This window comes from Salarias fasciatus, chromosome 16 (genome assembly GCF_902148845.1).
Source record: "Salarias fasciatus chromosome 16, fSalaFa1.1, whole genome shotgun sequence".
Taxonomy (NCBI): Eukaryota; Metazoa; Chordata; class Actinopteri; order Blenniiformes; family Blenniidae; genus Salarias; species Salarias fasciatus.
Genome location: NC_043760.1, coordinates 19,663,832 through 20,240,547, shown reverse-complemented (window position 1 = coordinate 20,240,547; position 576,716 = coordinate 19,663,832). Strand labels below are relative to the sequence as shown.

The 576,716-nt window shown below is 41.3% G+C and overlaps 5 protein-coding genes across 9 annotated transcripts in view; 2 read left to right on the top strand and 3 right to left on the bottom strand.

Annotated features, from left to right (window-relative positions):
- Positions 1 to 26,781, top strand: part of map2 (microtubule-associated protein 2) — an 81,141-nt gene extending 54,360 nt beyond the window's left edge. The window contains exons 5-20 of one of the 4 annotated variants that reach the window (XM_030112793.1): positions 1,154 to 1,243; positions 2,059 to 2,133; positions 3,938 to 4,153; positions 5,804 to 6,064; positions 9,233 to 9,240; positions 9,938 to 10,343; positions 10,441 to 10,680; positions 11,015 to 11,152; positions 12,620 to 12,681; positions 13,916 to 14,057; positions 14,256 to 14,312; positions 14,485 to 14,792; positions 19,859 to 19,951; positions 23,556 to 23,637; positions 25,004 to 25,065; positions 25,691 to 26,781. In XM_030112793.1, coding sequence (XP_029968653.1) covers positions 1,154 to 1,243; positions 2,059 to 2,133; positions 3,938 to 4,153; positions 5,804 to 6,064; positions 9,233 to 9,240; positions 9,938 to 10,343; positions 10,441 to 10,680; positions 11,015 to 11,152; positions 12,620 to 12,681; positions 13,916 to 14,057; positions 14,256 to 14,312; positions 14,485 to 14,792; positions 19,859 to 19,951; positions 23,556 to 23,637; positions 25,004 to 25,065; positions 25,691 to 25,912 — 2,462 coding nt within the window. In that variant the 3' untranslated portion in view covers positions 25,913 to 26,781. Of the gene's footprint in view, positions 1 to 1,153; positions 1,244 to 2,058; positions 2,134 to 3,937; positions 4,154 to 5,803; positions 6,065 to 9,232; positions 9,241 to 9,937; positions 10,344 to 10,440; positions 10,681 to 11,014; positions 11,153 to 12,619; positions 12,682 to 13,915; positions 14,058 to 14,255; positions 14,313 to 14,484; positions 14,793 to 19,858; positions 19,952 to 23,555; positions 23,638 to 25,003; positions 25,117 to 25,690 lie in introns of all 4 variants that reach the window. The other 3 variants (XM_030112792.1, XM_030112795.1, XM_030112794.1) reach the window with 3 other exon arrangements.
- Positions 26,782 to 27,927: 1,146 nt separating this feature from the next.
- Positions 27,928 to 32,371, bottom strand: myl1 (myosin, light chain 1, alkali; skeletal, fast). The gene is made up of 6 exons (XM_030112796.1): positions 32,157 to 32,371; positions 31,445 to 31,472; positions 29,632 to 29,775; positions 28,962 to 29,135; positions 28,775 to 28,852; positions 27,928 to 28,486 (listed from the first exon to the last, which is right to left on the bottom strand). Exons 1-6 carry the CDS (start codon positions 32,280 to 32,282, stop codon positions 28,458 to 28,460), a joined length of 579 nt encoding a protein of 192 aa, XP_029968656.1. The 5' UTR covers positions 32,283 to 32,371; the 3' UTR covers positions 27,928 to 28,457.
- A 10,461-nt stretch (positions 32,372 to 42,832) lies between these two features.
- cps1 (carbamoyl-phosphate synthase 1, mitochondrial) lies at positions 42,833 to 106,139 on the top strand. Its single transcript, XM_030112546.1, has 38 exons — positions 42,833 to 43,042; positions 44,236 to 44,345; positions 44,572 to 44,716; positions 46,947 to 47,036; positions 47,116 to 47,172; positions 47,247 to 47,339; positions 47,435 to 47,524; positions 48,865 to 48,993; positions 49,195 to 49,301; positions 50,337 to 50,478; positions 50,833 to 50,910; positions 52,638 to 52,736; positions 53,132 to 53,227; positions 53,751 to 53,940; positions 54,117 to 54,274; positions 54,828 to 54,956; positions 56,468 to 56,612; positions 58,884 to 59,094; positions 59,513 to 59,711; positions 59,796 to 59,972; positions 61,750 to 61,868; positions 67,824 to 67,965; positions 68,793 to 68,858; positions 69,025 to 69,088; positions 69,385 to 69,566; positions 71,531 to 71,725; positions 73,412 to 73,479; positions 76,834 to 76,909; positions 78,776 to 78,853; positions 83,803 to 83,910; positions 85,413 to 85,502; positions 85,751 to 85,921; positions 94,639 to 94,713; positions 94,820 to 94,918; positions 99,898 to 99,957; positions 100,147 to 100,259; positions 104,248 to 104,377; positions 104,477 to 106,139. Exons 1-38 carry the CDS (start codon positions 42,917 to 42,919, stop codon positions 104,600 to 104,602), a joined length of 4,533 nt encoding a protein of 1,510 aa, XP_029968406.1. The 5' UTR covers positions 42,833 to 42,916; the 3' UTR covers positions 104,603 to 106,139.
- Positions 106,140 to 175,466: 69,327 nt separating this feature from the next.
- erbb4b (erb-b2 receptor tyrosine kinase 4b) lies at positions 175,467 to 463,684 on the bottom strand. Its single transcript, XM_030112004.1, has 28 exons — positions 463,301 to 463,684; positions 330,338 to 330,489; positions 300,782 to 300,968; positions 280,760 to 280,891; positions 276,138 to 276,203; positions 267,824 to 267,942; positions 266,829 to 266,970; positions 263,834 to 263,947; positions 263,569 to 263,695; positions 263,011 to 263,084; positions 257,234 to 257,324; positions 254,676 to 254,875; positions 249,617 to 249,749; positions 243,010 to 243,103; positions 236,079 to 236,233; positions 233,887 to 233,931; positions 229,696 to 229,828; positions 226,269 to 226,391; positions 224,057 to 224,155; positions 217,483 to 217,668; positions 187,178 to 187,333; positions 185,304 to 185,379; positions 183,934 to 184,080; positions 181,363 to 181,460; positions 181,055 to 181,225; positions 177,295 to 177,547; positions 176,358 to 176,486; positions 175,467 to 176,183 (listed from the first exon to the last, which is right to left on the bottom strand). Exons 1-28 carry the CDS (start codon positions 463,377 to 463,379, stop codon positions 175,513 to 175,515), a joined length of 4,152 nt encoding a protein of 1,383 aa, XP_029967864.1. The 5' UTR covers positions 463,380 to 463,684; the 3' UTR covers positions 175,467 to 175,512.
- Positions 463,685 to 479,397: 15,713 nt separating this feature from the next.
- ikzf2 (IKAROS family zinc finger 2) lies at positions 479,398 to 500,831 on the bottom strand. Of its 2 annotated transcripts, none has more exons than XM_030112157.1 (9): positions 500,594 to 500,831; positions 499,101 to 499,174; positions 497,931 to 497,977; positions 492,969 to 493,070; positions 490,067 to 490,258; positions 488,872 to 489,039; positions 485,902 to 486,039; positions 485,293 to 485,424; positions 479,398 to 484,326 (listed from the first exon to the last, which is right to left on the bottom strand). In XM_030112157.1, exons 3-9 carry the CDS (start codon positions 497,956 to 497,958, stop codon positions 483,518 to 483,520), a joined length of 1,569 nt encoding a protein of 522 aa, XP_029968017.1. In that variant the 5' UTR covers positions 497,959 to 497,977; positions 499,101 to 499,174; positions 500,594 to 500,831; the 3' UTR covers positions 479,398 to 483,517. The 2 variants fall into 2 exon arrangements, with proteins under 2 accessions (XP_029968017.1, XP_029968018.1); XM_030112158.1 differs by lacking the exon at positions 500,594 to 500,831 and adding an exon at positions 499,319 to 499,464.
- Between the last annotated feature and the right edge of the window lie 75,885 nt (positions 500,832 to 576,716).

Genomic DNA, 576,716 nt, shown 5'->3' with positions numbered 1-576,716 from the left:
TCTCTTTTTTAAAAGACATTATATTGCTTGAATTCGGTTTTTATCTTAAGAATGTTGAGTGTTCTCGAGCTCAAATTGCATTACAGTACCTGCAGTGATATATCCTCCACTTTAACTAGAAATCAAATAAAAAAATAGAACAACAGGAGTGTGGTTCAGTCATTCTCTGCATGGTGCCTCACACTAGACCCTACAGACATTTTACTAATGGACACCAAACCAAGGCCTGTTGTGGATTTTATGACAGTTCGAAAGTACTAAGAGCAAAGTTGTGAAGGTCAAGTGTTTCAGCACTAACGGTGCACCTCAGGCTCTTGCTGTATGCCAGTGGGAAGCTCTCGTGGCAAGGACACATACGTGCTGCATGTTAAACCCCCACTCACCTTGTTTTTACTGTCCGCATCAACTAATGTGGAAAAAAACAAACAAACAACAGCCCACTTCACGTCTCTTGATGAAAGTGCTTCAGCTCAGACCTGAAGGCAATAGAGTAAATACAGTGCAAGTATGTTGTTTGGAGTGTTATGTGGCCACCGAATCCTACTGTCATCTTGAAAACCACGTGGTTTTGCTGTATTTATTCTGTTTGATGTTCACTTATTCTTATGTGTATAACACGCTGGATCGGTGTGTCTTTTGAATGTCACTTCATTTTTCTACATTTCTTTCGTGCGTGTGCGTGCGTGCGTGCGTGCGTGCGTGCGTGTGTGTGTGTGTGAGTGTGTGTCATTGAAAAACAAACTAGCACATGTCCTCAAGCCTGATTAAAAAAAAAAGTGGGCCCAAATAACCTAATTTTAGGAAATTGCTTTTCATTAATGTAATTTTTATTGGGCACATTTTGAAGCAGTCTGTGTTTCTATGGTGATGCAGCCTTCACCAGCATCCCTCCTGTTGCTGTGGTTATCGAAACAGTTTCAGCCCAGTCACTCTGCTTTTTCATCTCAAATGACAGGACTCAAGCTAAACCAAAGGAATATTAGACTGTGTTTTTCTTTTTTGTATGAATACATATACACTGAACTACAACGGCATCATGGACGTGTCATTTCAACCCTCCAGCTCGTCTGGGATTTGTCCCATTTATGTCAACTTTCACGTCGGGACGTTATTGACCTTGCACGTCTGTCTCGGTGTGATTGCGGATGTTCAGAACAAGTGTCGGCCCGGATCGTGCAGGAGGTGACGGCAGAGGCTGTGGCGGTGCTGAAAGGGGAGCAGGAGACTCAAAGGCTGCCATCAGGTGAGACACACACACACACACACACACACACACACACACACACACACACACACACACACACACCAGCACACTCGTGTAGTAGCGGTGGAGGACATGATATCCCTCGTTTGATGGTCCCATGAGGCTGGAGTTCATCTCAGCTAGGTGACAGTCCGTGTGCACGCTGGACAAAGCTTGAAGGGCTTCAAACACCTACAGACAACTTAGAGTCGGCATCTCAACAAACCTGCCGGTGTTTGTACGGTGGGAGGGAAGCTGAACACCCACTGATTCTGTTATTCAACTCATCTTCAGAGGTCCAGAGGTCGTCCAGTAGCGCACACACACACACACACACACACACACACACACACACACACACACACACACACACACACACACACACACACACACACACACACACACACACAAAAACACTTTTCTCTTTCATTTTCCTTTGTGTGGACAGCACATCTACAGAGCAAAGGATCATTTCAGGTAAACAAAGATACAAAGAAAGGACAACAGTAATGTGAGTGCAACAGTGTAAACAAGCAACTTCACGCTGCTAAAATCAATAATCAGCTGCTGCAGTGTTACAGTGGGGTGTTCAGTGGAGCGGCACAGCAACGTAGCAGAGCTCTGTTCATGCAAAAACGTGGAAGTAGGTAGAATGCGATGTGGAGATGGAGTTGTCTTCATTCATCTCCAGATGACTGTGAGTTTCTGACAGGGCTTTGTCAGTGTCAGCTTCATGCCCGAATATAAATGAACTGAACACGGGAAGAATGTCTCATTTGTATGAACAAATCTTTGTTTCTGTCTTCCTTTTGTAGTTGAAGACACCACCAATTTGCCTCCCTCCCCTCCCCCGTCACCCGCCGCAGAGCACTTTGGTCCCGTGGAACGAGGTAGGAAGAATGAAAGTCTGCCTCCAAGAGTGTGTTTTTTTTTTCTCTCTGTAATGTTTGAAAGCATGGTGTCTTTCTTTTCCTCGACTGTAGCTTCAGGATTTTTTGTGTTCACCAACACATTGGGGTGCTGGTGTATCCCGTCACAGGGAATCCTCCCCTACCTTCCACCACTTCAGGAAACAAACCCCCAGATTACTACCTGTTCAAAAGCTGTACTTATGAGCGTTGCTACAGCAGGAACATCTTCTCCTTTTTTCTGTCATTCACCCGCTGCTTCCTCGTCCTCATCTCATCCAGCAGATGCCAATTGGTGTCTTCATTGTTGCAACCATTTCCTGAAAAAAGAAAGAACGACCCAGTTCAATGCATGACAGTATGTTTTATCCAGTGCACTCTTTTTAACCATGATCTTTGTTCATTACTCTTTCTAACTCCATGCTGTGCCGTCTTTCCCAACACACTAATATGACAGCCAATGTAGGTTAACCCTGCAACTTCCTGTTGTTCCACCTCTTCGGCTGAATTATATCTCAGGTTTTTTTTTTTTTTTGCGTATGTGACCATCATGATGTGGGGTCATTGTCCACTGTCTCCTTTTTTATGTGGCCAAGTTTTATAAATGTTGCGCAGATCAGATTTCACAATTGAGCAATGGATTGCTTTTGAAGTGAAGGAGCTGCTCGACCTATTGTGAGTGCAATGACTGTAATTCATCCACGCCAAGTAAAAGTTGGTCATTTCAAGTGTGTCTTAAGACAAAGATATAATTTGTTGAACTCAGAATCATGATGTACTTAATTTTTACTAATGATGTATAACTGTATGTATCAAAGCAGTAATGTTCAGTGTTGTACACTCAGCTGTGGCCAGGTTGTGTATCTTTGTGTAGAGCTGAAAGTTGTAGTTTTGTCTTGGTTGTTTTGTATTTGAAAGTTGGGAGACCAGTCGTGGCTGTACAGTGAAGGCTCAGTGACTGCAGGACTTGTTGATATTACCTTCATAGCTCTGCAAAGAGAGGTGATTTTATTGTGGTAGTTAATTAAAAAGTGGAGAATCGACCGTTTCTTTGATTGATCAGGAGGTTTTTGTCGAATTTGTCATGTAGTGGGTGGTTACACATGCTTTTTAAAGTTACAGGATTTGTGTACTTCTGTATTATATCTGCTGATTTGGTTGTTTCATTATATATTCAGTGTTTAGTTTAAACTAGCTTGGTTTAGATTAGTGTGATTTGTAAATAGCACCAGTATCTTCCTCAAATGATGTTAAATCCTCATATTGTGGGTGTCAGAGAACCACCGCGCCTCAAAGCTTTGTAACCTTTGACCTGCTTATCACTGTCTACTCGTCAGTGTCCTCTGTGTTTGTCTAACTCAAGCCCAGTGAAGCTTCAGTGTCTCTCTGCATTCCCCTTTCCTGTGTCTCTTTCCATTTGTGTTGCTTATTATAAATCAGTTCTTTGTTACTTTCTTGTCAAACTTTGTCTCTGAACTTTATAACTTCAAAAAATGTCTGTCTTTAAAAAAAACATGACAACAAATTACAATTTTGACTTTGATAAAATGCGAAATCTATAAAGTGAAGAGTTATTCTTCCAGTTGTTAAGATGTTGGATTATATTGTAACTAGATTTCATATCTAAGTATTCAGTCAATTAAAGATGGACATTTTTTGGTGCAGTCTCTATTTTATTCTTCCCACTGTTTGTTTTCTTTTCTCCCCCCACTCTTTCACTTTCACGCTCTCAGTCCGTGTCCAGATATCCCTGCAGTTCTTCTCCTTGTGTCTGTCTTGTTTGTAGATGTAGGGGATGAGGAGGAGGCGGGCCCTCTCCGCCGTTTCCAAAATTCTCGGGAGAGGTGCAAGTTCCTCGCCCCCTCCATCTCAGTTTCCGTGCCCGAGGACGACCCCTACCACTCCGACGAGGAGTACTATGAGCACCCATTGTTCAGCCCAGAGTGGACGCACTCGGGCTCTCGCCCCGCGGGGCAGGCCGTGGCCTTTAGACAGATTGAAGGTGAACCACGCATGGTTCCTCTTTGCCATCCGACCCCCTTCCATCTCCTCTCTCTTTTTCTCTCCTCTCTCTCTGTGATTTGACCTCCTCCCTTCATCCCTCCCTCCTTTCGTCCCTCCGTCTCCTCGTCCGTCCGTCCGTCCGTCCGTCTTTCCGTCTCCTCGTCTGTCTGTGTCTGTGTGTCCTTGTGTTGTACGTTCACTCGAAAACGGACAGCGTGTTTCTTTAACGATCACTTTTGTTTGGTTTGAGTTGTTTCGATCTATTCATTTGCCACTCCTCATGCCAGTAACCTCAACACGCCGCAGGGATTTAGCTTTAATTCAAATTCAGTCCATTATAAATGTAGCCCAATCTATCATGTTAAATATTTATGATAAATTGTGAAATTACTTGCCTCACTCTTAGTTGCACATTTTCATTTACTGTAAGCTGTATTAGATGGTTTCCACTATGCTCTTTTTAAGCTTAATATTCAGAGTAACTCTGCAGTTCAGTGGGTCTTTCTCAGTCCAACCACAATGCTGTTTCATTTAATCAATAATATATTAACTTTCAATCTGTCTTACCATCAATATTGAACTATTCTGATGGTGAACATGCAGTGATCACTAAAATGTTGGTGAACTATTTTATCCTATCGGACAATACTTCTCTATTTAAGGAAGGGGATCATTTAAATGGCTCTAATATCTATAGCTTTGCCTAAAAGTCCTTGGCAACACCACAATTACAGAACCACTTCTGGTAGCCCGTAAGTGCTCATATTATTTTAATTACAAGAGATATTTTTGTTATAAATCTTTTCATCCAAATGTGACATTTTACTTGTGTTGCTGAGGTGATATTAGCTGTAGTGGGCTCTCCCATAATAATAGCTGTTTTTTAACTCACACTGTGGAAGCCCTGACCTGCGTCTATTGATCCAACAGTTCAGAAAAGGACTTAACGTGCTTCACACACAAATCCACAGCACAATGCCCTTGTGATAAAAATAAAGTTTTTTTGTTTTTTGTGTTTTTCTCTCCGTGGGTGTATGTCTTCTTCCAGACCTTATTGCACAGACTTTTAATGTCTGAGTTATATTAACACGATTCCCTCGATTGAATTGAGAAAAGTGCCGCAGTTGATTGATTTATATCTACATATCTATGACTACAGCCACTTAACATACTTCTTTCTCTTTTTGTTCTCCCGTAAATAGATTTAAGATGGTTTAAATCTGATTCTCCTTACTGACAGTATCAGCTAATTTCAGATGCCCAATCCAGAAATAATTGAAAGGAAGGCTGTAGGGAAAAAAGTATTGTGAATTGAAGAAAGGAAGTGTTTTTGTGTTGTATGGTGCAGCAGCTCTACACAGTCACCTTTTTCAAAGAGCCCAGGACTTGCGAAGAATTCAGCTCACCTTCTTCAGCTCCACACGTGCGCTATATTAGGCTTGCTCACATGCTGAGTAGACCAAGCATCCACAGCCAAGATTAAAAAAGAAAATTACTCACAGAAAGACACTCCAGTCTGTGATATGTGTGTGATGTACGTGTGTGAATAAGAAAAAAAGTTTCCCATCGTAAGTCGTGTTCTCACATAACCCAAGTCTGTGTTGCCTGTAGTCTTAATGTGTCCCCCTTTCACCCTGTTTATGAAAAGAAGAGACCATGGAGGCTCTTACAGCTGAATACGAGGAGGAGGTGGAAGAGGAGGAGGAGAGTGCAGAGGCAGCAGAGTCCGAGGCAGCTCTTGATGAGCAGCAGTGGAGTGGGGAGGAGCCCGAGCTGGACAGCCCCCAAGCTGAGCCCTTAGAGCAGGCAGAGGCCGTAGACGAGGCTCAGGATGTTGACATGGAGCCTGTGGAGGCGGCTAGTGCTGCCGCAGGAAGCTCAATGGACAGAGAGGAGGAGAAGGCAGAGGGTGAGGACAGCCCTGAGACAGGTGTGTCCGGCCCTCTGCTCTCCCTGATTGCATGTCATTGCATTGTCCACCGTTTAAGGACGCAAGATGTGTCTGAAGGAATTGTATCTTTAAGCCTTATGACTGAAGTGGAATGGCAAATAATCCTCCCTGCGCTCTGCTGTGGCTGCAAGGCAACACAGGCTTGTTGGTGAAAAGAGCCACTTTATTTTAATCTAAACTGGTCTTATTGTGTTTTTTTTTTTTTTAATCTTTGCTTGTGTTTTCTTTTACTTGCTGTGATTTTCGGGCCCGGTTTGTTTGGCATTGGTATGATGAAGTGATGCTAAATGCTGAACGTGCTTTTTCTTTTTTTTTTTAAAAAAACCAGCTTTAAGCTTACAGGTTTCTCGTTGTGTTTCTATGTGGCTTGGTACTGGTATGCCAGTGCTACACACCCCTTGTAACCATGAATCATTCAAACGTAATCTGATCATGATTCAGAGTACAGAGTTAGCAGACGTTTCTGTGTTGGCTGTCTCATGTTCAGTGTGGCTTAGTTGTTGATGAACCATATTCACAAAATATTTTTGCTTTATCTACTGGATTTCAACTCATTCGTTTTCGTTGTTTTTTTTTTTGTTTGTTTGGTTTTTTTTTGTTACCACATGCTGGTGACACTTAGCATTTCTCTGTCCTTCACTGGAAATTATTAAGTGAAATATTTCCCACTTTTCAGCTTTTATTTTCTGGATGACATTAAAAAATAATCACTGACACTGCAGATTAACGCCTAAATAAACAATGCAACTTCAATTGAAACTGAACTTTACAAAGAATGACAGAAATGCTATTTTCTCTGTACTGAAAGTTTTTAAAAGGTGCATGAACATTCCTTCCCGTCTGTTACTGCTTGTTTTTCATAAATCAGTATCACAGTTGCCTCATGCCGGTTTCCGTCACACACCATCCCATGTCCTCATTCGTCTGTGACTTGGTGGATGCCATACTGCCGCCGTACTTCTTCAGTGATGGCTGTGTCATTGTGCTGTAAGTTTCTAAGGAAAGCTTTGCCTGATTCTGTGATAGCTTTCCCCGTCCCTGGCTTAAAAAAAAAAAAAAAATTCCCTCATCGAGAGCATGCTCAAGTATTTTATTTTGTTGTGTGGTGATTCAAACAGCCGACTTACAGATATCCTTTCAGCTTTGAAGATGGACTCGGACAAGCAAGACAGTGGGTCCATTAGCCCAGACAGCATTGGATCGGAGAAACGTCCAGAGGAGTTTTACGAGCCCCAAATGCAAGGATTCTTTGCTGGTGAACGAGTTGTGCCAGAGAGCCCTACCATGGACATGCCATCCTTTGTACCTCCAGAGGTTCAAAATCAAGCCAAAGAATCTGCCAGATCGCTCACGCTTCAGCCTACATACGGAGAGCCGATCACAGTATCAGAGAAGCAGCCGTCGGTGGAGGTGGTGGAGTTCAGCAGTATCGGTGCCCCGTCTGATTTCTCTTCAATGGGAGCGAAAGTACAAGGAGGAGATGCGACAAGAGACACACAAGACCGATCCGGAATGTCTGCGTACTTTGAAACGTCAGCCATGGATACCGATAACAGTTCCCAGTGTAAGGGTGAGGGCTATTACGAACTGAGTAGAGCCAGTGAGAAGAGTACATTTGATTCCAAGTCTCAGGAAATCAGCTACAGCACGCTAGCTGAAACTCAAAGCAAGCCTGACTCAAAAACGAGTGCAACAGAAGACACTAGCACATTTACAGTTCCTGACAGGAGCAATGAATGCAGGCTATCACCGGGGAAACTCGCCTTAGAACAGAGGAGTTATTCACTTAACATCACCATCGGAGCGGTGGATCAGAGCGGCCAGGGCAAACCTAAAAACTTCTCACCACTGGCCACAGATATCATGTCATACACAAGTGGAAGTCTGGATGAGTCAGCGGACTACCTTCCGGTTTCTACGCCCTCTGTGGATAAGCCTCCAGCATTTCCTCCCTTGATCCTGGAGACCGCAGCGTCCGTCACCTCGGATTCTTCGTCGCCTCCAAGAACCACCGAGCCACCCTCAAAACCCACCTCTGAGCCAGAATCTCCAGAATCCCCTCAGCCTGCTAAGAACAGTGACAAAAATGGTGCAGTGATGGCACAAGACCTGCCTGAGATGCTGGACCTCGCCGGTTCTCGTTCAAGATTGGCATCAGAAAACACCGACCCAGAGATCACCCGGAGAAAGTCATTTCAAGCCGATACTCCACTCTTCGGAGACGATCCTTTGGCCAGTCTAATTTCAGGGGAACAGAGTCCTGGGGGTAGAAAGAGCGACAGTCAGCTTGAAGAGATGGGTTACTGTGTATTCAGTGAGTATTCGGGGCCCATGCCATCGCCTGCAGATGTGTTCAGCCCCACAAACGCGTCTGCTAAAGTTTTCACCCCGTCTGTCCTGGAGGAGAAAGTGGCCGAGCAGGCAAGGAAACTGGCAGTCAGAGATACATCGATGGAGGACATGAGCCAGCCTTCGGAAGATAAGGATGGAAGTAAAGAGAACGAGCAGAAACAAGAGCAGCGTAAGGACTCTGTCAAAGAAAAAAGCCAGGATGTCGCAGATGAGCAGCCAGTTACACCTGTAAGCGAGACGCCCCTCATTCAGCCGAGTGAATCCTTCGTGACGCCGACCGTGACCGTGACCCTTGAAGGCGGGAGGTCAGCTAGCGAGACTGAGCGGCAAGCCAGCGGGGAGGGCTCGGCGTCGGAGACCGAGATTGCCGACTACGAGAGGCAGATCCGCAAACTGGAGATGGAGGACAGGCCTCTGAGTCTGGAGGAGGAGCGAGAGCTGCAGGAGCTTCGGGAGAAGGTGAAGCTGGTCCACCAGGAGGCCTACGAGGAGATCGACGCCGAGGACGTGTACCAGCTCACCGGCGTGGCCAAGGATCGCATCGCTCGGCCTGTCAAGACTTCACCGGCCTCTTCTGTGGAGAGCAACATCGACGACGACAAGCTCCTCTCCCCGGTTCTGTCGCCCTCCAAACTGAAGCAGAGAGAGATGTATGGCTCCCCCAAGAGATCACCCTCACCGGTGTTAGGAGTGACGAAGGAGGATTTAGAGAGAAAAATGAGAGAAGAGCAAGAGAAGAAAGCCTCTGAGAAGAAAATGAAAGAAGAGGAAGAGAGGAGGATTCAGGAAGAGGAGGAAAAGAAAGAGAAGGAGTTGAAGATAAAAGAAGAGCAGGAAAAGAGAGAGAAAGAAGAGGCAGAGAGGTTATTAAAGGACGAACAGGAAAGGAAAGAGAAGGAACAGAAAGAGCAGGAGATGAGAGAAAGATTGGAGAAAGAGAAGGAGGAGAGGGAGCTAAAGGAAAAGGAAGAAAAAGAAAAGAGGGAGAGAGAGGAGAGGGAGCTAAAGGAAAAGGAAGAAAAAGAAAAGAGGGAGAGAGAGGAGAGGGAGCTAAAAGAAAAGGAAGAAAGGGAACAGAAAGAGAGAGAGGAGAAGGCCCTGAAAGAAAAGGAAGAGAAGGAGAAAAGGGAGAAAGAAGAGAGGGAGCTGAAAGAAAAGCAAGAGAAAGAGAAAAAGGAAAAAGAGGAGCAAGAGAAGAAGGAAAAAGAAGAGAGGGAAAGGATAGAGAAAGAAGAGAGGGAGAGAAAAGAAAAAGAAGAAAGGGAAAGGCTGGAACAGGAGGAAAGAGAAAGAAAAGAACAAGAGAAGGAGAGAATAGAGCTTGAGCTAAGGGAGAAAGAAAAGCAAGAAAGGCAACAGAAAGAGAAGGAAGAGCTTGAAAAGGCAGCTGAGATGGACAAAAAGGTTGACAGTGAGCCTGACCGAGATGAAGCAGCAGCTGCAAAGAATTCTGGGATGGATGGCGGAAAGCCAGAAAAGGAGGAAGATGAAGATGTGATTAAGAGGACAGAGGTACCAGAGGCTCGAGCTGCCATCGAATCAGTGGTGACAGTGGAAGACGACTTCATCACCGTGGTCCAGACGATCGATGTGGCCGAAGAACCGGGGCACAGCGTTCGCTTCTCCGCCCCGCCTGAGGATGAGGCTCTTTGTGTCTCGCAACAGAAAGAGGAAGAGGACGAAGAGGAGGAGTCGGTAGAGTTGGCCCAGGAAGCCGACCTGGAGGCCGCCAGTCTGGAGGAGGTGGCGGACGTTCCTGAAACCCCTGACTCCCCAGCAAGGGAGCCTCAGACCGTAGACACAGAGGGGCCGACCGAAAGCTACGACAGAGACGAGACCACGATGGACGACTCCATTCTGGACAGCTCCTGGGTTGACACTCAAGGTCAGATCTCTCAACTTTTTCTCTCATAAAACAGATTTCTTTTTTTATTCCTTCCTTCCCTTATAGAATGTCTCATCTTTCCTTTTTTTAGCAGATGATGATAAGAGTATGGCAACGGAGCAGATTGAACCTTTGCCTAAGGTGCTCACGCCGGTGAGAAAGGCGGCCATGGCGCAGAGCAAGCAGACGCAGCAACGAAAGAACGAGAAGCAGGAAAAGCCTGTTAAACCCAAGACCAAGAGTGGGAGGGGTAAAGGACGGATCTCCACACCGGAGCGCAAACCTGTCCGCAAAGAACCGGTCTACATCCCAAGAGAGGAGGTCAAGAAGAAAAAAGGTTGCGATGATTGTCTTTATTTATTTATTTTATTTATTTTCAATAATGTGCAAATTGAAAGTATTTACAAGTACAGACTCACTGAAAAACATGTTGCATGAATCATGTCTTTTAGGCAGTGTTCACACTTAAAGTGTAGTTTGCTGATCGCCCCAGGGTTTGGGTAAAATTGTTCTAAACATGTGTGAACACTCTTTCTTGAACAAATTAGTTGAATTTTTGAGCTTTTGGGAAGATTTCAGTATCCTGTCTTGGATCTATTAGCATGCTTCAACAGCTGTGACCTGATGTTTCTGCTTTTTTTCGGTGACTCCTGTTTTCTTCAATAATTCAGCTGTCATAAAAAAGACTGAGCTGACCAAAAAAATGGACACTCAGACTCAGTCCCCGTCCAAGAGGAACGTGATGAAGCCGGCCGCTCGCCAGACTCGTCCCACACAGCATCACTCCTGCCCCAGGAGGAGAGCCACAGGTGACACGCCGACTCCGTCTGTCTCTCAGCCGGCGCTGACTGCAGGACGGTCACCGCAATGTCTTACCTTCACCTTCATCTTACCTTTGATTTTTGTTTCAATCTTGATTCATCGCACAAAAGAACTTTGCTTTTTTTTTGTTGTTGTTGTTGTTGTGTGTGTTTCTTTGTATTTGAGCACAATAAAATCCGTCATAAATCTTTCATTTCATAAGTGGCTTTTCTTTTCGTTGTTTTGCTTCTTGCGCATTTTGTTTATGTTTCCATGTCTTAGATAAAACTGATAAGCACTGATTTATTGACATCTTCTGTTTTAAAACTGTGACTGCTTGTACTGTGGTGTGTGCTTGTGTGGCCATTTATGATAAAGATTTAGGATGGACGATAGTTCATTAGTATGGCAAGGATCTCAGCCAAATTCCAGTATAAATTGTAGTTATAATGACTATTTGAATAAATGTGCTATGGATTCAGAGTTACTGTGAGCACATAATCTCTAGACACTTGACTTTTGCGAAAAAAAAAAAAAAAAAAAAAAAAAAAACGAGTTCCAGCTCTTTTTTCTTAATTTTTCAATTAAGTCACCCCATTCATAAATGAAGAAAGAAATCATGTAGATGTATGACGAGAGTAAGAAGGAGCCAGAAACTACAAGGTCAGAGACTCAGTGTTGTACAAAATACCAAAACCTAATGGCTATGAAGACAGAAAATGAATCCAGTCATTTTTTTCCCCCCACACATATTAGCTTTTGGTATTCAGTTTTTTTGTATTATAAATATACTTTATTTCATTATTGGTTTACTAATTGTCTCTAAGGAAAAGTTTTTTTTTTTGTTGTTTATTGTAAAAACAAAACTAATGCTAAATCTGTTTGACCTTTCTGGCCTTGTCAGGTGTTACAGATCTCCATTGCTTCTTTCCACCTTTGGTTGCCTAGCAACTAGTGATCTATGGTTGGGTGTATGGATGTGCTACTATAAAGACTGTAACGCTGCTCTGTACCAGAGGCAGTTTGCACTTTGTTTTCCCTTGACGGCCTCAATTCTGTGTCACTGATGATGAAAGCTCCGTGCGCTGCTGCATTGCCCCAATTAGATTATTTTCCAGGGTTGCCTTACATAATACAAAATCCCTCATTTGCTGTGATATCTTGCCAAATCTTTGTAGAGGAAAGCTCTCTAGGGGGCAGCATCCCGCTCTCCCACAGAACATTTGATTTGTCATATAGCTTAACATGCCAGATTTAGGAACATCAAGTTGAACCTCTATAAACCTTTACATTTATGTAACGATTGCCACAGATCTGCAGAATAGTGGAATTTGATTACAATCCTCCAAAGTAGGACTTTGCTAAGGGCATTCCAGGGGCTCTCACTTGTTCTCCTTTAGTGCATGAAGGTCACCTCATCTTCTGGCGGAGGATTTTGATTTTCCGGTAATTCTTTCTCTGTCTGTGTCCCTCAGAGGCCCTGCCAGACGGTCGTCAGCCGCTCAGTGTTGCCAGACAGTCTCGCGATAGAGCATCAGTAAGTACCCTCAGATTACCACACGTCGGGATGACCCCTGGCGCCAAACACAACCTCACGAATGCCAAACTGGCATGCATCCTGAATCACCATTTGATGATTGCGTGAATACAGAGATATCCTTAAGCTTTGTGTTTTTCTTGTGGTTATTTGTGTAGCGACAGGAGTGCAGCTTCTATCAATATACAAAAGACTAAAGCATTTATAGGCTAGAATAGTTAACAATGCCCTCTGTTTGAATTGGGCCTTAAGCCTCCAAAAACACAGCAAAAAATCAACTTCACATGTCATATCTTATATTTTTACTTCAAGCTCTCAATATAGATCTACGAATACTCACTGCTTTCCTTCTGCATATTTCGTGTAAACACTATAGACACCCAATTACCTTGATTTAAAAAAGTAACTAAGTTACTAAAGTAAAACCAGATCTTATGTAAAATATACATTGATACACCATGAGTCAGTCAACTACTGAGAATAACTGACACCCTGTTTAATCTGTTTCTGTCTCTCTGTGTTAATCCCTGCATGGAAATCACTGCACTGCATTTCTGAAATAACTCCACTGTTGGTTTCATTTTGTATATTATGAAGGATGAAAATATTATTGTTGGTTTTATTTAGCTCTTTTGTGAAATGTTTCCTGTTGTTTGCATGCCTTTTTTTTTTTTTTGCACAAGTAGTCAAGACAGATCCATTTAGAGTGTTTATTTTCCTGTGTGGGTGTTGAATCACCCAGTGACATTTCTCCAGCGGCTGTGGTCGTGACTCCATTTTACTCCTCCACTGTGGTAATGACAATTACTGTGTCTAAAATAACACCGCTTCTGCATTTCTTGAATGTCATGTCATTACAGCACACTCAGAGCGTCCTCTTATATGTCGGCTGTTATGTTCGGCCATGTTAACTCATTACCGCTGCATGTGCACAACGAACAATATTCATACACACACACACACACACACACACACACTTTTTTTTAAAACTACCAGTCCTTTAACTTGTTCGAGCAATCGGTTTGAAATTCCAGACATGGGAGATTTATAGCTATGGTAGGAAAATAATCAACTGGCAGAATTATTCTGTAAGTAATTAAAACTTTTTTTTTTTTTTTGAAGTTTCTGTGTTTTTTTTCAATTGTTTTGGGGTTTTTTGAAAAATGAAGCAGGAAACAGAAGCTAGCATCCACCTCACTGAGGATCTGTTGCTCCTTCGTGTGTCTCCCAACAGGACGGCGGGTCACGGAGCCCGGCCAAGAGGTCGTCGGTGCCGCGGCACGCCTCCATCCTGAGTCGCCGTGTTTACCACGACCATGAGGAGAGCTCCACGTCCATCACCAGCTCTGGTTCCACGGCTCCTCGTAGACCCACGTGTAAGCCACAATGCCTGCGATCATCTAACTTTCCAAGTTCCATAAGTAGCATATCGGCTCTGCGTCTGTGTTGATTTCTGCAGCATCTTTAAAGAAATCATTATTTGCCATTGACTGTATGATGGGAGAATGGAAAACCTACTCTGTTGTTGGTCTTTCCAGTCATTTCATCTTTTGTCTTTCCTCTTTTCCCTTCAGCGTTTCGCACTGAGATGAGGGCAGAGCACAGGACAGGGCGAGCCCCGAGTATGACAGGTAAAGCCTTGAACGCCGCTGCTAATGTGGCACGTATCACTGTGTGGATGTCTGCTGGTAAATTTGATATTTTAAAAGATGTCGGCACCTTTATTGGAGATTTGAAGAGTTATCTGATACCCTGCAGCTGAGGATCCAGCGCCCGCCTTACTCCATGTCTTCTTCCCACTAGCCACCGAATCAGTGCGGTCCCGGTCGGCTCGCAGTGGCCACTCCACCCCTCGCACCCCCGGCTCCTCGGCGATCACCCCCGGGACCCCTCCCAGCTACTCCTCGTCCTCGCGGACCCCCGGGACCCCGCGCTCCCTCAGTTTGATTTCCGGGGAGCGGAAGGTGGCGGTGGTCCGCACCCCGCCGAAGTCGCCCGCCACCACGCCGAAGCAGCTCCGCATCATCAACCAGCCGCTGCCCGACTTCAAAAACATCAAGTCCAAGATCGGCTCCACGGAGAACATCAAGTACCAGCCCAAAGGAGGCCAGGTGACGGTCTTCTGCATTCCATCTCTCAAAGCCTGAAATCTTCCGTCTTCTGTCTCCTTGCTTATGCTTCTGACTGTGCAGCTCTATTTTTATTGCTTTTCATGTGTGTCGCTTTATTTTTTTCTAGGTATCTCGGTTCTGCCGATCTCAGAGATAGAAATGTTTTTGTTATGTAAGGAAAAGCAAAAAGCTATATCAGTCCCTCTCTCTATACCATATGAATTTTAATGTAAAATCTGTTTGAATCTAACTTCTTCTGTCTTTCTTCTGCCTCGATATGCTTTTTTCTCTAAGTCCCTCCTCCTGCCCAGGCCCATAGGAGCCCTTTGCTAGTATTTTAGCTGCCTCTGCTCATCATTTTACCCCTTCAGTCATTCATCCCACCCAACAGCAGAAACAATAGTCTCTTTGCAATTATGGTTTGTTCAAATATTACTAAAGCTTGAGTGATTTGTGGAAGTTTATTTGAACAGCAGTGTAGTCTCTTGACTTTACTTTATGACATGAGCATCGTGAATGATACTATTCTTAATTAATTCACTCTTATTTTGATAATAGTAAAAGAAAATTACTGATGAACTTTGATTAAGAAATACAGCCTGACCTGATTTAAACTGTGATCATGAGCTGCAGGCCCCGGTTTCTGGGTTGTGTCCATGAAATATGAAATATTGCTCGGATTTTTTAAATTTATAGTCTGGAATTGCTCAAAGAACTATCTAATGAACACAAAAACAAACAGTTTTTAAAATTATACTACATTTTACAATGGCCTAATTTTAGGAGATCTCTATTTTTCTTGTTCCAGTGACATGTTCTCTTTATTCAAATTGCTGTAGTAAGTGACATTTTGCAGCCACAGAGTTAAAATAATCAGAAAAAGTTTCCTGACGGTGACAGATCATCGAGTGTAAGATCTCCCAGTAGCCGCCCTTTAGCTTTTCCTCCCGGCTCTGTGAACTGACAACAGCAAAGCCGCCAACATAAATCTGCATTTCAAACGGGCTTTCTGTTGCCGCACAGAGTCAGCATTAGCGGGCTTCCTGGGAGTGGAAAGCCTGCAGTTTGACAAATATCTTGTTCCAGCACGAGTCTGAAATGCGCAGGCAGCATTACAAAAAGGAAGCCGAGCGACGCGAGCGGCGGCGTCTGTAGCCGTCAGCTCCACCGAGCCTCCGCTGATGACCTGATTAGGAATCTTAAGGATTTGGCCGGCGTCTTTCATTTTGACCTGCCGGGTCTCCGAGTTGCTCTGTGCAGCCAGCCGCATAATAGAGGGGGATCATGTCCCAAACACGGGCCTGTCATCCGCATTATGTTTTCAGGCTGCACAGGGTCAGGTTGTTTGTTTATCTTTATTTCTGTGCTGGTTAGTTTGTGTTTGCGGTGCGTGTTTCTGTTTGTGTGTGAATTCGCCCCACCTCCATGGCACTAGGTGTCTCCTCTCGTACACAAACCGGTGGTGGCAGCTCCCGTCTGAACTCCGGGGCGTTTGTCTGTCTGAGCAGATCGGTTGCCCTTGTTCCTCAGCTTCTGTTTGCTGCCGGACATGGTTGTTCGAACTGGATCTGCCTCTTAGAGCGACCGCTTGATGCTCTGGTGATCGGTATCTGAGTGTTTAGAGCCAGAGCTGCACCAAGAACCTAAAACAATATAGACCCGGAGACCCTGTCCGCTCTCCCAGATCGCAGTGGTCAGTGTCTGAACTCAGACACGGGGTCATGTTCGGCCAAGGCTCAACGAAGCATGAGGGAAGTGAAGTCTGTCCAGTGTGGAGCGATTTAACAGATGAACGACTGTAACTCGAGCCGCTGCAGTCTGAGGTCTCGCTCCGATAGACAGGAGTCAGAATAGATTGTGAATCACCATTTGTTGCGCATCGGAATCCAAACAGAAGTTTTCATTATTGCATCTTTTTTGCCAGAATGGACCTGAATAAAACAATTACTTTATTTTCTCATTATTTATTATTGTAATATATTTCACACATTTATTGTAGATGTTTCCCTTACTGTCACAGTCAGAGAAGTAATATAATACTTCCACAATGATTAGAACTAAAAGACAAGTGATAGTATTCATACGCCTGTAGCACTCTCACCTCCTGACCTCCCATAGTTCCTTGCAGCACCAGCGTGTCCCTCGTGCTCCTGTCCTCGATCGCAGCAGGCGTTCCCCTGGCGACTGACCTGTAAACTGACTGTCCTTATAGAAACACAAGGACCAGTATAAGGCGGCAGAGGCCAAACGTAAACCCTCTTTTATCTGGAAGTCAGTGCTGCGCTGCATCTCCTTTGCCTTGTGCCTGTCAGCATCAAACAGCGTGACCTGGACCCAAGACCTGCTGGTACATCGTCCGTCAGACTCTGTTCATCACTGTGATGTTTTATAAGAAGCTAAAGGAGAGAGTAGAATGTTGTTCTCAGTGTATGCGTACAAAACATTAAACTCTGTGCGATTGGTTCCATTTAAATTTGAGTGTAATTAAAAAAATAATAATAATATAAATTGGGAGCCTTTTCTTACTTAGTGCTACATAGTTATTTTTTACTCAGTGATAATTTTGAGTTAAATATAACGCTTTATAGAGTCTGTATTTCACATATTCATGATCGACCTGAGCATTTTTGATCATAAGTACTTCAGTCACTTTACAGGTTGCGTTGAGCACATTTAAGAAATTCAAGCCGTCTTTATATTTTTCCATAGATTCTTTTGTTAAACAAGAAGCTGGACTTCGGTCACTTTCTATCAAAATGCAGCTCCAAGGATAATCTGAAGAACTCTCACTGTGGAGCCAATGTATGTACCACTCAGCCTCCGTCCTGCTGGATTGTGGAGGCAGTGTTTTACTTTAGTTCCGGCGTAGTCACGTCTCTGTGTTATTTAAAGCTTAATAGGTAGAGAGATAAAAGAATCGCAGCCCCGGTTCCAAAAAGGTAAGGACGAGGTGTAAATTGTAAACAGGATTCGATGATTTCTAAATCTATTAAAGTCATATTCTCTCCACAATAGAACAAAGAGGACATATTGACTCAGTTGTTTTTTTAATGGCAGCAACACACTTCAAAATGACTGAGACAGAGTAGCTTATCTTGAGAATGTGGTGTATTATTATATATGTGTTTATTTTTAACAAATTGTAAAATGTCCAACTTCTAATATCATATGCTCTGTTGTGGACCAAATATGAATTCATGGAATTTATGGATAATTTCATTATGTTTTTAATACAGTTTACACTTTGTCCCGACCTTTGGTTGTAGTGTTGTAGAGTCCCAGTGTTGTGTTTATCACAGCAGCTGTAATCCCACTTCTCCTTCCACTGTTAGATTGAGAGAAACGAAAGTCTCTGTTAAAGCTTGTAAACATGGGACACTTGAGGGAAAGATGTGAATGACTACCAGCAGCTGCTGCTCTGCGAGTCTCTGATTTCACTCCACTTCCTGCTGTCAGGAAACTGTCCTTAAGAAAATGATCTGGGGTCCTTCCTCTCCATCTGATATGTGCAGCTGGACTTTGTGACATAAGGAATTTTTCATTTTCCGTTCATCATTTATGGTTGTTCTGGTTCTGGTTGTTCTGTTCGAGCACTTTTGGCAAAGCTGCAGCTCAAGATCTTATTCAGATCTGTGATTTATCTGTGATTCCTGTTTTCATTAGTTCTTTTTGTTCCAGACTTCATTTAAAGGAACGATAGCGCCAGGAAATCTAATGACAATGTTCAGTTTGATTACTCTCCTGCATTTGCTCCGTTTCATACCTCCCATTGTGATGATGCAATATCAGATATATATTATAACCAGTTATTTAGTGTTTGTTGATATCTTAGTAACCCTTGTGATTTAATTGTCAGTCTAACACAATTCAATGTTGTTGTTTTTTTTTTCATCCTTTCACAAATCCCAAGCTGCAGACAACAAAAGAGACTTAAATAAATTCTAAAACATCAACTCCAGTGAAAGATATTTTAGGTCACGTTGCTTATTTATTGAAATAACTCATTCATCATTCTTTGGCTCCCAAGTTGAAGGAAAACAACAAGAAGAAATTTTCTAATAGGGAGCTGAATATATTATTTACTGCACAGACGCTGGTTTCCAGTGGGATGTCTGCAGCATATGCTTTACTGTGTCTAACCAGTATATGGACTGTATATAATTCTTCACTATCCATTAGCACATTTGTATTGTTATTTTGTGTATTCCTCTAGTGACTCTACTGAAGCATCGTTGTGGTCAAATCAGAGACAGAAAATCAGCTCTACTCTTTCCCTCATGCACAAAATGTGGGGATGTGTATGTACAGTGTGATATTTCTATCCGATGTAGTTCCCATCGCTTTGACTGTGCTGCGAGGTAAAACGTGTTTGTTTCTGTTGTTTATGGACTGTATGAACTCTGCCGTGTCTGCATCTCACTCATGCTTTCTCTCCCCGCAGCTACAGAGAATCATTCGCCATCGCAGCGCTCACATATTTTATCGTCCTCTAAAATAACGCTCTCAAGTCTGAGCTGCCTTTAATTTGCGCTCGCTTGCATTTTAAGACGTCGCAGTGGAAAGACGGGCCTATAAAAGACACTCTGACAGCTGCGTTTTTGTTTTCAAACCGTGCAAAGTCGAGCTTTCTTTCACTTGAAGTCCTGCGTAGGCACAGAATAATCACAGCACGGTCCTAAAACTGGATGTTAGTCTTCACCAAAGCTTTTTTACTACCTGCAGATCTTCATTAGAATGACAGGCACGTTAACTGGATTTGACCTCAGTCAAACAGCTCACATGCCTTTTTTTTTTTTTTTTTCCACGGACTTCAGCGTTATTTGATGTTATGTTCTGAAAGGTAGGAGAGCAATCCTCTTAGATGTCATGGCAGGCTAACCCACCATCAAAGCTCATGCAGACAGATGGCTGTGTCTCACCTGTGAGCTTCAGCAGACTGCAGGTCATTAGTGCCCACACACTACCGTCAAACACACTCACAAGCGCACAGTGGGAAGATACGAGCTGTTTAGGAGACGCGCCAGAAAGCCTTGTCCCCACCTCATTGCTCACCTCCACCCCTGCAGGTTCTCATCCCCAGTGTTAAGCTGGACTATAGCCATGTTCAGGCTAGGTGTGGGTCCCTGGACAGGAGGGGATACTCAGCGGGAGGTGGAAACGTGAGTCTTGTGCCGCAAACCCATCGTCTCAGTGTCATTTGTGTGTTGTGTCGTGTGGTCAGTGTAGTCTTCAACTTTTTCACCATGCTTTACAAGTTTCTTGTTTCATCACTCACTTTTTTTTTTTTAACCAAAATGCTCTTCCATCACTCTCACAGCGGTTTATATCTTGAGAGCAGTTTTGTCACAGACTGAATGTCCTCCCCGTCTCGCACCTAAAAAACACGGTTGCAACATGCAATGCAAAGTGTTTGTAGGAGCCTGTATGATTCCGTTTTGCATAAAAAAAGCCGCTTCTCAGTCTCTTTGGAAAGATTGTGACTCACGGCGTGGAGCAGCAGGAGGAGGGGTGCATGATGGGAAGTGTCAGTGGCAATCCACCAGCGCTCTGTAATTTTGGTATCAAGCTTGAGCGGCTATATTTTGCTGTACGTATTGCTTTCCACCTCAAAAGCAAAGCCAGCAGTACATTACAATATGTACTTTTCTGTGAATGGTTTTGGCTCTGTCCCTTTGTGTGTGTGTTTAATTTATATATGTGTGTGTGCCTCCCTCCATCTCTCTCTCTCTCTCTCTCTCTCTCTATACATACAGAAAGAGAGAGCCAAAAAAAAAAAAAACAAGTGGAAATTTAATGCATAAAAAAGGAAAAATCACAGTTTAGCCGTTGTTGCCAGCATCTTTTACCCACAGCAGGTAGCAACACTCTGCATGAAGCACTTGATTAAGTCTGATTACAGTCATCTGAATGCAGCAGGTACAGTGTATGCTCCATCTGCAAGCTCTGATTCGGGTAATGCACACGATCAATGCGTTGTTGCACAAACCCCATAGCAATGAAACAATTAGAATATCTTCTCCTGTCTTTATAGCGCTTCTGTGTGTCTTCTCCACAAACCCTCTGCTAATTTCTGTCTGATAACTCCGGGTTGCCTGGGCAACCGCTGCCTGGACCGTTACCTTGCCTCTCAAACATGCCTGACGCGCACGTTTATGCACAACTGTTGGCCACATTAAAAAGCAGAGCACTAATGGAAAATCTCTGCTTCATACAGTATTTTTTTCTCATCAATGGGAAAAGATTGACATTTAATTAAAGCCCATTGCAACAGCCCAATGTGCAATACGCAAGAAAGTCATTAAAAAAAAAGCTCAGAGATCAAACAGATTAAAAAAAGATTTTACCTTTAATTCAAAATGCTTGAGGTAATATGACAGGGGAAAGCATGTTCCTGGTTCTACAGGAATGATGCCCTGGAAATCCTTTTTCTTTATGCGGTACTCCGACTTCTGAGGCCATTAAGAGCTTTCTAAACAAACATGGGTGATCGGCTCTTTTTTAGGTCTGTTTTGGTGACACACAGTGACAGTCATGAAATCTTGGCTTATTGAACACATGTACAAAAGGGCATTATTTCATGTAATCATGATGCCTGTTCTCACAGGAGCTGCAAACTGCTTCGAGCTGGAGTCACGTTGTGCAGCGGCTCGGATTCGTCGCATACCCGAATCTCAACTGCAAGACAAATGTCTTCTTTCAGTCTCCAGCCGGTGACATATAGCGCACAGGCGTACGGCCCGCTTTAAATCACAGCCGCACCGCTGGCAGCTCTTGCCGCCTGTTATAGCTCGCACATGACAATACTGAAAGCAGTGGTAAACGGAAAGTTACTGAAGGCGGGTGAAGGCCGCAGCGTAAAGGGCCGAGTGGTAAAACGGACCAGAAGTGGACTCCCACAGATTTTGACAATGGAATTATGTTGTATTGTTTGCTTTCACACAGTACTTTGGCAGATATTACCAAAGGCAAAGGCTATTAAAACAAATTTCAAAATCTAATTGGGTTGAAGTGTGGATGGTAAAATGTATTTCCCATTTATACCCTGCAGTGCATTTCCAATTGATTTCATGCAGTTGATAAACTGGGAGATTATGCCGGCTCTTATCAAGACATGACAGAAGCGATCTGATTGTCTGTGATTGTTGCGGGCTTTTACACACCCATTGATGAAGCTGACAAAGAGATATCACTCTCCTATAACAGGCCTCATCATTCACTGTAATCTGTAGTTCACAAATAATAATGGCCCCAAGTGACAATACTTCTTTTTTTTCTCATGTATGTATTTGTTCATTTTTTTCAATTCAGCAATGATGTGAAAAAGGAAATAGAAATGATTGATAAATACGCTTCTTGTAATATGTAATGATCTCGACATGATTGCTGGACATTTCCAATCAAATAAGTTTCAATCAATTTCAATAGTTTCAATTTGTAAAATATATACTGGAGGTAAATGTGAAATTAGGGTAAAATGACCCCAAAATGCTTTTTGTTTTCCATTTGTCATTCTAAACACATCATTGTGTCTCTGTTCCGTCACGGCTGAAGTCGCGTGCAATATTAAATCACTAATGGGTGAGATCTAGTTACCTCTCATTAGAAGAGACAAGGTGTGAAATGAAGGCAGCTGGAACAAATTTTAATATCCTGTAATGTACGCCCGCAGTATATTTGATGCTACACGTGCACTCACTGAAGACGGGCAGAGCTTTTCCCTCACTGTCATCATATGAGACCAAAACTAATAAGAGAATCAAATTCAGAATCATTTTTACTGGCCAAGTACAGTCGCTCATACAAGGAATTTGAAACGGTGGAGAGACGCCCAGGCAGCCATTTCTGGTGCCTTCAGACTGCTTTTTTGTAGACTGTGCAGGAATAAAAACCATGAAAACTTACTTACTGGGGGTCGTGCATGTGTCCACAGTTTCACCATCTCATGATAAAAGGTTCCTACTGTAATCAAGTGCTCTCTGCTCTTGCTGTTGTTAGCATCTTTTTTTTTTTTTTTAACGTCATCCATCGTCATCCCTCTGTACTTTTCCGTCAGCCTTTCTAAATCGCTGGCGACAAAAGGGTGCGTCGGCCAAATCTGCGACTCGGCAAAGTGACTGCTGACCACAGGCGTGTGCCAGAGATCCATCTCAGGACGTAGTGTGTGTCGTCTTGTTCACTGTGCTGTGTCGAAAGCTTTATGGCTCCGTGCTGTTCGCTGTCTCATCGGGCGCACTCTTTGCATATCTCTCTGTGGTTTCCATCTCCCGGGTGTGTCACATAGCCGTGTCTCACTGTCTCTCCTTCTCCCTGTTGCTAATTTCAGCTTATTTTAATGTCTTGCGTTTGTCAATCTGACAAGCTTCTCTGAATGTGTCAAATGATTTACAAACACAGTTTTATCGCTTGAGAGTTTGGATGCAGTCTTGGTTTGATTGATCTCTCAGACACCAGCGGTTCTGTGCATTACAGAACATAAAGGCTGTTATTTCATGATCGCTGGTGTTTTCCTCCTCATTTCCCGATAATTACGCACAATTTGAATGCCACCGCCTTGCGAAGTTGAAAACTTCACTTTGCTTCAGTACTCAATCATTCCCTACAGTCTGCTAATCAGGTTTGCTTCTTTGTAATTAAAAAAAAGAAAAAAGGAAGACAATTTGGACTGCTATATGTGCACCGAGGGGGGTCAGCTGTCGTAAATGACCTCCCATTGAACTGACCGGTGAGCTTTTTTTCTTCTGTTTCTGGCTTTTCTTGTTTTAGGTGCAAATCCAGAACAAGAAGATCGACTTGAGCCACGTGACGTCCAAGTGTGGCTCTCTGGACAACATCCATCATCGGCCAGGTACGGAGCTCCTTCCTGGGCACATTTCCACCGTTAAACACTGTTAATGATCACAGCATCACTGGTGCAAGGTTCACACATACTTATATAACATTATTAAGCTTTGACTTTTGTTACCCTTAAAAGTCTTGGCTCATGAGTACATGTGAGACTATTAAAACTGTTGCTTTAGACAGCTGAGCTGCACCACCTGCTCTTGTTTGATGTGACCGTCAGCTGCAAGTAGGAAAGTAGAACAGAGGGCAGCGACGGTATTTGATCTGAAGGCACAAATAAAATCCATGCAAAGGAATTTGTGATCAACAGTCAGATAAGGTAAAATTATGTAAGTATCTGGAAGAGCTGGTTCGTGTTTTTACATGTAGTGCCACTGGATTGGATGGCATCACTCTAATTCATGTTCGGTGTAGCTGGGGTTGGGAAGTTGCACAGGTTATTAATTTTTCTATAAATTTATGTCTGGCACTTAATGTGCAGTCTTAACTCTGTTTTTTTTTTTTTTTTTTTTTTTTAAATTCCTGAAGAAATATGTCAGTCAGATAAAATTCTGTCCTGGCCTTCCTGGTGGAAAGCAGCAGCAGTGCTCTGCTGTTGGACTGACAGCTCGGTGGATCTGTCCACGGGCGCCCCAGTGTAGGAGGTGTTTTGGTTTTTGGCAGCCTCGCTACATTTTGTGTCTGTCTACCTTGAGCTTGTGAGTTTAAATGTTGAAGCGGATGGTAATGAATTGGCGAGGATTGAGTTTAAATGGCGTTGCACATTCATTTGTGTGTGTGTTTTTTTTTTCCCCAAACGGCTTAAATGTAATGCGGTAAACTGTGTTCACCGCTCTGCTCTCCGATGCTGATCCCAGTCAGCAGGAGCACGGATCAGATCCTGCTGCGGTCGGCAGCACGGCAGCAGCAAAACAAAGAGAAACTGTTCACAAGATTTGACGATTACACCAAATAACAAGCACAGCTTTCATTGGAAACTGTTGAGTTTACACTTCTTCTTTTTTCCCCGCTGGGTGCCACAAAATATCATCGTTTTTTTGTATTACTGCGATTCTCTTTGGGACGGTGAAGAACTGAAGGAATCACAAATCACATCTTAATCAGTAAATCCTGTATTAACTATGAATTCACAGCCCTGTAGAAAGTATTTGGCAAATTCCCAGTTTGTGGACGTCGACCCTGCTGATCTGCGGTTTTGCTTGGAGATGTAGAAACACCTTCAACCTCCTCTTTAGATGTTGTTGCAGCCTATTGATGAGCTGCAGCTCCACCTGCTGGTGTCCCAACATATTTTCTGTTTTTCCTGAACATGTCAGAGGTTGTCCTGTTATCCAGTTTTTTTATTTTTTTCCTCTCTGCTTCTCCCACAGGCGGCGGGAACGTGCGCATCGAGAGCGTGAAGCTGGACTTCAAAGACAAAGCCCAAGCCAAGGTGGGTTCCTTGGATAATGCTCACCACACTCCTGGTGGAGGTCGCTTCACGGTGAGTGTCGGCTCCCTGCTCCTAATCCATGATTTAAAGGAAAACATCAAGTTTTTGCGAGATTGTCTTAGATATAAAGGATAATAATAAGAAACACACTTTACATAGATTGTTTTAGAGGTTTCGGTTATATTAGTTCTTTCTAGTCATATTTTACTGCAAAGCTACATTAATGTTATCGTAAAAATGATTCAGTATCTAAGTGTATGTTCAATAATGACATAATCTCTAAAGGGAAGTTCATGAAATGATAATGATGTGCTCCACAGTAAACTGACGCATAAAGATTGGTAGAGTGATAAATATAAAAACCAGGCAGCCAGTCTTCCAAAAACTTGTTGTATTCCTTTATCTGTGTGGGTAGCAGTAAAGGTACGGTATCCACCTTTACATTATGTAGAAGTTAACCTGCAGTGTTCAGTTCACCTCTGAACTACGTCATTCCAGGACGGCTTACACATGTGAAGCTCTTTATAAGAAAACCCACTAAAACAAACATTTTTTGTTTTGCCGTGATACAAACCTGTCCTCTTCCCTCTCATCGCTTCTCACCTCACGCCACGTCTCTCAATAGATCGAGAGCCACAGGTTGACGTTCCGCGACCACGCCAAGGCCCGGGTCGACCACGGCGCCGACATCGTCATCCAGTCCCCCGGCCTGTCCGGCCTGGAGTCTCCCCACCGCCACAGAGACAGCCACCTCTCGTCCTCCGGCAGCCTGAACATGACCGAGTCGCCGCAGCTGGCGACCCTGGCCGAGGACGTCACCGCCGCTCTGGCCAAGCAGGGTTTGTGAACTCTGGATCCCTCTGGATCTGCTGCTCTGCGTCTCCGACGTCCACCAATCAGATCCCCTCAAACTGGTCCTGCCCTCCTCTGGCACCCCAAGGCTGACTGGTTGCTACTACTTACTACTACTAGTACTACTACTACTGCTTCTACTTCTCCTAGTACTACCACCTCTACTACTCCTACTACTCACCTTAACCACAGCCTCTAAACATCTTTACTTCAAGATCCGTCACTCAACTTTAAGTAGAGACTCAAATTAGGAGCTACTGTACTTTGGTCCTCTTTATTCTGTTTTCTATTTATTTAAAAATCCAGATGTTGCTCTTTCTGATTCGTTCTGTTGACCTCGACCTCTTTTGAACGATGTTGCCTAGAATAGTTCCGTCTGAACTGCTGTTCCTTAAAACGATGTGGCGTGTGTAACTTATGAGTGGGGACCGTTGTTCGGGCTCGTTTGGTCCCCAGTCGGTGTTTCCGAAGAAGCTACGGTCTTTTTTTTCTACTTTAAATTGGAGGAAATGTGACCAGTGCACCATGCCGCACGTATTGTTCTTGCTCCATAAAAAGTGCATGGACACCAAACTCCCCCCCCCCCCCCCCCCCCCGCCCCCGCCCTCCCAACCCCCTTAACAAATCAAGCATCCTTACTGCAAGTCATTCCTCTCATCCGATATATAGTATATTTAACAAATATATATAGAAACATGTACAAAATACAAGTTCTTTGCCATCAACATGTCCTGAAAACATTTTAAAAGTGAAACGACACTATGGCTATAAAATATAATTGTAAAATTGAATTAATGCAAGACCTAGGTCATGTTATGACGAGCATGTATGGATTCTAATATCAGAAGAGGCTATTTTGTATTTAAAAAAAAAACAAACAAGAATTTTAGTAAGTTATTTCCTCATCTATTGGCTAAAGATTAAAGAAGTTCATGTTTTGTAGTTAATAGTTGTTTACAGTGTTCTGCTTGGTGACCGTGTCAGACAGCCGATTCGTCGTTGCAGCGGAGTGCATCGCCGTCCTTCCAAACAGCATCATGCACCTGTACCTGCTCAGCAGTTAAATGTAGACGCTTGTTTTTACATCAGAATGATATTCAGCTTTTGGAGTTCATTCAAAAAAAAAAAAAAAAGTCAATGTGGAAGGGTGTGAGCGTTAAAAGTACCTTGTCTTTAAAGCTGCAGGCGTTTCTTCACTGATGCAGAGGAACATGCTGCAGTTTGTAAAATGGTACTTAGTAGATGGTGCAGCTACTCTGAAGTGTGTGTTTGTGTGTGTGTGTGTGTGTGTGTGTGTGTGTGGGTGCGTGTGCGTGTGTGGATACAGACTCCGTTCCATTTTAGGCGGATGCAACAGTATCCGGATGTTTTGTTACAATACGTGGGGGAAGAAATCGGAGGAAGTGGAAACAAAAAAGAAAATGAAAAGCAAAAATCCTAAAAAAAAAAATCAAAAAGACACTTCAAGAGGAGAAACAAAGTGATGGAGAGAGTCGGGTCACCTCCTGTTGTATATCTTCGGAAAAAGTGTTTGGGTGGTCTAGTTTCTTCTTTTTCAGACGCCATTTGTGGTATGCCTCGCTTCCCGCTGAACTACTGCCCTCACCCGCACCTGTTTGTTTGCTTCTGTGTTTTTTCAGCATCCCCCATCTCCGTGTGCCCCCCTCCCCCTCCTGCTCCACCCCACAGCAACTGTAAATGTATTTAAAAGGTCAAGTAGATGTACGCAGTTTTTCTCTTGTTGATATGACACCAGTTACAATAATTAATGACAATAAAAAAGGACAAAAGTGATGCTTGTTTGCTTCTTTTTAGACGATGAAAGGAAGGCGATTGACGTGGTTTGAAGATACACATTTTTTCATCTGCATTTTACATGTTTTGGATGAATAAATCAAAGTGTTTATAGCCGATGTAATGAGGTCTTTTAAATCTGGGAGCTGTTTTGGATTTAGCTAAAACAGTAAACGGTAGGAGTCATGGAAAAAAAGAAAAGGAAAAAAAAAAGGGAAGTAAAATGGGAGTGTGAAAAGTTTATTGTCAAAGAGCAGAGGATACAATAACTTAAGACTTGGGGATGGGTCGGTTGAGGAGTGGATTGTTTTGGACGGCCGGTCCTGGGCCAGACTAGTCACCTCTCTGGCAGATGGAGAATCAGCCAGGCAGTAAGTGGGAGGGGATGCTCAACATTATTCCACCTTTCCCTTCATCACTGTTCCTCTGTGACGGTGATGACAGAAAAAAAAAAAAAAACCCCAATGAGACTGCGGGACTTGGATGAAAGTGAGGAAAAAGCACCTCGTGGGAAATCAGGACGTCTTCCCGAGTGGCAGGAGGAGGAGGAGGAGAGAAGTAAAAGCACCAGTTGGACAAAAGAGGAAAAAAAAAAATGTGTCGAACAAAACAAAAGATCAGGAAATGACATCTCATAGTCCTTTGTTCCCCCTGCTTCCACAGATGGTACGGGAAACAGCGAGTGGATGTCGTGACTCCATGGGGTCTGCACGTACACGATGCTTTCCACCGGGGTGGCAGGGTCCTTACACAGACATGATGTGCTTGACAAAGGCTGCGGATTGAAGATCAGAGCAGAAGAAAAGAGGAGACAATGTCAGTGAGGGATTGAGGGAAACCGCATCGCTCAAATGTCAGCGCCTTGGAGAACTGCATGACAGGAAACAACTTGGTTTTTAACTGTAATGACAGCTGTGTTTTCTGCATTGTAGAAAGCACAGTAGTCAATGTCTGTCTGAGATCATCCGATAAATCCTTCAAACTTCAAGAGTTTAAACTTCATTTGACTGTTTTTCAGAAAACTAAGCTTGACGAGACTTTTCTGGGATCATTCGTGGCTCACCCTCGTAGTTGACACAGCCGTTCTCATCCTCCTGTCCCGCCATCAGAGCATCAATCTCACTCTCAGTCATCTTCTCTCCTGCAGGGGGCAGCAGAGGACAGCCGATCGTAACAGTGACACACAGAAAGTCATGCGTGTGCAACGACCTTAAGTGAAACAGCCGTAAGAGTGTCCTGGTCTTATTCACCCAGTGTTGACAGGACGATGCGCAGCTCGGCGCCCATCACTGTGCCGTTGCCCTCCTTGTCGAAGACACGGAGACCCTCAACGTAGTCCTCAAAGCCTGCCTTGTTCGGGCTGTTGATGATGGTCTGGAGCATGGGCAGGAATCCCTCAAATTCTACTCTCTTGTTGGCCATGTCTGGATTAGAGGAAAGCAAATCAAACACAAGTCATTTGCATCACTTATCCAGCTCCACTGTTCTTTAATCCGTTCTAACGCAGAGCTCTGAGTGTTGAGTGTCTTGTAGCACACGGTGAAATCACAAACCGCTTTGTTTTCTTGGTAGTATAAAAGACAAAAAAAAAAAAAAGCAAAATTTAAGAATAACCTCAGACCAAACATTTGAAGCAAAGTGGTTTATCGGTTATGTAATCAAACCACCAATTCAAATCTGCTGCATATCTCAACTATCATGGGCAAAAGCCAAAAAATACACTTTTCACTAGTCTGTTCATTGATGTACTTTCCTTGAGCTCTGATAGTAATGACTTTTAACTTTTTTATTTTTTTTACAGTATCAAAATGAATTATTTGAATTACAAACTTTTGGTTCCAGACTTGAAGCATGCCTTCATTCCTCTACATTACACCTCAGTGTTTCAGTGACAGAAGAGTGTGTGATGGTGCCACTTACCGTCGGCGGAGGGGTTTCCCAGGATCTTGTTTACCTCCTTGTTGGTGGGGTTCTGGCCCAGAGCGCGCATGATGTCTGCGATCTGGTTGTAGGCCACCTTGTTGTCGCCAACTCTGTCGAACAGACCGAAGGCCTCCCTGTAGTCTGTCCAACAGCAGTAGGAGAGGACATCGTCACCAAACAATCCTCACATTTCATCAGCTTCAGGGGGCTCATTTTTTAACCCTTTGTGTTTTATCAGTGGGATGTTTCAGGCTAAACTGTTAAAGTATGTTGGTATATTCAATGTAACTAACTCATCATGCAGTTTTAATAAGCTTTGTTTCCTGAGTACCGATGTTAATTCCTGATTATTATCAATGTATTTATATAATTTTCTCTTAAAATGATTCATTTTCCCCCGTGCTGTGAATTTCATCAAGCCAAGCTGTGTCCTTCGCACATCTGCCACCAGGTGGAGCCACAAGCAGACAAGACAAACAGTGAGTGCAAGACATCCCCAAAGGTTGTGGTATTATTGGCAGAAAAGACTGACTCCTGCCAAGCTTAGTAACCCCTCATACTATTTCCATCTCAGCTGTCTCCTCTCTCTCTCTCTCTCTCTCTCTCTCTCTCTCTCTCTCTCTCTCTCTGACTGCGGCTGTGGGCTCTTTTAAAAGACCACCTTGGAATTGATAAACATAGCTGAGAATATGAGCCCCTCCTTTTAAAGGCAAGGCCCTCTGCGGGGGAGCGGAGTAAAAGTAGGGAATGCTGACAGCAGTGTAACCAGCAGACTGCGGGTCTGCTCCTGCGGTGCCCGGCCCGGGGGAGATGGACACAACGGCACACAGGTGCTTCTTTCTGTCAAGCTCAGCGGCTCACTATTCCTCCTTGGAAAACAACCCTTTTTGAGGGGGGGGCGTCATTGTCTTGGCAGTTTGCTCTGATGGCAGAGAGCCTCTAAAAACCTGCAAGCGGAGTCTGGTTGACCTGGGTTTTTAACATCTGACCCTGTGGGTGATGCCCTCTGCACAGCTATGGCTGATATGTGATACGATCTGAACGGTCTTAAAAGTGTTGTTTTTGCTGCCTGTTGTAGTTAAAACAACAGCTGTTTCTCGTGTCAGTTTGCACTCCTGCGTCATGAATTGTGCAGGAATTTTCAAGCATTTTATGCATATCATAATTTAACATGCACCCAGAATTCTGCTAATATATAAAAAAACAAGCACACCAAAAACTAACCTACATTTTTTTTTTTTGATAAGTAATCAGATTTCAATTTCTTTAAAAAAATTTTTGGTAACACTTTACTTGAAGCCCCCCTGCATAACACATTATAAGTACATTCATAAAGTATTATAATGCCATTATAACATGTGTAGCTATAGTTATAAACATTCATAGATGATCACAATGCCAGGACCAAACCCTAACCCTAACCCTAACCCTAACCCTAACCTTAATCCTATGCTGTATACTGCTGTATAGTGAGTTATAAAGCATTGTGATCATGTATTAGTGTTTATAACTACTTATAATGTGTTATAAAGAGGGGCTTCAAGTAAAGTGTTACCAAATTTTTTATTGAATGTCAAATCACAGGGGACCTCCTTTCTCGCATGGCCTGCTGCCAAGTCTTTTACAGGGTGGCGCTAAGCTAGAGTTCATTCTTCACATTGTTTTACTCCATAGCTGTAATATTAATTTACGATACCGACAGATTTACCCGACAGCAAGTCAACCCACAGTTATGAGGAAGTGGCCTTGAAGTGTATGAACTGTGTGCAGTGTCAGTGTGACTGCAGATGGAAGGACGGATCCTACGTACCCTCAATCTGGTCTGGGCTGAATTCAATCTGCAAGCCAAAACAAAGCAGGCTCGTGAGTATTCAGCATTAAAACAGCAGGATTGCTGTTTTATAATTGGAGACGACGACACAAACACTTATTTTTTTAATACAAAAGATCAGCCTAGCCTGATATCTCTCTCTTAATCTAGATTAAACAATCCCTTTCACACTGGCACCGAACTTGTCTCGTTGCCAAAATTAGCTTCACATGAAGGCACCTGATCTGTGGGGGTCCATCTTTAGCTCCATTGACATGTCCACATTTGGTGCCACTCTGCATTTCCCATTACACATTAGTCACTGGTTTGATAGCCCAATCCAGAGAGGTCGGGGTGTGGTCTAACCCAGGGTGAGCTCTCCATGGTTCTGCTCTTGTGTTGAACTCAGAGTCAGGTCCTTCAAACAAGCAGCTGCTCTCATTAACTCCCTGTGTACATCGAATTGTTCAGCATACTGCAAAATAAACCACTCATTAATTTAAGAGTAGTGGTTTCACACTATTTTTTCCCAAAAAAGATACGTTTCCTGTTGTTGCAAGGAGCCCAAATAACCTTCATCTATGTCCAGGTCTGTCATGCAGGCCTGAGTGGAATAAAATAGTAAAGCTCTGCTCTTCCTGAGGAGCAAGCATCGTTTCTCCATCCCTCCCTCCAGCAGCAAGATCCCACTATGCCCTCACGGTCACCGTACCTTGACTGCGGACAGGTCGACTGCGGGGGCCTTGGGAGGAGCGGCGGGCTCGGGGGCCGGTGCAGCAGGGGCCGGTGCGGGCTCGGCCTTCTTGGCGGGGGCCTTAGCGTCCTTCTTGGGTGCCATTCTAGGTGATAGTAGAACTACTTTGGCCCTGAAGCACAGACAATTCCCGGTTCGGGTGACACACAAGGAGTGCAGCACAGAATGGAGGGGACTCGGAGCAAGACATCACAGCCTGGGCGTATATATATGAGGCTATTTTTCCTCTTGACCCCCGTCAGCGCGCTCCCCGCGTAAGGATTGGATAGCGGGTGGGAGGGGTGTGTGTTTTGAACGCGCGTCTGGAGGGGTCTTCTCTAAAGATGGAATATAGGGCTGCCGGCCAGAAGGTGTTTGTTCATGCCATATAGCTCTAATCAAAAACGAAAACATTGGAAACGGCGTGAAAGGTTACCTGGGGCCGCGCGATTTCCCGCGGACCGCTTGCGAAACGTCTCCAGATTTTACGCACAGCGCTGCGCCTCATTACGCACGATCCAGATCCACGTGGGCGGCATACCAGGTCATTGGAGAGGAACACGACACTCTTAAGACTTGTAAATAGTATAAAACTAGTAGCGTTTGCCTCCTTTAAATGTTTACAGTTCAGATGGGGTAAAAACACACGGTTACTGAGCGCTAAACCTTCTAAAATTATATGACGAAAAAAAAAACTGAAGGGGAGAAAAAAAGGAGAGAGCAATTCAATGCGTTGTGAAAAACAAACTTAGTATCAGTGTGGAGTTTCTTTAATCCTCTTTTTATGACATTAGTAATAAACTCATCTGACAGGAACCCTGATGGGTATGTCTGTCTTTAGCAAAAGCAATATGATTACTTTCCTCAAATAACGCACAGATCGCACACTTTCCAAAAAAATATAGTTGCTTTGTATCTGGCTGACTTCATGCTCTTTTTGATATTTTATTCTGTGAGAAGACTTATTATCCCACTTCAATTATACAGAGACACAAGTACATTTGTAAAATATTAATATGCAACAAAGTAAAGAAGCATTTCATACAACTAAAAGACACTGGTGAGAAAAAACCACAGGGCTGCTGCTGCAGTCACAGAGTGAGAATTAACAGCTCAAACTGCTCCAAATTGGTATTTGAGAAATTGTCAAGGGAGCAGGCTTAAAGCTGACAGGTGGTGGAAGTGGTGTCTTTCAGATCTAATAATGAGCCTTTGTTTATTTCTAGTCCCCGACAGTGTGTGTGTTGGGACAAGCAGCACCTGTGTTCAATTTATGAAGGATGTGACGTAAAAGCAGAGGGAGATGGAGATCTAGTGGACTTTCAGCTGCCGATGCCAGTAACCCAGACGAGGCTAAGAGTGCAAATTCTGTCTCCTTAATTCTTGTCTATATCCGTCTCCCAGGGCCAGTGGTGCAGCCCAGCCCCCACCACCATGACAGGGCCTAGTGACGAAGGAACTGCATAAATTCCTTCGACCCGGACTCCCCCCCTCACTCCGTGCGCACACCCCGCCCACCAGCTTTCTCTGACCCCATCTCCATGAGGGTAAGCCAGAGAAAGCCTCAGTCCCTCAGCTGTCATCTATCCTCACCCCCAGCACTCCAATGCACCTTCTCTGAGTCTGACTTCCCCTCACTCCCTCCCCCTATAGAAACTCTGCCCCAGTCCTTGCACCTGTGCTCCAGTCCAGTCTGAGCTCCACTATAGAATCCTAATGGATTCAGCAGCATGGCGGAGCGGCGCTTTATTAAGATGTGATGGCAGGTCAGCAAATGAAGAGAAAAATACAGAAAGGCAGCTGTGCTTCATCTGGTAATAATACACACCAAATATTGTTGTTTCAATTACATTAAAAAAAATACCCTGATCTATCTGACAATACTTGATTTTTGACATTTAGTAGCATTAAAAAAAAAAAAAAATTCCTCAGTTCTGTTTTCTCCTCAAGCCAGAATGCACTTTATTTAGTATGCTACTGACTCTTTGGGCAACGTACAATCATCTACTTCTGTTCAAACATCTAACCTTTTCACTTATGCATCGTTGCTGCCAAGTTCCTCTAAGGAAGCCGTTCTGAGTTGAGTCAGGTCAGACCTCCAATGAAAATAAGGGACTTCAGCTGTACAGGAGCTTTCCCCAGTGGCCGGCAGTGACAGTATCAGACTGAGGCAAATGAGAAGCACATTTAAAACTCAAGGTCAGCAGGCTGACAGTGTCTTCTTTTGTTCTTATTTAGTGATACTGTTACATTCCAGAATATAAATTTAGTTAGATTTTTGAGCAACTTCACTGTGGAATACATATAAATCAAGGAGACGCAAAGTCTGAACTACCTCGACAAAATGTAGTCTTTTATCTGTGTAAACTTCTCAGGGGCAGATATATAATTTTGAGAAAGGAGGCTCTTTTATCATGCACAGTGCTTTACCCGGATCTCTTTCAGCACAGCTCATGGCATTATATCATATCCAGCATCTCTGATCCAATAAAAAACTCGGAATACATTTAAGACAGACGTAGCAATAAAACTACTTTTGTTTTGTTTTTGCAGCAAATCTACTCAATCCACTGAAAAGAGCTTTGCAGACTTCAAAGCCTGCATAGCTCTTGCTTTTGCATTAGATTTTAGTGAGAAACAAACAAAAAAAAAAAGCTAATAGTAATAATAATATTTTAAAGATTTACACCGAAAATCCTTGGTGACAGCATTAGTAACAGCAAGTTTTTAGAAAAGCTTTTGACTTCATGAGTCATGAACGTCACTACGTCAAATCTGTCGGTGCAGACTGCTGCAGAGATGGTGCATATTTGTACACCTCTCCAAAAAGTAGCATCACCCAGTTCTGTGACTGAAAAGCCAACAATACATTTTTGCTATTGGCTTTCAGATTCTTTAAAAATCCCTATAAAAATCTTTGTAACCCAGGGCTGAAAACACTCAAGCATCAACACAGAATTACAGATTTTGCTGTGTGTACTTAATTTCAAGAAAGGTAGAAAATTGTAGTTGCTCTTTAACTTGAGGAATTTCACATTTAAAGATTTTGTTGTGAGTTGCTGCTGGGATTTATGGGCCATAAAGGCCACGATCAAAGTTCCATTTGCAGCTTTTGACTTTACACATGGAAATATTTGTTTACATGATGTAACTTTGAGACACCAACAACAACGTCACAGAGTAAAGCTCTGTGTTCCTACCATCCATTGACCCCTGACCTCCCTCCTTCAATCACAAGTGTCACTTTTTTGCGCACATCCCACAAGCCATCTCAATTATCCGTTGCCCTTGTCATAAATGCTACGACCACAAGAGGGTGACATGCGGGTCACCGCAGTGAGTGTTAACGCCTTTCAGACAAAGAACCGTTTCTGTCATTAACGGTATGACGACAGGCCGGGGAAAGTCATGGCGCTAAAAATAAAGGTGTGAGGACTATAGGCTACCTTCATTATGGACTCCTTGACGATGGTTCCAGCGCCGCTCTCCCTCCACAATGCATGACAATGGAGACAGTTACTCCATCATGAAAGCTACTAAACGGTGGTGAAGCAGTAAGTTAAAACTAAAGCTACGATCAAAGAAGGCAGATGAGCAAAGGAGGCTGAAGGTAGCTTTCTAGTGTTGTCATTCGATAAGTTATGGTTGCTTTTAAGTCTTTTTTTAAAGCTCAAACAACGGTGATCTAATAATAGAGCCAGTTAGGGCTGAGAGTGGACCAGAGCTGTCAGAGCGGCTGAGATTTTTTTCGTGACTCATGTCTCGTCCGTCTTTCCGTTGGTACTATAGAGTGAACTTTCAGAAAGGTGTGTCACACACACGTTTCACACACAAGTTTCTCAGCTTCCGCGTCGTGTTTCTAACATTATCGTGGAGTTCATTTTGAAGATGCTGGAATTAAGAGCGGAATGAAAAAAAAAAAAAAACCTTTGGTAAATCTCAATGAGATCAGTAATGAGGTGCAAATGAAACAACCAAAGGGTGGAGTGTGAAATGTAACAAAACTAAATGGGTGTGTTTAAAACCAGAAGACTATTATTAGCATCTTATCTAAATAATTTCACCTAATTTGCATGAGCATTCTGGAAAGAGGCTTTTGCTGTAATGGGCGACGTAGATGCTGAAAGCTACAACTTGTCACATACAGAGATTAAAAAAAAAAGAATTAAAAAAGTAATAATGCTAAAGTGGACTGATTTTCTATAGCTAAGGACAAAAAATTATATCTTTTTTAAATATTGTGTCTGTTCAAACTAAAGGGAAATGATAGTCGTGAGAGGAAGGCTTTTAGTGGGGGTATTCTTCAGCACGCTTTGATCTATCTTTTCTGTGTCACTTCCTCACCCCTGAGCTATGCCCTTGGAGGGACAAGCACGGCATTTCATAATATCACCCCCAGGTTTGCTTCAGGACAGACGCTATAAGTGTCTCCTCTCAGGAATGACGGCCAGACGCCGCTGACGCCTGTTTGCCCCTCTGCATTTGTGGTAATCTCCGGAATTCTGCAGCTTTGAGGAAAGCCATTTGTCGCACTGACACCACTTCAACCATAAAATTATGAATTGTGCAATTAAGTCTCCCTGAAGGAGACCTGACAGAGGCGCTGATTTCAAGGCACAGCACCTGTCCCGGCCTTGGAGTGCTCCTGCGTTAAGCATGATTAATGAAATGTGAAGAACCTGAGCTTGAAAGAAAGAAGAAAAAAAAACACATGCGATGAATGCAGTGCGGTGTAAAATTCCAGCGATGTCAGAAGCTCCTTTGCTCACTGATGTTTTAGCCTCTGTGCCGAGCTGGAGAGTCGAGCGAGTTGCTATGGAGAAGGCAATGAAAGGGAGCGCTGATCAACTCCCTTCGCCACAAAACATGCAGCAGAGGTCACCATGTCAGCAATCGGTGATGACTGGAGAGAAGATTTTGGACTCTAGGTTTATCTGCACCCCCCTTGTCCCCCTTTAAAACGCAGTGCGCTTCCTTCTCTGCCCTCCATCCATGCCAAAAGGAATGAGGCTGTAACTGAGCCTGGGGGGACAGATGGCGCCTATTTATAGTGGCCACAGAGGTGTGAAGTTTCTTGGGATTTCTAAGAGCGGGGGCCATGGCTCCTTAAGGGGGCTGATGCAGCCTCTGTGGCCCGCGGGCTCTCTCTCCCTCCCTCGCTCTCTCACAAGCCTCCACACCGGCCACACAGGGATTAGATGAGGGCAGGCTAAACAAAGCTACTCGCTGCCCTTTTTTCCGGGGACACTACATCACTTCGAAGGATGGAAATCCAATACTACCCGAAAGGGACGGTCTTCTCTTTCTTTTCTTTTTTCTTTAATCCACCTGATGACTTAGTCCTCCTTTGACAATCTGGAGGCTAAAGTTGGTGCCACAGCAGGACGGGCCCAAAGTCTGATTGCAATGATGCCATCCGAACCAAGAGGGATGATGCTATCTGTGTAGCTTATTCTAATACGACGGTACATAGTATGACACTGACTCATCACGGCAAAGCCCAGGTCAGAAGACGGTAATCACAGCACAGCAGGACATGATGACTCATCACAGAGCCAGTCAGTCATTACGCAAGTGGGTAATTCCTCCAATAGTCCCCCTCTTCTGATCACTTTCCAAATATTTCCTGAAATAGCATGATTAGGTTTTGATGACTGGAGGTCAAAGGTCAAGGTCATAATGGCTTTCCGACGAATCGTGAAACACATGGCGTGATGGTAAGCTGTCCTTTGGTGCCGAGGTGAACCCAAAAGCAGATCGAGCACAGGAGGACAAAGGGCTTTATATGCACTGGAAAATGAGGAGAAACAGGTGAAACAAATCAACTCAATCAGACACAGAGGGAGGGTAGACATTTTGTGGAGACACCGATAAGACCGGTGAATCGAAGTAAAACACCAGACACCCTCATCAGAGGTGGCCAGCAGGGTCATCAACAAGCCTCAACTTGTGTCCCGTGTCTAAATGGCACAACCCGCTGGACTTTGAAGAGAAAGGGGTATCCGCTTCCCGGAGTCACACCGAAGGCTGACTACGTCATTCCTTTAATAAGAATATCTTTGTAAAGCCTCACTCTGACATTTTTACTCACTGAAATGGGCCAATCCACAGGAAGAATGTGCAGCCAACAGATCTGTTTCAACTGCATGTTGCTATCATTTCAGCATGCACCAAAATCTCTGATCATTTCCAATTGATCTATAATGAGAAGTGAGCAGCAACACCTCAGTCCTCACTCTGCATGATTCAGTTGTTATACATGTGATTCCACCATGGTAAAAACTATGTCAGCATGTCATATATGGCTGTAATGACACAGGCCACAGAAGCATCCGGACACAGACACAGCCTCTTCACCCTAAGTAAAGTTACTGTTCTCTACATTTGGAAATGAAAAACATTGACGTCCAACAGCCAACTTTTCTGTGACAAATTGTGTCGGAATCCCAAAGCAAATTAAAGCAGCCCAGCTGGGCTTGACCATATGTCTTGTGAATCATGTTGACTGTTGTATAATGGCTTAGACAGCTCACACTGATCCCTGAGCTAACCTGCCAGTGAGCCAGTCGAGTCTTTTTATTTTACTATGAGGTGCAGCCAACCTAAACAGGTGAGACTATGCAGTAGTTGGTGGTCTGGATTCAAATACTGGCTGAGGCGAGTTTGCATGTTCTCATCGTGTGTCTGGGTACCCACCATCCAAAATCGTGTACTGTGGCTCTCTGAGCAAGACCATCAAGTGCCACGCTGTGTGGCTGCCTAGCGATGGGTCAATTTGACCCAATTTGATGATGGAATTTTCCAAAAGGGATTAAATACAGTAATATCAAAACAAATAAAAACTCTGGAGGGGGTGAGGGTGAGGTTTACTGATGAGCCTTAGTTATACATATCTTATTTGATCGTTTTTATACATAGATGTGCTCGTTCTATATAGGTGTGGTCTTAGTTAAACATAGGTGTGGATGTGAGGTTATCTGGTGTCTGGCTGGTGACCAGTCCTGGGTGTACTCTGCATTCATACATGATCAGCCAGAATCGGCTCCAGTACTGTGATCATGAGGTGAGTGAAGGAGATAGATGGATGGATAACCAGTGAAAGAAACGTTACATTTATACTCAACATTTAGCACTGACATTGATTTCTTTCAGTGTGATGTGAGGGTATGAAGTGGTGAAATGTCTCTTTACTAAAAACCAGGGGACACCATCTGTGATGCTGTTGGCTAACCTACATGCCTCAACAATCATAATAGGTTCTACTTAATGTCAGCCATTGTATAGAACAAGTCGCTGCAGTATAAATTGGCAATAAAACACAAATCTGAAAGTAATTGGAGCAGGGAGTGTAGCACTAGACTCATCATGTCCTTCACTTCCCTTTGACATTGTGTAATTATTACAATGGGATGACTGACAAACAGAAGATTTCTAACTGCGTTGAAGAACAAGATATTGATGGGTTTGCAACCAGCTCTATATGTAAAGCTGAAAAAAATGTTGGCATTTGAAATTGAAGAAGGAATTTTTCCGTAGCATTGTCAGTAGTTTAAAGTTAATTCTTCAACACTGTATCACAGTAGTTCCATCAAATAATGGAAAATCTACTTTTCTGGTCATATCTTTTTGTTTCAAGTCAAAATGCCGTACATGAAGTGCTGCAAGGCACACCTCCTATTATTTCTGTCATCTCAGGGTCGAGGCTTTGCTTGGAAAGCTGACAAAGGGAGCGACGAGGGAGCCTGCCCGTCTATTTGCGTCCTCTCTTAAGCTCGGTGACCATCTGAGACTCACACTTGAAACCGCAGACAATGTGGGATCCCTCCACGAGGACAGACAGTGGAGCCCATTAGGCCCAACGCCAGCCAATCAGAGGAGGAATTTAGAAAGCATCTAATGACGGACCTCTCAGTAATAAAAGGCCCTCACTGTACATTGCACAGGCTTGTCACGCAGCGATTTTCCAGTGTATTTGATTCAGACGTTATTGGCAGGAAATAGCCGAGGCTTCGTTCTGAGGCCATAACTGTAAATAGAAACATTTAGAAGATCACGATGAAGAAACTTTTACATGTTATTCACTGCTATAAATTGCATTTTGTTGAATTGGACATAGTGTACAGGCATAACATGAGAGCATAGAGTGATGTATATAACAGAAAATATCTCTTCTGATCTCATTTTAGTGCCAAAACCCTGAGTTACACACAGCAGAGGATGCAGTGTAGATGTGTCTTCACCCCACTAGTTTTTTTTAAACTTTCCTTTATATATCGTCCTGCCATTCTGTGATAATTGGGACTCTTATAAGCAATCTGCTTTTTCACAACAGGAAATAACACTTTATGTTCTAAGGTGACAGCTACAGGGAATTACTGCCCAGTAAAACTGGCTTTATGTTCTCGCTGTCTAAAAATACCCATATATATACTTTGCCTATGCGATTCCAATAATAATTCCCCGGCTTAAGGATGTGTTGTTTGGCAGCTATTTTCAATTACTTCCTGAAATGAAATGATTCATCACTGTAAAGGGATGTGAGGCGTCAGGGCGACAGTCAACGGCTGCTGCGGCGTGCGTTTTGACAGATCCCAGAGCTACAGTAAATGACTTTGAATCAGAGTTTAATTAGTTAAACAACCTGAATTATCCAGACTGAGCAGAGCAACAAGGAAATGTTAAAGTGACAAGTTCAGACTTCACAAAGAAAGACAATGGGGTTGGTGTCTCTTCTGGAACAGGTGGGTAAGTAGACCTTGACTATCCTTTTAACAAAGGCTTTTCTTGAATGAATATTGGAATCTTGATTTTCTTTAAGTGGTGATACATTAAATTTTATTATTAAGCTGAAAAAAAAAATCAAAAACAGGCTTTAACAGCAGAGCTACTATGAAAACTATCACTTCATTCCGTTCATCCATCTTCTGTTTTATTTCATTTAGGGTGGAACTAAGCTGATGCTGATTCCAGCTGACGATGAGGAAAAGGCAGAGGATATCCCAGACATCCTTGCCAGTTCACCTGAAGTCATGGGTGAGTCAAATGCATGACTTTGAATTGTGGGAGACAGTCAGAATATGAGCTGACAACACATGCATGTACAGGGGAGAACATGCAATAGAAAGAAACAGAAAGGCCTGTAGTCTACAATCTAACCAAGATGTCCGTATACTGTGAGGTGAGAGGATGAAAAACTACATCTATATGCAACTAAAACAGCTTCATCTGAACAGGAGCTGCTCTCACAGCTGGATTCTTCTGTACTGGGATGCTCATGTAAAAGTTTTGGGGATAAAAATATATATTTTCTTGAACTACTATGCTTTTAAATTAACCTTCTGTGTATTCAATTTGACCGCATTATCAACACGGTCACCCTATTAATAATGCTTAGTAACAAACAACACGTTAAAAATGGCAGTATAAATAAAGCGTGGACTTTAATGCATCACTTCCTACACAAGCACACAGAATATGTGGACATAAATGTAGGTGTCATGTCAAGTGTGAAGCTGTTACAGCTTTTTACTATCCAGTGGCAGCCAAGTGATACGAGAGGGCTTTCAGGTCTTCCTCTCGCTCATACTGTTTATATTTAGATATGCTCAGACAGTGTGCCACCACAACTCTGTTTACTGACTCAAAATCCCTCTGAAGCGCTTGAGCATCAATTGCCACTGGAGGTCACCAGTGTTCCACTGAGCTGCAGGAGCAGCAGCCACAGCATTCAGACAGAGGGAAGCAATCTGTGCCCAACATGGGGGGGGGGGGGGCTTTGAAGCAGTGCATGCAGAACCACAGCATAAGAAAATCAGACAGTTATCTTTTGGTGTATTTGTGTTGTGTGCGTACACAGTGTCTATTGTGAGATGATGTCATTAAAAAAACTAGTTAAAGTTCATTTTTTTAGGATAAAAACTTGAACCCAGCACCATATTTTTTTCTGAAGAGCGTAGTCCATTGTTCTAAATCCAATTCCTGGAGTGTGAAGGCATTTCCTGATCTATACAGGTCCTAATGCTCACAGCCACTTTGTTCAGACTGCTGAACGCAGCAGAGTGGCAGTCAGACAGCCTTCTCCACAGAGGACTGGTCTTGCAGTGATCAGCAAATACACACACGGCTCTAATCCCACCGCCATGCAGCCTCTCTATGGTCAGTTTGCCTTCCCTTTTTGCAGGCAATTGGCTTCAAAGAAAAGGCTGTAAAGAGTCGGCTGCACGGAAAGCACTATGCACAAGTCTGCCACAAGCAGGTACATCTATTCCCAATGGATGTACATTTTCCTTTGGTTGCTTTTCCAAGCTGCACAGTGCAGAATGTGTACCTAATTACTCTTTGTACTGGAATGTGTAGGAAACAGTGAAGGAGAGTTTTAACTTGAGGAAAGGCACATTTATAGTTTTAGAGCCAAAAATATCACATAAAACTATCCACGGTCAGTCTTTTGTGGAGTCAAGAAACTAAAAATACCTCATTTAAAGCAGTTTTTAGGCCTGCAGGGAAGTTTTGTGCAGTTTTCGTGGCTTCAAGTCATCCCATTTGACAGACACGAAGGCGTTTTCCTGAAGACCAATGGGAGCGCGGTGCGCTTCCTGTCCTGTCACGAGCCGCACCCCGGCGGCCAATCCCCATCCGCGTCCCCAGGCGTGCAACTTCAGTGCGGCCACGCAGGGAGTCAGGGCTCCAGACATCTGCACTAACTTCCGAAGGAAAAAAGACAACCCGCTCCGGCTAATATGACAAGAATCCTCCTGGCGTGCAGCGTGGTGAAATCTCTCAGACGAGGATGTGTGGTCGGCAGGAGAGTGGCGCGCGCGTCAGCCTGCTCCAGGCTTCAAACCGCACAACTTTTCAGTGCCAAGGTAAGGAGCCGACACGAGTACACGAGGTTTTTTTTTTTTTTTTGGAAGTAAAGAAAAGTTCCCTGAAAGTCCTGCGCACGAGGCGGTGCGCTCATGACAAACTTCACTGGAAGTTTATAACCGGGGAAGCGCACGTGCAGCTCTGGTAAAAGGTGTGAATAAAAGGAAACAAACGCACACAAACAAACTAATGAACACGAGTGCAGAGTTTAAAGTGCTGTCAGTGGTCTAGGTTTAAGTCGGTTTGGAACAGGTTCAAGCCTGCAGCGCGGGGCAGGTAGCAGCACGAGAAAAACTACAAGTATTGACAGAAGAACACGTGGCTTCATGTGAACAAATGTGAAGTCCAGGAGTTTTCAGTGCATTCTGTAGTATCAGTGTTATACAGTGTGAGTTGAGTCAAGGGCCTGCCCGACCCCAAACTAACCCCACTTTACATGAACCCATACAACTCTCGACTTTTTGCAGAACAAGCTGCTGCTGGTGGGGTTCTAGACAGCTGTGCTTTGCAGCTGTTGGTAGAACTCGTGTAAATCGCATCAAGAATTGCATCATATTTAAGATCCGCCCTGATGGTAGTTTAAAGGGGGAAAAAATACACTGCCACTTTCTTTCATTGCATTCAGATCCATGAAAGCTTGCTAATTATTGTTGAAGAATCCTCACTACCTGCAGCCAATCATTTTTAACCTTTTAGTATAAAAGTACAGTCAGAGCTTTATGTGCTTTATACTTGATTTGTTGATTTTCATTCATTTCTTATTCTTGTATCTGAAGAGAAGTTTCCTCTGTGAGGGGAACTGAAGTGTAATATAGGTCACTGGTTATGTGATGGCCCCTTATTTGAGGTCAGCAGGTCATGCCAACCTTTTTATGCACATAAATCATTTTTGTATCTGGCTGTCTCTCTCTCACACTTGCAGGCACATCCCCTCTCTCTCACTCACATTCACACTCACACAGACACACACACACAGAGCAGAAGAACAGATTTGTCTGTCTCAGCATTCACGGCACAATTCACAGTGACCTGCAGTTTCAGCACCAAATCCCAGAGGCTCACTGGCTGCTATCACCTCTAAATTCAAAATCTACAACATGAATATTTGAAAGTTTTTGGTGTGTTTTTTTTTCCCCTTTCTTAACTCCATATATATTAAAAAAGACCATCTATCTATTTTCTTAACTCCCAGGCCCAGACAGCCCACCTCGTCCTGGAGGATGGCACCAGGATGAAAGGCTTTTCCTTCGGGCACAATACCTCAGCAGCTGGAGAGCTGGTCTTCAATACTGGCCTGGTGGGGTAAGAAAGAGACATGCTGACTGAAGTTGAACTCGGTACACTTGGTCAAATGCATCTCAGATTGAAAAAAGAAATGTAAAATAGATTGTGTATCCACTTGCAAGCTCACACTCTAAGCATATTTATTGTTATTTTTTAATTTTTTTAATTATATTTTCTACAGAGAACAAGGTTCAGGTTTGCATGGATGCCCAGTCATGCGTGTCCTGCTGTGCTCTTTCTTCAGGTATCCTGAGGCGCTGACTGATCCCAGCTACAGAGGTCAGATCCTGACACTTACTTACCCAATTGTAGGGAACTATGGAGTCCCCAACACCCAGGAGCTGGACGAGCTGGGTCTGAGGAAGCATGTGGAGTCAGAGCGCATCCAGGCAAGAAATTCATCCGTGGCTCAATGCTGCCGGGCATTTAGGAGACCTCGGTCGTACTGTGTGTTTGTGTTTATAAATCAGTATTATTTATTGTTTTTTTTTTTTTTTTTTTGCTTTTTGCCTCTGCTTTGGCCTGAGCGATCAGCCCAGAATATTTATTGAGTTCAACAACACAAATTTCTGGTGGCTGCCGCAATGCAGAAGCCCAAACAACACATGCAAAACACACATCAACACAAAAGCTGAAATGTACGTGTATACGAAGAGCGCAACGTATTTCTCAAAAGCTACGACATGAATTCAAGAGCCACAATCGAGAAGAATGAAAAACGGAATTAAAATAAGATGTGTTCACAAATCAGCTGTTTTCTAAGTTGTGCTTTTGTCAAACTTCTTGAATATTTGCTGTAATTTTTTTTTCAATTCAATTTTTTTAAACCGAGTGGACTAAAACATTAGGTAGATAACCAATCATCTTTTGAAGTGGAATCTGTTATTCTGGTTAAATGTACTTCGTGTTCATTCCAACTAATTTCCACTCTTGGAGTGAGTGTTTGTGTGTGTGTGTGTGTGTGTGTGTGTGTGTGTGTGTGTGTGTGTGTGTGTGTGTGTGTGTGTGTGTGTGTGTGTGTGTGTGTGTGTGTGTGTGTGTGTGCGTGCGCATGCAGGATATAACAACTTGTACATCTGTGGCTCTCTGGTATTAAATAAAGTAGCCGGGACTGAACCACGCAGCACTTTTTCAGCCCAGGGCAGGGACACATTGCGTATCTCTAATGACCCATCAGGCAGTGGAGTGTGTCAACCCAATCGGTGTGACCTGTTGTGATCACTAGAACAGATCGCAGCGTTTCTGTTTTTGTTGGCACGACCACAGAACGTCTCTGTGTCTTTCTCATTTCCACATGGGTCCCGTTACTTGCTTGTTTGTGTGAATGTGATTCAGTGGCTGCTTATAAAGCCAGAAAAGGCCGTTTGTAGCGTGCTGGTTACGTAGTCAGTCGTTTTTACAGTAATGTTTGCTTTGCCATTACGTAGTTGTCGGGGTTTTTTTCCCAGTATCCTCGGTCAGAGTTCAGAGTGTTGCTGTCTGAAGTTGGCTTCCTTCCATATGACCTGGATTTGACCAAGTCTGATTTTAGGTGAATGTAAATACTCACGAACTGGTTGAAGAAGAAACAAACCAAAAAAAAAAAAACAACTGAGACTGGATCAAGTTGTTTCAGTTTAGTTGGACACTCTGAACTGTTAAGTCACTCCGTAGATTAAAAACTGCTGTTACAAATTTACTTTAACATATCAAATCTAAATTATCTAAAATATGTGAAGAAACCACAGTTTATGAATTTGCAATGCTATAAAATGTACACTGGGTGTTTGATGTAGTTTCATCACATTTTCTGGAAAATTAACCTTTTTTTTCTGTTACTTATTCCTAAATGTTTGTGGGGGCAGACTACATGCTTTAAATATTTCTCAGCGTTGCTTAATTTGTGCCCGGTTATTGTAGCTTTTACAATAGGAGTAAGATCTGATATTCTTGTATCGAGATGTCTTGGTGTGAAGGCTTCACGTGAAAGGAGGCATTTAGGCTCCAGCGTCAAGTAAAACTTAATGGTAAATGGATTTCACTTATACAGCTCTTTCCACCGCTTCGACGGTCCCCAAAGTGCTTTGCACTGTTCCCGTCACATTCGGTATTTTGCTCAAGGACACAGACACATGGACAGGGGGAGATGAGGGATCGACCCTGAAACCCCTGCGACTGAAAGACGTCTCGCTGTACCAACCAAGCCACGAACTGTCTGCAGCTTCTGGTTATTTGCAGGATGTCGCTTGTGCTCTTGTATTTGTCTGATTTGGGGAAAAAGTAGCATTATTGTAAAACAGCCAGAGGAAACATAAAAATAGCAGAAACTTACTGAAGTTGGGCTATCTAACATGCATTAGCTGCTTTATTCAAATTAGAGTCAGCGCACTTAGATATTCAGGATTTTGTAAGATGTCAAACAACATTGACAGTGGTCAATTTTAGTGTGTTGCACACAAGGCTGTGCATGATTCGTCTTTCTTCTCAGTTGCTCTTGCTTCCAGCTGCCATGCTAACACACCCTTCAGGATCTGTGGCAGCTCTTAACTCGTCTGGAGCACAGTAGATTTTGTAAAACCCCTCAAGTGCTCCTCAGTTTGACCCTTTTTCGAGACTTATTTTGTGCTTTGCTACCTCCAGGTGTCTGGTCTTTTGGTGCAGGACTACAGCCATGAATACAGCCACTGGAACTCTGTCAAGTCTTTGGGTGAATGGCTGCAAGAAGAAAAGGTCTGGTCTCTTTACTTGTAAAAAAAATAATGCTGGAAAGAGTTTTTCTAGAAATTCTCCATTTCATTTTTCGTTCCAGGTCCCTGCGCTGTTTGGAGTTGACACCAGAATGCTGACCAAAATCATCAGAGATAAGGTACTGCGGAGAAAAATTGCCTTTGATAAATGGAATGATTGATCACTTATTAATGTGTTTTGCTTCTTCCTCAGGGTACAGTTTTGGGAAAGATTGAATTTGACGGCCAGCCTGTTGAGATATCTGACCCCAACCAGAGAAACCTGGTAGCCGAGGTTTCAACCAAGGTAATAGCTCCCAGGCATTTATATTTAATTTATATTTGGTCTGGAGATGATATCTGTGAGCGCCAACCTCTGTGTTGTGTCCCTTCTTATGCCAGGAAATCAAAGTTTTTGGGAAAGGCAACCCGGTGAAGGTGGTGGCCGTGGATTGTGGCATTAAACATAACATCATTCGTCTGCTGGTGAAGGTGAGTTTAGACGCACCCAGTGGTGGAAACATTACTGTTACTGAGTGTTCACCAGGGCAGGTCGCTCAGTGAGTGTTTCTGTTTGCATGACTGAGCCTCAGATGACCTTCTCGACCCAGGAAAAGTCAACATTCTTCACGATTACTGGTTTGCTGTTGATTTCTGTGTATATTTAGGGTTGAGGGTCTGTTTATCGTGTTTCATGTGAATTTTCATGAGAAATAACGATGTGAGAGGAAATGAATTAACTGAACATTTTCATTCAGGGACAGTATTAATGTAATTAAAAGTGAAATTCATGAGGAAGTCTGGCATCAACAAAAGCCTTTTACATTACTTTGATACAAAGTTCATACACTTTATTCTTATAAATAATGCAAAGTAGCACATGTAGTTTACTTGAATAGAAACACAAAGCATATGTAATGTTTGTTTTCATATTAGATGGTAGTAATGTTTCTCTCTCTTCACCTAGTTTTAGGTAAATTAACATTGTTAAAATATAGTTCTGTGCACAGTTGAGGATCTGTTTTTTTAACTTTAATGTACAATTCCTTCATAGCAAGTTGTCTAGAATTTAGTTTGCAGACTTTCCGGATCATACTTATCTAAAATACCCTGGTCCTGTCAGTTCGTTACAGGTAATTTAGCTTGTTTGTCTTTTCTGACATGCCTCTTTCATGAGTCAAACATGTGAAACTTAGTCAAAAGTTACATCTACTCTGACATAACTGGTTCTGAAAGCTACCTGTGAGAAAAAAATGTCATTCTAAGAGACTTAACAGCCAGCAATTACTCCTTAAGCTCAGGGAGTCAGTGTGCTGCTGGTGTTCATTGGAAATCCATACTATGTGCAGATATGTTTTCTTCACAATTTAATGATGAATTTCGGATCATCTGAAGACCTTTTAACTCCCACCGACATGCTCGTGAGCACGCACAGCGAGCTGTGCAGGTTTTAGCACGGTTACACCGAGTTCTTCATTAGGACACAGCTGCAGGGAATGAATGACGGAGGTTTGGGAGAACAGGTTGTGCCTGTTGTGCCTCACAGAGATCCACAGCTGACAGCTCGACAAACATGATCTGTTACCTATGAATTTTGTTAAATGGAGACAAATCCTTTTTAATTTTTTTTTTTTGTTTTTACATGTGGCTGTACAGTTTTCCCCCTTTTTTTTTAAACACCAGAATGAAAGAAATCTCTTCATTTTATGTCATTTTACTTTAACAAAGTATTGCTTTGCAGACATTCAGCCGCTGTAGCGACAGTTCAGCTGTATGACTGCAACTGAGCGATGCTGTAAGACGAGTGTGTGTGTTGATGTGAATGGTTACAGCGAGGAGCAGAGGTCCACCTGGTGCCTTGGGACCAGGACTTGCTGAGTCTGGAGTATGATGGGCTTTTCTTGTCTAATGGACCCGGAGATCCAGCTCTGGCTGAGACACTCATCCAGAACGTCCGCAAGGTAGGAAGTGTTGCGGTTCAGACAGGAGAGGCTGCAGAAGAGGATAAATCTCACCCAGATAACACGAGACCTGATCGCACAACATGGAATTCATGATCACTGTTTGTTATTTAAATTTAAAAGTTAAACTATAGATTTTTTTGTGACACGGATAGAATATTTAAACGTTGACCATCCAATCGTCATACTTGATCTTTGAAGGTGCTGCAGAGTGATCGTCCCGAGCCTGTTTTCGGGATCTGTATGGGGAACCAGATCACTGCTCTGGCTGCTGGAGCAAAGTCATACAAGCTGCCTATGGGCAACAGGTGAGCCCTTTAAGGATTTCTCTCAGTGGCTTTCAGGGTGCGGGGCAGGCGTCTCACAGCCATCGCCAAAGTGCCTCATAGGAGGTGAAGCAGCAGGGAGACAGCATCCTGTCACGGCTGTGATTCTTTCTTTTTTTAATATCTGTCAATATTTAAAATAGACTTTAGAACAAAATCATGACTGTTACAGTTACAGTAGTTCCAGACTAGATGTGAAGGTTTACCAAAAGGGCTTCGTGTAATCATGAGACAAAAAACATTAGCTGAGATTATGTGGTCAGTTTTTGTCAATCTGGTTGAATCGTTTGAATTGAAGGGATCGGATGCTGTAGTTCTGTTTGAATCACCAGCAGTTCAGTGGGATGGTCGATGCTGGTCTGGCAATATTGAAGATGGATTTGTTTCCTCAGTCAAATTTCTTCTGTTTCTTTTTTGGCATATCTAGTAAAACTGACATTAAAGCACATTGTCCTTGTTCAGAGTTTGATCAGGAAGATACAAGTACAAAGTGGTTTGTGTGACAGCTTTGTCTCCTGCATCTTCCAGTTATGCTTTTCCACTGACCTTCTTTTAAAAACACTGTATGCGTCACACGCTGATATAATGTAACAGTCATACCAAAAAAAGAAAAAAACAGAACAGAAAACACTGAAGCGTTTGTCATCCGTGTTTAATAAGAAAAAACAAACTTATTTTTCTGAATTATGAGACGAGGAAGTTTCCCCTGCTGATTTTATTGGGGCATCATGTTGTTTATATTTGGAATTTGGATTGAGTTTATTAACAATCCCAGATTTAAAATCATAAGTCACTGTCAGAAGTGTTGCCATGGTGATGGCAGGAGAGAATCAGTAAACACTTTCTTTTTACTGGAGGAAAAACACAGCTTTTTAAACAATTTTAGGTTTCCTTATAATCTAGAAAATCCAGAAAATATATCTTGGTAATTCAGAAAAATAGTTTGTTTTTTTTCCCATGTGAATGCAATATGCATCTGTTTCATCCTGTGTTTCATGCATGAATGTGTTTCCCTAGAGGCCAGAACCAGCCGGTGCTGAACATAATGACAGGCCAGGCCTTCATTACTGCACAGAACCACGGGTACGGCATAGACAGCGGATCCCTGCCTCCGGGGTGGAGCCCGCTCTTTGTCAACGCCAATGATGAAACCAACGAGGTTGATCTCTTTCTGTGTTTGGTGTACATTTCACCTTCATGTTTTTCTGTGATAGCACTGTGTTTGAGAATGCTGAAGCTTGGTCACTCCGTGCTGGAGGTAGATGAAGATGAGCAATTACTTAACGCAGTGCGATTTGACATTCAGCTGCGTTTCACTGCTTTTAAAAATAGTTCACAAGCATGACATTTAGATTTGCAGGTTTTGTACTAACAGCAGCGCTGTAGCTGCAGTCAAGCGGATCATTTTATGGATGGAGAGTGCTGATATTTGTTTGTACATAACATTTTGGAGAGACTCACTTGTTAACAATATCTTGAGGTTTTCTTATATTAAACTTTGCATCGTCTGCAGGGCATCATGCACAACACTAAGCCCGTGTTCACGGCCCAGTTCCACCCAGAGGCGAAGGGCGGCCCCACTGACACAGAGGTAATTAAAGACGTTGATGGCACAGCTTAAAGTACTTCCATACCAGAGTACACCCAATAAATCCTGCTTTTGCAACATGCAGCAAAAGGAAGAATGCACTGACTGACTATAGGACCAGTCCAATCTGTTAGTTACAGTTATTCCCTAAATATAGAAGATATTTGAAAGTAAAATATATTAAATGCATGCTTTTGTATTCAGTTTCACAGACAGCTATTCAGTTTGCCTTATGTTTCTCCTCTCAATATGAAATGATCAACAAAATAAATAATAGTAGCACTTTACTACGCACTAAAAAGACTGATTGAACATTAAGAGAAAAAGCATGAAAATGTTTTGCTTGAAACAGCTCAGAAAAGCAAGATTACATATATCCTAATGTCCTTTGTGCTTCCCAAGGTGGTAAAAAAAGAAAACCGCCTTATGTTGGATGAAATATCATTTTGAGCAATACTAAAAACATTTGTCAGCCATGAAAGTGGAAGTTGTCATGATTATTATTGAGTTAAAAGTGAAAAAAAAACTCAACAACACTGAAATGTACAAACAAAAAAGCCAAAGCTGTCTTGTGACTCTGTATTAACTTGTTCCACTATATCTGTGTACAGTAGATTTTAAGGTGTATGCTAGGGCTGCACGATATTGGAAAAAACTGACATTGCGATTTTTTGGGGGCTTGCGATATATTGCGATATATATTGCAATATTAAAAATAGAAGAATTTTTCCCAGATGACCTGAATAGCTCTATTTGGGGAGATGGCCACTTGAGAGAAATACGTGGTGTTTCATACCGCTTGTCGAGCATGCGGATCATTTTTTAAAACCCCTCTTTAACGATCCACGGTGTTCAATGGCACCATGTCTTTCGCTAGCTAAAAAGTTATTGCATCCATGATTTGTCGATGCTGTTTGGAGTTCCTATCATACGGTGTTATACCGGCAAAGGCTTCTGTAATTGTTTTTTGAGAAGATGAAGTTTCACCTGGGGTCTTTGCTTTTGCACTGGAACTACAGGAGCTTGTGATGGCGTTTCAAATGGTCCAACAGGTTTGACGTATTAAATCGTGTTGAGGAAACCACGACGAGGCACTGTCGGCAGAGAACGTTTTTTTGTTCCGTATCGTCTTTTTTTTATAGCGAAATATATCCAAATTTCACATGTTGGCCTTCTTTTGGGGACTAAATCCTCAGTCGCTTCCTCCTGCATGTCGCCTGTGTTCAGAGTGTAGCCCGAACCCCCCCCCCTGCTGTGGTGGAGGGAGGGGGGCGGCGAGTACTGAGCAGGAGGGAGGGAGAGAGCGGCTGTGCGGAGCATGGAGCAGCTTGCTGCTTTTCCGAAGCAAAACAAAGGTTAAAAATAATAATAATAAAAATATTGCACATCCTGCGATGTGACTATTGCACATGCGCACATTGCGATGGCGATGTTCAAACGATATATTGTGCAGGCCTAGTGTATGCGCAAGTTTGTGTAATTATACTTTTAAAAAAACTTATCCATGGCTGAAGATATGCATATTTTAATACGCGCCTATCAAATCTGAGAAGCAGTAGTCTCACGTTTACATTACCCCCATTTGAAATGTTGAAGTGTTTTAGAATGATCCCAGAAAAAGGTTGATTGTGTGTCTTTAGATGATTTTTCATCTAAAGACATGTAATGAAATCATTTCAAGGGCAAGACTTCTGGTTAAACGAGGAATCTTCTTTTTTCTTTTTTTCCAGTTCTTCTTTGATGCTTTCATGTCTCTGATCAAGAAAGGGAAGGATGCAAACATCGTGTCAGTGATGCCTGCTAAACCCAACCTTCCTCCAAGAGCCCAGGTACAGTACGTCAAACAGATCCGTCAGGCTCATTCCTAATATAATATGTTAGGTTGTCACTCTTACTATGAGTACTATTTTTTTGTATAATTTTTAGTTATTTGTTTGCTTGCAAGACACCACCTGGTGTAGGTTCTACTACCATACAGACAGATTCTGCACAGACGTCTGCTTTTTCACAGGGAAGTCAGTTTGCTTTGCATTGCTGATCTTTCTAGGAAAATGTGGACAGAACATGTAAAGAGTTAAGAATATGTGCTGTAGGCACTGATCTTCTTCACACACGTCATCCAAGAAAACTATCTGAAGTTGTTAGAGTTTTTGTCCGTTTTTCCAATACTTTTTTTTTTTAATGTCAACGCCGGCTCATTGGTCCTCTCTCTGTGTCTCTGCAGGTGTCAAAGGTTCTGGTTCTGGGCTCTGGGGGTCTGTCTATTGGGCAGGCTGGAGAATTTGACTACTCTGGATCTCAGGCTGTCAAAGCCATGAAGGTAAGAACATTCTGAGAAGACTGTTTAGAGGTTATTTGGCTGTGAACGAAGATGGACCAGTATGATTTATACCCAATGACTCAAAGGACTTTTTAACCCACATGAGGACGAAGCAAGAGTTTAGAAAGACGACGAACATCACTGTATGGTCTGATCACTTTTAATGACCTAATTTTTCCACATTTTTTGCTAATGGGCTTTTAAATGTGTCATTTATCCTGCTATCGTGCTCCGTTTATTAGGTAACCAGAACTTAATTTAATGGAGGTTTACCCTTATGAGCATTGGGTTTTGTTAAAAGTTGTTTTACTTGAAAGGTTTTCAGAAGTAAGTTCAGGCCTTTTAAACACAAAATATCCTGACAACACATCTTCAGGGGCAGCAAATGTATAAAGAATAAACTTCAACATCAGTGCTTCTCTTGTGAAATGTCTTCCGGCCTCATTGTCAGTAGACCAGACATAAAAGTGCCGCTGATGAATCATCGTGCGTGTTTCCTGTTCGATTACCTCGAACGTCACAGGAAGAAAACCTGAAGACCGTCCTCATGAATCCAAATATAGCCTCGGTGCAGACCAATGAGGTCGGCTCCAAGCAGGCCGACTCAGTCTACTTCCTGCCAGTGACGCCAGAGTTTGTGACTGAAGTCATCAAGGCCGAGCGTCCAGACGGCATCCTGCTCTCTATGGGTGGCCAGACTGCACTCAACTGTGGTGAGTGGTGTGTTTTAGTTTTCTAAAGGGAAAACAATGCCACTCCATCATAAACACAGTCAATAATTTATCACAGAAAAAGCCTATACACCTACATAATACATGTAATATGTATTATTACTAGAAGATCCATAATTGACAACAATGGTTCAGCTTGTGCTCGTACTTGTCTTCAGGAGTGGAATTGTATAAGCGTGGCGTCTTGGAGAAGTATGGAGTGAAAGTCCTGGGAACGTCGGTGGAGTCCATCATGGCCACAGAGGACAGGCAAATCTTTGCTGACAAGCTTCTGGAAATCAATGAGAAGATTGCTCCCAGTATTGCTGTGGAGTCGGTAAGGATTCCAGTAGGGCTGCACGGCATTAGTTTATCATGCATTGTTGTTGTTGAGTGCTGCGATCTCAGTTTGCCTCAGTGTGACTGTGCTTTCTCTGCTTGGACCCATTTTTAACCAGATTACAAAGCGCTTTTATTTATTTATTTTTTTCCTTTTTCTATCTCTTGTTATTTCGCAATTCCCACCTGCAGCCTTTCAGAAGCAAAGCAGTTTGTTTACTTTGTTGTTTTTAGCCGTTTTCCATTGAATTTCTTGCTTTTGTGCTTCTGACATCTGGCCTGTTGCCACCAGGTAAGATCGAACATCGTGGAAGTCAAATACAGTCTGTTGTCTACACAATCTGGTGAAAATGTTCAGTTTAATTTGCCAGAAATGATGGAATCAATGCACAGTATACAGAAAAATAGAATTTCTTGCAGTTCAGTTAATTTTCTGTGATGTGTATTATGCCTGTTGATATCTTGACTACATTTGATCCACAATATATTGGTTCTTTCGAAGGTCTACTATAAAGCGGTTTGTTTTTCTCTCATGTTGATGCTTCCTGTAGGTGTCCGACGCCCTAAAAGCGGCAGAGAAGATCGGCTACCCGGTGATGTTGCGCTCAGCGTACGCTCTGGGAGGCTTGGGCTCCGGTCTGTGCGCGAACAAAGAAAAGCTGGAGGAGACTGCTTCAAAGGTCAGAATGAATTTTATTTGTTTCACTGTGGGAGCAAATATTTAGTCATTTAATTTTGAACAAAATGCTGCTAATTGCAGCGTTAGAAACTTTTTTCATGTTATGTCGTCACCTATCAACACCAACCTGCACCCACATGAAAACCTTTGAAATTGTTTAGATGTTTTTTTTTTTTTTTTGCTCTTTATCCGAGAAAGGAAGTTTGCTGTTGCTAAGCAACAGTCTTTTGTGCCTGCCTCTTTTCCGACATTATGTCTGACAGCTCAATTGGCTCTAATCTGTGATCACAGGCTGCAAAATGAACTGTCTGTGCCAGCCCGCTTTATATCGGTGCATATTTTTATGCCATGTCGTATATTTTACTGCTTTTTTTCCAAGGTTTTTTGAATGTTTTCATTCTGAATGGGGTTTTTTTTCTGCCAGCTCTGTTAAGCAGCTGTTCACCTGGTATGCATGAAGGTCAGGGCAGAGACATAGTTTAGTCATGCTTTGTCTAGACTTTTACCAAAGTACCACACAAAAATGTAAGTGTCCTTTTCACCGAGTCTGTCCTTGTCTCGTATGAAGAACAGGACCATGTTTATTTCGGTCTACCTCACTTGAAGCACTATGAACCGTCCTTGTAACAGGTCATCATATTTAATTTATTTCAACAGATAGTTTCTCACAGCAAAAAAAAAAAAGTGTTTTCACTTTGTGTTATTTTCTAAAATCTTGTGAATAACATGTAGAGAAGCTGTAAGCACCTGCTTTTGCTTGTAAAGTTTGTCTCAAACTGTAAAAATGCAAATAGATTTTAATCTTTAACAGACTACCTTTTGAATATTGTTATGATTAGCAACCTAAAACTATAATAAAACAGACATGAAGAAAAATAACCCACTTATGTAGCATAGGGTTTGAGGCAATCCCCAACTCTCACATTGCTAGTATGCAGGATGTACTCTGTAATTGCAAATTGAACAATGTTTTGTGCAAGTTTGACCAATAATTTCACCTCATGGAGACTTGTTGAATGCGTTATTGAATCCACTGTGTTTTGAAGTGTGCTCACCTCACATGTGTCTTTGATTCTTTTAAGTAAGCAGGCTGCACAGATTCTACAGATAATTATATCTTTACAAACATGTTCAGGAGAAGAGAAAAAGTCAGTCATTTTTGTAAGCATTGCTTCACAGGGCACAGCACGTTATGATAGTTTTACATACTGTGCTGTAGAGCAACTACCACCTTTTATTAATGATTTTTTTTTCTCTTAGTGGGCTAATGCTGTTGATATAAGGAATTCAAATATTGTTTTTTAGTCTTTAGAGCTTAACTTTGTTGCATGACTCTTCATTATTTGTTTTTGGCCTCAATGTAAAAGATAATGTAGCATTTAGATTATTGCATTTAGTTGTCACTAAGATTCACGTCTGCTCATTTTATCATTTAATATTTTCCTAAAGAGTGGCATGCGGCACAGTAAAGACATTATTTTCTGTTTTAATGAAATCTTGTCCTTGGTTTAGGCTCTTGCCATAACCAGTCAGATCCTGGTGGAGAAGTCACTGCTGGGCTGGAAGGAGGTGGAGTATGAGGTGGTGAGAGACGTGGCCGATAACTGTGTCACCGTCTGCAACATGGAGAACTTCGATCCTCTGGGAATTCACACAGGTAATGCTCATGTTGGTTTATTTCCCGTATTGCAGTGTCGTCTCTCTTTCAGGGTGAACAGGATATACACTACCAGTCAAAAGTTTGAACACATGGAATTGTGCAATAAACAAAAGAGTATGAAATAACTGGAAACATGTTTTGTATTTGGGATTCCTCAAAGTAGCCAGTCTTTGCTTTGTTGACGGCACTGAAAACCCTCGCCCTCCTTTTGAATGAGCTACATGAGGTCGTCTCTTACACAGCTGTGTCTTGTCAGGGTTTATTTGTGGAATTTCTTACCTTGTTACTGGAGCTGGGATCATCAGTTGTGTTGTGCAGAAGCCAGATTGGTTTGCAGCTGACGGCCCTTTTTGACAACTGTAGAATTCATATTAAAGCCAAGAATCAGTCAGCTGAGTAAAGAGAAACAACAGTCCATTGTTGCTTTAAAGCGATACTTCAACATTTTGGCAAATTGGCCCATTTAGCGCAATTCCTTAGTCATTTCAAACAGCATGCTTACTTTTTTTTGTGAGGGCGAGCTGTTGGTTATTCAGAGGTGAGTCGGGAAAGGTTTTCAGGACGGACACAATGGAGGTGAACGGTATTTTTGTTACCCCTCGTCAAACTCATCAAATACAAAATCCAACAACCCCAAAACACTTTGATGGACACGTTATAATCCGCACATTCACTACGCTGTGAAATATTAATGCAAAATTACGAGATTGAGTTGTTTATGCGAAAATTGCTAAGACGGAACTACTTACTAAACATGGCGTCTGGGCGTAGTGATTTCAAAAGAAAAAGTAGTTCCCAGTATTTGCTTCAGTGTCGTAACGCTACAATATTATTTGTTGGTGTTCCACAGCGTAGTGAATGTGCGGATTATAACGTGTCCACCAAAGTGTTTTGGTGTTGTTGGATTTTGTTTTTGATGAGTTTGAGGAGGGGGAACAAAAAATACCGTCCACTTCCATTGTGTCCGTCCTGAAAACCTTCCCCAACTCACCTCTGAATAAACAACAGCTCAGCCTCACAAAAACAGTAAGTATGCTGTTCGAAATGACTAAGGAATTGCGCTAATGGGCCAATTTGCCAAAATGTTGAAGTATCGCTTTAAGAATTGAGGGTCAGTCCAGATTTGTTTGGGCCAAGAAAAACCAGGAATTGATGTTGGACCAGTGGAGTGCAGAAAAGTTGAACCAATGGTTCCTCTATGCAAGGTTCCACCTTGAAGCCTGCAGGAGGAGGGGTCATGGTGTAGGGGGCTTTGCTGGTGACACTATCGGAGATTTATTTAAATTTGAAGACACACTGATCCAGCATGGCGGCCACTGCATCCTGCGGCGTCGTACCATCCCATCTGGTTCACATTTAGTAGCTGTGTGAGGGCTGTTTGAGCCAGAAGGAGAGTGATGGAGCGCTGCGCCAGATGACCTGACCTCCAGTCATCTGACCATGGTTTGAGTTATTTCACACATTTTGTTTACTACTTGTTTGCATCTTTGTCCATTCAGAGTTTTGATGCCTTCAGTGAGAGTCTACAATGTAATTAGTCAATAAAATAAAGAAAAGGTATTGAGGGAGGTATGTCCAAGCGTTGACTGGTAGTGTGTGTGTGTGTGTGTGTGTGTGTGTGTGTGTGTGTGTGTGTGTGTGTGTGTGTGTGTGTGTGTGTGTGTGTGTGTGTGTGTGTGTGTGTGTGTGTGTGTGTGAGTGTGCGCGCGCGTGCGTGCGTGCGTGCGCGACCCGAACTGACAACATAATATAATGCCTCAAAAAACTTGTCATTGCCCGTTTTTAACTAAATTTTTTTAAAGGAACATCGTCTAACTTAAGATTCCAGTCTTACCATCTAAAATAACTGTTTCCTAAAAGCCTATCGCCTTTTATAGTTTATTGTTAAAGATACTTTTTTTAAATATATAAAAAACACCTTTTTAATTTTCAAGTTCTGCATTTATATTTATGTATACAAAGTAATTTGATTCAACAACATCAAATTTTAGATGAGCAGGCCTTTAGCCAGAAGCTTCACTGCTTCGTTTGATGCTTTACTTTATGATTACCAGAGAAATAAATATAATCAGGTCATGAACTCAGACTGAAAGCAGTCCAGATAATTATCATTTTAAAACAAAACTCCGTCACTGAGTCACTTATGATAAGCGTTTTAGAACAGACACCTCAGTGAGCTGTGAGACTTGCTAATTATTATGAGAAGCCCCACATTTATTTTTATTTTCATTTTGCCGCTGTATCTAACCCGTCGCCCTTCTTTTACAGGTGACTCCATCGTGGTGGCGCCGAGTCAGACCTTGTCCAACGAGGAGTACCACATGCTCCGGGAGACTGCCATCAAGGTGGTGCGTCACCTCGGCATCGTGGGAGAGTGCAACATCCAGTACGCCCTGAACCCGTCCTCCCTGGAGTACTGCATCATTGAGGTTAACGCCCGTCTCTCCAGAAGCTCGGCTCTGGCGTCCAAAGCTACCGGGTGAGAGGATATAAGGGCTCTGTGAAATTATGCTCTGAGGGCTTAGAAAGTGTAGAAATGTTTCCAGTAGGCCACGGCACTGCCTTTCTTTTTCTTTAAATGCACATCCATCATAAATTTTCAACTTGATTTAAAATATTGTAATAAAGAACCTGCCTGATAAATTCTTTCATTGATAATAAAAATTAATCTCATTCTGTTTTTTAACGTTTAATGATGCTTTGTGAATTATCACAGGTAAGAAGTTTTCATACTCAAATGATTTACTGATACTTCAAGATGACTTTGTATATTTTTCAAATGCCTTCATTTCAACTTCAGGAATAATTTCCACTTGAAAGAATTTGTTTGTAGTTGAGAAAGATAAAACAGTTGTTTGTTTTCACGCTGTTACCGTCTTTTGTTTCGGTTTTCATAGGTACCCCTTGGCGTTTGTTGCTGCGAAGCTGGCTCTGGGCATCCACCTGCCTCAGATCAAGAACGCCGTATCAGAGAAAACCACCGCCTGCTTCGAGCCGAGCCTGGACTACATCGTCACCAAGATTCCCCGCTGGGATCTCGACCGCTTTCAGGGCATGTCCCGAGAAATCGGCAGCGCCATGAAGAGCGTTGGAGAGGTGGGGGCCGATCCCCGGACGCACACACTCAGCACCTCTTTCATAAACCTTGAGCGTCACATGTTTCTCTCCCCCTGGTTCCAGGTGATGGCGATTGGCCGGACCTTTGAGGAGAGTGTGCAGAAAGCCTTGAGGATGTGTCATCCCTCAGTGGATGGCTTTGTGCCCCAGCTGCCACTCAAGAAAGCCTGGGCCAACACCCAGGACCTGCAGCAGGAGCTGGCTGTGCCCTCCAGCACCCGGATCTTCTCCCTCGCCAAGGTAGACTTATCCTTCATTGCATTATTTACGAGAGACCCCGATGAGTTTTCCTCATCAAAACTACATTCTGAAATATTTCTGAAAAAAGTATTGCTCCCCTACTTTCAGAGCGAGGGAGTGAGGGAGGGTAAACAAAGCACTGTCTGAAGTGTGGTCTTGCTTTGCACGTGCAGTGCCATTAGTCTGTGTTTTTCTCCCCTCATAGAGACGATGCTTGTATAAGAACATTGAGACACAGGGTCAAGCACCGCTATTCAGACATGTAGATCTTGCAAGTACTGTAGCATGAACAAAACACTCTCCAAGTCCACCACTCCAGCTGGCTTTTATGGCCAGAGAAGAGCAGAACGAGGCTGTGTCAGGGATGTGACCTCTAAAGGCCCGTCCATGCTTCACATGTCCGCGTGGGTGCGCGTTGCGCGTTGGTCCGCGTGACGTAAAAATCGTCATGAATTCCTGTCCGCTAGGGTCCGCGCGGACCGATCCGCGGACGTCCGCGCAGCAGCCAGAAATTGAGACCGCGTTGCGCAGTGCGCGCAGGTCGCGGAAGAGTGCGCCTGCGCCAGAGCGCCATAGCAAACAAAACATGACGGTAAACGTGAAAGTAGACGGAGCTACAGCCTGATGGCTCCACTTAAAGACACCGAAAGAGTGAAAAACTCGTGGAAAGAGAGAGAGACTGTCTGGAGGGAGGAGAAGGTCTGCAGACAGAAGTGAAAAAGTAACTAATCGCTCCGGCGCCGCCCCGCGATTCAGAAACAGAAAAAAAAAAGGCTAAATAAACTTTAATACTTAAAGATAATGTACTGACAATGTATGTGCTTAATTTTCTCTAAATAATCCGTAATAAAGGAGCAGATAAACAGTCTGTAGAGCCGGAAAAGCTTCTCGAGGCTGCGTGGATCACCGCGCCTGCATGAGACGCGCACAGCTGAGCTCAAAATGTAGCATGGGAGACAGCGCGTCCGCATCGGTGGTGCGCGGACCTTCCAAAGCGGACGCGGAAACGCGTACATGTGAAGCATGGACGGGCCTTAACTGTGTGAGCTTCGCTTCACCACAGCAGATATCGGAGTGTTTGAGTGTGCGATACAGTCAGAATGGATGGCAGCAGTTTGAAGTACCAGCATCTTATTCCCAGTCTTGTTATGCACAGTTATAGGATCATTATTGCTGAATGGTATTCGCTAAACATGCAATAAATGATTTGGGGTAAATGCAATCACTTTGATACTAATGTGTGCTTGGAGATTTGTTCTTTCAAACAACAGCCAATAATAACCATCTTGCATTATTTACAGCATATTTAGCTGTTGTTGTAGTGAAGCCTTTCAGTAATAATAACCCTTACCACAGAACAGAGTAGTAGGCCTCACTGCAAGGTGAATGACTACAATCTCCTCTTTAAAGCTGAAAGGATTTCTCTACTCAAGCATCCAATATAGAGACGATATAAAATATTTACTAGCTGTTGTCAGGGCAGGACATCTGTCATATTACAGGAGTTTGATGACACAGGCTGGTTTTGACACAGATTTTTAATAAAATGCCAAAGTAATATATCGGCCCTGCAATAGATTTTGCCTGAAATAGTCTTTGAAGAAGGAACAGATAAAAACATTATTTATGGGGACTGTTCCTCCCCTACCGTGGCCTGCTGGATGATTTGTAACATGATTTTCATGATGACCAGGCTACAACTAGGGGGCAAGAATGATGCACTTGAAGATGATTACGAGTAAAAACGCTGAGTGCGTTTCATATCTTTACCTCTAAGGCCCTCCACGACGGCGTGACTGTTGATGAAATCCACCAGCTGACGGCCATAGACAAGTGGTTCCTCTACAAACTGCAGCGGATAACACAGCTGGAGAAGCACCTGTCAGACTACAAGAGGTAACGCGAACGGCGTTCTCTGTGAGGCTTTTTTTTCTTCATGTCGTAGTGTTGGAAAACATTCTTAGTGTAGCAAATACAGCAATAATCATTTCATTAAAATAATCAAGAACCAGAGCACAATAATTGTCACCGTTATACCTTCTTCGGTATCGTGTTTTGGCAGCCGTGTTGTTATTATTGTCAGCAGTGGTAAATATTGTTCTGAATCTGCTGACGATTAGAGTGAGTGACAGACTGTGCTTTTTTTTGGTTGTCAAAAATGATTAACAAAATTTGAAGCACTGTTGGAGTTAAACTCCTTCCTCCATAATGCAGAGCGTTGAAATGTATTCAGACGTATCAGTCCATCCATCTTTTATCTCGGCTATTCAAATGAAGGTCGTGGGGCGCTGGAGCTAATCTCATGTGAATACGGGTGAAGTGAAGATCCAGCCGACCAGGTCACAGGTCCACGACAGAGCAAATGAAGAGGGACAACCACACACACACACTCACATTCACACCTAGGGGCAATTTAGAGACACCAATTACCATCAAACCTGGTTTTGGACTGTGGGAGGAAAATGGAGTATCCGGTGAAAACAGAAACCCGACACGGAAAGACTCAGCGCTGGGCCCGACCCCAGGATGAAGTCATTGTGAGGCAGGAGCACGAACCACTTGCTCTACCATGCAGCCTGCAAACGTGTGTTTAAATCTTTAATGATGAGCTACAGGCATCACTCCAGAAGAAAGGCTCAACCTGATTTCCAGGCCGGCTTCATCGCCGCCACCTGTCAGTCTGACTTCCTGTTTGTTCCCCACTTCAGCTTTGCTGCTTTTGCAGAATACTGTCGGCTCTCCGCTCAAAGTTTTTGGGAAGAAAACTGTCATTTTAGCATAAGAATGTCAAAAAACAGTTCAAAAGGTCAAGGTACTGTTTTGACAGGTAATCCATAATATAGAATCAAATCTGTGTCACGTACAGCTTCAACACAAAGCTTTCATGAGATTCTAAACAAGACCAGATTATTAAGACATCTGGAAAACATCGATATCAAGATGTCTATTGCACAAGTGTGTCATAGCTTCACAGTTATGAAGTTAGACATTTCCTTTTGCCCTGTGAGGTTGGGTTTTTTTCAGTCTTGCACCTGCTTGCATGTGTTCCACTGTTCCTGCACAAAATATGTAAAAAACACTGTACTGCAGATGTATTAAAGTTGCCCTCTCACCAGTGACACACTGAAACACTTGGGTGGTGTCTGCGGGCATTTCAACAGGGGTAAAAAGTTTTTTAATAACTGTTAAAGGCTGGAAATGTTGAATGTCTAAATTCCCCATTTTCTGTAAACTCAGTTTAAAAATGTTCCAACAAAGTGGAAGAGCCCCAGTGCCAGTCTCTTCACGCGTCGGCTCCATTCCCTCTCTGGGTTTACCTCCTCCCAGCCACGTCCCTCTCTGTCTCTCTCTGCCCTCAGGCTCTTACCTGGACAGCTCAAATCAAAGCCTCAGTGAATTATCATGGCTCAGCCACAGGTTACCTGCTGCTTTATTCTGACTCCGCTGTTTAATAATTAATGACCGGCCGTCTGGTGGGCGCCCACCGCAACACACTGACACATGGAGGGGCTGCGGCAGTCTCCGCCGGCTCTGGAGCAGGGGACGCGGCGATCGGCACACGGCATTATGCCGCTGCCAGACTGATGGAGCGCACAGCCGAGCGCAGGTGGGCTTCAGGCTCCGCTGCTCTGCAGACTCACAGTGTGCATGAGAGAGTTACAGCATTTAGAACAGACAGATAATTATGATTAAAGTACGAGGAGGATAAATCAAGTGTGGCCAATTTAATCCTCCATTTGTACTCCAGTCATGTCCACGTTTAGAATTGTTGTTTTTATTGATTTTGCCAAGTTTTTTCGTTTTTTTTTTAACCTTCAAAGAGACTGACTGTTAATAGATAATCACTCTTTGGTTAATAAATCAGTGCTGCCCTCAACACCTGATCCAGTTGTTGAACTTTGAGGACAGGCATATTCATCACGAGCTGATAGCTGCTTCTTCATCAGATTTTAGATTCAGTCTTAGTATGATTGTTGTAATTTCTTAGTTGAAGTAATATTAAAATGTTATTTTATTTAACCGTCTGGTCTGCTGCACAGCAGAGTCGGAAACAACATAAAATTTGTGAGGGTGAATCCAGGTCACCAGTCCATCACAGGGCAAACACACTTATGAGCAATCCAGGGTCAGTCATTAGCCTGAAAACCCGTTCACACGCAGGAGAACGTCACACGTCCACACAGAAAAAAGGCCATGGCAGTATTTGAACCAATGGCATGAAGCAAGAACGCTGCACCACCAACACTGAATTAAATGACCACATTGATGTGCAGCTTTATATTCACCAGGAATATTATCAGCTTCAGCCAGTCGATCAATCTCTTTTTACTTTTATATGGTGTTTATGACATGTGCACATGATCTGGTTTTACTTATTATCGAAGATTTATTCTGAGCTCGACTCTTCGAACTTGTGAGTCTCAACTCATTTTAATTCAGGGAGAAACACAATAATGCACAAACATCCGCAGATTCAAACGATTTATTGCAAATAAACGGAATACATTCATGAAACTGTAATGTCTTCAGAATAAGTTTCAATTTCAACATCATGCACATTTCAAACTGTGCATCCTGGAGCAAAATACAGTGAAATGTCTCTTTCCATCCTGATGCAACTAGAAATGCAGCAGTGACTCCACTATATGCACCGTCATCTCACAGGCCCAACTGGACCGTTTGATGTCCCGGTTTTGGCCCATGAACCATATAGTTGACAGGACTGACCATAATGACAAAACATAAATTAAACGCTCCCTCAGGGTGAGAGTGAGGGGAGGGGCGGGGCCACGGAGGAGTTCACTCAGAGAGATAGAGGCAGTAGAGAAACAGGGGAATATAGCAACTCTTAAAACTAATGTTCTATTGCGAAAAGCTAAAGTATATCAATATGAGCTATGGTATATTTTTCAATATTGCATTTGAGGAAAATGTTGCTATGTCGTGAATTTCAAGATATCACCCAGTCCTGTATCAAACATTCTAAAACTCTCACACGTTTCTAAAGCTGATTTCGTCTTTGTCTTTTATCGCCCAGCCCTACGAACAATGCATGTGTTTACTGACACTAACAATATATGCTACTGAAGCAGTTGGTCTCATGGTGTCAGAATGTGAACCGCATGATGAGGATGACTGTTTAAATCCCGAATCTTTTCAAGCCAGAAACTGCATTGGTCGATCCATGGTTTGAACATCTGTTGTGAATTTTGCCGTTAAGCTCCTTGTTAGAAAACAGAAAAATGTGTAAAAAGTGCTGAAAAATTGAACTGTTCTTGCAGAAACTAGTAACTTCACCTACAGAGGTCATAGTGTATTCCAGGTTAACACAGCGGGTCCCTGAGCAATGATTGACCTCAAGTAGCTCCTGAGATGCATCACTGCTCCTCTGATGTGAAGATAAGGTTAACTATCAATAGGATCGGTTTAATCATCTCCTTCAGGGAGCTCGGTAGAGTTTTTCTTGTCATACCACGGTACTGTCACACCAATGATCTAAATATGTAAAGAAACTGGCATGAGAATCTACAAGTGAGACATTTTCCTCAACCCTTATTCAAATGCATGGAGTACTTGGTGCGCTTCATGTTGTATTTGTATGGGATGGTGTATGCACATAAGTTAATGGTGTGCGAATGATTCCCCTTCTCCCTTTAAGCTGCATTTCCAAACTTAAAAAAAAAGGCACACGAGACAACCAAGCCCTTGGATCAAATGCCTTTTCTTCCTTTGATTCCGACTTGCTCCTCTCCTTTGCTTGTTTCAGGGGTTTGTTATTTCTCAGCGCGGCCGCCGCGTGTGCGGGGAGTGAAAACACACTTGACATTTTCAATATTGTTACGCTATGAGGTCATAAATAATTCAGATAAGGAAGAAGGAGAGCAAGTTGGGATTTACCAGAAAAAAAAACAGATTCCTTCCTATTGTCTATACGTAGCTTTAAAAGAAATACTACTTCATTATGGGGAATAGGCTTGTTGTTGTTTGAGTTAGATGAGAAGATCAATATCGGTTTCATTACTGCGCATTTATGTGTTCGGCTTTACTTGGCACTGAATCAGAATGCAGAAGGTGATTTTGTCTCTCTGTATTATTCAGAACATCCAAAGCCATTATTTTTCAAAACAGTATATTCTGTCCCATCAAATATAGAATAATTTGATTTGATACGGTCCTTTAATGCAGTAGTAGACCGGATTGAACCAGACAAGACTCCACCTGCAAAGAATGATGTCTTTATGGATACATGTGTGATAATATAAAAACAAAACAAAACATGGTATTCAGAAAAAGTCTGTCATCGCTTCATCTTTTTCAACGAGTTTATTTCATGTGTCTTCCCACCCCGTTATCCTTGCATAGTTCCATCCCTGTTGGAATTGTTTGGACTTTGAGTTTATTCTCCCAATTTGTGAGGCCATTATGTTGTGCAAGTTTTTGACGATGACAGTACAGATTGCTTTTTGATAACAGCTCTGCGACTTGGGTCTTCTCTCCTCAACAAAACCCGTTAAACAACTAACACCGCAGTATTTTAGGGCATGATCAAAGATATCAGTGTGATGCCGTATCTTTGATATGAGACAGCCAAAAGTATACACAGTGCATCTTCAGTCTGAGTGGCGAGCAAAAATCTGACTTCATTCTGTTTTGTTTTCTTTTTTTTCCTCCTCTCAATGATGAAAAGGAAATCATCAAATATATGTGCATGATTTAAAAGGGCGAATCACACTTTAAAGTAGAATTTCTGTATTGAGAAAACCAACATTTGTTTGTGAGACAACAATGGATTTGGAGGTAATGACAATACAGTTTGTATGAAACATGCTAAATCATGCGAACACACTTTGTATTAGTTTATCAACTAACACCTTGAGTCACATAAAAGTTTTATTGTGTGCATTATTGATTGCATTTGAAATGGTGTTATGAGCCTCTACTAGCACAAAATGAAATGTGAGACTTATGGAGATGGAACTGTTGATTCAGGAATACATCAAACATATCAGATCATGATATCAAATGAACCTGAAAGAACAGCAAAATAAAAAAGATTAAACAGATAAGGCTGAAGGCTGAGCTGATTTGCAGCTCCTTTATGAACATGCTACATAACAGACAATGCAAAGAACTTTAGTCGTGAATCGCATTGCTTTATTAACACAAACATATTTCAGCGATCTGAAATGCACACCATAGTGTGTCAACAGACACCATCCTTATTGGATCCCTTCTGTAGATTACCTTCCACGTGGCAACTGTAGTATCAAATTTCCACCAGTTTTTTGCCTGAGCCTTTTTGTAGAGCAGGGCCACTGTAGTGCTCCTTGCCTTTGTTTTCTTGTTCATCACTCACATCAAATTGCCTGAAATTGGCTTTTAAAGTCTGCACTTGACCATTACGGTGCTCCGGCGACTTTGCATCATTTTTTTCAATTTGTTATCCGTCACTTCGAGGTGAACAGTTTCCTGTTGTCTGCATCAGTGAGAATCATAACAGACCCGCTGATTCTTCTTTTAAGTCTTTTGAGCAGGAAAATGCGCGAGCGTAGGAGACATATTGTGATGATTGACTGACCTGACTATTTTCTACTTTGCGACTGTTTTATTTGAAAATCCTTAATAAAGTCCCCTACTTCCATTTTAATAAGAGTGTTGAGTGTAGATGGAAGAACAAGATTTTTTTTTTGCAGTTAAAAATAACCCCTCTCAGTACACATAACTGAAAGATCAATTCTGATTTCCTGTATCCGATTGCTGGTTTTAGTAGCTTAGTTAGTCGGCAGACCGTTATGCGGTTAAGCTGTGAAAGATATATGAAATGAATTCCTTCTTGGCTTTTTCCTGCAGTGACACAGTACCCAAACAGCTGCTGCTGAAGGCCAAGCAGGACGGCTTTTCAGACCGACAGGTCGGCCAGATCCTGGGCACCAGCGAGAGCGCTGCCCGAGAGCTGAGGATCAGCCATGGCATCAAACCCTGGGTCAAACAGGTGAGCATCACTGAACTGCTTCGTCTCATCTAATTATCATAATGCCGTTTCCTGATAGATCAGCACATCCCAAAACCTCCGTTTATCCACAAGCTGTGATTGATTAGCATGTCCTTGATGTGACTTTGGATTAGGAGACAGGCAGTGCTTTGTGTCTGTGTCAGGAACTCTGCCATTTAAATTGGCTAGGAGGATGTGCAGCAGTGTTTTCTGGGAAATGTATCAAATATGAAGTCACATTGATCACACTTGACCTGACAGCTTGCTGGTTTTTGTTACATTTTTTGTTGTTGTGAAGTTTATTGTGATCAATAACTTGTTCTTTTCGTTTCTTTCTTTTTTTTTTTTTTTTTCGTCAACTGCATTGTCCAGTGTTTTGAAAATCTAACAAGCTCCCACAGTCGGACATTTGCATTTGGCTCTTCAACCTGAATCTGGTGCTATGATTGCTTATCGATATATCGTCTGTCACAGACATTAATCTTCCAGCTAAAGTAGACTGCGAAGAAGTGGAAATGACACCATTAATGCATAGCTATTGAAAGCCTAAATAATGGAAATATTAATATGACATTTTAGTTCTTTTTTTAATTCAGCTGTTTTATACAGATGAATGGAGCCAGTTCCCGCAATTATGGAAATGCAATTTGCAATTCAATTCATATAATGGTGATAATAATTAAAAGTGCTAAGTGGTTTTCACTTGCATCTGCAATTCAGTTCTAATAATTACAATAATAATTATGATTGTGTTAAATGGTGAAGTGCTTTCTGTCGGATCGAATAATTGTGACAAATTAACCTTTTCTCACTTCTGTGTTCATCAGATTGACACCTTGGCAGCCGAGTACCCAGCAATGACTAACTATCTGTACTGCACTTACCACGGTCAGGTATGTACTCTTTATATATTCTGTACAGCAACAAACTGTTAAATTTGCACTGAAGAAAACATTTGTTTTTGCATATTAAGTATGTTTTTGTGGGTTTTGTGCAATTGCTAATGTCCACAACAGCTCCTCACAACATGCTTTTATCTGCTCATTCTCACTCCGTCAGGAGCACGATCTGGACTTCAAGGACAAAGGCATCATGGTTCTTGGTTGTGGTCCGTATCACATTGGTGAGTAGCCATAAGCCCCTTTACAAGCATGTCAAGACATATATGTGCATTTCATGTAAACTTGTATATGACTGCATGAAGAAAGAACAAAAATTCAGTATTAACTTGCTTGATGTCTATATTAAGTGTTTAAAAGATTTTCCTGAAGTAATGAACACAAAGTGTTGCACCGAGTAAACGAGTTCAAGAAAAATGGAGATCTGCTTACATGAAAGGAAACATGGTGTAAGTGCTGCGGTGGCGTATTCCAGTCTACAGTCGACAAACTGACTTGTATCATTGTTTTAATCCACCAGGCAGCAGTGTGGAGTTCGACTGGTGCGCAGTGTCAAGTATCAGAGCCTTGAGACAAATGGGCAAGAAGACAGTGGTGGTTAACCACAACCCTGAGACGGTCAGCACGGACTTCGACGAGTGTGACCGGCTCTACTTTGAAGAACTGACCCTCGAGCGCATCTTGGACGTCACACAGCAGGAGGTACGGATGCTGCTGCAGTTCACACACACACACACACACTCAAGACAATTACAACTAAATACCCAGATCCGAGGGTTCATTTGAATTTTTTACTCTGGAGGAAAACATGTAAATCCACGCAGTAGAGCCTGTCCGTTTAAACTGAACAAAATGAGGCAGAACACATTGGGGGTGTCAGTGGTAATAATTCCATTCAAGCTTATTGGGAGAGATCTGATTGAGCTGTCACACTGTGATCAATTAAAGGTTTCCCATAGGTAGGTGTCCATAGAGCAATTACAGAACACATATATACAAAAATAAATTAATCTGTCCAAGCATATTACAGATGGACTATACAATTCGACTTGACAAATTTGATTGATGACGGCGGCTGTTAGATTAATCGATGTGAGACTGGCACATTAGCACACAGGTGATATTAAAATTTCAATCGAAGTGCTCCCATATGTTTTAGACAGCTCCAAAATAATGGTTCATTTGAAAATATTCGAAATTAAACAAGAACAGCATGACTCATTATCATAAACCTCCCACAGAACAGAAAACGCTGTGAACACACTCACATGGGATTTTCTTTGGTATTCTGTACTAGAAATGCGCTGGACCCCCTTTTACCATCAAAACTGGCTGGAATCTTGTTGGTATAGATTTAATAAGGTGCTGGAAACATTTCCTCTGAGATTTCTGTACATATTGATTTGTTCCCTGCACGTCCATGATGTGAATGTCTTGTTTCACCACACCTCGAATAGAGATCTGTTGACTGAGGAGGCTACTGGAACACAGTCAACTCACTGTTAACTCATGCTAAACTGAATTTGGACCATTTATTTTACTATATTACAGAATCGTGTATGATTGAAAGGCCTTTTTTGATATGTGTCTAGGTTGATCTAAGTTAGTTCACCTTTCTGAAACATATATCTTCTTATTCTGAGTGGAAAACAGGTTTGTTTGGTGTAAGTATAGTTTTAGTTGATGAATGTGTTAAATAATCAAGTTGATTTCATGCTTGAAAATGATTTTTTTTGCCATCCACTATCAGTGTTAAAGCAGTCCTCTTTTTTGATATTCACATGAATGGAGATAGTTTTATTATAATAAATATGATGGAGGAAACCTGCTTCGTTTTTATTTTTGTGGCCAGTGTGACCCCTGCTGACCCCGATCATGTCAAAACATGTTCAAGGGCACTATTTCCCTGCGCCTAAGTTTGCCGGCGCCTGTGTTTTTCTGCCGCGCGTGTGTGTTTGCTTACTAATGTCCACTGACTCTCCCTTGCGGAGAAATCGTAATCCAGTTAAAGTTGTGATGGGATCGGAGTGTGATTAAGTGTTTGTTTGTACAGGGAGATAGCATTACCATCAATCCCTCTCTCACAGCTACGGTCCCCCTCTTGCTCTGAATTTGTGCATGTGTGTGTATGTGTGTGTGTGTGTGTGTGTGTGTGATAAATATGGCATTAGAGCATGGAGATAAACCCTGGACAGGAGCAGGAGAGCAGGCCCATGAATAATGAAGAGATACAACCTGGTATTGCCATGGAAACAGCATTCCCCTTGGATCAGCTTGACAGGAAAAGGAGCTGCACGCTGTTATTAAAAGAAGCGCGCACGCATACACACACACAAGCACCTTCTCCGCTGATAACTAAACCCATGGCATGCCTGAGATCAACTGTTGGTGTTTGTCTCATATTTTCAGCGGTCGGAATGATTGCGAGTGGCCGCGGGTTTCAGGCTCTACATCCAGGCTGACAGGCCTGTGGCAGGGCGTCTCTCCTCCTCCTGTCTTTTCTCCCATTTCTTTGACACATTCTTGTGTGTTGCTCCCCATGTTTTATCCTCTCCCGTCTGTACCAGTCTGGATAAAGCGGGTGTCGAAGATGCCTGGATGGACGTTAGATCCTCCCAGACTTATGCGATCTCTTTTCAATTTCGCCGCCCTCTTGTCTCATGCAGGGCTGCTCCGGGAGCATCGTGTCAGTGGGAGGTCAGATTCCCAACAACCTGGCCGTCCCGCTCCACCGCAACGGGGTGAAGATACTGGGCACCAGCCCCCTCCAGATCGACCGGGCCGAGGAGCGCTCCATCTTCTCCAGCATCCTGGACGACCTCGACGTGGCCCAGGCCCCGTGGAAAGCTCTGAACTCCCTGGTGAGGGCAAACATTAGAAATAACGACTCACTGGGGCGTTGTGAGTGTTTTGTGCCGTCGATTCGAAGGCACGGAAGCATTCTGAGACCAGACATGAACGTCAGAGATCAGCTTGTTTGGTTTCATTTTGCTGCGTTTATGAGAAATATACAGTCATCAGGTCAAAACATATATTCAGCTGTCTTGACTGCACCATGAAAAAGTAATCAAGTGAATGATCAAAGTGATTCAAACTTCAGACTCTTTATTCTGATTATTCTTTTAATGTATTTGCATATCTACCTTTTAGATATCATATATGTGTATATTTCAAACAGCAACCAATTGAAATATTTCTTTCTACTTTTGTAAAAACTTACCTAGGACGTTTTTGAAAATGTTTAATTATGTTAAAGAAAAAAAAACTATGAAAAGAAGATGAAGAACTGAAAATGTGATGTATAAGTAAAGTGCATTCATTGAGCTTACAGGTTTTTTGTGTTTGTGCAGATAAAATTGCAGTTTTGCAAGTTCGTCCATCTCATTTGCTGCTTCATCTAACGAAGCTGGAGATGAAGTCCATCAATTCAATCGATCACAGTTCAAACATCGGGAGTCACCAATTAGCCTCAAATGAATGTGTTTGGACTGTGAGACGATATCAGAGTAAATCCTCATGAAAACTCCTCACTTGAAGGCAGGAACTCAAACCCACAGACGTTTTGCTGCAGTCTCCTACAGCGACATGGACTTATATAGTTTTAAAGATTTCATTTCTTCACTTTCTTGGTTTGATATTTTCTCCAGCGTAGCGGTACAGTTCCCCACAACTTTTCACGCATTGTTTCATGTTTTTTCCTCTATTTGTCCCTCTCAACTGGCTGCCGGCAACATCTGAACGCCGGACCGTTAGATCCCTCTGCGGAACACGCCGAGCACTGAAATCTATCAGCAGTCGCCGCTAAAACGTGTCTGCTCCATTACCGTTGCTCATGTTTTCAGTTACCACCGAGGAGCTATTATCCCTGTACACACACAGATAAAGTTCCGTTTCTCTCCAGAGTCTACCCACATATTCTATTTTCATGCCAATCTCAAAGAAACGGTTTGTTTTTAATGGGTTGGAATAACTCCAGCGTAGCCGTGGGGAGACGGTTCTGGCGTCTCTGGGAAGCTGTTCTGTGTTTGTAAATAGTACTTCACCTAGCGAGTCAACAGTGGGTAATGATGGAGAGAAAAAGACTCGACCTGCAGAGACGGAGAAGAGAGGAGTGATGACGATAATGGCCATGATGAGGAAGACATGCAGCCTTTTTTTTTTTCGCTGATAGACTCTGTCCCCACCTGCTCTTTCCTCCATTATTGTTAACTGAACAGGGGCAGTGAAAAGGGAGATCAGTTGAAGCTTCCATTTTTTTTTTTTTCCAGTTGTTGGAGTGCTTTTTGTTTTTCCTTTACTGCGTTGATTGGGTGTGTTTGTGGCAGAACTGAGAAGAGGTACAAAATATCAAGAGCGTGGGATATGAGCGGTTTAGTAGGATGAGCTTCACTTTGATCTGTTAAACACACCCTTGTCTCAATATTCAGTCTGAAATGTGGCTAAAATCACATTTACCTCTTTTGAATGACTGACAGTTTGCGATTGATTATTCTGAATTATGTCTTTTGTCACTGTGAGATTAAGACACTGTTCCCGTTTCCTTACAGGATGACGCCTTTACTTTTGCCAACCAGGTGGGTTATCCCTGTCTGCTGCGGCCATCGTATGTTCTCAGGTGAGCTTAAAACAATAACACCTAACGTGGATTCCCCCAGGTTATTTGTGTGTCTATAAATCATCCATGTACTTCCCCATCACTATAATTCCTGGGCTGTATGTATAGCATCGAGAAAGCAAAAACAGAGCTCTGTGTATATCTCGCAGGAATTACAGTGGCTCCACAGGACTTCTGCAGTACGACCGTTCAGTTAGTCAAGAACACAAGCTTCCCATCACCGCCACAAACATATATTCCTGACTGATAAACACTTACAGAAAACAACTGGCAGTCATTGAACTCACTCACTCATTGCACATTTGTTGACAATTCTACAACCAGAAGATCAAAATAAATCCAGGCGTCTCTGAACTGCAACTGAGTAACAGTTGTGCAACAAGTTACATGATAATATTAATTCCTCCGATTTTTTTTAGATGCACAACTATACAACAAATGATGTCATTAGTTTGCTTGTCATATTTGTAGCCCATGCAGTTTATCAGCAAATACTGAGAACAGTAAAGCCACGGATGGCTGAGTCGTGATAAGAAAACCTTCTTATTAGCTAATTCACAGACTAATTTCCAACTGAATAAAAAGATTTTTTTTCTTCTTTTTCTTCTTATGATGATTAATGAAGTCAGACTAATGCTCCATAACCATGCAGTGACGCATCCATCCAGCAGATGTCATGAAGACACCCTGGATTCAGCCAGGAGTCACACTGGAAACTTCTATTGGAGTTTTTTGGGCTTTTTTTTTTTTTTTTAATTTGAGTGTTTTTTTACTTTCAAGTGTGATGTTGTTTTGAAGGAAATCTGTGGATGCACTGCAGGGAAGCAGTGGGAAACACTGAAAGCAGGCCACTGTGTAACATTTAAAACTACTAAACATCAAAGTCATTTTATTAAGTGGTGGGATGTATAACAGCATTGAAGTCCTCCTCCGCTTGATGTTGAAGTCTGAATCTAATCTAATAATTAGTAATCCTCTCTATCCATTGACTTGTGGTGAGTGCTGCATGCGATTCGGTTTGAGAGGAAGCTCCTCTTCTCTTATTTCCAGCATCGGCGTAGGGTGAACTCTCTCTGATCTTTACTATCCCTGAAGTTTTTTTTTTTTTTTTTTTTTTCCCTCACTTCTTCCCACTGACACACTCGGTAATATTTTCTGAATGTTCCTCTCAGCTCCAGTGCACAGCCGCTCACACATTTACACACCAAACATTTGCTTCCTCGTCAGACCCGGGCTACATATTTTTTTTTTTTTAAAGTAAAATTTACTCACACCGAACAAACTATGCATCTTATTTGCATGTTTAAGTCCATCCATCCTTTTGGTGGAGAAAAACATTTACTTAGCATTAATACTGCTGTGACACACCAGCACTGCCAGGCACAGCTGTGTAATGACGAGGCACAAATGTCTCGACACATTCTGAGCTCTGATCTGCTCCGAATATTGTGTAAGCGTCCCTTTTTGCTCCCCAGAAGCAACTGTGATGAACTTTGGAAATCGGATTCAGCATTAACTTCTGCTGCACTGTGAGACACGCAGCCATATCTGATCACTCCGGCTAACCTCTGTTCCTTTCTTGAACCACGGTTGGATAAATACTGACCACTGCAGGCTTCAGAAGATCTGCAGTTTTGGAAATGCTCTAAAAAAAAACAGTTCTGCTCTTGTCAGATTCACTTAAATCACATCAACTTCGAGGACAAAATGGTAAATTGTTGCCTAATACGTTCCGCTCACCAAAAGGTGGCATTATAAATAAATGATCCGTGTTGATTAAATCACCTGTCAGTAGTCGCAGTGTTGTGGCTGATTGGTGTATTTATTAGTAAAACAGCTTCCATTAGAAATCACTCAAACTCTTTATTTTTTTTTTAATCTGTGTGTGTGAGTTGTGCACAATTGACCAGACTAATAACGCCAAGCAGGAAATGGAAAATAACTACCTGCTTTTATTAAAAAAAGATATCTGCAGTTGTTCACTGACGTGCCGAGTCTCTCTCTGGAGATATTTCAGGAGTTGGGCGTTGTGTCCTGGAAGCTGAATGCAAATCAAATTGATAAACAAGTATGTGAAGCCATTGAGCCAGTGATTAATATTTGCTCAGATGGTCTGAAACACAAACGAAAGTCTTCCTTGCCATGAATTGTGCGCTTCATAGCTGCTTTTCTTCGAAATGTTCTCAAACATTTGTTATGAGTTCACGCTGATGACATTTTTTGCTTCCAAAAAGCTCATCCTCTGTTCTTTATTTTGTGCTGCTTTTGTATTGTTCATGATAATTTTGCATACTGTTCAGTATGTTGATGAATTTGTTGTGCTGTTCTTTCTGAAATAGAGCAGAAAACCGCTATATACAACCACAGGAAAATTATTGTCAATGACTCTGTTAAATCTAGATGTGGTTTTTCATTTATACTGCTGTACTTCTTTGTGTTTAACAGGTGGACAGTCATTCATCTCCTTCTATCTCTGAAAAGAGAATCAGACAATTCTCGCAGGATTCTCCATCAATCCTGCGAGAACGGGCAGAATTATTTTTGTTTTGGGCGGCCGTTAAAAACCCCTTCAGATTCGCACTAACAAAAAAAGAAAAAAAAAAAAAGGAAAGGAAAAAGATCAAAGCTGGTTTTTACGTTGCTAAATCAAATAAAGGAAGACTGATAGTGGAAAGGATTCTCAGTTGTTACTGATGAAGAAGGAAGAGAGCTGCTTTAAAATTCTCATATTGCTGCAAGCTCTGGGTGACCGTGGGTGGTTTTTGTGCTGCAGTTCATAGAGAATCATCATAACTGCTACAGAGACATTAGAAAACTGAGGCCAGGTGGCACCTGAGTGATGTGATGTGCCGTGATTGATACGCGTTGTTGCAGCGTCTGTCGCCGGTACCCAAACGACTGGTCAGTATTCATCTGGGATCTGGCCATATGTCTGCCTCTGAGCGACAGACAGCTTAGCATTAAAGCACTGACCCGAGCCGGTGGCCTCTCTCTGTCCTCTTTCCACTCAACCCCTTCTTCTCAAACAGGAGGATAGCCCAGCCAGCAGTCTGAAATCAAAAACAACACCACAACAAAACTTGCCTAAATCCGTTGTTTTTTTAATGATGAAGTTCTGAACTCGTTTTCAGGAGCCCGGAGTGCTTTTTCGACCTAAATAGCTGCTGTTCTCCCTCTTCCTCCCTCTCTTTCCTTATTTTGACTGTTTCCAGACCTTGCTCCCGATGGTAATGGTGATGCAATGGAGAGATAATGAGTGTTTTGAACAATCATTTGAAGCTTGTATGTTCCCATGTTTGCTTGCCTTTCTTCCTCCCCTCATACGCTTCCCCCCTCCCCCTCCTCTTCCTCCAGCGGCTCTGCCATGAACGTTGCATATGGAGAAGAGGAGATGAAACGCTTCTTGGAGGAGGCCACCCAGGTGTCCCAGGTGAGATCCGTCTGAACTTCACGCTCCCATGTGAGGCAGACATATTGCCACGTCGTTTGTTCCTAATGACTCACCTTCACTTCTCATTTTTTTCCACTGCCTTGAGCTAAACTGAATTAGCGTGTTACAGCAGATGACCTCTTTCTATCTCTACGTTACACACACACACACACACACACACACACACACACACACACACACACACACTTGTATGACAGATACTGCCTACTGGCAAAACTACTTACTGGTATTTGGTGCTGAGGTCCTGACTTCACGTAATGCCTCCACCTGTACATACAAGCACACAAACAGGTGTGGAACGTGCAACAGTGTCCTGAAGATAATGTAAAATACAGTACAGATAAAGACAAACTTTGCCGTTGAACACTTCCCTGGAGATGTAACTACACATAGCTCTCTGTACGCGTAGATCTCTGATTTGTTTCCCCTCCATTTGTCTCCCTTTTTGAAGTAATTTAGCTCAAAAACAGTTCCATCGACGACATGTTCCACTCGTCTTTAGTCGCATTTGCTTTAGAAGTACAAACAGTTAAATACTATTTGATAGTATTTGAAAGCACACACATCAGTGCGCAGGTATGGGGAAACCCACCGGGGGAAAGGCGCTCGTCGAAGCGCTTTGATTCAACACTGAAGCATACAAACGAGTTTTGAGCTCTAAAGCAAGCCTGCTTCACGGCTCCCGTTTCACAGCCAGCAGCCATGATTAGTAATCTAGAAACAGTGGCACATTCGATCGTGATTAAAAGTGTGGTAAGCTTAATACAGACCCAATTTATTATGATCAAAGTATTTTCAGAAAATGCGATGAAATGATGTTTCAGAAATAATACTTGATGTCTTTCCACTATAATAGATCAGATCATTGCAAGATTTACTTGCTGGAATTCTGTTCAGTGTTACGTTAAGTTTAGGTTATGCTGCGAAGATGTTTGAAATGATTAAACTGAAGAGAGCAATCACCCAAGGTTTTTGGTTTCAATCATCTTTTCTTTGAGTTTCAGCTAATTATTGGGCTTGCCGGCCAGCATCTTTATTGTTTTGGTTTAGTAGCTCTGCTCTAATAGAATAGTTTTTAATGATAGCAGGCAGATGTTTCCAGCAAAAAAGAGAAGGAAATCTCAGCTTGTCAGGGAATATATTACAGCTGAAGACAAGAACGTTCTGTCTTGAGTAGACCACAGCCAATACATCTGTAAACCTGAAACTAATATAAAAGCTGCCATTATGAGGACCAGGGTCTGCACTTCTTATGCACATATAGTTAAATGCCATCAACTCCAGCAGCCAGTCAAGAACAAGAAAGCACAAATGACCTTTTGAAATATGTTTTATAATGCTGTCGATAAATTGTAATGATTTCCAAATAGATTACTCTTGAAGTTATAAAATATGAGTGCAGCCATTCAGCACGCACAAAATGATTTGTAACCAGCGTCCCTGTTGAAGATGCAAAGCAGTGGAGCGATTGTACGAAAGGACACGTCTGCTGATGCCACCATGCACTTTCATGAATAGCAAGGCTGTTTTATCTCATTAAAAGTGGAAACTTGAACCACAATCCAAACCTTTTTCCTTGAGCCCTCCAGCTTCATATGAAAAAAAAAAAAACTATGGACTCCTGTAATCTCTGAGTTACCAAAACTTTACTGAGAAGCAAACAGCGAACTGGAGCCTACAAACCCACATTGACAACATACAGATAGCTTTCAGCAGTTTCCAAGATTTATGCTGAATTTTCTGTGACATGTATAAATCGGCAAACTTTTTTTTCAGTGCTGAAGGCTGAATGTAACATGTTAAAATCGCTTTTCTTGAACGGGCTCGCTGCTGTTTCTCCTCCAGGAGCATCCAGTGGTCATCACCAAGTTCATCCGTGGAGCCAGGGAGGTGGAGGTGGACGCCGTGGCCAAAGACGGCAAGGTAATGTCTATTTCCAGCTACGCAGGCTCTTCATAACAGCATGAACTTGTCATGCTCTGTACATGAACTAAATGTACGACATGAATTGGACTTATTATAACGCCCCGCCTGCAATAATCACACAAAACGCCAGAACAGAAGATAAACATTGTGGTTTCATTAGAAATATAACCTCCTTTAACAGCATAGCGTGTCTACATAATGTAAAATAATGTTCCACTGTGTAAGAGGCCAGAAAATAACACTGTTTGTCCCCCTTTTTATTTTTGCTGACATTCTGTTCGACTATATTTTCATTTATAATAGTATCATTGTTATTCATCTTCCCAGTCTGGTATTATTCAGTCCTACATTATTTTTTAGTTTAAACAGAGAGGCAGGACAGATATTGAGCCCAGTGGAAGAATAAAGTGGAAGTAATCTCATTCATCTTCACTGGGAAAAGGAGGAGAAAAAAACCCCATCACAGAACAGATAGATCTGATGGGCAGAAGGGAATACATTAAAGGTGAAATACAGAAAAGTGGTAGTGATAAATGTTTTTTATTTCTTAGATTATATCAATTTAAGACATATTGAAATCATTCTTGTTGATTTAAATATATATTTTTAAACTGAGTAAAAGGCTCAGACCTTCTTTTTTCAGGTGCTTTTTGTGCGTTCTTTTGTGATCTTTAACTGCATTTTTTCAAGGGCCAGGATTTCTCTCAGTGGATACATTAAGATCCAGATGTATTCACAGTGGAATAATCTTACATTTGAAACCTGACTGACATATTAATCTTTGATATTTTTATCTCAGATTATTGCTAACTGGTATCACCTGTGTAAACTACTAGGGGGCGATAGCAATACCTCACGGTGCTCCATGTTAGAGTTTGTGGAGATCGCTGTCAAGTGAGAGGATTGATGAATATATTTCACAATGTGAAAAGGAGTTCTCGAAGCATCAAACGAAAAGATGACGCAAAAAGCCACCACTGACTGAATAGTCCATAACACCGATTTTTTTTTTTTTTTTTGTAATTCAAGTTTTTATTTCTTTTTCACAGCTTAGAACAAGACAAACAAAAACAGACAGCAGTGAACAATACAAAATGTGGCCAAACTAACATACAAAATGAGTACTCTACTTTAATTCACCGTATCTAAAATGGTTAAGATGTTTCAAAAATCTGAGCCCAGGATTCAACAAAGTTATCCATGTCATTATTCACTCTAGCCAATAATTTTTCATATGTTACAATTTTCTGCATATTTTCTTTCCACCTACTAAACTCTGGAGCAGAAGGATTCTTCCACACACTCAAGATTACCCGAGCTGCTGTAATTATCCCCAATTTTACAACCACATATTTACATTTAGATATACCTGGAATTACTGATTTATCCCCCAACAGACATAATTTTGGTGACCTTGGCACCGTCATCCCAATCCACGCCCCTATCTGAAGTAAAACTTTTTCCCAAAAAGGATAAACCTTGTTGCATTCCCAAATAGCATGCATAAAAGTTCCAGTAGCGGAATGACATTTCCAGCAGTTATCATTTTGCATAATTCCCATTCTTTGGAGTTTGGAGGGTGTTAGATACCATCTATGTATTAGTTTATACTGAATGAATTTCCCTTTAGCCTCTTTGACAAATTTACAAGAATGCAACAATATTTTATCCCATTCTTCCTCATTTATAGTACATCCTAAATCCCTTTGCCATACCGTTCTCAGGTTTTCACATATACCTTTTTTTAGATTATTAAACAATTTATATACAACAGCTGCCCTATGCGCTTTACACGGCAATTCACAGAATTCTACAATCAAATTTGTTTCCCTCTTAAAATTTCCTTTTATGATGCAGTCCCTTAATTGTAAATATCTCCAAAAGTTACCCCTTCTTTCTACTCCATATGTTTGAATAATTTCCTCAAATGACATAAATACCCCATCTTTATAAAGATCACTTATTATATGAATTCCTTTATCAATCCACTCTTTCCAAAAAATAGCTCTTTTGCCAATCCGTACTGCTGAGTTATACCATAACGTGGCATAAGATTGTCTCAAATGTGACGCTCCACACAATTTATGCAGCTCTCTCCAAACATACTTTGAGTAATTGAGAACAGGGTTGCTCTGAAGATCTGGTTTGTTTATATTTGTCTCCTGGGATAAGAAGTCCATAGGTGTGAATGGGTCCACCCATTCCTTTTCAATTTTAATCCAATTAGAGTCAGATTCAGTTTTTGTCCAATGCTTTACAATTCTTGACATTTCAAAAGCGAGGTTGTACAAATTCACATTTGGAAGAGCCATTCCTCCAATGTCTCTCGGAGCCCACATTTTCTTTAAATTGACCCTAGGTCTCTTCATATCCCACAAAAATTGTTTCACCATCGTTTCAAATTGTATTAGTATTTCTGTGGGTATTATAATCGCACTTTCAGACTTTGCATTCTTCCCGTCAGCTGAAGAATCGTCTTCCGTCAGTACAGGCGACATTTCTGTGTGCTCCGGAGGCTGCTGTGTCGGTGTGTTGTTAGCATGGTTGCTAGCTAGCTTCCTCGTAGTTAGCCTCGTAGCGGCAGCTCCCTTAAAAAAAACTCGATTTAGCACCACCAGACATCATCGAAGGGGTATGAAGCTTTGACAAAGTATCCCTTAAAACAAAAACTGTCAAAATCCCGACTTTACATGAAGTGTATGTTTCGAAAAGTTATGAAATTAATGGTGGGTTTCAGGAGCGAAACTAGTGTGCAGCCATCACACCCTGCGGTCCCACCGGACTCCCCATAACACCGATTGTTACAAATGCACATCAGTGGATCTTATTTACAATAAAACTGGCGTCGCTACAGAAGGTGTCTGAGTCACCACAACACAAAGCACACAGATATAGTGGATCATTGGAGAAATATGCTGCGCATAAATCTCTGTAATCCCATGTAAGCGGAACTATTAACTGAACTTAATCTGAACAAGAAAAAGGACAAGTGTGGTTTGTGTTGAGGAGATTACACATAAATCGAACAGCTGTCAAACCCAGAGTTTAAAAGTTTAAAAGATCTTCTCATGGTTTTCTTTGGTTTATTTTGTTTATTGAGTTACAAAGAGTTTAATTTGATGGGAATGACAACATTTTCACATCCAGAGGCCTGCTGGTTTTATCTGTTTATATGCAATGTTTGTTTGTTTGTTCCTCTTTATGTTAACTGTTTTTGTGTTGCATTTAAAGAAAATAAATAAATAAAGGACAACTAAGAAAATGTTAAAATGAACACATGAATAAGCTGAAAAAAGTTGCCACAGAAATTAAGTCAGACACTTTTCCCATCTCATCGTGTCATGTCTAGATTCAGATATACAGTACATGTGTATAATGAACCATCAAAGTGAAGAATGTTTTAGTGGAAATTTTAAGGGAAATGTCAATCTTACAGTTTCCAAAAATCCTAAAAACCTGGCATGTTTTTAGTACAATTACCAAAAAAACGATTCCTGTGATTCATTGGTTACATTGAAATTGAACTCTCAGTAACCTTAAAGCATACCCAAGATACTTGATTATAGTTAAATATGAGTATAAGACGAGATGGCATTTTGTCATCAGAACTCACTCAATTCAGATTTCAAATCATTTTATTATCAAACTATACATAATTCAAAGACGTGTTTAATGCATAAATTGTGATGACTTTGGGGCAGGATTGTAGCTTAAAACATTATTTACTTATTTGTAGTGCAGAGATGAACATATGCATGCTGTGTTACTTCCTGTGCTTTGTGTATGAGAGCGTGGTCGGGTTGGTGTGAAGGGAAAGTAAGAGCCCACTTTCAACCATAGTTAATGGGAAGAAAAAAATTCACCTGTTGTTCAAGATGGAGGTAAAGAAGACATCTTTGATTAAGATGGAAAGCATGTGTCAAAAAAAAAAATCAAACTACTCAGGATATTGTGGACAGATAAACAACAACTGTGCCTCACAAGTTGAATTTGAACCTTAAATAACCCGGGAACGCGTCGAATTTCACACCACATTTTGCAGCAAAAGTCACTTGACAGTGAACAGTGAGCAGGTAAAAAAGTTACATATTTCTTGAACTTTCAGTGCAGGTCGCGCCACCCCAGTGCTTGTCCTGAACGTCTTTCTCCCATTGTTTAGATGGCGAGAGTCATTTCAAGGGTGTCATTTTTAAACGTGTACTATCCACTCGCATGGCAGATTTTCTCAGCCCGTCCTTTCTGAATACAACCCCCCCCCCCCCCCCCCCCCACTTCATCTTCAGTATCACATTAACAAGCTGTCCATTCATTGAATACCAAACAGGCCTCATTACTCGTGGCCACGGTTGTGTGTGTGCCTGCGTCCGCGCGCGCGTGTGTGTGTGTGTGTGTGTGTGTGTGTGTGTGTGTGTGTGTGTGTGTCGGAGAGTGAAAAAGTCAGAGATAATACGTATTAATTACCGGCTGTATCTGAAGAGGCCTAATGAATGCTGTAGTTAGCAGCAGTTTAAATGAGCTAATGACACGGCGGCTCATTTACAGAGCAACGCTGGCTGCGTGGAGATACTGATCTCTTTTCCTTCGGGTGAAACGTTGGAACTTATTCTTTTGACACTGCTGATTGTTTTTGTACCGGATTCATTAATAAATACAAAGCCTCTGAATTTATTTCCTTTCTCCAAATGTAAAATCCAGCACCTGCTGTTTTCCAACTAGCGCGCCGTGTGTTGACGCTACACTGTGGTTTTTCACTGTGACACTGTGTTGGTATAAACATGTCAAGTCTGGAGGCCGCCTCCCTTCAAGTCTAAGGTTCTCTCTCGGTCAACAAACCAAGGCTGTGAAAAGAAGGCTCGCCTCGGGGAGCTCATTTCTGTCGCCTGTCGGAGCTGCGAACTGCCTGCGAATTCTCTCTGTGTGTGATTATCTCCCCGCCGTCTGTCCAGGTTCTGGTCCACGCCATAACGGAGCACGTTGAAGACGCAGGGGTGCACTCGGGAGACGCCACCCTCATTCTGCCCACCCAGACCATCAGCCAGGGGGCGCTAGAGAAGGTGGGTGAAGGTTCTCTTGTCTTAGAATACAAAGAATGGTATTTGTGCAGTAAGAGACTGATGCTCACAGCACCTGTTGACTGCTCCTCTAAAACTCAGATGCACATTGAGGCACGCTGTCGCAGTTCAAACAGAAAAATGAAAGCTATTAAATTTTACTTTTGAACAGAGCAGACTTGTGGGGAAGCTAAATCAAAACATCAGTGAATATTCTCAATAAAATCTGATGGACTGCGGCTGGAGTCATTCTGATTCCTATCCTCAGTCTCTGTCAGAATAATAATTTACAGAGTTATTGGAGCTTTTTCTGTTTACAAGCAGTTGAGCAACAGCGTGTAGCTGAAAACAAGCTTTCATAATCTCAAAATATAATCATTTCACTTTAACAATATAATAGCTCCACTTACAGGAGGATTTATATGATAAACTGTATTGAATAATATCTATATAGTGTGTTTGATATGTCAGTTTTCAACATCACATGTACGCATGTGAGAAACGCCTCTCAGTATTAGTGATAATTTCACACTGAGAGAAAATAATTCTCCTTTTGTTGAAGCAGATGTTTGATATGTGCCCGGTGTAAAACGTCCCTGCTCAAACTGCAGAGAGATGACAGCAGTGTTCACAGGTGGAGCCTCGTCCCCCGTGAACTGTTTCAGCACAGGATTTAATCACCAGCATTGATCAGCCTCACAGGATCACTCCCAGGAACTCTGAATGTCCATTTGTTTATCTCATCATAAAAATTCTTTTATCAAGCGGAAGCTGTTTCCACTGAAAGCTTCCTGTCTCTCTGACAGAAACCCCAAATCAAAGAGCTTGATAAACCTCCACAGTGTTATTTAAAGAGCCTGGGACACACGTTAACTGTGGGTTGTCTTTTCTAAAACAGCTGTTTATTGCTGCAGTTTCTGAGCAAAAAAATCATTCGCCAACATCTTCATAAAATCCGTGGCTGTGGCCACAGCTAATAACCACTTACACACTCTGAGCTAACAGGCAGGGATCCTCCTTGGGATAATGAACATTTTCTACTCATTACTTTTGTAAATCTTGCTGTTCGGAGCACAAAACCAACTTCTCATATTCACGTCTGCATGAGTTTGCATTCACTCTTAGTTATTTTCTGCTCCCTGCACATGTTGTTACAAATTGCACAATGTTATCATATAAGTTAAAGAACTTGTCAGGATCCTGATTGAACTGATCAGTTGTCTAATGAATGAATATAGTGCAGTAAAGCAAGACTCTTCTGGATCAAACCTTCTTCGGAAGTTTATTTAATTGGAATGCTGTCAATAAATCATAGGAAGTATTCCTGGGTTTTTAGATTGTATTTGAAATTTACAGGGAATCAGGCCAATTATCTCATATATAGCAAAATAATAATAATAATAATGATAACAATAATTTGAGTTGATTTTAGTATTGTCATAATGATAGAAAGCCAATGTGGCCTCATATTTAATGTTTCCATGTTCCTTTCTCTTTGCTTTAAGGTCAAAATTGCCACCCGGAGGATTGCACATGCATTTGAGATTTCGGGCCCCTTCAACACTCAGTTTCTGGTTAAAGGCAACGATGTAATGGTAGGTAATATTTTCTACCGGTATGGCTCACTGATGAATTTACATTTTCACCATTACATTTCACCTGCAGATTGAAATTACCTCACAAAGCCGGATTTCTTTAATGTTATTATGTCACATTCAGTTTTGATGTTACAGCTGAAGCACACTGCATATTTTGTTAATTACACTAAATTAAACTACTACTGTTTTGAGGGAAAATTGCTATTTCTTTAACATAAACGTATTGGTTTTCTGTGTTACTGCAGGTGATTGAGTGTAATCTGCGGGCATCACGCTCCTTCCCGTTTGTGTCAAAAACCATCGGTGTGGACTTCATCAATGTGGCCACCAAAGTGATGGTGGGGGAGCCTCTGAACGAGGCCAGTCTGCCCTCCCTGGAGAAGCCCATCATTCCCATTGACTACGTAGGAATCAAGGTAAGAAGACAAACTGTGCTGTTTGTGGCTGAAAGACAAACATGACTGGCATTTGCTGAAATATTAGTTTCACGAATGGATTTTTGACTCCACAGCAAGTAGGTTGGTAAACGTATGAAAGAATGAATTGCCTTCAAAAAGAATCACGATCCTTCTAATTTTTGGCTTGATCGCCAGCATGCCTTACAATCCAATGCCCGTGAAACGGTTTGGAGAATGACGGGTCGTTTTCTGAATTTGTGAGAAGAAAGTTGGTCAAAAGAGAACTACCCTCAAGCTAACCTGATCACTTGTTGAAGAAGCTTCCTGGAAGCAGCTTGAGCACCGCAGTGAGCCCACATATCTGAAGTGAAATGAATCCACGGTGTTTACTCCAAAGGATATCCCAATGACGCTGCTAAGACGGTGCCCACTCACTCCTGTGTGCCGCAAGTTGAGGTCGGGTATTTTTTTTTTTTTAACGTCAGCTCACTGCCGCTCCTTTTTCATAGCAGACGGACACTTGAGCGGCACAAGCACCGCTCTGATGTAATCAGCGGCCACAGAGCAGATCCGATGGCCGCCAAAACGGGACCCAAGTGGTCAGCTCAAGTGCCTGCCCTAAATTTTCCTTTGGTCAGACAAAGCTGCAGCTGGCGGTCAAGTGTCCCTGCGAAGAGGCAGGTGGCTCGTGTTTTCAGCTCCTTTGCTTGAGTGGTGAGCCCCAGCGCTTCCTACAATCAGCCCTAAGTGTTTATCAAGTGTCCCTCTAGTTGTGACCTTGTGATCCTGTCCTCAGTGCACGGAGCTGCCCAAGCACACATGAAACAGTTTTGGACTATAATTGTATTAGTTCTTAAACACAAGGGTCTGTACGCTGTAATTGAGGATTGAACTGCAGCTTCTTTTTTTTTTTTCACCGCTGGCTCCATTAAAAACTTTAGGGGTAACTTTACTGTATATTAAAAAAGATATTTAGATATCCCAGGGTCTCGGTTCTTCTCTTCTTTGTGGAAATAACAGACAAAGCTTGAATTAGTTTTATTAAGTCTAAAACCAGAATGAATCTTTTTTCTTTTTTCAGTGCAAATACTTCACTTTCTTTGAAATCTTGTTTGACTCGCTAACAATACCAAGCTCCATTATTCAGTATTAGCTGTATGCTTCTGATTTAAAAGCAGGACAATTTGAGTTGCACAGACTCAACCCGACTGTTCAAACTCTATAACTCACTTTACACAAGGTCTAACAATATTTTAAAGAACTTTCCAGTTTTCAAGTTTTTCCTAAAGTGGTCCCTGTGGTTGAAGTCGGCCGATGATGATCTGAACTGAGCTGTGGAGTTGAGAGGGGAAAGCTTAGTTTTCTTAGTTATCTTTTGTGAGTGCAAGCAAACAATGATTCTCCTGTTTTCTGCAGAATGCACTCTTCGGGCCCATGTAGAGGATAATGCTTTTAATTGAAAATACAAAACTTTCTCTATGTTTTTGTGTCCGTTCACACAACACACTGAAAACGCAGCTTGGGCTCCGTCTCCATGCAGACAGCAGAGATGCTGCTACGCACCACACCCACAGGAAGTAGCTGTTCTGCAGACATGTGAGCAGACTGACAGTAACAATGTTGGCCTCCAGAGTGGCACGATTACCAGTTGATATTCTCTTGGGACCTTTAAGATTGCTATTCCAGAGTCACCCGTAAGAGTAAGCTATATTGGTCGTCTGTCCATACGAATGTCTTTGAACTCACCATTGTAGCACGTTGCTTTCTTCACACATGTGTGGTTTCACTTCAGAAACAAACAGCACCCTCTAGTGGAACAACATTAAAACTACATTGTTTACAGAATTTCCATAGAAACTGGCACTATTTTCAAAGCATTGCCGTGCAAACGTGAAACTATTACGAACGAACACTTAAAAACGATGAGTTTTCACTTGAAACATTGTGTTGTAAACTCAGCCTACATGTGTGATAAGATGCTTTTTTCCTTCCAGACAAACAAGCCTGTGAATAAACAGGAACCACCACTGAAAGGACTTGGCTCAGCTTTTCGATTCCATGAGTTGTAAACATCCCAGTGTGGAATATAAAATACAACAATAACCCAACGTTAAATGACTAATTCTGTACATTTACAGAATTGGTTATTTAACACCTCCGTAGAAAGAGCAACATAACGTGCACCGATCAGCTACAAGAATAAGATGACTGCTAGCTGAAGTGAAAAACTAAAAAACTAAAAACTAAACTAAAATAATAATTTTTTTATCATTGTATTTGTCACTGAGTGGAATATGGGGAACATTTTGTACTCATAATGTTACAAGAAGAAATAAAAAAAGAAGCACCAGGATCTGAGAGTGTTCGAAGGGCCTAATTGTGAGAAAAAATGTGAGGTGCTGTTCTCGTGTAGAGTTCCCACTCTGTGGTGACCAGTATTTATCATAAAAACTCCAAGGAACAAACGCTGTGATGACCAAGGCTCGAAGATGCAAACTGGGAGGAAAGGCGGGTCTAATTCTCATTCAGTTCTTAGCTCTGCAAGTCTTCCAGAAAGGACAGTGCATCGCTGTTGTGTATGGCGCTGACCTAAACAGAGTGACCCAGGTGTTACGGCTGATATAATATATAGTAGTGCTGCATACAGTCCTGTGTGCACAATAACATGGTGCTCTACCTAACATTTGAAGCCCTGTGCTTTAACGGTTCTTGTTTCCCTGGAAGTACCGTGCAGCTCCCTTTGTCTCTGCTCACGCAGCGTCAGGTCCTGTTGTTGCGCCGTTTCCAAAGCTTCGTCGCAGCCCTCTGTACTTCTTATCAAACCACAATTAAAAGTGACTTAAAAGGTAATGCCTACGTCTTGGGTGAAAATGACTTCTAACGTCCCTCAAAGACTCCTTACAACCATTTCTCTGAACTTCTAACAGCCCGATGTGTTATTTAGGATAGTAAATTAATTTCCATGTTAAAAGCAATACATGTATGATATCTTAATAGGTACTGTAGGTTCCACTAATACAGCTTCCGTTGGATCACATAACAAAGGCGGCAATTACTGCTTCATCCCTCCACCTAGGCGTGATGCGGGGGAGTAGTAGGTAGCTTTCTCATACCAAATGGGAGGCTTACTTCTGAGATTGGGCATGAGAGACTTTATGTGTCGCCAGCTGTTCAAAAGCTATTTTTTCCAAAGTAATTTCTCTCTCTAATTACAACAGAGCGGCTGTAACAATGGTTGTAGTTTGGAGCCAATCACGCAGGTATAATCCTCCACTCTTCCCCGCCACCTAAAGTTTTCAATTTCGACTCTGCACAGTGGTGAGGAATATTAATCAGAGCTCTGAATTCTCCAGGCAGCAGGCTTTAAAGACTTCCAGAGTTTACTTGGGGTGTATGATACAGACTTCATACCTCCGGATGGATACGGGCCTTTGCTTGGAAACCCTTCCACCAGGCAGAGGAGTTGTTTAACAGAGTGGTGCTAATTTTTTTTCTGCCTGTTAAATATTTGTTGTTGCCACAACATACTGTAAGCACTCAATATGTCTGAAACCATTATCCAGCCTGAATAGCCTGAAGTGTTTTTGATCGATACGTTCCTCTCCCTGCTGCCAGCCTCACTGTATCATTGAAAGCCACAAGTCATTGCCACCCTGGGAGACCATCTTCATTTATCTTGTTCCCTCGTAGACTCCGTTTTGCTGCCTATTTTCTCCCTTCTGACACCCCCTCGCTTGATGCAATATTTTTTTTCTTTCCACTAACAAGTCCCCGTTGTGTACTTTCCATCTCCATATATGAACTCACAGGAACAATAACGCCGCCATATTTATGATACTGAGGGGAGAAAGAGCATGGGAACAACATTTGAGGAGGAAGAAGTCCATACGGTGGTTTTTATGTTGTTTGCTGAAGGACAGAACTCCGTCCAGCTGTTGACTGTTTCACTCTCATGAACACAACATGGCTGCTTCTGAAATGAACATCTTGTGATCCCAGTGACCCGAAATGAAATGAAACTGTAAATGTTACAGTAGGATGAAGTCTTGCTGATTCTCCCCGTAACCTCTGCCCTTTGTAGACAGGAGTTGAGGATTCTCTGACAAAAAAGGTTTAAAGCTTTGGTCTAGATAAACACTGCTTTAACAAACTATATACACAGTGTAACATATTGCTGGTTCAGATTGATGAATCCCTTTTCTGCATCCAGTTTTCAGTGATGAAAGCACTACCAGCTGTTCATAGGCAGTTCCACATAGGGGCTGTGTTAAGTGTGGACTATAAATTGAGACATGGCAGAGGTGGCATTTCTTTCATTGCAAGGTTCAGAGACTCAGTGACAAACTAATACTGGATTGAACCAAAGTCAGTAGCCACTCTAATATTAACAGACAAGTTGGCAATAATGATAATGAAATGAGAACAGCTGAAAAAGCTGCTGTCTCAATCCGTCTTTTTCAATGAGCTTTCTGTTTGATTCAGCTGGAACTGTTGTCTGAAGTTACTGTTTTTCTAAATGGCTGTTTACTGAAGGAGAAGCATCCCATTATATCTGAGAAATATTTGAAATAGTTAAAGGTGCATTAAGGAGTTTTACAACCTTAAAAATACTTATTTTCCACCATAAATATGTTACACATTTTTAATGATGTGTACAATGTGCCCTGACATATTCATTACAAGTACCTCTAACAGCGCTAAATTGTCACTTGAAAGTTGCAGTGCCGGTCCGGCACCAGAATTTTTTTGGGGAGAATTTGAAAGGAATGACGTAATGCACGCTCCGGCTGGTTAGGTTTCATTATGTCCGCCATTACTCCGCCAGATGCTTAGTGAGCAACAACTGAGCAGGATCTTCCAGAAAGTAAGAAAAGACTGGCTTCTAGCACTGCCACAGCTCCAGCACAGACTCCACCAGGTAAAAGAAACTTAAATCTTACTTGAGCGCTTCTAAACGAGCGAAGACGGAGTTCCCCTCTTCCGTGCGCACGAGCCACAGGGACGAGTTTTTCACTAAGCTGCGTTACGCCCAAGGCCTGCAGGGGGCGCTGTTTCGCATAAAACGTGCAAACTCCTTAAGGCACCTTTAACGTTTGTAGGAGCTGCTTGCATGTTGCCCAAAATGTGGATTATGCATGTTATTGTGGAAAATTGAACATGCCAGCTGCATCCTATCTTTTAAACTGCACTGCACGTGATTTTTTGGCCTAATTTTTGCCTGAAAGTCAGCAAATGTCCAGAGGTTAGGGTTGTCTGGAGCCTGGAGGAGATACCAGGAGGCAGGCCAGTCCTCCAGGAGATGTGGAGGGGTCCGTAGGAGGGCAACAACCCAGCAGCAGGAGCATTGCCTCCTCCTTTGTGCAAGAAGGAACAGGAGGAGCACTGCCAGAGCCCTGCAAAATGACCTCCAGCAGGCCGTTTGCATATGCATGTTTTTGCTCAAACTGTCAGAAACAGACTCCACGAGGGTGATATGAAGGTCCCATGTCCACAAGTGCAGCTTGTGCAGACGGCCCAACACCGTCCAGGGTGATTGGCATTTCCTAGAACACCAAGACTTTCAGACCCGCCATTGGCGCCCTGTGCTCTTCACGGATGAGAGCAGGTTCACACTGAGCACAAGTGACAGACGTGACAGTCTGGAGACGCCGTGGAGAGCGTTCCCTGCCTGCAACATGCTCCAGCGTGACCGGTTTGGCGGTGGGTCAGTCATGGTGCGGGGAGGCATTTCTTTGGAGGGCTGCACAGAGCTGGAGGAACCCTGACTGCCTTTAGGTACTGCGATGAGATGAGGAGATCCCGCAGAACATTAGCTGCCTCATCAGGAGCGCCCAGGTTGTTGGGAGAGCACTGAAGCTGGATCAGTCTGTAATATGATATTCATCTTTTTTTTTAATGTGATTGCAAATCCAGAGCTTCTTGGGATAATAACTTTGATCTATATTAAAAATTTGTTTTCAACACATTCCACTATGTAATGAGTGAAGATTTTCAACTTTCATATTTCATTCATTTAGATCTAAGTTGTCTTATTTTAGTGTTCCCTTTGTTTTTTGGGTGCGGTGTATTTACATATACATATACACACATATATAGTGAGTATGTATCAAAATATACCAGTGGATATCATCTGGTATCACTAGATGACACTGTATTATAACAGCATACTGCTGCTTTACCACAGAAAAACATGTATGTTTGACTGAAAATGCAAGTAAAATGAAAGCACATTATGCAGCAGGAAAGAAAATGGAGCAGTACATTTTGGATTCTTTGAGAAACTTGTGAGGGATTGGAGAAGAAGCACAGAAACTTTTCCAGAGTAAATAAATAAAGCAAATTGTCAGCAAAAGGCAGGACATCCACAGTCAGTAGGATACATTTTTTGAACAGCAGCTGCAGGTCGAGGCTTATTAGCAGTGCTGTTATATCTGAGCATGGAAAAATAAGTGTATCTTTACACGTATGGCTTTTTTGTCCTCATAACGTGTTTTTTAAAGATGCAGCTTATATTTAAGTGTGACTTATCATCTTTAAAATATGGTAATAGGTCCCAAAAAGGTCTTATTAGTTGTAAGTGGTACAATCTGCAACCTTAGCAAAGTCTAAAGTTTCAAAGTCCTGTGTAACTGCTGATTTCTATTTCGCTGTTATTATTTAGTCATTCATACAGCTGCCATTTCTGCCTCCATCAACATTTCTATCGAACAACAGCGGTGTTCAAATACATCTTACAATATCCATTTCTTTCTCTCCAGGAATTCAGCTGCTGCTCTAAGATAACATTGTTCGAGCAGCCGCTGCGCTCGGCGCTCCTGTCTCTCAGGAGTGGGTGGTCAGTCTGTGTTGGTCGGGTGTTTTGATTAGAGAGGCCTGATTATTGTCACAGTCTCATTCTGTCCGACTTACAGCGCTACAACTGAAGGACAGGCCATTATATCTGATCACTCTTTTTCTTTTTTTTTTTTTCCTCTCCATAACCGTTTAGACTTTAGTTCAAATTCTTATATTCAGAACACCTGAATCCCTGCAGGTGTTGACGATTACATTTTCTGCCTCTCTCCTTTTTCACTTTCGTCCGTTCCTGTTTTTCAGCTTTAATTCATTCCATCTAGTCTCAGTACTGAAGAAGAGGGATTTTCTGGATTAGTTTCAGCTTTTGTTTTGGGTAAAATTAGTTGTTGTAGTTTAATTTGATCACGCACGAATCATCCGCTCCGGTTGTACTAAAACCTGAAAGCCTGCCACTAGTGAATTTGTAGCGCTGATTAAAAGTTTCCTCTCTCCGTCATTCGCTCTCCATAAGCGTTCCTCTTCCTCTGAGTCCCTCTCTCTTTCTTGGTTACATTTGGTCATTTTATCGCTGCACACTTCCCCCGTCTTTCTCTGACTCTTTGAAAAAGGCACGATAAGCGATGCTCATTCCCCGTCTGTATTCCCCTCTCTCCGTCCCTTCTTACATTAGTATGCTAACATTATGTTCGCTGATTAGATAGCCCGCTTCAAGGATGAATCCCCCCCAGTGGCCCTTCCCTCTACGTGTGCGTGGCTGTGTGTGTGTCTGTGTGTGCGTGTGTGTGTGCACTAAACCACACAACCCCAAACCACCTCTTGTTCTCTTCAAGGTAATGGAGGTCTGTCTGCTTTCTAATGGAAAAAATAAAAATGGCCTCCCACACTGCTCCGCACTATTTTTAATTTCTCTATAAAACAATAACAGAGAGATACTGTCGTCTGCTTTAGTTCCTCTTTTTAATCATCTTCTCCTTCCTCTGTCGCCTGTAGTTTCGGTAATTTTATCTTCCATTCCCCTGTACTTTTTTTCCCCCCTTTTTTTCATTTTCTTTTTTAATTGTACTCCTCGTTTTATTCCTTGCTATTCACTCCCAGTTTTGTTTTGTGTGTTTATGCTCTGAGTTCATCCTGTTCTCACTCTCTCTCTCTTTGTTCTCTCGGTTTCTCCCTTCTCCTCCACGCTCTCGCTCCTTTCCTGGCTCACCCTGCCGCTGCTCTATCACTCAGGCCACCTGCTTTCTTTCCCCCTTCTTCTCAGCGTGGCGACAGCGTGCCAAACATGATGGCAGGGGGACTGGTGGCCTGCAGTCTGAAAAGCCGTCTTTCTTTATAAAATTTCCTAATTCAGCCCGTCTCCACCAGCAGTGGCGGCGTTCCGCGTTGCCGTGCCACTCCCTCTTTTCTCACGGTATGCTGCACGGTGGATGCAGGGATATTGGTTTGCTTGAAAGAAAACAAATGCCAGATATGATTGAATCCTTAAACAGACATGTACTTCATGTTCTATTCATTCATTTCTGAGCCACCACTGGTTTATTTCAGGTGAAATAATAGAAATCTAAGCCTTGCTTCACCTGTAGGTGGCAGCAGTGTCATGAAATCCTCAACCACTTATTTTCAGTTGTTTCTACTTTTCTTTTTTAATCAGTGTTAATTGGCTATAACATTTATCTGTTATAAAATCTACGCTTTCATGATGATCCCTCAACATGGGTTTGTGTTTACACAGTCATTCATAGCGGTCGGAGGCTGAGAAGGAGAAAACTGATCCCTCAGACCACATAAAGCTGAGTGCATCAGCAGCTGGTTACAGCTAAACGAGGAAACATTTCAAAACAAGTGATTAGGTTTCAACAGTAGCTCACACGCAGTGGCGTCCTTTCACTCGAACCACGTCTCTAAAACACACCCCTTCTCTGTTTTTCTTCCTCTTTCAACAGGCCCCCATGTTCTCCTGGCCTCGGCTGAGGGATGCAGACCCGGTGCTGCGCTGTGAGATGGCTTCAACCGGCGAAGTAATCCCACACAAAACAACTGCTGCTGCTTTTCTTATGTTGAGATTGTTACTGGACACCTGTCTCGTCTGAAAGTGAGACGTTGCCATCGTGTGCTTGATTGCAGGTCGCGTGTTTTGGACCAAATATTTATTCCGCCTTCCTGAAGGCGATGCTCTCCACAGGCTTTAAGCTGCCACAGAAGGGCATCCTGATTGGGATTCAGGTAAGACCACGGCCATCTGGAGGTCCACTCGCCTCCTGTTTCTGCTTTCGTCGGTGTGTCCTGCCCTCCAAACATCAAATGCGAGGCGCCCGTTGAACAGGTGGCCCAAATCTTTTCGGCATACCAGCGCCTTGCGCCGCCAGCCCGGTACTCCACAGTTACCTCGACACCAAATCACACTCGACTGTGGAAAAAAGTAACAGTTTGATTGAGTCAGTGAGGCTGAAATGCAGCTGCAGGACTGATAATAGCCTCCAGAACCGTAGAAGAGAGCCTCCCCGCTAAACTGTCTTCTAACACCACATTACATGATTTTTGGTAATTAAGACTTGCCGCTGCCCTGAGTTGCCAAACTGCGAGCTTGACTAATGCAGCTCTAACAAAGCACTCACAACACTCACTGTGTAATTGGTGCTCTTGGGGAACAGGTCCACTTCAAGGCAAGTGCCCGAGGTTACATACGCACTGTAACACGAGGCCGACGGACCCACAGCGCGCCAACGCCGACGACTCTTACTTCTATTAGCTTAAAGAAATGTTGTAGTAGGGGGATTAAAAAGAGCCTATTTGATGATTTGTCTTGTGACTAAGTGTAGTGAAAAAAGACTTTTAGCCCGGAGGCAGCCCTCTACCCTGTCACTGAGGCGGTAGTGAAATGTATTCATGTGGGGACCGGTGCGTACTACGCTGTTTGCATGATGCAGCGTTGCCGACGTGGATTCTTCGTTAGGATTCAGCAGACGACGTGCAAACTCTACTAATGTCAAGCGCGCACACACACTGCCGCGTGTTTTATTTATATTCAAGTAGATCTTACGGAGCAATCCTAATATTTTGTTTCTCACCGTCTTGCTCACTCTGCTCCACTTTGAGTCACGCAGAGAGTGAAATTCTGACTTGTTTGTTAGCCGAGGCTCAGCTTCCTTTTTCCACTGTCTCGATGCAGACTTTTCAAACTGTTATTTAATTGATTTTCCAGCCATAGCTTGACTATTGATTACTCAGTTTGCTGTCAGACTTCGAAGCCTTTAGCGATAACGGGCGGTCACATTTTCAAGCACATTGTCACTTTTTCCCTCTTATTGGCACAACCACAGGAGGATAAATGGAAGAGATGCATTAATGTGTCTACTGACCTAACATGACATGAGCGAACATCATTATTGCATCAGGAATGGATCTATTCAGGTCATTTTCTTGATTTCAAGATTGCTTAAAAAATTAACTTCATCCACTCTACAAGTGGAGGGAAAAAAGCTTTATTTATTTATTTATTTATTTATTTATTTATTTATTTATTTATTTATTTATTTATTTATTTATTTATTTTCCTCGTGCCTCATGAGTTCAAAACCAGTTCAGCATAGGGTCCATCTTTCTTTTCATTGAAATATTTCTAGAATTGTTTGAATATTGTCTAAGTTATCACCATACTCCAAATAACAATATGTTTGAGATAAAATGTCACTAAAAAAGATTAATTAACTAGCAACTAAACTGGTCTCTAAAGCATTTGGGCTGCTTGCCAAAACACATTTTGCTTTAATATGTCATTACTTCCTGCTTTAATATTGCATCGCACCATTGATGTCTTCCACACCTATTTTTTTGGCTTTCTTGTAGCGTTGGGCCACAGAGTTGAGCTGTTTATCAAACACAAGATCTCCTTCACTGCTCTCATGAGTTTTTGTTTACATTGGCACTATTGGACAAAATTTCAGTGAGGTACTTGTGGGTGTTTGATCACGATATGCTCACAGAACAAGACATTTTCTTGCTCATCGGACGGCCAGCTTTAGCTTTGGCTGATATGGTTGCCTGCACGTCAGGCTCACGATGCACCACCCTGTGATTAAAGTCACATGAAGACCTCACCAGACCGTTTTGGTCCACAGCGGGGTGAGAGTGCTATGTTCACACTTTCCCGCCACTTGGAAAAATCCCCTGCTTGACGGGTGTGAAAACGCTCTAATTGATGCTTTTCCTGCAACCTGCTTTGAAATGTTCGTACAAGTGAGACTATTCTTGTAGCATCGGTGTTGCACTTTCTTCTCTGGGAAAGTTGACAAACAACACATAAAAAGTTTGGGAAAAAAAAGGCCTGCGGTACATCCGAGAGAAACTTTGCACACCAGCCTGTGCTTCAGGTGCCTTTGTTGCTGTTTTCAATGCACACAACTGGTGTGACTCACTCTAAATTTCTTATATAATGATATAAGGGCGAGCGATGCACACTGAGACGAACGATATATGTTCTGCAAATTTTAAGATATTTATAACAGTAGGACATGTTCTCAGTTATCTAAGTTTTTCCTCTGCCTTTTCTTCTTCTCCAGTTTGGAAACGTCAGCCTCCGATTCTGTCTTTTTAATTCAGCCCACCTCTGTTGTGCAGAGTCTCCAGCTGTGTGTCAGAATTGGCTACAAATTGGAGACCTGCACGTTGCATAGTGAGGTATAGGCTGGTAGAATGTACAGCGAGCGTCAAACCACATCGCAGTGCTGTTGGTGAGACAGCAGTTATTTTAGCAAGCGTATTGTTTACTAAGCTGAAGGGCACCCATTTTGAGCATAATCAGTTGCAAATAAGCAGTGAAAACTCACAAAGGAGTTCTCAGCGCTTTCGGTGGGCTTAGTAGGATCCAATAAGTGGGTCATTTCAGGCTGATGTCGAACAGCGTGAACACGTAACACAATATTTTTCTTTTCTTAAAAATCACAAATGTTTTGTAAACGACATCTGAATTATTCAGATGTGTTTACCTTTTCCGCAGTGTTAAGTCCATACGGAATATGTTGTATGCCGTCTGAACGTGGTCTTCAGGAAGACCATATCTGTGCACCCAAAGGAGAAGAAATGCACAAATGCAGAGCAGCTGTGAAATTACAGCAGCCTCATTCAAGCAGGCTGCTAACTGCAATCAACAACAACAACAAAAAAGGCTCTTGTAGGTTAGATGACAGCCAAAAAAAAGTGACATCAGGATATATTTTTTTTAAAAGGTCTTGGTTTGAAAAGTAAAGGCATGATCCTAAATAGCCATAACTTCAAATCTGGGAGACTTAAGGAAATTGCCTTTAGCCAGTGTTCTTCCTGAAATTGTACCGCTTAGTTGGCCACTTAGGGCCACTTAACACTTATGATGAAATAATCTGGCCGGGTTCATCAGGACAAGGCTATTGTCGCGACGCGGCTCTAATCCTGCGGGCGATGCTCTTCAGTAACAGGTTACTGTGAGGTCAAAGAGGGTTTTCTTAACCTACATGGTGAACATCTGAGAGGGACAGGAATAAACGCAGCGCACTTTTTCATCTTCTCACATCCAAAACCTGAGCTGTGTGCATCGCTTGAAAACTTTTTTGCAAGCTGTAGAGCTGTGAAATATGTCCCTGTTTTCTTTATCAGCGTCAGCAGACTGACACGTTTATCATCTCCACTCAACGGAATTGAAGAATAAAAAAACACACCTTGATAACAATGTCATCTTTAAAACAAACAGACATGAATGAACGACATTGGCAAAAAAATAAAAATTTGGCACTAATCCCAGATTTCGCAGACTAATAATACTTCCTCCATGAACTGATGGAGCATCACAAGTTCACGAGGGTCAGATCAATAGAAAAACACAACAGTACGTCACAATAGCAGTATTTTGACGCATATTTTCATTTGTCCAGGCTGGAGAGCCACCTTAAAGCAAGTGGAATCAGGTCAGCAGGTCAGCGTGCATGAGAGGCGATGTGTCTTCACGACACACGACCAAGTCCAGTTGATCCGACTCAGATTTAAATAGATGTTAGAAATTTTTATTACAATCACTCAAGTCAATGCAAAGTGAGTGAACAGAAGATGAACCGGTGCTTAGTGTGCGGATTAACCCAAAACAGGATAAATTGTTTTTAGTTGTGCTGATGAAAAGTTATCTTCAGCACATTTCAGAAATGACATATAATGTTGTTGAGATCTGGAAATATTCACTTCTGGAACTCTTGATTCATATTCATGCATTAAAATAGTTCACACTGACACTGGCTGTGTGATTTAGATTATTGTACTCTGCTGCAAAGTAAATCCTGAGCCATGTTTTTATTGCAGGATGAGATTGTAGCACTTCTTATATTCACTCCTAAAAGTTTTGCACTGTACCATATCTCGCTCCTTCCAGTGACATTCAAAGTTTCAACTTGTTGATTCTTGTTTTTTTTTTTTTTTCTCTCTCTCTATTTATTTTTTTGTCGTCATATGAGTCCCCGGTCACCTTGGAAATCATTTTGTCTGTTTGTTGTCACAGCAAACACACACATTGTGGGAGAACTCTTCCTCAGTCTGAGTGCAGCCAAATGACAGATGGCAAAACCATCCAACAGAGTGAGATATTAAATAGACTGCCGCACTTAAAAAACAAAGCTTATCCCCGCTACTTCCTCCACATCACATTCTTCCCTCTGACCCCCATTTGTCAGACTTAAAAGATACTTTTCTCCTTCGAAACAGTTGGTTTATTTAATGAAATAAACATAGTGCTACATTCTACGAAAAGTAAAAAGCCAAAGCTTCACAATGTGTTTATATTGGCCACAACACTTTTACATTGGAAATACAATCAATTTGATTTGTATATTGTGCAATAGAGACCATATTATATATACAATAAACAGCAAATAATATCAAAAACAAGCAGCAGTTGGCTTTTCAAGTTGTTAACAATACGTAATCATGATCTGTGACGGTACAGTGAAGTACACAGACATGAAAAAAGTAGAACAAAGTCTTCACTATGGATCAAAGTTTCACTTAAATTTCATGTGGGCTGTTTGATCCCTCAGTTGCCCACATTGCATTTCTAACACTGGTGTATGTGTGTGTCAATAATTTTGTATGATCCATTTACTGTTTACCAATAAAAACATTATCTCTTAAGAGGAAAATCTGTATAAAAGCAGCCTTGAAAATCTGTCTGCTTCCCTTCTGTCCAGCATTCGTTCCGGCCCAACTTCTTGGCGACGGCGCACCAGCTGAAGGAGGAAGGCTTCAAGGTGAGCGCTGGAGGTTTCAGACCAGACATGTCATTGAGAGACTCCTTTTTTTTTTCTTTCTCTCTTTTTTTCCTGTCTGGCTGATGTAATGACGTATCGAACGGCTGAACAGGATTCAGTCACTTTGCTCAGTCTTCTCAAAACGCTGTTTCTTCCTGCATGTGCGGCGCGCTGTCCTGCGGCCTCCAGCTCTATGCGACCGAAGCCACATCTGCCTGGCTGTGTGCCAACGACGTCCCTGCCATTCCGGTCTCCTGGCCCACTCAGAACGAAGGCGAAAACAACCTGCCCAGCATCAAGAGGTTGGGAAATTTTTGTCAGTGCCAGAATAATGTTGACTCGTTCTTTAAACAGCTGATATGAAAACTCTGAGGCTCAGACTTCTGAGGAAGTGCGGAAGTAATAAATAACCTGCCATTCATTAGATTTAAAAAGGGGATATCTCATAAGCATATGGTAAAGCCTTGAGATCTGAATTCTTAGCCCCTTCATTATTTCTGTCAGATGTGGATAAGATCAAAGAAAATGGAGCAGACCCTGAAGTCCAGAGTTACTGCATTGACCTGAATGAAGCTTGAAATGGATAAAAAAAAAAAAAAAAAAACTTCTGTCAGACCAATGTAGAAGTCATGTTTAAGGAAATCACTAGAGAAGGAAACAACCAACAACAGATCAACAATCTTACTATTGTTTCAGGAAATCCAGGACAGCTTTAAATACTGTTAACATGAAGCTTATTGGACTTCCTTCAGTTATATTTGAATCAGTTACTTGGCTAGACCCTCGCTTAACAGAATGTAAAGTTGTTTTTTTACTAGGAGAAACAAAACGGCTGCACCAGTAGTGCGGAATATTCAGAATTTTAACTACCTGACCTTGGTGGCAGGGTGTTATCGACTTCAGGGGTTATTTCTTGTTTGCATGATGTGGGTTTACTTCTATTTGGGGATCACATGGTAAATCGTGTTCAGACAGTGATTGTGCATTCTTAAGCCCATGCAGTGATTTCTAGTACTAAATCATCATCATTTTTTTGTACCTGAAAAGTACGACATGTCCTCATCAGGCTAGCATCTCAAGCAGACACCGAAACAGCAGGCTGGGGCTGGCATCAGCTGTGCAACGTGGCATTGAGGCCAGTTCTTTATAGAGAGGAACATGAACTCTGCCGTCGCTGTTGTCGTCCTCGATATTTCCAATTTGAATTAAAAACTATTTTCATGCAGCCTGTCAGAGGCCTTTGAATGACAAAAGCAACAGGAGCCAGGGTTACTGTCTGTGTGCGAGCGTGCTGGGAGGACAGCAGTGAGAGGCGAACGCTGGGTTTTACTGCTTTGGTTGCCGGGCAACAATTAAAATGTTGAAATTGCAATTCATCGCATGATTTTCTGCAGTTACTCACATTGTGTTGCACATATGTTTGTAAGAAATTCCACAAAAACACAGCTGTTAAAACAAAAGTACAAAACCATCTGGTTTTCCAGCAAGAATTATAAATATTTGCTTAGAAATCTCAACTCAGCGATAAAAAAAATTGAAATACCAGTAGTTATTTGGCATGCGAGTATTCAGAACAAGTCGCCTCACAGTCTACAACTATGATCACAAAATTCTATTGATTTGAGATCCTACGTTTTTTGTTTGTTTTTTTTGTTTTGTTTTTTTTTGTTTTTTTTGCAGGAAACAAAGAGGCCATGTTGTATTTTGGATCTAAAAGTCAACTCCTGGTTTTATGTCGAGTTCTGTCAGTCGTCACATCGTCAGCAGTGACTTGGTGATTGTATCTATCGGGGGGGGTGAGGAGTGCTGAAATCTCCTTCCAACCTTTTAAATGGTTTTCATCTAATTTTATTAGTTATTTTTTTAGTACTCTGCATTTAGCTGAGCACTATAGCCCTGTTCTGAATGCCTTTATTGTTCAAAACAAAGTGCAGTGCCAGTCCCTAGCATGAAGCGGCTGTCTCCATCAATACGACGAGAATTGCATTAACGAGTTGCCTTATTTGTTTTATTTTTAATCTAGATCTCATATTTATCTTTGGCATGAGTTTTTGTTTGTTTTTAACTGAACAACTTTAAAGTTAAACTCCATGGTTTTAATGGTCTGCGTTAGCTGCTGGTTGTTGACCTCAGATAGAGAATACCACTGGGGACTGCTCACAAAACATGAGATTTAGGAAGAATCTGGACGACTCAACCAACACAGCGCTGCTTCAGCTCAGCCAAACAGTGAGGTTTGTTTGGTTAAAAAAAACAACTTTTTTATAGCGTCTGTATTGGATTACAGTCTGGATTTTGATTTTGTTACTCGTCCGTGAGACAGGTTCGCTTTACCCTCCCGACGATGTGTTGTTGGAATAGTAAACTCCAGAACTTTCTGGAGTTCAGTGATTTCTCCAGGCTTAAGCCGTTACTGTGGTGTTCTTTGTTGTCTACACCTCATTACAAATTCCGCCGTGCTTTTTGGAGCCGGCTGAGTATTCTGCTCCCTGCTGAAGAGAAGCGGCACATCAGTAACTGTCTCCATTCAGACACAATTAGCACACACGTGGGCAGATGCAGAATATGCAAAATTGTGAAATCAGTTAAAGTTTTTAAGCAAAAATCATTACTTCTTGATGGTATTTATTTTAAGATCAGTTTTTATACCCGCAGATGTTCCCCGTTGGAAAGTTTTTCATGAGTCAAAGTGGAGCCAACACACTGGTCTACGCCCCAAACCAGATTTACTGAGTTCACAGAGCCTCTGTTGTAGTTTATTTTTCGTTTACTCATTATGAATGAAAATTACCATTTGAGGCTCATTTATCAAAGTACACATTGTGCAGAGCCGCAGTCAGCTGGAGGCTCCAGCACCCCGAGACCCTGAACTGCCTGAAGTGGTTCAGAACAGGGATGAAAGTACACTTTGTATAAAGCTACAATATCATTATACTTCATTTTTTAACAGTCTGCATCATCAGTGGTATAATTTATTTGTCTGTCAAAATCGAGAGCAAGACAAAATTCACTCTTTAAATCTCATCTCTGAGTCAGTGACTTAGAACAAAACTGACTTTGGGCAAACTCTTTTTCTGGAACTACTTTGATGAATGAACATTTTTCTTGGGAAAGTGAGAAGTCATTTGATGGATCTATCCATCTCTTACACTGGATTCATCCAAGGTAAGATCAAGCCAACTCTGGGCTAAAAGCAGGAAACTCTTGAAGCAGGTCTGACGCAGAAACACACAATAACACAGAGTAGGGGTGTCAAACATAAGGCCCGTGTAAATAAAATCGGCTCACAAGAGTCTCAGATCCGGCCCACCATGCAAACTGTGAAAATTAAAAAAAAACATGAATTTTTCAGGGTGAGTTTGTGAAAACTCTTGTAGTACATCAGCTATAGGAGAAATTTCTTCTTTTTTTTTCACTGTGTTTTACACCAGACGGTACTATTAAAATTGGCTTCATGTTGAGATTGCAGTCATTTTTGGTTGTAATTATTTGGGCTTTTAATCACAGCTTCTCCTCCTCAAAACTTTGATTTATGGCACCATTTTATCAGTCTGACCCACGGAACATGAAAATGGGCTGCATGTGTTTGACAGCCCTGATGTAGAGTTGTCAGTTAACCTTTTCTGAGATGCATGGCGTCGGGTGATGAGAGGAAGTCAGAAAGCCTTTAGAAACGAGTTCAACATGCAAACTCTAAATAGTCATGTTCAGAGCTCAGGATGTTTGCTTTGGTCTTCTTACTATGAGGAAAGAGCGCAGAGCGCTGCAGTCCTGCGGCCCTTGAAATACATGTTATTCATGCCTAAAGTCACAAGGCCACTTTGCAACTTTTTATGACTGAAGGTTTTTTTTTCTTCTTCTTTTTCCAGGAGATTTTTTTTTTTTTTTTTTTTTTTGACAAAGTTAAGAAATATATCTGGGTCACTTCTGCGTGCTCCTTGTTCAGATGATTCATTTCATCAGTCATGAGTTGAATGTGGAGCTGTGTCAGTTTCAGCGGAGCAGGTAGCGTGCACCCGGCACATCTGAAGTTGGTTTTGTGCTGCAAACGGCTGCCAGTAGTTTGATAGAAAGGTGTCAGCGGGAGCAGCTGGGACGCGAGTGTAGACGGAAACAGCCAAGTGTGCAGGAAGTTTCTCAGAACCCGCAAAGTGCTAAACAAAAAGAAAAAAACTGGTATTTTTTGTTAACAGTGTCAATAAGTCCAACAACTTTGTCACCGATACCTTTTGTGTTTGAGGTGAAACGTGATGTTTTAATTATGTTACCTCTTTTTTCGTGTGTTTATAGGCTGATCAGGGAAGGTGACATTGACCTGGTGGTTAATCTCCCTAATAACAACACACGATACGTGAAGGATAACTTCATCATCCGCAGAATGGCGGTGGACTACGGCGTTCCTCTCATTACAAACTACCAGGTCGGTGAATGTCACGCCGCCACAGATATTTCACCTTACGTATTGAGTACTTGTCTCGCCTGATCTGATTCTGTCCTATTCTGATTTTGTGCGCGTTAGGTGGTGAAGCTGTTCGCCGAGGCCGTTCGCTACGCGGGGGAGCTCGACACGACCAGCCTCTTCCACTACCGGCAGAAAGAAAGTCACCGGCAGAAGGAACATCGGGAGGCGACGCAGCAGGGCTGAAGCCTTCCCGCCTCTCCAGCCCACTCCTTTCATTTCTGTTACAAAACCGCAACAGTCAGTGGGAACATTGTCTTTTCTATATTGTTTACAAGGGTTTTGTCGAGAAGATGTACAGCTTACTTAAGGCACCGAAGCCACAAGTCAAACACAGAAAAGATCACAGCGTTGTAACTAATAGTTACAACATACCTGCTGTAATTATTACTCTATTTTTGTATTCGTCACTTGGCAGAGCTCATGTTTTAAATGTAAATGATTAAAGAAAGCTTTTGATAAAATCTGAAATGGACCACATGTTCTGCAGGTTTTGGTTAAATAAGGTCAAAAGTCAAACCTGTTAAGCAAAAACTTTGACCTGATTAGTCAAATGAACCAAAGTGTCAGACTGGGTGAGAAACAAATCACCAATCCAGTCGCAAATGCAGCTAATGAAAAATTTTATTGACTTAATGTCTTAATTACTCGTCTTTATTAACAAATAAAACTCACTCTTGAGTCTGTAAATGCCAAAACGTAGCAAAGAAGGTCATTCACAAGGTTTTCAGTCACGTGAATATTGAAAAGTGTCAGTATGATTTGTTTTATGTTTGCTTTTGAGTTTAAGTGTCATGTGATTCAGTGGATGCATTTCTGAGTGTATTTCAACGCTGGTGACTTGGACAGACCACTTTTTGCCCATTTGTTGTAATTAAGGACTTTTGTTTTACAGTTGAACTGTTAAAATTGTGTTACATGGGAAAAAAATGTACACTTTGGATACGTAACTGGAAGGAAGGTAATTCTCATGTATTTTTATGAGAAGAGTAGGCTGTCATTTCTCAAGTGTTTCACCCTGCAATGCGAACTTTGAAGATTTTAACTGCTGCTAAAATAGTTGGGTTTATCTCTGTATATACTACGTTTCAGACTGAGTCTGCATTTGAACCTACTCTGCATTTTAATACATCCCACTGAGTGCCTTTAACCAGGGACTGTAATTATAGTAATGTAATCTGTCACACGTTACTTTGTGTTTGAGAGTTCACAGAAATACATCGAGCGCTCTGTGGCATGAGATCCACTCATTGCATTCATGTGTGTGTGTGCGATTAAGGTGTTGGCGTTGGGCTTTCATTGAAGTCAGGGATCTCCCCCCTCCCACCTGACTGTTTCTGCCTTCAGTAGCTGATACACATGCAGGACTACGTCACAGTCTGATTAAAGAGCTTGATAAAAAAGTGGTATTCTCGTAATATATGTCCAAGGGCAAAGTCTATCAATGTCATTTATTTACAGTGGCAGTAAAGAAAAACTCAAAGCTGCATTATTTTTGACAGACTCTCCTACTGGGCCCTATGACTTTGCATCAGTCATACATGTGAGTGTGATGGCAGCACATCTAGTGTGGCTCAGGGTCTGAAGGTTTGGGAAGCACTCAAACCAACACCTTCACTTTCCGTTTAAAGATGGTTTCTTATCAGTGGACTTTTTATTTCTAAAAACCAAACCACTGTGAACAAATCATTGTTCACTTTTGTGTCCTTTTCTGAGTGTGTTTTTCCATTGTAGTGTTGAAGAGTCCATTGAAAGGCCTCAGAAGGCAGTGATTAAACACACACAGACACCACATGGGGAGTTGAGGTTCAGCCGGCTGAGAGTCATCTTCCAATCTCAACGTCGGTGGTTCGATCTGCCGTCTCACAGAGACCACGTGTCCAAGTGTCCTTGGCGCGATGAACTTCACCTCAAGCTGTTTCCCAGTGGAAGTGAGGCTCCTGTCATTTGCAGCCATCACCGCTGGAGTGTGGCTGTGTGCCTGGACGGGCTGACGGTGGGAAAATGTCCTTTATGAAAAATGAATTAACTGATTGATTGATCAGATATAGAAAGACGCTTGCTGTGACATTTTTTTCCTGTATATAAACTAATATAACTTCTTAAGAAAATTCCCTCATTCATTAAGTCTGATATTAACTGAACATTTAGATCACTCGCCCCGCTGTGCCACTCACTGTTTACCAACCCAGAAGTGTCCCTCCGGAAAGCTTGGATTCCACACCGGGCTCCGGGCCAGCCGGCCGGCCGTCTTACACATTTAAAGCTTGAGAGTAGGTTGGGACGGTTTCGGTTGTGAGACCTCTAATCATTTGCTTTGCCAGATGAAACTGCGGGGCTGAGAGCCAGCTTTCCCGAGGCAGATTTTGGAAGGAACCAGCTACTAAATGTTCAATTAGTCTTTCACCCTTATACAAAATTGGACAACCTCTCTGCACAGTGGAACTCCAGCTTCCTTTAGCACGCCATCACATCAAGGTTGAAAGAAAAAAAAAACACATTCTGCTTTTTTCCTCAACTTTCTTTTCCAAGTACTTATTTTTGCAAAATTTACACAAAACATTTATTAATCTCCAATCAATCGCATGAATTTGAATGAGGAAAAACGTCTCAAAACGACATGCAATCCCTCCTAAAACACATAATTTTAAGGCATAAACTGTTACTCGATAGTTATTTTCTACCGATGCCAGCTGAATCGCTTCAGGTTCCCTTTACCGTCTCAACTTTCCAAAGAGGGCCGATATTGATCTGCCTACGGATCGTTGGCAGTCTTCCTCCAGCTATTTTGACCCAGACTCCTCAGCGTCTCTCTTTTGCCTCAGCAGCAGGTAACTCAGGATACCTGAGCATTTCTTTGATTAAGTAACATCTACCTATAGCACTGTAAAGTCTACAAATAGCTCACTCCGCTGTGACTCCAGCTGCAGAAAAAAAAATACTTAAAGAGACTATAAAGTAACTGTGTAACACTACGTTGGGGGTTTTCACACAGTCGAAACTGTAAGTTCACACTATCACTTCAAGCCCAGCTGTCTATTCGAAGAAGCAGAAGCAAAAAAAAAGACATCAAGGCTTTTTTCACCCAATCTGACTTATTGCTGCCCATCATGACAAATGCAGAGTTGAAGAACAGTTCAAGAGCATTGATCACCAGCAGAAGGAGTGGAGGGCAGGCAGAGGGCGACCCGGACAGCCTGGCCCGACCTCACTTGGGTTTCCCCCCCAAACAGTCAGCTCAACCGTTCAAAGCCCTCGTAAAACCTCAAGGACACAAAAACACAGGAATCAGACTGAAAGCAAGTGAAAAGTTGAAGAGGATTTCATTCAAAATCTTCCAAGATGAGACAAAACAGTGCAGGTTGTGCAGACAGTGACAACATGGGACGTCTTGGTTACTTTGAAGGCGACTAAACATCTCAAGTCACTCGGCAGTGAGAGAAATGGATCACGGTTCACATGAAATAACTTTTAACATTTAACAATACAATCAAACAATTTTCTGACACAGTTAAACCCATCACTGTTTGATTTGTGCACAAAGCACCGTCACAAAAAGTGATCCTGCAAGATGTGGTTCCATGTTACAAGTAAAATCTTCAGCAAATTAATGGAATATATTGACCCTGAATATATAGAGAAGAAACACCACATGCTAATCTATAGAGATCTGCACACACTGCAGCAGTGTTTGCGTTAAAGGTGGTGTGTGTGGTGTGTATGTGTGTGTGTGTACCTAAGCAGGTGGGAGAGAAAAAAATAATAAAAAAATAATGACTCATACAACATCAAACCACTGGGGGAGATATGGTCAAACTGAGCAACTAAATATGTCTGAAGAAAGACTGAAGATGGTTGATTTTGTTATTTTGGAGGCTCAGACTTCATATCAGACTCAGGTTCACACAGGATAACCTTTAATTAGTCTCATTTCAGGTCACAGTTGCACATCTGTTCACTTCATTTTGGGTCCAAAGAAGCAAAGTAGGAATCTCGGCATATTATCGGGGGTCTTAAAGAACTTCATTAATTGACGCTTTATTTCACTTCATTACTTCTTCCTGCTCCCTGGCTCTCTCACACAGAATTGAACCTATGACAAGTATCAGTTCCTGCTCAGCTGAAGCCGAGGCGTCCTCGGCAGCCCAGGGCCATCAGAGTCACGATTCACTGCAGGCACAGTAACCAAGCAACAGGCCTGCATGCGGCGTTCGTCTCTGACAATAACTCCCAGGTAGACCCCTGTGTCTCCAGCAGCACGCCTGCAAATCCCACTTTGATTAAAGTGTAGTGTTGTTAAATTTAACCTTACTCCATTATTATGAAAAACCGATGTTTTGTTTTGGGTCTGCTGGCTCTGAATCCTCCAGGGGCGCAACGAGGCGCTCGTTCTTACATGAGAGTGAGCTCTTCCAGGAGTGAAAGATACCTGACGATCCACAAAATAACTCTGTCTCTGATTGGTTTAAAGATATGTGCGATTCCCGGGCTTCATCAAAGGTGTAGAATGGTTTTAATGACTGAACATCAGAGGTGAAAAGTTCCCTAGATGAGGAGAATTCCGAATTAAATATAGAATTAGATGAAAATGTAAAGGATGTTTTGACACACCTTTTCAAAAAAAAAAAAAAAGAAAAAACTTGTGAAAGACTTTTAATTGTCTCTCCTCATTAGGATATCTTAATAGTGTGCACACAGTTGTATTGCTGTGGCACATTTGCTGAGCTGTCAGCACTGACGATCAATCTTTAATGATTCAGTCATTAAGTTCAATTAAAGTTACATCAGAAAAATTCGGAAGGTTTGAGTTAATCAGGCATTATTAAAGTCCCACAGTTTTTAACAGTAAGTGCTCTAATGCCGGCGCTCCTGTGAGGGGAATGAAATTTCATCAGTTATGCAGACATCAGCGTAAAAAAAAAAGCTATTCTTAGGCAAAAACTGTCTGACTTACAGAATTGCAGAGATAAAAAGTTACAACAAGAAATGAGTAACTAGTGCTAAGTAGAGGTGTTATGGCAACATTTAACTGCTACTAATTTAATTAATAAGTATTTTTTATTTTTCCCAGTATTTGCCCTTAACATCTGGAGAGACAGATTACTCGGATTTTAAAGTAAATTATCAGTGTCAGTCGTTTCTCAAATTTAGAGAGTTAATCAAATAGAAAGTTGACCCCGAGGTGAGATTACCATCAGCGTCAATCAGGGTTTATTTAAAGATCAGCTTGATCTGACTTTTACCAGAGAAATATGCACTAATCATGGTGTATGAAGCGAATCATGTAGACACACACAACCATACGGAGACCACCATTTGGTCTTCAGATCACTGATATCGTTACTGAAGATAGGAGAAGTGGAGGCAGCTTCAGTGTGAACAAAGATGTTTCAGAACTTGCAGTCGTTGTGAATCATATTGATACGTCTGCATGAATCTCAGATTCCTCTACTGCAGTCCACTGGAGATGTTCCTGGTGTCATTAAATGCATTAAACAAGGAGAAGAAGCTTCTTGTTTTAAACTTGCAGAACCTTCAGTAATTACATTCAGTAGCAGATGTTGATATATAGTAGATGAGAGCATGTAAAGCAGAAATGAAAACTAAAGTCAATCACAGCGATAAAACACGGCACAATCTACTCTCCCAGAGAAAAAAAAAATGACAAGTCTGCTCAAATCAAACGGAATAATTGACGCCGTCAGACTTTGTTCCTTTTTTAAAGAAGAATGAGGCCATGTAGTTTGAGCAGCCATGTCCAGATCGCGCTAAATAATGCACCGTTTCACTACATAATTCCTCTTGCTGGCGTGAAGACGGTTCTGCTGTTTTTCATTGGAGGAAAAAAATAAACCTGGCTAATTGACATGCCTTTTTCATGCTGTGCTAAATTAATAATGCAGGGAGGTGGGGAGCAAGCGGGGCCTGAGAAGACACTGGCTTACATCGTGGTTTAAAGCCGATCGCCACGCATGCATGCACGCATACGTCTGTGTTTAAAAACCACTCGGCTACTTTGCTTGAATAATTTACAGTTATAGATAGATTCAAAACGTTAAAACAACTTGAAGCTTTATTATTATTTGTTGTATTCGATTTTGCAATAAAAGCAGTGCTTTTATGCAATTATCTGAATGTACAAGCCGTAATAGTGGCTCTCAACACTTGAAAGGCTCTGATCTTTTCCTGTCCTCACTGTTCAAACGTGTATTAAATACCTTTCTGACAGCAGGACGCCTCCCCATTAGCCGAGGTAGCATTTCATTCCAGTAGCGATTGTGCGGCTTAATTGTGTCCCAGACCATGGAGTCATTGGAGACGCCATCTGTAAAGAAGCCATTGCCATAATGTGTTTCCACGCTGGCGGCGGCGCAGCCACCGATTGTTTGACAGCCGCGATTCACCTCACGACATCCTTCATCATTTGCAGCAGGTTATCCAGCCTCTGATATGTTTCTCAGAGTGAAGTGAGAGTTTAAAGAATAATTCCTCCAGAAGAATCAGCAATATTAAGACACTATTACATAACACATCACAATAAGAAGTAAATGAAAGAATAATTGATGGCAAACATAATTTTACATTCAGCTCTGCGCTATTTGAATTCCACATAAACTGGATGTAAGCTGTCTTGATGAACCCACAGTTGAATTACTTTCTTTTTAACATATAATTAGGGATTTTTTTTTTTTTTTTTTTTTCCCAGAGAAATAGCAGCGATGGCAAATTCCCATTTGTTGTGTTTTTACCGCGCCGGCTCCGAGGGAGGACTCAGGGCGCTTTAAGGAGTATGTTTTGCAATCAGCATAACAAAACTTCCACTAGGCTCAATCACACCCCTTGTTTAGCTGGAGAGGACGGCAATTAAGTGTTGTGGTGGAGCGGCGTTGGTATGCCGGAGGAGTCGGGGATATTTCCCTCTCCGCTCTATGAAGGCTGGAACTGAGGTTTTGTCTAGAATGTCAAAGACAAGGTGTGTTGTCTTCCCAGCACACACACACACACACACACACACACACACACACACACACACACGTACACACACTCAGACAAAGAGAAAAGGTGCGCAGTCTGCTAAAACTCACAGCAGAGCTCTGAAACATGCTCCGGGGAGAGCTGCACTCAACGGGATCATAGGATTAGCTTTCCAAGCCTCCAACCATTCAGCACTCTATCATGTGTTTACCAGTACATTAAGCAGTTAGTAGATATTGAGCAGTTCCATCGGGAGGGACTCACAAATGAGATTTTTGAATGGAAATGCGATACTATAAATCCAGGCTGACAGTGGTGATTTGCCGGTCTGATATTGTGAATGAATAGCGGTTTTGTCGCCGCGGTCTGGCTTCGCTTTCTTGCTAACTCGGAGAGTGTATTGCCCTTGAAAGATGTACTCAGCTTGTTTTGACGTCCTGAATATGAATTCGTCAAAAACATTTCACTGAGACTTCCACCTCGGGGAGAGAGTTGTAAACGCAGCCGCGCCGATTATGTACGTAAACGAAGGAATTACCCAGAATTCCCACTCCTTTCAGAGGGTGCTCAGTCTTCACGTTCATTGTATTCATTGCTTTGTTTTAATGTATTATGTTTCAAATAAAACACACAAACCACCTTAAAGTTGTTGCGAACTAGTTCATAAGTTCATTTAATAAAATGTATCTGGTAAAGAAACAACATATAAAGTATAACCTTTGACTATATTATCTGTTGATGCGATGGGAAGATGAACGCCACAGAGAGACAAACAATCACACACTTTTATTCTCACCTTAAAGCAACACTAAGGAACTTTCAGTTTTCGTTTAATTTTGGCGGCGCCAGTGGACAAAAGCGGTAGTGTTTTGCCTGAACGAATACGACAGTTCCCATGAGGCCTAGCGCGTGGCGTCGTAAAATGCTGCTCCCGCTGGCATGCTGTCGGACTGAACTCGCCTACATTTGTTTCCAGTGGCTGTGTGAAGGATGGATAACGACGAGGTAATGAATCTAAATGAATCTAATGGTGGCTAAACAATGTTATATCATGATGTGACGCCTGCCCTAAAGCAGTCCGCACATTTGGAGTTTTTTAGTGAGCAGGGTTCCTACCATCCTCCTCACAGTTGCTTAGTCCAAGTGAAAGCAATACTGACGCCCTCAGGCCGTGACAGAGGGGTCATTCAACTAGTTGTAAGCCGATGTATCATCACAAAAGATATTAAAATGTTTTATTAAGGTTGAAAAGTTCCTTAGTGTCTGTTTAAGTCGAAGTAAAAAAACCAAAAACACATGTTTGAAGCAAGGACCCAGAGAAAAATCCACACACTCTCAGAGGGAACATGCAAACTCCGCACAGGCCCACAGGGACACGATTAAACTGAGGGGTGATCATGCATTGATCCATCAGTACAGAGAGGATTAGAAGACTACAATCTTCTTAAGGGGAAAGTTTAAATCACTCCATTGTTCATCCGTTAAGCAGGTTGAAATCAAGAACAAACTTCCACAAACATGCAAGTGTATTCACTAAATTACCAATTACATTTCAGTTATTATTTTCTATCTGTCACATTACAAATAGTCATAGTTAAAACAACAGGTTGGAAATAATAACTTACCTTTAGTCCAGCGCTGTTCTCAAGGACAATATGAGGCTCTTTTGTTGTCTTTGATCACCTGATACTACAATTCCACGCAAGTATATACATTGATCAATATTGTACTATGTTTCCATCTGTAAGCTCTGGTAGCTCTGATCTTTCACGTCAATGTGAGTAACAAACCTGAGTTCCAGCATGAACACAGCACCTTCACCTTGACTGACTGGGGCAGCGTCGGCGCTTATTTGCTGATAAATTTGAGCCGAGTCAGAAGCCGTACGGAGACTTCGAGAAAAGCACTTTTCGCAAAACAGGATCGCTGATGTTATGTTTCCGCAGGAAACGCCGGGTTTATTAGTCTCACAGCAACTTATCTCCTGCCACTTTGCCTGTAGTGCCACAGACACATGGCCCGGGCCTCAAAAAGAACTCAAAAGCAGAATCAAAAAAGCCTTTCATGAAAACGACAGATTTTGTTGGATTATTAGCCTCATCAAAAGCTCCGCCACCAGCGGGGCCTTTCCGTTTCATCCCTGCTTTCTCTCCGAGGCCCCGGGGGGACGGATCTGCACAGATGAGTGTTGGGTGGGTCCCTTAAAGAGCAGAACTTTAAAACAAGCCACATGAATGGAGCTGGTACACTCGCAGTTAATTAGAGAAGTGCAGGAACAATGGCTCAGCGCTGCTCATATCAGGAAACGGCTCCCTCTAAGACAATCCCGGTAAGACATATGGAGAAAATCCTCTAACTTATCAGCAGCTATAGAAGTCCGACCGGCACGGCGTAATTAATAATTACCACGCCACACTGTAAAACATTCAAAGTCACTCAGCATATGGCAAATCAGTGGATAAGAGAGAGTCTTGAGGTGACTCAAAAATTGATTGATTCAGTCAGTTTATATTCAGGAGGCGACTGGAAGAGAGGCTAAAGGAGCTCATTGGAAAAGTGCAAATGCTTTGTGCGATAGCGGCGAGATGAACTCATTTGAAGATGAGCGTCGGCCTCTCCAGTGTGTTCACAACAACACCACATTAAACATTTAACTTGGGCTCACTTGCATAACTGGGTTTCTTTGAGCTCATTAGATATGAATCTGGGCCAAGTAAATATTTCACCATGGGCTACTATTAAGTCTGATCCCACGTCTCGCCCCTGTTTTTGAGCCACACTGAGACTATCCCCTCTACCACCGACTGTAATGCTGAAACACAAAGGAGGAAACCTCATATGTTGACATTTTCAACTAGGCCACAATATGCATCATTACTCTTTATTATAGTTGATTTCCCATTATTTTCTGATATCTCTCTCATCGGTCCCTATTCGAGGCGGTTACAGCCCCTCCTTTTGCCCGTTTGCCCCGTGATCGTGAGAGTTTGCTGGCTAAATACTGAGAGAGCCGGGTTCTGCGGTGCGATCCCTGGTGGCTTCTGTCAACCATTTTTAATTTAACAGTGTCTGGCAAAGGGGAACGATAACATTTATTATGGCAAAGGTGCGAGGCAGCGGGGGGACGGCGGGTTGCTGGTGCCACAGCGGCGGGGCCCACAGGGGTAATGGCTGCTCGGATAAGCGAACCAAAAACATAATGAGATAAGAAAGCTCATCGATTAGCCCTCATTTCAATACGGGTCACCCAATCTCTGGACGGATCAGTGCAGATGGGCCCTCTCCCTGTTTTCCTTTTCTCTCTCCGATACACAAACGGCACTGTGTGAGAAGGCAGCGAGAATACCGGTTGGAGCGCCTCCAGAGTTAAATACTGAATGTTACTGTATCACAAAACATAACCAGGAACAACATTAAAGGACAAAATGTGAAATGATGTGTGAAGTACCAGATAGTCAGATCAGAAATTATGTGAAATCATTCAAATCTTTCAAATTACACAGTGGGAAAATCCCCAAAACCTGGGACAGTCCTGGGAGTGTCTGCTGTCTGTTACTGCTGTTTGCATGTTGTTTGATTGAAATTACGTCTCATCAGTCTTCAGTCTGTTACCTCTGTCTTTGAGGGAAACTCCGTCATAAAAGCATAAAAAAAACCCCCACTAATTTCACTTTGGGTCATCTTTTGGGTCCAACCATTATGAACTATTGTTTGCATGTGTTGTATTTCATGCGCTGAGTGAATAAAATGAACTCGACCCAGTGAGCCGTCATCCTCAGTTTAAACAGCGAAACAAGGGGAACATTGGCTGACAGCCTCAGATTGCTGCATGTCAGTGTTTCCTCACCCTAACGCTCTTTTTAAACAGTTACATTTGAAGTTACATGTGAAGTATTGTTTGATCACAGAACATGTAGATCATCTTCCATGCAGCTGGAAGATGAGGATGTTATTAGTATGAACACACCCAAAACTAAATGTGTGTACTTTAGATAAGCAAATCGGAAAAATCCTATTTACTGGAAGAAGCCACATTATGTATTATTGTGATGTTGTCATGGTTTGATGAGGTTGTCCCTCAGTTCTGTGGCCAGAGTTTCATCACTGTGTTGTTCATCGTATATTTCCTGTTTCACAAAATTATATTGTCTCATTGTATCTGAACATACACATCCAATCTTAATAAAGTTAACAAAGTTGTTCAGCAATTACTACTTTGGACAAGTCTAAGTATGCAAGATGTTAGAAATGAAATTCAGAAACCTCCAATCCAGAGCCGACCTCATTAGAACTCTGTAAAGCGAACCTACAACTGGAGAAACATGTTCCTTCTGTCAAACAAGTAGCAATTTATGTAAACTCTGACTAGTCAGAGAGGGAATTAAGGCGTGTGAGACAGTCCTGTGATTTGTGATGGTGTTCAGTATAGCAGACTGGATATTGATTTTGGTGTCTTGAGATGCAACAGCGACTGAACAACAGTGTGATCCTGCCTATTAACACAGAGGGCTTATTAAAAACGAGGAAGTTGGCACCATATTTGAGGACTCCCAACTCTCAAAAGTACAGCTGTTAGCAGAGTGAAGGCTTCACATATTTGCACTTGTTGACAACATACATATTCCTCCTGTGCTGGATGTTCTCATTTTTAACAGTGCCTCACAAACACAAGGTCAGAGGAAATATTTTCTCATCAAAATTAAAAGCACAAGAACCTTTTGACCATTTAGAATTTGATGTCATGATCAAAATGACAGACGTCAACAAGATTATCAGATGATCCAGTGAAATGGAATGATCAACAGTGTCAAAAGAAGATCCAGCAAAACGAAACCTGCTGATTTTCCAGCAGGAAGATTTTTCACAGCTCTTTGAGGAATGCAATGTCAGTGCTGTGATTTTCTCTGAATGCACTCTGAAATGTCTCAAACTGTGTTTCTCTGGCTTAAAAAGCGTTCAATTCAGTCTCCAGAACCTAAATGGCAGAAATAAATGGCAGTTTGGAAACTGTCTGGATATCATCCAGGGGGTTTGTGAACTGCTGAACTGTTAAAAAAAAAAATAGAGGCAGAGGCTGGATTGTTCAGTGACGTGTTAATTATGATGAACTTGTGGAGACTTGACAGATCCATGCTCTAAAGACAGTGATAAACACTTAGCAGGCAAGTAAAGGGGACCATTTACAAAAACCAGAACTTTAAAAAAGGTTCAGAATTGTTCAGAAGTAAGAATTTTGCAGCATTGGCTGATATAACAAAAAAATATTAGTTGGTGGTTCATGATGCAGTCACACCATCACAAAGTACACAACTCTCTGCTCAGAGTGCGGCTCTGCCAATAAAACAGTATTCTAAAACAAGCATTATATGTTTAGACATACATAAAAAGATCAATATTTAATTTTTGGAAAAGTAATTATCCTTACTATGGAGAATGCACACTGTGGGTTTTCAAAAAAAAAAAAGTCACAGACAGCGAAATCAGATTAAGAAAATAGATAAATGCTTAAAGCAATCAGTAACACGCAAAATAAAAGTAGAGCTGAGGGTTTCGTGCTTCGGTGATCCATTGTGAGCCATCATGCCGTCTGCAGAAGTAAACGATCGCCAGGTGACAGGATTTCCTTTATTGATGTGACACAGCATCTCTGCACTGAGCAAACCTTCTGAAGACAGCATCCGTCCATTTAAACCAAATGAACCTCCCAGCCATCGGAGAGATTATATTTACATGGCATCGACAAAGAAGAAACATCCCCTGCAGCCATGCAGCTGGAGACACATGGATCAAAGGACATGCAGACATGCTATAAGCTCACGTTTTAGAAGGAGCAGTTTAAGTTCACGTTTTTCTCTAAAATGAGCAGGATCGGGTGCGAGCAGTTAAGTCACATTGAGAGGAAAATGTAGTTTGCATTTTGAACGTTCTGCAGCCTTGACCTTCTCACTCTGAAGCAGGAGGGATCTGTGGCAAAAATTATACCCTTAAATAACCAAACGTGCTAAGGTCTACAAAAGAAAGAAGAAGAAGAAGAAAAAAAAACTTCAGTCGGAAATCATTGTTTCTATTCCTTCACCAGGGGATTTAACCCTTTAGGAGTCAATCGGCTTGCCTGTTTTCTCCCTCCAGAGCTATTCTTGTGACTCAACAGCATTTTTTAAAGTGCAGCAAGCTCATGTTGTCTGATTGCCCCGTGCTCTGGCTGTAATAGTGTGATAAAACAGGAAAGGCTTTTGTGTGTGTGTGTTTTTTTTAAAAACAGTATATATTGAGGCAAATTTGTGTCATGATGAAGCAGACACTTAAAAGGTTTACTCTTTCAGCAGCATTACCCTGAAATTTTTGTACTGAAATAAAGTCATTCTCACAATCAGTCAGCAGCCGGCAGTTCGAGTGGCCCTTATCAATCACACAGGCCTCCAGCTCCGAATCAGAGCGCAGACCAGCATCCAAGAGGGGAAATGTTGATATCTCCATGAGGCAAGAACGGCTCCATGTGGCATACTCTCCTGCATCTGTGAAGGTATATGACATTAATAGTTGTAAAATGAGACGAAGTTACTGAAAATCAACTAAAAAAAATCTTTTTTATGCGTTCTAAACAATTCCCTACATGCTTATTAAGTATTGTTTGGTTAACCTGAATCAAAATCTGAAAAAGAAAGTATTTGGATCATCTGGATCAATAGAAAATGTACACTAGATAATTGTGCCTCTCACAGTGATGTTATGGTTTTCTCTCCTCTGTTCATCCCCCTCCCCCTGCTGCCTCGCCTTGCAGAGACGCCCCGCTCGCTCCTAATGAGTGCGGACACTTCCTCAGAGCAGTGATGTGCGGAGCCCACCTTCCACAGCTGCTGCTCATTTCCCCATACGGCCCGGCGTTAAACCGACGACCGACAGCTGCCACCAGCGCAAAGGTCGACCGGAAAAATGACTGATGCAAGTAACTTGGTCAATCACTGTTGCTGAAGTCACTGAATACCTATATAAGGTTTTGAGTGAAGATCATGTTAAAAAAAAGAAAGAATAAAATTGTAGCTTGAAATCAACTGAGAACTGTTCTTCTATTTTTCTCTCTTTTGTTGTCTTAAGATCTTGATCACTCTACATTAGGTGCCCTGAGACGAGCAAATGCTGCAGGCCTGAAACTCTACAAAGCTCTGAGACACTTAAAATAAAGATATTAAGTTTTCCTTTTTAGTTTGGAAGGCAGGGGAGATGTTAAAGGTGCTGTAGGCAGGATTCTGCATCTCCGCCATCTTGCTTAGGTTTACCTAAGCAAGATGACGATGTGACCCATCTAAGATGGCGATTTGAAACCCAGCACAGCCAATCCTGTCCTGTTTTCTCTGACATCACGCCCTTATGCAAGTTAAGCCCCTCCCACAAGAACGTGCGACGAACGCCCCTCGACCAATCACGGTTAGAGCCTCAGGGGCTCTTCTGATTGGTCAAAGATACCTGGAGCTGTCGAGATTCCTTTTCAGCTCAGAACAGAGACAGATGGAAACGCTGCGCCCTCGCGGTAGTGCAGTTATGCTACACTCCTAAAGGATTATCAATGGATACTCTAACATTTAATATAAAGAAAACACAGAAACATTAGCATTGACTAGCAAAATCCTGCCTACAGCACCTTTAAGTCACATTTTTATCTGGCATGAATGAAGTGTTGGAGTTATTGGTTTTATGATGGTGCAACGTAAAAACCACTTTTAGGACAACCATAATGGCCAATCTATAAGCAAACTGGATCCTTTCTGGTGGTTTTGGAACTTTTTGACAGGTTTGGAGTTAAAACATAACAACAACAGAATAGAAATAACAGGGTTAATATTTATGTAACAGCAGCGTTCATGAGATAACCATTAAATAAAGTGTGGCTCCCTATTCTGTCTATTTGTACAGCAAGACTAATTAAGGTAAATAGAAAACATCAGCATGCCTTAAAAGCAGGTTTAATGTCCTGCAAGGCAATGCATTACATACAGTGTGTTCAAAATAAATAACTGTAAGCACATCCAGTATTGAGAATGTATGAACTGAAAATATTGATTATCTGCCCTGCAGGCATGGAGCCAGCACTGCTTCAACTAATTGCCACACCTGCGGTAGCATGTAGGCAGCTGTAAAGGTTTGTCCGCCGGCAGAAAAATTTAGATTTGTTTTTTATGCTCAAGCATAAAATCAACACAATGGACTGAGGTCTGTCTGACCCTTTCTGAAGCTTCACCTGACTGTTATGGCGTCGGGATTCACAGAAAGAACATTCTGACAAGCCAAAATCATACATGCGGTCAAGGAAATCTGTGACGGGCTCTACAGCGGAAAGCGAGCGAACGGCCAGCGTGCAACGCCACTGAAAACACAGACCTCTGGATAAAAGCTGCGAGTGCTGGAGTGAAGAACGGCCCACTGGCTCGGTGCAGACCACTCTAGACACAGCAGAACTTTGTGGTGAAAAGCAGTCTCTTTGAAGCCCTAATAAAAGCCGAGGAGTAACTTGGCTTTAGGGTCATGCAAAGAAATCTTGTAGTTGTGCTTTGGAGGAGAGAATTGAAAGCAGCGAGGCCAGCCTGGGAGGCAGGAGGCTTCAAACAGGAACTTTTCTTTATTGTTTCATCTCACCTTGATGTTGCAGCATCTCTGCAACAGAGCAGACATTTGGCCATTCTTCAGCCCGGCACTGCTGAAAATTTATAAAACTTTGACTTCTCTGGTGCCTCAGATGTTCATTTTAGCGAAAATAGGTAGTGGACGATGAAAATCAAGTTCAGAGCATTTTTTTTTTTTTTTTTTTTTTTTGTGGTGTGTGAATTTTTTATAGGCAGAGCTGAGCTGTTTTGTGGATCTTATGCAAAGCAGCATGTAAATTCTGGCACAGGCACAGAGCGTGAGATGTTAGATTTGTAAACCATATTTGTACTTATTATTCTGACTTCTGACATTCATTTCAAAAGTATTTCAGCTAATAAATTGCCAGTATAGTATTCCGATCCTTCACTGCAGTCGGAGTTCCACAAAAATAACTCACGGTTATTGTTGATTTCTAATAAACTAAAACTAATAAAACTAAAATAATTGTACTTCATTAATCCCCTTGGGTAATTCCTTTTTCTGCACTTACACACCGTGTTTCTTGGAATAATCTAATAGCAGCAGTTGCTCACCTGGGTTCAGACTGTCCATTTGAAATCCTTCTTTTTTTCCAAACTTGCTGTATTAACTGGGTTTGCCTTAATGTGCAGGAAGTCTTCCGGGAAAGACAGAGAGATCCCCTCAACCCCGAAGACTGCCGTTATGGAGCTCATCACCCCATTGAAATTTACGGCCCCTTTAAGACCGGCCCATCTTCCTTCGATAGCCCCCTTTAGCAGGTCACAAACTCAAAACAGGTTTTCCCCTTATTGAAGTGAAAGCACAGTGATAAAAATCTTGGAAACGTAAGAGCATTTCGGCCAATATGCTGACTTCACAGTTTAGGTAAAAATTCATCGCCCACTTTAGAAATAAAGAGCAAGTCTTGAACAACAACCGATATAGATTTAGAACTGTGGTCATAGCTGGATGATAAAGGAAAGTACAGCTGTAAGACATTTTAGAATGGCTAGTACTTGATAAAATAATGCCATGGAAAGTTGTAGGCAATAAACTGGTTTGCACAGAAACAGGTAAAAATGTACTTTTCTGCATTTTACACCTTGCATAGCAATTGAAGGACATTGTTGTGCTGTTGTGAATTCCTTTAAGTAACCACAAATCCTCCATTAAGGCTGTTTGGATTCTGAATGAAAGACTCATTCATTGTGTTGCTCATTAAACTGTTAAAATTACAACTTAATGTGCTCAGGTCCGCACCGCGCACTCCAGCTATCATTTAAAAGGAGTCCTCAGGCAGCGGCTCGTTGTTTATGGTTTTGTGTATTCCTCTAAAAGCTAGTCAAGCACAGCCAAAGGTGGGCCCATACTCCATATTTATGAAATTGGCTCTGTGTGAAATTGGTTTTTGCCTAATGGATCCCTGCATGGGTGCGCCGTCTGATACCTCTGCTTTAGCTTATTGGCACCGGAGTCACACAGAGGCCAGAGAGACGGAACAGGAAGAGGGACAATAAAAGAAACAAAGAAGGGGGTTGGGGCGGGCAAAACAATTTAAGGAGGAAAAGTTACCCAGCTTTATACTGAAACAAGCTTCTTGCAGCTTCATTGCAAGTGGAGGTTTTGTTTTTACACAGCAGGATCGACATTGATATGCTGTCAACTTCCAGATTGTACCTTTTCTTGTGTAATTTTACCAGCTTTGACATTTTAACACATGGAAGTGTGACAAAAAATGTTAGAAATATCAAGTACAATGCTTCTATCTCACTTCAAGAAGCTCAGGAACAGCCTTCACTCTTACTCTCATGGGTTCTTTAAATTAATAATAAGACTGGTAGTTTATGACACGCTGAGCTTTGTAAAGATAAGAGAAAAAAACAAAGCACCACTCAGGCACCTTAGAAATTAAGTCTGACGGCATCTGTTGTTTCCCCCAATTGACGTCCTCCAAACCCTTCACACTGTGCCATTGCATTGTGGTTAAAAAACGAGAGAGGGGAAAAAAAAAAATTACAAGCAGATTTGAGTCTATTTTAGAGTTGGCAGAAAGCGACAAAAGCTGAAATGAGCAGGCATGATGAGAACACCACATAATCTTTGTGAAATGTTGGCAAATGCAACGCCGCTACAAGCCGATGTCTCCTGGGTTGCATCAAGATCTAATACTGACAAGTGTTTGCATCATTAGCTTGCTTACCAGCAAATATTATGCAAATTGTAAGCCTGTATCCTTTATTAACAAGGTCACGATTTTCTGTTGGTCAGATTTTTACACAAGCAAATAAAATGCAAAGTGTCTAATCAGATTTTGAGGGGGAAAAAAGTGAGGGTAATGTCAGACCTGCCAACTTAGAGCAGGTCTTGGAGCACATTGCCGCCTCTTTTCAGATCATTTACATAACATACTAAACCAAACCCACACACACATGCATGAAATTTGAATTTCAGGCCTCTAAATGGACACAAACCTGAACCTAAAATTATGTTAACATTATTGTAATCTTCTGTCACAGAGCAACCAAAGACACACATAAAAACATTTTAAATCTTAGTTTATACCACAATGAATTGCTGCTATGCTTTGAGTATTTTTTTTTTTTTTTAATTATCATTTTCGGGAACACAAAAGCATTTTCCTGAAAATGGACTTAATTTGAAGATCAATTATCACCTGCTGATCCCCGATGACTGATATCACTGTCAGTGTTGCAAACTGTGAAGGTCGTACAGTTTGGAGTAAAAACAAACAACAAGAGATGAGGAACAGGAATGAATTTTCACTCTTGATAGCAATTTATTTTTGGAAGATATGAATGTTTCTTCGTGACATTCAATTCTTATTCATTTTCAATCAGTGATAATCAATGATATCCATCACACAACTAATTACTTTGTGATCTTAAATAAGTAAAAACTATCTCACTGGCTTGTATAAACTGAGCCCACAATGTCAGGCACAGTCTTGTTTTTTTTTTTTTTTCTTTTCTTTTGGCAGGCCAGATCTTCTTTAGTGTTGTAGCTGCCTCCTGCTGAATTAGACCTGATTACTGCACAGCTGGCCAAACTCACATGCTGTCAACAGCATTTTTCTTTTTTTTTTTTCTTTTTTTAGTTTTTCAAACAGTATTAGTAGGTATCAAAGTGCTACTGTCAGTGTTTGGTTTAGATTAATATCTTCTATTGTCCAGTCTTGGCCTCAGCTGTCAGTTTCAGCACTCGGCCTGGTCTTCTACGACTGGAGACCATCAGCTTCAAGGTCCGACATGTGCAGTCTTGTGGTCTTTTTGATTGTAACTCTTGTCTTTCTATGATCGGGAATCATTTTCAGAACATCCCCTTTGAATAAAGATTAAATAGCAGCTTAATTACTTCAACTTATCATCAACTTTAAACAGACAAAAAAAAAAAAGAAAAAACACTTGACATCAGCAACACTTGAATTTTGAACCTCACTCACATCAGCTGAAAGAAGAAAATATCGAGCTTTTTGAAAAACACTTGTAGCTTGAGCCACCCCTCAGATCCGTCCCATTTGGCAACAACAATTTGTTTAAAGTCATTCTGAATCTCGTCACAGCCACGTCTGTCTGCAGTTTTCATTAAGCAGTGTTTGAACAGACAAACCAGTTGAAACGACGCGTTGAGTGTGAGTTTAGCATCATCTCGGTCAAATGAGAATGAGCTTCATGCCTGCTTGGCATTACTCTGTTTCCTGGAGTTGACTTGGGTTTCAAGAGTGGCTTTTAGTGGCCGTATTATATCATATAGCTCTGTCTTCTATTTTTAGCCCAAAAAGTGGGGAACTTCACCAGAGGCAGGAAGGGAGCATGTAAAAAAAGCAAAGAGGGGGGGGGGGGGGGGGGGGGGGGGGGGGGGGGGTAGATGGATGGATGAAGGTTGGCTGGAGGTGTCAGTCTCATCTCTCTCCCGTCTCCCCTCATCCATCCTCGCCAGGCTGACAGCAGTCTCCCAAGCAGAACACTGCCTGCCTGCCAGGTAATTCATATTCCCTACCTGCAAAGCCGCCACCAGCACCGGCACCCAGAGACAGGCTGCTGGAAGGGATCAGAAAAAGACCAGAAGAATACAGGGGGAAAGACGGCAGAGTAATAAAGATTTTCTGAAATCTGAATGCAAATAACTTTAAAAAAGAAAATCAGGATTGATATTATTGATGTTAACATATTTCACCTCTTAAGTTCAGAAGTCAGACTTTCATTGCACAAGAGTAACAGCTTATCAACAACGAAGTTTTCACTGTACAACTGTATAACAGCACCGTATTAAAAAAAAGACTTCATAACCTCACCAGGTGAGATTGTTGATTGCCACTCCATATCCAGATCAGCTTTAAATTTGTGTTGATTCAGTCCATCTCATAGTTTTCCTCCACATGACAAGAATTGTTGAAACTAACAGATCAATTACTTTGTTTTCCAAGGAGTCCTCCCTGATCCCTCCCTGCAATGTGGAAGATCTGCTACGACTGAATGCTGAAATGCATCGTCACAAACACATGGTTATGATTACAGAATTTGTATCGAGCCTTTTTCTGTCTTCATGAATGTCCGTCACACACATTGATGCCCTCAGGATGACCTTAAGGTAATGCTAGTGAAAAGTGAGGGACTACGATTCCATACCAAACTGCTTTTAGCTCAGATTTTCTACCAGAGGCATCAAAATATGTATTTGAGTCTTGAAGATTACTACTTTTTCTTTGCCAAGGAACCAGGAGTTACTCTTGACGTTAAGTCCGGGGATCTGAGGTACAGTAGATCAGAAATGTGTGAAGGACAGCGCTATGAATTTTACACAGGCTGTGTTCATTCAGAATATTTTTCAGCTTGGTAACTTCTCCTGCTTCAGGCTCCAGACGGTGGTCAAGAGACAAGACTTCATCTGCAGGCTCTCATGAATTTTAGCTTCTTGGCTAAAGCTCCCAGAAGTCTGGAAACAAAACGTTTATAGATGGAAAAATGTTTGTGATACACAACCTCCTAAAGCTGCATGGCTGTGTTCTCGACACACTCCAGACACATCTGAGTCATTTAGGAAGAGTTTATCTTGTGTCCAAAGCCAATGCTGGTTCCGAGCTTCACTCATTTTTTCTACTTCACTGACAATTCCAGAATTAAAACCGTGAATTTGATTTGTAAACTGTTGCAGCCTGAATTTGAAGCTGGAGTTATTTCATACTTGAACTGTATTTGTGTTGCCATTTCATGTAACATTTGTCTGCTCTGATCCCTGAATCCCTAGCTAGCTTCTTGTTTACTTAGACAGTTGCTCCTTCATGTAAATAGTAACCTCATGCAACACAAGAGCTAAGATCTGCTTCTGATACCTACATAACATCTATTTATTTTGTATTTTCTTCACCATGAGAAGTCGTTATAGCCACAACGTAACCAGTAAGTTTGTTTTATCTGCTCTGCAGATCAGCCTACCTTGGCTCAATAACACACCGTAATGATCCCTCCAGGGATGTGAATCATATCAATTAAAATAAATTCTTATATTTCAAAATGAGAGGACTATTGTAGCTTATTGACATCCCTGTGAATGCGAGTAAACATACCTCTATGAGGTTATACCTCTGAAGAAAAAAACAGTTTACATTTTGTTTAAATGAATAATGCGAAACAATTTTTTTTAACAAATCATAATTGTCTACCAGGAAGAGAATTACAAAAGTTATCGTGACTTTTATATCAGAGCTGCACAAGACGGTAATGATGAACAAACAGGGTCAACAAAGTGTGTGACTTTGACACCTGCTTGCGGGTTTGTCTGCTGCACAGGTCATATCTGAGCCCAATCGAAGGAAAAGACGTCTGTGATTATCATCTAAATTGCTTTCGTACTTACGAATTGTTCTTGATTCACGGACAAATTGCATCATGCGATGTTGGATCAGAAATGTGACAGTTTGGTGCGGTTGCTCAGAAGGATGCGCTGTCATGTGACCTGCAGCAGACTTAAAGTAGCTCACTTCTATGTGTCTCAGCCTCGTGCTCCCGATGCTCCATGTTCCTCTTCTTGTCTCGCTGTTCGTCCTTTGCAATTCAGGAGACATTACAAAGAAATCTCAGTCATCGGATGAGGACAGATTGTGGGCCTCGGTAGCGTAGCGTAACTGATAGGTGATTGGATTGAGAATAATTCCCTCTAATGACGAGGCCGGCTCAAGGCTGTTAGTGGTAATGAGAACACGGTACGTGCACAGAACTAGACAGCGCTTTGCCTCCCAATGCACCACCGGAGTCCAGGATACACACGCACGCACACACACACACAAATGGAGACACGTGTAGGTCCTGTTACAAGGACAAGTGCACCACGGCATAACACTGTTGAGCGGTACCTTACAAAACCTTCAGTACTCAACTGATACAAGTAAACACACTTACACACTTGACACAAAAGGGAAAAAAGACCTTGTATGAGTAGACATCTTTCATACTTAGAGTCTGAAATAAAAAATAGGCAAACGAACAAAATAATGCTCATGTTTGTGCCTGGTTGGGTTAAATAGACTCCAGAAAAGACGGTTCGGATTAGTGAAGGACGTCTACCTCTACCTTCTAGTGGCTGTTTCTCCTCCCTGAATGAGCCCCATGGCGTTGGCAGGAGATTGGCATGGCTCCCCTCTGGTGCCTGGTGCTACTAACTGGCACATACGACTGGTGTGTCACAAACCACCTGCCATGCACACATGTTACATGTATGTTGCCAAGACCGGCATTTCCGCACCCCTGCCGTACGTGGCGCAAACGCTGCCGAGCATCCCTCTGTCTACCTGCGTCTTCGCCCCCCCCGTTTCGGCGTGCGCACAGCGTGATACACACCTGCACGCAGGCTAAGACGTAATAAAATCTGTGCCCAGATGCAACGCTGGAAACACACGAGTATAGGAGGTCACTCTGAAATAAACAGAGAGATGTGGATGTGCAGGTGCATGCATATGCACACACACACACACACTCAAGAAAACACCTAGTCGCCCACACACACATATGCATATGCAATTGCATGCATAGCAGCAGGGAGACTGTGTTCTGCAGTAGTGGGAGTCTAACCAAATGATGCCTGACTGTGGTTCTGTAATAAAACTCGTCTGCTGTCCCTCGTGTGCAAGCCACAGCAGAGGCTGCGAAACAGTCGCACTTCAGATTCAGCGTGTAATGACGGACCGCCAGATGCTCAATGGAATGCTCAATGGAGCTGATCACTGTTGAGTGTGATCACGCCGCCGCCGCCGCCCCCCCCTCCTCCTCCCGTACCTGCTATTCCAGCCTCCACTGGCATGAGGACCACCACTGGCGGCAGTCAAGCAAGTTGTTCGGGTCTCCAGAGCCGAGCAAGGGGACAGATGCTGATCTCTTCATAACCACTCAAACATTGTATGGCTTTGCTTCAAGCAAATGAGGATTTTGTGCACACTCTCGTGGAGCGGTTAAGGTCCTTTGACGATAAACACTCGAGAAGTTGTGTGGTAAAGCTGTCTCATCATGATGTTAGTACCTGTCTGACGCAGTTGCATAATTTATGATTTGTGGTTCATTTCTTCCACAGTCTCGAAAAACACCCTGAAAGGCTCTATGGAGTCCCAGTCTGGCACATCGTGGTAGATCTCAATGCATATAAACGGATATTATCATATAATATAAACGGATATGTTCCAAAATTTTCTCTTTGCAATAAGTTTTAAACGATTTCCATCCCTGCTGTTTATGCTGATGGCGTTCGGGGTTTCTACTGATCATTTTCCTCAGATCAGATTTTTCCCTCGTCAACTGATGAAATGTAACCTGGTTTGAGGGGGAAAGGGGCTCACTTTGCTCCAGATCCAGCAGGGGGAGGTATTGCAGCTCATCTTGACTACAAAGCACGTCTGCTGCTCAGAGGCAGAGTAACAGTTGTGAGAAAGACTACTTACACACCATGGTGCAAGAAAACAATAATGATAGTAAAGAAGAGGGGCGGGGGGAGGGCGAGAGGGGGAGGGAGATAGAGAGAGAAAGAAATGTCAGATTGTCCCGAAAAACATGCTGTGACTCAGCTGCAAACATAATTGGAAAGGTACTTTCAAAGTCCATTGTGCTTTTCCTTCTGTTTTGAGTAGGTGGACGCCACCAGTCCAGCCTCTGGAAAGGTGCCGTGGATGGGAACGAAGAAAGAAAGTCCCGAAGCTCAGGCTTCTAAATTGCAAACCTCTCACGAAAATAATGTAGCTAAAATCGCTTCAGATATTGCTGATTACCTTTGAAATCCATGAATTACACTTAAGGACCGATCGAGTTAGGGGGACGTTCAAACGCCATGTCTTCGTTCTGGGCCTGAGGTGCCTCTCCCCTGCATGTTTGAGATGTCGCTGTGCTCCAGCAGCTCTGATTAAATGAGTGAGTCATTGCCAGGCTTCTGCAGAGCTTATGGTGATGCATTCAGCGGTATCAGGTGTGCCGAGGCTGGGCAGGCATCGAAAACACGCGAGGCACTGCCTCCCCGGCACGAGGACTGAGCAACACTGACCCACCATATTATTATGGATGGCAAGTGGGCGAGAAGTGAAACGTGAAGAAATGATGGGCGGCGTCAAAACATCTTTCTGCTTCATGTTTTGTTCCGCGAGGCGGCCCTGGGCATCCGCCGGAGATGATAAAATGAATTCACAATTATGAGCACGCTTCATCATCCGTCTACCTGCTGCGACCATGATGAGCCCGAGGTATTTGTTATTACCCATAGTCATGTTTAGTAAACATGTGATGAACGCTTAATGGGAACCAAACTGTTTCAATAAACGATGATCTCAGCTTGTCGCCATCCTAATCATTACACCTGTCTGCCAACACGTCCTCGCTCTGTTCCATCATCACAACATGTCTCCTTTAGTAAACAACAACTAAAGACCTTTGAACAATGTATTTTCTGTGCACACAGATGTCTGCCTTCCGTCTGTTCAGGTTTGAGATTAAAGCTCGTTTTCACATCACATTTAGATTTTCGTTTACCCTTGATGATGGTTTTCCAAACATTTAAGGGGGATTGTACAGCCTGAGGTGCAGGAGTCCCTGCAGCTGTAGCGCTCTGGTGCAAATACACGAATCATGAGTCAGGGAAGTACTTGTCTTTTCTTCGTAGAGGAGATTAGAGCCATCCTACACCCACTGTCTGGTTTAAAAAGTCACTTGGTGTCACAGTCTGAGTGCTGGTGTTGACTGGTGGACAACTCCGTCACCACATCAGAGACAGAGCGGTGATAGAAAAGAAAAAAAAAAGCAATAAAATAGTAAAGGAATGCTGAAGAGACCATTCATTTCTGTTATTACTGAGCATGTTGAATGCCAAGTCTCTTGCAGCTCAGAGATCAGCCAGCCCGCGAGCGCACGCCACCCCCTTATATTACAGCAATCCAACACTAATATAAGGGTGCAGCTGCTGCTTCCAACTCGTGATCAGGATTGTTTATAAAACATTAAATATACCGAACTCATGTACACGTAATAATTCAAAGTAAATGATGCATCAATTGTGACTGTAATGATAATTCCCAAAAGTACAGTGTAAACAAGAACAACTTAGCCATGAAATTTAGAGTTGTTTGCTCTAAATTTCTAAAATTTTGCAGTATTTCACTGTGAAGTTAAGAATAGCCATAATGTAAAATTTACAGTGCCTCCATGACAGCAAATAAATAAAAAAATACAAAGTAGAAAAACAGACCATGAATCATATGTTACCACTGTCAAAAATATGTTTAAATAAATCTTGAGTTTTGCAAAATGACAAAAAAGAACTGCAGATCTTCAAGTGAAGTGACTCATAACTTCATTTATGTCTTCAAAGAATGTATATTAAAAAAAAAAAAGTTTCCAGATTCTTAGAGAGGGCCTGTTATTATTTACCATTTGTAGTTCGATTGCTTTTTCCACAAATAGCTGGAGGCTTTGTTTGATAGGTTTGTCCTCTTACGGATTCATGCATTTTAAGCTAACAAAAGGAGGAAAGGTTCCTCGAAGCCTCTCGCTAATAACAGCATTTCTCAGTGTGATGGGAGAAAAAGAGTTGTACATGAAGACGCTTGTCAATCAGGGCCCATGGTCTGCTTGTTCTCGTCTGCAGAGCTGTCAGGAATGACAACTGATGGCAGCCAAACCCTGTCTGGTCCAGTGAGTGTACGCAGCACCGTGAGCGCGTGTGTTTACGAATACTGTTCCAGAAATTAATTCAGGGGGGTTGAGGTGGATGGCTTTGAATGTAAAGTTAGGAAACCACACATAAATGAATCTCTGTATATTTGTACGCATGCATGCCCAAATGAGTTAGTCATTTGTTCATGTAGTCACTCTTTCTTTCATTAACTTACAACAAGGCGGGCAGCCAACACAGCCAGGTTCAGAGGAAAATCGGAAACATACTGTATAACAAATTTTTATCTTTATTAGCAGTCAATGCAGGCTGTTGTTGTTGCTCATTATATAATATGCATCCTCACTGAGTGTCACTTAGACGACATAAAGTGTGACAGCTCTGCTTCTGCCGAATACGACTGCTACTCTACAACAACACAGAGATGTGTGTGAGCGTGCACGCATAGATAGGTGCGAACATGTAGCAGGGTGTTCAACAGACAGCAACTTGAAGAAAATATTGCTATATTCTCAAACATGTTCACTAAATACTGAAAAGTTTTCACAAGGAGCGAATGGATTTCACTCAATTGTCGTGCATGCCACGTGCAGCTTCTGTATTGGATATGCCACACAAATAATGCAGCTGAATTAGATAAATGCTAAGCCAACAGTCCTGAAAATAAAGATGATTCACTTGGTTTTATGTAGAAAGCTGGGAACTCATCAATAATTTACCTAAATTATACAAGCAATTACATGCTCCTATAACTGCTGAGAATATTAGATGCCCACTTGGGGTTAACATGCCCTTTCATAGGTAATTAGGTAGCAGAGGGTGTGTAGTAGTACACCCAACTCTAAAATCCAGTTTCTCCCTTTCTGGAGAGCTCACATTTACAAGCAACAGTTTTTTCCTCGGTACAGATGTGATTTCAGCGAGCAGTGATGAAATAGCTGTAAGGAAGAGATGGGGGGATAGACTGACAACACAGCTCCTTATCCCTGGAACAAGAGAGATAATGAACATTTGTCTATAAACACATACTCACATACGTGTTTGATCTTCAGGTGCTAGCTAGTATAAGTTCTTCGCTGCGACTTCTTTCCCAGGCTGTGGTGAAGAGGGTATTTTTATGTTAATTACCCACTTTCTGCTGCACTGGTTATTCTCTGAATGCTCTGTTAGAACTGCTTGTTTCGTTCTCAACCACCTGTCACAGTAAAGGAGATGAATAGACGGAGAGGGGATTATGTGCACAAGTGAGGACGGGGAGGATGTATTTCTCCCTTCTGTTTTTCGAGAGAATCTCAGGAGTTGCTTGAGCTCTCGTCTCCGTCTTGGCATAGCTATATAAACTGATCACATTAACCTCGTTGGGAGGAGATACGGTTAAATCTGCAGTTGGCCTATAACTTTGGCCCTGAACATATCCCCATTTCTGGTCCACACAATTCCAGGGTACCATGAGAGCTGTTGCAAGAAAAGAAAAAAACGACCTCATCCTCTATTTGAAAAGAACCCTTATTAATATTTCAAAATGTTGGATATGTATGTGGCTTTGAAGAAATGAGCAGCGTTTTTTTTCCCTACACGTTCAGTAGTCAGAAAGAGAGATCATGATTGGAGGCTATGACCAAAAAAAAAAAAAAAAAAAAAGAGGGGGGATTAAACAGGAGAGGGGAATAATGGCTCAGAATGGAGTCCTCTCTCACACATAAAGAGCCCAGCAGCATTTTGTCTGCAGTGAGGATAGGCAGGAGAGCACAGATGTGAAGTGGTTAAAGAGACCTGGTAGAGGAAGAAAGGTAGAGAAAGGTACAGCTGCTAGTGTCTCTGTCATTACCCCTTCACTTTGCACACAGCCAAGCCCATTACTTAATTTCCCTTGTTACCCTTCATGATGACAGAAGTTCAAGTGAGTTAAAAGCAAAACCTGCAGAGGCCCGCGGTATCAGAGAGCTGTGCTGGAAAAGTCAAATCAAACAATATCACATTTGAAATATGGTCAAAGATACCGCCGGTTGTTGAACGTAATTGACCAAAAAGCCCAACGGATTCCACTTATGCATCACACAAATACTCACATTTCACATCTCCAGTCTCTTTAGAAGCCACTCTGTGTATGCACAACACACCAGCACACAGAGAGTCGCGAACAGACAGATTTTGCACAGAAGCCATTTCTCTGCAATCTCACAGATGCAGTGCTGTGGCCTAAGAGATTTGTGAGCTCATTTGCAGGCACATTAATGCTCCACTCACTCCAACTTGAAAAAATGTCTTTGCCTTTTGACAATTTTTTATTGTGGAAGAGCAAAACTCATTTCGGTAGCTGACACTTGGGTATAGATATCAGAGATACATGTACTTTTGGAGAGGAGCTAGTGCGTGGAAGCAAGGTACGTCAGTAAATTAGATGTGCAAGCAGTTTTGGTGCAAGATATGTTGCATTACAGGATACGGGGAGGGGGAAAAATAAAAAAGCAAATGTCATCTGTAACAGCAAGAGGGGAAATCTTCCCATAAGCACTTCTTTGAGGGAGGTCCAAACAGATCCAGTGACTTTGACTAATTAAGGAGAGAGGCTGAAAAACTTTATCCAGCAAAACTTTTTATTTTGTGCATCTTGACACTTAAAATGCTAAAGGGAATAAAACAAAGGGGGGAAAAACAAGCGATGGTTTTAAATGGAAAATGGTTAAAAAAAGACATTCAAGCATACTTTTATTGCACAAAAAAGAACTATGGAAGCTTTTTGATGAAGTCTCTAATTGTTCCCTGCCTTTGTTCAACATACTGCAGTAACATTCTGACTCATGTATTTTAAACAACCTCCCCTGCCAAGCAGCGAACAAATGATTAGCAGGGAAAATTACCAAGAAAAGGCCTGCCAACCAAATCGGGTGAAGAAAAAAGGTCCATTAGCTTGTAGAGTGCAGCCCAGCCTCACCTGGGACCCATTGTGCCGGGCTGCTGGCAGACATGTTCAGACTTAACGGGATGTTTTCATGTAGCCCCACATGTAAATGCAGCGCCTTGACATATTAACAACCAAGGAAGCTGACATGTTTGGTAATTAGTGTGAATTAAACAATCCTGTAAAGAAACCTGATCTTGGGAATTAGATCTGCATGATCCCAAAAGAAATGGAAAAGCACCGTTCAGATGTTTCAACTCATGTTTGAGTATCAGGCACGTCTATTTTGACTGATTGTGTCAAAGGGTTCAATTAGATTGAGTAGTGCGGTTCATCACCTTTTTGCAAGGCTGGGTGAACTAGTTCATACACTGAAGCGCATCTGTTTGACTTAAAATGACGAGAACAGAGCAGCAGTTCAATTGTTTTCAGATCCTTTGCCTTTTAGTTTTCAAACTGTTCAACTGAGCCTTTATTCAAATTTTCATCAAGAGAAAAAGAAAAGCCCAATAATATCCCTTGCCTCCACAGCTCTTTCCTTTTTTTTTTTTTTTTTTTTTTTTTTTTGCTGATGTTGAGAGTTTTTCTTATGTTGATTTTAAAATAAAGCTGAACAGTCTTTTCTTGTCTGCCGACCTTCCTTATAGTGTTGCTTCTGTAGAGAGTGGAGACGTGAAATGTGAGGATTTATGTAATGCAAAAAGTAGAATCCTTTGGGGTTTTTTTGTTCAGCCACCTTCAGGTATTTGTGACCTTAATTCAAATCTGATATTGTTTGATTTGAGTCTTTTGTTTATTTGTGCACGGTGGCCAAAAACTATTGAAACCGAAGAGCTGATCTAATGTTATTCTGATGCAACTTGATTCTCAACAGCTTACTTGAAGTTTGGGGCTGTTTTCATAATCAAAGAGAGAAGGGAAAGCTGCAGGGGTCTGCTGTGTTATCTTCACAGGAACTGTAAAACTCTACCAGTGTTGACCGAAGTGACATCAATTGAAGAAATCTATCAGTATTTATGCAGCTCCTGCTGGAGTTACAAAAAGTGTTATACAACTTTTTCTTTTTTTTTCATACACCCAGTAGTTCCCTGGAAGACCTGTAAACAGACTTTGATGTGTAAAATCGGTGAAGTTCCCCTTTACACAGAGCGTAGGTAGTGATGCTTACTGAAGTACACAAGCAAGAAGTTGAGATGCTGTGCTGAAAGCATTTAAGTGTGGGCAGAGACGTAGAGACAGGATCTTTCTGTTTGGATTTGGCCATGCAGAATGTTTATCAGCCTGTACCATCTCACCTCATTAAACTGCTTCCACATGTGAAGGATTTTAAGTCAGTGTGGACCAGGGTGCGCAATCTCAGTTAAGCTGAAGGTTTGATTGTTGAAAGTTTCCTTTACTATTTTTGATCCTGTGTGAATAAATGCTGGTAAAAGAAGGTAAAAGCTTGAGGGTGCAAATGTGCTGTTCACCTCTACCCTACACACCAAGACCTCAAGTTGACCCACCAAAAGACAGCAGGTGTTCAAAACAAAAGGTAGACTTCAGAAAGTAATGAAATGTTGAAGTGATTGGAACAGGAAATGGAAAAGATGGAGCTGAGCGTCAAACTGGAGCTCTGGGTTTGAACAGTCTATCCTCTCGCTCACCTATGGCCGTGTGCCAGCTTTCTCAGTAGGGTCTGTTGAGTCACACTCAGGGACCAGATGGGGAGATCAGACATTGGGAGTACACCTGCTGCTCTACTGAACTGTGGAAACCACCTGAGGTGCTTTGGCTATCTGACCAAGCGCCAGCCCGGATGCCTCTCTGGGGAAGCATTTCAGATCTATTGAACTGGGATGTGCCCATGGGGCACACCAATATAATGCTGGAGGGATTTTATAGACTGTCTGGCTCGGAAATGCCTAGGGATCTCCAGAAAGAGTTAGAGCAAGTGGCAACGAATGGCAACGGTGTGATTTCAGTACGAATGAAATACAGCGAGGCATTAAATATTGCTGACTGCATTCTGAGGAAAACAACAGCACTGAGTTCATAAATGAGTTTCATTAGGTTGGACGTTCAGGTTTTCGGTGAAAGAATCCAGAATCAGTGGTGTGGCATTGTGGATCCACTCACCTCTAACTACAACCCAACGACTCCAACTCCCACTCAAACCGCGCTGCTCGGGAGACCGCATGTGAGTGTTGCACATGTGATGCCGCAGACATCCTTTATTCATGCAGCTGGGATGTTAGGGTCGTCCTTTTAGAGGGTGGGACACAATCTCTGCAGCTGGTAAACACCACTTTAATGGGCCTGCCCGGGCCGGGAGGAGTCACACCGTTCTGGCAAGACGGGGAAAAGACGGCATGTATTAAAAATGAACAACAGGGATGTGTCAGACACGAGCGAAAAGCAGCGAGAGGGAACAAGTGGCAGCATGGCAAATGTTTCCAACTAGAGAAAGGCTAAGGGGGATGACAATGTGCTGGCTTGAGCACTTGCAACTCCCCCAGGGCGTAGGTACTGTGTGCTGAAATGCTCTGAAATGTTAGTGCTGGCCCACTTAGCCTGTCTGGCATACTGATGCATTCGGGAAATCATGTTCAGCGCTTATCTCCAAGGTTGTATGTCAGGAGTGAGTGGAGACAGGTCAGAAGAGCGATCAGCAGTGGTCACCCAACATATAAAGGATTTATTTAATGCAATTTGGACAAATGAGATGCAATGACTGTGAATAACAATATTTAAATCGTTTTTGTGACATCTCAAAAAAGAAAAAGGTGACATTAAAGTTGAGCGTTGTGCGACAGTCTCTCTCACACTCACACAGAATATGCAAAACTATAATTTCTATGCTGAAACTCCAGCACAAGCAAGTTTTTACTTCTTAAAAAATGTCTTAAAGTTTTCAAGTTTGCGTCCTTTCATGTGCCACAGTTTCATTAGTGCAAATCTATCATCTTCTAAGATTAAGGACTAGATTGGGTAGAAAGGACGAGACAAGCCGCTTCAGCTGGGAAGCTGGAAAGTCAGCAGAGCAAAGCAAAGCAGAGCAGACAGTAACTCCCCACACAAATCAGCACAAAAACACCATGAATAGAAGCGGCTTTGACACATAACAGTATTACAGCGACTAAAAAGGAGCTGAAAGCGTTTTCCACTCCGTTTTTGTTATGTCACATTGTGATGATTTAAAGAAACATACAGAAGCATGGCGTTCCCTTCTTTGGAGGAGCTTAACACACAGGATGACAGCATTTGTGAGCTTGTGTCTCAGTGTGGCACGTTACACATTAATGTAGGAGGAGCTGGTGCTGCGCTGATACCGGGATGGTGGCTCGTCTCGTCTCCTCCACTTTGACGATTGATTGTTCCGCAAAACTACCGTCGACTTCCAGCTTCATCCCAAGCCTGTCAAGAAAAAACACATCCAAAGATGTTTTTTTTTTTTTTTTTTTTTTTAGGGTTAATGGAAATTGAATTAAAGTGAACAAAGCCAGATAAATTGGCTTGGTGGCATTTGTTATTTAGAGGGTGTTAATCCAGAGCAATGCATTCCAAATAAAAGCGAGGGCAGAAAGAGCTGCTGCCTTTAAGCTAATGAGATATTAGCCAAATCCTCTTAGCCAAACTATTTTGTGAGGGTTCAGTGAGCGTTTGCCTTGCTGGCACTAATATGAATGAAGAAGTGTGGTTTTGTTAAGTGCAGGCTGAGAGAAATGATGCAGGTTTGAGGAGATGTTTAATGATACAGAAAAAGCTATAGTCTGAAGGTTTTTCAACAGGCTCCTGTAATACTTTCTTAAAGCGTTTTAACTGTGCTCCGTCTGGACGTTTATATTTTTTAATCTGCACAGAAGGCAAACTGGTTGAGAGCAGAACCACGACACCATTCGGTGGCCTGAATTATAACAGCTGCATTAAGATGAATGGAAAACGCAAACGTAAAGTCAAATCCAAACTTTAACAGGCAACTACTCTATTTGCTCATAGAAAATAAAAATTAAAAACAAAACAAACCTTGGTGTTAACCATCTGCCACTCCATTACCAAATCCAGTCCTTTTGTGTGAGATTCCATGAATGCGTTTTTGGCAGAAAATGTCCGATCCCACACCAGTTACTTTTCACACATGCAATATGCTGGACTAAGTCAGTCAGAAAACACTCTCAAATCCTTGTTATAGTTGCTAAATACTTCCTTTGAGATTGTTTACCACAGAGTCTTGGCTGCTGGTTGTAAACGCCAGTGCCAGAATTCAAACGCATTAGTTTGGTAATGCATTATTAACACGACCAAATTATGTGTATTTCAAACAAGCTGGCAAGGTATTGTGACTGCGCTTCACAATACAGCGAGTCGGTGGGAGTGAAAGAGTGGGGCATGAGCCAATTCTCGATTGAAGATGCAAAGCTCAGAATAGACCGGTATGTGCGGTCTATTTTTCTTTGCCAAATTACTTTCTCGCCTACTCACAAGTAGGCTTGACACCAGGGTTGGCAAAGTGGAATTCTACAAAAGACATGGGCTCAGAAAAAGGGGAATCATATTCTACCTGACACTACGTAATAAACAGTACAGTCCTTCTAATTTCAGTAAAATGAGCACAGATTACAGAAAACAATATCCTCCATGAATAGAAATGAGAAAGAGACCAAGAACATAGGGAATATACAATAACAACGAGGGCATGGCTGTATTTTGCAAAAAGTCAGGATCTGGGAGTGAAACCAGCATAAGAGCACATAATAAAGCCTCTGCGTATTTCAATAAGGAAGATCTCTATATGCATAATCTGTCTTTAGGCTTTTTCAAGCCACTATGCTTTACAGTGCTGCAATATCCTCTACCTTTTTCTGTATCATTCAGTCAAAATCACTTGTCTTTGTATTATTTTTTTTTTTTTGTCCAAATCATATGTGGAGACCGTCGGTTCTGCTTCTTCTCCTCTCAATCACCACCTCAGCAGTTTCATGGAGTAGAGAGTCATTTTGCTCCTCTACCACCAGGGTCTGTGAGGCATTATTCACTTTATTGCTCATCTGGAGGATGTCAAACTGCCACAAAGAAAGGCTGCAGAACTGATCTCTGATTTGACAAAATGTTACAGTGAAGCCAAATGAAAACTGAAAGCAATAGGCAGTTTCCCATGTAGAGTCTAAACTGAAGAACGTGTTCTAATTTGGTGTTCTTTGACATATTACCTCAGATCAGACAACATCATTAGATTCCTCCTTTTTTTTTTTTTTTTATCTGTTAATGCTGAGTTACCGATTGCTTTGGATTTTGAGGGTGGATTCTTTTTTCAATCTTCAAAATATTTAAAACTTTTTGCATTATGTTAAGTAAGTAAGTAAAGTTTATTTATAAAGCACTTTTCACAGATAAATTCACAAAGTCCAGGTTAAAAGACACACATACAGTTATATGTATCACAGATTTTTCCAGTGAAATATTCAGCTAAAAGCTTCCCTAAATAAGAGTGTTCAAGTCCTTTTGAACGAGTCCACAGACTCAGCCATGTGGAGAGACAAGGGCAAGTAGTTCTAGAGTCTGGGGGCAACAGAATGAAAGGCTCAGTCTCCCCGGGTTTTAAACCATGTCGGTGGGAACTTCAGGAGGTTCTGGTCAGCAGACCGAAGGGTACTCTGTGAGGAGAAGGGGCGCAAAAAGTCTGTAATGTACTGGGGGGCATCGCCATGCAAAGCTAGAAAAGTGAGGATTAAAACTTTAGAATCAATCTGAGACTTAACAGGAAGCCAATGAAGACAAGACAGAATGGGGATAATGTGGGATGTCCTGTCCGGTCCTGTCAATAGTCTTTCTGCAGAATTTTGTGCCATCTGGAGTTCGTTTAGAGCAGTCGTGTTTAAAAAAGTAAAAAGAGAAATACAGTAGTGCAAACGGGATGATATAAAAGCATGAATGGTTATTTACAGGTCAGACTTTGACAACATTTTTCTGGCTTCAGAGATATTTCTCAATTGATGAAAAACTATTTTTGGTCAGCTGATGAGAGTGAGCTTCTAAAGACATGGCCCGATCAAATATAACCCCGAGGTTTATATTTCCCAGGTTTGACAGAGAAACCCAAAGCTCTAAGATCGCTCCAGACTGAAAACTAAAGGTGACTGCGCGTTTGAGGTAGTGGCACCCACTATCTGGAACTCCCTCCCAATCAATCTAAGATCAGCGGACTCTGTCGACTCCTTTAAAAAGCAGCTTAAGACGCATCTCTTCAGTCTTGCTTTTCTCTGATTCTCTTGTTTCTTTTCCTGTTTTTGTGTTTTCTGCTCTGTGTTTTTATCCCTTGTTGTTTATGTTGTGTAAAGCACTTTGTGACACGATGATCTAGAAAGGTGCTATACAAATAAAGTTTATTATTATTATTATTATTATTATTATTATTATTATTAATCTGGTGGATCTTATTGTCGGAGGCAATGATTAAGGTTCCAGTTTTGCTTGAATTTATCTGCAGGTAGTTTGAAGAGAGCCAGTCTTTGATGTGTGCCATGCATTCCATAACACAGATTAAAACTAAAAGTCTGAGTTACGAAAAGAACAATGCAGCTGTATGTCATCAGCATAAAAATGATACGATACATTTTTCAAACCGCGAATCAACTGACCAAGAGGCATCAAGTACAACAAAAAGAGTCAGGGCCTCAAACAGAACCTTCGGCAACTCTACCAGACAGGTTTGACACGTCAGAAATTTTATTGTTGACTGCCACATTAAAAGTTGTTCCTTTTATATATGAAGAGAATCACTGGAGGACAGACCCTGAAAAGCCCATCTCAGATTCAAGCCAATCGACCAGTACAGAGTGATCTACAGTGTCAAATGCAGAGGTCAAGTCCAGTAAGACCAGGACTGTGTAGCGGCTGTAGACTGCAGCCATCGCAGTGTTGATAGAAACCCTCAAAAGAGCAGTTTCAGTGGAGTGAATTTTTCAAAAATCTGATTGATAATTGTCATATAGGCTGTGCTGCTCCAAAAATGAAGTAAGATGATTAGTCACCACTTTTTCCAGGATTTTATAAACTTCTAAATGCATTCCTGCAGTAAATGATTCCTTTTTGTCAAACATGCTTTATATACTTTGTGCAGCAGTATTATTCATGTGTTCGATTCACAGTTGTTTTAAGATTATGCCTATGAATAAAAGCTTCATATTTTGTTTTTTTCAGAGTTGCTCAAGAACTGAAACAATCTTTAAATATTTACTTTTGTTTATTATAGGTACTGCAGAGTCAGATTTACACTCTACCATGCTCTACAGGGAGCAGTCTATTCTCTGGAGGCACCAGTCGTGTTTCCTCTGCTCTGTATGCTAATGAATTCTAAAGGCAACAAAAAAATGAGGTTGATTTACAAGCTGACCCTCAGTATCTCAAAGAGGTTTACAAATCGCGCTCATTTCCTTGTACCCAAGGAGGTGTGAGGACAGCGAGGGCAATCATATTCATCTGTAGCAACCCTCGCTTTGCATTTGCCTGGACTGACAGAGGAACTGCAGGGGTTGTGTGCTCACTGAATGAAATGTGAATAAATAACAGTGAGCAAGAGAAAGGCAGTGAAAAAGAGAGAAGGGAAGAGCGGACGGAAGCATTAATTTCCCTACTTCATTCATATTCACATGGTGGGGCCATCGCTCTCAGACATGTGATCTTAAACAGATTTCTTGGCACTCGCCCCCCATCAGCGCCTTTTCTCTGTCATGTATCAAATCTGTCGTGTGTATGAATAACCTTCTGAATCCGACGTCACATCCTGCCTGAACTGGAATGATAGGAGGGGTTGGGGCGGGATACATTGATGAGGTGGGAGCGTGGCTGCAGCGACCGAGCGCACGTCGCAGGGATCATGGCAGGAGACGACACCATACATCAGCGGGGACGTAGGCTGTCAGAGCATGAATGGGTTTTGTCATGAATGAATAACTACCTGAAATGTGCAGCGACGGGAAGAAAAGAGCTTTACTTGCCTAATCCTTTTCATCTCCTATGATCCACACTTGAGAGTTGAAGTGAAGGAGGCGAGGGCGGGATGTAGGTGGGGGGATGGGGTGGGAGGTGATGCTGTTGCGTTGAAATAAACAGATTCCTCAGTGGGAGAAGACAGAGGAGGGAGAGCTTCCGCTTCACGATGGAACAACACCAACAGACGGTGCAGCCTCGACCGTGCAGCCAGTGCAAATGGAGTGTGTGTATAGTCTGTGTCAGCATTGTGTTATAAACTCATGTGAACTGTCACCTCAGGCTTGTGTCGTCTGAACGTCTCAACACTTTTGTTTCAGAGTGTAGAGCTAATTTCCCACCCACAGGGATTTCTGTCACAGGGAATATGCAATGAGGAAAAAAAAAAAAAAAAAAAAAAAAAAAAAAAAAAGGCAGACTGGAGTTATTTCACCGTCACTCACTTGATGTCACCATTTGAGCTCCCTATGGAGAGAGCAGCAAGACCTTAACTGCACCACTGTGTGTTTTGCTTTAAATACCATAAAATTGTTACATGAGTGACATTCTCTGAAGTGAATGATAGAGGAGACAGCTGGAGGGGAAAAAAAAAGATAAATGAGAGGAGGGAAAAGGATGGAGACCCTCTTGCAAGATGAAACAGTCCATACTGTGAGGAGGTGGCTGAGACGGGGAAGGTGAGGGAGCAGGGCTGAAGTGGGAAGAGAAGGGAGGGGACCCACCACACTGTGTTTCTACTTTACCGGCACTGTCCCAGAATGCCTCCTGCTGATTTCCCTTCTGCCCTGGCACTGCCTCTCATGACTGCTGGTGTCCCTTTTCCACAAACATCCAAGTTGCAAAAAACAACGTTCAGGCCGTGACGCTCTCGAAGTCAAAGATGAACTCCTCCCACTTCGCCGTTCACCGCTGACGTCACCTTTTGACCTTTCAGTTACTCTCACCCGTGGACTTGAAGATCTAAAATTTGAAAAAATAAACCCCCACACATAAATCTGACGCATTATAAATCTGTAGAAACATCGACAAACAGTCTCCTTCCGATCCGATTTATTGAAACGTTATGATGGGACTAATAGCTAATTGAAACAGTAGTTTGACTAATGGAAGCTGTTTAATGTGATCATTACATAGTAATAACCTGCCTCGCTTTAGAAACATAGGCTGTCTTGTACAATCAGTGTGTTATTGACACCACCCATTGAGCAGCATATTGGGCCTTGAGGTGATTGTGTTAAATCCTGCCTTCATCATCTAGGTGTGTCTTTTGAGCCGTCTCTGCCACGAGACAGTCATGTCAGCTGACATGTTCTTCATTTTTCCATTTCCATTATAGCTTGATTAAAATGTATGGCATTCATTTATTTCCTCTCACTGAGATATTATCATGGATTTTTTTTTTTTTACCTGTTTAAGTCAGTCCTCTCTAAATCGCCTTCAAACAGTCCAAAACGCAGCTGCCTGTCGTTTAACATGAACAAAGCGGAGCTCCCACATCACCCCTGTCCTCTCTTCTCTGGATGCCAATGAATTCTCCGCTTCATTCTAAAACACTGGTGCAAACTGTTAAGGCTTTGTGTGGTCAAATACCTTGGTGTATTGCCGACTTCCTTCACCCTGAAGTTCCAGATAGAGCTCTGTTTGCTCAAGTATGTTTTTACCGCTCCGTATCAGCTGTTACTTCCCTGTCTTTGTTAATTTCATGTCTGTTTTTGTCTTTTCTTTCATTGTTGAAAGCACTTCGTGATCTTTATCTGTGTAAAGTGCTATATAAACACATTTAATTGACTTATTTACTTACATATCTGCCACAGCCAGAGCTGCAAGTCTGTAAAAATGCTATTTCTAATCTATCTTAAAAAATAATGAATAGGCTATAAACCTGTGCACAGTAAGAATTCATAATTGAGTAAAATTTCCAAAATAGCTGCAACAAAAGTGACACTATCATGCAAAAAAAAAAAAAAAAAAAAACGTATCTTATGGCAATCCAAACAGGAGTGCAGGTCTAATCTGCATGGTTTTATTAACATGCCCTCTCTCTCCATCACACACCCTCGCACGTTGCTCCACATTGTCCACTGTACCCTTGACGGTACAAGGTGGGTGTGATTTATGCATTTACAGGGACAGTGAACAATGAAAAACAGTTATTAGGTGCCATGTTCTTCATTGTTCATGATCAAGGTTAAAGGAGGCTTTTAAACATGTGCCGCAGAACAGCGGCGCGAGCGTATGTGTGTGTTTGCCGGTCCCCAAAGACCCGGTGGCTTCCCCTGACTAACTGTGTAATCGATCATGAAAAATGCTGAATAGCTCAGTCTGGACAAGAGACGGGGAGGAAATAGTTTAGAAGGGACATTGACTGAGTTAATGGTGGTTTATGTGATGGCCTGTGCAGTGCCCACTTTATGGTGACTGGGATGAACTCAGTCACACTGGGAGCTTCTGCAGAATAAGGCTTGAAAATGTATATATGGTTTGGAAGAGTGGAGGTCAAAATATGCAACTTGAGTGTTTATTTCTGGTGTGCCTTGAACGTATTTTTTCCTGCTCCGTTACTCTTGTTAACCGGCACATATTTAAATATTAAGGGAACAAGCGAGCGTTTTAGGAGCAATTTGTTTTTCTGTTTGTTAGCAAATTAGTCGATATCCTCACATCTCTGAGCCATTAGCGCAAGTCAGGCAATTTCATTTCCAGTCAGATATCATAAATTATAAATTTGCCCCAGAAGGAGTTCGCAATCTGTCTGGGATACAACACCTTCCACCATCAGCTCCTGGAAGACTGCAAATATGGCTGCATTCAATCCGGACTGAAAACATCATTATGTACCACTAAAAATTCTGGAAGGAAGTCATGAATATAAGACGAGACACCAAAGCTCGCACAGCTGTGATTAAACGTTGCAACAGTGTGAAAGGTCTACAACATTAATATAAAACAGGACTTCTGGTGTGCGCCATGCAGTCGTTCTGCCCAGCTGGTGTATAAATAAATAGGCTTGCTGTAGTCCACAAAATAAACCTCCCTTTTACAGCATGTTAACAATCGGTACTTTACAACAGCTGTTCCTGTAGCAGGGTGACAAAACCTATGGGAAAGCTTTGGCGAGTCTCGGTGGCGCACAAGGTCATTCAGCTCTGTGAATGGTTAATGAGATATATGACAGAATTAAAATGATAATAATGGTGTAGCAAGGTATAACAGGTATATCAGAGGTGATATTAATTTCAATTTTATGTTGTCAATCAATCGTTTTTTTTTTACTACTGGAGTCACAGAATGACCTCAGACTCAATCCCATTGAATAATAACCGATCCATCAAACCACTCTTATTTAAGTAAGTGAAGCAGGCAGGCATAGAGAACATCATCTCACACTGGGAAAATGTATTTTATTGTATTTATTTGATATTTTCCATAGTGTATAGAGCTGGGATGTTTATAGTGTATGTTTTTTTAATAGATACTCTTCCTTCCACCAACAATCTAAAGACAATCTAAACGATCTAAAGACGTTTGATTGGTTGGCCAAAGATTAAACACTCCCCCTCACTAGTCTGAACCCCAAAAATTTGTCAGTTGAACCAAATTGTGTTTTCATAATGAAACGAATGAATGAAATATAACAAAGCAAAGTCAGCTCACACATTTGGACATTAATCTGCACAGAATGAATGTTTTTTCATGTATTAGAAATGGCTTATTGATTGACAAATTTGTCACCATTATCATCTCTCCACTAACAATCTCAATTTGGAAAAAATCAGGTCGATGTGAAGACATTATGGACGTTGTCATTCTAAACTCTATAAGTGTTCATCTAAATATAACGGTTGATATATTCCGATGTCACAGTGAAACACTAAGAAAGTTTTGTACCCAATGTCACATCCTAAACCATCCCAACAAGACGATACAAGGAAAACAAGGAAGATTAGGAAACTCTGAGGAGTGCAAGCATCACAGATACTGACACACACGCGCACACACACACACACACACACACACACAAAATCAAGCTGTGCATCCATCCCTAATCCCGGCAGGATGGGGCCTGTAATACAGCGGCTCATCCCTGCTGGTAGACCCCGGTTCGTCTTTTATCTCCAAGGGACTGTTTACTTCCAGTAATTAGGCCATTCATCACCCTAATGGGAACATCCCCCTCCACTAAATAACTTCTCTTTTCTCGGAGCGAGCTTACAATCCTGGCACAGTGTCTTGGGAGGGAGGTGGTACTCATCCTAACCACAGCGCCAAGGGGGGCAAGATGTCCTATCTGTCAACATGTCTTATCAGAAGGCCTTTCACGGCCCACAATGCACTGGGGCAGGTTGTAAGGGAAAGAAAGGTCTTTAAAAAAAAAAAAAAAAGAAAGGAAAAGTTTGAATCCAAATATAGTCCAGATGCTCTCCTAATATACATCATGCTATGTGAAGGTATTTTTAAGACTGATTAGAGGCTGCTTGAGCGATCAGCCATGGGCGAGCAGCATGTCTGCAGGAAGCCGCTCGATGGCCTGATGTCTGTTGAGTTGTGTTTGCCCTTGAAACTTGACAAGTGTGAATGAGTCAGAGCCGTGCAGCTAAAGGGCATCTTTAACATGGATTCGCAGCTAATGCAGCCCATCCTGTACGACCTGCAGAGACTGCTGCTTCATTTGGAGCAAATAACATTGGTTAGCTTTAATAAGATACAAAAGAAAAGCAGTTATATTGTTCACTGTCGTTTACGGTCGGATCTCTGTCTCACTGAGGTGAGTTTGATAAAGTGAACTGGCAGGATTGAAGACAAGACAAAAAGGATTTCCAACATCTCGATATACAGACTGGAAAAACAGTGAGTAGAAAACTGAAAAGTGAGAATCTTGCAAACATGTTTCAGTGGAAAATGGCAAACTTACAGCCATAATTCTTAGTTATTTCACTAATTTCAGTGCTCCTCAAAAAATTGGAATAAAATGTAATCACAACTAAATCTTGGTCCATTTAAATGTGTCAACAAGTTTTGCAAACATGTCACCAGTAAAAATGTCAGTATTATACAGAAATTACATGATCAGTCTGTTAATAATTCTCACATTTACACAACGGCAAAAATAAGCATTTTAAAAAGAGGAAATAAAAGCACATTGATTCAATACAATTTCATTTCTGCCAAATGACACACAGTCATTTCAGGATACTTTTACAGACAAAACTCCAACATTTCCAGTGATTGATGATTGTCAATGAAGTCAGTAATGTGCATAATTCAATATTTGTCAAACGGACACTTTGTTTCTTGGAATTCGTCTTATTTAAGTTATGTTTAACAGTCTTCTCTTTCAAGCTCTGTACAATTGCAAATCAGTACCTCAACAATAAATCAAGTTCAAACCTTTCTGATGAAACCTGAATTTCACTTTTGTAAATACAGAATTCATGACAGCACTGTTGGGCTATTAGATGTTTAAAGCATACCTTCGTGGCCAATTGACTCTTTCGTTTGGGTGCTTCAAAACATCGAAGCACTGAAATGCTCGTGCTTTTATTTTGGTGTAAAATGGTTCTTATCATGCCATTTACCTAACCGACAGGCTTCATGTCGGGAAGAACAACCTCCTCTTCAGAGGTCAGTAAAACCACATAATTACTCATTATTCCTTCCTTCAGGAAGCTCTAAGTCGCTGCTCTGGAATGAGCAATAGCTATTGTGGCGTGGACAGACACCTCAGACAAAGCAATGGGATGAGACCAGGGACTATATTAATGAAGCAGCAGTGAGAGCTGCGGCGATAAGAGATGGGTTGGTTGATGGCTCCAGCAGCGCTGCCTTTTCATTCATTATCCTGCCCTGATATATCGACACAGGCTGAAGTCGAAGGCCTTGTCTTGTCCACTGGGGGATGAGTGGACGAGGAGGACTCCTCATCTACCTTTCTGATCAACCCTCACCTCTGTGAGAGCGCCATTGTGTCTGTCCCTCTTCATTAAGATAGCTCTTAATGGACTTTCTGCGGGCCTCTTCGCTTCAAGGGAGAGATAGACGAGGCACATGTAAAAGGGTACATGGAGCCATAGCTGGATGAATACCCTTCTCTTGTCATCTACACAACAGGTTGAACCAGCTGAAATGAAAGTACCTGGGAATAAAGAAAGGGTCCTCTTTCGCTATTTGGTCTCACAGAAATGAAAATAAAAAAGGTAGTTAAACAAAGAAAAAGAAAACTGAGCCATGCTCACACTGCCTGATCTGCTTTCTTCTGTACAATAATTTTTTTTAAACACAATTCCGAATAAAGCTTTTTCACTCACACCTCCTATGTTACCGATGCCCTTTTAACCCCACCCTCTATTTTCCAGAACAGGAACTGTGGACCCTAAACCAATCACGAGCCAGCACACTCAGCCCGTGGCCTCTGTATGGGAGGAACGCTCGTAAAAATGGAATGAAAATGTAATTTATAACTCTTTTTTCCATTTGACTAACAAAATCCCCTGATCTGTCACAATATTTAAGCCACAGTACTAAACAAGGCACAGCATCCGTATGCTGTTAGTGCCTACCAAAAGTGACTCCAGACTCTGTCCAGACTTTGCTTTTGATCATTTGAATGGGATCATTAACTAACCACACTTCTACCTTAATATCAGCATATGCATATGATGTAGTTTAACACTACAAATCTGCATCACTGGCATAATTTATCACACGCAATTGTTGTTTCAAAAAGTCTATCCATGACCGACTACATGAATGCCGAACCCGTACACAGAACATGACTGAGCTAGTGTCTCAAAAAATCAAAAGACAACTCATCAGGCCGAGCCCCAAAGCTACTGTCAGATGCAGGTTTTGTATTCAGTAAAGGGTCACCCTCATTAGTCAAACCCTTGTATGGCACGATAATGAATTAAATTAGGTAGCTCATTAGCAAGCAACTGGGCGATAGGCGGACTCATTTGAAGAGCATGTGCCGACTCTGGTTCCAACACTGATGAGGATGTTACTGGAACAGGAAGGTGTTTCACTGGGAGGTTGCCGCGCTGCTCACCTTTGAAGGTCTCACGCGAGACACGGCAATGGAATCAATTTTCATACATCTGATCTTGATTGTGGGCCCCACCAGTGGCGTAGCGAACAAAGTCACAAGAGAGAAGTAAAAAGGCCAATAATGAGGGAGTCTGTGCATCAGCAACTCATCATGTTGTGACTTTTGACAAAAAAAAAGAAGATTGTATCTGTGTGTAACACTATAAAAGCAATAAAAGACAGCTTAACATTAGAATAGAGCAGAGGCATCTGTCCAGGCTGTGTTGATGTTCCACATATTTTCCATTAACTCACAACTAGCCGAGAGAACAGAGTTAAATGTAGCCTGGAAGTTACATTTAATGCTTATAATGGTTCTGGGCAATGACCAATCAGAAGTCTAGGTCAGCTCGGGGAGTGGAGAAGCAGGAGAGTGAACACGACTGAGTTGAGCGGTACCTTTTTATATAAGTGCAACAGAAAATAGATAAACATAACCTAAGTGGAAAACAAACAAAAAAGAGAAACAAAGAAGTCTTGAAAAATAAAGTAGTCTATATACAAAAATCAATCGGTGTCAACAGCGGACACTAACGCCTTTCCCGTGATCCATTTAAATCACCCAGCCGGGGATCAATAAGGTTACCGTCACAGACAGAGCAACACAGGTTTGGGTCCACTTTAAACGTCCAGAGGGAAGTCCAAGGGTTAGGAGGGGAATGTGATAATAGATGAGTGGCCTATTGATGGGTTGCAAAGGGGGACAGGGGAACCAAGCGCAGAGGAGAAGCCGTCCTACCAGCCCAACCTAAGTAGGTTGAGTTCCACTTCAGTCCAGCTTCCCAGGTGCAGCTTTCAGTTCAGAGCCTAACGGCTCAACATCAACCTGGCCTGCATTAAAACAGGTCTAATCAGTTCACTTTGTGCACATCGTTCAAGACTAGTTATAAATAGAAAAATATAATTCCATGCTGTGCAAGACATTGTCCACTATTAAAACACGATTTGAATAAATACAGAATAAGATATTCAGTGCAGAACATCACAACTCCAATAAGGTGCAAACAGCCCCAGTGATCAGCTGGGCTGCAGTACAAACACCATCATCATACAAACTGGCATTAAAGTGCGTAATCTCATTCATGATTACCAGACAAGCAATCAATTGTCAGATCATTAAATAACAGTGCCTCACATCTCAATTGACATTGACATATTCGGGACACAAACATGAATGGGAATGAATGGAGGCTAAGCTAATGTCCGTGTGAATGAATGGGCGGCTAAGGGTGCTTTCACACCTACTAGTCCCCGAGAGTGGTTCGGTTCGGACATAAATTATTCATAAACGTCGCAGCTGTCAACTAGTTCGGTTCGCATTCACACCACTTGTTTTTGCAGATGAACTATCCACTATGACTCTTGGTGGAGCTGTTCACACAATAGTGTGTTTTGGGTGACGGAAGTGAACCCTGATTGGTCAGCATGTGTGACGTAATGCGCGCGGCTTTCTACGGAAGCCTCCACCGACCAAAAAGCCTTCTCCACAACAGAGCGGACAGGACCGAGGCTGGTCAACGTTCACACCAGCAGCAGACCGCACCGAGACCGAACTGAGACCACCTCCTCGAGGAGGTCTCGGTACGGTTCTTTGTCCCGGACCAAAACTAACTGGTCCGCTTTCACACCAGCGCATACGAACCGAACCTGCAGGAGTTGGGGACTCTAGTCCGCTTCAAGCGGACCAAATGCTGTAGGTGTGAAAGCACCCTAAGCTAATGCTAGCTAACTTCTCGCGTTTTTGCGTCAAAAAACGCGTTCAGTGTGAACGTGGCTTAATGCTTCAACCTACCTGCAGCGTCCCTGTCCGACTTGCGCCCCCCTCACTAACTCTGGGTACCAGCTGGCCACCGGTGTTTGGGATTGGATGCATGGCGTTACGTGACCGAGTGACGCAATGACACACAGTGAACGAGGAGTAATTTTGATTATTCTTTTAGGGAAATTAATATTATTATTATTAGTAACATAATTAATTCAGGGAATTCCAAGGGAATCCATTTTCTCACCTGGGTTACATACAGAACTCTGAATATTTCACATATAGATTGTTTTGTCTGTTTCTGTCCATATATCTCCAAGGTTTTTCGCTTTACAGCACCCCGACGTAGATTCATAGTGTCTTGGACCATCTTTAAACAAGTAAAAACCTTTAAACAGAAAAGCAAAACCTTTTTTTGGCTTAACTAAAAAAAAAAAAAAAAAAAAAAACACTCTTTAAAAGAAATCATTGATGTAGGGCAAATAATATAAACTGATTCTATAAATAGAGCCGGAGGAAGTGTCTGGGGTCAGGCTTGTCTGGGCCTCCCTGCTTGGATTGCATTCTGCAATTATTTAAACGACAATGCAATTAGACAGGATATTTCATATATATTTGACCCAATAAAAACTTGAAAAGATCTTAATTACAAACTTAAAATCAATCCTTCTGATGGATCAAATAATCTTACTTGAAATAGAATATGAAACGCATAAAAAACAATGAAAACAAATTCGCTGCAGAGCCAAAGTATTTAAGTTTCTTTTTTTTTGTAATTATAAAGTCATATCATAAGAAAATTGCTTAAAAAAATTAAAAACCAGGATTGTATTGTTATTTCTGGTAGTGATGAATGTGGGTACTGATGATAAAATGGTTGTAGGACTGCACTTGATTCTTCCCCAGGATTGTAGACCAATAAAACTGCCCACTTCGCAACACAGTGAGATACGGCTCACCATCACCTGGTCTGAACGGCTTTGTGTTAGCTCCCATCTTACTGCAGTTTATGTTAGGAAAAGCATGTGGTCTTTTTAGGGCAACATGAGAAAACAGTGGGACTTTCAGGGAAGTAGTAAATTGCGTCAATTGATCCTCAGGGTGTTATTCTGCCACATTGTGGCAATTTAGGCTTACTCTGAGACAGATCCTGATTGTATTTCAGACTGTAATTAAATGCTTTTGTCACAGAACATTAGTAAAATTTAAAGCAGTCTCCTCAATCTCATGTTGTCTTTCAAACATGGTTCAGCACAAATCAAACTGTTTTTCTCGGATCGGATTCTTCACTAGGTTGGTTCTAAAATCCTAGTGTGAGTGGATTGATCCCTGTCTCCACCTGTACATGTGCCAAAGTGCCCTTAGGCACAGCGCTGTCCCTGAAGTTGCTCCTAATGCGGGGGGTCAACACTACTTGGCAGCTTCCTACCCATCGTGAACTCCTTTCAGACTGCAAGAACAATGGAGCTGTGAAAAACGGGAGAAGTTGAAAAAAAAAACCCACAACACTGAAAATAACTGCAAGTCGAGCTTCATTTAAGAGCCAAACAGAACATTTAACATAACGACTTACAATTTAACTGCTTTGAACACAACGTGAAGGTGAGTGGCAACAATGTGTGAACTCAATTAATACATGCAGACAAACACTTTTTTTTTTCCGCCACAGATTGTTGCAGTCTCTTTCACATTGCAAAAAGCTCGCCTGGATGAAGGACAAACAATTCAATATTTGGGTGGTGGGGCATGCAGAGAACACAGCTGAGGCCCTGTTTACTCCGTAATGGACAACAGAGGGCGGGAGAACGAGAGGAAAAGAGAGAGAGAGAGAGAGGCTGCTTTTAGGATGTCGGAAACTTTATTGCACCTTGTTTACCATGTCCGATGGAAAAGAGAGAAAAAAAACATGTATTTTCTGCAGTCTCTCTCCCTCGTACTCACGTACACACCCACAGTCACATCACAAGGACAAAACGCACACTAATCAGAGCTGTGAGTATCCATTATGTTATAAAAGGGGGGAAATGATTGATGCACATATGAATTAAAGTTCAATTGAAGGACGCGGCTCCCAGTTATGGCAGCTATTCATCAATTAGATCTTGAAACACCCCCTTACAATAAGAAAAGGGAGCGGGTAGCACAGAGTTTTTCTTTCAACACTTTAATTTTTCTCCATTGGATGCACACAATGGAGGCGTCCTGGCTGCTTGGGCGACCGTGCTCAAACATTTTCCCACACACTAAAACCTTGTAAACAAAAATATAGCTATAAATTTAGCAGGCAGAAGACTAATCTGAATATCATCAGTTGGCTTTAAACCTACAGCTGTCAGACTGAGATACTCGGAAGCAAAACACACCATCCAGCTGTCTTTAGTCTGGTAATTTTTTTAATGTATTCAGATCGGGAAGCTTCATTAAATGATATCAGAGAGCTATGTGATTTCACATATTTCTCTATTTCTACTAAAAATGCTTTCAAGTAGTGTCCTAGATTTTATTGTAGCACTGGAATTTTGTTACACACATCTGTCACTCACTCCAACTAAACTGTGAGCTACAGCTACTGCTGGGGCAGAATCTGGTATACATCCAACCACAAGAGGGCAGTAACAAATGATAGATCTCTAGTTACTACTCTTATGTTACTGAGACGTAAGCTAACATTGTGTAACAAAATTTTACCCCTTTCCCACTGGCCAAAAAACCCATTTAAACCCGCTAACAATCGGCTCCTCATGGCAGTGGGAAAGGGTTTGATCGGCATTTCGACCTGCATCGTTCGAACCTGCAATCGACCCGGGAATTTACCGGGTCAGCTTTCTACCGGATTTTTGCGGGAGGGATACATCTGGGGACTTACGTGATGACGTTGACGCAGCGTGGCTACGTTAGCACGCTAGTTGTTGTTTCTGGACACAGCGTGAGATATCCTTCATCAAGATGACCCAGCATTGGAAAGATAGCGAGACCAGAGAGCTCCTCTCCTCTGCAGGGGAAGAGGGGATTTGTCTACCAGTAACGGGGACTGTGTTCCGCTTCATTGTTTACTTTCGTTGTGCTCCGTCGCGCTGATGATGTCATCGACGTGAGACACCATCAGCACGGGAAAACGCAGCGACGCGGCTCGCCGGCAGGCGGTGAGACCCGGGTCTGCAGGCAGTGGGGAAGGAGCATGGAGTCTAAAAAGGTGATAGTTAGTGGGTCGAAGTCGACCCGCTAGTTGCAGTGGGAAAGGGGTATAAGAAATGATTTTTTGAGGAACTATACTTTCTTCACTCACAGGCATAAATTGAATAAAAATCCAAACAGCAATGGGAAATAACAAAAAAGAGTGCTAATCGAAAGCTTTTTTTTTGTTTTTGGTCACCACTAACTCAGTTTGAGCAATCTATCAACTCTAATAAGGCACAAAAACGAGAGCGTGTCGCAGGGTTTGGTCTGAAGCACATAATCATTTCTAAAGTTCTGGAAAACACGGAAGCGCTCACTCAGGGCTGCCAACCCTCACACACTTGACTCTGAAGCGTCCGCACTCATGCCACACATAGCTTTTCTCATGCTTCATGATTACTCAACCAGCGTTTAAAATCCTGAAACTAAATGGTTCATGACTCAATATGAACTGAATGGTCTTGTGAATATAAGACTGAATTCTGTGTCAACTATCTTTATGTTCAAGCTTTCATTTTGCTGTTTTTTTGAGTAGATTTCTGTTACTTCTTGCTTCCAGGTTTTCTTAGTATCTGGAAAAACAAGCGGTGCTCCTTCACTGAGGAAAAGTCTCCGGCAGCCATGTAGCGTATGCAGCTGGTGAAGCTCTGCACACCTAAACAGACAGGTTGCAGAGAAGAAGCACTGACAGTTAAGCAGCTTTGTCAGCTACTAGAGTGGCAAAAAGCCCTGCACGGTTCATATTTGTGAGCCTGCTGGTAAAAAAAAAAAAAAAAAAAGGCAGACAACAACATCCTGTAAGCGTTCTCAGAAATCCTGACACGTTTTTCTACCACCGCTGCTGATGCTTTCTTTCAAATACCAGACAGCGTCTCTCACACTTTTTTTTTTCAGCACAATTGAGCCGAAAACCAATAAAGAACCAAGCTTCCTTGACATTTTGCAGCTTTACTTGTGTCAATTTTGCCATACCTTGTTTCTGAAGGAGGTAATCCGTGACACAGAGCTTTGATCAGGTACCTGTTTATGGCGTCGCAATCTAAGGCCCTAATCTGCTTTGGAGGTATCAGATAGTGTCATCCCTGGGTGGTGATGAGTGGATGGCAGAGTGTCTGGTCGTGACTTTGTGTGCATAGCAGGGGATTAACTGAGAACAAAACAGAGAAGATGAGAAAAGTAGAGAAATTCTATAGAGGTAAAATAACCACGACGCTTTGGATTTAAGCAGATCCAACACTCCTACCAATAAATGAAACGCAGGGCCATGATTTACAAAAGTACATCCAGTTGCTTATCTCTTCAAACAACTTTTATTAATACAATAAAATTATAAGTATAAAAATGTATCAAAACACAGTTTTCTTTTTAATTCATGCAATGAAGAAATGATTTTGCCATGTACATATTTAGAAGAGAAAACTTCAGCCATTCATTTTCTGGCAGAGGAAATTCTAAGAAAATCTGCAGTAAACAAAAATGATATTCTGATTTACTATGCATCCGCACAAATAGGCTACTTGTCAATCCCTCAGATGAATGCTTTGGAGGAGTCTTTGCATCTCATTTCAATTTAATATCCTGGATCATTAAAGTCAGCACTGTGGCCAATTCCCGGTTGATGGTCCATCCCCATTTCAGTGTTTGTGTGCTTGTACTACTTGGAGCTTTGTATATTTCTAGACATTTCAAGTCACTGTTAACAGGGATATGGCACCAGCCTTTAAAATGTGCATATTTAAATTTGATATTGAAGTTTGATAAGGTAGACTGCAGCACTGTCTGCCACTACATTTGAACTTCACAGACAAATCCAGCAGAGCTAAAGTTCACCGGCAGATGTGTTTAAGTCAATATGCAGTTTCTTCATATCCAATTTGCTTCATGCACACATTGTATTGCTTAACCTCTGACTGGAGATGAAAATGAAACACATTGCTGATATATATTCTGTGATATGGCTGTCTGTGGGGCTAAATGTAATGCGATACACTTCAGATTACTGCAGTGGAATCTTCAGCAGCACTCTAACACTCATGGTTTTTAACCTTCTGTGTTTAGTTTGCATGTTCTCCCTGCGTGGGTTCTCGTCAGTGAGGGGTGGTTTCCTCCCAGCATTCTGAAATATGCATGAGTTTATAAATTGAGTTGTGAGTGTGAGTGTGTGTTTGTCCTGTTTCGCTCATCCTGCCTTTGCCCATTGTTAACAGGGACCACCCTTGTCACCAATAGTTTAGAAGATGGACAGATGGATTAATGGATTCCTTTGTTAACCACGCCATTTATAATCCGCTGTGTGAAAATGGTGCTTGTAAAATCTGTCACGATTTCACAGTTTCTGTCAAGATTTTGGTCAATGCCTCATTCAAACCTAGACTTAACCACACCACGGCATGTTTGCAAGTGTGCTGAGATTGAACAGGATTATTTTGCCTGTTTTGTGTACACAGGAGTTTGGAGAGCAGTACTCGCACGTCTGCAAATAGGCTGCACCAGGGGTTCTTTCAACCAGAACAAACAAGTATGAACACACCCCAAGTCACTGAGTTAAACACACCACAGGAGCTGTTGAAGTGTTGCACTGTGAGTTTCTCTCTGTGTCAAAAAGAAAGGTGAAATAAAGTGAATAAATTAATTTCCCTGGGGTTGTTTGGTATCGGACCAGCCTCATATTGTGCCAAACAACCTGCCAAATGCATCAGATCACATCCGATTGATGCTTCATTAAAGATTGTGCCACAATTGTTCAGCAACTAGTGAACCACAGACAAACTGTTGAGCTTAACATTAGAAAGCTTCTCCCGGTGAAGTGAAATCCTGTGTGTGTGAATATTTCATCTTGAGAACTTCCCACTGTGTGTTTGTACCTGCAATTTTCCTTTAGTGGAAGCAGCATAAGGCAGAAACAAAAGGTCATTTCTGTATGTCTGTGCAGACATTCACAAGCTGAGCGAGGAAACAAACACACACTCCATCCACTGCTCGCACTCTTGCACTGCAGCAGTGCATTAGTGTAGCTATTGTATTGCAGCAGGGTTTCAAATCTCTCATTATGCACCGCCATGCCACCATGCAAGTAGAGGAGAGATTAGAGTGCAGATTAGTGAGACTCCATTATTCCGTGTCCCAAATGGTTTTGGAATCAATGATCCAACCCAAGAATGTGATTTTTATTTTAATGCTGGCACATTCTTCTACAATTAATGTTACACTATCCACATATGCATAATATTTATGCAATCTTGGTAATGTAAGCTTTAATCAACAACAAATATTTTTCCATTGAACACTGTGATATAAGCAACTTCACAGCCTTTTGTTGGGAGTTGAAGAAGTTGAAGAAACAAGAGCATCTAGTATACCAGGGTGACAGAGACATTCTGGACCGGCTGTGGCTCAGTTGGTAGAGAATCAGAAGGTTGCCGGTTTGATGCCCCATCCCCCCGCCGATCATAACGTGTCCTTGAAAGCAATTGGCTCCCAGTGAACGAGATTAACAATATATTACACTTCAGTGCTGAATCAGAAGAAAAACACTGTACAACTGAATTCAATCAACTCATTTAAACAATTATCAACATGACATATCTGCCACACAAACTGCTGCTTCAGACTAACCGGTTAATATTTTCTACACGGATAAGTATTGATTCTGTGAATGGATGCAGCTGACTGTAAGAGCCTATTTATTTATTTTAGAATGTTTCCATTATTTTCCTTCTATCTGTGTGGAGACATAAGAGCGCCACAGGGCATTTACGGTTAATTCATGTCTGTTCAAACCTCTTTCACATGACATGTGTCTTCGGAGCACACCTCAGACACGAACCGCAGCGCTGAACATAAAAGAGACAAGATGACGCAAGCGTGTGCAGGAAAAGTGCCAGAAAGAAAAGGCACGAGATCATTTTTCAAACTGATGGTTTCCTCAGGACAAGACTGGAGGGAGGACGAACACAAAGCAAAAAAAAAAAAAAAAAAAAAGGGGGGAAAAGCCACAATAAGAAATGCTAATACACTAAAATTAATTAAATGATGTCAAGTCTGATTTTATCTGACAAGGAGGTAATTTGTCTCTCTGGCTGCCTGCGGACTATGGCATTGTGTGTATGTATGTGCGTACAAGCATCTGTGTGTGTGTGTGTGTCTTGTAATTGCTTTGCGCCAATGGGGCACCTTCTCTGCATTGTATGTGACTGTAACGTGAGCACTTTTGATTCTGCGTGTGACTTTCAGAGAGGGACGTGTCACACAAGTGAAGGACGCTCTCCTTGACAGTGTGCTCCAGACTGCAAAGTGAAAATAAAAAATAAAAGTGTCTCCATGATTTATGCAAGTTACCACTGTGGTGATAGGTTACACTTTTTTTTTTTTAAGCTAAAATATAACTTATGTTTTAAAGACAGTAACACAAAGGCCTCATCAAATTAATGTAAAACATAGTGGAAACTGTGTGTTTATTTCCAATAAGAAATCCAGCATCTACTTACTAGTATTTAAGATATGAAAATCACCTTACTAGACCTTATGTAACTACAGAGACATTTAAAATGCTGATTAACATCTCTATCAGACTCTGATTGTATAACATTCGGCTTTTTCTCGCTTTCTTCTGACTGCAGAGTGAAAGCCGCTCTGCAGACAAAGAGGGTGGGGAGGCAGAGAGTGCAGTGTAAGTTCTGGCCTCACCTGCTCCACTGACCTTGCGTTCTCCTCAGCTTCTCCACCAGGCCTTTAATCTTCCGACTCTCCACCACCATGAATCTCCAGCCTTCGGAGGCCCTTCTGGTTTGAGGGTGTGAAGGGCTAAACGAGAGTGGGATGTCTAGCTGGGGGGATCTCAAACCCTTTCGAATGCTGCCGGGCTCATATGAGGCTGAAGTGTGTTGCGGGGAGGTCGGAGGGCGCTCGGCTGTCTGCCGCGTTTTAGCAGCCGCTTGGTTCTTTGAACTATAAGGAAAAATGCGATGGTTCTTTTGTGCCGGGGAGAAAAAGCAGTCAAATTGCATCATGTAGGAAGACCGTGACAAGCGGAATGACACTTTCTGCATAATATCAAGATGTAATGTCTTTCTTCCACGGGCAACTCTGAAACACAATTGTTTGTTAGAGAAATGTGTTTGTGCAATCACGAGCTCTTCTTTTGACGCAGTGATGAAATGTGTAGAAAGCCCATATGACCAATCAGCACCGGCTGTCCACTCTCCACTTTCATACTCCGCACCTGCAATCAAAACGGACACAATGGACAAGCGTGGACTGATTGTCGTATTGTCATTCAAAAGCACGCTAAGTCACTGATGAACACATGGCGAATATACGGTGGATCGCTGGCTGTAATCACCAACGCTTTGATCATGCCTTGTCTATTCATGAGAAAGCCCCTGCTCGATTTATTTTTATTTTCTCGTCCTCGCTTTATTGCCTGAATTCAACAATGGTGGTGATGTAAAAAGGAACATCCACTTCGAGACAGATGGGAAAAAAGAAGAAAAAAATAGCCAAGACAAATGCGTGTACACAAACTTGCTTTCCATTAAGTGTGTGTGTTTCACCCACGGACAGACAGTCCCTTTTCATTTCGAGAATTCTTTGGCCCTTTTTATTGGTCCCTCACTCTAAGTGGAAGGGGAAGGGAAAAGCACTCAACGGAGAACAGATCTTCACCAAGGCCAAACACTGTCCCCAGCAACCCTTTATGAAACAGCCAGCGGTTCGCCGTCTAGGTGGCAGAATAAGCCAAAACTTAGTCCGATGGTGACGTGAATCATCTGCTGGGACGAGTGGTTTAGAGAACCAAACACCATAACTGGACATTTACTGGACCTCTGCCGAGTCTAAACATGTTGGTTTTATTAAAAGTAATTTCAAGAGTTTTTTTAAACTACGCTGTCTGTGGAGCAACTTAGCTGGAAACAGATAAAATGGTTACAAGGGTGATTTCTGTTTTTTTTATAGCCACAGCTTAATCTACTTAATGGTGGCAGCTCTGCCAAAGAATCTGATTTTTGGGCTTTCATTTAGGAAAGTAATTTCATAATGTGCCTTTTCAAGAGTTTATATGAAACTTGTAAGATGGTACTTAGAGCTTTCATGATAGGAATTTTCAGAATTTTACTATTATAGTCACATTTTTACTTAAAAGATTTCTGAAATGCATCACATAGTGACCCGTGCCATGGGGTTGATATTGAGTATGCCATTGAACAGAATATAAACAATAACAAATCACAAACAAAACATTTTATGTAGACTAAAGTGTAAATTTGACACATTGTATTGAGTGAAGTTCACATTCATTCTTACTTTTCCCACTCTGGTCCAATCTGAATAGCATCACATCGCTAATTACTACTAAACAGGGATGATCCCAGATTAGTCACTTAATTGTTATTCATTCAAATAAGATCATCCCTCCAGTTGTCAGTGAACATTTTTTTTTCCTTTTTTTTTTTCCTTTTTGCCAGGATTAAGCAGTATTTCTGAAAATCACAGGTTTTCCAAAGAGGTTGATAACATAACTGTACGCCATCGTATGGAGCCACCTCAGTCTGAACACGACTGTTTGAATTTAATCCTGAAAAGCTTTAGCTCGGTTTCAACAGATTGGCCTGGATGGAAATAGTTAAGAATCGGAGGCTCTGGAGACTACTGGAGTGTAATTAACATGCAGAATTAGCCAGAGGAGATGAACAATAGATTGCGCCTGGAGATGAGAACAACAAAGTTGGTTTTTTGTTCTTGTGAAATGCTACCAACAGTGAATAATGCAACTTCGATAGCTCTGACAAAATGAATCATAAAGACGCAACCCCTCACCTTTTTTCAGAATGAGTCTTACTTAGAGACAAAATATAAAATTGAGATGTGCCATATTCTTATTTGTGAAAGGACACAATTATGCCTCCACTGTAAGCCAACAAAGAACTGTCATCAAGCCATTATGTTACACATGAATAGAGCTGCATAATTGCAATGGAGAGCTGACTTTAACAATGACGCCTCCTCACTTAAGACTGCTGCTTAATTAAAATGCAGCGTTGCCCACAATTGGTCTCATTTATCACTCCGCTCACATGTTATTAGTATATTCAATGAGTGGAAGTCATTTTACGAGTCTTACTTCATCGCCATTAACTTTACAGACATGAGGAAATGCTAGCTTTCCTGCTGCGTTCTTCATTAATCTTTAATGTGAGCAAGAGGATGTTCTTGCAAACAACTTAATCAGGAACTTGCACCATCACAACATGACCACGCTTTTCCATATTTGGAGGGACCATATGCTTAATCGTGTGCTTGGCAATCACCAAATAACTGTAATATATACTGGCAGTGTGAAAGTAGCAAAGGGAACTTAAATAAACATCATTCAACATGAAGCCATGCAGAAAATGATGTAACTTTCAGTCGCATTTGCTTCCATAATAGTAAAACAAACTGCCACAAAGTCTTTGGCGAACTGAGGAAACGATACGGATCACATGCATATGCATGGAAAAAATAAAGGCTGTGATATTTTTTGTCATGCATGACACACCTTCATACGGAGGTGTTGATGTAGCTCCAGTTTCACCCCCCGAGAAAACACTGGAAATCCCTACTGCTCATCCTGCTGCTTTCTCAAAGCGCGGTTTGTACAATGTAGAGATGCAAAACGCAACAAAAGTTTAAAGTTTTCCGCTTTCACTTGAAAACGTTAAATAAACAGGGCTCCGGATCAGTGTTTTACTGTTTACAGTGCCATCCAGCCTGAGAAGATCATGCAGCCAGAGGGACGACGACCTCACAAGATATGCTTTCTTCTGACTTTGTTTAAACAGAAAGCTTCCAGAAATAAACAAGATGTTGAGTCTGGATACACCATGCTGATGTTTAACTGTTAAGTCGACAGAAAGAGGAACATCAATAATTCATAGAATATAATATCATTTTATCCTTTTGCTGCTCCGGCACCACTGAGCTGGAGATAGGCCTCATGTGGCCCCTGAACTAAATTGAGTTTGACACACAGGATCTAATATTTCTGAGCAGTATATTACTATCGCATGCACTAAAGCCAGAAAAAAAAAAAAAAAAAAAAAATTACAATTTGCCACTTGCGTGTAATTATGTGCAAAGTCTTGTAAACTGCACATATGCTCCCACAATAAGAATGCACTAAAGCTGGAATTGTTTGCATTTGTTAATCTATCAGACACAGAAGTTTATAAAAGCAGCACTTCAGAGACAAGCTGGAATAGCACACAGGCTTTGGCAGTAAACAAGACCTTTACTATGACGAAAAAGTGTAGACTTATAAAGAAAAATATTGAAAATTTCACAGATTTGTATCAAACAGTGCTTCTAACGCACTTTTGAAACTTTGACAAGTGAAAAAATAAAATCCTCTCTTAATTTAGTTCAAACCCTTTCTTAGAGTTTTATCAATTCTAGCACAGAAAAAATGAACGAAGTAAAGAAGACTCTTCTATTCCAGACTCAACTGCTGTGACCTCCTGCGGTCACAGCACACACAAATACTTTACGTTATGGGCTTGAAACTGCCATGAAATGCAAAATAACAGAATTTTAAACTGTCAATCCAAAATGCAAATATTAGCGATTAATAGCGATGGAAATTCTGTGATTAACACACATATCCCAGTTCTTATTCTTCCCCTGTCTTTTTTTTATTATGGTCATTTTTCCCTGAACTTCACCTGTCTTGCCATCTTATTCTCGACTCTTGTTTTATTATTTTCTGTATCCTGCTGTGCTTGTCAAAACACTTTGAAAACAAATTTCCTGAAGGTGCTATGACAATTAGGAGATATATGAATGTAACTAGATTAAGAAAATAAAGTGCCTGCTGTGGCAAATAAAATCAAAGTGCCAAAAGCTTCTGCAGTCAGGGGATCACTGATGCAATAATTTACACTGCGTGTTCAGGCTGATAATATTAAACACAAAGGCTCAATAGTGACTGAAAATAGGTCTCCATAATGAGTGGTGGTGTTCTTTTTTGGTCCTGATAACCACAACCAGTAGCAGATATGCAAAAACTCAGAAATGTTGCCAATAAAAGCACAAAGGTTAAATGGCTTATCTTTGTCTCATTGCTTGCACATATTCCTAAAGCAGCTCTCACCTCAACACAGAACTTCCGGTGTTACCTGACGGACCGACAACCCGTCCAGGGTGCGTTCTGCCGTCACTCATAGTTAGCTCGCAGTAGCTCCAACAAACCTGAACCTGTTGAAAAATAAATTAAAAAAAAAACCTGATGAAGTGATATTCAAAAGCTGATGCATTCAGTTTGATTTGTTTTACTTCAGAAAAACTCAAAACTGCACAGAAAAAAAAATTGTTCTTCCTTGAAATATCTACTGAAAAATATTTTCTCCAGTAAACGTCTTTCCCAGTATTTCCTCATTGTTAAATCCTTCTGGCAACCAGTTTTGTTCTTGAATGATGAAGCATTATTCTTGAAATACACACAGCTGGCTGTGATCCAGATCTTTATAAATACATTGCATGTGTGTGTAGTGTAGTGTAGAATGTGTAGATCCTAAAATCTTACTCCGGGTCAAAGGTCGGCAGCAATGCTTACTGTAGTACTCTCAAGCGATTACAAGGCCTTACGGCTCAGCGAGTGAAAGAGGATCATGGACAGTTCAGGCACAGACAACATGAACAGAAAAAGAAAAATATCAAATTCTAAAGCAATACCTACATTCAATACTTTCTCTTTATTGTTGGGAAAAGATTTACTTTCTTGGTTTCTGTTTGCCTGTCACAGGAAAATTGTGTTAGTTTAGATTAGTTTAGGTGGACAGTGAACCTTTGACCTTTTTATAGGACTGTACTCAGGACCAACATGCCAACGTTTGGGCACCAAACAAAAAAGATGGCTCACTTATTCCAGTTACCCTAATGTGACGAGATGAGGAATCGGAGTTGAAGATTACCACCTGCTTCTGTAATGATGGCTTTGCAGTTTTCTGAACGTCGATATGACGGAGTTCACTCCTACTGTTGGATGCGACCGATCCGTCCGTCTACAATCAGCAACCCTCTGACACCGCCGTCAGCAGTAGCCTCTCACCAAACACCGAGTTACTGTGTAATTACAGGCGCTAACTCGACTTAATCATCCTCCTTCAGGCTGGAGCTCTGACGCGCGGTTGTATGTTCAGATGTGATTTCTGCAACGCAGGTTTTTAAACACACGCTGATTTTCATTGAAGCAGTTAAATTTGGATGAATAATTATCGCTACAATTTTTTGGGGGATCTGGAAAATTTAATTTATAGCTTTCCACAAACTAACTGTGTCAGGTAATGGAGGGGAAATGCTTATCACTGCAGACTCACCATGACTTCAAATTACACATCCGTATCAAGTCTGCTTTAAATTATAAAAATGAGACAGTTTAATTTGATTTGTTCCTCTCTTAATTTTATTTTTACATGTGTGCTTTTTCTGTTTTACATCACCTTTGTTAATCTTAGTGCTTCATTTTTTGTTTGCAACAACTACGTTCTCATCTAAAGCACCCTTGTAGTTTCAGTCGGAGTACCTTCCTGTGAATCTTGTGCTGCCAAACAAAACGAAAGGCAAACACTAAGTGCTGAGCAGCTTATATTCACCAGCACCCTGGCTGCATTTCATGTTCATTATGCAAATGAGACTGGTCTTATTAATCTAAATGTTTGCATTGTCAGCCAAGGCCTTATGGAATGCAGCATCTTCCCACGACTGAAATGGTGATGGAACAAATATAAAGGCACTTGTGGAAGTTGTACACGTCTGAATGTGCCTTAATAAATCACTCAACTTTGAGATTTGAGGCAGTTTATGTAATAAATAAGGGATTAATGATGGGTCTTTAAAAAAAAGAAAAAAAAACTCAATACAAGTGAAAACAAAATTGTGTGGTGAATTACTTAGTCACTCATAACAGACAAAATAAGGCTTTTCAACTTATTTCATGAATTTCATTTGACTTACGGTAAAAAAGCCCAAGAGAAACAACTTATCTAATGAAATATTCTCATGATTTCCGAAAATTGATGATTGATTTGACTTACAACTGAAAGCATAAAAGAATTAATTCACTTTCACCATCACTGAGCAACACACTTGATTTGACAATGACCTTGATATAACGCTCGACAACCTCATAGATAAAAACTGATCCTACTTCAGATACGCAGCGTGATAAGAAAGCACATTTATTGCCAGCACAATTCAACACACTCGTGGTAATCGCAATTCCTTACAGTCATGAAAATGTGTCCAGACATCCAGGTAACCACAGCAAACACAAAAACAATGATCAGCCTTCATGTTAAGCACCACTGCCTTTTTATAAGTTTAAACAGATCTAATTAAACTAAAGTGTCACAAAGGACACTTGAGACACATCTTTTGTCCTCTATCCTCGCACAACTCATAATATTTTGTGACAGCAGTTATTTGTTATTTTATCAGCATTTATACCGAGGGAAGTCATTACTCAAAATGTCCCAAAGAGAGAATCTTAATGAAACAATGGGGAATTATTAACAATTGCCAGTTTTGTTTTTCCAAAATGTTGGAGTATGTTAAGTATTTCTTTCTACAGTCTTTTTAAAAAAAAGAAGTAGCAGCAGCTCAGCCGAGTACAATGATTTCGAATTTTAAAATCTAAACTTAAAGCTGTAAAGTGGAAATTTACACGTGTACCTGTGTGTGTGTTTCTGAGCTGATCCAGGATCAGATGACTCACTGTGCAGCAGCATCACTGCGGTCCGTTTATTTAATCTGCCCTGTAAGAATCCACATTCAGACAAAAAGGAAATGGAAAAAAAAGAGGTGAGATTTATCCCTCGCTCGTCTACAGGTTGCCTTGTATGATACTGTGTCTGTGTGTGCGCCTTCCTGTAGAGACTGCAGCCTCCAGAGACTGACAGCCTGTGATGAGAATCCAATATGCTGTTCCATAATGAAAGCTCTCGAGGGGGATCGCAGCACCGCTTAGTGGGCTTTGTAGAGTCCATTCAATCAGAGGCTGCCAACACGCCGGGATTTAGAGACAGCCGCCCTCACCAGTGGGTCTCTGAGAAAAATAGATAATGATGCCAAAAAACAGCAGAAACAACAGGAAACAAGTCCTTAAGCTTTGCAGCCGTCATTTATAAATTGTAAAATTACTGTACGGTTGCGTCAGGTAATCGACTGTGATTCTTGCAAACGGCTGGAAAGATGCCTTCTGCTGGGGTGAAACACCCTCAGCATGTATCATCCTCGCTGGAAGTTGTACAGCAGAGTTGCTGTGACAATTGGATCACTAACTTCGAATGAGAAAGGGGGGAAAAAAAAGCCCTTCAGAAGCAGAGGAGTGTGTATATAACACCAAATGGCATACAGAGGAGGGGGGGAAAAAAAGGAATTTCTTGCTGGAGCAAGCAAAACTGGAGTCCTGGCACAAAACCAATTTTGAGACCTCTGTCTGGGAAGTGTTTGGATCAGCACATATTAAACACAGCTGCACGTGGAGACGTGTCGAAGGCAAAACAAATTCTGTTTTCTAAAGTGACCCACCGTCAAAAAGGGCCTTCATTTTTGTTGAGAACTGTCAGTCAATCGATTCGCCCGAAGACAGTTAAGGTCATTTACATTCCGCCGTGCCGATCATCACTCATATCAGGTAAAAATCCATATGAGTTAACAGAGAGGGCTGGCGTGCCAGACTGAGAGGACAGGCATTGACAGATTGTTTCAATCACACTCTATTACCATCTTAAGGCAAGTGATTTGACTTTGCATGGGACGGGGGCTCCGAGATGCCGATCTTGTTATTGGATTGCCCATGATAATGCTATAAAATGTCATCAGCTGGAAAAGAGATGCATCTATCATGCATGAGCAAGTGTCAGAAGTAATGGCACTTTATTATTGGGGGCCTCTGTGTGATTTTCTGGCAAGTGTACAAGATGTGTGTGTGAGAGTGTGTTAGTGGCTCTCGGTGTGGGGAAAAAGACGGCCGGAGCACCGGGGTTGTGGTAATGAAAGTGTAGCTGCAGTCTGACTTTGCTCTGTCTAGCTAAAAGGCATAATCAGCCGAATGGTGTGAGACGTCTGCAGCCTCATCTGGGTAAAATGAAGATGTCATGCTCTGACTACGGGCTACACGAATCTCCCATGTGTCTGGCTGAACCACTTGAGAACAAGGCTGACATTTAAAGTAAGGAGGTGCAAAGGGCATCCAAAACTACAAGGGCTGAATTAGAAGTGTCAGTGGATCGGTTCGAGGAGGGGGGGACAGATAGAGGACAGTTCAACACACAGTTTGAAGCAGTGGTCTTCAAAGTGGACCAATTCTAGCGCTGCGCCTCATGACATTGTTGGATTTGTTAATATTTTTTGCGTTTCATGATATCCTGTAGTTTAACAACAGCTGGGGTCTCCATGTGCAATAAAAAGCTGAACTCTCACGGGGCTAGTTAGAGGTTTTTAATTGGAATTTGGTCGGCCTTACAGCACATACCTCTTATACCCCCCTCCTCCTACACTTCCTCTGGCTAATACTTTTACACATTCAAGCTGGAGATGGAAAACTAAAACAGCGATACTGATTTTATGTGCCATCAAAATATTTCATTGTTAATGAATAATCAGAGCAATTCGGTACACTGGCAAACAACTTGAATCTATTGAAGACTTGAAGACAAACTACTGTAACGGAGGCACAGTTGGCTGAAAGCTGCTTCTACAGTATATAAGATGAAGAACAGGCACCAGGCTCAGTCAGGGATCTGATCTGTTTTTATTGTGTAAGACTAAAATTCACTTATCTTAAAAAAAAAAAAGGAAAAAAAGCAGATCACATTATAAACCAGTTAACACCTGACAAATCAAATTCCTCGATATTTTAGAATGATTTAAACATCAGTATCATTCCTCATCTTTGCCATTGACTGAAATGAGTTACCACTCAGACTGACTTCTTAAAACTAATCAAATGTACAAATGAGCTGCAGAATCTTTTGAAGTGATCTCAAGTTGTCAGGCGCTTTTTAAAGAACCAAACATCTCCTCAGTGGTTGTTGACAGGAGGCTTTCCAGCTGTTTACTGAAGATGGACTGATGTCCATTCGACATCCAGTCTGCTCAAAGTATACAGAATAAACTAAATTCCTGCAAATAAATGCAGCGATTTTGTCTTTTATCTACAAGCACATCAAATTTGCAGTAATTATGATCAATCAGAGGTTCAATTAATTTTCTTTAATCAATTCACTCTCCATCTTTGAGTGTGTTTGTTTCCATTTAACCTGTTATTCAACTAATTCAGCAGAAAAATACACTTCAGCAAATTTTAAAAGAACAATGGATAGTTTTACTCTTCATTTTTTATTTGATATTATTTTTCAAATTGAAAAGTATTTCCACTGACTCACAGACGAAACTCCCTGCCACACTTTAAGAACTGCAGATTGAAATTTGAATTTGAAATTGAATTTTAATTTAATGTGGATTTGAACCATTTTGCATTCATTTTTTCTGCCTTCTTTTATCTCTGTATAATTTGAAATCACATGTCTGATTCTGAAAATGAGCGCATGAAAGAGCGCAGGCTTTGACCTGCTCGCCTAACGTCCATTTGTTTGGTTAACTGATGGCAAACAACAATATAGTCACAATCCTTACACCTATTAAAATACAAACATCCTGAGTTCAAACATCAGAAGACACTCACACTTCGTTCATTTGCTTCCAAAATGTTTGACGCTCTCTTTGTGTCGGTCCAGCTCATCAGCAGGTTCCAGGGCCGACTTGCAAACAGGAAGAAGGACGTCCTTAAGCCTTTAATGGTGGACAGAGCGGACCGCACCAAGTGTGACAGAAATCAGAGGTAGAAAAAAATTGTGCTAGTCTTTTTAAACTCTTTGATTTCACTGAATTTCTGTTATTTCAGGACTTTGGTGAAGCTGTGGGTGAATTTATAGCTGCGGGTATACGTGGCACCTCAAAGTAAAGTCGAGTGTTTCTGGTGATGGTTTGATTGTATTGGAGGAGCAACACTTTAAGCCTGGTCGATGGCTTTTTTTTTTTTTTTTTTTTTTTTAATAATTTGTAGTTCCTGGCTCTTGTTAGGTGCTGAATTCCCAGTTTAGACCACTTTGAGTAGTTATCAACTCTATTTCTTTTTGTGTTTTTCTTCATGCAGTACAGCTGGATTCCATTTGTAACCATAGCGGAGCACTTCTAATAAAAGCACCTGGGAAAGAACGCCCCTCCCTCGCTGTGTGCTTCCTCTCACATCGCTTCTCCTCTCAGAGCATCAGAGCGCCTCCAGTGGACACCAAACTCACAAAAATCCCTCCCCAGGGACGATGATCGGTTTGTCTGTCGCGGACTACTGATAAGACACTGCAAACCCCATAAAGGCCGCCTGCGTCCCACTAGATATGAAGATCTTATTCAGCGGTAATTCCATTTCTACTTACAGATTGACTTTAATTTCCATTTAAGCTCAAACTCAGGTGACATTCAAAGTTGAACTTTCCGCAGTGATAAAAGGCAAGAAAATGAACACAGCCCATTTTTAAATATTGACTGATCTTTATTCATATTGAATTAAAAATATAGTTTTGACAGATTCATGTAACAAAACAGAGGGAATATGCATTTAAATGTCCTAGCTTGGGGAATATGTCAATTAACCAGTGGAAAGAAGTAATATGTGCCAAAGTACAGCTTATAAAACTTAGTTTTCAATCATTCTAATGAATTCAGACACAGAAAATATTATTTATCCTTTTGTCAGGAGAGACATTTTTTTTTTCTTCCAAATGTCCATCTATTGGAATAAACAAGTTGAACGACCTTTGAGAAACTCTCTGAACCGATCACACTCCCAGATACAAATGTAATTATGACAAGATTGCCACCAAAATCACCGAGTATAAAAACTGTACAAATACACTCTCCAATAGTTAGCTAAGAATTGATCTAAAGTATTATCTAAATATGAGGTAAATATACAAAAAAAAAAAAAGTAACAAACATTTAGATTACCCAAGGACGATACGAGTTAAAATTGTGAGTTGTGAAAACATTTTGATAATTGCCATGAGTGAACTATACAGTGTCTTCTGGCCCACTTTCTGCATAAATAACATAAGTTGTGCTTAAATCTTACACAAGTGAAATATGTAATCCAACTAACAAAGAAATCCCTAAACTCAGTGGTCCATCTCTCATTTCAGGTGTAAATTTAGCCCCTCATTCAGCTCCACGTTTCAATATCTGAATTCATCAGCAATCTTTCGCTGCTTCTGACCCATCTGCTTCAGTGCCACAGTGAAAACAGTTCATCTGGATGATTTTGGTGGCAGTATCAAATATATTCAGCAACAAACATAAAATGTGTTTGACAAATGGGCTCAATTCCCCAGAAATATAAATAAAATTACAAAATAATATATATATATATATTAAAAAAATGTGACTACAAAATAGTGAAGTCCTATTGAAGTCAAAGAAGTACCAGCGAACCTATCTGCACGAGCAAATACCAGTGAATTAAATGAGCGGGCCAGCTCATGCAAACTGTCCTCCAACTTTTGCGTCTCAAACATTATTAAATAAGACTCGGGGGGGCTGCAACTCGATATTGCTACACCGTTCATTCAGTATTGCGTCACATGGATGAACGTAAAGAACGACTGAGATCAGTGCAAATGGAGATGAAAACACACAAGCAAAGATAGTACAGGTCCTGAAAAACCCAGTGTGTGAGGCGACACAATTGGATCAATAACATCTGTTAGGAAAAGACTCGGGAAAGGAGGAGGGTGTGTGTAATATTGAATATCCATTAGTATTGCAACAGCAGCTTAAGAGTGTACAAAATTTTTAGAAAACAACTGAAGAGGAGGATAATACTGAGATAAGTGTGGAGGGTATTGAAGGTATATTACATCCAGTATAAAAGCAGGAAGCAGGGAGAAAAGAAAGATACTCCAACAAAGAGAGCAAGAGCCGGGGGTTGAAACACAAAGTCCACCGAGTTGTGCTGAGAAACACAATCACGCAATCACAGCGGGAAATGATCGGTTTGGGGATGACAAGGAGACCCTGCAAGCGTTTTGAAAGTCAGAGTTCACTCTTCAAATTACATTTACAGAATATATATATATATATATATTTTATCTATATATATACTGTATATTTATATACACACATAAAAGATATTTCTCAAAGAAAAGGTAAAGTTACAGTAGAACACTGAAGAACGCAATGATGCAAAGAGGAAAACTAAACAAAAAACCAGAGAGTCTGCCGGAGAGAAGCGTCATTGTTCTATTTACAGATGCTCCTGGCCGCCCTTCGTCCTCCCTATAAAAATATTATGACTTTTTTTTTTCTTAAACCTTTGTCTTCAATGATGGTAAAACTGATGAAGAACCTTTTACCGGGACGTCTCTGACAGAAGACAATATCCCTCCAAGATGCAGTTTCGCCATCAGCTCGTTACATTGTAAACTGTGCTTTCTTAACCCTCACTCAACCCCATTTTTATTCAAACCGATGAATAATTAGTGTAAAATCACATCCCGAAAACCACACATGGCTCAGTTTCAATGGTAGAAAATGTCTTTATCAGCTGCTTGGTGACTTATTGATTTATGTAATGACATAATATTTTGTCGAAGATGTGATTAAATGCGCGTCCGTCTAATGTCCTCATGATATGAATGATCAAAACACGGGGAAAAGAAATAGAGCGCACATTACAAATATGGTCATTCCCAGTTCAGAAGTTAGATCCTTCACAGTCCTGTCATGGTCAAATGAGGGTGGTTCTGTTCCAGTGGTGAGAATGTAAGCATGACTTTTGCGATATTGAACCGAACTGGTTTGTTATTTGCAACTTTCAGAGTTTCACAGTAGTTTGTGTGAGGCTCAGTTTTTAATTGGAAAATACCACGTGATCCAATGCTGTCACGTTGACTAAAAAACTTACAAAAAAGTAGGTCCTCTTCTCTCCTCTCTCTTTATCAATCTGGCCATTTTAAAAGAAATGGATTTGAAGTTTCCTAACCCGAAACCACCGATGACATAGAACATATGATGAGGTTTTCTGGATTTATTTGGGATTCATGGATGTTAATTGTTCAAAAAAAAATAAAAAATAAAACTACACTGGATAAGTGAGTTTATCATCAAGTGACCTTCAGATAAGCCCTGCCTACTTAGTTACTGCTGCTAACTTGGGCAGATCGGACAACTCGTGGCGGCTGACTGCATGTTTTTGTCAGTGCAAGCTAAGAACAACAAAGAGTCGTATCCCTCATATCCATGTTGCTGCTGCATGTGCCCTGGGCATTTGACCACTTTTACATCTTAAATAACTACAGTAGCCCAGAAAACAACAAAAGGTGTGGCCAGCTCAGAATGTCCCGACATTTGGGAAGTTGGTAGTTGAATGGTACTGGTTTGAATTTGGGTGCGTTGCTTTGCCAAAGGTCATTTGGGAATTACTTTAAAAATAACCAATCATGTCACTCCTCTTCTTTCATGGAGAAAGAAAAGGACATGTGAAAACCAAAAATCTCACGATGAGGCACAGATCAATACTGAATTCACATGACTGCTTATGCTTCCAAAAGCACACAAAATCTAAGAGGAAAACAAGGATGCACAGAATAAATATGACTCTCACCGTGAAGCCGACATGCTGGGTGAGCAGTCAGCACTGAGAGGGAGTTATTGTGTTCCTCTGAATAACCACAGTGCAGCACCTTCATACATATAATATCTTTTCACGTTACGCTTTGATTCATGTTCGCACTTGACCGTGATCATTTTTTTTTTCTCCCCTTTCTGGCGGCGCTTTGGCTGAACTCACATTTCTTATGGCTGCTTTTCAGATTTCACTACTGCAGCTGCAGAACGGTGTTTGCTTCACACAATCCTACAGTCACCTCCGAGGAGAAAGAAAGAATGGCAATTAACTCTGGTCTCCTCTGCCAGTTACAGTGCACTCGCACCTTCTCCCCTCCGAGCTTTTGTAACATTGATGCATTGGGCGGGTAACATTTCTTGAATGCTAATACCGTAGTTTTAACCTCGCTGCAGGATTACAACCTATTGCCTGTCGTTCGGGGTTTCTCAGCTGGCGCACTTGGTGAGATGTTGGGTAAGATGATTTCCCCACAGAACAAAAAGGGAAAGTGGATGAATTAGCATTCAAAAAGCTAAAAGCCCCTTGTGATGGTTGCCAGCAGAGAGCACCAGCAGGTTTTCTCCTCCAGAAGATTGGCTTTATTTTTCCACAGAGATCCATTACAAAGCTTTTCGGCGACTCTCTCCTGCTCTTGTTGCTCTTACACACACACAGCTGTACCAGAGTCCACGAGGACGGCTGGTAATGTGTTCTGGGCGCTGTTAAAAAAAATGATTTACATAGCTGACTTTCAACATAAAGCGGACAGAATCAGGGCACACGTTCACACATGTGATGCACTGCGTACGCGTGTGTGAATCTGAAAATCAGTAAAACAGTCCTAAACTTTTAAAGTGCAGGACAGCAGATCCAGAACGAGTAAATTGGATTGGCAGCAGAATGAAGCCGAAGCAGAAGTGATCGTTAAAGCAGTAAAATCCACTCTTAAATTCACATTCCTATTGAGCTGCTGCACAATTTATAAGTGCATCTACTGTGGCATCATTGCACTAATCTATCTCTCATTATATTTTTATTTCAACAGTTTTGATGTTCAGTTACGACGGATCAACTCGTGCCTCAGCTGCAGCCCAACTGGATGATTATTATTTCCCATAAAAACCTGAGAGGCGGAGAAAACTCTGTGCCAGGGCAACATCTGTGTTGAGAACAGTAAATCATTAGCACTGCTCATCTGAATCTTTAATACGGAGGCACATGGTTGTATAACAGTACTCGTGTATTGGTATATAAGCACAGCTAGCGGAGGAATGAGGCAATCTCTTCCTTTGAGGGAGTCGTTACCGGTAATTTGAGGTGGGCATAGGGGTAAAAAATTAATTTATGATGTTTTTAGAATTACACTCTAATATCTAATGTGGGAAAAGAGGCAGGGCGCCAAGTTTACAGTAGCACTCACCACATGTAGACAGGTGAAAAAGACCTGGTGATGTTCATTCACAAACAAAAGAAGTTTCCAAAATCTGTCGCTTGTGTGTCCCTCAGTTTTATAAAAGAAGAAAAAAAAGTACCTGTTTAATATAGATATTTAAATACCTAATCAACAGAATGCAAATGCAATAATGCCTCTGTGAAGCAGTCTCAGAAAAAAAGTCATGTCAAACAAGAACTAGTTATAGCTACGTACCCTGATGTTGAAATCTTAATACGTCTCTCAGCTCCCATTATTAATATGATAATCTTCTGAGAACCCCATTTCACTGTGTATTGCAGTTGCAAAAAAAAAAAAAAAAAAAAAATTTGTTGCTTCCAGCAAGAATAACAGCCATGTCATTTGGCCTTGCATTAAGTGCTATTAAATGATCAACGCCAGTCTAGATTGGTCTTTAAAGTCAATTTTCAACAGATGCCAGTGGTCTCCATCAGCGTTTAATGTGGCATCTGGCAGTATTGTATGAGTAAGCAAAGTTATCACCAGACTGAGCGATAGCTTGCAACGTCTCACCATTTATGTCAAACCACAAAAAAAAAGAACGTGTCCAATTTTCACTTAGTGCCCCGATGGAGAAGAGGCCATTTTACAAAGTTGTTGTAGTCCTGCTGCCTGAAACCACCGCAACCCTCAGACAGAGAGCAAGTCGTGACTACATGGTCAATATTTAATTTTCTGATTTTATGCCATACAATAGTGTGAAAGTGTAGAGATGCAAGAAAGAAAAAAAAGAAACCGGAAAAAAAAAAAAAAAAAACTAGCTTGTTCTTGTCTTTGATGTATCCTAACATCCTTCCAGACACGACTGGGTCCACACAGCCTTTATGCAGGATCGCGTCTGTGTGGTAATGACATATAATTGGCTTATTTGCGACACCGTAGAGTTGGCCTTTCTGCCTTCTCCGTAGTGCTTTTTCGTGGCTGGGTGCCTGTGCTGTTTATCCCGTCCTTCATTAGTCAAATACGTTGTGCGACGAGATCAGAACATAAACGGATCCCTGATGATCACAAAAAATAAAAAATGAACAAACGCTCTGTTCTATTAAATACATTGAAATCCTTTGTTTTCTTGTTATTGTAGTTCAAATGCTCTACATCGTCACCTTCTTTGCCCTGTTAAAAGTTTCACATCGGTTCAGCTGAAACATCACTTCTGGCTCTGGTTAAATCGGTCACACTGCTCCACACAACAATCTGAGGAGAAAAATAATGGAGGGATTGCTCACTGGTCGGACTGAACTGATGTGCCTGGGGAGCTGTAAGGAAAACTAAAGGGATAATTAAAGGGTCATCTCCAGAGAGATCAACCTGTTAAACCCCAACTTAGTCATGCCCATAATCTGCTGAACGCTTCCACTGAGGTACTGAGCGACGCTACAGCTATGGTGACATTTACTTTCCTGTTAAACCTTTTTTCCTGTGCTGCACCACCGCCTGCCGACACCGGCACCCTCTGTCTTTGAGCACAAGGTCAATTGAGCTTTTCCTCTGAAACGCATTTCGAGTGGCAGCAAGCTTATCTGTCCGTGTGTATTTACATATGAATTGATGTATGGTTATTATGAGTATGTCAAGCCTACGGACATGTTAGCATGTTTTAGGCATGATATGAACTGTGTGTGTGTGTGTGTGTGTGTGTGTGAGATAAATGTCTGAAATCCATTACTGGTATAGCAAAAGGTAAAAGTCAAAGAAGCATGTGGGCACGGCATGCAAGCCACATCTGGGCTTCTTTCAGCATGACTGCAGCTTTGCTGGTAAGTCACGACACAACTCCATGTGCATGTGCCGTTTGACAGACTGCACTCAAAGCAATGACGGTTTGTGAAGATCACAATGTGCACATCTGGCCGGGTAGAAAATGTGCTAAAAAGGACACGGCGGACAGCGACTCATGGGCGTATAAACAAAAGCATGTCAGGCGATGTAAATAATCCTCTTTGGGCTAACCTCAGTTTCTTTCTCCTGTTCCTCTTATCGAACATCTCTTTACAGTCATTGATTGTGTTCTTTATTTGCCGCGCTGGTGCTACAGATGGGCACCACAGTGTTCTTCGGGGCAGAACCAACCTCATAGAGATATCTGTACTTGCTTTAGGGAGTAAGGGGTCGTTGTTGGAGTTTAAAAAGATGGCCTCGGTGTCGAGTGACGTTGTCAGTAACAGTTAGTTTTTCTCACAACAAGATCAGCAAACAGACATGACACAGAGAAATGTTCGGGGAAGGTGCAAGGAGAACCCAAGTTGAGAAGTACTGCATGAAAAAAGACAGTCATGTTCGCCTGTAAGACTCGTCAGTCCTCCAGTGTGCTACTGGGTCACTACACCACAGTGTTCCTCTGTCTGTATGGAGGCGGTGGCAACACGTTGCCGGCTTTCATAGCAGCCTCGGACAAGTATTCCTGGTTTTCGGCCACCGCAGGGCGAATGCGTCCGTTCTGCCGATAGAAGAAGCGTGTGCTGCAGTCCTGCAGGTACTCAGGGTTGTGCAGTGAGGACTTGGGAGGGAGACTGTGCTGCCAGTATTCGGGATTGTCAAAAGTTGCTTTCTTGCCTTTCTTATCAAACATGATGGTGCTGCTGGTAATGCCTGAGTGCAGAGTGTGTCCTGAATGCCCTGGATGCAGTGTGTGTGATGGATAGGAGGGGTGAGGGAGGTGGCCAGGGGGTACCACGTATCCGGTGGAGGAAACGGTGTGGCCCGACGTTGACGGGTTGACTGTCTGCAGTACTGATTGTGCAGCCGAGGGCCCGGGGCCGGAGATGGACACTGCACCGGCCAATCCGTTCTTGTCTCCTGGGTTTAAGAAGGTGTTTAGGTAGAGCGGCTCGTTGATGTACTCGTCACCGGCGTGGGCGGACTGAGGTTTGGGGGCGGCGGCGGCTGCGGATAAGTGCAGGGTGTGGCAGCCCGCTCCATCCGTCACTGTGTGGGCCTCGCCGTTCCTGCGACGGGTGACAAAAGGGTTTTCCTCCACGGGGTTGAGAAAATCTGGAACCAAAAAAGAGGGTGAGGATTTATTTTTGTGATTTTGAGTGTCGTGTCATGAGTTTTCACTTTTAACCATGCAACTGAATATCAGTGAAATTGTGCTTTTCCAATGGTCAGCGTTGCTACAACATATTTGGTCCTCAAGCAGTTTTAATGCGTCCAGCTGCTTCAGACCTGTGCTGCTCTTGTCTCTCATGGCAGTCATGTAGCCGTCCTGGTCCTTCTCTGCTTTGGCTGCTCGTTCCGCTAAAAGGCCGGTCGGGTCGGCGCTGTAACGCTGTCCGCTGCTGTCGTCACCGCCGCCTTGGGGTGCGAGGACACAGAAATCAATCAAGGCAAGAGTTCAAAAAACACATCACGACAATTATTAACAGTCTGGATTCAAATTACCTTTCTATTTTTTTGAGAATTTGTGCGTCACTGTTGCATTATGGTAAACACTTTCCACCATGAGTGCTTTAAGAGGGCCCTCGCTGATATTTCTTTTACATTTTTACATGAATGCCTAAACTTATCAGCGTGAGCCAGCAGATACAGTTACACTCCTTAAAGCGGCATTTTCTACACAATCAGAAGGCATAAATGTGTCGCTCAGCAATAAAATGACTGAGGCCTTGCAAAACTATCCCAATGGAACAAAAAATGTTTTTTCCACTTTCCCAGACTGCCTGGACGTGTTCTGCAGTATAAATCAGCCATGTCAAATCTGACTCCTCTTGCCAGCTGTGGCTTGATCTCAGCTACATTGAAGCTTGTTGATTTAAAGTCAAAAGGTCGGGTTTTTTATTTTTGGTATTGGTCTCTTTGTGAAGTGCCGGGAAATCAAAACAGATCTAATAAACCAGAAAAGCACAGAACAAGTTTGCTGCTAATAAATGTTTCATTTATTAAATGAAATAACTGCGTGGACAGTCTGCTTCTGGAGGTATCGCATCAGGATGGGGGGGCTGTCATTGCATCTCCTTGTTTTTCTAAAGGTTTTTTTTTTGGATTGGCATGGACATTTGTTCACTTTAATGAGCCCCCCAAGCTTATTATTGTTTTCATTGTTTCCCCAATTGGAGCTCAAAGCCACGACCGCAGCTAACTTTCATATCGTGCTCTGCTTTACCTTGTACTGACGCGAGGAGCGCTGAACCAGCGACCAGGCCGCTGGATCTCGGGGAGGCTTGCTTCCTCAGGGTGCCATTGCATCTGGGGTCGTCCTGGCCGCCACGCCCAAACCCAACAGCAATCTGCCCCCCTGAGGTGAGCTCCTGCGAGGAGACGCAGCCTCCGGACACCGGCGGGACAGAAACCACCCTCGGGAGCGAGGCCAGGATGTCCTCCATGCTGAAACTGGGATCCTGGCAGCTGAACTGGCTCTGAGGAGAAGCGGGGCGGAGAAGGTGAGGAAAGAGAGAATGAATGACGATCAGATGATCAGAATAGATTCCTCAAAGCAAAATAACTCCAGAGGAGTTATGGAAAGCAACATTTGATTTATCAGTGGAGACAAGGACAAAATATAACAGACAAATGAAGCAGTAGAACCACAGTTCCATACGAAATACAGTATTATTGTAAAAGTGAAAAAGTGAGCATGTTTTACCATTTTTGATCCAGGATTTTTTAAAAAAACGACAGGCAGCAGCGTTAAACAACAGTGTGGTTGGACAATTTAATTAAAGGCATTTTAATTAAAAGGCTCCATGCAGCAGCGTCTTAAAGTCGCCCTATCAGTCCTGCCCTGCTGTTTGCATTCGTGTCTCCGTTCGGGACTAAAAAGCTTTCCAGAGTGTCACTGGGAGCTTTACTGCGATTTATCTGTATTCACCGTGTTTTTCCAGCAAGCGGTGTCACATTGTGTATTTCCTTACTTTACACACTTTGAATGTTTCTAAAAAATAATAATATTTAAAAAACACAAACAATGGATGGATATAGTGTGTTATAATCTCATCATTCATATCTTCTTATATATCTCTGACAAAAAAGGAGAATGATTTTACATGGAAGAATCACTACCAGTTACAAGAACATTTTCTGAACTGCTATGGAAGATAAGACAAACTGAATGATAAAATGCCCGACAGAATAACACCTTATTACAATCAATGATGTTTCAGAAAATTGCTTTGTTAGCTACTCCAGGAATTCTGCGGCACGCTGTATGATTCACCAGCTATAGGTAAAGTGACGGCACTGCGAAAGGTTAAGAGCAATTCTAATGATAGCGTTGATACAAACTGTATTTACTGAAAAAAAAGCAGTTATATGTTGTAGTTATATAGTAATATGTTATATTAAGACTTCAAAATGAAACAAAACTGTCAAACGTTCATATAATGAAGAAATGCACACAGTTTTCAAACTATTAAGGGTTTTGGGACTGAAAATAACAAAAATATCTTCGAATTTACATATAAGGTACAAGAAAGAGTAAATAAGCAAGCAGGCACTTGTAAGTGAGCAGAATTGAAAACATTTTTTTTTTTTTTCCAAACCGAGTGTATCATTGAGTGACTTCACACTTTTCCATGTAACACTTTGTACTGTCAGCCTGCGGATGATCATCAAGGCTCCAGCAGTTGCGCTGCGCTCTCATTGCCAGCATCAGACAAGGTATGACGACTAAATTTCCCTCTTTCCATCCTCATTAATACCTCTTCATCTTACACCTTGGCTCGCCTTTATATTCAAATAGAAACAACAAAGTCACACACTAAGGAAATATAAAATGGACAGTTTCTCCTGAGTGTCATTGAGCACAATCAGTCATGTTATTAAAAAAATACATAAAAAATATTAAAAAGTGTATAACCCTGATGGCCATCATGTACAAAGTCAAATCTAATGATTCAGAAAAGTCAGTCAAAGTGCCTGAATGGCTGTGCTCATTGTTTCACATCACATTTGAATAAAACAGTTTTCAGGAGTTTTTAAAACTCCTTCTTGCTTTGCAAGAATACGTAAAATATAAGTAGCTGTAAGTGTGGTGGAGATGTGAGCGGAGGTAAACATGGAGCTCATTCTCTCCAGTCATGTTGTGTGCAAGTTGTGTTTCTGTGGGTATAATTTTCTGGGCGCAATAATTAAACTCATTACAATCAATCAGCATGATTTATGCAGATAAATCTAACTCTGAGAATTAAGTCGAATTATGCTGTGTCCGGACTAATAAGAGAGCCCTGAAAAGAGAGCGGGGTAATTTTTCCACGATTATACAGAAAAACTGAGTAAGAATCTTTCAACCCCTGAAATGCTCCAGACTGCTAGACGTGTCTTTCATTGGCATTCAGCAGGCATTTTTATCTTGACACAAACACAGGGGGATATTGGAATACAAAATGGGAGAATGCCGGCTGTGTGACTGGTTTTGTGATGGATTTAAGTCCAAAAGAAAGAAGATGAACATTTGAACAGCTGAAAAAGTGAGGAGATCTGGTGGTAAACGACAATTTTGAAGAAGACAATTACCATAGTTTTGCTGGGGACAAAGACGAGGGAAAACAAGACAGAGAATGGAAAAGCAGGAGAAAGATGAGAAAAGACACCCAGAAAGCTGTGTGAGTGCGGTTTTAAGACCTCAATCTTTTGTGCTTCAGCGGGAGAGTTCTGCTGTACACAGCGAGAAAATGCATTCCCACATCACTTTAGAGGAAATCTAAATAACGCGACCAACTGCTTCCACTTGATATTCTCTCTCTCTCTCTCTTTTTTAAAATCATTGTTTAGTGTCAGACACCTTGTTGATGTCGTGGAAAGGAAGTCACAAAAAGATATTTTCATAAACAGCTCAGGTCATATTCAAATACAATAATATATGTGGAAAAAAAAATAAAAAACTTCACAATAAGATGTGGTAATCCAATTATGTATGTTTAAAGAAAAGCAAATGTATTTCGCAGAATACATCAAAACTTTCATAAGAACAATTCAAAGAAGCACTTTATTTTACTTTTCTAAATATTTTAATTCTTCAAGTGGGATGCTGTACTTTTGCAGAAATTCCCCCATTTTCACAATAGTTTAGATTATATAAATTACATTGGTTTGTTGAAATAAATTCAGACTTTTTTTGTTGAATGTCAGTGTCACAGGAAATACAATAGAGGGTTTTTATTTGGAAAATAGTCTCACAGTAGCTTCAGAGTTCGGGGACATAAATTATTCAAACAATTGCACTTGTGCTGGAAAAGCAAGCTAGATAAATAAATTCCCCTTTAAAAATTCAAAAGTATGCAACACTCTTGGCATTTTTTTGTATTTAAAGAGCTGTGATTCGACACATTAAAATCTCTTTTTTTATTCATGATAAATTAATGCCTCAGTCAGACGGGAAATGAGTCAAGTATCAGAAAAAAAAAGTCAGATCAGAAATAAACTGAACTCAAATGTGAGCTTGAAAAACTGACACAATCAACACATGATGCACTTACACACACACACACACACATTGGGACACATATATATGGACCATAATATAATAAAACCTATCAGAAGCAGATCCGTCACACAGTTATTCAAAGCTCTGCTCATGTATTAAAAAAATTGGACAGCAATAATTAATTTTTAACATTTGTTACATCACCATGACAGACGAGCGGAATTTAAAAGGATATGAGAACTTTAGAGTAGGTGGATATGTGAGAGGCATCGTGCAGATGACAGGCTGAAATCCTAATGGAGAGAGATAAGTTGCAACAGGAATGCTGTGGTGCTGTAATTAACACAAAAATGTATTAAAATAACTGTAAGGTCATTAAATCCTGACAGATAATGATGGACTTTGAAAAGGCACAGTCACACAAAACCTGAAAACCTTTGTGTGTGAATGCAGTGTGTAGATCTGCTCTGCGCTTTGAAGTGGGATTTCTAAAGGAAAGTACCTTGCTGGAGTCGATGCGTGTGCGTGGGGTGTACGCCAGCGGGGGAACGTTGAAGGAGTGAGGCACCAGATACTCCTCCGCATCCATCAGGTCCTCCAGCTCCTCCTCGTCCAGCAGGCTCTGGAAGAACTTGCTGTCGTTGGGGCTGGGCAGCTTCATCCGATCGTCACCCTGGGAAAAGTCACGGTTTGAGGTTTATGCCATCGCCGCATTCACAGTCAGTACATCTTTCAAAAATATATTTATCGAAATATGTATGAATAAAACATGTTTTCCAATGTTTCGATTGAATCCTTGAGTGCACCTACCTGGATGACCAGGTATCTTTGGGGGTCACGAGCCATTCGAGTGAACTCTGCGGCCAGCTCCTTGAACTTGGGTCGACTGTCTGCATCGATCATCCAGCCTGAAGAAATTGTCAATATTAAGTAAAAGACCAAGATCATATTTCAAAAGCATGCAGTTCAGGTGGAATATGACTATCTCGCCTGATTATCATGAAAGGAGAACTTCCCTTTGAATTTGACCCCGAGTGCAAGACGCGTTTCTCAACAGGAAACCTATTTATACACCTATCCAAAAGTCATGAAGATCAAGGTGTTTATTGCCTTGATGTATGGTAAATGCAGCTCAGTGGGAGGAGCAGCATGTTAAGTATGAGTCTGCGGTGATCAAGCAGTACAGTTCACTGGTTCACACACACTTCAGTGTCAAAGGTTCTGCCCACCTAAACTGTGTCAAATATGAATTTTCTTCTCTGGTTTACTTGCATGAAGGCAATCAAAATACTTTGACATTTTCAGTCCTTTGAGCTCAAAATAACAGACTGTGCATGCTTTCTTTTTTAAAGTACATCCACATAAATACAGTGTGAATAATTCAGTTTGTGTCAGAAAGAGTAAGAGCTAAGAAAAGTGGACACTGGGGATCATTGGACAGGCACTATATATATATCAATGACACTTTCCCGAAATTCCTTTCACTAAATTCCAGCTGTGCTTAAGAGAAAATAGTAATACCCCCAAAGTACATCTATGATTATATCTCAGATTATGTAAATACAAATACAAACTAACCTTTACAAACTTGAATCTTTGCCATCATGCTATCAAACAAAAGCCCAAGATTCTAATTCCACATATCCAAATATGTCCAAAACAATAAGTCACTTTCATTTAGAAACCCCTCTGATGAAAACAAAAATAGAAAAAATAAATAAAACAAACAAAGAAATTGGTAAATTTCTCTTCAACGTAATCACCGTTTCCAATTTAAAGATAAATACAGTTTCACCACCAGAATGGCCATATGGAGCAGCGCGCTCTCCTGCCAATTCCTCCATCAACACATGGGTAAGATGCCAACGCAATCACGTGATCTGGCCTTGACGTTCGCCTGTCTAGGTGTCCGGGGAAATAAGAAGTAAAGACTGAAGCAGAGAGCTGAGGTTTTAGGCACAACTACATATTTACTGTCACATCTAGAAGGGATCGTCTTTTATCTGAGCGCTTTGTTGAGAAGCCACAAGGACCGAATGAGGAAGTCCATCACTACACGCTGAATGTTTACTTGAGTGCATGATTTCTGAATGTGCAGAAGTGTCATAGGAAGGTAGGTAACAAGCAGGTGACAGTGACCTCTCCCCGCCGCTTTTGCGTCTGCTTGCCAGTTTGGCGCAGGTCCAGGGTTTCAGTGTGAGCCAAAGTGACACCGATGGCCAGAGGCTGGAGCTCGGAGAGCAGAGAACAGGGCCAGGGTGACGCTGGCACCCGCTCCGTTCTCCTGGCAGCAGCGCCCAGAGGTTACAGAGCCACCTGTGACCCCGGCGCCTGACAGCATGAGCGAAGCCACCGACCAATGAGGCCAACGTGTGTGTGTGTGTGTGTGTGTGTGTGTGTGTGTGTGTGTGCATGTCGGAGGTCACTGCCAGTCAGGATATCAGTATTAAATTCTTCTTCCACTGCCTGCCCTAAACTTTAGAACTTCTGCATCACTGTCACTGGAGTGATGTTTAAGTGGCAATCATACTCTGTCACTGTCAACTAAAGAATGCAGCTCGATTTAATTTTACTTAAAATACTTTAATGCTTTAACCTTATAAATCATCCCCGACACCACTTTGACTGTCTTGTATAAAAAAGCAGCACAGGCATGAAAAAATGAGTCAATGAAATAGTAAATATTTGCTTTCTTTGATAAATAAATGCCGTGCTATTCCTCTCTTTGCTTTTCACAACATACAGACTGATTAAGCTGTGGGAAATACGGTAAAATACTCAGATAATTACACTTTACAGCATATTTATTCGAAATTGTTTTGCTCTTGCTTGAGAAGGTTCCCTGAATGTTCCCTTACACTCAACATTACTCTACAATATTAAATAAATCAAATTAAACCACTTGAAAAGGTTCCAATTCTTGCAATTACACTCAAACACACGCAAGAAAAATAATCTACAATTGTGGTCGAGAGAAAAGGACCACGCCTGCCACATATCAAACTATGCAAATAAACTTTGGACGGTTGGAGCTTGCTGCAGCATCCTCAGTGTCCCCGCTTCTGCAGGATGTGGTTGATGAACCGTGGAGAATCTCCTCAGATGTGTTTTACTTGTTTTACCAAGTTCTGAAAAAATAATCGACACATCTATATCAGGTGCTGTGATATGTTCTCTTGTAGTGGCTCATAAAGTGGCGGCAACTAGCATCCTGTGACAAGAGAAATGGATCAAAGACACCATATCCTGCCCTCAATCTTGTGCTCAATAAGAGGGTGAGTCTGAAAAGCGAGACATCGATGTATGTAGCGTTTCTCCCGTTGAATGTGACCGTATTATATCGAGAGGAGTGTCTTTCGCTCACTGTGACACTGTACTGACATTTAACCATGACCATGTAGACATCGATGGTGCAGATGGGCGGCTGGGGCAGACGCTCTCCTTTCTCCAGCAAATCTGGGATATCTCTGGTGGAAATCCCATCATATGGCTTCCCTCCAAAGGTCATCAGCTCCCAGATGGTCACGCCTAGAACGAAAAAAAAAAAGAGAGAGAAAGGAACGGTAGGGAATATGAGAGTGTTTTGCAGAGAGATCAGGTAAGAAAGAAAAAAGAAATATGGTCTTACAAAAGGGAACAAGTGGGTAAAGATAAGGCAAAACTGAATGGAAGAATAAGAAGAAATAAGATTTGAGAGGGAATGATATACAGCAGTAGATATGTGAAGAGATGCAGAGATAATAATCAGTGAGGAAACGGGATGTAGACGTGGGAGAAGAACCAGAAAGTAAAAGAACAAACAGAAAGAAACCACACGAAGGAACAGAAGTGAAGACAAGAGCTCAGCAGAGGACTGAGGAGGAGTTGGAGGAGAGGGTTTAATCACAGTCTTGAAAGTCATCAGTCTGTTGAACTTTTAGCACTCTTTGGCTTTAATCATGTTAGAGTAATCAGCTAATAAGTGGCAAAGGGAGTGAATGCACGCTGTAATAGCCTCGAGGTCACTGTGGACCACTGGGACCGTGGACGCACTAAACCACAGAGACACCTTCAGGCTGTGTACAGGCTAACTGTGGCGCCGTTCCTCCTTCTGAACAAAAGAAAGGAGATTAGAAAAACAGACTGCATTTTTATGATGCATAATATGTGACAAAACTTCAAGAATAATGCAACACACTGCTGTCAGGCAATTACTGTGGCGGTATCTTCACCAGCTGATCGTATCTGATCACTTTTGAAATGTATGTAAAGCAGTCAAATCAAATGGAGAAAAGTCCTCATGGTACCTCTCATCAAAGATCTGTTGGAAGGACACGGAAATCTGACACACGTTCACTACAGTGGAGCAATTGCAGAGTTCATTTCAATGAACTCAAATCTGCCAAGTTTAAACCCAGTATTAAACCAACTCACAGCATGACTCTGCACTTTAAATCCTTCAGATAAGCTCACACAATGGCAATGCAACGCTAGAATGATCTGACCGTGAGTTCCACCACTGAACAGAGGACTGTATCTTGGCCAAAGTCGTACAAAATGTTTTAAATATGAATCAGATTTTCAGTAGGTTTTTCCTGAATAAACTGTGGCCACAGGTGTACCCTCGTAATTATAGTGCATAGTTAACAGCGACACACAGTAAAATGTGTAAACCTTATGATAAGGCAGTCAAAATAAATAGAAAATTTCACTTATTTTCACAGGTGAAGGTCTGTCATCCATTACCAATAAATTCTTCTGAAAAGACTTACCATAACTCCAAACGTCGCTCTGGTGAGTGAACTTCCTGTAGTGGATACACTCCAGCGCCATCCACTTGATTGGCATCTGCCGAGGAGTTGTTTGGCATGTCAGTATAACACACGCGACGCGGTGGCCGTCAAAATAAGATCAAAACAATAATAATGACTTCATAATGAATTTAGACCAAAACACTTTGGAAGGTGGCATGTAATGAACATTCTGACAGAACTGACAGTCGTTCAAGGAGAGGACACTGGAGAGGGAAGGAAATTAGGTGTTGGAAAACGAGAAAAACACGCACGCACACACAGACACGCGCGCACAATAATAAAGAGAGGCCAAAAGCAGGGCCGTCTGGAATGCGGCTTAACACTATGATTAGATTTGAAGGCCAATTCTATTGATTACAGTGATGGAGGTTGAGGTGGTGGCGTGCTGAAGGTTAGAGAGCCTGTCTTTCACTCAGCTGAGGGGATAATACCACGGTGCTCATTGCTCACATAAACCGTGATGGACACACCGGGAAGACGAGCGAGAGCGGATAAAACGGGCTTTCTTGACAAGAGAGGGTTTGAAAACGAAATACAAAAGAGGCAAAGGATAAACAAAGATTAGAGGAGGTCAGCAATCCGTGTCCAGAGAACCCCAAGGACATATCTGTTTGCTACATTTACAGGATTGTGAGATCTCGGCTCCCTAAAGGTAAATAAAACTGTCCGATAGAGCAAAATAGTTTTTCACTTTGTTGAAACTGTCCTTTGTGATGGACTGCGTTTCTCCCTCGGGATATGAAACCCTCATTAATGTTAATGCCGACGGTATCCTTTCGTAACATGTCAATGGTGTTGTCTGAAGTGGTTTCTCAATAATAACCGAGCACATGAAGCAGAAAATAAGAGAAGGAAACACAGCCCTGCACTGGAGGGTCAAACCATCATGCAGGACAGAAAAGCACAACCTGAACAGAATAACAGAGCTGCATACACACTCATCATAAAGAAATCACTAGTCTGAAAAAAAATAAAAATCTATGTGACTCCAGATGCAGATACAGTTGAGAAACTTTCGAGGATTTGTCAGCTATTTCGTCGTCCTTAAAACTTTAAAATGAGGCATGTCAAAGAATTCTATATACATAGAAATATTTTTACAACAGTTTGGAGCAAAAGGAAGTCCATGTTTAAAACTCAGTTCCCAAAAAATGCAACAATTATCTATGGCAATTTTTTAATTACCTACATCGATGGTAGTTCTCACCACTGTTCCTCAATGCTTCAAGGTATTAGGAGCTGAAGGTGTATTTGATGTTATTTAGCTGTTTGTATGGAATCTTTTTCTCTTGAGTTATCTGAAGCCTGAAGCGTCAGACAGCAGAATCTATCCAACACAAACTACTGGAGGCAATATTTTGTTTGATCCGTGCAGTAATGATCACTCCATTATTCGCACATGTCTGACAGTGATAGTGAAGATCAATTAGTATCATCACAGACGATATTGTGCTGTTTGTGTTGAACTTGAGGCAAGCAAGCTGTCACACAGTCACAGTTTGTTTGTTACACAGCGGCCAGCCTCAGTCTACATGTTGTACACCATCTGTGGCTTTCCTTTTGCACATCAGTGAAGTTATTCTTTCTGCAAAAATGGGCTGCTTCTCCCACCTTATGATGGAGGTGTGTCAACGTGCAGCGACATTTAGCACTCACATGAATTATACAATTGTAATCATCAATTTAAGTCGAAGGAACAAATTTAATTAATGCGTTTAGCTGTTTAAATCACCTTTCTTTCCTCTACTTATCCAAAAAAGCATATTACGGTGAACTAAGATGTTGAATGACAAAGTGTATTTTAGGTGGTTTAAGTCGCTGGCATCGTTTACCTTTCCTCCATCCGCATTGTATTCTTTCTCATTAACGTCCAGCAGCCGGGCCAGGCCGAAGTCGGTGATCTTGATGTGGTTGGGAGATTTGACCAGAACGTTGCGGGCTGCCAGGTCCCTGTGGACCAACCGCCGCTCCTCCAGATACATCATTCCCTGCAACACACACACACACACACACAAAATATTTATTATTTTCTACTTGATAAATTAATATGCATCACACATATTGGCAGGCGTGAGTGTGCTCCGGTGTGCTCTGACTCCCATCAAACGCCAGCATCTGTCTTCATCGCCATCATCGCCATCATCATCATCACTATCATCACAACCATCATTAAGCCCACATTAGAAATTTTTATAATTATTTGCGCCACCATCATTACCACCACATTGTTATTTTTATGGCCATAATTTCCATCAATCAACAACTAGACTGTGGAAAAGCCCTCATAATTGCCAAATGGTTGGCGATGCAATAAAGCCGGCACCCATAAGCATCAAGCCAGAGGCAGGCTTCCAATTAAAAACAGGGCCCATAGGAACGAGCAACGTTGGCGTAAAACATTTCCTTCGATGCATTTATCGAACAATTAGGACGCCACATTTATGCTCCTTCACTCTTCTCCTGCTTGAATTAGTAGCGATTATCTGCCTCAGACACGTTTCCGTATGACTTTCTTCAGTTTTTAAATGAATTATTTCTATTAGGAAAGTACACTTTTAAACTGGAAGGATAAATTGCTCCAAATGGTCAAAAAAAAAAAAAAAAAAAAAAAAAAGAACAATAAAAGAATATTACTTTATCCCTTGGAAATCATGTTCAAATGAATTGAGGACACAATTCATCAGGAAGGAAGGACGTTAGAGAAAGAAAGAAAAAATGTATCTCAGTTTGCACAAAAGCAGGTAAAGTTCAGTCTGACACAGAGAATGTCATTAATGTCCTCACACTACGAAACAGCATCTCTGCATAGCTCTTTCAAAGATTTCCGTTTCAGCTCCCTGGGCTGCCCGTCCAAAGTCCACACTATTGTACCACACTGAAAGTGTGGACCTAAAAAGAAAAGAGAAAAAAAAAAGTAGGTGGGTGGGGGTAGAACTATTTCAAATTGGACAAGAAATAACAGAAGCTATTTTGTTTGAAGTGGCAAGGAGACAGAAAAACGAGGGCTTATTTGAAACCATAACAAATTGGATTTAGCTGGAATGGGCTGCGATGTAAGACGGAGCGGATGGAGGAGGAGGAGACGGAGGAGGAGGAAGACGAGGAGGGGAAGTGGGGATGGGTGGGGCTGAGTGGAAGAGCCAGCAGCCTAAGAGGTGAGATTACACTGGTAAAGCTATAATCATACTGCCTCTTTTTTGGATCCTTCTCTCTCTCTCTCTCTCTCTCTCTCTGTGTGTGTGGTTTCAGCTGCCGCCTGCACCCTCACATACGTTCATACGCAGCTGACAAAAACACACACCTGTTCGTGTGAAATAATTCAAAATAGAGGAGGATGAAGGGTGAAAGCACTCTTAGTACATATTACCGCCATTGCTGAACTTTTTGGTTCCAGTGCAATAACAAGTGAAAATGTATAAATAAAAATATTGACCATGCCGACAGCCACCGGTTAATTCGGCTGCTGCTCACGTTTGCTTGCAGGAATATCATCACTGGCTCTAAGCTCAATAAGCATTTCAGCGCCAAATGTTAACTCAGCTGCAGGACGTCAATGCCAACCTCACAATATGCTACGAGATTAAAGTGAATAAAGAATGCGTCGAACACAAATATTTTACAGCTATCACATTTTAATTAACACGAGTCTGCTCTCAAAACTTATGCTGAGGTTCCTACAGTGTTGTCTCACGCACGGCTGATTCAAATAGGTCTGGTCCCACTGTTCACTACAATAGCAGGGGCATCTCCTAACATTTCCAGACATTATAAATCATATTGTAACTTCCACACAACCCTGTACACACACCAAATATTCCATGTTCATGAAAGCACCTGCACTTTATCGACTGTGTGTTATTTTGCATGCCTTCCAGATGAGATCCTCAGTGTATCTCGTTAAAGGGATCAGTTTCAGTATGCAATATCAAGTTTTGCCTGTTTTTAATCAGATACCTTTAGTAAATCACGGAAAATAGAGAGCCGTTTTTTAATATCTGGCCTGTGTGTGTGTTGGGGGGCCTTTCTGTGCAGATTTTGTATGTTCTCTCTGTACATGCAGGGCTTTTCATCAGATACCAAATTTGCTCCCAAAAAATGTGTGTCAGGTTAATTGGGGGCTCTAAATTCCCTTCAAGTATTTGCCCTGCTGTATCCCGCCGTTGCCCATAATCAGCTGGGATCGCCTCCAGTCCCCCACAGCCTTAAATGAAACCGCAATATCAAGATGGATGGAGCAAACCCAATCAGGTCTGATCATAACCAGCAAGAAGTGCAAATTAACAAAATAATTGTTTTGACCAATGACCATATGAACAGTCCCACAAAACATCTATTCCCTTCCACTTGAAATGCAGTATTTGAACTGACACATTTTCCTTTTCATCAATAATCCGTTCACTCTGCATTTCCAGATGATTTTATGTTCCTTTACTTTGGCTGGTTTTAACGTGCATTAAGAGCAGTCCTGCTGAAAAGGTGAAATGGCGAAAGAAGCACTTTGGTTTTCAAGGGACCCCGCACCATCCTTTGCCTCTGGCTCACGAATAATAAAGTCCATGCATGTATATGTATATTGTGGTATATAAACACAACCACGTTTCTGACAGATTCTTATTTGTACATAAATCGCGGCCCATAATCTCCTCAATTTTCGAGACAATTAAGCAGTGGTGGGAGAATGGATGGCTTGGCAACCCGTGAATTTTAATTTGCCAGCACAATGAGATTGAGAGTGGGAGGTGAGTGTGTGTGTGTGTGTGTAGAGTGGGAAGTGGCTGCAGACGTGCGTAAGGAACCATTTTTTTTCTTTTTCTACTCTGTTGCTCTCATTTACTGCCCGTCCGTGTGGACATGATGAGAACAACCCACTGCCGGAGGTTTGTAAACGCTGCAGACCTGGATGCGACAGGCAGGCTGAAGCCAGGAGTGAAAGCGGCGTGTCAGGTATAGCAAAGCCTGCCGCCGGAGAAAATCCATGAGCTTCAGACAGACTCTGTTATGATCGCACCTCCCGACGAGGGCTGCTTTCCAATCAGGGGGGGGATCAGGTACATGCCCTAAGTCCTGCACACAGAGGTTTTACATGGGAATGCAAGCCAAGGAGAAACACCTCAGGAATAGCTGGAGGCAGAAAAGTCAAGGCTTTGAATCATAATTTCAAGAAATTACAATGATAACCGTCTTGAGGGTTCATCTGTACACACTGAAGACACATAGAACAGAACTGATCCAAGGATAATGTTATTATATCCATCTACCACAAACAAGCGCTCAAAAGAAAACATTTTTTTGTTATTACCATTATTAGCTTGAAAAAAATAAAGAAAAAGTGGCAGATCTTTGTTTGAAGAGCAGTGAGTGTTGGGAAGAAAAAAAAATCATTGACAGAAGAGGAGAAGGTGAAGAGGGCAGGTCGCTGAACCGCCCCCTCAACAGTGAAGAGAATTACAACTCCCTCCGAGAGGATCCTAACCTCCCACCTTGGTTATTTATGCTCATTCCACAGTGCGGCGCAAACAAAAGCCAGGTCCGCGGCATTGTCCTCTCGCGCGCCGTGTCAAGACAGATTTGGTGGCGAGTGGCAAAGGGCTGGAGATTAAATCGATAGGAGGAGAGTGAGGAGAGGCGGCGCTCATTTTTCACTGACTGGCACTTCCCACTGTTGTTTATTCTGGCACGATACACACTAGTGGAGATGCACACAGAGGAAGCTGTCAACACACACACACACACACACACACACACACACACACACACACACACACACACACACACAAGCATGCACACAAATCTACAATCAGGTGATTCATCTTGAATAATGTTATTTATGAGGAAACACTTCTAATGAGACTGAACATCCAGCAGAGGCTCTATAAACCGGTTTTGTGCTCAGTATTTTATGTTTCACTGAGTGTGTGTCTGTGTGTGTGTGTGTGTGTGTGTGTGTGTGTGTGTGTGTGTGTGTGTGTGTTCATGTTAGTTGAACCGCCCACTGCATTGGTGTACGAGTCATGTCGTTCACAGTGGATTTACGCCCTGAGTGATAAATCAGGATTTTATTATTGGACTCTTCCCTGCCAAAAGGATTCTACACAGAGGCACCTAATTAAAAATGTATTCATCATGATATGATTTATCTTTTTCACTCTGGACTTCTTTTTTTTTCCTCTCACAAACCTAACATATCTAAGTAGCTCAAATGTGAGGCATGACAGGGAAAGCTCAGACATGACAGTATTCTAAATACTGAATCCATCTGCCCGTCTTTATTCCATGAACAGTAGATGTAAACATTTCAGCATTTTTTGCAAGTGCTCCTCTGTTAGAATGTGTTTTAAAGCTAAAATAAATGCAAAACTCAGCAAGTAATGTGAACTGTTGTTCTAAGAATTTGGATTGCAAGATCCAAGCTTCCACAGGCAGCTGAGATTGGCCTTTGACCCTTAACAGGATAAAGTGGATCAGAGGATAAATGGGTGATTGGATCGCAGCTTCTGAAAGGAAACCAAGGTAATTCCATTTTAATTTGCTTTCATGATTGTATTATATACTGCATTGTAGGCTATTCTATAGGTTTATTGCCTTTCGAACATAAGTTTTGGATTTTTCTGTTTGTGCCGAGAATAAACCACAAATCACATGTTAATTGATGAGCTTCACATGTGATGGTAGCTATATTTGATTTTCATTCTTCCCGTTTAGATAAGATAATTCACTCAAAGCCACAGCTCAGGAGTAAAGGCATGGATTTGAGACTGGTATTGATGTTCTTTAACTTCTTTTAAGATTATGTAGAGTTCAATTATTCCTTTAAGCAGCAGATTCTATGCATACAATACAAAAACTGTGAATGGATGCACATCTGACCAAAACCTTAAACAGTACATCTCCTCATGAAGGTAAGATACCAGACCCTGAATGTGATCAGTGGCTTTACGGCTCAGAACCTTCAGGAATAAGCGGACATGACTCATTTGTGCGTCTTTTATTTTTGTTCTTGTTGTCCTTGTTTTGCTCATTTCAGCAGCGGTTCCGCCATTTCTTGAGGGCAAAGGATGCTTGGTGACTTTCTATTCTGCGTTTCGAATTTGTGAATAGCGGCGCGGTTTTTATTGGAGGCCTGCGACATCGGCACGGCGTCTGTTTGATACCGTGCATGTTTAATGCATGCGATGGATATAAAAAGATTCCAGTGGGCATGGAAGAAGGTGAATCACTGTTTAAGGAATGAGGTGAAACAAATCAGACCAACGTGGAGGAGAAGCCGAGAGAAAGGATGGGAAGATAACACAATAATGATGAAAGAGGTAGGTTTTCATTTCATTTCGAGCCGACATGTCAGAATGAATTTAGTAAATGACATTAGGGGGGCTTTAATATGAACAATTTGTCTGTGCTCAGAGTGGATTTGCAGTTTGTGAGAGGAAACCTTGTCTGTGTACATTTATTCTCCCAGATGAACACTTAGCACTGTACCTGCAGCAGGAGAGGGGGAGGGTGCGCTTCAACTATATTAGCTCAAACAGAAGCACACACGTTCATCCATATAACTAATGAGAGAACGGGTTGACGCAATATGCAGTCCTCAGATTTAATTAACTATCAGAAAGTAAAATATCTGAGTAAAGGAATGAAATGAGTTGCAAACAAAGACTGTTGTCAGCCGCATTTTAAAATTCACTGTATCCTTAAATATACAACTATCTCATTTTTCTTGGCATGCTAGGGTAGATGGGTAATGATTGAGTACCTTCATTCTTTGGTTCGGTTTCATCCATTTTTACATTTCGTGAAGTTTTTTTTGACATCTCATGTTCTTTTAAAATCAGAAAAATGCTCCAAAGTATTTCATGTTCACCTACTTTTTTTAATATTTGCGCGCTCTGTATGCGAATATGAGACTAGGCCTGCTTTCTAGCAAGTGCAAGTGTGGGAAATTATCACACACACGCTTCAGACAATCCTCAATTGTGCATAAAGCGTTCACGGATGCCTCAGAGCAACAAGCTGGCCCGGATCTTCGTGTGGAGTTAAATCTACCATCTCTGGTTCCACATCAATAAAGAAAAGGGTCAGGGAAGTGATTTAAACACCAGCTGAAGTCAAGTGAAAGGTTTTACTCAGCAAATAACCTTTTACTTCTATCTTCTGCTCCAAAAGGACAGGAGACGAAACACTGTGATAGTAAGTGATGAAATATACTTGAGCTTTTGAAAACACCACCGTCTACCGCAAACATGACGCATGGGAACTACGCTTGACGCAAAACTACAAACCGGCACTGACGAGACTCCGCCGTGACACACCCACAAGGAATCAGAGAAGACGAGACACAAGTGAGAACAATCAAAGGAGAAGTGAGGTTGCATGTTGCAGCGACAAGACGGCACGTGGAACGACTGAAGCGGCAGCAACAGCAGCCAGAACACGAACCATGGAGCGGAACGTGACACAGCGTCGAAACGTAAACAGACAGAATGAATAATTAACAGTCGGTCTGACGCCGTACGGCCTGGAAGACGGGAAAAATAAGGCAGCGCCAGAACGCTGCTGCGCATTTTTACATGCTTTGGAAGACGTCTTGGAGTATGAATTCATACCCAGCTACACTGTGAAAGGTGGATTTTATTGGGTATTACGATGAGCTTTACAGCAAAAAAACGCCTCTCTGCTGAATTGGAAGTGACACCTGCAACACCGCACAAGAGCATTACATCTACAGACGCTGCCTGAGAGCACAGGGAATACACAGACGGAAACATGGACATGGTCCAACACTTAACTTTCCTCGGAATCGACGATTGTGGATATTTTTGGCACATTTCTGGTGCCGTTTTCATCGTCCCATCAGTTTGTTGTTTGCAGGAGTCACATATAGTGGAGTGAGAGAGCAACAGTGAAGCTTCTCAGCTGTGGCCGCAGCGACCCAGTTTCACCTTTCGACATGTTAGGACATCTGGGTTTAAGCCAGGATAAAGATGTCATTGCAACTGCATGTCATGCACCTGAAATGGTCACAGTAAACATCGATCATAAGAGAGATTTTACTCAAAACACAGAGTTACAAATATGTTAAGTTGATCTGTGCCTTCATTTTTACCTGCTTGGAAAGCTGTGACATTTTTTCCAAGAACACACACACAGACACACATAACTTTCATTTATTTACTAAATCTTAACACGAACTTGCCCTCGGTTTGAATCACTGTGCCACCTGTCATTTACCATGATGAGCTGATGAGTTCATGAAGCTGCCAGCAGATTAAATCATTACATATGTTTTCTGTGGTAAACTTCTGCTGCAAAGTAAATTTTACGTGACTTTATCACATCATCACTTCATAGTATAACAAAAAAAATATATATATAGCCAAGACTTTTTCGTTTTAAATCAGTATGAATGATTGCCAACTCATGGAATAAACTCACTTGCACCCATGCATGTTGACTTGGTGACTCCATCGGGAAAAAAAAAACACACATTGTCAAACAGAAATGCTTGTGTTAACATTATTTTCTGGCGCGGGTCCAGGACTTGGCGGAGCTGACTCAAGTCCTGCTTCCTACACCTCAACCAGCACATGGCCTCCAACACACAGAGCGCCCCAGTGACCGACAGCTTTCGTGATTGATGGACTCAACCCCTGCACGGTCTCAGATGCTGCAAAGCATTTATGGAAAAACCACTGAATAATATGACAGTAATATAATAATGTTGGCTGGGGCATTTATTTATTTTCTTGTTTTGTTTTTATTTTTCTTTGACTGGTTGAAAGTGTCCTGTGGAACCACATGGAGCCTGCAGAAATTACTGCAATTTTTTTGTTATCTGTGCAGCCAGGTCTGGTATTCTGTTTACCAACAGATTCAGTGGGATTGATGTTTGACAGCTTAAAACATGGAGGCGTGAAACAGAATTCTGAAACGTGCAGAAGCACTATCTGTTGCTAGCAGTGGCCAATGGGAAATATTAAATTAATAAAGTATTTAATATCCCAAATTGTCAGCCGAGTTGACAGGATCTAAGATATTTCTGTTTATTCAGGACACTGGCACCTTCAAGAGGAGATGGGGGTGGTTTGGTTTCTTAGCTGCTAATGAATTGCGAAACAGCTAAATGGAAATCAGAACCTTTGTATTACAGTTCAGGGGACAATCAAACCAGGCCTGAGCAACATTTATTAAACTTTCACTTCCATCCAATTTACATCTTCTGTCATCTGACAAAGAATAAATTCAGGATTTATTCTGATGTGGACAATATTACTGGTTTGGAATATTCAGAAGGATGCTTAGATTTGTTTGTTTTTAAGACGTTTATCATTAACTCAATTTCTTTGAAAAAGAGAAAGTAAAAAGATTTATAATAGAAATAAGAGGAAATGCATCCCATCAACAATCCAAAGTGAATCTTTGTAACCTTTTTATTTATTTCGAGATGTTTTATTCTTACTTCACTATTCTTACTACAATTATTTTGGCAGTAGAGTCGACAGTTTCGCTGAAGCCCATTACGAATCTTTAGTGCATCTTTTATGGACCAATGGATTTTAGCTTTGAAGAGAGAATTTCCTCAAGAATAATAATAATGTTGTTTTAGTAGAATTAAGACGCACATAAGTGTCAGTTTGAATTAAGTGAAATAAACGAAAAATAAAAGGAAGAAAGGCATTCGGAGCCTTTTGTTTGAGAGAATGCTGTGAGTTTAGTTGATATGTTTGAAGCCCTCCATCCTGCTGTTTCTTATGAATGAATGCATGAGGGGTATCGTTTGACCTCACCACCCACAGGAGGAGGGGCAGAGATGTGCTCAGACAAAAAAAATCTTATTATTAAAAATTAGGAACTAAGATGTCCGATATCTGAGGGACACATAATTGTCTAATTTTTAAAGCTTTGCTTTTTTCAAGGCAGTGTTTTTGCTTGACAAAGACTCTCCGCTGACACCCCCTCGTACTGGGTGAGGTGGTCCTCGGAGCAGCGCTCTGCTTAAGCCGGAGGTGATGAGGTACAAAGCGTTGCCTTGCATACATTTTGCTTCTTAACCGTGACAGCGACTCTGCCAAGATAGCCACCGGTCCTCGAGGCAACAAGATTCACAGACGTCATACAGCATCACCCTGGAGCTCCGGGTCAACTGTGACCCGATATCGTTTCAGCCGGTCGGCGTTGGGAATAAATACATCATCTTATTATACATCTTTTTTTTTTTTTTTTGATCACTTTCGTTTCCTTTTTTACTTTTGATGTTTGGTTCTTTGATGTGCAGGTGAATTTTACTCTGCGGAAGGTAGCGTGTGTGTGTCTGTGTGTACATGATGTGTCAGGCTGAGAGGGCGACGGAGTGATGATGACGTTTCGTCAGCGTTTACGGTCGGTGGGGTCTCAGTTGAGGTGAGGTGGAGGGCAGGGTTCACAGATCAAACAACACAAGGACACAGAAAAAAAGAAAAAGAAGATATGATATGGGCAAAAAGAACACAAACATCAGCAGAAATAGTTTCATTCATCTTTTTAACCGAATCATTTCATGCTGATCGGGGAGAATAAATCGGTGAGCGATGGTTTGGCTAAGTCCTCTTATATGAACTCACTTTTCAATTCTCTGTTTGTGTCACAGCAGGAACACCAAGTTCCCACCTGAAAATCCTTTTGAGAATTGGAAACTCTTTAATAACCTTTATTTGTGCTGCCTTCTGGAAGTTATTTCATCTGGGTGGTTTTGTTGCTGCATCTGCTTGTGATGAGGTAAAACTTTTTTTTTTTTTCACTGGACATATTGAGTTAATGTCATGGAAATTTACATTTCAACTCTACTGTCACCCACTGAGATGAGATTAGGCCTGTGTTGTTCATGCAGGAGCACGATGGCTGGACTGATGAACTTATTGTAGTATGGGCTTGGCACTGCGCCATTCACAAAGTGAGGCGCAGCTCTGTGTTTAATGAAACACACCTGCCCCACGCTGTAACACCTGCACTAAGGTGACAACAGTCACTGCTGCATAACACTCTTCATGACATCTCCCACTTTGTTGCTGGCCATCATGACTGAACTTTGACCAGAGAACAGCACTGAGGCAAACTGGACCCCCGTCCAGAGGAAATGCTCCCTGATCCATGCAAGACCATGGCGCCGGTGCCTGATGGCGTGGTCAGGTACCCTTGCCCGGTTACTCGCTTCCCAATGATTTGACATGACACTTGGCGCCTGTCAACTTCCTTAAATGTGCCCGGAGTTGAGTGGCATTCATCATCCGGTTCCACGCAGCTCTGTTCACTATGAAGCAGTCATCAGTTTTGGGCTGCGGCCAAAGGACGTCCACTTCTGTCTCTTCTCCAACAGTGCTACACTTTAGCTTCCAGACTGATGAACTGCTGCTGGCAATCCAGCCACACATGGAAGTGTATCTAAATAAAGAAATGAATAAAAGGAATAATAAACAGTACTTCTGAGACTTGCTCTTTTCTTTTGTATCCCCTTTTCTCTGATAGACTACACGCCCGTTTGCCTGCTTCTCCGTGTCTCTGATTGTGCGGATCACAAAGCATTGTGTTGCACATTGGAGATCACTAACTTACACACAACTGATGATAAAAAAAAAAAGAAAAAAAAAAAGCTGGGACTGTCAAAACCAACAGACCAGTAGAATTACTGTTGCTATGCTGTGATGAAGCCAGACAAGAACAAACAGAGAGACCAGGTACGTTGAGACAAGCGCAGGGCCAGGAACAAAGAAAGGTGTTACTTTAGGAGCGACCGCGTGCACGGGTGACCCAGATTGCTGACCCAACCTTGCTTCCTGTCAGTTCACCACTACAGAGTCATAGTGGCCGTCCTGCCAGCGCGCCGGTGCGCCAGGTCCCTGCAGGCGTCTCTGGGATCAGGTGGCAGATTCATAACATACGCCAACAACATGACCTTGTCCTGGATGGGCCTGCTAGAGCCCAGCGATAGGGGCAACAGAGGCCAATGGGGTGAGCGAGAGTGGAGGAAGAATGAGACGCCAGATGGATATGTTAATGCATTTGGCATGCTGTAATTTGCTACTGTCCCTCTCTGTCGTGCTCTTTCCCTTTTCAGTTTGAGTTGAGCACCGTCTTTGACAGTGAGTACCAACGCTGTCCAAATGCCCTTCCTACGGATTCATAAAGAAGCAGATGACGGTCAGCCTCTGTCACCAGCCAAAGAGCTGCAGCCATATAATCAAGTTTGTGGCACAGATCCACTTAATTTGTGTCCTCTTCAATTACAGGAGCCTGCAATTTGCACAAACAGTAAATCAAAACAGAGAGCGCTCGGCAAACTAATTTACACAGGCATCCAAACAAATTACAGATGTTTCATTTTAAGGGATAGTTTTTTGTTTCCTTTAATTTTTGTAACTATGTAAAGAAAAATAAAATGATCCTGCATATGATGCATTGTTCCCAAGACAGCAAGTTGGTTTAAGTGTTATTGAAGACAGATCTGTAGAACAATCTTTAAAGCTTCTTTAATCATACTGTCAAACACAGCACAATGGTGTTTGGTGATAATGTTGAAAAAAAAAACAAAACCCAAAACTGATACTTTGGAAAACCTTGATTATTTTCTTTTCGAATAGTCCTGCATCTGTAAGAAACCATATGCATATATGCTATGTATCTAGTATGGAGAATGAAGAACGAAGGATCTGCACAAAAACACACATATATTTCTGTGGTAATCAGGAAGCAGAAGTGGGAAAGAAAAAGTCTGCTGAAACACGTTACTTCATTACTGCTGTGTAGAAAACATTTTTAGAAATCTATCTAGAAAGCAGAACACTTGTTTTCTTATCAAGAGTCAAGTTTTGATGTTTTCAGTTGTTATTTAAGCCATCAGGAAATGAAATCAGACACTCACATCTTCCATCTATTTTTCCATCGGCCCCCTTGTTATCTTTCTTTATTGCTTTCATATAGTCAGAAACAACCTCATCAACTCATATTCTTTGAAATATTCACAACTTCTGAATCTCTTAATGAAAGTGACACTGGCAGTGTTCCAGTGTGGAAAACTAGACAAACTTAAAGATGGTAAATATCCTCGGCCATTTCCAGAGCTGAAAGTAAGAAATTACTGATATTTCTAAAATTACAGTGTATTGTAGAGTACTCTTTTCCCCTATTGCATAGGAAAAATAGAAAAGTTTCCAAAGGTAGGCAGTATTAAACACACTCGAAATCCTTGTAACTTGCAGTTTGTGACTAATTATGAGCTATTTGGTTTCATTTTGTTTCCCACTTTCAGAAACATTCAGAAGAGGGACCTTCCAAAATGAAAACACTACAAATTCTGCCACAGACGTAAATTTATTTGAATAATATATTTCTTCAACACATATAAGTGGATCGCCCCAGAGCAGGAACTTACGATGTCTTTCTGTGTTTCCCCCTCATGAGGTTCTAGAACACAGGTTGGGAACCAGTTACCTGAAAAACTTTTACTTATAACTATTAATCATATAAAATCTATTACTGATATTCTGCAGTTTGAAACTGCAAAAGTGTTATTAAATCTATCAATACATTGATTTATTTAGAAGAGTTGAACGACCCAAGGTATTGATCGTACAGTGCTTGGATAACTTTATCCGATCCTCCCCCATGTTCTAATGAATTTTCCTCGAGTTAAAGCCTCTGTGTAGAAAATGGACCACAGCTCAGATGAGGATTTCATCTGTTAGTAGCAACATTTGCCAAACGTCTCGAACATAATTGAACTCATCAGTCTGAACCTGTAAGTGGAAACAAACAACACATCCTGATCTTCCTCTGTGAATTCTCCCTGCAATGAGTGAAATGAAATGGAAAAGTTGGCCAAGCGCCACTGAGAAATACATCAAAATAAACCCTATAAACTATAAGTCATGTTTCAAATCTAAGAATAGAGATAAGAAAACTGGATGAAAGTGAGTCAGACTGCCGCATCAACCTCTTTATTAACATCACAGCAAACATAAATTTAATGTCTCCTGTTCCAAAGCTAATGAGGTCAGGGAGGCGCTAAAAACAAAAACTATGTGAAATACAAAACAGGTGCCTCTGAATGGCTCACCTGTAAACTCTACTATCAAACCAGTTTGTTTAAACTTTATTAAAGTAACAATTTAAGTGTTATTAATTCAAGACTGCTCTCTGGGGAACTAATAACATTGCTAAGCTTTGGTTTTAGGCTATTAAAACCTTTTCGTTTCTCTTTCTCTCCCTCCATTGGAGTGGAGCAGTGAGTCTGGTCAGATTTGTTGTTTCTCTTGCTGGTTTCTCATTCTGGTCGTTTCAGGGTGCTTTGTGTCACCGAGGTCACAGCCAGATCTGTGTGTGTGAGATCGTTATATAATGAGGTTGATGCCTGGTGAGAGCTGCACATAAGTTGATCTGTCTTTGTATTTTTTAGTTTGCTGAAAAAAAAAAAGAATAGGGAGGAATGAAAGAGAGAAGGGGATATGTTTATCTATTAATAAGCTATGATTTAAATTTAATGTTCTGTACATTTGAAAAGATTTGCTCCTCGAGAGCGCCACAACGCACTGCAGAAAGGTCTCGTCATCCACAATCCAATGTTAAAATGAAAATTTAAGAGAAACCTTAAAACAAAAAAAAAAAGTCACAGAATTAAAGTCAATCACATTCAAGTATTGTGCAGAGTTTCATCACTGTATTTAAGATCACTGTTGTCATACTAGTATTGTATTTTCCCTCTCTGTGTGTAATAGATTTAACTCAACTTAAAGGATAAGTACGGTTTAAACAGTTTTCACGTTGTTCATAGAATGAAGTACAACAATATACTCACCCAGAAGGCTTTTCAGATCTGAACAGTGCTTCGGGAGAAATTTAGATCCAAAATCGAGCGGCGCACATCCGTATACATCTAGCAAACAGGGCATCGGTAACGCCGCTCCTAAAACGGCTTTAATAGTCCAAAAACTCATTAGTTTCACCAATATTTCATCATGGTCCGCTCACGCCTCTCCTCCACAACAGCCCGGTGTCAAGAGAAAAATGTTGTGGTTTTGTCGACCTCTGAACTGAAAACTTTGTTTACGGCTGCTGCGCACATGCGCAGTACGGCTCTGGCCAGCCGTTCTTCTCTTTGCCTCTGCGCTCGCCTTTCGATGAGCTCTTCATCTGTATATTCTGGCTCGAAACTGTAAGGACACCCTTCATATTCAAAGTTCTCGTCCACAACATCTTCATCCGACAGATATTCGTCCATTTTACACTAAACTGGAAAAAAAAAAAAGCACCGTGTGCAGCCTCAGGTTGCCTCGGAAACAATGAGCCGTACTACGCATGCGTGCGGCAGCCGTAAACAAAGCTTTCAGTTCAGAGAACAACCAAAACATTTATCTCTGTAATATGCTTTAAAGAAGTCCAGAGGCGTTTGGCAGTGTGAGGATGTTTATTCCAAGAGCAGGTATCAGAAACATGCGTTAGGATCGGCAGTCGAATAAACACACACACAACAACACTGCGGCTTCCGTAGCTCCAGCTTACGTCACACTACCGTCTAGACATGTAGATATACAGTAGATATCTAGATGTAAGTGTATAGATATGCGTGCACGCCAAGTAGTAAATTCAAATCGAACATATATCTGCATATATGACAATCTTGACACCGGATTGTCGTAGAGGAGAGGCTTGAGCGGACCGTGATGAAATATTGGTGAAACTAATGAGTTTTTGGATAATTAAAGCCATTTTATGAGTGCCGTTACCGACGCCCCGACTGCTAGACGTATATGGATGTCCGCAGCTCGATTTTGGATCAAAATTTCTCCCGAAGCACTGTTCGGATCTGAAAAGCCTTCTGGGTGAGTATATTGTTGTACTTCATTTTAAAAACAACGTGAAAACTGTTTAAACCATACTTATCCTTTAACTGAATGTAAATGCGCCTTTATCGGTAAAAAAGTGTGTGACCTTTTGGCTTACGAAACTCTATCAAAGCTTCTCTCATTATTTCCCAAAAAAACACACGTTTGTCAGCAAAGCCCTGAGTGTGTTTTTGTCTTGACTCATAAAAATCTGACACATCTGGAGAGAAATAATGTTCTGCCAACAGCGGCGATGCAATGTTCCTCTCTGTCCTTAATCACATTGGAGCCGCTTTTACGGCTGGCACGCCGCGAACAACGCAGGTTATGAGTCAGTTGCTGACTCAGGCTGATGACTGTGTGAGACAGAAGCTATTTGCAGGCTGCCTTTATTCTAATTCCTTCACCTCTGCGATGGGACGATCTTCCTATGCGGTGAAGCATCCGTCTGCCTGTGCTGGAGTGTAGGCAGCCCGGTCTTTTTTGCGCTTTCCGGTGAGGGAGCGCGGCGATTGCCTCGGGTTGTTTGCGGAGGGGAGGGCGCGTTGAAACACTGCCGAGAGACACCTCTTGAGTAAACATCAACTGCGGCTGATCTGAACGGCGGGCGCCGGCCATAGAAGGGCCTTCAAGTAAGCACACTCACTTATTTTCAAGCGTATCGCCGGTTACATTTTTAGACGGTAACTCCAATGTACATCTTTTATACATGCAATCTACTGATAGGTTACCTTTTTTTAAGAGGCTGATGCAAATCTGGCCGCAGGCAGTTCGTCTGTGTAAATACGCGGCGTGCAGAATTGCGAGCGGAATAAACTTGATCTGAGTCGTAAAATAGAAAGACTCATGCATTATTGATTGTCTGAAAATAACAGACTTCCTAACAGATTGTGATTTAGCTGAGGTACCAGAATGTGTGCAGGGACGGATCTTTACGCCCGGCTGTCTCTATACATGTTTGAAAAAGAACATGTGCTCAATGAGAAGGAGGATAAAAGAAGGCTTTGTTTAAAAATAAATAAAAAAATAGAAAAAGTAAAGGCAATTTTTCCATGCTGTGTAAATATTTATCTGCAGGCTTCTACTTTTAACTTCTGAGCAACAAGGCCTTAGTTCTTTCTGTTTTTTTTAAGTTGTGGCAGAGGTATGATCTTTATTAACCCCAAACTGTGGAACAAATTATGATATGCATTTTATGCGTTACCATTGTGCATGTAAATGTGTGTGTCTCCATCTTCCAGTCTGAGTTTTTTCTTTTTAATGCGCTAAGTTTGCCTGTTGAGAGCCCTGATGCTCGGGTTTGTGTAATAACTGAATGGATGAACGACGTTCCGTCGTAGAGGGCTCCAGTCTGAAGAGAAAACATCACGCAACGCAGCTCGCACCTTCCTGCCGATCAATAAATGGAGTAACTGCCACTTAGACCATTACACCATCCTTTTTCGACTCCGGAGTAATGAACTGTAATAGAGAAATGATAATAATGATGATAGTCGTAATTAGTGCGATAATAACAGGGCAATCGCAGGGTGCCGTAACGGGAGACATTAACTGTGGTCTGTGATTGATCTGTTGCGAGGTTGGGTGTTTGGTAATTGAGCAGTAGTTTTCCTGGAATGAGATGATGCTAAGAAATGTGTATTCAAGGATGTTTGTCCAAACGTGTAATAAAACAGGTTTGCATTGCTGCTGCCGCAGCTGACATGTTGATGGCTCTGAATTACTGTTTCACACTTTCATTTCACTTTTTATGACCCTTTTATTGACAGTGATTCACCTGAGCCGCGCAGTAGTACATCTCTAGTTGAATTATGGGATAGGGGACTTTCTGTGTGAGGTTTCAATGTTCTTCCTGTGCATGTTGGGGTTTTTCTTAGTCATAAAATCCAAGACACAGACTGCCTGTCAGCAGGGATTACTGAAGATTCTACTTCAGTATTTCAATTTTGTTGTGTTTTTATACTACATGGCCATCTGAGAGCACTAAAAATAAATATGATTTTGCATTTGCTGGTAAGAATAAGTAAATCTCACCAAAAACAGCCCAACTAATCTGATGCTTCGACGCAGATTTTGTTCTCGAACCAGATTGTAGAAACAGACAGTCAAATCAAAACTTTTCCAGCCGATCGGCAACATGTGTGCTTGCGCAACTGATGGAAGCACAAAATATGCCGACTGAGCCTGAGCAGCCACTGTTCATGTAAACAAGTATAGTTGAGAGGACAGCTGGACCTCAAGAAAGCCTATTTTCTTTTGTGAGAACATCGGATGTTACCCATGGCAATTGGACACTCTTTGTGTCGATACTGAACCTTGAGTGAGTTTCTTAAAAAAAAAACAACAAAAACATGTCCTTCAGTCTGTTTACATGATTTAATTCAGTAGGTACTCCAGTTTTCCTCAATAGAAACATGGACTCTACTTAGTACATCTGACAATGTTTTCTTTTGTAATGACCTACTATACAGATAGCAGGGGTAACACAATGTAGGATTAATTCTGTTGTCTTTAGCAGGAGGATTCATTTCTGTTTCCTGCCCCGATCTCCCCAAATCGGCGGCCAACAAACTTACCAAGCCAACACAGAAAGACAGAAAGCTGAATAAACAGATAAAAAAAAATATATAAAGGCTTTGTCCATTCCTCAAGTTGTTGACTCTATTTTCCTCCTCCCAGAAAAGTGTTTACTCATTCTGAGGACGCTTTGCTTTGTCTCCTGTAGGTCCAGTAAATAATACAGTCAGACAGTATCTCTTCAATTCAACATGTGTGAGCGTGTGTGTGTGTGTGTGTGCGTGTGTGTGTGCGTGTGGATTGCCCAGGGTCGTCTGTATATTAGGCGGGCATGTGAACCTCTCTGAAAGTCTCTGTGCACACAGGAACTTTTCATTGTGTGTTGCTGCAGGTGATTGCGGGCTATACCTTGGAGAGATCGAGGACTGGAAGCTGCTATCAATATTGTACTTCTTTGTCTTCTGAGCTTTCAGATGCATTGATGTGTGTGTGTGTGTGTGTGTGTGTGTGTGTGTGTGTGTGTGTGTGTGTGTGTGTGTGTGCCTTACAGCCAGCCTGTTTGCTGAAGGGACTGAGAGACGTGTCTGTATCTCGTGGACGAGTCCTAACAAAAGCCATATTGTAATGTGAGGATCCTGTCTCGGCTACGATAACAGCTTCGACAATGCCAATCCTTGCATCCTGATCAGGAGAAATGAGACAAACAGGTTTTCTATAGTTTAGTTTTATTTGCCTCGTTCCTCAGATGATCATGATTTTCACAAAAGAACGACCTTGAACTGTGACTGTTCCACAGCGCACCTGGAGACGGTTTGGAGTTTTCGGAGAGACACCGCAAGCAGGGAACACAGGCTCTGAGGTTGGTTGAGGACAGAGAAAGTGAAGATATAAACAATAACTTTTCATTATGTGAGAATCAAATGTGAGTCAAAGTGACACTGCATGCTTTAAAAAAAAAAAAATCCCCCTTGAGAAAAGCAGATTTCCTTTTTGTAGTAAGACACAGAGTCAGCATGCTGATTATGTTCTTCCTACTGCCGTGTCTTTTTTTCTTTACTGATTGTGATTGCTATGAATGAAATGGACAATGTACCTAAATTGCAAATTAATACAAAACTAATTTGCAGCTAACTACAGACTAGAAGGAGAAAATTGACACAATAACTGCTGCTACTTACTCCTCAAATGTTTCTGCCAACTGATTTAACAACTTCTCAAACTCTCAAATTTGTCAAAAGATCAGGTAATATTGGCGACTTCGTCTTGGCACAGTTTTCGCTGACAGCGGTTTCAGCTGATACATTTAACAATTGATAGCTTATTATTTCTGTCACTTCCTGGTTTTCTCTACGTCATAATTTCTGTTGAAAATGGCATTTTCCACAGACATGTTTGTGATCCCTCATATTTTGATCATACATTTTACTTGTCAGTAGATTAATTCCATCAGAAAAAAAAAAAACAAAAAAAAACTATCTGAGAATAAAGAAGCGGTGAGAAATTTGAAGAGTTTGAGATCTATTATAAACTTGCAAATTATTAAAATTAATCCCATCTCTACTTATTATTGGTACGATAAACTCAATCTGCAGATTTACTGCTGCGTTTCACTGACTTGGGGTTAATTACGCCTAATAACAGGGTCAGTAATAAAGTTTACTTTAGATGGAACCATGAAGAATCAGACATTCCAGGTCTGAGAATATATTTCTGGTGCTCAACATTTATGCTTTGTACTTCCATGCAGCAGCCGGCTCTGTAGCTCTACTCTCATTTCACATGAATGTGAACCTTTCTCAGTTTTGTTAGTTGAGTGTGAGAGTGTGTGTGTGTGTCTCAGTTCATTCCAGCTGTAACCTTGCTCTGGTGTGTGCCGGTCCAGCCCTGACCTGCTTGTATAGTGATCTTTTTCTGTTTTTTCTTGTTTCCAGAAATCCTTCGTAGCATCACTTTTCTGGGGCGGATCATCTTTTGTATCAAACTTTGCTTGTTGTTGGACTGCAAATAAAGAGAAATAGAGCTGTGTGTGTGTGTGTGTGTGTGTGTGTGTGTGTGTGTGTGTGTGTGTGTGTGTGTAGATCATCTTTTGTCAAAACAGAGGGTGTCTCTCCTTCAAAAATATCAGTTTCGGCGTACACAATACAATACTTTTTATTGATTTATTTTGCCATCAAACAGCTCCAGTGTTCTATTGCACTGTTTACCACCAAAGAGAGAAACAGGAGTTTTACCTGGACGAACACCGGAGTGTATCACTGTGTCAATCAGTCACACTGTGACCACGATGTTGCGCCACGACACACATACTTAAATTCATTGCAAAGTCATAATAATAAACAGATAAGCCATTATAACATTTTTTTTTTAATTAAAAAGACATCTATCCTACGTTAGTATGGAAAACACCACTATAAAATCCTTGACTAGTGGACTTCAATTTGTTTGGTTCATGAAAAAAAAGGAAAAAACACACAAGCAAACATTACCATCCGTCTGTATGAGTCAGACACTGCTGAAAATAACAGATGGTGCAGGTCTGTGTGTGTGACCACGCAACTTGACCCGCACTCCAACAGATACATCATAAGTCCTCTCCCGTTAAGAATTTTATTGCTAATTGCAGTGAACTGTAATATGGAGAGGTTGAGATTATTAAAGCCTTTAATAGCATGTTGGTCGGACTTGACTTTGATTGCTTTTTTTCCTCAGTTCCACTCTCTCATCTTCGGTGAGTGCAATATTATATTCCCTGCACCCGAATTGATCATTTGGGAAGCTTGCTCAGCTGATACACACTGGGTCAAAGACCAGTTCTTGCACAAAAGAGAAAATGCTCGGTCGGGGTCAGAAGTTCATGAGTGTTTCAATAACAAAAACAGGAGATGCAGTTAACTTGCCTAATGGGCTTCCTCGCTCACCGTGACATGTAAACTAACATGCAAGCAAATAAATGCAGGCTAATTAATGAAGAATTGAACACATTTTCAATAAAGTCATGCGTTTTCCCGTAGACTACATATTGCAAGGCACTGGTGAGTGAAATAACTGCTAATTATGGTCTTAATAAAATAAATCTGCAATGTTCTCAGTATCTCAGTGGAACTGGGAAACAACCACGCAGGTCGAGCGCTATTTGTTTAAAGTCAAAACATCAATATGCGTATTACTACTGTTCATGCATCTTGCGATCAGCTGAGTTCACACAGAGTGAAAACAATCCTGCATTAGCAAAAAGTCGAGTAGCTACAGGTTTTAAAAGCAACAAACTATCATTATCAGGAGCAGGTTCACCCTGAAGTTTTCCAATCAGCTGTGTGGCAGGCGTGAGACCTGGAGGGGTGAGAAGTCACTGAGCCCCGAACCTGTTTCTGGAAATTGGGTGGACATGTCAACCAGACATCATCGCAGGCACGCATTCATCTACACACATACACACTCACACACACAAACACACATGCAGGGTTTGACCCACTCCCAGAAAGGCATCTGCAGTGAAAGTGACTAATTGAAACTGAAGAACAATCCAGTCTGTCACCGGATTGGCTGAGACACTGCAAGCTATTGGCCAGTAAGAGACACACCTGCAAGTCAGTGCAAGGAAATAGTATAATCCTTTGCAGATGGAAGCATGGATAAAGTCACCCAAGTATTCACACACTGAATCAATGTCAAATAGTTCTTCAGGAGTTGGGCCTTCTTACTTAATACACAAATCAATCAAAAACAAATCAGCCCGTGCATCTAAGACCTACAGCAGAACTTATTTTTACTCACTCTGGAGAGTATTATTTTACTTCTGAAATTCAATGTCTGAACCCATCACCAATCAAAGATGTCATTCCATAAATATTACAGAGGGGGGGGGGGGGGGGGGCAAAAAAAACAAAACAAAAAGAAAAACACATTCTCTCAGAGTTTTTCAGTGAAAAAGGGTTTTTCAGTTGAACAGTTTGAACCTGCTGGGTTGTAATTGACCAATCTAAACTGGAGAAAAACTGAAATCTGCTGTTAAAGTCAAAAAGTTGCACAACAAGGGGCAATTTGAACTTTGCGGTGTTACTACAGGCGTATTGTATGGCAGTATCGACGACACAGTTTTTGCCCGTATTTCTTTATTGACGACTGAAATGGATAAAAATTGACTGCGTGCTTCTGTGGCTTCTTACTGTGGATCACGGCGCAAAGCGTCGGAATATTCCCACAGAAAAAACCTGTCAGCTGAAAAATGCCACACTTCCAAGTAGCCTTGTTCTTCAGCTCATCATTACAACAACGCTGAGTATCAATAACAATTACTGCAGAGCCAAATAGTTATTTGCTTTTGCTGTGCACAAACCTTTCAAGTATGGCTTGTAAATTCCTTCCTGTGCTTCCAAAGCAGCCCATTTCTACAGCCTCAAGGCTGTGCAGTGATAGCGGGGGAAAGATGGGCAGACAGGGGCAACACACACATGCAAATATCTCTGTTTGCACTTATGTGAGTGTTAGTATATCTATTTCCACTGGGAAATACATATAAAATCAGAGTGAACCTGTTTTGTAATGAGAAATGAAGGGAAGAAATATAGGGCAGAGGCCTGATATAAAGTAATAGGTTAAGATTCATTTCTTCAGAGTGTGTGTGTGCACGTGTGTGTGTGTGCGCACATGTCTGTGGCAGTCACTCATTAGCAGAGACCCTTCTCCCCGAGCTGCCAGTCTCATCCGTTGTGTGGGCCGCCTGCAGTCATCCATTTCCCTCACTGCCCTACCTGGCCACATCCGTCTCCTCTCAGCCTGATGCTGTTAAAACTGTGTCACTGTGGAAGGCGTGTGTGTGTGTGTGTGTGTGTGTGTGTGAGAGAGAGAGAGAGAGAGAGATGGGTGAGGGACAGAGATGTAGTAGAGAAGAGAAGAGAGAGAAAATGCATTCCTCTTGGCTGGTTTGCGTGGCAGCCAGGAGTCGGTGCAGGCCGGCTCTTTGTACGTCTGCCTGTCCTTTATAGTGACTATTTATTTGTCGTCTCCCTTGATGTTTGGACTCCTGCCTCCAGGGTTCAGTCTGGGTGACCAAGTTTTACTATAAGGGCAGTAAAAAAAAAATGTTTCTGATGAACAGAAGTCATTTTCAAGTGAGAAGGAAAAAAAAAAAAGACAACTACAGTAACTAGTAAGATCACAGGCCATCCGTCTGCTCATTTCCCATCTGTTCTCTTCCTCTTCTCTCCAGCCAAGCCCTCAGTCTCATCCTGGGAAAATCCCAAGGCATTCCCAGGCCAGATGGGATATGTAATTCTTACAATGTCTTTTACCCTTCTTTACTTTTCCCGGTTTGATGTTTCCAATCCCCAGCAGAGTGAGACGTCCTCCTGAACCGCAAAACCAGCTGAACCTGCACATTTTGACTCCAACTCAGAGACTTCCTTGCGTCTTCTATGTAAGTATGATTTCATTTTCACAGCCATGAACCATGCGATAAGTATGAGTTGAAAGGCAGGTCAAATCACAAAATCAGCGTATCTTTATTTTCACCAACATGGTTTAACATAGCACCCAGACTCTTGCTCTCATATTTACTGTTAGATTTCCTCCATGAACACTGTTTGCTAGAAAAGCACAAGTGTCACTGTAAACCACAGGAATAATGGGGAGACAGATAATTACCATATGCAGACACCTATGGAGTTGGCAATTAACCCAGCAAGTGTTTGGATTGTTGGAGCGAGAACCTGAAGAAAACACACATGGAAACTCCACCGAGAAAGAAAACGGCCTCGATGAAGCGAGAGGAGAACCATATAGAGTCAACAGGAGAGGCACAGCTCTCTGCACTTCTCCAAAGTAATTCAACCCCTTTGAGGGAATCCTTCAGAACCGGCTCATCTGGAGGTTAGAAAATACACGGCCTTGAAAAACAAAAGTAGTATTGTTGGAGTGAAGAGACTCAAGAAACTAGTAATCAGACTTTTTCTGTTTCAAGGACATCCATGGGTGGAAGTCATGTAGGTGTTATATTTGGTTCTGCAAAAACGTCTTTTTATCTTCATCAATAAATGCTTTATAGAAGAAAATTAAATTCTATGACATTAACTTTTCAAAGCATCGCTCATTATTTACGGGGATTATTCTGCCAAAAGGATGACTGTCTATTGTTAAATGCCTTCATCTTTATTTTCCTCATAAAACTGGGTGAAGCGCATCCAATAAACATGATCTAGAATTATATTCTAGAAATTAGACAAATAATGAGGGCGAACGATGACGAAGTGACCGCAGTAACTGCGTCACATGTACAGGCTGGGCTGCACAGTGCTGTAGCGGTGAGTTTGCGTGTTTTTCCTGAGTCCATTGTTTATGGATGCGAGTGTGTGCGAGTGTTTTCTCTGTGGTCGACAGTGCAGGATGGATCTTGTCTTTATTTGGATGAACTGCAGTGAGGATGGATGGATGGAGGGATGGCTGGAGGGATGGTTTTTAATAAAAGCACCTTCGCAGGATGAAATCACAATCGGTAAGAAAAGCAACGTTATCCTCGCTATCCAGTTTGATCCAGTTTCTTGTTTCACTTTTGACTTCATTATTATCATGGATCTCCCTACAGCTCCAACAACGAGCTACTAATTATACTGTAAAGTACACTTCTACATAAAACATTAAAAAAATCGAAAAAAAAAATGTTAAAATTTATTATTTCTACCTTCCAACATCTCCACTTTGATGAGAAATGCAAGTGATAAAAACATGCATGAAGCCTCTACCCCCCTTTCAGCTGATATTTACCCAGGGGAAGAGAGGTATTCTGGTCGCTAACATTGAATCATACACTTATTTATGCAATCATGAAAGACCGCTGCAAAAAAAAAAAAAAAAAAAAAAAAAAAAAAAGCTTCAGAATTAATTAGTTTGGACATGAAAGCAGGAGAGAGACAGTCGGCGCGAGGGAGAGAGCGAGGGGAAGGGAGAGAGGCGGACACTTGTTGACATTTCTGAGGCTCGGCGGTATCAAAGGCTCGACGCCTGTGATGTGCTGCTCCCTCTATGTCTTAACATGCACTCTTGGAGCGGGGATGCTATCTGCCAGCACTGGTTGGAATCAAACGTCTGAATGCTACTTGAATGTTTTCTGCAAAGAGGGAGGAAGAGTTTGGCGAAGCCGGAGTTGGATTTTTTTTTTTTTTTAGGAAGGCCGACGGTTGTAGTTTGTAAAAAACAAAGCATGCATGAAACCGCCGAGTCATATGATCAACATCCGATTACCGTCTGCATTTAATCAAAACTTCTTCATTCAAATTCGAATGCAAATGTGCATCATTTGTGCAATTTTTCAAAGCTTGTGGGTATTTTTGTTAACTACTTTACTGCAGCTGTGGCCAGTTAGCAGGAAAAAAGTAAAAAAAAATGAATGTTTCATTTTTAACAAAAGTAGCACTTCAAATATATTTCTTGAATAACAGAACTAAAAAAAAAAAAAACAACTATCAGATGCATGATGCTAGCCTACATTTGAGCATAACGAACATCTTCGTGTGAACAAAAAACAATCAGCGGCACTGGGTGAGGTATCTCACTGAAAAAACAGAGCGGAGACATGAGGAAGCCAGCTGGACAAAAGATAAAGTAACTGCAAAGACGTGTGAAAACAGTCCAGTCTTATTACTTGCATGACAATAGTGGAACTACAATACCTGAAAACCAAAGATTGGAAAACACAATATGAGATTCCGTGACAGTGCGCAATATTTCTCTCTCTCTCTCTTTTTGTTCTGTTTTCTGGTGTCAATGTTCAGACAGATTTGGAGAGAAAGGGGGAAAAAAAAAAAAAAAGAGATTCACACACTGAAATAAATATAAGCAGAGTGAAGAGAGACGACAGTCGGGCCGGGCTGGGAGAGGGAGTGGACCGAGTTTTCATTAGAACCCTAGGGATGTATGTAATGAGGTGGAGAGAGGCATGTTTGCCTCGTCTGCTTTACACTGAGAAATGACCCTGTGATGCACACTGTGGGGCCTCTTACCAGACGCCAGCTGACTTCGCACACACACACCTGAATTCACGCACACACACACCTGACTTGGATGCAACCCAAAGCATAAATATTGACAAATGTAGGACGAGGGCTTTGCCGGTGCATCCCTGCAGACAGCCTTTTCTCTAAAGCTTCTTTTGATGAAGTATTATTACTCTAAGATTAAGAATAAAGAAACATGCAGCTATGGAACTTCATGCTAAATGTTGCGACTGCCAGACTGACAAAGGTGTAATTTCCTTGTCGAAAACCCGCAGTTTAAGCAGCAATTGTATTAAGATGAAATGTATTATTATCGTCAGGCAGCAAACAAAGTTGCATTGTTAACCAACTACAGTCAAGATTTAAGGTATTCACACAGTTTTTCCTGTTATTTTATGAATGAGCAGTACACTCTACCTACACACGCCGTTGAACGTGAGCTTTTTTTTTTTTGCATACAACTGCATCTTAGAATATAACCTTAACATATGTACAGCAGTTACAAAATAACCGACTGCAAATAATGGAGTTCACAGCTCTTTACAAACGGTTCCATTTTTACCACAAGATTGCAAAATATAACTGTGATACTTCACCGGTATTTTCACACCAAGCCTGTTAGCTTCAGTGTAATTGATTCTGGCGCTTATTGATGGATTCTGTGCGCTCCTGTGTGTCAAACTCCGTCTTATCACAACTTGCATTCCTGATGAAATTCGAGTAATGATCTGCTTTCCGATGACAGACGGAGGCCTGCAGAGATCGAAAAGCATGGAGTCAATGTAACCTAAAGATTTATTACTACAATCCATCAGAAAGACACGGGAAACTTGTTGGATACATAATAGACATCGTCACTCTGTCAGTACCGGTTTGATGAAAGGCTACAACAAAAGTTGGGATATTTCTGGATGAGAAATTTTGATGTAGTGAATAGTGCCGAATGAAACGATTGCAAAAGTGCCAGTGGCCAAAATATAAGTCGGCTCTGAACTCTATATACTCCACCTATATGCTGCTTAAACTGGCTATTGATTAAAGTTTTAGAGAATCTAAATCTCAAACTATCTCTGGCAGCACACTCGGTTCATTCAGACGTTATCCTGCAGAACTCGGTACCTCAGGGTAAACAGCTGACCGGCTTCTGAGGTAATCCAACGCAGCCGTGATGAATTGGACGGCAGCGTACTGTAAACATAAGACTAAACTGCTCCTCATTAAACAAAGCTATGCCGGGGATGTGTGAATGTTGTTAATTAAAAGTTTAATCAGTTAAAGCTAGAGGCGCTGTTATGGTGCTGTTAACAGGTTTGCATCATGGTTACAATGGTTTCTGGTTCAAACCTGCCGATGAGTTTGCACGATATCTCTTTGTTTTCTCTGGTAATGCAATTTATTACCTCAATTCTTTAAAAGTCACCCATTTTTTAAAGTCCTGCTTTATGCAGTTCATGGTTGCAGTTCACTGCAGCCGTTCCCAGCTAATTATTAATGAAGGCAGGATCCACTCCGAACAGGTTACGAGCCCATCGAAGACATGCAGAGAAGTGGAGATTCGCTCACAGTAACGCCCACACTTTTAGTCACCAATTAACCTCGCATGCATATTTCAGGAAAGAGGGAGGAAACCAGAAAACCTGAACTAAAGCCCCACATGCCAGCCGTGCACAGAAAGGTCAGGCCTGGATTTGAAACCACAACACTCTTGCTAACCACTGCGCAACCTGGTGGCCTCCCATAACAATGTTAGAAATCTATTTAAAATCTATGCGGCTGGGTTAGAGTCTGACTCAAAGGTTTGTGTGTGTGGACTCCTGTCTGTGTGTTGGCAGTGCGATGGACAGAAGATCTCTCCAGAATGAACCCTGCTTTTAACCTTTTTATAGTTGGAAAATGCTCAAGTCCTTAGTCCATTCCAGGCCGGTATGAGGTTTTTACTGTCAAAATATATTTATTACAGTCCCAGTGCTGTGCATGGTGGTGTGAGTCTTAACACTCTGCCTGAAACCAAACACTTTCAACTGCGAGATTCTCTCCTGCTTGACAACTTGAGTGGTGAGATGCTGCATTTCAGTCCAACGATGGCAAATCAATATATTATCCTTCAACAAAAGTTTGTGGAAGACTTTGCCCAAATTAACTGCAGTATTTATTGTTACAGCAATTGGGTTCTTAGCACATTCTGACAAGGAGCACTAAAGTCATAAAGTATGACACTGAAGGATCAGCTCTGTGGACACCAAAAGTGAGAGGTTGAACCGGTTTAAAAAAAACAAGCAGACATAATGAGGATGAAGTGATATAGTGGGATGAAGCAAGAGAATATAGGAAGATGAAACAGGATTTAAAAAAAAAAAAAACATGCAGCGGCAGGAGGGTCCTAAATGCGTAGTCGCCTGATGAATCTGCTCATTAGTATGACTCTCATGGCGGATCACTTCATTAATAATCTATGGCTGTGATGGTGGCCGTGACAGAGAGTAAAGGGTGTTGCCTCAGAGTGGAGCCCTGCCACATGCAAGAGCCTGGAGAAACATGTAAGACCCTGCAAGGGGCCATGCGCACATCCATAATAAAACCAATGGAAAAAAAAAAAGTGCAGAGAAACGTTTCCAGACGTGGTTCGGTTAAAGGCTGCGATGCGTGTGCACGTCCGGTGGCGTCAGGCTAAGTGAACCAGTTCAGTTTGTCGGCAGCATTCAGGTAAATTCATATTCAGGCTGTGAAGGACGCTTTGTGTTCGGAGGCACAACAGCTCTCAAGTCGTTGCAACCTTATTAACCTTGGACCCCGATGGCTACTGTTGTCTCCAGGAGCTGTAGCCAATTATTGAAAACCCCTAAACAATATGTGCATGAGACACGGAGACACAATATGGTGGTAAATAATGCATCATCATATCTACCCTTTATGAATTATATATCTCTCCATGTTGACAACTGTTCACAGTGGGCGTACCGTATATTTATTCATGCACACATTGCAGATCGCCATTCCTTTTTCTACAAAAGTAATTTGTGTGATTAATTCCATAACATGAAAATATTTGTGTTGCGCAGCATGGTAACATTGTGAGCTCAGCACAGTGATCGCCTTTGGTATGTTTGAAAAGAAGAAGAAAAGCACTTCATATGTGGTATGATCATAACCGTGTCTCAAATTTAATTGATGGTTTAATATTTTCACAGGAGTGCTCCCTGCCTCTGACTTAGCCAAAAATGGCAACAGAAATATTTGTCTAAGATATTAAATCTGGGACTGCTGTGCCATTTCCATTCTGCTTCTCCTGGCTTTTTAACCCATTTCTTTGCTCTCCACATGTGACAGTTCCATCTGCCTTTAAAAAAAAATGACTATTTGGAGACATATTAAAATAATATGCTAATTTTATACCATGTGTAGGAGTATATATGCATCAGACACTCCAACAATGGAAGTAGACCATTCAACAATAAATACAGAACAGACTGAAGGTTTATCTGGAGCAGAGATAAGACACTGACTGGCAAAATGGCACAAAATACATTTAAAAAGTAAAAAACATTCAACATAACATCATAGAAATGTTTATGTTGAATACAAGAAGAAGAAAACTCAGTTCAATTTTACCATTATTCTATTTTTATCCATGAAAAAATGAAGTGAAATGTCCACAAGGCGTATGCTGCATTTGAGCTCCTATTCCGTCTTTGAATTGTGTTGCATTCAATAACACCAAAAACGACTTGACTTTTAGCTTCATGCGGGGAATCTGATGAAAGATCTGCTCTTTGATCATAACGCTGATGCTTTTACTGTTGCATTACTGATGAAACCACAGAAATTAACATTAAACTGTCTTTGTGATGTTACTCGTTGGGAAGCGGTGGTAGAAGGTTTGTTTTCCAGCCACATGTTTGACACCAGCGGTCTCCGGCAGTGTGTGTGGTGGGCGTCCAGCGGGGACGCCACCGAGCGTCAGGAGGGGCGCAGCGGCAGAAAAAAAGTCTGCTTCACCCAGCATGATTAATTGATAATGGAGGGCAATTAAAATCAAAACCAGCTAGTATTCAGAACGGCTGACCAGATATTTACATACAAGAGTATAAAAGGAATAAACAGATTCATGCGTTTTATTGCCCTTGGATTCCAACAGCTGTTCGAAATAATACCGTATAATGAGAAGAACATTGGGAGTCACGAGTAAACATTCGGGGATTATCCTCCCACACTTTAAAAACAGCAGGTTTACAAAAAAAAAAGTCGCCTCGGCTCAGGAAAGTCTGTTGTGTCACGTCGCGCACACCTACATTCATGAACCTGTAACACTGATTTCCTGCGCTCCATACCTCCTCCTCCAAAGTCGAGCGAGACTTTGAATTATTTACCTCAGCTCTTCAGAGAGGCTGGCGAGAAGGGAGCAGCTGTCTGCCGCGAAAATCCGCCAGCGCCGCTCACACGCTCTTCACCATTGTCTCTGGCTCGCGGCCATGCGGCAGAGCCCAACATAAACATTATTTTTCCTCAGTCTGGAAATAATGTAGTGATTCACTCGGCCTCTATTAGTCGGCACATAATGGGACTGTTAGGCGGCTGTGAGCGAGTGCGTATAATCCACAGCAAACACGAGTATTTATGCAGTAAATACCCATTTTCAATCAACAGGCCAGCCAAACACACAACCGCATGCTTAGTTTGCGACCAAACAAATTAACCACTCAATTAATAAGCAAATACGCCAAGCATGTCAAACTACCGACCATGTAGGCCCCTCGAACCGCTAATGAATGATGTTTTCGTCCTTACCTTGGCAATCTGGACACACCAATTAAGCAGTAGCTGCGATCCAATGTTGTCCTTGTGCTCGTGGACATAGTCGAGCAGGCACCCGTGGGGCATCAGTTGTGTGACCAGCTGGATGGTGGGACTCAGGCAGACGCCCAGCAGCCGGACCAGGTGGGGGTGCTCCATGCTCGCCATGATCAGAGCCTCCTGGATGAGACAGACACACACTCAGGCATGTGGGCGGAGACAGGCGCAAATATGTGATAAAATAAAACATGATCTCCGTGTTTCAGTTACAGAAAAACAAATTAAAGGCTTTTTTTTTTTTGTAACAAGTGTGTCAATGTTCTGAGTGTTTGTTTTGAGTGGTCATTCTCATCAACTGGAGAAGCTACAGTTAAAAAAATAAAAAGAATAAAAAGCAAGCAAACGAGAAGTTTTTTGGCCGTTACAGGCATCAGGTTATTCTGGAATTTGGAAGAAAAAAAATTAGTTGGGTAATTGAGGAAATAGTCGATAAAACCACTTTTAGTTGCGGTTCAAACAATAAAACTATTCAAATGATCATTTGGTCTGAACTCCGAAACATTCTTGTCTTTTTTACTGTTTCATCAAGGTTCGACTTGCAAAGTAACTGTCATTTTTGAGGAGCATTTTGCTGCAGAACCAGGAGTGAAAACAATCAATATTAAACAAATAAACAAACATTTAGATGACATGGTATCTAAAAGGCCAATAGGAATGAAGGTGCTTGCTCTGCCTCGCTGCAGATTATATATGATTTCTCAAGGCGGAAGATGAATTCACCCCAAAGTTGATCAGAGTCAAGACTGAAAGTTCTTCTTGGACCCGTTCTGAAGTTCCTCCAGATTATTTAGGAGTGTTCTCATAGTTTTCCTGCAATTCCTCACAAACCTTTCATGACAGTTTTCTTAGTTGTTTCTAACTTTGTTGGAAGTCAGACGCTACAGTTTGTCTTCATTACTATTTGAATGGCAAAACCAGCGCTAACAACTACATAACCACAGTGTCCAGGAATAAAATATTGCTGTAAAAGTTAAAACCAATAGGACTTCTGTTATCGTGTTTGATAAGATGCATTTTAAAACTGACAGATTAAAATCATGTATAGATGTGATTACTGAACAATACAAAGCGAGTGAAGAACAGAGCGAAAAGCACACGCGATTCAAAATATAATTTAAGAAACAAAAGTTTGGATACTTATTTCGTGACAAACTGTTTCCCAAAGCATTTCTGTCCGTCTGTGGGATAATCTGGAATATTAGCAGCGTTGAGTTTCAGCCCGTTGACCCACAGCAGCAACTCGCCGTTGGATCACGGTGTTTTGGTGTATTAAGCCACAAAATCTTTTGTGTATTTCTTGTGGAAATAATTTGTTTTGATCGTGTCGTTCGTTTTAATCTCCCAATTTTCATTGTTGCTGCGATGCCACACAGATCTCCCGGATTAAACAGCAATTGCAAGACAAACAAAAACCCGGCCTGAAAACTTTTATCACATTAAATTGAGTTTTTGAGGGCTTTCTTTTGTTGTGTGTGTTGAGAAGCGAGAGAAACACACAGCATGACCAGCTGTTTACCTCCTGCTTGTGGGGTATCAGAGAGGAGATCGACTGCTCGCTTTACAAACACCGATCAACTCGCATTAACTCACAGACAGCGTCACTGTGGGGTTTCCTCAGTGTACAGAACACAGCTCAACCGGAACTGAAGTACAGGAAGTATCAGCAAAATTTGATCTCTTTCCTTTCTTCCACCCATTATCTGGGGGTCGATTGCTTTGAACAGTTTCCACCTCGTAATGTAAATTTGCATCCTGCAGGTGTCCTTCAAAGTTTTCTTTTCTCAATCACACTCTTTTGTTCACCTCCCACAGTTCCTGTTTGTGTAATTTCTGCATTTTCCTGTGTAGAAATTCATTATTCAAAATTGACATTTGCAAAATGTTACTCAGGACAGTGTTTTCTCGTCCTGTTTGCTGATTTGCACATGTGGGTGGTAGCAATGGCACACGGTGTGAGATTGCTTTTTGCTAAACTTCTGAGTCTGGGTTTTTGTGTTTGCCCGTAAAAGTTCAGAATCACTGTCAATCATGTGCGGTTTTAAAAAGAAGATCATATATTTCATTATGTCAGTGATACGTATTCTCATTTTGCCGTTATTCTTTTTTGTAATTTTCATGAATTATTATCACTGTCATTGCTTGTATTTGTGCGAAAAGCAAGGTATTTGAATTTTGCACAACGCTACGTTACACTGTGCTAAACCTGTTAATGTCAAGAGACAAATTCCAGACGGAGACACTGTCAGAGAGTCCATCATGTTTACAAGTGAAGACTGAACTGCCAAAGATCACAGGACCTCTTATTCTGTTTAAGGCTGAAATTCCTCTTGAAGTTAGCAGCAAGGTTGCACTCGGTCAAAAGAAGTAGAATTTTATTCAAAAACCTCAAACATCAAAGTGACTCACCACTTCAAGACTGTCAGCATTCTTTGTGGAAAACTAAAAATGTAGTAAACACGGCAAGGTGAGGTTTCTGTATCTTACTGGTCTTCATCTTTTCCGTACAGTGGGATCTCTTTACGAGTGTAATGACATATGCTCTGCATTAAACATCACTGCTCTGTATGAAATATGTACGTGTGATGAAACTGTGCCTATAGTCGGCAATATTGCGTATCAGATCCTTCGATATGCACTATTTATTATTCAAATGAAACAGCTACCAAAGACAGAATTAGGCCTCCATCTATTCTGCTCGACTGCGCGACGACCCAACGTACGTGAACACACGCGTGAAGCAGGGTGGCTGAGAGGGTTATGGGTTAATGTGACAATTCATCATGAGATGGATGGCTCCGCAATGAAACACACCAGATAGGAAGCGGCGGTTGTGTGTGTGTGTGTGTTTGTGTGTGTGTCTGCTGGGAGGAGGCAGATATACAGTGCACGAGGCGCCGCCAAACAATGACAAAGAGATACAACCACTACACAGTCTATAATTCGTACGGCTCATCGATCACAATGCTTACATAATCAGATCGCTGCTCACGCGCCGCACGAGTCCGGTGATCGGAAAAGATACGGAAAAGATCACGGCGAATTAGGTCAAAGAGCCGGGACGGCAAAGTCTGTCTGTCATCTGCTCCTCGACAGTTTGACCCTCCAGATTCAACTTAATTACTTCAATATTTATCTGTCAGGATGAAGCTTTATGATGAAACGTTTCCATCGAACAGCAGATCAAGTCTGATCCACAGATGAGAAGCTCTACAATATCTAACTGGATGTTGTTAAAAAAAAAAAAAAAAAAAACTGTAAGCACTTGAATAAATTTGAAAGCAGGATAATGATGATAATTTAGAGGTATAACCAGCAGAGAGGATGTAGGTAATGAAGTAAAATTGACTTAAATATAAAAATAAAAATCAGCATCCACACAATTAAACAAGGGCTTTTCCTGCTCTGGAAGTACTGCTTTAAAAAAAGAAAAAAAAAATATCGTATGATTTTTAAAAAAAGTATCCATAAAATAAAAAATAACTTCTTCTTCTTCTTCTGCTTTTATTATTATTGTTGTTATTACTTGATTATAAGTTAATATTGTTGGGAGTTCAGTAGTTTTCCAAACCTGCACAATAACCTAGAGTAAAACTGTAATAAAAAAGGGTGTTTTTTTTTTTTTCATTCACAAAAGGAAAGCTAAAAAAAAAAAATGTCCAAGGACAGACTGCAAGTTTGATACAGATTTATCCCACTTTTGGTGAAAACAAGCCTTGAGCAGTTGAGCTTTCAGAAGCAATAACATGCTGTACGAGCTCAGCCTTCCTGCAGCTTCTATCATTACTGCGCCGAGACAAACACCGAGCTGAACGCATGTATATGCAAAACCATCCTGCAGGATATTAACATCCTGTTTTCCTGCCAAACACTTGCAATACTGAGACACAGTCAAATTGTGTGGCGGGGTCACATAGTTTTTTTGATTGCTTTCAAGAAATGCGTTGTGTTCCCGAGTGCGGCACAGGTAAAGAGTGACAAACAAAAGTCGACACACAAAGGCGCCACTAACACATAATCAATGGTGACAACTTTGAAACAGTGGGTGGAAAATGATTGTGGCCTGCAGCCAAATTCAACATGAACATAAACCAAATGATTGGAATTGGCTTTCTTTGTGTAATTTCCGCTGATCTTCCCTTGAGTGTAATGTCAGCGCCTATCAGCCACCAGCCTGGTAACTATCTAGCCTACAGGTGAAACAGTTAATGTTTCACGACTTCCAATATACCCATCGAATCGAATAACTATAATGAATATTGCACAAGGCTTTTGTTTTTTTTGTTGCTTGTGCCGATCATCACTTCCCAGTAAAACCAGTCGCTCGTTTCCGGCTGACTTTTATTAACAAATTCCTGTAACTGAGGACAAGTGAGGAAAAAAACCCCAAAATGCTGCAGACATCCAGCAAGCCTGAAAATTGATTTTTACTCACAGAAAGTTTTCAGCTGCTGAAGTGCAGACAATTACAGTAGGACAACAAATGGAAGGCCACTAAACTCCGGTCCTTGTTGTTCTTTCTGTTAGAAATGTCTAATTGAGTAAATTTGGCGTAAAAGCTGAGCATCCGCTGCCGAGCACTCAGAAGACAAAGGAGCAGGATCGTAATAGAGGTCACGAGAGGAACACTCATTATTAACCATCCTTCCATTTTCGGTGCCATCCAGGGTTGTGGCGCTTCATAGTTTGGTTTTGCTAAAATTGGATTAATAAGAGGAAGAAAAGCCATGCATGAGGAGAACATGCAATCCCCACAGCAAGGCGCTGCACACTGCACCACAGCAATAATATATTCATTGATGAAATTTGTACAGCATTTATTATGAACTTCAGAATTAAAAAAAAAAAAAGGAGTTTTAATCATAATCATTAGCAAACAAGCTTGAGTAGTGCCGACTCCTTTCAATTATTTACAGTAACATGAAATCAAATCGAGTGTTATAGCAAATAGTGAGATAAATAAATGATAAGCGTTTGTAAATTCAAGGCCGTTGAGTCAGAATCATGAAAAATAAACTGCATTCAAATGTGTCAATAACTGAGCAAATAGTGATGATTCGATGAATTATATAATTCATAGAACATCCTGCTTGAACAGGAAAAACTGCAGTCTGGTTACACCTGTGAATTTGTTTAAAATGATACTGAGGGGAAAAATAAGAGACATATTTTCAATGTGTTCTTGATATTTAGGTTAAGTTTGCAGAAAAAAAAGCTTCTTATTGGAGGTAAGTCATGAATGACACCCTGAAAGACTAATGGCGGCTGTGGATCCGAGCCCAAACTGATCACTTAAAGACATTTTTTTTTTAATTATTCAAGCAGATTAATCTTATAATCCATGTTTTTATGGCATTTTTTTCCACGTGAGTAATCATGTTTACACCTCTGTTATCAAATCCACTCCATTTTCTTTTAACATTCCTCCCTCTCCCTGGACTTCTGCACGTTGCCCCTTCATTACTTGATCCAGTGTTCAGATTGTCAGACAAGCCCCCGAAGCACGTTTGACATAAAAATTAAACACACATGGGATATTCATCAAAGACGTTTGTGTAAAAATAGAAATGCTAACACTCTTAAACTATTTCTTTTAGACTATTAAACTAAGTGCAGAGCAGGAGTGCAAGTGGGTCGCTTTCAGCGTGAGCGAGTGTGTGTGACTGCACATGTGCGTGTGTGTTGATGGGAGTTATTTCATCTGCATTGCATCATCGCAGGGTAATAAATTTGACTTTTTTTTTCCCTTCACTTTTCCTTTTGAAATAAGCCAAGCAGTGAATGTTTTATAAATGGGGCCTAGTTCACCGTGCTCAGAGCCTGTGGCATGATGTGTGCGTGTGTGTGTGTGAGAGTGTGTGTCTGTTTGTCGCGATCCTGAGGGCCCTTGATGCTTCCTATTCTGGTGTCTAAGTTTAGTTCTTAATGGCTTCATCATGCTGATGTGCAGTTTGTGCTTTCTTGTAACATTTCTGCAGAAACCGTGTTTGGAGACATCAAACTCGTCACTTTAAGACACAGTTTGCTCCATGATCTTTTCAGCAAGTCTCACAAAATGTGTCTGATCTGCAGATTGAACTGGTTCCAGCAAACGATCAGTCTTCGATCACTGATTTGAATCAGTAACTGTTTGGTGCATGAAGCTGAGTGATTTTGCATTTTAATCTCTTGTATTCATGAACACATAACTGGATTCAGAGGTTTATATCAAATTGATATTTGCATTTAAATGTTAGTAACATTATATGTTTTCGGCTCAGTAGGTTCCTCGGAGAGACTGCCTTACTAGAACTCCAGAAAAAAATATACAGGTAAAAGTAAAAATGCTGAATCAACATGTTTACCTGAGTAAAAGGGAAGTGTCTGAAATGTATTGAATTGCAAAAGTGTCGAGGAATGACAACATTTTAACTTTATGAAAACAAAAAAAATAAAAAAGCTTTTTCAAAGACATATTGAACATTTTTCTGGTGTTTTTTTGCAGCATATATATAATTTTCTGAATACTCACGTCCATAAACTCCACGTTGGCCTTAGGTCCAGTGGCTTCAATTAGAATTTTAATGGCAACAGGAATTTTCACAGTTTCACCCTCTGGGACCCAAATACCCTAGATAAAGAAACAACAACACAAACACAGACATAAATATAGTCACTCATTACACTACATAAAGACACAGGATTTTCCATCTAAAAAGCATTTTTACCACGAATCCCAGCGAAACAGGAGGAATCTCAAGTAATAAACTCTACTCTTTTTTTCATTGTGAAATTCAACTTTCTAAATAACGCTCTTAATTCTCCTTGGCAGTGTGTGAGAATGTTCTGCCACGCAGTATGATTAAGGGTATTGTGCCCTTCAATAAGACTTAAGTCAAACTATTTAATCATTTTGAAGTATTTAATTTCAGGTAGGATTAAAGTGATTTAGCAGCTGCCAAATCGTTTAAAAGAGGAGAGGAATCAAGCACCTCTCCATTTTTTTGCAAAATGTTTAAAATGAGTTTCACCTCTGTTCTGCAACAACGTGCCGGCACGTTCAGCGACACGCCGACGGTGACGGCTGAAACGTGAACGCTCGCTCCAATTCCTGAGACTGAGTCTGTGGTATTTGATCTGCAGACGTTTACTATTCAGGACAGTGTTGAATCTTGAATCCACATCCATGCGCAGAATTCATTGTCTGGCTGAGTAAGTTGTTTTATACCTGTGAGCACCTTAATATTTGAGTATCTCAGATTTTGTCGTTTCCCTTTGAAATCGGTTGTTCCTGTTAACAGGACAGGAGAAAGTCTGGGGATCAGAGGGATGGCCATTTCCAGAAGAACAGATCCTGATGATACCATATTGCCGATTGATGTCAACAGCTGTTTATTTCCTGTTTCTCGTGACAAATGTGACACAGATGAGAAAATCTGCCATTTAACTACCCAGTTCTGATTTAGGAGGACTGTTGGGTGAAAGTTGATAAAAAATGAAGCTCAATTATAAGGTTTTTTTTTAAAGTAGAAATAGTGAAATATGTGGGATTTTGTTCAATTTTAAGCCAATTTTCTTGATGTCCTGAAATAAGTCAATATCTTTTGACTGCAGTGATTCAAAAATGTTTTTATGAATGCCCCATAAACTTTTTATATGTGCTATCACCCAGCAATGACTGTGCATATTCAACTGACATAAGCCAGTTCTTCTCTTGATAACTATGCAAATATCCATGGGAGGATATTATATTAAAGGCCACAGTATGTCCGTGACGTTTGGATACTTTGGTGTATAAAAAATCACAGTAAATTTGTAGATTAAGCAAATGACTGAGAATCCTGTTTGTTCTCTCCTATGAACCAGTGAGTTGAGAAAAGTGAACATTTCTCCATCAAGTTTTAAATGGGAATTTAAGTATGCAGTAAAAAAAAAAGATTTTTAAAAGGGGGGGGGGGGGGGGGGGGGGGGAAGCAAAACATAACATGATTTTGCTACTTTTTGTCTTACAATTTTTTTTTTATGTTAAAGTTGATTCAAACAGAATTAGAAATGCATGCTGCTGACTGTGGGAATCTGACTCGAACATTGACCTGATAAGAAAACGAGAGAAATGCTGCCTTCTGTTCATCCACCAGACTAATCTCTGAGGGATGTGAGCATCAAAGATCATGACTGTAAATGTCGACATGATAAAGATATCAGACATCTCTGCGTCTTTCCAGTGGCGGCTCCTGACCACCGAGCCGCTGACAGCTGCTGCAGCTCACACACTGTAATACCAAATATTTTTTTGACACACCTGAAGGTGCTGTAAATCCCCCCCTGTGGAGCGAGACACCGCTCCGGCTACTATAGCGCTGACCTGAAGAGGTGGAGTAATGTGAACAGATGGATTCACAAAGTGACCAATTATATACTTGAGCGTGAGAGAGTCTGTTCTCTCTAATTTAAGCTCTGTTTTCCCCACCTCTCCCCAGCCCATCGATGCACTGGTGGTGACCTCAGCTATCTCCTATTTCACTGTCACCCCAGGGGTCTCCATGTCTGCTATTACTTATTCTTTTCATCTCCCGCCTCCAGCCTTCCATCTCATTTCCTGTCATTAACCATCCTGCAATCTGTCTCTCCCGTCTTCCTCTCATGATGTGGGATGTTCGCCACAATCTCACGCCAGATTTAGAAGACTGTTAACTTATTAGGCGAGGTACCTTATGAGAGCGAAATTTGAATTTGTGCTGTACCTTGTAAACCGTCCCGAAAGCTCCAGATCCGAGGATCTTGACTCGTTTGAGTTCCGTTTCTTTCAGAATGCGAAGCTGTGCTTGATTGGGGGCTGTTCCACTCGGTGTCAACGGCTCCACCAGCTAGAACACACAAAACATCCAATTAGTGAATACTGCAACGCAAACGAAAAATAAAAACAAGACGGACAGTCATTTACGTCAAGTCCTTATCCTGCGCACGTGATATCTGAAATTACTCAAATAATCTGCGTGATAATAGGCTTTCTTTTTTCTTTTTTAGTTCTGAGCAAACACACCTCAAAGAAATCTTTAAAGCTTTCCCCGGACATGCCATCATAGGTAAGTAAATGAACTACAAATAGGTGAAAATTAGGATCTCATCACTCAAATTGTTCATAGTAAATGGTGGAACAAAAAAACTGCCTCCTTCCATAAAACTGTGACCTAATTTCGAGGGAGTCAAGCTGTGAAATTCAGCTTTCATCATTGCGCCCAAACCACAACGAACATGGACGTACATGAAGTAACGACTGAACTGAAATATTACGACCTGAAATCCAAAATCCAATGGTGATACTGTCAGTACTGTATCTACATAAGGCTACATGCACTACCCTAACAAAGTGTGTTTGGTTGAAGTCAGGTAACAGTTTCTTTTCCCTCCAACTGAATAAAACAAAACTCATGAAGCGCCATTAAACTTTTTCTTTTTTCTTTCTTTTTTTTTTTTTTTTATGAGAAGCAATCGTGAGACATTTAGTGTGCGAATAGACCAGGGAGAGGAGGACAGGTGGATGAAACGTGTGAAAAGCATAGGGGAGGGGTGGATAATTGTGGAGCCTGAACAGGAGTTGACACTTTTGTTGTCTCATTACTGCGCGAGTGGAGGAACGAACAGATGAAATCATGAGAAAGATTATATGCAGGGAAGAAGGACGATGAGGAGAGGAACTGTGGCAGAAACAACAACGAGTCTGCGATGGAGAAGCGGTATGTGAATTAGTCAGAGGATGCAAAAGTGTAAGTGAGGGCGCAATATAAGGAGAATTACAGAAAAGAGGGGAAGATTAGAAAGGGAGGGAGGGAGGGCAGGGAGTGGAAAACAGGGGAGGTGTAAATCAGCCTGGCTGTGGTCGGCAGCTTCTGTCCCTCTGGCTCATGGTTACCATTTGATTAAAAACAATAGCCATTCTTCATTTAAATGGAATAACAAATCAGCTTCTGCGGGGTGGAAACAAGTGGGGCGGGGCGCCGCAAACACACACAGGACGATACAGATGTCTTTAAAATGACCCATCCACACACACACACACACACATACACACACACACACACACACACACACACACGCACAGAATGCTGCTCTGGGCGCTGTCCAGCGTGAGTGGTGCTGAAGACATTCAGGCTGTAGAGCAGCCACAGCGCAGGGAAGTGCAGCTGCTTCCTGGCTCTATGATCCAGCGCTGCCACTTGGTGCGTTTTTCGCTGAGAAACTCGTTATTATAGTGTAACTACTGTCTGGAACATACTAACCCCCTGGAATCAATTTTGTTGGACATGAAATCAATAGTGTAGCTGCTGTCTCTGTTGTGGTCCCCAAATCGCCAGTTAGCTTTAGTGCATCAACAGTACCTGTGATGTTTTACCAGCCTTAAATAAACATTTTCTTTGTAAGAACTCTCTGCTGCTGCTGTGCGCTTGTTGCTTTTTTACCTCTAAGATTTGTTTCAGCCTGCTTGTTCTTGCTGTCATTTGGTCACTGATCCGTTTCTTTCAAGAACAGTTGTTAAGAGGAGTTTTGCCTCGTGCCAAACACGGAGTGTGTGCAGTTAAAACCTTTATTAATGTCTGATTATCTAAAGTCAAACAGATGCAATGAAACACTTATCAGGATTGTATCACCATCTTAGCTAATTTGCCACAGCAATGTTGTCAAAATAAAAAACAAAAAATCCTAATTAAGAGAGACCATTAAAGGTAGTGAAGAAGTTACTTTTTAACGTCATTTTTTTTAACTAACTAATGCAAAACTTATTCACAAAGTGACTGTAATCAAGCGCACATGTTCAGCAACATTGCTAACATACACTTTTCTTCAATTCTTTTGTATGCAATTTGAAAAGAGCTCGTACCACTCAGCAGTAGACTGTACATATAACCCACCGACATGTGACGCTGACAGAAGCAGATGCAGCGCTACAGAAGAACACACCGTGTGAGAAAGCAGGTGCTTAAGAGATGCACAGGTTAAGCCACAGGCTCAAGGATGGGATGTGCTTTCCTTTAACACTGCAATTACCGTGATGGGCGGGTGGCTGAAAGACAGCTTTAGACTGACGGTTTCCAGGCGGTGTCTGATAGAAGAAAGTCGCCCATAATGTTTTCAAGTGCATTTAATATTCACTTTTTATTATAGTTTTGTTAAAACGTCAATATTCAAATTTGTAAAGAAGTTAATCATGTCAATCATGTTTTGTTACCATTAAAATATATTCACTTGGAATTAAATCTAAGATCTAAGACTGAATAGGATTGAGACATTTTCCATCGAGACTGAAATGCAGAAAAAAAAAAAAAGTACAAATGCAGAGACTTAACAAAGGTAACATCTCCAAATCCCCCCGTAAAAATAATGAAGGAAAAAGTTGGAGCATTTCATCTTGCATAAACATGATGAGACCAGCCAGTTTTTCAAGTGAACACATGTATAGAAATGCAGAAAAACACTGAAGTATTCAATGAACAGTGTTTGTAAAAGTGTTGCTCTAATGTAAGAAAAGTACAGCGCATTAGATGGAGCATAATGATCTGTAATATTAGCTCTATTTTGTTAAGATACTTCACTGACACTTGTGCGAGACAGAAAAGCAATGAAACAAGACCTTATTCTCACTGCGGACACACGAGTACATTAGATGATGCACTCTCCTGGTTTTAACACAAAGAAAGAGTGCTTTCTCTTCTTCTAATGGCGCGGTCCCTTGCCTCTTCCTGAAAGAAGTGTCTCTCCATTATACCATGACGAAGTCAGCCCCCGAGTCTGAGAGTATCTCAAACTTTCCCTGGCTCTCTAGTTTGCAACGGCAAACCTCTTATTCTTTTTCTCTATCGTTCATTCTGGGTTTTCCTGCTTTCACCTCCAATTTCAAACACATTCGACAAATATTTGAAATGTCCAAATTCTGACAAATGGCTGTAAATATTTTCTTTTTCATGATCTTGTTTTGATATAAAAATCAAATCACACATACTTTATCTGTTTATCTTTCTTCACAAGAACAAATTGTGCTTCTGATATACTGAGCTTCAATTCACTTTCAATATCGCAGCATGATGTATATTTTCCATTTTCATCATCTTTCATTCAAACACACTGCATGTCAAACCTTCGATCCACTTGTTTCCCATCCAGTCCCCCTCTTACCTCTGTCTCCAGGAAGCGGCGGAGGGCTCTCTTTTTCTTGATGTTCTTACGACGCACAGACACCGCGATGCTCAGCACCATGATCACCACCATGAAGAGGCCGCCGATTACCCCGGCTGCAATCAGAGGGGTTCTGGAGACAGGAAAATGGAGAGGAAGAAGAACACGAGTCAGTGGAAAAACAAGAGGTTGTTGGTGGTGCTGGTGGTCGTTGGGTTCATGATAGAATGAACTGAACAGCTTCACATGTGCACTCACACGCACGCATTCATACGAATCAAACAGGCAGATAAATTCACCCTGACTTTGTTTCTAAAGTATATTCACACGTGGGCAGATCCTCCTCTCCTTCCCCTTCACTGTTTTCCCCCTCAGCTTCATCTGCTGACAAATGTTCCTCCATGCTCTCTCATTTGAAATGAGATCGAGATCAAAAACAGGAAACCGCCTTCAGAGTGAATTCTCTGCTCTTCACTTATGCTGTCATTTGAAATCTAGGCCCTCAATAATTCTAGCAATGTGCTCCCCCAGACTGTCCGCAGAGATCAGTTTGCTTTTTAGTGCTCTGATCCAGCCCGGCTTGGTCAAGATCCTGCTGAAAGTCAGCTGGAAAAAAAAAAAAAAAAAAAAAAAAAAAAAAAAAAAAAGCATATGTCATTTGAATGGTTGCCTGCAAAATGCAGACACAAATGTTATCATGCAAAGCGAGGAATTCAATGTCTGTAGGTCTTAACAGTTTATTTTGTCAACTGTAAAGCTTCCTGCTGAAACGTCATGTCTTCAGGTGACACCATGAGGACAGCTGTGGTCGCTTCCAGTCAACACTTCTGCTCAAGTCAGATTAATTCACCTCTGTATAAAAGAGGAAGAGGAATTCACAGCTGACTCAATTTCTTCATCTTATCATCCTCTGTGATGCTTGTGCAAAATACCATAGATGGATGGATCTCTCTCTATTGATCATTACACAATGATTAGAAACTCAAGAAAAAATGAATTAAACATAACACTAAATGATGAAAACAACCTGCACTCTTTATCATAATACTGAAATATTTGTTGTTGGACATTGGGATGTTGGAAGTGAGTGGGAAGTGAGGGGTTTATTGTGGACGAGCCTCTTCCCCCACACCTCCGACCCTCAGAGGTCCCCGGAGATCCTGCCTCCTCACCATGGGGAAAGGAAGACTGATGTGTTCTGTGGAGTTTTAGGAGCTTTGTTTGTCGCCTGGATGGATTTCAGCTCTCGCTATTTCACTGATAGCTTTTCTTGTTTGTTTTGTTCTTTGAAAAAAGAGAAAGATGATTTTCACAAGTCATGATCATCTTGAAAAAAAGCTGGCATGTTTTTGAACTTCTACATTAGGATGTGCAGCTGACTAATTTAGCTGAGATCAGAAAAAAAACTCCTTTAATTTAGTCAAAGACATATTCCAGTCACAGTCATGTCTGTTCGGGGCCACGACAGCAAGTTATCGTAACTTACATCACAGACCGCTTATTCTCAAGATCAAGTGTAAAAGGGGATGATCATCATTTTGTTTGCAAACCATGAATATGTTAAAAATCTGCATGGACAAGGACCAGTGATGAACTCTACATACACGCTATACCAAACAAGTCAGACAAACGTGGAAACATAACGCTGCAAAATGATACCTGCAGTTACTAGTCACAAATAAAAAGGGAGACAGACAGATAAGATACCAAAAAATGGGATTTGTCACCAGAAATATGGAATCCTATTCAAAGAAAGTGGCGTAATCGCGAGAGAATGCATTCCGCCTTCTCTTTCAGGATCATGTTTGATTTACTCTTCCCTTCCTCACACGGCTCAGGTTTGACGGCCTTGATCATTGACTCACAACTGTAATATCTCATCAGTGTGATTCAAACCAGTAAAATTCTGGTAACAAGCTGGTTGAGTTGATGAAGCACATTTTATCACCTGTGCGACCTCAGCTATGTGTAAGGTCATAAGACTGGCACAGCTCCTTCTTGATCCATCCGTTCTTATAATGAAGCTGTTTAGTCTGGAAAAGCATGATTGTGGACATCTGTAACACATCAGTCTGTCCAACAGTGTCATGCTCTAAGGCAAATAAAAAAGATATGGTAGGAACTCTTTTTGAAAAAAGACTATTTGAGAAAACAGCTCATGAAAACACTTCAAATATTGTGCAGGTCTGGTCCAAATACACTCTGTGAAGCCATAGACTGGGTGTTACAGTAAGGGCTTTATATGAATAGAATGGATGAGACGAGGTACGATGTGATCACCAGTGAGCTTTAGTGAGCTTGATGACTATTTTGAATAAAAACCCAGACTAATAGTTTTCCCCTGGCTTCTAGTCATAACACTATTAGCTGTTTCTTGTTATCGCTGCAGCTTCATATTTCATAATACAGGTGAGATCTCACTCTCCTCCTCGATGTCTTGACAAGGCAGAAAGAAAGGATACATTACACAGATGTCAAACTTTTCAAATTATACAGGTTGGTATTTATGATTCTGGTGAATTACACGTCGTCTGTGAAAGAGTCCATTACATCTCAGTGCAGGGGAAAAAAAAACAAGACGTGTGCATCAATATCTTTCACTTCTGAATGACTTTAATGAAAGGCTGTGTGCAAAACAGCGTATATGTACGCGGCTACATGTGACGACACATCAGCAAGAATAGTCGCTGAAGATTTTCACAGTGTCAGAATGTTCTTCATCTCAGCATCGAGACATACAGCCGACGTCTACTTCATTAATTACACTCCACTTCCGTGGTCTTTCTTGCTGACATTAACAGGTCTCCTGAGTGAGAGCAGAGAACCCCGCTGCCCTATAAATATGCCGCAGACATACAGTTCGCGCCATCACTCAGCAATTCACCTTTTGCACATGAGCGACGGATGCGTTTGACCTGACTGGCAGGGATGTTTCTGCACCGTTTCACTAATGTTAGAATATTAAAAAGTAATTACTGCAAATGAGGCGGCCGAGGGACAGACTCATATCAGAAACAAGAACCTCAGATAATCTTGAATCGAATGAAAAATGATACGTCTGAATGTAAACATGTTATATGAGGCGCTGCTCAGTTCTATCAGATGAATTATTACACGCTCACGGGACAGGAAATGACTCAGAGATCCACACAATTCCTACACAGCACATGCGAGTCAATGCAGCGTGGAACAATGGCCTGAGACGGCTTTGTGCAGCCACGGTTTGGCGATAAGACGCTTTCAGCTGTGCTCGAAAACCAATACCTCCGAAACAGATTTACAACACGTGTGACACCTTGGAACAGGCGGCTGAGCCTGAAAGCTGCTGCTACGATCCAGCTGCATTCGAGTGAGGGCTATCGGAGATCTGATAAGAGCTGATCTCTTCACCGGGTCGGCTGATAGCTGCATTTTCCCATCTACTGTAGTTTCTCTGCTGGCAGAGGCCCAAATACTGCTTCAGGAGAAAATGGGCAGATTTTTGAAAATGGCATGTTTTTTTTTGTTTTTTTTTTCCCCTGTTTTCCAGAAATCATAGAATCTTTCAGCATCTGTGGCCTTGGTAAGGTGTTCAGGAAGTTGAATAATCCACAGAAAATACCAGGGACATGATATCTGGCTCTCACAGATTATCTCTATGTTGATTTTGGAGTTTAGTGTGATGTTGCCTGAAACAGCTTACGCGGGGCCACATGTTGACTTTCACCTTTTGGCTAACTTTTAAGAGCTCCTGATCTTTTCAGTGGAGATGCTGAGATTCACCTCGAAGCTGTGCAGTACAGGCTACTGCTCTTTGTTTATTTTCCCATCTTTTTAATCATCCCCTAAACGCCACACACGATTTCTCAGCTCCACTTAATGGCAAATTCCCTCACTTCCAAAGACTTGTGAGCATTGTTTTTCTTTTTTTTTTTACCCTCCAGCATCACAACAAAAGCTAAAGCACTATCAATTTATCAAGAACCATGCAGGCTGCTGACGCACACACACATATACACACACACACACACACACACACACACACACACACATGCACAGTGAGGCATTAAGGACACTCGCAGGGATTTGGGGCCTTAGAGCTAACCATTAATCACATTCTGTGCTGACTGTGATTCTTGTGGAGGTGTGGTCTTGTGGTAGTTTGTTTGCATGATGAGAAATAAATGCTGTCGATAGCAGGGAGTGTGGTACCTGTCCATCCAGCCAATGCAGTCTTGAAGTCTTGGTCCAATGCACCTTGGGGGAAAAAAAAAAAAAAATGAAGGACAAGCAATAAGCAATCCTCATTAAAATGAAAAATTAAATGATGAATTACAGTAGGATGTTTTCCACACTTAAGACCAACATGAGCTTAAGCTGTGAAGTGAGGTTTGTACAGGAGTCGTGTTAGCTTCCTCTCAGCTTCATACTCGTTCCGGCCTGGAACGTACTGAGAGCTCATTTCCAGACTGACAGTTTACAAAGCGGCGCTGTCTTCAGAAGAGAAGCAAACATCTCAGTTGGAAGTTCCAGCAGTCCTCCTGTATAAATGTTTCAAGCCTCCTATGTGCACAGTACACCGGCAGCGTCACACACAACACGCGCCAGCTGTGAAATTTAGTGGCTCTTTTGAATGTCTGGAGGTGTCTGTCTCCTTCCCTCTCAGTGTATCCCTCGCATCCGTCCGTCGCCTTCCATCAGCTTTTGTTTTTTTCGAGGCGGACCTGCTTATGAAGCTGCGCCTGTGACAAAGTGTCAGCCTGGTGTTTTCCATTTAAGACTACATTGTTATGCTCGAGCGGGCTGGAGGCTGTCACTCAGGAGAGGAGAAATAACACTCCAAAGTGACATAAACTCCCCGTGGAGTTAAATACAAAATGATGTCTCACCAAACTGGGCTGTATATTACATCGAGCGATCAGTGGCTGGCGAGCGGCGCAGGCTGGCAGAATACCTCATTGGCTTCTTGCACTTTCGTTCTTTTTTTTCTCCTCTCGCTCATTTTCTACTTCATCTCCTTCATTTGCATTGCTTATCTCACAAAATCTCAAAAGCTGGTCAGCTTCTAACCAGTACATTTGCACCTTCATAAACCTGTTTCAAGATTATTTTTCCTTAATCAGAACCGGCCAGATTAACATGTAGATCTTTTCTTGTTTACCATCAGCGCTGTGAAAATATTTATCAAGAAAGAAGTTCTTCTAAATTCTTTAAATGGGAAATGGCACTCTGATTGGTTTATTCGGCGGTACGCCCAAAACACACCTATGAATAATTGAGAGAATAATTACAGCCCTTTGAACCATGTGTTGGATTTATACCAGATTTAGCTCGCAGACTATACGCCGGCGAAATAACCAGCGAGAACTTGGACACACCCAAACGCACGAGTGCTTCAGACTTTAGACTTTCACTTAGACCGTTAAATTAGGGTTTTCTCTCTGAAGGAGGCTGTTCTAACTTTGGCTTCTTTTGAAGCCGACCTCCGTTAAATTCCGCCGTCTGATATTCCAGCTTCAGGCAAACCTCTTTTTTAATAGAACTGAACCTGTTAACATGAAGTATTTAATTTAACACTTGTATTAATGTGATATGTACTGCATAACGAAATCAGGTGCTGTTTGACTCATTACACCTGAACTGCGGATCCACTGTGGTTCCCTTAAAAACATCTGACAGATACGAACACAGAGAAGCATACAAAGTTTAACAAGTTTAGTATTTTCCATTCTTGCATGCTTTTTTTTGGTAAAAATCTTACATCAACTTTCATGTAAAGTTTCTGTCAGGGTTCACCTGTTCGCATTTTATAGCAGCAAAAAAGATTTGCAATAAATATGTTGAATTCGTCCTGAATTTTAAAGACTTTTCCAAAAGTGAAATCGACAAAGTAAAATGTGACCTCTACGTTTTGAGGCAATACGAGATCCAGCAGTGCTTAAAGTGATGCTTCAGTAGTGCTCAGGTTTGATGTTATTCCTTTATGTTTAGTGTGACAATGCTTGCTATTGTGTAAAAAACAGCTTCCAGAGTTTTTCTTTAAACCTTTATAAATGCTGCACTCTAAAACATTTATTAATCAACTCGTGTTTTCAGATTTTCTATTTTATCCATTCCAAATCGACAAAGACGGACTCCTGGTCTGGGTCAGAAGGCACCTGGGCCTCCAACATGAACAGCATGAGAGGGTTAAACAAAATTATACTCCAAAATCAGCCCGAGAAACAAAGCAGTTGCTTTTTTTTATCTTCTAATTGCTTTTCTTTTATTAAATTCAGACACTGAACTCAGCTGCTGTTTGCTTTGTCTGCACTGCCTTGAGATTTGTGAAAGGAATCAGAGGAGTTTCGTCGTGTTGGTGGAGTAATGAGCGTCCTGCCCCTCGGCTCTGTCCTTGCTCTTACCCCTGGGTGCAGTTGGCATGGCAGGGATGACATTCGTTGTTGATTTCAGCATACTTGAAGATGAAACTGTTGGCACCTTGCAGGCCATCGGGACATTTCTCCACACAGTTCGGACCATCCTTGAAATGAAGGCATTTCACACAGTGGTCTGGGCCCTGTGGGCAGAGAGAGAGAGGGAGGGAGGGAGAGAGAGAGAGAGGGGGGGGGGGGGGGGGGGGCACATTTTTAATTTGAGGAAGTAAAGAAAACAATTCTATGTCTATTTTTTAACCCTTACACAACAGCAGAATCCCAGCAGCAACATTAGTAGACAATGTAATAAAAATAAAAGCTCGTTTGAAGTTTAGGACAAGTGGTAGTCACAATCACTCATCTTGAATGAAACACAATCATTTTAAACTCCTTATTTCTGTCTGACTGGCTGGGTGACCAGGTAAAGGACGTATTTATACAGCCGCAAATCATTCTCAGTTTTAACAACTTTGTCCCATAGATTCTAAGGAGACATTTTTTTCTGTTAAATATTTATTCTCAAAACACATTCAGAGGATATATCGTCGTGACTGACATCGTTAAATCATTCGCAAAGGACAAATCTGTACTGTCGCAGAATTAGGGGACGTGGTCGCCTCTGTGTGCAGGAGCATTGACTGATTGATAGGCACAAACATACATAAGCTTGAAGCCGAGTGATTTACTTTACACAGATAAAAGTGGAGTGTATGGTATTAGTGCATCCGTGAAGCAGCATCAGGTTGAAAGAGAGAGCGAGAGATGACAGGAGGAAAAGACAGAAGCTGAGGAAAGTGAAAAACAAGAAAAGAAAAGGGAGTGCTGTTGAGTAATAAGAAAGCTTAAGGAGAGACGGTGGAGACAGAGAGAGAGAGAGAGAGAGCAGCAGAGAGAGAGAGAGAGAGAGAGAGAGTGAGTGATAAAAAGAGAGAGAGAGAAGAGGGACGGGAGAGAGCAGACGATACGCATAAAGCAGTGTGAGCAGAGCAGGCAGATAATAACCATCGCTCACAGCACACACAATGACCATAACAATCCGCCTAGAACAGGATTTATGGAGCTAATATAGGAGAGGGAGGGGTAGGGGGAGGACAGGACGAGAGGTGAAAAGCTCTCCCAGAAGACCCCCATAACGAGCAACACACACACACACTCACACACAGAACTTGCCAATGTAGTGCTTATCAAGATTAAGTGAGAGACTCAACATGATCTTAAATTTGGGATTCATCATGAGAGGGCATAAGGTAGTGTATATGTTGTTCATAAAGGCTGAAAACAATTTAAAAAAACCAACCTAGGAGACTGTGGGGGCTACCGTGTCTTTTGCCTGTCATAATATCAACATAACAGTCATTAATCAATTTGCAGAAAGTACGTTGGAAAAAAAAAAAACAGAAGTCACAGAAATGCAGTAGAGAAATAATTCTAATTGAAGCACATGAAAATCGTACTCGATTTTTCTCCTCATTTATGCAACCCTTGTTTAGAGCTTGACGCAACACTCATACTGTCAATAATAACGCTTTGACTTAGAAGAGGATTCGGGTTCGGGTTGGGTTGAAATGGACAGCAGGAAGCAGACAGATCAGACCGTGGCCTGCAGAAAGTGTTTGTGCATCAATGTAATGTTTCCTGAGAGGATGAGAAAAACAACATATAGATGTGCTTTGAGCACTGAAACAGTGTAAATCTGCGCGTGTGTGTGTGTGTGTGTGTGCATCATAATACCCCCGCATATGCTCTTTAAAGCCGGTGCATGTGTGTGAACATGTACTCACCCTGCTATAATTATGCAAATTGAAAGTCTCCCTGCTCTCGCTGGCTTTAGCGTAGAGCCTGCCACTTTGCTTTTATGAGTGTCTTCCCACCCGTGGCTGTTGGTGTGTGTGCGTGTGGTGTGTGCGCGCGTATACAATAGTCCCATCACATCAGCGCACTAAATTATGTGACGGAGCAAACAAACTGTGCCCGGTCCAGCAGGACGGTCGGGCGACCACAGCAACAACTCAAGCACCCTGCTGCACCTTCAAATTGCTCTGTATGCACACTGCAGATCAAATGTGTGTGACGAGTGCGTGTGATGGCGGCGGTGGCTGGGGCTTCGTTGAGTTTGTGCTCAAAAATTCTGGAACAAGAAGATTTATTCACACTATGCAAGAAGCAAGCCTAGGATGTTGAAGACAACATAATGAATCTGCTGATGATAATGGACTTTGGGTTTCAGTGCTGTAAATATGTGTGTGTGCATTTTGGAGCAGTGGCAGCTGGTTTTGAGCGAGCCAAGTCAGCTGATTAACAACTTTCAATGTAATATCATCACCTATATTGCTCACATGCCCGTATGCATGCATATCGACGCGTTCGGAATCCGCGGAGGGCACGAGGCCTATCAAATCACGGTGTGTAAGCTATAATGTAATTGCTATGGGCTCTGTAGCAATAACATGATTGCTGTAATCCATTTGGATGCCTGCGCTGCACATGTGACATCTATACAAGGTCCAACAGGCTGGGGCATCTCCATTATACACCACTTGACAAGCCACATGCATGCGCACACACACAGGAACAAACATTTGCATTTCACACACTCGCTTGCTTGACTGTACACTAGGTGTGAAATAACCAGGTGCCAAAACAGATAAATGAGTGATTTAGATCAGATTTCTATAAAAAGCTTGAAAATATTGGTATTTAATTTATAGTGAACCAAAAGTATAAATGGAACAACTCTTGCAAATTGAGAAAACATGTTCATGTTAAGTTTCTAATCCCGTTGTTCATCACAGCGCTCAAATAAGTTTTTGGCTTTCGGGCAGTCGCAACCTTTTTAACAGCAACCATTTTCCCATCACTGTCAATAAAAGCTCCGTCCAGGACAGTCAAGTATCAAGCAGCCAGCCAAGACAATCAAAACAAGACAAAACAACAAAAAAAAAGTCACTGCCAGTTCAACAACAACAACAACACAACTGAAGGCAACAGCAAGCGCGGAAGCACTAACTCTGGCCTTTGCTTTCCCGTGCTGGTACACCCACGTACACAAACATCACAGCAGTTTTGGAGAGCAAAGAAAAAAGTTCCACACTTCTAAACTACATTGGGAAAACCGTCTGACAGGGTGTGATGGGACACAAAAGACAGTGCACTGCCCCTCCGGCTCGCATCTGTCGCAAATCATTCCTCTCTATCAAACAGCAAGATAAGATTTTAAGAGAAAGCAGGGTCAGGGGCCTCATGTGGCTGTGGGTGCAGCGCTCACAAGAGGCAGACGGAAATGAAGGTCAGGGATTTATTTTTCATGGCATTTTTTTTTTTTTGATACAGCTGCTACCAGTTTTTCAAAAGCTGTTCTGTTTCTGAGATGAGGTTCCCGGGGAATACGAAGGTCTTCTGGGGGAAAACACATATAAAATAATCATTTCTAGATTTTCATAATTAAAGGTTCTCATCAGATTAACAATCTGAGTAACATCAGATTGATGCTTCCCCATTTATGGAATGGTACGGAGCAAACTTTTGAATTAGCCGATCTAATACCCAGAAATGTACATGAAGTGGATGCAAATCTCCAGAAATGTAGTATGCACACTAAGCAATCGCTTTTATCTTTGAATCACAACATGAGACATAATCAATAGCCGAGCTGAAAGGCACACTTTAACTGTTGGTACAATAATTAATCCTAGTCTAAGAATACCACAGGGACTGTCTGCAGTTCAATCATTTAGTTTGTGGTTAGTGAAGCAATGCTAAAGCCTTGAAGCGAAGGCCTGACACAGAAAACAAAATAATTGACCCTTTACAGCAGAATCTGCTTCTACTCCAGCAAGACAAATTCACTGTTGGTGTCGGTTTTAATGCGGTTATCAATTGACTTTGCTGGCAATATACATTTAAGGAACGATAAGCCAAATGGTATAAACACAATTTAGAAGATACAAGAGCAGAAACCGTCATTTAATCTTATCTTGAGGGTTTTTGCGTGTTGCTTAAAATGGAAAATGTTACGGGGGAGCCTCACAATTTCACCTGACAGCAAACGTCAATTGCTGATATTAATACAAGGAACAGAATCGGCAGTTCTGTTATTGAGCAGAAATCCTTCTTACTGTCATGGCTTGGCTTCAGGAATGTATTTTAATCAGAGGTAAACACTCCCTAAAGTCGCTTTCCTGAATTCTTGGTTTTGGGCACTGTTGTGTTTAATATCTGTGCTGATGGGAACAGACAGAGGTTCACATTTAAAAAAGACATGTTTGACAGATGTTTCCTTTCTTTAGATTTCAGCCTCAACTCAGGGACAATTTAGCTCAAATAAAACCCTTCTAGGGTTTGAATTCGAAAACCTGAAGGAAGAAACCTGTCATTTTCTGATGTGGAAACCTGACGGTCACTTTACCATTGACTTGATTTTATGAAATAGTTAGTTAACCTTTACTGATATACAGAAATACTGCTTCATAGGTTAGCTTATACTGCCAAACAATGTCGATTCAATCCAAAATGGATGGCCGTGCATTACACTTTTTAGTGGATTAATATTTTTCCCATATTTATAACTCAGGAGTAGCTCATTTATTGAAGCAGAGCTTCATTAAAAAACAAAAAAAAAAAACAAAAAAAAAAAACGCAGCAACCACAAGCATGTATTCCAATATTTACACTTGCTCACTAATTACTTGCCGCAGTGTGAAAAGCATAGATCCACGCTCACAAAGTAAGATACACACGCAGGTTCCAGGCTTTTCTCATTTCAAGCAACATTAGAAAGCACACACAATGATTTCCTACAAGTCTGTGCAGATTTCGGTTGTCGTGATCTGTTTTTGGTCACTTGCCGTCACGCAGCTTCACTGTACAGCACCAGTCAACTAAACACATAATCATGCAAGTCCTTTAGGTATCATGTGGAGATAAATAGGATGGGGAGTGATAGATGGCAGTTTCAGTCAGTCTTGGTCTTTGATAGTGATAAAGCGATACGCTACGAAAAAAAAGAAAAGAAAACTAACTGAAAAATTACAACAAAATATATCACATTGCAAAAAAGTCCTCGCTCGCAGCAAACAAACAAAGGTGTAGCTAATGAGATCCCTACGCTATAAAAATAAGCGAGGTTTGAGTTTTGAAGGTGGAGCTGTACAGACCTCTGCATCAGATTATGGGGTTTGAGTATTTTAGCGTGACCGGTTCTGGAGCGATCAATGTCTGACGGGGGGCCTCGAGACTGATTAACTTTATTGCAGGCGGTGTCTGCTCCGAGGCAGAGGAGGACAAAGGCAGATCACATCGGGTGACGACTGGTTTCCGTGATTAGCACAATGTTTAACTTTCTGCCAAAATCGCTGACTTTCACAGGATTTGACAAGTTCTGGCATTCAGCAAATAGAGAGAATCTGAGGGGCTAATTGATATGATATTGCTTATTTGCTGGTTTTATATTTTCAGACGTTCTCTATTTTCACAGACCTGTCAAAGACATTTTCAGATATCTGGTTAATGTGACTGCTGCATAACGGATTGATCTAAAGATTGATCACTTCTGGCTTCTCATTTCTTGTTTTGTGTGGCTGGTAGACAAACCAACAGGTACTTCTGCCTTGCGCATGTGTTTACTATTTGATTAATTGATAATTCTGGAGGGACTCAATAACAATTAATCATTCAATAATCATTCAAACCTGAATGAATCCAGACCCTGAAGTCATTTTCACCGAGAGGCTTTAATCCTTAGGTCCTGACTGCAGCACTGAGCCTGGAGTTGTTCGTTGGTTTTCTCAGTCAGTGGATTTTGTGCTTGTGCAAGGTGCCAACTGAATTCCTCAGGCAAAGATTTTATTTTACACTCTGTCAGATTCCCCTCTTTGCAAAGTCCTCCATGAGAATGGGCCTCTTGGTGGGGGCTGGCTGTTTAAACTTGCCATCGACTGTGCCAACAAAGCAGAAGGAGTCACTGCGCATTGTGGGAACGATTGGAAACAATTGCACCGAACGTCTGGAAATATTTGAAGGAATCTCGATCCTTTATGAAAGAGGAAGACACCTGCAGCGAGATACGGTCAGATGCCAACCAAGAAAACCGTGCTGTTTGACACTTTCAAGCAGCGAATAAGTGATGTCAACTTCCAGAGGCTTAAATCTTTTCGAACATTCTTCTGAAAAAAAGCGCTGTATCCTTTCAGGTCATTTACAGCAAGGCTGTAGGTCTTAGTGAAGACTCAGAGCTCTGCATCTGCAGACATTACTTAGGAAGAGAGTCAGTGATCCTAGAAATTACTACAGAGAACAATGTCTCTGAATACTGCTGATCTGACTGAGCAGAATAGGCATGCATAAAACAGTGATGTGGAAAACCTGTGTTTCTTTATGCTGTTTGCACTCCGCTGTCATTTCCTAGCAAGGTTAAAAGGATTTCTTTTTCTTTAAAATTGTGACGTTCATTATTACATCCAAAATGTTTGTCATGTTTTTCACCCAGATACACTGAGCTGGACGAAACTACGCTGCTGTCGGGACACTATCACCTTAGAATTCATGTTATTTTTGCATTTGAAAGAAAGATGATGGAAATAAAAGTCAGAAAGATTGGATTCTATATGTATAAGGTTTGACCGGCTAGCAACCTTTAGCACTCTTGTACACCTGTGAAGATGTATATGTTGATCTTACTCAATGTTAGCTCAGATAGTCTTCATGCCCCATGACCTTAGTTCTGATAAAGCAGGTAAAAAAGATAAAAGGATGAAAGGTTTCATGCATTACTATCTGTGTGACAAGGAATGCCTCCCTATTGAGCAGACAGAAACAAAGAATAAGTCTTCAAATGGCTCTGTTCTCTATCTATATTAAGAGGAAATATGGGAAATGAACGCTTTAGTCTGCCTCAATATTACAGTCTTTGGATTGAGCTTACCGGGCCGTGGCAGGTCAAAGACTCATCGTCGGCTCGCTCGCACTGGGCGTCACACTCCACACACACTGAGCCATTGGCATACTCTCGAATGTCCCTGGGAGAGATGATGGGAATGGAGAGGGAGAGAGGGTGCAATGGGTGAGGAACAGAAAGGGAGAACAGGAGTGAGACACCGGCAGAAAAGCATTTGTCACCTCGAACAAGAGTGGTCAGTGTTATATAGCTATTGCAGAAAAAAAAAAAAAAAAAAAAAAAAACGCGTTAAAGCTTCACTGAGAATAGTCTTTTTACAGAAATAGGCCTTCTTGCTGTGGTTGTAGGTGTGGAATAAGCTCAAAAGGGGAACAACAAGGCGACAGTTATCACTCTTTCATTTAATCAAAATTTTTTAGAAATTTTACTTAATGTAGATTTGTGATTTCCAAAAGCAATGATGTATGAAGAAGATTATTTTCGAGCAAAATAATGTGTCCTTGTAGAAAATAGTGAGTCTCGTGAAGATTTGATCTCGTATTTTGGCAAAATCATCCCAAAAAGATGCTAAAATAATTTAGTTTTACTGCACAATATGAGCAATTCCATTTTTTCTAATATTAACTTATTTTCAATGATTTAAGGTTTGGTTCTGAAATAATGTTTTATTTCATGTGCTTTGCTGCTCGTAGTAACAATGCAGCCATAAAAGCAAACAGCTCTGCCCATAAAATTAACGAGTTAACAGCTTTTTGAGGGATTCTCCTGTTTTTTGCGCTTGTCTGTGCAGTTTGGGTCGTTCACAAGAAACTGCATCAGCATTAACATCCAAAATAACAGTCATTCAGTATATCCAATTGTTTGTTTTTTAAATAGGTATATTTCCCTAATCTCTTCTGAAGACAAACATTTTTTTACTGCAATGGTAAGAGTCACGACAATATTCAAACTGCAATTTTAATTCTTTATTTTGCATTTTCAAACCTGTTTTCCATTCTTTAGAGCTGTTTCTGTTTTCTAACCTTTATGTACTGTAGATATGAAATTGTGCATCGGGACTGATGAGAAGCACACTGCCACAGTGGTTCATCACATCGCTTTACAGGCAAAAAATATTCCTCCGTTGAACCGACTTGCCAATAGCTTGTTGGAGTTTTCATTTTTTCAATGTGCTTTAGGTATCCGACTTCCTCCACCAATCCCAAAACATGCAGGGCACAATCATTTGTGACTTGAAATTTGGGGAAGATGTGAATCTGTCCTTTACTGACTGTATATAAGGCAAGCATGGTTTCAATTCTGGGGTCCGATATCGAGATAATCACATTCTCAAAACACTTCTTTTTTGTTGTTGTCATGATACAAAATAAAAAATAACTGGCAATGGCATGTTAATCTTCTGCAAAATCTGAAATACCCCAGTGCCACCCTATATTTTTTTCCAAGAGTTTTTAAGTGAGCAAATGATCCTTTCAAGTTGGCGATTTCAGACTCTTTCAAGTACGTCATCGGCAAAAGTGGAGAAATGATGAACAGTAGCGGATGACTTAAAGCCTGTAGGTATGAACATTGCAAATAAAGTATGCAAAATCAACAGTTAACCCCCAAATAAACATGCAAAAAGACACCCACTTGTATCTCAAGTGGCTTGTATCTCATTAGCTAACTGAAACAGTGATACCATCACTCAGGAGGTTGATGCAGTTGAAAGGTGCAGTACCTGCAAGAGGTGCAACGTTTTCAAAAAAAATCAATTAAATTAAGTGCCTTGTTATTCAATTCCTACAATCCCATTATAAGACTGGAGCAACAGTGTGGCCTCAAGAAGTCATTAAATTTGACCACACCGAGACTGGGCTGGCAACTTGCCTTTGTCACTACAGCAAAAAGGAGAATGAATTTTGGGTCCATATTGGTAAGTGAGGACAGACAGAATGTTCTCGGCACAAAGAGTAAATGCTGCTGTCCCAGTGGGAACTAAATCAAATTAGTATTAATTATGCTTCATCTGGCCTTCATAAAACCTTCCAGGAGGCAAAGTAGGGTGAGCTTTTGTCTGGGTGTGTGTACTGGTCGAAATAATAGAGACCGCAGCGTCGCAAGAAGATATCGCTGCCGCTAAGGACTTATAGGTGACCGCATTATGTTCTGCTTTCCTGAATGTTCTGTTTGTTAAAGAATGAAGACAAAGTAACATATTCACCGTGGAGGGGAAAAAAAATAGTGATATTACTTCAGAATGGCTGTACCTATCTATTCAAACAAACAACAGGGACTTGAACGGCATTCTTCAGTTTCTTTTGACTTTGCTAATATTTTCATAGACATTAAATAATTTGCAGTCGTGACTTGCTATTATTCCAAGGTTTTCCAGAAGTACATTTCTTTTACAAAGGTTAATATTCCAATATATAATCATTAAATACAGTTTGTGATTTCAGATTCACATCACATTCACAAGCCACTGATGATAAAGATGAACTGACACTCAGCAAAGTCATTCAACATATATCAATTTTTAAAGCTTCACTTCAAAATGTTGACAATAGAAGTGTTGGGCAGAGTAGATTCACCTCAGTTTCATTTAACTTTTAACTTTTTCATTGATCCCCTTAGGGAGAATATTTCTCTGACCCACCCTGGCCATATTTAACCTAAACTACAAACACCCTGAGCTGTTGCAGCACAGAGACCAGAGAGCAGGGCGGCTTTTATGAGCTCACAGTAGTGTTAATGAGGACGGGGACAGACTGTGACTCTCACTTTCCACATGTAAACCTTTTGCCAGTCCAGGGATAGAAACCTGCTGCCTTGCTTACAAATGAGTAGAATTGAAAGATCCATATTAGACTAAAACAGGTGACACCAACAGTGTTGTGGATAATGCATTGTCAATTGACATTACTCCAATGCCATTGCTTTTGACATTAAAATTGTGTTATCAATTACTATCATGAAATTCTGTACTGAGTTACAAATCCTGACGTTTCCATGAGTTCATACAACATGACAGCGACAGCATCAGTTGACATCTTAAAAGGATGCATATTATGTGGAAAGCAGCACAGAGAAGGCATTAAAAAATCATAGCTAAACATAATAATACAGCAAAAATAAACTGATTCAGAGACTTATTGTTGCCTTTTTGTGGCTGAAAAACTTGTGTGATGTAGTGTCCGCCGGAGCTATGCACCCTCGAGAAAAATGGTCTTTGTAGGACATCCTGACAAAAACATCTGAAGACTCTCCATGAAAGAGAAACATAATATTGTGTACCCTGGAGTATAAAGGTGACCATGCATGACCTGGACCAAGCCCACGGGGTGGGATTTGCTGGTGAGAGCTTGGTGTCTCGGTTATAGCCCAAACTAGCTATACGGGAGGACTATGAGTGCTCACAAACTACAACGCCAATCATGAAGGAGCCATGCAATTGACCATGCAATTAGAGAGAACAGGGAGAGATAGAATTGGCCCCACTAATAGACTCAATCTTGGAAGGTGAATATATAATGCTCATGTTGGTATTGGATGGGGAACCAGGAAGGGAATCGATTGTCCAAAACAAATGCCACGTTCAGACATGAAAATGCGCCTAGTATATTTGGCACCAGAGTTCCTTGGGTCTCTTTATGGCCTGATCGGCTCCACTGACTCCTGACGCAACAGACAGGTATCAGCAAGCTATAAAAGGTCACAATTTTAGCAGGAGTGGACATCAGGGAGGTCATGGAGAGTGACTTTCAGTTAGCCTCAAACAGGTTCCGGGACACCATCTGGCAGCTCAGGGGGGGTCGAAGGAGTCTTGTGCAAGCTGTGCTCAGCAAGATATCTTTTGACTTTGAATGAGGATATCATCAGGGTGTGAAGGGAACATTGTGGAGCTCCTGAACCCTGGGGGACATGCCTCTCTCATAGGAGGCAGTGCTGAAGACTTCAGAACTTTCTGAATTTTCCTGTTGGAAGTTGTCGGGGGAGTCAAAAAACGACATGCAAAGAAAACGGGCGCTATTTTCAAAAAGAGGCAACTCAAGAGCAGTTCCTTATTATCAGGGCATCTAAATTTTTTAGCATACCAAGGAAGTTTATGCTTATATGCTTGACCAAAAACCCTGGACTAGGAGGAGGAGTTTGAGTGTCTTGGGGAGATTTATGAGTGATGGGTGGAAGCATTGTGAGATCGGCTGTAGATTCAGACAATAAACCAAGTCATTCAGACGGTTGTAGTGAAGAATGAACTGAGATGTAAAACAAACTTTGGTTCATGATGGAATTAATGAAATTGCAGATAACAGCAGATTCCCTTTTAAAATTAGCTATTGACTAAAACAGACTTACGTTTTTCAGTAATTTGCGCAACCACTGCTTATGAAACACACTGTCGGAACGATCAAATGGTGACATTCGAGGGCTGCGGTTACTGAATCTCTGATGTGGCAGACGGTGCGTTGCAGGTGTAGCAGTGTCGCTGAAGGTGGCGGTGGTGCTGACGTGCAGGTGGACAGGTAGGCAGGGCGTGGCCCCGTGCGCAAGCAGTGACTGTGACACGCAGTGACACGCCTAGCCCCCCTGCCCTAGCTTCTGGTCTTCCTCATTCCTCACCAACACACCCACCAAAAATCTGTGAACATGTCTTCAACTAAAGGAAAAAAAAATAAATCTTTTCAACTAATCTTTGACGGAGAAACAAATTAAATGAAATTACAAAAACACTCTGGGGGAGTGGTTCCTGTCACCTTTGCTTGTTAACGTCAAAGGCCCCCCTGCTGTCATGATGCTCTGCAGGGGTGCCTCTCGACTGAGGAGTCTACACCTCTTCTTAGGTTCTTTCTTTCACCCCCTGGCTCCTAATATCATTCTCAATAAACACAGAAAAATACTGCTCAACTTGAAAAATAAGAGCCTTAGGCTGTTTATCAAAACTCTTTTTATGAAAAGGTGATGCAGTAGCTCTTCAAACCCACTTTTTTGTTAATAAACGTCGTTGACTTAAGAGGAAATCCTTCTACTTAAACCGACCACTCAAACCTAATTTACTAAACTTTCAATCACTTTTCATCGAGGGTGATTTTTAAGTGGGATCTTTTTTGAAGATGTCGATGCATAATGACGGTGATTTCCTTTAAAATGCAAAAACTTGAATTCATAAATTTCCATTCTGTTTGATGATTGTTGTGATCAATGCAATCATTTTTTTCTAAAAAAAAAATAAAGAAATGTGAGAACTTTGCATAAATCTTTGTTTGGCCATACAGTCTGCTCAAGGAGTGTGTCTCTGGACCATGAATCATCATTAAACTCTCAACCTTCAGTGCTAGCACGGGTAATCTATTGTTGAGATCTACAATACTTCCCTTCACTTTCAATTTGAAAGAACTCGACAAGGTTTGGAAAGTCAAAAAAAAAAAAAAGACTGTTATTCAGACTTTTTTTTCTTGCCTTCTGAAAGGGATTCAAACAAAGTACAGGACTGGAAGTCTAATTGTGTTTCTGCAGCTAAAATAACTTGTGTGAGCCCTTACCACCACGAGAGCAATATTTTCTTTTACTGTGTTAGTTTCTAGGTGAGTTGAAGTATTGTGCAGTTTACCTAAGCCCTGTCCACTCCCTCAGAGGACCCTTGTCGGTTACCATGGAGATTTCTTCTTGCTGCAACAGTCTATCTTCATGGGTTTGTCATTGGCCATACAGGATGTTGCTCTCGTGAAGCGGCAGGGAACCTATCAATCTTTAAAATTAAATCCTCCTGATACAAGGGGGAAGATAAGTCTAAAAGAGTTTGACTGGAACTCGTGTTTGCAGGGAGAAGTTTTAGAACCGGACAAATCTGTTTCTGTTCCAGTTTATGAATGTGATCTCCCCTCCATATTTGATATAATTTTGTTTGTGACATCCTAACAGTCCTAACAATTATTAAATAATCACGAGAATCAGCAAAATTATTATAATCAACGTGAAGGCAAGGTTTTAGTGAACAAGAACAGGATCAGTGGTGACTGATCTGCTTTGAAAAAAGCATACATGCCCAAAGGACATACGTGAAAGTACCCTCTGTACTTGTGTGTCTATTGGCGCCTCGCAGATTTGCTTTGGGGGTTTATCCGACAGAGAGAAGAAAACGATTTGAAAAATTCGAGAGAAAACAGAAAAGCTGTAAAATGCTGCTTCCTGTATATCTTCATTTCTCCAACACTGATGGGATGATGGGAACTGTGCACCTACAACAGAGACTTGTTCTTTTCTATTGATTCCTTTTTTTCTGTCATTTGCTACCTGATGCACCTTTGAGACGACAAACTTAGTTGTTTTCATTGTGTGCTCAATATTTAAAAGCGCAATGGAACCTGCATTAAAGATTTTTCTTGCATATTTCTTTCTGTCATGATGCTCTTATTAGTTAAGATTTTTATGTGAAGACATAATATTCCTTCACTATTTATCTGTTGTCTAATGGAAGTTGCAGGGCATAAAAATAGTTCTCTTCAATCTGCTGTATCACCAAACTTTTAGCAGGAATGACACCAAGCCCCAGACCAAACAACATTAAAATATCTGCTACTGCTACTTTATTTTCTCTTTGCTGAATCAATAGTGCATTGATGAGTGGATGTGTACATGCATATGCATAACTCACCCTTCGTACAGGTTGCAGGTATCCACACAGGTTCGCCCACGGCTGAAGTATCGGCAGGACATGCACTGGTCTGGGCCAGGACCCCAACACCCAGCGTCTGAACACAGCGCGTCGCACACCATGCGCTCCTTAGCTGCTCAATACATGCACACAGAGAGAGAAAGACATAAGAGCAGAGGATTTTATTTGTGTGGATGCAGCTCTGCTTTGATGACTCAGTGCTGACACGGAATAAACTCTAAATTCCCCTAAATTAGCTGGTTATAAAATTAGCCAAACTAATCTCATTACTTGCAGTACAATGAGACACAGGGCTAGATGTACTGAGGCACATGCAATTTGTGAGGGCTTAGTTTTTTGCATGAAAATTCTCCACCTCCACAGTGCAGCTGTTCATTTGTGGTGACCTATAAAAAGCCCTGTTTTTGTCAGGACAACTTTCCTAAACAATAGCAGGCTAATTGCAGCAAAACAGAGGAAAAGGTGTGTGTCTAAAACTTAATACTGAAGGATTACGCTACTTTTTTTTTCTTCAGGAACAAGGAAATGCAGACAAAATAGCGTAGCGGAATGACTTAAAGATGAGCTGGTTCGTCTCCCACAAAATACTCCCATCAAACCCCAACCCCCCCCCCCCCCCCCCCCCCCCCCCCCGACATTACATTTATTAACTCAGTTCAAATGAGGACTGGCCTGGTGCTTTAGTGTGTGTGCTGCTGTCTCGGCTGAGTGTGTGTGCGGCACTGTGTTATGTGACTCTTTTTTGCATTTGGAAATGAAGACGCCGCTTCATTATAAGAAACGCTGAACAAACAATGACAAATCACCAGTGAGGCCCACAATGCACCTGCAGATGCCACGCAGACTTGTTGATATAGCTTAGACTCACAAAAACATGAAACACAAACCCAGCATAGAACCCTTGCATTCGTCATCGGCGTTAGTTGTGAAATGTATACCTTCAGCTTTTTCCCTTTTCAGTTCCTGTTGGAAGCGACCATTAGCGCTAAATATTTTCTATAGGCTTTGATAAAGGTATAGTGGCTTACAAAACATACATCCCCAGATGCACATGAATAGTAAAAAAACCATAATTGTTGGTTGGTGATCGTGTACAGCCGCAATAAAAGCAACCTCTGATTTGCAAAGAAACAAGTGCAGGAGGAGTAGGTGTGATTTACTTAGCAATGCATTCAGTTCTGAAAAGGAAAATCAGTATTCTGTCCTCTCAATTTCTGCCTCACGGTTTTTCACATTGTATCAAATGATCAGGCCATTACATCTGCTCTGTAATGGCCTGGATCTCTTATCTCTTTCCCTTTTGTCTTCCCCTCCAGAACAGGGCTCAACAGAAAGTTGCTGTATTTGAGGCCATTACAGTGATAAAATGAGAGTGTGGAAGCAACACGGTGACAGTACTACAAATACATGGGAAACTTTTATCATCCGATCTGCGTCTGCCATGATATTCCCTCCTGTCGGCAGATTCTTTCTCTCCTCCTCTCTTTCTTCTTGTTCAGCTGTGAACTTGGCAATGAAAGGGCTCCCGCTGTTTTTCGGCATCCTGGTCATGTGTAAGCCAGGGGCGATGCCTCAGTGATAACCTGAGCTATGCTCAGAATGCTTAATAATTCAGACAGAGAGATGCAGATACATGAACGATGAGAAATCAAGTGCTCCTTTTGAAGGCAGACAGTGAAAGCGTTGTCTTTCATGGGAGACACAGCGTCGCTATTGAGCTCCCAGCACCAGAGGTAAAGTGGTCAGGAGGTAAGAGAGGCAATGGAGCAACGGGAAAGGATGGCATGGCTTTTAATTTATACAAGAAGATCAAACAGACAGCGGTTTCTGATCAAGTAGCGAGACAAAAACTGTGACAGGTGCCTGTTTAGTTCCCAAGGGCTGAAGGGAAAACAGGCTGTGATGACGGACATGAAGCGAGAAGATGAGAATAGAAAGAAACTCTGAGACCTGTGGAACAGTGGTGGCTGCAAGAAAGCAGAGGAGAGAGTTGCCTCAGTTTTCTGCATCCCTCTCATCAATGGCAGCATTGAAAGCAAAGCAGGGCAGCCATTGAAAAGGCTACAGAGGAAAGAGGGGCAGCTGGGGCAATGATCCCTTTCTCTCTGCAACATACTGGAGAGGATAAATATGTAGAATCGGGAAAAACAAAACAAAGCATCAAAAAAATATTGATATATTTCTTGGCAGCGGAGGCTGAGAGGTTAGAGCTTGTGACTGGACGGCTGCTGGTTCGAATCCCACTGTGTTGGAAAAGGGCTTCCTTTATAAAACTTATGTCTAGCAGAACATGAGGATCACACGAACTGCTTTGCAGGTGAAAGCTCTTTGACTTTCTGATAGGTAATCTGCCCACAAACGTCCCGCCCTATCCCATCATGCCTCCCTCCAAAGCCACGCAAGCTCTAGCAAAATCTATCTGGACAAAGGTTTGAATAAAGGAATGCTCTGAATGAAAAGCGTTGTCGTCATTACATCTCATCAGAATACATCTAAGATTTACCAAAGCTCATCCACAAGCAAAAAATAGATTGATAATTAAAATAAATGCTTCAAACTTACAAGCGCAAAACAGATCCAACGGTTCTACAGTCCATTTACCTCTTGTTGCCCTTCAAAAGCCTGACTGATGTTTGACCTTTTGCTTCATCCTGCCTTTCCTAACTGAGTCTAAACAGTGCAAGCTGCTGGAGAAAAAGGTTGAACCTGAAATTTAGTTTGCACTTTTGCTTCGTCTGTAGCAATGTTTTACAGACAACTTGCTCTTCTGTAATATGTTGATGGGAGTTTCCAGTCATTATTGATGAGTATTACAGGCAAGCAGGTGGGTAGAGATTGAAATAATTTGATTTGATCATAAGCCTACAGCCTCACCCAAAGAGGCTATTTGCAGTGCTTTTGTGATTTATTGGTGGACAAATAAATAAATAAATAAATAAAAATTGGTGCATGTTCAACAGTTACTAAAACTTATTACAAGCCAGTAACAGACAAATTAACGTGTCTCTTTTGACAAATCATTTAATTCAGTGATTCTCACAGGATCGCAGGGCCGCCAATTCCTGGCTCTAGAACTCTCTTCTGTTAATTCTTTGCCTGATGGAGTGGCAGCTGATTGTCTTCACTGTCTTCATTCTAGAATTAATTCTGTAAAATGATAAACTGAAAACTTTCGGACAATGTCTGATTTACTATGGAACAAATAATGTTGCAAACTTAAATTCATGCCAAATACCACAGAATGATCTCAATTGTGTTTTTTGCAGCACCTTCAATCAACAAAACATTAGCTTCCTAAATGTGACGTTGCATATAAGCTAATTCTCAGACCAAAATCAAGTTACATGAACAGACCCATGATGTCCCCACACTTAAAATATGTGATCGATTGTTTGACTGCTGGCGACGGGCCGGGTCGGATGTATCAGACCAGAAATGCATCAATTAAGAGCAGAACGTACGTGAACATTGGATTTTCTGCTCGCACAATCAATCTACATCAGCACATTTGATCTGAGGACAGGAGGGACGTTTCCATATCACTGCAGCTGCAGAGATATTCGCACAGAGATATGGGCAGACGCACTGACTGTCTCCTCTGTCTCCGCTGCCCTGTGACGGTGTGATGCCTGCCCTTTTTACACCGCCTGCTCGGCTCAGTCAAGCTCAGACGCACACACGTGCACACACACACACTCTGGTGCACACGAGCAGAACCATGTCAAGGATGTGACTTTTGTAACTCACCCAACATCTTCAAAGTGTCTGCAGTGTGTGTGTGTGTGTGTGTGTGTGTGTGTGTGTGTGTGTGTGTTCATTCAGCACTAAGGAACTGCCCAAGGAAAAGCAGTGCATGAACAGTGAAAAGGGGCCAACTCAATAATGCAAATACAGTCTCATTAATGAACATTATACATAAATGAATAATGTCTTAACACTTGTGGCAGTGATATAATAAAAAGCTCTTCCATTTTTAGAAATCTTTCAGTCTTTATTCCGTCAAATGAGGTATTTGCTGGATTTCATTTGGTCAAACGGTGAACTCTCTGAACGCTCCGGTTGGATCATTTATTGAATTGTGGAGTCAGTGTTGCTTTCAGAATTTACAGAGATAATAATCCTCATCGACTGTGGCATAACAGTATCAGACAGGTCAAGAGTGTTTCAAGTGTATTTTGAATTTGCATGTTCAGCACCACCTGTTTTTCCAGAGCAACGAAAATCGTTCTGTTTACAGAGAACAATAAAACTACCACTATAATTCAATGAAAATAACAAGACTGATAATTAAAAGCTAGAGAATCTTTTGAATTATTAGTGCGGGCCATCATTTTCACATCAGGTCAGAAACAAGTGTCTCCCTCATTCTGAGACACGGCGATGTTAAGAAAGGAAATAAGAAAAAAAAGGAGCTCCTTTAGAAGAGCCACTCATCTGAAGTCGAAGCCGAAGCCATTTCATAGCGTGAGCTGCTTTCAGGCTGAGTTGATGTATTGTTGAAGCTTTGGAAGATGAAGTCCTCTGAGCTTACAGATAAATACGACTTATGGGACCCGAGAACGGAAAACTCCCCTTTAACCCAAACAAATGTTGAACAGAGTCTAAATTAGTCGTAGCTGTGAGCGTGTGGAGGTGCGATGCTGGAATGATAACACACATTTATCGTTGAAAGACCTGCGAGGAATTTACAAACTCAAAAAAGGGAAAAGCCTTTGTGTGAAAGCTCAATATGGCTGATCTTCGTCACCCTACTTGGTTAGATAAATTACGAGTTAAACAGCCATTCCCAAGTAAATGTTCAGCAGGCGTGGGCGTATCTTGGTGCATGTTCTCTCAGCTGGTCAATGACGGTTGGATATTGACTGCATGTTTTTCCTCCCTGGACTCGCAACCTGACTTTTTTAAAAATCAATATCAGTTTGTTTTGTTAGGTGAAACAGCTAGAATTGGATTGTTAGTATCACAGATCTCTTATCCTGCATTCTAACATGAGGTTGATCATGAGCTGCTTTATATTTCATACGACTTATGAACTCACAGCATTCCTGCGGACTCCGGTTGTCGCGGACCAGAAAGTTCTGGTTGGCAGCACGGAACAGCCGGGTCCAGTTGACGGTGTTGTAGTAGCAGAGCTGGCTGTTCTCTGTGATGTGGACGTTCCCGGCGCTGATCTCTCTCAGGGACTGGAACTGCAGCGATGAGATGCCCTGCTGCTTTAAAACCAGCAGGGAGATCCCGCTGAGAGGGAGGAATGGGTGGAGGTGGGAGGAAGGAAGGGCCGGGCGGGCGGAGGAGAGAGGTGGAGTGGAACAGGGGCAAGAGGGAGACAGAAAGGGAAAGGACAGGAAGGACGGGAAGGTGAATTCACTTCACAAGTTTTGATGCCACTCAGGTACTTTTCTTTGTAAAATAAATAAATAAATGCACAGTAATAATAATGATAATCCTTTCAAACTTGGACAAAATGGGTAATGCCAAAAAAACACATGTTGTTATGGTCAAAATAAATAACCTTAATGTGGGCACTTTAGACCAAATGGATGATGAGTCGTCTGCATCGAGGGGAACCTCTTAAACACACACACTTCCCACAAGTCTTGTTCAGCACTTAACATTTTAACTGAATTCAAAACACTAATGCAGCATATTTGCATATGAAAATGGCAGATTTAAGTAATTCAGCACAGTAACATAGCAACAGACGCAGTCTGACGGTTTATTTCTTTGTATTTCAGTCTTTATAAAGGCAACTTACACAAAGGAAAGAGGCTGCTTAAAATATGCAAGTCAACTCAGATATACTTCCTTGACTTGTGAATTATGTATAAATGAAAGAAATAAGATGAATTTATTGGCACTACGGATATTTTATTTGCTTAGTAAAATCTTCTCGTCATAGCAAGAATCTCCCCCTTACGCCTTGCATATTTTAACAAAACAATGCTGGACCGAACGCGGCATCCAGCGCAGCAGCATGTTCTCACAGTGGAAGAGTCGAGCTGCTGAACTGGCCCGTCTTCAGTGGAGACCTTTCACCCACAGAAAGCATTCAGCACATCAAAAATAATCCACTCGAGCGGAGAACACCAAGGACTCCTCAGCAGCGGCCGCAGACAAAATGGAGCATAAATGCTTCACCCAAAACTCCAAAAGCTGGCCTCGTCTTCTGTCGGATTCTTACTGTTACAAGAAGACGGTATACTGTGGTAAACATGTCTCAACCGTTTAAAATAAAGTGTCATCGCCTTAAAATATCCTTCATATTCAGGTAGATGTCATTCGTTCACCATCTGATTTATCAATGTTTTCAAGGCCTTGTTGTAAAATGGATAACATGTTGGATACTTTAATGGCTCTCAAAAATAATATTATGCAAAGATCATCTTTCCCTTTTTGCTCTTCAAAGCAACTTCACTCGTGTGCTTCTCTTTCACTGTTAAAAAAAAAAAAAATGACAGGAGGCCAGAGGCGTGCCGGAGCCATCAGACAGACAGGGAGCACGCAGGATCAAGTACGGGGGCAGGGGTGGGTGGCAGCCTGTAATTTGTACTGCGGCCTGCTGTTTCCATCTGCAGGCAGGTGCACAGCACAAACACACACACTTTCACACACAGTTATTGACCATGCAGCTGTGCACACGCGCGCACACACACCGATAACAGCGCGTCGAACAGTCTGCCGAGCAGATATTCGCTTTGTTTCCATCCAAATGCCACTACACATTTTTTGAGCACTTTTTAGGGGGGGGGGGGGGGAGAACATACTGAAATCTAAATGATAAATAATTACGTTGTATCGGCCGGGTTAAAACGACTCAGCTGTCGACTTAAATGTCAAAACAAAACCATGGCAGAAGCCTGTTTGAAGCACAGAGTGCTTTGGCAACAAATGTACTTGGCAAAATTTGAATGCGCAGCAATTACTCATAAAAGCATAACAAACCAAAAAGCCCAAATTTACACAAAATAATATTTAAATATACATCAGAACAATTAAAAGGGAATCTATTCTGTCCAGTCTAGGATTGGCTGCGCAGTATTATGTTAGTCTGGTAATACAAAGAAATAATTAAAAAAAAGAAAAAAAGTAGCATTATTGTTACATACTACCAATATATTCCTAAAGCATGTCAAAATGGCTGTTAGTCTTAGCTGTAAAAAATGTTTACACACATTGAAATGTTTTAACTGATCTTGCTCCAGGATATAGAGTTTAAATATTAACCTTTAGTATTACTATGTCAACATATTTGGGAACATGAATCCTTCCTCTTTCTTCAAGACTAACTGCAACAAGTTAATGGAAATTAAAAAAAGACACACAAAAAATCAGCTCTGTGTCGCATTGAAGTCAGTGTTGATTGGTGACAAAGAATAGCAGTTGAGCCTTATATTTCTCTTATATTGCCATGAAAAGTGCAAAGAAAAAATACCCTTTATTTACCATTTATGTAGAATCAGATCAGATTGATGATATTAATTAAAAAAATATAAATTGTAGCATTAAGCTAAACAGTATTGATACAAACAAACAAACAAATACTGCGCATTGTGCTCTCAACGGTAAAACATGTGAAGTTATTTGCTTGTCAGGTACCTGTACAAAGCTCTTCCACCAATAGTTGCCAGGTTGGAGAAAACACTCAGGTCTGTCATGTTGTCAGGCCAAGACTGGATGTTAAGGTAGCCTAAATGGGGACACAGACACACACACAGGTTATAATGAGTCACTGACACACTGGAATCACCTGTCCATCACACAGCCCATTTCACACAGTGGCAGGGAATAAAGAGAAAGTGGAGACATGGCATCTGTGTCGGGAACATTCCAGCGCCACAGTAACCGCAACACCTGAGTGTCATCTGAAGACTCCCAAACCAGAAATAAATGAAGAGCTCCTCAGAGGAGCCTGCTGTCGGTGATGACAAGAGTGAAGTCGGACATATCAATATCTTTGCATTTCCTTTATCGGTCTCTCCACTGCTGAATCATTTAGAGGATTAAATGAAAAGCTGAGGAGACGTCTATGGCTCATTTAGGATTTTTAATAATGGATTCAGGAGTATGAAATATTCAGTAGAGGAACAGTAGGGGAGTGCAATCCCCAAGCCAGCACCAGAGGAAAAACAACAATTGGATGAGGCCATAAAATCCATAGAGGAAGGAAGAGGAGAGGGAAGGAAAAAGGTAGAAGTCTAGACAAATGTGATGAATTCAATAAATGAGAAAACATTCAATTTCTTCAGGACATGAAAAAAACAAAAACAAAACAAAACAAAAACACAAAAACCAAGGCCAGAAGCTGCTGTTGCATTTCCTGAAGAAAAATTGACTGAAGAAAAAAGAAAAGAAGGTGGTAGTGATAAAAACCTTGTGGGTGTGATGGGCATTGCTGTGCAGTCTCCAATCAATGAACAGTATCTGACTCCATTATATTAAACTGTGTGATTTCCTCCCAGAGGATGCATAATTTGTTTACTCGGAGCAGGAGGAATGGTGGTGAAAGGTAAGCGGAGCTGCAGAGGAGGAAGACCTCTCTTGGCCCACAGACAAGACGGCAATAACCTTCAGCAGCACCTTTATCAGTTTGTGGGCATCATTCTGTGTATTATATCAGTCCCAGCTGAGCAGTGGCAAGGTCTGAATATATGCTTATTAGGAAAGTCCAAAGAGAAAACCATAAAACAACAAGAAGTTAGGCAACTGCTTAAAAAAAAAGAAAAAAAAGGTGTATCATGGGTCATGCAAATGAACCAAGAGAACAAGGGCAGAGTTTGAATATTTTTTCACAATATTTTTCATGCAGGTGGGCAACTGCTGCAAACAAACAGGTGGGTGGGAGAAAAAAAAGAAAAACATTCTTAATTCCTACTAAGGATAATTAATGGCTGCCAATAAGATGAAAATGAACAAACACACCATGCTAAGGCATTGCAACATACAGGGGGTTACGGTACATTATATTAGGAAAGCGTATGGAGCCTCACATACACAGTACTGCAGGAAAAATGCTTGTTTATAAAATGTAATTGCACCTTTGGCATTTGTGCATCTTGTTGTTCGTGGTGTGCGCTTTATGACGCTGTGAGGGTCTCTCAGCCCGCAGGCGGCGGTGCTATGGAATCATTAGGGCTGCGCTCGCCGACACTAATTGTCTTAATGACAAAACATGCAGCGCTGAGACACCTCACAGCTCCGCCATAGTGCCACTTCAGAGAGGTGGGAGTGCTCTCTAATCAAGATAACCGCCGACAGCTTCCCGCACACTCGCTCGCGCTAATGTGCCGTTTGAGCTAACAGCACATGAGGCACACCTATCGCAAGATCTATAGGCACAGATACCGGGCAAGAGATCAGCAAATAAGATAATGAAGCATTATGGTGATAGGATTTCTGGTTTAATGCTCATCCTCAAATGTTATTGTGAACGCAACTAGGCAAAATAAAGTCAACCAACACAAGCAAAAACACGACTACCAACCAGTCAGAGTAGGATTTGTAAACTCAATAAAATTCCCAGTGTCAGTCTTTGTAGCGCCATCAGGACTCCAGATGGGGGCAAACGGCTCCTCGCCCGCTCCTGCTCTATCGAACTGATATCTATGAAATTGACTCCCTGTAAAAAGAACCACTACTTCAGTACTTTCACCAAGGTAGCGAGAAAATGGGTCAGAGTCTGGCCAGAGGGAGCCACTGCAGCTGTACAGGATTGCTTTGAACGCTCGGGCTGTAGCATCGTCCTCGACAGCGGCGACGACGGGGCGGACGGGCAATTGTGCCGAAGACGTTATGAAACCCATCTCAGTACCTGCCAACCAGAGGCCATGGATGACAAAGGGAACCATCTGCAGCTGAGAACCAGTGATGCAGGGTTCTGATCAGCAAACAAAGCTGCCCTCGGGGAGAGCGAAATTGTATATATGTGGAGGGGAATCCACGGTGTTTCTGATAACACTGGAGGCCTGAGATGCAGGGGAATGTAGGCCACAATAAGCTGTAAAACCAAAGGTTTGTGTTGATGGCTGTGATGACTCCCTTTTTGATGAATGTAACCAATTCTATGCACAGCCTAAAGCGCTGAAAAATATATCAGGTGGGGGCGAAAAAAAATCATTTAAAACTCTTGAGCTGGTTCACCGTGTGGCCACAGGTGATGTGCACGATACTTAACCGAAATAAAGCAGCAGTTGTGGGCCAAGATGTTTGGACAGATTTCTGAAATTCCTCCCTGAGCCACACGTCTGTCCTCGGATATAAAAGCTATAACTGTGTGCAGTGTAGAGCTGTCACCCAGTCTGTTAATGCTGTCGCACAGGTGGAGGTGATACGTGGGGGAAAAAAAATGAAGCCCAGCATGAGCCCAGTAAAAGAGCATAGTGCTGATAAGTGTGGTGAAAAGTGGGGGCTTCTGCGAGCTGCTAAACCACACTGAAACAGTGTGTATAAAGCGCAAAGAGGGGCAGGGAGGCCGTAATGATTGACCCCTGGGTTATTTTAACTGTGGGGCGTTAAACTGAAGAGGGCGCCTGTATGTGACACAGTGGGAACACTGCAAGAAATCCAACAGTTCTCCTTAAAAAAGAAAAAAAAAACATTACCTGCAAGAACAAAATAGTTTCAACAATTAAAGAAGAAGAAGAAGAAAATTCAGCATGCAAAACAGTAAAACAGGTTTGTGTGCACTGAAGTGTGGGTGGGTGCTCTGGTGGAATTAGTTGCTACAGCAACACAAAACTGAAAAGTACACCGTGGAACCACTTTAAAGCAAAAAGTAAAAAAAAAAAAACTACTGGAAGCATCCTCAAGCTGTTAACCAGCAAAAAAAAAAAAAAAAAAACCCTTAATGAAACATTATAATAACAGCACCTACAAAACTATATGGGTGAAAGGAACTCGAGCAAGAATATCTACCCCGGTTTCCAACTCTAGGCCAGAAACCCATGAGGTCAATTGGTGTCTTGAAATAGACTGTATGTGGCGAAAGGTGTGTGTATGACATTGTGTTAGCCTGCATTGGCCTTGATCAGTATGTGAAACGTTCTATGATATATCAACAATAGCAATAACAGTCTCAACAAGTATTTGTTTACATGACAAGAAGGCAGACATCTCATAAAATGTGTTTTTGACAAACAAAAATGGCTCGGGTGTGAATCACAGAATGGTGTATATTTATTTTGTATTGAACAAGGGGAAAAAAGATATATGACAAAAAAAAAAACCCACAAGGAAACAAAAACAGCAGTTTGAAAGTAAATCAAATAAATGTATTTTATTTCTTGCTTATTCTTTTTCCTGCTAGCGCAGACGGTAGAGCTGGCAGAGACGAGGTGCTGAAGGATAGCGGCGCTCATGTAATGGACGTCACATCTCTGGGTCAGCTGGCCTGACATCTTAGATCATCACACACTGGGGTGGCAGCAGGGCATATTTGCTATTTCAGAGCTGGAATAAAAGCGGCAATTTATGGCTTGGAAACTAGAGTCTCCGTGTTACAGTATGTTCAGATGAATCCATCTTAGGGAGAGAGACCGACTTTGTGCTATGGTATAGTGCTTTCGCCTTCTTTTCACCTGCAAATGAGCAATTTGTGCAGGAAAAGTGGAGTGAAAAGATCATTCAGCAGTCATCCCTGCTCTGCTAAGAGCCACAGAAGCAGTACACCAGATCCCACAGTGAATTACACTGTGGAACCACTTAACAGAGACGGACACACGCTCACAAGCAAAGGTTACCAGTTCGCATGAGCTGTGGTGATTACGTCCTGAATTAAAACACTGACGAACCTATTTGTGCTAAATGGAGATTGTTGATCGCCCACTCTCAGACTGCTTAAAAGATCTTTGAAGATCTTGAAGGGGGAAAAAAAGAGAGAGAGAAGCAGGAGACAGTGAAAGGCAGTGAGACGGAAAAGAGTGAGAGGATGAGGGATGTGTGTGCCGGTGAGATGAGAACTGTCTGCCTCCACAGCTCATTTGAAAGCGAGAGCAACGCCGGTTGTGACTTTAAGGTCACCGAGGCGGGCTGGCTGCCTCTGTCAGGAGTCACGTTCTCCTGACAGCTCAGAGAGATGACAAGCCGAGCTGACACACGTGTCGGGCGACATGGCCACTGGTTTATGCCCCATCACCTGCTCTCCAACTGCCACGGCAAACCGAGAGAGAAGGAAAGCCGAAAACCCCAGATTTCATCAAATTTATGTAGCATTTTCATTCTTATTGTGCATTTAGGTTTTCACCAGCTGCAAATGAAGACTACACGAACAAGGCAAAAAAAATCGGGCATTTCTCTCAAGTAAATATAACAAACAAATCAGCGTCTCGCACCTTGAGATTTCCTGTAAGCAGAAACCATTTGACCTGAGACGGATACGGCTCGTTGTGTTTCCCTCATTTTATTGCTGGACTCCCAACTTCATCGTCAAGGGAAATGATCTGCTTCTTATTCTTGTGGTCAATTGCTATTAGGCAGCATTAAAATTCTGGTTCAGACCGGGATCTTTTCTTAGCCGAGCGCGGTGCTTTGAATCACACTCAGATAATGCAGACAGATGTGGCCGAGCTGTACGAGCTGCATAATGAGCAAGTGGGAAGAAAAAAAAAAACCCGCCACCGCACTACTACATTTATCCCGACACCTAATTGTGCACATTTATCACCTCCTTATAATACATTTAAAGAGTCATTAACATCAATTATAATGCTTTTGGTTGCTATCTATTATAGGACGGAGAGTGTAAAATCTTAAAGTGTATTCTAGAGATGCTGTTGACTTGCTTGTTACCAAACTTGCCACCAAAGTGATTTTCGGTGAAAACAGAGAGAAAACTGCATTTTCAACTAAGACTCATGATAAAACTATATCTAAACAGCGATATTTTCTTCAATTTATGAGTGGGGGAAGTGGTTATCAGAGGGAGGAGGTTTCTTTCAGACGGCATTGTCACGTTGTCAAATGTCGAGCAGGAGAGATGACAGCACACACGCAGCTTAAAAGTGCTGGTAGCGTGGGGGAGCTGGAGGATTAACGATGCGCACCACATGTTCGGGATCTTTTCTTCATGGTGCGTGAAGGGAGAGCTGGGACTGTGGGACTCAAGGCAAGAGACTCCCAGAGGGAGAGGCGGCAGAGAGGAGGAGGAGATTGAAAGACTCATACGATATTCATCTTATGCTGCAATGTCTGTCCTTGCTGTGGACAGTCTCAAGGGAAGGAGGTGAAGTCGACTTGAGCAAATACACACACACAGACACACACTTCCGCATGAAACCGCATATAAGGCAAAAAAAAAAAAAAAAAAAAAGCTGAAGAAAAGAGTAAAGTTTGTCCATATATATGTGTGTTGATTGTGTTCTGAGGTGTGTGTTGCTCACCTGTGATCTCTCGAACCGTGCGAAATACGTTCAGCTTTTCTGGGTCCAGAGCTTCAATGTTATGATAGACGTCCCTGTGAATGATGGGGGGAGATCAGAATGACACATTCACTTGAATCAAAGCATATTTGGGGGCTGCGCATTCACACTGTAACGTTAAACAAGCTCCTTCAGGATGCCACAGCAAATTGATAAAGCATGTGTTGCTCACATGGACCGTCTCCTCTTGGGAGACACACTGAAATACATGCAAACATACCGTACAGTCAGTTCATCCAGAAATAATAAGAACATGTTCAGCTTCCATTTGACGGTGACACACACTCCCACTGCAGCTTTCTTTGGAGCCGTTTCTGACAATACACTTAAGTGCACTCGTGCGATTCTCTAGACAAATAAGCTTTTATGTGAATGGATGAGTAATCAACTGACCATAAAGATAAAATGTTGTGTGAATAGTTTCAAATAAATACACATTAGGGGTCAGTCAGCAACCTGAGGTTTGACAAAGCCTGATAAAAGATGGATGGATGAATGTTAAATGTTTTCAACTCTCACCCTTTGATTCCAGTGATGAGGAACACCAGGTTTCCATTGATTTTGGTGCAGTTGACAAACTTGTCTATGTTGCTGGAATCCACGGTCTGAGCTGCCTGTAGGCTGGCTGTACCAATTCCATCGCATGCTGGACAGAAATGCAGTGAATTTGTTTCAACAAATTCATTATTAATGGAAAATTCATTAATATAAGAACAAGTTAAGAGATCCATAATATTTGTAGTTAATCAGAAAAAAATGACAACCAATCATTTCCACGGTTTACCTTTCGGGCAGATATCAGTACAAGGGATACACATCTTAATGCGGTTCTCCTCCACCTCCATCTTGTTACTGGGGCATGCCCTCACACAGGAGCTATGGTCCACCACAAAGTTATCTGAAAAAACAAAAAACAAAAAAACAATTCATTGCAAATGTCAACTACAGGAAGCTGCAATTTGTCACACAGGACTGCACAGAACAGCAAATGGCAGCAAAGTGCAGGAAATCACATTGAAAATATGGCTGAAAGTCACTTTGTTGCTTTCTCGAACAATGTTCTGTGACTGCACACGAACTGAATCAGCAGATCAAACAAGTATTACATGTATTACAAAGCATCTATTCCTGTTATGCATCACTCACTGTTTTAAAGGTGTTCCTGTCCTACATGAGAGGGAAACATGGGAGAGGGGGGATTGTCAGCTAAAGCAACACGCCGGGTTCAGCTGGTCCACTCGGTCAGCAGTTGAACTCTTTCTACCAACTTGTGTCCAAGAGTTTAAGTTTTTCAATTGTTTCAGTGTGAGTAAATGTTTAAGCATTGTGTGGTTTTGAAAAAAAAAAATAAAAAAACAAAAACCCATATTTAAATGATTTATATTGACCTTTTAGTATTTACTGTCCCAGATGATTTCTAGAGTTCTGTCCAATTTTCACTCTGTGCATTTTAATCCACTGTTTTCTGATGATCCAACCCACACTGGAGGATGAAGGGGTCATATTCGTAACTGGTAGCAGCTTCGAGAAGGTCAAAGGTCATTGTAAAGACTATATAATTACAGGAAAATGTGAAATTTAATGAAAATGTGGAAGGATAACAATTAATCGCTCAGTTAGTACATTACAATGAAAGTGGGACAACAAAGACGCCACATAACAACTTCCAGCAAGAAAACCAGGAAAAACGGGGAGGAACATTTATTTTCCACTATCAATGAATGGTAATTTAAGGAATTTGAGTAATTCCTTTCTACACTCCACCCTCCTGATTGGTCTTTCTCATTGATGCTGTGATTAGAGCAGGATCTCTGAAATAAGCATTGAGTCAAACAGTTTGCTACATAGTTTGCACACACTTGAGTCGTACAGCAGGGAGTACCAATGGTGCGAAAAAATAGAGAGGTGACACGGTGGATGCTAAACAAATTCTCTGTTTACTTATCTACTTACTTTGAAAACACCTTGCCGCAACTTCAAGGAAGGCGACTTTTCAAGTCAGCCCTTTCAAGAAGTGTTGGCGTGTTGCAACATAAATATGATGTGAATGAACTGCTTGCTGCTTGTTTGGCTTGTGATCTCCTTAACCCTGACATCTTGAACCCAGCAGGGTTGCTCTTGTCCACGGTTTCATGGCTCACTGCAGAGAATGCCCGTGGTTTTACTGAGGGATTCTACCTACGGACCTGATGAGGGTTTTACTGTCACTTGAATTTTTATCCAGTGTGGATAAAATGCTTAGGTTTCCATTCAACAAGATGAGAATAGTTTGTTATAAAAGTGACAATACGAAGCACAAGATCAGATCACTTTTTATTTTAATTAATGTGGAAATAATCCATGCAGAGATTTTTATGAGCTGTGACTTGAGCTGCTTAAAAAAAATATTAAGCTGTCAAGCTGAAGATGTTTCTGGCCAAATAGATGGAGACACAAGTGGATAGTTATACCAGAGAGTCACCACATCTTATTCTAGTGAAACATCCATCAAAGAGCTTTGAAAGACACGTTCAATATCTGCCTCCTCTGTCACCACTGACTTCCAAAAAGTCCCAGTATCTTTTGGATGAAACAACATTTTCTGTTCCTGAGAAAAAGATCCACAGATGTGAAGAAGCACTTCAACCCCCTTTGAAGTTATTTTGGCAGCTCTGGCTTATTGAAATCCTTTATGATAGTTAAACCCTAATTTATGTAGATCAGTGGTCATTTCTCACAAGGTAAAATGAAGATGAGGAGTCACAGCTTTACACTGTGTTTTCTCAGTGGTTAATGTGAAGAAATGTAAAATGATACATTTCCTGTAACATAAATGGATTTCAGATTTCCTTCCAGTGAATATGTGGCCTTACTGGCACAGGATATTTAAATATATGTCACCTGTCTACTTCACACTGAGTGATCATGCAAATTAAACGCCGTCTTTAAAAGACAAGCACGCTCAGATACATTTGTTCTTCAAGATTTCTAACATGCTGCATTCCTTTCACCGTGACCTTAACTAAATGTCAAACCGCAACCTAACCTGCTTAATTCCCAACCATGACACCATCTCCTAACCTTTAAACAGCTTTTGAAGCTATCCTCACTTTGCAAAGTGTCAGAAACTCAGGCTGGCTCTACACAGGTTATCTCGGGAGAGCATATAACAAGCTGTTTTATATTAGCGGTGCTCGTCTTGAAAAATGATCTCCCAGAATTCTGAGAGTCCTAGAGAGCAAAATGCAATTCAAATTCCCTCAATATGTAATTGCTGCTCTTGTTCCATGCATACTGTTGATTTGTATATGAAGGCAAAACACAAAGAAGCCTTTGCATTTATCTGCCACACTAATGCAAATGAGAGATCTTGCACACCTTCACCTGCAGCTGTTTGCAGACCTTCCACAAACGTACTGTTTGTGTGCATAACCGTGGGAGGCAGTCTTCAGCATGCACAAGAAAGCTTTGAGTATTTATATATCATAATGCAATGTCAACAAAAAATGTTCAGGTGTGCAGTATATTATAGAAATCACTAGAAATTCCTGGGAACTGCTTTTTAAACCATGCTTCATATAACAGCTACAACCAACTAACAGTCCAATTGTTATTGAATAACACAAGCGTGTCCACATATTATATGCAAATCGAGATGCAGGTGATTGTGCGCATATCATGGATTGCAAAGTAGATTTGCAAAGCGTGTGTGTGTGTGTGTGTGTGTGTGTGTGTGTGTGTGTGTGTGTGTGTGTGTGTGTGTGTGTGTGTGTGTGTGTACTAAGGTGAGTACGACTTACGTGGACACTTTTTGACACAGAAGGCTCCGTAGGTGTACTTGGCCCTGGGGTTGTGCTCCAGCTGGAAGCTGGTCGGGTTGTAGACAAATGGCTGAGGGCACTGGGTCACACATGCTCCACTGTCATTGAAGTTGGTGCAGGCCTGCAAACACAGGGACAAAGTGAACTACGACACGGGCTCAGGGAGGTTTTACTTTTTGGAGAAGCGGGTGAGCATGTGTAAATGGGCAGCAGAACTGATGTGTTCCTGGAAACACAAGAGACAAAATCAAGACCGAAAAAAAATCCCAAAACACCACCTCCCTAATGTTGCTTTTTTCTCAAAGTTTGCTGCATATATGTAATAACTAACACATTTCCTTCTGATCCATCATCAGATACTGCAGCATTTGGCTTTTCCTTTTCACCAGACCACACAAATCAGCCTGAACTCCTCTCAGTGACAGCTGCCATAAAACACTTTCACTCGTTTTACATTTCAGTGGTCTTAATGTTGTGGCTAGAGAAGATCCAATCATATCCCTGATGCAAATTTGATGAGAGACAATGATAACTTTATACTTTATGATCAATCCTATTTTTGAAGTCAAAATCAAGTGGAAAAACAGATTATTTCTTTTTATTAAAGTCAGCTGGTGACACTGCATAGGTGACGAGTTTGGAAAAAAAAAATCAATATGCAGACAGATGAGGGGGAACAAAAAATTACTAATGATAAAAGTAAATACATGTTAACAAGCAAAGAGGAAAGAGTAGAAGTGGTATATGTACTTAACAGTGGTATAAATGTAATCTGATGACATCTGTCACAAAAAAAAAAACTAGATGCAAAAAAAAAAAATAAATTAATTAAACCCTAAAGTCAAGAACAAACTGCCAATTTGTGGAAAAACAGGAATAATTATGTATGTTTTTTTTCTCCTTGTAACATTTCAAGGAGTATGTGTGTGTGTGTGTGTGTGTGTGTGTGTGTGTGTGTGTGTGTACTAACTTACAAAGCAGTCTGTGTCTTTAGGACCATAGCAGCCCCCTGCACACTCACGGTGGCAGCAGTCGCTAACGTAGGGACCGAAGCAACGGCCGTCACACTGCTCGGCACACACCGTCTTTGTTACTGTGGGACAAAAAAGAACGTTTGATTTGCGACGGTAACGAACACAATGCAGTTTGAACTGAAACTGGGAGAAAACAATCACTGGAAATGGGTCACATTCAGAAATGAGGAAGGTTCTGAGTGAACGGGCTTCAGAGGATTCCGTCTGGAATGCAGAACTGTGTACTGGTCTCTGCTGAAGGAGGTGCAATTCGATGTTTTTTCAGTCCCGTAGTGGAGCATTGACATGTAAAATTACACGTATGAGTGATTTTCCAACCTCAATAGGACCAGCGCATTACTCTTCTCAAAGACGCAAACGGTTAGCTTCGGGAAGGTGTTATTATTCAGGTTAGAAATAAGTCGTACATTTATATGAAATAAGTAAAGGGTGCAAATGCATCTGGGAGCTTTTGTTATTAATACTACTATTTTTAGGCCTTTCCATATAACCACTCACAGGCGGAGGACCAACCAACTGACAGTCTCAATGTCACGAGAGAGGCTTTGTCACATTATGATTTGTCTCTATTAGCATTGACATAAACTAACCAGAAATTAAGTATGTGAGAAATTACATATGCACAAGTGAATTATCATTTTATTAACAGGTACTGCCAATAAATTCAAAGAAGTCATGGTGGATCCTTGAAAGAAATGCTGACCCGTTGCTATTTGAAATCGGTTTTTATGTGGGATGTAACTAGAAGTTTCCAGAAGTCTCGATCTGTGGGTGAGCCATCTGATTGTCCTCTCTTGACCTGCAATCTGTATATGAACTTTGTTCAACACATGACTTTTCCATCGCTCCCATGCCACCTCCACAACAAACTGCATTTGGCACAATGCAGGTCACTTCTGGGTAAAGCTTGAATAACAGATTCTCCAAACCAGATCCAGTGCTAGAAAAATAGCACCAAATTACAAAAAAAAAAAAAAAAAAAAAATTTATATGTGTATTTACATGGAATGTGTTCAGCTGAATCCAACATTTTTTTTTTCTTTTTACCACCTACCAGCTTTCTTCAATCATGTTTTTGACTTCCTGTGTGCTCCCCTGAGGATGTGACAGAGACATCCCAATCCCTGTCTTGCTGGAGTCCTGCTATCTTAGAGAACATCTGCCCACCCCTTCCTCGCATGCCTTTTGTGATCATATGGGCAGCCGTATGCCTGGGAGTCTCTCTTCCTGACAGCCATATGTAAATGTACATAAGATTTCTCCAGTCTGTGGATCGAGACAGCTGGTAAGAGTCACAGCTTAAGTGTCAGTAGAGGGAATTTATAAGATAGAGCTTGAGCACATTACTAAATCAAATCCTACTAGGGATTGGATGAAGCAGTGAATTCAGCAAAGGGGAAAAGAATGTTGCATAATAATGGTCTCTGAGGGGAAAAAAAAAACTTTATTTAAATGACACCTCACTTTACTGAAGTGTTTTGACTGGTTTTACAGCTTATATGTCATAGCAATCTCTCATTTGTCACTCAATACAAGAGTCCCGTCAAAAAAAAAGACATTTTGTCAGCAGCCTTTCATATTATTACTTTGAAGTAAAGTAACTTGCTTGCATTGATGATGTGTTTTCCTAAAATGCTGAATTTAAATAGAAAAGGGAAAACAGTAAAGAAGAAAAACTGAACCCAATGTAGAATGTTAGATTATTTAAACATTGGAAGAAAAAAAAAAATCAGACAAATCAGATGATTTTCTTAAATTGCAACCGCCTGTCATGAGTACCCTAATCATGGTGTGTAAAGGCAACATAAGTGTGTGTGTGTTCCCCACTCTCCATCGCTGCGACAAGATGCTATCACTGTGATCGATAGAAGCCTCGGACAAGTTGCCAAACAAACATGCAGGCAGACACGCACACTTCACCCGCCGCCTAACGTGCCATCAGCGGCATTCCATTAACTGTGGCTGGGCCAAAATGAAACGGCCTGCTTTATTCAGAAGACACTCTGTCAAACAAATGACCTTGCCAGGGAAAGACGCAATGCTGTTTATCAATTTGGCTTTAAACTTCCAGTTTGGGGGAAAAAAAAGGCGGCGGGTGACAACAAATACAGAAGAAATCCATCTCATGAAATATGCCTGAAAGCTTCCATTTGAACAGACTGTGGACAGCAGCATCAGTCACAGCAACCACTGCCTCTCAGTTCCTATTTACATGAGCAAATTTTTCCTTTTTTTCCCCAATAACTGCCTCCCAAAAGAACTTCATAAATAGTATATGCATTTTTTTTGCAGTGGAAATTTTACTCTGTGGTTTCGACGGATTTCACCTGCACACTTTCAGGACCACCAGAGCAGATCACACGATCCACACAAGTTCAGAAACTTTACAGGATACTAAATACATATTTTTAACCCAGATTTGGATTAGTTAGTCAATTTTGTTATATTTTTAATAAAATGACATAAAACATTCTTTTCATGTTTGATATCTTGACTGAGTTTTTCTAACATGGAATGACTTTCTATACAATATAGATCAAATGACGTGATTAAAGTGACACAGTGCTGACTTGAAACCCTCCAGTTGAATTTTATACAGTTACATGCTTAATTATGTGTCAGTTACAGTGGCTTCCAGTTTGGAGAGGGGAAAAAAAGACACTCCACAAAGCAAAGGGTGCATGAGTATATGAATGATAAATACTGTCCTTGATGTGACAAGTCAGTCTTGTTTCTTATTAATTCTTGACATAAAAACAGCGATGTATTTCACATAAGATGGGCCAAAATGTCAATTGTACTGATGTTCCCGTCTGGTTGACATGGGATGTTTGCATGTATGTGGTCTTGTGGTGTTTGGGTTTATCTGTTATGAAAGATCCGGTTCCCCCTCCGAGCAGCTTCCCTTCTATGTTATTCAGTAGGGGGAAAAAAAAAAAAATCTATATAGTTTATACAGAACTGCTTTTACTGTTATCTTCTGCTTGATTGGCATTGCCTAGGATTCACTTATAATGTCATCTGTATATGTTGTGTATGTTTGGTTTAATTATTGTATCCAGATCTGTACTTTCAAGTCGCTATGTACTCATATTTTGGTCAATATTTCAAGAGCGCTTCCATCCGTTCAGTTGTGTTTTTGAAATTACTGCTTTGTTCGTGGGTACAATTCCACCCAGGGCCAAGTTTATTTACAGACCACCCAAGGTTTGATGCCTTTTAAGTAGAAGGCTGTCTGGACCATCCACTGAAAAACAACTCCAAAGCATTGCATTTCCACAGCCATGCTTGACCATGGCAAAAGTGTTCTTGAAATCTCTCTCTATTCTTCTCTTCTCTCCCCTGACCCACCCCCTCCCCCACCCTCCCGACCCCTCCACCCCCACCCTCGACAAATACCTTGTCCTTGTGTTTGTACAATTTCATTTTCCTCCCATATAACCGATGTTCTGCACGCTTTTAGAAGTATGGAATCACGGTGGTGCCATTCTCAATCCGTTCTAACTATTCAGAATGCTGCGGCGCAATTGTTCCCAACCTGCGGCCCGCAACCCCACCAGTGTGACGCCCCCAAAAGTTTTGGCACCAGAGATCACAGTGGTGCAAGGCGCCGTCCGCTCTGAGGTTGAGATGATATGAAAAATAGATTTGCAAACGTATAAAGAAAACCACAACAACACCTTGGTGTCGAGGTAAAGACCTCAGCACTGTGTGGTCTGCAGGCTGCGTCTTCCTAATGATCACCCTCTGATGTGCACGCTGACACCAAGACAGGCCTGCCAGCATTTACCCTTCATTCACTATCCACCAGAGACGTGTGCCAGCTGTTAACACCAAACAAGCTTACTTACAAGCTTGTCTTATCAAATATCAACTGTTAAGGTGAAAGACAAAGCTGTACTTAGTTTCTGTGGAACACCTTGCTGCATTTAGGAGTCAAGGTTCCAGCATAATGAAATAAAGGAATAGGTTTAATGTTTTGGTCCAAAATCTTTCTCATTTTAAGGCCCTGTTCCCATGATGACGTTTTCAAGGTAAAACAAGTCATTTAGTTAGTTTAGTTAAGTTTAATTTGGTTTCAGAAAAGTTTTATATTTGCAGGGCAACAGTTTGAAAACTATGTTTGTTTACACGGAAATGGCAGAACTGCTGAAAACGATGTAGTTTTCATGGTGGGCCTCTAATGTTTGCTCTTGTTACCTCCGCCAAGGTCACATCGGTTTGTTGGTTGGTTTGTTAGCAACATTACGGAAAAGGTTATGGACGGATTGCAATGAAACTTTGTGGAAAGGTGGGTCTTGGGCTAACTTAGAATCCATTAAATTTTGGTGATGATCTGGATCACTGTCTGGATCCTGGAATTTTTTTGAAGGATTCTTTATCATTGAGAGATAGGGCAGTCTTTGACATAGTTGGGCATAACTCAATAATAAATGACAATGGGGCTTAGCAAATAATTACAGTGTAAGTTCTTCAATGACGCTAAGAGATATCAGCTGCTGATCCAGATCACGGAAGTATTCCGGATACCAGGATCCAGAACAGACAAAAATAGGGGGATTCCAGAGTGTCAGTCACTGTGAGGCAACACACTGAGATATGAACATGCAACAAACAGCTTTCTCCCATACATTGTTTGTGTTGTGGAGAAATATATATATATTTTTTATTATATATGGTGTTCTTACTGTTGTTGGTGACTGATTTGAGCTGTGGCGGAGGTCTGCGCTCTCTGAGTGCCAAATTCTAGTTTGCTTTTGTAGTGAAACCACAGATGGAAGAGTGGAAGCATTTTCCAAAAGCTCCACCTGTGGGACTGTTTCCAAAAAGTTGTGTTTTCAAATACCATTGTTATGTAAACATTCAACCAAAAAACAACAAACTTGTTTCTATTTTCACTTGAAATCTGAAGGTCGGATAAAAGTTCATCCTCAAGCATGTCAAAAATTCTCAAATGTTTTACTAAACTAAAACCAACATCTGACAAAATACTGATGAAAGTGAGAGTACTTGCTGAAAGTGCAAGTTCTAATCTGAGCAACATTAAAAAGAAAAGAAATATGAAAAGCTAAAGAGTCAAAATTAATTTTTTACTTTATCGATACACAATCTCATTTTCGAGGCACCTTGAACAATTGATCCTTTCAATGTTAATCTGAATCATCCCCAGAGTCATGGGCCAGTTTAAAGAACAAAAGATGAAGAAAGAAGAAAATTTCTGGAATCGAACGTAAAGAGTAAAGGGAATTAGTTTTGAGGAAAAAAAACCAGCTCAACTACAGAAACCTGAAAGATCTACTTAAAAGGAGGAATGAAGCACAGGAACTTGTTCACTTCCTACCTTTGGAAATTGCTGAATAATCAATGAAAGTATCTTTGGAAAAATAAATCAGGTGAGCTATTTAATATTTTACCCTTTTACAATTCCTATTTTTCTTTAAACCCAAAAAATTAAAGGTTCTTTCAAAAAAAAAAAAGCTTGACATGCATAAATGAGCGAATCAAGACGCGAGGATTTGGGATAACAGTGAAAACGGGGGCAGACACAGGCAGCCAGAGCTGATCAAGGCCTGGTCTGTGACTTGTTGTTAACGGGTCCTGGTCAAACAGTTCATCCCTCATTATCTTAATGAGATCGTGACCGCAGAACAAATAAGACGGATCCTGATAGGGTGTGGAAGACACGAGTGAAGTGGTCCCGCAAACATCGATGCAAAATGAGGAAGAGATGGATGGAGAGAGGCGCGTGATCAAACTGAAAGTGGAAGCAGGAACAGAGGAGGTGAAGATGATGCGTTGGAGGTTTTTTCCTGCCTTTTTTTTCCCTTTTCAAAATGTGTAGTATGTGTGTTGATGTGCTACATTGACGACAGACATTCTCATATAATCATTTAATTTTTTTTATGCTTTTAATCTGTTGACGTAGACATTTGCTAAAATAATTTCTCTCCTTCTGTGAAATCTCGAGGAAATACCAGACCTTCATTTCACAGGGAGCAATTGATCCTGCCATTCAACACACTGGAGTTATGCCACAGATGATTCACAAGTGAATTATAATACAAGGATTACAGCTCTGTTTGGTAACACAACCACATTTTATTCCCTTTATACAAAATGCAGGTCTCTGGAATATATTTAGTCAGAGATTATAAAACTGCACAATGAAAAAGACGTCCAGAATATAGTTAGTTGCACCTAGACTATGTTTTAGTAAGAATCTCCATTCATGATAAGTAAATACGCAGATGACATACTACTTCTCTAAATGCTAACCTGTGTCAATGGATGTATTGCTGCAGTTGTCTTTTTTCGTCTTACTAAATGAGAAAATCTTAAACTTTCCAGAAGTCAGAGAAATGATGGTGAATGTGAAATAACTACAACTTCAGATGTGATCGAACCAACTTCATAGACGGGACAATCATGTTCAGGATTTCTCAGAAAAGGCAATGCATTGCTCAGTATCAGCTGAAAACGTGATAATTTCATGTGATCACATTGTGATATGAAAACACTTGAAAGAGTTTTTGAGATCCAGTCCATTACAATAACAGACTACATTCCCGAACTATGCACGACTGACAGCGGTTACTTAGCCTGAAGTTGGGACAGATTGAACTTAATCTGAAAGCATTTAATCCACTGAACAGATATTTGTTTGGCAGTTCCCTCCTACAGCGGTGTGTTTTAACTTAGAGACTTGGCTCTGTGCGTGCAACACTCAAGGACAAGACCTAACCGCCAATCTCATCTAAACATGCCAAAAAAAGATATATTTTTCATTTTTGTAAAACATAGTTATTAAATATTCAAAGCATTGCTGGGAAATGAAGGCAGACCTTGGACTTATTGACTTGTGAAACCTTTTGCAGCAAAAACCTCAAGTCACCCCTTTGGTATAGCAGTGGATCAGATTTTCATGTTTTGTCCAGCTTCACTTCAGTTATTCAGTTCACTACAATCCACACTTCTACTTGATGATAGCAGGTGATCTTCGCCCAGATCCAAATAATAATGATGTTTCCACCACCGTGCTTCACTGTAGGGGTGAAAATGTTCTCGCTATTGTATAATTTCCTTTTCATGCAGTACAGTCCACAAAGCATCTTCTAACAGTCTGTTCACAAAATTAAAAAGCAGAAATTTCATTTTAGTTTTCTGTTCAATGTTTTGCATGTTGTAGATTGTTGTTTTTGTTCTTTTCCAACTTACAGAGCCTCGAGTCTTCATTTGTAGATGGACCTTTTAACTGTGCACAGAGATGCTTCAAGTATAAGAATACTTCTTGCAGTCTCACGCAATCAACATGTTTTTTTAATCACTGTTTTTGGTAATCTCTTCTCAGGGAGACAGTTCACGTCAGCAGAGGCTTCTTGTGAATTGCAAGCACAAAAGGGTGAAGTGTTTTCTGAATGTTAAAGTAGCTATGCATGTGCTCAAATGAGCTTGTTTGGAATAATTTCAGGGTAAAACCACTTTTTTTCAGTGGCACTCCAAGTTAATTGCTGTATGGCATGCGATGTTAGCGTGACATTGGGTGAACATGTTGACTGGCTATACATGTGACGCAGATCATATTTAGTAAAAAAAAAAAAAAAAAAATGGTTCACATATGTTGCCTTTAGTTATAAGTGCATTATGGCAGACATGATCTACTTTATATTTTATTGATATTCTAGTCCCCACAAATAAAGCTATTATTTTTCTCCAAAGCACCTCATACAAAGATATCCAGTTCAGTTGCCTGAATACAACTTAATCATTTAATTATGTCACACTTAAATTATGTGATCTAGGCAATAACTAACAAAATAATTAAAATGTTATGTAAAAATGACTGATTCTCTATGATTAATCACATTTTTACATGTTGATGGACCCACATTCAAACCAATCATTAGTAAAAGCATGACGCAGAGTAAACAAAGATGGAGTCATGGGTCTTGATGAGTGATGAAAAATCCTCTTGTCACCATAAATCTTCAGAAGCTTCTTCATCTCTGTGTCGTTCACATTCAGCAACATTCTGCTGAACTGCTAACAATCTACTACCTGAATCGTGGCGGATGTGTTTCTTTCGACGATTACAGTCGCATTAAGATGCTGTTTTGACAGTGAGCTTCAGCCACGATGATAACACATTAACTAACACGTTAACTTAATTGAAAGTCATTGGAGACACATCATGATCTGCTTTTTCATGAGGAAACAGGCAGAAAGTCGCGTCTACTTCTAATAATGATGCACTTACAGCTTTGACACTCGTCCTCTTTGGGTCCCCAGCATCGGCCATTACAGGAACGATGGCATTTCTGACCTGCAGAAATGTCAAGAAAAAAACAGAATTAGCATTTCAGTTAGTTTCTCAGCATATCATGAACTGTATCATACAGAATGTGGCACTTGTATCAACGTATTATTAACAAGAGGCGCCGTGCTGTGGTGTCTGTCTACAGGTGCCTCACTTAAGACCAGTCAGAACTATTTTAGGTTTAGCTGAATCAAAAAGCAGTACATCACTCTGTTTAACACTGAATACAGCTCGTGCCTGTGTTCTTGTGTGTTTATGAAACATGATTAAATTAGCTGAAAGTGTTGTTAAGAAACAGTGCTTCATTAAGAATGCATTTGAAGAACTCTGAGTGCGCCATAATTATTATAATTAAAATCTAATGTAATAAGCAAAGTCTGCAAGACATGTTGGTTGTAGAACGGGTGTGTAGTTAATTATACGATCTTATGGTGATAATATTTGTATTAATTGATGCAATCTCGACAGGTTTCCATGCTTGAAATAATTTTAAAAATCCTGTAATTTTTATGCATTTTTTTTCAAATGAATACCTCTTCAGGAGTTGCCTTTTAAATTCAAGACAGAAAAAAAAATGTTGTGTTTGTAACAGGTTTGCTCTTCTTTCTCAGTAGCACACACTGTTCCAGGCATAAAATCTTCAGTAACCTTGACACGGGTTGTTATGGGAAAATAAGACAATTCCTCTCGCAACTTGCCACTAAATCAGCCCCGGATGAAACCACAGCACATCTGGTTGAGATAAAAGCAGTAAGCAGCAGCAGCGTCGTACCCTCCGAGCTTTCGCCGGTGTCTTTTCCAGTTTTTTTTTGGAGGACTTAATTGACCATCTAGTAATTGACTGCTGGGGGAAGAGAGGCTGGATAAGTGCAGGAGTGCTGTCCTCTGTCCATCAGCCTCTCCAGATGAGAGCTATTACCATCAGACGGACTTTATCGCCTCTCCATCCTCCACCCTTCTCTATCTCCTTGTTTGTGAGCCGGAGTTTCATCTCTTTCATCCACAAACCGCCCCTGACTGATTCATTACCCCCCTGTGGTTTTTGCTAACTTAATGTCAACCTCTGTATATTTATGTCGTTCCCCGGTCCATTCGCTTCTCTTTTTTTGTCTGCTCTGTTTCCCTTAAACCGGCACTCTGACAAAAGCTTTGGGAAGACTTTGACAGTGTCGACTGTATGAAAAGCAGTGTACAAACAGGATAATAATAAAAATGTCAGGCTACTATAAGTGGTCTGTCTGACGGTGCCAAGTGAGCAGAACCTCTCCGGCGCTCAGATATATCTCCTCTCTCCTGTGATGTGGGGCCTTGTGAAGTCAGAGTTTTTTCCGCCCTGTCCGAGGCCTTCGCTATCTCAACTTCTAAATTCCCAGTGACCTAGAATAAACCTGTGCCACCTCTTTTCCTGAATCGTAATCTTTAACAGCTTTCTTAAAGCAGCCACCGAAGGTTAAAACGGCGAGACTGCTGCTCTGCTCGGACTTCTGTGAGTCGAAATAAAATTGAAGGAATCAACTTAGAAATGTCTTTTTTTTCTCTTTTTTTTTGACACCAAATCAAACAAAACACAATCCTGGCACTAAAAAAGTGGCAAAAATAACATTGTAAATCTTGTGCCACCCTGAAAGAATAAAAGAGAGATTATCTGATCAATTGGGGATTACAAGTTTGGAGACCCTTGATCTTTCGGTGGGGACAGGAGACTTGCACAGCAGTCAGGGTCGATCCAGGGCTAACAGGACTGCAGGGAGGAGGGCGATCGAGCAGAATATCAATGCTTGCAGCTGTTAATATGCACCCGGAGCCTTCAGCCGGTCTTCTGAGATAATATCCAAGGACATATGCAAAAACCTTTTTTTGTTATTATTTTATAATGACAATGCACTTTATTGTGTAATTTTGTATTTTGGAAAACGAGACATCTTATAGAAAAGAATGACATAAACAACAAAGCATTTAAATGTCAAACAACTTGAGCGCTAAATTACTAACAAAAGGAGAGCACTGTTAAGAGGCTTAGTCGGTGAATGAACAGAAATGGGTCAGCAGGGGACTCAGTACATCTCTACTTGCCGCCACCTCGATCGTCACCCCGCCCCAGTCACCAATAGATTAAGTGTGTTTCCGTCACCCAAGTAAAATCCCATCAATATTCAAAGCCATCATTAAACATCTTCCAACTGGCTACAGTAAAGCATTAAAGTCGGAAAAACATCAGGCCTGAGACATTGTTATCATCAGCAGAGTGACACAACGGGGTCAAGGGGCGATCCTGTAATGAGAGCGTTTTGCTGCTCAGACTCACCCACTTATTATGAACAGGATTGAGAACAGGTTAACACGCTTTGTCTTCTTTAGAGCATTTCTGAAGCCACAGTTTATTGACTGAGCCTGTTTACAAGAGCAGATAATATGGAAGGAAATCTGTTTATTTTAGAACATATTTCAGTTTGAAGCTTTTGTAAATATGGGATTGAAAATGTGTCTGATAAAAATGAAGTTTTTTTTTTTTTAATAATGAAACGGATTAGGGCGAATTATTTTTTATGGAGGTCACACATCTAAGTTCAAAACGATAAGCAATAATGTTTTGACCAGAGGAAGTGAATAACAACAACAACAACATCTTAGTGAGTGGAATATATTAGACAACACTGAACATTAGTGATCATCACTGAACTAGATGGCAGAACCAGACTGAGCCGGATGCCGACATCAGGACATCCCAAAACTGCAGCCAGGGAAGTATCAAAAGTTAAACAAAGAAGGAAAAGTGGTGAAACAGTGACAATGGACATAGATCCAATTGTGGGCTCAAATTGCAATTTAAAGAAATGAAAAAAAAAAGTTGGAACAAACACCTTGGTGTCAGATAAAACAGCTTACTTTCAAGGTTTAGCTTGTATTAGGTTATAATGTGATCAGGGTGTGTTAAAAAGATTCGCAATTCAAAAGGTGTGACATTATACAAATAAAAGGCTCTACTTAAATAAACAAAATATGCCATTTTTCTTCTTACTTGAAACAGCAGGCAGTATTGGTCCCCCATAAAGCCAGCAAAACGGGCTGTCATATATAACGATTTTGTAATATGTACAACATACAATCAGTAAAATAAAGTCTGTGCTTTGGGCTCCTCGCTCTTGAGAGTTTCAAACTTTAGCTCCTCCACTTCAAAAAGGGCAGCTTGCTTCTGAATATTTAGACTGGACTTCATTCAAATGACCAAAATCTTTTCTTTCTTTTCTTTTAAAAGTCGCCGAACAGGTGGAAACCCAGCTCTTTTTTCCTTGTTTCAAACAAGCTTTAGTTTCTGTAGTCTCCGTCCTCATCGGACGCTCCAGTGAAGGAATGTGGACTGAAAGTCATCCGGATGCTGGAGACATTCTGCTCAGGGGTTTCTTGGATGCAGGATGCAGTGGATTTGCAGTGATGACCCCAACTGATGAAACTGCCTCCCACTTTGGAATTCCCAGGGTTGCATTTTGACCTGCAAGCCATTTTTCTGTCAACTCTGGGCCGACGTTTTGACCAGGTGAGTCATGCTGCTGAAATGTCTTTCATGCACCAAGTTTCCTCCAAATCTCCAGATCTGGTGGCTCTTTTTCCACCTGAGTTCTTGTGCATTGGCCAGTAAATGATCTCTTCTCCATCTTTCCAGTGCTCACTCTGCCAGTAGCTGATGCATCCTTAGCAGGCTTAATTGGCCAGTCAGCTTCTGGACTCTGGAACTTTGATGCTTGCTGCCATGGTGAATTTTCGTTGTGCGTCTGAGCGCCCACCTGCTCCTGGCCGAGTCTCAAGTTCCTCATCGAGAAGTTTATCCCACTGATGACATGAAACTTGTCATCCTCCAAGGTGTAGCCAAAGCCAAGAGCTTTGTTGTCCTTTTATGTGAGCCATTTTGGCAGGACCACTGTCTTGGGAAAAACCACCTGTTACCGTTCTCTGACAGGTCCCCTCCTATTTTGGCCAGAGAATGCGGTGCTACACACCTGCTTTCAGGGACTGCTTCACATTTTCTGTGATGATTTTAAGCTGGTCCAAGTTATAATGAGAGGTCAAGGGGTCATCGACATAGCTGTCTAGTTGCAGCACTTGAGAAAGCTGGACTGAGGAAAATTAGCCATCTCCCTCATGGCAACTTGATCGACTCAACCTGCTGGCTTGTCTCCAATGTTGGCTCTTTTAGTCGCACATTCAATCACATCCTCCTCTTCAGTGAGATTAGTTTCTTTGCCGCCTGGTTGATGGTTTCCTCACTGACCTCGCCCGTAACTCGGGACACAACCAGCAACAGTACTGCTCCACTTCCACCACTTGAGGAAGTTGGATGTCGTGGCTGCACCACTGGATTTCTGTGGTTGAATTGGGGCTTCCTGGCTTTGCGGGAGATCTGTGAGGACTACTGCAGTGAGGTATGAAGAACATACTTGTGTAATCCCCATTTATCCTCCACAAAGAAGTTCCATTTTTGTGGGGAACGTTTAATTTTTTTTCTCTGAAAATCCCAGAAAACACACAATAAATACTAATGTTTGTGTTGTTGTGTCTTTACTTACATGTGACACTGCTGTTTGTGGGTACCACCAAGGGATGGGTCCGTGGGTTCTTCACGATGTCTTGCCAGTGGATTGTATCCGCATGGCACAGGAACTTATTCTGGTCAACATACACACCTCCACTCAGAATTTCTGTGGAAAAGACAGAAAAAGACAGTTGATACGAATATCCAGAGAGTACTGTAGACTGAGGTGTACAAGGTGCACTTATTTCAGAAATCATCCACAACTTTCATTTTGTCATTCTGTAAATAACAGTTGAAAGACCTAGAACCCACTAGAACCCACAAAAAAACAGGTATATGTGAGAAACAGCATCGCCACTTTTTCAGCTGGAAACACGAATTGGATTAAACTGGGATGAGAAGTTGATCTCGAGTCACACAGGTGTGGTGAATCGATTATTTCCACAACCATCACGATAAATCCGTACAAGTAAGCCGCACGGAGAGACACCGCGCCAAACATGTTTGTAATTTAATATGTAATCATAATGTATATGTATCTCACTATTAAAATATGTAATGCCATGTCAAGCCGATGATCCTCGGTCTTCGAAGGTCTGATTCCTTTTGCGAGACACACACACATACACACACACAGTCTGCTGAATGATTGGATACAGAGGGTGCCTGGGATTACTGTTGTGCGGGAGTTTAGAGAATGCCTAATCCTGACTTTTATGTGAGGAAGAAAGAGAGGAAAAGAGGAAGAGGCAGACAAATAAAGACGGAAGAAAGCCACACAGAGACAAATGGCAGGAAAGAAAAGACGAAGTGAAGCCCAGTAGCAGATTTGCATTATTTACTAAGCTTGTGTGTTCTCTATCTCCCTACAAACAGATTACTGACACAGGGCTGAAAGTGATGAGACACAATCAAACATGAGGCTCCCTGCCAGAACCTCACCAAACCAGCCGAACACAATCTGGTCCCACAAAGGCTCCATGAAATGATGCTCCTTGGATAATAGTGGTTTTAGCTGTACAGGCCCCCATCCCAGGCCTGGCCTCTCCCTCCCTATCTTTCTGCATGCATGGTGATGTTAGGGGAATAAATCATCCCCTCGCTCCTCACCACAGGTGGGACATAACGCAGTGAAGAGGAGCTCATGCCTCAAATTCAAATTGTTTTCACATTAGGATGCTGCCTGCAAAGCTGTGTATTGAACACACCAATCCGCAAAGCGGAGGAGATAACGTGACAAAAACTGCCGGCAGAAAATATGAAGCCAGTTTAACTGAGACACAGGTTCATCTGCTGAGCCTTCTCTCCATTATTCTGGCAGACTGGACTGTAATTGGAGCCAAAGAGCAAACTTACTATTAAAACCTATCTAAAACATGTTCAGCTACATGTGGCAAGGGACAAAATAATTTTTTTGCTTAGTTTTTTTTTCCTTCTTCCCAATTATTTTATCTTACTTGCATAAATTGGTGTAAAGGCCTGAAGGGTGATCATGTTTGACACAAAGAGGGGCGTAATTATTATTGCACAAACCTGTACCGAGAAAAAAGAACATGCACTTGGCAAATTTGGCACAACTGTAGCAGTGGCTTCAGTGTCCTGCTTTGGAAGCGTTATTTGCATGTGAAACTGCTGTGGTCAAATAACTGTGGAAGAAATACATTTGCATACAAGAACAGGTTTCAGTACAGGTGGGAGCTACTGAATACATGTGTAGTGTTCCATAGTTTATTCATTTGAAAAACACTGCTGTGGCCAACATAGAAATGAATATTTTTGTAATCAATTGTACCAACCTGCACATTAGTGTTACAACTAATTCAACTGGGAGACTTTTTTGTCTTCTTATTTTATTGTCTTGACACACAAGTAAAACTATCACGCACTATTTCACTGTTTTTAAGTTAGTTTGCTGAAGTTACTTGCACTTAAGTGCTTTCCATTTTGGACACAACTTCCTGAAATGATCCTACAGAGGACAATATTAAAGGCTTTTCCAAGGAAGGACAAGATCCCAAATGTTTCTCCATTGACGGTATACGGAACAGAAGCTTTCTGATGGCAACAAGCGCTTATAGCGACCTTGATCTTTAGACACCAAACCCTAATTAAGTTATCCATAGTGAGATTGGCAGATTAACCTGAACAGATCTTCTAAAAGCAATTCTGGTGTAACACAATGGATAGAATAGAAATGGTAAAATCGACCTTTAACCTATGGCAGCCAAAATCAAATCTGTTTGTCTCTGGGTCAGAGACCAAATTTCATATTTGGTTGACAACAGTCAGCAGAGCAAAGACACAGAAATGTATTTGCAATGTAGCACAGCAAGTCCAAGAAACAGGATTTCAGTTTAATAGGCTACTTGCTGGCGCTTTGCCCAGAACAGTTACAGCATTTCCCAGGCCTATTTTATCAAGATATGAATAATTAAGGAATGTATACAACATAATACCTACGATGGCATCAAATACTCATGTAGGCTTTCCTTTCATTAGAAGCAAGCGCTTGACGTGCGTGTGTTCTGGGTGTGGATTCAGCGGCCTGGGGGAGATCAATGGATAAATCCTGTTGTTGATTGTTCAGCGGGTAGAGAAAATGTCTTAATTAGTTTGTTCACGTAGCTCCAGCTAATTTTTTTTTTAGCTCTTCCCCCCTTTCCCCCCCGCCTTATCCCAAGAGCCACACCAAGCATCTATGAATGAGAGTATGGCTTCAAAAGGCACGGCAATATTCGGCACCATGCTGCATGACCGTTGGAGGAAAACAATATGAAATTCACGGAGGCAGAACCAATGTATGCAGGCAATTATTTTGATGGTAAGTGCTTGTTGTGTTTTTTTTTTTTTTTTTTTTCCTCCTTCTTTACTGCAGTATGGGGATGAGTTTGATTAAGACTGGGAGGCAAATAGCAAACCAATGATCAGAAAAAAACCCCATATTAATGAGTTGGTGAGAGTGAATTAATATGTGTTGTGTGGACTGCTTAATGAAGAAATATGTAGGACAACAGAAACACCGGAACAAATGGTTGCTGTGCTCCGCTGTTGGAGAATTGAATTATCAAGCATCCTCCAACAGAGTTTATTGTTTTGTAATCTGAAATAGATCCATGTGCAGAACTAGTCCTATCAATGCATACAGGAAAACGCATTTACTCAATATCTTAACTTCAGTCCCTCCTCGTATTGTTTTCCACAGGCATAAAGAAAAAGGGAAAAAGAAAAAACATATTGGCTTTATAGATAAGTAGGAACAAACATATCCAGCCAGGCAGTAGTTAAAAAGATAGAGAAGCAGCAAGAGATTCTGGAAGACACTGAAACAGTCAGGCAATTACAGTAAACAGACAGGTATTCAATCAAAAAGACAGAGGCGTTTCTTCTCTCTCGCAGCGGTGAAACTGGGGGGATTTTACTGTTGGTCTCCACGGCACAGTCTCATTGATTTCTGAGCGCTTCAACTTGGTTTCAGCTCAGTACCGTTATAAGCTCAGTGGAACAGAGGGGAGAAACTCTGCAGGAAGATGAGGATGCATTCTGGGTCAAAGAGGCTAAATGCTCGGGTGCAGATCCTGCTGGACTCCCCGGCAGCAGAGGAAGGCTGGAGATGCTGCTCAAGGCTGCATTTCACAGACAGAATGGCAGAACTGCACATCCAGCACACACACACATACACACACATACATCCAACACTCACACACATGTCTCTGGCTTGACAGTAATGAGGGCCTCATTACTATACGTGCCGTGAGCATCAATTAAATTACCAGTTTGCTTTATCAGTGGGCTTGTAACCAGAAGGCCACTAATTTGAATGCCGGCAAATGAGCGAGGGGTATGTGGGCAAAAAGTGTCAGCACCACTCATCTGTTCCTCTCTGCAACCGGTGAAGGCACGCCATCAATGACCATTTCCTTTTCAAACAATCCAAAGGAAAAAGAAATGGAAGTACATCAGATGGGGGTTTAAAAATAATGAGAGTGTGAGATATAACGGAGCTGTGCAGTACGGGAGGAGACGTACGACACATATAAGCTCTTCAACTCAATGACCAGTGTGTGAGAGAGAAAATGCTAAAGGACACTGAAGGAAGGCTAACAAAGGAACAATAGTTCAGCAAAATGTGCTCAAACTTTATCCAAGGTATCTAACTGAGCTTTATAACTGGACGATATTCAGAATGTAGGTGCAGATTGTGTGATCAAAGATGAATACAACCACATTTGACTGTGGTTGAATTAATGCGTCATTCCTCACAAGTAAATCGGAAGAAAGAAAAAATAAAAGAAAGATAGAATAAGAAAAAACTAATACACAGTTTAACTGAAAAGGAATAACAATTTAGAGTCAATATCATTGAGAGACAATGAGCTTTCAGAGAAAATATTCTCTGTGTACAGTTTCCAGACGCCACTCGCGGCACATGGAGCTGCGTCAGTCACCGTCCTTTAAGCTGCTTCGCTGCAGACAGTAGATGTCAGGACAGGAAATCTGTGCCTTTGCTCTACAAATAGGTGATCTCCCTTCCCATCCATCAACGTCTACAACCAAACAGCTCTATCATCGTCCTGCAGTCTCCACAGTTGTCAAGGAAACTCAGTGGGAATACATCGATGGAAAGAGTAAATGTGTATTTACATGCACTAAAAAATACATGGAACTATTGGAAGCTGATCACATAAATAAATAAATAAATAAATAAATAAATAAATAAATGTTTTGTTAATATAGTATTATTAGCTATAGAAAAAGTCTGACTTGTTGGAGGTCAGGTGTTTTTCAATGTATGAATGAATTAAAAAAAAAGAGTCAAACTTCTAAACATCAGCTCATCCTAAGTCTCAGCTGTGATGTACATATGGCTCTTTATCATTCAAATAAATACTATCACACGTTTACAAAACAATACATATGTAAACATATTTTTTTATGTATACTACACATAAAACAAATATGTCACAGATTTTGTTGAGATTGTTCCAGAGTTGAGGAGCCGTGATTGAAAAAGCTGGATCTGTCTGAGCTCCAGCCTGGTTTAAATACCACCAGCAGCAGCTCAGGCGGGGCTTTAAGGGTGTAGCAGTTCAAGAGCCCCACCCTCTGTTCTAAAATACAGATCGGGGTGTCATGGTCCACTGTGTCAAATGCAGCAGTTCAATCTATGAGCACCAAGAAAACACAGTTTCCAGACCCGAGTTACTAAAGAATAATAAAACCCCTGGAAGTGTGATATCTATGCTTTTCAAAGCTTTAAAACAGGATAGAGAAATCTCAAGGATGTGCTGATGAATACAAGAACCTCACCAATGCAGAACAGAAACGTTTGACTTTACATATTGAATGAATGAATGAATGAATGAATGAACGAATTAACTTTATTTCGAGCTATTGCAAGGTAACAATATTTTTCTGACAATAGCCAATTTACAGGATTTTATGTTAGTCATGAGATATATAACGCTCGAAAAGGAGTGGGAAGAAGAAAAACTTATTTTATCCCACCCCAAGTACATCAAGTGCTTCAGTTCTGTTGCTTCCAGTTCTGCCTTAATAATGCAATTCCTATGACATTTGAACAGTGAAAAAGTTTATATTTACATATGTACAATTGCTATTGATTCAAGTAAACGTGAGGACATATTTATGTACAGTTACCCTTGAATTAAGTACTATATTGACTTTTAATTAAAAAAAATAATAATAAGTAAAATTTGTGACTTGGCTCTCCACAATTGTTTTGACATTTTGACCGATGGTGTTAAAATATGTCGGACTTCGGCAGATTTTACCGGTCAAAGTCTGGTAATAACGAAAACCCTGGCTGGATTACTAACCAGGCTAACGGGTATCAACAGACCCGCTCTTCCAAGTCTGTTCCTGTCTGGCGTCCGCTCCCTGGACAACGACATCGATCTGCTCATGCTGAGACTGACCTTCCACAAAGAGATGAGCAATCGCTGTGTTTTTCTGCTCATTGAGACCTGACACAACCACAGCATGCCGGACTCTGTGTACCACCTGGACGGATTACTTTTGATCTGCGCTGACTGCAATCAGCTGTCAGGAGAAAGTCATGGTTCAACACTGTACCGAGAACCATTGCATTCCTAAAACACTTACATTCTCATGAATGTATGTCTTTCCTAGAAAGCGTTTTGCATTTGAAACTTCATCACATGTGATGAATAATTTGAGTCACTTCCTCTTCACATCCTGCAGACCTGAACAATGCAATCTGCAGTTTCTGGTCTCTGTATCACATCACATGGATGTTCATCCAAGATCAAATCAGCATCAGATCAAAGGATGAGTTCTAAAATCTGAGTTCAATACTATGAAATGTGTCACAGCATGCATCACAAACTTTCTTTCTTTACTAAGGTCAGTGCAGAGAGCACCTCCCACTGGAATAGCGTGCAATTTCACTAGAAACGCAGTGTCAAAGCGAAATGGTGGTTCCCATTCAAATGTAATTGCACTTTTATGTGTTTGACTATTGACCTGAAAAGAACAGCTGCATTATTTCAACTACATAAAAGTGCTTCACGAGAGGTTCACCAGAGAGATAGCGGCAGTGGGATTTGAGTGTCTCTGAACTTATTGCGGTCAGGCTGGAACAGCAGCGTGGGAAGTGTGTGCGCGTGTGTGTGTGCATACGCGTATGTGTATGTGTACATGTGTGCGCATTGGAAGAAGAAAGAAATGGAGAAAAAAAAATGGAAAGAAGTAAAAGGAATATATTAAAGATTGAACAAAGACAAACACAGAGACAGGGCTGGGTTTTAACTATATAGCTCCATGCAGTGTGTTCAGACTGTATATACATGAGGCTGCATATGTATGTGGCGGGTCCTCACATATTAAATGCATATTAAATTCCTTCGTGGTGATATTCACGCATGAGTGGCGGCGGCAGTAGCCGGCCTTGTGTGCACAGTTTCACGTGCACATCGGAGGATTTTTTTTTTTTGGTGTAATGAACAGCCTCTTATGTCTAAATGGGAAAGCCACGCAGTTCAAAACTGTTAGTCTTACCAAGGCCTCCTGTTTCATTCAAACTGAAGAGTTCCATCTTTTTCCGCTTCGAAGTGTCTATCCTATGGTTCAATTTAGATGTTTTCCCCCCAAAAAATTGATTATACCTAATACTTAATACAAGGTTTGCTGTCTAAAATGGAATCGCTAAGTTGTTTCTTGGTGTTTTAGCAACGACTGAACAGCATCAAAAATCGAAATGTGTTCATTCTGCCAAGAAAAAAAGAAAAACAAAGTGTATTAATTAAATCCAATCAATACTGGCAGACCATTTTACAACAGCACGCTGTACTTTCAATACTTAATATACTCATTTGGCTCCAAACATACTAACTGTCAACAGGCTCTCAAAACTATAAAGATGCAGCATTTTGTCTGTTCGATTAATGGTACAAGGCGTCATCTAACCTCTGAATGAGTGTATTCCAAAGAAAATAAGAGCTTTAACTGTCTGAAATTGAAAGGATTGGAGCTGTCAGCAGAAAAACATCCCATATTATACCAATATTCAATCTCTAAAATAGATATATTACACAGATCTTATAAACCACGGGCATCCATTTGAACCTGTGTGTCAAAGTGAAGGAGAAATGATGGGATCTTTGCTGAGAGCACAGGAGATGTCATGGGGGCGTCGGCCGTGGCCCTCATCCCCTAAACATACGCCTCTGCTCCACCAAGTTAATTGCATTTGGAGGCAGCTGATTAAATTTGGCCCATCCCTCACGCAATTGTTTCCTATGAGTCTTTATGAAAAATGGCTGAGATTTAGGGATTATGGAATTATACCAGAGCAAGGCAAAGCATCTGCTTAAACATGAGAGGAGGAAAAAAAAAATAAAATCATGACAGAACGGTTCTGGTGGTTTGGGGTTGCATTCTTGCTTATTTCCAACATGCACTGTGATAAAACCCTCGGTAATCTGAGCTTTGTGGCGAGAACGGAGGAGGAGGGGGAGAAAATCATGTTACAATACCTTGAGATAAGGCTGATCTATGAGCAAGAGAGAAAAACAAAACCTCGAAAAACAAATTAGGAGAGAAACCAAAAAGTAAGACAGAAAAGATTATCAAGGGGACATACAAGTGAGTGATTAAAAATAAGTAAAATGGCCTTCAATTGCTGCTGCTGAGGGCCACTTAGCTTATCAAGGCTGATGTGTGATCAGCCTGCCAGCTGAATTAAAATGAGCCACGCTCTCCGAGATGGACAAAACAAGCCCGGGTGTGAGAGAGGCGAGGAGAAAAAGAGGGGGAACGATGGAGAGACTGGGAAGAGAGGGCGCACAACTTACCACAAGCATACCAAGTATGTTGGTTTTACCACGGAGGAAGGCGGCTTTAGTCAGCGCATGCTTCGCTAAGGCAACAACACGTTACAGGGGCCTTGTTTTTCCAGGTCCACCGAGAGACGGTAACACAACGCAGGCCACTGCTCTCACTTTGTTCACACACATCAAATGTGTGTTGGGCATCAGCTATGCTGAAAAAAAACTTATCTAAAGCATAATAAAGGAAATTCCAAGTTAAGTATCAAACACATTCCTGCCAAACTACAGGAAAAAAAAGTGTTTGCCTAATAACATATTCGTTTTTAACCTTTCTGAAGGAAAAACGCTTCAGGTCATGTCGGGTTGGTTCGGACATGACTCAACAGAAGGGCAGGTTTCTCTTGTTATTAGCTGCTGGCACGACACCAAGGCAACGCTAGAAAAGACATTCGGTGAATTCTTCAAAGGTGATCTTGTTTTTGAACTGCATAACATTGGTGCTACTTTCCAAAACCGCCAATCCAACATGTACACCCACTTCACACTTGGACTGGCCAAGCATGGAAGTGAGAAAGTAAGCAAAGTTTGAACTCCTTGATAAAGCTCTCCTCTCTTTACACAACTATTTCTGTTTGGGCACCCAAGTGAAACATTACTAATGGCTTCCAGGAGATATTACAGAGAACAAGTTCTTTTATACACATCTTACACAATTTATTTATTTTTTTCATGCTGTTGACTCACTAAAGACTGAAACAACTTAGGAAAACTATCGACATGTATTACTTGCATTTTGTCAACAGACTGGTTTTCTTTGTTTCGCTTTTTTATAAATCATAAAATTGATGTCTTTCTTTATACTATCCCTGAGATTTTCATTTTTTTTAACCATTATTTGATAGCAATTATACATTACAATAACTGCATAAATAAATAACCTGTCATATTAAACACATTTTACTGGTGTTTGACGTAAAACTGATGGCATGAGCTGAAATTGCTGCGATCAGATTAGTCAGCACTGCTAACAGAATTGAACTTCACAAAACTACAGATTTTATGTCTCACATTCGTTATTCGTCGTCAATTAAAAGTGTTATTAGCTGTAGTACATGTTGATTTGATTAACTCATTATTCTCTTGCATTTCATGTTTGGAGTTGTTGATTTCCTTATTTTCTCCTTTCAACAAAACGCTGCAAACAAAAGGTAATCAAGATATAAAATAGAGATAGTATGACAAATGTTAGCTTAAAAAGGGCTTTAAGCCACATGTTTCATCATGTACATGTTTCATCACATTGTCTATGAGCTCAGTAGAGAAAATACTTGCATTAATTATAAAAGTGCTGCTGCAGTCTAGTTGTTGAAATTAACTAAATGGACAACGCTGAACGCCCTGATAGATGTAGTGGAAGGTGACAAAAAAAAAAAAAGCCCTGCAGAAAGAGCAGAAGTCAAATCATTTGAGTACCATATATAAATGAATAAAAAGCCTTTTTCATGTCCCATTACCCACCACTGCTCCCATCAAGACCGTTTCACTTAGCCAAGGCTTTAACCTAAGAGGGAGGAAAAAAAATAAGCATATTAATTATTTAGCTGCCTGGGGAGAAAGGGGAGGAGTCGTGGAGGTTACAGGGTAATGTGTATGCTTATGTGTGTAGGCACTGTGTACTGTTATTAAATTGGTTTCTGAGCATAACTTCTTTTCGACTAATGGAAAGCAATTCTCAAAGCAATTGGAATTTCTTTGGCTTCGCATCCGGCTATTTAAACGGGAATGGTATATCTTGTCAGCGCAGAAAACATCTGGAATGTCAAACAGCTCAACCGGTGTCGTGCACCTAAAACCTCAATGGCTTTTGTATGTTTTCCTGCATTATGTCAACATGAAAATGAATGGAAACACAAAAGCAAACATCCCAGGAAAGGACATCCCAGGGACCGTGTTCCCGTTATACATGCCGATGTTTAGAGGAAAAATAAATTATGAAATAATGCAACACATGACTCCATTAACTATTTACTGTTTTCAGATTTCTTTTACAGCAGATGCAAATGTGAATGTTGGACGCATCAAGGATGCCCGGGAGAAAGAATACAGAGTTCTGATGGAGGATTTTGTTCTATCTATCTGATTCAGGGTGATTGAATCAGTTTCAAGACAACTGACCAGAATCGTGCAGCAGTAGACAGGATTTCAGTCAACAAGTAAAAGGTCTACTCCTTGGCTAATGCCTGGCACTCTGAACGAGACACAAAGAGAGAAAAACAGCACTACTATACAACTCTTTCCAAGTGGTAAAGAGCAAGTAAGGAGCAACGAGACCACTTAAGACTGTTTTTTTTTTCTTTATACTTTTACGGTCGTTCTTCAGTACTGCCAGGAACGTCGGTCTTACATAACTGTGGAAGGTTCTAACTCTTGATCAGTTTTGAACCAGCATGTCCCTACAACACCACTATATATGTCAACAGCTGAGTGATATCATGAAATCTTTAATGCAGTTACGTTTCATGACTTCTCTGGTTCAGACACGGGAGTGAAACACAATGCTGACTGTTCAGGGAATATATGACACTTTTACACCAATGATAATGGGACGCACATAAGATCATGCTGCTCACAGATTCTAACACCAGCAGCAGCAGCTACTGACACTTGGTAAAATGGTAAATAACATATAATATAGAGTCTATAACAGAGACGGAGGAACTACAATGATATTTCAACTTTTATGGGGCTTTAGGGTCCCACTTGTAGCTAAAACTCAACCGGCTGCAACAGCAGCCAAATATGACATTTAGCTTTGTGGTTTCAAAACTAGTTTATGTGATTGTTAAACATCTCATGTCTTTAAAAGTGAAAATCTTTCATCGTCACTCCATAGGTGTCCACTTAGGCCTCATAACTAAGATGATAGAAAGTGACATTTTCCCTCAGTGGTTTCTGAGACCCATGGAGCTGTCAGTCAGCTCCCATTTTATTTGCTTTCCCACTCATTTTGTTCCCCCTGTGAGATGAACACTGAGAGCCTCTGACATGAAAGACCTGTCTGAAACGCAGTCCGGCCTTCAGAATCAAAGTAGAAACTGCGCGTCAGTGCTGCCGTACACTGACATGGCAGAGCCGCAATGACAGGCAGTCAGTGACAAAGACAATCACCATCACGCCGGGAGTGTTTTAGGTCTATATTCATATATTTGGTAGACTTTTAAATAATACTGCACTGAAAAAAAGACAGGTGAAGCATCAACTGGACTTGTAAGCATTGAGCCATGCATTCTCTGAGAACTAGCAGCAAAGGGAGAATTATTCATGGTGCGAATCTGTCACAATGAGGTATTTCTAAAGATGCTTAGTGTTTGCAAAGTGACAAGTGCACAATGCATAAAGAAAAGATCAAATCTCATGTTTTCAATCTGTCTCAAACTATCAGACTTATTATTTTTTTTTTACCTTTAATCAATCTGCACAGAACACCTCATAATGAACTTTCACTTGCAATTTCAATGAAGCTGAAATATCACACTGACATGAGTTATTCAGACTCTTTACTCAGCGCTTAGCTGAGGCGCTGTTAAGTATAATTGCAGACTTGAGTCTTCCTGTGCGTGATGGGAACAGCCACACACACCTTCATTTGGGGATGTTCTGCCATACTTGTCAGCAGATCCTTTAAACCCCGATCAGGTCGGATGAGGACCATCCTTGACGAGCTATTTTCACGTCTCTCTTCAGATCTTCTCTCGGGTTCACAACACTCTCTGGCGCAGCCATTCGAGTGATGAACATCTGGCCGAACTCAAGGCCGTCGGGAAATGCGCATGAAGTTTTCAAGTCAGGATTTCCCATTGTAAAGCCTTTCGCAGCATTTCCTCGACCCAGTCTCCTGCTGCTGAAACACACCCACAGAGAATGATGGTTCCACCACCATGCTTTCCCGCTCAAGTGAAATTAATACAAATACAAATGCTTTTGACAATCGCAGAAGATAACTGCCCATGAAACTCAAAATAATTTTCTCCCGTTATTCACCAAAGTTAAAGACATCCATGCACCACTTGTTTTTTTGTTTTTTGCATATAAATTTAAATGTTTGCAGTTCAGTCAGTAAACTGTGGAGAACTGTGTGAAATTGTAAAGACTAACTGTAAAAACAAATTAGATAAACATATTATTTTTCTTATTGGAGCAGTTTCTGGTTGGAAAAGCTGAAGTTCAAGAGAGACGGTGCTTGGTAACCTCAAGATTTTCCATGGCAGCCAATCCATTTTTGTTGTTTCTCATTTATTGCTGCAATGACAAGCAGCAGTTTGGATGAAATTTTTCTTTAAAGTAATAGCATTGTACTGGTTTGTGAACCAGTTCTGCATCCTATCAGATCTTAGACTGATCTGAGTCATTGCCTGGGGCGATGGAAATGCTGGCGGAAGACAGAAGAGTGCTGTATTTTGATTATTAAATAGAATTAAAATTCCTTCCATGCCCACTTTAACTTTTAATGAGGTGAAAGTCAACTCTCACTTCCAGCAGGCCATGGAGATTCAGTTAGGAAGGCAAATTGGTAATAAAGGGTACGCAGTGGTGTTTAGGAAAGGCAGGATTCTTATTTTTTTTCCTTGCTGATAAAAAAAAAGGAAGCAGATGAAGAACGTGGTCGACAATATTTCCAATCTGTGAGGATGATGCTGCAAGAGTGGTCTCTAATGCAATCACAGGCTTAGGTAAGATAAATTATTTATTGAAGGCACTCATGTTACACATATGTGCACTACCGATGAATTTATACATTAGCATGCAGCTCTTTGTCAAAACAACAGAATACTTTGCATTAATGCCTTAATATTTGTATTAACAGTTCAGTTCTAGCTTTGACAACATAACTGCCCAAAATACTGTGTTGCTTTACTGTTTGTTTAAGTGTTGAGTCTCAAGTTTTTGTTTTTTTAAACAGCTTTAAGAGGCAATAAAGGGCTGTTTGACACATGGGAATTTTAAGCAAAAACTTGCTGCAGTCACACAATCCATTAACTTAATATATGCAACACAAACACAGATCAAGATGCACACACACACACACACACACACACACACACACACACACACACACACACACACACACACACACACACACACACACACACACACACTTTTAATTGGCGAAGATCTGTTTTGTATTATTATTTCTCCTCTCTCATGGCAGGTTGTGTTATTGTCCCCCATTAATATTTCATAAAGCATGGTTATTTTCTGCTTATGAAATCTCAGGCATTCTGTTATTAAAGAATGGAGAATATAACACATAACCAAAAATAAAAAAATAAAATAAAATAAACAGCTTCAGGCCAAGCTCTGAGCAATATATCAATATATGAGAATAGGTCAGGCAAGCTGGCAGCCTTACATTTCATGGCAAAATGATGTACATTTAAGAAAGATGAAGGGTGAAAGATTTGGAAATTTCTGAAACATATGAACTTGGAAAGTTACCAAAGTCAAAAACTCCGAAGTAAGAAAAAAAAAGCAGTTATAACTCATTAAAAAAAAGAAAGATCCCATTTTGAGATATAATTTTGTGAAAAACAGTAAAAGTAAAAGTTTTTGTAAGTACTGCTTGGCTTCAGCAGCCTCACTGCCACGTCGGCGTGTTAAACAACAATCTATTAAAACCATCTACTGTCCCGTTCTGACCTTCACTTTAACGTGTGCCTCCACGCCATCCACATTAAGGGCTCACAAATGTGACAATATGAATGTCGTCCTTCAAAAGGAGGTCCCTCCTGCCCCCTTCACCGAGGTAGTGAAATATTGAGTGTGACACGGGAGTAATTGCATGGGAAGTAATCAATTAGACACACAATTGAAGGAGACCCGAGGTCCGCGGGCTGCCAGGCAAGAGGCTCGGCTGGATTCTGGTGATGTGCACTGAACCAATCTCGCCTGCCTTCTGTGGGAGAATTGCTCTCTCGTCACCTAGTACTTAGGTGGTGAATGGCAGTCTGAGGGATCAGAACTGGGCCGCAATTTGAGTCCCCCCACCCACCAAACACCACCACCTCCGTTCAGCAGTCCCTTGTCTGGGAGAAACACTAACTCAAATCGTCCCTTTCACCTTGCCCGATCCCATCCTTTTCCCACCTCCCCTTGCGTGCCCGCTGTCACAAGACACTGAGCAGAGCAGGTTCAGAGGATGATCCCGCGCAGTCAATGAGAGCCCATCACCGAGCCAGAGAGGACTCCGGCGTTCGGAGGAGTTCTGCACACAGTGCAGACTGCTACAAGCATGACATTGTATGTGTTGGTGTGAAATGCATCAATGTGACAAATCAAGACAGCCAAGTGAAATATGATGGCGGAAAGAGAGCCAAAGAAAGAGGGATAAAGAGATAGGAGGAGAGACAGAAAATGGGATAGATAAAGAGAGAGCAGATGGGCCATGAAGAAGTGGATAACGCCTTGGCGTAAAACACAGGCTTGTGTACATGCATGCGATGAGAGTGGATCATTCAGCAGATGGGGACTCAGATTGGATGCTTCATTTTGGACAGACGCAGTGCAGGCGTAGGGTGGTTAGAAAAATGAATCAACAACACTAAACAAATCTGAAAAAAAAAAAATACTGGATGAAATGAGGGGATGGGAGGGGGGTGACAGTAAAATGCGTTAAATCAGAAAGCTCATCTGTGTAGCGTTCCTTATTGAGGCTGTTATTATTTTGCCAGGCAAGCAGGCTGTAATTACCATGTGAAAGCACAGAGGCTGCTCAGGGTTCATTTGAATATGGACACACACACACATAAAAAAAAAAAAAAGTGCTGAAAATGTTTGCCTAAGCAAAAAGGAAGACATGGTGGCCCAGTGGGCATCACAATACGGAGAATTTCATGAAGTGTATCGCTTTAACCTTAGTTTTGCTTGGATATAAGAGGAAGGATTGGAGGCAGTACTTATATGAACCTTCTCCCGCAGTAATCGGGGAAGTCGTTTGCACACTGATCAAGTCTGTCAGGGATGAGCCATTTGTCTTCAAATGAGAGATAAATCCACGCCGTTGCTTTTTAAGCAGATTTTTCTTCTCAAAAAGTGGCACTAGACAAACAACATAAGTAAACTTTCCCCACTCGGGGAAAGAGTGGCTTTTATATTTCCTATTCTATACACCCTTGTGCACATACGCCATCCCTCAACTTTTCCCCAGCTTGACTGTGCTTTATATTTCATATTCATGAGGATAACTTAGCTAAGCTTGATTGAAAGGTGCATCAGAGGGAGTCCTATCCCTGCTCAGCCGGAGACCTCCTCCACCCCATCCTCCAGTCCCCTCAAATCCACAGAGTCCATTCACAGCTTGCGGAGAGAGTGCACCAGAAAAATCAATAAGTCCAACGCTACAATATACTGGCGACAAATTGATTTCATCCCAAGGCAATTTCGACCCAAGTAGAAACGTGTGTGGGTTTCAGCACTGAAGGGGTCTTTCGCCAAGCCTTCCCTCGATTAGCCCCTTACGTGGTTAATAAGTTTTATCCTCTTATATATGTTGCTTATGGATTATATTGATCATTTTGCACTTCTCCTGGGAGTGAGTGGCAGAGCAACGCAGGACTCATACGACAGCGACATCAAAGGCGTCGTAATGAATGAGACGGCTCGCTTTGGACTCACTAGATCACTCGCAGTAAGGAAAGAGTTTGATCTGCGCCGCTTGATGTGCAGGACCGGATGGAGCCCGATAGTTCAGGCTTATTTCCCTCCGCAGAGGCGCAGTGCGGAGTGATGACAACTGCAACAGAACAAACTGGGACACAAGTGATTTGCTTCTTCCCCCCGAGCAAGAGTTTGTTAAACTGTCAGGTCTATCTGTGTGGAAAAAAAAAAAAAAAAAAAAAAAAAAAACCTCAGAGATATGATAAAGCCTTCAAGACAAGTTTCTTCTCATGAGGAGATAAGTTGGTGAGAAGGTTTTCATGGGGTCACACTTTTCAAGCTGATTCTCAACAGCCTGGTGCAAACTTGATAAGTGGACACAGTCGTGAGCAAAACACGAAATCTGTGAGCCAAACATTTCTGTCATCAAACTTTTTGTTTGGAATATAATTCAAGTGCTGGACTTACAGAAGAAGAAACAAAGACTTGACTGAAGTCATTTTGATTCCTCGGGGTAAAATGTCACACCGTTTATAGCACTAAGCAGGTGTGTGGCCCCAGCCGTCTTCAACTTACCACAACTCTGATTTTGATTGGAGTTGTGTTGAAATGTTGATCTCTTTACATTCTCCCAGACTGTTTTGATTCCGTACAAGTCAGGACCGGAGTGGTTCACGCTGCTGTCAGAATTTCTGATGGCATAGTTTAAAGGCTGAGAATTGAGGTATTTCACGCGTCAAAACATCACAGAAACAACAGTTCTGACAAGAATTACACTTCTACGAAATTTACAAGCTTTTATTACATCATTTAGAAGTCATATTATTCAGACCATCGTTTAAATCTAAAAGCAGATCCAATCCCAGAACAGCCATCACATCAGATCTGATTTTCCAACAAACAGACTCAAGAAACAATTTATTCAAATATATATTTGGTTTGAATAACACCACTGTTAGCAGAACTGGCAGGTAATATTAATAGGAAAGAAACACAGAAATGACACAGCTGGATGTTTTTAAATCGAGCCAGGTTTTTGATGTACACTGACACACAGAGTTGAAACCCTAAAACATAGAACGGAAACCTTTTTAGTGCACAGCTGGACTGCTTATAAATTAGACTGGAGCTCTGGGTCAGGGCCCGTTCCCACAAAACAAAGACATAACCGAGGACGTCTGGTTTGTACATCACAATAATCATATGACCTAAGATGAAAGGTATTTTATCATTCAAAGGAAACAGAGCAGATTGTTTCATATTCATTTTGTTTGTGGGGATAAAATACACCGCTGCGAAACACAAACAGCCAGAGTTATGAAGTGGAGCAGATTCCAGTGGCTGTTGTGTGTAACTTCTCTGCACTTCATGGCTTGAGGCCATGGATGGCACATCAAACAGCAACTCCTCACAGAGTCCAGCCCCGACTCCCTCAGCACCGGCTGCAACTTGGCTCCACAATGAAAAGGACTGGCTTGGCAAAAAAAAAAAAAAAAAAAAAAACTGCTGCTGGTGCTGGACAAGTGCAATTCCCTAAGTATGGCACAACATGCAAGAAAGAAGAAAAGATGGAGCGTAACGCACGAGCACATGGCGTAGCCGCACATGCAGACTGTCCCCTCCCCCTCCCCCCTCCCCCCTCCCTCGACCCCGGGGAATCACCAGGAAGGAGCAGTTGAAGGGAACAATGAGAGACGACTGAATTATTTAGAATGCGGGTTTGGAAGACGCGGAGACAGACTCAGTGCCATGCTTCTTCTTCCATGTGAATCTCTACACGTTCAGGAAACAGAGGGGGAAATTCCAAGTGTCCAGTACGAAGTGGAGCCATTTTCGCATTCCCTCAGACTCTCGTTGACAGACTTCATACGACAGTCACTGCTTTATGTCTTATTTTAGTCTGAGAACATTACTTTCTGGAAGCTTATTCACACCAATTGAGTATCATAAAGTTAGAATCAGAGGTAAAACCCCTCTAAAAAAACACATTTTCTTAAACATTCCTCATCAATGAGGAGCATGGTGCTCTGTTGTGCTAATGGATAAAACTATCTATATCACTTTTGTCATGATTTACCCTGTGTGTACGATACCACAGTGGATATGAGAATGTTTTGAACCCTGGTTTCTCAGAGGGTGAAAGATAAGAAAAAATACCACTCAGAAACAACACCTTGCCAACGTATTCCTCTTAGGTCCTAACCAGAGTTAATTTAGGCACCGGAGGTTAGCTAAACCGACCAATCCAGTTTTTTCTGCCAAAGGGGGTCATTAGTTTTATTCTAATGCCTACTTTTATTTTTAAGTTTTTCATCATCTTAGTATTTCAGGACTGATGCTGCTCAGTGTTTTAGATGAGATTTAGAACTGTTGCCATGGTTACCGGTATCATTTTCATTCATGCTTTAGTTGTAAGACGGCATGTCTCTGCACTACAGAGGTACTACAGATTGAGTTATCAGTGCAGGTAATAATTAAACAAAGCATCATCACTCAGAAAAAAAAAAGAAAAAAACATTACTGCAAGCTGAGTTACCTATTTCCTGTTGTTCACTGAACTGTTTCTGTCATTAAAAGAAATATTTAAGAGTGTTCTCGAAGTACCGTCATCAATTCTGGGACTAAAAAAACTTCTGAAATAAGGTAATAGATGTGTACTGCTAGAAGGAGCCTTAAAATGAGTCAATGATTCCTCAGACTTTGTTGCACAGATAGTGAACTGTCCCTGGTACGCCACACTTAACCCTGTAGTGGAGACGCTCTACAGCACTTTCCACGAGGCAAGATCACTGTTTTACACTGACCTGAGTGTCAGGGCTCCTGAAGAGAAAGCAGTGCAAGGATTTATTGTTCATGAAGAGGCAGGGCCGCCCACACACTGTTTTCACACTTACCAGCCTATTTATCACATTCGGCATATTCTCCAACTTCTGAGGAAACAGACTCAGGTCTTCAGCTGAGTGGCTTGGAAATCAAATGATTATACTTTTGGTGTGACTGATGTGTGGTAATGATAGATGACATATATAGTCTTTTACCAGCACTGTGAGTCAGCATCACATCTTTTAGTGTGAATGGGTTAATTGGGATCCAGTAAAACTTTAGTCAGGAGAAGAGGGAAAGGTAAAGGTTTCCTAATTCAGTCTTCAGGTGATGAAAATTTTGTGTTTTCAATATTTCAAAGAAAACTTCTTGACAAAAGATTTCAGCAGTAAGAAAATATGTCTGTTGCATCAACAGGAGACGATTATTGAGGAAACAGAGTTTAGTCTTGTGATCATGAGAGAAAAAATATGAAAAATAGTAAATACATTTTAACGCTGGGAGAACAGAGAGGTATATTTTGGGAGCTGGCAGCCTTCGGTGAAAATGACACAATAGACAATATAACAGAAAAATAAAGTGAAAGATCTAAAATAAGTAGGAATAGAGAATAGCATTTTAGATGATACATAAGGAATGACCTTCAACCTTAAAAAGAGAAGCTCCCAAGAGCAGACATTAAGGGATCGAGCGCTGAGCAAGTGCCTTGACAGTGCTAGTAAACAAAGTCCTTCCCTCACCTGTTTGTATTCTGCTATTAGTGGTTAAATCGTTTCAATGTTACCTGGCTAAAAAACAAAGAGAAAGAAAGAGAGAGCAACGGAAGAAAACAACTTTCAATTAATTTGCCCTCTGCCAGTGTCAGCTGTGCTTTGCAGTGATTGGTGATGGAGGAGGAACAGAAACTCACACGAGTATAAAAACAAACAAACAAACAAAAAAAAAAAAAAACTGGGAACGCTGACCTGGTGCTTAAGTATTGTGATCATTCAAACAACAACTGTGAGGCAAAATAATGCAGTAAATACTATACTTCTGCCTGAAAGTAGGCGATAGATTCCTTCAGTAGATTTCTATTATTTGCTGCTTCCAACTGAGCTCTCGCTTATTACTCTGCATTATGTATGTGCTTTTGCACAGAACAAAACATTTGGGACCAATTGTTCAACTAATTCTGGACGTGTGTAACATGGAAACTACACTGGCAGACATCCACAGCAACACACAGCCCGGTTCAGTGTCAGTAACTGGAAAACAAGCAAGCCACTTGCCTGTGAGGTTTTTCAGGCCCAATTTCCTCAGTCCAAAGTTTCCATCACGTCTGTAGTTGAGGAAGATTGCAAGAGAGTAGCGGTCCTCGTACAGCTTCGTCCCTCTGATGATCCTCAGGTTCTCCAGAGGCAGGTAGTCGAACTGGTTCAGCGCCACCAGCACATAGCCCGTCACTTCCCGGATAGACTGTGGGCAGATTCACAATACTTCATGAAGCAAATATATTCAGATGTAACAGAAATTGCACATATCAAGTTAGAAAAAAAAAAAAAAAGAAGCATTTTCTCATGGTGGATATAAAATGACTGACTCAACTCGTGCAGGGATAAATGGCGCAGAGACATTTCTGACTTTCCAGTGCAGACACCTGAGAAGTCCAAGGTTTAGCCACAGATGAATCACAATATATGCTAACAAAAGAAGATTTGTAGCAGATATTGGAGGATGAAGGAAAAACAGACTAGTATTTGCTGAAGCTGACAAAGTGCATGCTGGTATAATTGGTTTTCGCTCACATTGGGGAGGATGCTAAGAGCTTTACAGTCTGTTTACTTCAAGTAAGAACTTGTCGACTGACATTGTGCAGTAATCGCTTTACATGGAAAGGACTTGTTTGTCCACTTCAGAGTCTCTTCCAGTTTATTGCTTGATCTTTTATGGAACACAGCCTTGATGGCAATGTGATTTATAAAATTATGCTCCTGAAAACTTCTAGTCTGCAAACAGCAGTTAATGAAATCCAGGTTGATTTAAGCATGATTTTGACTCCTTGTCTCTGATTTATAATGTCACTCCAAATGTGTGTCAATGCACAACCTTGATTAACCAGCAGACAGATACATTCCTCTAAAGAGTGTTGGTGCCATCAATTCAAGTGCAGAAAACAAAAATACCACAAATAAAAGGACAGAAATGAACACTGAAACAGTAGAACGGGTCATTTGTGGCTTTATCTTGAACCACGATGTATGAAGTCTCATTTTTTTTGGTTGTTATTCATAACCAAAACAAGCACAAAGGTGTTCATGTAGTTTCTAGACCTTCAATGTTTACGGCATGCATTCATGGTGCAAAGCATTATTTGGATTGTCGAGAATCTCAATGGTCTTTGGAAGCATCCAGCCATCAAAAAAGAGGTTGGAAAACTGTGATTGCGATGACAGAGGAAGGCCCTTTGATCATCATGTCCGTCCATAGATGATATAATTTGCCATCCTTGATATAACAGCAGCAGATGTAACTGGACTTCTCAAAGGCACGTTTTGTATAAAAGTCACATTACCATCATGAGCAAAGAGCATATCCAATCAAGATGAGCAGAGCACAACAGCGCAATCAACAATAGTTCACAAGAAGAGCTTTTCCTTCTATTTCTGGGTTTTTATGGCTAAACAAATGCCCCACTCCCATTCCAGGACAATTCCTTTCTTTGAAAACATAGAAGTAGACAAGTATTCCTTTCCAAAAGAGATATGGATGTCTCAATATATAATCACATCAAGTTTCCTGAAAAAATATGGACGTGAAGAACTGCTTCTGGATTTAGACAAACTAATTGGAGAGAAAAAAGGCAGAGGATTCAACAGAGCAGCAGAAGGGAAAGAAAGACGAGTCAAAAGGCTACATGGGATCATTGATGGCATCTGTCTTCAAGGTCACTTTTCACATATTCAGTCATGCCACTGAGTAGAGTTAAAACATCTCAGCAAGTAGAATTTGCTCCAGGGTTTTTGACCTCGGCGCAAAACTTGGCGCAGGGTTCAGCGCTCATGTCCGGGGCTTGGCCTGGGGTGACTGAGCCACAAGGACAGCTATTGCTTCACACTTTAAATGTCATTTAGGAGGGGATATAACGACTGTCGAGACTTTGGCAAGGAGCCACCCAGTTGGAGCTGCCGTTGCATGAATCAAACTGACAGACTGTGTCCTCTTTCTCCCGTCCGCCATTATGGTGGCTGTCATTAGCAGACCGGCGGTCAGAGAAGTCTTTTTCCACGCTGGACTGATGATGCCGCTAATCAACAAGTCTGTGTGTGAAGCCATGCCGCAACTGATGTACCGAGCCGAAATAAGTCCTAAGGAGGGCCCTGGCAGTGCACTCATGGCGGCTGACAGCTGTCAGAGACCATGGCCATCAGCCACCAGTAAGTAAGCCGCAGTCACAGCTCCGTCATCATTACCCGACTGATTACCATTAATAGAAACAGACGGGCCGAAGACTGGCGAGTCGCTGTGTATTTATGTGAGTGAGTGACAGGGATTTTAACATCAGAGTTTATCTGTGTGTGTGCGTGTGTTTATCGGTTTCGAAACTGGCCTGGAAAGATGATGAAAACATTTTAACAGTTAGAGGATCCCTGAGGACAATGTTCAACTCTGGGGTTCAAAAGTTGATCCGTTATAGTCGTGCGTGTGGACATTTGTCACTGCAAATTACGGGTTTGTGCAATATGTTTTTTTTTTTTTGTTTTTGCAATGTGTTTACGTGGTACAGAGTTACACAAGGTTTTTTAGATGACTCATGTACACATTGCCAGGGGTTTGAAGGTCATTTAAAATCAGATGAGCTCAATTCTAATGCAGCGACCGGACCTTGGTCATACCGTCTTCATCTTTCAGCCAAAAAGCTGAAGGTGCCACACAACTATAATAGCAATCAACGGTCACTGACCATACCTGAGCATATGCAGTCGCTAATAATTATTGCAGGCCACACATTTCATGGGTGCTTTTAGAGCAGATTTTTCTCCCTTTTTTTTTTTTTTTTTTTTTTTTTTTTCTCAGAGCACATTTATTACCGCACTCGCACAGTTGTCGTCGTGTTATTTTCAAGGGACCAAATCAATACTTTCCAAAGTGCAGCCTTGCAGAGGGGAATAAAACGAGCGAGAAAGAAGATGGCAGATACACACACGTTTCCCAGCTCAGACTGTTTGTTCAATAATGAACTGCATGAAAAAAAAACGAAAGCAACGTGTAGTGATTACAGGCTCTTGCTGAGCTAATGGCCAAATCTGCTCCACGCGTGGTCACTTTCATTAAACGCAGATCAACAAAACAAGCGCCCCCTTGGAAATACCACTGGTACGGGCCAGGAGCGCCTATAAGCGAGCCGTCTCTTGGGAAGCAGGCACCTGATTACAGCAAGGTGTTCCAAACGGAACAGAGCAGACATAGATTCTTATAAATATTACGTAATGACACTCATAAGTTGCAGTGCATAAAGCAAAAATGTAGTTTTAATGTTATAATGCAGATCAGAAGACTATCGTCTTCATTGTTATCTCCCATGCCAGTTCAGTAAGTCTTCCTCACATGAAGAGTTGCTGTTCAAGCTTTTGGGGAGTTTTGTACAAACTGTTGATTCACCGCAGCCATCACACCGAAAGAAGCTAGCCAATTTCTTTCTTTTCTTTTTTTTTGAAAACAGATTAGACAGTCGGAGATAAAAGTCCTTTACAGCACAGCGTAGCATGCCGCCCCCTCCCATTAAATGCATCCAACTCCACACCTCACATGCCTCCCAGGAGATCAATGCGTCAGGGTCTCGGCAACAGTGAACAAAAGAGACCGGGAGAGCCAGATTCACTAGATTAACAGGGATTTCTCCCTCCTCCCCAAGCTGGAGCATTTGTGAACGGAAGTGTGGCGGCGGAACAAACCCCTCACTTGAGTCACTGAGACGTGCGCAGTTTTGAAATCAAGTCCTTCAATCCCTGACTTCTAAAGCAAGTCGGGAGGGGGGCTTTCGGAGGTAGAATCACTGAAGGGAGGAAGGAGAAAGGCTCGAGCAAGAAAAGGATCTTGGAGAGCGACAGATACACAGAGCGGGAAAGCTCAGTCAAGGGGACTGCACCAGGTCTATGTAAATCTTCACGCATAATTAATGCCACACCTGTTCCAGGTCAGAAGAGACAGGGAGGCAGCAAAGGGTCTGTGGAAGGGTGAAATGTTGGGGTGGGGGCAATGGACACCATTAGCATGTTTGAAGAGTCTGAACACACGTTAGCGTGATTGCCTCTCATTTCCATACATATTGAGGTAGGGCTCCATAAGGGCTGCGGTCACTGGAGTCAGACACACAGGAGCGCACTGTCAGGGCTTAAGGTTCACACCAGCGAGTCTCCGTCCCCCCATTTCCATATCGCTTCCCTAAATCCTCCGTCTGAGCTCACATCCACATCCGTAAACAGACACACAATCCTGATAAAGTGTCTACAAATGTGAGTAATTCTCCAGAGTTTTCCCAGGTGATCCTCTGCAATGTCACCGACAAAGCAGGGGAAATACCACTGGCGATTGGAAAGTAAAAACTTTATCACAGCTGGGGCATAAACATCTGGCTTTTTAGTCATTTTTGAAATGGTTATCAACCAATTGAGGCAGATGTTACATGCACACAGAATTTGTATTTTTAATGTTGGGAGACAATAAAAATATATTTTACGGCTGTGGCACAATCAGCGTTTCCACAGTGAAGCTGTGTGCAGCATTGTTGAACAATTTTTTTTTTTTTCTTGGTTCATTGTTTGGTTCATTTTACATTCAGTTATCAACGCATTTAAATGGAAACACGTTATAGTAAGATCTCAAGTGGGCTTGATCTGCTAGTTTGGCACCAAAATGCTGATGGCAGCGTGTACTGTTTCGCAAACGAACTGCACTGATGTAGCAATCGCACCATGGGTCATTTGACCAGAATTAAGTGAGAACACACCCCGTGAGGGCATAATCCACATGCCTCACAAAGCCAATTACAATGATATTGCATCAATATATTTCCACAGTGAATCCAATAATTCCCAGGAGGAAAACTGCCTCTGATGAAACCTCTTCCCATTTTCTTACTCGACTCCTGAAGTGTTGCCATGCTTTGGTTTAATGAGAGAGTGTCCACCTTCAACCTCCCCAGAAGACCTCAATCCCTCTGGAGCGGCACTCGCCCAACACTGAGGTACTCCCAACCGCTGTAGGTGACGCTGCCTTGATGCATGAGAGAGAGAGCGTGCACCAGAGTCTGAGCATGCCAACGAAACACCTCTTTATTGCTTCAACAACATGATTATAACTCATCTTTGAAGATGAAGAGCGATTCTGTTTATTACACGTTTCTTATCCTCCAGTGAAACACATATGAGTGTGTGGTGTGTGTTTGTGTGACTGTACAAAGGAATTGTCACATGAGATTAGAACTGTTTTCTCTTCTTTCTTTCTTTTTTTTTTTTTGCCCCATTCTTCACTGACTGCTGTAGCGAGAGCAAAAAGAACAAGTGATATGAAAGATAGAAAATGCCTCTGTTGGTGTTCCATGTCCTTCCCTTGTGTCTCCAGACGGCCAAAGCCAGCTGCTTTCTAAAAACACTTGATTCCAATGAGGGGAATTAAAGTGTAATATTCCAGACAGCCAGAATAGCAATTTCACTTCATTAAAATGTGCACACCCACAACACGTAAATGCACAATGAACCAATACAAGAAAGCTGCAGTAGAACTGGAATCATTCTGTTTGTAACCGGCATATATGTGTGCGACTTTTGTTTGAGAGTGGTTGGAAGTTTGTAATGAGATCGGAAAGAACGGGTGACTTTGAGAAGTCCTCGTTCAGGGTGCGCGCGGTATGCACGCCGAGGCGACGAGCGGCGCTCACTTGATGTTTGAGTGTCATTGGTTGCGACAGGGTGACAGCCGACTTGTCATCCATGATGACAAAAAGGCCCTGTAAGGTGCATGCATCATTGACAGAACACATCACAATTGTTGAATACAGAAATAAAAATCGGCTGAATATTGGGAGTGACCCAAAACCCCAAAAACGAAATTATTAAGAGGAGTGGTTCTTCACAAGACTGAGAACATCAGATGACCCGAGAACACAGCTGACAAACATCAGGCCCATGGGCCAACATCCGCCCGCAAGAAGCTCTAATGCAGATAGCGCAACCACCAAGAAAACTGAAAAAGTGTTAAAGGAAACACAGATTTTTAGCTAATTCCTGACTAGTGGTGGACACAACTCATCACTGAGATCTGTGTTGAGGTACTAGCAATGCTGCCATGAAAGACAGCCGCCGTGTTGAGTTTGTAAAAACATAATGCAATAGTTGTCGGAGTGGTTTTTGGACATTTCACTGTATTTTGCATCAAAATCTGTCATTAAAATTGACATTATTATGATTGAAGTCATTTTCAGTATGCAAACCGATATTTTCTTCACAACATACTAAATGCTGTCGTGGCACTATTGTACTGGTCCGGCTCACTGAAGGTGAAATAAGGCTGCATGCGGCTCTTGAAGTAAAGTGTGTTTGCCCCCTCTTCTCTAGGAGGTCCAGTTGTCAGAAGGGCACCTTAAATAATTGAATAGACTTTGCAACGGACACTGTGTTCAACTAACAGAAAGTAAAGACAGTTGCTTCATGGAGAAGTTGTTTTTGCTTGGTGTCCAGCAGGGACTTGACAGTGCCTTTAGTATTCACTGAGAGGCTAAATGTGCTGTAGTCCCAGCTGGAACGTTCACTAAACAAGCTCTTTGTGGTGCGGACCTGGGGGGCATGTCAGTTCATAGGAACAGCTGAGCAACTTCTTGGATTCAAAATTGCTATTGCGAACATAAACAACACTGTCTAAGTGCTTACAGCCTTTTGGAGAAACTTAACACAAGTCAGACAGATATTTTTCTCTTTTCGTATTTCATTATTATTGTTTTCAAAGATTTTCTTACTAATTTCCTTCCTTCTTTGTGTTCAGAAAGTTCTACATTCTTGCTTGATGCCATTTTCATTCAGTGCTGTCATTGCAGCACTTGTGGAGTCTCGTGTCACACTTGAAAATAAGTTTGGACAAATACAAACAAAGCAGATTGTTTCTGCCCCTTCAGGAGAATGATTTTAAGTTGCAGTCAGATTGGCATTCAGAGCTGGAACAGTCTTATAGAGAGAAGTACTGCTGACTAACACGAAACCTGAACTAAAGACCTTGTTAATTTCTGATAGCAGCTATTTTAACAGTTGCTTTCCAATTGATTGCTCATGTACATTTTCCTCACCCAGCATTGCTACTTAATGAGCTGCGATCATCTGCTGCTAATATGTTGCTGAGAGATCCAAATCCAGAGAGATCCAGTAAAGCCTTTACCTTGGCAGGTTACAGCTGTTTGAGGGGGTTGACAAGCTGATCTACACTTTTTTACAATAGATCCCCAAATCTTGTCTAACTTCTCTGAACTGTTACTCTTTGAATAACATTCAACTATTTCACGTTTATGAAAAATCATCTGAAACATGACAAAAAAACCAAAAAGTCGTATATTAAAGGTATTAAAGGTTCCAGGGTTTGTAGAATTCAGTTTTTCTTGTAGAAAATAACTGCTGCTGCTGCTGCTGCTTTTCTCACATTTTTAAGATTATTTTAAGATTCTTTTCAAATGCAAAAACATGCTGAAACTTCAAGGTGTGTGTTGCATGTAGCTATTTTGAGTTGTTGCAATGTTGAGCATTTACGTGTTGAGTATTTTCATGTATGACTTTTGATGCCTGCAGTAACATAACTGAGAAAAAGGGAGACTCTATTATCTGTGACAAATCTTATCTGTGATCCCTCTTTTGCGAATATGGAGTAGGAGGTGTGATCGGGCTGATATATGGCTGATCTGTGGGTGAATATGTCAGTCACCTTCCTTTCTTCATGCCTCTGTAAGCTCATCCAACACCTCTCCATCAGTATCCAGTCAGTAAAGAGCATTAAAACTCAAAGCTAGGAAATAAATCTTCTTTGTACACTCTATTCACTTTCTCTTTTTCCTGTTGAATGAATCTGTTTTACTGTTTGAGCCTCGCTCTCCACATTTTTTATTTTTGTTATACTGATGAAAAGTAAAATCACCTTTATGAGCACAGAAAGTATTCTAGTGTGACGTGAAGCAGTTTATTTAACAAGCTTGGAGGATTTTTTTTTTTTAAATGTTAGAGACAAATCGTATCAGCTATAATTACATTTCGGTATGGTCTGTGATTTTAATATTTGATGGTTTTCTGTTGCATTGACTATGATATCATAAATAGATGAATTAATAAAAGACCATTCACAAATTAAATGTGGACAATCAAGGTAAATATTTGCCTGAAGGACGAACTGAATGACTATTTTTGAAGTCAAGTCGTTGACTTCCTTTCACAATAAATGAAAATAAGTCACTTTAGAGCATCAACATTATGGAAGGGGATTTTGACGACAGACGTTCAAAATTTTTATCAGCACTCATCTCTCATGCTCAGGTTCCACGTTCTGTCAATACACTGATCTTCTGGGTTTGTCCACACAAGATTTGAAAGCTGATAATGCTGTTCAGTTAAAATTGAACCAAGTTATCGAAAAAAGAAGATTTCTAAGACAGCTGTGACTGCCCAACCTTTGATACAAGGTTGAATTAAAAGAAAAAGAAATCAAAGCATTTTGCTTCTCAGCAATTGGATTGTGTCTTTCAGAGAAATAAATGATCAGGGAGTTGAACATTTAGTGCAGATGGCATCAATCAAGTGCCACAAAAAGTAAAATGTGAAAATGACTTTCTCACATGGAAGAATGGAACAAAGGGGCTCAGCTGCATTTTGACTCCGAACATCCCTTTCAGTCATTTACCACGACAGATCCAATCACTGTCCTGTAAATTAAACACAACACCAGCCTCCTAGGCTTCTCTCTTTTTTTTTTTTAATCTATTAAATTGTGACTCACATCTACGGCATTCATAGGACCAAGTCTAATTCCAGGAAAAAAGCTCGCTTTTGCCAGGACATATCAGTCACTGACACTGATGCATGAGGATTCCTCCTTAAATTGGCAGTTTCATTATTGCTCTCAATCTGATGCTTCCCTTGAAATATCCAGATATTTCACAGCCAACTGCCGAAAAGCATCAATAGCGCTTTGGGACTGAGTCTGCTTCCCTTCAAAGGTTTGATGGGATTACTGCTGTTCTGATGATGGCGAAACAGAGCAGCGTCTCCCTCGTCAATACAATATATGCCATACATTCTCGCCAGCTTTGGGTTACACTCGATTTTCATGTCTTGATTCTTGTCAAATAAAGACAAGAATCTTCAGACAAGAATCTTCTGAAAAGACATTTTCAGACCTGCACTATATTCTGGGTATAACTCACATAGCTCCTCATCTACCGTGGCTTTAGATGCCTCAGGTGACCGTTTAGCTTTATGTACAGCTCTGCAGGGCAGTGCCTACAGTCGCTCTCACACGTCAGCGTCTCAAAATGTCAATGAACTGCGTCTGTTTGGAAAATTTCTGCCTTACAAAGCATGACTGCATAAAAACACCTGTGAGGAAGTAAAAATGTTGACATATTCTGCCTAATTTTTTGTTGCACGTGCACATCAAAACGCATTCCAATCCATCAATTATTCCATAAGTTTGAGCTCCAAAGCTCAGGTTTTATTTCTCTGTTATTATGAGAGAGGCATCAGTTCTGCTTCAGCTGTGTTTTTCGCGTTGGACAGAAGGTTTTCATGTTTTGCATCCTCCCCTCATTTAGTGTTAAAAGTGTGATTTGTGATGAGCACTTCAGTCATGTGGAATTATGGATTCTTTCAGAAATATTCAGTGAAAATCTACCTACGTATCATGAATTCTTATCTCGGCTCGGCGTGCTGAAGGGACCTTGCTTTTCAAATCGCTTGAGGGCAGACAAATATCAACCACACCTACTCGCCCAACAGCCCCCCCCCCCACACACACACACACCCACATACACACACTTTCCCATTTCAGCCACCTGACAGCTCCTGAATTGAGCTGGAAAGCTCTCTATCATTAAGGCTGACTCTTACCTTTGGCAGGAAAATGAATTGTGCCGCGTTCACCTTATGGTATGCCAGGAGAACCATTAATACAAAGTGAGAAGTGAGAGCCATATCCCTCACATTACCACCTCCCTTCAACACCAGTTAAGTAAGGTAAATCTTACATAATCCACGTAATTTGTCCCCTGCGCTGTTTATCTGTAACAATTTTAGAGAAGCAGACAGCAAAAAATCGGTCGCACCTTTATGACCACCCCCCCCATATCCTGCAATGTAAAAGTTGAGGAGTACAAAGCACTAAGCCGGTTAGCAGTAAACACATCAACAAGCCATTAATTTCATTTAAACTGAGTTTCTACAAACTTTGAATCGCTGCAAGCTCCACTAGTTGGATAATACCTATTATCTAATCCTGTGTAGTTGCTATTTTAATTTGCAAAGTATTGCCAAGTAGCAGGCAGCATCAATTTCATCCTCCATTTGTCTTCTGAATCCTACCTTGAGAAACGAGATAAAGACAGATAGAAGAGGAGAACAGTGAAGTGACACCCCTTCCCATGAGGAGAACTCGCGACTCCATCAGAGCTCTGGTAATGAGTGGACTCCTGTGGGGAATTCTCCAAATTGACTAATTTGTAATTGATTCAGTGCATTAATTACCGGCCTGGTTACGCCTGTGTCATGGTTAATATTGTGCCGATCTGACGAGGCTGGGAGGCCCCACTGCATTGGGACCGTACGGGTGAGGCAGCCATTATTTAATTATGCCGCACATATCTGCGGCGAGGCAAGTCTTAATCCGAGAGTAATCACTTCCCCACGCTCCCCTACGACGAGCCGCTGTGCAGGAGGAGTGCGGTGGAGGAGAAGGTAGTCCTTGATTCATGTAGCCTGTGGTTAGCTCCCTAATCAGGCCCCAGACCCAAATCCCATGGCATTGTAAAGTTTCCTAGCAGAGAAGATTTTTTTTTGTACTCTAATGAAAGTTTGCAATTTGTGGTAGGAACCTCACATCGTGTTGGGGACATGCACGCTGTGAGACTCCTCAGGCGCTCGTTTCACTTCAGTGTGACTGAAAAGACACGCAGAAATATATGGACAACCCAGGGATCCTTTTCAACTGTGTCTATCCTTCCAAAGTACCATTATTTATTGACATTTAAAGAGGTTTTTAAACAGCAAGACAATCATGCCACGAAGCAGCAACCACAACTCTCAAAGATGGAACAGTGTGTAGACTAAATAAAACATAACTTTCCATGAATCAATAAAAAGCATAAACAAGATATCAGAATTTATAGATTCATGAAAAAAAAGGTCATTTTAGAATTTCATAACACAAAACGGAGAAACAAAAGTAAAGAGGCGAGTGCCACTAATATGAAAATAGTGATAATAAAACTGACATTTGAAAAGAGTGATTTAGAGATGACAGTCTGCAAAAATTCTAGACTGAAAAGGACCCACTTCCTACCGCAGACATTATCAACGTCAACATGAGATCAAAAGAATGGCAGGAGAAGAGAAAACAGGTATATAAATGTGTATCTGAAATTACTACAAGAGCTACAGGGGAAACTGTCAGTAATCATTGTCTGTGACTACAGGTCACTTTACGCTCTGAATATGCAGGTTAAACCCTGATCATTTGAAATAAAACTAAAAGTGAGTACGATCCCAGCACTGTACCAAAAATATACGTAATGACTTGAGGGTTAAGAAATTACAATGAAAACAATAAACCGAAAAGTTTAAGCTGCTGTTCTAATACTGCAGGACATTAGAGGTGAAAGGGTAAAGTTCTCTTCAGTACTAAAGTGCAAATTCATTAAAGAAACACTTCAGTTTGATCGTTCCAGAAAGTTTCTCCTTCTTTGTTGTGTGTGTGTTTCAGTGGTGACTGCCAGACGTGTTCACACAGTCATCCATCATGACCTTTACTCTGAATATTCTTTGAAAAACTGCTTGAAAAAAAAATCCAAACAATATCAAAAAATCTTTTACTTTCTATAGTCAGAATCATTTGATCATTTGCCAGTCATGTGATTCATCAAAAAAAACCAAAAAAAAAAAACAGACCAAATGCACCATTTCAGCTGAAAAAACAAGTGGAGAGCACACACTGTACAGACCTTTCTTCCACCCCTTTATCAACTTTTAGTTCAACAACAGTGTTTTCAGCCCAAAGCAAGAAGAGAAGATAAAATAGAGGTATCCCCTCCCCTCCCCTCACTCTCTCTCTCTCTTTTTCGCACACACACACACACACACACACACACACACACACACACACACACACACAGATGATTACATTTCGTCTTTGATCTACAGCAGCCATCCTCTAACCGTTCTCCAAGAGTTCGGAACGAGCGCGGCACAACAAAAACAACACCCACGGCCCTGGGAGCAACCAGACTCCATTGTGTCCTTATTTTTAGCGTGGCAATCTAAAGAGCGCCTGCAGGAACTCTAAATCATCTCCAGTGCGCTCTCTGTAGGGCACATTTACTATCTATTATGACGAGAACATTTTTACACAAGAACATAGACAACAGTCATTCTCAGACATGTTAGTGAACTCCAAAATGTGTCTCCAATTTGTTTCTTGGTGCTTGAATTTGAATGTTGTGTGGATACTGATCAGTCAAAATCAATCTCCTGTAATTTAGGAACCACCATGAGAAAAAAAAAAATCAACTTGAGAAGGAAAACAACAACAAAACACCTCAACATTCCTCCTAGTGGCAGAATTATTTTAGTGAATGAAAGTGTTTCACCAGCAGTCGTTTCTGCCCGATCCTGGTCGGTTTTAAGTGACAACCCGATCACCCTCTGGGGGTGCTATACTGGTCGTAGCATTGTCACATTAGAAGTCTCCTCAGACACTTCAGAGCAAGGAGGTTGTCACGCGGCGGCCCTGTTACTCCGGTCCTCCAGTAGTACCCCGCCGAGACTGTTAAGTGTTGCTGTGGGGGAGTCTCGGCCATGCTTAATGGCCCTAACCACATTATTAGCTAATAAAGGTTGATGGGCCTCGCGGCTCTATAAATTTAGGAGGACAGGAGAAGAAGAAGCCGCGGCCGTGCTAAGTTGAGGGCTCAGTCTGAAATTTTGTGTATTGCACCGAGGCGCACTCTGCAGAGGGTTCATGGAAGGATTTGCCCTCATAAAAAAAAAAGCACATTAAAGTTTAAGACATACGGATACGATTCATGAGAACCGACTGTATTCAGTCTATTCGGTGAGATCTACCAGTAAAAACTATTCCCTTTGAACACATCACTATCATGAGCTCAGCGTAACAGCTGAGATGCTGCATACGTGTTTTAAGTTGTTTCGAAACTAAGTGTGGTTCAACTATTGACAAGCCCGATAGATCTAGAGAAAAGCCATTCTCTTTGAATGCTAAACGCTGCACAAAATCTCCAGTGCTGACACTCCTTCTCCATGCCTCACAACGCCATTTCACTACATACAACACGTGCATTTATTAAACTGCTAAATTCTAGGAGTTGTGAGTTAATTAATGCAGGGCTGTCAGTGATTACGTTTTTCTAAAATTGCGATTAATCACACAACTAGGGCTAGGGTTAGCATTTGGCTCATAGAAAAGAAATTGAAAAGAAAACTCATTTTACTGTCATTGAGACTGTTTTTTTTTTTTTTTTTTTTTCAGTCCAGTGCAGTACAGGTGAATTATGAGGATTATTTTTCTTCACTGGAAGCTTGAGAATGTAAGAAATATCCTACTGTGGCCGTCTGTATTTTGGACTGCTCGACACTGGACGAGAAAATATGACTGGCCTTTCCTTGAGCATATCAACTTTAAAATGTTGGATGGTTCAAATTCCACATTACTGAATGTTTTCCGATGTGAAACTCTGTTAAAAGATTCAGATCAAGTCGTTTTTGTTCATTAAAATGGTGATTTGTGTGTTGATTACAGCTTCACAAATGATGTGATTAACAACAATTAATTGTGGTCAGAGTTGTGATTAATTAGTTATCTGTTTTATATCAGTTGACAACACGTCTAAATTCTTCACGACAAAGCGTTTGTGCACAGCCACTGTACTTCTTTTCTGAAGCTTCAGCTCACGTCTCAGTGTAGGGTAGGTTTTGAAAGTGCAATCAAAGAAAGTCTCTGAAGTTCCAGTAATTTTCCACTGTTTGATTTTGATCAGTTAAGTAAAGGATGAACCAATAAGACCCAGAAAGACTATTTGGAATAAACTCTATGAACTGATCTCCAGACTCTCAGTCTGCTTCTGTGTCCAGTCCTGAGTTCTGACGGGACGGATGGATGGAAGGAACATGAATACAAGCCAACTGATGTTTACACATCAACAAACACATTAGGTGTGTGACAAACAATTACATAATAGTATTGTGATTAAATATTTTTTGGGTGTTTCTGGATTTTTTGCAACCACAAAATGAGTCTTTCAGAATATTTATTCTCGATGAATGGATATGCCAACCATCCTATCCACTTTATCTATTTTTCACAAGCAAACTGCAAAAGCCCTGCACAAAGAAGGTTTTATTTACAAGGAATGTAGTTCTATTGATGTATTATTAACTTGTTGGCTGCAGTTATTATATTCTGACAGGTTTATTCTCATTATTTTAAGGCTACTTTTACGGTAAGTACAGGAATCCAAGCCAGAAAACCCCAAAAAAACAGAAAATGAGAGAGGAAAAAGAGAAAACTTTTTTAAAAATATTCTGAAAATACTCTTCATATCTCATCTTGGCTGAGTCAAGTAATGGTCCTGTACAAGTCAAGACATGGAAGAGAAATAGGTGATGTGAACCACCAGTTTATTCAGAATTCAGTTTAATTCGGACTAAATATTTCTTTGGGAATCAGGTGGAATTAACTTTTATTTGGAATTAAAAGTCTCACGTAGTCGTGACCACTGGAGATAAAACCCTTTCTGTTTCCACTGGGAAACAAGAAAACAGTTTTCTGACCCACTTGGCCACGCTCTCTCTGTTTCTTTCTTTTATTCTGTCTCTCACACACACACGGACACACACGACAGCCAAGTGGCTCTATCCAGTCCGCCGAGTGTTATTTGGCTGCAAGACCCATCAGCATGTCTAAGAATTAAACAAACCCAGATAACAATCATGTTTAATTAAGATGTTGAAGTGTTATGGAAGAATTAGAGCAGAACACTCTAAATTGATGCGACTCTGCCTGTCGCTTGCAGATTACTGTTAAAAATGAAAAAAAAGTAACATATTAGGTTTGTAAAAAACTGTAAATACTTTCACATAAGATCATCCTTTTATTGTCTTTTTAAGACTTTTTTTAATGCTATTTTTGTGCACATTTGAAAACTGTCATGAATGAATTACAGATGTATGTTGATTTGCTGTTTTTTTTTTTCTTAATCTTAGCTCTTTAAGCCAACTTGGTTTCTTTTTTTCTAAGCGAACGAGCCTCATGTGACTGCAATAGTTGGCTTTGACTCTAACCATTACATACCTTTATGATCTTTTTTCTCACTGCATGAATTATGATTGCAGGTCATTACAATGTCTTTTTTTCCCCACAGTCGACGATCTGGTCAAAGGAGAACATGCACTTGAGGCACCGCTGTGTGATTGTTCATGATGATCTGTCCCGTTTTTAATGTGCCGGTAAGCTCGGCCATTGAACCAGCGTGCACATTTCCCCGACCTGAGAACTACATAATTTTGCAGCTAATATAATTCAACCTTCATCGGCGTCATCAATTCAGGCTTTGTACTTCTGAAAATGACGTGCCCAAATGTCTGTGAAAGTAGTCCGTTATGTTCACACAATGAGAAGGCGACTTTGAGACAAGCGCCGTTTAACAGACTGCAAACGCAAGAAGAGAGACATGTTCTTAAAAACTTCAAGTTAACAACTTCAGTGGAGATAAAAGTAATTCTTCTTCTTTTTTTTTTCTTTTTTTTTTTTTACTTGTCCTACAGAGAGCGGTTACAACACAGCTGTATGTCAGTCGGAGTAAAGGGCAGCTTTTGCTCGAGCAGACAGGACATCGGTGAACAAATCTTTTTAGCCGCTACCAGACCAAAAACGATAAATATTTGAGTTGTTTTAATGGACATCTTCTGTTTGAACTCCTGCAGGAAATTACCACGACGTAGATGGAGAGAGGGCTGTAGCGATGAAGGTTCCACAGCATGTGGGGCTTTCAGTCGTCTTTACAAAGCTTTTAAATTATAGCATATCAGACAACAACAATGCAGATTAGGTATATCAACAATGGGTTACGTTAACAGGAACAAAACTAACTTAACAACAAAAACTAACTTACTTGTGGTTTGTATTTTTGGATAGATGACATGAAAGGAAAAAAAAACAAAAAAAAAAATTTAAACTAAAAGTTCCAAATCCAAAGTTTTAGTACTTTGCGGTTCAGATTGATCCCTACTTACAAAGTCGATCATATTAGTAATCTACAAAATCATTGCAGTTATTCCATCAAGTTTTTACAACAAAATCTTTTTATTCAACTTTGCTCCATTGGCTCTTGTTCTCTCTCCGCCTCCCTCTCTCCCTTCATTAGCATGTCATTTTTGCCTTCTCTCGCTTTTTTTTTTTTTTTTTGGGAACTTGCCCATATACTGGAGATGTCAATGAAAGAGCCATAAAAAGTCGGAGCAATTTTCGCTTCCCAGATAGTTGCGCACACGGCTAGACAAAAGCCTGTGTAATTACAGTAGTAGTCAGTGGTCCATTAGTGATAAAGACACGATTGCTCACAGGGGTGGAGCTGGAACCGTTAACTCCGCACACTGCATTCATTTCATGGTAAAAGCTGCAATTATACTAAAAGAGACTCCTTTTTTTTAATTCTCTACCTCTTGCTCCGTTTCTTTATGTTCCATACACTCTCTTTCTGCCCGTCGCCTGCGCCGTTCCTTTCTCCAAACTGTCACTGTCACGCAATATTATCTGCATAAAGGTGTCATTGATTCAACAAGCAATTAAGTTATTCCCTCGTCTATTTAGAGAAAGAATAAGAATAATTTTAAATAGAACAAAAAAAAAAGAAATCTTCTTCCACCGCCTCTGTCTGGTTTCTGTCATGCTTCTCGGCTTCTTTTGTGCTTGCTTTTCAGATTACACGGTGCCTCTTTTAGATGGGAACAATGCGGTTTGCTCTGTCGGAGAAGCCAGATTTGACTGTGGTGGGCTTTTTCTGTGTTCCAGCTCAAAACATCGACACCTCCGGGCCGAGTTCCAAGCAAGTCGTGGCCCAGATGACCAATCAAAACAGTCACCAATTGGAGGAAAGGTAATCAAGAAGCATAACAGTGGTAGGATGAAAGAGAGAGCTGCTCCTTTTCTTTTACAGACGTTGAAGACACTGCGAGGCTTCTACAAGAAAGGACCACTACTCCCACAAACATAAATATAAAAGTGTCTCACAAAAAAATCCTAGAAAGCACCTTTAAGACATGCAAATCTAAATCTGACAACCCCGCTCCCCTCTCCTCCCTCCCTACGGAGGTCTCACGCTCTGGGTTGGGACCCTCTACTGTGAAGCATACAAGAGGGAAATTACTTGACGGACTGACTGACAGAGCACAGGATGGGACGATTAAGTGAGGATAATTAAAATAAATCAGGTCATGTCAAGCAGATCAGGGCCAGTGAACAAGGGAAAGTCCAAAAGCAGCATCGCGCCGTGCCGTGTATATATATTTCAGACTAGTCTCTCTTACTAAAAACACATTTTCTGGACACAGTTCCCTAATTGCATCCTGCAACTGTGATGGGACGAGAAGCTGCTCATCACAAAAATTGCTTTTTAAATTATGCTTTACATTCAGATACACTTTTTGAACCCAAACTTTGTTTTTCAACTTTCACACATTCACACTACATATCATTGATAAACAGCATCTTAGTTTGTAGTGATATTTGTATTTAAAACTTGATTTAGGCAGGAAAACCTTGAGTTTTTTGGTCAGAACATCCCCTGTTCAATTCCTGGCTTGAGGGCATCTTATGCAGAGTTTGTATATTCATCATAAGCCTGCGTGGGTTTTCTCTGGGTATTCTGGTTTATTCTCACCATTAATTACTCATTTTAATTGTCTCGTACTTGTTTATATTTCTATCTGAGCCTCGCCTTCCAACTTTAAGTTGAAGTAGATGGAGGTATGATTAAAATAATAGCAAAATGATTTACTTTTGATAAAATAGGTTTTAAAATAAAAAGGTGAGTGTCAAACTGCCTGCACTCTGCAGCATTATTTGTGGATCCCATCTCTGTTAATGAGACCCAGAGGAAGAAAAGAGGTGGAAAATATACATATATAGGGCAGCGCTTGAGGGAAGGACTTGGTGTAGGTGTGGGTAAATTCGAAAAAAGGCACAAGTCAAGGGGAAAAAAACAAAACAAAAACTCAAAAATGTTATAAAAGAGCTCAAAAAAGTTAGCTTTTTTTTTTTAAAAAAAATTGAATATTACAATATAAATTGTAATCAACTACGTGGTAGGTGAAAATAATGGCAAAACTAATGGTTTTCACACAGGGACATTTTTGTTTTTACTTAAATATGACCTTGTTTTCATCATATTTGACTTGAAAATTCAGGTGATTTTTATTTAGTTTGTTTTGTTCAGGCTGAACACTCTCCTTCCAGAAGGCACAGCATAATGTGTTTGGAATTTAACCCAACATGCAATTTGTTCGCATATTTTACAGAGTTTGAGGGAAAAAAAAAAACATATATAGGTTGCTTGTACTGGAAACATGCTATCTAATAATATCCACATATATAAGCATGGTGCAAGATGTTCATTGCGCCGTGTGTGGGTGGAGGACTAACGGACAGGCCGATAGCCAGGAACGGAAAGTGATACTTTACGTCTTTGACACTTTGTTTTTGTCCCTTCCGAGTTAATTTGACTTGCATGGGTCAGTGACCCTGACCACAACAACCCCTTTTTCGGCCCCCCACCACCCATCACACCACCCGAGCTCCTTTAGCTATTTATTCCCAAAACCCACTTGGTGAAAATGGCTGACGGCTAATCAACATTCAGCTCCTCCGAGTGTATTATTACACAGCAATTGATGGATGATACAATTACACCCTGTGTCACTTAGCTAAATGACTATGTAATTCTAATGAGTTTTTATTCAAACACTGACTAGTTAGTGCGAGGAGAGATGTTGTGGTGGGGGGCTGCTGGTTGGCAGAGGGAAGCAGAATGGAAATGCAAAAAGAAGCAAGGCCTGCATATAGAGACCGAATGAGAAGTGGAGGAAAGGAAGATGGACAACGTGTCTATAAGCAAGTAACTGGAATGAGAATACAACCATCATGGTGACAGCGTCTAACAGTTACTAGCTTGAGAAGCTAAATGAAGAAAAGTACTTTTGTAAAATTGTGTGAAAACTCAAACTCAAGTACTGGAAGAATCCAATTCATACACAACGGGAGATTTTGCATTTCTGGGATTTTTACATCAACGCCAGTAAAAAAAAAAAAAAAAAGAAAAAAAAAAAAAGGTCCCATACACATGATGGTGTTCTATATGCACTAAGAAAAGAGTATATATAAAGATATATATATATATATATATATATATATATATATATATATATATATATATATATATATATATATATATATATATATATATATAAAAAGAAAGAAAGAGACAGAACAATCAGATAACTTTTGGAAAAGACAAATATAAAAACTTATTTAGTCTGGATCAATTTCCAAATGACAGCTGTTGTGGTTAAAGAATGGTTTTGAACCGACAGCTGAGCAATGATCAGAGCCTTAAAGCGTGAAAGAAGCTGTGAAATAAAGTAACACTGGACTGAAAAAGTTTGGTGGGATTCACCACGTGCCTACAGAGGCAGACTGAGACTAAATTGCTAAATTAAATGTGGAAATCATTAATGGAACTTAATGAAACTGGAGACAATTACCAGCTTTTTCTGCTGCAATCTCAGTTTTAAATGGCGTTCCACAGTTTAAACTGAGCATTCGGAGGTGAATGTACAATAATCACCCCTGCTGCATCGTTACACGATGGATAAAATAATAACCTGACAGAATGCCTACATGTTTACATGCTTGGAAACTGGCTTACAGCCATTACCCAGATTTCTTGTAACTACAGGGATAGAGCACTTGAGCAATATTTGGTGATCAGTTTTTCTGTTTTTATTTTTTTTTTCTCATCATACAATTCATCAGAACAGAATCTGAACATAAATAACAAAATATTGTTGATTATTGTTATTGTTAAAATATTAATAATAACAAACTGACCACACTGTAATATTCCTAATTTATTTAAAAGAAATTTTAATTTTAAATGTATGTATGTTGATGTCTCTTGCAGATTTTGGGTTTGACACCCAATATTTTGGCCTGGCCTCTCTTGCAAATACCAAAATTCATCTAATTGAGAGTACCTATATGAATAAAGGTCACACAATTCAGACATCTGTCTGCAAATACCACATACGGGTTATGAAAGGAGAGAATATCAGAAATAATCTGATTCCATCACACTGGAATCAGATCTGTTCCTCCTCATGAACTTTGCTGCTTTGTTCCGACTCCTCCTCTGTGTGAAGGCTAATCAAAAACTGCATTATATTGGGTATGTAATTGTTCAATAATGTATTAATTCTGCCCCATTGCGACAACAAAGCGAGCTGTTGTTGCAATGCTGCGATCACGGCGCATTAGAGCAAAAAGAACAGTTTAATCCACAACAGGCTTGTACCTCGCTGTCGTTGTTATTACTCATACTGACATTAATTTATATTCAGTGTTAATGATTTTTATGTTAAACTTCCCCCATTCATAGTTAACTTAGTGATGACAATGCTTTTATTTTCTCCCACGAAACACAACAGAAGGACGAGAAATTCACAAAAAGAAAGAGTGTGAAAAAGTGACATCAAAATGAGTGGCCGGAGAGTGAAGCCTTCCGCAGTGTGACACGAAGTAAAACTGATACTCAATGCGAAATGCTCATTTCTGTAGACCTGAAAACTAGCAGTGAAATAACTTATCCTCGGGTCAGATTCAGTCCTATTTGTTATCAGGTCGAACTTTTAGTTACTTACTTTTAGAAAGTCCTTCTACACAAAGTGGACCTGGATAAAAACGCCCTGTTTAACAGTTGAAGTGCTTCTTACCAAGTGATGTGTGTTTTTACTCTCGTGTTTTGGCCTGTGTTCCGGTGCAATTGGTGTGTTAGTGCAATGTATTTTTATAAGTGTTAACGCTGCAATCCAGAACCAGGCGCGTGCCAGAACCAGACTGTTTTGGAACCGACGGAGGCCTGCTTTTCAAAGGTGCAGTTTGATTAAAGTTTGATTGAAGTGTGAATACAGAACAAGCTAAAAAATAAACCTCTGAACATATCAAGCGTGGAGGTAACTGATGTGCACGAGTTTACCACTGCAACGCAACGGTATAAGAAATTGTTTTATTTATCAGACAAGTGATTTCAAGATGTGGGAGACACATCTTAATTTGAGTTTTGATAGAGAAACAAACACATCAGGTGTGTGTCATGATCATATACCTGTCAGCACTAAATGCGAGATTCAGTCCTACATATTAGAAAATACGGATGGAGAATGTGAATGAATGTGCTGATCTCAAACTCAAGCTGTGGATGAGTCCAGTGCAGCCAGGAGAAGATTATGGTTTAATACAGTTTGAACATTGGAGAAAAAAAAAAACAAAGAAAGAAAGGCAGAAATGCTAAGAATATTAAAATGATCACCAGGTAAAAAGATGACAGAGTTTCACTATTCAGACAAAGCAAGTCAAACCCACAAGGTCCCTGATTATCATGCATAGACTTGCCGCTGGAGGTTGAATGCATAAAAAAGTGTATATGTGAGGGGTTGGGGGTCTAAATAAAGCAGAGGATTAAATGTGCAGGGTGCTGTTTTCAATAGGAACTGTTATCAACCGGGTTTCGTTAATGAGGAGGACACAGTCCGGTTCCAAAGGAACAATTCCGCTATGGCCATAAGCCGCAACAGCGGCCATTCATGAAACAGACTCCCTCATCTAAGTCGCTGTGGGTGGAAATTGATTTCGATCCTCCTGAGAAGTTGGTGGATATCAGTCACCTTTTTTTTTGTGGTGGTGGTGGTGGTGTGTGTGGTGGTGGTAGGTGGGGGGGGTGGGGGGGGGGGGGGGGCAGAGGGAGGCAGATATGAAGTTTGAAAGGCATCAGAGACGCAGGGTGGTTATTGTCATGGCTGGGTTCTGCCTCTCCTCTCCACCGCTCCTCTATTCAGCCTGGCACTGCCATGTTACGATAAGTCCTATCACCTCTGGTCTGTGCGTGTGTGTGTGTGTGTGTGTGTGTGTGTGTGTGTGTGTGTGTGTCTGTGAGAGAGAGAGAGAGAGAGAGAGTCCAGGCATTGCCAATGTTGTGCAGACCTCAGCTGTCCTGCTTATACAGTCATCCATGTGTGCAGCAAGTCTTTCTCATGAACAAAATAGCAAATCATTCAGCCCTACATCGAATCCATATAAACTGCAACTATCACTACGTAATAACAACCCTGTTTAGGATGCAGTTATGGCTCATTTTGGAAGTTAGGAAATTCCACATTCACAATGCTTCTCTGTAATTTCCCTCATCAGACAATCCAGCGTTCACCAGAACCGAGTCAGGAGTGGACGTCAAATGTCAGTGAAGGAGGGTGCAGGAGAGACACGCAGAGAGAAATGGGATGTGAACATATAATCTGAGAAGGATTTGAGACAGAAGTCAGAGATATATGAAATTCTTACTGATGTAACCGCTCAGAGCGACCTTAACTTCCTGAGGATGCCATTATCTCCAATGACACTTAAGAATTTGCTTGAGTATCCTCAAGTTTATGAAGTAATCTGCTGATAATTGTCCCTATCCATGGGCACCCTGGAAATAAGGGCTGTTAATAGGTACTTAAGGACACAAAATGATACCCATTTGCTAAAATGGCTACAAATAAAGGCTAGAGATAACAGGGAGGCAAAGAAAATACTGATTCCTTGCTATATAGCCTGCGTTCCATATTAGGTTATTTTACCAGTCATTAACTTCCAAACAGGTCTATATGCTGCTGTTAGCAAGTGTCCATTTTTTAATTTGACCCACTTCATTTCCACAAAAAACATTAAGAATAAAAGGGAACGAAATACAAAGTGATCACAGGAATGGGCGTAAGTACCAGATGGAAAAGCAACAAAAAAGTGGCAGAAAGTTTAATTATTACAAGGTAGTGGTAAATATATGCCTACATGACATGCTGGAAGTAAATCGTTGTAATTATGGATATTAAAGGATTTTACTGTTTGTCTCCACAAAAATGTATTATCACTGAACAACTTTGAAAAATAAGATGTTTTATTATAACCACAAGCTTCACTTCTCCTAATTATAATTATCTCTTTGATTCACAAAACAATATAATTGTCGCTTTGATTCACAAAAGAATAAAGTGTTTGTGGGTTTGGAAAACATTCTGATTTTAACTTGCTAAGATTCATTTCTGCTGTGGTCAAAAGTGTATTCAGTCGGACTCGAGGGCAGCAGCAGTTACCTGACCTCCGTGATTCACAACATGTTTCCAGTTTCACAATAACTATCATTTATAAACAGGTCAGCTCGGCTCTCATTGTCCCCAAGAGGTCTCACAGGTCAGTGCTAATGGAAAGTTGTGCTCTGACTAATCCGACGGACAAAAAAAAAAAATAAAGCCAGCCAAGGAAAAGTTTTATTATTTTGGTTATTTTCAAGCACACAAGCATGTAGTCTCTCCACATTTCTGCTATTTCATGGCACTATTGGTCCATATCACTTTTATTTTTTTTTCCCTTTTTTTGTTCAGACAAGAAAAGAAAACGCTGCCGGCTCTCCAACAGGTGGAAAGAGGGGAAGAAAATGTATCTGTCATTCACAGAATGGAACGGGTTTTAACCTACAAGCACACACATCCAAACTTGCAGACACAGATACTGAACCAGTCAGTTTGAGGGTTCAGGATATATTTCCGAGGCAACTTTTCTCCATATATATATCTATATATATATAACCCACAGTTTCACAGATATGCACACAAATAACGACTCTTACAGAAAGACACAAAGCCGTGACACATCATCAACCTCCGACTATCAACTACTGCTTCTTTTGCTTCAGCGCATGGATGCAGAATCAATCATTTTCCAGGCGCTGCTCTCCCCGTATCTCACAAATTCATCTTTCCCACATACACGGTGACAAGCTATCCATTTGGTGACTATTGCAGGAAACCTGGAGAGTCAGATATACCGTGGTGATGGGGGAGAAGAGACGTACCCATCTTCACAAGTAAAAGCAGCATAGTGGCGACCATGGACACGTGACGGGGCAAAGTTTGAGAAAATGTAAAAAAAAAAAAAAAAAAGGATAAAGATTTTAATTTATAATGTCCTTTTTCACGCTCAAGTTTTCAGGATAGTTCCCAGTCAAACTCTTTCACCCCAGTTTCACTCACCAACCTTCCTCCTCAGGACATTTTTTTCCCCCCCTCTCAGTGGTCTCACTTCCAACCCCGCACTGTCCTTCCTCACGTCAAATTAAAGTGATGGAAATGAACTTGAGAAGACGCTAATTGCAATTGTCAATCCAATCTAGGTCGGGGCTGAAAGACAGGGGCTCCCTAGCACTTCATCAGTCTTCATTAATATTGAAGGGGTTTGCTGAGGAGCAGGGGGCCAACGTAATCTGCACTCATCTAACAGTGCATCAGAAATTAGGGAGCTGGGGAGGGCAGTGATGGCGCCTGAGGGACAAATATGCCAGTCAAAAGAAAGCATGAAGGAAGATGTCAGCGGATAGGGACCTGGAGCTGCTGCTTCCAGAGGCGGATTTGTACCTACCATCTTAAAATGCAGTTGGTAAAAGAATGCAATCTATCCTTTTGTGTTTTTTATGTCCTGTGTCTTGTTGACTCTTTACTTGGCTCTTCAGGACATCATCCGTGGAGAACAGGCATCTTTGTCCTCCTAAAAATAAATCCTTCTTTTTTCTCTTAAAAAAAAAAAAAAAAAAACTCCATTAATTAAAGCAAAAGTTTTAAACCAGGTGCTCTGTCCTTTCAGAAAGATAAAATCATGCCATGGAGGTGCAATAATGTAGAAAACCCTGTTATCTTTAATAAGAAAACCAAACATTGAAATGGGTTTGTGGAATAATTTAATAGAAAAAAAAAACATTCTAATGACATGGAAAATATGTTTGGGAATTCAAATAAATGTTTTCCCTTGAATTAATTAATGACACACAAGACTTGTTAGTGCTGCTGGAGTTGAGTCACCACCATCATTAGGAAAATTGGTTTTGTATTAGCATTCACTCGTGGAATCCTACAGAAATTTGTTTTAATTTGACATTTTATTTTTCCATTTTCTAATTTTTTTAGTTGTACGTGTGGCCACATTTTAACTGATTTATTTATGACAAGTGCCTGAAGGCACCATCAGTTAATGGTTAGGTCATCTTAATATTAATTTCTATTTGAAAATATTGGTTAGCTTAAAACACATGCACACAGCACATATTTTTTTTTCAAACAGAGTCAGAATGTTCATTTGACCTTCTTCGGAATAAAACCTGTGTGCTATAAGCTATGAGGTGGTGATCTAAAACTGTTTAACTCCCAGTTTTTCTGTCTTTTGCATGGTTTGGTAGTTTTTATGGTATTCTTACTTGAGTTTACATTATTTTACCAGAAACTTGTGCACACTATGAAAGCAGCTCCGGTTGTAGATGCTAGTTTTAAGGTAACAATGACAGGAAACTGATTGAGAATTGAAATCACACACACAAAAAAAAAAAGTGCATTGAATTACAAATACATACTGTAAAATCACAGTATTTGTCACTATATGTTTTCTCCCTGATCCTCTGGAAGAGTGAGCTGTGTTCAATCCAACTTTTGAGAGACTTTTGCCGAAGCACTTTCCTTTATGTAATCTTGAGCTTAAAGGAATCGGTCTAAACTCGGTTGTGTAACACATCTGTGATGGCTCTCAGTCTCATAACAAGCGGTGCCAGATAACAAAACTGTTTCAAGTTGAGATTAACCGGATGCAGCTCAGACCGAGCCCAAAGCACCGCAGCTTCCCTCTGGCCTTTAAACTCCACTGCAAAACACTTCACTGTCAGCTGCTTTTAACAAGACAATTATTTGGTTATTTCCCAGTATCTCCTGACCTTAGTCCTAATTTAACACTCGGTCAACTCAGTACAGAAGTGCTGGGCCTGCATTTAAAAATAAAAAAAGTCAAAGCTTTGTTTGCCATTGCTCTTGAATAATTATTTTCTCTGATTAGATGACAGGAAGTCTTTAATCCGTAGTCACCCTATGCTTTGTTCGTCCTCACTGGTGCAGTGGTTTCCATCCGGCTGTACGAATCAAAGCTGAGAGTCGTCTGAACAAGCGCAGGATCAAGTGAACACTTTGTTGAAGAGTCACTAAGGACCACGATAATAGACCACCACCGTCGCTCCGTTCAAGCCCCTTTTATTACTCAGACACTGGAGAAGGTGTCATTAAAATCTAAAATACGAAGGTATGGCAATAATATCTCTAACATCGATATGATTATGGCCTCTATAGTGATAAATGCACTTTGGTCCACTCGGAGAGAAAAGAAGACAAATGGTTGGGGAAGCTGCTCTGGGTGAGCAGTCTTGGCTCCAGCTGTCTCTGGAAGTCTCTCTTCACATTAGCAGGACAACACCAGGTGAAAACATCAGATTAGTTTCATAGTGACTGATTTTAATGGATAGCTTGACAATTTATTCACAGCTTGTCAAAAAATGCGGCGCTGGGCTAATAAGCAAGCTGATCACCTCATTTATATCTGAGTTGGGGGCTGGGTGTGTGTGTGTGTGTGTGTGTGTGTGTGTGAGAGAGAGAGAGAAAGTGTGTGTGTGTGTGAAAGACATTACATGTTTACTAATGTTTGCAACAGCTTGACAAACAATCTGATCTGACTGTGTGGCTGTGGGTTCTGACTGAGACCAAGAGGAGGGGAGGAGAAGAGAAATTAATATTTTATCGCCACAGATCTGTTTATGAGCTCACGGGAGAATACGGCATAAGGGAGAGTGTGTGTGTGTGTGTGTGTGTGCGGTTATGTGTGTGTTTGCTCTCCCATTCACAAAAAGAAAATGTCACCCCAGAATATGGGTACAACTTGTCATTTCAATTTCAGTATGCAAATGCATGTTCTGCTTATGATATGGGAGAACCATTCAAAGGAATGAGAATATGGATTTAGCAGTGATTTAAACACTGACAACGCAAATGCGGCGTGAGGGGGTAACGCTCGCCGCCGAGCTGCTGGTGTAAATGTGCATATGTGAGGAAAAGGGTGGGGGGAGAAAGCCTCAGCGGTGAAATGCAGTTATTAATCACGGAGCGAGCGTTGATTCATCTGTCGTGGAGGCAGTTTGGAAGATGGACTCTATTTACTGCTAAAGCTGTCTGAGGGGCTTTGGGAGGCAGCCATCAATCTCCTGGCTATCTTCAAAAGAAAGAGCCAATGCACAGGCATCAGTTTCAATCACCTCCCAGAGACAGGTGGTATGGTAAGCTGCTGCACAATACTTTTTTTTTTCCTCTTTTCCCCCACCACTACTTTTTCCTCCTTTTTTTTTTTTTCTACCTCAAGGTGAATATTTCCCTCTTCCCAGGGGAAACATGTTATTAAAGTGTTTTATCATAATAATAATAAAAAAATTCCAAAAATACATACTGCACCCTGCTCTCTTGCTCCCTTGCCGTTTGGCACCCTGTGTTCCTAATTAGCATCTTCAATTAACCCATATTAATTGCCAGCCGTGGAAAGGTGTAGCAACCTGGCAATCCGGTGCCACAGGGAGCCGTCTCATAAATGATGGGTGGCGTAACGTGGGCATGTGGGGATGAGACTGTAGTAATGCACTTTTAACCTCAACCTACAAACAACGTTTTTTTTTTTTTTTTGTAATGCTAGTTAAGGCAGGTGACATTGTGGGAAAGGCAGACATGTGTTAGAGTGCCTGTGGTTCTGTGTAGTTAAACAACAATCACACCTCACATGAACTGTGTCTACCCCTCAACTATCTGTTTTTTTTTTTCTTTTCTTCTTCAGCTAAGTCGGCGGGGCCTATTACCTCCGCAGGAGTCTAATGGTATCACGTTACTATCCACTACTCCCGCTTTCTTAATATCATCTTGGTTTTGTTTTACATCACAGGGGGTGTTATCAGAATTGCTTTGCACAATGCAGAACACCTAATGATGCTGTTTTGTTTCCGTGCTTTGATCAATCTTGCTTTTTCTTTTTGGTCCACGCAAACTAAATCCTCAACAAAAGACGAGCTCCCTCTTTTTTTTTTTAGCTCGAGTAAACAGTTTTCCCATGATGACTTTGCATCATTTCTGTATAAAAAAAAAAAAAAAAGAAATGTATAAAAAGCATACAACGCCTTATTGGGGGCATGGCATCTCCTTAACCCAGTTCGTTCACACAGGAATGCTGGCACATTAATGCAGTCAGCACTTCAGCATCGCACCGGGGGAGCTCCGGAGCTCCGGAGCCCCCAGACAGCCCGGAATCAATCGGAGCCGGTCGGCGTTGGCAGCGCAGAGTGGAGCCACTGAAGTCCAGAGTGATGTCCACGGAGGGCTAACAGAGGTCAGCTGGAGAAGCTGATTCCACCAAAAAAAAACAAACAAAAACTGTTTCCTTTCTACTGCAATTTACACTCCAGTAGGCGCTTTACAACCTGTCATTACCGCATTATTACTTCACTGGGCCGTCAGGAAGTGAGAGCTGTCAATCCCATGACACTGTGTTTGTGTGCGTCAATCAAGCTAACAACAAAGTAAGCACTTAAGTAAGCATGTTTTTCTCAGCTTTATCAGAAAAACATTCCTTTGCATTCAAGTATGTGTTTCCCACACGATTACTTCAGCCTTACGTTATAAGCGCCGATAACAGCAGCGCTCCGTCTGCTTATCGCAGACAAACAGATTCAAATGAACCACGGCGGTGGTTAAACTCCCCATAAGTATCTCATATGTCTTCTGGAATTTCAATAAATTAACGTTCAGTGCTACTTTACTATTAGGGATTTATGTTCATTTAAAAAAAAAAAAAAAGAAAAAAAAAGCAGGGGTTTGCAGGAGCAAATGGTTTGAATTTTGATTATTCTACAGCTGAGACCACAATGGAGCGAGCGTACAATCACTGAGACACTCAGAAGAGAGCAGGTCTGATTAACCCTGATTAGAATAACTTTCTTCTCTGCTTATCATTGGCTGGAGAGATATTAATCTCACTGCTGATTGGTAAGAAAAAGATCTTAACTCAATCCTCTTTGAAACATACCGTCAGAATTAAAGACTAAGTTCACATCCTGAACTTTTCACTTCCTTCTGGAAGAAAAAGAAAAAGTGGACACCTGGATGGAACCATTCAGTGGTGAAAGAAAGTATCGTCAGCTTAAATATAAAGAAATGTATGTTCCTTTCTATTGTTCTTATTGAATGCATATTTATAAGGGAGAGTTCATTTTAAATTTAAGTGAACAGAAGGTGGAAGTGGAACTGACAAAAAGCCACAATGCTGCATTTGGTATGAAAATACAAACACTAGTCAATGGTGGTGATTATATGATTTGGTTCTGTCCTTACTCTGAGGAACGTAAGGTCACGGCTGCGATCGATGCTCGTAATCTCCAGGTTTCCCATCACGACTTCGCAGTTCTCGTAGTATTTCCTCAGAGTTCGGTATTGCTGCTCCAGGTCCGAGAGCGTGCTCAGCTTGTTCTCCGTGCCGGGGCATACTGGAACACCAAGAGACAAGGGAGGGGAAATAAGATACAACACTTTAGTTTCAATGCAGCAATTTTTGATATATAAAGGTTAGATATATATGATTACAGGCACAAGTTGGGGACTCTTCGGTATTTTCAAAGTCTACCAAAATGTTCCAAGCTTTGCTTCATTTATGTGAAGTGCACCAGGGATCTTTTCTGTCCCACTCCAAAAATCCACCAGTCCACCACACACACACTCTGACAGTTCCGGCCATGTAAGAAGTTAGTAGACCCTACTGCACATCAACACATCACGGCAGCGTGGTTGAGAGCTCTTTAGTGGCTAGTCGGGCTCATCACTTGACATGTAATTAAAGAGGACTGTTTCCACCTTGCTCACCCAAGACGACACGAGCCATCTGCCCAGTCAGCTGGTGTGTCACCTAGTCTCGCACAAACACCCCCACACATGCATACATGGACAGAGACTGAGAGAAAAGCCAATAACTACTTGTATTTTCAGCATATTTGGAGTGAGCATGTATTTTGCCTGGAAAACAAAAACAGAAATCAACAAATTATCTTGTAAAACTCTCATTTGCAGCCTTAAGAGTCGATTGGCTGGACCTGAAATATAAGGGACACATTTTCTTCCAAGTACATTTAAAAAAAAAAAAAAAAAAAAAAAAAAAAATGCTGAATTGTAGGAAAAACAGATATACGGACGCTGACATTTGCACTTTTGAAGCATTAGTTTCATTTGTATTGTCTCGGTGTCGCGGTTCCCCCACCTGCACCCTCTTCACGCTTGATGACAGAGAAGCCGTCACTGTGACGGAGGGGCGACGGGTCCTTCCCCGGGTCTTGTCACACCGTCACCCATGAGCTGTTACCTCTGTCTCTGAACACATCCACCTTCAGAGAGTTTTACTGACGCTTTGCATTTTAATCTAAGATCCAAAACCTGACTTTATTGCATTCTTGATTCTGCGCTCCCTCCTTTGTCCTCCCATCGTCCAATCTAAGAGACATATATACGAGCAAAAAAAAAAAAAAAAATCTTTCAGCCTGCAGGCAGCATAAGCTGCAAAGACAAATGGAATTATGTTTAAATACTTCCACGTCAAAGTAGATAATAGATAAGTGGATCCATTTCAATGTGACCTGAACAATTGCTGTACGAGTTAGCACTGATTAGCCAGCATACTGTCCTGCTCAGGAATGAAATACGGCAGACCTGGGTGTTTTCAATAACAGTTAGCGCGGGCTTGAGGGAAGCAGGGTACGGAAGGGGTGGGGGGTCATAAAGTGAAGATAGGTGTAATAAACTGTTATTGCACCCTTGGGGCAGGACACTGAGATCAGAGGAAAGGGGCATCGTGGCATTAGATGTCTAGTGAAATTTACTTTCTTTCCTTTTTTTTTTTTAATACCCATTTGCTTCAGTAAGCTTGCTGGCTTTAGAAATCTCTTTGGTGTGATGAAAAAAAGAGGTGTATTTTTTTGTTTTTATGTAATTTCCATTGAAACGTTGCGAAATGCTAAAGCTCAGTGTGAGCTTAAAATGGAGCTAACTGCCAAGAAAACCACAACAAAACCATCTGTGCTCCGCGGCACATATACTGTAGACGTGTGAACTGTTGCAGGTTAACTGCAAAGTTTGGTGCTCCGGCTTGTGATATCTTTGCATCTGTGCGCACGAGCGTGGGCGGGCTGTAAACACCAGATCCCAGGATGTAATCCCTGCTCTCCACATAGCATGATCGAATCCATTTGTCTCCATGCCTGATAGGTCACATCTGAGCCCGTGTATAACCGTAAAGGTTGTACAAAGCATGCTCTCTGCTCATTATTTTGGCTCACCTGCCTACACAGGAGTGCACGCTTCGAGACAGTCAGTTGTTGACTGCTTAACATACTGCCTGGGATGTAGGAACGGCCTGCCGAAGATGAATCTTCATATTGTTTAAAGCTTATGGTTGTTCCATTAAAAGAAAAAAAAAAAAAAATCTATCTCGTCTGTTTGATGGATTTCTCTCTGCGGTACACTTAAGGCCGGGAATGCCAATGAGGTTCACTGTCTTTGTTGCATATGTATAGCATATCTGGCTGTGTGAGTAAATTGATTTAATGTGTTTGCAGGGAATTTCATTTCAGGAGTGATAGATTAAGGCAATGAATCATAATAATTCAAGATTTTCCAATACATGTAATTAATGAGATTATGAGCCAAATGGCAGAACTGTGTGTGGGGTTAACTTACTGTACGTATTGCAGAAGGGCACTTGATTTTATTTATTTTATCTTGTTGTTTTGGTGATGCTTTGACCACAGTGTGAATCTGTCACCATTTTTGACACAATCGCCCCAGTCAGGAACCAGTGGGTCAAAAACAAACAAGCAAACAAACAAAACAAAACTTAGCATTTCCTGAGACAGACAAAGACCCCTGAGCTGCATTTTCATCAATTTTAATTTCATGAACACCCTCATCAGGATTGCTCAATCACTACATGACCATGATTCCTGCTTCTTTTCCATTTCATAGGTTGTGCACACAACAACTTCATCAATAGTGCCTTGTGCGATTATTGAATGCCTATAAAGCTGGCGAGTCTCTGAGGTTTATAGGCCTCAGCTAGTGAAGCCAGCAAAAGGTCATCCCAATAGCAAGTAACTGACTGAATTAAATAAAGTTGCAAATGTCACTTACATAAGTAAACACTGTCAATAGCTGAGCTTTGCTAGCGTGCCTTGAATAAATAGGAGATCCGTGTAGGAATTAGACAGAACTGCAGCTTCCGCAGAGCAAAAACACCACATTTCCTGTCAGGCGAACTGAATGAAGTGCCGCAGTCGAGGTCAGAGGCGTCCTTTGTCCCGTAATGTCCCCCCAGATGAGCGTCGGCAGCTAAGTATGAGTTACAAGCCACTGCTTCTGATGGTAATCATAGCCTAGATTATCGTCCATCTGCTGAGCGGCTTAATAAGCGTCAGAAACAATAACCAGATGAGTGTTCGTGATGATGGCACGGTCCAGTAACACTAACCTCCCGCTGCCCTCTGAGCTTTGGTCACCTACCAACAATGTTGTCGCTGTCCCCATATGGTCGACCATAAATTAGCATTCATGTCCTTACTGGTGTGCACAGCCCCAACACCTGATGGGAGTTTTCCCACAGAGAACAGCTCGCAGCTGCCGCAGTGTACCCGGGTCTTCCAGAAGCCGTTTGCATCGCGTACATCCGACATGTTTTAGCTGCCTGGCTCTTGTAGGACAGATATATGACCCGGACGCCACCACTGCCTTTCCTTCTGATTAACCTCGATACGATCGAGAGGGAATGAACACAAAAACAATGGAAAGACGAGCAAGTTACTATTGGTCGACCTTTTTTCTGCCTGTGATATCTAACTTGTTGTGGTTTTTCTTTAAAGAGTCCAACAAAAAAAAAAAAAAAAAAAAAAAAGGGAGAGAGAATGAGAGTAAGTACAAATGTTTTTAATTAGAAAATACAGGGGGCAGACAAAGGGCTTTCACGGTCAAGGAAATATAATCGATGAAACCTTGGTCTCTTAATGAGAAAGCTTTGGTTTTTAAAAACACAACATGTAAGTTGTATTCTGATGAGCGTGGTTTTTTTTTTTTGTTTTTTTTTTTTTGTTATGCCACATTTGTATTTATACACCTGTTCACCTCTGGTTCTCACATGTGGAAACTGCTAAACTTAAAACTGTTTACTTCCGCCATATAGTGTTGGTTTTATTTTCACAATCCATGTGAGCATAAGCTCTTTCAATTCTTTAAATTGGCTGTCAAGATATCCCTGCTTACATGGGTTTTCCTTCCCCCCCACCCTTTTCCTTCAGTGGTTCTACAAGTAACTGAAAACATTTTTTGTGGAGAAAACCTGCCTTAAACTTCACCTGAACCCTTTTATTCTGTCCGACCACGTTGCATTCACTATTTCTCTGAGATTTAAGGTTGTCTCCAGACAAGAAAAACCCATCCGAGTCACCGGGGAGCGATTGGTCGACACCGACACACACCTCATTACCCAAGATTCCGCGGTTTCCACTTCTTCTTGACAGAGTGTGCTGCTGTCAGCAGGTATAGGGCGAAGTCTTCTCGAATACACTGACCAAAAGAAATGCACATTGCTAAATTATGACACTCAGCTTTGTCTTACCGTGGATGCGTGTTTCGTTAAAAAAAGAGACTTACTACTACTACTGTACTTAACTAATAGAGGACTAAAGAACCCAGCCGCAGCAGTTTCCCATCCTGTGCCAGTGGTGACTGTCGATACCGTCGGTGAAAAGAAAAGGCAATGACAGACGAACACACAACGTGACAGCTGGGAGTCTCTGCTCAAGATCAAGATTCCAGGATCTTTTGTGAGGAAATAATCTTCTTCCGTAACGTTACTGTACGACACCTGATGCTTCACTTCGCCAGCTCCAGCAGACTGATCGACAGATGTCTTGCCTCTAGCTGCTAACTTCATGTCCGGCTTGATATTGGCATCGTCACATAAAATTTAATTTCAACCATCTGAACACTTGAAGCGGCTTGGTTTTATGATTTTAAATACAGCCGCTCAGTATTTCGTTATCACACCTTATGAAAAGGCAGTTAAATAAAAGGTGCTCCAGGACACATTTTCTTATATACGGTATAGAAAAACAATATTTAGTTGGTTAAGGTTATGTACACTAATTCTCACTTTAACTTCTAGTTAATGATAGTTAGTGCTTATACATCCTCTAGAGAAAACCAAATGAAATGATTAAAGCTGTAAGGCTTAATGTTATTAAAAAAAATCTATAAAATGTCAGTATAAATGTCAAGAAAAAAAATGCATTTTGATGATGTAAATAAAAAGCACCGACTGATGCAGCAGTAAGTAGGCTGCCTCAGATGGAAAATCAACATCTCTAAAGCTTTTACTGACACTGTAAAACATAGGATAAACAAGCTCTTGCAATTAGATATAATTTTCACCGAAAGAACTTGAGGAATTTCACAGCAGCCTGTCATTTTGTTTCATTTGAAACAGCCACATTTCATTTGCATGTGATTTGATTAGAATAAAGACAGCGGGTCGTCATGCATAGAGGTACTGTGTTGCGGCGCCACGCTCCTTAAATCAAAAGCAGCGGCATACCGGTCCAGCTGCTTCCATTAGTTTCGGGAATTTACTTGCATTGTGTTCCACGTGTGTCGTAGGAGTCACTCATTTATTCACCTTCTATATGTTTCTTCCAGATGACAATTGTGGAAGGAAATGAAACAAACACGTCACACCACAAAGCCGCAGAAACGCAACAGCTGACTGTTTCCCCTGAAATGTTTTGACTTTCTCCAAAAAAATTTAACCATTAACAAAAAGTTTGACTGACATATGAAAAAGACAATACTTTGACAGGTGCTGCCTCTGTCTACGAACACGCTTTGTCTTGCTTTTGCAAGAACCCTTCAGCTTTCCGTATCTCGTGCTAAAACTCAAGCCACGTCTCTTTTCATGTGACAACTACAACCTACAGCCTGACAAAAAAAACTATCAGATTAGGAAGTACTGTGAGTGCCGTTTGTGTTGGATGCTGCACTGCCGTCAGGCAGGTCCTACAGATGGTGGGAAGAGTGAAAAATATAAATATTAAAACATTTGCAGCAAGAAAAGTTCAGAAGGGGGGAGAGTCTAACACCTGGACAGAGCTTGTAAGACCAAGAGGGATCAAGTATCTCAGATATATGTGTGTGTAGGTAACATTTTCTGAAGCTCAATAATTAAGTTAGGACAATTGTCCTGGGGCGTGAGTGCACGACCACCAGCTGCTGATAACCCACCGTTACACCAATTATGCTTCATCCACTGGAGGGCAGAATGAAATGGGCTTAGTGAGATGTTGGGAACAATATACTGTACGGATAATTTATGATGCATTTTAAAGCTAAATAGCACTACAGGCCTCATCCAAAGCTTTCATTACCAAGAAAGTGTCTGAAGATTTACTTATTTATTTATTTATTTATTTATTTATTTATTTGCACAGGAGAGATCGGTTCCTGTTTCAGGTCAGTTTGCAGCAGAAAAGTGGGAGATCTCCCAGGAGATGGCTTAAGTGCTTAAGATGTGCCTTCACACATCGTGGATTAAATGTGAGTGAGGTGGACGGTTAACCTCGGCCCTGCTATTATCCTGTAACAGTAATGCCATTTTGTTTAAAGATGAATAGATAAGTCTAAGAATGCCAGTCTTCCTCTGCTTCACATGCAACAGACTCCAAGCCGCTCACAATCTGAACACATTTCGATGTCAACTTGTTATTCACCACCTTCCTGAAACACGCTGACTAGTTTTGCTCCTAAGATTATGATTGAATCAGAAACTGTGAAGTTCATACGAATCAATTACGTCGGCATTGGGATTTTTATCCCGTCAATGCTTTCCTGCTTCAAATGTTAGTGTGAGAGCAGCTGCGGGTCATGGGAGTCACACACTTGATAAAATTGTGAGGAAAGATACTCTAAACAGACGTGAAGTGATTTTCAGTGAAACTAACCCGAGTTGCCAAAATGGTTTAAAATCAAGCTGAAATTATGCATGAAACTGTTATTTTGTGAGAGATATTTTTGCAGATTTGCGCTCTTTCATGGATAAATGGAACGTACACAGAGTGAAGATTATTTTACTTACATTTTACTGACTTTCATAGGGATTGAACAAAGGACTGGAATTACTCCTCGGATATCTCGGTTCATAATTACATGACTGTACAGATTTGACTGCTACACACGATAATATGAATCTCCTGGCATGCTTCATAAAATCAGGTCAAGATGATTGGAGCTCTGTGACGTGGTTCTGGTTGAAACTGCCATCAGACGATGGCAAGCTGTGGCCAAAATGGCACGGACACGGTCATCGCCAGTAATCAGGTAGTTTTGCACACATGGCACTACGGAACCCAAAATATCATGAGCACCAATAAAATACACCCCACATTGATAAAGCCCCACCAGCAACCCAAACCAGTGATCCAAGACAGGGTGTTTACAGCAGAAATCGAGACTCATTAAGTCAGAATATGTTTTTCCAATCTACTATTGATCAGTTTTCGTTTCAGAGCTGCTGTTACCCAGTACGACCTTCAGTGGCTGTGGAGATGGTTGTGGATGACAATTCCTCTAGATCAACAGTTTTCTTGATTTGAATCTCGGCAGGTGATTTTGACATGCCTGCATCTCATCCCGTCATTAATCGTTAAATAAAAGCACTTCAATAGTTGTGGCCTATGCTTATAAATATGTGTTGGCACCAGTTTGCAGCTACAGATAGCTGCGTCTTCACTGCATTTTATGGCCTGATTTTCTCAGAACCGGAGACTTTACCCAATCACAGATAGTTTTGAAATTTCCCTGGCGGCGTCGCCTTTGCTCCAGGAGTCTCAGAAGCTTCCTGCTTACACAATGTGGAGTAAAATTCACACTCTTTATATGCTAATAGTAGAAACATGAAACCCCCGAGGTGCTCCATATCCCAATAGTTTGCTAAAGAGAAAAACGGAGGATAGGCTGAGCGGGGAGGGTCAAACGAACAGCGTGCACTCTAAATTAGTGCATGTGAGTTCAAGTGTGCAGGTGTCTGCCAGCTGAGGGTTGGAAACGAGGCTGAGGACTTGGTGCATGTGCAGCTTCATGACGGCCTTTCGCCGTGGAGTTTCTCGCCAAGTGTGGATGGTTTTTGAAATCGTGCATTCACTCGATTCATCTGAACCCTACTCAAGAAAGTCATCAGGGGCATGGGCAGTTGACAAAAAAAATGTCGGAATGAATCTTCTGTTTGGATGTTTGAAATAAACTTGTGTTTGTGTGGAATGACTCTTCGGTCTTCAAGGCAAACACAACACACACCGCAATTTCGTACAGCAGCAAAATCTTTGAGTGATTGTGGGGGTGAGGGAGGATGGTTAGAGGTAAAAAAGTGTCCCTCTTTCACAGAATGGCGAATTTGATTGACCTTGATCAAAGTCTCTCATCCACTCCCACGAAATGGGCCACGAACACAATCAACAAATTGTTTCAAGTGATCGTTCTCATCACAACCGCAATGTTTTATGGGCCTTTGATAGTGTGCATGTATATCTTGAGCCATCAGGATAATTTTGGTCTTTTGTAATTCAATTTCCCTTCTGATTTATGGGTATTTTATTTGTTTGCATTTCTGTTGATTGTCGACATTCAATAATTAATAATAGTCACAATGTGTTCAACAAGTTTGCCACCTTATCAGTACTTCTATTTTTGCTTTGGTTAACAGAACATGAAACTTCTTTTTAAACAAAAAAGAAAAAAGAGATTTGTGGATGAGCGATGCAACACATAAATGGATGCTGTACGGGCAGCATAAATGCACCGTTGTCTCCTCTCATCTCCTGTCAGTTTTGACCCCTATGTTTTTTTTTTTCCATCTCCCCTCCCCTTTTGATCTGTTTTATGACAGATTTTGTGCATGACTCGTTTTATATCCCCCAGCTTCCCCGCTGCAGTATAAATCACATTCAGTTCAGTGGGTCAGATACTTTAGTAAGGGTGAACCTGCAGATTGCTACGAGAGAGATTGCTTATAACATAAAGTAAGAGGCGCAGCTGGCCTCTTTGTGAGCCTCCTGCCTTCGTAAAGCCCGATGTGTATTCATTCTGTACGAAGGTGATGTTTTAAACATGCAGGAAAAGTCAGATTGGCTCCTCTCACTCTCCCCTACATCACCCATTCATACAAATGCTAACATTCACAGCGGGAACCATACTGCACTGCATCGTCCATTGCTGGCTATTGAGCAGCCCCACTGGGGCAGTTGTCTGTTAAGTACACTGCTGAAAGGCTCCTCAAGGGTAGTGGATGATGAGTAGAAGTGTGTAACTCACACACTTCTCTCTTATTTTTTTTTTGCAGCCAGACTGGGGATGGGAACAGCTGACCTTCCACAGGCAAACCGGCCTCTCTTGCCTCTGGGCTTCCACTGCTTGCTTTCCTCCCTTTTTCCCAAACCCACTCTCACCCTCTCCGTCATTCTTAGTTCAGGTCCAGGTGTTGGAATCCATAATGGATTCCAATCGAGGGGTGAGTGAAATCCTCTCTGCTAGTTTTTCCTTTTTTTTTTTTTTTTTACACTGCATCTGGGACGACACTCTATCAATTAAGCCGGCAGGCCAGTCAAAATGTTACCTCATATCCTTCATGCCTCCAGCACATAGCGGTTTTCAGCCCCACTGTGTGGTCCTACCCATGAATCTTAATCTTGTACCCAAACAGTTGCCATCAATTATCCTGGCTGCTACTGCTAACTCTTCCCCTGCCTCCCATTTTTCCCCATTAAAAAAAAGCCTTTTTTCCTCCTCGCTGAGATGGAATTTCTTCGCTCGCTTGCCTGGGAAATGATTTCTCAGCAGGCTTGTGGACGCTGTGCTTCCCACAGGTAGAACATATAAATGGTAGTGTGTGTGCGTGTGTGTTTTCGTTTTTTTACATGTCCATGCAACTACACACATTTCTATGCATGAGCTTATCATGCAGCGGGTTGACAAAAAAAAAAAAAGAAAAAGAAAAAGAAAAAAGTTTCCTGATTAGGGGGATAGAAGAAAAAGAAAAAAAAATGACTGGACAGCTTAACAAGCAGGATATTTGATGGAAAAACTTCTCTAATTATAAGATTATTTTACTCACAGTCAAGCCAATATTTTGCTCAAACTTCACAAATGTAGGCAAGATTTTGGTATTATGAAAAAAAAATTCTTCTTCCATCCATGATCTACTGACATCAATAGATAGAAAGAAAAACTCCAGCACTTGTTTGTTTTTTTACAGCATTAATCTTTCACAATCACATTAATCTTTATTCTTTACAGTGCGTCTCTCACAACAGAAAATCCAGAGTGCGTGCCCTCTTCGGAGGACGGCGTCTCTGGGTATCTGTCTTTTCTCAGCCTGTCAGACGTTGACGTGATTTGTCATTCAGGAGACTGTATGTAACACACAACGGCCACGTCTGAAGCCGTCTGCACGCTAAGATAATTTATTCCATTAAACTGGTGGAACATGGTGACAGGTGGAATGTTTATGTGTGAGGCATCAAGATGACAAGAAGTCACTGCTGGAGGCACTTGATTGTCTGAACGCATCTCTGTTCCTCACAGGTCCTACCCGAGGTATCTGGTGTTGTCTGTGGTCCACAAATAGAATTTTAAAGGGGTCACGGTTGGGATTAAAAATTAATATTTATTCTTTTTAAAACATTTAAATGACCATGATATACCTTGACCTATGAGGCAAACCTGGGATTTCTCATTTAAAAGATATGCACAATTGTTTTGAAGTCTGTGAGAAGCGTTTCAGTAAATTCAGCTGCCCAGAGGCGTTGCTCCCGGGCACAGCCTGTGAGAACACAGAGATCCAACTTGTTAAAGCAACCCGTAACCCCGAGCGCAGATCTTTGAAAAGAAGATTCTGGCTGGAAGTGTGTATCAGTATACATTAATTTGCTTTTATTACTCAGTGTAACTTTATTAAACACATATATCATCAGATTTTTTGAATTGTCTTTAAGTTTTAAAGGATTGTGGTAGCTTTTTTTTTTTTTTTTGTTTCGTTGTCAAACACCATCAGTGTGGATGAAAGTCTTTGAGCACCATAAAAATTACTTCCAAAATTTGATTTTTATTTATTCTTGTGAGACGATCAGCTACACAAGCCTACACTGATACAGCTCAAATATAAGGTTTTTTTTTTTTTTTTTTTTTTTTTTTTTCAATTATCTGACCATCTTCTCCTCTGGCTTGGTGTGTTGATGCCATCCACCTTTTTACTCAAATGTTACCATCCCAGATAAGATTTAGCTTGCTTAGAATCTCTGGCCACTGCATCCACAGATACAGCCCACAACAGGTATTAAACCAAACTTATTGGGCTGCTAAAATCACTCACTCTTTAAAACCTTTAGATGTGTGGCTTATTATCTGTCTCCTAAAGATAGGAAATAGTTCCATTAAAAGTGGGGAATTCTGGCCATGTGAACAGGGTGAATACTGACACACCTGTGCTGTATTTATGCATTTTTTTTCTCTTTTTCTCAGTGATAGACATCTGTATCAGACTTCTATGAATGACTAATTCTTGACAAAGCAGATAAGAGCATGTCCACAATAAGGTTGTGGTGCAGCCAAGTAGAGATGTAATGTAAAACCCTGAATAAAATGCATATTATTATTATTATTATTATTATTATTATTATTATTATTATTATTATTATTATTATTATTGCATTTACTTATTAACACCTTATTTCAACACAGTGCATTATTATTAATTTTCTTTCTTACTTTAAAACTTAAAATATAAATAAACTTACAAATAAAATGTGTTTGGATGCAAATTGGGGACATTTTTGATCTTAGATTTTAAATATATTTCATTTATCACTAACAATATTTTATGTCCAGACGACAAAGTCCGTCATTACTGTGAGGTGGGGCAGTGGTTAGCTCTACATTTCACATCAAGAAGGTCTTAGGCTTGAATATCTTTTGTGGAGTTCTCATTGATGACCCTAAATTGCCCCACGGTGGGGCTAAGAAAATGTGGTTGTCTGTCTCCATGTGACGAACCGACTACCTGCCCTCGCCTATAGCTAGCTGGGATCTACTGCGGTGCCCTAATACCCTGAATTGGATTTGAGCAGTAAAGGAGATGGATGGATAGAAGACAGACTTGATCAAATAAATAAATAAATAAATAAATAAATAAATAAATAAATAAATAAATACATAAATACATAAAATAAAAAATACCCAAGTAATGCTACAGGAGGAACATTATTCGTTCCCTAAGTCAATTCTCTCTTTTTAGTGAGATTATGTTTGTTTCACGTATTACAATAAGTAATAATTCCATCGTGGTTCGCAACGAGGCGGCTATTAAGTCAACATGGCGAGGAGGACTCTAAATCTACACGTCCACACACGAATGAGGAAGCAGAAGATGCAGATTGATGCTTCTGTGCAGATGACTGTCAACTATTGTTTACTGCCTGTATGGCGCTATAAAAAAAAGACTATTTCCATCCGCTGACAGCTCACAATGAAGACTGACAAGAAGTCCGTGTCTGACTATATTTTAACAGAAAACTTCTTAGTGGCTTTGTCTGCCTGCAAATCTGAAACACAGGGGTTAACGTCGCTTCTCCATTGTGCCCCGCAGTCTGAGAAGAGGCTATTGTGGTTCTGCTGTCCTTGTCACCTTGCATTGCTTTTAATTTGCAGTAGGACCACCCTGTTCATCACGCCTCAGATCGATTATAATTTGTTTTAAGGCTTAGCGGATGAATGTAAATAGCCAGGCGCCGACTCTTAAAAAGATATAGGCAAACACACAGGCAGTCCAAGCAATCAGCTGGGACACTGATAGTGAATTCATTGCAGCTTGTAATCTATGTTCGTATTAGAGAAGAGAGCAAATACATCTTGTAATACAATATCAGGCTCAGCCATAAAATACCACATGACGGTGAGCAGCAACAATCAGGCTAAATAAAACAAAAAGCAAAAAAAAAAAACATGCCGTCTCTGTGTTAACATACATGCAGTGACTAGTACAGTGAATATTCAGACATTATTTTATTTGTTACTGTATTATCTTGAGGATATAAAGAAGAAAGAGGGACAGAAGGTCCAAAAAGGCTGATGCGTGATCTTGTCCTATTGCCTATTGATTATCTTTTAGACAAACGTCCCCATTATCCTGTCCTGTCCTGCTAAAGAAGCTGTTTTATTAAAACAACTGCTATAATTCATTTGGCATCATGGACGATTCCCTAGTTTCAAAGCACACATTTCTTCATTGTTGATGCTTCAGTGAGGAAAGACCAGAAGGTGTTAAATCTTCACCTTGACTGCATATATGTGGCCACGTAGAGGATTTGCAGCCAACGAAAATAGAAAACAAAAAGAGAGCGGAAAAATCACACTAAGTATGTTTAGAGCTGTGCGCCGCAGTAGGCTCATCCAGCAACAGCTACACGCATTTGCGATTCACTAGCAGTCGGGGGGTGAACATGTCCCGCTCTGGCTGCAGCTTGAAGGGACTGCTGCCCGAGGACGGGGACGCCTCTGAGTGCTTTGGGACAGGGGGAGGGGCTCACGGCAGCACCTGCTGCTCGTTGAGAAGAAACAATATGAAGAGATTTCACATTAGTGTCTAGGAAAACACCAGAAAAAGATTTTTTTTTTTTTTCCAAATATGCTTTTGTACATTCAAAATGTACCTGTTCACACTTAAAACTATTTCTGCAGATAGCAACAATAATCCCCACAAAGCGTGTTTTAAATTAGGACGAATGTGTCATCAAAATAAATGTGAACGGCCGTGCAAAACTATCTGATCTTCGCAAGAAACACAAATTGAGCATGAAGACCTGCTGTACAGACGCAGCACCGGCCTGTCCATCTGCCATGACTGCTGATGACAGTGTGAAACGTTTCTGCCAAGGTGGTTAAAATTAGCATGACGGAGTGAAGTCTTCCGTATACTTGATGTGATTAGATTTTCTTAAACGACCCTGATAAGGACTAGAGTGACCGGGATGTAGGATGGATCACCATCACTGTATCTTTTTTTTTTTTTTTTTTTTTTTTTCCCTCTGTGTCGGCATCAGAAGTAAACCAAAGGTGAAATGTCTGCATCAATGGGAGATCTACCAGAGCAGCACCACACTCAGCAACAATTCACATGAGACACCTTTTTTCTCTCTCTATTGTGGCGCGCCAGCTTGCACGACAGAATCAGACAACAGGCACTTTTGTGAGGTTCTGTGTAAACGATGTAAAAGCCAGCATGGTGAAGCGAGTTTCTGAAGTACGTGATGCTGTGGCATGTCGCTGTGCTGCTTGCTCATGTAAAGATGAGATGTCAGGAACTTTATATCTTCATATAGGCTTATACCATGCTTGCATGTTTAAAGCACATAATAGCCTTCTTCTTTCCTGCCTCCTGCATCTTGTGGCTTATTTTAATCACCCATTATACAGATAGAGACACTCATGTAAACAGATGAGACGAAAAAAGTGGAGGGGCGAAAGTGATGAATCTTTCTGGTCATGCCACAACAGGATCCTTCTCCATAAACTCCATCGTCCAGTGCACTCAGACAAATAGGCCACTTCTCCTCCATCCATGCAAGTTTTAATTGTTTGCACAGCTAGCGGGTAGATGCATCTTTGTTAGAATGTGTACACTAGGCAGCTCCTCAGTTATTCATTAATTGTGCTCTGGTGGGCCGTTGTGTAATTGTTTCTACCACCACACTGGAAGCGGCTGGCCAAAGGAGCTTAGTATTAATTTTCCCCGGCCACAGCCAAGGGATTAGATGTGCTTTCCCCTGGCAAGACTGTTTGGCAGCCACACTTATCTGCAGCGACTTACAAGGCTTATTGAACATTAGCATGCAATTATCTTTGATGGTCTAACTTTCCTGCTGGCTGACAAGACCCAATGATTCCCGGTTAGGGTTTTTTTTTTTTTTTTCTGAGGACATGAATGGCATGAATATCAAGGTGCGGGGAAAGCAGAGAAAATAAAAATGTCATCCGGTTGAAATGGACTCTCAATAAGGTGGTGGCTCACTGGAACACGCTTAAAATCCTGAGTGATTTTGAAATGCTTTGCGTCATTCATCAAGCACCGCTATAGATCACAGTTATTTTTTTTTTTTTTCCTCTCAGTTGTCATTTTGCCCACACTATATGACTGCCGTGTGCAAGGAGGAGATACCGCCGGTGGAGCCGCTTGCCAGAAGAGTTTTTGAGCCATGTCTTCACTGCCATGGAGTATTTAGAAAGATTGCCAAATTCACGTTTGGACTTTTCCACCATACAAAGTATTCCTTGACTCATGATTGCTGAGGTGAAATGAAACAACACAGAGGAGATTCAGTGTGCAAAATTGTTTCATATTTTAAACAGAACACTTCTTAAAATGTCAATTATAAATGATAACACCTAAAAGCATAGTAAGACAGGTACATTAAAATGTTCCTTCTGGTCTTTCCATCGATATGCCTGTAAGTACTCATATGACAAACATTTTCTGACTGAATTGAGAGTACAGACACAGTCAACGGATGTTTTGTTTATTTTTCCTTCATTCCCCACACACTACACGGCCATTTTGATCTCAGGTTGATTTCAGAAGCTCCTAATAGCTTTATCAGAGCAGGAGTCAGTTTTTCTTCTACTCGATTACTCCACAGCCCCCAGATGCCTCCAATTAGAGACGGCTCTACTTTCCTTTGGATCGCTTAATTCCCCTTCACCTCTCCCTCTCTTTGTTTCGCATCCTCTGTCTGTCACCCATTTCCTCCGATTGCCTTTTGCTCCATACCCATGTTAAGTTGCCTCTCAGAGGGAGTGAGCAGAGAAGGAAGATCAATTCTCTACCCCATCAGCAGTCAATATGAAGTCAATGGCGGAGAAAAGGAGAGGAGGGAACTCTATTGATGACTGAGGAGATGTTGTCACACCTGATTTTCTCTTTATATCTTGCACACCTGGGGCCCTGTGATAACATTGGCATTGATTTGAACTAGCCGGTCTCGGCTAATTCAATAATAGTAGAGGTGGAGGTGAATCAAAGGCAATTAAGCTCGTGCGTGTTCTTTATTGTGGCTGGGAAATGCTGGAAACAGCTGATAATAGGATACGCCAAGCTAAGTGACTGATTAGAAGAACTGTGTGTTCATTTGGGTTTATTTGACTGTAGTGGCTGTGCAGTTGGCTAAATCTGTGGCTTGTCACCTGAATGGGAAAAGGAAGGGCCTAATGCATCTCACACACACACGCGTGCACACACACAGAATAAACACAGTCTTGTGGGTTTCCATTTCCCTGCCCTATCTGAAGCAGTGTGTTCTTCCTTAAGGCAAACAGTTTTGTTTGACATGGAATAAAACTTAAAAAGGGGGTGAATGCATGAGCTTTTAATTCGTTTTGTGTTTTATTTGAACATTAACATCCTTGCATGTCAACTGGTCCTTCTGTTATGAAGTCAAGCCCTCAACACATTTATTTTTTGCTTTTGGTTGTTTGGTAACCAACATACTCTTTATAAATCCATCTGTCGTCAAGCATCATCGAAAATGCCAAAGGTGTGACTAAGAATTATTTTGGGGCTCACAAGACATGCAAAGACAAAAAGACTAATGGAGAGTCAGAGTTAATGGGACACAAACAGGGTTTTAGACTAAGGTGAGCGGTATAATACAAGTCTCAAGGGGAAACTTAATGGGGCTCTTAAATTAGAGCCTCGTCACTCCTGCAGCAGCCATTTTTTGTAACACACTCCAATGAGAGCCAGCCTCAAAACAAGACCTCTTTCATTCCACCTTACACTGGTATCTAAAAAGAAAGACAAGATTATCTGATTATCTTCACGACACATTTCAATATTTCAACTACACTTTTTTGATGACTTGCCAAAGGCAGTGGACAGGAACCAATTCATAAACGAAGGCCTTGATTTCTTGAGCAATTGCATACACACGGATTTTCAAAATCAATCCCTGTATAACATAGATGAGATATACAAATTCCCTAATTTAGATCACTTCAGAAAGGTAAGAGACATGTTGGCTTTTTGCATCATCAAAGTAAGGTTGCAACACTTTGTTTTTTATTTATTAGGAAAATTGATGAAGCCTTGAATAATATATCACACAAATCTAAGCATTCAACAAAGAAACACTTAGTGAAATAAAGCATCTTTCTGGGAACTTTGTCGCTAATGCAGCCGTCAGGTGCAGAGAATGAGCAGAATGAGCAGAATGAGTCTGGCAGACTGTGTAAGACAAACACAGACACGAACTGATGCAAGACAAAGAGCTTGTTGAGCAATAACCGCACTACAGCACATACAAGTTATGCTTCCTGACACATAATTTGATTTTAATGAACAACAAGTCACAAAGAATGAAGCTCAAAAAGCCTGTTTCAATCGGAGTCCATCTGCGGGGCCGCGCTAATCGAGTGCCTGGCACGTCGCACCTGAGCAGGGGGAGGGGGAGGCTATACGTTTGGTTTGCTCCCAAGCCTGTTCCCTACGCTGCATGCATGCATTTGTCTGTTGGATTCATGAACGTGCATCAAGGTGGCAATTATAACCCGGTCCCGTGAAGGAGTCTCAGTCTAAGATATTCCTTCCATTAATATCACGTCTGTTTATTTCTGTTGGGAAAACCTAATGTGAGCCTTAAGCTCGATTTCTACCTTTCCCAGCAGCCATAGCTACCTGATGATCAATAATAAATGCCACGCTAGCATGTTAGCATAACAATATGTGATAATCAAAGGGGCTTTGTAAATTTTTAAGGAGATTAGTCGACTGCTTTTTTTCACCAGTAGATTAAAAGAAGCGACTGTCTATTTTGTAGTAGGATAAAAGCAAACACACACCTGACAGTGAAAAAAGCAAGAAAGAAAAAAAAAACACAAACTGATTAATTCCTTGTTAATTTTGGAGAAATATTTTCTGCATAAAGCTGAACTGATGAAGTGATCATTTAAAACTTTTCCTCGGTCTTTGCTATTATGATTATCTTGTAGAGAAGGACCAGGTGTGAGGAAGTCTCCTCAGGTCGGACTGACTGATTTAATGGGATTGATGAAGAAGAAGTGGAGAAAATGAACACAGAGGAGAAACGGAGCCAAACCGTTCAGATGAATCAGCCAAGTCAGCACAGCCAAGCTGTCAGAGGCTCTGGAGCGCTTTGCATGTCGTGCTTGTAACAGATTCCACTCTTGCAGTGCTGCATGGTGCGTGCGACGGAACGACCGATACACAGTCGATACAGAGAGGATAACGAGTTTCGATTTGACATTTTTTTCATATGACTTTTGAAAAGTCATTACTTCACCAAACTAAAATAGAAAGTAAATAAATAAAAATAATAATACTTCAACCAGTGATGCAATTTATCCATCTTACTACTAATTAAAGATAAAAAAAAAAGTTGATGCTACAAGGCAGGAAAAGGACAGACGTCTGCTGACTCCTTCAGGAGCTGAACTTCCACCACAACAGGTGTTATGTGAAGGTACAAAATGCGACGTGTGCCACCGGGCACAGAGGCACATCTGCATGGATTATTGCACTTGATTCAGTCTTCCTCGCTACAGTTCTCTCTCACATCTGAAGGAGAGGGAAGATAAAGTGGTCAACAGGCTTGACACACGACTTACAAACATGATGATTGGTTGATGCATAGACGGGACTTGTATGGCTTTTCATGATCAAGGTGTCTCAATAAGGCTTTAAATAGTCGAAAGCTGGTTCAAAATACTGCAGTGAGACGACTGGCAAAAACTAATACAACAGATATTACTTCTCTCATATTGGTTTCTCTAAATTTTCTTCCTGTAGAATAATTAAAAAACTTATTTTAATGTAACAGCCAGGCTCCATCATGTCATAAAAAAGTTTCCATATACATATTAAGCCCATCAGCACACTTTGTTGCAGATTATTGGAGGCTCCTCAAGTTTCTAAAATAGGGAATATTGTGAAACCAGATCAAGTTTGGGATACTAACACAGTCCCAAAGTCTAAAATCAGGCTAAAAAGTTACACATTTCTTACATCTCTATGGCAGCATGGCTGATGGACTCTTGATAAAATCCCAGCTAACTATGGGCGAGAGCATCACAGGGTAAAACACTGAGACCGGTAGTAACATACACACTCACGTTCACAAATAGGGTCAGTTCAGAACCACCTATTAAGGCCACATGCATGGCCTTTCGATGGAGAAAACGCATACGTGTTGAGGAGAACATGAAACTGCATTAAAAAGGTTCAGTCGACATGTGAACCTTTGACCCTCTCACTATGAGGCAGGATCGTTGACTCATACGCAACGGGGTCTGGATCTTACTGGCAAAATACATTGACTTTGTTTGCATATATGACAATTTGTGTTTTCTTCAATTTTTTTCTAATGGATTTAAAAAGTCATTTTGTGACAATGTATCAAAAACACTAATCTGGAAGTAAAAAAAAAAAAACAGATCAATGAGATGAAATTGCTGGGAGGCTGGTATTAGATTTATGTCAGGATTAAGGTGTCATCTTAAGGGGCAAAGGAATGACCCTTGTCACATAATGTCTTCTTTTCTTTACAGACATCATTCCTGCTACAAGGACATCATTCCTGTACAAAGTCGCATTATGGTTGTGTGTCTATTCTTTCATACTGGTGAGGACATAAACCTGATAATCCATTGGAAAACAGTGTCAACGCTGGAAATAAATGAAAACCCCATCGGGGAAATCAATACACCTTCAGATGAAGACATTATTTAGAGTCAGGGTTATGTAAGTAGTACACTGTCTGGAGTAAAGCTGCAGAATGTTAATCTAAATTGATGCAGTGTCCACATAAGGCATTGACACATGATGTGTGGTGACATGAGATGATGATCACTGACCGTCTGAAACCGCCAGACGCTGCTTTTCATACATCTGAGTCACTGTATACATGCTCACATGCAAAAACAGACAGGCACACACATGTCAGAAAAATACACTGTCCACCTGTCACAGCCTCTGACACACACGCGCTGACTGTTTCTTCGATAGATGTGTTCCGTGGCCTCCTCACACACTGACACTCCCAGCACCCACGCGCATTATGTACACAGGACTAAACGGCGCTGTCTGCATTTACCCAAAGTGACAGCTTCCCTGAGCAAAGAATGAGTCGAATCCTTGCGTTCCAGACAGCAGCTTGCAGATTTATGACGGATCGCATCTCTCATACAGATGATGCTGCGAGACACATCTCACCAGTTAAGAAATCAGTTTTTATCTAAGTGCCGCTGTATGCCAAACTGGCAGAGATTATACCTCTGTGACCATTTAGCCTACTTTTTAATTGGCTATAACTGCACACTAATTATCTTTAAAGTAATGGATCGGCTCCATAAAAAATAGTTACGTTCTGAAATGTGGATATAAATATGGCGAGTGTTTCGATTCTTAAAACCGCACTGCACTAATAAAAGTGCTGAATTTATACTCAAACTTTTATCGCTGGTGGATGCTCTCGAACATTCTGCAGAAAATGAGTGCGAGAATAGGTACTTCTCTCAGCCGGCTTCCACATGAGGAAGTTAACTGTGGAGAAAATAGGGAAAGTCTATGCATCAGCTGCCTATGGAAAGCCGAGTGAGTATTTATTATGCATCCTTGATATCCTTGATATCACAAGTCAAAAAAGCACACTAGTTAACTAGTGAGCTGCAAAAACTCTGACATGTCAACTAGTCAACCATGAATTAAGGTCACTAGTTAACTAGTGCGCACAATTGCATGATACTAGTTAACTAGTGATGGCCAAAATGCTCACTAGTTCACTAGTGAAGACCAACATGCTCACTAGTTAACTAGTTCAGGCCTTTTTTACCTTACTAGTGAACTAGCTGGACACAACATGTTTACTAGTTGACTAGTAAAAGTAGGAGGTATACTAGTTAACTAGTGAAACCATTTTCATCTGCACTTGTCAACTAGTGGGGCTGAAAGTGTACACTAGTTTACTAGTGCAAGGAAAAACAAAAACTAGTTAACTAGTTACAGAAATAAAATTAATAATAAAGTGGGAGGAGTATGCACTGAGGCTTCTTATTGGCTCTCCAGTCAAAAATTAAACATGACAACCAATTGAAACTGAGGATTTTGGTATTAACCCACCTGCTTCATTTGCACTAGTTCACTAGTGAACATGTTTCCTCAGAAAATACAACATGTTAACTTGAGAGTGCATCTCAGTGTGTACATGTTAACAAGTGAAAGAAACAGTGCTTACTAGTTAACTAGTTGGGGTCCATTGTGAATTTACATGTCAACTGGTGGCGTTTCAACATTGTGCATGTCAACTAGTAAGAGCCACTGTGTCTACTGCTTTTGATGTTGTGCCTTACATGTTAACATGCATTATTTAAAACTAGTGAACTAGGTGTACCCAGAAAAATGAACAAGTTGACTTGCAGTGCAGAAATAATTCTCACTAGTTAACTAGTGGAACATATTTTGTATCACTAGTTAACTAGTCATGCAATACAATTTTAATAGGTAACATGCATGGCAGTCACACCATTTCACTAGTTAACTAGTTGAATTAATTTTGCTCCACTAGTTCACTAGTGAGTAAAAATTGTATGTTACTAGTGAACTTGTTGCTATTTTAGGCCTTACTAGTTAACTAGTGGGAGAACATGCCTGTAACTAGTGAACTTGTAAGGTGACTTTCACATTAAGCAGTGAAAATTCTGACATAGACATTCACTAGTTAACAAGTGAATAACTTGACTCTGACAAGCTCACTAGTGTGAGCCACTTGAAATGTTGACTAGTTTACTAGTAAACTAGTGCACATGTGCACTACCTTACTAGTAAACTAGTGCACATGTCAGCAAGTTTACTAGTTAACCAGTTGACATGTGAACTACTTTACTAGTAAACTAGCTGACATGTGCACTAGTTTGACTACAAGGCGCCACCTAGTGGTACATGCCTGCTAGAACTTTGGCAGCACAACAGAAACACACAAGAGTGAAGCATGGAGGATAGCAAAATAGCTACACCAACTTGTTGTACATTATCTGTCACTCAGGTTCGTCCTTTTTCATGACACCACAGACATTTATACTCTGACAGGATAATATGCTTTGAAAGGGCAATTTTGAAGAGAAGGGAAGAAAAAACAGAACTGCATCAAATGTGAAATTCACACTTTTTTAAAAAATCTTATTTTGTCTCCCTCTGTGAACTACAGAGGAATGAAACTGCCATAATTAAATATGAATACATAAATCTAAGAATGGCTAAATAAACAAATTTATAAGCCAACAAATACATTAAAAATATACATTTTTTCATGAAAAACTGTTTATTTCTGTTTCATATAATTTTCAGTTCAAATTATCCATTTGGTGATTTTTAAAAATCTTTCGTAATTAATTTTTTTGCTGTATTTATTTCTGTATTTATTATTTTGCTTTCACATTTTTTTATCCCCAAATTATATCTTTATGTATTTTATTTTCATGGGAAATTTTATTTATTTATTGATTGATTTATTGATTTATTGACTGACACTTTTTTGTTCACTGTCACATTTACGTCTTCATTATTCCCAATCTTGCATTTTCTTCCTCCTATTTTTTCCAGTGTATTTATTTATGTGTCTCCTTTACATTTCTATATGTATTTTTGCCTCTTTAATGAAATGATGGGAATGATGTTTCAAGGCATGTCTATGGGGTCAGGGACGTACAAGGTACCTTTTGTTAGTTTAATTTTATGTAAAACTGAAATGATCAGATTCCATAAAACAGATCCTTTTCTTGTGTTTTCGTTATTGGGCAAAAACAAAAACAAAAAACAGACTTCAACAAGGTTTCTTGTTTTTCCGTTCTGGTTCTGACTGACAAAACAGATTTACCAACTCTAAATAGCTCCTTTTTTGACAGGTGAGTGGAGCTTACGCCATTCTCATCAAAGTATAACTGTCGATATGACTGCTGGTCCTTCTTCCTGTCAGGACTGTAAATGGTAATTAATAAAAAAATAAAATAAAATAACCAGCAGGATTCTCTCTGTATGGATCTCTTCATAACTCCATGTTCCATGCTCATTTTCTTAAATAATTAATAGAAATGTGGATACGGTTAAAAAATAAAATTCTCATGCAGTTGATTTTTATTAATCCAGCCCTCGCTGAACTGCAGCCTCCATCATCCCTGATCAGTGGAGTAATACATTTAATTCTGCAGATTTTTGTTATAATATCATTTTCATGTTTTACCATTGCAAATATCATTAAGTCAGTACAAAAAAGACGAGCTTCAAGACAGTTTTGAAACGGAACTTCTGAGAAAGAATCCTCATAATTCATTTCCACATATGACAAACACTGACCCAGGAGCCACCAGTCCTCTGAATGGATCCAAATCCAGTATCAGACTGTTTTTGCCCCATTCTGGTCAAGCTCCCCTTGTTTTGGATTGTGATAACATATAATCTAAGGTGGGTCAATGTCAGTCCTCTTTATCTGTGCTTGGGAATCGCCAGTGTCCTTTCTTATGGCCATCTCATGTCAACATTGTGAATCTATGGTCTCAGATTGTTGTGTAGGTACCATGAAGCGGGAGACTAACAGGAAACAGAGCTCTTTTGTCATGTTCTTGATGCACAAGATCCCAAAAGTAATGCTGATGTTGGCTGATCAATCAACTCCTGAAGAGTGATATTTCTTTAGAAGGAGCCAACTCCTTCACAGCTCCTTCTACTGTGTGTCGGTCATAATGACAGAGGACAACTGCAACAAACCAGATACGTGAACAAAAACACATCTGGACCCATGCACTTTTCACACAAAATATGTTTTAAAATGACTGCATACAAATAAGTATATGTTTTTTGTTAGTATTTGAGAGCATGAAGTGGATAAAAGAAGCTTGAACACCTCACTGACCTGAGTCTCCAGCTTCATGGTGCCTCCACACCACCAGTATGGCAACAAACTGAGAGCAGAAGTTCACACTGCTGCCATGAGACGACCATCAGAAAGGATACTGACCATTATCAAGCACCGATAAAGAGGACTGTTGACTCACTTCAAATTATATATTACAGTCAAGAACAAGCGGAATGTGGCCAAATATTGTTATATTTTTGTTGTGCCTGTAATGGCAAGGAGAAACTCTCCAATCTTTTTCTACACTGTATAACAGCAATAAAGACCATCCTGATTTTCATTGTGGTGATTTCAGTTTCAGTGTTTGTCATATGTGGAAATGAGGTATGATGCTACTCTATCAGAAGTTCCATTTCAAATGTGTATTGAAGCTTGCTTTTGTACTGGTTTTATGATATTGACATGGTAAAACGGGAAAAAAATAACATAACAATCTGCATAACTCTGTTATTCCACTGATCACAGATGAGTGATGAGGCTACATTCCAGATAGGGCTTGATTGATAAACAACTTGAGCATGGATAACGGAGTGATGAGGAGATCCCCAAAGGTCGACTCCTGCTGGTCATTTTTTTAATTACATGGCGTGTACCTCTCTACCTGCAGACCCGGGATGATATATTTATTAAATCTCAGTGCATCGTCTTCAAATACGTCTCAAGACAGCGTCTGCAGTGTCTGCTAAATGCTTAGTGTCCTTGCATGGAAAAATGAATGAAGGAAGGAATACGGAATCCCTTTGGACACTCCCACGAGGCCACGACATGATGTTAAAATTGACCAATCAGTCTTTATTCCACGTCCCGCCTGCTTCATTTGAATATTGCACACTAGTTAACTAGTGTGCAATGTGTTCACTAGTGAACTAGTGAACATGTTTACTAGTAAACTAGTTCACTGGTGGACATGTCAGCTTGTTTACTGGTCAGCTAGTGAACTAGTTGACTAGTGGACATGTCAGCTACTTCACTAGTGAACACATTGCATACTTGACATGACCACTAGTCAACTAGTTCACTAGTGGACATGTTTACTAGTGAACTAGTTCACTAGTGGACATGTCAGCTAGTTTACTAGTCAGCTACTGAACTAGTTCACTAGTAAACATGTTCACTAGTTTACTAGTGGACACATGTATGCAAATGAAGCAGGCGGGACATGGAATAAAGACTGTGATTGGTTAATTTTAGCATCATGTCATGGGATTGTCCAAAGGGGTTCCGTTTTCCTTCCTTCATTTTTTGATGCAAGGATACTAAGTATAATTTCTCCAGGTACACAGGTCACAAGTGGCTTCTAAAACTGATGAATTTATTGAGTCCATCTTGTTAGACTGTAAACACACCGTGAAAACTGAAAGGCACACAATAATTAACTTCAAGAAAAATACAAAAAATGGACAAATATAACTGCTTTTACGAAATAAACAAACAAAACGACACCTTGTTGGCGCAGTACTGAGAGGAATTGGCTTGTGGTTTCTCCTTTCTTCCTGAATGATCCTTTTACCTCTTAAATGGTTATTTTTCCTCCTCTAATCATTCATCCCTGTCTCTTCAGAGATCGCTTCTTCTATGGCAATGATACTTTGCTCTATAAAGCCCAATTTTGCACCACAGTGCCCTCTGGTGACACTCCATTGCAACAGCAACAAAATAGCCTAAAACAGATGCAAATGAAAATGCAGCAGTTACACTAAGTATTTAACCAAATTTTAAAAATGAACGCAGACACTGCAGACCCTGTCTTGAGACATATTCAAAGACGATACACTGAGATTCAGCAAATATATCATCCCGGGTCTGCAGGTAGAGAGGTACACACCATGTAATTAAAAAAATGACCAGCAGGAGTCGCCTTGTGTGGATCTCATCATTACTTTATCAGTGCTCAATGTCTTGCGATTGTTTATTAATCAAGCTCTCTCTGGAAAATAGCCTCTTCAGTCATCTGTGATCAGTGGAATAACACAGTGGAGTTATGCAGATTATTGTTATCTTATTTTTTTCATGTTTTACCATGTCAATATCGTAAAACCAGTACAAAAGCAGGCTTCAGTACACATTTGAAATGGAACTGATAAAGTAGCATCATACTTCATTTCCACATATGACACAAACACTAGTTTACTAGTAAACAAGTCCACTAGTAAACTAGTTCAGTAGTCCACTAGTTTACTAGTAAACATGTCCACTAGTTCACTAGTTTACTAGTGAACATGTTCACTAGTAAACTAGTTCACTACTCGACATGTCAGCTGGTTTACCAGTAAACTAGCTTGACGGTAAGCCCAAAACTCTCTTGACTAGTAAACATGCAGAAATTTTCTTTTCACTAGTGAACTAGTGTACACTTTCAGCCCCACAAGTTCAGATGAAAATGGTTTCACTAGTTAACTAGTATACCTCCTACTTTTACTAGTAGACTAGTAAAAATGATGAGTCCAGCTAGTTCACTAGTAAGGTGAAAAAGGGCTGAACTAGTTAACTAGTGAGCATGTTGGTCTTCACTAGTGAACTAGTGAGCATTTTGGCCATCACTAGTTAACTAGTATCATGCAATTGTGCGCACTAGTTAACTAGTGACCTTAATTCATGGTTGACTAGTTGACATGTCAGTTTTTGCAGCTCACTAGTTAACTAGTGTGCTTTTTTGACTTGTGATATCAAGGATATCAAGGATGTATAATAAATACTCACTCGGCTTTCCATAGCTGCCCACATTACAAAGTGATCAGGTGTAACAGAATAACAGCAGTTCGATACAAAATCTAGAATAAGTTTTTTTAAAAAAGCATCCAAGGTCCATGAAGGCTAAAACCAGATGGAATGAAGGCTTATAAATTTTAGTTAAGTGCAAATGTCAATTTTTTGAATTGTGGGAAAATATAAAGTGGAGGACAAAAGGACATATGGCCCCAGATGCAGGATTTTCTGAGTTCCGAGTGGGAAGGAACCTCACTTTATTTTACATGCATGGAGCGGGAGAGCAGAAAGCCTTCCAAACAGAAGTGCTGGTGTGTAACTGTGGGTGTGGTGTTTGATTATGTGGCAAAGCTGTCATGTTGCTTTCCCATTTAGATTGTATCTCCTCAGGGGGAAACACTTGTTCGTGCGTCTGCCGCGTGGAGTCACGGCATGGCAACCTCGATTTCATCACTGAGACGGGCAAAGAGAAAGGAAAGTAAGAAATGGGTGTTTGTCGCAAGTGCGGGATCCACGGTGTCTTCATATTCCTTTTTTTTCCCCCTCCTTGTCCTCGTGTGTGCTGATGCATACCATTTTGTGTGTACTCTTAAAATATGCCTTTGAGCGTGTGAACTATGAAAATTTAATGAAACCAACTGGTAGCGTATGATTGTAGCCCATCACATTTCCGGCTTCGGTAAAGTCGGCCTCCCCACTTTCGAGCCGGTGTTGTAAAAGTTCAGGTATGCGCCACAAAAAGTGTTGACCTTTCTGCCCGGATGCCATCGGAATTGATAATCAACGAATTAAGTGAATTAGAGGCTGGCAAGGGCATTTAGAAAGGGTGAGGGATGGATATGTGAGAGGGACTGTAATGAAGTCAATGGTGCGAGAGTAATGCCCCATCACCCGGCACCGACAGCACCCCTGTCACACATACACACCACCCTGCTCCTCCCACCCTCCTGCAATACCTCTGGGCATTGGGGCAGAAGATATTAAAAAACTGTGGCACATCCTTTTCAAGGACGATTAGAGATTTCTCCCTATTTGTGCCCTTATTTACAGAATACTACAGACTCTGTGGAGACGGCTCAGAAGCAATATTTTGCAAGCTAACATTGATATCAAAACCGTGTTTACTTGGCGATGCCTGGCATTTCCGCACGCGTGCACACACGCTCACGCGACGGCGCCCGTGCCTTTGCGGGCTGGTTTTGAGCTGACATTAAAGCCTGTACGATAACAGCTGCCTCTGACAACCATATGCTAATTGATGATGACACTCAATGGAAAACCACAGGAAACCTCATAGAGCTGCTCTGGAACACGCTGAGCCGTGGAGCGATGCGAGTCGTACATCTCACCAATCCAATCCATTTATGGTGGATCTTTAGCAACCTGCAATGCACGACGGCTGCCATTACCTTTAAATCCTGCCAGTTCAGCCAGTTGATGGGCTTACGTTACAGCTCTTGGCTGAGCTTCACGTAGCTCCAGAACACATTAGTATGTTACTTCATAATAGGACATTGTGGGAAACGCAGCCGAAATGGCAAAGACGGCGGCATTGCGTAAGACACAGAGGTAAACAAGGTGCAATAATGTGAACGTCAGTATTCCAAAACAGGCTCGAGACCCCAAAGCCATGGTTTAGTCCAATTTTGTGCAAATATTGAATGTTTACCATTAAAAAGGATGCTGATAAAAAAAAAAAAAAAAAAAAAAAAAAAAAAAAAAAAAAAAAAACCCTGTGCAAATTGGGATAGATCATGCCTTCAGTCCCTCAAAACACCCCCATACTCCCATGAATGCTGACTTCTGACCTTACCGTGGCGCCTCTCGCCTCTGGTCCTGAGTGCACAGAATATATTGAATTCTGAACATACACACGTTTAAAAGACAGGATGATCTCTGCAGTTTGTTCACGTTCGTCGTCTGCGTTGCATGGCCACAGCTTAGCTCGCATCATTGGTACCAGAATCATGCCGTTTCAGCCTGTGAAACGTGCACTCGATGAGTCTGTACTCGCTGGCATGGCTGACTAAAAACACAAAGACCGCAGTTGTATGATATTTATATTCGGCCTCTTGATACTTTAAATTGTTGCCAGTCCAGAGATTCTCTGAAGTGCTTTTAGAATAAAAGAAAAGAAAATCCAATCCACAGATGCCTCTTACAGGGGTCAACACAGTCATCGGTGCAAGGTCAAGGTCAAGACTTGACCCAACGCACCACAAAGAGGGAACAGCGGTCTTCTTAGAATTACATTCCTGAATTGTGCATAGGTGATTTATGAGGTAATTTCATGGAATCCTGTTCTGCTGCTATAACAAATAAAAATCTGCAATTGTTTCTAACGGAGTACAATTTAACAGTTTTGAATTTTGATTTTTTTTTCTGTCATTTGAATAAAACCCACAACTTTGTTTCCTTCAATCAACTTTACATCTTTCCTGTAGCAGTGGTTGTATGCTTGCTTTTTTAATGTTCATTTGACAATCAGCAGCTGCTGCTCCGACTCGGCAGCAGTGGCCTAAAGATAGGCGAAGCAGACTTAGGATTGGAAGTTTGAATCCCTCTTTCAAAAGGCCAACACTGTGAGTATCTTCACTGCACCGAGGCATCCCACTGCTCCTCATATTTGAAACGTGTGATAAAGATTAATTATAAAACAGAGCTAATTTCTCCAAGAGGCATTCATAAAGTAGACTTTCTTAGTTAGGGGAAACCTTATTTACCTTTGTCAGTGTTTCTCAAAAGGCATTCATAACAAATTGTGATTGCTTCAAAATAAGAATTTGCCACTTAAAAAGTAGATTGTATAAGAAAAACTGAAAAAATATTGACATTCGGAGTGGAATGAGGTTGTAGTGAAGCCCGGAAGGTAAAGAAATCACATTCATGACAGGACAGATGCAATGATATTTCCTCAAAATGTATCCATAGTCTTTTGATTGATTGACTCTTTTTACAAAATGTGTTTCCTGCTGGTGGTAATGTTGAGTTTTATTCTCCATTACACACACGAACACACACAGAGCCTGCTCTGCAAGCTAAAACTCATGATGGTGATGCAGCGTCAACGAGAGCGCCCTGCAGCTACCAGCATTTTCCCAACACGAGTAGTGATCGGCGAGTGTGAGAAATCACGGACGTCGCTTCCACCCGCTTGCCTTTTCAGTTCGTGTGGTCTGCAAAGAAATTCCTCCCCGTTCGGTTTGTCACCAACATACCTCTCCGTGACATCTTCACGTCCGTGCCAAATAAGACTAAGTGACTGTTTCAGGGCTAACTTTGCACTGCTGCACATGCGAGTCATGACGTAGGAAGTCAAAGGGCACTCATGGGCACCGATGAGCCAAATAAAACTGAGCAGACGGCTACAGATAAGAGAGTGACTGCCGGTTCAAATTAATTTGATCTCCTGTATGTGTTGGCATGTTGACCGCCCCTGCCTGCTGAGCCCCATCAGCAAGTTAAAGCTACAGTTGCAATTTTCTTAAAATACTTTGAAGTTGGATAGCGACCTCACCAGCGCCCCCTGTAGGCTCAAAAAGCGGCACAGAAGTTTTCTATCTTGGACGATGCCGTTGTTGCTGAATCCACACAATGCCTTCTAGAAGGTGCAAGAAAACCACTTCAGGATGATGAGCTTTGAAGTTCCACTTGACATTTGCTTGATTGTTGCACTACGACTGACGTTCCGCTGTTTGTTCACTTTATTCCTCTTTGGTCAAGCCGGCCCGGGTCAGGCTGCCAGATGGCCTCACCAAGTTCAGTTTAATCAAATGAAAAAGGAAGATGAAAGGGGTTTTGTCCTTGTACTTCGGTTTCAAATCAAAGCTTCGCTGTCATCTTTGAGAATGTTTCATCTCTTAATAACTTGAAAGCTTGTTTTGGTTCTTTTAACTATTAAAGTAACCTTCTGGAGCCAGAAGAAGCAACGCCGCATGTGGAAACAGTCTCGGTGAGGGAGAGCACCGCCTGGTAAGAAACCTTCTGCACTTAAAAAAAAAACAACTTTGTTTCTTAAATTTATTTTGACTATTTTCTCTCGACAAACTTGTTCATAGAAAAAAAAAAAGGAATGTCCTGAGGAGTTAAAAGTAAAGGAGGAGAATGTGGTGATGAATGAGTCAGGTCCCCCTCTGGCGTCGTGTCTGTGTCTTCCTCTCTCTTCTATCACTGCCCCTCTCTCCATCTAATTAGATCTGTCTGTAACCTCACTGTTCCCCGCTCCGCTTTCAGTTTTCTTTGTCTAGCAGCGGCGCTTGATCCCATGTACCACAGCTCACTTCGCAAATGGGATTTCAACCCACCACAGGGACATTTTCCCCCAACTTCTTTTTAAAGCAAGTCTACTTTATTACGGCGGAAGCTAACACGAGGAAGGACGCGGTTTATTTGAGGAGTGCAGAGAGGCCCGCGTAGTCCTGATGTGAAAGTATAAATTCATACTATGCCTCAATTATAACTGGGGCTGCTTGGAGGACTTTGTAACAGCTGTGAATAAAGGGCAAATCTGTCAATGAATCCCCATTCGGTTCGTCTTCTCTAATGCCTCTAAAGGCCTCCTTCCCTTCATCTCACTGACTGATGTATTTTTAAGCAACATCTAAAGCCAAGATGAAAATGAGCGCTGGCCTGCTTACAACACTCAGACACTGAGGTACTATGCTTTTTTTTTTTTTTTTTGAGTTTTTCTGAGTTAATCAAGCTTACTTTATTAGGTTGACTGTGTGTACTAATGTCCTGTGTCCACATATCTTGATTACCACAATATTTCCTTTGGACATTCCATGTACTTCAAACAAAAAGCTAATATTTAAAAATGTCTTTCTTTTATATTACAGACAGAAAGAAGAATTATCCCTCAACACCAAGTGTTTTCTGTTTATTCAAGTGGTTTCAAGTTGCTGAAAGACTTATGTGGCAAGTGTCTCATCTTATAACGTTTCTGGTTTCATAAAGTATTTATTTCATATATTTATTTGATGCTTTCTGTGAGTTAAGATGTTCCCTCACAAGAATACAGACGTTTAATAATTTGTGTGGATGAGCAAATATACAGTTTTTCACAAGCTTTAAAGAACAATGGCAGAATTTGAATACATTTAGAAATGACAGTGTTTACTAAAATCAACTTGTGCTGCATGTTACTCTAACTTTAGCGAAAATCCTGTGTTTTTAAACTATTTCTAAAGCATTTAGGATTTCTTGGGATGACAGTAGGAAAAACATACAATAGAAATAACGCTTCAAACCAGATGTCCCGTGTGTCTTCATGTTTAAAAGATGCTTTACGACCCTGACTCGTGTATTGTCTGAGTTTATTACAACTCATTGGCTCAACAGTAAGTCTAAATGAGTGTATTTCCCCAACCACCCCCGCTGCTCTTCCCGGTCCATCTCTCATCCGCTCTCTGTAAGCAGAGGTGATGAGATTGCGGGTGAAGGGGTCCGCCTGTGGCCACTGATCCCATTACTAAACCTGTTTTCCCAGCGCTAAGGTCAACTGGCTCTCGCAAGTGATGCACAGGAGAGGAAGGAAGCGGGAGTGTGTGTGTGTGTGTGTGTGTTTTCTGTACGTTTGCGGACACACCGCACGCTCATGTCAGTGTGTTTAGAGTGTGAGGTTGTGTGTGTTCCAAAGATTAATGGGCTGCTGAGCTCCACCTTTGGTTGAGGCTAACACCAGAGAGCAGACCACATATTACCGCTGAAGTTCTCTTGGCCAAAATAACGACCCCTGTGTGTCGAGATACAGTTTTCTCATTCAAGTGATGGACTCTTCTGGCCGTCTTTTGATAGAGTTTGGAATGGGAGAGAGCAAGAAACATAGCGATGGAAACAGCGAGATATAAAGAAAGAAACATCGGGCAACAGCCACAAAGACAAAGCACAATAAAGACGGAGACACTGAGACTGAGCGAGAAAAAAGGAGGAATAGAAGAAAAGAAAAAAAACAAGAGTGGAACGTTGACCGAGTCCACCTCAAACCTATAACTCGTCTGGCGAACGCTACTAAGGAATTGTAAATCTATCACAGTCGGGCAGTGCTAACAGCAGGAGGCGACCGACGGATAAAGAAGTACCAAACAAAGGTCTGTGCTGCAGTCGCAGCAATACCCAGAACCCCTCGTTCACCTGTTGGGTTTCTGTACCCAAAACAAAATATTTCCCTCGTCGATCCCTGTGCCTTAAAGCGACAAAACTGTCCTCATTGTTCTGTCATTCAGTGGTCTTTTTTCAACCCTTGCTTGGAGATGTGCTGTAATGGTGTTTGCACTTTTCTAATGCTGAATGTCCACAAAGACTACAGTGGAAAAGATTAAAGGAGAGCCGCAGGTAGCAGCATAGAGAGCTGTCCGCTCACAGACTGCAGAATAGTGCCAATTTCATTTTAGATCAGTGTGGTTTAGTTACTTGATAAAAACACATTTATATTTAGTTGTCTTGGGTGGACAGAGCTCACACAACGATACACAGACTCATACACAATCCTGCACACACACACACACAGACACACAAACACGTATTCACACTTCAATCTACTGCTCATTTCGCCAGGAGGGGAGGATAGGTTGCCAACACATAATTCTCCTCCCTGCTCTCCTCTCCTCCATATCTGTGCGGAATGCTTTTGAAGATGATAAACCGCTATAAACCGCTTCTTCTATCTTACAGCTGTTCCCAGTCCAGTCGGACCAGCGATCGCACCCATACATGCAAAGGAGTGGAGGGTGTACCGAGCTGAGCCTCGAGCTTCAGGCTGTGAGGCGTGACCCTGCTCGAGTCTCTATTTGTAATCATTTGGAGGAAAAAAAAAAAAAAAGGAGTCAAGGATGGTTTTCATGAGAAAATAAACTCAAAGCCAGTGTATTATTACTCATACATGCATAATATAGGCATGTACAAGTAAAGAGTTGTTTGCTGAAACATTTGTTTAAATTAAATGATTAGTTGTAATCAATTTGACCGGGCATAAGTCGTGAGTTCGTTTATACGTGGTCGTTTTGAGGCTGTGATTCTGTGTCGCAGCCCTAACATGACACAGCAGGGATATACAGGCTTGTGCAGCCAATATGTAGCTGACCACAGGGCCAGTACACTGTAGCAATAAATAAAAGTCTGTCTTTAGGTCAGCTTCATAACCTACTTCTCCACCACCCGTGGAGTCAATAGCGTCTGTTAGCTCGGCTCCGGGCTGGAGAGGTTGGAGGCTTTTCAAAGGTGAAGAGATAATAAAGATGACTGACAAATGTTGGACAGAAACTTGACCAGCTAACAGGGGAGGAGTGCAGGGCTAACAATAAACTTCTTCCCACAAGTTAAACAATACCGTCAACCTCAAGGTGGCTTCCTCTTTATTTGGTGGAAGAAAAAGCTGAGCTCCACAGACAGGAATAAAAATGGACTAGTCAGGGTGAGCAGTTTAGAGATGAAGCAACTGGGGTGAAGTTTGGTTTTGTGCTGGGAATAAAATGTGGATATGTGCAAAGGATGACCTTGAGAAAAGATTGATAGTTGTAGTGAAGACAGTTGGTGTGGAGACTAATGATCTGCTGTAGAGACCCCTCAAGGTAGCAACCAAAGGCTGCAATGGCTATTGATGATCCTTAGTGGCAATTCATTTGTGAAAAACAATCCTATTTTCCTGTTTTTGCAGGATACACCAATAGAGAGATACAGAGCCAGAACAGATGTCCACTCCACCCACATGCTGCTCTGGAATCAGCCTATTTGTGTACATATTCAGTGTAAGGAAATGTTTTGAAAATGTCGTTCCATTCTGGAGGCTGCTATTGTTTACACTGTCAATCTACTCACACATGCGCAGAGGAACTATTTCATACAGCTGTGGTGTGCATGTGCAGTATCTGCGCTTCACCAAAGTTGTGTTTTCTGTATGAGATGTTACCCGATAGAACAGAGTTCTGTCACATCATGCCTGATGGAGAAAAGTAAATAGCATTATATGTCAACATTCCTTGCTTCTAACCGTTAACCAAACCAGCACCATAATCCCTCTATGGCTAACATCTTTGGCCCCATGTGTCTCATTTTGGCTTCATCATCAAATCAGATAAAGCTGCAGCTGGAAGTTTTCAGCGTAGTTTCTACTGCACCTGGTCTCCACTGGCTCCTTGTTATTGAGTTAATTTCCAGTTTTAGATAAAATGGAAGCAAAATATAATAACACCAGCTTTTTTCAGATTTCACCATGACTTGATGATGAGGAGGAATTGTTAAGTTTGTTGATGTGGACCAGTTGTTATTGTGTTAATAGAAAGTTGTTTTAATTTTACTATATCTATAAGTTTTTTTTTTTTTTTTTTGCATCCAATGGTTTATTTGCCAAGTTCACAAAATGCCAACCTGCCAATAGAGTAAAACATTTTCAGTTTTAGTTTTTCAGGGTCTTCCCAATATAAAAGGTACTAAGTATTCAATATTTCAACAATGAAACCTTTGTTTTTATTTTTCCAAACTCCCTCTCTTCTACCAATATCCTTCTTAGCCGTCTGCAGCTCATGCAATAATGATCGTTTGTTTTAAAAATCCTCTAAAATGCAGCTAACCGAATTAAAGAAAGAAACCCACTTTAACTAGGCAGGCAGACAGCAAGGCTGGCAGAGCAACTGAGGATAAATGGGTTGCCAGGTTGAGATGAGGTCACACACAGTACACAGTCCAAACACCGCGATGCTGGCGCCGTCTCAAGGTTCTGACGGCGCACACTCGTGTACCCGCACACACAAACACACACAATTATACTTGCAGAAGCTGGCAGCCTGCAGGAGCACTCTCATTCAGCACGGGAAAACGGAAGTTTGCTGGAATGCAACAGTTTGACTGAGCCTCGTGGTGATGTAACCACCAGAGAGCTGGCAGCACACACACACACACACTCAGACAGACCAGCAAACAGGTTGAAATATATATTTCCTTGTCACACAAAATGATCATTTCTAAGCCATTCAGCTAATGCCGGCATAATTCATCGCGCGCGGAATCAGATATCATACAGGTCTGCATTTATTTATGCATTTTCCTGTGTCGAATATCCATTCACTCCCCCTGCCTCAGACACAAATGTTTATTGGAATGAGCAGGGGGGAGCCAAATAGAGATGCACTGATTGACAAAACCACATCTTGGGTTTTAAATGAGGGTTTATGTGTACACGGCGGGCATATTTACAACCGTTAACAAACAGCCTTAGGGAAGAGAGGGAGCTCCAGACAGAGTCAAAAGAGAGGGAGGTAGTGGAGAAATAAACTTTATGGAAATGGTGGACCAGCGGAGACCCCCGACTACAAACTGCATAATGCAACAAAAGAAGGGGATGATGTTTGTGTCAGAGTACTTTCTAATATTCATACGTTACATTTTCCAACTTAATTGGAATCTGTCAGGGCGCATTGGCCGTGAGTGGCATCACAGCGGCAGCTGGGCTGTTTCCCCACGGCTGATGAGATGCAATAAAAGGAGAGAGAGAGAGAGAGAGAGAGAGGGAGAGAGGAAGAGGGAAGTGGATTGCACCGCGCTGAATGAAATGCAATTCCGAGTCAATGGGAGTCAAAAACACATTACTGCAAGCATGGGTTGAGTAAACCTGCAAAGGGAAGATTGTTTAAGACAAATACTTCCGCCCATTCAAACCCTTCAACTGTTCCCTCTGGGGTTTGTCTCTCCTCCGTCATCTCTATCGGTCCGTGTTTATTCGCGTCTCACCTTTCCTCACAAACACACACACACGTGCACACGCACAAACAGGCACAGTCATACAAATCTATGTGCAGCATCCTCGTAGTGAGGAGTAGTGCTTTGTGCTTGGGGTAAACCAAAGTGAATATTGATCAATGCAAAATTAACATGCCATTACAGTTCTTTCCCAGGGCTTTGCTGTGGCAACAGTGCTGCTTTTGACCCAGAGGAGGTCGTGGAATTCGTCATATTTGTGCAGAATGACAGTCTGCTCTGCCATAGTAAAAGCCATTGCTCTTTGAGATTCATTCATGTGTGTGATTGATCAGATGGTGCAAACACGCAGACTGATCACCATTAGAAAAACCCTGGGTTGAATCAACGAGTTGATAATCTGCTTTGTAGCTTCGCTTATCAGGATCACACGTCTGGGTACGTCAATCCAGGTAATGGAGAGATATCCAGGGAATGTTAATCCAGATTCATAGTATTGGCCCCCGGAGGACAAAAAAATTCACATCAAATATCTATATAAAGCATAAAATAGATTAAAAAAGTTAATTTTGAGGTTGATAGATAGAACAGAACAGAAAATGCAAGGGGGAAATTAAAGTTATCCAACAGCTCACTGTGTAATAATCATAGTTTTAATTGAAAAAAACTTTACAGCTACATCATGACAGCAATAAAAATAAACATCTAAGGGATTCAGTAATAACCTAAATAAGTAATTAAAATATCAAAGTAGGCAAACCAGCACAGGTGGCTAGAGGTAGCAAGATGTCACTGCTTGTTAGATCGTCTGACGGTCCAGGGGACAAAGGATCTCCTGAACCTCTCAGTCCTGCAGCCTCTCGCTGCAGCTGCGTCTTTGCCCCACCGGGACACTCTGCAGACGATGGTCAGCTTTGTCCATGACGGCTTTTAATCTGACCTCCTCTTCTACAACAGTTGATACAAAGTCTGGGCACTATCCCACCACTGAGCCTGTTTTCTTTTTAAACAAGCTTTCCCAGACGTTTGTTATTCTTTTCAGCGAGGCTTCCCTTCCAACGGACTGCAGCGTAGAGCAGCGCACGAGCCACCGAAGTGTGATAAAACATGCACAGCAGCTCGAGTCTCCTCACAAAGAAGAGGCGGCGCTGTCCCTTCTTGAAGACAGTGTTTCTGTTTGCGGACCAGTCCAGCTTGTTTAGAACCACACTGAGTTATTTTTGAGTTTGTACAGTTTCCACAGCCTCTCCTTGAATGAGAAGACTGATGGTAGAAAGTCCTTGAATCTGAGCCTTAAGCTCTGTTTGGACATCAACAAAAACAGCTGAAAACGGCGATGTTTCAATGTGCCTGGGCCTTTTGTTCACACGGAAATGAAGCTACGAAAACTATTATTTCTGAAAATGCTGGTCAAAGTGGAGATCTGGATGAACTCCATCTTGGCGTTTGAATGTAGAGAGCAGCATAACGCTTCGGCTGCATTGTGACTTTATGTTTCTAGCTCCGCTGCCCCCAAAAGGTTTGGCAAGTTCATCAAAGCTCTCAATGATTTTATTACATGGGTTTGTCGAATTGACTGAGTTGAGCTGTCAGACCCCCAAAAAAGTCTCTGTCAACCTTCATGTTGAGTTGTAAATGGTGGATCATATCATCTCAGTGAGCTCTAAACAAAATGCAAACCAGATCTCACGCTCACCCACCATGAAAGTCATGCAACAGCCAATTCAGTGCAGTTAGCATTTGCCCTGGAAAAGTAGACGGAATCTGGCTGGATGATGAAGCACACGCTCAGTGTTGTTTGCTGTGTAGATTCTGATGCTCTCAGAAAAGAACACCATCCGTCAAGAAAATCAATTCTGAACTTTCAGGCCTTTATTTTTTTTTTTCTTTACAGAATAAAAATAATAATAATTACTAACTTGGTTTGACCATTTCCAAAGGTAATTGTGGCACGTTTTAACTCAAACTGTTAAGGAGGCAGACATAATGTGCAGAAAAAAGTATTCTGAAAAGCTCAGAAAGAAATGGAACACAATGATCGCGAGCAACCACTGGGTTTTTTTTTATGATATATACAGCCGAGCTGTAACCAGGAAATTGTTTTCTATTTCTAGCAGGTGCAGTAATCAGCTCGCACCAAGTCTGAAACCTTAGTGGTCCCAGTGACTTTGCCATTTGTGGCTCTGCCACAGTGTGGCTGTATAAAAGGCTGCTTTATTTACTGGATAAATACCTCCTCCATCCCCAGCACATTTGGAGACCCAAAGAACAGGACATTGCATTTTCAGACCAAAAAGCCCCGCACTCTGCACAGGATGTTAAGAAGTGTCTTCAAAAAAAGGACTGCACAGTTTCTAGCAAATTGCATTCTATGAATAAAAGGTCTGGTTGACGTTGAAAGGCAGTTTTCTTTAAATCGGTTTGAGCGAATGCTGAGAGTAGAAGTGAATGTCTTTCTTTTTTTTTTTTTTTTTTTGGACAAATGAACTGAAAGAAGCCTAGAGTTCAGAGTCCGTAGCAAATTGTAAGATTGACTTCTAAAAATGATCTGCTTTAAAATGCTCCACAATACCAGAATTCTCTTCGAAAAACTGTGTGCTGTTTTATTAGGTTGGCTGACGGCTGGTCTGCCTTAAACCTGACCGATATTCCTTTTAAATACTGTTCAAACAGTCTCGAGTAATTATTATCGGCAAAATATTCAAACACCTTGCCGTTACAACATAAATTGCTTCGACACTACAAAGAGATGTTAACTGACGTTAGCCGAGGGTCTGCAGTACAGCTGGGAGTGGACGGAGAGGACAATCCGAAAATGTGACTTTGTGGTTTTGGTGGTGTCAATTTTAAGCATTACAGATTGATTTACTAAAGCTACAGCTGGTGTATGTTACACACTTCTGTGATTAAATTATCTGCATTATTTTTAAATAACGTCTCTTGAAACCCTATTTTTCATGAGCATAAGATGACATTTAGCGCCACCAAAAAAATGCTTGTGCGCTACATGACAGATCTTGATCGACCAGTCGGTAGATATTACAAGGTGAAAATGAGACAGCAGGCAGATGAAAACACAATCACGCGAACAAAACACACACATATGGTCACATTCCTTCATCCACAGCCAAATCTCAGTTCCACACATACGCACACGAACCCACCAGCTGAGAACATCTGGAGCCGAAGTCGACTGGAAGTCAAACCACAAAGCTGGCGGCGAACCAACACAGAAGGCCACAGATTCATGCACTCACAGCCATCTCAAGCTCCGCAACTCCAAAATTCACCACAATGACTTTGAGAGAGCTGAGGCCCTCTCCATCAGCACTGCAGGAGGTCAGGACAAGAGTCAACCCAGTGGCATGAATTAGTGGATTTCAATTCAACAGTAACTTCTGCATGTGTAAGTTTTCACTGCATACGTCAGTTTCTTCCAAAGTCTAAAAACATGTTTCAGTTTATTTTGTGACTCTGAATCGCCCATCAGTGTACAATAAAGCAGAAATTCTACGAAAATACCCCCCCCCAAAAAAACTGAGGAACAATGTGATGAATGTTGTGTGTTTGTGTGCAAAAAAAAAAAAAGAGATGAGCGAAGACAAACTACAGATGTGTTTTGAAGCTTCCGTTAAAAGCCTTATCACTTAAAATGTCTGGCTAGGTGAGACTCTTAAAGATGTGATTGCACTGTCAGCGCTTTCCAGTTGACATTTAATAAAAGTCTCCCTCCCACAAGAATCAAAGTCACACATGAGGGGAAATAGCAAAGGGAGTATTGCTCAAACACAACTGCGCGCGCGCGCACACACACACACACACACACACGACCATGAAAACTGTCCCATTAGCCAATCTAATCCTGAATAACAAGTTTAATGTAGAATATATAAATTTAAAAAAAGAAGAAAAAAAAAACAAGGATAATAAGCAGAAAGCAGAGGCTTGTGGTCGATGTGGATTATCAGTCACATGAGCAAGTCTGAATTCCAGAGGCGATTTCCATAAATTAACATTAATTCAATCATCATCATTTTAACAGTGAAATGAGCTGATCTGAATAGAATGTCTCCAAACTGCGTGGGGATTTTTACATTACTGAGGGCTCTACTGTTTACCCATAAAATGCATTACCTGGAAAATATTGTGCTTGAGCTTCTCTTCTCAAGAAGATACTTCCAGTAGCTGCAAATTCCCCCTGCCAATATCATACATAGCCACAACCTGCACATCCATTCCACCAAAATCCCACCAACAGTCTGCATTTCCTTCAATACAGATGTATTAAATTTTAGCTGAAGCTGATACTTAAAGCAGTGGACAGTAAATGAACACTTTGTCCTCAAAGCTGATGTGTTATCAGTAGAAAAATGATCAAACATAAGGAATTGATCAATACTGAAAGGGGACAAATGTTGATGGCTAGTCAGTCACTTGAACTGAACACTGGATTTGTTTGAAAAATATCAGAACAAACAATGCATTACTCCATCGCGTACGTGGCTACACACAGCTGCAAATCAGCAATATGATAAGGGGGCACAGTGTCATGGCTGATTATTGCTGGATATCGGCAGACGACCACAGAGCACTCATTATCCACTGATCATTCAAGTGAAAGAATGACCAGAACATCAGGTAAATGGTTTGCTCTTCCAAGTGCGTCTAAGCTAATGCGGTGTCGGTGTCTAATGGCCTGAAAGACACCGAGTAGAAAGAGGCTTTCAAAAATGTCAAACATTGGATATACTGTGGTTGTTCTCTGTGGGAACACCAGCACAAAATGTCATTCATTCAAAAAAAAAATTGCCCTTCCGATACCGGGGAATGTGAATCCTGGTGTAGCCGTTACCTGCCAGAACACGTCATTTGACTTCAGCCTCACTTTCTTTGCTGTTATGACAATTAGTCAAACTTGTTCCAACATTTCCATTATTCATGATCAATGTTCTCACCTCACACGGTCATTAATATAACGAGTTGAGAGTTTTGATCCACTATAGCATTATATGAGCTGAGGTCTGGCAGGAACGATGTTTTACCTAACTGCATACGCTCATCTTCCTTTCTCTTTCATGCAAGGGGGGAAACTCAGTGCGAAATAGATAATGAGACGCTACTTACAGGAGACACTTCGTAACGAGGAAATATGTTCTTCCACGGAGGATTACAGAACTACATCAAGAAAAAACACAAACTGATATATCATGACAGGCTGAGGAAAAGCACTACTACATTAGGAACGGCAAAAACAATTTTGCTTTTGGAAGACAAAAGTGAAGAGGAAAAGCAGCGGTGCCCCCAAAGCTAGAGCATGCCTACACAAGATGATAGAGCCAACTTTGGGCTGGCTGACAAAAATATGTTTATATCTCCCACGACAGTTCTTTCATGGAGCTATTTTTCTCCCGAGTCAGAGGCCAAGCCTCTCAAGGTGTGTTACCATTTAGTGCGGTAAAGAAGTTTTCTGCTGGCGAATTGATTCTGTGGGTTGAAGGCTGCCCGTCTCCTCTCCATCCTCCAGCTAACCCAGCCAGACCGAACCCGATGCATTTGTGCCCACATACTCTTTTTGTACTCATCCAAAAAAACTGAAAGGGGTGAGCACGAAAAGCCTCCTTCGAGGGAGGAGTGTGAAACCCTCCTTGAAGGAAAAATAGGGCCTTCCATCTCTTTTTCCCTCTCCCCAGCTTGTGCGTTGCTCACAAAGGCAGCAGACAGGCAGGGAGAAATCAATTCCATAGAGCCACCAGATGAAAGTAAGGTAGAAAAAGACAGAGAAGCTGGATGAAGATTTCACCAGGCCAAAAAAAAAAAAAAAAAAAAAAAAAAAAACTAAAATAACCAATGATTGCTGCCTGGTCTTCCACCTGTGTCTGTGCACAATACAGCGGAAAACTGTGGCATAGTAGGTGGCAGGATACATCAACTTTTATTGCACTACTGGGAATTCAGCAGTACGCCGTAAGCCTTGCAGCCTGCTGGGTCTGAGGTGACCCCCCACCAAGCCCAAACATCAGCAAGTTTCCTTGCTTTTTTTTTTTTTTCCCCAACCGTAGATACAGTGGAAAAACTCAGTTGGAAACTGGTAAAATAATTGGTAAGTTCACAAGCTAAACCTGTTGCAAGAAATCCTACATTCACACCGTTAGGAACAAGAGTCCACTCTCAGATCGTGTGCAAATACTACGGTTCTGCTGGAAGTGGTCAATGTGCTGTCTTGCAAAACCAATATTAAACGTAATGAAAACACTGCTTTTATCCACCAGGAGATGAGCAGTTTGTTGATTTTGGTGTTTCTGGTAATTTGTTTCTTGGATTCGGTGCTTCTGACTCCTGCTCTGTAGCAATCAAAATCGTTTACTATAAATGCTTTTTTTTCTTCTTTCGGATATAAAATTCTGACATTTGAATTTGTAAGGCATGAATGCACAGCACATGGAAGCAATTCACAATTTAATCAGCCTTTTGCATATTTGTATATTGCACATATTGTGACTGCAGGAATAATGGATTTAAAATATATACGGTGCGGCAAGAGAGAGAAAGACCACAAAATACAGTTCTGTGTGTTGTCACAACCCCATGGCTCACCAGTAATACTGAGAGGAAAAACAATGTTTGAGTTAGAAAATCAGCATGAGACAGGAAGCATTCAACACATCTGTTGAAAAATCGGGAGTTTGTAATTTACTGCACCTGAAGGGATTCCAGCCAGTGAGGAATTTAAAGTGATTCTAGAGAAAACATGACATAAAGGAGTCTATAGTTCAGTAGTGACACTGTGGAAAGCCATAGTTTTCCCAAACCAAACCACCATTTACTTTTGAAATGTGCAATATCAGCACAATAATATTGCACTATGGATCGATCCTGGCAAAACAGATGCGGACGGGGTGAGAGAAAAAAAAAAAGTGAGATCTTCCTTCAAAGACTAGACTGGAGAAAGAAGATAGAAAGAAACGCGCGCACGGAGGAACAGTGGTGGAACCAGAGTCAGGAAAAGAGAAAATGAATGAGGGTGTGTAGGCGTCCTTATGTGGGAGGATAAGCAAGACAGTGGTGGAAGGAACAGAGGAAGATGACTGACACAAACACACACACACGCACACACATCCACAGAACTCAGGAAGACAGCGGCTGATAGACCAGAGAACTTCCAGACAACACAATGTTTGCACATTTCCTGTGTAAACGTGTGAGATCAGGCACACCTGTGCTGCTCATCCAAACGAGGGAATAAGTCGGAGAAGTCACTGTGTGCACATTTATCAGTCTGAGTAAAGGTGTGTTTTTGGAGGCACAGTGTGTGAGCACAGTGATTTGCATGACTCCTAATGTTTATTAAAATCATGTGAATAAACACTGTTTTCAGAATTGAGTGTTTTTTTGTTGTTGCTACCATAATATTTCTTTTGCCTGGTATTTGAAAAAAAAAAAAAAAAAAAAGAAAAAAAATCTTCACTTCAAGGCCTCCAGCAGCAGATTTGAGCTGACAAGATATCATCGGATTACAAAGCTCATTTCACTGTAAGTTCAACGTTTGACACACAGGCGCCTGGTTTGGTCAGGCATGCAGATGGAGATGGAACTGTGGCGCTCTCCTCCCATCATTGTCTGTGGCATTTGCAAAGGGCACTTGCAGGAAGCCTTAGACACGGCAAGCTCCGGCTCCATCTGCATCCCGTGATTGCTCTGTGGGCTGAATATAATAGACGCTTTCCAAACCACTGGAGCGACAGTACACTTTAGCGGCAGGCCATGAAAGTTACACTCAGGTAAAAGCCATTAGTGCAATAGCATTAATACCATTTCTTTGTCACCCACGTCTTCGCCTACGAAGGGAAAAGACTACTTCCTGGATGGTGCACTGGCCTTTATCACACACACACACACACAAACACACACACACACACACACACACACACACACACAGAGGCGCGCACGTATTCAGTCAAGTGAGATAAAACAAAGACATGCTTGAGGGTAATTGGATGAGCAGGCAGGGCATTGCTTGGCTGGAGACGGGAGAGGGGGGGCGAAAACGCACGGAGCTACGAGGCGAGGGAACGCATCAAAGCTTGATTAGCCGCGCATTAGAAAGCAGGCCTACTTTCTTTCTGCAAGTACTTAGCCCTGACTGAGACCCCAGAGCCTCGTGGCCCCCAGCCTCCACCGCTGCAAAGAGAGAAAACTTGTGTTCTCTTTCATGCTACATGTGTATGTCTAATGTGGAGCGGGGATTGTAATGTTCCTGATGGCGGGCCCAGGTGATTTGTCAAGGATGACGGTACATCTGCAGGAGACAGTATTAATGATGCGCTGACCGCGGTTACAAGCTCTCTCTGTGCTGAACACACTACAGGCACTCCAACACAACGCCTTTCATGCTTAAAATACGCACAGACACAGACTAAAAAAAAAAAAAAAAAAAACTGTTTTAGTCTGTGTACCTGTATGAAAATCCCTTCGCTACATCCAAGTCCAGTCAATAAATGAGGAAAGAAACGTACTTTGTGAAGACCTGAGACAAGAGGATGGCAAAAATACCAATCACATCTTAAGATGACATCTCCTGAGAAGCCATGTAAGCCAACGCACACAGACAGGAAAGACAGAGGAGGAAGAGGAACCAGGGAAGTGTTGTACAGCCGAGGACACGGAGAGGTGAGAGAGGTTGCACTGAGTGCCTGCAATGGGCGAGGGTGGCAGGGAGGCTGGGGGGCATCTGTCTACTGTTTAATTTGCCATCTGTGAAGCATACTACTGCCAGGGTCTCTAATCAGGCAATCCATCACACCCCCATAGAAACAGTGTCAATTATATGCTGTCCCAAGGCTGACACTGGCCCTCATGCCATTCAAAAAACATGTTGCCTTCCAATGCATCACAGTTTAAAGCTTTTTTGTTGTTGTTGTTGTTGTTTCCAACCACTTGTCCCTCACTGCCTTTTCTTGTCTGGTCAAATGTTTTTCACAGCTTTTTAACACACCGCCCCATCTTCTGCTGTTGCAACACAGTGTTCAGAGTGGGCCATTAATATTAATATTTACATTAACTGCTATTCCGTCTGCATGAGTTATCTATCAAGTTTTTATGACTGCAACGGCTACTCAACCAGTTATAACTGGAACAAACATCTTAGCAATAAACTAAAGATGTTTCTGATTAAAGATTAATTCTTTTTTTCTTTTCTTTAATGGTTGATCACCAATAGCACACAGCCTTCACAACAATGACTAGTATATGTCAGAAAAGAAAATCTGACATTCAAATCTTTGTTGAAACAAAAAAAAAAAATCTTTTCAAGAGAAATAAGCATTTCTGCAACTCGGCGGTGTGTTTTCTTCTTTGCATTGTGGAGTTCCCACTTACATTTGTTGATACAAAATCAAATCTGTTCCCAGACAATGATTTTAAATAGTTCATTCACACATTGTGACTTTGACCACTGAAATGCTTTTGGTTTTATTGCTGGACTCAAGACCAATCCATGTATTCTTTTAGTCTCATTTATGTGAGAGAGGGGAATTTTATCAAAAAATAGTGAAAAAGTTCACTTATAGCACTTTTCTAATAATTCAATGGCCCAAATTCACCCATTCACACACCGATGCAAGTGACTGCCACGCACTGTGAGCAGTTTGGGATTCAGTGTCTTGCTTAAGGACACTTCAACAAGTGAACACAGGAGAGACTGAACTCAGATGTCCAATTGCATCAAACTACAGGAGGCTTGATCGGTAACTGGAAAACAAAACATGAGAATCCATTGTTCTTACACCATTTACAGTACGTATACACAGGTGACACTTCATCAAAGCAGCTCCTGAAGGAAGCAATGCAGTGTCACCTGGAGAATTTGGGATGTGTGATAATATGCTGAATCTGACCTGCTGAGCCATCACTGAGTAGTTGTAAAGAGAAAATGCAGTATATGCAGAAAGTGGGTCTATTGCTGGACATTGTTCCGCTTCAAAGCCCAGAGAGTGCGGGGATGAGTGCCAGCATCGATGCTTTACTTTCTTTTTTCAGAGACTTGACCAAGGACAACCCTGCAGGAGGAATCGAGAATCAAACTGCCAACCCTGAGACTAAAGGACATCATGAACCACGACCATGTATCTATTCATCTCTCTAGCTGTCTTTTCTGCTCCCCGTCCTGCCTTTGTATATAAATGCAAACCAGTTCTAATTTGGAGGCCATCAGCTTGCTAAATGCACTCTTAACTCTCTCTGGCACGGAGGTCACATAGCCCACTGAGCACGCTCATAAACAAATTAATTGGCTTGCCAACACTATTTATGTGCTGCACACACACACACAACTGCAGATACACACTTCCTCTATCCTCTGTGATCAGGTACAATGTGGTCTGGAGAGCAGTGAATACATGTCAGAGCTCTGCTAATTAACAGCATTTCACTTTAAATGAACAGAAATTGGACACTTCAAAAACCCCAAAGCTTGCTTAGGTAATTTTCTTAATGATGGAGGTAAACAATATGAAAATATCTTTTTATCCACGACATGTGAGTCAAATTGCAAGGTAGATTGTAGATAATGCAGAAAACGTAGCCTTCATACCTCTTGTTTAAAGGTAACACAGGTCACCTTTGAGGCTTTGATGAGAAATTCTCTATGCAAACTTTGTCAAAAAACTAGTTGTTTTATTCCAATAGTTGCACGTCTGGCTCAAAAAAATAGCATTGAAAACAATAGAAGGTAATGCAATTAGGTCTTCAATTGCATTTGCAGCAGGTGCACATGTTCCAATAAGCAGACACTTTACAGAACAATGGGCCACCTTTTTTCATGGGCAAAGTACCATTAACATAAATCTAATCCACATGAATAACAAGTCGTCAAGTATTTAAAAGGAAAGGCAGCGGAAGATAATAAGTGTTTATGAGAGATCATTTAAGCCTGTTGAAAAAGTGATTGAAGGTAGAAGACAAAAAGCCTCTCCGCCTTCTCGCCACTGCGATGCCTGATCGCCTGCGGGCTCTCTTTGATCCTTTAAGAATATAAGGATAAATTCAGAATTTCAGTCAAAGCTTCCAGTAAGTAGAGTCACAGGTCAGGGATCAGAGGGCATCACTGCGTTCAAAGAAGTCAACCTTGCTTGAAGGCAGCGTACTCGGAGAAATTATATACAGGCAGAAATTTGTGCTGAGTTTCAGATTTCTCGGTAACTAAAGCTGTCTGTAAGTGGACGATATTTATGGATGCAACTATTCCACACGATCTATGGCAAAGTCAAGCAGGAATTTTACCTTTCAAGCCTCACATGAACAAATTAAAGACAAAGGTTTGAGAAATGTGTTGAATAAAATGACTAGACTGAAGAAAACTACTTGAAATGTGCACTCAAACTCCTTTCATTCCACACAATGCATTTCCTTTATCACATCTTGGCTTGAGATAAAGTATGCCTATCATCACGCTGGACAAAAGGCTGATTGGTGCCACAGTTGTCCCTGCTGTGATGCTAAACGTCACAAAAAGTGGTTCCAAAGTACAATCCTTCACTCTTTCAAGTAGAAAACTTCTCAGTGAAGCTCAAACTACAATAAACCAAAGCAGTCAGAATAAAACTACCCCACAGTCGGGCAGTGACCAGCAAAAAAAAAAATCCCTGGGTTGATTCCAGGCTTGGGGTCTTTTCTGTGTTGCGTTTGTATGTTTGCAATGTAGAACATAGCTTGTGCTCCACAATCCAAAAACAATTATTTTGTGTGAATAAATGGTATTTGTATCAGTGAGAGATTCTGTGGTGCAGCCTGTGGAGATGCACCCTGCCTTTCGTCAGCTGGGCTCCAGTTACTGGATTAAACCGTGCAGAGGATTGATGGATAAACATGCAAACTTTATGACCTCTTCCAGCTATTTCTTTTAATTTTTAAAAAGACAGATTTATTGCACAGTCTAGTTTATTGTTCAGTTCGTGAAATTAAAACATGGCTCTTTCCTGACGGGCACACGCGTGTTTGTGTTTTCTTTCACCTGTCGTAGCAGCATAAACACTCATATCAATGAATATTAATTAATACCTACGCAAACGCATCTGGGCAGAAACATATAGGTTCAATTCATTTGCATGCTATAAACCTGCTGAGACCTGGCCAATTTCCAAGTATCATTTTAATACACGCTCACACACACGTACACACACACACACACACATACACAGAGTCAGCTTGAGGCAAAACAGTTTACATAGAACCTCAAATCTCAGCCGTCACACATATTCTTGATCAGGCTTGCCTGGTCTTGCACACGGAAAAACGGTTTTCCTGTGAGGGGAGGACACACATGCTCTCATGCACGCGCACATGCGCACACCAACGCACTGGTGCATTCTTCAGAGTTTAATCTCCTTGTTGATGTACAGTCAGTAGGTGTGGAAATGTTGTGATAACAATAGACACACACACACAGTGTGGTAGCACCAGTGAGCATGAGATAAAACAGTCAGGTTTTTAGGTTAGGGGTAAATTGAAAGTTAATGACCGGGTCAAGTTAGGATGTCAAATTTACTTCTGGTCTCTCCCTTTTGCACTTACTCTGTCGCCACTATCAGGATTTTGTAATACACTTTTGCCGCGGCCGTAACTCCAAGATATACGAGTCATTACGGCGGCCCCAGTGTTCCTGAAGCATCACAGGCGGGATTCTCCAGCGTGCCTCACGTGCCTAACATGGCCTTCTCACTATCTCAACAAACACACTGTAATACTGAAGGCATGAAAGTTGAATTCACCTTGGAACCTGTGCTTTTGCTTGAAATTTATATTATTTTTAATTCCCTGCGAGCTCATTCCCAATAATTACGCCAATAATAATTATTATTATTCCAGCAAGTCGCTTTGTGGGCCATAAAGCTAACACTGAATACATGCATCGATTGAAGAAATCTATGAGGTGTGCTGGTTTGAGGCAAATCGCTAAAATTTAAGAACTTTGAGTTTCATCAAGTGCACTTGAATAGAATACAAATTGCAGATGCAGTCTACTCACGTGTTACTTACTCTGCATGGCTGCGCTGAAAGTGACACGCCCCCTAATTTTCTGATATGTGACCTTTTATTCTAAGAGATGTATCGGTGAGTCACACGTACACTTCTGGGTAATTTTATCATCATGGTGCTGAGGCGAACATTAATGACTTTCTGACAGTGACAGAGGGGTGGACGATCAGCAGTTAAAAGATGCTGAATGAGGGTTAGCGGCGTGACTTATTCCACAGAGAAATAGTCTGACAATGGAAGTAAAAATGGGAGAAAATCAGAGATATTCTTTCAGGTGTGTTTTGAAATCGGCGTCGAGATGACCCTTTGTCACTCAGTGAGTGTTGAAACTGTCTCAATATGGAACATATAGAATAATAAAAAGATGTGTTTGATGGAGCAAGCTTCTGTCGCTTTAAAACCACACTGACATGCAAAAAAAACCTCTTTTCGCTATCATATTTGTTTATGATAACCTCAGTCATCTGAGTCGGTTTGTTGTAAACGGTGAAAGTGTGCATTGAGTGTTTTTTCTTTTGTCAAATACTTTCTCAGCTCTAATAAACAGCATACAATGACACACACCACGACATACACACAAACCCTTAAACACATTAAGAATGCATAAACACATTAAGTAACTCACAGATGGATTTGAGACCACATATATGCACATAAATAGGACATGAGAACTGCCTGGAGAGTTCAATACGATCCATCCTCATAAGAAAAAAAAAAGAGGCGAGAGCTTTCATCAATCAGTAATAAATCAATCTGAGGATGAAAAAGAATGGCACAGAATACAGGCCACAATCAATCTTTTCACCCTGAGTCAAATCTTCAAAGTATTTGCTTTCTTCTGAGATTCCGTTTGACCTGATGGAAAACTTCAGTAAACCAGGATGCAAAGTGGATTTTGTGGTCGAGCTGGCAAGAGTTGTGCGAACCATCTCGTTCCAAAAGCTAAACAAAAAAGAAAAAGAAAAAAAAAATCCGTCTGGTTATGAATTATGGATTGTTCTGAAGTTTGCCAAGCTTTGTTTGCTCTCTGTGATCAGAAAAGAGATGATGATGACAAAGAGATTATAAACTAGTTTTAATGCATTTCATAAGGGGGTTCAGAGGAATACCAATGGCTTCAAGCTAATTCCTGTGTTCACAGATTAGGCACGATGCTCCCCTCTCTGTCTGGCCTTTAGTTGACCTTTTAACCTTCAACTACCCACCTGCATTAAAAAGAAAAAAAAAATACAATCACAAACACTGCTGTTCAAGGTCGCCTGATTTAAAGAGACATTACCATCACACACACGTCCAACTGGAACATTATAAGTTGGCTTATTAAGACTATATTGCTACAAAACCGAAATGTCCACATGCATGTCATGAAGCCAGCCATGTGTAATGCAAAGATGATCATATGGGAAAATATGCTTTAATTGAGACCCGAGGTTCATCAGACTGACGGGCAGGAGCAGGGGGAGACGAGGCAGAGAGGAGCTTTTAGCTTCACGTCCTTTTTTCCGCCAACCCTCCAGGAGAGTCCACCCGAGAAGGTAGTCAAGTGCTAAATCCCTTTAATCTTGCACATCAAAAAGTGGCTCACTTGCAGCACTCAGCTGTCTGCAGCGACTTGAATCACCCAGAACCTGCGGTTTCATCTGCTCCAACAAAACACACGAGTTCCCAGGCAATAAATCAGGAAGCTTTTTCCCTGTATAATATATACCTTTTGATTTTCTTGTCTCATTCAAAAAATAAAGCTTTTTTCCTCAACACCAATAGAATATTCTGCAGCTTGTTTACATCCCTCTAATGTAATATACCACTCTGTAACCATAATATGCTGGTTACTTCTGTGTTTGCTGGAGGCTCCAACTTTTTATCAATGTCTTATCAAAGTTTCCCCGACTAGCATTGTCCATCTTTTCCCCTGCAGATAAAAAGCAGGGTATGGTAATTTGTGATATACAATACTACTGCGCCCTCAAGCTTTTGTAACACTGGGAAGTCAGTCAAATGGATAAATTAGTGTCACCGCTCATGTCCACCCCCCTCGACTGGGGGGTTATCTCCCCTTCGCATCGCACCAACATGCATCATGTTTGATGGCTGCAGGCGAGTATTCATGTCAACTCAGACCCGCAGTTTTACAACCCCGGCCTCTGCACTATCAATCAGGGCATCCTTGCAAACACTCACACAAGCAGTGCGGCGCCGTGCGCGCGCGCGGCCCGGCAACTCATATTAACTCTCACTCCAATACATGTGAAATATTTAGGCCTGCTGGCACACAATAATGCTCAGACACAGGTCTGCCATTTTTGATGAATTTGGAGGGGGTGATGGTGAATCAAACAATCAGTCAGCCGTAGTGTGTGTGTGTGCGTGCGTGTGTGTGTTGCCATATCTCAACAGCCAATGAAGAGTGTCAGTCAGGCTGCCGTCAAAATTAAAAGGGATGGAGGGAAGCTACGACAGATGAAGCCTCGTTCAGACGCAGGAACGAACAAAGACAAACATGTCAGCCAACGCCAAGCGGCTCGGAGGCACACGCCTCTGTGATCGCACAGCTTCAAGATGACGGAAACGTTTTCTTTTTTTCTTTCTTTTTTTTTTTTGCAGCATGGGATGTGAGACACTTCACATGTAATTACAGCAACAATAAAAGTGGTGACAGGTATCAGTGAATTAACGTAGAGGGAAGAGACTGCAGGCGCCGACCGGACAACAGCCGCACAAAACACTGACGGGGTTTTTTTCAAGGCCCAATTAACTGTTCAAACAAAACTCTGCCCACATTATGAACAGCACAACCCAAAGACAACACCTGTTGTTTTTCCCTTACTTACATTCTTCCAAAGCATTGTGTGTTGAAATCATGTTTCGGTTAATGAAGAAAAACAAAATATTTGATTTCATAGGGTAACTGAGGCCTCATCAGTGGTGTTAGTCATTTTGAAATACCAATGGTTGATTCTTATTTCGATGTTTTGAGTCCGTGGGTAATACACTCATTTTCAAATGATTACTAATGGTGATTGAGCACCTTGCACGAAGGCCACCACTAAGGGCTCTGTGATCATCTTTTTGTATTTTTTTTTTCTGCATTTTTTTTTTTTTTAATTACACCACAGTCACTTTGTTGCAGACAAGCTTGATTTCGGACATTCTATTGAATTTCACATTAAAATATATTGTTATTGATGGCTCTGTCAGAAATGAAGGCATTGAGCTTTTATTCTGAAAGGCATTAAAGGTCTACCTCTGACATTTATTTTGTTGCTAGAGACTTTCAGGTTCCATTTTTATTTTGTTTTCAATACTTTTATTATTTTTTTAACGTACACAAGCAATTTCAATGTAATTTTTTAAATACATTGATTGTATCATCTATTTTCCTTTCTCTCTGTTTCTTTTTCCTGAATCAGGATATCTTCTGAAGTCATTAACCTCGGCGTGAGCCAAAGGACACCGAGGCAAAACAAAATTCAGATTTCATTATTTTCCCAGGCAGAGCGAAATGAGCCCACCTTTCCAAAACGCTTGAATTCCCCAGACACGTTGATGGGAGCCCATTGGTTTTCGTGTGTGCGTCCCGCAGGCTACTTGTCACTCCGAGTCGCCCCTCCGACCGATTATTACCCAGTGAAGGTCATCAATCATTACAGTCGCCCAAAAGGTTCTCCTTTCATGAGGCATACATTGTCATTATTATAATATCGCTGAAAGCGTATGCCTTCTCTCACCTCTGAGTATATGTGCAGAAATTCAAAGTCGGACCTGCTCCGTGCAAATTAGCAGTGATAGTCTCTTTATGTCTCACAGTGTCCCCTTTCCCGTATTGCCCCAGATGCTCCGCGGAGAGCCACACCAGATCTATAAGCGGTACCGTCAGTTGTCTTTGTAATAAATTGTGTTAGAATAGTCAGTGAAAGCCTGAAAGGCCATTGGTAAATGATTACATTTGTTATGTAGCCTTATTAAGATCAGAGGTGAACGCGGATGGATTAAGCTGCCGAGCGAGGAATGAAAAGACGCGCAATCTCAGACCAAGGACGAAGTTGCAGAAAAGAGCAGCTCGACGCGAGCGCCGCCAAATAAAAAGCACTTGAGAGGGACACAATGTAACTGTGCATAATGGGGCATTAGTGAAGAACTAAATGGAAGCAAAGGCCTTGTACGACGTGAAAGAAACAGACCTCAGATAACACCAGACACTGGAGATTAGGAGGAGACGTGTGTTTTTAGGGGGATTTAAAAAAAAATCAGCTGTATGTGATTAGCAGCATGATGAAAGACCTCAAAAAGAAAAAAAAAACAGGACCTATGATGAGGAAATGTTGCCTTACAGGAGATCTTTCTCCTCACCTGTGTCTTTAAATGGGTCCACTGCACATGCGAAGCCTCCCTTCATCCCCGTGCTGTCTTCTATCAGAGGAGACAGCAGATTGTTTTAGCTCATTAAGTGGGACACATGAGCAAGGCCTTGATAGACCGGACTGTCTGTCATCTATTGTAATGTAACTAAATGTGTCTGTCCTTGTAAAGGCAAGTTGAGCTGAAACAAAAGCGGCTCCTCTTGTTTAGGCCGCTGAATTTTATTGATTGTGGCAAGTATGCCAGAATGGGTGTGAATTTCAAGCACGCGCTGCTTTTCCATGTACGTTCATGCGCCAAAAAAAAAGAGGTCTCCCTTTATACTCTATAAAGACTGTTGCAGTTACAAGCTATTTAAGGCCAATTTAATTGTAAAGCCTGTATCTGTCCATACATGTGGTTAAAAATTAAAAAGAGGCGCAGTATGAAGAAATATGCACATTAAACTCCATAACAAACAGTCTTTTCTATGCATTTTAATGATGCGGCTTGAAGCGCACACACACACACAACTGAATCCACATTAATCCATTACTACACAACAAAAAATTAAAAGCAGAACCTGAGGAGACGAGTCTGCGGGGATGCCTGGAATATGCGCGGCTGAGGTGTTGTGTTTACTCATATGGTAATTTATCCCCCTGCTAAAGCCCACATGTAAAATGGATTTTCCGCGCTGCACTATTAAATTATGAGCACTCACCATCCGACCGTTTCTCAAATTGTTTCCTATGCGTTCAAGTTTATGCACAATGTATTTATTGCTCCTCCTTGTTTTCATGAACTGAAGGCAAAAATCTCTGTCGCTGCTGATGTTCTTTTTTTTTTTTTAAAGCAAAAATCTCTCATGTCAATATCTCATTGACACTGATGACACTGACTTGATAACATGATTGAGGCACTCGACTCTTTTGGTGCTGCGTTTTTTTAAAAATATTTAAATACTGAAAGCACTACATTAATTTGACATTTCTCAGTGGAGGAAACCTCAATCATGAAAATTATTTGAAATCATTGTAGATTGAAAAAAAGAATTGAATTGTTCCACCGCTGGACGGGAGCGCTGCTGTTATTGATTGCTGAGGCGCAGCTTTTGGTTCTGTTGATAAAAGATTTCATCAGAGAGCTCTGAACTGTTATTTCACTGGAAATTGAAAAAGAAAAGTTTTCTTTTTGACCTGAATTTTGCCTTATTTCATCTCCTTATTTAAACTTTTTTTGTCAGCGACACAGCTTTAACATGCATGTCATCTTTCTCAAACATACCGCTCTGCAGAAACGACCCATCTCAGAAAAAAACTGATTTTTACTGTGAAAATGACAAGTATAGTCTTATTGTAATGGTCAATACTGATTTGTTGCTCTTTCCAGAGTGTAAAAACTCAATGCTCAATGTGACAAGATAGAAAAAAAAAGCAAACACTGATCACACGATTGGTAAACTGATTGTTCAAACAAAGTGTTTGTTTGAAGTTGCACCTGTCCATGACATTAGAAGCTCACTTGAACTCCTCAGAAAACTTTATAAGTCTCAAAATTTTTGACCACAGTGACTAAATTTGCCTTTTTTTTTTACTGACGTACTTGCAGTGGTTGACATGTCGTCATCTGATCGTATCATTGATATGTTTCTTTATGCGACACTTTAACTACTTTTGGTCTATAGACATTGAAATATAATATAATGGACATGCAATGCCAGGAACAACAAAATTGTCATTGGACTCAGGTGAAAAGGTGTATTCCTTTCTGATATATTCGGGATCTAAAACGGCTCACTGGATAGATTAAAATGTGGCAAATGTTTGCCTACAAATTGATCGACTCCATATAAAACCAAGTCATTTTTAAACAAGTCTGACAGAGACAAATGACTGCTCGGCGGTATATATATCCACTCAAGTGACATTTATCAAAGAGCACAGTGTGAATGTACAAACAGCCTACAGCACTCATCTCCTGCGCTTTTTAGCAGCACAATGGTACCTGGCCAATTAGTCTACGGTAATGAATGAGCTGAAAATCAACCCAGTGCAACTTCTGTGTCCTTTAGAGTTTGATGTTTCCATCACTGCATCCAGGGTAACAAAGAGACACCATATGAATATACATTTCTCTCAAGTGATCAGTGGTTTTATATGCAAACAGCCGCATTCATCTACACACCCACACATGGTGAAGCCATGATGGTGTGTTTGAAGACCACTGACAGAAAATAGCAGTTCAGTATTTGGCTCAAGGACACTTTCACACATTGAAAGGACTCGCTCTACCAACTAAGCCACAGCTGCTATGTACTATTGCTGTGTTTCTGTTCTATACTGTTGCTTTTAACACTTTAAGATTTTCACTAACGTAAAGTGTGCTACAGATTAAAAGAAATTGTTATTATTATTGCTATTATGCCCTTAATTAACAGCAGCACACCCTTGCTAACACTGCATTCACACGGTGACCCAATTTTCCTACAAGACCAGGCATGTTTATCTCATCTCACGTCACACTCTGCACCTGATCGGTCCATGTTGCTTGTGATGGTAATTAGACTCCACAAACGGACATGACGGTAGCTGCCGCAGATACAGCTGATAACCGCTTTCAAGAGACCAGCTAAACCAGATTTTTTTTCTGATTCTCACATTCAGGTCACCAGAAGATGAAGAAACTCAGAATTAAAGAAAAAAAATGTTTATAGTATCTGTACAGCAAGGGAGATTGCTATTATAGATTACATAGACATCAGCAACAACACCAAATCTCATGAATCCACAACATGGTTAAATGACACAAGTTAAAATTAAAAAAATCCACAGATGTGGTTTACCGAACAAAACATTCAAAGCAGGAAAAAATTTCATCAAACCAAATAAAATTGAGAAAAAAATCTGCTCTGTAACGTAGTTCCCGTCCCTTGTTGTCATTAAGTGAAGGTATTTGCAGCTTCAAATTGGAAGAACAATTCTTCCTTTTCCAAAAGGACAAATATTCGTCCAGTCCACAACAGAAGGGCCCGTTTTTCTCTGCGGTGTTGTTGCTGTCATGACCGTAGTGCAGCTAGTTAAAGTCTGTTTGTGTGCATGTATCTTAAAATGCGACAAACCCAAAGCAAAGTTCAGCAAAATGCATTAAACATCAGACTATCATGCTCCATCAATTTGTGCATCTGCCTGAATTTTTCTGTGCATTTGTCTCCCCCCCACACTCAAAAAGTGTTTGTGTGACTGGTGTCTTGCTCATCTGCCGCTGTCCCCTTATATAGTTACCGAGTCCAAGCAGACAACAGGCCGCCGCTCAGGTCACGACCCATCCTTTCACCCCTCGCCAGCAAGTCACGGGCCAGCGCTAATGAGTGGCAGGTTGGGTGTATAGGAAGCCAGGTCAACCCAAGGTCCTCGTGACCTTCTGCAGACACACACACACACACCTCTGCAAACACTGCTATCCTCACCAGCAGGAAGGCCAGGGGGTTGATCTCTTAAAGCGTTCCAAACAAAGGGGTAAAATTAAACAGAAAAAATGGAAACAAATAACAGGGGGATGTGTGCACACGTGTATACGAGCCACACATGTATTAATATAAACACAATCTAACAAACACCAATGCAGAAAACTAATTGCGGGCATGTGACTTCAATCTCCAATCAAAAAGTCATGTGATTGTTGTTCCTGATGTGCACAAAAGGATCAGAGCAGGTTGGTACTTGTTGTGTGATTCAAAACACCTCATAGTGTGGTTTGATAAGCAGCGGGACCTGTGTCACATGTGTTACCTGCACTTCCACTGCTGGCCCTGTAGCTACAGCAGCAGTGATCTATTGTCTGTAGCTGTGAGCTTCCAGGAGACAGAAATAATCACATAATGAATGCAGATGGGACAGGAGGCTCCATCCGTGTCTGCATACATGTCTAACATCGGACATCAGTGAGCCACAATTTCATTGCTGGTGATGAAATCAGGTGCACAAGAATGGCTTTTATGAATGAAGACAGTTTGCTACAACTTATTTCAATCAACAGGTTGCACATAATAATGAATAATTCCTCCAACATCACAACATTATGATGTGTCTGAATGAAATTAGTAAATCAGTCATTAAAACAATTGTAAGATTAAAACAATTTAATTGTGACGCAAGATAATATTTCATTCTGACAACCAGAGATGGGAGTAACTGCTATTTTTAGGAAAGACAAATTTAATTACTTTTTCCCAGCGTTATATATCAATGATTACAACACATTTACCGTTACGAGACGCGGTTCTGTTACCATAATTCACCTCTTTCAGCTGGTTTTCCCTCTTCTGGAATCCATCTGAGCTGCAGAGCATGAAGTTTGATAACAGAAAGAAGGAGCCTTATTGTTGTAAAGTGCATCAATGCAGCCATAGAGAGATTTTTACATCTATTGATACATATCTATGTCAATACATAACCTGGCAAAAGCCATATTGACATGTGCAGCAACGAATTGCTTCACATGTCAATCTGGGATTTCACTCGGCAAATCCGTTCGGGGAAGGAGGGACTTGCTGTAGAACTCTTTGCGCTCATTGGATGGAAGGACACAGTGCGCCCGCCTAACCGTGTTTGGTTTCAGCCAATCACTGCAAAGAAAAAACCTCTTGCTGATCGTTTTTCGAAGAGACAATAGAGGAGTCATCCAAAACAGATTTAATCGCTGTCAGGACATCCATTGTTTTCGCTAGGCATGCTAATATTATTAGCAGTCCGTCGCTTCCTGCTTCCGTCAAAGCTTCACGTCCTGCCCTAAACAACGTGCGATTGGTCCGACGGAAAAAAATCCGAGCCCAAGCGCATTGGCGCGAGCGGTGCAAGATGGATTCTCGTGGTGTGTGTGAACAAATACCGCGAGAATTCAGCTTGCCGGCAAGGTTAGTCAATACATGTATGTCCATAGATATAGAAATTCTATCTACAGTTACAAATGATATATGATTGGTGTCTTGTTTCACATTACCACACAGCAACATCTGAATCATTTAGATCCCGTTTGTATATTATTCATGCAAGTGTCCATTTATTTCTTTATCTTTATAAAAAATAATTGAAGGTGTCATCTAAAAGCTAGGGTTGGCAATCTTGGAAAATTTGCATGTAGCACGAATGTAGCATCACCCCAAGGCTCCGCCTAGCTCCGCCCAGCTCCCACTCCATTGGAGGAGCTCCCGTTGGGAGCGGAGACGCGGAGACGCTCGCCGAGTGCGCCTGGTGTAACCTGTCCTCAGCGCTTCGTTTCTTCGTTTTTCTTTATTTGCACTACGCCAAGTTATGGCGCATTCAACGGTAAGTAAACCCCCAAAACATTCTTCTCCACCATTCTGCAACGACGCTCCGTCCTTCTACACGCGCACTGAACCAGGGTCAGTGCACTCCATTGACATGTACGTGCAGGGGGCAGGTCGAACGGCGAAGGGATTTGATTGGTTTACAACCAAGGTGTCCCGGCAAGACTATTGGTTGTTGTTTTTTCCCGTTTTACTCCTGCTGTAGATAGCGGATATTTTCCACTCTACTTTAAAAACACGCTATGAATTGCTTCTTATCGGGTCATAAAGATCATTTTAACCAGTATTTAAAAAAATGTGTCTCATTCAGACCAATAACCCTCGCTTTAAAGTTCCATTAAGAGGGGATCAAAATTCTTTGACATATTTAAACATGTTTCTTAAAGTAATGCAATAGTTACTTTGCCCAGTAATTAGTTACTTTGAAAATATTGTAACTCAGTGACTTTATGAAGAATTAAGTATTTACTTTTTAGAAATAACTCGCTCCACACAATGCTGAAAACACACCTTCTCAAAGTGCTGAACCTTTGAATATCCACATTTGAATGCGAGACAAAATTCACTCTGGAAGCTTCAGCTTTATGAAACTGTGGTGTGTGTGTTTTTCAGTTCTCACCCTCCTCTAAATTAGAATTTATTACTTCACCTGAAAGTTTTCTCATTTTTTTCAGGACAAGTCCCCGTCTGTTCAAACACACAAGACTTTCTCATTGTTTCCGCAGTACTCTGTCGCACTCTTAATCACATACAGTGATTTTAAACATCACCCGGAACGACGACATTTTTTAAATTCCAGATGAGACTGAAAATCAAATCAAAGCACACTCACTTTGTTTGATTGAGTTTGCCCCCCTCCCCCCCCTTCACTCCACCTCTCTTTGTCATTCTTTCTTTGCACAGTTATTTCTGCCGAAACGTAAAACACTGACTTTTAGCTGCTTTTGCTGCATTTTTACAGTTGCATTGTTATGGGCTGGAATTATCACATGCAGACACATATGCAAGCAGAGCAGCTTTAGTTTGGGATTATGAGGGATATGTCAGACACACAACTCTACTCTCATTTTCTATACACATGTGACAATTTTCAGAGTTGGTATTTGATCAGAAATAATTATTAAAAAAAGCAAAAAATAAAGAAACGACCAATGGAGTAAGTGAATTATGATTGGAATTCAATAAAATTAAAAATAAAAACTTTCAACACATAAAGCCTTCACCTCTATGGTGAATGTGCCCTTATGAGCAGAATCGGGAGAAACAATTTTTTTCTGTCAACTCATTATGTAGAAAAGAACTAAATGAGCAAGTAAAACGTAAAATGTTGGGTTTTATTTTTTTCTCGCTGGCTTATCTGTGTGTTGTGTGGGTGAGTGAAACAAAACACAACTTGTATGAGAAGAGAAACGTTTCTTATCCAGAAAATTGTGACTGACAACAAGCGTGTGGGCACAACAAGGGCAGAATATTTGAGCAATATTGTGAAACAAAATGCAAAACACCAAGCCTTCTTCTGCATTGTGTACAACACACTGTCGGCCAAATCCACAACAGTTCGCTCTGCTGTAATCTGTTGCACTGAACACAACACAAATCTATCAGTTTGATCTGACGGTAAAGTGGTAAAGCTATATTCAGTGACTGTTTTTTGCCTACAGTGACTTGCTTTAAAGGTGCTGTAGGCAGGATTCAGCATCTCCACCATCTTGCTTAGGGTGACCTAAGCAAGATGGCGATTTGACCGATCAAAGAAGGAGATTTGAAACCCAGCACAGTCCTGTCCTGTTTTCTCTGACATCACGCCCTTACACAAGTTAAGCCCCTCCCACAAGAATGTGTGACGAACGCCCCTCGACCAACCACGGTTAGAGCCTCAGGGGCTCTTCTGATTGGTCAAAGATACCTGGAGCTGTGGAGATTCCTTTTCAGCTCAGAACAGAGACAGATGGAAACGCTGCGCCCTCGCGGTAGTGCAATTATGCTACACTCCTAAAGGATTATCAATGGATACTCTAACATTTAATCCAAAGAAAACACAGAAAATTAGCATTGACTAGCAAAATCCTGCCTACAGCTTTGATTAATAAATATTTGTTAATATTCACAATGGTTTCTTTGTCCAACAAACTGTTCAGAAAAAGGCAAAGTCAGAGAAAGTCACAACTCTATCTTGATTAGTTCTTTTGTGGATAAATTAAGACTTTTCTTCTTTTGAAATCCTCTTATATATAACACTTAATGTGCCAAATTTCATAGGCACATCAATAATTCCATTGTGTTTTGTTTGTTTGTTTGTTTTGGGATTATGGATTGAGTTCCCTTATTTATTCCTCTTATTTCTTTTCTATGTGTTTTTGAAAATATCATTTCACTGTTGGCAAAAAATGAATACTCACATCATCAAACAGTTCATCAAGTTGTTGGACTAAAGTTATGTTCCCTGCTCCATGTACCAGTTGCCTGTGATCTTTCCAGCTTTGTGTTTCTCAGTGAACCTAATCACCCTGCCTGTCTGCCTCTACCTACAGTTATCCTCTGAACACACACCTACAGGTATGCCTAAAAGCACCTACACACACATTACAAACAGATCCCAGATAAGAAAGATCTCCCGCTTATTTATCAGGTGACCTATTTCTCTCTCTTCACAGGAACACGGATTTAGGAGGGGGGGGGGGGGGGGGGGGGGGGGGGGGGGGGGGGGGGTGCACAATTACAAAGTCAACTGTAAAAAAACAGTTGGAAATAAGAGCAAAGGTGCACAAGGCAGGTCATGCTTGTGCACGTCAAGTTCGCTGTGTCGTAGGTCCGACCAGTTGCACCGCATTACTGCAACCGGCTGCAGCAAAACACGCACAAGTCAGTGAGTTCAATTTAACAGGAATATAGCAACTCTTACTCCAAGTGTCACTTATGGATATTATGATGCGGTTTCCCACAAGGGAAAATACAAACTCTGTATATTAAGACGTGGCTTGTATTCATGCTTCGTGCAGATGCATGTACGTCCGCTGGATGTGCTTCTCCCACTTATACGAGTGTGTGTGTGCACAGGCTGCAGAGGTTCACTTCATCTCTGCTGCTGTGTGTGCACGGTCAACAAAGTAAAGCAGTGTTACTCATCACATCTGTGGTCCTGAGCATGGACCCATGGGGATGAGCAGTGTAGCGCGTTACCTGTAAGGCAGAAAGAGAGGAAAGACAGCATTAGATGACAGAAGACTGGACAAACCGTATTCCAGATGAAAAAAAAGCACACATAGCGAGCTCTTGTGTCATCCTTTGGATAAAGACACAGGACTAGAATGGATAGTGGGCATCTTGTGTTTACAGAAAACATGGCTTGGCAGAATTAATTCCACTCTCAGTAAATTGGTGCAAAAAATGTGTCACAGGCAAAACAAGGCAAAGCAATCTGGCCAATTTATTACCCAGGATTTATTCTCATAATGGGCAAGCAGAGAGGAAGCTGGAGGACAACAAGTGTGAAGTGTCAGGTAACAGCCTGGCTCTTTAGTTGTTTTTTTTTTTGTTTTTGTTTTTTTTTTTTTTTTCTTTCCATCCCAGTTCTTTCCTTTCGCCCTCTGATTCCTCCCTTTACCAGACAGACTGGTTGCCTATTTGGTTTGGCAGCAACGGCTAAATGCAATCTCTCTGTAACAGAGGTCTTGGTGATGTTTAACCCATTCAGGGCGGTGAGATGGGGAAATCAATCACCAGGTTTAAAAAAAAGAGAAACAAAGGGAGGGGAAAAAAAAGGCCCATCCTGCCAGCTACCCCCTTAACACCTGTTCCTGTGCCTGGCTGACATGGAGCAAGGGCCCATGGGAGGGAGGAGAGGTCAAACTCATTTGGGCAACCACGGGAGAAAATGTCATACAAACAACAATGTGTTTAAATGGTTGACCTCTTTCTGTGTTCCTTCGCCGGTGTTTGGAAATGCAACCATCACACGATGTGACAAACACACACACCTTCAAATGTACATTTAGCACATTCAGACAGGAACCTTGAGCTGAAATGACCACAGCTTTTCTGTTTCTTTGATTTAAACCACTGGAGTATTTCACAGTAACAAATCTAATATGATACAAACACGAAACAAACTACATTTCTGATGATTTGAAAATGAAAAACCTGAGCTGTGTTTTCTTATACAAGCACATTTTGTGACAGAGCTGCTGAGCTGGATCCCGTTGTGTTTGAGTGAACGTCACACAGAGCCTGGTTAGGATATTTTACACAGTTTTGATGCTGGATTAATAACAATTCAATGTGGCCGCCCATCCACGTAGTCCCACTGTTAATTCTATAAAGTTCAACAAAATGCTATTTCATGCCACACATTCTGGAATACACAGTCCAATTAAACAAACATTATTTTTATATTTTGTCCAGAAATATTGGATTTCTGATCCAAACAACCTACCAGCAGCACAATAACAGCAAATAAAAGATTCCTTGTGCAGATATCTGGCAGCTGTTTGAGCTGAATGCCACGTCCCAGTCAAAGGATCCCACTGTATCTCTGGTCCTGAAAGTTCTTCAAAAGATGAAATCAAAACACACTCTTTGGGGCACGCTGTCACTTTAGAAAGCTGCCAACTGAGAATATGTTTATTGGAGTTTTTTTCTTCTGCCGAGGCTTGACAAAGGAAAGTCGCCATTTCAAAACCGAGGGGAACGTAAGGAAACAACACCAGCACCACCCTGACCCTTCTCCTCATGTAACACTCTGACATTCATCGCAGGAAACTTTTAGAACTGCGTTTTGGAGTCTCGTTCTCTCATTCGCTTTTTCCACTTTGATATGCACTTATTTTCTTTCTGTCTTTACACAAATACTGCGGTTTGCGCAGCGTGGATGCCCCTCGCAGTGCTAATTAATTGTGACTCAGGGCCAAAAAACAAGTATCTTAATTTGCGCATTGAGCCACCCACCGTCCGGCAATCACTGCTCTTGGTTTTAATGAGTCTCCTTAAAGCCCCTCTACCTCTGCAGTTTCCTTATATCACTCCTTTTTTTTTTTTTTTTACTTCCACTTTTCCCTCTGCCAATGACTGTCCTTTGCCATTGACTTCCAAAGTGTCCCCTTAAGAGGGATTTTTTTTTTCCTTCTTCTTCATTTGATGCCCCCATAAGCAGGGTGACATTGTCCACAATTAGGTGGTCAGCCATTGCTTTCTGACAAAGTCTTAAACTGGAAAAAAACATTACTCGGTGTAAAACTAATATAACGTGCCCCCCCCCCCCCCCTTAAATTCAAGGTTGCCCTCTCCTGAACGCTAAGAAGATTACAGAGAAATACTGCCTTGTGTTTTGTTTGTGCTTTTGCTGGATTAATTCAAAGCGGCAGCAACATTTATAATCAAAGTTGTCACGGTCCAATAATATTAGCAACAGGAGTTAAGACCCACAGACACGCAAACCGACTAAGCTGCTGTTACCGTTTTCTGAGAAAGAGGGGGGAAACAAAGCAGCAGTGAGACAGAAGCGGGGTTTGCAGGATCGTTGTGAGGCAGGGAGTTAATGACTGAGCTAAATTATTAACAGCTGTTCTTACAAATTGTCTCCTGAACATATATTTTGCAGAGAAGTGAAAGAAGTGAACACGTTTGGGTAGGTTAGGAAGGGTTAGCTGTCAGGTTCATGTTGGTTTTAGCAAAAAAACCTCCCCCTGTTCTGTAAACCACGTTGAATGGAATAATCAATACGGACTTGCATTTCATTATATTTTCCCCCCGCGATGATAAATGAAATAATCAGCTGATGTCAAAGACCCGGTCGCAGAGATAACAGACACTATATACTCCTCTAACAGCCAGTTAGTTCTCCCCCTGGCACCAATTAAAAGAGCAGAGGTTACACCTATTAACCTCAGCGCCATGAAAAGCAGTGGCGTCCTCTGATATGTTCACAACTGCTGGTGCAGCGTGAAAATCCCAAAGCCTGCAACCACATAGTTTAGACAGCAGAGAGAGTTTCTGTATTAAGAAAATAGTAGAAAAAAATGATCAATCAAGAAAGTTTACTGTGTTTAATGTATACGGAGGATTGCTGCTATGAGGTCCATGTACTGGGATTATTGTTTCATTGCCTCAGGATTTTATTTCATGTACCTTTGAGAGGCTTTTTTCCTACATATGACCCTTTGGAATCACTGTCTGCACCAGAAATGGCAGATACATGTCTAACTGAGCAACAGCAACTTTATAAGCCACAAAAAGGAGAGTGCAGTCGCTGTAATCCTCTTGATCATGAATTTGGAGAAGATACTCGAATAAGAACAGCTCAGGTCACCAAAATAACCTGGTGTGATAATTGTGCCCTGGCGCCACGGCCACAGAGGCCACTATTCCCTCTCTCCTTCTATCTGCCTTTACACAAGGAAGACAGCCAATATGGGCCAGAGCGACATATCCTTCCCCCAGATAATGGAATTGCCTGGCTGTAATAATAATTTGAATTTCACACCCTGCTGCCTCGGTGCGGAGGGATCGCTGGAGCAGTGGCATAAATTAGCCTGCATGCACTGAGCTGATCGATGACTGCCCTGTCCGCCACCTATTGATCTGAGACAACTCCCGGGGATGCCAGTATAGGCTGCATCTGTGCAGGGATACGCACTCTACAGTTTTCCACACCAAAACTTATCAAAAAAAAAAAAAAAAAAATGAAAAAGAGGATAGATGTATTTCGGTATTATTGCTGCATGGTGCTGCCTTTTTTTTTTAAAGGTACAGTGAATATTTCATGGGATATTCTGACAGCCAGTGGGTAACATGAATGTGAATGTGCTCAGGGCGGGTGGGACAAGTGAGTGTTTTGCAAGAACACTGCATGTAGTTTAAATACAGAGAGGCACCAAAAAGGACAAATATTTGAATGTATGACCGTACAAAATTAGAACATGTCTTTAAACAAACTTCGCCTCAGGCCAGAATGGTGTTTAAACTGTTTGAGAGCAACCCAGTGTAAAGTGAGACAATAAGTCAGGCATTTGGAAAAAAATGTAATTCCTCCATGTAGTTAGAAGAAATATTGATAAGAGCTGTGACACTTTGCTGTATTTTCACGTGTTCTTTTCATACCGCTAATCTATACATTCCTGCAGTGATCATCGAATCCCTTTAATCTAATTTGTGTAAATTATTGTTCTATATTTCGCGCTGAAGAATATCATAGCTTCTGTTTTTCTAGTTTTGAAGTCATTATGATGAATTGTGATGCATCTTTTCCTTAAAAAACAGAAAAATGAAGCAGTCACTCTATGCACACAGTGATCTGCAGCTCAAACTCGACCCTCAAAAACATCTCTTTCTCAAATAAATACTTGAACAAACATTGGGAGATGATTTTTACCAGCAGGCTGATTACAATGCAGATACGCACTCACAAGAAAAAGATACACACAGAGAGAATCCCACAGTAATGTGTCACCGTGACACCTCCAACACTCCCACGCAAATAAAGACAATTAACAAGTTCCTAAAAGGAGTCAACACACAAAATTACACGACCAACATATTATTTTCACTGCAGGTGTATTTATAGGTGCCACTATAAAACTACGCAACAATTTGATGAATAAAGCAAAGATATTAAGTAGAAATATTGAGAAAAATGATCAAATTCATCAATCAATAGGCCAATAAACAGCCAAATCCTCCAGGTAAAGAGTCAGCAGAGGTAATTTCTCTGACCTTTCCACAGACCTGTGACTGGAGGTGCAGCGGGGAGATTGGGACCAATAATGATGAGAATCAATTCTCAGTTCAGGCTTCTTGCTCTCTTGTGGGAGGAAGAGGTGTTGAGGAATCAATGTGTGCCATAAAAAGTCGCCGGGTGATGGAGGGAGCACACCGCTAACAAGTGTCCACTCGCCACACCGAAGGGCAGCGGGTTTCCGGTCCGCGCCGGCCCCGAGTCGAGGCTGCGCGGCCGCACAAAGGCCACGATATATGCAACTTAATAAGGAACCCGCTCATTTGACGCCCGCCGCAAACAGCAGGCTGTCGGGACCTATATATAGTTCCATACATGTCGATTCATAGTCGTGCAGAACAGAACAGGTCATTTTCTATTGAACCACTTCACTGTCTGCTTTTGTCTTGATGCTTACTGAAAGACCAAGTCACTGTTTGGTTTGTCATCAGCACAAAAGCCTAAACTATACGAGTGTGTTGTGACACACACACACACACACACACACACACACACAACATATATATATAGTCTCTCATGAGTGCCAAGGCCACTGGCTTTGAGAAAAAAAACTAAAAAAAACTGTGCAACAGAGTGAAACTACTGTTTGTCAGATTAAAACACTGCATATTTTGCTCTGCTGCACACATTCTACAAATGTGTATTTCTGTAACACAGCTTGAAAGAAAGAAAGAAAGAAAAACAGCCCCCCCAATTGCATGTTTACCAAAAAAAGCATTGTGAAAACAAATGCTATGAACTCGCTGCTTTGTTAGTTTTCCGTATGATTAACAGAAAACCTCTGAATGAACAACTTTAACAAGAAACTACACACTAGTTACATATTTACTTAAATCTCTGTTTCCCCCCCATGTGTGAAGGACAGAGAGAGAGAGAGAGAGAGAGAGAGACTCAAAAAGACACGAGCGATTACAAAACCTATTTCATTTTTTTTTTGCCCTCAAAATAGAGCTTCCTTTCAACATGTGCTGATAGTTTCTTGAATGGAAATTTTTGTAATTACTTTTTGGTGATTAATAGAACATTTTTAAGTGAGGTGAACGGCCTTCATGAGAAACTACCTGACCAGTTATGCATTTACTTACAGTCTATTCAAGCGTGTGAAAGGCAGAGTCCATGAGAGATCACACATTCCTGACACTCCACTGGTCGGTCATGCTGTGCTTTATTTGGTCCTTTCTGCTGTGAGGTGTCTCTCCTTAGTTAGAATATAAACAACTATTTCATTATCAGCGTTGAGCCGGTTTGACGCGTTGCACTGAGTGCTCATGGTTTGACGCTCGCCAAATGGATTGCGCCTGAAGCAGATCACTATATAAAGAATTATGCAATGAGCTGACACAAACATGGAAAAAAACTGAACCTTCACAACTTGTGCGTCTTGTTTTATGAACAGCCAGCTGTGTGATGGTACGTACGATAATACTGGCAAAGATCATTTAAAGGTTTATGCACTTTCTAAAAAAAAAAAAAGAAAAAAGAAAAAGAAAAAAGTGAGTCAATTTGTCTGAATTCCCACTGAATCACATGTGCCTTTTACCTGCATAATTTACATTTCATGGCTTATCGTCACAATTCTCGTGAATAGAGGAAACGAAGACCATTTTCTGAAGCTAAGCAGAAAAAGAGCAATGGGGCTGCCGGTTCTCTCCACAGCCATTTGATGAGCTTTTTGATCTCTGTAACTGTGAGCGTTACTTTCACACTTACAAAACGAAACACAAAGGCTTCACCAAACGTCATCGTGTCTGAGTGATGCAGCTTACTGCAACAGCGGTCAGCTAAGATGGATGTTACATCCTCTGTGATCACGCTGAAAGAGATTGGCTTTTTCTTTTTTTTTTTTTCTCTTTTTCTTTTTTTTAATCGTACATTTTTATTCCATAGTCTCATTATCTATCAGAAGAGCACCGAGTTGATAGCCACTGGGTTGAACCACGAAAAGAGGAGATCTGTGGACATAATGCCGACCATATTATTATTTTTCTCCCATCTTGGCCTGACAGGAAAAACAGCTGAAGGGCATGAATTGTGTTAAGAATTCTCTTTCAACCTCTCAGCCATACAAGGCCACGTCCCCTCTTTGGATCAGTCGAAAGAAGAATCACAGAATCTTACAATTACAGAGGACACCGTCAGAAACCCAGAAAGAAAGAAAAAAAAACATACAAGCATTGAGGTAGTGAACTTTCCCTGATAAAGGGCAGAATCTGACTATCAGAGGTGGAATAGTTGGAGGTTTCCGTTGCGCTTCCTACCCACAAAATGACCACTTCTGTGATTATTTCACTAACCCGCTATCAAAGTGTAATGCTCCAGCAGGGACACACTGTCCTTAACCTCCCATCTGGCTGTCTAATCAAATCACGGACGGTATCAATTCAGTTTGATATTGCTTGGTTGAATGGTACATCAAAACGGCACATATAAAGGACAGTGGCCTCCGTGGAAATAAGGGATAAAACGCCGAAACCCCCGGCGTGACCGTAAAAGGCTGATTGAAATGGTTAATCCGTGATAATACAGCTAAGAATTCCTCACTCCAAAGCGGCGAGAAAAAAAAAAAGTCTTAATCAAGAATGAGTAACAACTTGGTCACTCATTCAACTAAAACACCTCCTTCGCCTGCCTCGCTCTCCCCGGCCGCTCTGTAATTAAACTGAGCAGTAAAGCAGAAGAGTTTGAACCGAGCTATAAAAAAAAGTCTAATTTTATGGAGAATCTTCACCGCGGTGGGTTCTAAGTTTTGCGGAGTGTGCACCCAGTCTGCAGGCTGCAGCTCACTGGCTCACAGGCTTTCTGTGGGGTGGGACCATATGGCGCCTCCTAATGAGGAGGTTCTGGGTGCCGGGATCAGTATTCCGCTCTCACTTCCTCTCCCCACAGGAAGACGTCCCCTCCCCACTCATAAGGAATTCGCCGCACACTTTGGCCCACTTTGTAAAAAGAAAGTCTCCTTGAATCATTGAAGCTGCGAGTGTCTGTTTCAGTCAATCCCCGGTGCACTGTGGGAAGCTTATTAGCCAATCCGAGGCATTACGGGAGGATTTGAGAGAGAGGAAAGCAATTGTCAAAAGCCGCCGACGAGGTGTTGCTTTTTTGTTCAGCTCTTAACTGAAGTCAGGTACATGCACAGGTGGGAAAAGATCTGATGCCTTCTGACACATTTTGTAAGTTTTCTTTTAAATAAAAATGAAAGTATAGACTGCAAAATGCTGCTGAGCTGTGGCAGCAATCACCGGAGCACAATCCGGTTCAGGTCATTATTCTACTTTTAAAGTTGGAAAATGTTTATATCTTAAAATGAGGAGAAAATATTGTCATTCTGTGTTCAAACTTGAAACTCCTGTCGGTGGGATCTTAAGGGTTAACATGCACACACACACGCACACCTAAAAACTGCTGGTCAACTTAAAGATAAGCCTTTGAAAACCTAGAAAAAAAGGTATAAACAACAAAATCAGCAGATATTATAGGGAAAAAGGCAGCACTAGAAGGTTTGCTTACGTCTTATTCAGCTGGATTACTATTGCATAATATGCATAAATGTACTCGAACCAAAGCTTAACGTCTCACCGGCCGTTTTTGTTTTTTCTAAATTTTTTCTCACCTGTAATCTGCAGAAAGGATTTTTATCGCCTGAGTTTGGACAGCAACAATAATCTTTCTATTGTATCTTATATTCACAAAAGATGCAACTTATGTTTACTTTAGGATTTAGAATTATTTTGAATTTGCAACATCAAGCCAAATAACACCTTTTTTTAAATGGAGTACATTAAATAAAAGAACTTGGAGGGTTGTAGCCAAAAAGAACTTCTACATGTTTTTGAAGAACACAATTTTATCTAAAATGATTCACATGGGAAAGATGTGCATAAAAAGTTGAGGAATTTTGAAGGGTTAAACTTTTCACATTTTTTAAAGGCTGTATTCAAATTGAAAAAAAAAAAAAAAAAGACAATCCCAAAGAGTACGGAAACATGTTTGAATGTAAATGAAAGCAGAACTATTGGTTTTAAAATCTGACAAACTGACATTTTATTCCTATTAGACACACACATCAAATGGATGACAGATATTTTACCATTTCATGAAAAACATCTGCTTATTTCATATTCAGCAGCAACGCCGCAGCTCCAGAACGCTGCTACAGCGCCGTATTTACTGTAGCATCCCAATCTTCCTTTAACAACCTGCAGCACACCTCTGGGAGGCGACGGGAGCAGCTGGGGCTGTGAGTGAGCAAAGTTATGCCAGTCATGATTGTGGTGAGATAGTAGCTGCTTAACAGTCCTTTACCAGATTTCTTCCTCCTTTTTTCCTTTTACGACGCTCTAAACGTGTTTTATTGGTGAAAGATCTGGACTGAAGGCAAGTCATTTCACCACAGTGACTCTTCAGCTGTGAAGCCTTGCTGTTTCGATGTAAGCATTATGTGGTCCAACATTATCTTTCTGATTGTAAAGTTCTCTCTGACAGACAAATCAGGGAATATGTCGCTTCAAAACTCCAGTATACCTTTCAGCAGTGACTGGCATGTTTTCAAGTTCGAAATTATTCTAAAAGATCTCTGGACTGGAGGATACTTGCACTCTTTGGATGTGTGTCTTGGTGTGTTCAGACAGTGATTCCCGGCGGTGCTGCTGAGGCCATGCAGTGATGTTCAGCAGGGATTCATGTCGCTTTCTGATGCAGCGCCGCCTCAGGGCCCAAACATCACCAGCATTCTGCTTTGACCTTCGGCCTTGACCCTCGTGAAAAGGGATTGCTCTTGATCAGCTGAACTTCCTGATGTCATTATGCATCGCAGATGGTGGAATCTGTAAGTGCTGAGGTACATTTTGAAAATTTCACATAATTTGTGGACTCTTCACATCTCAAGAGGCTGTGCCCCTCTGAAATGCTCCTTTCATGTTGTCAACATTTTGCCAAATACACTAATTAGTTTGTCAAATGCTCCTCCAATTGTATTTTTGATTACTTTTGAGGCTTTTTTAGGTAATACTCCCATTTTTATCCAACTGGGATCGATTCAGTGGCCTAATGGATTAAATAATTTAGAAGATGACTGCTACAAATTCAAACTGTGCCAATAATGTCCATTAAATGTTAAAGAAAACATAATCTCTGCATGTCCTATGTTGCATTCTGTTTCTATTTAAATATAAAGCATTCAGTCTATTGAATCTCTACTTTTTGGGGGGGTTTGAGGTTATAAATTGTTATTTTCCAAACAATCATCATGAAATTGAAACAAGTCAGTTCCTACAGAATCTTCTAACCTTTTTTTAATTGCATTTTTTTCCGGTGTGAATTTGTAAAAATTGTGGGATTGGAAAACATTGAGGGAAAGAAAATCTATATATAAGATTTCTAAGTCATTTCACTTTCCTTTCATTTACATCAAACTCAACTTTTTCAAAGAGGGTTTCTAAGTTGTGGATAATAATAATATTTTGCATGAGTCTGATAGCTGACAGCTCCTCTCATGGTCTCCTAATACCACGGCTGTTCCGATTAATAAGGTAAATCTACAGCCGTTTGTTTCACCTTTCCAAAAGGGCAGGTGAGAAACATTCCTCCCGAAAAATTCCTCTCATAAATAATCCAGCTGAATAAATTACCCTATTCGCCGGACGTTTAACCAGATGGTTTGGAGGTGCGTTGCAGAGACGGGAGCTTGGTGGCGGGGCAGCGTTGTTGTTGGCTTGTCGATGGACTGCTAACCCACCCGTGACACCAGGCGCTCCTCATCAATCTTAATGAGGCTGGCGTCACCGGCGGACTCGACAATGAGACTCCCTCGCATTCATGCAGGGACATGACTGACGCGTCCACGTGCACATCCGCAGCTCAACCGATTGGACGTCCAGAAAAACAAATCTGAAATAAGACGCCACGGCATTGTTTTACCTTTGCGGCTGTAATTTCATACGTTGCTCGCACACCACTGTTGTAAAATGGCCCATCAGATTAACTCCCTGGACAACACAGCATTGGAGAGCAACTGTCCTCTGTTGGAGCAACATATGTTCAGACAGGTAGGAGCGCTGGTCCCTTTGTCCTGACACCAATGACAAAGCAGTAAATGGTGTGTGGCAGCTGTAGCTTAGTCAGATTTAGGCAAGGTCAGAGTTAATTTGTACAATGAGAATGTAAGTAAGGATCTCCTGGATGAAAGTCCTTCATTTGATACATTTACCACTACAGAGTGACACTGATTTTATACTCTATTATCTGAGGATCTTCATTGATTCTGTCAAAATCATTTGGACCATTAGAAGACACAATACGGTGAAGTATTAGCATTGAGTTGGCAAATTGCAATCAACTAAAGCACTATCCTGATCCTCTCCTTTCAATGAGGTTATGGTAGAAACCACATGAGAAGACATATTAGAACAACTGACATTTTTCATTAGACCAAGCAGGGAGCATATCTGCAAGTCAGGCGGGTTCGAATTTAGGATTTTGTGGGAATCAAAGTTCTTATTTAATGTCACGAGTTTAAGGTCTATGTTGAAACTCTGCTCCCCCTTAAGAGTCTGCAGTGGGGCAGGAGGACGGAAAGCCATCTGCTCCCTGATTGGACAATCCCATTTGCAACCGTCCAATCAGATAGAGGTGTTAAAACAATCCCCAAAATTTGCAACCGCAACTTCAAAGACTTGCACGCAGTTTTAATGCTTCACATCTCGTGTCTTGTATGTCACATCTCACATCTCTTGTATGTTTGCAAAATAACTTCTAATTCTTTTCACAAATGCAAATCTTTTTTTTCAGACATGCAAATCCTTTTGTACACATTCACAAAGTTGAAACTTTTGTACTGATTTTTATTTTATGGGATGGCAAAAATTTGATTTACAATCGCAAACTCTGAAATTATGTGCAAACATTCGTTCACGGACGCAACATATTTATGGGCATTGTATTGAGCCCATACAGGCACACTATATAAGAATGTAAATCTAACAAAAGTCAGGCTTAATGGAACTGTACAACTGCTCAATGTTTTTTTTTTAAACACTTTTTTTTTTTTTTGCCTTTTTTTTTCACAAAATGATCATCTTTAATAAAGTCCTGGTTTGGTTTGACATTCTTGACCTTTCAAAGCAGCAGCTACTTTTTTTTTTCTTTATTAAAGGTAACCCACAATCTTTTTTTAAAAGTTTCTATCCATTTGCAGCCACCTATTTTGATACAAAATAGCTTTAGCTTGTAAGAATTTGGCATAATTTGACTAAAGCATGAGTTTATATTGAAGCATATAAAAATAAAATGAGCATATTTATTATTGAATTTGTTGGAAAACAAGGAGATTACTTATTTTGTATGGCTCCGCCATAATATTTGAGAGGTAATAGTTTCTGTGGGCAAAGTTTCGATACTCTATTTTTCCTTTAATGATATGTTGGTGTCCATCAGTCTCTTCAAGAGATTATTGTATTTAAAAGAATCAAGGATTGTTAAAACAAAGTTTGTGAGCTTAAATAGCAGACAGCTTTGGAAGGTATGCATCAAGTGCCACACAATCTAAAAGCAGCAGAAGAATCTCATTAAGCCTCCTCTCTGCATGGCGTCCAACAGACAACAGACACTAAGCTATAGATGTCCCCACCCACCACCCACACACACACACACACACACACACACACACACGCAGACATTCCCACAAGCGCAGAAGCTTCGAGGTTGTATATGTTGCATGTGCTTGGAGCTAATCGCTTTCAAATGCAGAGAGTTGACATTGTTCAACACCAAATGTGAACAAATTAAATGATGCAATTAAATGTGAATAAGCCAGCGTCGATAATTGCGACCCGATATGCCGGCAGCAATCATAATGAAGCTGCCATTCTGCGCTGCTGGCTGAGTAGCAGTGTATGAGCAACCACAAGACTGTGCATGTGTATGCATATTATGTGCCACTTAACACAAACTCTAAATTCACGCTCTAAAAACACTTATCTTGACCTTCAGGATGGAGTTTTAATATGCCCCACCCGCCCTCACGATCCATGCTGTGTGGTGCATACGTACGTGCTGGGAGTGTGTGATGTATAGAAAAAAGTGTGTAGAAGGACAGACTGGCAACATGAAGTAAGTTAAAACTATGAATTACTGACAATATAATCTGAATGAGAGATATACACACACACATACACACACAAAGGTGAAAAAAAAAAATGAAAGAAGGGAGAGTCAGTCTGGCAGAAAATTGAGACGGTCGGCCATTTTCGACTCTCCCTCATCCCTCTGGGTTTATGGCCCGTGAAGCCTCTTGTCAATGCGACTCACCAGTGAGCCAAGTTAACAGGGCCTGTCCTCGCCCGACCAGCATAAGAGATATTCCTCTTCATCATTAACCTGCCTTAGAGACACCGGAGCACACAGCTGAGGTACACAACCATCCCGGAATATGGCACAACTCAACCTGAAACAAGAGCGGAGATACTGAACCCCGATGAACCCTGATTAAAAAAAAAAAAAAAAAAAATTAGTTTATGGTCTAGAATGGAAGTTATGTGCACAAAAATTCAACAATAAAACAAGTAAGCAGATATTTTGACATTTGTTGTGAAAAAAAAAAAATCCTCATGCATGGGAAAGACATGCAAAATCCACTACAATAGTGGATATTGTCACTGTGAGAGAAAAGGACTAACCAGTACCACGCTGCACAGTGGGATTTCTAAGGCTGGAAGTCATAAAATGCTGACAGGTAGCAAAAAAAGAAAAAAAAAATAAATGAAAAAGCTGAGTGAAGAAAAGAAAGGACAAAAAAAATCTGCTTTTTCAAAAGGAAAATGAATGTCAGACGAGGGTTTATCAAAGTGCTTTAAGAAATGTGAGACGTGATTATGTTTTTGTGAGGTGTTAAAATCCATAAAATGCTTAACGTTTCCCTAATTCAGTCTGGGTTAATGAAACTATATAAAGGCTACAAGGAAAAGGAAAAAACTTATCTTGTTTGATCCATTCAACCAAGTGCTTCAGTTTGCTCCGGTCGCTGTTTTCAGGTAGAAAGCTGTTCAAGTGCTGGACGTGACAGGTTTGTGGACAATTTGGAATTTCAGAAAAAACTAAAAACTCAGTCACATCGTGCCTGCCGCTACCTCCATCATCCTTGCTGCACTGCCGCAGTAAACAACGTGGCCTTGAAACTCGCCGTTTTCAAGCCTACCACTTTCACACACTCTCAATCTCCTCTCCTGTCACGGGGGATTCGAGCAGTCCATGCTGGCCAGACGCCATGCAGTCCCACTCTGTTTATCTGTTTGTAATCGCTGCCTTTCCTCTGCAGGGACAAATGGAATCCAATCAGTCTGGCTAAGGAATGACAGGGTCACAGGCCTGACTCACTGGCCGCCTATCTATTTGTCAGTGGTGTCAAATGGTGGGGTGGTCCAATGTGCTGCTGGGCCAACAGATCACTCTGCTATATTACTGATGGTAGAGCGAGAGAGAGAGAGAGAGAGAGAGAGAGAGAGAGCATTCAGAGAGACAGAGAGGAGCAGAGGGGAACAAGATGAAAGGAAATACGAACTGGGACATTAAACATAAAGTCATCAACGTAAAAAAATGTTCAAAAACCTGACCAGAGGATTCTTCCTAACATAGGAACACAATCACAGATTCTGGACCGACAGACTAAAAACAAGACCTGTGTGTGTGTGTGTGTGTGTGTGTGTGTGTGTGTGTGTGTGTGTGTGTGTGTGTGTGAGTGTGAGTGTGAGTGTGAGTGTGAGTGTGTGTGTGTCATCATCATAAAGGGGAGCTGTTAGATACAGGAGTGGGTAAAAGCCCCACTGGAGACCCATCTCAATGTGACCTCTATTAACAACACCCGAGGTATCTGAGTGTGAAATGAGCAGTGTGTATTCGGATGTGTGAAGAGGGACTCCAATAGATCTGACTATGGCAAAAAAAAAAAAAAAAAAAACTTAGTAAAGAGATTGGGCTCTATATTTGTTCTCCCCTCTCACCGTCTCTGTCCGTACTGAAAAAGCTTAACCAAAAAAAACATGACGGAGATGATTAGTAACAAGCGTCTCACATCGATGCTTCTGTTAGTGCCAGTATTGTATTAAGTCCCACATAATGTCTTACACCTGTTTTTTTTTTCCTGCCTGAAAGAGAAAATCTGCATTTTTCAAATATAGAGAGCATAAGTGCAGCCCTCCCACTCTCAAGTCGATTGAAAGAATGGATGATTTTAATACTGAGCATTAAGTAATCAAGACTTCTCTTTTGCCTGATGCTGTTTCCACATTACAATCCATAAAGAGCTTTTTTCGAAATCTGCAGATTTACAACAAGAAAACTTATAACTGTGACCCCAACAACAACCACAACAACAACAACAACAACAACAACAAAAAAGGCATTAATAGGTTTAATTTTCTTTGCCTTCCTGCGTTTAAACTTGTTTTCGCTGCGGCTCTACATGCTCACAGTGACGAGCTGCCGGAGGTTGAGATGTTTGTCTGAGTGGCTCCAATAACTCTTTTGGCATTGGCAGCCATAAAGGCAGTTAGCATCAATAATTAGCTCACTGCAGGAAGTCTATACGCTCCTGTGAGATTTAGGAGGCCATAACCGATCGCCTTGCGACTGCCGGCCTGGCTGACAGACCTTACTGAGGGCGAGTAAATCACTGTGTGCCGGGTGTAAATGTGATATTACGGACACGCCCGCACACATAAACACACAACATTCGCAATCCTAATCAAGATTCAGAAAGTAGTTTAAAACCGGGTTTTCAGGAGCAGCGTGTCAGCGACAGTCACCTGAAATATACAGGTGGCTGCAGACGTGGAGGTGTGGACAGATTTTCTTGGCCTGACCATAAAACAAGGGCAAGGCCCGTTAATGTTCATTGTCTTTGAGTAACTGAGAAATCACAGTTGCATCACTAATCAGCCAAATGATGCAAGATTGGCCAATAAAATTACCCCACGAGTTGAGCGAACACCGCTGGTTCCTTTTTCTGCCTATAATTAAGTTCAATCTTGCATTTCATACACCTCAACCATAAACAGGGCTTTGACTTTGTCCTGACCTCGTCTTGTGTTTGCCAATACAATCAACTGTAAAGTAAAAAAAAAAAAAGTAAATTAAAGATGAATCTTCAATGACTCAATAGATGCAACCGATGGCATTGCTCAGTAGTATTGATGCTATTTTTCATCAACTACTACTTTAGATCCTCAAGCGATCACCACATGTCCAATTATCATATGGTTTAGAGGTGAAATACACTAGTTGAAACACAGCTGACTTGTGTGGGTTATCGTCTCTTCAATACACATCTCGCACACAATGAACATGAAAAGCTGAGGCAACGCAGGCAGGCAGTGTCTGCGGTCTGTTCTGGGGAGGGACGTACATGCACACTCCACGCTGTTCTCTAATCGGCAAACATCTTGGGCCGCATTACACTGAGGTGCTCCACTGTGGATGTAAATCTCAGATCTTATTGTAGAAATGTTAATACAGAACAGGGACCTTTGTGGATGATAAAAGCGAGATCTAGATAAAGTATGAATTCAGTTTTTTTTTTGTTGTGTTTTTTTTTTTTCTTGGTGGAAAAACGGTGTGCTGGACTGATAGCATGGCTGCATAGCAATCACGGGATGTTTATGCAATTTCTTGTGAAAAAACTCAACTTAAAATGACTCTAAAGTGTACTTCAGGAAAGGTTTCAAAGATGCATTTAGAAACATCTTGAAGAGAAAATCTATGCTTCCTGCTCATCTTGATGGCTTTTAGTGTTTCCAGTGTGCTTTCAATCTTCTGATACTTTTTTTTTTGAAGTTCTACATGTAACAAATAGCCATATTGAAGCAAGCATCGTAAGAATAATCCATTCATGTCTGGAGTATAGAGAAATAAATACCATAATGAATTCGTCCTCGATACTCTGGTTGAGAGAAATATCAATGTTGTAAGCTGTGCCTCAATAAATGGCTCTCCCTCTGTGAAAGCAAATTTCACTGGGCACTCAATCGTAAACAATTATTTCAGTCTTATGGGATGCAGAGAGATGCGGCCGTTTCAGTCAATGTGGCGATTGTTGTGTAGGAATAAGAGGTGGTGTCATATTATAGCGATGAAAGGAGTGGAACAAGATAACCCTGACCGACTGAACGGTGTCGGAAAAAACCTGGCCGTTATCGCATCTTTTCAGAGAGGAAGGAGGGCAGGGAGTACCGAAAGAGAGAAGAAATAAGGTGGAAAAAAAAACATGTAGGGACAGCGACAGTGAGGAAAAGGAGTGAAGAGGATAACGTTGAGTTTTTATCCAAACATGAAGGAGGGCGGAATTGAACAGGCGGCAATGCAGAAGGTGATAAAAAGGAGAAAAAGCTTGACGGAGACGACAGAAAGAAGTATATAAAAGGGATAAAGAATGAGCGGGCGAAAGTAAACGGGACGACTGGAGAAGACAGAGTAGGAACAGGAAGTTGAAATAAGACCAAGACAATCCTGTGAATTATACAAAAAGGTGCCCTAAAAGCATATAATATGCAGACAGGCAGAAGATGATCCTCTGTATAGTTTACGGAATGTGTTTCCTCCCTGCGCAATTACACCAACTAAGATCCCATTTAGTACTTGCAGCTATGTCTCCACTCTGAAGTGGTGTAGTGGCACTTAAAACACATCATGGCATCACATTGTACAATATGACAGGAAAGTAAAATGTTGATGGCATGTCTGCTTGGATAGCCATAAAATCAGATCATTTATTTATCTTGTTTTGTTTTAATACTGCAATACCCGTCAGAAGCAGGGTGAGTACTCTGCACACTGCACAGCTGAAACCAATGCACCCCGTCCCCCAAAAGACATACACACCTCTGGCTTTGTCCAGTTTTTTTTCTTATATATCATCAGGAGAAAGTCTTAAATCTAAATTAAAAGTGAGCATCACAAATGTCTATGCGTTTGACGTCTGAATTTTCACATATTTCCATTCGATTTCCATTTTCATCTATTTTACGATGTTGGCATAAAAAAAGCATCAAGTAGCTACTGAAAAGAAAACAAAACCCTTGAAATTCACAGGCCAGCGGTCGGATCTTCCTCTGGAAGCTTTAAGGGTGTTTCAACTTCACTATAAAACCGCTTTGATCAAATTATTGGGAGGCTTTGTGCCGAAAAATGAATGCATCCCTGTGGGATGCATATAGGCATGAAATACGCTTTGATCAAGACATACGAGTACAAATGAATATCGATAAACTAATAAATCAAGCCAAAGCAGCAATGATGCTTTCTGAACTTCAAAGCGGACGATAGCCGGAAATCTTATGACTTGATTCAAGTGAGGTTGCACAAAACGTTTGGTCAGTAATGGCTTTAGACCTCGACAGAAGAGCCGCACTGCGCTTTAGGCGGTAGTTTCAAACGCAGAGATACAGTACGCCCAAGTACAAAATCAAAATCAGGTCACTCGTGCTAATTCATTCATTATTCAAGAGAATCTGTGGCTTTGAATTAGCGTCGAGGTTTGCATCTTCATTAGAGATCCAGCAGAGTTCAACGAGCCCCGTGAATTCTCCCAGTCAGGCTTTCCTGAAAATAAACTGGCAAGAAACATCAAGAGGAGCAGAGAGCCTTTTTCCAAATTCACGGACATCACAAACAGTGTCTTTCCAAACAGCTGATATGGCGAAAAGTGACAGCGCCAAAGAGATGGCATGAATAGTAATGGGGCCTTCACAAGGCAAAAAAACAAAGACCTGACAAAAGGTATTTGGGAAATCTCTAAGGAGTTCTTTTTTCTTTTTCTTTTTTTCTACTCTGTGTTCCCGAGAAGAAAAATAAGAGACTCCTTTGAGGAGTGAAATTTCAAAGTTGCCAAAGTGAAGTGAGAGATTTGTTGTCTTTATCTTGCTTTGAGGTTTTTGGAGAACCAGATCCTGCTACACACAGATTGGTTTTTAGCTCCCAAGGCACATGATCAGAAGATGTGGTGTTTTAAAAGCCCGGCTCTTTCAACCCATCCATCAGCATCAAGAGCCTCGTCAGAACCCGGGTTCCACTCAGGTGAATGCACCTGGGACCCTGTCTGTACGCCGTCACCTGTTACACCTGTGACAAGAGCTGCTGATTTTGATGTTCAGTTCTCCAAAAGGCTAATGACAAAAGACAACCCATAATTTCTTTTCACGAAATACAACCAGCCAACGTCTGCTTGCAAGGTTGCTTCCAAAACCCACTGGCCACCACTGATATTGTTTTGTTTGTCTTTTTCTGCTGCTATCTGCAACAAGTGCACTGTGCACGTGACTAGTTTTTTAAGCTAGATAACCATATGAAGGCAAGTTATCATGACATTTCAAAGTCGCACAGTTTTCTTTGGGTTTCTTTAGCGAATGGGTGACATGAACTACCTGCTTCCACCTTATGTTGTATTCATTCTGACTTCTATATCACTTTTCATTAATATTACTACACATTTACATGCTCATTCTTTTTTTCCTTTACTTGCACCTACTCGTCTTGACTCGTCCCGCCTCAGTTTGTACCGGATACCAGTTATTTTTCCTAATGAGCCGAGCAGAGGCACAAACGTGACAATGGCAGATGGCCGGCCACTGACTGGCCAGGGCGCGACGTCAGTAGATGAGTCAAGAGAGCGGCTCCTTCATTCATAAGAGTAACCCCGGCATTTTTAAGAGGCAAACACAACAAGAACCATCACGATAAAAGATGGATGTGCAGAAATCAATCCCATAACACCTCCACCCATGCTGAGTCGTACTCTATTGCTATGGAAAACAACTGAAACTGAGTCAAGGCGAGTCGTGCAAAAACTAATAGAAAATTGCTTTTCGTCTTCATTTATACAAGAAGAAAATGTCCGTTTTGATACTGACTAATGAGTGGATTAGCTGTTACACTGTGAAGATATTGGCTGGTGTGGTTTCTTCAGTAAGATCAGATCAGACAGACTGAAGTCACTTTCTCCCAAAACATATTTGATTTCTTGAGTAAACAAATTGACGTCTCTGTCATGGTTGCTGTCTGAGATAGAAATTCTCTGGATTTATTCAGTCAAACATGTGAATTATCTGATTCAGTAAGCAGCAAAAATGTAACGTCTGGTCAGGATTTATGTATTTAGAATAAGCAGATTCAATAACTTTCAGTTTGGTTCAGTTCAGACACACAAGTAAACCGAGATCCACATTTTAATGCATTGATATATCATCAATAAATAGATCAATAATAAATAGTTTGAAATGAAGACTGATTGACAACATATTAAACAAAACCAAAGCTGTTTCAGATTTTTTCCCAAGGTAACTCAAATTGCAAACTGCAGTTGTGTTCAGTTGCACTGCATTACATAATTGTGTGCGTTTCCAATATTTTAGGGATCAGATAAAAAATATAGAATGACGTAATCTAACAGGTAAAAATATCCAGGTGTTGAATGACCTGCTCCTTTTACAGGCACACATTTAGAAATCACTTACGTTGCCTGAAGGCTCAATTTTTTTTTTATTTATTACTATAAAAATCATTACTATACCAACCTTTTTAAAATTGAGGTTATGTTTTTTATGCAGACCTTTTTTACAGCAAATGAAGCTACCAGAACCACCATTGGGGTATTGTTCACATTTTAGAATTAATGAGGTTATTCAATTCTGTATTTTTAAAACTGAATTAATAGAGGGGAAATAAAAATAAATGATTGAATGGGTTACATGTGCAGGATGGAGGATGGAGCATTCACTCCGTTATATACTACATTTTTGTGGATAGTCAAAAATTAAATATGTGAGAGAAATTCATTCTGCCACAATATATTCGGAGTGATATTTTGATGGCCATGATACCCATGCTTGCTCTTGTTTAGTCTGTTTTTTTTTTTTCTCGCAACTCCCTCAAATTTGTTGACAGATTTTCCTTGATCACATCTGACCTCATGAGATGATGCCAAGCAGTAATTCTGATGTTGGCAGAAACATATTCACGCCATGTGGTGTTTCAACACAACCACAGTTCTTCTCTGTTTTTTTTTTTTTTACTTGTGGCCTGAGGGACCTGCCCAGTACAAGCGTATTTATATTGGTGGCCGCTTTGCAGCGTGACTGTGCAGTCGGGGAATTGCGGCCTTACACAAGGACACCCCAACAGAAGCTGCTGAGGGAAGCAGCTTTCGCATTTTTCCCAGCAGATATGACACATCCCCCCCTCGTGTCAAACCAAATAAACAAAAGCTTTCATCAAGAACCACGTTTTCAGTTTGATTTCACACTTTGGCCGACTGAACTGCGAGATTAAGGAGTTCTCTGCTGAGTGTTTGCTTTTTGCTTTCTGATGTTTACAGTTTATAAAAACCGATGCCAAAAACAATGGTATTTTCTGGCAAGGTCGGGCTACTGCACACTGAGCAGAACAGGTGGTAGTCGCTTCCCTCGCCGCACGTCCCTAAAACTGCCAGCGAGCAGGTGACGAGCGGGGCGCGCTCACGGGGGGGGAAAAAGCGTGCGCTTCAGGGCCGCATGCAGACAGGAATGGAGTTCTCCTTCATTAATCCAGCCATGGCCCTCTGGTCCCAACAGGACTCCATCACCACGACACACAACACTCACCTCAAGACTCCCCAAGCTGTAGCCGTATCTATCAAGCATGCATATATTGCAGCCGTTGGGATTGTTCATCACACGCAGCTATTCAGAGTAGCGTGTGCATGCATTCATTACAAGTGCATCAGAGTTCACAGTCAAACTGTTCACACACACAACGCAAACACGAGTGACATTCTTGCAAGTGGGAGGGTGTTGGGGACCGGCAACATGTCTGAACATGTCTGAACATGCGTACATGTTAACATGTCTGCGAGTGTGAATGGAAGTTTGAGGAAGTGCTATGTCGACCCTCCAGGACGCAGGCAGTTTGAGGAGGCATGCTCCAGACTTTTGCCTGAGAAGATGCCATCTGCAACAAAAATTTGCAGGAGAAGTCTAATCAAAGTAAATTTATTCACTTTTTTTCTTTGCTTTTTTTCGCATTAGCTTGTGAGATATTTACAGTGTATTTTAACATATTGAATTATTTTATCATTACTAAAGAGATTTGCACAACCTGCCCTGTTACATAAGTTAAAGCACAAGAAACTGATTAAAATATTGTTTCGTTGTTATCCTTTCAGCCAGTTGCTCTTCATTTGCTGTGATATGGAGTAGTCAGCCATTACAATATTAGAGAGGCAGACATGAAGTTGACATTGTCTAATGAAGAAAACTGACACTTCTACTCATTAGCGGGGCTCCCTAATGAGTGTCAGTAATCCACAATCATTATAAAGATTAACTCCAACAGAAAGGTTAGCCATCCATTGTGTCTGGGAATAGGTGTGGCATTTACATGTGAAGCGCTAAAGCTGCATCAATCATGAACCGGCGGCGCTTAATTCAAGACTTTTGGGACAACGGCAAAGGTTAAAAATGGTAAACAGCAGAAAGGAGAGCCTGTGGTTACAGCTTATGCAACTGTAATGACAAGAACGACTGCAACTGTAATTTGTGAATTTGCATTTTTTTTTTCTTCTTCTTTTCTCTTCCCTGGCTCTGCAAACGGCTGCTTCAATCCTCATGAGACAAATAGAGAATCCAATCATTTTCCATTTGTCTGTTGTTATTGTACATAATGTCAGTAAGCATCTGCTCCACGAGCAGAAGTGTAGATAAAAAGGAGACAAAACTCCGTGGAGCTTCTGCAAAAAACCAGATCTTCTTTATGGTTCAGCAAATTGTCATAAACTATTGTCTTGTATGTAAGGCGGGGTGCAAGCAAGGCTTCCTACTCCTATAAAGAACAGGCACAGAGACCATTTTTATGCAGGAACCACTATAAATAAGAAATACATAAAAATGATGATCAAACTAAACATTATGTTTTGTGTTATACTGTGCTAACATATCAAAGCCGGGACCCTCAAGAGTCTTTCCTTACATCTTAGGAATGTGTTTTTGATGAAGAAACACTCCACGGAGGAGTTGATAACAGGTGCCAGTGAAAAGTTGGCTTTTACATTTTGCAGCGGGGACTGTAATTATCTGAGATTCACAGCAATTACAATGGATTTTTACAGGTGCTCAGAGCCTCCATTCACCATGACAGAGAAAAACGCAAAATTTTCACAGCACTTTAAATCCAGGACTGGGGAGTGATTTACAAATTCGCACTTTGAAAGGTGCTACTTCAAAATGCCAAATTCAGGCTGTGATAGTGCAATTTTGCACGCAAACGACTTTTAAGTGATCCTTACAATTTACTACCTGTGCTAATTCTGACGGGGCGCACGGTGATGTAGCGGTCAAACCTCACCAGTGCCATGGTTCCCTTGGTTCCAAAGCGGTATAGAAAATAGATAAATGAATGAGGAAAAAGTAAACATATTAACTTCTTACAGCTGAGACGATTGTACCTCTGTGAAGATCTGATGGTGAATTTACACAGTGGGATTGTCTACCAACACAATGGAATGCATATAGGCTCCAATTGATTTACCGATGAGAATCTTCTCATAGAAGTGTGCGCCGCAGAAACAAAGTGCCGCGTTAATTCACTTAACCTCTATTGTTCAGTGCTGTCGTGCAGAGACTCTTATTGATCCCTTTGCAGCTGGGTATCAAACTCTCCCGTGTGTAATACATGTACACACACACACACACACACTCGCAGATTCGCATATACACAAGCATGCATGGAGTCGCACCACTGGGCTCCCAGCAGAGAGTTGATGTGAGAGATGAATAAAGCAAGAGAGGCATTAGATCAGATCAGCTGCGGCCTGCAGTGGCTCTGAGTCGCTGGAGGCTCGCAGAGCCAGTCGATAACTAAGAAAGAGCAACTGGGAAGCACAAGCGCACCTCAGCGGGGAATCAATCGATATATGTTTCTCACTAATAATCACAATTATAACAGCGCTGTGCCTTTTTTTTTTTTTTTTTTTTTTAATCAAAGGACTGCTTTGTAGTGCGAGATCACAAGAGGTGTTTTTGTTAAGACAATGTGTTCATTTGTAAGCTCTGATGTTAAAGCAAGTCCCCCTAAATTGGATAAGTATTTTTTTTTTTTACATATATTGTCCTGCAACTGAAGACAAAACAAAAACACAGACACTGCTATTATCCCATGTAAGATGAGTTAATGATGTTTCTTTACAAACAGATTGAATTCTGGTCCTGTTGCTAAATCTAAAAACAGGTTTGAGGCCCTTCAGAATGATGAATAGCCTCTTGTGTAACATCAGTCCTGATGCATTAAAACTGGCGGCATGACAAAGAAACTAAATCTATTAAGCAGTTGTGATCAAACAGGTATTTCTAGAACTAATCTGCTGAAAAACAACAACAACAAAAAACACCAACTGTAGTTAGACGTGATGTTCCACTTTTTTGTTTTGCTCATAACGACCAACAGCAAATGAACTGTGATGATTTCTGCATGTGTTTTCGAGTCTTTACAGTCCTGTTTTAGTTTGATTACTCTTTCTGTCTTTGCGTATGTTCTGTTTGAGAAAGATATGCTGCGGCCAATTTGTCAGCCGAATAAACCACTGAAGCACTGTGGCGGTTCAATTCCTGAGCGTTCAGTTCCTGCGCTTTACAGCATGTAGTCTGCACACCAAAGTTACCTCCGGGGTGTACAGTATCTGCCGCTTTTATAAGCTGCAAAAAAAAAAATAAATAAAATAAAGGCGGCCCCCGTGCGATCGCTCCCGCAGTAAGGCGCGCCGTCTAGACGGCACATCCACAGAGGGAAGAGGACTCCCGTGTCCGCACAAATCGTGACAAATCGCTTTGCCCTCGACAACGGAGCAGAAGCAATATATGCTTTGATAACTGTGAAGGTTGAGGAGTAAACACAGGTGAGAAATAAAAACAAAAAGTCACCGAGGAGGGATGTACTGTTGGTTTGTGTGTCTGAATAAGTGCATGTGGCTCTCTGTGCATGTGAGGGACAATGGGTGTCTGTGGAGATCAGTGTGTGTGTGTGTGTGTGTGTTGCAAATGGCTTATCTCAGAGCATTGTGCTATTAATATCATAGCCTTAACAGTCTCCCTCAACAAATGCACACAGGCCTCCTCGCCAACTGGAAGCGCAGACACCTCGCAGCACACAGAGCGCTCGGTGGGATCGGTCCCTCCACGCTTTCCTCCGGGGATCTCGGTCGCAGGCTGTGTTGGCGTTGCGGCCAGAGCCTGGTGAGCCTCCGAGAAAACCAGTCTGTTACCAGTTCCCCCAAATCTACCCCAAATCCCTCCTCGACAACCCAAGCCCTCACTTTGCCATCTGCAGCATCATCTGCTCCGGTATTCCAACACAAAGTGCAACACACCGAGTAAAAAAGAAGAAGAAAAAAAAACAACTTCTCAACTCTCCTCAGAGATTCTGTGGTGCAACATTCCCACTATTTATGCATAACGCAAGAAGGCAGTCAGTGGAAAAAGGTAAGGCGATGTAATAAAATCTCCTGAGTGTTAACGTTCTGTGTTTTATAGCACCAGATAATTGTGTTTGCTACAGTATCTTCCAGGAATTAGTGGAGCAGTTCAGGGAGAAGCTCTCCGAGTGTCGCTGGCAGTACGAATCCGGTGTTTATGAAATGAATCAACGGCACAAGTAACACGCTGAACAACAAAACCTTGAGGTTTTAATAGCTGTGTAGACTTGATTTGAATTATGAAAGCATTAAAATGTTCCTAACTAAGTGAGGCCAAGTCACCTCTGACAGTTGAATGCAGAGAGAAACCTACATCCTCGAACCTTCTCTCACATAAATCAAGACAAAAAAAAAACAAAAAAAAACAATTAAAGCAGATCATGATGCAAATAAAAGTTGAGAGTTTTGCAATAAAACTAATACGCCTTTGTGTATGTGACTATTAAAGTCGCCAACTTACTTATATGTGTGCGAAGAGGGTTGTGCATGTATTGGAATTTGCAGAATATATTGGTGTAATGATATCTCTAAGTCTGTAATGAGATTTGTTAGTGCATAGCTGTATATATACAAAGATTTGTATGCAAGATTTCAATTTTGTCTGTCGGTAATTAGATTTCGATGTGTGTAATATGTTGGTGGTTTGAGATTTGCGTGTGCCTACAAGGACCTGTTCACCTGTTCTTCACCTGGACTTCAGGCCATACTCCCACCCCAGTGGATTGTTCTGCTCTTCTGCTGGGACAAAGAGTCATTCATATTTATTTCCCTTGCCCTGAAACCACAACTGTACGCTCACATGCTGCAGCTCTACTGCGTGCATGAAGGATGAATAGACTGGAATACCTGATGAGTACATACAAATCTGTGTGAGCACAAATCCAAACATGCAAGAAGAAACTAGAACTGTCAGACCTTTCCTGGCTCAGCCAAAAGACAATCGAATAACTGAAGGTTCAGGTAAAATGAGAGAAGCAAAAAAAATCAAAGGCAGCAGAGCCGTTGGTTTTAGTATAAAGTTACATCCATGACAGCCCAGTGTACACATGCAAAGCTTGATGCGGGATGAGAAACGCTTCATTCGTAATTATGCCTGCACTTACAGAGAAGTAAAGTCTGTCTCACCTATACGCATGCACCCCAACTCACCCCACAAGTCTCCTTCTGTTCCTCTGTTTAGCTCAGTAAGCATGAGACACCAGAGAATCTCATTCATCAGGTTTAGTTTCGAGCTAAACAGATGGGGGTTTGAGCAAACTCCTGTCTTTCCCCCTGAGACAGATTACAATCCACATCCATTGAGTTTTCGGAGAGAGAGAGAGAGAGAAAGAGAGAGAGAGAGAGAGAGAGAGAGAGAGAGAAAGATAGAGATAGAATGATAGGGAGAAAAAGCTTTGAGTTTGATGGAGAGTGATTGCATCTGGATTTATATGAGCAACCAAAAGCAATTCTAGTTATTCCTCCCAACAGGATTCATACCCATACCCTAACACACACACACACACACACACACACACACACACTCACACACAGCGCAATCAACAAGTCTGCCACTGAAGCCACAACACATACACTGTGTGCATAAAAACAGTTAAAGTTAAAGTTGAGTAGATCCGCGATACATATATAAACACAATACGTATATATCAACAAAAGAAAAAAAAAACTATCTTTGTTGATCATACAGCCCGCAGTTTTCTGAGGTCAGGGCTTTTCTATGTGGTGTTTGCAGGTTGAAGGTAATGTCTACAATCCTAACATGTGCCTGTTATTCAGCTGGTGTTTCTGGATTAAGTGTCTTTGTCTTTCTGAGTTACAATTGCGTTGGAGCGTTTTTAAAGGCGTACACAGCCTCGTTCCTTTGCATCCAATGAGCAGGACAAGGATGAAAAAAATGTAAGGATTGATGAAAGTACGGGCTGACTGAAAAGAAACGGCAGCTTCCTGTGTTCAAACCGTTCGTGTCTCAGATCCCTTGATGCTCCAAACCTTTTACTGAGCACACAGTAAAGAGCGAGAACAAATATGAGAAATCATTTGATTCTGAAGACCTTCAGTGATTCTCAAGACTGGTCATAAACCTTTATAAACCTCAAGCATGAGGTCTGTAAAATGATTCTGCAGTTTGCTTCCACAAATCTCCACACTGATGTGATTCTGACTGGCAAACAGAAATGGCGAAAGCGAGAACCAAGTTTGAAACCCTCGCCTGCGTGTTTCTCCTCGCCGATTGGCTCGCTGGACTTTGTCAGTCGCGAGCCAGTGACTTCCTCTTCCATCTCTTTCACAAACACATTGGCAAACAGGAGGCTAGCATATTGTTATGCTTGAGAGGAATAAGGAGGAAAGGGGAAGAAAACTGCATGACTGCCAACAGTCGCCCATTGTGAAAGTTTTATCAAAGACACAACATGTGCTGCTTTTCTTCGCTTTGTCAACTTCAGGGATGGCCTTCCCATGTGCTCGCCGGAGATTTGTCCGCAATCACCACCAACCAGCATGCTGGAGAGCAATGGCTTGCTCAGATGAAAGGGGGACTTGGCTGAAAGAGTGCAGCAAAGCACGCCCAACCAGGGAGGATACGATGTGTCGATCGTCTCAGTAACCGTACCGAGCGTTCCTAATATTTCCTCATCAAACTATAAGCTAACCCTTCAGAGTAAAGAAGCTCCGAGCCACAACGCCATAATGGACATAATCCCCATCAGCTATATAAACAGAAGACCTCAAACACACACAGAGAGGTGACAGACTGTGTGTACTCTGCCTGAAGTAATTTAGGAATATGGAACATGGAAACCACCAAGGTACAAACTTCCTGACATTAGGAAGAGACGTGTCCAGAAAGCATCAAGCTTCACCTGTAAGTGTACAGTATAAGTTTTATTTCAAATGTTTAAATCAGCATGTGCTTAATTTGACAATGAATCTCTGAGACGATTCGTTGTCAAAGAATTCACCCTAGATCACCATGGAGTGATGAGTGTTTGTCCCAGACGGATATGATGATGGAACATTTACAAAAGCGGACACTTCTTCGAAAAAGCCATCGGCTCCCATTTGGCAACACAGCAGAGCAGCTTGCCTCTGTAACAGACACTGAGATCCATGTCGGCTTTAGCCTCTTTAGTTGGAGTATTTGTGCAGAAAATACACCCTTCTGTTCCCTGAGGGAGCTGGACACAAAGGCACAAAGGCAGACAGAGGGATTTGTGCCAAACTCTGTCCAAAATTATACACCTCCTCCACTCTCTCCTCAGCTGGGATGTGTCAAAATCATTATGACATATCTCCAGCTTTCACCGAGAGTGCTGCTGACCACACCGGGCTGCCTGTGACCTGCAGAGCAGATGAAACGCACATCCACCACGGTGATGTTGTTTTCATTGTAAGGTATGAGCTCATATAGTGGTTGAAATTTTTATTTTTTCATGTGATATGTTGAACTTCCTTGTTATACAGGTTATCTAACTTACCTTCAGACGTCAACTACATGAAGGACTCACACCTTTTTTTTTATCTCCCATCATATATTACTAACACAGTCCATGGCTTTTGTCAGTTACTGCTCTCGAGGTCAAGACTACGAGTTGCCAATGCAACAGCACATTGGACCTGAAGCTCTTTTTCAGCATTCCTGACAGCTAACACAATTAATCAAACATGTTCAAATGAATAAATACTTTCAAATTTAAACACCTCATGGATTTGAGACCAGATTGTGATCCGAAATGATGTGAAACTAAATGAAAACGTTGCCTGGACAAACCAACTAAGACATCAGCTGGGCCTATATTTGCCATGGCAACATCTTTCCACAGGCATGATTTCACCAGATGTGTTAAATCTTCATCCAACTCTCCAAATCCAAAGAGAACCGAGAACAGTTGGCGCGTATCTTTCGCCTGCTCCTTCTGCATTACCCCGAGGACAATGCGAAAAGAATAAAACCAAACCATGGCAGTTTTAATAAACCAAAGCAGCTGTTGCGTACTTGTTTAGTATCTCTTTCATTCATTGTTGACTGGGTCATTACTGTTCCAACACACTGCATGCACGCATGGCTTGCCACCGGCTCGATGCATGTGTTTTACATGTGCCTGGAGGGATGCTGCAGGAATCCATGAGCCTCAGATAAGAAATTAAGGCCGCTTACTTAGTTGAGTAAGCAACAAGGCACTAGCAGGGCACCGGAATACGAAGTGAGACGCCGACAAGAGGAGTTATATCTGAGACCAATTTGGTCACCTTGGTGAAGTAGTGAAGTGTAAAACCACCTGGTAAAGCGCTCTGACTGCAGATCTGAGGCCTGAGTGCTTCTAACTCTGCCAAATGAGGATGCCCATGAGATAAGAGGAGAGAGAAAAAAAAACAGGCTGTGCTATAGTTGGGGAAATGAGAAAGCATTTCTGTTACTCCTCTGTCGTTTGTGCAGAGACACCGTGGAAAAAGCGTGCGGTATCAGAGGTTTCACTCCTTTTGATTTACATTTTAAGGGGATTTTTTTTTTTTTTTTAGACTCCACACTGATTAATATTTACATTTTATTAAAGCAATATTCAAAAGAAAATAATGAAAGAACAGGGGAAATTTACAATCTGATGAAGAGAAGATGAAAATCCTCATTCTCTCCAGGAAATAATTCACTGGCTGATGAAAATCGTCGCCAGTGGTGTTTAGAAAGTGATCTTAAGATCATGCATTTTTCAGGTCAGAGGGACTGAAGGATTTTTATTTCAGGATGTTTCATGTGACTCTTGATCATTTGCTGGGAGCAGAAGGAGGGTGGGAGTGACAAATGGTATGCTGAAGTTTGTTGGTCAGTGCAGGTGGGGGCTGTCACATGCAGCATTACACAAATGGCTATTGTCACTTATCACAGCGTTTGATTCTGTATTCATACAAACTGACAGGACATTTTTTTGGGGGGGTGAGAGGGATATGTCTGTTTTTTTAACAGAAGCAAAAACAGTCTTGGCACCCAAACTGTGAGAGTCTGTCTGCAGCAGATTTCACCCAGAGCATTAAGTCATTGTGAGAAAACTGCAATGCTCTCTGTCCGACTAAGCCATGTCTCTGTCTGCACTTATTGGCTCTCTTGTTCCCCTCTTAAATCTCTATGCACAGTCCAATTCAATTCACAAATAAAAACCTCATTGCATTTAATTATATATATCCCCGTATTGACTCAGATTTCAATAGTGCTAGTTCACAGTTCATTAAAAGTCAGCCGAGTCTGAAACTGGTCAATATCATTAAACAAATGGCCTCTGTAAAAAGGGGTTACTACTTGCAATCTCAGCGACTTCTTAAACTTTTTTTTTTCCCCTAAGGCTGAGACATGCATGCAGAAAGCAGAGTAAATTAAAGAGTGACCGTTTTCACCACCTTGACTGTTCTTTTCCAATAAATACCCAAAATCAGCTCCGTTGAGAGGTATTAACATTAACAAGTTGAGAGGCTGTTGCAAACTGCATGCAAAAGGGAGCATGAGGATTGTGTTAAATGAATAAATCAGACCTTGATCTTTTAATTGTGCGTGCAGGCAGTGTGTCAAACGCGTATGTATCCTGAGAACTGTTTCTCACACAGAATTATAATTCATAAAAAAAAAAAAAAAGTTCAATATGTGAAGTTAGGTGAAGTAGTTATTGCCTTTCACATTATTATTTAAACCTTGGGTGTTGGAATATTTAAACACAAGAATAAAGCTCGGTTTGAAAAATTCAAATGTTTTAAATAGTAATGGACGGATCGAACTGTCAGCCTTGCTATTGCAGGGCGACCTGCTCTTCCAATTGAGCAGGAGGAGACCAGCCCATCTTTTATACCTGCTTTATTCTGAGTATGATACGTTCTAAACCACAACACACATTGTCAAGACAATATCTGAACCAACAGGTTCAAGGAAAAACCCTGACACCACAAGCAGACATGAAATTTAAAATGCTAAAGCAGCTCCGACACCAATGTGTAAACCCCAGAGCTGTACGCTTTCAAATACATTTGACATTGTTTGCCTTATTTTGACTCTCCATCATAATCACATGCATTTAGTTTGGAGCAAAGAAAAATAATTCCGCACACTACCCAACCCCAAGCACCCAATGATGGCATTGCGAGCGACCATTCTGTCTTCATTACACTGAGCTCCACAGGGACGCCGTCGACACGCAGCCGCTTTAGGCATCACTAACTACGCACTCAGGTAAAACACAAAGCGGCTGCACTGATAACTAATTCACCACAGTGTCACATATTTGTGCGGAATGAAAAACAAATCTGACCTTCAGCAAAACATGACCTTCTTTGCTTCCGTGCCCGTCTTCATTAAGTCCCCAAAGTTCACTGTGTTGCAGTGCAGCTCACAGTGGAGAAATAAAACACACTTTACTCACTGCTGATCTCAATGTCCGGAAACTGTTTTTTTTGCTGAACTCGTAAAAAACTGCAGAGTCAATCTGAACAACATGCACTGAGATTTAGCATTTTAGCATTTCAGTCTTCCAAACAAATGTTTCATTTCTCTCTTTTCACTGCACTACAAACCAAATGCATGCCGTTCTATTGTGACAGCTGACTATATGCTTCTGATTGTTTCATCCGTTTTGATAACGGTTTCTCTGATTTCACAAATCGTTATGATGGTTATTGTTGTTTTACTGTTGTTGTTGAATTTGAAAAAAAAAAAAAAGAATTAGTAAAAAGTGTTTTTGGAAGTTTTATTGCCCCCTGCTGGCTGGAGGAATTAAATACAGGAAAGACCAAGACCACCGCTGACATTTGACGACAAATCTCTACACAGAAAGCATATATGCACAGCCTCATGAAGAAAGAAAAGGTGACACACAGGAACACTGTCGCCAGCTGACGTAGCATCTCTACATGCACAGACAACGTCTGTGTTACATAGAGATGCACTGAGGAATGTGCAAAAACACACAAACGCATAACAACCTAACCGTTCCTTCAGTGATCCCTCCTATTGATGCAGGATCAACAGCTGGATTAAGTATGTTAAAACACTTAAAAAAGTAAAACAAACATTTTTTGAAAACATTTCTATTTGTTATGCATCAGCCAGATTTTTTTTAACAGTATATTTCAGCACTGCTAAGCTGTTGTTTTTAGTCCAACAACTGCACTTTCTCACTAATCCCTTTAACTATTTACCATTTACTTGAGTTGTGATCATCCTGCTGCATGAATTTCACACAACTTTGCATCATTGTCATATCAATCCAGGCCTAGTTAGTCTCTTTGATTTGTATTATCTGAATAGTAATCACAATCTGTCTTGCTGTTTCTTAGGCTGCAGACTGTCATCCTTTAATTGTCTGTATGTCGTGTGAGTCTCCATTTCTGTCTTTGTCTGCGCGTATGTTGGGTATTTTGTAAGTTTTTCCAGTATTTAACTGCTTTCCCCTCAGTAGTTCAGGTACCCACACAAACAAAGCCCTCAGCATAGCTCAACCCTCCCAGCTTAGCTGTTCAGGGATTTTCGGATCCTTATATAAAGCCTCTGTAGAAGCCTCGGCATTCTGCTTGGCCGACTGTCCGAACAGACAGAGGCGCTATTGAGGATCTAGGTGAGTAATAACATTTGTGACTTGTATTCACATGTCAAAGCTTGGCCTCCATCCAGCCTGGTGCGTGAACACAGTCCTGTGGGAAAGCTAAGAAGAAAAGAATTACTGTATTTTTTTTTCCTCTCCCTTTTTTTCCCCCCTACCCTTTGGCTGAGGTTGGAGGCTGAGACAGTTTACAGACATTCATTGTACTTAATGCTGCAGTTTGCTGTAGCAGTGATCATCATTAATGTGGATTTTATTGGGTATCAATTACAGTTACTCAGCTTTAAGATACAGTGTGCTTCTTAAAGCAGAGTAGTTACATTGCAAAGACAGAACTGTGTCCATAAAGCACCATCAAAATGGTGGTACAATAGCACCCTAAAACACAGAGCTTCATTTCATTGAAAAACATGTTGTCGAGACGGGTGTGTTCATATGGTCTCAGTAGGCCGGCCGATAATCCTTTCACTCATATCCGTGGCACACCTGCTTGGGCACACATGCCAGGTGACACCACTAACTGTGCCAAGAGAAATACGTTACATTATATCAGATTTCACATGGGGATCATCCTATGACACTTCACAGTCAGCCAAGCAGAAACAAAAATGACATTTGAGACCAGAAGAGGGTTCCCCCAACAGCGGCCTGAGTGTGATCTCACACTGCTGTTCACTATCGTTGTCTTGAGTTAACAAGCAGCATGATAAATACAACAAAATCCAATAAATAATATTCATTGCAGGAGAGCAGAAAACTTAAAAAAAAACAAAAAAACAAAGCCTATAGAAATGAAGTGACAAGGATCAGATTATAGCGATCCTTAAGTGTGTGTGCGTGTGTCTCCGCATACTTATGTGCATGCTCTTTGGTGCCTGTGAGGGAGCACTTGTGGGTAAAGAGGTGACTGAGCTTATTGGTATTCAATGAACATCACTGCTCATCCCTCACCTCAGCACACAGACGGACCACCCCGACCACCGCACGCCGACACGCAGCAGACACATGCGCACACACGTTTGTATACTTCAGCCGGCATTAATCATTAACTCCAATTATTACGACGGCGTTCCTAATCCTGAGCTTAGCTTCGCTGTGCCGCCTTTCAACACAATGTGCACCCCGATATATAATGATCAATTCACTGTACGCAAAATGTTGGTTCATGAAAATGTTAAGTTTCAGATTTAAATCCACACAATAACTTCATAATATTGGATTTATTTTAAAAAAAAAAAAATAATAAAAAGCTCAATAATTTGGACATGTGAGAGAGCAGTGACAATAAAGAGGATAATGAAGCCAATAGTTAGTAATCATCAATTAACTAAGGTATCAACCAATGGGAAGGACCATGACTTTACCTTGAATTTTTTTTTTTTTTTTTTTTTTTTTTAACAATTTAATTTTTTCCACCATTTTTTCTGCCATTGATTCTTCTTTAGGAATAACGAAGTTTGAGTAAAGGTAATTTTTCCCCCCAACAATCTCTGTTTATAGGATTTTATCAGCATATCTTGAATGTAAACACCAACTCACATTCCCAGTTCTTGGCCTATTCTAATAACATACAATATTTCGCCTTATTTAATGGCAGAACCCATGAGGTGCCTCAGTGCTGCAGACAAGTGACTATAGACATTATGTAGAAATGTTTTTAAAAAGTCAACACAGCACTGGATCACAATTTGGAATTCCAGTCCTGTCAGTGTCCTGAAAGAATCCTCTGTTCTTAATAAGATCTGTTAAGGTCTATAAGGCACATTTCCTCCTCCCCTTTTCCATCTTTTGTGACATTGTCCTGACATCTATACAACTAAAGTGTCCAACTGCCCTCTGTCTGACCCTTTACTGCCACTCTGTATGGCTCATAAACCTCCGCGCCTCTCACCACCCTCCCTGCGAGCTCCACCATCCACCCAACAACGGCATGGGTGCAACACCGGCCTCAGCCACTCCAACACAACCGAGTGACCAAACTCAATTCCATGTCCCATTTATCTCTGCTTGGGCCGCCTAGCCCCGTGGCTCCAGTGTAAATCTCTGGTCCCAGTCAATAATCTATTCTCCAACTCGTCCAAGGGCCCTTCATTGTCATTAGACACCCGTTTGGCAGAGGATGGATGAATGGGAGAAGAGGGGATAGAATAGAAGAGGGAGAAAGTGGAGTGGTGGGAGGTGACGGTGCTCTCAGAGACCAGAGGCGATCCATCTACCCAACGACGTGCGGACACAGTTCATTATGGGTCGTGATGGAAGCCAGCGTCCCACACAGCCGGCGCTACGGCCGAGAAATGCTCTTGTGGAGGTTGGGTTGAGGCCCCCCGTGTCCAACTAGTGGCTCTCTTCAGTTTTGGAGCTCGGTATCTGTGCCGGGTTGTTTGTGAAGCAACACAACGCTTTTCTACTTTGGCTGCTGGACATCCAGCATGTACAAAGCCGAATACCAAGGGACCCCATCTGCCTCAGTCTGACCAGAGGCCGAGTCCCAACTGCCGGGCAGACTAACAATGTGACTGTCAGCGGGTGTGCATGTGATATCGCAAACAGCGTGTTGATGATAACCAACAGAGGTATCCAAAGCCAAACTAAAGATGTCATATTAGATAGATAATTACAGCCGATACAGCAGCGTGGGCTGCTGTTGTGCTCGCCCACAAACTCTAGGAAAAGCGATCTAATTAAACGATGAGAGGGCATATTCATCCTGTTGTCTAAGAGTCCACTGGTGATGGATGGGATAATGAGTTTCCTGAAGAGCAGCAGACTGGGATAATGAGTTTTATCCAGGAGAGGCTCGTAGGGTGCTCAAGGAGGGCCGCCGCATCCCAAGCTAGGTGACAAACAACTCGAGACATTCTGTTGAGTGCGACTGCAATAGAGGAAATGGCATCATAACTGTTGGCCAACGCAGCCTATTATTTTGTGTGACTGGCTGTTAGGAATGAAAACTGCCAGACGTGTTGGCATAGCAATCTGCGAAGGCGATCATTTTGCATGATGGGGAGGCTGGCCTTTGGTAACGGCCGCAGACAGACTAAATGATGGTTCGCTCTCTGTGTGTCCTGAGAAGTCTCCTGCACAAGAGTATTGTCCCTGTCGCAGTTCACCCGGTGTTCAGTGTTTTTAATGGCGTTGAACTGAATCCGCTCAAGGCTTCATAATCTCGAGGCTTGATTTATTTTTCGGTCTTCTGTAATTGGTGAAGAAAGACAAGCGGCAGGCGATCATAACAATAGAAAAAACTGTATTTTAATAAGGATCCAACAACAACAGAGGGGAAGACTGAGTTTGTGTAGGTGAGGTGTGATACGTGTTAGTAGAGTGGATCCAGTGTGTGTGTGTGTGTGTGTGTGTGTGTAATACATATACATCCAGCATGCCAAAAATAGCAAGTATAACAACTTTATTTGTTTTGTGGTAATTCAAAGGAGAACGTGCTGAAGACGCTGTAAAATGGATTGCCAAAAAGGGATTGGAGTGTGTTAGGACATCAGCAAACACAAATAATGAAGAAATAGTCGCAAGAGCAATAATACGAGGAAATCAGAGGAATAAACACTAGAATTATGTTCAATTATGAATCTTTTTTTAGAATAGTAGAAAAGGATAAATAGTGATTCAGCTGTCACATTAACAAAGGATTTAAAGTGAATAATCAAAGATTTGTTTTCCTCGGCTGCGTTTTTCTTTAACCATTGCTGGTTGTGCTTCTCGTATAGAGCAACTTCTCCCCTGTTCTTTGCTCTTGATTCTCCCCTTACGTCTGTTGTTTTTTTGTGCTTTGCAGCTGGCAGAAAACTTTTGGGCTGCTACTGTGCGGACTTTGTCAGTCACAGGCACAGCGGGCTTGATCTACCCTGCCGCAGGCGCTTGAGTGAGACAGGATGAGGCAAAGCTGCGCGTATCTTTACAGTGGTCATAAAGGCACAATGAAGAGACTTCTTAATGCAGCTTTATGTCAGCTGGCAGCTGCCGCCAGTTCCAGCAAGTGCAAGTTACGGAAGGCCACAATAAACAAGGGCAGGACAGACAGTATGCATCTGTGCCTGTACATTTGCGTAACTGTGCGCATCACTGTGTGTTAGCTTGTGTGCAAGCATGTAGTGCAGGGAAAGGAGTGTAAATAAAAGATATGTCAGGCCCATTCACTGTCAGTCAGAACAAAAGTGAAAAAAAAAAATCCTGTTTATATATAATCATGAGGTTTGTCACTCAGATTGTAGCATAACAATATTACCCTATCAGCACGTTAAAGGGCAACTCCGGTTTTTTGACACCTGGACCTTATTTATAGGTGTGTGCATGTTCATATACTCACTCAGACAAACATTGTGCAGCTCGGAGTCCTTCAGAAGTTATTTAGATCCAAACGATGTAGCCGCACTAGCGGGGGTGCCACAGCAATGGAGCGTTAGCGCGGGACATAATCTCTGCAAAATCGCTCATTTCGGCTGTATTTCTTCATCCATCGCCAGTGTTATCATAAAGTCAGCTCGTCTACCGTCTTCAGGTGGGTCAGCTGAAGAGCTGACAGTTTTCGCTAACTTAGCCACAATAAGCTCGGATGGGAACGTTGCGGCGCTCCTCTCCCCAGCAGAGAGGCACTTTGAGTCGGCCTTGGCTGTCACGGTGCCCCGGCGTCTGACTTCCAGGGGGAGTTGGAAAACGGCCCTCAGCTGCTCCACGGAGGCTCCGGACACCCGCGAAGACGCACGGCTCACACGCGGCCGCTGGGCCGCTGGATGTCTCTCCTCGCCGGGAGGATGCGTATCTCCGCTCCCCGGCAGATGCGCGCTCCGGGCCGGCCGCGGGACACCGCCGGAGGCCCCCCTTCCGACCGAAAGGCAACCCAGCGCCAATGGAGGAAAAATACAGCCGAAATGAGCGACTGTGCAGAGATTATGTCCCGCGCTAACGCTCCATTGCTGTGGCACCCCCGCTAGTGCGGCTGCATCGTTTGGATCTAAATAACTTCTGAAGGACTCCGAGCTGCACGATGTTTGTCTGAGTGAGTATATGAGCATGCACACACCTAGAAATAAGGTCCAGGTGTCAAACAATCGGAGTTGCCCTTTAAGTTGAAAATCTTCCTTTTTTAAGCTAAGGTTAGTTAAATTGAATAGCTGCTGGGGTCTGAATCTATGATCAGGGACATTTTGCATTCATTGTTTTTGTGTTCTGCTGCTGGCAGGTAATGGGTTAGTCCCATTCTCAAGAGTCAACCTGGTGGTGTGCCAAGGTTACACACATGCACACACAATAAATCTTATTTTGCAAGGTGCCATTAGCTAAATTATTTTAGTTTTTTTTTTTTTCCTTTTTTATTATCCTGCAGTAAGATTGTGTTTTTTAAAAGTTTTTATAATTGCCACACGTTGAATCCAGTCTCCGTTTCTGTTTTAACTTGAGTAGGTGTTTCAACCCACTCAGCCTTATTTCAAACTGACTTTTCTCCCAGTGTCAAAAGCATGCAGCATCAAAATAAAGTGGCTATAACTTGGAGTACGATTTGTGCTGAAACTTCATGGACTTACTTCGGAAACAAGCAATCTATAACTTCTCCATGCTCATTAGGCAGCCGTACACAAGCATGCTCACACAGTCTGTTCATTTGTATTACACGAGTGAGGCTCTCATTTAAATGATGCATTCAATAGCTCTAACCTTCCTGAACCCATCACCGAAAACGCTTCATATGGACGAGCGCTAACAGTCTGTGTGATCTGATCACCCAGAGCGCATGTAAATGCCAGGTGTGACCATCCCCTACAACTGCTGTCCGCTTGACAACCTTAAACCACCGCTGGCCCTCTCCAGCGAAAACAACTGAGACGTCAGCGTAGCACTAACTTTCCCTCTGTGGAAACTTCTCGGCCCACATCGTGTCACTTGTCGTCGGCTCCGACATGTTTTCAGCAGTGACCTGGGAGCCTCGGGACGAGGTGGCAGCCGGCTGCTCCTGCGGTACAGTGCCCGGTCACTCAAGGAAATGAGCAGGTGGACTGGAAGAGGGACGCAGAGCAGCGTTGCAGTACTCATGCCAGCTTATGAAGGACTTTAATAATCACTGAACATTGGCACACAAACAGCACTGAGTCAGAGAGAGTCCGAATATACATTCTATAAACATCAAAAATGCAACATTTGAGAAAGATTTAGCCAAGTACTTCTCAAACTGTAGACCACAGTGACTTCCCTCCTGTCGATTTCCAGACCTGAGCGTAGCAGCTATTGGCCTGTGCAGCAATCAATGTCTTCACTAAACTGTAAGCAAGCTTCACCTCTGGTGTTTCTACAGCCCTGACCTGCCAGTGAGAAACAGATACAGAAAAATAGCAGACAAGGGAAAAGCAGCAAAGAGCAAGAGCTATCTGAAATAATCAATACATTGTACTATGGTGGTGTGGCACCACAGCAAATGGAAATAAACACTAGAAGGAAAGCAGAATAGGATCTTGAATTAGACTTAAAGGCATGGACATACTGGACAATGACGGTTTGTGGGATTTTTCATGTGTGTTTTCTCAAGACACACACACAACAGAACAAAAAAAAAAAAAACTGCTCTATTTGAGGTTCAATGATGATTCCAATTCCAAACTGTGATTGTCTGTCTCTGGACTTCTGACCCACGTTAAATAGAGCCCCATGGCTTTAATGGATGGATGGGAAATACTAGTAATAAGAGTACAAAAAAAGCAAAAGGCTGTTTCGTGCTGATTGAAAATAATACATCCAACTGCAGCAAATCAAGTTTTGTAACCTGAAATGGTCTTATGCTAAAACTGTCTCACCAAATCTTCTCAGTTCACTTCTCAAAAGGCTGCTCAACATTGCTATGTTAACTTTTCCCATAAATATTTGATTATGCCAATGTCCTGCTTCTGAAATCATTGTGCTGAATCGGTTCACTCGATCCATTTTCTTGTCCGAGGAGAGCAGAGTAGATTTCAGATAAGGTTTGTACTGCAATTATGTTATTGATTTGGCAGCAGCGAGTAAAGCACACTCTGACCCGACAATTACACGCAGGAGGAAAAAAAAAAAAACCTTTCTCAGAAACGGATTAACGATAAGCACACAAACAGTGTAGATACACATGGGTGAATAAGGTGCACACCTACCGCAACGGTGTGACCTTAACAGCCATGTGCGAGCCTTATCTTTTAGATTTGTGGATAAAAACCAATGTAGACTGAGCAATGCTGAAAGGAGTGAAAGAAATGCTTTTTCTGCTTTTCTGTTTGACCGCTGATATGAAACACTGGAGTATATTGCTTGAAAGTGTAAATGAATCCTTATGTTGCATAATTGATCCAATATCTTTGAGTTCTGTGTCCTTAGCCGAAATCTTGTCTCCTCAGAAAAACTCCTGTCAACTGTGAAGAAGCACATGTTTTAAATCAAAACAGGAATTCATTATTTCCTATTAATTACACAACACAATGTCAAAGACGGGACGACAGATAGCAGCACAAAACGGCCTAAACAGATTTATCTAAATCAGCCAAAGGAAAAGTACTTAAAATCACACTAATGCATCACAATGAAGGAAAGAAGAGGATATTTTCTTCAATGTAACTAACATTAGTTTCCATTCAGTCTGTGTGTTTGTAAGTCAGACTTCCTCTGGTAGAGTTTCAGGATTCATTAGCATGCAGGTTGTAATGTATCTTCCAACTCACGGATGTAATATTAACTGATTTTAACGAGTGAACCAGTCAACCCAAACCATGCAGACGGCTATAGTCACAGAAAAAATACAATTACACAGTGTTCAGTACAGTAATGTGTACAAGCCTGCTTCAAGGAGGTGAAATAAACAGTCTGTCAGTTTTTATTTGTAGTCACTGATCAAGCATAAAGGTCAAACCAAAGGAATTTGAGGACCAAACAGCATATTGGCTGTTGAAGAAAAAACTAAAAGATCTATGAGCATCGCAGGCTCATCTTGAAAAGCGTAGCACCTGCCGTGGCGCTCAGCATTTAGAACACATCAGAAAGACGGAACGCTCGAGTGGCGTCGATCTGACAGGAAGCCCGAAGGCCTCCGTGGTTTCTGAAAGTCAGAGAGGAGAAAGACACGCTTCTCTCGCTGCAAAAGTCAAGTCAGTCAGGGAAGACATACAGCTGTGAAAAAAGTAACGCAGGTTCCACTCAAACAAAGACGTTACGGCGCCGCTAACTGTTTATGACACGACTAATCGAAAACCATTTACGCACCGCGCCTTCTTTACACCAATCTGCAGGTTTGACTCTAACGTGTTAAATTAACACCGAGGTGACTATGTCAAATCTAAACATGAATGTATGTATGAGGGGGACGTGACCACCGTCCTACAACTGCACGAGCTGAACGTGTCGTAAGAAAGACTGTGTGAAGACCTCGGACACTTCTGGTTTAGATGGAGGAGATAAAGTAGTGGATGCATCAATAACCTAGATATGATGACAACTCTACATTTTTTTTTTTATTCATTTTGATGCAAACTGTGAGGGAGATAAAACAAAAACAACAGAAATCCTATGAAAACTGACACTCTATAGCTTGTCCTTGGTGGATGGCAACAACCTCCTGAAGCTCGTCCCTGAGGAGATGAGCATGTGGAGCTGACAGGGAGCAGAAATTACAAGCCAGAACCCAGAGAGATTTCCTCTGCCGTGTCTCACAGGTGCCGGGAGACTTTTGGTACTGCACTGCACATTTTGTGTACTTTACAACAGGAAATAAAACAGCCCGCCTTCGATCCAACAACACTGAAGGGTTAACAGGACGACGAGAGGTGGGGCAGACTTACTGGAGCAAACCGACAATGGATATGACATTTTTGTGATCCTCACAGGGGAGTAAGTTAGAACGTTTTACTATTTCTCAGACGGTCAAATTGTGATGCAGGAATTTTACAAGAGAAAATCAGAGAATTATGGCTTCAAATTAATGAAAAACAAGTCAAAATCAGTAAACATTTTTAAGTATTTTTTGCTTGGAAATACGTCACAAATACAATAATTCCAGATCTCCTTCCTACATCACCTGTGTAAAGCATTTATTATTATTAGTATTGTTAATATTGGCTTAAGGGCCACAAAGGCTGAAGGCGGAGGCCACATGCGGCCAGTTATCCCACGTCTGTTGTCGACTATATAGCTCCATGAAACTTAACGAGTCCCTTCGCAGCCTCAAATTATCAGATATCTAGACATATCAATGAACCTGTGGGATTTTGAATAAAATCTACTCCATGGGTGTATATTAAATGTCTAATTAACTTGAAAACCACAGTTTCTCAACACTACCCTATAATGAGGCTTTGGAGAAAGATGTCTTTCCAATTTTTTTCTCTTTTTTTTTTTTTTTTTTTTTTTTTTTGAGCCTTCATCCCATTATGTTTTAATTAACACAACTACGATCCAGTGTCCTTTAATGGTATTGCTTGGAAGAGACAGTCATACTCATTAACAATCAATAACTCTTAAACCAAAGGAAAGGTTAGCAGGATGATCTCCTTCATTAAAGTGGAATCCACATTTCTACAACTATTAAAATGTTATTATAGAAAAAAAGCCCTGAGACAAGAAGTACCAGAGATTCTTCATAATGGTTTCATTATTTTACTCCAAATAGCAGGGACAAATACAGCACCTGTATTATTTGAAGAATGTAACATTTCCAACATTTCTGTCCCTCCAGAGGTTTTTTTTTTCCTCTTTTCTTTACATGAAGGCTTTCCTCTGCTCACGTTTGAAGTCACAACCAGCTCCTTTGAAGCATGATGTAACCCATGAAACACAAACCAAACTTTAATGAGCGATCCTAATTCAAACTTGATGACTCTGATGATCTGAATAACATATTAGTGCCTTAGTCCCCTTCTGATGTCTGGAAATATTCTGTGGAACATTTTTTTTTTCAAAGAACATCTGTTTTTGTGTCAGCGGTTGTGATTTATGCTCTTTTTCCTCTTTCCTATTTAGAGAATGTGACAAATAGCAGGTCAGCATTAAACAACATACGCAGTGATTTTAGTATATTGTTATGCATCCCGACATTGTTATGCAAGGATTAATGTGTCACCGCAGACAACCAAAGACTTTGAAATATGTATTTTTGTCACAAATGAAGAAAAATTATTGAATATTGAATACAACACCTACATTACCTGCATTTTCTCAATGGTTCTGCATTATTCTTGTGTCAAACTTGACCTGAATGTGTCGCTGGATGCAGCTCGACGGCAGCTGTGACACCACCAGAGGGTCAAGTGTCTCCGTACAGCCATGATGGGAACTCACTAAAAGCGACAATCATACGTGGTGCATTCAAATACCTGTCTGTATACTGACAGAACTGGGCCACTATAAGCAATAATATTCACGGGCGAGTTTAAATCACTGTAATAAGAACCGTCTGAGTGTTTGTAGAGGCAGACGATGCCCTCATGTTGACAGAAGCAAACAGTTTTCCCCTGAAATATATTTAGTACATTTCTAACATTTAAGTAATACAACCCCCTAATAGCAGAACAGATGTGTAGTACTTTGCTTAAGTTGGGAAAAACAGAAGCAAAATTGCTTCCAGAATGTTTTAAAAGACAAACAACAGTTCCGTGCTCTTTACGTCTCCCTGCACTGACAAGTCAAGTCAATGTTCAACGAAATATACAGTGCATTAATAAAAGCTGTTGTGGCGAGCGGCTCATGCTGCAGAGTATTCTTCCTGAACGGGTTGAGGCCTTTTTTGTCGACGCCGTGTCATTCAGGCTTCCTCCTTATCTTTTAGTCCTGAATGCAGCTGATACTGGAATATATTTTCCACCCTCCTCTACTGTACGTCTGTCCATCTGGCTACGTGTTGCCCTCCCTCTCTCCGAGGAGATGCTAATGGGATCTTCGCAGACTTCTGATTAAAAGGACACTTCCTCCTTGGAGACCACCCGACAGTTTCCCTTTTTTCTCGCCTTCTCTTCCTCAGAGCGTCAGAAACCTTGGGTTTGGGAACAGAAGGGCCTGATAGCGGGGCTCACGCAGCGCAAGCTAATTAAATTAGGCCTCCTTTAATAAAAGAGGAAGTGAACTTAAAGCTTTTATCCCAACTCCACCATCAAAGGAAGAGGGAAAAAAGGCAGCGAGAGAGAAAACACACAACCTGAAGATATGAATTTCTTCCTGTTACGTTACATTCACGCTACCCCTGAGCCACTTTCAACCTCGTGTGGGAGGGGAAAAAAACAAAAAGGAAGCAAATTGTTTTTTAAGGGAATGAAAGAGTTTAAGAATACCAGAACTCATGAAAAAAAAAAATACAAACTTTTCCCGTCTCCAGCTCGGGGTTGTCTTTGTGGTGGAGATGAGCGTTATGAAACACATGCATCAAACATGCATATTTTGTTAAATGAACATGAGCGTGTTTTTCTATTTAGAGAGAATCGATGCATCTTTGTAGTTTTTTTTTTTTTTTTTTTTGTAAGCTGAGTCTACAGGTCAGTGTTTTTACGTGCATGAGTGATGTGATAAAAGAAGGCAAGCTAAATATGTGATGATGTTACAGACTTAGAATAAAAATTCTAACAAAAAAAGATGAAAAAAAACTTGGGGCAAGTTAAAAAACAAAACAGATGAATAAATAAGTGAAAAAAAAAATTGTAGTTGGAGAAATCCAGTGTGATAAAGGGCGAAATTTCCCCTTCAACCTGTGACTGTGAAGAGCTCAAAATACGCCCTTCAACTCTTGACAGTTCGCTTTTTTCATTCTTACTCTTTTCAATGAAGCCAAAAGGTGCGAGACTTAAGTCCAAGTCCATCACTTTCCATATCTTGGAAGGAGGAAATGAAAGGTATTGGAGTGGGGCAAAGGGCAGACGGAGAAAGTCAAATGGATTATCATAAATTTACATGATCAAACTCTCGGCTTTATGTGCGGAGAGTTTGGGAATTCAAGAGGAAACAAGTTCAATACAGTGACACTATGGTGGCATGTCTAATTTATAGGGCAGAGCACCAGAGGATCGGACGACCATTTAATGAACAATCAGGAGTTTGAAATCCATTTCCCGTCATTTCCATGAGTCAAATCCCTGTGAATGTGCTGCGTCTGGTGATATACCAGGTCAGTGGGAGCTGTACGACACCGGCCACGAGGAGGAGAAGGAAGCGCTGCTCTGCTTTGGTTCAACAGGCCAAAGACAGAGAACCGGGGAGAGGCAGGGAGAGGGAGAAAGAGGAGAAAAAGAGGCTCTCCTCTCATCCTCATTATGTAAACGAGGTGCATGACTGTTCAGTGGGTCCCTCGAGAGTTAATTACCAGTGGCTTCTCAGCCTAATTGGCTGAAACTAAAGAATTTGCCATTTCTTATTCCCATGCTCGCTCTCCCCTACCCCCACTCTCTCTTATTCTGTCTCTTTGTTTCTTTCCCTCTCACAAGCGCATTTTCCCTCTCCCACTTTTCAACCTGTTTTTTTTTTTTTTTTTTTTTTTTCCTCCTCTTTCTCCCTCCTCAGCACTGGCCTTCCAGCTTAGCTTCATGCCAGTCGAAAATCTGGCACCGATGCTTAATTTGAGCATCTGCTCCAGCTGGCAGTGGATAAGCAGATTTTTACATTGCTAATTCCAGCTATTTGGCTAGACTAATCACTACTGGATAAAGAAGAGACATGGAGGCTGAGAGTTGCCCATCACTTAGAAACAAAAAAAGAGATAGTGAGAGCTGGCGTCTCATCTCTTTCTAAATGGATGCAAATTAAATTCAAAAAGACAGGGATAACAAGTTGGAAGAAAGAATGAAAGTGGGCAACACTGAGGAAATATTAATAAAACAGGGCAGGCGAGGAGAGGAACCAGGGAATGGAGAAGGCTTTGATTTTCATTGGGCAGCTCAAAAGTAACCAAAAGCTATTTTGGACATGCCACGAACGAATAAATAGTCTCTCCCTTTTACACTCACCCTCTATCTCTGCCCGTCTCCCTCTCTTTTATCATCTCTAGATTCATTTGACAAGTCTACAAATCATCAGGCTTAATGAATTCACAGAGATGCTGCGGATACTGACGCGTTCAAGGCTGACAGGCCGGGCAGATCGGTGACGTGACCCTCAGCCTGCTTCTGGGTTCTCAGCTGAAACTGGAAAAAAGTTACTGGAACCTGTCAAGTATTGTTTGGAAGACAAATATTTTGAAATTGTCTTTTAAAAAGTTGTTGGTTGGAGTTCAACTCCTAAATCCAGGATATCGCTGCTCAACTTACTCTTCACTTTGTCATTACTTTTCAAGTAAATCTCTCCTCCCATCCAACAGCAGTAAAATCCAAACAACATTAAAAATTGACTTTACTTCCTAGACCAGATCACATTATCCAGTGTAATGAGGAAAAGTTTCTAATTAATGTATCTGGCAGGTCACACATACATCAATATTGAACATTTGATCAGTACACTCTGACTCCTTCCCTTTGCCAAGTTATCTGATTAGCTATATGATTATACAACACAATATCCACTTCTGGTGCATTATTAAGTTATTTTTTTAGGTTATTGCGTGTCTGCAGTGACTTTAGATACTAGTGAGAGGCTGAATGAGAAGCTGGGTCAGTGCTGTTTGGTTCATCATCCGTCCAAACCACTAGTGCTGACTTTGATGTAGTTCACAACCGAGGTGTGTTTTTGTTTTTTGTTTTTGTTTTTTTTTCCTGTAAAAGAAGTGTTGCCTCTTGATAATCTTATGAAGTTGCAAAATATAAAGAGGAAAACCATTTATCTGTGCAGCCATGGGATTATAGGAGAGACGATTTAAAGTGAATACTTCTGTTTGAAGCAGCAACACTGAGGTACAAAAGTTTAGGAAGTGCAGGAAACTATTTCCCCTTCTAGTACAATTCAATACAAATAAATCCCAGAAACTTGTAATAGCTAAAAGTTTTTTGCTTTGTTTAAAGCAGTTTGAGGTTTTTTTTTTTTTTTAAGTGATGAGAGTATTGAAGACATATTTGGATTATTATGATTGTCAGTAACTAACAAATAAAAAACAACTAAACACTGTATTAAACATTTTCCCTTTAACATCTTTCTGTCTGGAGCCGTTCCTCTCCGACTGTCGGTCAGGTCACCAATCCATCACGGGGCAAACAGAGATAAATACTCTGCCACACTCACACCTGCAGGTATTTTTAGAGGAAGCAATCAACCTCAAATGTTTTTGGACTATAGTAAGATGCAGAAGTACTCTGAGAAAACCCAAGAATGCACAAGGAGACTATATATACCAGAGAAAGGCTCTCAGGCCCCTCCGGTATTTGAACTGAGGACCTACTTGCTGTGAGGAAATAGTTCAACACAGAAAGAAACAGAGTTAAAGAACTGAATAAGACCAACCCTCTACAGAAGTACTCTGATAAACAAATGAAAACAAAAAAACAACACTAACAAAAATAAATCCTAACTCTAATCATGAAAAAAAATGTCTAGGAAAAGGTGACTAGTATTAGTGTGAAAGTTTGCCACTGCTTTACAAACACAGAGGATAAGTTGGGGCTATTGGGCCCTGTTCACACAACATTTTCCAGTGAAAACAGAAAACTTTTGGTGAACATTGGGTGTACATTTAAATAACAAAGGTACTTGGTGTCACTGAAAATGTGACTTTTTGAAATTAGTTGCTTAATTGGAATTCTTTTTGTTTAAAAAGTCAGACCCCATCTCAATGGAAACAAGGAAAAATGCAACTTCTCAAAACGCTGGGAACGCACACCTGTAGTCAATCGTTAATCTGCACATGCATGAATAGATGAACCATAACAACTATATTTGCCTCCAGACCGTCTCCTGGGACGTGGTCGTTTTGTCGTTGAGTCACCTGTAACAGCAATCCAGCCTGTTCGTCTGTCCATTCTAATGTAAATACAACATCACCCGCAGGTCGCCCTACATGAAAACTTTACCGTTTAGCAATGTCCACCATGTTGGATTTCTTTGCCTCGTCACCAAGTGCATGCAGGAAGCAATCTGATTATTTTTTTTGTTTGTTTGTTTTTCATGCCAAAACTAAGATTTTCAGTTACATACGCAAAATGCCGAATCCGATTACATTGTTGCTCACACTCTTTTGGAGGCAAAATACTTGAATAAAAGCTGGGATCTTGTGATATAGTATAATCGGAATTGCTTTATTCAGCCATTTTCTGATGAGTGAAGACACAAAACAAGCATTTCTTGAAGAGGATCTGAAAAGGAAAGGCTCATGAGGAAAGATTTTCTCTCGGGCCACTCAGTGGAGGAGTAGTTAGTGCCCCATTTATCAATCCACAAATGTAAGATGTTTGTTTGTTTGTTTCCATCTCTATCTACAATCCTTCATAAAAGACTGCTACCTGTGCAATTTCAAGTTTTCGTTGTGAAGCTGTGCAGCTTTTTTCCTCATTTGAATCCATTTAAATTTGTTCACTTGCAATGCGGAAAAAAAATGGAGTTTACTGTTCATATCATGAGGCAAAAAATAAATATTCCTGCTAACACAGATACTGGAGTCTCAAGCAGGGTCAATGCAACAAACAACTAAAAGTCTAATTGAAATTATAGATTGAAAATGAAACATTTCAAATCTCAACTACAATGGAAACGGTTCAGGGTTTCACGACGTGATTTTCTGGAAAAACACTCAATTAAACTGGAAGTCAGTCAACTTGATGTCCCGACATTTATTAAAGAAAACAGTGGCATCCAAATAGAAATAGCGGAGGGACTTAACCATATTTTTGAATTCAATAAACAATGATCAGGGCTGTGGCGGCGGCGCGGACAAAATGTGATTGGCTGCGCTTGTAGTTCAAAAGGCCCAGCATAAACACTCGTCGCTATGTGCAGGCATATCTGTGCATTCACAGCTGTGGTTTTAAAGATAACGGCCACATTCAACATGTCCTGGGCAAAAAAAATACTGTTTATTCTGCGTAATGAGCCGATATTAAAGAGAAAATGAGGAAGCGCAAAACAGAGGGGACACAGAAAGGAGGAATAACAGAAAAATAATAATGATCAAGGCAGAATAAAGAGGAAAACAATAAAGACATAAACCCATGAAAGGGAGAGAGTTTTTCTTTTCTCTCGTTCCCAGATATGTCATTAGCAGCATTCTTCTGTCCTGAAAGTGTCAGCTACTTGTCACAGAGTGCAGTGTCTATGAAACTATTACTGCATGAGGCAGACTGACAGTTTTCACTCAGGTCCTTGATGTCAGATTGAGAGGATCATTTCCACTGACTAAAAACCGGGAAACTCGGTGAACCTAAGCTAAAGAGAGCATGGACACAGGAGAAGAAAAAGATGCACCAGTGAGAGACACACTGAGCAAGTACCTTCGAAAACTATTTATAATTTTCTTTTTTATATTTGCTTATTTTCTGTGCATATCTTGCCATCATATTTTTCCATTCTCATGCCATGTTAATTTATTACTGGATTGTTATCTGCTGTACAAATACAGTTTGTTTGAAGAAAAAAAACAGTGTAATATTGAATTAAAGCTATCTGAAAGTGGCAGAAGCACTCAGTCACTGCGGATTCTGGATGATTCTACAGCCATAAAATCATAAGAGAGGAAACCATTGCAGAGGAGGATGAATTCTGTGAATTCCAGGTTACAAAGAATTGAGTACTGTCGGGATGTATAACAGGGAAATATGGATCAGAGACAGTTTACGGTTTACATTATAGCCAGCAAGTTGTAACTTAACCTCTGATTCTTTAAATCATAAGAATAAAAGCCAGAATGACATACACTATAAGCATCATGTTGGAAACTTTGTGAGGGGTTTTTATGCTCCTTGAGCAGGTAGCGCAATATAAAAATAAAATAGGAGATGTTTAAACTCTCGCGTTGCTTTTTTCACTGAGCTCCGCTGTAAGTTTATGTCTCTTCACAGTGAATATCTGACAGTCGCTCTGGAAGATGAATGAGATTTGTCCGTTCTGACTAAAGCGTTCGACAGCCCTCGCTGAGCACTCCCTCCTGCCATCCGTCCTCTCTCCTTCCCGGAGCTTCGCCTCGCTCGCTCGCTCGCTCCTTCCCGCGCCGCACTCACTGCGAGCCGTATCAGCAGACCGCTGCTGTTACTGCTGGCATTTAGGAAGCGGCTGCTTACCTCCCCGCTCCCCTCACCGTGCACCTATTACAGTGATTATCAGTACTGTCAATCTGGTCGCCCCCCACCCCCCCCTCTCACCACACACACCTCTCAATCCCACCCGTCCCACCCTTCTTGTGGCCCGGAGGGCCGCGCTGATAGACGGATCCAGGCTTCCCTTGAGATGCAGCGGGGGGGGAAAGGAGGACAGTGGTGGCAGGAATGGGAAGCTTTTCAACACCTCGACAGGAGAGAGGAGCAGCGAGGGAGACGGAGAGCGGCACTGCTGCTGCTCCTCTCTGCAGGTGCTCTTCTGGGAAACACATATGATATGGATGGAGGCGCTGAGCGCGGGGGAAAGTGGGGATTTATGTTGTTGAGGACAATACGCCGAGTTAAACCGGTGAAAGATACAGATCAACAAGGCAGAGAGTATGAGGAGGTATTCCATAAAGTGAGATTATTTTACATTTTTAACACCTTGAAGTACAGTCAGTGTGACTTTCAGTGTCTCTGTCCAATTGACTCAAACTGGATCATCTCCAGCAACTCAGGATGTCCTCAACTCAGGAATTACAGAAGACGGGTAGAACATATCTATGTAACATTGTCGTGTACTTAATGCAGTTGTTTCTAAAGTCTTTTTTCAATCTTACAACACTGGCAATGTAACATCAATCCAGCTTCAACCAGCCTCCGTCTCGACAGGACCTTCGTTCACCACATGTTAGTATTCACACCATGGCTTTATGATATTCTGGATTCAGTTTAAGATCAAACGGGATCCACCAAGTGGTTCATATGAGTATTGATTTCAGGAACCACATCGCTCTTACAACATTTAAGCAGAAAATTATAACTAAACAGTCATGCACAAGGCCCAATGAGCACAAATTTATTCCTCAAAAAGTTCAATTTTTCTGGACAAATAAGAATGAAAATTACTGAGCCTGTGGAGTAGGAAACATTTTCCCTGTCCTTTTTTTTTTTTTTTTTTTTTTTTTTTCTAAAATGAGGAAGCGGAACACGTGAAATCGGAACAAGTGAAATTAACTCAGCAGAGGTCTCAGCATGACGTTTTCCCCTGTCGAACATCTCTCTTAAAAAGCACGGAGAGCAACGTGTGCAGTAAGGAAGAAACAGAAACAAGCAAAATGTTTGGAAATTAAAAAAAACAGTGATGGTCAACAAACTATTAGAAAAATGAGCAAAAATTAATGGAAGCTTCTTTTCAACAAACTGAACACTAAGGTCTGCATCCTTCAGAAAATATCCTTGTGTTCTGTGTACCACATATTAGGTTTAAAAAAAGCCACACATACTCAGACCTGGTCGTGTTCTCTTCTAAAGCCTCTTCTCCAGCACATCATTAACAGACCTCACTGGACCAAAGACTGAGAGGCAGCGGCTGGGACCGGTGAAAATAAAGGGCCGTCCCAAAACCTTTGATCTTTTGTTCTGCTTATGCCATTAGTGTGGAGAGCCACACACGGCGGCCCGCGGCCAGGGGTTTGTTAGATCTGGCTAACGAGGAAGGCTCAGGTAGTCCTAATAGAATCTTTCCTGCTCTTATCTGTATTAACTTCAAACAGTGTGGAATGAATGGAAAACAATCCAGGTCTGAGTTTGAGGGCGAGGTTGAAGAATACTTATGGGCTTCTGTTTTTTTTGTGTGTGTGTGTGTGTTTTCCTACGGGCTGGTCTACCAAGCTCCTACTACACAGCGCAGATCAAAGTTAATTCCCCTCTTAATTAAGCTGAAATTGGATGAGAGCAGGCAGGGACTAGCTTTTGTTTTCCTTTGTGCCGGCAAACATTACGAGCTATCTGACTCTGTGTGTATATGCGTGTGTGTGTATGTGTGTTTGTGTGTGCGCATGAGACTGATTTCTTGTATCTGTACCCATAACCACAGGTGTTAGTGCATCCTTGTCTACTTAAGGTGTGCGAGTCCAACATGTGTGTGTGTGTGTTCGCTGGCTGTTCGCTCTCGCTCCTGATGGCCAATCTGTCCGCATGTGGCCCGGCGTCGGCGCAGCGGCGCTCCGTAATGAGACTCCTTCTGCCACTCTCTCTTTCATGGCCGTGTCCATGTGTTGTGATGCTAATGAGCCCTCGCTACCACAAACACCCCCCTTAATTGTCCTCTTTGATCTACCGCTAATTCTGCTAATTAGGAGCCCAACTTTCAAAGTTAAACGTTTTGCTTCCACCTCCAAGTGTGCCCCTTCACGTGCGTGTGAGTGTGTGTGTGTGTGTGTGTGTGTGTGTGTGAATACGGGGAAAGCACAATGTAGAGGCATAAATGGAAGGCATTTCTTATTATTATCATTTTTATTTGGCACCCATCTGTCCCTCTGTGAACTTGGCCTTCGTAAACCTGGGTTTGTGGGGACACACACTCACTCACACACACACACACAACCAACAAATTCACCTGCCATGTGGAATTCATTCCATTAGCAACTTTATCAGCAAACACTCAAACACACACACACACACACACTACAAAACAAGTGCTGATACTGTGTCGGGCTCCAAACAGATGTAAAGGCGTAAAATCATCTCCTGCGCAAGATTACCACAGATGCCTCGGTTTGCACACACACACACACACACACACGCACATCTGCAAATGAACAAACAGATTAATGTACTGGATGAGCAAGTTCTACTCCGACGTGGAAGCAAACATTCGCCGTCACATCCAGCAGTGAGAGCAGCCTCTCTGCCCGCCGATCCGCTGGCTCCGCCGCCTCGTGCATCTGACAAATATGCAAAAATCTCTGCACGCCGTCCAAAATGAGAACAATTACACTTTTAAAAATCAGATAAAGTCAAAAAATTTCTCAGTGATCTCAATCCTGGTAATCCTGAAAGAATCCAAGGTCGCTCAGTCATTTTCATCCTTTTCCTTTCGCGATTTTAGCTCTCCATTAATTGCTGTGCATTTCAGCAATCTGATAGATTTGAATAGCTTTCCAACAGGATTTCACACTAATTTGGAATTAATCTTGATTAAATAGGGTTGGAAAGTGCACAGATTTCTGGCATGAAGACAAACACCTTCCTGATGGTTGTGGTTTCACTGTTTCACAAAATTAGAATGGCAGCACATGTAACTTCAGAAAAAGTAAGTGCAAAAAACATTTTTTTTTTTTTATATTCCTGTATTTTCCATAACATTATTTTCTAGCATCATATGAAGAACATCTGCTGATATACCAAGATGCACTATGCAGTGTGATTTGAGTGTATATTTTAAAACTTATTCACCTGCACTGTTATTTCTTTACTTGAAACCATGCATAATATATAAAATAGGAACGTTAAAAATAAAGTAAATGCTATAACCCGATAACCATCTATAGTTTTTGGGAATGCACTGCTGATCTACCATCTGCACCGGTGCTTATGTACCTACAGAGATGAGATGAAGACTTCTCGGTTGATTGCAGAAAAACAAGGTCAATATCACACGATCAACTTGGACACACACGGATGGTCAACTTGGAGACAACATTTAAACCAACACATGTGCAGAGAGAGGATGCAAACTCTACACAGACAGGCCACCAAGCCCAGGCTGAGCTGTGAGGTTAAAGCTTGGAAATCAAGAAAACTTAACTAGACACTAATGGTCCAAAGTTTAATCCCGTCAGCTCAGTTAGACTGAAAGATCAGTTCAGGAGTGGGAACACACCAACAATCCAATACTATGTGATGGCTCTTGTACCTTTTACCAATGAAGTTCCAGTCAGATTTCAGTGAACCTGTGTGGATCTGGCTCTCAGACCGGCCAAGCCTTTCGGAAATGATCGCCTGGTTCCCCTGATGGATGGAGGTAATGAGCTTCTGAACTGTGTACTAAACTAAAAGGAGAGATCGCCTCAATTTTTTCAGCACAAATATGAATTTGTTTAAAACTGACCGAGCATATTCTACTTTCTTAAGGCAGACTGCTGAAGCTGCCTTTAAGTTTAGCAGTGACGAACATTGTGTTGTATCCCACAGTGAACACCTGACTTGCATGTGTCGGAGTTCATTAGGATAAACACTTAATTGAGGAAGCTACAGCAACATTTAAACTACATTTGTCTGAGGAGTAGTTCACACTTAATTAAAAAGGAGTGGATCCTAAAGAAGACAAGTGGCCCTCACCTGCCTGGAGAGTCACAGAGGGAGTCTGCTTTATCACTTTCACCGAGTAATCAATATTAATCACTGGAGGGAAAGAAACACAGCCCATGAACTTGGACCTCCCTCCACCAGCTGTAAACAGTCTGCGGTCACTTCTCAATTCTGTTTAAATGAAATACGAGCAGATAGAATAGGATGAGCCATTATTAGCATTATGAGCCACTGAGGGTTTGTCTGTATTTCATTGATTGTTCATTACACAACAGAATCATTATGCAGCTCATTATTTTCCCCAAAATAAACATCAATTTCTTTCACTTTCTAAAAAATGTATTCACATACACACTCACACCATGCATGCATGTATAAATTTTGTTATATACAGTCTTGGAGGAACTTCATATCTCCCCCGATTTGAGAATGCTAATAACATGGCAAGGAGAGGAGAAAAGAGAAGGCGGGAGCCTGACACAGCACAGCCGAGGGATCCCATGCCAATCGGAGCATGGCCTTTTAGCCGAGCACTCTGTCAGAAATGCCAGTTTGACGGACGACGCCCACCCGAGTGACATTTCTCCAGGGTGGAAAAGAAGGGACAAAAGTGTTAGACATCAGAGGTTGTTAAAGAGAAGCGGGGTAAAAAGCACAAAAAAACATCTATGAGCATAAATGGGTGAGTGTAAGACGGTTATTTTTAGGTCAGATTTGTGTTATTTCCCTGGTGTAAAGTGCACCTAAATGCCCTGCTCCTGTGAAGACGTGCAGTGTCCTCAGCAGCCAATTCATGAAAAAAGTCCATTTGTTTGAAAGATGTACTTCTGTATGGTCACTCATAAGTATATTCGAGGGATTTTCTTTTTCTATTTTTTTTTCTTTTGACATTTCCGCTCCATCAGACAGACTTGTCACATGTCTTTCTGAATCGGCACAAAAGATCACAATGTTGAACAAACGACATCTATTTCTTTTTATGAAATTAAAAGACCAAAGAGCCACAATTACTACCCTAACTTTGAGGGTTTTAAAAAAACTGCGCCAAATGAGTTTGAAATGGACGATTAAACTGAAAACGCAACTTGCGCTGAGTTGAAAGATGTTCCTGTTTATGCAGAAAGATCCCTCCAACAACTGTTTGCAGATAAATAAAGATTGCACGTTGTCAATTTGTTCAACTGCAATTTGAAGCAAGTCTTCTCTTGGTATATATTTCACGATTGACAGTCTACTACTTACTAAGCATTTGCACTGGGTGAATGTGCATTTGCAAATTTGTCAAACAGTTCAAACTTAAATATCTGTTCTTTGTTTTCACTATATTTTCCAAAATTACACGCTATTTGCATCAGTTTAAAAATGATGTCGGTTTACATGTAAAAGATGGGAACGCTGAAAATGTTGAAGTTAGTGTGCCAGGCTGTGAGCTGGTGCCGTTTGCAATGCAATCACACACACAATTGCACAGAACAATACGCTACAGACATATAGACGTCAACAATGATGAGTCGCCAGACACCGTGCGGACAGACGAAGCTGGATTGCTTTTCCGGGTGACTCTAAACTATAAGTTACCAAGTCCTGGGAGAATACCGACTGGAAGTCAGGTCAATCAGGAGGCTGTTATTGCCCATTGACTCACAAATAGGTAGAACAAATATTTACTCCAGCCATAGTACTCATGGGCAGAAGCAGTGTTTCAGAAATGTTACATTTCCCCGTTTACACAGAGATGGAGTCAGGGTGTTTCGAAAAAGTTCCACCTTTGGAACCGTTTTCAAAAAAGTTTCAGTGGCTCTGAACACCATTATTATGAAACCAGATGCTCAAAATGTAACAAAAGTTTCATGTTTTCGCTTGAAAACGTTGTTCAAAATTAAGATTTGTGTCATGGATAAAGAACAGGCTGCCTTTCTATCTAAAAAAGTCAGAAACATTGCCTTTTCTGGCAAACACCAAGAGGTACAGAAGCACCTGAAGAATTCGAGCCAAAGTGAGACTTGAAAATTTCACACTTGCTTCCAACATCAGTGGTTTTCCTGAGAGCTTCCACAACGAAAACATTCTAATAATTACAATTCAATCAACTAATACAACATAACTAAAGAGCATTTTTTTTATTTCCCGTGATGGTTCTAGTTGTCATTCATTTAACAGTCTGAGCAAAATAAACACAAAAATATCAATTCCATTTAATTAAAAGTGCCATCTTCATTAAAAGGTGCTGCTTCAGGGGAAAAGAGACGTTTTGTGTTCCAAATATTTCAGAAAAGTCAGCAATATTCGTGATTTGCTTTACCTTACCAAAAACAGAGGTACTGCTTTTTTTTTTTTATGTCAAACGTTCTTTTAATTAACATTCAAAAAGTGTGAAGTCTTCATCTGTAACATCTATTCAAAAAGAAGCATTTTAAATACAGCGCAGGAAAAGATAAAAAGCAGTATTTAATGTTCCTAACTGTTGAAAACTAGCTCACCTGGCTAAGACTGCGTTCTAATCAGCTTTCATCCTCACTATCACAGCTCCGCTTTTGTACTTCCTGGCAACATGGCTGAATTCACCTCATCATACCTGCGAGGTTGTTAAACAAACAAGAGAGGAGATCAGAGGTGAGGAGGAGGAGAAGGGAGCGCTTGTTTATTGGCTCGGAGCTCATTAGCATCGCGCCCATTAGCGTCCTGCCAGCTCCGCTGCCCCGCTCCGTCACTCAATCCTCCGAGACAGACTGGCTGTCAGCGCCGGGAGGCGGCCAACATGCCCCGCAGAACAAACACACCCACTGCCAATTTCTGCTCGGTCTTTATTTATCCATTTGCTGTCTGTCTGCGTCTGAAGTAAAAAGGACAGGTTCACAGATGGATGAGAGGAGAGCGGCGGCGAGACGCGCGTCTCCATGTCATGAATTGCAAACATCTTTTGTTTAAACGCCGACTTTGTGTTTTTTGCTTTTTCAGTGTCAGGGCTGTTTAACAGATTTGGCGTAAAACCGGCCGATGCGTTTCAGAAAAGTAAATGTTTCATGTCAGATTCATACGATTGGACTCGGTGTGTAAATCATCAGTTCAGCATTCTTAATGCAACACCTTCGCCCGGTAAATTTCATATTCATTGTGCTTATAGTTATTACCACATTGTCAAAGCTGGCGCTGCAGCAGTAACGGTAGAAGCCGTGGAGGTGGCTGTGGAGCCGCAGGGGCTCACAAAGAAAGAATCTGCATTTTGAAGATCTGAAGGGAAACAACAACAACAACAACAACAACCGGCTGTGTGCATATCAGAGGTTTGGTTTCTGGAAGATCTAAAACATGATGTACTTTTGTACAAAATGGACGACAGATGTGTCCAGATAAACAGTCATCACAAAAATGACATGACTCCAGTTTCTTGCAGTAAAGTGAAGTTGGTGTTTTTTTGTTTTTTGTTTCCCCTAATGTGACAATATAAGCGATTGTTTTTACCTTCAAGCTGTCATTATGACAATCTTGACTTCCTGACTCACTCTCGTCTTTACACTCATCCTACAACCATCCTGTGCCAGGCAGCGGAAAGTTTCAAACCGGGATGACTCATGTGAAGCTGCTGTTCTCAATGTATTCCGAACCAATTTATTTTCATGTAATCATGTGTCACTCACAAACTCCACACAGCCCGCAGGTGGAGGAAATGTATACAGTTTCTCCTTTTTCCTCCTGCCTCTCACACCTATTTGATTTCCACAGATTTGATCGAATACTTTCTGATTTATGTTTTCAATTATTTTCTTAAACGTGTGCAAAATTTAGGACAGACTGCACATCCTGGACAGAGAAAAGCTGTTTGATTTCCTCAGAAAAAAGCTCCTCAACTGCTGTGAACAAGTGTTTCATTAAAGCAGCATCTGCACCTGGAAATGACCAAATCGCCTTATAAGGTAGGCGACACAGTTGCACCAAAAAAAAAACACAAAAAACACAGAACCGCACACTATTGATGAGAAAATAATACTTCCGTCTGCCACTGACGCGGTTTCAACCGTTACCGATGAAGCAGCAGCAAGCAAACTGAAGGCTATTCCTCCGTCAGACAATACTATCGGGAGGCGCAGTTATGACATTTCAAAGACACAAAGGAGCAGCTTAATGATGAGATAAGAGACTCTGGTTTGCCCTGCAGGTGGATGAAGCGACTGACTGTTTATCGATTACATACATCAGATTCATTTATGCCGATGATTTGAAGGACGATTCCGTTTTTCTGCAAGCGTGCAACCAACACAGCCAGTGCAGAGTCCCAAACCAGCAATGTAATGACACGCACCAATGCTACATCAAAACAAGACCTGGATTTAGGTAACGAAATGGGATCCGACCGCACAGCTGCTTCCCGATGGTTGTGACGTGGGAAGGTTTTTTTTTTTTTCCAGGGTGTTTGAATCGTGCGATGAAATCAGAATCTTCTCGGAGGAGGGAGGTAATGAACTTGCCCACAAGTTTAGCAATAACAACTCCCTGATGAAACCTGCAGAACTCGGTGACATGCTTCAGAAATTTCAGTGAAGTACATCTCCAGATGCAGGCCACTGACCACACGTCCGCCTTTCGCCACATCTTACCTGTGTGAAATAGATTTCTCTGCAGTTGCCTCAATCAGGAAAAAAAAAATACAGATCAAAGCTGGGCATTGAAAATGAGCTAAGGGTGGCAGTCTCACAGCTGCAGCCTCGATTTGAGGAAATCTGCAGCACAAAGCAAGCCCACACCAGGCAGTCACTCAAAGGATTGTGGGGCTTGGGAGTGTTATTAGAAATGTTGTTTTTGGAGAGAGTATTTTGTTTATTTCCTGATGTCATGCCATTATTCGTGCAGAGAGTAAAAATTGAGTCTGTTGAAAGGAATTAATACTGATCGTAAAAATGTAAGATTCATGTTCGAGTCACTGCTTCCACTCCAGCGACTTAATCATTTGTTTGTTTATTTTCTATTTATATTTACTTTAGTGAGATGTCACACTTTTGCTGTTTCGTCAGAAAAACTAATGTACAAATCTGAGAGAAGCTTGCTGCAGAACCAGTTTTAATGCTTGAGTTTTCTGTGAAATATCACAAACTAAACTTTCTATAAATGGAATTAGTGTGTTTATGTGGCTGCATGCATGTAGGGGAGAAGATTTTTTTTCTTCATACAGTTGATACAGTTTATTATCCTATTTAGGGCTACAGAAGGCGATCTCAGTTTATAGTAATAATAATGAAAAAAATTATGATTATTATTACCAAAAGACAATACCATGACTTGGCTCATGTCAAAAAAAGCACAATATCACTCCATCTTGGAAATAAATCTTTCCATTTTACATTCTGAAGGTCGCCTCATTTTGTAAGAAGCACACATTTTCAGGAAAAGCAGCAAAGCTGAGGAAGTGCGCTGTGCCTACAATAAATTGGCCAAATCTCCTGTAATGTGCGAGCTGCCCGTGTGTGTGTGCTTTGTGTGTGGCGTGAACAAAAAAACCTGCATGTTGTGTATTTTCTTGTGAAGAGTTGCCTTTGCAGCGGACTTCAAACAGTGAGAAAACACTGTCAGCAGTACAACGTATGAAAGAAAACCTACACACTCACGTGCGCGCCTTTTTTTTTTTTTTTTTTTTTTTTACTCCATAAACATGCCTTTTGGAGCGTTAATAGGCGAGTTGTGATTTGAACAGCAGAAGGGAAATGGCAGGGGAATAGGAGTAAAAAACAGGCACTGGCATGGAAGACTGATATTTGTGCTTTGGTTGGCTACATCCTCCTTTTTTGTGGTTACACAGCCTACTTTAACTCCAGATTGTGACCAAAACTTGGCAAAGCAATATATAGGTCTGAGAAATTTGCTGAATAGGGAAAGATGCGTGCTGCATTTGAGGTTCTCCACAAACCTGCTCAGCTATTTGGGGATTGCATGAAACAGTTAAACAGTTATTTAATCTGTGTGATTAAAAAAAAACAAAAAAAGACTGTTGCACACATTTATGACAACCCGCTCAAACTTTGTGTGTATGCATGAGTCTTGGTTTGTGCAGAGCAGAAAACCAGGCTCGTCTGTCAGGCCCCCGAGGGCTCTCGTTGTGTGAGTCTCCATTAGGCTGATGAGTTTTGGCAGCTGAAGTTGCTGGAGTTAGTGTTTAGCTTCAGCTCTCCTCATGGCTAGGCCTAATTAAGCCTAGACCTCAGCCCTAATTTAAAGATAATTAGCTGTAGGGGCAGGCTACCACCACCATCACCAGCACCACCACCGGCTGGAAGGAGTGTTGTGCAATATGTGTAGCAAGGCATGTTAAACGGCCGTTGTTCACAGACAGACCAGTTGAATAAAATGCACTTAGTCATTATGCAACTCGGAGAATTTGTTTTTTTTTTTTTTTTGTTTCTACCCAAGGCGGGCTGCTGTACAGCACAACTTTCTGCACTGGTGAGCTGGAGTGAAAACGGACTCTCCGCAACCTCCGGTAAACAGGCGGGGGATCTCTCTAAAGCACGCTGGATTATTGCATCATGCTGAGTTTGAGTAAACCAAATCACAACTCGTGTATCTGTGATATACGGAGACACCAACTGGGCCGCTTGCATTTTTTGTAGGTGCTGCACAATAAACTGTTTGACCCTTGGGACTGGCCCTATGTTTTTCCATTAAGCTATACTGACAGTTTGACATTTCCCAGGGTAGAAGGCTCTGATTCAGGTATGTTTTATTCATCCTATTGACTTCGCATTGCTGCCAAGCCAGACAGAGAGCGCAAGCCTGAAGTGTGGTAGGCGGCAGTGAGAGGGTGAGCAGGAGATACCTGTTGTTGTTGTTGTTGTTGTGTTTACTGCTCAGATAGCCAGACACAGCTTTGAGACAGCTGGGTGACACATACACAATATACTCATCACCATGCAGACAGAGATTGGGAGATATTGCCAGCACTGAGAGGATGAAACTGCCTATTTACTGGGAGGGCTCGAGGCAGGCAGGCATGGTGCGGATGTGGGATTACATCCCTCAAGGAGGTTTGTATTTCACTGTGGCATCTTTGAATAAACTGAGAGTATGGCTAAACTCGGCTGTTAGGTATGAAATGGCGTCTCCCTGTCAAAGTTTTAGCCACTTATACAACAAAAAGCTGCAGATTTTCAAGAAGGAAACATAAACTAGGCTGATCTCGATGGTCACCACTACGTCAGGCATGGAAAGTGGCACAGATGAACAACTGAGGAAGAATGATCAGTTTTACCAGCAAACCAGCGCAGCAGGGTAAGATAGTCTTTTTATAGAATCAATATTTGTTGTTCAGTGAACACACAGCTTTGAAAAAAACTCAATTTCTGGTTGCCATGGGTTCAATTATTCTCATTAAGACTTCTCATATGAAATATATTGCATGCAATATGATTTTAAATAACTTGATGTACACTCGGGCGGTGTGTTTAGAATCATTCCGCGAGGCTCGTGCAGACAATGTCCAATAGGACAAGTGCCTCCCTCATCTCCAGGCACGTCACGTGAGGCCGGGAGCCACGGCGGGAGCCTCCTCCAGGACAAAGCACTTGGAGCAGGGAGACACTGCAGGCCTTGTTCCCTCTCTGCCGGCTCGATGTCAAGTGGGTGTTTGCTTACTGCGAGGACCAGGACCCCCTGGAGGGGCAGCAGCACTCAGCCTACACCTAATTCAACACAAAGACACTCCTACTCCCAACACAACTCTCCATACATTCATAATCATGCGTCACTTATCTATCCATCAATGAACGGATCAATAATTACAGGTTAGTTTCAGTGAAGATTGCTCAAAAAAAAGGAGGTTGAGGACAAAGATGAGAAACGGATCTGTATTGATGTTTAAAACTGCAGCTAATTAAATAAAATTTCTAAAACCTTAAGCATAATAAAACTGTTTAAAGAACAAATCTTAGCCTAAAGCAAGCAATGATAAGGACAGTAATTAAACTAATTTAATTTTGAATGACAAAGTTCCAAGAAAATTCTTTCATTATGTTGGAGCCACTGTCAAAAGCCACCGAGTGCTCTCAAAGAGACACAACTTAATAAAAAGCGTCTTCATCTCGGTAACCGCAGCAATGCGCGGTGGTCACCCTCACTTCTCTTTGTTTTTTTAATTCCCCCCTCTGTCTGCTTCACCTCAGCATCTGGCCGCGTCTCTCCAGTGTCCTTGCTCACGCCCTCGGGTGAACCAGGCCATGTCAGAGCCGAATCCATCAATCACTCAGCGCCCGCCGTGGGGAGAGGGTGAGGGTGGGAGGCACGGAATGGAGGGATGAGAGCAGGGCAGGAGGAAGGGGCGGTCGAGGTAAAGTATGGCCACCAGCCCACCCTCTCTCGCCTAATTCCGCCTCCCTGCCTCCGCGACCCCGCAGCCCGGAGAAATCCCAACTCTTATCGAGTTTCGAGTCGGCTGTCAAGCCACAAGAGGCACTCTCCACCAATTCCAATCAAGAGTTTCGCCGACCTAAACACATGTTTTGAGGAGAGGTGAAGAGAGGAGAAGGGAGGGAGAGAGCTGTCACCGAAAAGGAGAGAAGAGAAAGATGAGCAGAAGAGGGAAGATGTGCACAGAAAAGGGGGGCAAGGAAAGGGAAATAAGACGGCAACGGAGCAGATGCAAGCAGAAAGCAGTGACAAAGCTGTGGCTGGGCCTTCCAGCAGGTGCATGTATGTGTGTGTGTGTGTGTGTCCTGCAGAATGAAGTGTCCCTGTCAGAGGCCCAGCTTTCCCCTCTGGGCCGCCACTGATTAATTGTCCGTCCAGCTCCTGTGATAGCGACTGCTTTAACCAAGACTCCCAAGACACTCACCCGTGTCCCATCCCCCACCGACAGACACCTCTCCTCCGGCGTGCCGGGCTGCCCTTTCCCGGGCTAAAATTAGGAGAATTTTTCTCTTTCAATCCCCAAATGCTGTCCCTTTTTTTTTTCCTTTATTCCTTGCTAGCTGCAACAAATAATCTTACATCAGCACCCCATTCACCTTGCCATCGGGGGATAATGTCTCTCTGTGGGAGGGAGGTTTTGGAACAAAGGCAGGGGGGCTGAAAGCAGCGTGATATGCAGTGTGTCCCCCCACCACCCCGTGTGTTTACACATGCTCTGTTGACTGGCTGAGATAAAGCACCCCTGTCTCAGGTAAACAGTCTCGCGCAGCGGGACAAAAAGGCAGGGTTGACTTTGGACCAGCATCGCACTTAGTCAGCTCCTCTCACATTTGATATACACTCCACCCTTATCATCACACCTTAACCTTTAATCACACAACTCTACTGAGAGAGAGAGAGAGAGAGAGGCAGGGAGAGAGAGAGCGAGAGAGGGATGGAGAAATGCAATGCGGATGTTGCAGTTCTCCAATCCTGTACCTGCACAGACCCACAAAAAAAGAAAACGTGTGCAACGTCGCCACAGTGAAACTTAACAATTAAGAAAATCCATCAATTTCTAACAATGGCTGTCACACTCAGCCTTGTCCCTTTATTCCTTTATTTCCCTCCTTCTTCTCTGAGCCGCAGAAGCACGGCATCCAACCGGACGGCTATATAGCCAGCCCCCAAAAGCAGCCAAGGTCAATTGCCTTTCGAGCTCCTCTCATCTTGTGCTTTATGTACCTTCACATCCAGGGAAAAAAAAAAGGGCTGCGCTATTTCTGCCCTGCTGCAAGGTGACTGCTGCTCTACGGCGGCGGCGATGGCAACGCTAATGCGGGTTAAGAGAAAGAGCAGCGAACATTTCCTTTAAACATCGCGTGTTTTGAAAATTCACCTCAAAAATGTATTTATAAAAAAAGGAGGGGTGATGCTCTTATCTCTCCTGGCTCTCAGACTGCTTGAAGATATTGATCTTACCCTTAAAATTACAACAAACTAAAGGGTTAATTGTTTACCTACAGATGACTCTAGCTTTGTCTGATGTTAAGGGGCAGTAATGGCATAATGTGGGCTTTGAAAGAGCTGCTAATCAATACCAACAACTCAATGATTACTCCACCAAGCCCTGAGATCCCTTTTTTCCTTTTTCCTTTTTCTTTTTTTTTCTTTTTGAGCTTGTACGGTTGTGGAACAAAATCAATATTCCAGTACAAAACTACTCAGAAAACTTTTTTTTATAGCTCAACTGATGTTTTTGTGTTAACATACTAACCCCAGTAGTCTTTATTTTTTGGGAAAGTGCAGTGTGTCAAAGCATTTTTGCAAAAAACAAGACCACAGCCTTGATAAAAATGCAAAAGAAGATACATTCCTGGTCCTACAACGGCAATTATAAGTAAACTTTTTTTTTGTCCTTGCTGGGGTGAATTTGTTGAACTCCATTCTTTACTGTAGTCTCTGTTTCTCTACTTTTATGGACACAATAAATGAAAACATTTGAACATTCAGAGCTTGGCCAAATCTGAACCTAACCACATAACACTGAGCGTTGCTTTGTATTCTGAATGTTTGGATGAAATTCTTAAGTGAAATAACTACGGCATAATGTTAATCCTTACAGTGTTGCAGTCATTGACTTTCTGTATCTTCTGTGGTGTTTAGATAAAACGCCATAATGTTAATGATTTTTTTTTTTAAGTTTGTGCATGTTTGGTGCAGTCATTTGTCACCCTTGCATAGATAAACTGTTTCCCAGTGAAATCAGGATATCTCACTTTCTCTCCTCTGCTCCCAGATGTCTCTTTACAGCTGCCATGACTGACTGCAAACTCATTTATTACAGGTCACAAACGCCAAGTGCTTCATTTAAAAAAAGGACACCCCGGCTCCCCGCCCTCCCGCCCGGCACAAGTGAAAAATCGCCCTGCAAGAATAGCACGCAGGGCACGCCGCTCCATTAGCACCGAAACGGAGGCCGGCAACACCCGAAAAGATGGGAGCAGGGTTCGAGTGGTGGGATAGTTCTGTGGGGGGGGGGGTTCATACTGCTGCAGCATTTGCATTAACTGTGTGCAAAGTAGCAAAACAGAGCCAACTGCGATAAATTAGTTTAAAATAAAAGGAAAAACAAAGGACTTTTTTTTTTTTGCCATGAGGAAGATTGAGAACTCTCGCTGCAAGTGCAGAAAGTAGCTGCGAACTAATTTTGTTTGTTTTAACCCATTTTAAAGAGCCTTAACTCACATAACACATCCTAAGTCTGTTTCATATTTATTCAGGCACACAAATCAACCAAATCGAGATTTTTTTGCGTGAAGCGAGCGTTCCGCCGGCCATATCCGATATCACTCAAAGCCGTCTGTAATTACATTGTACATGCAGATTAGCTATGAATATTTTAGAAGGGGATTACTAAAAGAGGAAAGAGACAGAGGGATGGGGGGGAGAGTTGGGAGAAATCAGCCCCTGAACACACACCCACATGCAGGACCGCATGAAAAGCTCGTTTGAAGGTGGAGCTAGTCTTTCATGCCCAAGTTGTCAGCCTATTATCATCCTTTCATATGTTTTCCACCATTATTAACTGCGAGCGGGAATAGAAAAATAACACAAAAAAGTGGGAATAAAACACATCACTCCAATGTGTCAGGCTGTCTCTTCACAGGGAGAGAGAGAGAGAGAGAGAGAGAAAAAAAAAGGCGGCAGATCAACTCTTATCGTCGGACTCTCATTCTGAAACGCGGCGGTAATGAGTGTGTCTTAACAAAGATTAGCTATAATTTCCATTGTCATTTTAATGCTCCCACATAATGTGGAGGCTTTACAAAGCCACGGATGAAGGCAGAGTGTGGGCGGAGGAAGACGAGCAAGCAGACACTGGAGCAGAGAGAAAGTCTCTGGAGCTTGGTTAGTCTGTCAGTCACCCTCTATCCCTCCAACCATGCATCCACACGCACGCTGACAGACACAGCCACCACACATGCAAACACACACAATATACGTGCATCCCCCCCCCCCCCCCCCCCCCCCCCTCCCCTCCTCCCCTCCCATCCTTTGTCGCCGCATTTCTGAAGCCCTCAAAATGTGGTTGTCAGAAGGGTCGGTTGGCTGACAGCCTCCTGCAGCCCTCCAGGAGGATGCGGAGGACAGACAGGCTTTTTGTTAGAGCAGCAGCAGCAACAACAAAGGGGATCAAAAGTCTCGCAAACTGACAGACATACACGGCGCGCTCGCACTCCCGACATCTACATTGTTTAGTGAACACAGGACCGGGCCTTCCGAGGGGCCTGGATCTGGCGCATTTGCCTCATACTTCAAGAGCGGTGGCCCAGGGTGAAGGCAGGATGAGCGCGTGGGTATGTGAGCAAGTGTGTGGGAGTGTGTCTTAGAGTGTGTGTGCCAATGTTCGATGCACACTGGCATCAGCCCGCAATTTTTTTTTATTTTTTATTTTTGTCGATCCAATTAAAATAAGGTACTACAGTTAAAATGAAGATTATGCAAACACCAAATCAAAACTTTATTCAAAATATTAAAAGTTAAAAAAAAAAGGATAGAGTTGTGAGACTAATATATTCAGAGAGGAAGAACCAGCCGAACTGTGCAGCTTCTTTAATTTGGACTTTTCAGCAGAGAGGATACGCCTCGAGTAGGGGTTTTGACTGACACATATCTGCACCTTACATGACACTGCACCGTTTGCCCCTTTCTTCTCGGAGCGTTTTGTCCATCACATCAAAACACACCTTAGAAAAACTGAACGCTTTGAGAAGCAGTCAGGATTTTTATTACTTTTTTCCTCCTGCATTGCTCCTCTTGGTGGCCCTAAATGCACATTTGCCAACCTAATTAAAGTGCCACTGATTGATTTCCCCGCTACTGAAACTCAGTCCCCAATCTGTCTAAGCTAGCTGTAGTATATTGTCAAAGATATCAAGCGGGACCTCGCTCCTGTGTGTGTTTGTTGCACCGCCTTGTTAATGAAGGATTTTGGGTACTGTGCATTCAGCACTCAGGGCCCGTGTTGCACCAGGAGAGGCTATCAGTATTTTATTTGTGTGTCTCTTTTTTTTTTTTTTTTTTTGCTCCCTTTGCTTTCATTCTCTCACAAACACAAAAACTCAAAGCTGGCTCAATTTATAGAGAGCAAAAAAAAAAAAAAGAGATGCTCTAAAAGCAGGGAGAAAAAAAAAAGACAGAGGAGGGGGGGCTCAAACAGGAAACAAGCATTCCCTTTTCAACACACCTTATCAAATCAGGTGTAATCTAATTGCTTGTAAGCCATGCTCCAAACATGGACTTTGCATTTTAAACGCGCCGTGCGATTGCCAGCCAGCCGAATCAGGCGTGTGCGGACACGGGCGATGCTCCGATCCAATTATGACATCTTTCACCACAAAGACATTTAATAGCTGGGATGACAGTGATACATGGCAAAACATAAGCACATGTGTGAGGCATTCATAACGGCAGGTGATAAATGAGGGTGCAGGGCTTGTAAAGGTCACCGGGGATATGGGCCAATCATTTCTACCGGCTACATACAGTCTAATGGCTCACGAGGCCTGATAGGTCAACAAGTCAAAAACAATGTCGCCGGCTGTGTCTTTGAATTCCAGCTGGATGTATAGAAGACACGATGTAGCAGTTATGCATCCATATGGAGGCCAGATCAGATTAAAACCAGAGAAGACACAAGGAGTGAATTTAAGGACGCACATATGGGACATATGACTGTACGCACACCCTTTCCTATGACAGTATCTCAGTGTGCAACAAATGTAAGGAGGGAAAAATATCCCCCATATTTATCCAAACAGAAGGTGAGATGCATCAAAAACTGAATGTTATCAACCACTCGCACATTGAATCCAGTTTAGATTAAAACAACAGAAAGCTTATTTATTCTTTATCTGGCTGCGGAGTGAAAGCCCCGGGAGAGAGAAATACAATAAAGCATAGTCTGCCTTTTTGGTATTTTACTACTGTCGTATAAAGGAAACATCAACAACAACTCTCTGGAAAAAAGGGAAACTATATTCTGATCACCGACATTAATGCTTTGGAACACATTGCAGCACGTCTCTCGTGTTTCACTCACTTTTTTCTTCTTTTTTTTTTTTTAAAGCAGTTCCAGACGATTACATTATATTGGATTGATGGTCATATGTGGCTCCTGGTGTCCGACCCAGCCTGGGACAGAGGCGACAAACGCACAAAGGTTCACATTCCTTTTTCCAACAAATGGAAGTGGATGAGCAGCCCAATCAAAGGCCGCCATTCTTCCGATAAAAAGCCTGGTGGCAGCGGAGGGTCAATGCTCCTTTAACAGGCGACAGCAGATATGACTGTAAGAGGGCTTTGTGGAGCAGCAGAGCTGTGTGGGCTGCTAAATGTGACACCATTCTTTCCCTATGCTTCGAGCTGGGCAAAAAGAAAAAAAAGCAAAACAAAACAAAACACAAAGAGAACTGCACAAGAAGTGTTACTCTGTGTGTTGAGGGCACAAAAGTAGGAAAAGAAATAAAATCTCATGCTTCTCTTTGCACCTCAACTCCTTGGAAACATTTTGGATATCCTCTGAGCTCACACAGAGGGAAAACTACTGCCATCGTGACGCCAGGAAAAGATGGAAAACAAAGCTAATTCTCAACAGCTTTCAAAAGGACAAAATGCTAAAAGCTGCAAAACAGTCACGTCACCCTGCAGGCTGGAGGCACTGCAGTGACCACACTGACTAAAATGTAGTAGTATTCAACAGATGATTTAATGAATATTAACAACTGCAGACAGAGAGCTGGAATGAAGCCACATGCTCAGAATCTGGATGTTTCCCAGTTCCTCCTGCTTCAGTGTAAACCTGCAGGGCTGTGCAGGGAACCCCCTCGCCCACCCACCACACTGCAGACACACACCTGCTGTCATCCTCATCTGCTTATTTTAACTGATAAAAAATTAAGAAGTTCCAGTGAGGGTGTTTAAAATGCGATCGCTTTCTCTTTTTTCCACGCTGTGTCACTTAAGCTCATGCGCGCCACAGGTCCAGGACGCATAACAATTTGCACAGGAAACTCGTGCGCGTGCTCACACTCTCACGCGCGCGCCTGTTTCCTTCCCATTGGCAGATTGGCGTTTATTCTGAATCAGTTTGTTCAGTTTGCTGCCCTGCGTGAGCGCGCGGCGCTCCGCTCTCCTTTTTTTTTTTTAAAGTCCCTCAGTGTGGAGGGGCTCTCCACCTCCTGTCTCTTCATTTGATCGGTTTCGGCTCCGTGATTCTAGCACAGGCGGTGGAGGTTAAAAAAAATTTTTTTTTTTTTTAAAAATAATTGTTTAAACTTTGGCGGTAGGGATTTCTTGTGTACGTCCTCTGAAAAACACCATCCTCCAGGAATTAACCTGAAAAAAACACCAGCAATAATGCTCCTCAACAAATAAAAGTAGAATCATTATGTCTAAGACAGGAAATGAGTGACTGTGTTCATACATTTATCCTGCCTTCAAAAACCGCACCGGTTATAATCAAAACTAATCCGGCGCCCCGTGGTCTCTTCCATGTGCCACCAGGTGCGCATTTTCCGCCGCTGGGCCTGTGAGATTAAATTGAAGGCCAAAACATGAAAAAAATATATTATTCAATCTTCAAACCACGTAGCAACAGTGGGAATGGCTTAAACTTAGTTGAAGATCAGGAAGCAGAAACGCAAAAAGTGCTGTATGAGACGGGGCTGCGCTTTATTTTAGCTCCACGTTTAACGCGAATCAAGACTGAAAAAGACTAGCTGTAGTTTCCTTGGTGGTTACTTTCATTCTGTTTATTATTATTAGTATTAATAATTGTGTTTTTTAATCAACGGGATATAAATTAACCGAGGCGAACACGAATGAACGCAATCCAGTCTGTTGAGAGTCTGATTATTGATGTAGTCCTGTCTGAAGATGATTTTGCATGGTGATGAGGCAGGATTGCGTTCGTCTTGTCCATCTCCCTCCCTCACACACACACACAAACGCACTCTCTCTCTCTCTCTCTCACACACACACACACACACACACACACACACACACACACACACACACACACACACACACACACACACACACACACACACACACACACACACCTCGCGCGGAGTGCACCTATGCCTCCCCGTGCGTAAAGAGCGCCCCTGCACTGTACAAACAGTACTGCCACTGTCAGCGTGGAGCTGGCGCGCGCGCGCTGCCAACGCCGAGAGTCAAACTGTGGTCCACGGCCGCCCCCGGGGGCCTCGCTATAAAATGAGGAATAATGTAATTTCACGCTAATCCGCTTTGCTTTTATCCCGATTACAGAATGCATATGGATGAATGTTCAGCAGTTATCGCCGTTTGCACAGGTGAGAGCCGCGCGCTCACTATCGACTCCAAAACACAACACCAGTGGACTTTTTTCCCCCAGAAGAGCGCCTGCAGGACTTTTAACTTAAAGTAGTTGGAGCGAACGGGCGTCGTTTGATCGACACCGCTCGCGGAGCGTAAAGCTGTGAAATGCAACCCGCCGTTCTGCCAACGCAATAATTAAAAAACGATAACCACGGGGATACATCTTATTACCGTGACTATCAATGGGTTATTTTGAAGATAAATGAGTCTGAGGGGAACGGGGGAAGCAGTTTAAGGGGAGCATTTATGCATCTAGACAGCCTGTGTCTCCACAGGGGGGAGAACAGGAGCGCTGTTGTAAAGTGAGGCTGTCACTCCCCTGCTCTGTTTGTCTACTGTCTAAAGGACACGTGTGATGGACATCAAATGTTCTGCGTTCTCTTCAACAGAGCCCGCTCTGTGCGAGGAGACGACAGAGCAAGTCGCCCGGTTGGATTCGTTCTGCTTCTCAGACGCACTCCTTCAATCTGCCATCTGCTCACACCAACACCTGTCCCTCAGTGAGGCTGCGATCTGAACCTCTTCCCGTTTTTTAGACCTGGTTGTTGTTGGGTTTTTTTTTGTTTTTTTTTTTACACAGCACTCCAGCATAAGAAGTCGAGACTGGTTTTGAGGGGGGAAAACAACAGTAAGAAAAATCTGATGACGATTTGATCAGTAAAACACCTCCAGGCTTTTTTACGCGCGCAACAAAAGAGCAAAAAAAATGAAGGAAAAGTGTGGCCGGTGGGTAGTTGGCGCTGCGCTCTGCGCGCGCTGACCAGCTCCGCGGACACGCGACACTGCGCACAGGGAAGCGCACCGAATAACAGGCGGCTGGCGCGCACTCACCTGATTGAGAAGAGCTGGACCCAAACAGGAGGCAGGTCAGGAGGGAGCCGAGGCAACACAGGACGCTCGTTGGTTTCATGGTTGTGCTTTAGCGGGTTATCTCCTTTAAATTCACATGTCCAGCAGCAGAGTCCCTCCTCGGAAGAGCCAGAGAGGATGAGCCGTTTGCGCCTGACGCCACTTCGGGGTGCAAGTTTGACGACTTTTTGGATGCTTCTGGTCAAGTTTCCAGTTGGTCCGACAGTCCGTCGCCTCGACTCTCCGCGTCCTCGGCCCCAATTTTCGACTTGACCGGATGTAAGGACGGTCAGCTGTTAGTTTCCAACGCGCGCACTGAAAAGCGTGTCTTAATAGTATAAAGCAGTACTCATGCCATTACTCCCCGACTTGGATACAGTATGCAGCTGCAGACTCGCTGTTCTTCAGACACACCTCCGACTCCTCTAGCCCCGCCCACTCGACCTATGATTGGCTCATTCGGCCGTCGATCACTCCTAGACCCGCCTCTCTCGACTTAATAAGCGATGCCATTGGTTAACACGAGTGGCCAAAAGCCCTTAAATAAGTGCGTCGGCTGAATTGCACCTGTCACACTGACCACGGCGCTGCGAAGCCCAGAGGACCAACAAGGTGTGGGATTTCTATGTGGGATATAAAGCTTAATCCCACCCAGAAGGCTTCTCGCGAGCTCAAGGAGTTTCAGCCCAATTTGTTGCAATAATATGTTACTGCTGAAACAGTGATGCAAAACCAGAGCATGATTTATTCAGCATGCAGTGAGGTTTCTCCTCTCCTGGGCCTTTGTCACCATATATATGTTTTCTCCCCCTCTCTCTAGGCTCAGCTTGCTTTTTCATGGCTGCAATCGCACAAGCATGATCAGTCAGCAAAGTAACAAAATCACAGTCATCCCCGATCGTTGTGTTCACGCCGCATCATAAACAAAGATTCCCATTTTTCCTCAGTTATCAGAAAACATTACCGTTGAAGGCAATATCTCTCCGTTTTCCGGGTAATCATTTTTCCAACCCGAGAACGGCCTGGTGCAAATGACACGAATAAAAGTCAAATAGAACGTTTAGATAGTGCTATTGTTGCTCTTGCTGAGCTATTGTAACAGTTTGGAAGCAGTGACTTTGTGGTGATGGAGAAAAAAAAATAACCGAGATAAAGGGAGAGGAGGGGGCAATGGGACAAAAGGTTATTACTTTCCACCAGCTGCTCCCTACTTCTGCACTTGAGGAGAAGGTTGAACGGCTCTTGGACTTGCAATATGTCTGCACATCTGGCTGTCCCTGCCCACCACCCTGAAGTTCAACACAAGCATGAACACGAGTCTGAGAACTCATGCAAAACCCAATAGTGAACATGTGAGGTGTTTAAACTTCACCATTCAAGAGGACAAGAAGAAAACACTCATGCTTGGATATTTATCGGATTAGTTTAGTCCTGTTTAGTCCAGGACTGGTTCGACGCACCCTAATGTTTGTCATATTATATGTTGTTGTTGACAGCTGATGGGATTCATACAGCAACAGAAAGATGAACTGTTCTGCTCTCGCAAAGCAAATTAAAGCTAAGTCAAGGCTGAGTCAAGGGCGGGAAATGTGTCTCAGCCATTAACTGATGAAGCTTCTAGAAAAAGTGGAAAAACATCTTCCAGGACATATGACCAAGTCCAGATGACCTGATTCAGTTTGCTGTATAATATTATTTACCTGAATGAATGAATACATTTTCTGTGTTCCAGTGTTGGATGATTGGAAATATCTCATAACTTTAGATATATATTTTTTTATTAGTATTATTCCGCCCCATAACCCTTACAATATATCAGTGGCATTAAGCCTTTATTTTCAAGAAATAGATACATATTGACTTCTATTTCTGTCGAAATGTTTTGTGGCATTAGATTGATCATCAGAAGTAGAATTAACTGCAGGCAATTTCTTCTCCATCATAAAGGAATCAGAAAGATGACGTTCACGCTCTTTTAAAAGCCAGTGGCTGTTGGATTTACTGTAGCTGGTGGAGCCATTTACCTCCTTTCAATTCTCCATCACACCAAAGTATGTGTGTGAGCAATGATCTACAGTAATCAATAGACAGCCTTCTATCAGCTCCATGCAGAAATCATTCACAGCTTTTGTTTGCTTGAACAGAGAGGCATGCCACTCATACACATACACATAACTCCCCGATCCGAGAGCATCCGACACTTTTCGGAAATCAGGATGCAGTTAGTTATAGTTTTCACTTTGAAGAAAGTCAAAAAGGCTTTGTTGTTTTTCAGCTTGGCTGCAAAATGAATAGTGCATTGAACTGTGAGGGGCACTTCTTGAACCCCTCCTGCAGTAGTGACCCTTCACCAGTGGGGGGCAGTCCACTTCTCACCGAGCAGGTCACAGGACCAGCAGAATGACACAGCGGGGGGGGGGGGGGGGGGGGGGGGGGCGACTCAAGCTGCCACCAACTAGTTCCATGACTCTCTGTTTGACATTGGCTTCCTATCACACCGAAGCTTTATTAAATATTCCTCAGCAGAAATGAGCTTTTAATATCACTGACACCACAAATTTATTAAGAAATATGGAAAAATGAGATCTGGCAGCATGCTACGGGGAACGGCTTTCACTCTAAATATGCCCCAAATGGCTGCCGTTTATCATTTTTAATACCAAAAAATGCAATTTAGCAACGTTGTGTGTTTTCATTATGCATCATGCTTTAAGAGGCACCTTCCGACAGTATCAAACTTAATGCTGTCAATTAGGTAATTTATTCCAGGGATTATGAGTGGGAATGAGACGGGGGTTTCATGTGTTCTTCACGGCGTTCCCCTGTGCCGCTGTACGGCTAATCTAATACATAACCCCCTGATTTGTTTAATGGATGAGACTTTGCTGCTGCAAGAGGCACGCCAATAAAAGCCAGGCCCCTCCAGAGGCTATTGTGCCTCATAATGATGCCAGACACACAATGTGAGAGTTATGAAGCAATTTTTTATCATGCGGCACATTGTTTTGCTCTGTTGGTGCCGCGCAAGTAAAGGCAATCTCTCCCTGCAGCACAGCACTTCTCCCCCACACTTAGATAAACCTTCACCATGATAAACTGTCCCGGCCACATGTTGCAGAGATCAGTAAAATTCCACCCTGAAATGCACGCCATGCTGATGACTTACTAGTTGACGGCAGAGAACTCAGACATTTGTTTTTATTAATATATTATTCTCAATTAGCATTCCATCTGTATCGTCCAATCAAGTTATTGTTGTATGTAGAAAAGCTGTAACAGTTCAAAATGGACATTTCAGAGGGTCCAGATTCAATGTCATAGTTTTGGAGGATAATAAAGAGAATTTCTCAAGAGCAGTTTGTTTTTCAGGGAGAGGTTCACCGTGGATCATGCTGAAGGCTGCTGCAGATCTGTACGGTTTTACGGTGCTCATAATTGCACATTTTATCGGCACAAATGCTTTCAGCTCATAATAGGTGGAAAACGTCACTGAAACTTTATACTGAAGCACAGCCTGAACTGTACTGTTGTTGAAATACTCAAATAAAAGAACAAGTATTTACAGACAGCTCAACGTATTGACTATTTTCTCAGAAGCAAGAAGCACACACTCTGAAGGCTGTTTTTAAAGGACTTGTTTTTCAAATAAATGTATATACAAAGCATGAACTTTTCTCCGTTATAAGAAAAATCCTGTTTTTTCATGTCAGTTGTAATTTTAGGTGTATTCAGCAGCAACTTAGTTTTAAAATTTTAAAATTTAGAATTTTAAAAGTCCCAATATGAGTTTGCATGTTCTCCCTGTGCATCCGTGAGCTGTATCCTGGTACTGCAGTTTCCTTGCACACTCTGAAACCATGAATCGTGTAAAACTGCAGGCCTGTCTGGAGTGTACCCTGCTTTCACCCATTACTGTGGTTATGAACTGGAATAGAGGATGGATATTTTTTAAAAATTGTGTTGTTTGTTTTAAATGATACAGGTGTTGGGGTCCTAACTGTCCTACCCTCTTTACGATTTCCATTTATGACAATCATAGAAAAAAAAAAAACATTTTATAGTCGCAGTAGAGCGAAGTGAACCATAAACACTTAACTGAGCCATGAAGGAAATGAAAAGCGAACGTTTATATGTTGTTCTAAACGTCAATTGAACTGTTTCCTGCATTAGAATGTCCTTCGAACACGGCGCTGGGATGGGAGAAGGACTCCCAACACATAAAATGAAATCTGAAGAGCAGCATTCCACAATAAATTGCCTGTTTCTTTGAGCAGAAATAAAATAATCCTCAAATGGTAAAAAAAAAAAAAAAAAAGAGCTACAGGTCTTCTTTCATGCCTCTGAGTCTGTCTGTTTTTCCTTAACAATAAGGCAGGAATAAGATGAATACTTATTAGAAGAACGAATACAAAAAAAAGCCCAGTTTCACACATTGGAGAGACTTTTTTTTTAAAGCATTTGTTTTTGTCAAAACAAAAAGTGTTTTGTTGAATAGATAATACTGAAGTTGTCTGAGGAAGGCAGCGAAGGAGCTAAAAGCCTATCTCAACACCTCAGACTATTTACACAGTCCCGGAATACCAAATCAATACCGGGACGGCTGTGTGGATTCGATGCTGTGAGCACTGATAAGTATAGATCAATAAGAATAATACATGAAACTGGCTAATTTTTTTCCCTATATATACATATATATATATATATATATATATATTTTTTTTTAACAATGCAAATGCCACTGCGTTTAAAGCGTGCGTTGACAAAAGCATTCGTCATTCCGGATCAGATGTGGGGCTGCAGACAGGTTCTCACTTCGTAATGACAGGGACAAACAGCAGTAATGAGATTTTTCAAGCGCAGATTGCAATTGATTGTATCTGTGTCAGCTGACATCTCGGGCTGCAGGCTGGGCTCGAGTCATACAAGACGGCGGCGAGATAAACACAGACGACGCATCATTTGACATGTTGACTGATAAAAATTCAATCAGAGGCCACCCCCACCTGTCTGCTCTGCTTCATGATTATTCATCACTAATGGACAGTCTTATCACTTCACTTCCTCCAGACAACAAAATCAAATATATATTAATGATCATCACAGCCCAATTTTTCTAGTTAATATATTTTGACCCCAGCCTCTTCTTTTTTTTAAAAAAAAATGTGACAATAGCTTGCTTTTCTCTTGCATTGCAGTGTTTTCTTTTGTTTTCATTTGCTTCTGCTTGTTGCTTGTTAAGTCTGGATGTTCTCCTTGTGCTTTCCCTGGACGATTCAGTTTTCTCTGGCAGTCCAGAATCAGGCATTTGTGGCTAATTGCTGACACCTCTGTGTGTGCAACAGTGCCGTGACCCCGAGCTGGATCTATCAGTATGAAATATGAAGAGATCATTTTATTTGTTTTAAGCTCATAGTGACACAATGCCTAAAAAAAAGGGAGATATGCACAGAAATCTTTATGAATTGCCAAGAGTGAGTAAAAGGATGAACTTTTGTGATTTTCTGTATCCAAAAACTTCATGCTTTGCCCAATTTAAAATGTGTGTGAGACACCACAGGCACAGTGTTTGACACAGTACCTTCAATTATATTAAAAATACTCGCGCCTGCTGATGACAGACTTCGTTATCTGAGGCAACAAAGATGGGATTAGTTTCTCTCTGGATTACACAGCATTACAATGTTGCATTGATTGAAGCATGAAATCACCACACAGTAGCATCCCATCATACATGTCAATTTTGTTTGGAGTGTATTTTAAACACAACTATTGACAGACGCAGATGATTGACTTATAATGATCCCCCCCACTTCCAGTGCTCTGAGACACATTTGAATTAAAGCATCTCACCACTCGAACAAAGGTTTCTATGCAAACTTCTAAGAAAAAAAGTTTCAGTTTCTTAAAAAGTAAAATCTGAGCTGTGAGACAGAACAGTCAAAATATATCAAATTGAAAGTAACTTCATTCAAATAACTGAAAGGCAGACTTTAAGACTGACTCATTCAGTGTAATTTCTAATTTTAAGTCAGTCTGAGTTGAAAACACACAGAAGGTAACAAAAAGACAGGACAACCTTGATGCCTGCTTGAACAAGACGTTTCAGTGTGTTTTCATCATTGTTGTGGTCTGGTTGAGCATAAATCACACAAAAAGTGCCCGTTTCCCAGCATCAGGGATCATGGAGCTTTACAGGAGACCTCATTGGGAATGAAAAATGAAGGAGCAACAACAACAGAGACATTCCTGCCGGAAAGTGGGCTGTACATCGATTCCCTGCACATTTTTGCTGTCATCAGACTCACAGGGTGGCGAGAGAGACTCCTGGAGATCCGGGTGGCCGTGCACGAGCCTGATTCAGTGAGCCATGAGCAGTGTTAGCGCATTACGCACACATGATTACGTGGCCATTTCCTCAGTGAATGAGACTCATCAGAAGTCAGTGAAGAAGCCACTGAGTGTGTAATTGTTTCCCATTAGGGGAAATGTTGACTGCCACCGAGTCGCATCTCGCCGCCGAGTTTGCTGACGAATGCTCGCCGTCCACTGAAAGGAGGCGGCCGCGTTCTGCCGAGAGTCGTGCCGGCGGCGGAATGAGCGGCACACGAGCAGCCGGATCACTCTCAGCACGAGGGCACTTCGTCATGTAGCGCCACGGGGCAAAAGTTCAGATGTTTCAGTGATTCAGGAAAGCGATGCCAGGCTTAAATTTATCATCAGTCACATGGGAGCCCTTACAGTGCTGCTGCCTCTTTAGCTTTGCAGTGACACACATCTTGATACTTCAGTGCAGGGCTTTTGAAGGAGTGATAAGACAAGATCCGCTCAGAGAACTGGAATCACATTGCTTCATGCCGTACAGATGCCTCGCACCGTCGAGTACATTTTATTTGAAGAGAGGTTTTTCATGTTACGGGATATAATGTATTACTGTGACTACATTTGCATGGAGGCTTACATTTACACTGGTGTACAACAAAACGTCCTGTTTTTTCCTCCACTTGCAGAATTTCAAACACACACACACACACACACACACACACATGCACGCCTTGCATAGCCAGCACTGCAGCAATGAATAATTGTTGGCATGTGCCCTTGTGAAGGTGTTGTAAATTGGTTCGCTTACACTGCAAATTACAGGCCAGTCAAAAGTTCAGACGAGGCCAAACAAGTCAAGTGAAACCTGACGACGAGGAGGCAGGGAGAGGACTTTTCTCAAGTTATTAATGCTGTCTTAGATGAGATTTCCCTATGCAGTATGAGCCTGGTGTGGATGGAGGGAACCGCCAGTGCTGCTGATGAAGCACAGGTTCTCTTTACAATGCTGCCATCTAGAGGATGGAACTCGAAATGCAACCCAAACGTCGTCAGTTTGAAGAGAAAACACAAATTAAGCAACAAATATTCATAATTATTGTCAACAGCTTGTAATAACTTGAATTATCTCGACTCGTTTGCACTGATATTTGCAACTCAAACACTGAAATGTCAAGAAGTATCTTTTAATTATCTAATATTTCTTGTTCTGTTTGATTTCATGAAGTCGGAAAGTGTTTTTAGTACCAAATAACAAAGGACTGAACAAAGGAATACATGAAAAATACATATGATAAAATGTAAATAATAATTTTTATTTCAAGAATTAGATAAAAGACAGAAAAAGAGGTTTCAAATAGGGAGCAAAAGTGCTTTCACTTTCAGATATAAAGGAATAATGGTTAAATTCAACAAATCCAACAGACAAACATCAGACAGTGAATTCAGCCCGAGAACTGAACATTTACTGGAGGGATGTGTTTGATGTCTCCAAGACCGTTATGCAATAAATAAAAAAATAAAAATTGTGTGGCTACACCTCTGACAGCAGGAAGTTACCACTGGATGGCAGTAGGAGAAAATAAATGAGTAAAACATGCTCTCCAAGCCTGCAGTTCACAAAACAGAAAAAAACAAGATGTGTGTTGTTAGACAGTGTGTGCATAAAGAAAAATAAATCCTCATGAATCTCTTTTGGAATCACACTCACATCAGGATACTTGTGGCCAAGTGAGTCCTAAAGACAGCAGGTGAAAGGTCAAACTTCTTCCACGTGTGTCACAAACTCAACATCGCTTCAGGCTGAAAGTTGAAGCTGTGTACAGAGAATATTGTGGAGGAAAAAAAAATTAACCGTCTAAGCTTTGAAGTGTTTTTTTTTTTTCCTCCTGAAAACCTACAAACACATAATTGTAAGTGATGAATGCTCTGCAGGTGGAAGATAGCATGGCTGCTCCAGTCAGATAACCCCCTTAACAAAAGGTCACACGGTATCAGCTCTGGTAAAATTACAGCGAAACTGGAAAAAAACTGAAAGTGTCTGTGAAAGCACATGGATGTCAACCGTATATTTGGGTCACTGAAGTTATATTTTTGGTTTCTGTGGTGAGTTTTCTTTCTTTCTTTTTTTTAGATAAATTCACTGCACGCAGGCCTCACATCCAAACTGGTCTGCAGACCTTTAGTTTTTTTTTTCGATACTTTTGATTTTTGATTCTCAATCAAATCATTTATAAAAATGCAGAGCCTGAGTAGGTGTAAAATAGAGTTTCCAGGTTGCCATTATGTGAACATAAGTGAATAATTGATATGATAGGAGATGATGAGATACTTCACCGACCTCAGTAAAACAGAGTTGAACCAATGAATGGAGAAACGTATAGGCGATAGCAGAGAAATATGAATAAGTAAAGCTTGGTGTCATTTTGTGTTATAATGATTCAGAGGCGTTTGCTGTGAAAAGAAAACCTCAGAGATGTTCTTTGTTGCCCGGGAAGAGGCCCAGAGCAGGCCGGCCTCAGCGCTGCCTCGAAGTGTGTCAGTCTTTCCATCTGAGTCTCCGCCACTCTTATCTTGACCTGGGAGCTTGCAACCACAAGAAAAGCACTGACATTTGCAAAACAAAGGCAGAGAAGTGTGCCAAAAGCATGTACAGAAAGACGAGGCAAAGAAGTTGGCAGAAACAGGAAAGCAGTTCCTTCATTTACAGAAAAGCAGCTTCTCTTCTTATTATCACTGACTAATTTGATTAAAGTTTTTTTTTTCTTTTGTTGTTTTTTTACAATTTCTAACTCTTTAGTTTTGTACTTTTTACTCTGGTGTGGTGTTGGTTTTTACTGTTTGAGAACTTTTCCAATTTCAAACAAGATGATTGGACAACAGATTTTCAGTTTTAGCAGTTCTACACTTTTTTCTGCCCAGTTTTCAACACCAGGGCCCCGTATGACCCCGAAAGGACCCTCAACACTCAGCACATGATTACTGTCACTATTGTTTCTCTCTACTACTTTGAACAATAAGTTTCTTTACTACAAATAGCAGCCATGTTCTTCGTAAAATGCCTCTTGCATTTCTTTTTAACAATTTCTGTAAAGTTTGCCATTTAGTTACCTCTGATTTCTTATTATATTATATAAGTTAACGGTTACAAAACACAGTTTTGTAGATAAAACACTCTTTTACAGGGCTCTTGTACCAATCAGGATGAAACAGCAAGATTCTCCCATTTAGAGTTTATAACAAGTTGTGAAATAAAATCAGGTTTTGGTCGATTTTAAATGTTCTTCACAAATCCGAGTGTTAAAATTCCTTCAAATCTTAAAATGAAGCACCTCATTGTGGCCTGTTCTGATCGTATATATTTAGATTTATGATTAAAAAGACAAAATGATGTGATGGCTGCTTAGTTTGAGCTAAAAACAAAACTGTCCCAGTGTCTTCTGAGAAGTACAGCAAAAACAAACTTGTCAGCTTAGTAGTACAGAAACATGTTAGTGCATGTGTGTGTGTGTGTGTGTGTGTGTGTGTGTGTGTGTGTGTGTCCCAATGTGACTACAAAGGAGCACACAAACCATTCCATGATTCAAACTTAGATTTCAGTTTTTGTATCGCTGCTCCGTTAAAGCCCCTAAACTCAGACGTAGCGTCCCATACAGACACCCGGGGTGTAGTGGAGCGGCGGGCCTGGCGGCTGGTCGATGCTGATTGATGAATAAGTGCAGACTTCAGGGAGGAGCCGACTTGCTCTGACTCCACAGCCCACATCGAGCAACATGATGCAAATGGAATAACCTCAAGGGCTGACATTTCATTTCTGCTCTTTGGTTTACGGTGTGTGTGGTTGCCCTTTAAATCACGAGTGATAAGTTTTGAGCATGACTCCCTCAGTCAACCCCTTTCAAGACCGCCCCCCCCCCCCCCCCCCCCCCCCCAACACCCAAAAAAACAGAGAGAGAGAATATTGTGGAGGATCAACTCTCTCTGTCACACTCATACTGAAAATGAAAAAAAAAAGAAAAAAGTATTTACAGTCCTGACAAATCTATTTTGTATTTTGGGAAATGACTGTGGTCACAAATGTGCTTCTCAGTCTCTCGCTGACATTCACATCAGTCTGAATTTCACCCGGACCTGACGAAATTTCCTTCTCTTTATTTTTCTGCGAAAAAGAAAACAAATGCAGCTTTTGTGATCGCACTTATTTCCTGTTTTCGGTTCAGCTCATCGCAGCTGTGAATCCATTTATGTCAAACCACCGGTGGCTGTATCCCCACATCCCAGTTTCCAACAGTAAAGCTGTGGCTGCGTTTCTTCACTGCGGGCCTCAAACCGTGTCTCGCTCCCAAGTCGCTCCCCAGAGCAGGTGTGCACGGCTCTGCAAAACCCCTGTTTCTCTCTTTCTGTCTCATTCTCGATCTTCCTGTGTCAAATAATTCATCCCTCTCTCAGTCTGTCTCTCGGTTTCACTGCTATGGTGTGTGCCTTTACTTTCCTTCTTTTGTAGGCCCGACTCAATAACTCTTTGGAAACTATGGCTGTTTTTGTCCGTCTGCCTCGCTGAGGTGAATGTCGTCTTTGTTGCTGCACTTTCTTTAAACTCCCTTTTCCTGGAGGAGACAAGTATTAATTCTAAACTCGATCAGTCCTTCTAAAGTCGCATTAAAATTAACACAATAAAATATATGTATTTAATAGATGAGTTGGAAATGTGAAGATTTTGCAGGAAATTTTAGTTTATTAGTCTATGTCTGCATGTTTTTTCTCAACGCTTCTCATTGTACTTGGTTCATGAATCATTTTTTTCTTTGATAAACTTTCGATTTTAAAGCATCTTTCTCGAAATATCTAATGTAAATGTAGCTGACGGAGTAAATCAGTCACATAATGTCCAACAAGTCATTTATTTCAACAACTTCAATACTGCTCCTGCATGCACATTATGAAGAAGGGATGGGAGAAACATATTATAAATCATATTTTGGGGAATTTCATCAGTAATACTTTTAAAATATGTAACTTTATTCACAACTGTCTTCATGGAATCTGCTTTGCTGCTTTTAAAATGACCAGTTCCTTCTGTGTAGCTCCTCAATCTGAATTATTCACACATCTTCATATGTATGTTTTTTTGTCAGACCATTTTCTTGCTACATATGTACATTTGTCAACAAATTTGACTTTCTATTATTATTTACTTTACTGTTGTTATATTCCATTCACTCAAACTGAATTGAATGCTTGCTGTTGTCAATGCAAACAGTTATTTTTCTTTATTCACACGTCTGTGTTACCTCAAAGTAATGTAAGCGTCCCTTTACCAAGTCACCGCTGACTTTTTAGGTTCAGTAAAGCAACTCTGCAACCTTTTAAAGGAAAACCAGGCAACTGTAACCAAATACTGCCGGGCTATTCAAAGACCTCCGCAGCACTGCTGAGACGGGCTGCTCGCCACATCTGTTCGCTCTCATTAGTCGGTTTGCTACCGCTTATCTCCGAATGCATGTTATTCACCCGACAGTTCCTCCACACTTGCTCTGCTTACCCACATGGCTGCATAAAGCGGGTGAGCAAAAGGAAGGAAGGTGGAAGTTCCCCCACAGTCCTACTTCCTCCCCACATGAATATAAAGACCTCTAAGTTTTAAAGCGCTCTGACCACAAATTACACGGGGGCCTCTGCAATGACACCTCGACTTCCTCATCAGCATGGTGTGTACATGCAGTGAAAAAAGACCTCAGCTCGCAGCGTCGTTTACAGCGAACTCTACACGCGACTTTGTGAAAATGAGTTGGATTATTGGAGCAGATGAATCCAGAGACGCCAACGTCTCAGCCGCTCGAACGCCGGGGGCGTCGCACCGGCTAAGTGGTTAGAAAAGGCAGAAACTCACAGATAACCACACAAAACACACAATGCAGAGAGAGATTCTCAAGCCTGATAGCACCACCCCTTCCAGTCTCTCATCACTAGAGTTTCAACAGTGGCATTACACCAAGCAGTCAGTGAATTGCATTAATCATTTCCCAGCATCTCACATTACAACAAAAGCAAGACGCGTCAACACAAAGGCAGAGTGTGCAATACCAGATTTCTACCGTGCTTCAGCGAGCCTCATTAACTTCTGAGATATGGGTGTGTAACAGAAACTAACTAGATGTTTGCGTGAGTGTGTGTGTGTGTGTGTGTATATGAGTGTGTGCAGGCGTATCTATGCTGGCATGTATGAAGGTTTAAGGGCCTGTCCAAACATCCACCACGACCTGGCAGGAAAAACAGGAATAGGACTTGTCACCAGGCAATTGCACAACCTCGGTGAGGATTCGCGCTCAGCTGAATCACATCGTGAGCTGCTCGGTAACTCGAAACCCGGAGGACGGGGACATGCAGCTCGGGACTCAGGCACAACTTCTAACGAATGAATTGAAAAATGAAGGCGATCGTTTGGATACATGTCCACGTCATGTCTCATTTCTTACTGTTTACTTCAGAGTTCAGTGTCGAAATGATTAAAACAGGTTTGTGTCACGTTTTTTTAAGTCACACTCATAACCCTTTTCTACAGTTGAGCCGCTGCATGATGTCCATACTCGTCCGGCGCAGGTGCGAGGTGTGTTTCGGTGTTTCTCTCAGCACAGAGCGGCGTCTCAGTGTGTAGGTGTGGACGGCTGCAGTTTCCAGTGCTTAAGACGCCTCCGTACCGCCAGTATTGTCTAAACAGGACCTGCAGAAGAAAAGTAGCACAGCCAGTGGGAGCTGATAGAGGAAGTGTTACAGCTGAAACCAAAAAGCTGCTTCGGGCAATTTGTCCCGAGGAGGAGAAAATGAGAGAGAGAGAGAGAGAGAGAGAGAGAGAGAGAGAGAGAGAGAAACTAATAGCGTAACACCAACCTCTGAATTCAATTATGGACCTCCAAGGTTCATGATCACACAGGTTCTCTTAAGCAGAATGCAGGAGTGCAGAGCAGACAATGTCAAGGGGTTCTGTAGTCTACAAAGAATTACACATACTGGAGAAAGAAGGGAAAAAAATCAATACATGCTGTATTTTTCAGGGTCTTTACATCCAGTGAGATCAGGAAAGGTGCTCATAACACACTGAGTTTATAAAATCCTTACCGATTAAATGGCTTTCTGAAACAGATCATGTGAGAAATATTGAACTTTTTCAAACCGATTGCAGAGGTTGCAAAAACATAACCTCAAAAAAAGATTTCCAAACAAAACTCTGTGTCACAGTTCTGATAAATATCGAGTAAGGACTCATTCAGACTTACCTTCCGTCAGGTTGAGAATTTTAAAATGGGGGATCGATGTTTTCAATTAGTTTGAGAATAAATCGTGATAAAAACCATATTTATAACATTTAAAACTGATATTTATTTAAATCCAGAATTAGTTTGGAGCAGAGAGTTATGCAAATGAAGCTTAACTGCATGACTAATATAAATCCAACAATGAGTGTAAACAAGTCAAAATGTTGCACTGTTTTATTTTTTTTTTAATAAATTGTGAAAATACAGGAAGTCAAACATTCACCATGGCGGGGAGCTCATTTTGCCACAGGAAAACATGGGAAATTAGCACTTCTATGGAGAGCCAAGACATTAGTTGACTTCAGTTTTGTTCGAGAAGAATTATCTCTTGACGAAGAGCAGTTTTCATGAGCCCTGAGGGCCGATAAACACATCCAAATGGCCGCATGTGGTCCACGGGCCTTATGACGCTCAGGTCTGATGTGGAGCATTTAGTCATAGAGTGAAATAAAATATCAAGGTCGAACAGTTACCCCACTTAATTCAATTTTAACAACAATGTGTTTTTTTAAGTAGTTTTATTAGCTATGAAGGGGAAATGCATTTTATTTCCCTGCAATAAAAATAATTTAGAGGAGATAGACATAGCCCAGAGGGGAAGTAAATAAGCCTATTGCACATAATAAATCACTGACAATTTGGAGAAAAGCCAAAGATTTGTAAGGTGCAGTGCGGTTAGAGATGTTCGCTTTGGCAGTTTGATTACAAACTGATGCTTTCCTGAAAAATGGTTGAAAAAGGATCGTCACCTCGTAGGTTCTGCTTTGAAACTATATGTCAGACACAATATATTTATATATATGTGTGTGTGTCTTCCAAATGTACTTCTGTGAGAGAAACACAACAAAGTGAGAGCAGGTGTGTCTTTCCTGCCCTGAAAGTATGACTCAAACAGAGATATGATCTAGATGGTAACAAACAATCAACTGACTGGCAGGTAAATAGAGGAATCTGAAGATGAAAAGATACAGTTTGGGGTCTGTTCAGGCTTTACAACTCTGAGTTTTGCTACCGCCTTCAGGCAGCTTTGATTTTGTGTGCCTGTGTGTGTGTGCGTGTGTGTGTGTGCGTGTGCAATACACAGATTAAAGACATAAGAGGGTGAAGAAGACTGCTCTGACATTTAGAGGCTTCAACAGGCTCCAGCGCCCACCTGTTCGGAGACAAAGCCTGAGAGAGGAACAAACACCAGTCATTACACAGTAAACTGAGGCAAACCTTCAAGGCTGTACAGTATGGCGGGGAAAGTCTGGCCGCACATTTCATTTCTTCACAAATTATTCTTCGCGTAGAGATGAAATACATGTTGGTCAGAACAATGTTCTCCTCAAGGAGACGCACTCCTGTCGGTGTAATTGTGCTGAAGTCGAAGTCTGCTGACATTTTCAGCCTCGTTTCATTTGTAACATGAAACTGTTAACTGACAAGATCGTTTTTTTTTTTTTTTTTTTTTTTTTTTTTTTTACCTCATTTGGTTCGTTAGATATCCTTTGGTCATTTGACGATGGCTGATCGTGGTGGAAAAGTGCAGCAAGTGGAAATAGTGTTCTCCAATCAGGAGTCACTGGTCTCTGTAGGGATTAATTACAATATTCACACAAATCCGAACCAGTGGCTTTTCAACTGTGGCCTGGGCCTCAGAGAGGGGCGCCATATTGCTTCAGGACGGCTGAGGAGAGGCCTTTCCCCAGCATGGTTTTTCTGCTTTTAACTTCTGAGGAGCAATGGTTACAAAAACAAATGTAGAGTAAAACTATGATACACAAATGGAATGAGAGAGAAATTGAAAAAAGATAAAATCACCTTTGGTAAAAAACATAAAACACAAATGATTGAGAAGTTTTCTTCTTAACATCTATGGATCCCAACAGCTGATAAAAACAGAATGTGACAGTTCAGATGTGAAAAAGATCTTTTTGCAGTTTCTGTTAAAAACAAAAGTGTCTGCAAATTGGTACTAAAAAGCTGGCGCCTCATTCTCTTTCACTTTCAATAGCAATGTGTGAAAAAATATGAAGTTAAAAACATACTGTTTTTAAGGGGAGTTTGAGCACAAAGCAGATGTTTCGGGTAATTTTCTAATTAGAGCAGCTTGATCAGTCCGATCAGCATTTTTTTTAAATGGAAAATATTTGGTTGTAAATGACTCCAACTCAAGTGTTGCACAAAATTACAGATTTAGAAAGACCAACAGCAAAATATTTTAAATTTAAAGCATCTAATTAACATGTCAAGGCCATTTCCCACGTTGAAATTTACTGATTTACATGTTTTTGAACAGTAAGACCTGCATTTCAAGGGAAAATCTCAATGAGTTAAACAGTGGAGAGACTGAATGTTAACCCAGTTTCAACAAACTTCCATCGGCCCACTGTTCGATCGTCTGGATTTCAAACGGGCACTGTAACCCTGCTGGTACAAATGAAGGCCAACTCGCTCACATCAGAGCCGATTTTCAACAATAAAATGTTTTAATTGCAAGTAAAGTACATTTTTGCATGGTCAGAAGAAAATGATACAAGAGTACATTAGATTTCCTGTTTTAGGGGCCACAAAACAGGCGAAAGAGCAAAACCATTTCTTTGATCAGGAGAAACTCATGCTTTCAGAATATACATGTTCTTCACAGCAGTGTGTCTTCATTTAAGGTCACTGATGTAAAAACAATCGTCCGACTTCCTTCACCGCATTCAGTGTTACATTGATTCAGGTCAAGAGGAATAAACCAAGAAACTCAACTGATGTGCATCCTTTTGATAAATAAATCACATATTTTAGGACATAAAAATACACGACCTATGCAAATACCTGAGAGCCCTCGCATCAGAAAGTTGCAGTCCATATCAGAGTTGATCAATCAGCACACGTTCCTGTATAATTTTGATATGCAATGCCAAAATATACAGTTTATTATTTCTTTAAAAAATACAATGCACCCGGAACCCTGCCTTTTACATTTTTGTAAACATGTTTTTTTTTTTAAAACACACAAAGGTCACAAAACTATCTGTATCAACATTTCAGCAGAAAAATAGACATTTAGCACACTCACTGTCAAAATTTACAAAAAAAAAAAAAAGAAAGAAAAAAAAATCCTCCCCACTGTTTGCAACAATGAATATGATTTTCAAGTAAAGTCGTCTCTCGCTTTTTGTTTTTCCAACCTTTGTTTGTTCTTATGGCTGCTTCAATTCAAAAATTTCTATAGAAACAAGCCCTTACGGTCTTTTTTACAAGATAAATATGATAAACCAAATCAGTCTATCAATATATAGACAGAGCGAAAGGTTCTCGGAGCCCAAATGAAACCCGAAAGAAGGAGAAATACTGAAAAATGTTGATTTTTAATTGATTTCCTTGTATTTTTGTTCTCCTGAATAAGTATTTAAGAAAACAAATCAGTATTAGGAGAAATAAAAGGGCATGTTCATTTTTGAGGACCCCTAAGGCTTTTTCAGAAAACAAATATATACAGGAATGTGTAGACTTCGTCAAAGCTAAAGATGTAAACAATCTTCAATGCCAACACTTTACAAACAGTAAGTTTTTTTTTCAATTCTTTTCTTTTTAATGCTAGCTGGGCGCCAGTTTGCGCATAAAAGAAGCAACGTGTAAACAGACAAAAAGCTGCCTTTTGATTATATTGTGAAAAAAAAAAAGAAAGAAAAAAAAAAAAGTAACTGAGTTTAACCTTCGAGCATAATCGACTGCGTCTGATGCTGGAAACTTCTTGTACATTGGTAAAACAGTAACAAAAGATTGTGTTGATCAAACAGGGCGGCAGAAAAACCTCCGTGAAGATGAAGATTGCTCTGAGATTGTTCTTCAAAGGACTGACCTGTGTTCTGTCAATCACCGGCTTCCATTGTAACTGAACTTCACCGTAAAAAACTGAGAAACAAAACAAAACAAAAGAACTCGCTGCCTACAAAGAGACATAAAGTGCATGATCAACTGTACCAGTCTTATCCGAGTCCTTTCACAGGGAGAGAAACTGGCCTCATGGATCAAAACCTGTAATCCTTCAGTGTACTGCAGGTGATCGGGAGATGGAAATCTCCCACTTTTACATTTTAATACACAGGAGCTTCAAATGTGAGAGGTTTCTAGAGGTGATCTGGAATGCTACACAGTTTTGGTAAGTACCTTGAGGGCAGTGCGACGACAAACCACGCTGCCCTGACTCTTCCGCTTGCTCAAGCTGTCTCTTTCCTCATCCTCTTTGCAAATGGTCACACACAAGCATCAAAGCAACGCGCACGTGCCTGTAAGCTGTTCGTGAGGAGCAGGAGAGGCCATTTTTAAAAAATAAATCAGATCACACGAGAACAACAGGAAGCCAACGCAATTACCATTCGACAACAATTCAGCTTCAGTAAAATGTCGATTTTTTTTTTTTTGTTTCCCTGTAATGTTTGTCATCTACAAATCAAATGAAAGATGATATTAAGATCTGAAGTACAAGCATGTATCTGCTTTGCTAAAACACGCGTACATACACACATACAGCCAGCCATCCAGCCATCATTACAAGATGGATTCAATCGAAAAAAATAAAAAAAAAAAAAAAAATAAAAGCAATACAGCATGAAGAGTGAGGTACATCAGAGAGGATGCTGAGCTGCATCTTTGTCCGCTTTTGAATCCGCTTCCATTAATGAAGCCAAGTTGCTAAATGTCCTTCAGGTTTTTTTTTTTGTTTTTTTTTTTAAGATGTGAAAATTAAAAGTTTTTCACAAGCTTTTATTTTCTCTCCCTTCTAAACCATTCGTGTATATCTAAGAGAGATTTAACCACAACTGAGTCACCATGGGATGTAATATTTTGTGTAGGAGCAACACAGGGACTAAACAAATAGCCAGTTGTTTGTATGGATCCCTCCGGAATGCAGAGAAAAGAAACGATGAAAAGGAGACGGTCACGGCTGAAACTTTTTGAGGTCAACAAGTTTTGGAGAACACTCTTCTTGTGCATCTTCTTGTGTGCTTCTGCTTCATGATCAATACATTTTTGTCAGTGGAAAGTTGAAAAGAGGCTGAATATATTACTGACATAAAGTGTCAATACAAGCAGAAAATCCAGTTTCACAACCTACAAATAGAAAGATTTGTGGTATGTTTCACAATAAAATATATCACAGAAACATTTATTTGTTTAATTTTCTCAATTTAGAACCTATTTCATTCAGTCATTAATTCAGTGATGTCAAAGTTCTCCTTTTGTTCCATTTATATAGAAATCAATACATCTGGATTTTGATGAGATCACATAAAGAATTCCTGATACATGTCTCCAGCGTTGGTTGAGAACATGCATGACATACAGAGTGTGGTTTGTTTAACTGTGTCAAACATCTGACAGAATAATTGTAGGTCTTTATAGAACACTCCATGAAACAGCACACCGGAGTGTAGTATATGGATGTTTTGACACATCATTTAAAATTTGTGGGAAAAAAAACAAACAAATAAAATAGGACATATTTCACCATTTGTAGTTTAAAAGGTAATTAAATTGATGACACCTCTCTTTGGAGTTCTGTAAAGAAAGCTCCATGCTGATGGGCACTGGCCATTTGCTGAGGAAGTTGTATTGTTACTGTATTGTTAAAAATAAATAAATAAAAGCTCTTGATACAGTAATAAATCAGCATTTAAGTAATGGTCTTGAAATTTAAAATACATTCGTAAATGTAAGTTTTGTTCCCGGTTTCTAATTGTATCTAACTTGTATTGACACTCTTTACAGATTACATTCAAGCCTTCTACTGGTGTACCCGTCTGAAAAAAGTGCATTACCTTTAACTTATTTAAATTCTCAAAGACTGTCTCTAAAAAGTAAATGCTGCATTCAATTCCCAAGTAGCAACTGCTTAGTTACTACAGCAGTCCAAGTATTAATGTACTTGTTCAATAACCCACTGATAGATGAGTTAAAATGGATACAAAACATTACAATCCCGACTGGATGCTTTACTTTTTTCAGTACATTATTTGACCAGTAATATTCCAACGTGTTCGGTTTGTTTGGACTGAAGAATTTGAGTATACCTACTGCAGAATAGAAACTCATTTTTACCAACAGCACAGAGTTCACACACACCAGGAACACGCTCCTGTCATACAGCATCTCAAAACCGTTTCATCTCAACAGCGAACAACAAGAAGCACAGCGAGCGAAAAATGCAGGGGGGGGGGGGGGGGGGGGGGGGGGTTGGGGGGTCTTCTTAAGAGGTCTTAGAAAAAAAAAGACAATAAAAAAACAACCTCTTTAAACCAACGTGACAGCTGCTCTGTTGTTCGATTCATTTAAGACAGAAAAAAAAAAAAAAAAAAAAGAGTACCTTCCTTCTTGTGTAATAATTAATTAAATAAGTAGAAAATGTGTCTTTGGCCCGTACCTTCATGTGATTGTTCAACTGTTCAGATTCACAAAAAGTAGCTTAGAGAGGAGTCTGTGATTGTGCTACACTTGTCTACAGTGCCATTCAAGTCTGCAGTCTCACAGGGGACGAGGAAGGACGTCAGGCTATTGCTCCTTTCACTGTTTTTGTCTTCCCCCGTCCTGATTATTGGAAAGTGTGCTCACCGCGGACTATGTGAGAGGAGAATTCATAGCGGTCTTTGCTCCGGTGACCGCAGATGTTGCACTCCAGCGGATCTCTGTATCCATGGCAACCCATGTGAATGGTGTACATGACATGGTCCAGGAAGAGCACTCGACAGTGCTCGCACTGGAAGGCCCGCAGCTCGTGACCCTCTCGTCCGAACACCCGCACGCCCTCGTGACTCGCCGGCCTCTCGGCGGCCGCCCGCGCCACGCCGCCGCCCACTCCCGCCGCACTCCTGGGAGACGCGTCTCGGACTCTCTCACCTGAGTAGACCACCGCCGGACTGGCCTGAGACCTGAGGCCGGGAGGGGCGCCGCTGCTATGGTAACCCGGCCGGTCCTGAGGGCTGCTGCGAGCCGAGTCGGCGGACTCCACGCCGCTGTTGCTAGGCGACTCCTCGTTCCCCAGGTGGGGCGGCAGCTTGCCCTGTCTGGTGAGCGCGCTGGGGCCGTTGGAGGTGGGGTGGCCGGGGAACTCGTGCGGGTGGGGCGGCTGCGACGGCAGCGCGTCGCAGTTGCGCTCGGGACGGTGGCCCAGCAGCGGGACGTGGTGGAAGAGGGGGTTGACCATGGGCACCACGTCCGACATGGCGAGGGGAGGGCCCGGGTGGTGCAGCATGGGACGCAGAGTGTCCGATCCCAGGTATGTCATGGCGTTGTTGATCGCCTGGTCCATCATGTGCGGCGGCATCAGCTCGGCCTGCTTCTCATACTTCAGGCCCATCTCGTAGCCGACTTCAGGGTAGCCGTAGCGAACCATCTTCTCACCTGCAAAAAAAAAAAAAAAAAAAATACAGAAATATTATGTCTGCTGTGAGGAGGAAGTGAGATTTCAAAGTCATGCAAAAAAATATATTTTGTGACAAAAGAAAAAAAAAGGTGTGATAGAAAAAGAAGGAAATCAGCTTTCTTGAAGCTGCAAAACAAAAGAAACTAATAATTGGCACGAACGCAAGCACAGGTTTGCACTTCCTTCCTAAGAAGACCAAATTGTATCCGCCGATATTCTGCGTCCTGTTTTTAACATTTTGCACTCAATGTTCACGTCTAATCAGGTGGAAAGCCCCATCCATCAACTATTGCGCTGTTTAACCCCTCCAAAACAGGGATGCGGTGAGCTGTTTTCTCTCGATAAGAGAAATGGCAAAGTTACAGGTGTAAGTAACCACAGAAAGAGAGAGAGAGAGAGAGAGAGAGAGAGAGAGAGAGAGAGAGAGAGAGAGAGAGAAAACAACATTTCCTCATCTCTCAGTCATATGCTCGCTCTGGCTTGTTTGATTTCTTTGTCTAATATTGTGGTAAAAATAAATAAACCGTGCATATAAATAGGGCGGGCTTGCAGTTTGGTGAATATACTGTTTGATTTCATACATACTGAGCTTGAAGGAAAAAAAATGTTTTAAAAAAGTGCGCTTGTTTTGTTTTTAAAGTGAAATGCAAAGTTGGTCGTATAGGGATGATCCGATGAATCCACTGTCAGGCTCCTCAATTCGACTTACCCAACATCAGCTTGCACAAATGAAACAATAACAATTCTAACTAAATAGTTACATAACTTCATTTTAGGTTGAGGTAAAAACCACATTCACCACCACCAAAAAAAAAAGAAATCAACTCAATACCAGACTGAAAGCAAGTGCAATAAAAAAAAAAAATAGATAACCGTCTATCTTGTTGGTTTTCTGCTCTGCAGAACTACATACTTGCTGATTTGCTAGAAACGAAAATACTCACCCACAAATTTCTGTGGCGTGGTGCTCTTCCTCTTCCCTACGTTGCTGTGCAGCCTTTCAATGACAGGAGGCCGATCGAAGGCGTGCATGGAGTTGACCTCTGCCATGGGCCTCGGCTCTTTCACGATGTCGCCTTGGATGAGTAAGAAGACGAACAACAAGAGGATAAACACAGATTGGTCGTTAGACAAGACACCGGTGAGATGGCTTCAAAATAATTGGAGGATCACTTAATTTTCATTCAAAATCTGGTCTCTGTAGTTTTGAATCCTGAAGCAATGCCCTTTAGTATTTACTTTATTGTCTTAACTTTTAAAGTTTCAGGGCGAATCTGAATCAAAAGACTGACGATCCTCTAAAGGTCATGGTCAGAACTGCTCAAACGGAAGTCAGACTTCCTTTTGATCTCAAAATAATGAGCTGAAGAAACCAATTTTTCATGGAGAACAGCTGTTGTTGTGTTAATTTCTCATAGTTCCATAGCGTAGTTTTGTTCATAGCAGTATGTGTTTGTGTCTTTTAAAGATGTGCATTAAATCAGATTTCGTGATGCAATGATCTATGTGGTTGCTGTACCAATCCATAGCTATAATTTCAGTCCGGGTTTTACCTGTGTAAGGGCCAGCGTTGGTGGAGGGATCCAAGCCGATGCCCTGCAGGTAACTATGGCAGCGCTCTTTGTGCTCCTCCAGAGATGTGCGCTGTTTGTAACTCCGCCCACAGTAGTTACACTTGTGTGGTTTGCCAACTAAAAGTGAAGACATTCGAGGCAGTGGTGATCAATTTCATTCACGGCTACACACAGAGCGAGTGGGCAGCGTCCAATGCCGCAGTATTCAGTCAGTGCGTAGTAATACATGCTGCGATCAGTCACTAGTACAAACAAAGCAGAAGCGAGCTTCTGAGATCACGGAGGTTTCCACTACTAGTGTGAGGATTCCACACGACTATCGCCAGACAGAGAGGCAAGAAAGTGGTGGGCGAGAGAGAGTGAGCGAGAGAGAGAGAGAGACAGCAGCGCCATGAAGACGGCATTTCAAAACGCTTTTTCTCTGTGAAACACACGGAACACTCCCACTGTCGGAGTTGATCATGCATCCCATGGTGGCGGTAGGAAACTGACTCCAAAGTTAAACTGCTATGGAGGTGGAGAGTGATTCATTGTGTCAATTCTATTCTAATCGAATCCTTCCTGCCGAGACAAGTGGAAAGATGAAGACATATGCTCTGCCTCTACCAAAGTCGCCCCACGATTCCTTTGAACCGTAGGATTGAAAGTATTAAACCGAGATTGAAAACTTTCACATGAAAGTTGTGTTTTAATCGACGTGAGGAAGAAAAAAATTTCACAATGAAGGTTGGCTTTAAAAAGAGACGGTTGCAACACACTATATTAAAACGAAATTCACAGAAGAAGTCACAGCTGAAGGAGGACTTCTTCTGTGTTCAGCTATTCTCAGAAGTAACGTGGTGACTCATAAAGGGCCGCAGTGAGTGAACCGGTGGCTACATAAGCATACCAATGTTACCCAGACTACATCATGAGCGGCTCGGTGAGACACTGGCTGGCTGTGCAGATGAATCCAGAGCTTTTCTGAGACTGGAGCGCATGCAGCACACAGCGTGCACACGCACGTTTAAAGCAAGGTGATAATTCACACATCAACACAAACATCCAGTCTCTTTTTGTTCCCATACGGTCTCAAAGCTGACAAAGACGATGTCTAAAGGTAAATTAATGTGACGGTGATTTGCACGAATAACAAAAACCCACTTGTTACACAATGATATGACCTGTCATGGCCAATCTAGCGTCTGTTTTTTCCTTCTAGTGAATCATGTGAAATGATAATAGGTCACACTGCTCCATATGTCATTCAGCAGTTTTTGTTTTTCAGTCTATGAATGACATAGTATTGATCAAACTCAAAACTGCGGTTTATTATCATTTATTTTTCTGGTATGAATGTAAACTGAGACACAAAAAGAAATGTGTTGGCTAATGACAAAAGGTTTCAATATTACTGAAGCCTGAGTAGGCGTACCTGCAGGGTCACTGCAACAATACTCATTCAGGGCAATGAAAGAGTTATTTCGGCATTAAACGTCATCACGGAATTAATTTTCTTTCCTGCTTTCCAGCCGTGAAGCTCTGCCGGTGAAGTAGGCAGTATTAAATCAAGTATTACTCCCTTGTTCATACACACACGCGCGAGCGCACACACGCTATAGACTTCATTACTTTTTTCATATTTATACAGCCACCCACACACAACCTTGTGCAGATGTTGGACGGACCTGAAGAATCCACCTTTCAGCTGCTATTCTTATTCATGCAAATGGTCCACGCTGTGAACTCAGACTCACTTGACTGATTGCATTTGGCTAATAAATAGGAACTTGCACAAGTTTAGATTTAAAAAAAAAAATATGTGAAGCTGTTTGCCTCTTCAGTCCTGATTTTTTTGCGCATTATATCTTCACCCATCAACTGAACCTCAGTAAGAAAAGCTGGAATCAGTCTCGCCTTCTGCTTTTCTTCACTGACTTTTACTTGAATTTTCTCGTCTGAAGTGTGTTTTTCACTGCAACTGCTTTTCCTGGAAGGGCATCAGACCAGAACTGCCAGATTTGTGGCTCTGAGAGATTAAGAAGAGAGTCCCTGGACAGGAGAGCGTCGGGACGACGTGTTTTGGCAACATCAAATTCCTTTAAATTCCCACCGAACAAAAAGCAAAAAAGCTTGCCGTTTCACGACAGAAAAACCGGCGTTGTAAGTTGTAGCGAACAAATTCAGGTGAACAACAAAGGAAGTGAAAGCAGGAGAGTGGTCATGGCCGCTGGTAGAAGACAAAAAAGAAAAGTGCACTCAAGAAATAAACGAAGCATAAGGAAGAAACGCTGGGCCTCTAAACAAAGACAAATTGTAAGCAAATGCACAGACACACACGTAAACACGGCCTCTTTGTCTAACTGCGTTTGAGTGAACCCTTCTGGAGGCATCACAGGCAGAAATGACAGCATTGTCTGACCTTGATTTCAAAGGCGAAACAGAGGGGAGAGCACATCCTCTGATAGGAAAGTGGGTTACAGTTTAGAGAGACAACCAGTGCTCCTCGTGGGTTTCTCAACATACAGATAGTTTCCTCCCGAGCGAGTCAAGCGACTAAGGAACAGCGCGTCCTTGGTACCTAACCACAAAACACTCACAGCGCTATCTGTAGCATGCACACAAGAAAACAGCCATCCAAAAATAATATAAAGCTGTGTCCTGAGCATTACGTGTGAAAACACCGTGCATAAAGGGAAGAGGTGCGTACGAAGCTCGCAGGTTGCTCTTTTCTTTCAAAGAAAATTCAAGAAATGGGAGAAAGGTCTGACTTTACTCTGTTTTGAGCTCTGCACAAAGAAAAGTAACCAGGCGTATTAACAGAAAAGATAAAGTTAAGCTCCACATTTCAATACAAACAAAAAAAAACACAGTGTTGGCGGGTTTTTTTTTTATAGGATTTCTCACATTTTTCACAGAAATCAGCACAAGTTATCCAGAAACAGGAAAGGAAAAGAAGCCGAGACTCACCTGCGTGAGTCCGCAGGTGTCCGGTGAGGGCATCGCGCCGCCGGCAGGCATAGCTGCAGAAGGGACATTTGAAGGGCTTTTCGCCCGTGTGCAGCTTGATGTGTCGCAGCAGGTTTCCCTTCTGGGTGAACGACACACCGCACTGGTTGCACTGGAACGGCCTGTCTCCTGGTGCGAGAGAGCACGAGAAGTCGAGACCACAGTCAATGCGGAGGAAATCTTATCGACAAGTCAGCACAAGACCGTTCTCTTTCTGAAAGGGTTCATTTGCCTCATTGCAGTTTTGCGACCAACAGCTACATGCTGCAGCCGATGGCCCCGATACTATAGTCTCCAGATAGACAACAGCAGAAACTCCATTCATTTTACTTGTATTAAACATCTGAGTTGAAAAGGGCTTACTCAGACATTTTACACTGTGTATTCTGTCCAGAATAAAATTACATTTTTTTAAGCATGTAAGTGAAATAACAGATTAAAGCGATGCTGAACCCAATTCCACTGCAGTTCAGGACACAATGCTAAAACTTAGAACTATTGCGAGAATGTTGCAGATTGTTCCAAAAAACACCTTTGAAAATGAGAACGTGTTTACTTCAGGTCTCTTTGTCAGCTCATAAATTTGAGACATGTAAAATAACAGCGTGGAAAGACACACCTATCCTATAAAATCACTGGCGGATTTTCTCTTTGAACTAAAAGTAAAGTTACACCACGATCTGAATATACTGTGATGAGCCGAAGCCTGTCGGGAGACGTGTGTGTGTCGAGGTCCGACACTGTGTACAGTCAACCATCTATCAAGTGGACGAGCGTCTCCAGCCCTAATGGCAAATCTTTTGATCTGCAGCCAGTTGGAAAAGAGAAACATGATCCTAATGCTGTGACAAACACAGCAGTCATGGCGTCAGTTAAAACAGGTTGCGGGGGATTCCAAGGATATTTTTTCCTTGGTAATAAGTCCAAGACTAAACTATTGTCTTCCAAAGAGAAAAAAAAAGAAAGACGGCTCTCTACACCCAAAGACGAGGAGAACGAATCATTTCTGACTCACATCAGAAACTCTATAAATACTATTTGAATGTTTAGAAAACCAGACGTTCCACTGTCAGTAGGTATTGAACACATATGGTGACGGATCCAGAGAATCCAGTTTCTTTTGTGAATTTTAAATGCTTGGAATTTCGGTTGGTACCGTTTGGTTGGCGATTTCCTCCATCAGCGGTGGCGTTTGACCCAGATAAGCCGTCCTGAGTGTTGCCGGGGCTGCCGCTCATGGACTCCTCCAGCGCCGCTCCTTCGTCGCCTGCCTGGCTTATTTCTTCGGGCGCCGGGCTGCTGTTGTCGGCCTCTTCGGCAGTTTCCTCCTCTTGCTTTATTGTGAGCTCTGTCAAACAAAACGTACGGCAATCCTGAGATGCTCAGTTTACAGCAGGTGTTTTTTTTTTTTTTTCTGGGAGTGCCATTAATGGCTTTTTACCAAACAAAATGCTCACAAAGGCAATCATGAACCCAGCCTGACCCAGGGAAAGGGTTGATAGCGTGATTACATCCAAATGTTTTCACGTTAAATCTTTATATTCTGTGCTTCATTTTAAATTAGGTCAAGTTAGTTGACAACTGAAGTAGGAAATTTTATTTTCATCTCATTCTGAAGATAAAATAAAGAGTTTTAAGCTTGGCCTCCCTGCCGAACAGACACCTAAATGACATTTTAACTCGGAAGTTCAAGTCTGAGACAGGATGAGGATGGACTGGCAAGGTGACAAGAAGAAAAAGAAACAGGCTGGGTTGGTTCGCGGCTGTCCCTGGGGAGAAAAGGAGTGTCAGAGGCCCAGCGCTCGCTGCCGCCGCTGACTAGCAATGGGAGACTGGCTGGATGACAAGGGCAGATGATTGTGCAATAACATGCGCGTGTGGATGTGGGAGGTGGCGGGAAATGATTTAGCTCCGGCAGTGAACAGCAATCAGTAATACACAAAAGGTTGTCAGCAGTGCTCGGTGAATACACCCAAAAAGTTACAAGGAGCCTTTTCAACACACAGAGCAACACTTTACCACGGTCCCTCAGCGGTTTTGTCCCAAATGTCAGCTGATTAGAGAACAGACGTCTGAAAGTACTTATGAATGGATGAGAAATATGCTGATAAAATAAATATGAGAAAAATGATCAAAAATACAAGAATTACAATACATCTACACACTGATTAACACAAGTGGTTGAATATAGTCCTCACAGATGTGATGGAACGTGACTCAGTTTGTTGCATCACAGTACATTTGACCCTGGAATATCGCAGCAGACAGAAAAGAATCAGCTGTAATGTGAGAGCAGTTTCTTTTAACCACTACACTAAAAAAAAAAAAAAAAAAAAAAAAAACAGCCTCTTTGATATATTGAGCAAAAAGCCCAGTACTATCCGAGCAAAAACTCACTGATCCTGACTGTCCTGTTTTGGGACGTACAGGGGCCGTAATCACCGCTCGAGCACATGTGGGAGTTTGACTGAAGCCTCGCGTCTGCGAACTGTCCCCTCCGGCTCCGAGGCTACAATCATTTAACACTCAGAGGCCTGTATGGACGGATGAATTTAGTAACGTATCACTTATAGACCGCTGCGACGACTATCAAGAAAGAATGTCTGTTCCTTGAGCCGATACTGTATGTTTCCAAGGCCACACTTTGTTCACAGAAACACTTATCCCAATACCGAAGGTGCAATCGAGCCTCGTCTTTGACAGCTGTATCCTGGCAACACGAGGCAGACCTGAGCGTCCTTGCTATTCAGCTCATTGCATCTTTACATCTGTCTCTCCAGTTTGGCAGAGTGGAATGCAAAGAGTAGTCCGATGAGGATACACTTGAAGTGGCTGGAGCGACAAAAGCACCAAGGAGAATCGCATGAGTCCAGTTTTTTTTTTTTCTTCTTTTTCCGGATTTATTTTCAATACTCTTTCAGATAAAGAGAAACACAATTTGTGATCCACTGCATATAAGTGTGACAAAAACTAGAGGAAAACAAGAATGAGGATCAGTTGAGGTTTTGTCACACTTTCTATGCTACCTGTCACTAAGCCCTATGGGTAAAGGGGGAAAAAAGGCTGGACTTTTTCTCTTTAAATTCACAAGTTTAACATTTTTCCATGCTTCTTCTCAACCGCTGCGCTTCTTTTGTAACATACCCTCAATTAACAAACGTGTTGGGCAACTTTTAAACATGACAACAGCTCTTATCGGTGAAGAGTATCTCCCTGTGAAAGCCACTGCCCAGCCCGCCTCCCTGTGTCTCTAAAACCTGTGGGAGAGGAGCTTCCCCTTTTCTAGCTCTTCCCCTCCGTCGCCGTTTCTCTTTTTCTAACTCTGCTGCTTCACGGTGATGTCGAGATGATTAAAGATACGGGGGTCGCCTTGCAACACTTCGCACCAAATTCAGCACGCTAAAATCCACATGACAACAATTTGCACATGTATCACTGTAGAAACAACTTGTATATTTATTTTATCTGTTTGTTTAGCGTTACGGACTTGATTAAGATAAACTGCATTCAGTAAAGCTGCTCAAGCAATGCCCACACACTGAGTGAAACTCCTAACTCACTCCTACCTCATACTTGCTTTTGTCAAACGCCGAGTCTGTCATCACATTAAAAGGTACGATTGTCAACACCTCTTGGGATCACAGACGACAAAAAGAGCCAGCCGAGACGGACAAGTTACAGGACTCTTGATACACAGCCTGCAACTGTCCTATTTGGTGGACTTCTTGTTTCATGCCGCAGCTCATCTTATTTGAATTTGTCCTAATTACCCAGACACTGCATTCAGGTCTAAAAATGTGTGCCTTTTTCCTTCTTCTGTTGTCGTCTCACTTCAAAGCTGCATATTAAATACATTACTTCCTACCTGAGAAAGCTTTTTAATGCGAATGAGCTACTATTGTAGCCAATTTATATATATTGCCTACATATATTTATGTATATGTGCGTCTAAAAACATGAAGGGGGAGAAATGAGAGACAGAGAGCGAGAGAGAAAGAGTGTGCTGCACTTATTCGCCACAGATTACCGAGCGGCGTTTCTGTTAATTGAGCACTCACCACTGGGGGAATTAGGACCCTGAGGAACCGTCTGTCCATTAGGTGCTGACATATCCGCCAACATTCTCGAGTTCTCCTTACCGGGAGAGCACTGTCCGTTACCTGGGAGACACAGAAACAGAGCAATCCTCATTGTGCTTTACAATGCGGCGCTTGTAGAACAAACACCGCTGTTTGGTGAAAACATGGAGAACTGTTACGTATGATCTTTATTATTCAGCTTGCATTTCGCACATGAAAGGATGAGACTTTTTGTCATTAACTGCTTCAGTACAGGCAGAGACAGAAAAATACTGACGACCAAACATCTCCTCCACTACACAGAGAGGTACGTTTAATTCTGTTTTATTGAAGTTTAGGTCTTATTTTAATCCCAACCTCGATGGTCAGAATAAAGGTCAAAAAAGAGAATGCAGACGGCGAGTGTTTTTTATGCACCTATGAGAAGCGAACGTCCAGCGAAGGTGGATCAGATTGCATCCCCTCAGCAGTCTGTACAAAACCCATGCTATGGATAGCCCAGTGTCCACTCAGAGGGAGAGCAAACCAATCCCTTATCCCCTTACAGCCCGGCCCCATCAGGGTCACTCAGACAATGCAGTGGCAACAGGCAAACACTCCTCCTGACCCAGGTGTCAGATCCTTTAGGAACCACGAGTCGACCTCTACAATTAAGACACTAAAGGTTTTCTTTCAAGAATACCGATGAATGTGGAAAAAAAAAAACCCCCACACATTTCGACGCCTCCAGCTTTTAAAATAGATGCACCCATAGATCAAAGGGCAGCAATACATTAGAAACTTCTATAAGAATGCCATGTTTCCAATTTGTTGGTGCTGAAATGAATCCTCAAACATGAAAAAGAAAGATGTGTCAGATCTGCTGTTGCTGTGACGGCTCGGCTTCATTTGACAGACTCCAGGGAGGCATTGTTCCATTGTGGCGGCGGCCGCCGCACTGAGTGGGGCTTACTGGGAGACGTTGTCCATGACACAATCCCTGAGTGTGGGCTCGGGTTGCACGGGTTGGGGTTGGAGGAAATCTCAGGTGACCAGCGCTGGCAGAGCCGTCCTGAAGACAGGGGTGGCCCAGATTTGTCATGCAGGATTTTCCATTACTGTAACAGATGCTGACAGATGCGTCGTCACACACCGCACCAAGGCGATTAAATAGGTTCATCAATTGATTCTTTTAGGGCGTCTTAGTTCAGAATGACCACATTTTGACTGTGTGGTCAAAATAACTTTCAAGGGCTGTTTTATTTCTGCACGTTCATAAAGTTTCAGCGATGAGTCCTCATCTAAAGGGCATTACTAGAAAACAAAAAAGGGGGTTATTGCTTTGATAATGTTATATTCTTCGAGTTTATCTTTCCGTTTTAATTCGAATGAGGTCAGAAAGGCACAAAGTCAGCCGCACTCATGCTTTCAGGCAGACTCAGTTGAGGGTTTGTGTTGGTGCTCCACGTTCAGACGTCCATCTGTGAGTCATACCCACATCAACGCTGAGATGAGGATATCAATCAGCCGAGACTTGCCAGGGAAAAGACAGTTTGAGTAATATGACAAATTAGGATGGCGTTTACTGCTGACAAATGGAAAGGAACAAATGTGTACACAGAAAACCCTGTAGGTGTGATAATTGCTGACTTCATTATTGATACCAAATGAATGATGCTTTCTATAATACAGTCATCGGCTCAGGAATCTGACATGGGGAAAAGTTTTTGGTCTGAGAAGAGACTTTAAACTGAGGATGTGTAGTTTAAAAGGACAACATTCTGCAGCAATGAGGCAACAGAGAGCGATGGTCAAGCTACACACATCTGCTGGAAGACAAAAAGGCACAGAAAGTGGCTCAGAAACGTCTGTGCCGACTTGAAAAAAACGATAATGTTCTGGAGTGAAGGTCATCCAGTCACTCTTTATGAGAGCCTTTTTTTTTTCCTGTCAACCTTCAACTCCTCCTTATAGACACTGATTTGTGAAACAAACACACTGCAGAGACGGTGAACAAAAAATATACAGATACAAAAGGCACCGCATATATATTAAAATATGCCTTCTGGTAATGTGTGTAGTGTGTTCTGGGGTGAAGCTGAAGCTCATTATAACCAATACATGAACGGCTACGGTTTACATTTAGTGACGAGTTTATGCCAATGGTTAGCCACTGATTTATCCTTGACAAATAACAGTTGTAACAACAAATATATCAGCATAAAAACATGTCTTGTATCGCATATTTTCAAAATAGCTGAGTTCTGCAACAAACTAGCCGTTCATATAAAACACACTGTCACTTTTTTCCTATTTAAGAGAGGTTTCTTGATGCTGTTAAGGAACAAGTGCTCTCGAATCGAGAAAATATACTTTAACAACGAAATATTTAATGATATTTTTAGACAAATCATGCTATATGATTGTTTGCAGCAATTGCAGCATTGTAAAACGAATATGAATTTAATGTGGGCAAGATATATATACATTTTAAAATAAGTCAACCTGTACATTTAACAGGAACGACTTTGGCTTTGCTAAGGAAATAAGAAGAAGACCAGGAAAAGAAAACGGTGCCCTTGTTTTTCAGCAAATGGCAACCTGGTACATGGCATTCTAATGTAGTTTTTGCACTTTTAACATTGTGAAATACATATTTCATCACCAAACGTAGGACTGAGAATGAGAGATACTTAAATAGATGTGAAACAGAAAAGAGTGAGTAATTTTTCCTGCGCAATTACAGTGAAAGTGCGTGTGACAGAAAACTACGTGTTCGCGATACCGTTAGGCATTCTCTCTCGGAAAATGATTGCAAACGTGATAAAATATTATTATGTATGTGAGCGAGTGAGTGATGGAGCTAAATTTGTACTTGAGAAAGTAGAACTAAGTGTGATAATGGAAGACTTATTACAACAAAGAGCGAACATGTTGCTCAAAACAGTAACATATAAAGAGTTTGGCATTTTAAAAAAGAATGTTTTATGCCTCTTTTCTACAGCTATCACAAATTAAAACCAAAATAGTCCGTGCCATCCATTTATTAAAGATACCAGGCTGCATGTTGCACACAATGCGATATAGATAACATAACTTTCTGCTATTTTCAGAACACTGATCTACAAGTGCAGTTTTTATCATTTCCATTTATGTTCCTCTTTATTTGCTCTAAACAATAAATGCAAAACATCTAGAGTAACAACTGCTAAGCTCATGAATCAACAAGCCACGAGCGTGAGTGTAGCGGTTGAAATGTAATTCTCTCCAGTCGTTACTGATGTCTCGGGCTCCTTTATACCATACTTTATCACTACACACTCTGCTGCTGCAACTGTAGATAAATTGTGTTGAACCACTCCTGTAAATGGGCCTGTTAGAGTATCAGAATCAAATGTGATCAGTCTTCAAAAAGCTTGACCAGTGGTGAATATTTGATTACTCCCTAACATTTATAGCACATTCAACAGCGTGTCTTTTTTATTTGATTCATTCCTCTATGTGTTGACATGCTGGACTCATAATTACCAGATTGATATCTAGTGCCACATCATGACCTGCGAACCAGCCAGTCAGACTGAACGTCGCCCATGTGCTTCTGCCATGAGAAACTTTTGTCAGGCTAAAAAAGCCACTTCATTAGTCAACACTTTTAGAAGTCCCGTACAATGTTTCCAACATCGACTTGCTTAATACAGTCTGAGTTCGTGTTGCACAAGTCTGCAACACAGTGAGTGGTATTCCTTTTGTTTTTGTTTATTCACTATATGTATATATGTAGCAGTCCATCTCACCACCACAACATTTACAAGGTGAATTAACCGGATCACAGAGCTGTTGAACTGGACCCAATCAGACAGTAAAGCACCCATGATGAAGGATCCTACACATGTTGTTTAAGCAACAGCCAAATTAAAAGAAAAAATAATTGTTACTGCTGCGAATAAAGTCAATCATTTCTTCAAATATGCAGCATCAGTGATGTGCATACATGTTTAAGCTACAAGATATCACATCACTCAATTTACATGCTCAAAGAACTATGACAAAACATCTGAAATACAATAGAAATACCCTCACCACAATATAAAATCAGAGTAATAGGAATATATCTTAAATATGACAATCAACAAGCCATCTCAACACAATGACTATATAAATAAGCTACACTGACACAATGCAATGACGACATAGAAAAACTAAACAACATACAAAAGGACGAATTTGGTATTATCATTTGTCGTAATGTTAATTGGATTCTGCATTAAATCAGTTTGTGAGAGTCAACTGAAGAGTTACTAGTAATAACTAGTTTGAATATAATTTTATTGGAAGTGGATTTTTCTTCCCATTTAGTGGCGCCCCCCGGAGGCCAGTGTGTCCTTAGCATTTGCCGACTTTGCCGAATGGGCCAAGTGGCTCTGCGATGAAATACATGCATTCGAAAAGTATCGTTCAAGAGGCGGGTAACTCAAGGACAAGGAAAAGAAGAGCCTCTCCGCCCCTACCCCACCTGTCAAGCGTTCCTACCGACACAAGCCCCCAATGGAGAAGCAAAAATCCCCACTTATGTCATCAACAACATGCGTAAACAAGCTAAATGCAAGGAGGAGGGGGGAAGGAAAACATTCAAGAGACTTGCCCAAAGGAAACCAGCAAAGGGCAATGGAGCACCACAAAGCACATATCCAGTATCTGCTGCATTCAACAGGATGTTGCTAATGCACGGGTTTCTCTACCTTTAAGGGTTGAACAGGAAAAAGGCTGCACTGGGGGAAAATCCCTTGAAATGTTTACAGTTGTGTAATTTCAAAATATTATTTAGGCTTTTCTTTTTTCTCTTATCTGTATTTCAACCAACTTGCAGATAAGTTTTCATCATTCCTGTAATCAACACAGCTTAACAGTCCTGTGGCTGAAGGTACCGGTCAGGCACACTGTGGAAGAGGTACTGGGTCTTACTTGCTCTGTAGTCTTCAGAGGCCTCCATTTCAAGTGCTTTGGGATTGCTGCAAAAGGAGGAACAAACCATATTAAGAAAAATATGTAGGATGGTACAAAAAAGACTTTTCTGGGGGTGAAAATGTCATAGTTTTACAGCATAAGAGCCAGAGTACACAGCATTTATTCATAATCAGTACTATTAAAAGCAACCTTGAGCACAAATGAACACGATGAACTATTCACTTGTTTAGAATAGTAACTGTATCAACACACAAAGCTTGCAAGAAGAGACACTTCACAACAGCAATATATTTTTGCACTCCGAGAAGTGGGCCTGCATATTTAGCAAGCTACCCACTAACTGTTTTAAGCGTGTGTGTGTGTGTGAGTGTGAGTGTGTGAACAATCATGTTTTAGTTTCACATTCGTCACAAAAAAAATCCTTCCTAATCATAGCTTTATTGCTGAGTTTAATAGTGAGCCGTTTTTTGTGATGTAATGAAGCATTTCTGTTGTTAATGTCACACTGATGTGAACAGATGTCAGTGGTGATCCATGAAGAAAAAAATTAAAGAAAATTATGAAAAAGAAATAGATGTGCAGCCTGAACTGCATGACATATATGCTTTTAAAATTTTGAAAGGCGAGAAAAGTAAATGTTAATATGAAAATGAACTCGAGGTCGATCCTGTGTGCCTGATGAGTTTTCGTTGTTCAAAGACTGGATGAATAGAATGTCTGTGTTATAATTACATTTTGATTGCACCAGAAAGACTTGTCACAGACTTTACTTAATGCTAAAAGCAGTCACGCAAATTTCTATTGTGTCACAAGTGTTGGCTTCCCTAAAAAAAACATTAGGTTTAACCCTTTCAGAGAAAGAAAGAAGAATCATCCAGGTAAAATAGAGAGTAAGACGTTTACTTCTTCTTAGATAAAAGAAAAAGATTTGGATATTTTTTTAAATATTGATTTGAAACCAATCTGACACAAATATGAAAGGTCTGAAATCTTAAATCAGCCTACATGGAGAATCTCTGGCTACTTTACAGTCTTTGGCAAACTCATTTAGTTTAAATTCAGGTAATTTTCTAAGTTGAGGAGTTTATATGACCCTAAAACTAAAGTGAAATGTGAATGCATAAAAGTAACATGCAGTACAGATAAAAAAGGGATTCATACAGTTACCTTCAAGTGTGCAAAAATAGTTGATGATTTCAGTCAAGGATGGAGGGAGGGGGTGGCGAGTCGTCTCCACCTCCCTTAAAAGACAAAAAAAAAAAAAAAGAAAAGAAGTCCAATTTACTTTCGTCGAGAGATTACTCACTGTACAGGAATTTGCATGTACATTTCTTCTTTTTCAAAACATGTTTCAGTTGCAATCATCAAAATGAAAATAACCTAACAAGTCATAAGAGCCTCGTTCAGGAAGGCAAGAGAAAAAAGTTGAGGTGCGCATCCAGAGTCCAACAGGTGTCTGCCGTCGCTGCGTCAATGTGCGTCCTGTGCGCGCGTCCCGTCGAAGTTTTCCACTCGAAAAGAACGACCCCCCCGGTACCGTCCCGTCCCGTCCCGTCCGAGTTAAAAAAAAAAAAAAATCACAACATTTCTCCACAAGTCTCACAACTGCTGGCTGGGTCCTACACGGTGAACTTTTTGCGGCAGGAAAGGAGAGGGGGAAGCCTCGAGCTGGCGAGGGAAAGAAAGAGAGGGATGGATCAAACTGGATCCACCGGTTCCTAAGGAATTAGCCATAGCGACAGGGAGCAGCCAAGCTATTTTCAACAGCCAAGGGACTGGAAATCCGTGGGCAGACGACGTTTGAAAAAAAAAAAAAAAGCGACTGTGGAGAAGTGACTCAAGGTCGAACCGGCAGAGCTCCGCGCGTTTTGACTGCCGGCTGCGGACAATGGGAATAATGTGATGTGGCGGATAAATAAACCATGAGGGGAACTGGTGATCTCCGGCACATTAAAACCACACGATCACTGAAGGAATTCAGCCAGAGCACCATCAGACACGTTAAGAGTTAAGATCCATCCTCCTTTAACCGTGTGTAGGCCTGCCACTTTTAAACATGACTTCCTAGTTAAGAGCGCGACGCGACTCGAGGACGTCAAATTAATGTGCATGTCAACATGTGTGATGTGGGAGAAGAATGCATTTTTGAAAAATGTTCCGTCAAGGACAGGGTGCGTTTACCTGACATGCAACAGGCATCTCTGGAAATAAGCATCAGCTGGAGAAAAATAAATAAATAAAAATGAGAATAAAAATTTAAAAAAAAAAACGCGAGCGTCAGTCGACTTTTTGCTCTTGTATTGGGGAAACGCGCCGTGTTTCTGCTGCTGAGTGATTTATTTATTAATTTTTCTTTTTTGCCGGCTGTGTTTGTCTGCATGGCTCGAAGCTGACTGACAGCTGCAATTCAACAGGTTATCCGATCACCGCAGTCTACAGCAGAGCAGAGCCCGTCTGGCTCTCCATTCATCAGACAGACGCTCCTTGTCTGCCTCCGCTGCAGACATGCGCCTCCAGCAGCTCCCCGGCGTCTGGACGCTAAATTGACGAGCGATTCTGAAAGGACTATTAATGCAGTTTCTTTTTTTTTTTACAAAAAAAGAAGTAGAAGCAGGAAATGCTTCTCTCACTGTCTTTTATTTTATTTTTTTTAAATTTACCTTAGACATGTAGGAGTTAATGGAATCCCATGAAGTTGCACACTGATCCAGGCTGAACGTCTCGGCTCGGAGGAGGATTCATTCTGGTCCGACATGCGCCGCGCAGCGCGCACTGACGGGGACTTCGGTTCCGTGGCGGCGGTGATCGCGGCGGCGGCAAAAGCAACAGTTGTCAGAATCCAGCAGTGACTTCCTCCTCCATCTCCACCAGAGCAGCGCGCGGCGGCGGCAGCAGACGACCCGCACGAGTTGCTATTCTGGGAACTTGGTCTGACACAGAGAAACGGATCACAGAGCGCGGACCCGGTCTGCCTCTCTGCTCGGCAATCGATTAGGTTACAAGGGGGCCTCTTATTTCTAAGGCTGCGGCCATTGGCACAAAAACACAAGTGCCAAACCCATATGCATTTTCATTTCACCTGCATCTATAAAATTCAGCCAGTTATTCCCTAATAATCTGCAGAAAAAATGTCACTGAAAGAATTTGTTATTTTAACCACATGCTGTTATTTTGCCAAGGCTGTAAAGTTTTATAACTACTGGCAAGAGCCAGACAGGATATTTGATGGTGATATCATTATCTAGGAGTGCAAGGGATGTGATAACTTATGCACTTGCCAATATTCAAAATCTAACATAAATGTGATATTAACAATTTCAAGTGACATTTTCCTGGCAGCATTATTTCAGAATCCATCAAATCTGTTGGCTTCCATCCTGTTAAGGGATGATGGGGGTTGGGGGTAGGAGATGATTAAAGGAGGTGAGCATATAGAGCACAGTGGACACAAATGAACAGGACAAGCACATATGCACACACAGGCAGTGTTGAGACAAGGGAGAGCAGCTGACAGCAATCGGGGGTAAATCAGGATGAGGGAGCACAGAGGACACAGGGGCAGAGTGATCATGCAGGAGCTGATGGAGTTGGTCCATATGAACAATACAGTATAGGCAAGGAACATGAAACCACACGATAGAGGCAAACATCAGAACTGTGTAAGGAAACTGGAGTATCTGTAGAAAACCCACGCTTACAGGAAGAACATGCAAACTCAGAAAGGCCCCGCCAATATTTTAACCCATGACTTTATTGCTGCTATGCATGAGTGCTTAGCAGTGCTCCACGGCACGTCACACCAGATCCAGAATAACACGACACACGAGGGCACCGGCAACTAAAATTATAATTACTAAACCAAAGTGGTAATTCATTAGTGCACACATGAGGTCAGTGATAATCTAAAAGTCATTGGTAAATTCAGGCCATATTAGGGTTAACTGTTCAGTATAATGAGATTTGTGGTGACATATTTTCCTGTCTTCAATACAATACAGTACAAATATTTTCACACTCGGTGTTTTAATTTGTTGATATATTATTTTCTGACATTTGAAAGAAAAATCTATCATGTATAGAGATGTAACGATTAAAAATCACTGTTTCCATAGTCTCATTTCATCTTTCACCGTCAGCCTGATTGCTGTGGAAGCTTCATCTCTGCACCGATGCTCCCCGGTCAGCGGCATCTTCTGCTCCTCCATCGTGACAGAGAGTGTCCCTGGTGAAGTGGGTCACTGACAAAGGCCTGCATGTCGCCTGTTCCTGCAGCACAGTGAACACAGCGTCCATGAAGGGGTGCTGTGTTCCCATGATCCTCCCTGCAGTATTAATAGTCCTCTGGAGGGCCGTGCTCTCCTATTGTGCGGCGTTTCCATGCCACACAGGGACATCTCTGGTGAGGATGTTCTCAACAACGCCTCAGCAGGTCTGAGTAAACAGCTGACATGTTGGATCTGATGAATTGAGGCTGTTTTGACAGTGGGCCAGTTATTTCCTGAGGACTTTAGTGATTGGAAAATAAAGCTGTCAACTTTTTTTTTCACCTCCTAGGTGTGATTAACTGTTTCTTTTGTACAGTGGTAATAAAGTCGACGCAGGAGCCCTGCAGTTTTCCAGAGTTGCCATGTTCCTGAGCCTCACCACCTTTATTTAAATCCCATTCCCAAAGCATGAAGATGTCTGCGTGCGCACCTGTCGCTTCCTCCAGCACGGGCTTTGGGAAGGTTGTGTGACGCTCCACATCTGGCCCGGCTGCATTAGAGGGTGAACCTGCTGATAGATTTGTGAATCTGTAGAGCAGGATGTGATGTGGCTGAGGCAAAACTGCTGTGATCATAAACAGATGTTGAAATGTGTCATGTTACCAGAAACTTCCCATCATGCTGATATCAGCCTGAACAACTCCGGCAAATCAAATACGAATGAACGATGTTACAGGAACAGGAAGAGGTCAAAAACTGCGAGTTATCTTTATTTTCATGATGTAATGACTGTAATTTATTGTTATTGCTTGAGTGATTAAATCAAAAACTCAAAACACTAAAAGCTTTCTAAGTAACTTATGAAGAGAGAGTAATTCCAATTTGGCTCTTGGAACTGTACTGAAAATAAAACATCCAGTACATCCTGTCAAATATAAGCCACTGATCAGAAAATAGATAATGGGTTATAAAGTAAATCAGGCTGTGAGGTGTGGTTGTCAGTTTCTAAATGTCTGTTTGTGAATAATATAGTGAAAGGTGTGAAAATTTACCTGAAGTCAAACCAAACCAAAAACTGGTTCCAGGCGTAACTGGGGCGACAGAACTGAGTGAAACTGAGGGTGAACATGCCAAAATGTGTCCCTGCAACACACACACGTTTTGAAAAAAAAAGAAATCAGTAATAAATTGCATTTTTTTTGGCGCCTGCTTTGCACAATATTTCACGATGTGGCGTCTGTTTATATCACCTGCAACTTTAACAGTTGGAACAGTCTTTCGTTATATGTTATTTGGAAATGGACTGCATCACACCTGTCTTGTTATTTCTAATAAGTCATTTTGATTTTAGGAAAAAACATTTTTCAACCCTCCTTGATCGCCCTCTGCGTTTATCAGAAATCTCACTCTCTCTCAACAGCTTGTGTATTTTTGTTACTATAAATATATTCCACTGTCAAAACTTAAGGAAATGAATTCGCCAGACACTGAAGCATTTTGAGTTCAGGTTCGCAGCGTCTTGGTCCCATTTAGCTCCAGCCACAGTGGACTTACAGGAGCATCAAAGGACAGACCAGCTTCACTGGATTAGTCATTTCCAGACCACTTGTCCAGTGTGACCGATGGTAAGAACAAAAACATAAAGCACAGAGCAAGATGAGCAAAGGTTAAAGTAATCTATTTGAGATTTAGTGAAATTTTGATTACTGTAAGAACAAACAGAACGTGACATGACCTTGACTCTTGACTGACTTTAACTGTTCATGCGCCATTCAAGTCACATCCGATTCAGCAATAATAACACTCTGTCAGTGATGTTCAGCCAACTGTCTGCAGTTCAGCAATAATAAGATTTAGATCCTGACAGTCACACCTGATGCTGGAGCCTCAAACATGCAGCAGTGCTCAGAGCAGCGGCTTGTCTCAGATCTTTTTCCTGGAAATGAAATTTCAATTTCAATGATTTTTTTTGTAGTGTTCTGCAATATGATATTGTAATGAACTGTACATTTTGCTATGCAGAAAAGAACTCATAAATAGGATGAGCTTTTAAACAGGAAAATATGCATTTAGTGCAGTGTTCAAAGTCTGTTCTAACTTTGAGACGATACTGTAATTACAGTAATTTAACTGACTGGCAGTACTGGTGGGGAAGGCCACTCAGGGTGGGTCAGTCAATGGTCTGAACCTTATTTTAGCAACATCTCGGAAATGATCCGACTGTGCATCAGCAGCAGGTCGCTCGGGTCCTCAGACCAGGACCTACTTGTGACTTCCTTATGTAGTTGAAGACGAAATGGTACATTTCTCCCTCAGTTTGTGTCTTGATCGTGATTTTTTTTCGATTTAAAATGAGTGTCTGATGTTCCCATGTAGCTCAGAGGCCAACAAAGGAGGAATAATATTGGTATCAGGCCACACTGTGGTGTAGCTTTAAAAGGAGGAGACACGGGTTTGATTCTGGGCTGTTGTGTGGTTGATTTGACTCTCCTACCTGTGTGTTGGTATTCTGGATGCAGTTTAAATACACGGATCTTATCTTAGTTGGTTGAATTGCCTCTGGACATGTGTCTATCTAGGGGTGAGCATGCAGCCTGGCCTCTTCGGGGTGGAGCCAAACCACTGTCATCTGGGCCTCGGCCTCTTTGTAACGCTGAGTCACTCAGGTTTAAACGATGGATGAATGTAACGTTCCAAGTTCCTCAAACTTACCGAGGTGCCAAAGAAGTGAAAAAAAAAAAAGAAGATTCTTATGATGGGAGTCCTTTTGTCTGATCTTGCACAATCTTGCAGTTCAGTTCTATCTCTTTTGTATGTTGGACGGTTTGATATTGATGACAGTTTCAAATTCTGGTCATAGAATCACTGGATTGAGAAAATTCTGTCTTTTCTATTTTCCTGCCTGTGCTGTGTGAGTTTAGCTCTGGCACGTGAGAAGGAGGCAAACAGAGAACATGTTTAAGAAAGGGATTGAGGATCGTAATGCAATTAGTATGCAGGGATTTGAGGGAGCAAAGAAACAAAACTTCAGGAACTGTTCCAACCATCAATATCAGTGGAAGAAGACGCTTCGCCCTTTTCCAGGTGGATTCATCGGTTTATGTTCATTAAGTTGGTTTCAGTCTCTTGACACCACTTTGGGAGAGAATGTCTTATATGAGCAAGTCCAGATGAACTTCTTCAGAGTCCCTGCTGGGTTGAAGGGCAATGTCAACAGGACAGAGAGTGAACCAGGTTTAGAAGAGAGGAGGCTAAACTGGGAGTGACCAAAACGGACAGCATTATGAATGAGAACAGTAAAGGTACGGCTCGTGTTGGACAGTTTGCTGGCTGACGAGGTTAAGATAGTTTAGAAGAGATGATAACTACGTCCAGAAAAGGTTGCTGAAGACGGAGCTGCCAGATGAGAGGAGGAGAAGTTAAGAGGTTCATGCAGTGAGGGAGGACATGATGGTTTGAAGAAGGAAGAGAAAGAAGGAAAAGAAGGTGTTGGAGGAAGATTATCCACTGTAATGAGGAAACGTGAAAAGATGAAAAAAAAAAGTAAGCTGCTTTTTGCTCTAAATTTGTTCAGGTGGGGTCATTGAGGTTATCAGGCTGCACCTGTATAAATGTCACCACAGCCTGATCTCATTGCCTCTCTCCCAGATTTGGTTTTGCTGTTGTTGATTTTTTTTTCTCTCTCTTTCGGTACTTTTCATAACTCTACTCATGAACACATCCTGCTCAATGCTAATAGTGTCCGCCATCACATCCCTTTTATACAAAGTATTTTCAATGATTAATTTCAGCCAGACTTGCCTCCCTTTTCCTAGACGAGACCACACGTTACTTCCTGGACTACATGTTACGTTCGGACTGAATGGCTTATTTACTGCTGTTAAACTTAAAAAAACAACAACAACAACAACAACAACAACAAAAAAGAAGATGGCAACATTGCATGTAAAAGTAGAACCAGAAATCCCGTGAACTATACAGAGGTGCACCTGACCTCGAATAGCAGTCATGATGCACGATAAGCTGCTGACCTGAGGAGCTGGTATGTCTGCAAAAAATGTGCATTTTCACTGTACCTGAATCCATCCATAACTACCAAAGTTATGTTTCTCACAAAATCTCTGTCTTACTGTTATGTTACGCAGTATTGCAAACTGCTCGCAATCTCTTTTACGACAGCACCGTCCTGTGGTAAATAAAGGAAAATGTCAGGTCATCATCACAGTTGTGATATTTAGCAAAGAGCTGCATGGCCAATATGCAAGAAAATAATCAAGAGACCTTCTCCTGTTAACATAATGTAACCAAAATCTTTCCCTTATTCCACGTATGCTCTCCTTATTATCCTTTTTAAGGAGGCAATTTCTGATCATTGATGTGGTGTGACTTGGTGACTTCAATTCAAGCTCACACCTGAGATCATCTTCTGTGACCTGCAAGCTGTAAAATGGCGAAATGGTTCCCTCTAGTGTCTGTAAGCTGGCTAATTTAGGTAAATGCACCTTGTGTGTGTGTGTGTGTGCGTGTGTGTGTGTGTGTGTGTGTGTGTGTGTGTGTGTGTGTGTGTGTGTGTGTGTGTGTGTGATATAAAGTTATGGAATATGATGAATCGATTACTTTTGGTAGAACTGTGGTACTGTGCTAAATACAGTAGAGTAGAATATAATAGAACAGAAAGGAAATACTTTATTATTCCCAGAGAGAAAATCTTGAAATGAAAATCACATCAAAAATCAGTGAAATTTAAGTTGTAGTGAAGTTCAGATTTTAATTTTTTAACTTTTATGCAAAAAAAACCAGTTGTGGAGCTGCGGTCTCTCCAGGTCCTACTTCCTGTGCTGCTGTCAACTTTATTGATTTGCAAAGCTTCTTTTCTTGAATGCAACTGATGCATTCACTGCTCAAAATGAGGTCACAAGTTTGCAAATTTGCTTCTTTTAGTGTCATGCCTACTTTCACGCGATTCAGAATTTGCATCCCTCTCAACTCCAGGCTTTAATGACTCATGAATGAAAACACAAAAACATACATGCAGCAACATTTGATGTCCCTCCACCTGACACTGGCCACTCCACACATTATGGACAGATATTTTTGATGCATATACAAAGTTTTATTGAATGGTAATTTCACTCACCTGTGCAGACTTACCAGATTACCAGTAAGATTCATGAGGTCGTATCCTTTATGACTCTGATGGCAAGGAAGATTGTTCTGGCAATCTTCTCCTAGTTTTACACAGTGGATAAAAGACATCATGTACTTTCTGAAACTAAAGAAAAGTATGTACACACACTCAGGAAATCCAACAACACTAAGAAAGGTGCGTACACTCCCGATGGGCCAGGATGAAGAGGAAAATAATCATTAGATGATAGTTTGATAAACTAGTTCCCCCCACACTTTTTTTTCTTTTTTTAATCGTAGAAGTTTGGACATGTCTGTTATATATTTACATGATTCCTTGGATACTCTGATTGTTAAAGAAAGATAAAGCTTTTAAATATAGAAACTGGAAGCATGAAAGTCACTGACGTGCAACATTTCCAAGCAGAAAGTTACTTTATTTAAAAATGAGTAGTTACTTCCTCATTTTACAAACACATAAATAGCAGCTGTGATAAAGGAATGGTAGAGCAGACACACGCGCGCGCGCGCGCACATGCACGCACGCACCTTTTACTCACAATATCAACTTGCATAGTTCAATGAACTCGGAGCAGTAAAGTGTAAAGAGGAGACGGCTCAGACTGGAAACTTTCACATGTTGTGAAGCAGATGTTTTGGTTATTTTTCCCACAATCAGTTTTCAGTTTCACACACAAGAGCAAATGCTAACAACTGTCAGGAGACTCTTTCACCTCAGAATAAGCACTCTGCACATACGCCCACGTGCCTGGTTACTGCATGAGCCTAATGCGCATTTCCATATCCTGATATCTCAGATAACAAATTGAAAAAGACCAAAAAAAAAAAAAAACAAAAATAAGAAAATTCTACCTACAGTGTGTGCACTGTAACACAAAGAAGAAAAACAAGCATGTCCAACATGTGATATCCTGACTCAGACTGACAGAGGGCACTGGTGGTCCATCAAAAATTCTGTCCATGAAGCTGTTTAACTGTGCAGAACTTCCACATTTCCTCTCGTCGCTGCTGCAGTAACTAACGCTTGTAAAATGTGGAGCATTCAAACACTAGTGCAAGAACATTAACTTCCTCGGTTGGCTGTGAATTACAGAACACTAGGAGCAGGATCTTTGTTTAGCTCTGCAGGACGAGTGGGTCATATTGCACTGCAGCTCACTTCCACTCCATGTGACCTGTCACAGCCGAGGTTTATTCTTTTCTAAATGATTTTTTTTCCTCTTAAATATGAAGCTGTGACAGCACAACAGTGGCTCCAAATTAAAAGCTCCGCATCTCAAATGACTCTTCCTGCCGAGGGAGTCACACAGCATGCCTGCAGTGTGCATGTGCTTCAAATCAGATCGATAAGAGGGATCAGCGCCGGTGTAGACTGTAACATGTGCTTTTAAATGCCACATGCGAAAACAGCGTGGGTGAATAGTGGTAATTATGTTGAGCAGGGAGTCTGTGTGTGTGTTTGTGTGTAGGAGGTGGTTCGTTAAGCTGCACATACACAATGTTTTACGCTGGTATTTAAAAATGCAACCGGTGATTTTCTTGCTGATCAAGGGCTGACCATTCCAGTTCCCTCACTGACTGCTGAGAATCTCTGACAAGCAGTCCAATTCTGTTTTATAGCGATTGTGACAGTAATTATTCAGGCCTCCTGCACTCCCTGCTGTGCTCTTTGCATTTACTTCAGCATGAAAATTAGTGCAGCATTTCAAGAAGGAAGAGGGCTTTAGATCATTTAAAAAAAAATGCAGTAATGGTGCAGAGTTGGTTTATTATTTTGACAGTTGATGGTTTGTCTTGCATAAAGTCCATCCAGTTTCGTCTTCATGGGAAGCCAGCATTAATGGTGCAATGCACAGTAGGTTTCTATTTATTAAAAAGCAGGCGGTGATTCTTATCTCACTTTGCATTAACATCATGTGCGAATTAAATCATGATTGCAACTTCTACAGCATAACCATACAGATGAGGATTTTTCAAAGGAAACCGCACAGTGGAACAGTGGTAAGCACTCCTTCCTCCTTCCTCTGTTCAAGTTCATGCTTGAAGTCCTCTCTGAGTTTGCACGTTTTTTCCTGTGTCAGTGTGGGCCGTCACAGTTAGGGTTCAAGGAACACGATCTCAGGTGAAAATAGACACATCTGATTTAGAGTCTTATGTCTTGTTCACATACAGCCCAACTTCATCTTTAGTGTTCTGGACCAACAGTGCCATAAAAACATCTAATTTTAGACTTTAAAGATTTTCCTCTTTGTGATGCAGGGTACACGTGATAGAAGCATCAATATCTCAGCTCAGGTCTCAGGCAGGTTTGTTTCTGCCAGTCTTAACACATTTGTTGAAAAAAAAAAAAAATCAATGTTTTCTTACAGTTTGCTCGGTGGCTTGGAAGGGCCGGATTGTTGCCTCTTGTGAACTGGTTTTGGTCCACGGGCCTTATGTTTGTTCGCCCCTGATCAACAGTGAGTGTTATAAGATGCACTTGCAGCCTGTCCAGTGTTTTCTCTGCCTTCTTGGAGTCAGGTGGCTCCAGCATCCACAGCCCCGGGGCAGACAGAGTGGCGAAGAAGATAAATGGATTTCATGAAGTATTGTTATGAAGTGAATCTGTAAGTCCAACGCTCTCAGAGGCTAAATTTAGAGAGCGGCCGCTAGGGTGGAATTGGACGGGGTGTTTGTCAGTTTTTGCTGTTCTCCATGCCCGCTACTGTTCCATAAAATCTGTTTGAAACCGTAGTGATACTTTTATATCTTATTTTCTGTCATTGAGTGTTGCTTCTGAGAGCTCTCTCCAATTTGTCCAAACAAACACCTCCTCAAGCAGAAAGGCTTTTCTTATCACAGAAAAGGAGAAAAAAAAAAAATTACGCTGTTTGAAAAATTAGAGTGCGAGTGTGCAGCAGGATCCAGGCAATAAGCTGCTTTTATTCCCACTGGTGACACTGTTGAAACTTGTTTGTACGGCGACACAATCCAAACTCAAACAAGTTCGATATGTACTCTGCATTGGAGAAAAAAAAATGTTTTCAAACTACACCGCCAGATTGAAACAGTAGAAACAAAAGTCATTTTGCTAGAAAAGTACTTGTGTCTATCATGTAAAAGACTGAGGAGAATTGATTGGAGAACTTGTGGTTTGTTATGTCCTTGAGAAGCAGCCAGTGATCACAAAGAGAGCCTGATGCTTGGCCTGCTCTGCTACTGACATAATTGAGGAAACCTGATAACAGTGTGCAGAATCTGCTTTCAGTTGTGAATGATCTTAAGCATTTAAGTCTTTCTGAGAGTGAGTTTCTCTGTTTGCACAAGTCAATCTGTCGGACTGACTATTAAAAAAGTATTCGGAACTATTACTACCACTATTATTGAAGAGATCATGAGAACCACTTCATTCATCAGGTTATGAAATATTGTCTACATTTCTACCCAGCACTCTGTTTTCATGCATGTGCTGTTTACCTGATTAATTCAGTCACTTCAAAGAAAAATCATACAAAACAAAAGCGAACGTCCCAGTGTGAGTGGAAGACAAGGTGTGTCCCAAGAGTAGAGAGGAAGGCTGTCGTACATTACAATGAAGGTTTATATTCTGAAAGATGGTCTCATTTCTGAAGTGGCAATATACACACACACACGTCAGATACAATTATTAGAATTATCTGATCGCTTTTAGTTGTATGTTTATGTGAGCAAACTAATAATCTAGACTAAACGTTCCAGGGCTGGATGCTCCAGCTAAAGTAAAGCAAGAGACAGAAAGGGAATACATTTTCCTCACTCACTCCAAACACCAGAGGGATTTTATCTTAACTTCACAAAGCTTCAAAATAATTAGGTATGTTGAATCAAACACTTTTCAAATATGTGTACCACATGTTGACTGATCTAAGTGATCTCAGCTGAGAAGAACAGTGATGCCGAAGCTTCTTGGCTCCAAAATCTCAGAATCATCCAGAAAACTTTGTAGGCATTTTACTGCGTCACTGATTGATACCGATCAACTCAGAATGAAGAAACCTTTAACTCAGATGAAGTTTCACTGATGAACTCATAATTCACACCAAGGTAAAGGAAAAACAATCCTACAATATTCTTAACATATACTGTCTTATCTACCAATTTTGCAGGTTTCACTGAAAGAAAAACTTGGCTGAGAGCCATTCTGTCTGAGTGGGTTGAAAAGTCAATATATACTGGAAATGTGAAGGATTGTGTGGATGATCACTCATCTTTTATGGTTGATTAGCAGCCTGTCTACATAAGTAGCCCCCCAAGACTCCGCTCTGTAGAAAGCAGGTACAGCAGCAGCAAAAAAAACAAAAAACAAAAAGAAAGAAAGATTTATGGACAGATCGACAGATGTTCGAAAAGTCTTTCTTGTCTGGGTAATTGAGAGGGTCAGCACCCCTCCTTCACCCGGTATCAGCCACACACCCCTTGTCGGAAGGACGTTTCTATTAACCGCTGACAATCACCGGGTTCTCCGTGCGGGTTTGGTCCCAGTGGCGATGCCTGCATGGGTGACTGACTAACAGTTCCCAGTCACTGACAGCCACTCAGCCCCACATAACACCAACACCTTTCAAAACTCCTCCAGGGCTTTTACTGAATCTATTAACTGAAAACAAGAAGTCAATGTACAGTTGTGTGCTCAACAGACCGCCGCGGCACAATAACAACTCGGCTACATCCATTACTTCACAAACCACGAAACGCGCTGCATATGCGGGATGATGGTGATTTATGTTTACGTTGCATCTGTTTCAGCTGGAAGTCGATAGCGGGTCGGGTCGTTCACTCTCTCTATGAACGCATTAAATTTCACCTGCTTGTGCAGCGCCAGTGGCAGTAACCCCCAAAGTCACTTCAATCAATAAGAAGTATATTAAAGCTCATTTTGTTATCTTAACACATTGTCTCTGCTCAGCCGGCTGGTTGTTTCAGGCTCTGTGTGTCACATTCTCTTCCGTTCATTCATTGATTCAGTTAATAAACGAAGAGTCTGTATACAGGCTGATGGGAGCAGTTTTAATTTCATCAACCTCATGATGCAAGAGTTTATGGGAAACATGATAAACATGATGGGAATTGATAGGCTGACGTGTTAGATAAAGGTTAACTCCTTCTCCCAGGGGTTTTTATACCTTCGGATTTCAATTTGTACCGAACCCGACCGGCTCCCGTTACCGCGGCAATAAAAACCGGGCCCTTTGTTGACGTTTATTTCGAGCTCCGTGATTCATTTTTCACTAAGCAATTGCTTTTCATTTTAAAGTTGGATGCAGACAAAGTAAGGTCAATAGACTGTTTAATTTATTCTCGCCGTGTCGGTAGACCCTGGGCTGTGAAATTGCAGAGCAGAAATCGAGGCAATACTGAGACTTTGAAAACACTCCGGGAGCACGTGCGCCTGCAGAGCACACCCGCCACTCCTCCCGCCGCCTTCATTTATGCCGTTTGTTGTTCTGTTTGTGTGCACCGTGAGTTTGTGTTTTGTATGTGTTGGGGGGACTCTTATTTCTGTGCACACACACACACACACACACACAAACCTACACACACATGCAGAGACATCAGTCAATCATCCTTGACCTTGTAAAAAAAAAATGCTTTACAGATTAGAGAAAGGGGTTTTGAAGGAATGACATATCACCTCGCTCTGTACTACATCAGAGTCCAATCACACGCGGCCTCGTACGACTGCCCTCTGGATTTGTTATGGCGTTTTGATGCCCGCTGTTTACACGGGATTTATAATCATGACTCCGGCGCCCCACGAGAGCTCAAGCAGATCCTGCCGGATGGCAAACAAACCAAATTACCATGCAAAGACATCTGGCAGACGGTTCATCATGGCCAAGGTCAAGGAGCTCTCCAGTTTTGAAAAACACGGAGATGTGGATCGGCTCTTTCTGTCACTACCACTTTCAAAACTGGCCTTTGTGGTTGTTGTCTGGCTGTTTGAGTCCAGCCACGTGCATCTTATCTCAGCAGTATTCATACTGATGATCTTACACCACAGCCCAACATTTTGATTTCTGTTGATCACTCCTTATTTTGCATATTGTCAAGTTGAACATAGTTGGAAAACCGTACAATCTGTTACCGCAATCGAAAGGGCTCAACCTGTGATCGAAACTCTGCTACAGCTTCTAAATATATCGAAGGCGCTGTAGAATAATAGATAATTAGTATTAAAGCTAAAAACGAACAATGGAAAGAAAATCAACATTTCTCGCATCTCGACGGAAGCAACATTTTCCTCCTCATTCATTTGAGGATTTGCCAAAATTTGCTTCAACGCCATTATCAGATTTGGGTCACAGTGAGGGGAGAAATGTGCTTGAAGAGGTTTTGAGAGAAATCTCATTTGGCAAGCACGAGTCAGCTGCAGTCGCTGAGGGCTACGGGATGAGCGATGTCATTACACCAGCATTGTGAATCTGATTGGTCACAGCTTATATGTGGCAAAACAACCTCAGTGTTCAACTGATTTGTAGCAGGACTAAATGAAATCAATGGATTCTTCAACTGAGAACATTACTAAGGGTGTGACATTCAAGTCCCATGTAAAAAGGTTTATGGATTATTATTGATGGTGCAGACGTGACACGCTGAAGAGCTGCATCTCTGTAAATCTGAAACATTTTGAAATAAATGCCAGCTGCCAAACCAATTTAAAGAACAAGGTTTTCAGGTGAATTATGAAGGTGCCATTCTATTTGAATAAAGTTACTGAAAAACTAAATGGATTTGTGTTTAAATCGTTTGCAGCGACTTTTCAGAAAAGTTTGAAACGTATCTGACTAGAATGAATCTGAAACTTTCCAAAAACAAACAAACCCATACAGTTTGTTACTTCTTTTTTTATTCACAGGTTTTGATACTCATTTGGAAAATGTGTCTGCATCGTGTGAAACTGTGCTTCATCTGGATTTTTTTTTCTGAGGTGTCTGGTGTGATGGAGATATACAGTCTTGTTCCCACAGCCACCAGTTCACTCAGTGCAGAGGTAATGTCTGAAGGCAAGAAAAAGGTGACAACCTGTGTGCGAGTGTGTGTGTGTGTGTGTGTGTGTGTGTGTGTGTTGTGTGTGTGTTTGTGTGTGTTGACAGAAATCACATTTACCTTCACGCATTCAATAACCACTGAAACCACGATGGAAATTCTGTCGAGTGGGGGTGTTTACAATACATGGACCCCATTTTCCCATACAGTCTGTGACCACTTTGTGATAAGCTGATGTGACGAGTGAAACCTTTCTCACTTCAACATCCCCCTCCCCCAAATCACCCCCCCAACCCCTCCGCAGGCTTGCCAACTTTCCCTTAAAATCAGATGAATAGCGCTCCAGACATGAAAGAGGTTTTGTGGTTGGCAGACAGTTGCAGGATGTGTGTGGGGGAGCGATGGTTGAACTAGGTGAGCTAAAAAAAAAAGATCTTACAATGACTCAAAATATTCCACGTGTGTCAGTGTGCAGCTGTATACTACTGTATACATAATACCGTAGAAACTAAAAGTCAATCCATTTTCCAAGATTTCACCCTGATGATACTCAGTTTATCTGCCAACCTGTTTCAGATGATCATCAAGCATCAGTACAGACTGGATTCCCTCATTTTCTCAGGGCAGTGCTGGTGACGTGAAACTTTTGCATGTTTGAAGGAGAATGAAATAAATATGAAGATACCAGAGCTGTGGTTTAATTAGCAAATAAACACCCTACCCAAAATAAATATATAAACAAATGTTATGTTGATTTTTTTTTCTGTTCAGGTTTTAGATTTTCTGTACTGTGATTCACCTGAATTCTGGGTTCTGATGGATTAGCATAAAATAAAATTAAAAAAAAAAAAGATCAGTGCAGCGATAATCTCATTAGAGGTTTTAAAAAATCCAGGTGCTCTGGTAATCTCTTCATTATATTCAACTAATCTTAATCCTGTGAGATAATTCCTGGACGGCGGCGTGCTAATCCGATTTCTATCAGCAGCCATTTTTTTTTTTTTTTCACAGGGATATTTATGATGCAAGGAATTTAAATAGCTCTGTTTACAGCGGCTGTATGAACAGTCTCAGCAATTAAATTCAGGCCCCAGACGTTAACGCTCCCACTGTGGAGAGTGGATGTGTTTAGACGGTCTGATCACTTCGCCATTATGTGTGAAGAAGTGTTTGATTGTTTCCTTCCCACCTCTTCTCACCATATGCCGTTAAACACTGCGGCTCGCTGCAAAAATCACCATCCACTCCTCCATCTCACCAGTATGCAAAAGCCAGCATGAACTCACCATTACCCGTCCAATTATCGATCACTTGCATAATGTTAGACTAGACCTCCGTATGAGCGATATGATACGAAACAGCAAGATAGCCAGTCGAGCAAAAAAAAAAAAAAACAGCCCCACAGTGCACTGTTACTTGTGAGCAGCTATTATCATGTCAGTGATCCGTGAAAGCGAACAGCTGTTTCCTTCCACCCTGCCGTCTGCAGAAGAGAGAAGTACCTTTTTTTTTTATTTTGATGAGAATACCAACACTCACCTGACAGAGCAGCAGACAGAAGATGCTAACAGACGTGGAGACTCATGCCAGAAGCACTCGCACCAACAGATCTGTTGTTACAAGACGCAAAGCTTGAATGATTGAGGAATGTCTGCAAACAGTTTGTTGTTATCTGCACCAAACTATTCCACCAACAGATTGTTTTCTCCCTTTTTTTAATTTTTAACAGTTGTTCTCTTTTCATCTCCCTCCTCCATTACACCTATGAGTCTTGGACTCCTGTCTTTCAGCTTCTTTGTTTTATATCTATATATATGCCTACCTTTACCCGAGCAAACATCCAAACCACCTCAATCTGGCCTTCGCAGATTCTTGTCTAAACTGTTCAGCTTTAAATATGATTTTACTGTATATATCCTTTAACTCTGAATTTCAACATATTAATCTTAACTCTAATTATAAAACATAAAACCATTCCCTTCAGGCATTAAAAAAAAAGATTATGCCAACTTTATACAGGTGAAACTTTATGAAACTAATCCTGCACCTGTAAAATAACCAGTGGGACAGACCGTTAACTAAAGGGCGGGCATTCAATGAAGCGAATCAGAGCCCTGAATGCAACAAAGCATGGTTAAATTCAAAATGAAATGCAATTGTTCCTTCCTCATCTTGAATGTCATTTCTGGAAATGACCACGTTTTGTCCTTATATGGAATAAAACGGGCGGCTGTGGCTGAGTTGGTGGAGCGGGTCGTCTCTCAGCTGGGGCGCTGCGTGTTCATGTCCCTGTTGGTGTGTGAGTGAATGGGTGAATGTGGTTAGCAGTGTAAATCCTTTGAAAAGAATGAAGAAAACGATCAATAGCAGGAATCCAATTATCAAAGTGATCATATAAATTTGCTGAGTTACACTCATGTGTAACACATCATGTTCACAATATTTGATCATTTTAGGTCTGATTTTCAGTGTTTTTAATGCGTGTCAAATAACTTATGCTAATAATATTCTGTCTGTGTGCGTAGCTCATAAAGAGGAAAGGCTTTCAACTGGAATTTCCTCAGCAGATATCGAACAACAACAACCACTGAAAGTGTTTGGATTGTTGAAAACAGAAATCTCACAATTCGCCTGTTGGCTCCCATCACTGTTCACACTGAGATGAATGTGTTGAGCTTCTCACAGAATATACTTAACAATACAAAAACTTTGTAATATGTTTTCTGAAGGAGAAAATCTTGAGAGATATCAGTGTATATTTGCATTATTTTACATCCCATTTCATCTATTTTTTTTATTTCAAACATCCACAAAATCAAAGGATTAGTTCACACCAGTCAATCAAAGCCATTCTCACCAAACAATCAGTGAATATGTAACCCCAGAACAAAATAATCTGTTACTTACCTGACAGTTGCTCTACAAACTCCTTCTCACTCAATATTTTTATTTTCATTTCCCAGTAACAGGTTGTTTTTTGTTTGAAAGTTATTTGTGCCGTCTAAATTTGTGTGATCTCTATATCTGACTCCATTAATGATCCTCATTTCTTTCCTTTGTAGATTAACTGTTCGATGTGTTGTGCTTCTGTACTTACAGCCCCAGGTCTCTGCACAGCACGTTAAATAAAGTGTGTGGAGTGATTTATGAGCCAGAACCTGTTTTGCCTTATTTGATATTGTGATTAATCTAGAAAGTTTGGCCTGTAAACATTTAATGTGAAATAATGTGATAATTGTTCATCTATAAAGACCCTAAGAAATCTTATTTTATTTACTATTTCAGTGTTAACCCTCTCTATCTGATTATAGATCTGTGTGTTTGTTTTACTGTACCTAAAAAATTGTAATTTTGTTTGATTCAAATCTAAAGTACATTTATTAGTTTTAAATCAACTAGTTTGTGGACATGTTCATAATTTATATTGTCAATTATGGAAGATCAGTATCAGAACAGAAAATACTGGTGTCATCTGCAAAAAAACCCTATCTTCAGTAGTGTCACACTTTTCAACTATCATTAATGTAAAGAATGAATAATTTAGGGCCCAACACTGACCCCTGGGGGACACCACAGTAAGTCCACATGTCCCATAATCTTACCGCAGTCTTTCATATGAGACTAACAGATTGGGTTGCAGTCTTGAGTGAGTCTTTTGTTTTTAGAAGTCTCTGATGCCTGATGAATTTTATCACACATGGTTTGAAACTACTGATTACATGGCACCCAACTGTATTTTCAAAACTAGACTGCAGTGTTAAGCACTCTTACTTAAGAAACATCACAATTTGAGTTCAAGGCTTTCTTTGTTGAGTTTGCAGAACTGTTAACATTCTCTCGACATTCACAACTTAACTGTTACTCTATTAAATTTGAGGTATTTTCGATATACACGTCAACTGACAGCAGTTATAGTAGTTTGTCAGGGAAACTAGAGGAAGAAAAAGTCAGAATGACCCCTGAAACCAAGTTTCATGTTGATGTATTTGTCTAATTTCATGCAGAACATCTCAAGAATCAAAATTGTTCATTTGTGATTGAAGAAAATGAGCTTGAGGGAGAGGTTCTCATTAAAAAGTTGTCACTGTGACACCGATCTTTTTGAAGTCAAGGGAGCATTAGCAATAAGAGATGACTTTTAAAGCATTTGCGTTTTGTGTCCTACAACGGAAACAGGGAAAAGCGAAAACAAAGTTTTGTGCAGTTTGTTAACGCCATGGAACCACAAATGAACTTTGTCACTACTTTTTCTTATTTTCTGTGTTAAACTGAGACACGTGGTCCAATAAGCCTGTTGCTGTGTGAGAAATGCAGCATTTTGGTCTCACATTTGCGCACACCGCGAGTCCCCTTTATCCTGCTCGGACGGATCGCCACAGCGTGTCTGGTGTACCTTTCTCTCCGCTGCACTGTCAGCTTTGGTAATTGACTCTTGCAGTCTCCGCTGAGCTGTCCACTACACGGCCTCTCAGGCTCCACACCCAATTACAGGCTGCGGCTCCCCGATGGGCTGCGAGAAACGACTGGAGGAAAGCGAGATTAGTCTTTGATGTGAAACTGAAGGTCAGGTGGATACACACAGGCAAACTTCCATATCCGTGTCGACACTCATAAAACTATTAGCGTATTAAGTCGGAACAGCCGACCGGGCGCAGGCCTCTGGATCGGACCTGGGATACCTTTGCTGACTCGTCAATTTAATCAATTAGCTGACTCACTGTGATGGAGCTTTGACACAAAGGCAGCAGCGGAGTGCCCCCGCGCCATTTATCTGCTGTCGGAGACAAGAGATCACTCCTCAGCCGACATCACACGGAGAGGTGTTTTGCTTTGGCCACCGAGCACAGCTCAAGCAGCCAATGATAGGGCCCCAGCAGTCAGTGGCAGTCTGTCAAAGATAATAACCATCAGACGGTTCGCTGTGTTTGCCAGAGAAAATACCTGAGGTGTTGTCTGTGTGTGTGTCTCACTTGACTGCCTTATCCTTCCCCTCCTTTTTAATGGCGAAATACCAAAATATGTGACATATAAAGAGAGCCTGTGAGACAATAACACAAACATTATTGGTGCTGTGTTATGCTTAGTGGACACGTTGTGTGTATGATATGACAAAGCAGGATATTAGAGAGGGATCTGAGATAAAAAAAGGACTAAAACATGTTACAAATTCATTATTATTGCCACAGCATGCACAATATACATTTTACAAGAGACTGACTGAACCGCACCACATTGTATTTACATGTAGTGTGCATTCGTGCTCTGCAAATTCAAAATGATTGAATTTCAGATTTATTACTTCACTTCATAACTGTTTTCTCATTTTTTCCTATGTTTTTCTGTCTTATGCTGCCTCTAAAATTTCTTATGTGATTTCCTTTTATTAGGTAACATTTACCAGAGTGTAAATATGAAAAAGAGCAAAACAAAGCTTGGATTTAAAACACTAACTTTCCTCAACATGAAACAGAAAAGTCAAAGCAAATACAAGAGTCGATGAAAGGCTCACATAGATGTTGCCTCAGAAAGTGATATTTACGAATATGAACCACTGAATGAAATGAAGCCTTTTGTTTTCAAGAAGCTAAACCAAAACGTCCTTATAATGAAGTTGAATTATTTCTTTAGCATTGAGAGATGTCAGACACTTGGAGGTCTATTATTTCTTTTCATTTGTGACCTGAAGTTTGAACGTTCCCACTGCCAAGACACTCACGAACACATCGTCACACAACGAGGAAACGAAAACAAGATCCAGACCTGATCAACACCGAGAAGCGACAGGGAGCAGTGAACCGCAGACAGAGCTGAGGATGGTGCACAGGTTCACGGCAGGAGAGAAGGAACTGCAAGGTTCAGGGATTATAAAGTTACTTCACAGAAAACATGAAGCTACAAGAACATGGCAGAATCATCAGGAGCAGGGAACCCTGGGAACAAGACGGAAGAGGCCGAGTCAGTTTATTTGTTTTTGTCAGTGCTGGTTGTAATTTGTTCTTCTCCTCAAGTTTCAAATACTGCTGAACATTATTGACGTCGGACATAAAGAAAGGTCACTAATGCACTCCTTTTTGGTGAAACCCATTCAGCAGAAAACACCCGCTGTTCGTCGCTATCGGGAACCTCGGAGAACATGACGACGGCGCAGCAGTGGAGCGCGATAGAACAACGCCGTCCTGCTGTTCTGCATTGCTAACCTGCTTTAAACAATATATAGTGGAAACATCACCGTATATATCCCTGTTGTGATGCTGCTCATAAGAAAAATACGGTTTTTGTGTAAGTTGAAAAATAAAGCACATTAGATGAATCTCTTTAACCTCAGGACCCATCAGTCCAGTTTCACCACATTATAAATTGACTTACACTGCGGCCCATAATGGCCTCACTAAATCCCAAGCAAGTTTAAAGGAAGAAAAAGAAAAAAGAAAAAAAAAAAGACGAAAAGCATAAAGCGCCAGTTGTTTTAGATTGTGACATATGCGAGTCCCAGATTGCACTGGATGTGATTACTTCTCACTGGGCCACCATAACTGCCTCCATCAGCCACCCTCAAAGAGGAGACGGAATAGAGAGAGTGGGAAATGTTCTCAGTTTAGCAGTTTTAAAGCCTAATGTTCCATCTCAGATGTGCACAAACCAATTAGCCCGGCTGACCCCGGAGTGGGTGTCAGCCTGTCAATCTCAGAAAAGGGGAGAGTTGGGGTGGAAAGGGGGGGGTGACAGACTACTGTTATCTCTGTCTGACTTTAACGAGGCCAGATGAGGGGATGAAGAGGTTGGGAGCAATGGGAAGATGTTACTGATGGCGGAGTAGAAGGGTCATATAGGAAAAGTGCTTGAGGCCCCAATCCCTACAGGGGGGGAGAAAAAAAAAAAAAAAAAGGTCCACTCTCAACATCTGTAGCAGCGTGTAGGGAGGAAGATCACTATTATCCCCCTCAGTCGTACTATTACTGTCTTCACCGCCAACCGCTTTCACATTTCACATCACTTTACAGATATTTCAGTCTGAACAAAACGCTGCGGAAGGCTTACAATGATAAGCTTTCTAAGGGCTCTTTGTAATTCTGAATTTTAACAACTTAAATCTCTTGCTCTCTCCCAGACTTTGTGCTATTTCTGCAAGTCTATAATCCACAAGTTGTGCGGCTTCCGTTCGAGTACAGCAGATCTTTGCAACGCGAATCTGTTGACTGATTTGTTGAAGAGGGGGTCTAATTCAAACGAGCAATGAGTTGTACGAGGCATTTCTATGTCAACACTCTCACTTTGTTTTGTGACTATTTTCTTTTGTGGCATGATTATGCACAATGTTCTCGATTCAGGCACAATCTTTTAGTTTAAGTGCAAAGTGATTGTAAATGATGCTTTGGGTTTTTGTTTTTCATCACAACAGAGCATCTTTGAATGAATTGATGTAATCCAGGCTTGATTTTCTAAAATGACACTGCAGCACACCTTTGCTAGAGGTTGATAGCTGATTCGCTGATAGTGCTGCTTCTAGCCTATCCAAATTTTGTTTTGTTTTGTTTTTTAAAAGCACTATACAATTAGGAGACTGCTGACTTGAGCAAAGTTGGGCTGAAACCTTCTTTTCTCTCTCCTCTGCTTTGCTAAAACATCCCTGTGAAGCCAAACACTGATGAACACAAACACAGGAATTATAGCACAAAAAAAAAGAAGTTGACAGCAACATATGTGTTGATGGGACTCGGAATTCAAAAACTTCATAAATCTGTCAGTAAACTTAATTTCTAATAATCACTATCATAAAAAAACAAAACTGTTTTGTTTCTGTTTCTTAAACTACTTTAAACATGATTCAGAACAGTTCATATCAATTTCTAGCACATTTTATGTGAGATTGTTTCGTCGACATGTTGACAAAATCCTGCAAAACTGCAGGATTTCAGCGTGAGTGGGGTCGTGACAGTGATGGATTGGAAAGGCACACACAGACTGCAGGCCAAAGGTTTTCTACTTTGATGCAAATCTACAAAAGGCAACCACCGTGTGTTTATGGACATATTCCCACAGTCTTAATTATAGCTATACGATATCAAAGGCTTCACCAAGTCACTCTTCTACTGTGGACTGTGCTTCTGAAATTGACTGTTTTTTTTCAGGCTTAAGCTGCACTGCTCTGAGTGGGATCACACAGAGAACTGACCCGTTGATTGCTAAATAAATAAATATGAAAGACAACAACTTCTTCTACAATTTTTCCTGATAATAATTTCTAAAATAAAGAAATAAAAATGGATTTTCGAGATCTTTGACTCACGCGGTCTCCACATGTTGTGATAAAGACTGACCTCCCAAAGCTAAGTTAAAAAAAAAAAAATCCATCAACTCAAAGGATCTATCTGCAAATGAAAGCAAAACATAATCAATGATTCAAATCATTTTCAAAATTATTTTGTGTTCATAAATATTTATTTTGCTATTTGAGTGAAAAACCAAACAGACCATGAAAGCTGAGTGTAACTAAACCATCCCGAACCCTCAGTCCTGAGTCATTTTGCTCTGTCAACTCGTGACGCTTCCGCCGCTCCTCCGCTCCTCGTGCAGTCTGTCACCGACGCTCCTACAGTATATAGACGCTTTGCTCATTGGTCATGACTCTTGTCATCGCCAGAAGCCGAGATAGATGGCCGCGGAGCTCAGGTTGTGGCAGAGTCATCTTCTCTGTTCTGGTTGTTAGCGCATGATGTATCACTGGCGCCGAGCTCTTCCTGGGTCTGGTGCTGCCGGTGCGTCTTCATGGCGAATCTCTTCAGCTCAACACTACCAGCACCAGAACACTGTCATCAATACACGCTTGACATTACAAGGACACACAGCAGCAGGAAGACTGGAAGCTAATAAATTATACTGCCAGGATATGAAAAATGCTGGATTCACTGCGTTGTATCTTTCAGTCGACTAAAAAATGACAGTATTGTTTTAAGATCTATTGTGAAATAAACTGTTATTCTTGTGACCAGTTGGGTTAAAAACCATCTCTATGATTATTACGGTAGAATCTGTATTATGTTCTATATATGAGGACATGAATGTACTTTAAATATATCAGTAGGGGGCAAAATTGGTTCAGTGTGTTGGATTCACTGACCTCACACCAGCCCGGAGAAATGCTCAGTCAAGTGGAGAGAGTACGGCGAATGTCACGGAGAAAAGGAGAAAAAAAAAAAAAAAAAAAGATTCCTGCGTGGAGGACTAAAGTCATGTGAGTGACATTTAACCCCGCTCTCATTCCTCATTCGCGTCAGAGTATTTCACTCACCGGACTGAAGGTCACCTTTTTTACTGACTGAAATCGTTGGCATGGAGGATGAAAAGGCTCCGGCGCTGTCTAACAGTGAACGGGAATAGGTAATTTATACCAACGGCAGTTTTTTTTATTCCTGAGGGAGAACACCTGCTGAGAAACAGACCCATGAGTGCTGTTTTCTACTGGGATTACTCACAAATGGGATTTGTGAAACTGTCAATCAGTGAGTCTATCAGTCTTAAAACACATTCAGTCTTGGATTTATGCGCCTGTAATGTCGATGTTGAAAAATCAACACTAAAGTGCCATGTTTTAACCAAAACGTACCATCATCTTAAGAATGCGCTACATGTGATCTTTAAGTTCTGGCAGCTCTGTATTGCTAGGATTTCAAAATACATCTATTTGATTTGTTTTGCCTGGTGTGCAAGTGAAGTAACTTTATCCAGTGTAAGAGTGGGCAGAGGTCATGAAGCGGTGCACTGCAATATAATAACAATGACAAGGTCTGCGGTCACTGAGCAATTTTACTGTATTTGTCAACGCTGCCACGTTTGTCTCAGGCAGCAAGGACAATGGCCCCGGACAACGGTTTGAGCATTCTTCATAAACTGTCACACATACAATTTAACAAGATATTAAATATGTGTGCGGGAATTGTGAGGAGCATGGGCAATCAAGTCTGGAAAAAAATAAAAAATAAAATAAAATACCCTGCAGGCGGGTTGTGCACAATGACATTGCAGGACAATCAAAAATTGATCAGCAAATCATCCTCGACTCGATTAGTTTTTGTTCTGAGGTGCATCCCATAAACTGAAAGGGTTTTGATTCATCAGTGCGCTATCGTTTTGTTATTCACGAGGAGCATCAATCAGCTGTGTAAGAAACTCTCATCACTAAAATGCATCTCAAAAAAAGTAATTGACAGAATCAGTGTCCGTGCCAAAGTCTGTTCCAGTCCATCATGGCAGCATCAAATTTAATGTGCCTGTCGCCCTCGCTGAAGCCGCAGTCATAAAAAAATGCTTGCACCAAACTCCCTGGTCATTCATCCGACATTTTTAAAGATATTTAAACCGAATTCACCATAAAAGCTACCAGAAAACATGTATGATGAGGAGAAAACTGCTTAAAAACATATCTGACAAGTTATAATTACATTTACAGAGATTGTTACTTTTATTTGGTAAAGGTGATGAATGAAGAAACACAAGCTCTTCCCTGTTTTTTTTTTAAAGCAATCATGATTTTGATGTTAAAAGGTTTAAATCAGACTCTTCGTGCACATTGCAATGTCTTGTCTGAAGGTTTGAAGCTTGAATAATACTTTATAACCCCATAAACTACTACAAACAGCCTGCTGTGGTTCATACCATACCGTCTGGCCCTCAGATTTTACAAATAAAGATGTTTCCTCTGTGCTTGATTCATGAAGTGACCAGTTAGAGAAAGCTGTTGACTTAAATCAGCTGTGTAATTTGTGGAACAAACTGATAACGATTAATGGTCCATTCTGAGATACTTCATACTGAACCAAACTTCAGACCAACAGCACAGTAATACCAGGGATCTGTTCTGTTTCTAATCCAAGATGCTGTTTTTAAAGTGTTTTTGTGACATCCGAGTACTCCAAAGATTTTCATAGTCGCTCAGATTCCAGAATTAATTTGTATTGATGCTGCTCCTTTTCAAAAGAATCCATGATTGCCTCTTATTGTCTGATATTCAGAGAACAATGGGTGGCGGTTTATTAAACAAGGATATTTACAGGGATTTGCAGAAAGCTCATGAGCAGCCCTGCCAATTACTGACTCATCTTTTGCATCCCTGAAACAAAATAAGAAGTCCTTTGGTCTGAGAAGGCGTTCAGGAGTATTGCCTCTGAGCCCGAGGGGCAAAAATGTCACATCTCACCTACACTGTTTGAAAATCACCTGGACTCAAGGTTAAAGAGTTGAGAGAAGCAGAGCTCTTCAGATTTTTAAGTTAAAGTGGCACAAAGAAAAAAAAAAACCTGTGCAGTTTTTACAATCTTCAGCAACGCAACAAGGTTTTATTTAAAATGTAAAAAAATGGCAAACACTCACGACACGAGGTGCTGCAGAAGCATGAATTAAGCCACTCGGGTCAGCATCAGTTGAAAACCTGAACTCCTCTGTTCAATACCTTCTCAAAACCAAGTATCTAGAAGAAGTATAATGTTGCCCAGTGAAAGGAGTTAATGAAGCTGAATTTCTGCCCCTAGCTGTTTCTCGCCTTGACATGGACAGCCTCCAAATTAAATGGAGACTAAATCGCTGCATTACAGAGACAAAGATGCACTGCCGTTGCAGGCCAACCAGGGACAGAAGAAAACAAAAAAAAAAAATCCACTTGCAGGTGAAAATCTACTTATTCAGGGGTATTATGGATGCATCATGAGTTAATGGTGATTACACTCTGACTAAGATAAACCGATGTGGTTACTGTATTACCACTACATGTAGACCTTGTTAAGGTCAGAGGAAAGATCGGAAAGACTTAACCTTGTTTAACCAAATGAATGACTCTCCAGACCAGGCTTTCCTGAAGAAGACTTTCAGCTCAAACCATCCAAGGCGATTCATTCTCAAAGCAGTCATGTTAATTCTGAATTCAACTGAGTCATTATTATTGTTTATATTGATACGAACCCTCAGCCACACGACTCTCTCATCCCTCAACAGTACAAGCGGAGGTAATGTTTGTGTCCGAAATACAGTAAAATCTGCATCAGCTCAACAAAAGGATTTCCTCCTGCACACATTAATATTCATCATGAATTGTGTCAACAACCCCACGAGAAAGAAAGGCCAGATTGCCACCACATTTGAATGGATTAGCGACCAGCTTTCGCTGCGGCGCTCTCAATGAAGACAGTTGGCATTCTTTTCTGTCCACCTGTTAGCCAATTTAATCTTCTAGGAATCTGAATTGTGGACAGAAGATAATGACGCTCAAACCATCTTCATTGCTAAGAGTGGGTTGCAAACTGAAAATGTGGCCCAGAACCAAAATATCAAATGGCCTTGTCACAGAAGGAAAGCTCACCACCAATTGGAATATATATATATATATATATATATATATATATATATATATATATATATATATATATATATATATATATATATATATATACATATATATATACTGCAGACATTTAGATTCAAGTGGATAGTATCACTGACAAGTGATTTTCAGTCACTTGTTGAATATGAAGAACATTTGTGCAGAAAAAAAGATTCAAAGGACTTACACAAGGAAGAGATGTTCAGAAAATATCTGTCTTCAGAAGAAAAGTACTCGAGGTTTCATAGTCATTTCAGTCCACCATTAAATGGCATTAATGTAACCCTTGTATAAAAGCTATATCACACTTTCTGTATATGATCTTTGATCAAATCACAGCTGTGCTGATACTCAGTTCAAGAGAACTCCCTCTTGTGTGATATTGCTTAATTGATGATCTTTCCATGTATATTTAATCTTTTTGATGGAGCTCCGACTGTTTTTCTACTCTATTTTATATTCAACAAAGTGGGGAAACCAAAGCAGTATCAATTAAAGCAGCAAAACCGTCAGAAAAAAAGAACAGAGAGTGGAGCGGAGTGAAGCTCCATTAATACCTCAAATATTCATGCACTGACTGTCAGCGCCGGATTCTTTCAAAAGAGTGATGAACATAAAAGTGGAGCCTCACCTCCAGAATCAGCAGTTCCTATTAGCATGCCCTGCCCTCTTGTGGCCCAAGATCCACAATGTCAAATGATTACAGACCAAAGGAACTGGACTTTTTCAATTATTCAGACATGAGGATCTCTGTCAGAGTTTACAACACAGAGTTTAACAGTTCAAACTCTAAGGTGGAACTCGGTTAAGAAAAAAGGTTAAACAAGTGTTTTCTCTTTACGCACCAGTGTGAATATAGAACTTGTGCCAGTGACTTAAGGCTTGGGTGAGGATGGGAAACAGACGCCGTACCCTGCTAAGAGAAAAAGGCCCACAGTATCCAAACACATGTGAGCGGTACCGTAATACAGTCACAGTCAGAGCTGTATTGATTAAAAAAAAAAAAGAAAAAGAAAAATCAGTCTCAAATGAGCCAGAGGTTTTCGGAGAATGTTGTATTTCGGTTCTGTCTCCACTCCAGAGTGTGATGTGGTTTAAGCACACAGAGTGAGAGTTTTTCACAGAAATCAGATTTATTAAACTTGCTATTGTCATGTGAGAGTTAAGAGTGAAATGAAATAAAGTGTTTTATATTCAGCTGCGTAGCAAATCACACAATATTATTATTTAAGGGGACTTTGGGGGTCTTGAACTTTGCTAATGAATAAAATGTATTCATCTCATTATTGAGACTCTGTTCATAGCACTGGGTGCATTGGTTCAGGTAAAACCTGAAAATGTTCATATTTAGTGTAGAAAATTATTAGATGCCGCAATGACGTAAAATCTTAAGAAATATTGGTGCAGTCTGAAATGTGACTCACCACAGTCTTGTTATCTTGAATAATACTGCTTATTGTTTCTCAGAAAACTCAGAGTAGTCCTTGAATATACATAAACTCATGATGGTGAAACTTTGACGCTCATACTAATGTTTTAATTTGAGCTGTGATTTCACTGTAACTCTGCAAATTATGAACAATAAATACATTTACTGAAAAATCCAGTGAATGTATTGTTTTATCTTGTATTTTTTACACTTTTCAAAGTCATTCTGTGAATGCAATTTTTTTGGAGGCTGGTTTTGGTTCGTGTGTCACGTGTATTTTCTGACGAATGCCATAATATTGTGAATATCCCATCATTTTAATGTCGTCCAACACCATTAGTCAGCCAATGACATTTAATATGTTCACTGGACCCGCTCATTAAGGCTCTGATTATTGGAGAGAAGACAAGAAAGACGATCTGAGGAGACCGGGAAAGGTCACGCATATGTTTTTACTGTTTAAATATTCTGTGGTTGACTGGTGTACTGTGTGTGTCCAGTGTGATCTCATGGATAACAACTCGTACATTAACCTTTACCACAATTTGCAGATGAAGCATAAAGCAAATGTCACATTTTTGCATCCATCTGTGCTGCATTTATTTGCTGAAATATGTTAATGGAACATGTATGTCTGTTTATTCTAGGTTGGTAAAAGGTTCAAACCATTCTTATTCCTCTGTCTTTAAAAAAGCAGAAAAGAGTTTTAAACACAGGTGCATGAAAGCAGCTTTTCAACACCAGGGTCTTGTTTGAAGCAGATAAACTTGGTGATTGGATACTGACGCTCTTCTGATGAGCTACTTCGGCCTTGAATCAGGACGAACAAAGATATGTACACCTTTTATTTATCTGATTAGCTTTAATCATTAGCTTGGTTCCCCTTAGTTGTGAAGAGTCATGTGTTTCCTGATTTACTATCCCATTAAAATGAATGAAACACTAGTTCCATCATGTCAGGAGGAAAAGCAATGTGCTGAATTAATGCAACAAGCTAATTATTTTATGCCAGGAATGCACATTAATTTGAATTTTTAAGTAATGAATAACCATTTGTTGGGAAGTGTGATTGTCCTGTTCATGGGGGCATAGTGACTCAGCTCAGCGTGGATCATGGGTAAAGAGGAAGTAAATAATGTGGGATGGTAGTGAAAAGTGTGGAACTTTGAGCACAGTTTTTCAAAATCATTGAGACATTATGAATATAGTGGTTAACTCTCTGACGTCACGGTGAGAAAATCAACCTGGGGGCCTTTCTGTATTGAGTTTGTGTTTGTGCATTATCTCTGAATTTTCTGGTTTCTTTTGATGGCAACTCGTCCTAATAAACTGAGAGTAGGTATCAATGTGTGTGTGTGTGTGTGTAGCTGCTTGTCTCTGTGGGGTAAAGAAGTGCAGAAGACAGATGGATGTATCTTCTTACATTTTCATTTTTAAGTCTTTTGACATGAAATTTTGAAGCCACGTCCTGAGATGGACTGAACACACCGTTATAAGGCTTCATCAGAGGATTTGGTGACATGAATTTCTTGCTTCTCTATCCTCCCAAACACCTTGAAGAGTAGTATTTTTTTTTTTATGAAGCGGCTGAGTAATCTTTTAAGGCCATGCACTTCTGTTTTCAATACATGCAGGCGAGGAAAATGGACTTCACCACCCTCACCGGGTCTGCTCTCTGCCAATTTTTCGCTCAGATGACAGAAAAGAATTAAGAATCCATATGTTGCAGAGGAAGACTCTGAGACATGGATTTTTCTCCCACTGTGCCTGGATAGAAAATGTATCCACAATGTGGAGAAGGCTCAGCGTAGCAGGTTACAGTTAGATTGATTCAGTGTTGAGAGCTTCTCTTCTGGTGCACATTCATTTTTTGTAACCACTCCTGCAAAATCTACCCACAAGATTGCTCCGGACATATTATAATCTTTGTTAATCTGCGATACTTACATTTTTTACATGTAAGTTCAAATAGTGGCCGTATTTAGGATGCTTCCATATGGACTGTCTTTAGGAGAACCGTTTTGAAACTATGGCCCAACAGTAGATGTGTGAACAGAGCTCTTGTAATTTGCTTGAGACCAGCCGGAAGTCGTGGTTTCAGTCATCATGTAGCTACAAAAATTTCCTCGCAAAGTCAAGTAAAAAAGGTCTGATTGTGAGTGAGTTTATCACATATGCTTACTTTCCAATTGTATCAATATCAGTTGTATCCAGTTTCACCCTGGGCCCAAAGGCCCACTAAGCTTGGGTGACACATTTTAAATACTTCTCTTTTTGTATCATTTCCTTTGAAAAATTAATTGTTATATAATTATAAAGACCAAAGCTTTAAAAGCAAATCTCAGCATTAGACAAGATTGTAACTGGTCTACATGAAATAGAAAGAAATGAGAAAGTCACCGTAACATGCTGGGGGGTGTAAATAAATTCGTGCCCATGTCAGGCAACAGTTGCACCAGCGGCAGTTCAAACCTCTTGGTCGGCTGCCTTTTTGCAGACTTTATTTATGATCAACAGTCAGCCATTCAGATCCTAGACGTTCAGTTGAGAACATTAACTGAAAAATCAATAGATACCCTCACAGCCACCCGAAGTTTTGTAGTGCCACAGTGGGGAATCGGCTTCAAGGCACAAGGCAAACATACAGTAAATAATGTTGTGTGAGCATTCATGTTTGCATAATATAGCTGCAAGTCAATACAAAAAAACAAACAACAACAAGCACAGTAGCAGCGCCATTTGACAGCTATGGTGACATTTAAAATATCATGTATAAAATATTCACAAAGAGATCAACCTTACAGCTACACTCTGCTTAAAACCACGTTAAAAGAGGAAAATGTTCTCTGTTCACATAATGCAGTAATAACTATTTTTTTAGTGATGGTCATTTGAATGACACAGCAAACTGCACTGCTGTGACGTTTGGCGCCGGGCAGAGCGCAAACAGAGTATTTATCAGAGTCTTTTCTGGGAAAACAGCTGTCTGCCAGCACAGAAGCGATCTCAAACCGATCCAACAAAACGATGACGTGACGCGCACACTGCGAGAGATGTTTGAGTTAGTGAAAGGCATTGCATCCTCTCAGAGCCTTTCACGGAGCTGTGACACGTTCAATAGGAGTAACATCAGGCCAATAGCAGAGAGCTTCTCTCTCTCTCTCTCTCTCTCTCTCTCTCTCTCTCTCTCTCTCTCTCTCTCTCTCTCTCTCTCTCTCTCTCTCTCTCTCTCTCTCTCTCTCTCGTGTTCAGTGTTTTCTTCAGATCACAGATTCCTGACAGCTGCCCAGATGGGGGCACACAATGGTCATCTTTGTAACAAAAAAAAAAAACAAAAAACTTTTGAATTCAAGATGAGAAAAGAAAACTCCTTCTGCACAATCAGTGACGTGTCGAAAATGTTTTCTCTTCAATATTTCACTTCTTTTAAAAATTCCGAATGTGCTAATTTACAGAGGTCTCATTCTTTGTGATGTTTAAAAGAAGCAAAAAGAACCAGATTCTTGCTCAACTAAGCTCATCAAAAGTATTGTAGTAGACACAATATTAGAGTGTGATAACTAGAACACTGTGAAAATGTTAAAAGTTACAACAAGAATTGATTGCATTGAAATAAAGGCCTCTCAGTGTGTGACAGGAAGAACACATCTCCCAAGCACAGGGAGTCACAGCAACGACTCATTTTTGATTGAATTCCAGAGTTTCTGTTGTTTTTCCACAATGTGACTGTCACCAAATGTTGCAGTTCATGACTCTGCTTGTGCTAGAGCAGGGTGTCAAACGTAAGGCTAGTGGACCAAAATCAGGCCAGACTTAAATAATGGCAGCCTGCAACCCTGAAGTGAATGGCTGAGAAGATGGATGGATGGATGGATGGATGGATGGATGGATGGATGGAACACTGATCTTATGTTGAGAAAGGAGTCATTTTGGGTACTAATTGTTCAGATTGTTCAGCAAAGAAAATTTTTAGAATTTAAATCTGAGGATTATTATGGCAGTATTCTACCAGTCCGGCCCATTCAAGATGAAGTTGAGCTGCATGGACCCTGAACTGAAATGGGTCCTGTGAGAGAGGCTTTTAATTCCAAATCTGCTCGGTCTTGAAACATTTATCAAAACAGGTGATTTATCCTCCTCTTAGGACTTCTTTGGAAGAATTAAACGAAAAACGTGTTGCTGGAAAAGAGCATCCCCCTTGACCTCCATGTTTTTCCTGCTGTATCATCCCACCATCAAACCCGCCCCCCCCTCCCCATTGGGAGGCCCTGCCCCCGCCCTGAGAAGTGACTAAACCTTGGTTAACAACCAGACTTTGCTGTTTTTCTATGACCTGTGTGACATCTCAGTGAAGAAGATGCTGGAAAGCTTTTGATGAGTAAAAATCAATTGAATTCAACACGTGCTTGCCTTTCACATCTGAACTCTTTGATAACTTTGATAACTAGTCTAATGATAATGAGTTGAGGCACGTCAGCCACTACAGTGAATTTAAAACAGACTAAAGCCTGTTTGGTTCATACTTTTTTTTTAAACATTCACACAGAGCAAGGATCCAATAATTGGAGTGTGTTTTACTTAAACATGAAAACTATCTGCACAACCTTGTCATCAGTTGCTCACACAGAAATGACTTTTAAAGGGATTAATCTCGATGAATAAATGTGCAGGATGACTCATCAGTGTGTGTCGTACAACTGCAGCCTCTCCCTGCAACTAACCATAGCTCCGAAATGTATTAGATGAGCTCAGTGGACTGTTGGCAGATTCACAGAGCCTCACTGGAAAGGGAAATTTCTTCAGACTCAATGTACAGACAATCTGAAAAGAACCAAGAAAAATAAATACAAGTTGCCCTTTAAGGTTAAAGCATAACAGCATATAGTTCAATCTTTTATTGCTTTTCTCAAAACCACAACCTGGAAAAATAAATAAACCAAAACATAAAGATGGGGTAAAGTGTTCAAATCTTTTTTCCTTTTCTAATTAGTGCCTTCAGTTTTTACAGGTTTTACATCGTTCTTTGTTGTTTTTATAATTCCTCGTATACAGATAGTTAAAATACCCTATATATTTAGTTCAAAGATGTGTGATGATCTCGCCTTTCTGGGCCTACATGAATTTTTCTCCTTCATGAATGTAGAGAGTTCTGAACATTTCCCATCTTATTGTTACAGGGAGCCATTGAAGATGTGTGCAATATTCAATGGCGGCAATGCTGTCTAGGAAGTAAAAAAAATAAAAAAATCACCCTTCATTCTCTAAAATGTGCTGACAGGGAGTCTCTATTGAGCGAGCTTTCAAAATAATACAAATAAGAATGAGCCTTGTGTTTGATAGATCTCACTCCATGTCCTCCCTCAGAGAAGGAAAGGCTGTGCAGAATGAAGTAAAACAGCACACTACAAGGAAACGATGTCTGAGAAGTGAACAGCGACTCGATTTTCGAAACACACTGATGACCTCCACACACCAAAACATTTGTTTCTGTTTTGGTTCTCTGCAATCCCATCAGGGTCTACTGCCTTTTCTACAAGAGCCCCAGGCAACAATTAGCCAGCAAAACAATTAATCAAACAAATTTTAACATCGCAGCAGCTCGAATCACCAGCCAACAAAACCCGCAGTCAGTTATTGAGCCAGAAACGTAATTCATCGCGGAGCAAGCTAACCCGATAAAAGTTCAGCTGTATTATCCAGTTGCCTTGTCAAAAGCCGTGTTGGCATTAATCTAATTCATGCAGAAACAAACATGCCACATACAGACATGCAGGGAGAAAACAGTACAATCCATGCACCTGGGTTTGTCTCACAGGAATCTCAATCAACAATTTCTGCACCAAAACGAAGAGTTCAGTCAAGCAGCTGCAAAGGATTTGATCGGTCAGACATCATGAAAGAAGTTACTGAAATAAAAATCTACTTGTAACTTTTGAAAGTCGGTAATCATTAGGATGCCCCAAAAAAATTGCACATGCTTGTATGGTTGTACAGTTGCTGTGAAAAATGGTCTGAGCTGTCAGGACTGTGCGGGTCTGACTGATTCTTTCAGTTCAGTGAAAACTTCTGTCATTTTGGAAAACAGGTGCTGACGGTAAAACAGATTCATCAACTAAAAGGAAGCAGAAACAAAACAGCTGTGATAAACTTCAAATATAAGGACAGCAGCAAGCAGCATAAAGATAAGCTGTCGTTTATTCAGGCTGCTAATGTATCACTTGAACAATGCAGGATAACCGTAATGTAAATTATAGACAGACATCTTTCGTCTTGCTGGCATGATGATTGATCCACCCCAGGATTAATGTGTTTAGTTTAGTGAAAAAAGCAATTCAAGGTCCTGTTTGCATGACAACATCATCAAGTGAAAATGGGAAACTTTGGTTGTGTTTTGGGTGTTCAAGCCACTGAAAACACAAACAACTTCCAAAGTGGAGCTCTTTGAAAGTGCTCCTACTCCATCTCCTTGGGAACAGAGGAAATTGCAACTTTTTGATAATACTCCGTCTCCATGGAATGTGGAGAATGCACTAATTTCCTGAAATGCTGCTTCTGTTCCTGTGCACCATGGCCAAAGTGAATAGTTCTTCAGCACATGTGTGAGTAGAAGGACAATAATAACACTGGTATGATTCCCTGTTAATGTTTTTCCTGGGACTTGGTAGTTTCATAGTTCCAACTTGATCATCTGCCCATACAAGTGCACATCTACTCTCTGTCGTTGATGTTTACAATGTATTTTGTTCCCTGCATGTGTATGTGGTTTCATTACAAAACAGAACAAGAGCACACGCTTGTGGCCTGCCGTGGTAAACGTATCGTTTTCAGCATTTATGAGGATATCATTATCAACGCATCTATCCATGTTAATATTTGAAACGTTGCTTAAACGCCTGTGATGCAGAATCAAGACAGCTTGGCCTGTCTGAATATGTCAGTTTCAAGAGTGTTACTTGAATGTTTAAACAGTAAATTTTTACCTTGAAGAGAAAAGAAAAAATTAACTGGAAATTGAATCAGATCATTTGAATCAGTTACATTCAATGAATAATCATGAATAATCATGTGCTTTCTATTTTATTACAAATCATGTAAATATTTTCTGTTACAAATAGATGTAAATAATTCACAACAGGCTCACTGGAACGGCACAGCTGTTAGCTTGCAGTCAAAACAAACCACAAGACTCTAGGATTTGTGGTTCAACAGATACAAAATATTTTCCAAAAGTCTATGATTTGCTGTTGCCCACGACCTCAGAGGGAGAGAGAGAGAGAGATCTCCAAATATGAAAAGAGGTGTGACATTACAGCAATGCTGCTCACATTTTTTCTGTCCAGCAGTGACAATGGTCACCATGGACTGCTTCAGCTCCATGGCTGTCTGAAGATATTCATCCTTTATTATCGCAAAATTAATTTGACTTTAAAAAAATAAAACAAGACAAATATAGGTGACATGAAAGCAAAAGAAGAAACAGCTTCATGCTTGTGCTGTAGAATAAGTGTCTCACTCCGAAGTGTAGATTATTCTTAGACTTCTAGAAATAGGATCAATGACTTTGAAATGTCCAAATTCTTCACTCCGATGCTTTCTACCCTTCCTAGTCAGCCAGATTCTCCCCGCTTGCTTCATCCCAACTGATTGAGCGAAACTTCATTGAGTTTCTCCTGCTGCTTCCTTTATGAGGACAAAAAAAGGGTACAGGACAGTGACAGCATGTGCGAACAGGCCTTGTAGAAATCTCCCGGTGAGGAGAGATAAAAGGAAAAAGTAAAGTGCTGGATGCTCTTTGGGTTAATTACATTTGACATCCATCCTTTCCTTGCGTGCTTCTCCTCTGAGGTTGTACTCTGCAAGGCAGGACAAAGTGTGGGATAGGGTACAGATGAACAGAGGGAATCTCCAAGCTGTGTGTCAAGCAAGGGATATTGCCAGGGTACGTAGGTTTTTGCTTTGATCAAAGTGAATGTTCAGCTGACGTTGCCCTCTTTTTGGTCTCCGTGGATCCTGTCGAGGGGGAAGGGTTAATATTTGAAGTCTCATATTAAAACTGGGTGGGGGGAAAAGCCGGTGTATGTAATCTCAGCGAGGATCTGTAATGTCTGTGAGTTGAATTATGTTTCGTTTTTGGCATGAACATTAACTGTCATGTTGTACAACAGCGGGGAGTAAGTTCAGTTCATGTCATTATGGAGACGCAGTTCATGGAGAAGTTGCGCTGTCAGGATCGATGTTGTGTGACACCTGTCTGTATGGAGCTTGTATGGTAAATCCACTTTACTTACATAACACTTCAGCAGTCTTGATGTGCGTAACATGATAGGTCACATTAACTCTTTCAAACATCAGTGAATGCCATACAAAGTGCTGAAATGTGAATTTTACTGAACTGTCTTTCCCATGGACATTTTTGACATAAGATGAGGTATTGAACCACTAACAATGGGATTTGTTTGCAGACTGTTCCGCAAACTGAGTCAGAATTCAAAATTCATAAGCTGTTGAGGTCCATTTCGTCCCAACCATTTTTACTTACCTGAGAAAGTTACTCATAATGGATTTTTATTTGGAGGGGTGCGTTCTTGTTGCACTCTCATCTCACATTCAACACGTACCACGTAGTCAATTAAATGCTTCCCGTCCTCGAGATCACGTGTTTTGTGTTCCAGAAGGAACATTTTGATCCGCAGCAGCTCAAGGAAAATGAGAGCGCATTAAGAACTGGGGAACTCAGAGCAAAAGAGAGATACAGGGAATGAGATATACAGCACATCGCCCTTTAACAGTCTGTACCATTCCTCTATTTTGAATCAATACAAAAACCCCACTTTTTCCCTCCAACCCCTCCAAATACGATTTAATGGCTCTGTGGAAATCCCCCCTCGGCCAAGAATAGTAAAGGCCCATCTCTCCGGGTGATGCTTTGCCATCTTTCAATATTCTGTCACCTATATTGGGCAGAAGCATTTACAGTCCCGGTCGTTTATGTGGATCCATTTGCATTAAAATGATATTGGCGCCCATAGTCGGACAGCTGGACACTACTGTCACCGCTGTTATCCCTGCTATACCCTGCTTGGGAGCAATAATATGTTCAGTTTTCTTAGAATAATTTTCCGACAGAATTAGTCGAACTCCCTGAAGCCAGACACATGAAGGCACAGACTGTAAATGAGACTGGACGAGGCTCTGTTCTTCCCAAGGCAGAAACGCAAATACTTAATGCTGTTGCCGTTTTTCTATCAAGATCGGAACGTACATATGGTCTGAGTCAATCAAGGAGTTCACCATGCAAAGTCTAAACTTTTCTCTTTGAAAGACGTTCTTAGCCTGCTCTCCTTCTCTCACTCACTCATTCATTCATTTACACACCCATCGGATCATGTAAAGTTTCACTCGCTGTCTCTCTCGCTCAGTCCCACCCACACTCCATTAATGGTGCCATCTCGCTTAATCAGGGCGACGCATTTACTGATTCATGGCCCTTATCATGTACTTATTCATCCGCACTCTTTTACTCCTACCTTTACTCTGCTGTGTCCTCGTGCTCTAAATCATTCGCGAGCTCGGTGCTTCACAAAACGGGGTGTTTTGAGGACAGGATGGGGTTTTTTGCATAATTTCTAACATCATTGTTCAAGCATTACCCATATGCTATGCATCGTTTAAAAAATGCGCTTTTCCTTTATCTTTTATGGTTTTTTTCAATCATGTCAAGACAGGATAAAATTTGATCAAAATCATTGCAATAATACGGAAGACTGCAGCTAAATAACTCGGCACCCATCACAAACAACAGGGTCTCAGTTTGACAGGCTGTTTTGGAGGAATTTGCCATGTGGAAAAACAGTGACCAGTTGAGTCAATCAACAGATTTTGCAGTAATGATGGTATATTTCAGTACCCAGAGAAATCCATCCTTCCATCCGTCCATAATCTATACCCGTGTCCTGTTCACGGTTTCTGAGTGGAAGAGCAATCCCGCCTGACAATGGGTGAAAGACAGGCTACGCCCTGGAGAGACTGCCAGACCATCGCAGGACTGATGCAGAGAGAAGGATATCCATGCATGCACACACACACAGACACACACAGAGACACACACACGCCCAGGTCCCAATAATTGTAGCATTGAAGATGGAAAAAGAGGGAAAATCAGTTGACAGATGAAAAGTCACACAATTAAAGTTGGTAGGTTGGAAAGATAAAGCAAATATCCAATGAAAACAAAAGGAGGTAAATATGATTGATCAATATGCAACATTTTTAAAGGAAACTACTTTGTGTTGTCTGACATTAACAAATTTAAGGCGATTAAAAGAAACTACACTTGTTAGCATCTTAATGAGGATCTTTTAGGTTGTGAGAAATGGACGTCCTCTGCTGTCTGCAGCATTTGGGAAGTCTGCCTCCAGCAGTTTTTTTTTTCTATTTTCTGTGACTAACATTTTGAATATGAGCTCATTTTCCTTGACATAATATTTGTCTACAAGAGAGCAATGCATCTGGTGGCAATCATTCTTCTGTTATTTAACTTGAAAAGGAACACATCTCTCTGCTTCGCATAGTCTCTCATTTGAATTAATCGATTCCGCAGTGATCGCCAAAAAATATGTTTTTCATCGTGCAATAACAACCAGTCATGTCTGGGAAATTATTCTCCCCACAAAGAAAGAAGCTAATTCTGCCCATCCACCTATAAACTCTAGTTCTAAAAAAAAAAAAAAAAAAAAAAAAAAACACGCAAGGAATTAACGTGGTCCTTTCAGGTGTCGTCTGCCGGTTTAGAGACAGTATGCTACGAGGATGCTGCAGATTTGACATGCTGTCATAAAGGCATGCCACTCCACTCAAAACCATTAAATTAAAAAGTTTCAAAGCTCTAAGCTACAAAATATCATTAAAATACTGCAGTTTCCATCCACTACATTTCAAAACAGAACGCCTTGACTTGTCTACGTTTGAGTATTTGCAATTAATGTAAATGACTCCAGCACACTTAATGCTGTATAAAGTTGCCCACATGTTTTCCTTCTTAGTTATGTGACAATTTGAAATGCAAAGCACTTCCTTGAATAATTTCATCTGTAACTGTGTTTGAATAACAAAACTTCCTGTGAGTGACACAGTGCAAGTTTTTGAGACATCAGACATCAAAACAGCTCTGGACAGAATGAACTGTGAAGATCAGTGGCCAAGACTGACTGTTGGTCACACTGCAACCAATTAATGAAAAGATCAGTTTCATGACCAGATCATCATATTTCACAAGGCTGAAATGTTCGTGGTTAGTTTGCTTTTGAGGCAAAGAGGTATCAGAAGTCTTTAATCTTGTATTTCAAGGAGGAACAAGTGAGGAAGCCACATCGCTGTAGTGTAGAGTTAGTTGACTGCAAACTGGAATCAATTACGCATGGATAAACAAAGGGAAAAACTTCATTTTGGTTTGTGTGATGCCACTATACATTTCAGTAACCAACCATTTCAGGGTAATGACTCAGTCGGGCAGATACTGACATTGGTGCTTGTTTTATTCAAAGCACCCAGGAATGGGCGACAAAGTCATAGCTGCTAGGGAAAACTGATAAAATTCCAAAACTCCAAGTTAAAACAAGAAACACAAAGCTTACAAAGAAACTGGGAAAGCAGAGTGATCACAGGAAAGTCATCAACACTGAAGCACAGACAAACACACTCGAAATGGAAAACAGAACATGCAAGTCTGATATATACAGCTGTCACCAGGTGAAGACGATCACACACTCAGGCAGGTGAAACATGTCAGAGCAGGAAGCAGCAATCAGACATGAGGAGGGGAAGTCAAGGAGCTGGAAATGAGACAGTGAGACAATTCAAAATAGAAGAGGACACAGAAAACATGCCTCAACAACGGGCCTGGTGGGAGTTCAGATGTTGAGCAGAGCGCACATACTCAGGGCTCTAACTTCGCTGACTGCGCCGAATCCGCCCGCTGTCAGCGGAGGGCAGAGTGCGCCGTCGGCGGATAAAGTCAACGGGGCGTGTCCAGAAAATTGTCCCAATTTCGTGAACCAGGCGCAGTCACGCCTCCATCCCGCCCACCGGCGCAGGTGGCGCAAGAGAGAGGAGAGAAAGTGGGTTTAACCCAGCTGAGCGCAATTTGACCAATCAAATGAACACCTCTCCTTTTTTTCAAAGAAGGACACTGCTACATTAACATGATGAAATACATTTTATTTCCTGGCCTCAATACTAAACCATAGTGAAGCAACAATGTATATGACTGCATTTTGAAATAAATAATCTCTTGTAGAGCTTGGGGAGCCAGACAAATGAAATAAAAATGCAGACACCCTGCATTTAGCGGCTACATACAGACTTTGTAGGGAAAGGGAAAATCTGTTTTTATTTGTGTGCATCATAACTCTTAAAGATACATTTGGGAAAGCACAAAGAATTACAGGTGCCAATCACTCAGCGCAGCTGCACAGCGGAGCTGGGTGAGTCTACTTAGGACTGCTGGTTCAGTTGTCATCAGATCGATGTCCTCTGAAATGATTCCCTGTAATTCCTATCACACACATGGCATTCCGGCCATCCCAGACGAAGGACAATCATTTATGAGAGAATGGTGGCGACATCTGCTATCTGCTCCGTCCTCCGCTCTGCTTCACGTGTTGCCAGCATTCTTACCCCCCTCCAAAGGCCACTATGGTCAGCCAGGCTGTCATATGCAGTGTTTTTGCGCAGGAGCACACCAACAGGTTGCTTTTCTGTAATCTAATGCATTAGAAATTAAGGTAAAGAAACAAAATATTAAATCAAGTGGATCAGCAAAACGTCTGCCTCATATCTGCTTTATTAATGCCTAAAATCAGGTTTTAAAATGTATTGAACTTTTTACAGTGCGCATTTGCGCAGCGTACCTCTCATTCACACTCCGCGCACTCGTTTCCCTGATACACACGCACACACACGCCAACACACACAAAATAGTTGTATTATTAACTGTCAATAATAATCAAGAACATATTAAAATTAGTAAAATAAGTCTCCCCGGTTGCGCACCAGGACGGACACCTTCCCACACCGACCCGTCCTCACCCTGCTCATTTTATTCTGGGACTGCAGGCTCAACAGGACAAAGGTATTTATTCAGAAAATATGTTCGTTCTAAAATTAATTTTTGGAAACGAAAAATACATGGTTTGCTGTACTTTAATGGAGGATATAATATTTTACCTGAATCTGTAACTGGCACATCTGGAGACGCTGCAGTGCCCCTGCTGTCAATACCGTGTTCACTGTTGTGCTCAGATTTATTACATTAGTTTAAATAATAATAATAATAATAATAATTTTACACCATTTTATGTTATTATTATTTAGTTGTAAACTGACAGCAACCTACAGTAATTCTCTACCTGGAGGTGACGCGTGAGCGCTTCCATGCGCCACTGCAGGTTCTACGCTGGACTGTACAGCAGCTGGAGGTCGGTCGGGTATTTTTGGGGCAGCAGCATTATATTTGTTTCGCTGTTTGTCCCGCGACTGTTCTGACTCTGATTCAGAACATTCCTCCTCTTCACTCCAGTCAAGATCGCTGATGTCCGACACGTCTCCGCCATCCGATTCCCCCTCACTGACCTCCTGTATCATTGCTAAAGCTTCTTCCACCTTATATCTCTTATTTATGCCTGTTTTTACTATCTTTCTTTTGGGATTTGCTTGATATTTTTGGTCATCTGTCTGATTGTCTGCTGTCAGAGCTAGCCCCCTGTTCAGATGTGCGCATGAACCAAAACAAATCAATCACAGAAGAAAAAAAAGCCCCGTGAAGTGCATCATTTTAATCAGTCTAATAATAATAATAATAATAATAATAATAATAATAATAATAATAATAATAAATAAATAAATAAATAATAAGTCTCACAGACCACTGTTGGCCTTTGGAGGTATAAATGCTTTGTAATATTATCTGTGTTATTGTTAGGACCTTATTTGCTTCAGAAAAACATACAAGACACATATTTAGGAAAAGTCAAAGAATTAGAGGACAGGGGAATTATTTTTAACAGATTTATTTGAATTCTAAAAACCCAAATGGTCTGTCAGATTGTCTTGGATGTTCTAGTGCTAAAGAAGATAATAAAAACAATTATGTGGTTCATGAGTGATTGTGTGTATCTTTCATGACACTGACAAGCTGTCAGTGTCATTAGATCCTCCGCTCCCCAGCCTGCTCACACCTTCTGCACGAAACTATCACTGCGCCCAGCTGATTCTGTCGACCCCTCCCCCTGGTGCGCCGCCACGCCCATCTCGGCGCAAGTGCAGCGGACCTGCCAGACACCCTCTTCTGCGCCTGTCGAAAATAGGAATGCGCTGCCTCCGCCGCTGATCATCGCCAAGTTGCGCCGTCAATTTAGAGCCCTCAGTGTTCTGATGATCAGTCCACACAGTGAATGGCTGCTCCGCCCCCTCCAGCCAGTGCCTCCACCCCTCCAAAGCCAACCTGACTGCCAGCAGCTCTCGGTTGCCGATGTCATAGTTGCGTTCAGCTGGGGAGAGACGACGAGAGATTTACCAGAAGATTTTAAACCATTCAGACCCCTGAGGCGCTCAGGAAGAGGAAGGAGGAAGTGGAAGGAAGAGTTCCCAGACTCAGAAGAAAGCGAGCTGAAGCAGCTTTTAGTTTCTACGCTCCTCACCTGTGGAACAAACATCCTGAACACTTAACTGGTGACGCTCTCACTTCTTTTAAATCAGGCCTTAAAACACTATTATTTACTCAGGATCTCCAATAAACAATTCATTAGACTTATTTATTTTAATGAACTGACTTTTTTTGGCTCTCATTTTTCATGCCTTTCTTGTTTGTTTAATTTATTTCTTTTCTTTCCCTGCAAATCTCTGAATTGTCTTGCATCTGAATTGAACAAAATTTGACTTGTCATGCTTATAAAAACGTGGCGTTACTGCAGTGAACAACAAACCAAATAGCTATTCTTATGCTTTAGGCCTGGTTTAAGTTAATGCCATACTACTCATTTGCATTGTATAATGTAGCATATTCTAAAATAGAAATACTGTACACAAGCATGCCACCACAGCTGAATTCAAACTTTAAAACATAATCGGCATGTTCAAGCCTAACAATAAGTTATTAACAAGTGCTGAAATGACTGCGAAAATATACAAATGATATAATTTAGCTGGACTATCAATAATTCACAAATAAAAGCTTTAAACATTTTAAATTATTTTGATATCATAGTCTAAATCCAATACCAGAGCTGTTATAAAAGAGGTGAAGCTAGGAAACTTTTCCTCTGCCCCAGTGGCATTTAAGATGAATTGATCTCACTAATGGGGGAAGCATTAATCAGCCTGGTCATTAGTATCACATCCACAACTTATTCCTGTGCCTGCTGAGAGCACCTGAATGAACGCACCAATAAACCTCAGGTGTGTTTACTGCCGGTGTTAATGTGTAGTTGAACGGTCAGTGTGCTTTACGTGTCAGTAGTTTTCGATTTTTAAATGATATCTCTGAGCGCCGCGGCACCGCGTTGTGTCAATTTGGGCGAATATACAGTGCTCTTTGCGAGTGTCATTACGCTGACATTGATCAACGGCTTCATTAGAGGTGTTGAACAGCTTCCACATCTGAGGAGTTTTCAGAGCGTGCAGACTCCACTGATCCATCCAGTGAACTGTCGATGAGGGATGTCAGGCTCTGAGGCAGAGTTATTTCTCCATAACTTCCCACTGACACACCAAAAAAACCCAAAGGGATAATATAAATGAAGAATGTCTAGAACAAAGGGCCTGAAATATCAAGACTTTTGTTCCAACCAAAAATGGATGGTTGTGCTAAAAACAATTGTTACTTTTAGTTGGCTTTGCTTGTGCAGTTGAGAACTCAAGGACTTTGATATTAACATAGAAATCTTTATAAAATTGAAGGTACAGTAGACTTGGTGGATGACCCAGTGCAGCTGTTTGTCTTCCTTTCAAAAATAAGAAGCAGCAAAGATCAAGAATGTTCAGATCCCATATCTTTGACTGCATGTTGACTGCTGTGTATTTTATTTCCCTTACGTATACGTCTTGATCTTGGTAGAATGTTCAGAAGTTCATTTCGCTGTGAACATTCACCGAAATACTGATGTCAGGACTTTGAGTTTGCTCTCAGTCAGCTGCCTGCTAGTGTGAGTCAGTCTGAAGGAGTGAGACATTCAGCTGTCTGGTTGTGTTTAGATTTGTGGTGACATGAGTGACATATTGGAGTTGTCAGACCTTTGTCATGTTTTTTTTCTTTTTTACTTGTCATCTTCGGGGGACCGCTGGTTAATTTAAGACGGGCACATTTATCTTCCTGACGCTCCTAACGTCGTTGGTTCAGTCGCTCGTTTGGCTTCTGAGGACACAGAAAACATCCGTCTTTCCAGACCAGTGTTAATTGTTTCAGCTCAGAATTCAACAAAGTCAGAGGCTGGTTTTGTCTGAAAGGTCTGTGCAATTTCAAAGAAATAACGAGTGGAATGAAGAATTTATTTTACGAGTTCAAATGTAGGCTCTGAGAAAACAGTTACAGTGAACACAAATATTGTCCTTAAGGGGCATGGAGGCTTTTACCTTTTAGAAACAACTCGTAAACTTCGCTTTTAGCATGGTGGAACATAATGTGCTGCATTAGCTATTCATGAAAAGAGTACACACTTTCATTTTTTTTAAAAAACTGGTTCAGATTTATACAGCCACAAATAAGTGGCTTCCAACGACACGGGAAAATGTGTTACTGAGCACCAGCTTTGATTTTAATAGATATTCTAGTTGACCTAAACATCACTTCTTCAAACAGCAGAGCTGCCGAGCCTCACCTGGGGACTGTATCACAGAATTCTACCTGTCCCAGTCTGCATTCTCAGTGATGTGGAGTTATGGTGAGTTGCTGTGCGGGTCACGATGTGGATGCCTCGCTGTCTGTTTGCCCCGGTGACCCCTCAAAAGTCTGAATTGGACAAAGCGCTATGCAATGTGGAAGGATTATTGCAGTCAGACACTCACTGGTGACACCGCTGCAGCTCTGATATCAGTTTCTGATCCTGTTTCTAAATGAGAATCCACCTTCAAGGTCGCGAACACGAAGGGAATAAAACATTCTGTAAATTCCGCACTAGTGTAAAAATGCATTTCACATGTGCTCTATGAAAAACCTCATATCCATATTTAAGTTATCGATTTAATCTTGATAAGATAATTAAATTACATGTAATTATTGTTGTTCAAGGGAGTCGATTTCTAAGGCTGTTGCAAGTTTGCTTCTCTTTGAGTTGCTGGTTATAAACAGAGTCTGCGGCTGCTCCCAGTGAAATTAGATTACTGCAGGGTTATGAATCAACAGCACCTTGTCACCCAGGTCTGACTAACAGGACTCATCACACAGGCTCCGAGGCTGAAGTCAGTTTCTGCTTAGCTTCCAGGAAGAAAGTGAAAATGCAACAATGAAAACCCTCTAAAGGGGAGGACTGAGAAATGCTGAACTTCCTAACACTAAATCACACCTGGAATGAAAAAAATAAAAATACTGCCAAGCAATGAACCAAAAGTTCCACAGCACATCCAGAAGCAAAGTCTTTCTTCTATTTTAATGAACACTTCAACATGCTATTATATCTGACCTTTGCAAACTATGTGGTGCGTTTAATGTTCATCATGAAAAAGACGTGCTTTTTTTTTCTTTTTCTTCAATAACCCTGCAGTTAGTTGGAGTGACTTACCTCTTTATGTTGAAATTTGAAATTCAAATGAAACACCTGATGAATATTTTATTAACTCTGGCCAGGAAGACAGTCAATCAGGTCGGTTGTGTTTTGGAGTCGTTCCGTCAATTATTGGGAAATTGCCAAACAGCAGGAAACCTTCATGGGATTCATACCCTTAAGGTCTTTACACAGTTGTTGCAAAGATAAGCAATTTAAAACTGTAAAATAGCAATAACTCTGACGTATGATCGGTATTTCACAGACAGATGTGTTATTCACCATCTGCTTGAATTTAAACGGTGAAAAAAATAGTTCAGTGGTGAACTTAAGTCTTCAAATTGTTCTTTTTTAAATGTTTTTATTTACTTTATTTCAAGCAAATGAGTAACACATTTATAACATACCACAACGCCACTCTATTGGTTGTATAATTCTATCATTGCTTGGTTTATTTAAGCTTTCTTATAGATCATTTTTCATTTTACTCATCTAACTTGTGGTACTGTGTCTAATTCCCAAAATATTTTAGAGCCAACAGTGATCTGGCCTCAGGTGCTCAGAGGGCTTCCCTTCCCCCTGGGAGATTGCCTTTCTTCAGAGCAAGCTTTTAAGTAAGCTCTTGCTCTTTTTTAATCTTCTCCATTATTTATTTCCACCATGATAGTCCAACATTGACTAAAGTTGTTTTTTTAATGTAATTTTTGTTGTCTTCTGTTTTTTTCTTTCACCTAAAGCCAAAGTCACAGACTTTCAAAAACCAGCTCACAATGTAAAGAGATCTACTGTAAATAGGTGTGGGCTGCTTTTTTTTTTTTTTTTGCCACAGCAGTAAAACATTGTCTGACCTGTGTGGTACACCTTTTATTTTCTGTAAAACAACTGGACACACACATAAAACACCCACACCATCACATTCGGCACCCAAAGCCTCACAAAATACACACCGATATCACAGACATGTTTCGCACCCACGCACAAAAAAAAAAACAAAAAAAACACAGACACACCCACACACACTTAAAGCTGTAGGAAGTATGCTGAAGAATCTGAAAATTTAAATAAAAACGAGCTGTAGCAGAAAGACAAGAGATTTGTTGCATTAGGAGTCCCTGTAGTTGGAATTGGATACGGACAGTCGGTTGGTTCATGCAGATGAAACAGATCCTGTTGGCTTGAGAACTGGCTTCCTCTGGACTATTCTTTAAGGATTCACCACTTCAGTCTCAGGGGACATCCATGTTTTTTTTTTCCTTGTAAATTTGTGAAATTCAACACCCACACGTAACATAGACACATTTAACTCCTTCACATATAATTGTTTCAATGATTTCAAATGAACCTTTTCAGGTTTTAGGGTCACATGTTGACTTGATGGTAAGTTTGTCATAATAAGATTGGCTATGTTTTACCATATAAGCATTTAGAGGCGTTTTTTCCCATCCAATTTAACTGAATCATATTTCATATCAAATTAAAAAAAAATAGGTAAAAATACAGTAATTCAAATAAATATTGAATACTAGCAACTCTTAATGACTAGTTTTATCTAATGATTGTGAGTATAAACTGCTTAGGAATACAAACACTGAGCTGAAGGTTACAACTCAACATGTTCAGTGTAAAAACTGATGTGGTATAGAATAATGGATTTCCATGTGATTTGCAAGTGAACTAGTTGAGGTTGAGAGTGCATACATTTACAGTGGTATTACCAACATGACCAGTGAACCACTTAATTCACATGACGATAATAATTTAATACCAACAAAGGTAAGTAATCTGCAAAACCAAAAAAACCAAAAAACAAAAAGGAGATTAAAAATAGAATGTCTTAGCACTCACATTAAGTTCAAGTTGTTCATTGTCACCAACAGAGAGTGCCGCTGGTTCAAACTGAAAGTGTGCGAAACTCATGAAGCATTAACAAACATGTCTGAGTAACTTTTTCTGAGAACAACTTTAATACTATATATATTTTCTGTAAAGAGAATTAAATGAATCATTAGAGTAAGCATCTTGTTTTAAATGTAATTTTATCATAATTATTTAATAAACTATATTTTAAACTGACATTGTCCAGATCTCTTCATCTGATTTTCTTTTCAATTTCACTAAAAGTCCTTCTGGCTTTAAAAACAAAACAAAACAAAAACAAACCAAAAAAAAAAAAAAAAAAAGAGCCCAGTGTTGTGTGCAATGTATTATCATTGAAAGTTGAATTTGTGGTGTTGAGCAAAAAAAAAAATATTGTCAGAAAAATGTTTGTGTCTGCACTTAATGTTCCTCATTATCCTGATGTGATTCCTGTGATGTGCAATATCTGCACTGTGGTCAGGAAGATCAGTTTGCATCTCATCTTTCACTAAAAAAAAAAAAAAAAAAAAAAAAAAAAATCCACCTACATAAGTCTTGTAATTTGGACAACATTTGTGAGAATAACCAACATAATCACAGGAAATCATTTGCGCTCATCTGTGATCACACTTCAGGAGCAAATTCACCTACTTTCATCACTCCACAAGCAAGTCAAGCTGGGGTTCCTGTGCTCTCAAAACATTAAAATGTTCCTGTAATAGCTTCAGAATTTGGGGATAGCAGTAGTTGAACATTATCTATGCAACCATTTTCAGTCCTACATGCATACTGTGGGGTGCCGAGGTGTTGGACATGATCCAAGTTCGCCATTTTGAGGGTAGAGGCTTTACTAAACCTCAGGATGTTCCTTTAGATTTACTGATCAATCAAACTCATTTTTGGGGGACTTTCGGAGTAAAACGGCACACTCTGAGAAAACCCAAACAGCTGCGAACCACTACACTTCTGTAATTATTTGGATTCTCGTAGAATTTTCACATCATCACCATAAACCTATTCCAAAATAACATAACAGCAAAAACGTGAATGTGCGTATTTCCTTACAGGAAACAACACAATTGACATCATATGGATCACAATGGATGCTTTTAACACAAAACATGATACTGAACAAATTGGGACTCTCGTGCACACGCACACATAAAAGACAGCACTCCTTACCACTATGATCAAAGCAGTTTTTCTCTTAAAACAGGAGAGTCTTTTAAAGCGATACTTAAACATTTTGGTAAATTGGCCCATTTAGCGCAATCCCTTAGTAATTTTGAACAGCGTACTTACTTTTTTGTGAGGGCGAGCTGTTGTTTATTCAGAGGTGAGTCGGGGAAGGTTTTCGGGACGGACACAATGGAGGTGAACGATATTTTTGTTCCCCCTCGTCAACCTCATCAAATACACAATCCAACAACCCCAAAACACTTTGTGCGGATTACAACATGTCCACCAAAGTGTTTTGGGGTTGTTGGATTTTGTATTTGATGAGTTTGACGAGGGTGAACAAAAATACCGTTCACCTCCATTGTGTCCGTCCCGAAAACCTTCCCCGACTCGCCTCTGAATAAACAACAGCTCGACCTCACAAAAAAAGTAAGTATGTTGTTCGAAATGACTAAGGGATTGCGCTAAATGGGCCAATTTGCCAAAATGTTGAAGTATCGCTTTAAAGTAAAGTTCCAGGGACTTGTCAAATGTGTCAAATCGCATCGAAACGACTCTCCAAAAATGATTCTTTTTCCAGATAACTTGCCTTCCATACTCACAGAAAGAGCAGAAATATAGCATAACACAAGAAGAAAGAAAGAAAAAAAACAGGAAGACAGAAACCCAGACAGACATTTATAGACTATTACAGTCTGTTACACAGTGTGGGGTCACCGTGTCTTTCGTTTGCGTCTCATATGGGAGCAACTAATTAAAAACAGGCAGGTAATACACGTAATACCTTAACTACGCTGCCTGCTGGGAGAATCACAACAGCAAGAGAACCGTTTCACAGGTAAAACTGTTAGAGAGTAAAATTAGGCAGTTAAAAACTGCTTTGACACACCGTAGTGCAATAAAAGCATGGAGCCCATTTCATGCATATTTGGGCTTTCACTAAATTCATACAAATTAATACAGCTTTAATAGGGAGAAAACTGTCTCCATTCTCGCAACACTGATATAGTAGTGTTATTAGTTCAGCTATTCCAGAAGGCCTGTGCCAGCTATAGCGTGGAGAGCAGAGGCCCAAATGAATAAAAACAAGGCAGCGAGGAGGAGGTAGAGTCAGAGCACAACAGCAATCAGAGCAAAGAGCTCATAAGGGTAACTGGTGATAGTAAAACAGAGAAACTCGTGACACAAATGACAGTTTTTTTGTTTGTTTGTTTTTTTTTTCCTTTGTGGAGCTCATGAACGATTTTTGCAATAAGTGTGGCATTGCCACTGTGACCCTCATTGAGGAATAAAAACAAAACAAAACAAAAAAACTGCAGGTCAGCTGTTCTACAGTAACATGAAATTCGATTTAATGAAGCTTTAACAGCATGTCAGAAAGATCTTCTGTCAATAATGACGCTGAGAGGTGTCGGGTGAAGGAGTTATCTAAAGTTCATCATGAGCTATAAAGGCATTAAGTAGGACAGGCTTAGCTCGGGCTGAATCATCCCTCTGAATAATCATCGCCTATGAATAAGAGAACACAGGTCGCTGAGAGCCAAAACCCTCTCCATACAGATTCAACAAGGTCACTGTCTGAGTGCGCCATAACCATTTTCTGCATTATGTTTCATTTATAGGCTTATTCCTAAAATGTCAAATAAATGCGTTTGCACTTGCTCACCTGTGACTAGATTTGGCAGGAGATGTTACGACGATCAGAGGTCATGATATTTATGATGTTGACTCTCCTAGTCTCCACAATTAAGCTTCTAAGGAGAGAAAAAAAACTGATTTTTCTCTGTGAGGCATCAATTCTTCAAGCTGTGGTGCATCCTTGACTATAAATACTGCGGCAGCATGGGTCACACACGCTTGCTGCTGACAGAGAAGCAGAAAGAAATACAAATAATACACATACTCAGTTCTGATGCTTCCTAATTCCTTTTCGTATTCATACCACTTCATGGAGAAAATGCAACTGATGAAGCTGCTTATGCTAATTTATGAACTTTACCTAAAGCAAATTAAAGTATTTTTGATGTCTGTATCTAACCACAAAATTACTGTATCATGCTATCTACAATATTATGGATACTCTGAAAACAATGGGGATTTTTTTGAAAGTCTCTCTTTTTGTAGATTCATGAGAGGGACGGTTTGGCGCCACATTGTCAGTCCCATGTTAGATTATAGACAAACAATCTGATTCTTTCTCACCAGTTTTGTAAATAAATAAAGTTTGTCTGTATACTGACTCTGTTTTCTCAGAATTATGTGTTATGACTGAGAAGCCCAGGCACCTCTCAGCACCCTGTGAAAACTCACTTTTGGTGTTAAGAGTCGTGGCTCGTTGATTAAAGAGAGATATTCAAAGTGAAGGTTATGCTGTGTCAAACCTCCCGTCGGGCTGCAGTTTGACAAGAATCTGTGCTTCACTCAGAAGGACAAGTCACTTAACCAGTTCGTTTTGCATGAAAGCATCTGACGGCGATGATTAAAAACTCTGTTAACCATTGAAAATCCTTTCATTAATCTGATGACATCTATTGCTGACCAGCTCATTTTGTTTTCCATGCCAGCTAATTTGTTTCTAAATAATACATTTCACAAGTGTTTCCCAGGTTGAGGAGTAGAAATGCGTTCGGAGAGACGTCCAGCTGTCGCCTGTCAGAATCAAGATTTAGGAGTCGTCACGAAGCATGGTCTCATGGGTGGGGCCATGTGAAAGGCTGCCCTGTGTGCGACGCCGTGAGCTTTCCCCGACGCTGCAGAGCACCTCATACTTACTTCCCGTGTGTTTCAGGCCGAAAAATGCCCCCTGTTCTCAAAGTCAGCTCGAGTGACTGATAAAAGGCTTTTCTGGCTGTGAAGTGTGCCTGCCTTGGCATCAAAACTGAGCCCTCCCAAAGGACCCAGAGTGGTTTTGAAGTGAGGCACAGCCTGTCAGCGGTGTCACATCACATTTTCCCTCAGTCACCGAGCCCAGGTCATCATTGTCAGCTGGACTTTGAGAGCAACTTTTGATGAACAAATCATTACATACCATTTTTACTCACTTTTCTTTGCTTATAGCGAATTTCAGATTGTTTAAGAACAACTCAACCGTCTGTTACTAAAGTTATTATGAGGCTCATTCTTGGAAAACATCTCAGGTTATGTCGATTCGGCATCCATTATGTGGATTTAAACATCCTGATGTGACACAAGGTTTTTCTGAACCATGACTAATGGATTAACTTGATTAAGAAACAACGCTATTGATCAAAATATTCTCGTGAAAGCATGTCCAGCACCGTTTCACATGATCAAAACATCCCACAACCAAACAACAAGCATTGAATTAACAGGGATGTTTCCACCATGAAAGACTTAGGACACAATGTGATCACCAGCCCATCTTGTTTAACATTACAGCTGTGTATAGCTATTGTTTCTGTCTTCACAGGCAGTTTTCTGCAGGGATTTTGGTTGTGATTGTCATTATTGATTACCTGCATTAGGTGAGTATTGCCAAAATACAAATAAGCAAAGTCCAAAGAAAACGGGTCAAGATGAAAAACAAAAGAATCACAGATGGATCAGCGGATGGTTCAACACATTTACTGAAAAATCAGGAGATATTTTAACCACTGAAGGCTTGTAATGGTATATGGGCATTCAGATCTGATTGCTTTGCAGGAATTTCCACCCTCATTACAATCAGTTCTAAAACATGTGTTTTGATTTAATATAAATGTTTTGTTATCCATTGTACAACTTTATTTTGGACTGAAGTTGGTGGTGTTCCTTTAAGTTATGAGAACTCAATAATGGAAAAAACAGGTTAATAAAACAGATCATTAGGTAGTAATTATTTCACTGACTGGCCTTGAATTTATTTGCTTCGTTCCAGTCTTTTTTACCATTTACAGATCATCTGTCTGTTCACATATGGTACAGTGATTAGCCCATTGCGTATCATTTCCGCCTGATTTCCTGTAATAACATATGCTATCATTGAATGGAAACTAATTTTTATCACTTTCTTCATGAATGCATGCCACGGGGACTTCAATGATCAAACATCGAAATTGAAAGAAGCAAGAAATGGGTATGTAATGTTCTGGACTATAAACCGTCTTCAATAAACTGTTTTAGAAATAATAAATAACTTGAAAGCATTAAAATAAATATATGCATTTGTGAACTTCTACAGCAACTATTTGGTAGTTGTGTTACTTTTTTTTTTTTTTTGGTAATAATTTGTGTGACTGCCCCAGAACACATTTATTAAAGCAACCTTCCCAAACTGGGGCACATGTGCATTTTTCAAATTAGGGTCCAAATTGTTGTGCAAAAGCACCTAAAACCAACATTCTGTCATATTATTTGAAGACCTTATTGTTACAAGCTCACCATAACATTGTTGTGGTAGATATTATTCCTCACTATACCTGTTTTGCATGCCTTCCTTATCAGAATACATCACAATGATGTATTTTTTTTTTTTTTTTTTTAATAACAAGGTTCCCATCAGTTGGTGGCGAACAGACTCTAGCAGTAGTTGAAGAAGAATGTGAACAGGACATGGATTTTGTATGATATTCCCAGAGAACTTGTTGTGGAATTCCCAAATTTTGTCAGGGAAAAGTTTAGCAACTGATTGAAACACCCTCGCACTGTCCACAACAGAGCAGCATTTCTGCTGATCCTGGATTTACTATAGCATCCCTCACAGCTCTGGAAAGTCCTGTCTCTGACAGGAGAAAAGATGGAAATGAGACCATCTGTCATGTTCTGCACTGCTGCAGTCCCTTCTGTGGAGCTGTGGCCTTGTTTTGTTTTTTCCTGTGTGGTTTCAGGTGGGCAGCGCCGGGCTGTGCTACAGAGAGCTGACTGCTGTTTGTGGATTTGTTTCACTTGTGGTCAGAAGGTGGAGCTCATTACCTTGATGAGGAGCTGTTTTATTTAAGGGGACCTGAGACTCCAATTCAGTGCCGGATCGCAACATCCTCTTCAGTCAGTGTGTGTCAGGTGACTCTGCTTTCAGTGATTTGAACCTCTGTCTGATTCCGTGTTCTCCATCTCCAGTTTGCTGACCTGCGCAGTCAGCTATTCTGACTTGCTCCTACATCCCAGCCCGAGCCGCTCACCTGTCCACACTGAATTGGAACTTTGCAAATTCTGCTGAACTCTCTGCATCATGAATAAGTTTTGTTTTGCTTTTCAAAGACTTTTTTTTCATTAAATCCTTATTAGAACTTTGCTAATCCTGCTTCCACTTGCTTCACACACTGTAACACCATCTGCCCATTGATGCTGGATAAGATGTACGTTCACCATCAGACTGAATTTGGAGGGAATCAAATTCATGGCTATGTTGACTTCAAGGCTGGTGAAATAGAAAACGTAGTACCTCATCAGTGGCTGGACTGGAACAGAGAGGACGAATATTGTCATGGAGAGCTTTTGTCGCCTACAAGCCATCGGTGTTCAGGTTGTCTCACTGACATGTGATGGACCATTGCAGAACTTGGTCATGATCCTGGAGCTTGGTGTTAATATGGACATCTTAAATGTGAGACCTTGTTTTTTCCATCCAGAGGATCAGACATAAAAGGTGCCTTTGTATCCCTGCCACATGTTAAAGCTCATGGGAAATGCAGTTTCAACAGCTGAAGTGTTGGAAACCGTAGATGGGAAACAAATAGAATGGCAGTATCTTGAAGATCTCCACAAACTTCAAGTAAAAGAAGATCTGCGGCTTGGCAACAAGCTGACAATGGCACACATCCAGTGGTGAATACAGAAAATGAAAGTTCATCTTGCAGCCCAGCTCTTCAGCCAGAGTGTGGCAGATACCATCAAGTACTGCGAGCAAGAACTCCATTATCCTTATTTCCAAAGAAGTGCAGTCACAGTACAGTTCCTGTGAACAACTGATGTAACTTTTGATGTCCTTAATAGCCGCAATCCACTTGGGAAAGGATTCGAAGCACTCATCATGCCACTGACAAAAGTTCTGGCCTTGGCTATTTTGGAGCAGACAGAGTCATGCCTCAGTGGGCTCAAGGTGAAAGACAAGAGCAACAGATTTGGATATATGCACCGTACAGAAGAACAACAACCCCAACTCAAGGCAGTTCCGTGGCGCCTACAAGCGGCTCCTTGTGAGGCACCAGGTGAAGAAGAGCACAGGCAACTGTCTTCTTGGTGACAACACAGAAGTCCTCGATTCAACACCAGTTAATGTTGCTCGAAGAGTAGGTGTGGATCCCATGAAGCTAATTCTGCCAGATGACGGCACCGTCACCGACCTCCAAGATGTTGACAGCCTCTCAGAGCACAAGAAGTTGAAACAGGTAACCTGTATACCTTGTGACCTCGAGTGACTTGGACTCCACACATCCGTTTGTGGTGTTAAAGAACAGAGGTGGCCTTCAAAAGCCATCATGTGGCATGAGAGCTGAATACGAAAAGCCACAGAGAAATGCTTTCAGAAGCACTGGAGAAGGCTCCCAAAGGAGCGGGAACAACATCTGCAGTTGTTACACAAGTCTTTTCAGATTGTCTGGGGAAAAATCTTTTCCCAAGTTTGACACATGTTCTGAAGCCAATCGTGTCCGTGTTCTGGTCAAGATGACATCTGCCTGGTGCTGTAAAATTCAGCTGAATCGTTTGGCAAAGAGACAAAACGAGAAGAAGAGACAAAAATAAAATTAAAAAAAGTTAGGCCAGTTGTCCACAGGTGACTCGCCAAATAAATTAATTTTTATGTTGACTAGGAAGAGAGTGCAATACACTTTATGTACAGACCTACATATGAGGACAATGTATGTAGCACTGTTTTTCAAGTTGTATTTGTCTTTATGTATATGTGTGTATATAAATGCCAATGTGCTGTCATTGATTGTTTTCATGTCATATATCTTCAGTTGTGTTATGTGCAATCTCATCTTTTGTTGGCTGGATTTCAACATTCTGAACAAACAACCTTTTCCCCAGTTCAGCCTCTGTTGAAGAAAATGCTTGGAGTCTGCATCAACGGGGCATAAGTATTTATTTCAGCACAAAAACCAGACACTGCTCACACCATCTTATGTACACAATCATTGTACACTCAGCTGTTGATGTTTGAGGATGAGCCGACATACCTTTCAAACTGTAAGTCATAAGTATCAGATGTTTTTTTTACACCAAATTATTTCAATAACTCTTGGAGCCTGCATAAAAAGGGCCCAGTTTTTTTTTTTTTTTTTTTTTGTAACTATTTGTGAAATGAGGATAGTACTGATACATTCTTTGTAACATACTTTAGATAAAAAATAGAATGAAGGGAGACAAGGCACAGGACGTTTGGGCTGGAAGAGGCAGCGGTGTGTCCCCCCCCCAGGTGTCTCCAGTGCTTCTCTGGATGTGCCATGTTTTTCACAAACAACACATATGCCATCACTTAGCACACCTATTCAACAATAAAACTTGAGTTTCAACAACTTACCATGAATTTTTTTTTTGTCCCAAAATGTGTGGAGAGCCAAGCTGTATTTTCATCTTCTTCTTTTTTCAGAAAAACAAGGAAGCTTAATTTGATCAAGATCTCTTCTGATTGGTCGAATGCCAGAAAGGCGGGATCTGTGAAGTAGGATAATCTCTTCTGATTCGCTGAAGGAGGACCCAAAATACATGCTGTCAATGTCGTATTTGGACATTACAAGTTTGTAATTCTAAGATGAAGTTAAACAGGAAAGTTTTTATTTTCCTTTGTGTAGATCAATGTGTGTCATTTTTATATGTATTCATGTGTGCGTGTTTATTTATATAGATGTATGTTTTTGGATTTGAAGTGTACCTTTGGTTTGTATGTTTATTGTCTGTTTTGCACTATATATGTTTTGAAGGTCAGTTGTGTTATATGTGCTGTCATTTGAGTACAGTGTGTATGTAGTGGTAGTGAAGTTCTTCAGATGCTGTGGTGATTTTTTTTTTTTTTTTTTGTGGTCATTTAAAAAAACAAATCTATTTTCGGTCCACACTTGACCTGCATCTTGACGTGGTCAGTGGGATTTTCACCGAGACAGGCTTTTCATCGGCTTTTGCAACATTTTTCAGTCGTGTGTCGTGTTTCTGAAGAATACATTTCATAAACCAGAAACTGAAGATTTCATCTGTGCTTTAGGGGTCCTTCTTGTATCAGCTGAGGTTCAACAAGAGGAAAGGATCCAGGTCCATGCTGAATAGAAGACCAGAATAGAATAGAAAACTACAACAACACACATGCTGTAGGCACAGCGAAATTGCAGGACGCTACAACAAGGTGCTTGTCCTATAAAATAAATAAAATACACATCATCAGTACCTGGAAAATGAAAACAAGTACAAGCATGTCAATGAAGGATCTTGACTCAGAATTATGTGTAAGTTTCTGATTTTTCCTGTGTGATAGTCATGCTTGGATGGCACACTGCCTCACACTGTCATGTGTTTTACTGTCATTTGAAAGGTGTCCATGCCGAACCCAAACAACAGAAGAACGACCTCAGGTATGGAGCAGCAGATTTGCTTCTGTTATTTGACTGTGAAGAGGAGAAACTGACTGGACATCATCATTAGTTCTCCAACGGAATGTAATCATGAGGCTCTGAGATCATCTTTGGTTTTCACAGATATGAACAAAGTCAAACTATTTAGCAGTTTTATTATTTCTGTTCTGGTTTGTTCATGCTGATTTTGGGTGTAAAGGTTGAGTAAAAGAAAATTTTAAGGACGAAATGATCTTAAACCATTAAAATGTTTTTACACGTTCAGGAATAAACAAGCGAAACAAACTGATGTCCATCTGGCCCTTCCGGTCAATATTATATTATATTTGAATAAATGTTTCAATGGATGATGTTGATTATGTTTCACTTGTACTTAATTTTAACAAAACACTGGACATATTGCTGTTTTTAAACATGCATTACAAATAATATTTATATCTTACATGAACAACATCAGAAATATGTGTACAACTTACTACTACAACTAACTGTGTAATTAAGTGTAACGTGAAGAGAAAACAAAATGCATTACACACAGCCCAACACTCATGTCTTTACAACAGTTGCCTACAGTTGAACATTCTGTAGTTTGGTTGAGATACTGATCTTCCTTGGCAGTCTTTAGATTCTACAGGTATTGGAGGCTTAATGCAACAAGCCCGGGAATCATAATGTATTAAAAGTTAATTTGTGAGGAACATTTTGAATGTAACCAGATGAAATCCAGGAAGAGCCTGTTTCTCTGACTCAGGTCATTGACAATTTATTTTTTCAGTTATAAGAAACAAAAATACTCAAGTCTACTTAGTTAAGTGACAACCTCTAAATAAGTGTTGCTCTTAGAACAAAACGATCTGAATACTACAAAACATTTTGAACTCCTAGGAACATTTTGAACTATTTACAAAAGGTAAAAACTAGGGTGTAAAGGAACAAAACAAGCACACTGCCAAACGGTGTTGTGGTCACAAGTGTTATTAAACTCCAACATGCAAAAACAGCCCAGGGATGCCAAACTTAATGTGAGGTTGCTATACAAAACGTCCGCTTAAATAATGCTTATATGTGCCCATAACACTGTTCAAGAACATGTGAACCTTATCAGTTTTGTCATGTTTAACAGCAGCCTTTCACCCGTGTCTCTGTGTGATTGCAGACAATAGAATTTTCATAGATTGGCACTGGAGGTGGAGGTGGTGCAGGTCCACTGAACCACTGAATAAGGATTCCATCCACACCCAGGCCTAAGGTCGGTGCAGCTGACTTAATTCCCTGATGGACATATCTGTCTTCAGTTATCCGGATCTTAGCTGAACAGAGAAAGCTTCATAAAGAATTGAGACATGCACAAAAGCATTGCTGTAATGTGTTTTCTTTACTATGCATCAAACATCACCACAGTCTTACTCACTTTTCTGGAATTGTGTTGTACGGGCCATAATTGTGACTTCATCAGTTACTTGTTGTTCTGCGCATATTTAATAAACTCACGATATTGCATCGTGAAACATAACAGGTGGGCGTGAACCCGCATGAGAGTGACCCTCTCAGCACCTCCTCTGTCCGTGTGCCCAGGCTTGACCAATTACATTAACATCCGGTTTCAAGTGTTCAATGTGGCTACGACCTGCTCGAATCTTCAAAATGGGATTTCAGAACTCTATCGGTGACGACACGTTAGCTCCGACTATCTTTTATATACAGTCAGTGGTTTTTTTATAAACTTGAGCTCTCATGCACACACAATGTTCAACCAAGGGTCATGCAGGGATGCACTGCTCAGCAGTCTGACTTCATAGTTAGATGGTTTTGTTTCTGTGAAGTTTTCTCATTGTGCTCTGGTTTACTTCCACAAAAAATAAATGCATGTTTGACCCCAAGAAGCTCCTTTGAGCGCCATACAGTGGCTACCCACTGAATTGTCAATTCAGTGAAAGAAAATTCCCCGAAGGATAATTAATGCAAGTATGATATAAAATTCAATAACAATGGTAAAAATGTGCGTCTGTCTCTCTGTGTTTGCCCTGCCGACCTGTCCAGTGTGTAACCCACCCGTTGCTCCAGCGCTCTGGGACCCAACGTTGCTCTCATCTGGGATTTCTGTTTTATAACGGTCTTTCTGTGCACCAAACCCCACCAAATAAACTGCCTCTAGGCAAAGTCTGCCGTCTCCCTCTGTGTCTTTCTCCTATACCTGTGTCCCTAACCTTTATTGGAGCCAATTCCTGGCAACATAATTCACATCTGCATGCTGAAAACTGTTCTTTAATTTCAAAATTTTAATGGGTTTTAAGGGACGTACTATGTCTTTTTCAGTGATCATCTTCTGTTGCTTTTTTTTTTTTTTTTTTATATCGCTGATGGACACCTGTCAACTCAACACTTTCCAGCCACCGTCTGGTCTGAGCACACACTAGTAGATAGAGACATAATCCTGAGTGCAGCGAGATAGCATCACTCAGCAATGCACCATTATCCCTCTTTACCATTCTTTCCCTTGACTCCACTAGACTTTAATCATTTATTAATTTCCCTTGTGGTCTGAGGAAAGACATCATGGTCTGAATTTAAACCGGCCAGATCAGAGGATTGGGGTGTCACTTTCTCATATGAGAAAGAATATGGAATGTGGAGCTTTCATCCCAGCAATCAGCCAAATCCACCATGGACAAGCATATCAATACAGTGGCGAATAATGGCTCCGGGAAAAGCATATAAAGGGACATTGAATCATCTGGAATTTGGCGACGGTTTTTTTTTACTGTAGTCTTTCTCTGGCAGACCAGCGGGAGTGCATTGAGAGTATCACATGATTAATTTATGAAAGCAACAATTTCCTATATGCCACTGTGTGTGATGGCAAACATGGCAGATGGCAGCCGCTAGACGACAACTCGAAAAGGCTTATGCTCACGCTCACAGTGTATAAGAGCTGATGTGTCTCAAACACTTGACGGCCATAATCACAAGTGGCAGCATCGTAAACAACAGATCTCCAAAGACCGTCCTGAACCTCTGGGGTGGAGGGAAGCAGCTGAACAGGCAACACGGAGAAATGACGGCAAAAACATGTCAGTTAAGGCGTTACGTGTGCAGGAAAATCTTGCCACATGAGAGACAGAAGAGGAGAGGCCAACCTGATGGAGTGACGACTTCAAAGAGGCAGAGATGGAGGGGCAGCTTCAAAGGGCAGCGATAAGTGGGTGATGGGAGTCAAGTGTGCCAACAAATGCAGAGGTGAAGAGATTTCTGCAATTTATTCTCCACCCCAGTCTGTATCCAACCATATAGCTGAGAGGGGATTTAATTCAGATGTTCCTCATAATACTGATTACCATATAATTATCTGAAAGCTGAAGAAAGCCCCAAAACACACATGCAGTACGCACAAATACACTGAGTATGTGAGAACACGAATGCAAACGTGTGGTCACTTTTGAGTCACTTCACTGGTTTTTTTTCTCTTGCTTCTCCTCTACATGCTGCTGTTATGTCGAAGGAAAATTAAAGACTGATCGCGTTTCCACGCCAGAGAGTGGAAAATTCAACCTTTGAGTCAGACACATAGAAACTACCTTTTCGTTATTTCACCAAACCGGACACACAAGAAGACATTCATTCCTCCAAATCATTGCATTTATTGATGTTTTATTCATGACTGTCATACCGCTGTGGACTGTGTATGTTTCACTTTAACTGCCTGAGGGTATTTTCTGACACTGGGAAAAAAAAAAAAAGTGTGTGCAGCCACCCCTGCAGATATTTAACGCTCATCTAGGCGAACGGTAATGCGCCACGCAAATTACTTCCTGCTGCTCATAGCTCAGGCTCGCTCAACAGATAGCAGGCAGTCATTTCCAAGAATCAGCTTAATAAAAAATGAAATATTTCCAGGAACGTGCAAACAAAAATGATTGCCAGTTAGTTTAATTTAAAGCTAAAAGAAATATGGGAAGGCTTGAACTGTAGGAGTGTTATCAGCCCCTAAAGAAGGTGACAGTGAAGTCAGTTCTGGTTTGTTTCCCTCCAGTAGCCTCATGTGTAGGTGCCAGAATTAATTTCAAGATGTGTTCAAATTCGGCCAGTTTGAAAGGCAAATCACGTGTGAAATCTGTGCAACTTTTCTGGCAAAAGCAACCAGTGAAAGCTCCTCAGTTTGAAATATTCGTATTTCAATCAGTGGATTTTTCAGGTATCTGTATTGAGTTTTTTTCCTTGTATTATCACTTTTATTCTGTACATTTGAACTCAAATATTTACTTTCTACTGCTCAGGTTCATCACACTAGGTCAATTAGAGCTGATAACAAAAGGTGATGTTTATGTAACCTCACAATTTATTAATTGATTTTAAACTTTTCAGTCAAAATCGATGGAGATGCAGTATCCATCTTTGTAAATTTGACCTGGATAAATGTATTGTCATTGTTTTTTTTATACATTTTATCAATCATAGCCATTCAGTGGCAATGTACAGACATAAATAGTTGTGAGGAATAAATCCATAAAATATTTACATTTACTATCTCTTGTCCTGAAGACTGGACCGACAGTAAATGTTCATATGAGTTACGGGGAACACAAAAATGTGAATTAATGCAAAGCTGCAGGAAAACACAGAAGGGTTGCAAAAAAGTAAATAAAAAAAACCAAAATTGATGTCCTGTAACATCTAACTAAACAAGACCAAAAATATGTTATACTTCCTCATCTATCTGATCTACATCCATTTAGAACCTCAGGGATTTGTCATCAAGTGTCAAAAGCAAATAATCCCAAAATTAAATTGTAGCTGACTTGCTAATCTATGGTAGAAATATACAAAATCATTTGAGCCTGTCCTGAGCATGTACTACCTAATGGATCAAGTTAGTCAAAAGGATTGCAATTACTTGCAAAACTAATTTATGCAAATTTATTTTTGAAGTTGAGAGACTCCAAAGAGTCATATAAAGCATTTTATAGTGTCCAGTATGAAAGTGTTATTTTTAAGACAAAAGTCAACATCATTTCACTTTTTGTGAGGTCAGTTCTCACAACAGGATAGGTCAGTATTGGAAAAAAAAACAAAAAAAAACACACTACTGAATGTTGGATTATTTACAAGGCATTGACTAAAGTCATTTCACTGAAAATTACATTTTCATCCATTTAAAAACCAGTCTGGTGAAATTCCTCTTTTCATTTTAGGATTCAGACAACAAAAAAATGGGTGAAACTACTCCTGATGTGTTCAAAAGAATAACTAGATGAAAAAGTAACATCACCATTTGGTAGAAATCTCCTCTTTACGTTGAACCAGCAGCTTTATCACGCTTCCTCTACAGTTTGAGTGGGTGACTTTAAAGGACGTCCTGCATCATGATGCTCACAACAGGGAAAACACTTCCTGTTCTCAAACCCTGATGAATTAACTTTTCATGAGGCCAGTTGTTATTGATGAACCCCTCTATGTCCCAAACTCATTTTAACTCGTGACAAATGGAGCCACCATAGAGCCAAATACAGACACGTCAACAGACATACACACACACACACACACACACACAGTCACATACAGCTCTCAGAAAACACATACAGTGGGTCTCCTGTGCCAAGGCACTAAATCATTTATTTGGGTCCGCAGTGGAAATTAGAATTACAATTTGTGTTTTCTCTCCTTTACTCACGAGTAAACAGCAGCAACAACAAAACATCTGAGCAGAAACCTGAATGTCACTCATGAGTGTCTCCCTTTAATGTTTGGTGATTTACATTTTGGAATCTATTCACAAAAGCAATCTTTCAATTAATTTGGCCCCTTTTGTTTGAGTGTAAACTATTACCGTGTCAGCCCATCAGGAGTGTCAGCGCTGGTACGTGGAGAACCAGTATTCCCTTTATGAGCTCACGGCGAAAACAACAAAAGTTCTTCCAAACCTTTTTTAGTGGTGGAAAATAAAAGGGCCGACAACAAAGTCCAATGTGTCCCCGGCTAATACAAAACAAACCCGACTGCAAAGCTTCCGGAGACTTTTGCATCTGCTTTTGTTTTCATATTTGAATATGTTTGTGTATTTGTGCTCTCACATCTCCAAACTACAATTCCTTGGGTTTATTGTCATTCATAGACTGCGCCTCCCATTAAACACATGTGTCAATGAATATTAAGGTGCCAACTAAAAACAAACCATGACATGGGAGTTGTGTTCTGTGGTCTAAAATTCACAATATGCTATGAATGTAACATGAGCAGTATTTGAAAAACAAATGGAATTAAATGCAAAACAGTAGAGATGGGAGTTTCCATCATCATTGAAATGAAGTCAGAAGTTGTGGCTGATTTCTTCTTTTGCATATGCATTTAAACCTGCTTCCCCCAAGCCTTTCATTACCACTTTGTGTGCATGCTGTTTGTACATTGACACACGTTTTACTTTGGATGGAAATGATCTTCTTATCTGTTTACCAAGAGACAGCATTTAGTGAATGACAACGTAAAAAAAATGTGAGGTACAAAATAAAACATTAAATTCTACAGATTTTCGTCTATGCAAATAAAGTTTGAGTGCATGTCAAGCCTCACTGAATTGGTGGCGACTGCCACAACATATGTTAGCATGTGAAAATAATATCTTACTGTACAGTTTGTTGATACTAAAAAGTACTTTAGACTATAATTGTCTCTACAATGACCATTTGTAATAACTCCTCTGCCCAGATCACCAAAAAAACACAGTGTTTATGCCATTTAACTCCACATCTACGCAACTCTTTGCCTAAGACGGCACAGGACACACCTGTCTTAAAAGATAAACTAATGTAGCTCAGGACTATGACTGCTACTCACTTTTTGCTTTGTTCACTGATGAAATTATCCTGATTGGACAGCATCAAGACAAATGAGATTAGATGTTTCCAACAAAGAACATTCATCCTCAAAAGTCTTCATTTGGATGAGTCTTCTTGGCTTTCTGTAGAAAAAAAGAGGAGGACGGCAACACAAATGCAGTACTTGGACAGCACTGCCTAATGTAGAATGGTTAATTAAATTGTTGCAGACACGATGATGATCACTCGATGTTTTTAAGAATATGGATCAAGGACCATGCAAACCTGTATAATTTTGTCTTCAGCGTTCAGCTTGCACAGCGGGAAAGTAATAAGCCCCTGGGCTGTGTCAGTCAGAGTATGTCAAACAGCAGATGTCAGAGAAAACAGGACGTCCTTGGTGTTGCATTGTGATTGATGATGAAGACTCTCTGAAAGTAAATGTGTCTCCCGCAGACTGAGTGCTTTGGCCTCCATAAATCTGGGAAGAAGGCTTAGATTCGTGCAAGGACTGCTGCCCAGCATGTATCCAAGTTTCATTCCCAGATTTATGGTAACAGATAAACAACATTTACAGTTGACAGGCGCGTCTCCTGGACCGTTTGTTGACTCGCACTAGTCTTTGTACGTCTATCTTCCGTTGGAAGGTAAAGTGGTGGTATGATTGCTCCAGCGCAGCACACATTAAACTTCTCTTGCCTTTTACCTCACTCTTCTAAAGCCTTAAATGCTACAATAGCTATCTTTCTGATGCTACTATGATGCCTATAAGATCTTTCATTTTCAAATCCACCAGACTGTCAGTCCATCTGTGGACCCATCTCTCCACCCTCAAATTGTAAAGTAATTGGACAGGTCCGAGTGGCAGCTGACAAGACTTGCTTGGCAGATGTGACCAGGAAACACGAGCAGCGGCTTCAATTCAACAGACAAGAGGCCTTTTCACAGGCGCAGATGGAGCCCCATTGAGGAAAAGGAAATTATACCACATAACGGATGAGGAAAAAGATTTCCATTTCACAAATGGCTTCTTGCTTGGATGCAGCTCAGGAGTGAATGAGCTGAGCGAGTCCCCCCTCATTTGTTTAGGAATCTGCTTCTGCTTAGTGGATTGATGAAAGTTTACAGGACATTATGGTCAGACATAAAATATGTCTTGCAGAAAAACCGACATTCCTACTTGTTTTGCTGTAAAAGGAAAAGAGTTGCATTTCTTGGTAATGACTCTTTGTAATTGCCAGGTCTTTCAATATATCCTTTATTTCATCCATACACTTTAACTCGACCCTGAGTGAAGTTAACATGTTCTGAACTGCCACAATGTTAATTTCCTTTGATGAGTGACTGTTAAACCGAACAGCCTCAGGGATTTATTCATGGGTTTTTTTCTCTGCCAAAAGTAACTGAGGCAAGTAAGGTGGTGTTTTTTAAAGTCATGATATGAAGCCGAGACAGATCAGCACCCTGGACAGCTCCCCAGTCTGTCACAGAGCAAACAAAGAGACAGACCAAGGTCACCAATTAACCTCAGCTGCATGTTTTTGGACTGTGTGAGGATAACACAGAGGAAACTCACATATACAGGGAAAACAAACTCATCACATCATATTTGAAATAATATGAAGTATTTATCACCAGTGGCAGACCTTGTGTTCCCAGCATCGGCCCGTTTCCACGCTCCTTTAAACTGTCTGTCCTCATTGTATTGGCCCTCTCGGTATCTGGTGCATGTAGAAGATGTATCTCCACATGTGACCCAGATGTTTCAGTAAATGTAAAAAATAGAGAAGCGCTATTGAATCCAAAAGAGTGAGTAGCACAAACACTCTGGGATCCCTTTTTGTTCTGGTTGTCGATGGAAATGGAAATGTGCACGGCAACCATTTACTACGACTGTAGTGTGCAGTACTCTGTTTTTCGGAATATAAAGTTTTTCCTATTTACATGGAGATGAAGAGAAACTTTGCACTCTTGAAGCTATTTTCAGTTACTGCTGAAAAAAAAAAACCCCATGACATTGCCATTTCTTTGTCAATACACAACCAACGCCTCCAATAAAAATTAATATTATACTATTTTACTTTTCCAAAAGAATAAAACAGTGGACGTTTCAGGAGGCATCCAATGATTCAATAGCTGGTGGGGGGGGGGGGGGGGGGGGGGGGGGGGGGGGGCACAAAAGAATCTACTTATAAATGTAAATGTGTTTTATTCTTTTATTCTTGTATGCATTGAGCGGTAAACAAAAGTTATGCAACGACAGAACACAAAAAATGGTTTAGTTGTTTTAAAATGTTATCGATTGATCTCCCGCTCTCTAGGAAAAGATATTTAGAGAAAACTCACATGGCAGTAAAATTGCTGGTAATCATACAACGTTTGGATTGTGCAGAAACAGTAAAGTCACATGTTCACAACGCAGTTTGCAGTGAGTATGAATATTCAGTATTGGTATATCACTATTAACAGAGCAGTGGCTTTCAGCTTGGAACAGATGGATTCATTTCCATGCTGTTGTTGATAAGCCAGCCATGAACTATGACTGCGCTCAAACAGAATGCGCGTTTTGAATGGCATTTAAAGTGTTGTGAGAAGTGCCTTCCTGAAAGAGCACAGACATAGACGACTGCCGATCTCACAGCAACATTTAAATCACATTTGAGTCTTCTTTCATATCTGTTTACTCCATAATTTATGAACGTCTGGCCTACTTTACATTCGACTTTAGAGAGAGAAACAAGTCACATTTCTGAATATCCTTGTTTTACCCTTCGGAGGCCCACCTCCCTCGATGCAGACCATTTCCTGAAATTGGCATTATAAAAAGTTTATTATCATTCTAAAGCTGTCATTTATGTTTATATCGGTTATTGACTGCATTGGGAAAAATTAAAAATAGCACTACAGTCAAAATGCAAAAGAGGTTGTTGCTGTGGGCGTGTTGCTTCACTGGTTAGAAAATGAAGAGCAATTCTCCGTGAGGCTCTGGGAAAGCTCACTGAACAGGAAAGTGAACCCACATTGTTCATGCAATTTCCCTCTGCTTCCGTTTCAGCAACTGTAAAATACATGGTGGTGTACAATTTTGTTTTTTAGAGTATTGGTCAGAATTGGAACTATTTAACTGCATTCACAAAAACTCTGGTATTTAATAATCAATAAATGCACATCAATACAAATAGGACCGTTCCAGAAAACGTCTGAGGCCAAAGTCTTTACAGTAGGAGGAGACAGTGCACCGTGCTGTGTTGTACCAGTGACTCACACTACAGGTGGAGCCCTGGAGAGGAACCCAACGCTGAAACTGCATTTCAGGACTTTGAAGCTGAGAGAAGAGAAAAAAAAAAAAATCAGGGAACTTTCCAAAGACTTGTGCTGGAAGCCTCCCTGTATCAAGGGGCCTAATTTGATTTCAACTTTTTCCTTCAGTTTTGTTTGAAGGAAAGGAAGTTCGTGTGATGGTGATGCAACATTTATTAGATGATATGTCCCTCTATTTGTTTTGAAGCCAGAGCTCATTAAAAACCCTTATAACACCTACCTGAAACAGTAATGATAATGCTTCTACAGCTGCAATAAAATTCAGAAAATACTTTGTGTTTTGATGTGTTCCGAGGACATTTTGTTGACTTTTAGTTCCTAACTTGAAACTGAGCCAAAGCTGAACATCCACATGGACTTTTGATCTTCACTAAAAGAAATCCATGGATTTTTCCTCGAGGGGCTTGCTTTTTCTCTCTGCGAGGACAACAATTCCCCAAAATATGAGTGTGGAAATTAACTACATTCTCAGTTCCCATTCCCAACAACAGTAAAACACACACACACACCTCGTAAAGAGGGTCTTCAGGGGGACTGTGAAACATTGGAGATCTTAATGTGTAAATATCGCTCTTCCACCTTGATGAGCTCTCAGTGTTATAATTTTATTGCCTTGTAATAGTTTTGTATGCTTTCCTAATAAAACCCCGTTCATCACGCTGCTGCAAGATACAGAAGCGTGCCATAATTTGAAGTAGAAGAACATCATAACACGTTCGAGGAAATCAAGTTGGTTCGTTTGTTTGTCAGTGACACCCATAACATGGTACACATCCATAACTATTTAATTACAAAGTGTAAACATAATCATATGAATGTTGCTGCTCAAAGTTCACAATACCATCTAAATAATATGTTTAACCCAATATATGTTCCGTTGATGGGATTTTGAATCTTGCAGATAAGACTTATTTCAGCTCAATTATATAAAAGTAAATCTAAATGACAGTGGAAATAGATGAGTTTTCTTAAGAATATGATTCAGAATCCACACTACTTATGATGTGACTGACTGCCATTTCATTAGGTTGCCTCCCCCAGTTGTTTCAGAGTTGGTAATTCCTGACTTTGAGTGACGCCACTGATAGATATCATCAGCTGAAGCCTAGATTCTACTATTCATTCCTCAATTAGAGGGAGGGCAAAAACTACAGATTAGAATCAAAGAGTTCATTTATTGTGTCATGCAATACCAGTACATGGAAGGTTTTACCCATGGGGACTCTATCATCCCATGTGCCACGCAGGAGCATCAGAAGCATCGAGCTCCGATCTTTTCTTACAGCTTTAAAACCGGTCCAGGGAGTCCGCCCACATGACGCCCTTTGTTCTCTTCTATCAGCTGGTTTCTTCACAGTGGAGACCTTGGATCGTCTCCGCCTCTCAAATGGTCACCAGCCATCTAGAGCTTGTTGCTGGAACCTTTGATCTTGTCCCTGGAACCTAGCCAGTTTTTCCTAATTAGCCTTCTTCCATAAACTGTATTTTCACAACCAACACGGTCCTCACATTTCCTGAGAAAAAAAAGCACATTCTTTCCCCTCATCTTCACATCCGCTCCCTCTACTATCAAGAATCGCACATTCAAAAGAAGTTCACAGGCTCCCCACTCACTACTGGTAAGACTGACATTTAAAAGAGGTTCACAGGAAGTTCACAAGAAGTTCACAGGTCCACACCACCTGAAAAATCTGTGTGCATCTGACGCTGACATGGAATAATTCATAACAGCACTTTCTCGGAAAAATAAAACAAAATATTTTATCACAATGTTGAAGATCAGACAATCATACTAAGTGTCTGCAAATGAAGCATTTGGCCACATTTAAACACAACATATTCTCACATATCAACCACTGTGTGTTCCTGAAGCTGCACTGCTTTTAAATTCACGACACCAGAGCTTTTCTTTTTTTCTTTTTCCTCTTGTTCTTTTCCACATCCACTCCACAAAGCACAAATTCTAAAATCCAAGGTCAGAGGAATCTGGAAAGCACCATAAGCTAAAATCAATATGGTCTCCACATGTTCGATATCGGAGGTGAAGGGTAGATGTGGAAGATACGGCTTTTTGTTATACGGTTTCACCAAAATCTGCACAAAAAGTCACCGTTTTCAAAGAGCATGTCTCATGTTTCATGTCTCAGTAATTATCAAGGAGCAACATGGCCACATCTGTTGCCTTCCTTTCTGGGAGGTGGTGATTATTTGTGGGATTATGAGCTCCAGCGCAGCCTGCGACGAGATTTGCTCAGCATTAAACTTTGCATCTGTTCTTGTAAACGGCACCGTGAGACACTGGCAATATGTGACAAATGAATTGCCTCACATGCTACTATTACTCACCTCCTCCATCTTTAATAAAACCCAGCATTAGGATGATCCACGTCGTGGCGGCGCATTTAAAGCAGACAATCTCGACAGGACAGTAATTAAGCGATGGCATGCAGATGGCAGTTAAACAACAAGGGGGGGTGGGGGGGCCTGATTAGAATAACAACCGCGGAATAGCTCTATAATTGTGTGTTTCTCATCTTTATATATCCGGCGTGCCATGTGCACGCACTTCCATGTCACTTTCAACATTCATAGGGGTTCAATATAGGATTCACTTTATACCAGGTGGGGTAAAGAAAAAACTATTACATAATTGATTACACACACGGTTGTGTTTTTGATGTTCTTTGATTTGATTGATTCTTTGGTTCAGATTGTTCTGAAAGCAGCAGTTTTCCGTCACCTTCTCAAAGTAGCAGATGCAAACCTTCAGATGTCTCCCAGTTTCGGGGAAGAATGCATTTCATTATCAACTTGTTTGCTCATGACGAGACAGCTTGAATATACCTTTACATTTCTGAGGATGAAATCTTCAATTTTAATTGATTATATGTAGGTTTTTCTATTCCTCCATGAGTTATGTGCAAGTATACACATGGATGAACATGTGAAAGACCACAAGGGTGAGAAGGGTGAGTGACTGAAAATAAAGTATTTATGTGTGTCTCATCTTTAAATTTTCCATTTTATGTTTCTAAATTAAGATCACAAAATATGTAGTGCAGTATAAAGTGAGTTAGGATGAAAGCCATGCAAACACAGCAAGACGAGACGTTAATTAGAAGTGGGTTAATGAACGTGTCTGCCAATACTAATCAAAACATTTTTGGAATTCTTTCAAGAAATCCCCATGAGGACAGCATCAATTAATTAAATTCAACAGTTGTGTTTTGTACGAGTTAAAATCTAAAAAGACAATTATTATCACTGACGTTAATATTTTAATTGCTATTTGAAACCATTTTAAACGTTAATAAATGTTACATTTGCATTCTGAGACGACGCACATCAAAATAGATAGAAGAATATAAAAATATGATAAAAATGCTTAGCATAGTGATGAACACTATAAAATCACCACTTGTCTGAGTTAACTGACATGACATTTACATGGTGGGATCAAGACCTTCTAAAAAAACGAAAAAAACAGGGAGCAGTAATGATTACTTTCACAGCTGCTCCAATAATCAAACTTGTTTTTTTTTTTTTTTGTGCGTGTGTGTGTGAAGTGCGACTGATATGACTTTTCCCCTTCACGACACATTTTTAGACTGAGATGACGAACACTCCGGAGCGATTTATAGTTCGAAAAATACGGCAAATGCAATTGAGACTAATTACAATGACAAAATTGTTGCATTTGATCAGCGGTCATGGGACAATCACTAACACACAAACACAGGTTGAGACACTGCTCATACAGGAACCCACAAACACAGAAGGGCTAACAAGATGAATCATAACCCAGCCACGATATATACACTGCTGTGATCAGGTGAGGACAATCACAATCAGGCACAGGTGAAAGATATTAGGGTGGAGAACAGCAATCAGACACGAGGAGGGAAAGTCAAGAAGCCTGAAACAAGAGACCGAATCTTAAAATTACAAACACATGAAGTGAACCATGACAAAATAAGCTTTTGTAAAAGACCTTAGGCCCAGCAGTCATGACAGTTGCAGGCTACAAGGCAAATTGGGAAGGCAACCATGAATTAGTCCAAGAAATGGCAGAAAGTGTGTGCACTCTGATATTTTTTGAGGAGGTGGGGTTCATCCTCCCACAGTTTGAAAAGCCATAATCTAATAGTCAGCACAAGAACAATATTGCTCAACTCTCTCAGCATCGAAGAAGTGATCATTTGGTAAAGCACTACATTTTTTTCCCCCAGACTTGGAGAACAGTGTGCACTCTCTATAGCAATTTATTCCAGCTTAAGTGCTTTTTGAGAAGTGGCCATTATCTATAGTAGTCAGAAGCCAGGATCACTGCTTCAACCCTCTGATGACTCTCTGTTTGTACTTTTGGTATCAACCCATCTCCCTATCCAGCTAACTGCCTGTAACAGTCATTCTCGACTATATTTATGTTGTTTTGCACTTTTTCACCTGCGTCTATATTTTGGGGGGCAGAAGTGATGCAGCACAGCTTTCTGCAAAAGACAGAAATACCATGTTGCTAGTTGTTTTTCTCATCAGCACCTCTGAGACTGTGCCTTGCAGATGTTTGGGAAAAAAATGCAGTAGATGCTGTGTAAACACTTTTGCAAAAAGGGAAAAAAAAAAAAAAAGCTGAATAGCTCACCTACTTATGAACTGTATAGCTGCCCTGCCCATCAGGGCCTGGCAAGTCCCAGAAGACAAAACTGCATCTTCCTCTGTCTTACAGCCTGACTTTTTAACACATACTGTAATATAGAAGCGAAATATCTCCTGGAATGTTCCCACTGCATCAACAGTAGCAGTCATTTCTTTTATTTGACCTGTCTGTGCACATGTTTGCACGGAAGTCACAAGAATGGAGGGCAGACGTTACTGTTTGAAGAATGAACATGGAACATGAACTGTGAACTGTTGCTTCCTTGAGGTTTATCATGAGGCTATGATTCTATTGTCTGTTTTATCTTAACAAAAACCCATCAACCACAAAATACAGTGATTTCGGCTCACAAAATATCTCCTTGAGCTTTATTAAATAAAATGTAAGACATGAAAAACAAAGACTGAAATGTTCCTGCATTTGTAAACAGGATTGAATCTTTCAGACCAATGATTCTGCTGTGCTATGTGTAACGTTATCGCTCTTTAGCAGCCACAGCTATTTAACTACAAACATGGCACGCCATCCAATGTTGTACTTGTGATTCCATCTCCTCTCTGATGTTTGGTCTCTTCGCTCGCCTCAGACAGATGGTGCGTTTTTTTTTTTTTTTTTTTTTTTTTAATGTCTGCTGCAGAAGACTGTGCCGAAGCCCCGGGTTTAACTGGGATTTGTAAGGAGGCAGAGCCTTGGGGCTTGGAGGCTTACAGCTTGGGTGTGGGGGTTAGACTTGGGCTTTGATTAAATTAATGTTATTGATGTTTCCGCGTCAACTAAAGCTCTTTTTAAGAGGATATGGCATGGCAAAGGTAAAACCAAAACATGCCTCATTCAAAAATAAATAAATAAGTGTCAGTACTGTTAAGGGACACCAGATCCTCAGTTTAAGCGTGGTAGGAAGGATTCAAATTAATTAAAAATTCTAATGAAATAATCTTTTTTTAAAGTTTTTAAAGGTCTTATGGCATCTCATCTAAATTGAGAGAAAAACTGCTTATTGATGTGGAAGTTTGCTTGGAGGGTTTTCAAAGTTTCTCAATAGATATATAAAGTACATAGATGCTCTTTCTATTCTAAATATTTGGGTGGATATACTTTCAGTATTTAGTCTTCTGACCTGTCATTTTCTCTTCCTTCATTTCAACATAAAACTGGCTCATGACTTGTTTCAACCTCTGAAGATGATAACTCAACAAACGACACAGAACAACACGGAGAGGGAAAGTCAGGAGAGGAGAGCTGGAATGAATTTAACTGAATGTTCTGTTTGTGACACCAAGAAACACCCATTGATATGGACAACCTCCCCGTTCATCCAAATAGAACGTAGCTACTGTTTTTACAATGGAAATGACAAACTCAAGGGATTCAAGGTAATCTTACAATTGCTGGTCTTAGGAAGGCTCCTCAGTTTGGAAGTATCATTAACTCTTGCTATACTTTCATCAGCTGTTGGACTTATGGTTTACACTTTTGTTTGAATGATCTTCAATTCCTCATTACATTTCTTGTGATTGGTTTTATTTTTGTCTTAGAACTAAAGGCCTCAAATTGGTAATCTGAAATTATTTTAAATAGTCAATTCAAGTCATCGGTTATTTGTTTTGCTTTTGTTTTAAATACAAAAACACTTTCTATTATTTACTCATTGAAAACTCTGCCGGTGAATCCATTCTGATATTGTCTGTGTATGTGTGGGAGCATATTCGTGTTGGCACTCCAAAAAACACAGCTTCAGGATGCCACAAAGGAGCTGCTTTTTATGGTTTGGAAAAAAACAAAATCTTGGCTTCAGTACTTTTTCTTGATTAACGGAACTGACCCAATATTTTTACTCAAACTACTCCTGTTGTTTTTATCTGTAAATAAAGTATGTAGGTGCTTTTGCCACCTCTGCTTTTTCAGAACTTTTCAGAATAATACATGACCAGTTTAAGTACCTGCAAGGCTCAAATGCAAAGCAGGCAACAGCCGCAGGGTCACAGATCCGCCAGGGCCCTGAAGGCAGCAGGTGTCTGTGTGGCGAATATTTTGAGGTAATTTGATTTATTAGAAAGTTGTTTTGCAATATTTGCAATTAAGGGACAATAATGTATGAAGGGAAGGTGCCCTTGGGTTGTTTCGAAAATTTTAAGTGCCTTTGAGGTCCTTCTTTTGATAAATAGAACTCTTGTTTCATTCGTTAACATTACTTATAATGGTTTTATGCCACGGTGATGCTGTTATGATGACAGTTTTGCTCAGTCTGGTTTTTTCAACATCCACTTAGAGCTACGCTGGTAGGATTGCACTGTATTCAAGTGGAGAGCAAGTGATTTGTATGTATGAGGGCTCAATCAGGGAGCCAGATTCCCTGTTGCCCTGGAGGTTCTGCTGAGATAATCCAGACCCCTGGAGGCTGTATTGCAGTTGGTGGAGCAATTAAATTTAGTGTTGTTCAACTCTCTGTCCCTTGAGCAAGTAAGTGTGTTGAGTCTGGTTGGGCAAGAAATAACAATGTAATGTGGTGTTAAATGAACACATTTAGAGGATTATGTCGCCTTTAAGATGGCATGTTCTTTGAACTTCTACTTGTACTACTGCACACAACTATAACTTCAGAATCTAACTTACTACAGAAGGACAACAATTCAAGGACAAGTACGGTTTAAACAGTTTTCACGTTGTTTATAGAATGAAGTACACAATATACTCACCCAGAAGGCTTTTCTGATCCGAACAGTGCTTCGGGAGAAATTTAGATCCAAAATCGAGCGGCGGACATCCGTATACGTCTAGCAGACGGGGCATGTGTAACGCCGCTCCTAAAACGGCTTTAATCGTCCAAAAACTCATTAGTTTCACCAATATTTGATCATGGTCTGCTGACGCCACTCCTCCACGACAGCCCGGTGTCGCGAGATAAATGTTGTGGTTCTGTTTACCTCTGAACTGAAAACTTTGTTTAAGGTTGCCGCGCGCATGCGCAGTACGGCTCATTGTTTCAGGGGCTACCGGAGGATACACAACAACTTTCTTCTTCCAGTTTAGTGTAAAATGGACGAATATCTGTCGGATGAAGATGTTGTGGACGAGAACCCCGAATATGAAGGGTGTCCTTACAGTTTTGACCCAGAGTATACAGATGAAGAGCTCATCGAAAGGCGAGCGCAGAGGCAAAGAGAAGAACGGCTGGCCAGAGCCGTACTGTGCATGCGCGCGGCAGCTGTAAACAAAGTTTTCAGTTCAGAGGTAAACAGAACCACAACATTTATCTCGCGACACCGGGCTGTCGTGGAGGAGTGGCGTCAGCGGACCATGATGAAATACTGGTGAAACTAATGAGTTTTTGGATGATTAAAGCCGTTTTAGGAGCAGCGTTACCGATGCCCTGTCTGCTAGACGTATACGGATGTGCGCCGCTCGATTTTGGATCTAAATTTCTCCTGAAGCACTGTTCAGATCAGAAAAGCCTTCTGGGTGACTATATTGTTGTACTTCATTCTATAAACAACGTGAAAACTGTTTAAACCGTACTTGTCATTTAATTCACTCTGACAGATATGAGTATTAAACCATATTAAACAAAACAATTAATGACAGGAGAAAAATGCTTCAAGTATACAGTATTTGACACAAAACCACACAGAATGACTTTTTTTTCCCTATTCAGTTCTGTAATCAAGATTCAACACTAGAAAGTTTACCTGCAGCTGAAACTGTCTTCCCCGGTCCAACTTACCATAGTTGTTTAATGAATAGTTTTCTAAAGTTGCAGAAAACAGCCAAGAGCAACATCTACTCCCTTCCTTGCTCTCACTCTCCTTCTTCTTTCAGTTTCATGCCATGACTCTAACTTTTCACATTTCAGCATTGTGAATTATTGATATTTCCTTTCCAGCCATTCCATCACTTTCCTTTGTGCCTGCAACAGATTAAATCTTACCTTTCAGCCAACTTCGAAAATGTGAAAAACTCTCTTAGCTGAGCCTTTCAAACCACGTTAGGAAATATCCTCATGGATGCTGCCTCACTTATGATGACAAACATGACTATTTTTATTCTCGTCAGTTCAAAAGTGATGTTGAGGTAACTCATTAAAGGTGTTTGGAAAAAGAAAATATTCAATCCAAGTACATCACAGACATCTCAGTGGGCTTCACAAAGGCATGAAAGGCATCAATCGATCCCACCCATAAATCTAATACAGCTGCTGATTAAACTTGATGTTGAAGTTCTTTATGACTGACTTTGAATGATGTGTGCCATTGTCTTTGTTCTGAATCAAAAGGAACACAAATCAATACCAAAATTGGAGCCGGGGAAAGACTGTGAGGCAAAAGTGGGCTAAAGGCTCAGAGCACCAAAGAGGGTTGAAAAATCCAATTACTTTGGTTAACAAGCTGACCTTCGCACGTATAACGCCACTGTGTCCCCTGGCTTATTTTCTTGGCAGAACGTAAGCACTCCAGGGCCCCAACAAACCTCTAAATATTGCAGTGATTGCACTTAAAAGTAATGTCCACTGAGTAGCTCCCAGCAGCAGCGGCTCCCTGATAAAACAAGC

What these genes read in the sequence shown, in the direction of transcription:
- myl1 (XM_030112796.1), bottom strand. Translation starts at nt 32,282, where the DNA reads ATGGCACCCAAGAAGGACGCTAAGGCCCCCGCCAAGAAGGCCGAGCCC. An exon ending in CAGCCCAGACCAGATTGAGG is followed by an intron (nt 29,776 to 31,444) that starts GTACGTAGGATC and finishes GCTGTTGGACAG; the next exon opens with ACTACAGGGAGGCCTTCGGT. An exon ending in CGGCTGTGTCAACTACGAGG is followed by an intron (nt 28,487 to 28,774) that starts GTGAGCCACGAA and finishes TTCAATCCGCAG; the next exon opens with CCTTTGTCAAGCACATCATG.
- cps1 (XM_030112546.1), top strand. Translation starts at nt 42,917, where the DNA reads ATGACAAGAATCCTCCTGGCGTGCAGCGTGGTGAAATCTCTCAGACGA. An exon ending in AAGCTGCCTATGGGCAACAG is followed by an intron (nt 49,302 to 50,336) that starts GTGAGCCCTTTA and finishes GTGTTTCCCTAG; the next exon opens with AGGCCAGAACCAGCCGGTGC. An exon ending in TCAAACCCTGGGTCAAACAG is followed by an intron (nt 67,966 to 68,792) that starts GTGAGCATCACT and finishes TGTGTTCATCAG; the next exon opens with ATTGACACCTTGGCAGCCGA.
- erbb4b (XM_030112004.1), bottom strand. Translation starts at nt 463,379, where the DNA reads ATGAAACCAACGAGCGTCCTGTGTTGCCTCGGCTCCCTCCTGACCTGC. An exon ending in CACGCATCGACTCCAGCAAG is followed by an intron (nt 177,548 to 181,054) that starts GTACTTTCCTTT and finishes GCTTCTCCTCAG; the next exon opens with AGCCAGTTCAGCTGCCAGGA. An exon ending in GAGAGACAAGAGCAGCACAG is followed by an intron (nt 176,184 to 176,357) that starts GTCTGAAGCAGC and finishes TTTTGGTTCCAG; the next exon opens with ATTTTCTCAACCCCGTGGAG.
- ikzf2 (XM_030112157.1), bottom strand. Translation starts at nt 497,958, where the DNA reads ATGGAGGCCTCTGAAGACTACAGAGCAA. An exon ending in CAACGCTGGCCCTTACACAG is followed by an intron (nt 485,425 to 485,901) that starts GTAAAACCCGGA and finishes TACTCATCCAAG; the next exon opens with GCGACATCGTGAAAGAGCCG. An exon ending in CACGCCACAGAAATTTGTGG is followed by an intron (nt 484,327 to 485,292) that starts GTGAGTATTTTC and finishes TTTTTTTTGCAG; the next exon opens with GTGAGAAGATGGTTCGCTAC.